General features: G+C 41.2%; 2 protein-coding genes and 1 long non-coding RNA gene across 8 annotated transcripts in view; 1 reads left to right on the top strand and 2 right to left on the bottom strand.

Annotated features, from left to right (window-relative positions):
• LOC123373682 overlaps nt 1-20,120 on the bottom strand; it is a 24,450-nt gene extending 4,330 nt beyond the window's left edge. Inside the window, exons 1-3 of one of the 2 annotated variants that reach the window (XR_006580827.1) lie at nt 19,996-20,120; nt 17,823-17,921; nt 16,031-16,103 (exon numbers count right to left, since the gene is read on the bottom strand). This is a non-coding gene — a long non-coding RNA (uncharacterized LOC123373682). Of the gene's footprint in view, nt 1-15,993; nt 16,104-17,822; nt 17,922-19,995 lie in introns of those variants that run through there. The other variant, XR_006580826.1, reaches the window with a different exon arrangement.
• A 121,736-nt stretch (nt 20,121-141,856) lies between these two features.
• INPP5A (inositol polyphosphate-5-phosphatase A) lies at nt 141,857-557,033 on the top strand. 5 transcript variants are annotated; one of them, XM_045024849.1, is made up of 16 exons: nt 141,857-142,524; nt 252,514-252,555; nt 287,228-287,328; nt 292,567-292,654; nt 387,774-387,837; nt 415,892-415,995; nt 428,696-428,748; nt 434,681-434,800; nt 453,452-453,536; nt 507,428-507,523; nt 508,090-508,164; nt 524,310-524,383; nt 548,828-548,939; nt 553,782-553,850; nt 555,223-555,259; nt 555,406-557,033. In XM_045024849.1, the coding sequence occupies exons 1-16, from the start codon at nt 142,450-142,452 to the stop codon at nt 555,453-555,455; spliced, it is 1,245 nt and encodes a 414-aa protein (XP_044880784.1). In that variant the 5' UTR covers nt 141,857-142,449; the 3' UTR covers nt 555,456-557,033. The 5 variants fall into 5 exon arrangements, with proteins under 5 accessions (XP_044880784.1, XP_044880785.1, XP_044880783.1 ...); XM_045024850.1 differs by having other exon boundaries at nt 555,223-555,310; nt 555,406-555,547; XM_045024848.1 differs by lacking the exon at nt 555,223-555,259.
• A 7,073-nt stretch (nt 557,034-564,106) lies between these two features.
• Nucleotides 564,107-566,858, bottom strand: NKX6-2 (NK6 homeobox 2). Its single transcript, XM_045025830.1, has 3 exons — nt 566,444-566,858; nt 565,539-565,711; nt 564,107-564,355 (listed from the first exon to the last, which is right to left on the bottom strand). Exons 1-3 carry the CDS (start codon nt 566,856-566,858, stop codon nt 564,107-564,109), a joined length of 837 nt encoding a protein of 278 aa, XP_044881765.1.
• Between the last annotated feature and the right edge of the window lie 9,858 nt (nt 566,859-576,716).

Here is a 576,716-nt window from a genome sequence, read left to right as displayed (position 1 = left end):
CCAAGCACAGCAATGTGCCTTCTTACCCCTGCCCCACCTCTCTTCTTACTTGTGTGATCTCTGGCCTTGCATTATTCATCACAGAAATGACAAAAATAAAAATTACCATTGGAAAAAATCATAAAGTATTCTAGGTTAGTGATTCTCATACTCACCTCAAAATCAAGGAGTAAATGTCTGTGGTGAACTAGATTTAAACCCACCTTGACTTTAAAAAAAAAAAAAGGAACCATATTTTAGTTACAACCACTATACCGAATATTTCTTTTTTCATGTGCCAGTGTTATATTGTCTTACAAAGGACATAGAGCCAAATTCTGTCCTTGGATAATAAGCACAGCACTCCTATTCAAATCAGTGGGAATTGTTCTTGCCTATTTGAGGGGGGAAAAAATTGGTTCTCAGAAGAGCTGGCTTTTGGGGTATGCAATGTCCATGGTTACGTTCTTTCCCATTTTCAGTTTAGGGGGCCTAGAAAGGAGATTTTCTATTGTTAAATAAAATGTGAGTTTTGTGTTATGACAACCTTCAAAATGTGAACTTATGCAAATAGGCTAAGTGGTCTGGGATATTCATGGTGAAGGGGAATTGGATTTGTAATTTGTTCCTCTTTTTCTTATTGGTTGTAAAGGTGGGGGATTACCTTAGTATATTTTATGTGTAGCAGGTTAATGTGCTCTGTTGATAATATGGAGAAATCACTTTGCGATTTTGCAGGCCTTGAGCCACCATCTTCTGTAGTATACCTCTGCAGCTCCCGTGAAGTCAACAGGGTTTCATATATGTGATGAAGAGGAGAATTTGGCCACATTTGCAAATTTTTGTTATGCCAGTGAATTGAAAACTGGGCTTATTTTTACTTGAACCTGAATAATTACTCACATAATACAAGTTTAATCCTGCAGTCTTTACTCCGTCCAAAGATCATGTTGATTTCAAGCAAGTGTATATGTACACTGTTTTGCATGCTTATTCAACTGGCTTCCAGTTACAGGGTTTTTATTAATACAGTGTCCCTGGCATAACAAATGTATTAAATATACAGTGTGCATATTCTGCATATAAGGCATTTTACTGCAGAGCTCAGACTCATTAATTTGATTAGACAGGGATTACTCTGGGTAGTTTGGAAATTGCCATGTGTTATGAAAGCAGAATTTATTTCCCCCCTCCTCCCATGGCTTCATTTTGTTTTAAATGTATATCTTTCAGTAAATCTTGTCTCCTGCTTATATAAATCTCTGGTGGTTGTGCTTTAAGCTGCTTTCCTCTCATTACTCACTGAATTCATACTCCCTCTCATTACTTACTGAATTCATACTTCTTCCAGACCTCTCCAGTTAACTTCTTTTATTAGTATAATCAATGATGGTATCTTTTGATTACCACAGTTTTAGTTTTTTTTTTAAATTTTGATTAATAGCTTTAAAATGTCCTTTTGTCCCGCTGATTTAAATACTTTTGTACCTACCATAGTAATGTAGAAATGGGTTTTCAAGCAACATAAATCAACACAATTCTTAGGGAGAAATCTTCCTGGTTGCAGTAGTGCTTCAGAAAGCCCCCAAACAGTGGACCTACTATGCGGGGTAGAATGACCAGATTCCCGGTTTTATAGGGACAGTCCCGTTTTTTGGGTCTTTTTCTTATATAGGCTCCTATTACACCCCCTTCCCCCCGTCCTGATTTTTCACACTTGCTCTCTGATTACCCTAATGCAGGGTTAGGGGAAGGCTGGGATGTGGCTATATGATAGGGGACTTAATGTCTCCTGTGTGCCGCTCTAAAGACACCTATCCCTGGAAAAGCTTAAAAGGGAAGAGCATTAGGGCTGGAGTGTTCAGACAGTGGACTTGCAACTGTCTGGATCCACTGGCCTAAACCAGCAGCTACCACCAGAGCCTATGGGCTGTAGTACTGGTCGTGGAGTCACTGAGTAGATATCCCACACCCTTCTGTTGTGTTTGGGGGAAAAGATTCCACTCCCCCTTGGTCCCCACTCCTCAACAGCTTGACGCTCCCCTGTACATAATGGAATGAGCCATGTGTGGAGTCCTGGATTTGACTCTAACTCAGGATGGTTACTTTGAATCCAGATATGCTCCTTTAAAGCACCATTGATTCTAGGTGTGCTGACATTGAAACACAGCACTTACTATACATTGTTATGTATCTAACTGCAAGTATTGTACTAAATAGTGATGGGGGGAGAGATAGCTCTGTGGTTTGAGCATTGGCCTGCTAAACCCAGGGTTGTGAGTTCAATTCTTGAGGGGGCCACTTAGGAATCTGGGGCAAAATCAGTACTTGGTCCTGCTAGTGAAGGCAGGGGGCTGGACTGGATGACCTTTCAAGGTCCCTTCCAGTTCTATGAGATAGGCATATCTCTATATTAAACACATAGTAGTGACAGAATTGTTTCAAAACCTTGGGAAACCATTCAGTCCAATTATTTATGAATAGTTTATCACAACTGCATTAAGTCTTGAGTACTTGATTTCTTAACAGCCTTGAGACTGAAGCTGTACCCACGGAATTATGTTTGTAAACTCTGAGCTCAGGTTCTTAGAACATCACTTTGATTCTATTTGCAGAGGTCACTTCTGAGACATCTTATATCTATACAGCATGTGGCGTTTGTGAGAAGAATAATGTTCCCTCTGGACTGTGTGGATTGTAAAGTTAGCGGTAAGGGAGATTCTTATCTGATAAAGCATAAAGGCTGGATAGCTTATTTTGTTGCAGACAGAGGGAGTCGGAGACTGTGCAGCAACAACCTTCATGATGCTTATTTTTTATTTATTTTTATGTGCCTGGTTTCAAGACAATGCATTGAAGATCTGGGATTTGGCCTAGTTAAAAATCACCATAGTAAGTTCTTTTTTTAGCTAGCCATAGCTACAGGTGAGGTGCTCAGATACTGTGGTGATGAATTTGGTATAAATGTTTAGATAGATGTTTAACCTAGCACCATCTGCTCTTGGAATTCCCAAATAAATTCCACTAAAGAGTGGAAATTCCAGATAAAAGGAGGTTTTACTGATAGCTTGTCACAGACAAAAGGGAATGTTTTATAGGAATCTGTGATGGGGTGTATGCCCCATGCAGGAGTTATAGGGCTTAATTAACTCATCGGGTTACATCTGGGGGTGGTCTGGGAGTGGTCAGGCCCAATTTAGTATCAGGTGCAGTGGAGGAGGAGGAGGAGGATGGGGGAATCTATAAAGGCAGTCCTGAAGCCAAGTTGTGAGGAGACTCTTAAGTCAAGGTGCTGTGAGGGAGTTTGGACCTGACCTTGAGGATGCTCCCCAGTAGTGGGTGGGGATAGAAGCTACATGAGGAGACAGAACTCCAAAGTGGGACTTGTGGAGGTTGCAGCTCTGTGAGAGATGCTGACAAGCAGAGAAATGGTAAGAGCAGCTCAGGGAAGCAGCAAGAGAATGTAAGAAGCAGTCCTTAGTTGCCTCAAATTGAGACCCTCACCTGGAACCCAGAGGAGAGGTAAGGCCTGGGTTCCCATCTCCTGCCCCAGCAAGAGGGGATGCACAAGCTTTGAGACTAAAAGAGGCAAAGACTGATGAGTCCCAAGTAGGGGCCAAAGGTCTGGCATAAAAACCATTAGACTGTGGATTTGTTTTGTTTGGACTTTTCTGTTATCTGGGAAGGGGACTGAACTTGAAAGGTGATTTGGCTAGAGGTCTGGGCAGGGGCGGCTCTAGACATTTTGCCGCCCCAAGCACAGAGCCTGCGGGAGGTCCGCCGAAGCCGCGGGACCAGCGGACCCTCCGCAGGCAAGCCGCCGAAGGCACCCTGCCTGCCACCCTAGCGGCGACCGGCAGAGCGCCCCCTGCGGCTTGCCGCCCCAGGCACGTGCTTGGAGCGCTGGTGCCTGGAGCCGTGCCTGGGTCTGGGCCACAGAAGCTGTAAATCACTGCAGAAACAGAACGGTAGATAACAGGGAACTAGAGCAGAAGAACCCCTGCAATGCCTCATCCTGTCTCTAAGAGGGTTCTCCGGCACCATCTTACAGAGCCTCTTGTTAAAATATTGATAAAGAAGACACTTGTGAGGAGCATTGTCTCATATTGCCCTTCCTGTTCCATCCAGCCTTGCTGCTTTTGAGCATCGTTGCACGCTGGGCCTTGCTTCATAGAAAAACCTAATAATATGTGTGTGGGCCATATTCTCTAAACTTCCCTGTCCTCCCACGCTGCCTCCTCCATCTTACAGGCCTCTCACACTCTTCCTATCACACCAGTCTACTTTACGTTCTGCTTCCCTGATCCTTACATCTTCACAGTTTCCTCCTCCACTATTTGAGTTGGCAAAGGCCCAACAGTCTCTCAAATCACAAGTCACTATAATTTGTTCTTGTTGTTTGAAGTGAAAGGACACAAAAGAATTGGTTGGGCCTGATTCTGCACTCTGTGAATTTTTCAGGGTTAGCTGAGAAAATGTTGCTTAGTGCAGTATATCCCACTAGATTTTAATTTATCAGGAGATGGCATGCTGAGGGGTGGAGTTTGAGAGGCAGGTGCATATAGTGTGTCTTGCATCCCTTGATCCATAGAGGTTGGCTTACTCCTTAGTAAGCAACTGGCTGTGTTTCAGGAGTATAAAACTTACCTCCACAAGAAGTTAAAGTGGCACTCTGAATACAAAAACACCTATCAATTCATTTTTCAGAGAAGCAATGTGAATGTTTCAAAACTAGAAGCAAAATTTTGTGGCCTGGGACCTTTCTCGGATTAAACATATAAAATACTAATTTGCTCACGAGGTGCTTGTAAAACAAGTTTGGTCATAATATAGAGAATTTTAATCTCTTTTGTCATGGAAAAAAATTTGAATTTCCCACTTAAATGTGCCACAAGTACCTAAGATCTCTGGAACTTTTGCCTAATGATTCTGTAAGCCATGTCAGAACATGCACTGCTAAACTGATGCAGCAAACCAGAGGTCTCAGCTATAGCAATGAAAATTAATTGTAATAGATGCCAATTTTTGTGTGGTTAACACCCGTAGCTGTTATGACTAATACAGCCTTGCTCCTATGATTCTGATAATAGACAACTTAGAAAATCTCTTCAATTTGAACTCTCCCATAATAGGATGGCATCTGATCCAATAAACTTCACTTCATCTTGAGCCGACAAACTGACTTGTACTAATAATACTTCATGCTCAGTATTCTCAATGTGCTCTAAAATAGGAATCAAGTAAGCCATATAATACCATTACAAGAGAGGTATGTATTCTTATCTTCATTTTACAAGTGAGGGAATTGGATCACGGACAGATGTTGAGTGAAATCCCAAAGTCAATGGCAAAATTCCCATGAACTTCAGTGGTCTGGAATTTCAATCAATTATTTGCTCAAAGTCACAGCGGGAATAGAACCCAGATCTCCTGAATCCCAATCCTAAGTCATAACCATATGGTTATCCTTTGTCAGTGATTTATGTAGATAATGTGGTTTTCATTTGTGCTTCCCGGTGAAAACACAGTAAATTGTGGATTGCTGCCAGTGTTGATACATTTTTTAATGACTTCCATTGGGACTAAATCTTTATCATTTCCTGAAGGGTGCATTTGTGTCCATGATATCCAAGCAGTCAGTAAACTCCTCCACAGGTCTTGCCTTTGGTTGGTTGGGGTTTTTTGAGCAATTTCCAGTAGTTCATTAAGCAACGTGACTAAACTTGTCGCATGTGCTTTGTTCTTTCATCCTGGAAGAGAAGTGCATGCATTGGAGTGTTTTGTTTTGTTTTTGTCCATTGACATCAGGATATCATCCATCAGTGCCATGAAAGTGGCTTCAGATACATGACCTGGTTTGAAGCAAATTGTGCCAGGTCTAGGATATTTGTTTCCATTAGATAAGCTTGAAGTTGGTCTTTGGCTAGCTTCTCTATGTGCTTGCTCAGGACTGGAAGGCTTGATGCTGGGTGGTTGGTGGGTTTTTTCAGTGTTGGTCAGATTTCTGTATGTTTCCCTGAATGAGGCATTGGCTATTTCAGTCAGGAGTAAAATGAGTTGTTGACAACTTCTTTTTATGAGCCAGAAAGAGCATGGGTCAGATTCACAGGTCTTGGATTAAATCTCCTTTAGGAATGAGTGAATGAATGTACTGAACTTCACGAATACAGGTGGTTTTATAGTTGGTGGGTATAGGCTTCCTAAATGTGTGATTGTTTCAGTGGACTGATATGGTAGCTCTTCATATGGTGATTCTGATGCAAGCGGTGGGCACTCAAGATTGATGAAGTGATTTTAGATTATGTAAAGCCCTCTTGGGGCATGATTTGGAAGCTTCAATGGAGGCTAATAGGTCCTCATTGCTTGTAATACAGCTTCAGCATAGATTTGGAGGAATTTGTGTGATCATGTCTGAATCCTCCTTCATTTTCTACCATAAGCACTTCTCAAGTTTATAGCCTCTGTTCCCCTTTCATTTAGCACAGGGTGTCTGAAAACCAAGGAGATCAGTGCAGGGTATGGAGAGGAAGGGGCCATTTGGCGGCCAGTGTGCCAGTGGTCTAGGCTAATGTACAATTATAATGATTCACTAGTTTCTCAATTCTTCATCCTGTGGATGGAATGCTGCTGTCCCAACTGGTAGATCCCAATCGACTGGTCAATCCTTGAGCCTCTTACAGTCGATTGCACTCTCCGGCCGCTAAAAGTCTGGCAGTGCAGCAGGGCTAAGGCAGGCTCTCTGCCTACCCTGGCCCCGCGACATTCCCAGAAGTGACCTCGTGCTGCTCTTACTTGCAAGCACTGCCCCAGCAGTTCCCATTGGCCACAGTTCCCCGTTCCCGGCCAATGGGAGCTGCAGGAGTGCCTTAGCCCCGCTGCGCCACCAACGAGGAGCCACCCAAGGTAAGTGCCACTGGGGGGAGCTCCCTCCTGCACCCCACCCCCCTGCCTCAGCCTCCTGAGCCCCCTCCTGCACCCCAACACTCTGCCCCAGCCCAGAGCCCCCTTCTGCACCCAAGATCCCTCCCAGAGCTTGCACCCCTCACCCACTCCTGCAACCCAACCCCCTGCCCCAGGCTCAGCCCAGAGCTCCTTCCTACACTCCGAACCCCTCAGCCCAGTGAAAGTGAATGAGGGTGGGAGAGAGCAAGCAATAGAAGGAGGAGGAATGGAGTGAGCAGGGCAGGGCCTTGAGGAAGGGGCAGGGTAGATCCTGGGTTGAATTTTAATTCAAAAAGTGATTGTAACCGTGCTTCAGTGAGTCACAACTGAGGATGCCAAATTCAGGACAAACTGCTGAGAAATAGGGCAGACACACCCCAAGACTAATAGCGAATGCCCCATAGGATATACCAAACCAGCAACAAAAGTAAACTTTTGTTTCACCACACTGGCTAACAAGAAAACATGAAGGCAGTTTCCTCAGGCATTTCAGTTCTTGTATCACCACCAAAAACATTGGATTCTTTACAACCAGTCTCATCAGATAATAGGTTCTTCTGATCGCAAAGGACCAGCCACACACCCAGGTCAATATATAACTTAGATCTTACCCAAAAATCACGCTGATGCCAATCATTTAGTTTCTAAAATCTAAAGGTTTATTCATAGAAAGAAAGTAAGAAAGGTGAGAGTTAAAATTGGTTAAAGGAATCAATTACATACAGTAATGGCAAAGTTCTTGGTTCAGGCTTGTAGCAGTGATGTAATAAACTGCTGGCTTAAGTCAAGTCTCTGGAGTACATCCACAGCTTGGATGGGTCATTCAGTCCTTTCTTCAGAGCTTCAGTTTGTAGCAAAGTTCCTCCACAGGTAAGAAGCAGGACTGAAGACAAAATGGAGGTGTTTCCAGGGCCTTTTATAGCTTTTGCCATGTGGAGGTCATCCCATTATTCTTACTGCAGAAAATTACAGCAACAAGATGGTGTTTGGAGTCACATGGGCAAGTCAGATGTTCATGCCCAATTTTTCGCTCAGTCGTTGCAGGAAGCCATTACCTACACTCCGGACAGCACGTTTACACGACAGTCCACTGAGTGTAAATTGGCATCTCCTATGGTCCATTGTCAACCAAGTGTTTCTTGATGAGCCACTTAATTTGAATAGTCCCTCCAAGATGTGCTGGCTAGCTATCTTGTGGGCAGTACCCCAGATGCCAACATTTGAAATCCAGGTATAGAGCCAGTATAGAGCCAATACTTATAACTTCGAATACAAAACTGATACGTGCATGCAGATAGTATAATCATAACCAACAAATCATAACCTTTTCGTAGACACCTCACTTGGCAACCTTCGTACAAGATTTGTTGCAAATGTATAACAGTGGTTGCAACAATGCTCTATATGGTCATATTTTAATCAGATAACGTCACAGTGATCTTGTGCATAAAAAGATTGGAGACGACTGCACTAGGCCATATATTCATGACATTTGTGATGGAATCCCTGGAGTGTGACCAGGGACTACTGTGCCCCCTTATCTTTCCAGCCTGGACTGTCTCTCACAATACTTTGCTAGTGACAAGCAGCAAACCCCTCCAGGCACTGTTATCACCCAGCACAACAGCATGTGGAACCCCACACCCAGCTAGATTTATGCTCCCAGAGATACTCATGAATCACACAGATAAAGGCACCAGTGAAATCCCTCCAGCTCCCAGCCTTTTACCTCAGGAATATACCGTCTTGCACTGCTCAAATCCCTTTCTCGAGCAATACAAGTTTATTAATTGATTCAGCAATTCATCAATGGAAAGTGGATATACACCAGCCTTTGTAAATCTGAGCAGATTTGCCAAACACTTCAGGTAAACTGTCTGGTAAAGATAAACAGTAAAACAGGTTTATTGATTACAAAAGATAAATTTTAAGTGATTATAAGTGATAGGCAAAAAGTCAGAGTGGTTACCAAAATAATATAAAATGTAAGCATGCAGTCTAAACCTTAACCCTCATCACATTAGATAGTATTTAGATCAAGCAATGTTCTCATCCCCCTGGATTTTACAGGCCTTTAGTATACAGCAGGGGTAGGCAACCTATGGCACGCATGCCAAAGGCGGCACGCAAGCTGATTTTCAGCGGCACTCACACTGCCTGGGTCCTGGCCACCGGTCTGGGGGACTCTGCATTTTAATTTAATTTTAAATGAAGCTTCTTAAACATTTTAAAAACCTTATTTACTTTACATACAACAATAGTTTAGTTATATATTATAGACATAGAAAGAGACCTTCTAAAAACATTACAATGTATGACTGGCATGCGAAACCTTAAATCAGAGTGAACAAATGAAGACTCGGCACAGAACTTCTGAAAGGTTGCTGACCCCTGGTATACAGGTTTGTCTCTTAAACCTGGGCCAGTCTCCTCTGTTGGAGTCTTCAGTCTTCTGAATGTTCTTCTTGCTTGCATCGTAGGTGGGAGGAGGAGAAAAGGCCAAGCATGGGCCTGAAGTGTTCTGTTTTATACCCTTAGTCCATGTGCTTAGAGAACACAAGTCCAGGCATGTCTGGTGGGCATTGCTGAGTCACCAGGCAAGGTTGAGCAATTCCCCTGGTGTGGCCTTGTGCAAGTGAGTCATTGCATTGTAGCTCCCTTGCTGGACAATGACTGTTGATGGGTTGTTCGACACCCACCCAAGCATTGGTTTCCCCCTCATTATTGTCTTTGGGAAGCTAGTATCTGGGCGCTTCAAACCCACAGTATACTTTAGTGACAATCGTACAACACAATTCTCATAACTTCATATGCATATTATATATATTTAGAAGGAATAGTCGGTTTCAGCAGGTCATAACCTTTCCCATGATACCTTACAAGGCATGCTTTATATTCAATATCACAATTATATACAAAGGATTAATATGGGTGTTACAGGGTGCTTCCCTGGGGTGTAGAGTGTCACAACATTAGCCAAACTAATTTAAAATAGAGACAATTTAATAGCTACCATACTGTTTGACCTGCTTGAGGATGATTTTTCAAATTGTGTGATTCTTAGTTCTCAAACATTCTCATTTTTATTTCACCATATTAAGATCAATCCTGCAGGTGTATTTTTTTTCTTTTTTACCAGTTTTGCTACCACTATCTATACTTTTCCCTTTCCATGATGAACAATTTCACTGTTCTGTAGCCAGATAGGTCGCTACCAAAAATGGCAGATTAACAAGATAGCATTTGTGTGAATCTCTAAGACCACTGAGTTGAAATCATCTCAATCTTTACTGACACTAACTTGTACAGTTTGGGCTATTTCATATACACTTGCAGCTCTCAATCAAAGCTGCCTTTTTAGCACACCCATCCACTGTCAATTTGGCCGCGATCAGACATTTCAGGAACTTCTCTTCCACCTCCTCTAAGACAGATAATGCATTTCTAATATACCCATCACCAAAGTTTTTGGCTGCTGACTTAGCTGCATAGCATTGAAAAGGAATTGGATCTGGTTGTTACTTAGTTGATTCAAGATGTCAGTACCAGGTGCAACTCTGTTGAGAGGACTGATAGGACTATTGCTGTCTTATGTTCAGAAAATCCTAATGTCAAGCTGCTGAATCCATCCCAGTGGAGTCAGACTGTCTGACAGTAATTCTTGCAATGGAGCCCTTCAAGAAAATTAACCCATGAAATCAGTTCTGGGCAAGCCTGCTTTTCTGTAGTAAGGACAGCTGTGACCAAAACAACAAATGCCAGATAAAGGCATCAATAGTATGAAACCAAACATGTCTAAATTTAAGGTTCAGGATGATCTCATGGTTTAAGCACATGAGTGGACTTCAGTGTTCCTGGCTCTATGACCAATGTCCTCTGTGACTTGTGACCAGTTAGTGACTGATTTTCGGAGGTGTTTGGTGCACACAGCTCCCATGGCCTTCAGCGAATTTGTGGCCACTCAGCACCTCTGAAAACCAGGCCTTTAACTTTCCTATACCTCAGTTTCCCCATCTGTAAAATAGAGATTTAATCAGCTTATTGCACAGGAATGTGGTGAAGCTTGTCTTCCCCCCCCCTCCAAAAAAAAAAGGGGAGGGGGGGATTCTTGAATGAAAGTTGGCTGTGTAACTGCAACCACATTGAACTAGATTGAGGTTGTAATTGCATATGTGCCAGACCCCTGATTTAAGATCTGAAACTCACTAAAGAAAATATGCAGTATTTAGTAATATTTTCTCAAACTTTAAAATCTATGGGCCACCATTTTTATGGGAGTATATTGAAGGCACAGATAACTGCAGTGAAGAGTCCTTAGAAGTTTAGGTCCCAGATTTATGAATGCACTCAGGGACTTACATGTCTAGGTGACTTAAATTGCATACACAATTATTTGTACCAACAGAAATGGAGGCCTGGTCAAGGCCAGGCCCTAAAACTTGTCCAAATGTATCTTAGAAAATTAATTATGCTCTGTATGAGAGTCAGCAAGGCTATAGGGTATAAGTGAAGGCAGAATTTGTCCCTTTATGTCTCTTTGTAATGATACGTGCCTAAGTTTGTGAGCCATCTTGACAGACTTTATTGTAAATGAAAAACTGTTCTCAGCTGGTAAAAAGTAAAGCTTCTGATTTGTTGTCTAATTAATTCCATAATAGCTTATATGGGAAAACACATCATTTTTCAAGGAAGGTGGGGGGGTTTTCCAGCTAAATTCTTAAAGTCTAATAATTTGTTCTTTTGTCTGATTTTTACAGAAATTTTAAAAATTATTGCAACTATAAGTGGCTTTAAAATTAAACGAGCACTAGAAAGCAAGCAAGTAAACAAAATCAGTAACATATATTTGTTAGAGTATACAAGCAAGTAGCTTTAGAGCCAGAGTCAGTTGGCTTTGTTCTATATATTATCAGGAAACAATCAATGAAATGCTGCCAACAATTTAACACAGGCTCTTACAAAAATAAACTGTGTATGCCAAAGATATGCATGCTAGAGTGAGGAGAGAGTAGGAAATCAATTAATTTCCTATTTAAAACTCTCTCATAATCACAGTGAAAAAGGAGGCAACCATACTTGGCAAACAAACTTAAATTAAGGGCATATGCTGGAAATGTTTGCTTTATTCCTGACACCTGGTACCCACCTTGGGAAATGTTTAGAAAATACCTTATATCCGCGGCAGTTTAGCACATTTCAAAGCGAAGCATTTGCTTTTCAGAAATATTTTCATGGGCCCCAGAAACAAGCCCTCCTCAATATTCAAAGAAGTAGTGAACCAGGGGGCAGCAACCTCTGGCACATGGCTCGCCAGGGTAAGCACTCTGGTGGGCCGGGCCAGTTTGTTTACCTGCTGCGTCGGCAGGTCCGGCTGATCGCGGCTCCCACTGGCCGCGATTCACCGTCCCAGGCCAATGGGGGCAGCGGGAAGCGGCGCGGATGAGGAATGTGCTGGCCTCCGCTTCCTGCCACCCCCATTGGCCTGGGATGGCAAACCAAGGCCAGTGGGAGCAGTAATCGGCTGAACCTGCTGACATGGTAGGTAAACAAACTGGCCTGGCCTGCCAGGGTGCTTACCCTGACGAGCCTCATGCCAGAAGTTTCCAACCCCTGTGGTGAACCATCTCAGAGTCAGGGAACTCCCCATAGTGATCTCTTTGGTTTGGTGGTGAATTTTAACAGAGGGTATCCCAAAAGCCCCTCAGTACATCTCTGGCTTTTAGTACCAGGCATATCCACTTAGTTCCAGGATGATATTTTCCACACTAATTCACAGAGTGGCCTAGCTGCTAGTTCTTGAAAGATCTTTAAAAAAATAAAAGTTGAAACCAGTTCAAGCAGGCATGATGACTTCTTGGTTGGTATCAGGCTTTGCCCAACGAAGTTTATCTCTTGCAGGTCTTTAATTTAGCCAATATGTACGTGAGAGTAGGTTTCAACACATGTAAATAGAGATGATAACCTTCAACTTCCCTGGGAGGTAGGTATTTAAGGTTTATAAAACATATAGTGCTTTGCATCTTTAATAAGTTTCTATTGAGAATAATTTCCTCCCATCAAATATAATGTACATCATATAGGGCCTTACAGGATTGTAACCAGTGTGATTTTTGGATTTGCAGTTCGCTACTTCTTTCCTATATGCTTTCAGTTTTCAACTTGACCCTCAATTGGTGAAAACTGGCTACATTGACCTCAATAGCGCTGTTCTTACATAACTGGAGGAAGTCTAGGTTTTGATACCTGGATGCTAAGTATGGTGTCAAATTGTGTATTTTACTTATTGAGTTTATAAAAGATGGAAAATATCTAGAACTATCTACCATCTAGACCTATTTCCTATTCTGTAGGATAGATAGTGTCACCAAATTACTACAGATTTTGAGAGAAGCCTCTGTCAATGGTGTTGAATCAGAAATCAGTTTCAAAATCACTTTACTCACAGTATTTTGTACCAAAGCAGACAGTGCAGCACTGGCTGATGCAAAATTACAGTATCACACAATATTGTTACAGAAAAAATTATAACTAAGAAAAAAACTGGGACCAGAATGAGTTGACAATATCACTACTGTATGAGGGTACCTCCTCCAAATCCTTAATTCAATTTCCTTGATTCAGCACACTACACTAATGAAGTATACTTTTTTGTTCTAAAAGACTGTCTGTTTGTTAAATGATAATATAGATAAAACTTACACAGTTTCTTTAGCCAGGAGAGCTGGCTGCCATATTGATTGTGAGAAAATATGTACTACAGTTTTACATCTGAAGGCACATAATGTGAACCACACATAGGTGAATGGAGTAGAAAAGAAAGTATGGCAGCCTCCATCCTTATAGGCCTGAAGGAAATGAGTTACTGCTAAAGGGAGAGAGTTGACTAGTTGCTCATGTATGAGGAGCCTATCCAGATACTATATATTCTGGTTTCAGGAGAGGAGTTCATAAGAGGACTCGGGTGAAGAGAGCCATGTGTGTTTGTATAGGGCTTCCTGATCATCACTGGAAATATAGAATACTCAACTTAACTCTGATTCAATAAGATGCAAAATTAGACACATTTCTGTACTGTCCCCTACTGTCACAAGGGTGCATCAGAGACATGTGGCCTAATCAGGATGGAAATCTAAAATGTGAGTTTGCTAGCTGTGTATGCTAAATGAACATCATAGCAGCTAGAGGTGTTATAACCAGATTTTAGCATGTTGTTTCACAGTGGCTGTGATCTTGAGCTGATGTAGATCGACATAGCTCCATTAAAATCAATGGCAGTACATCAATTTATACCAGTTGAGGATCTGGCCAGTATGTCTAAGGGTACATCTACACTACACACTCCTTGCGGCAGTGTATAGAGTACATACACTACATGCCCTCCTAGTACAGGTATAAATAGCTGTGTAAATGGTGAGACATTGCTCTGGCAAGTAAAGATACACCTGGACCCTATGGCTATGTACCCTACAGATCTCTCTACACTCAAACAGTGCCTCCCCATCTATATTGCTATTCTTAGTAGTGTAGTGTCCTGCTGCTTCCCTGTACAGTAACTCCTCGCTTAATATTGTAGTTATGTTCCTGAAAAATGCTACTTTAAGCAGAACGATGTTAATCAAATTCAATTTCCCCATGAGAATTAATGTAAATGGGGGGGTTAGGTTCCAGGGAAATTTTTTTTTGCCAGACAAACGACTAATACACACACACACACACACACATATATATACACAGAGTTTAAGTTTTAAACAAACAATTTAATACTGGTACACAGCAATGATGATTGTGAAGCTTGGTTGAGGTTATGAAGTCAGAGGATGAGAGATTTCCTGGGGAATGCCTTACTGCTAAATGATTAACTAGCATTCGGCTGAGCCCTCAAGGGTTAACACATTGCTAATGTAGCCTCACACTCTACAAGGCAGCACAAATGGAAGGAGGGGAGACAGCATGGCAGAGAGAGACAGAGACATAAACCCTGTATGTGCATTGCCCCTTTAAGTACGCTGACCCCACTCTAAGTACATTGCCTTTTAAAGTAGATCAGCAAGTTGAGACAGCAGCTGCTGTCATCAAGCTCCCTCTGTACTGAGCCCTGTCTGCTCTGTGGAGAAGGGGTACAGGACCGGGGGAAAGGGACACCCTGACATAAGCACCCCTCTTCCTCCCCGCCCCACACAGCAAGCAGGAGGCTCCCAGGAGTGGCTCCAAGGCAGAGGGTAGGAGCAGCACACCACAGTATGGGGGAGGGACAGCTGAACTACCAGCAATCGATAGCCTGCTGGGCAGCTGCCGCACAGGGAACTTAGGGGAGCAGGGAGCTGATAGGGGGGCTGCTGGTCCACCATGGTTCCAAGCCCCCACTAGCTAGCTGCAATGGGCTGCTCTTTCTGCAAGCAATGGATAAAGCAGGTGGCTGCCAAACAACGTTATAAGGGAGCATTGCACAACTTTAAACGAGCATGTTCTCTGATTGATCAGCAACATCACAACGAAACGACGTTAAGTGGGATGACTTTAAGTGAGGAGTTACTGTAGCTGTAGCCTTTCACAGTGGAAGACTCCAGCAACAGGAAAAGGCTCTGGAATATTTGGCCTAGGTATCCTAAAAGCAGAAGTTACAAACAGAGGCTAGATACTCAACTCACTCCATCCTCTTTTAGTCACATATTTAAGAGCACAAGAGCCATAATGATCATCTAATCTGATCTCCTGGGTAACACAGGCCATAATTTTTAGTTAAGCTAAAGCATATATTTTAGAAAAATATCAAATCTTGATTGTGAAGTCTTCAAGTGAAGGCGAATTTATCACATCCCTTAGTAAGTTATCCCAATGGTTAATTTCCATTGCTTTTAAAAATTTGCATGTAACTGCCAGTTTAAACTTGTCTGCCTTCAGCTTCCAGGCATTGGATCTGGTTATGCCTTTGTCTGAAAGCTTTATTTTTTTGTCATTATACATGAACCACAGATTTGATTATTTATAATCAATATATCTGATGTTTATTTTTCTTAATATGAATCTAATATGTTCATTTCTACTCAAAATATACCTCTAGTATCAGATATAGTCTCCTTGTGTAGGTGTCATAGGCAATGATTGTTACCTCAGATCTTTCTCTTTGATACACTAAATAGATATCCTTCATAAGTCTCTTCATTATTTGAGGTCTGGAAAACCTGCAGTGAAAGACAGGAGGCAATGGATGTGGTTAAATTAGGCTGCAACTTTTATTCATTTAAAATATCAGGGAGTACCTGGCAACAAATTGTACAGTGCAGGTCATCATCTTTTCTTTAATCATTTCCAAATAATCCCCAACCAGGTGCCAGCTATCACTCTGCTGGGACCCTGCCACCCTCCCCTCTTATGAGGTGAAAGGGAGCTATAAAAGGAGTGGGGTCTGTTTCCTAGGGCTTCAGTTGTAAGAGCCCTAAACCCCCTTCCTCAGCTCCCTTAAAAGGGACTAGGAAAAGGAGAAAGGTTGGCTCCTTGTTATAAGAGATGTCAAAGCCCAAACCCCATTTACTAAGCTCCCTTAAGGGATGTTTTCCTTCAAATTGTTTTCTAATCCATTTTCTCCAATTACTGTATCCCTTCCATATTGAGTATCCGCACTGGAAATCCACCACATCTTTTACATATTAAGATGTGACATTATAACCTAACCCTCCCTACTCCTCCCTGCCAAGTCCCAGACCAGCTGTCAGGAAGGCAAAAAACCCACCTTGCCTTGGTCATTCTGGTGGTGAAGGAAAAATTCCTTCCCTAACCCCTAGGGGAAAGGGCAACTAGTGTAATGCCCACAGCAGGTAAAGAGGGAATCCAGTCCTTTTGCCAAGTTCGTGGGTGGGTGCTACTGCCAGCCCAACCCCAGTAAAAGGGGGGCCTCTCCAGTGCTGCATAGGATATAAATACTATTTCCTACCCCACCCTCTTCCAGTCAGCAGGAAGAGCAGAGCAGTAACTTTCTCCTAACCTGACCCTAACTGCTTCCTGTCCATCCCTGTAAACTTTCTCCTGCCCACAGCTGTTGCAAGGGAGCCCCTGAAGGGCCAATGTCCCTAGTCTTCCAGCTAGCCAGACAAAGGCCACCCCCTCTACTCCCACATGGAAGGTTGCGGTGAGCACATTCTTCCTACAGTGCAGACACCAAAACTGGACATAGTATTCAATGGCAATTGTAGTTTTTATTGTACTCTTTTCTGCATAAAGTTTTTGAAATTCACTTTGAAACTGTTTGATAGAATGTCCCCTAGATCTATTTTAATGGTCTTTATTTTTCCCCATCTTTTGATATTATGACCTCTCTACTTTGAAGACTTAACTCATTCACTGTATAGTACTGCTGTTTCTATAATATTCATGATTATGGAAAGCAGTTGAACTTATCTGCAAATGTTGGTGGAGAAAAATCAAACATAATTCATACAGTGTAATTTGTCAATATTCTAGTTAATCAAATTTAATCTGCTGAGACAGATTAATGTTTATTAATTCCATACTGGTATTTGGATAAAAGAGAAAATATATCATCTCACACTTTGGAGAATTTTTTTTGTTTACTTCTTCTGACGAATATTGTTTTAAAACATCATAAAGTACTTCAGTTTACCACATTGGATTGGATCCACCTACCAGAGAAGACAGTGGAAAATTCCCACTTCAATAACATTTATATCAAGCCCTGGTGAAACTGCAGAATGCATGAAGTTACTCTTAAAGTCATTTCATCTCAGCTTGTTCCTAGTTACTGTGCTCTCCATATTCTGGCAGAGCTCAGATTTCTGAAACTCTAATGCCTGTTCACAGTAGCTTTCTTTGTGTCAATAAAAATGTAGCTCATTATTTCATAATTAGACTTTATCAAGTCCCGCCTCATTCACTCCTGCATATACCTGTGGGTGAGTCGTCAACATCTGAAGATCAATAGTACCAAAGGCAGCCGATAAATAGATCTAGAAATATCAGCATTGGCACCTAGTTGTTATCCATTCCTAGGAGAAGATCATTGACCAAATCAACAAGTTCAGTCTGTGTACCATATCCAGATGTATAGCCAGAATGACAATCATAGAATCATAGAATCTCAGGGTTGGAAGGGACCTCAGGAGGTCATCTAGTCCACCCCCTTGCTCAAAGCAGGACCAAACCCAACTAAATCATCCTAGCCAGGGCTTTGTCAAGTCTGACCTTAAAAACCTCTAAGGAAGGAGATTCCACTACCTCCCTAGGTAACCCATTCCAGTTCTTCACCACCCTACTAGTGAAAAAGTTTTTCCTAATATCCAGCCTAAACCTCCCCCTCTGCAACTTGAGACCATTACTCCTTGTTCTGTCATCTTCTACCACTGAGAACAGTCTAGATCCATCCTCTTTGGAACCCCCTTTCAGGTAGTTGAAAGCAGCTATCAAATCCCCCCTCATTCTCCTCTTCTGCAGACTAAACAATCCCAGTTCCCTCAGCCTCTCCTCATAAGTCATGTGCTCCAGCCCCCTAATCATTTTTGTTGCCCTCCGCTGGACTCTCTCCAATTTATCCACACAGTACTCCAAATGAGGCCTCACCAGCGCTGAGTAGAGGGGAATGATCACATCCCTCGATCTGCTGGAAATGCCCCTACTTATACAACCCAAAATGCCATTAGCCATTAGCCTTCTTGGCAACAAGGGCACACTGTTGACTCATATTCAGCTTTTCGTCCACCGTAACCCCTAGGTCCTTTTCTGCAGAACTGCTGCCCAGCCATTCGGTCCCTAGTCTGTAGCAGTGCATGGGATTCTTCCGTCCTAAGTGCAGGACTCTGCACTTGTCCTTGTTGAACCTCATCATATTTCTTTTGGCCCAATCCTCTAATTTGTCTAGGTCCCTCTGTATCCTATTCCTACCCTCCAGCATATCAACCACTCCTCCCAGTTTAGTGTCATCTGCAAACTTGCTAAGGGTGCAGTCCACACCATCCTCCAGATCGTTAATGAAGATATTGAATAAAACCGGCCCCAGCACCGACCCTTGGGGCACTCCACTTGATACCGGCTGCCAACTAGACATGGAACCATTGATCACTACCCGTTGAGCCCGACCATCTAGCCAGTTTTCTATCCACCTTACTGTCCATTCATCCAGCCCATACTTCTTTAACTTGCTGGCAAGAATACTGTGGGAGACTGTATCAAAAGCTTTGCTAAAGTCCAGAAATAGTACATCCACTGCTTTCCCCTCATCCACAGAGCCAGTTATCTCGTCATAAGGGTCAAGGAGGTCCATGGAAGCTACCTACTGCAAGAGTTGTCACCCCAAACGTCTCAATCACCATACTCAAACAAAGAAGATTTAAGACTGTCAAAATTAAGCAATGGTATCTTAAGCAAAGGTTGCACATAAGCTGCCTTCAGAACCAATGCCTTATTTAATGGAGGCTGTGACAGTCTCCACCAATAACAGAGTTCTTCTGCACTACCCTACACAAGGCAGGAAGGACATGGATGTAAGGGTACTATTATACTGCCGTCACTCCACTCTGCCCCCCCCCAAAAAAACCACCCCACAGCAGTGAGTCTGAGCCTACATCATCTACCGGCTCAGGCTCATGCTACGGTGCTAAAAAGCAGTGTAGGTGTTTCTGCTTAGGCTGGAACTCCAGCTCTGAGACCCTACCCCTTTTTCCAGTTGTGTTTCATAGTTCCAAGTTCTGTTCCATATAACTCCAGCACCTCAAGGAGTGACACACGCAGAAAAATCAAGCAAAGGCCTTACATTTGTCCTCTATGATGATATCACCTATGCAGAGTTTTGATTGAGTTTGTCCCTCAAATTCTATTGAGTCTTTCAAATGTAATTATAAAGTGTAACAAAAAAAAGTTACAACCACACCATGATGATAGGTTGGAGAAACAGATAATTAGTCATCTGAAAAGCATGTACCAAAGCACCTGAACCAAAGCACACTGATCCTTGTCTTAGCAGAGATCTTAAAAGGTAATAAAGAGAATGCAAAATAATGCTACTAATTCTTTAGACACTAAATCAGCAAAATAGAGTTTGCCTGTATCTCCATGTTTAAAATATACCTCAAGAACCAGCAGCTCTGAAAAGGTAAAAGTTTGCTTGCATACAGGAAGTAAGCAGTTTTAATTCATATATTTATGAAAACAAGGTACAAAAAGCTGTTGTCATAACTCATCCTTGAAATGACTCTTGCCGGGAGGGTTTCCATAGTTACAGATGTTGTTTCTGATTCCAGAATGTTAGCACAATTGACATTTACTGCACAATGAGAACCTCTAATTGATTTTCTGCATAGAGAGGAAAAAACAACTGTTCTGAAATACATACGGTACATAATTGTAGGTTTCTGAGGGGTACTATGATGGAAGCATACACTTCAGGGTAACAATTATCTGAACAAACAGTAGCACTTATAAATAATTTGACAAATTACAAAATAATTTCATCCGATGACAGTAACACTTAAAAATATAGCCATAGCCTATACACAGCTAAACAGAAAAATTCTAACTGAGAATCAGCACGGTACATATTGCAATTGCTTTGGGGTTTTCTGATCTTGAATTTCGCATGCTGACATACTAGCAAGCAGTTGAAATCAACTAACTTAATGTGAGCTGTACCCTTATAGATGATGCCTGTTGGGAACAGTGCACATATTCAGCCTTACATTAAGGATGTCCATGATGGAGTCCCCAACCATTAATGTATCTTAGTTACACCATAGGAAAGAAAAAATATCACTTGTCCTCAGATAGTCAAGACTTTGAATTTGATGGCCTGACAAGAAAAAGTGGTCGTCCCAATTTTCAGGCAGAGGTCTTATTCTCTTTACTTGTACTGTAAGCTATTAAGGGGCCATTTTTTGTTCAGTTTGTACAGCGCCTGGCACAAAGGGGTCTGTGTTCATGAATGGGGCTCCCAATCACTACTGCAACACAAATTATTATTAACAATACATTTAAATGAACTCTAATTGCAACTGTGATTATCTAAGTTACTCCTCTGCTTGTTTTGGCAAGTTGTGCCCAGGCTTTTCATGTTTATTATCTGGTACTTAAAAATAAGAAACAGAATCACTGTAGGGCCCTCAGGTAATATCAGGATTGCCAGGGGTGCCTGCAAACTAAGTATATCAGATAGGAGATATTCACTTCTGGAAAAGAGATCTGAATCCCGGTCTGCAATCTTCTCCCTTCGTGGAGCTTGCATTAACCTTCTCATTATGGTCATGGCCATCTGATCTTTCGTTGGTGATAGATCTGAGATCTTAACTAGCATCTCTTTGGTTTACATCCTTAAGGTTGTGGTAGACCTTGGAGAAGGATTTTTCTCCTGGCTCAGATCAGTCCTCCAGTCCCAGTAATCCTGACTGCTCACCCACTGCAGTACTGATCAAGATAATCAACGTCTCAGTTATCATCACCTACTCATGGCATGTAGGCTTAGATGCCCCTTGGTCTTAGTTACGAAGAAGAGGAGTCATCCAGGAAACCTATTTTACATATATGCCTCTTAAAGTACAATTATGAATTTAATGCTATTATCCATAAATGTGCACATCTCATTCTACAGCTGATTTTAGAAACATTATTTTTGCATAGTCACCTTGTGTTTTCATGCCACTTTTTAAAAAAGGACTTGTATGTATGCAAGAAGAACATCAGTTTTCATGGAGACAGACCAAGAAACAAATCTTTTAACCTTTTCTCTTTGCTTTTTTATCTTTTGGGACTCATTTCCACACAGTGAAATAAGTGAAAGCTCTTTTTATAGATAATCCCATTTACTGAGATCTCTTTTTAATAGGACATATTTTTTTCTCCTAATTCCTTGGTGGATTAGTTCTCTTTGAACTATTTTCAGATAGATACCGGGAGGGAGGGAGAGGGAGAAACAGTATCTGGGAGGAAAGCCTAAGGTAAATTTAAGCATTAAAGTTGTAGCAAATGAAAAGAGGCTGGGAATTTATAAAGTGAGTGGCACCCTATCTTTAATTTATAACTATGACAGCAGCACAGTGGGGTGACTTGAACACCAGTCTGAACTTTGTCTTTTAAAATATTTTGCCGTGTTTCATCCTATTATCTAAATTTAAACTTCTTTATTTGGGAGGAGAGAGAATGAGGGCATGAAATTTAAAAAAAAGTAGAGACACTGTAATTTGTGAAATAAGCACTGTTTACAAGTTGCTCTGGGGCTATTTTAGTCTCTAGTAAACCCATAAGTAGGAAGTTAAACACTGGGCTTGCCTACACTTAAAATGCTCCAGCAGCACAGCTGTCCTGCTGCAGCGCTTTGATGTAGACCAGTGGTAGGCAACCTGCGGCCCGCGGGCCACACACGGCCTGTCAGGGTAATCCGCTGTTGGGCTGCAAGACAGTTTGTTTATATTGACCCTCCGCTGCTCTCAGTGGCCGTGGTTTGCAGTTCCCAGCCAAGGGGAGCTGCAGGAAGTGGCAGCCAGCACATCCCTGCGGCCCATGCCAGACAGTATGGCCCAGCATCCAGAGTTAATGGGACCACCCTTCAGCACCAGGCAGTAGGGCCCAATGGCCAGAATGAATTGGACTGCCCTTTGGCACCAGCCAGTAGGGCCCAGTGACCATAGAGGTGTGGGCCACCACGCAGGGGTGGGTTGTCTGCTGGGGTATGGGGACCTGGGCCCTCCCTACTCCACTGGTCCCAGCCAAGGTCCCTACCAGCAGTGAGTGTTCCCCTGGGCTACTTCCTACCCTGTCTTCCTGCTCCATAGTTCACAGCTCCTCTGGTTCTCCAGGGAAATTGGCAGGTGAAGTTCCCAACAACTCCTTCCCCTTGTGGGCTTCTGCAGACAACCAGGTATTTGCCTGGGTCTCTGTGTGCCAGGCCTCTGGGGATCTGACAGCCCCTGGGCGGGAATGAGCAACACACATTCTCTCTCCTCCCTGGTCAGAGCAGAATGAGCTGAGCTGCTCCCTTTTATACTGTGGTTCCAGTTGGCGCATTTGCCCAGTACGGGACAGGAGGAGTGACTTGCTCAGTCCATAGTATAGGGTTAACCCCTTCCAGCCCAGTGCGAGGCAGGTATACCCCATCACAGTAACCTTAAGACAGTTGAAATTGTTCAAGAAAAACATGAAATATATTATACCACAATATGGCAGGAGGGAAACAAGAATGTTAGCAAGATTACAAATTGACTAAAATCAAGGAGAAGAAAGGATTCCCACATGGAGAATTAGATGGGGAGCCTGTATCATCATATGGGCAGTGAAATAAAAGTTTAGCCATCAATCTTAGTAGTCCAGTTGGAGGATATTGAAAATGGAGACAGAACCAAAAATATTCCATTATAGGACCCTGAGGGGGGATGACAAAGCCAATACTGCTTCTTGAAGGGATAGAACTGGTAAGAGTAAGAAAACACTTTATTATTTTGCTCTTATCACCCACCCATCCTTCACCAATTTTGCTGCAAATATGAATGAAATGCTAAGCTAGTAACCATTAGAGTCCATAATGCCAGACAAAGGAAAAAGCATGCTAGCTTTTGCAGAAAGCCAAGATATACGTTGAAGTGACTCTCTCAAAACTTGAATAACAAATCTGAGGTTACAGACTACAGCACTTTAAATGGGTCCCCAGTACTGAGCAACAATATAATTTAATCAGGAGCAGTGATTATTAGACTTTTAATCACCAGATTGGATATTTCAATATCTTAGCAGTTTGCTCCATGATTTTATTTTACATATTAAGGCTGAACCTAAATGTAAATGAAGATTTAATATCACAGTGCAAACTAGAGGTGACCAGTGTTAAGCTTTATGGTTTTTACTGTTCTTTCTTTATCACCTGCCTGGTGAATGTACAAGTATGTACTGTTAAACGCATAGAGCAGGGGTGGGCAAACTTTTTGGGCCGAGGGCCACATCTGGGTGGGGAAATTGTATGCAGGGCGGGGGTTGGGGTGCAGGAGGGAGTATGGGATGTGGGAGGGGGTGTGGTGTGCTGGAAGGGGCTCAGGGCAAGGGATTGGGGCAGAGGAGGGGTGCAGGGCATATGAGGGAGCTCGGAAGGGGGTTGGCGTGCAGGAGGGGTGCTGAGTGCGAGAGGGGGCTCAGGGCAGGGGGTAGGGATGCAGGAGGGGTGGGAGGTGCAGGCAGGGGGCTTAGGACAGGAAGTTGGGGGGCGGGGTGCAGGAGGGGTTCGGGCTCCGGCCTGTGCCACTTACCTAAAGCGGCTCTGGGGTGGCAGCGGTGCGAACCGGGGCCAGGGCAGGCTCCCTGCACGCCTGCCCTGGCCCCACGCTGCGCCGTTCCGGAAAGCGCTGTGGCCCCTGGGGGAAGGGGGGGTGGAGGGCTCCGCATGCGCTGCCCTTGCCGCGCCTCCAGGTACCTCCCCCAAAGCTCCCATTGGGCATGGTTCCCCGTTCCCAACCAATGGGAGCTGCGGGAGGCAGTGCCTGGCGGCAAGGGCAACACATGGAGCCCTCTGCCCCCCCGCCCCTGGGGGGCTGCAGAGAAGTGGTGCCGGCCGCTTCTGAGACCGGTGTGGGGCCTGCAGCACCACGGGGGGCAATCCCACGGGCCAGATCCAAAGCCCTGAGGGGCCGGATCCGGCCCGTGGGCCGTGGTTTGCCCACCCCTGGCATAGAGTATACTGTTAAACTTAAATAGAGTATATTCTTGAGGCTTTTGATCCTAACACTTTTGTTTCATGTGCCTCCTAAATGAGGAAGGAAAGATTTTAAAAATTTATTTTAAAATAGCAACAGTATTTATCTGATAGAAAGATTTTTTTAAAAATGTATTTACATGTTATGCTGGAACAGAATCACCCCAATACAGAAAAACAAGAATAAGTATATGACAATGCATTATTATTTTAAAAAATGAAATAGACATCAATGATTATATTAAAAGTTAGAATGTTTGGGGGATTGATGATTAAAGATTTGAACATGATTGATTAATAATAGATTCAGATTGCGCTAAGTCTGAAAAAATTAATCCATTTTTGTCCATTAGGTTTGAAGTAATTAGAAAGGGAAGAACATTCTTATATATATATATATATATATATATATATATATATATATATATATATATATATATATAAAATTTGGTGTACTGTTTTCTGTGTGCTGCAGCCTAAGCCTATATGACTAGTCCTTCTGAGCACACATGCATGTGCACACACTCCCTTTCTCTCTCGTTCACCCAAACCTCTGTGGGGGAGGAGAAGAAAGAGTTATTTACATGTTTCCCATAACTGTAGTATGTGAGTGCCTCCACATAAATTTATTCTCACAACACCTCTAGGAGACAAGAAAATATTTTCTCTATTTTACAGATGGAGAAGTGAGGCAGAGAGAGTGATCCAAAGCCACAGAAGTGAATGGAAAGTAGGATTGCCATCCTTCCAGGATTGCCCTGGAGTCTCCAGAAATTAAAGATTAATCTTTAATTAAAGATTATGTCATGTGATGAAACCTCCAGGAATACATCCAACCAAATTGGCAAACCTAATGGAAAGACTCCTGATGAGTTCAATGGATTTTGCATCAGGCTATAAGTGACTTCCCCAGGGTGACACGGGAAGTCTGTGGCAGAGTTGAACATTGAAAACAATCCTCTGGAGTCTAAGCCCAGTGCCATAAACACAATACCGTCCTTTGTCTCACTAACAGGGACTGTACATATCAATTTCATGTAGCCATTTTGATTATTTTTTATTTAACAGGAGCAATTAGACTGTACTGTAAAGTATTTGATATATTTCAATTATTTAAAATAGATATTTTTAGGATTTATGTTAGTGCAAGAGTGAATATGAAACCAGCAAACATTTTTTGTTCTTTAATAAATCATAAATTCCCTCACAAACTAAAACCTTTCATTCCAAGTTTCAGGCTGGTCTCTGGAGCAAACTAAAATAGGTAAGCTATAAAGACTGTATATAAGGGTTCTTAATGCTAATATATAGAACAGTGAAAATGGAATCATGTTTCTTTTTTGGTAATACAACACATTTAGGAGTTAATTCTCTCCCAGTGGTAGATACCCTTTCAGGCAACATGTATCCAAAACCAAAATAAATCGTGTCACTGCAGTGCTATTGGGTTTTGTCTAGCAATTGTCTGGATGTTGCAATGGTTTCCTAAATAGGTAGGATGCACACGTGTCTGGCTGGCGGTTCTCGCCCACATACTCAGAGTCTAACTGATCACCGTATTTGGGATCGGGAAGGAATTTCCCCCTGGGTCAGATTGGCAAAGACCTGTGGGTGTACGGGGTGTTCACCTTCTTCCACAGCATGGGGCACGGGTCTCTTGCAGGTTTAAAGTAGTGTAAATGGTGGATTCTGTGTAACTTGAAGTCTTTAAATCATGATTTGGGGACTTCAGTTACTCAGCTAGAGATTAGGGATCTATTACAGGAGTGGCTGGGTGAGGTTTAGTGGCCTGCAATGTGCAGGTCAGACTAGATTATTATGATGGTGCGCACACACACGCGCACACACACACACCATCACCTCTGATCAAAGAATGGTGCTATATCTGAGTAACATTCTGGATAGTCATGCTCCAGGCACTATAGTATAGTTGACCATGATGTGATCGATATATGGGTCTTACTCCTTTCTTTCTGTCTGAAGCATCTTGAAGTTAACTGATTCTGTGACAGATTTGGAGCTGCCCTGTGATCATTTATGAATGCTGCATGTTGGCCAGGCTATTAGGATGTTTACTGTATGACTATTTTGGTTTAATTCAGTAGGGGCCTCTCTGGGAAAATAGGCAGGAAAGAAAAGAATGGCTTAAGACAGCCATGTCTCAGCAAACATTTTTAGAGGTGTAAGACTCATTACTGTGATAACTGCTTGTGATTTGCTATAAATTGTGCATTCAGCTAATCTGTGCTAAAATCCCTTTATGTTGATTTCATCCACCTCTTATATCTTGTCTTTCAACTTGTAAGGAGTTATAAGCAGGTATTAACATTTAATTTATATAGTACAGCACCAAGCATAATAAGGTCCTATGGAAAAAATAATATGTGATCATGTACATAAAGACTGTACCATAATTAAGGCTCCGTGTCTGTCATAGAGGTTGCGGAAGTCACGGATTCCGTGACTTTCTGTGACTTCTGCAGGGGCCAGTGTGGCTGACCCCAGGGCTGGCCAAGCCGCTGGCTCTGGGGCTAGCTGCTCAGGTGCCCCTGGGACAGCCAGACCAGTTGCTGCTGGAGCGGCCCCGGGGACAGCCACACCAACTGCTGCTGTGGTGGCCCCTGGCAGTGGTCCTGGGGCAGCTGGAGCAACCTGGGTCTGTGGCTCCGGACAGCGGTCCCTGGCCGAGTGGCCCCAGGTGCCCTCCCAGCACCCCCCCCCCCACAGCAGCAGCCCCCCAGCGTGCACCCCCCTCCCCAAGATTTAGTCATGGGTATTTTTAGTATAAGTCATGGACAGGTCATGGGCTGTGAATTTTTGTTTATTGCCCGTGACCTGTCCATGACTTATACTAAAAATATCTGTGACTAAATCGTATCCTTAACCATAATGCATATGCATAAGGGAGTCAAATTAAAGGTGCATAAGCACAATGGGGCTTAAAACTAGTTGAGGTGTTTAGGTGCTATGGCACCATAAATGTTAAATAGCAATACTAATACCACTAGGATGGGTGAGAGGGCTCTTCAGGCTTGTATAGAGCTACTCACCATCCTGGGAGCTCAATAGTGGAGCAGTGTGGTGGCACCTGCTAGCCAAAACATTAGTGTTTTCATAGAAAACTTGTGAATGTGACTCAGGGTCTGATACCATTCCCTCTTTGGGTGCTGCCCCACATAGGCAATAAGAGGTGTCAGTACCAGCCTGCTGCATTGAGCATGGTGGGTCTTTCCCTGCACCATCCTCTTTTTGCAATCACACCTGTTCATCCTGTGTGGCCGATCTGCAAATGTGCTTCATTCTCCAGTATGCACAAGAGTTCATGGGATCAGCCCTTTGGGATGTGTGCAGTAATCATCCGTTGCTGTGAATGTATTTTGTGGAGATATTGGTATTTTGATAGAAAACTTGTGAATGTGAATCAGGGTCAAATCTTGGCACAGTTTCCCTGCTCTTTTTCTGCAACAAGGCCTTGGTGAATCTGCCAGAATACACTGTAACCTACAGCTCCGTTTCAGTATTAGGGGATGTGATGAGGGGTGAGAAGGAATAAGTAAACCTAGAGCACACCTGTATCCAAAATCAAGAGAGCAAGTGATTTATGAATTAGAAGGGGTGAAATCTTTGGTGCAGGGGACATCTTTTTGTTTTGCTTGCACAGCAACTAGGACAATTGGATCCTGGTCTACGACAAGGTTTCCTAGGCACTACCATAATGCAAATAATAATAAGGGGGGACACTTATAAATTAAGTTGGTATTTTGATGAATTATCGACAGTGTTTTTGCATGTGCATCCAAAGGAAAAATTTGGCCCTGAGTGGTGTGGGTGTGTACGAAACTACATAGAATATAGTAAAGGGAAGATGTAGGAGAGGGTCAGTAAATATCTTTACCTTCTATAAAAGCAGTTTCTGAAAGAGAGGGAGTGAAGTGGCCAAAGAAAAGAATCTAAGTACTAAAGAAGATGTAGCATTAGCAGTAAGAAGGATGACAAGAAAGAAAACTCCGGAGGGAGCCTACATAGAAGTGGATATAATAAAAGATGGAGGAAATCCCTTACTTGACGCAATTGCAAAACTATTCATATTCTACATCAAAGAGAAAAAACCCTACAGTACTGGGAGAATGCTATTATCTTTGTCCTATTATCAAGAAAATTTAGTAAATGCAGACTACTCGGCATGTTGCCTTCAGCCTATAACATTTTCACAAAAGCACTGACTCACTGCACTGCTGGATTGGAACCATCAAAGCATGCGGGCACTTTCAGCCTGGAGGTTTTTCAGTTAACCACATGCATCCACACGATAAATAAACTGCAAGAGAATGATGAATTCATTCCACATTAGATGTTGAAAATCTATCTGGGTTGTGTGTGGACTGAAAGACTTCACAGCGAACAGAACAATTTGAAACGTAGGGTCTGTTTAGTGCTCCTATTAAACTATATTTTTTGTTTAACATAGATCAACAGCACATAAGTATTAACAATGCAAAAACACAGGGCTCCTCTTAAGTTTGGTTCCAGTGCTTTCAGTAATAACACATTCTAAAACTTAGCATACGATACTTCAAATCTTTACAAACAAATTATATTTGCTTTCATGTTTTTCATATCTGAGTTGGCTGGGCTGGAGGCTTTTAAGCCTCATTCTCCCAGGGAAGGGAGAGGGCCTGGGAGAACCAGCCAACTCTGAGAAAAGGTGAGGAAGAGCGGGGCCACACCATACCATGTCCCCTGGCAGGACAGTACAGAAATTGGGGGGAGTAAAAACTCTGGGGGTGCTGGTGTCTAAGGGTTTCTCCATGGCTGGCCTCCATGGGCAGGAGAGGGCTATTGTCTGGGGGCTGCCCACAGCTGGGCTCTATGGGGAGGGGGTCTGGGGGCTGCCCCACAGCTGGGCTCTATGGGGAGGGGGTCTGGGGGCTGCCCCACAGCTGGGCTCTGAGGGGAGGGGGGCTGGTGCCTGGGGGGGGGCTCCATGGCTCTCTGGCATGAGGGGTATTCGGGGAATTTTTTTTGCTGTTGTCTGTATTGTTGACATACTTGTCAACAGGTATTTGGAAATAAATTACCAAAGTAATTGAAACTGGAGTGATTATATTGTGTTGTTTTGACAAATAAAATTTGCAAAATTTTAAAATAGCATGTGCAGAATTTTTAATTTTTTGGTGCAGAATTCCCCCTAGGAGTAATTTTTCATGCTAGTAGAATAAAGTGCATCTTCTCCTCAGGATACACAAGCCTGTTATTTAGTTAGGATCTGATCCAATTCCCTTTGAATTGATTTGGAGTTTTTGCCTAACTTCATTTGGAACTAGATCTAGCCCTCAGCTGTAGCAGCTTGTGAAGTGATGGTGTCCCTGTATTAAGAGCACGACACGAGGATTCTGATAAAAGAATCTTCATTTCCTGGCCCCAGTCACAAGACAGGCATCCAGGCTACAAAAGGCTTTACTCCATCCTAGATAGGATCCACTGACTCCAGGTCCCTACTCTTAGAGTTATTGTCTCCCAGTGTAACAGTGCAGTCCTAGGCACGAAACTCTTTCCCTCAATAGCTAGGATATAGCTGTCCAGATGCCTTCAGGGGGTCAAATCTTGGCCCCATTGAAGTCACTGACAAAAATCCCTTTCACTTCAATAGGTCTGAGATTTTGCCCAATAGATCTAGAGAATTTATGGTAGCTATATGCCTTTAATTTATTACTACTTTTCAGGTCTCAGGGCCAGGCTACACCTTTGGGCACAACACATCCAAAAATTACTTTCCCCAGCCATGGTCTTTCTCCTAGATCCATAGCGCCATGTCTTGTCAGCCTCTACCTTCCCTTTATCATGCCTCTTTTTTTCTGAGGGCAACCTGGCCACCCTTTCTTTAAAGCAGTGGTTCTCAATTAGGGTACGTGTACTCCTGGGGATACACAGAGGTCTTCTAGGGGGCACATCAACTCATCTAGATATTTGCCTAGTTTTACAATAGGCTCCATAAAAAAGCACTAGTGGAATCAATACAAACTAAAATTTCATACGACATGTTTATACTTTTCTATATGCTATACACTGAAATGTAAGTATATTATCATATTCCAGTTGATTTGTCATGTAATTATATGGTATAATGAGAAAGTGAGCAATTTTTTAGTAATAGCGTGGCTGTGACACTTCTGTATTTTTATGTCTGATTTTGTAAGCAAGGAGTTTTTAAGTGAGGTGAAACTTGGGGTATGCAAGACAAATCAGACTCCTGAACAGGGCACAGTAGTCTGGAAAGGCTGAGAGCCATTGCTTTAAAGGGACAATAAGCTATATTATCATTCAGTGGCACTACTATCCTCTAGAACTGTGCATCTCCCTCTCTCCCTCTGCTTTGCATGGAGTAAAAATGATAATGTACACATCTCTAAAACATTATTTGTGGCTCTACAAAGCACTTTATAGATACTAAATAAAACCTCATTCCCCTGTGAGGTAGTTAAATATTGTCAAGGATCAGGGGGTAGCCATGTTAGTCTGTATCCACAAAAACAACGAGGAGTCTGGTGGCACCTTAAAGACTAACAGATTTATTTGGGCATCAGCTTTCGTGGGTTAAAAAAAACCATTTTAAGGTGCCACCGGACTCCTCATTGTTTTTGTAGTTAAATATTGTAACTCCTTATGAACAAAATGAGGCATATACAGTGGTTAAGTGACTTGACCAAGATCACGTAGCGAGTTAGTGAGAGAGCCTGAACTCATTGGTGGTAGTCTTGGCTATCAGTCTTCTCATCTAACCAGCAACAATGTTAGTTAATAACTTTAAAACAAAGTTAATAAGTTTTTTCATATTAATTTCTATAATTCACACTAACTTTTGAGCTTTCATTTTTTCTTTTCTAAAGTGCTATGCAACACCAGACAGTGAGCACTATTATGTAAATTATGTACAGAGGGCTACACAAGCACATAACTTCCCCACAAAACCAAAACCCCACGATTATTCTAAAGAGCACCCACAAATAGCAATAAGACACCTCCCTCCCCCACCCAAGAACAATTAGTCAGAGAGGGTTTAAATGGCCACCAAAAAACAGACAGTAAAATTCAATAGAAGCAATCAGAATCTCTTACAAGAAGAGAACTGACACTGAAAATACTGCATATAAGGCCTGGTCTACACTAGGGTGGGGGGTCGAACTAAGGTACGCGACTTCAGCTACGCGAATAGCGTAGCTGAAGTCGAACTACCTTAGTTCGAACTTCTTACCTGTCCAGACGCCGCAGGATCGAAGTCCGCGGCTCCCCCGTCGACTCCGCCACCGCCGTTCGCGGTGGTGGAGTTCCGGAGTCGACGGGAGCGCGTTCGGAACTCCGAGAAGTCGAATGCTACGCGTCGACCCGGCAGGTAAGTATAGACCTACCCTAAGACAGGTAGAAACTAGGAAACCTTTTTCCTGCAAGAAAATGAAAGCTATTTTTTTGAGCAATGATGATAATGCATTTATAATGACAGACACTATTAAATTAAGTCTTAGAGAGAGTCCCCCCTCACACCTCCATAGGTGCAGGAAGTAGGAATGCAGGGGGGAGGGGTATGCTGCAGCACCCTCAGGTTTTATGAGGGGCTACCGGCCCCATGCCCTGCTCCCCAGCTGCTGGCTCTGCACATAAAACCTGGGGGGTGTTGCCCACGCCTATGCCATGCTCCCAGCCCTCCATCTGCACTCCACTCCCCAGCCCCTCACCTCACCTGGGGCTTGGGTCTTGGCCATGCCGGCCCCAAACCCACTCCCAGGCCTCCACTCCCGGGGCCCGCCAGTCCTGCACCCAGGGCTCTGCTCCTGGGGCCCCGGCCACTGGCCTCATGCCTGAGGCCCCACACCGAGGCCCTGTACCCAGCCCAGGCTCTGCTCTTGGCCCCACACATGGGGTCTTAACTGCTGACTCCTGTCCGGGGCTTCACTCATGGCCCCACACCCGCCCCCAGTTGTGGCCTCGGCCCCCTTACCCCTGCCTGGCTCCCCCTCCTGGAGACACAGCCCTGCTCCCAGCCTCGTGGGGGGGTGCTGACAGGGTGAGGTGGCTGTCTTTCAGCACCCCCACTTCTAAAAATTGTCCAGCACCACTGCCCACCTCCATCCCATTTCTGGTTTACTATGGAAGACACCAAGCTGGGGGAGGAAGGGGTGTTGCAAGGACTTTGGAGGACAGGAGTAGATTTCAAAATGACCTTGACAAATTGGAGAATGGGTCTGAAATCAACAAGATGAAATTCAGTAAAGACAAGTGCAAAGTACTACACATAGGAAGAAAAAAATTAAATGCTCGACTACAAAATGGGGAATAACTGATTGGTAGTCATTCTGCTAAAAAGGATCTGGGGCTACATTCAGCCATGGGAGGTAATTGTCCTGCTCTGCTCAGCAGAACTGTCTCCAGTTCTGGATGCCACACTTTAAGAAAGATATGGACAAATTGGAGAGAGTCCAGAGGATAGCAACAAACAATGCTAAAAAGTTTAGAAAACCTGACCTATGAGAAAAGGTTAAAAAACATGACCCATGCATAAAGTGACAAAGAGTCCTGTGGCACCTTATAGACTAACAGACATATTGGAGCATAAGCTTTCGTGGGTGAATACCCACTTCGTCAGATGCATGACTTTGCATAGTTAGTCTTGTCTTGAGGAAAGAAGATTGAGGGGAGACCTGATAAGTTTTCAAATATGTTAAGGGCTGTTATAACAAGGATGGTAACTGATTGTTCTCTGTGCTCACTGAAGGTAAGACAAGAAATAATGGGCTTAATCTGCAGCAGGAGAGATTTTGGTTAGATATTAGGAAAAACTTTTAAGGAGAATTAAGCACTAAAATAGGCTTCCTAGGGAGATTGCACAAATTCCCAACAATGGAGGATTTTAAGTACAGGTTAGACAAACACCTGTTATGGATGGTCTAGGTAGAATTGGTCTTGCCTCAGTGAAGGGGGCTGAATTAAATGACCTTTTAAGGTTCCTTCCAGCTGTACATCTTTATGACATTGATTCCATTTCAGAACACTCTTCTTCAGAGCTGGAGCTCCAGAGTTTTACTTTAGTAACAAGGAGACGATTGGAGTCTTTCCAAAACACACTTTGCTGTAGGGTAGCCACTGCTACATCTCCAGAATACTAGTACTTCTGGAATTGGCATGGGGCTACTCCCAGCTGCATGACCCCACCCTTGCACGGTAAGTGCGTGTTCACTTTGGTAGGGGCGGAGCACCACTCTTTTCAAAATAGCGTCTCCCGTCCTTGATACTGGACAAAAATCACTTCCAGTTTTGCATCAGTACCAAAAAACAAAACTATAGAAAGAGAACTGTCCAGTTTAAAACTGAATGAATGGCCTGTATACTTCTCTGGCTGATTCATACAACAGATGTTTAACTGCAGTTTTTTATTTAAATTTACTGATTATGGGAGAATTAATTTGTTGTTTCACAGGCTGAGCCAAAAAATATTTTGGCAGCAGGTAAGTAAAACTGAAAACCAGAACAAACATTCTTTTTCAGTCTTAGATTAAATCAGTCTTTCTAATACAGAAATGTGCTTAAAATCATATTAATTCTTCAAGTATAACCAGGTAACCACTCCCACATTTGTAAACTGTATTCTTTTACACGCAGTTTGCTTTTTGTTGTAATGTTTTTCTGTCTCTCCAGCACTGAGTTTATGAATTTGGTTGAACCAAATGCCAAGAAGCCTGAAATGCATGCCACTTGATATTCATTACAAGTCTGTATCTTTGAATAGCAGGCACATAAACATAATGTCCACCTTTTTCCCTCTGCTTCTGGAAAACTGAAGGACAAAAACCCTGCAACCGATCAGATAAACATATGGTTTTAATCTCCAAACAAAGGAGCATTTTAAAAAATCAGCATGGTTCAGAAACACGTGAGAGCAAACAGTTGAAAGAAAAGTTTTGAATATTCTGACTGAGGGCCATTTTTCTAAATTAAATTAATTCCTGCTAAATTTCACACTGATTTGCTGCGTGGGTGTGGGTGGGTGTGGTGCCTGGCACAATAGAACCCTGATCAAAATAGGGGGTTTTGAGTGGTAACACAATACAAATAATAATCATGATTTGTCTTACACTATATGAAGAAATGGAAGGACACTTTACTCCCCTGCATGGACTACCCGTGTTGCCCAACTGTCACCTCCCTTCCCATGCAGGGGATGAGGGGAGGACTGGCAGAGGTGGGAAGTGGAAGGAATCTTGACTGCACCTCCCCACCCTATATACATGCCCTGTGTCAGCCAGCACAACTAATCCTTCCTGGACTGGGAAGTAACCTAGATAAACAGCTGGTACAGATTTCTTCCCCGGGTGCAAGGAAGAAGCAGGGACTAGATTGTAATCTGCTCTCTGTCCTGTTCCCTGGGCAGCACAGTTCTGATAGATTATAAAGACAAAGGCCCAGATCCTCAAAGATATTTAAGATCCTAACTTCCTTTGATTTCATTCGATTGATCAAAATCCATACAAGTTAGGAGCATAACTGCTTTTGAGGATTTGGGCAAGAATATTTGTTGTGACCACTCCTACTGGGAAAAATTGCATAACCCAAAATGGATCATATGAGAGAAATTAGGATTAGTGTGTTGTAAAGTGGGCAAAGCACAACATGGTGAAAAACATTCTTTACCCAAATGTTGCAAACCAATGGCAGAGCTTATCATACATGTGTTCTTAGTAGGGCTGTCGATTACTTGCAGTTTATTCATGTGATTAACTCAAAAAATTAATTGTGATTAAAAAAATTAATTGCAATTAATTGCAGTTTTAATCGCACTATTAAACAATAGACTACCAACTGAAATGTACTACATATTTTTGGATGTTTTCTACATTCTCAAATATATTTATTTCAGTTACAACACAGAATACAAAGTGTATAGTGCTCATTTTATATTTTTTATTACAAATATTTTCAGTGTAAAATGATAAAAGATAGTCTTTTTCAGTTCACCTCATATAAGTACTGTAGTAGTGCAATCTCTTTATTGTGAAAGTGCAATTTAAAAGTATAGAAAGTTTTTGTTACATAACTGCAATCCAAAACAAAACAATTTAAAACTTTAGAGCCTACAAGTCCACTCAGTCCTACTTCTTATTCAGCCAACCTCTAAGACAAACAAGTTTGTTTACATTTACAGGAGATAATGCTGCCTGCTTCTTATTTACAATGTCACCTGAAAGTGAGAACAGGCATTTGCATGGCACTTTTGTAGCCGGCATTGAAAGGTATTTATGTACCAGATAAGCTAAACATTCAAATGCTCCTTTATGCTTTGGCCCACTCCAGAGGACATGCTTCCATGTTGATGATGCTCATTTTAAAAATAATGTGTTAATTAAATTTGTGACTGAATTCTGTGGGGGAGAATTATATGTTTCCTATTCTATTTTACACATATTCTGCCATATATTTCACGTTATAGCAGTCTCAGGTGATGACCCAGCACATGTTGTTTGCTTTAAGAATACCTTCACTGCAGATTTGACAAAACGCAAAGAAAGTACCAATGTCAGATTTCTAAAGATAGCTACAGCACTCGACCCAAGGTTTAAGAATCTGAAGTGCCTTCCAAAATCTGAGAGGGATGAAGTGTGGAGCATGCTTTCAGAAGTCTTAAAACAGCAACACTCCAATGTGGAAACTACAGAACCTGAACCACCAAAAAAGAAAATCAACCTTCTGCTGGTGGCCTCTGACTCAGATGATGAAAATGAACATGCATTCGTCTGCACTATTTTGTATTGTTATCAAGCAAAACCCATCATCAGCATGGACACATGTAATTGTAACCAAACTTGTTTGTCTGAGCAATTGGCTGAACAAGAAGTAGGACTGAGTGGACTCATAGGCGCTAAAGTTTTCCATTGTTTTATTTTTGAAAGCAGTTATTTTTTGTACATAATTCTACATTTGTAAGGTCAACTTTCATGATAAAGACATTGTACTACAATACTTGTATTAGGTGAATTGAAAAATAGTATTTGTTTTTTACAGTGCAAATATTTGTAATAAAAAATAAATATAAAGTGAACACTGTACACTTTGTATTCCGTGTTGTAATTGAAATCAATATATTTGAAAATATAGAAAACATCAAAAAATATATGGTATGCTATTATTAACAGCACGATTAATTGCACAATTTATCACCATTTTTTAAATTGCACGATTAATCAGGATTAATTTTTTTAATCACTTGACAGCCCTAGTTCTTAGAGTTTGGGTGATGAGACTAGGGAGAGCCAAGTATAGCACAGGGTTGCAGCATTAAATCTTCACACAGCTGTGCCGGTGATCTCCAACACCCCTCATATCCCACAACAATGATTTTTTCAGAGAAGAAACTGCTAATTGTGGAAAAATCTGATAGTTAAATATCCATCCGGATCCAAACTGAGTGTCCCATTTGGGATTCCATTTGTGTCCCAAGACATCTGAACAAGTGGCTTCAGAAGTGAAAGACTAATAAATTAAAATTTCCCCTGACCCCCACCTCCATCCCTTAGCCAATCAAGAAGCTGTTTAAAATTAGCAAGGAATGTGGAGTGGATCAGCTTTGCCTTGTATTTAGGAAATGCGAATACAATGCCATGTAAAGTGTGCTGCACAACACAGAACTAATTCAAGTACTTCTAAAAATGGAAATAAATGACTCTCAAGGCAGATTAAGTATTTTTCACTCTCCACAGTAACCAAAATGTGATACTTCTGGCAGAGATGGGGCAGGTATTGCAATACAAATCGAAACATCTTTTCTCTCCCAAAGTAAAATATGTCTAAGATTTAAAGTTTTAACCCCAACTAAAATACTGAGCAAAGAAAGGGAGAGGATGCTTAAGCATCCCAATCCCTTGTGGATTTAAGAATTTATCCCTGGTTTCTATGGCTGAATATTAATGGGAAAGTGTATGTGTAAATAAAGTATAAAAAACCCCAGGAAAGGGTATTGGTACATTATTGGCTAGTGAAAAGGATTGTTGGTGATAGTCAAAGACTGATTGTTCCTTTCCCTGGTGGAGTGATTAGCAAACTTGGTATATCCCAAGTAGGGATGTGAAGAGAGGAGGTGCCCTAACTGTGGCACCTTTATGGGTACATCATATGGCAGGAATTGGAAGTTGTAACATTTTTGGAAGATATTGGACTGAGGGTCTGGAATACAAAACTTATTAGAAAATTACACTTCATATGCTACTTAATAGTATCAGAGCATGACACTGAAATTCTTTAGGTGAGAAAAGGTTACAAATATTTTATGCCTTTGCTCAAACTACTAAGCTATAGGAAATGATGCTGCCAATACAGGTCACTCCCCAACCACTTGGGCTCTTTGATCATTTTAGAACAGGTGTTTTCTAATTGAAGGGGCGGCTCTAGCCATTTCGCCGCCCCAAGCACGGCGGCACGCTCTGCCGGTTGCCGGTCCTGCGGCTCCAGTGGACCTCCCGCAGGCGTGCTTGCGGATGCTCCACCGAAGCCACGGGACCAGCGGACCCTCCTGGTGACCAGCAGAGTGCCCCCTGCAGCATGCCGCCCCAAGCACGCGCTTGGCGTGCTGGGGCCTGGAGCTGCCCCTGTCTAATTGGAATGTGATTTAAAACATAAATATAAAATCAAGGGCCCTGCTCACCCCCACAGAGGAATAGTCCAGGTAGGGGAAATTATGCGCTGCCAGGTCTCTACTGGCTTCAGATATCCTTAGAACCACTTGGGAGGGAAGAGCATAAGTGATCAAACCCTCTCTGCAGTGACTATCATAAACATGCAGCTCAGGGTAACATAAAATCCCTCCTTTACCTGTAAGGGGTTAAGAAGCTCAAATAACCTGGTTGGCACCTGACCAAAAGGACCAATAAGGAAAGGAGATACTTTCAAATCTAGGGGGTGGGGACAGTTTTGTTTGTGCTCTTTTTGTGTTCTCTCTTGAGACAGAGAGAGACCAAGCAGGTAATCCGGCTCCTACTAAAATGATACATCTAAAATTCCAGAAATTGTAAGTAATAGCAAGGAAATGCGTTAGATTATCTTTTGGTTTAGTGTGTGAATTTTCTCTATGATAAGAGGGAGGTTTATTCCTATGTTGTAACTTTAAAGTTAAGCCTAGAGAGGAATCCTCTGTATTTTAAGTCTTTTTATTACCCTGTAAAATTACCTTCCAGCCTGATTTTACAGAGGTGCTTCTTTTACTTTTTTTTTTTAATAAAAAAGTTCTTCTTTTAAGAACCTGATTGGGTTTTAGGGTCCTAAAAATCCAAGGGTCTGGTCTGTGCTCACCTTGTTAACCTATTTGGTTGGTATTATCTTGTTCTCAAACCTCCCCAGGAAAGGGGATGAAGGAGCTTGGGGGGATATTTTTGGAGGGATAGGGCTCCAAGTGGCCCCTCCCTGAATGTTTGCCTTGGTGGTGGCAGCAATACCATCCAAGGACAAGGAAAGGAATTTTTGCCTTGGGGAAGTTTTTAACCTAAGCTGGTGGAATATAAGATTAGGGGGTCTTTCATGCAGGTCCCCACACCTGTACCCCAGAGTTCAGAGTGGGGAGGGAACCCTGAACCCTTAACCAGAATGTTTTGGTGAGGGGGACAATCCAGATAGAGACAGGGCCCAGCCAGACCTACTCAACACAACCCCCTTTAGGGTAATTTTCTGTCGGATTGTTTTGCATAAGAGTGTGGGAAACTGACATGCAAGTCTCAAGGATGAGGCTCGTTCTTATCTGCTGGGAGGCAATAACAGAATAATAAATTAAAGGGTTGGCCAGGATGTTAAATAGCCAATGAAGTTACAGCTGTGCTTGTTTGTACCTTATTAACCAATTAGCAATTGCTTGATTGCTTGCTTTAAGTGTATAAAGATGTATGCTGGAGAGAAATAAAATGACTCTGCTTTAAATCATATTGATGGTCGAGCTCTGTCCACGCACGCCTGCGCTGCAACAAATGGTGACCCCGACGTGATTCGTATCGAATGAAAGTGTCGGTGGCCTGACCCAGGCAGAGAAGCCCAGAGGCGAACGGCCAGGAGCCTGAGCCCAGAGGCGGGGAGTGCTTATCCGACGTGACTCGTATCGAGTGATGATAGTGTCGGGAGCCTGAGCCCAGAGGCGAACGGCCAGGAGCCTGAGCCCAGAGGCGGGCGGCTGGGAGCCGCGGCGGGGAGTGCTTGGGAAGCCCCCGGACTCCGACGTGATTCGTATCGAATGATGATAGTGTCGGGAGCCTGAGCCCAGAGGCGAACGGCCAGGAGCCTGAGCCCAGAGGCGGGCGGCTGGGAGCCGCGGCGGGGAGTGCTTGGGAAGCCCCCGGACTCCGACGTGATTCGTATCGAATGATGATAGTGTCGGGAGCCTGAGCCCAGAGGCGAGTGGCTGGGAGCCTGAGCCCAGAGGCGGGGAGGAGCTGCGGCGGGGAGTGCCGGAGAAGCCCGCGAGCGTCCGAAAAGAGAGACGCACCTGAGCCCTGAGGAGAGCGGCTATAAGCCGCGGAGGAGAGGGGCGGCTATAAGTCGCGGAGATAAGCGGCGGCTACAAGCCGCGGAGGAGAAGGGCGGCTATAAGCCGCGGTGGATAAGGGCAGAGCAGCTAACGTGAGTACCGCTGTATCAGCTGAAGAAAAGATAACACAGAAGCCTTTGTTGTACATTATGAACCGACAAAGGGAAAAGATCTTCCCTGCTGCACTGATTCACTTATTAAGAAGAGAGGGGGAGTTGTGGAGGCTCCTCCTGACCGGCCTTCGGGCACAGGACGAGGAGGTGCTCCGCTAGAAGCGAGCCCTGGACGGGAAGACGTTGGAGTGCACGGCGCAGGTAGAGGCTTGTGCCGTGGCCCCGGAGGTCGTTCGGACCTACAGAAGCCCGGAGAAGGCATCCTACGCTGGCTGGTTTGAGCCTGGGACAGTGCTGGGAAAACCATTATGCTTCTCCGGTATGAGCAGCAATAGCTGACACAGGATTTACAGATTAAAAGAAGCCAAGCAGGGAAGGAAAAGGAACAGCATGAGTTAACAAGGCAAGAAAGGCATTCCTTTTTTTTTTTTTGGCCCAGCCAAGGACATTGCTTGCAACTGAGACTTGGCGAACGGCCAAGAGAAAGGGGGGGGCTTGACTGTGCCCAGGCCGCTGGAATAGCTGTAAAACTCGGCCTGGCACTACCGGAATGTGTTATTGGAATTTTTTTGTTGTTGCTTTTTGAAAGGAGCAAAATTACTACGGGATGATGCCCTGGTAAATTTCCCCCGTAGAAGCTGAACCATGCCGGTGGTGGAAAACAAGAAAAAACACTTATGTTGTTGATATTGCCAAAGTCCAGAAATTCCTGATTAAAAAGACATTGAGAACTGACCCTGGTGAAGAAACAAAGAATTACACACTGGCAGGACGAAATTTGTGGGACTTATGTTTGGAACTGTGGTATTAATTGAATTTCGGGGTTTATTCTACAGGCTGCGCCCTGTGTTTTGGATAAATCCTTCAGTATGTATAGCCCACCCTAATTGGATTGTAAATGATATGTCCTTATTTTATTGAGGCTGAGAAAGCATTGCCGTGGGAGCTAGTATGTTTGAATTTTTGAATGGCCAGCTGATGGCCATTCGGAGTGATTTTGAGCACCAGGATAGCCCACTGCCCTTACAAATATATTAGGAGTGCCATTTGATCTGGAGTTGTAAAAATATATTTAGACACTGTTTAAGTAAAAGTGTAAATATTTGCAGTGCCCCTCCCCAGCATGTAAACCGGTTGAGTTGGGGGGTGAGGGCTTTTATATATCGAACCCTGCCGGGTTCATGGGGAGGATGATTGTGGAATTAATTGCCCCAGCTTTTTAGAGTTTTATTGTTTGTTGTTTTTCAAGTTTGAGAAAACTCAGCCAAAAGGTTTGTTGAGTATTCTCAAGGGGGGAATTGTGGATTGTTTAGGCATAAATTTAGGTAATTTGGGAGAATGGCTTTGAATTTATGTGACCCTAAGAATTTTTATGTAAAGTGTTTTTTGTTAGTCTGTTTAGACTTTTTGTTAATTTTGTGTTATGTGCTGATTATTGGCCGTTGTAGACTGCTTGATATTAGATGTGGTCTATATTATAATAGACAGCGTATTTGGAAGGGAAAACAGGATCGGGCCCAAGCGGACAGGCAACAGATAAGGCTTGGAAAGCTGGCTGAAAAACTCTTGAGGGCGTAGCGAGACTAAAAGTTTAACTTTGTGGTTGCTGGAGGGAATAGCAGTTGAATTTTGTAAAGATGCTAAAGAGAAAAGTTTTTGGTGTTTTTGAAATGTTTGTAAATAAATTTAGGCAAAGAATTTAGTTTGCAATTGTTTGGTTATAAATAATTTTGTTGTATTAGTTGAAGATTGTATATTGTGCTATGTAATTGTATTAGGCTAAGGGCATATAAGTGGTGATTTTTTTTTCTAGTGTTTAAAATTAGAAGCTAATAGTAAGAAATTTTAAGCTGTGAATAGCTTTGAATTTAGAAGTAAGTCAGGATGCAATTGTATTACTGTAAATGATTTATTTGATGAAGTAATTTTTTTTTGTTTTGCCTGCTAGCTATATAGGGTTTTGGTATATTTTAAGTAATGATTAATTGCCCAGTAGGGATAGTTTTGTTTTTGTTTTTTAGATATTAAAGAAAATTGGTGTTAGCTGTATAGCAGTTAATGTATCATGTAATTATTTATAGAGTTTAAATTTATGTTTCATGTTTTATGTTTGTTTGTGATATGTGTTTCTGGCCAGAAAGAATTGTGATGTTGTTAAAATGTTTATGTGGTTTATGTTGTGTTTTTCCTGCTAGGACCCCCCCCCCCTCAGTGTCAGTTTGATCACCTGACACATGGGGGATGGATTGGTAATAGAAATTTGTCACGATTTGGTGTGCAATAGAGATTGGGGGAACCCTGCAGAATTTATACCATTTATGTGTTTGATTTTGTGTATTTATGTTTGTTTTGTTTGATGTTGTTGGTGTTGTATGTTATGAATTGCATGGTTATGGATAAGCCTTATACATTGAGGAAGCATTATTTGGCTTTTAGTTTTGTTTTGCTTAATTGGTTATTGTTAATTTTTTATGTGTTTAGGGATAGGGGGGAGATGTCCGGTTGCATCTTCCCTATGCTGCCTTGGTGGAAAATTACAGCTGCATGATTACGAGAACAGAGGGATGAGATAATGTTGTTATGAGAAAGTAGGGAACTGCCAGAGCGAGGCAAAGGCCAGGTGGCCTAATTGGATCAGATACGGTGCATGGGAATGGGAAGACAGTAAGCAAGGTGGATTCCGGCGAAGTGGGTCCGGCCTTGGCTGATTTTGGCGCAGAGTGCCATAAATACTATGGCCTTCTGCTTGCTGCCCCATGTTGCTGCAGTGGAAGCCCTTATTGGAAACCTGCTTTGTGGGTGTTTGCACATTGGCAGAACCCTCCTGGCCCCTTGGGCCACTTGCGTTACCTGGAGGAGGGATGTATAGGTAAAAATAGGGCATTGCGGAAGATATTGTTACGGTTTAGTTAGGCAGCTGGTGTTTAGATTTGCTTTTAGTTTTGCTGTGTAATAGATTGTAGTAATGTGATGCTATAAGTTGAAAATGTTTTGCTGTGCCTTCCTTTTTTTTATTATGAGAAAAGGGGGGAAGTGTCGGATTGTTTTGCATAAGAGTGTGGGAAACTGACATGCAAGTCTCAAGGATGAGGCTCGTTCTTATCTGCTGGGAGGCAATAACAGAATAATAAATTAAAGGGTTGGCCAGGATGTTAAATAGCCAATGAAGTTACAGCTGTGCTTGTTTGTACCTTATTAACCAATTAGCAATTGCTTGATTGCTTGCTTTAAGTGTATAAAGATGTATGCTGGAGAGAAATAAAATGACTCTGCTTTAAATCATATTGATGGTCGAGCTCTGTCCACGCACGCCTGCGCTGCAACAATTTTCTACCTAGCCGGATGTACAGTGGCAGGGAAGGGGGAGCAAGAAGTGTCCCCCACCTTGCACAGCCTGCATAAGGGCCAACCGAGGCTGGAATTTCTCAAAGTACTTCGAAAGAGGTGTGCCAGGAGGAAGCGATGCTATAAAGCAGAGCTGGGGATAGTCCTGGCCAGCTGCACCGGGAGAATGAGCTGCACCCTATAAAGAGTATGTACCTAGGAGCTCCAGGAGGCATTCCCTCTGTTCTTTTCTAGGGGCTGTGCCTTCAAGGCATAATAGTGCCCTTCATGAGCATTTCTGGGTGGGCCTTTGTGCCCAGTAGAGCTCAGGGAGGAATATTAAGCGGCCAAAAGCTATATTAATGTTCCTCAAGAGCCCGCTCAGTGTTGAGGAGACTCTAAAAGAAGAGGTTCCTGGCTTCCGCTGCATCTGGGGAACTCAGTGAGATGATATACAGGAGTGGTCAGATCCCCAAGATTCCATACTTCACCACTGATTATCCCAACGTAGGGCAGCTGTGTGACAACAAAAATTGTATATCCCCTGATATGAAAACAATACAAAAGTGCACAATACAGAAAAGCCAGTAAAATGATTGAGCGACAGCTCGGGGCGGGCATAGGGCACCATACTGGGACTTGAGGCCAAGGCTGTGTTTCCAGCTTAACAGCAGAGCGAGTCGCTTCACTTTCCCCTTTCCCTCCTCCTCTTTCTCGGCAGTTTAAATTGACAAGCAAGGTCCTCAGGACAGAGACTCTCCCTTATTCTCTCTATACACGTATCAGAGGGGTAGCCGTGTTAGTCTGGATCTGTAAAAGCAGCAAAGAATCCTGTGGCACCTTATAGACTAACAGACGTTTTGCAGCATGAGCTTTCGTGGGTGAATACCCACTTCTTCGGATGCAAGTAGTGGAAATTTCCAGGGGCAGGTATATATAAGCAAGCAAGAAGCAAGCTAGAGATAACGAGGTTAGATCAATCAGGGAGGATGAGGCCCTGTTCTAGCAGTTGAGTGAAAACCAAGAGAGGAGAAACTGGTTCTGTAGTTGGCAAGCCATTCACAGTCTTTGTTTAATCCTGAGCTGATGGTGTCAAATTTGCAGATGAACTGGAGCTCAGCAGTTTCTCTTTGAAGTCTGGTCCTGAAGTTTTTTTGCTGCAGGACGGCCACCTTAAGATCTGCTATTGTGTGACCAGGGAGGTTGAAGTGTTCTCCTCCAGGTTTTTGTATATTGCCATTCCTAATATCTGATTTGTGTCCATTTATCCTTTTCCTTAGAGACTGTCCAGTTTGGCCGATGTACATAGCAGAGGGGCATTGCTGGCATATGATGGCATATATTACATTGGTGGACGTGCAGGTGAATGAACCGGTGATGGTGTGGCTGATCTGGTTAGGTCCTGTGATGGTGTCACTGGTGTAGATATGTGGGCAGAGTTGGCATCGAGGTTTGTTGCATGGATTGGTTCCTGAGTGCTTGGCTGTAGACAGCTTCCACCCCACCATCAACCTCAGCCTGGACCAATCTACACGGGAGGTCCACTTCCTAGACACTACCGTGCAAATAATTGATGGTCACATTAACACCACCCTATACCGAAAACCTACTGACCGCTATGCCTACCTTCATGCCTCCAGCTTCCATCCCGGGCACACCACAAGATCCATTGTCTACAGCCAAGCACTGAGGTACAACCGCATCTGCTCTAACCCCACAGACAGAGACCAACACCTACAAAATCTCCACCAAGCATTCTCAAAACTACAGTACCCGCACGAGGAAATAAGGAGATAGATCAACAGAGCCAGACGTGTACCCAGAAGCCTCCTACTGCAAGACAAACCCAAGAAAGAAACCAACAGGACTCCACTGGCCATCACATACAGTCCCCAGCTAAAACCCCTCCAGCGCATCATCAGGGATCTACAACCCATCTTGGAGAATGATCCCACACTTTCACAGGCCTTGGGTGGCAGGCCAGTCCTCACCCACAGACAACCTGCCAACCTGAAGCATATTCTCACCAGTAACTGCACCCTGCACCATAGTAACTCTAGCTCAGGAACCAATCCATGCAACAAACCTCGATGCCAACTCTGCCCACATATCTACACCAGCGACACCATCACAGGACCTAACCAGATCAGCCACACCATCACCGGTTCATTCACGGTGAAATGGCTAGAGCCGCCCCTGCTGCAGAGCCTGGGGGTAGAGGGGTGAAGTGTCAGCCTAGGACTGAACCCAGGAAGAGGGAACAGTTTCTATTCCTTTGTTTGTGAGTTTAGACATTCTTGCACCAGATGGGGTGAGACTCTCAGTGTGACCTGGCTGGAGGGCTAAATCACTGTTCAACCTGCTGAATTGCTGAGGAGAAGCATGAGACAGAGAAGCTGCACTGATGGTCTTTGCCAGGAGGGCATTGCTCTGAGGGGGGGGGGTGAATATGTCAAATGTACTCATACACTTTTTTTTTTTTGGCTACAGTCTACATTTCTTCCACTCAGAAGTTATAAACAGTGACACTCATGATAACCCTTGTCCCTTAGTATGAATGGTGGTGAACGATTTTTACAAAACCAGAGGGCTCTCTTTTAACTGTTACCCTTCTATTTTAAGAATATGGTATTATTGTTGTATTATTTTAGGTTTGGTTTCTGTCAGAGTCAGTTTGTTTAACTGATACAGCAGTTTATTTACTGGAAGAGGAAGAATGAAAGAAGCAGTTAAAAGGATACAGCAAAAAAAGCAAACATTAATCTTGTCCCTAGCAAGAATGTGGCCAGCATCTGATCTTTGGCATTTCTTCAGCTTTTCTCTAAGGTCATTAGGCTATAGCCAAAATAGCCCCTTAGTCTGTACCACCCCAGCTACAGAACTTTTCTTTGAAGTCTCTGTGACTCTCTGGCACACCAATATTCACCACTGTCATGTAATTAGGATATGTTTTGTACAAAGTATGTCTTGTGAGGTATCATTCTAAAAGTCTTAATCTGCTAAATTATATCTTGTCAGATTACATGTGTTATCCTCGTATGTGAAATTATGAAGTTTGGCTATGTATGTGTTACTCAAACATGTTGTCAGGTTGAAAACACCCACAAGCAGCCTTTCAGGTATAACAGTAAAAAGTCCAAACGATGTTAATAGCTTATTGAGGAAATGCACACAAGCACAAGGATCATCCCAGGAACTATGTACAATAGAAACCTCTCAGAGATAGCACTACACAATGGGAATGAGATAGCACTACACAAAGGTCATAGCAAAGGAGCTTTCCAGCAAGTGGGAAGAAGATATATAAAAGGAGGGAAATGACATCATGATGATACCTCTCCCTACAACAAGACACCTGAGAAATAAAGACTGAACCGGGTGGAAGTGTTGGTCCCAGGCTAAGGGATTGCTAGCCAGTGTATGAAAACCTGGGAAAAACCCAATCTTCAAAGCCAGGGCAGTTTATACCTTAAGAATCTGCCAGTCCGTTTATCACTCAGGGTGAGAATTCGTTAATTCATATCCTACCTATCTAATATGTTAAGATCAGTTTGCAGTTTTATTTACTAGGCAATCTGCTCTGATCCATTTGCTATCACTTATAATCACTTAAAATCTATCCTTTTGTAGTTAATAAACTTGTTTTATGTTTTAATCCAAACCAGTGTGCGTTTGACTAAGGGCTAGTCTACACTGGCAATGATAACGCACTGCCGTGGCAGCGCCTTAACGTGCCTTGTGTGGTCGCAGCGCAGCACAGGGAGAGAGCTCTCCCATTGCTCTAAAAAAAACACCTCCACGAGGGGCATAGCTCCCAGGGCTGGGAGTGCGGCTCCCAGCACTGGTGCACTGTCTACACTGGTGCTTCACAACACTGGAACATGCTGTGCTCAGGGGGATGTTTTTTCACACCCCTGAGCAAGAAAGTTGCAGCACTGTAAATTGCCAGTGTAGACAAGCCCTGAGGTGTCTGGGGAAAATCTCAGCTTGGTTACCACAAGTGTGCATGCTCCTCTTCATAATGAGGGAGAGGCGGACAGGGTGTTCATCAAATCTGGCCAGTATATGGGGTTAAGGCAGGACGGTAGTGTTCTGGGGTCCTCTCTGTGTGAATGCTGGTGAAAGCGCAAGCTTGGAGGGCTTTGCAGCTTGTCACAGCAGCACAATATGTGGGAGCCCAGGCTGGTGGGTCAGAGGGCTCAGTGGCAACCAAGTTCCTGGTGGCTCCCCAGGGAGAACCCATCACAGTCTCCAAGATTACATTTTCTTCCTAGGGTAAAAAGACCTGCCACAAGGGACCAACAGAATTCATCTGCTAATCCCAGGGCCTGATCTTGAGCTGTTAAGTAGCTACTATAATTTATTTTGATGGGATTAAAGGGTGCTCTGCACCTCTTCAGATTAGTCCCCAGATCTCTCTATCATGCAGTATCCCTTTCCTAGAAAAGTGTGTGATGGGGATCATATGTATTAGATATTAATTCGCACTCCAGGTAGTCATTATTTTCTTCCTGTTTTAATAAATAGAGCTGGACAGAGGATGACAATTCTGTTTTGTGGCAACATTTGAGTTTTTAACATTTGTTTTTAGTTCTGTACTGGAATGCAAACAAAACCTTTCAAACAACTTTGCAAATAGAATTTGTTGAATTGTCTGGAGGTGGGGGTTGGGTTAAAAACCTGAGCTCTTCAATCTGGGTGTCGCTCTGAGTGACCAGAAAGTCATGGACCAAAAAATTCTTTTTGACAAAAATATTGTAGAAACCAATATTTCTCCATGAAATGTTTCGGCTCCAACTAAATAGCATCTTTCAATTACCAGCTTTACTAACAAACCTTAATGTAAAGACTTGCAGCCCCTATCTGCAAGGGTTTATGTTTTCCATGCTAGGAACCTTACTTTGTAAATGAGACTGCTATTCACCATTGCAGTTATTTATTATAGTCTCATATTAATACATCCAAACAACCAACTGTTTCAGAATACTGGAAACTAAAACTTGGATAGAGAATGTAGCCAGTGGGCAACCCAGTGTGGATGTGTACTGAAATTTTAAAACTGCGCAATGACTTTTCAAGAAGTGCACTGAATGTTAGACAACCCCCTGAAGTTTTTGATACCATTATCTAGAGCAAGAATTTAGTTCTCTAAGTATGATGATTATCTTAAAAAAAAAAAAAAAAAAGTAGGCCTATGAGAGAGAAAACACCGACCAAGTTTTTATTCTTGACTATCTCCCATTATCACTTCTGTAACTTTTCCATACATATATGTATGTCTTTGACCAGGTACATGCTCTGAAAGTCTTTCTAGGATTTAGATGCCACTATTTTCAATGTAATAGAAGGGAAGTTGACAATCTGTACAACCCTTAGCTGTGAGACTTAACCAACAAATTGCTCTTAATTTTTGACAACTAAGGATCTGATCATGAACTCTTACTGATGTAAGTAAGAATTACCAATGCAAGTAGTCCTAGTGAAATCAAAGGGACTCCTTATGTGAGTGGGCAATAATTGGGGAGGATATTGTAATAATTAGTCTTCTTTGTACGTTGGGTTTAGGATTGTATTCTATATTGATACATTTCCAAACTGTTATTGAAGCAATGATATGAATACATTGAAGTAGCTCAGAATTTTTGGCCCCTTTTTATTATAAGACACAGCACAAAAATTCAGCTTCTCTTAATTTGCATAGTTAAACTGGAAGAAGTATTTTTATGGTCAGTTTATTAATTTCTCTTTCACCTTCCTATGTGCAACTCTCCAGTGTTTGGGCTGAAAACTCAGAAGATAAAAATGCATTTGTTTAGAAAACGCTTGCTCCTGGAATTTAAAAAAAAAAGTTTCTATTTGTTTTAGGGGAAAACAGCTTTTTAACTAAACCTGTTTTTAAAAAATGGACATTTTTGTCCAGATTTGATCATACAGCATTCTTTTATGAGAAAATGAATTTATTACTAGCAAAAGCTAATTATGTTAGAGGAATGTAGCAACATGTTTGGAAATGAATGATGATTTTTATGGTTTTTTAAAGCAAAACCAGACTTGTTTCATTTTTTTTCTTCCTATTATTTGTCTATCAATGTAATTCTTGTGGAAGGTTTTAGACTGATAGCTCCATACACTGAAATTTCTCTTTATCCACAAAACAAATACAGCACAGACAACAATAGCGCAAATTTCTCTGTGCTGTCTGATTGCAGAGAGGATGAGGGAATAGTTCAGTCTCCATTCTCATTCAGATCTTAGCTTCATTGTGGAGACTGAAAAGAAAGCTGTGAAGTAGTGCCAACTGGTGGCTTTTGCTCACTTGTCTGGTGGAAACTGGACGGAGACCACAAGATCATTTTGGATGCAAAGCAGCGTGTATTGACACTTTAGGGCGCACTTTATCTCTTACTTGCTGTTCCACATTCTATCTGTCTCTTCCTGTTTCAATATGTGCTTCTGACCCAGTCTATTCTATGTCATTGCTATATTTATTCTCTTCTTGATTCTCTCCACTAAAGTCAGTAGAACACCAGGGATGAATTTCACCCATTTTTACCCAGTCTGTATTGCATCAAAGATTCACTCTCCTGGAAATCTTGCTGTCTTTCACCATATTATCAAAATGCCGCTTCCAGTTTCAATTTAGTCTCTGTAACTCTCCCTACACTTGTTCATTCTGATAGCAAGAGAGCTTGAGAAAACAAATTCTCTCTCTCTCTCTCTCTCTCTCCTGTCCCCCACAGCAATTTGAGATTGGCTAAATGCCCCCACCTGTCTCCTTAATAAACCTTAATTTCCTACATCCACAGCCAAAACGCTTAAAGCTGTTACCACATCAGATCTCACAAGCTAACCAGCCTTTTGCCTTGGCCTTTTTTGAATGGGAAATTTCCAAAGCAAGTTTCGGGTCAGAAAACCATGTTAGAGATTCAAGAGTTGAGTGTCTTCATTTGGTGTCAGTCTTGAACCTAGGCCCAACCATGATGTTAATGGGCACTATCTTTTGGGTGAGAAATCCTGACAACTCTGATCTTTACCGCTCAATAGCCCTTTTTGTAAGGGAAGAGATGTTTAGCCTTTATATCCTGGTCAAGTTCTCATTTGGGTAATCATGTTTCCTGTTCTCCAATATTCTTTACTTTTCAACTTTTTATTTCCAAGGGTAGCTACAATGTAACAGTAGGTTAAATGATTATATTATTAAATAATATATTAACAAGCATGTACTTAGTGCCTGTCTACAAGTGTGGATCCTTCTGGCTGAAAGGCACTATAGTCATGTAAAATATAATAATCATTATTATAAGCTTATCCAGCAAACCACCTTATAAAAAAAAGACAAAATTATTTAGCTTCCTGAAGGAAGCACTTGTTCCTGATATTTTGTTTCCCTTGGGTTTTTGGATTGCCAACCCTGAAAGTCATGAACATTTGATTATTCCCAGCACAACCAATAATTGTTTTTCTGAAATATTAATAGCTGCAAAGTTAGCACATTCAGATTTTTAGTTTAACATGGCAGTCAGGATAGGTTTATTCCTTATTATGGGGGACACAGTAATATCCACCATACAACTTTTTTAATCTCTATTCAGCAGAACTAACAAAGGAATTTCAGAAGAGGTTTTTTTAGGATGCATTCCCAGTAACTTTTTTAATATAAGTGCTGTAGTAGATCAGCAGCTGCTGGATCTAGAGACCCATAAACCAGCCTCTTACAAATTGTCAGTGCCAAAACAAATGAACTAGTATGGTGGGAAAGCACAGGGCAACATTCCACTGATTAGTCTTTCTCTCAACTCAAACCTTGCCAAGCAACAAGCTTTTAGTTGAGCAATGTAAATTTTGTTTTACATCTATTTGATTGGATGTTTTGAGATGCTAAATCTGCTGATGTTCAGCTGCAGTCAGATCCTCCCCTGCTTACGCTTGTCATTGAACTTCTATTAAGAAAACAAAACAAACAGGATTTAGGGTAAAGGAAAATATATACATAAACAGTCAGCGGAAAAGTAGAGGCAGCATGGTTCAATGGTAAAGCAATTGTGGAAGAGAGCATAAAAAGCTTAATGATTAACAGAATAGAATATCAAAGCGTATGATGAGGCTATAGAAAGGCAAACTGGACACAAGTGAGACAGGAGTACTCAACATATTTTCTCCAGAGGAATGAGTAAGAGTATATTTGAGAGAGATCTCATAAAGGTACTGAATTGACAGCCTGGAGACTGGGATTCTCTATTTAGACACAGCAGTTACGACCGATAACCGGGAGTATAAGTATCCCTATATCATCCATGTAATGGGTGTCATAGGAAAAAGGACCAGCCATAGAGTTCAGAGGAGAATTCAGTCTCCACAGAAAGACCAAGGAATAGGCATGGACACTGATGACAAGTATTTCAATTATGGAGGTGGATTTTCTCAGGTGTATTTCTTTGCATTGCCCTGGAAAATCTTTGAACACAGGGTGATAAAATGAAGAAAGGCTAAGATGCATACTTTGTACATGCAATGTCACATTGTCTGCTTTGGACTCTCCACAATAGTACTCTACTGTACTATGTGTTCTCTTTAGTCATGAGTCTTTATCCAACTTTGATTTTTCCAGTAGATCATAAATGTGGATCATTAATCAAAGGGATGGATTCTCTGCCCTAATCAGCTTCCTGTGGTACAAAGGGAAGGGAAACAAGATGGGGGGAGGGATAGCTCAGTGTGGTTTCAGCACCCCCAAACCTCCCTCCGCCCCCCTAAAAAATTTGCCAACAAAAATAAATTGCCTTTATATTTACTCTGAAAGTTGCAAGTCATGAATTCTGGCAGCTCCTAACAGGAGCTTGCATCCAAAGAAGTGGGTATTCTCCCACGAAAGCTCATGCTGCAAAACGTCTGTTAGTCTATAAGGTGCCACAGGATTCTTTGCTGCTCCTAACAGGAGTGAATTCCAAAGTTGGGAGCCCTCAACAAAGAGAAATATGCCACTATTCAGACTTAATCACAGGTAGCAAGAGCCTCCAGCTCATCAGAACTCCCCCAATGAGTCATGATATGAGACTTTCATATCATGGTCTCAGCCAAACTTAGGCCTTTTGAAGTTCATTGCCAGCATCTTGAATATCACTAGAAGCAGGCAGGAAGTCACTGCAGAGACTTGAGCACTAGCATGATGTGGTCATACAAGTGAATGCCACTCACAAGGCAGATGCTGGGTTCAGTACTAGCTGGAGCTTCTGGGTGCACTTCAGAATCATCTCTCTACCAGTGCTGAGCCCAGCAAAGGGACCCAGGAGGGAAGGTACTATGTCTCCCTACCCTGGAGCTACTGGACCATCAGTTTGGCCATCCAAATTTGTTCCCCAGCTACAAAAGCCCCTATGGACTTCCCCAACAGTAGGGCAATAGCCAGGAGAAAGCAATTGTCTGGTGGCAATTGCCGCACTCCCAGCATGTTTCTTGAAGCACTGTGGGCTTCTGGAGGGAGAGAGACAGAGCTGGTGAACACCATCCCCTGCATCAGGGGTCTTCTCCAGAGAACAGGGACTTACAGCAGCTTTACAGTCACTTTTTGCCAGCTCTGCCATCTTTCTATGTTCCATACTATTGTAAACAACAATGCTAAATGGCATAAAAGTGGTTAATACCATCTACTAGCTATGGTATCAGTTTGAAATAGAAAATGAATTCCAAAGGAGAGATGGAGAGGCAACGTAAGTGTCTGATCTTGTGTGATTAATTATATATCCTAAACATACACTGTTTTTTCCATATGTTGTCATTATTTATATACTGATTTTCTTGGTTTGGGAATGTAAACTATAAGGCTCATCAGCATGAAGTGAAATCTTATGCTGTATATTATTAACTTCAAAGTCTTAATTTTCTTCTTGCATCTGAAGAAGTGGGTATTCACCCACGAAAGCTCATGCTGCAAAACGTCTGTTAGTCTATAAGGTGCCACAGGATTCTTTGCTGCTTCTACAGAACCAGACTAACACGGCTACCCCTCTGATACTTAATTTTTTTTGTCATCTTATCTAAGGTCCCAAAGGTTCAATAATCATATTGAATAGTAATGGTAACAAGGGGTGGTCCTGCTGCTTCACCCGTCTTACTTAAAATTAGAGACTAGTAGTCCATTTATGATATAGAAGCTATGGGCGTCATGTAGAAAGGCGGAAAAACCATTTTGTGAAGTTTATCTGAAAGCCAAACTTCTGTATTACCTCCTGGAAATGGCCACTCTGTGCAGTCAAATACTTCTGTTGCCACTGAGATAATACACTCTAAACAACGTACATAAGAGCAATGAACTACACAACCTCCTTAAATTATGAGAAGTGTCACCTGCAAATAAAGGACACCTGATATTAATTTATTATCATTAGTGGTGTTGTTCTGAGTCTGCTGGCCATTGTTTACTGAATATTTTTGCATTGTTAATTGAAAGAATTGTTCTAGGTGAGGAGCACAGCTGTGAAACTTTCTGTGGCATTGGCATAATTATCGTTCTGTTCCCATTCAAGGAGAGAGGGAAGTTGTAGCAGTAAAAAGCGTCTTATGATAGATGAAGGGGTTTTTAATCTCTTGATGCAAGACACTGTAAAATCATGTGCTAAGGCATCTTTGTTCTGTGACTTTTCCTCCCTTCTTTTTTTGGAAGGCACTCCCTATCGTTGACCAGATTTCTACCTTGCTCACTGGTGGCTGATAATTTTTTACTTCTTCATAAGAGTGATTCCCGCCCCCCCCCTTCATCTCCTATAGAAAAGCTTTTGAGTTGCTGTCCTTGTTTAGCAAACACACACACACACACACAGTTAAACTGGAGTGGCCCTTGTTACCCCTGCTCTAATCTGCTATTACAATATCTTTTAAAATATCTGTAATGATGAGGCATCTTCTGTTACACAGGCTTTGAAATCCACCATGTCTCTGACACTCTGCCTCTGTTGCTGTTTCCTTTGGCTTCCAGTGAGCCAGATGTTGTCTATTTAATACTTTTTAATGCCTCAAAGATTCTGAGTGAAAATGTGACATGTGATGATGTACTGCTCTATTATTATAATTTGGACTGCAGCTGCATTTATATCTGAAATCCACTAGAGGGTATGAGGAAAGTAATCTCATTCCAGCTACTCGTGAACATTTCTCCAACTGCAATAAAGTGATCAAGGGACAGCTAGTCTTGGTACTCATTCCCAATGACTCAGGAGGCTACTTTCAAATAATGGTCCTTGGAAGCCATTGTACCAGATATTTTGGATCAGCTGTAAGCAAACTGTAGCTGCAATACTCAAAACACTTTTTCAACTTTGCAAATATCGTGAGGGAGTCAATGAAGTACTAGATTTCAATCAAGAATAATATCCAGAGTTGACTGACAGGCATGTTTGATGGATGTGAGGGTGTCTTTCTTGATAGGTATCAGAGGGGTAGCCGTGTTAGTCTGGTTCTGTAGAAGCAGCAAAGAATCCTGTGGCACCTTATAGACTAACAGACGTTTTGCAGCATGAGCTTTCGTGGGTGAATACCCACTTCTTCGGACTTGCATCCGAAGAAGTGGGTATTCACCCACGAAAGCTCATGCTGCAAAACGTCTGTTAGTCTATAAGGTGCCACAGGATTCTTTGCTGTTTCTTGATAGGATTTCAAATGGGTGCTGATCTGCAAGTCACAAAGCTAGTGGACCCAGTCTTCTGATCTCTTTGCAGGGGAAAGCTAAATCATTGAGCAGCGTAGGACTGCCATAGCAACTCCTTTGCTTGGCTTCCTGTCAGATTGTGGGCCTGTTTCTCCAGCCCAGGAAGGGCTAACACTATGGCCAAGTGTGCCCAAGCCTTTCCTTTAGTTTATCCTTCCAACACAATAAAACAGTTCAACATAAATTCTGCATATAAACCTGGTCTTGTCTGCTGACTTGGGATCCAGAGACCATTTCCCCTCCCACCATTTGCTACATGATCAATGCTGTTTCCTGCCATTCCTCCCACAACTGAGCCACTTGCTAGCTTTTATAATCACTTGATTGGTCTCAGCTGTGAGGTAGCCCACAGGTGAGACTGAGCCCAACTCCTCTTAAAGGGTTAGCCATCCTGTAACGATTCCCTCCCTGGAAAAGTGCCTTTAGCTGTACTCCAGTGATGCCTGGCAAATAGAATGGCCCTGAGGCCCTTGGCCTGCTGAACATAAATTTGAGTAGTACCAGGATAGGGGAGAATACACCTGGCTTAAAACTATCTTTGCCCACCTAGGCTAAGCAGAGCTCAGCTGGACTTTAACCTTTGCCTGCTGCATCAACCCAAGTCCATATGAAGAAGCGTATGGATTATTACAGAGACAGGACAAAATTACTTCACGCTCAACCCCTAAAATCTAGTGATAAGAATCACATGTTGAGGGAGTAGATGGTCATTCTGTAATCGGCCTCATGAAAAGGAGGCAATGGAGCATGTGCTCCTTGTAGAAACACAGCAGGTGTGTCAAAATCAGGCAGTTTCTCCCAGCTGAGGGCCCCTCTGAGAAAAGCAAATTTCCTGGCATCCTGACAGCTTGGCTCTTGGTATGACTTGTGGTTCTGATCCCCAGTTTGTCTCCTGCCTCTGACCCCCTGGTGTCCTGATCCAGCCTTACTCTGGTCCCTGACTCCTGGTTCTGATCTCCAGTTTCTCTGTTGCTTCTGACTTCCCGGTGTCCTGACCCAGCCGACTCTTGACTTGTGCCTCATGATGCAGACTCTGGCTCTGATTACTAGGTTTGGCTGCCCACAAGCCAACCATGACTGTATTATTGTATGGCAGACCTGGGTGTGGTTTCTGAAGTGCCTATGTAAGTATTCAACCTGCTGTCCCTTTCCCTAGCTCAGCTGGCCTGTTAAGTCCTGCAAGGGCCAGCCTGCTTTGGGACTGTTTAAAAAAACTGGACAAACCACTTCCCCCCCGCCCCGCCACCACCACCCCTGTAAAACTTTCACAGATAGGTCCTGCAAGCAATTTTTAAAACTGTTATTTACAATTGGGAGTGTTCTGTCCATTTACATTAATGCATAATGGGGTGTGACCATGGTGGGAGGAGAGTCAGTTCACTTGTTTGGGGGTTTTGGCAAGTGGAAGATGGGACAAGAATTTTTGTTTGTGGGGAGAATGGCAAAATATAGATGCTAGCCCTGGCTTCTGATTTTATAATACGCCCTAGTGCTAGTCCCAAGCAGAAATGAGATTGTGGCACTGTCCATGTTAGCAACAAATATGTCGCTTCTGTGATGCCAAACTGCAAATGAGCATCTGGATATTACAGCTCTCTCTGGTTACCAGTCCACATTGCTGGAGCATTTCCCAGTACATTAGGTCCACGGTGAAAAAGCTTGCCATTGATTTCCACTTCAGAGGCTGCGAATAGGAGAAGTGCTCTCCCTCTGTAACAAACAGGGAATTTCCAGACTCAACAAAAATTCTACTTGACTGACCAATTGGAAAAACAACATTAGACACCTGTTTGTGAGAAATACACAGCTGTGGGTGTGCTGCAGCACACCATCTGCAAATGTGTGCCACTTTTAAGAGTGGGTTGCTACAGGAGTCCTTTAAAAATCCATTCTTCTTTGGAGAATCTGAGATGAAGATGAACTATTGGGTCACTTAACCCATCCCTGGGCCATACAGTACTTTTTCTAGTGATTTTGGTGTCTGTGTCCACAATTAAAAACTAGAAAACCTATTTCTTCTCATCAGTCTATTCCTATCTCCTCTTCTTCTCATGTTTTCCCCTTCTATCCTGAAAGAATAATTTTTACCCAATTATACCACAGTGACCTGAAAGTTCTTTATCAAGGTTTTACAAATCATGTTTTCACCAGTAGCAGAACCAGCAAAATAAGAATTGTGATGGTCTTCACAATTTGGTTAGTTTCTATGACAATGAAACAATTTCCATAAGGCAAGAAAGCTGTTTCCATGACTGGTAGAATTTCTATTGAAGGCAAAGGTGGGGAAATGTAAATGCAAAACACCACCACTGAAATTAAAAGCTGGGTTCACCATTAGAAACTTTGCTTTGGATCAAATTCTTGTGAAAGGAAAATTAGCAGGCTGGCACAGCTCTTCTTGTCAGTTAACTGGTATGCCAAGTGACTTCTAGCTATCTACATGGTAATTCTGAGTTACAGATATTTCAGCCTAGCCTCATCCCTAATATGTAATAACAATTATGCAGAACTATTCTAGTTCCAGCTATTACACTACTGTTATTACAGCATTTTTCTAATATAGCATTGGAGACAGGCTGGATCTTGCCCTTCTTTTCTATTTAATATTTGCTTCTCCTGTTAATCTCACTTCGTTTTCCCTGCCCTTTCTTTATCTTTGAATCAATTTATGTCCTGCTTTAATCAGATCACACTGGATGATTTCAAGTAAGTGTAGTCATGGTAATTTTCTGCTCTATTTAGGTCAATCGAGATGAAACAATTTGTAAAAGTCTTATCTCATAACAGCCAGAAATGGATACTTGTTAAACGATTTATTGCCATACTGCTCTGATACTAATATTTTAGAGTAATATACTATAATAAAGTATAACTTTAGTTATTCTTTCAGCTTGCCCTCTAACATACAGGGTTTGGTAACATGTTCTGGGGCAATTGTGAAAACTTTTACAGAAATTAAATACTTTATAAACAAAGAGGAAACATAGCCAAGAGTCTTTCTTTCCAAAGTTTCAGTCTAAACTACTGGTGAAAAAGCCCCTCTGCATTATATTGGACCAGTTTCTCAGGAGTGGCTCGGGTGGGGATGCTCACAAAAGGCACAGTAAGCCACTTTTGCATCTGCTTGCTCCTCATCACTGAGTACCAATCTGGTCAGAGAAGCAGCTTGGAGAGTTCAAGTGAAGCCTGCTTTAAATGCTACTGACTAACTGGCCCCATGGGGATGTTCTTGAAGCTGGGAATTGCTGGCGCACCAGAGAGTTCTTACCTTCATCCATATGTATACAGTGATGAATGGGATAGAGTTGGCTATGCCATAGGAATCCTTAGCAGTGTAAGTTGGCTACTAGTCTGTTTTGTGCCACCAGTCCAGCATAAAGGACTGAGGATCTGGCCCATTATTTCTTTTTTTTTTTCCTGAGGTGGTGTTTAAATAACAAAGTACCTGATACAATGTAAACTGGAAAGAATTCCATTGAGTCAGTGCAGTTACACTAGTGTATGTCAGACCACAACGAGGTCCAGTGACTGAAAGCATATGTTGGTAACAGATGTATTGCTTAATGGGTAGCTAGTTTCTTTCTTTTGTACAACAGTTTTATTGTGACCGTAACATGGAGCTCCAGAGGATAAAAATCTAATTTTGTTTCAGCTCAGTGAGGATCTGTCTAAATGGCTAGGTTATCTGACCAGAAATCATTAAGGCCTTTGAGTTCTTCTGCGAAAGATAGAGAAAATTGGAACAAAATCAGAGACTTGGTTTTTAATCAGAAGAAATTATCCTGCCTGTGCTTTGCACACAGCCTGGAATATCTTTCTCAGCCTGGAATGCAACAGTGCGCCTGGCTTTTTAGCAGTGAAATGAGGGCCCTTTAAGAACAAGACATTAGCATAAGAGCTGAACAGCTATTTCTGTAAGAATCTGAAAGATCACAGATACTAGTGGGTTATATTATGCCCTATCAAGGGTAGGTCTCCTGCCTGGCTAGTTAGCTAGGTGTGTGTCTTGGAACAGCCAACTGCAAGTAAAGGATTTTTGCCAGTTCTGAACTTCAGTAAATTCTTCCTGGTGTGTCTCCATTGAAGACAAGTGACTGAATACTTCATTGGCAATAGATTTGGCCCAGAGTGAGGTATTTCGTAATGCAGGGAGTTCCATCTACTCAAATAAGTCATCCTTTCACCAACCTTAATAATAGAATACTGATACAGCACTAAGGAAAATGACCGGCAGCTCTACAGACCATGTAGAGGGGGCACACACGGGACTCAACACTGCCTTTGTGCTCACAGAATCCCTGGGGCTGCCAGGGGCCAGCCTTGCCCCTGTGTAAATTAGAGTAGCCTGAGGGGTTAATCCAACGTGCCCCTGGTATGCCCTCTGTTGCCTCTACCCAAGGTATTCACTGTATTGGGGCAGCTTTGAGGCTCCTAGTAGCCTTGGCAGGGCCCAATGTCTAGCACTACAACTAAAGCAGGCTGTGTCTTGTCTTATGGCTTCTGCATTTCAAACTTCCTGCCAAAACATCTGAAGAATTCCAAAGACATTGAAGGAGCATCTAAAGCAATGAAAACCTGCATAAATCTGCACTGATCTGGTAACGCCTCTGTAATACAGACTTCCAAAGTCTGCACAACTGTATTCAGTTTGGCAAGTTACAGGGATGACTGGGAAAACAGTGCTTAAAGGCAGGCTTTTGGCTATTTAGGCACTCTCAGGGAACCTAGTGCTTAATGCACTGGACTGCTCATCATGATACCTGGGTTCTAGTCCTGCCTCTGCCCTTGGCTCACTGTGTGCCTTGAGCAAGTCACTTAATCTCCTCTGTGTCTGAGCTTCCCCTTCTATAGAATGGCAAAAATAATACCCCCGCCTGCCTTCCCCCCGCCACACACACACTTTGAGCTCTTTAGTTGAAAAGAGCTATATAAGCTAAGTGTTAACCACAGTAACATTCCTCCTGATCCAGGCAGGCTAGGAGTTGAGGTGTATAATGTCAACATTCTTTTCATTTGGTGTAGCATGGTTTTAGAGAACACACATGTGCCAAGGCATCTTCTTTTCTTCTGTTTTATGATTTCTCTGTAGATTGTATTAGTTCCAGCTTTGAAATGCAAATGCAGCTCTCAGTGCTCTTGCTTCCCTTATAAACGTTAAAAATACATATATCATGCTGTTCTTGGCTGCTTTGAAAAGGTCAGGAGACGAGGGTTCCAGTGTTCAATAGACTTCAATGTTGCCACGTAGGTTTTCATAATTTTTGCTGGTTTACATTGGCCTATTCAGTTCAATTTAAATGTAGTTTACATATTATAGGTTATTTATATTTTAGATGGATATTGTTATTTGCAAAGATAAGTAAAATGAGTACAAAAACATTGAGAATAAATTTTACTTGGAAAACCTCATAGAAAGCCATTTACTGAGATGAATATTTTAATACCAAAATCTGACTGTTGCATAGTAGGTTGTGTAAGTACCCTGACAGCAAAAGAAATAAGATCCCTTACAGATGAAATCAGGTATGTAACATCAGAGTTTAAGCTCAGCTACTCAGTGAGCACATATGGCAGTGGGAATAATGGTAAATTTGACACCAGGTGGCGAGCTCAAACAAATCAAGGCAATTTAAAGTGCCAAACATCTGCTGTGTATTTGACCTCTAAGAAAAAAAGAATAAATGGCTAATTTTAGTTAGGTAACAATAGGCTGTGCAATATCTTGTAACATGGAGCAAATACAAAAGAGCTTGCAATATGTTACTTCTGTATATTACTGAATGTGCCTAAAAATAAAATCAAATTCTTGCCTATTCCTTCTGTATCAAAGCAGATGAAAACATCTGGCACTCCCAACTCTGGACATGCCTGTTGGAAGAATACAGACATTTCTTACCCAGTAGCATGTGTTTTCTTTTAATGGCATTGGGCAGAAGGGTTGTTTTCAACCTTTCTTTGAGATTCCCAGCTCCTACAGTTTGAGTTGACATATGCCCTATTGAGTCATAGTACTATATCAGTATGAACAGCTTTCCATATATGTACATTGTGGGAAAGTATGACTCCTTGCTCACCATTAGTCAAGTGGTTATTGCCAGCAGCTGTGATATATGCATTCAGAGAAGAGTAACTTTTACCACACACATAGAACAAGGTCAGGAAAATGGGGGGTGGGGAGAGACTAGGAAAAGGACCTTGTTGATGAATAAGTACAACTTGGTGCTTTATGCGTTACAGCTACAGATTAACTGTTGAACTAATTTTTTACCTACAGTTTCTTGGAAAAACAGTGTGAGATTCTTTCTTGTACCTTTGTTTCACTTAACATTCAAGCTTCATAATATGATGCTTAAAGTAACATCAGAGTGACAAGGAAACAGAAGCTCCAAAGTTTGTGATACTTTACATTTATATAGCACCTTGCATCCTGAACCTCTACAAATTGTATAGATTCAACACCACTGACATGCAGCCACTTCTTGAATGGAAGATGGCAACCAATCAGCACATGCTGTTAGCAAACAGGGAAGAGGAGGGAAAACTTTAGCCAGAAATGCCATGAAATTTTAATGAACACACAGGATGTGGAATTTTCAAGTCTCATTCAAGAGACTTGTATATAGCAAACTGCACGGAATTCCATGTCTCTACTTTGGAAGGAAGAAGAGCTAAGTTATGCCTGAAGCTTAGACCATAAGCTGTTCCTGTTTAATCAAAGGAGGCAGCACAAATTGGAATCCACATGCCACATCTAAAATCTAAGTGAAGTATGTCAACTTGCTGGAGCTTTTATTGGGTTTTTATAAATGATGGGTCCCCAGGATAGAAACGCTATCTTTGTGCTTCCAGATGTTTGGGGGGAAACTCCAAACCTTCCCATCTATCTGGCACCTATTCCACATTTCTCACTCTGGTATGTAACAGGTTTCAGAGCGGCAGCCATGTTAGTCTGTATCAGCAAAAACAACGAGGAGTCCTTGTGGCACCTTAGAGACTAACACATTTATTTGGGCATAAGCTTTTGTGGGCTAGAACCCACTTCACCAGTTGCATGGAGTGGAAAATACAGTAGCCGATCTATGTACACAGTACATGAGAAGATGGGAGTTGCCTTACCAAGTGGGGGGTCAGTGCTAAGTGCTAAGGTTTTAAGTCACTATGCATTGATATGGGCACCCAACAATGGTTCATCATACTTAAACAGCAGCCTAGTATTGCCAAACCCAGGCATTCAAAAAAATCATGAACTGGACATTGAAAATATCATTTTAAAAAATCAACTTTTTAAAAACCCTGCTTATTTGTAAAGGTTTAATCTGGCCACAAGTTAGGAATAAACAGCACTTAAATAAATCAAGTGAGTTTTATCAAGAGTACGGTGCTCTAATTATAATTCAATTTGATGGGGATATTAAAAGAATTCCTGGGAGAGTTTTCAGCCATCTAAAAGCACAACAGTGTGAAAGCTAATAAATCTTGCCGCCTTAAGGAGGGCATTTCTTTAAAGGGCCACACTGAAAGTCCAATCCTGACGTTTGTGCACAGGCAAAATTACCACAAAGTCACTTAAAAGATTCATGGAAGCTGAAGTTTACACCAGAATTTTCCTACACCTTAATCATGAAATATTTATAATCAGTTGGTTATTGGCTCTGTTCTATAACTAATGTCAAGGCTTGAATCCGAAGCATTAAAACAGTATTTGAAATAGGTGTACACTAAATATTCTCGATATAAGTTGTGGCAAAATCTTTATTGGCATAGAATGGAAATACAAAATGTATCTGGTTATAAAGGGTTTCATACAAACAAAGGACTGATGTGAGTTGGGACACAACTCCATTTTGGAGCATGGGGGGAACAATAAATGAAGTTCTACTATAGCATTACAGGAGTAAAAATGTACATACTTTACCCCCTATTTAATGGCCAGAGCTGTCGTTCTTTATACCAAATTGACAAGGGCTAGAGGGCTAGAAATCACTTTTCAGCGCTGGATATTAAGCATTTCCCTCAATAAAATATCCTCCTCGAAAGGAGCACTTATCTGTTTTGTGATTCAGCATAGATTTTAATAGTCTGTGCTATAATTATCTGTTTTGCACCTGTACCCAGATGGTATCCCAAATAAACTAAAAATTCTTACTCAGCCCAGAGTAAATGGAAAACAGTAAACTCTCGGTCTCACTTGAAAGACTTGCCATGTCACTAACTTGTAGAGGTTAGGACACCAAGGCACTGCAAGCCTCTGACCCAGTGGTGAGAGTGTTGTTTTGTTTTTCTTCTTCTTCTTCTTTCTTTTTTTTTTTCTTCAGTTCCTGGCTCTTTTTGTACAAAAGCCTAAAGGAGATATGAGAATTGTAGCAGCTGAGTAACACAATTCTATTACTTTTGAAACAGCCTTAATGATTCGGTACAAGATTGCATAATACATGTATCACTTGAACTTCTTTGTGTGTGCTGCTGGACAGATGGACAAAGCTAAATGTCTTTCTCTACAGATGATAGGGCTGGATTAATCAATAGGCTTCACAGGATACTCCTGAGGGCACTCTGCAACAAAAAATTAAAAACTCTGCAAAATTCTGTAAATTTTATTTGCCATATAAATGTGGAGGCTCCCGGATGGCATTGAGGAGCACAGGGCACTGGTTGCTCAGAGGTGGGAGATCACTGTGCAGCTCCCCACAGGACACGGACTCAGCAGTGAGGCTGCATCCAACCCTGACACAGCGCAAGGACCAGACCTGCCCCAGAAACCCCACAGGGCTCTGCCCCCCCATGCCAGGTGTAGGCAGGCAGGCTGGCTCAGCAAGGCAGGATCCAAGTGTGGAGGGGCTCTGTGTGGGGCAATCTGGGTGCAGAGGGAATCTGGATGCACAGGGGCTTGTTGCGGGATTCTGGGTGCATGGTAATGGGATTCTGCAGGGGGGGTCCAGGTTAAAGTGGTTGTAGCTCAGCGAGGGGGAGAGCTGGGTGGGGGGAGGGATAGAGATTGGCAGGGGGGTCTGGCTGGGGGGGTTCAGTGGGGTGGGGATCTATCTGCAGCTGACTGGTACTTGGTAGGGTGGGGATCTGGGTGTAGGTCGCTTCTCAGGGTGGTTCACATGCAGGAGGAGTGGGGCTTATCGGGGGGATTCTGGGTGTGGGGGGAGTGAGGCTCAGTGGGAAGATCTGGGTATAGGGGGGTCTAGATGCACAGGGGTTGAGTGGATAGGGGAAAGGCTCCCTGTTCAGGCATCTCTCCCCCTGCAGCTGAGAAGCAGTGGAACCAGGAAGCAGCGGGGAGGGGAGTTTGCAGAGCTTCCTACCGCTGGGGGAGAAATCTAGGGGTGGGTCTGCCCAGGCCCCATATACTGTGCAGGGGAAGAGGAAGTCCCATCCTCCCCAGCCCAGCCAGGACTAGCAGCTGAGCCAGGGGCAGGGTAGGAGCCACCAGCAGGTTCTTTTCCAGTCCCGGCCCTTGCCCCTAGGGTTACCAGATGTCCTGATTTTATAGGGACAGTCCTGATTTTTCGGTCTTTTTATATAGGCTCCTATTATCCCCCACCCCCGTCCTGATTTTTCACATTTGCTATCTGGTCACCCTCCTTACCCCACAGTGATTTACCTCTCTGCCAGCTGCCCCGGGCACCCAAAACATACTGCTAGGAAGGGACGCGTGACCGCTCTTATGCCTTCCCTTTGCTTCACTGTCAGAAAGTCATGTTTCTGCAGGGAAGCAAAGAAATCTGCGGGGGACATAAATTATGTGCATGCGCAGTGATGTAGAATTCCCCCAGGAGTAGTAGGATCATGTTGTCTCCTGGAGTCATGTGATTACATCAGAATCTCAGATTTCTTTTTTAAAAATCTCTAGTCTTCTAGACTCACTACTCAGAGGTGCCCCCCCATCATCATTCCTAGAGGAGAATTGTGGGGTGGGGTGGGAGGGAGGAAGACCAGAATATAGCAGGTGCAGCCCACTAACTCAAGCAAATACAATTTAGCTGCTGGAGTTCCTCTGGTGCTACCTCTACCTCTCCGGGGAAGACATGGTGTCACCACTATTCCCAAAGGGGGAAGGGTCCTTAGCTGCTACTCCTGGGAGGAAGGGAGCCCTATGCTGCTGCATCTTTGGGAGGGAAGGAAGGAGCTCCTGCCATAGTTTCTCCAAGTGGAGGTTTGCCAGAGCAGGACTATAGGGAGCCATAGGGTAGGGCCCATGTCATGATATGTCTATTGCCTTGGTTTTAATCCAGCGCTGACAGAGAGGAGAGAATCACTGATGGGGTTCAGACCAGCAAGGATGTATCTATCTAGGGCTAGATTGTGACTTTGATTAAGGGGCAGCTAAATTGGTTTAGGTAGATCGGTGCAACTTTTGTGTGTAGATAAGGGCTAAATCAAGTCACCTAAAAAAGCAAGATTTTGCCAACACGCATTAGTAATATTAGGTAAACTTCATTGCCAAAACTATTGGTATGTTTTTATGGTTTTATAATGGATGGTGTTATACAGAACTCAAAAATTAGTCCACTTGGTTAATAAAAATTCAAATGGTTCCATTTCGGCCCTTTCACAGGTAAGGGCTTTAATTCTAGTAACATTAAGCTAGCTCAATGCAATTTTGTTTAATTTCCTGAGCAATATAATTCTGTCCAAACAGTCATTCAGGCCTACTTATATTTTGATCAGTTACTATAGTTTTGTATCTCAAGACAAGAGTGAAATCATCTCCACCTTGTTTTTTTGAGGTGCCTCCCTTCTTGTTACAACTTGCATTAGATATTCACACACTGGTGTTCTTTGTGAGTTAAGGAATTCAGTGTGATATATCACAAACTAACGAAAAACAAAAACAAAAAATTAGAATAACTGAGGTGCACTGTGACTACAGAAACTTGGGCTAGAGGTGTGGGGGAAGCTTGCTTTTCTGACCAACAGTTTGCCAGTAGTTTGCCCATGAGTTTATTGTTCTGATAGGTTCAAGGATATGAATTCCAACCAGTGTTTAGATTTGCTCATCTCTATCCTTGAGGATCTACAGCCGAGGTTTACTGTTAAAATCATTTTTCAAACACTATATTCATTTAATCTGTACCAGTTATGCCCAATTATTCAACAGTACTGCCAAACCTTGAAGGAATAATTGGAGACTAGCTAAACTGTTAGAAAAAGTAGTGACAAAAGACTGCATTATTCATTTACTGAGGCTATGCAAATATGTTTTCTACTCTCAGGCCTGGTCTACACTACGTGTTTAAACCAAATTTAGCAGCGTTATACCGATTTAACCCTGCACCCGTCCACACAATGGGGCCCTTTATATCGATATAAAGGGCTCTTTAAACCAGTTTCTGTACTCCTCCCCGACGAGAGGAGTAGTGCTGAAATCGGTATTGCCATGTCGGATTAGGGTTAATATGGCCGCAAATCGAAGGTATTGGCCTCCAGGAGCTATCCCACAGTGCACCATTGTGACCTCTCTGAAAAGCCATCTGAACTCGGATGCACTGGCCAGGTAGACAGGAAAAGCCCCGCGAACTTTTGAATTTCATTTCCTGTTTGCCCAGCGTGGAGCTCTAATCAGCACGGGTGGCGATGCAGTCCCAAATCCAAAAAGAGCTCCAGCATGGACTGTACGGGAGATACTGGACCTGATCGCTGTATGGGGAGACAAATCTGTTGTATCAGAGCTCCGTTACAGAAGACAAAATGACAAAGCATTTGAAAAAATCTCCAGGCTATGATAGACAGAGGCCACAGCAGGGACTCAGCACAGTGCTGCGTGAGAAGCGTAATAGAAAGCCAAAGAATCAAATGGATGCTCATGCAGGGAGGGAGGGGGGACTGAGGACTCCAGCTATCCCACAGTCCCCGCAGTCTCCGAAAAGCATTTGCATTCTTGGCTGGGCTCCAAGTGCCTGAAGGGTCAAAAACATTTTCCCGGGTGTTTCAGGGTGTATGTCGTCAATTTACACCCTTCCCCCCCCCCCACCGAAAGAAAAGGGAAAAAATCATTTCTTGCCTTTTTTCAATGTCACCCTATGTCTACTGCATGCTGCTGGTAGACGGGGTGCTGGAGCGCTAAACAGCATCATCCTTTCTTCTCCCCTCCCTGGTGGCAGATGGTACAGTGCAGAAGGACTGGTATCCGTCCTCGTCATCAGCCCGTGAGTGCTCCTGGCTGGCCTCAGTGAGGTCGGCCGGGGGCACCTGGGTAAAAATAGGAATGACTCCTGGTCATTCCCAGCAGATGGTACAGAATGGCCGGTAACCGTCCTCATCATAGCAACTGGGGGCTGAGCTCTATCAGCCCCCCCTGTCATGTCTAAAGAAAAGATTCTGTACTGCCTGGACTATCATAGCAGCAGAAGGCTGGTCTCCTCTCCCCCACTACCCTTTAATGTCCTGCCTGGACTATCATAGCAGCTGGAGGCTTCCTTCCCCTCATTTTATCTCACTAAAAAGTCTGTGTTTCTTATTCCTGCATTCTTCATTACTTCATCACACAAATGGGAGGACACTGCCACGGTAGCCCAGGAGGGTTGGGGAGGAAGGAAGCAACGGGTGGGGTTGTTGCAGGGGCACCCCCTAGAATGGCATGCAGCTCATCATCTCTGGGGCTCTGACACGGAGCGGCTGTGCTCTCTGGTTCTCTAGTACACTTGCCCCATATTCTAGGCAGGACTGACTCTATTTTTAGACAAAACATAAAGAAGAGAATGACCCAGGGAATCATTCCCATTTTTGCCTATGCGCCCCCGGCCGATCTCAGCGAGGCCAGCCAGGAGCACCCATAATAGCAGCAGATGGTACAGAACGACTGATAACCATCTCATCACCAATTTACAATGGCAGACGGTGCAATATGACTGGTAACCATCTCTGCTATCTTGCAAAGGCAAATGAATGCTGTTGTGTAGCAGTGCAGTACCGCGTCTGTCAGCAGCACACAGTACACATATGGTGACAGTGACAAAAGGCAAAACGGGATCCATGATTGCCATGCTATGGCGTCTGCCAGGGCAATCCAGGGAAAAAGGGCGCGAAATGATTGTCTACCGTTGCTTTCCTGGAGGAAGGATTGAGTGACGACATTTACCCAGAATCACCCGCGACACTGTTTTTGCATTGGGATCTCAACCCAGAATTCCAATGGGCAGGGGAGACTGCGGGAACTATGGGATAGCTACGGGATAGCTACCCACAGTGCAACGTTCCGGAAATCGACACTAGTCTTGGTACATGGACGCACACTGTCGAATTAATGTGCTTAGTGTGGCCGCGTGCACTCGACTTTATACAATCTGTTTTACAAAACCGGTTTATGTAAAATCGGAATAATCCTGTAGTGTAGACATACCCTCAGTTTCTGAGGGGTCAGAAGTAATTCTTCATCTTGAGAAAAGAAGCTGTGAATGTCTTATTCAAATAAATAGCTGGAACTGATTTAAGGGAAGGGTTACATATTTTTATTTTGAAGCATGTTATTTTTACCCTATAGTTCTACTTTCATAATTTTAGTTTCTTTGTAAAGTTATTCAGTCAGTATCTTGGCTAACTATCAAAGAAAAACACAGCTGAATTGTATTCCTTGATAATAGAGTACATCATTTCATATTCAATAAAACCACTTCCCAAGGCTGGAAGGGACCTTGAAGTCAACAAGTCCAGCCTTTTATGGAACAAGTATACAAGACCATTCCTGACAGGTGTTTGTCCAACCTGTTCTTAAAAGCCATTAGTGATGGAGATGCCACAACATCCGTTGGAAGCCTATTTCAGAGTTTAACTACTCTTTATAGTTAGAAAAAAATTCCTAATAGCTAACCTAAATCTCCCTTGCTGCAGATGAAGACTGCTACTTCTCCATGTCCACTGAAGGTAGGACAAGAAGAATTGATCAGTCCTCTTTATAACCGTTCTTAACACATTTAAAGACTCTCCTGCCCTTTTCTTCAGGTCTCCCCTTCTCTTCTTTTCTCAGGACTAAATATGCCCAGTTAACCTTTCCTTATAGGTCAGGTTGTCTAAACCTTTTACCGTTTTTGTTGCTGTCCTCTGGAGCCTCTCCAGTTTGTCCACATCTTTCCAATGTGTGGCACCCAGAATTAGACACAGTACACCAGCTGAAGCCTCACCAGTGCTAAGTGGAGTAGGACAATTAGCTCCTATGTCTTACATACAACACTCGTGTTAATACATCCCAGAATGATATTAGCCCTTTTTGCAACTGCATCACATTGTTGTCTTATATTCAATTTGTGATCCACTATAGCCCCTAGAGCCTTTTTAGCAGTACTACCACCTAGCTAGTTGTTCCCCATCTTGTGGTTGGGTTTTTTTCCCCTTCCTAAGTGAAATACTTTGCACTTATCTTTATTGAATTTCACCTTGTTTAATCAATTCTCCAATTTGTCAAGGTAATTTTAATTCCATCCTGTCCTCCAAAGTGCTTGCAAACCCCTCCAGCTTGGTGTCATCTGCATATTTAATAAGAATCCTCTCCGCTCCATTATTCAAGTCATTAATGAAAATATTGACTAGTATGAGACCTAGGACTGACCCCCATAGAACCCACTATATACACCTTCCCAGTTTGACAGCAAACTATTTATAACTGCTCTTTTGAATAGATCTTTCAATCAGTTGTGCACCTACCTTTATAATTTATCTAGACTTCATTTCCTTAGGATGAACTTTAAGTCAGCAGGGCTAACTGTTCTGTTCATCTAAATATTCTTTAACCAGTTATTTTCCTATTTTGGCTTGCATTCCTTCTCCTTTCTTGTAAGGATTATGTATTATGTATTAATTATGTAGAGTATCTGGTCACCATTAACCTTTTTAGTGAAGACTGAAGCAAAATAGGCATTAAGCAACTCAGCCTTCTTGATGTTGTCTGTTATTAGTTCTCCTTCCCTTCTAAGTAGAGGACCTACACTTTCCTTTTTCTTTCACTTGATCCTAATATATTTATAGAATCTCTTCTTCTTGTCCCTTATGTCCCTTGCTAGGAGTAACTCATTTTGTCCCTGAATGCTTGTGCTGCTGTTTTGTGCTCCTCTTTAGCAATTTGTCCATATTTCCCCCTTTTTAGGATTCCTTTGTGATTTCCAGCTTATAAAGAACTCCTGATGGAGCCAAATTGGCCTCTTGCTATTCTTCCTATCTTTCCTTTGCATGGGGATAGTTGTGCCTTTCAATACTGTCTCCTTGAGAAACTGCCAACTCTTTTGAACTCCTTTTTCCCTGAGATTTTCTTCCCATTTGGACCTTCTCTACAGTTCTCTGAGTTTGTTAAAGTCTGCTTTTTTGAAGTCCATTGTCCTTATTCTGCTGCTCTCATTCCTTCCTTTCCTCAGAAAACTATCAGTGCATGATCACTTTAACCAAATTGCCTTCCACCTTCAGATTCACAACCACTTCCTCCTTGTTGGTCAGAATCAAGTCTAAAATGGCTGTCCCCTTTGTTACTTCCTCCATTTTCTGAAGCCAAAAGTTGTTCCCAATATATTCCAAGAACTTATTGGAAATTTTGTGTTTTGCCATATTACTTTTCCAGGAGATGGCCAAGTAGTTAAAGTCCACCATTACAACCAGGTCTTGTGCTTTAGCTATTTCTGTTGTATGGTCTGGGAACACCTCATCCACATATTCTTCCTGATTTACTGGTCTATAGTAGATCCCTACCATGATGTCACCCCAATTTTTACCCCTTCTTGACTTACTTTCAACTGGTCCGCCTCTTATCTCCTGCTCGACCTCAGAACAAGCATATGTATTCTTGATATATAGTGCAACACCTATTCTCTTTTTAACCCCGCCTGTCTTTCCTCAACAAGTTATACCCTTCTATACCAATATTCCAGTCACGACATTTATCCCATTAAGTCTCTATGATTCAAATTAAGCCATAATTTAGACTATGTGCTAATACTTCCAGTTCTTCGTATTTATTCCTTACAGTCCTTGTATTTGTGTATAGACATCTACGTCTACAATGTTGGGCAGATTCCCTGCACTGATTTCTCTCTTGTTGTTCCTATAATCCTGTTGTAATTTTCCATGTTCGCGTCCCTCTCCTCTGTCTAGTTTACCTTTGTTATGATTACAGGTGGGCTTTTGTCCCATGCCCCCTTTGCACTTAGTTTAAAGCCTCCCTCGCTAGATTGGGGAGTCAGTGTGCAAAGATGCACTTCCCCATCTTGGTCAGGCAAACCCCACCTCTTCCCAGCAGACCTACTTCCTGGAACATCATCCTGGGGCCCCATATGCACCTAATAAAATATTCTCAGTGCTCCCATATCCAAGATGCAAAAGTCCATATGTAACTGGAAAGATTATACCTTTAATCTATTAAATAAAACAGGTTCAAGAATTAAAAGTGATCCTATTAGGCATTTAGGTAAAATAATAGCAAATAACATATGGGGTCTGACATCTACTGAGGAAGAGATTAGAATTTCTTATTCAGAAACGCCTTTTCCTTTTTGAATATGTAGTATGTCGTGACAGTGGTAAAGAGTTTCTTTTTTGTAAGACTAAAGAAGCATCTTTATGAGACTAAGGAAAACAGTATTATCTCTAAATCTGTCCTATCCTGTTTCCCTCTGTACTTCAGTGTAAAGCTTCTAACTAAAACTTCTCCAGCCATTCCTCCTTTCTGGCTCACTGATAGAATTTTAGAGAGACTTTACTCATACAGAGTATCTAGAGATAATTTGTATCATAGTTTTTTTGTAATGAGAGATTTAATTGTAATTTACCATGTTACAGGGAGCTAAAATATTAGAGATGTCTATATAGCAACTCCACAGTTAAGGTTGAGGCTAGACTTCTGTTCTAAGCCCTCTTTCTGCTACCTCACCTAAATTTTGACCAAAGGAATCAATTTGTTGCATATTCCTATGCTTAAAATAGGACACGAGATGTTTTAGGAGAATTTCAGAGGTGTACAAGAAAAGATGTTTGTTTGCTACTTCACTATTTTTAATGAAAAATTGTCTTTTTAAAATCTTACTCAATTTATTCTGTTTTCCTTGCCCAAATGCCTCCAGCAGAGGTGGATTTTAAATATTCCATACTACATAAATAGATGCAGTTCCTTAGGCATTCAGGAATACAGCAGTTTCAAATCATAGGGCATTTTCCAGGAGAGACGTATTTAGGAATCTTAATCCTTATGGATTGAAGCAACAGAAAGTAGAAAGGGATCTGGCAAACAAGATATCTTTATTATCTTGGGAAATAGCCTTACTATTTTCATGCTTTCACCAGTCCTAGAAGAACTTGCAGAAGCACTGAACAACATGAAACCAAGAGAGCTCAAGGCCCTGATGGTATACCTACAGAAGCATGGAAGTGCCTGGGGCAAGTAAATGTGAACATATTGCCACAACTGTTTAATTTCATCATGAGGATATCCTGAAAAGATGCCCAGAGAGAGAGAGCACATTAGTACCAATATTTAAGAGGTAAAAAAGACATACAAGACTATGGTAACTACTGGTGGCATTAAATTCATGATCCACAGGATGAAAATCTAGGAGAAAGTTATTGACAAGAGACTGTGAAGAGAAGTACACATCAGTGATAATCAGTTTGGATTTGTGACAGACAAGTCAACAATGGGTGATATCTTTGCATTAAGATTGCTTGTGGAAAAATATATAGAATAGGAAAACCCGGTACATATAGTATTCATTGATCTTGAGAAGGCATGTGACCACATTCTAAGAGATGTCATCTGGTGGTGTATGAGAATGAAATAGATACCTGAAGACTATATCAGACTTGTCCAAGACATGTAGTAGTGTGCTGTTACCACAGTTAGAAGACCATGTAGAGAAAAATAATAGTTTCTGATAAGAGTTGGATACATCAATACTCGCCACTAAGCCCCATTTTCATTCAGGTTTGTGCTTGATGCACTTACAAGAAACATCCAAAGAGTGGCATCCTTGTGTGTGCTTTTTTGGAAATGATGTAGTGCTCAGTGGTGGGAGAAAACCCACACAAACCAGCCAAAGGCTGGGTGGAGGAGGAGGAGGCAGCTGAGCATTGCCAACACCTGTCTCTTTGTTGATCTAGCCCCAGGGGTCTGAATCAACTTCCATTAACATGAATAACAAAACTGCTTTGGACAGTACCAGGAGCAGGATTAAAGATGCACTTCAGTAAGTTTGGAATGAGGAAGGAATTTTTTAAACTGGTTTACCATTTACTTTTCCAAACAAATATTATGTCTTTACATAAAGGTCATATGCTTGACTGTTGTTATCATGAGAAGTTAGTTAATGATCTTACCTATTTTCCAAGAAAAGTGCAGAGCACTCTTGAGAAACTAACTAATAGCTTTGGCAACTCTATCTCAGTCCTGCGGTCCATCGCTTAGAGAGAACAGTATTTCTCTGTGCCGTTTAGTTGGGACAGCTGAGAAAACAGTTCCAAGAAATGTCCCTTACCTTATCCTAGCAGCATAGTGAGTACATTTGGTGGTTCACTTTTTTGCTTTCTCTTTTTCATTTCTTGGAATTCACTGTCCTTGATGTGTCAGAAGGAAACAACACATTGTCAGGAAGGCTGATTTTAATGAAATATCAGTGGGAATATTATATCAGGAAAAGAGATAAGCCCTTTCTACATTTACAAATCTTCAAAGGGGAATTTGCTTATAGTTGTTGCAGGCCCTCTGCAGGCAGACACTCTCTCCTTGGAGAGAGTGTGTGAGTGACCATTTTGACAAGACAGGGCATGTCAGAAATGACTCAGTTCTACAGGAAAATATTGATTAGCATATTGTGCGTGTTTCTTTCCTGTAAACTAAGGAGGGACTAGTTTATAGCTAGTGAGAATTATGTTTTCAGTTCTTCTCTGCTTTCTCTTTCAGTATGGTTACCTATCGAACCTTGTTTAATATGGCTAATATAACATATAATGCGAGCTACATATTGATTACTGGTCATGTACCTGGATACAGATTCCCTAGAGGATGTCACTGAGAAACTAAAGGGTTCAGTGGATTAAACAAACTCAAGTTATAGCTTCTATCTCAAATATCAAAATTAGCTTTTTTAGCACAGGGAAAAATTATTGCCTTGGGAGACGTTAAAAAAATGTCTTAAATATCACCACATAGGCTCTTCAGGGGAGAGGAAAGGAAAGTCCAGTTTTTCTTCATAAATAAAACATAGACATTAGCTACTGCTATTCTATTCAATTCAGGTGGTTTACTTCCCCCACCACTAGAGAATCTGAGCACACTTCAGTGATGTGTTAAGTATGTGACCAATATCTGTCATGTGTGTTTCCTTTACTATTCCTCTTCCCAGGGGAAAATGTTATATAGTTAGGGCCTGAAAGCCTTTGTAATGGCTGTGATAAATTAGGTTTCTTTTATAGTTCTGATTTGCTGTCCTTTGGATAGTAAAGTGTGAACTAAACTTGTTCAGATTGCTTCATTCACTCCTGAGGTTATTCAGTGTTTGAGACACCATCAATTTAAAAAACACAATTTTGTGTGAAAAGTGTCCATAGGGTTGTTATAAGTAACAACTAATATTACAGTACAATTCAAGAAATCTGTCTTTTCAATTTTATTTTATTCATTTGCTATCCCTTTATGCACCATCACTTATAGTTTTTCCCCAATCGAATGACTTGGTCAGTTTCCTCCTGTTTGTTGTTGGCGTGAATCTTTAACACAGCAACAGGGGAGAGAAAATCCTGGAAAAGCATTTTTAACATTAAAATGGGATTGTAAAATCTCTAAAATTGGCAGAGAGACCTAAAGGGATGTGTAGGACCTGAAACCACGTTAATGCTTTATAAAGATTTGATGAGATTTCAAGTTGACAGTGACTCTTTACGTAAGACTGCTCTCATGCCTTTATGCATACCGGGCCTGGTTTATCTCCCGCTTACACTAATTTTACACTGGTGTGAATTTTAATAGAATTACTCCTGATGTACATAGGTTTATGTGTGGGGAAAGTCAGGCCCACCAAGTTTGGATCTTACATCTCCTAGATATGTAAACGAGCTCCTGAAGGAAGAGGAACAAATTCACTAAAAAGAAGCTTTGAAGCCACAGTGTTTGGTACGAGAATAGCAATAGTGTATATAGTTATTGATTCCTGATCTCGCAGTGAGAACTATGTGGACAGAGCACTGTGCTGGTGTTGACCCCATGGAAATCAAAGGGCTTGTAGGGTCCACCTATGCAACACTTATTGCAAATGCAGGGTCAAAGTCAGTACAGTTTAATAAGTCTATAGGAGTATTTTGTATTACATATCTATGTAAGGACATGGTCACCTGAGCCATTTGAGATTATAAATTAGGGTATTTAACAAGTAAATTGAAAGAGTATTTATAAATTTAATAATTATCTGTATTTAACATAACAGCAACAGTTTCCTTCCAGGTATACTAAGGAGATTTAGAAATGTTGACAGTTAGTAATTAAAAACTTGTCTGGTTTTTAGTAAAATTTTGTCTTTGGTATCCACATTGGATACAAGTATTACAATGTGAGAAATTATAAATACATATTAGAAAGTCACATACATTATAAATATAGTGGCTTACAGACACGTCACTTTCTGGACCCAGAAGAACAAAGAGAATGCTCATGAGGCTATTTTCCAAAAAAACTGGCTGAAATTACAGGCATGATATGTTTCATCTGGTTTTAAAAAAATGATTGGGATCATTTCACTAAACAATCGCTTCTGCTCCTAGTACTTCATGAGAAGTATGTCGTCTACTTACAGTGATGTTTCCCAAAGGTGTGGAATTCTTGAGGCAGCTACACTTCCAAAAGCTGGAGGTGGGATTTCTGTTTTGACTTAGGTATCAGCCCAGAATCATCTGCTTAAAAATACTCTCCATTTCACCTTGTTCTCAATGTTCAGATACCTACACAGGGACGGCTCTATGTTTTTTGCCACACCAAGCATGGCAGTCAGGCATCCTTTGGTGGCTGTTCTGCGGGTGATCTGCCGGTCCCGCACCTTTGGCGTACTCACCACCGAATTGCCGCCGAAACCGCGGGACCGGCGGACCTCCTGCAGAAACGCCACCAAAGGCTGCCTGACTGCCGCCCTCATGGCGACCAGCAGGCCGCCCCCCGCAGCTTGCCACCCCAAGCCCGCGCTTGCTGCTCTGGTGCCTGGAGCCGCCCCTGCACCTACAGCACTGCTATAGGACAAACTGAAGGAAGAAGTGTTGTTTGGGTGTTGCTGTTTCAGTTTAAAGCTCTTTCACTGTAGTTTCAATGTCTGGATTCTGGAAACAATTAAGTTCTGTGAGCTCCTGAATTCTTCTGTGAGTGTTTTTAAGCAAGTATTGTGCTGTATTTACCTCTGTTGAGAGAGTTGGATAAACTTTTTAGTCAAGAAAATGTGTAAGGTAGTATATTTTCTACTTTTATTATGGCCACAACCTTTAGAATACTTTGGGTTCATGGTTTTGTTACAAGGGAGATTGTAACTCACCACCAAAGACATTCTTTATAACATTTATTAAACATTTTAGTCCCGATTCTGAGACCCTGATTCACAATAATAATACCTAACTCTTGTATGGTGCTTTTGCTCTGTAGAAGTCAAAGCACTTTACAAAAGAGATCAGTCATGCTTATTTGAGAAGTTGTCCCAATCAATAAGACTACAGTACTTTCATAATAATGTACAACTCCATGCGAGTGAGAGTGGCAGAACTTGGCCCACAGAAGGGGAAAATCAGCTTGTAAGAACATTTAAAACACCGTCTCAGACAAATCTGCATTTTAACACACTCCTTATTCCCTCTCTCTGTGTGTGTATGTGGAATGTCTGAAAGGGAAAACACCCTTCTTGACATGTCTTAAATGGCCTTGTTAAGGGAAAAGCAAGAGTCAGTTTCAGGTGGTCGCTCTCAACTCTTAAGTTCTGTTGTTAAAATGATTATATAGCTTCTGTCTGTCTCTGGGTTTCAGATCACTTGCTAAAAGACTAGAGTACAGCACTTGGCCCAGAGCTCACTGCAGGCCCCCATCTTTATTGCTCTGGTTTTGGAACACATTTAGCTCAGTTGTCCCCAGTGTGTGGGAGGAAACTATTTTCTGAGATCCAGCTGTTCAGGTATTCATTTTAGCTTACCAAACTGTGTAACAAGGTGGAGAATTGTCCTGGCTGCTTAAGCCACATTCTTATTAGACAGCAAACAAAAAAGAAAAGAGTAGGAGGAATTAAGGCAGTGCTGAATTTGACCCATTAGCTGGGGATAACAGATATAAACCTAAGGTTTCTGAGGAGGTTGTTCAGAACACAACTATGAATATGATGATGTTGGTTGGCTTCCTCTCCTCATTTGGTCTGGTTAGAACATCTTCCAGGATCAAGAACCTGAAGACTCAGTGATGTGATACTGAGATCCAGGGAAATAACATGTGTTGATGATGATGTTGGAGGAGTTGGTGGGAATGACTGCGATATCATGTAGCCTCAAGAAGATTGCCACATGAGTGCCAGTGAAAATGTCCAGAATGCTTAACAACATTGTCACCTCAGAAGTGCCCAAGCAAAACAAATATCTGATGCTTTCCTCACATCTTCAGGAAATTGAGCTCTGTTGTCATAACAACTTTAACATCACCAGAAGCCTTGAAAGCCCATAATACCTTTTTAGTCCAAACAAACTCACTTCATGCCATTTTTTTAATTCCACTCTGTTTTTTTTTAATTTCAAGCACAAGTTACCACAACACACTTGTACATTAAGATGACTTTCCTGATATCTTTCACCCATTTTGGACAATTTTAAAATTTCAAGTCAATGTTGCTCTCCAGTTACTGTTGAGCCACTATGAGACCATGTTGAATAATAGTGTTATCTTTCCCTCAGATTACAGGTGGAATTTGGTAATTATATGCATGTTCCTGTAACATGAAGAAATGAGCTTCCTTGTGAAGTCAATGGATAACACCATTAATAGGGAGACTGATTTGTTAGATAAACTTCTCATGGTAGGATTTTCAATTGAGAAATGGTATATTGGACTTTGGATTTGGTAGTTCTGATTTAAATTCTATTACTTAAATTTTCTAGGTCACCATCTTTAAATTACTGTAAATTATAATATTGTATTTTGCACTCTTAAAAATCTTTACTGATTTATGGCCATATTAGGTGGTAGAGCTGTGTGAGTGAACCTAGTGTGTGATGCTTTTATCACTGCCACAGGAAACAGAATCCAAGTTCCGGTATTGGTATCTACAATTGTATTATATGTTCACAGTGATGTCATCATGATCTCATGGTAGATGGCTTTTTGACGTTTTTTAAGGGATCACACTTATTGTTAGGTTTGTGGCTGCTTTATTAAAACACAGCTTGCCAGCTACTTATATCCCGATACCAATGACTTCATAGCACAACATACAGTTAAACTGAAATATCTTTTTGATTGTAAAAGTCTACTGCTAACAGCTTTTATTTTTATTTTAGGTGAAGAATGCGTGTCTAGGTATTTAAAGCTTGAGATGGCATGAATTTTACATATGCTCTTTGAAAGTTTTTTTTGTACAGTGGAGTAGCATTAATTATATTTTAGTAACAACAGATATACAGTAACATGAGAACTTTGTTTCTACAACTGATGAAATCATCTTCAAATCAAAAAAATGTATTAGCTTGTAATATGTCCTCACTGTATAAAAATATATACCTTAAAATAGTTTTGTTTCTGTTATTGAGATAACAGGTAAATATACATGTTAAATACAAGTAGGCATGGAAGTTTTGATGTGATGTTATATAAGGTAAGAAAGTGGATACTCGGTACAGTAGTGTTTGTTGTGCTTAGTTTCTAAACAGGATATCAGGGGAGGAAAAGCTCATAGGATAGTCCCTTTCCATGGTGCAACCATGGAAGTGGCCCCTTACAGACAGTTGACAAGAAGGTGTGAGTAATAGTAGGGAGAAATTAGTACTGGGGAAATTAAGTTTAGGTTTTGTAATGATCCAACCACTCCTAGTCTTTATTCAGGCCTAAACTGATGGTATTCAGTTTTCACATTAATTCCAGTTCTGCAGCTTCACATTGGAGTCTGTTTTTTAAGGTTTTTTTGTTGAAGAATTGCCACTTTCAGGTCTGCTATTGAGTGATCAAGGAGACTGAAGTGTTCTCCTACTGGTTTTTTAATGTTATGATTCCCGATGTCAGATTTGTGTCCATTTATTCTTTTGTGTAGAGACTGTCTGGTTTGGCCAATGTACATGGCAGATAGGCATTGCTGGCACATGATGGCATATATCACATTGGTAGATGTGCAGGTGAATGAGCCCTGGATGGTGTGGCTGATGTGATTCGGTCCTATGATGGTGTGAATAGATATGTGGACAGAGCTGGCACCGGGGTTTGTAGCAGGATTTAGTTCCTAGGTTGGTGTTTTTGTTGTGTGGTGTGTAGTTGCTGGTGAGGCCAGTCCTCACCTACAGACAGCCCCCCAACTTGAAGCAAATACTCACCAGCAACTACACACCTTTTTGTCAACTGTCTGTAATGGGCCACTCTCTTACCTCTTCAAAAGTTATTTTTCCTCCCTTGGTATCCTGCTGTTAATTCATTTATTTCATTACACTGACCTCACACTTGATAAAGCAACTCCCATCCTTTCATGTATTTATACCTGCTCCTGTATTTTTCACTTCATGCATCTGATGAAGCAGGTTCTAGCCCACGAAAGCTTGTGCCCAAATACATTTGTTAGTCTCTAAGGTGCCACAAGGACTCCTCATTGTTTAGACCCATGTGTTTGTCTGGAATTGTATTGTGATCTTTATGGTGTCTTCTGTGAGTATTGATTTTGGTGATGTACACAGAAATTGGAAGGTATGTTTATTTTCTCATGCATATGTCATCTATGTGTGATATCTTATATTCTTTCTATTACATGTTTGAATTGGGTTCCCTGCTTACTTTTATGAAGTGTAAAAGACTCAGTCCTTGGTTTCTTGCTGTCCTGCAAAAAATGGTATAATACTTCTTCTGCTCTTTTCCCTCTCCCAGTGAACCTGAAAACATGTATGCCACAAGACTGAAATAAGCTTGTTAGGAATATCCTAGGTAGAAATCTTTCGTAGGATATTGAATACAGTGGTTCCTCCTACTCTTGCTAGTATTAGCAAAAGACCTGACTACATGTTTAATCTTCATTAAAATAATGTGAGATGCTTTCTGAGGCTTCTCATCTTGCTTGGGCCCCAGTCCTGGTCTTTTATTTCAGTGGTCCAGAATTGGCCCCTCACACTGTGTGCTCAGTCCTCAGGTGTGCTGAGCTCCATGGAAAACACCTTTCCTCCCCATCCCTTTCCATCCTTGGGTAAGCCACAAGTGCAGTAGGATCCCCAGAACAATTTAGAGTATTCTCGGGGCTACTCTAATTTCCAGTGTAATGTAATCAGCTTGTAATGTCCCCCAGGCACTGTTTTTCTGGCTGGAGATAACTGGAGCACAGTGCCCTGGATGTGTATTTGACAAGGAAAAATAATTACTACATTTTCTGATAACTTTTGTACAGTATTCTCTTAATAGTACATGTCAAATAGAATTCAGCCATTCAGAAACATTTTCATCTAAAATATTGAGATTAATACAAATTAATCTGGTTTTAGTTAAAGACCAAACAGAAAAGCTCATCTCTGTGGATCACAATGCCTTATTTTTGGTGCTGCACTAAGAGTCTAAGGATTAGGATACCATAACATCCTGGAGGATCAGTGTTTTGAGAATCAGTATGATTTATTACTTCCTAGCCGACACGTGCTGGAACGCTGCAGAAGAAGTGTGCTCAGCTCCTGAGAAGGAAAGGAAGGGCTCAGGATGTTTGACAATAACCACAAATGGCATAGGGAGCAGCATTAGTAAGCTCTGGAGCCAGCTGAAAGTGTCTCAACCAGAGGGAAACTTACAGAATTGTGAGACTACAAAAGTGGGAAAGGAACATTTTAGGTTAATCTCTGTGCCTTCCCCAATAAACTTGGGACTTTAAATATATTATAGGACAAGACAGATAAAAAGGCTATTGTGTCTTCTTCAGAAATCATGTCCTAAAAGCATTATTCCACCCTCATTGGTTACATTCCGGCCTCCAAAATTTCCACCTGTAGTTGTTCTTTTGGCTGCTGTACAGAATGATACAAAGTTTCACCTCAAGCTGCTGCATTTCAGTGATGGGTGAAGTAATCCTTTTATGTACAGTCATAAAAGAAAATTCTTTGACCTATATAAGCGGCTGTGTAGCAGGGTGGACCTCTGCTCTGCCCTGAAGGGGTTAAAAACAGCCCCGGGGAAGGGGCTGTGGCTGGAGAAAGCAGCTTTTAAGCTGGGCTGATTGGGAAGTGGCTGCAGCTGGGCCACGCCCCAATCAGGCCCAGCTGGCCCCTATAAAAGAGGCTGTGAGCCAGAAGCCCAAGCAGCCAGTCTCTCTCTAGCTGTAGAGGGAGATGGGCCTCGCTGCAGGGAGCTAGACCGGGTACCTGAGTGGAGCAGGGCTGGGGAAAGGCAAAGGAGCTGGGGAGCTCCAGCCTGGAAAGCCCCAGGCTGCAGCCTAGCGAAGGGCTAACAGGTACTGGGGGTTGCAGAGGCAGCCAGAGGTAGGTCAAAGCAGCAGGTCCAAACCCTCCTTGCCAGTGATGAGTAGGCTGATACTGCAGTCTGCCCCAGAGTGTGGGGCTAGACAATGACTGGCAGTAGCCAATACTGAGGCAAGGTGGGGATAGAGGGTGGGGGTTCCCTGGGGAGGGGAGACCCAGAGAGAAAGGGGTTACTGCCAGGGGGCAGCACCCCATGTAAAAGGGCACTGGGTCCAGGGAGGGACATGGGGGCCAGAGGACAGGTGGATCACCAGCCTGCAGAGGGCGCTCCAGAGCTGGAACGGAGCTAATTCCCAGGAGTCACCAGCAGGAGGTGCCGCAGGGGTGAGTCAGCCTGTTTACAGGCTGCATCAGGCATGCCCAGCGCAGTGTCTACAGTGTTTGTAATCTTTGTCACATGTACTCTACTGAAATAGCATAACAAGCCCGTGGCTTTACGTTTTAATTCAATCGTATGATACCCACTTTTAATTTTAAAATATGGATCGGTTCATTGTTAAGATAAGAAAAGGAGCAGACAAACTTAATTATAATGAATGTGCTGGTAGTAGTGCAAATACCTCAAACTCCTCGGTTAAGAACTTACATGAAGATAATGTCACCACCAGTTCCAGTGCATGTAATAAACCGAGTAATGACCAACAGAAACAGACTTTGTCTCTTAGTTCAGGTCAGTGTAGTTTCTATTCAAAGCCATCAAACATTGCATCTGGTGACCCAGTCTATGATATTCCAAAAAATAGATTAGACTGCCGGCCTTGATTATCTAGAGATCCTTATCAGCCTAGATTGAGCATGTTTCCTAGAAGTAAAATAGGGAATAAACAAAAAAGTTTTCAACCCAATTGGTATGAAAAGTATAGGTGGTTAAAATATAGCCCATCAAACGATGCAGCATTTTGCTTTTACTGCTATTTCTTCTCCTCTAATGATGCAGCAAACAAAGGTCACAATGATTCAGCATTTTTTGATAAAGGATTCAGAAACTGTCATAGGGCTAACAAATGTTTTAAAAACCACCAACTATCAAAATCTCATGTGTTGAGCTGTTCTTCATGGTCAAGTTTTAATGAAGGGAAACCTATTGATGTATTGTTGGATGAGGGCAAGCAGGCTTATCTGCCTAAACAAGAAGAAGAACGGTGCCATAAGCAAAGAGTAATGGAGCGACTGATTGACATTGTTCTGTGTTTGGCCAAAGGTGGGAGACCATTCGGAGTCACAATGAAAAGCTGACAGTTTTGAGAGAGGTTTATTTCTAAATCTTGTCAATATGCTCCAAAAATATGATCCCATAATGGCAAAGCATGTGCAACAATCTCCTCGAAACATGCCCTATTTGAGTAATCGCATCCAAAATGATTTAATTGTGGCCTTGCACAACATTGTGAAACAAAAGATTGTGTCTCACTAAATGGAAAAATGGTCTCAATAATTGCCGATGACACTACTGACTGTGGACACTATGAACAGATGTCCATTGTGGTGCGGTATTTTGGCAATGAAAAACATAGTCCAGCTGAACATTTTGTGTCTGTTCAGAGACTATTAACAGTTGATGCTCAGTGTATTTTTGACCAGTTAAATGACATCCTTGGCATTCTTAAAATTGACTGGTCATCAGTGATGTCTGTCTGTTCTGATGGTGCATCTACTATGTCTGGATGTACTGCGGGAGTTCAAATGAAATGTAAAGAAAGAAACAGTGAAATACTCTGTGTACACTGCTATGCGCATTGTTTGAACCTTGTCCTAGTAGATGCATGCACTTCAAGTAAACAAAACAGAACTGTCTTTGATTTTTTTGGTGTTATTCAGACTCTTTGTGCCTTCATGGAGGGGAGTCCTGTGCAACATGCAGTAATGGAGAAGATATCACAAGAAGTAGGATCCCAGTTGAAGACTTTGAAGTCACTATCAAACACAAGATGGGCATGCAGAGCAGAAGCAGTGGCTGCTGTAAAACAAAACTACTCCATCATTTTACAAGCTTTACAAGAGATTATTGAAACAACTCTCCTTGCTGATGCTAAAATAAAAGCCAGGGGCCTTATCCATGAACTAAATTCATTCAAGTTCATCTTTGCCCTTCACATGATGCACCCTATTCTCCAGAAAGTGGTAAAAGTGAGTAAGGCTCTTCAAGCTCCAGATCTCAACTTCCTGCAATGACAGGGGTGAAAAGCTTGGGTAACTCTTTGGCTGCGATGAGAAGTGGCCCAGAATATTTTCAATCTATTTTCAATGACAGTGTGAAAATGTGTGTAGAGAATGATATATCGATTCCCACAGTTAAGAAGAGAAAAATGTCCACTTGTATTGATGACACGTTTGAGTCCCAGCATCACTTTGATACAAAAGAGGAGCAGGAGAGAATAACTTCATTTTACCCACTCCTAGACTCAGTGATTACCAGCATTGACCAGCGATTTGAACAGGAAACTTGTAAAATTGTGACTGCAATGGGAAAACTGCTGAGCTTAGACACTGGCAGGGACGATGTGAGAATCATTGCCAACAAATGTAAAGTGTCCTTGGATGAGTTGGAAGCTGAAGTTGGATTGCTTCGGGGTTATGACAGATCTGTTCCTAAAGGTAGCACCACGAACACCACCAAAGAGTGGCTTGATTGGTTAAAGGAATCAGATCAGTCCTCCATGTTCCAGGCCTTTTACAAATCTATTCAATGCTTTGCAGTCTTACCTGTTACAAGCTGTTCACGTAAAAGAGCCTTTTCGAAACTAGCACATGTAAAAAACAAACTAAGAAGTACAATGTCCCAACAGCACCTCGAGTCACTCATGATTTTGTACATTGAACAAGAATTGGCTTCATCACTTAATTACAATGATGTGATTGAGGAATTTAAGTCCATAACACCTGGTGAGCGACATCTCATTCTCTAGGACAGGAAGATGAAGAAACCTTAATCTGTTTTGGTCAATTTGGGTTAGCTCATTATCTGGTTAAAGATAAAGATCATGAAAATTGACTGTATCTTTGTATACACCTGGTTATCACTACAGCCAAAATTTGGTATTTTGTGTCTCATTTTTTAAGTAAAGTTTAGTTGTTAATTTAAAAAAAATTATGTTGAGTTAAGTTTTAGTTTCTTTAGTTTGTTTGATGAATAAAAATAATGTCCTTTATGACTGAGTATTCAATAAATGCTCACCTTTTAAAAAAAAAAAAAAATTCCGAGTGCACACCCTAATGAAATGTGCTGCACACTCCTATGTGTACAGTCTATAAAGCACACTGTAATTTTTCTGACTGAAAAGTGCTATATAAAGCACAAGGTAATATTAGTATAAACTGCAAGGTTTTGCTATTCATTTCAAAGCTGAAGCATCTTTGGGTTTTTATTCCTGCAATCTACAGAGCAAGGTGATTCTGTTAGAATTCTGATTAGGGGCTCAAATTGAAACTAAATAGGATTTCACAGAAAATAAGTACTCCTTTGGTTTATAACATGAACTGAATGTCGGTGCTTTTTAATCCTTCTAATTTTATCAGTAAAGTGTTTTATTAGGTTATTGGAAATTTCAACAATGAACTTAACTGAAATGCAATCCAAATGCCCCAAAGTTATAGCCATGCTACAAATTTAATTCCCTGCCCTGGAACATTCAGATGGCAATACATGATTCAAATCTGAATCCTTAAAGTCAGAAAGATTCTGTAGGATCACTGAGCGGTCCTGATCCCAATGGGAGATGTATATTACAAAAGATAAAGAAGAACCACAACTTACAATGTATTGAAAAGAGAGAGAAGTAAATTTACCATAAAGAGCTCTATGTATCAGTTTTCTTCCAGGGATCTCAAAACGGTAAACAAATATTGTCTCATCACGCCCTAGCAAAGTAGACAATTATCTATACCCGGGGCTGGTGCAACCCATTAGGCGACCTAGGCGGTCGCCTAGGGCACTAGCATTTGGGGGGTAGCATTTCGGGTCCTTCGGCGGCGACCGCGGCTGCCGGATCTTTGGCCGTCCCGCTCATCGTCGGCATTTAGGCAGAGGGACCTGGGGCAGGGTGGCGCGGGGAGGGCCAACTGCAGCAAGTAAGGGCGGGCGCGGCATGCAGGGGAACTGCTCCCTGCCCCAGCTCACCTCTGCTCCGCCTCCTCCCCTGAGCACGCCACCCCGCTCTGCTTCTCTCCCTCCCAGGCTTGCGGCACCAATCAGCTGTTTGGCGCCGCAAGCCTGGGAGGTGGGAGAAGTGGAGCAGTGACGGCGTGCGCGGGGAGGAGGCGGAGCAGAGGTGAGCTGGGGTGGGGAGCTGCCACACAGTCCTCCGGGCCAGGGTGAGCTTCCACGGGGGGCACCTTAGGGCGGAGGGGGGGTGGGGAGCTGCCGCAGAGCGGGGACGCCTTAGGGTGGGGGCGGCGGAGAGCTGCCACAGGGCTCGTTGGGGGGGCAAGGTGGAAGTTTCGCCTAGGGCGCGAAACATCCTTGCACCCGCCCTGTCTATACCTGTTTTGCTGCTGAAGAAATGGAGGCAGAGAGAAAGTAGACAATTTGTCTAAGGTCAGAATAAGTGGTGGGGATAGAAGCCCGTAGTCTTCATGCTGTCCTGCACATTAATCACTATACAACATTCTGATATGAAGATGGAACATAGCAAACTACTAAAATCAATCTAGCATGTTGACTCAATACAGAGTGACGTGGGAGGTGGCCCAGGGACACCAGGGACACCCAGAGGATTCAGGGGGCCTGGGGTCTTTGGCGGCGGGGGGCCCCCGCTTTGGCAGTAATTCGGCGGTGGGGGGTCCTTCCACTCCGGGACCCGGCGCTGAAGTGCCCTGAAGACCCGCAGCGGGGGCCCCGCTGCTGAATTACCGCTGAAGACCCGGCACTTCGGCGATGGGGGGGTCCTTCCACCCTGGGGTGTAAGGACCCCCCGCCGCCAAAGACCTGGAGCGGAAGAGGCTCCGGGGGCCCCCTGAGTGAGTGAAGGACCCCGCTCCAGGGGCCCCGAAAAACTCTCATGGGGGGCCCCTGAAGGGCCTGGGGTAAATTGCCCCACTTGTCCCCCCCCCTCTGGGCGGCCCTGAGGGACACTCTCTCTGCCTTACACTGGTGGGGAAATTCCTCTGGGTAGAAGCTGTTCCCCAGGTGGCTCTTTGTCCTGGTTTTACGGCCCACATGCAATGGAAGAGCGAGTGTATATGGGAGGCACAGGACCCAGAATCAGAGCCATAATGCTTAAAGTGCAGTAATCTGTTCAATTTTGGTACTTACTTGAGCACTTTTTGTGAATAAAAGTTAAACTAAGATACCAATGTGATAGGTGCCCTATAAATGCCGTAGATCTATATCAAAATTATGGATAGTTTCTGGACTGCTTTATTGGACTATTCATGGTTTGTGATTCATGATGTATGATTTGGCCACTTTAGTCACATAGTATTGTTTCAGCTCCTTGATGGAAGACTGTTGTTCTCCTGTTCAAAAAGTTTTAAATAGTGAATAATGATTAGGGAAAAATCAATAGTGGCCACTCATGTTCATGCATAAAACCCTTTGGTCACATGTCGATACAGGTATTGTATGAATAAGACTTTCACCAAGCAAAAATCTGTATGAATATCAAGGAATATGAATGTCAGTGAATAAAACAGCTGTTGAGAATGGAAACAAAATTTATGAATAGTGTTCTGAAGGAATCTGTCAGCCTCAATGCATGTACTTTGGATAAACATCTGGCATTTTGGTGGTTCTCTGAATGCACACTGTATAAACCAGGGTAATTGAATTATGATATCTATTAGACTGAAACTGAAAGACTCATTGATGTTTGCTGTCAAAATATTTTGATATATATATTTTTTTAAATTCATCATCCTGCCAAGTGAGATTTCATATCCTGGACATCTCAAGCAAAAGGTCATCAGTGGACAAGATCTGAATATTCACTGGGGGGAGATTTTCAGGCTTGCGTGGCAGCTACTACAAGCCATGAGTCATTCTGATGGGTCCTCTTCAAAGTGCGTCAGATAGTGTAACAGATGGATTAGATTCCCCTACAAAATAAAATTTCATAATTCCTTATCATAAACATGTCGTACACTGCTTAATATATATCTAAGCTGCTGAAAAAACTATACCCAACATGCACTTTCTGTGGCACACATATAGTTAATTTTTTTTCAAAGTTTTATTTCCTAATCACTGCCCAATCCCCTGATATTAATGGGATTTAGCTAATTATCTGCTAGCAGTACCATTATCCCTCAGCAATGTAAAGGTTTTACTATTTTTGTCTGACTTTGAATGTTTTTGGTTCCTAGGGGATTAAAGGTCAGAGGGCACATATTTATTCAGACACTGGAATTCTTACATCATTTTTCCATTACTTGGTTCAGAAGGAGGAGCCTCAGCCTGGCTGCTTTGCTTTTCAGATAGTGAGGAACAACATCTCTAGGGTACCAAGATTCTCTTTCTTCTAGAATCTTTTCACAGTTAGTCAAATGTTTTAAAGGTCATGAAACAAGAATGCCGTTTGCTATCCTAGATGACACAACAAGCTAACCAAATATTTTATTTTTAAACACAGTTGGAGGCTGGACTGAAGTGAGAGCAACTCAGAAATTGTTTTGCAGCCACTTAGTATGGTGCAATGTTATTTGCTATTTTTAAATGTTCCCTAGGAGTGCACTGCAAATTATGAAGTTGTTGTTAAGACTACACATAGAGTTAAAATAAAGATGTGGCCTCCTAAGACAATTTCATTCTCTTTGGGCCAAATTCTGCATGGGTGCAATCCCAATAAAAATCAAACAGTGCTGACCTATGAAAAAACTAAAAAAATTTCCTTAATTTAGTATTCCCGTTACTACAGGGAATAAATGAAGAATAATTCAAATACCGAGGTAGCATTATTCAGTTAGCTAAGGCAGTTGGTAAGTTTTTAAGCACAAACACTGTAAACCAAAACCAATAGTGTTCCCAACTATTAAGACACAGAGGGGCCAAATTCAACTCTCAAATACCTCCAAAAATACTAGAATAAGAGGTTTGGCAAGTCTTTAAGCGTTACCACTCTATTGCCTCTAATATTTGCTTCAGAATAATTCTATTCAGCACAGGTTCTTATATTGACATCAGCAGTAGAGTATCTGAGCGCCTTCCCAATGGTGCATTTAGTGACATGATTAATGTCTGTCATGTGTATGGTTTTTTTCTCTCCTCTTCTCCCCAGGGGGATAATAGTGTGTTGCAGTGAAGTGTTCTGCTGATATTTGGGGAGGGTGGGGGAGGAAAGAGGTGGTTCTTGGGTACATATTGCTGTGTGTTAATATTACAACAGGCAAGGTCAAAGAAATGTGCTTTGCTTTTGCAGTGGCAGGCAGTGAGGCTTGTGATGGTCCTTAGTTCCTCAGACAGTTCATTACACACTCTGGGTCTGGCCTCTGTGAAAGATCTGCCTCCCATGCAGAAGAGCTTTATCCTCATTGTAGAAAGTTCCATTGCACCAGAGGAGTGAAGTTGTTGACCACAGCCTTCATCCTGGAGCTTTAGGTGATCTTATAGATATCCTGGGCATAGGCAGGGCGAGCCTTGAAGATAAAACCACAGATGCTGAGCTTGGCTCAGTATTCTACAGGAAGCCAGTGTAGAGAGCAGAGGACAAAATCTGATATGCTTGCATTATCCCTGAGGAAATGTGCTGTGGTGTTTTTGTACAAGGGCTGGAGTTTCCTAAGGGCTGATGGCTTCATGCCCAGGTATAACCCATTGCTGTAGTTCAGGTAAGAGGTGACAAATGCTTGTCAGGATGCAATGGAGTCTTTGGGAAGTGTTACTTATGGATGCTGCTTTGTGAGAGTTGAGCATGGAATCCGGGAGTGCTCCTAAAAGCCTGTATTGACCAGTTGTAGGTGTGTGTCTTTAACCAAAGGAAAACTGCACATTGGCTGCAAATTTTTCAGTGTACTTTTCTCTGGCCACCAGAATCACCTCTGTCTTGCTCTGGTTCAGCTTGAATCAACTCCTGTTCCACCAAGCATTGGACAATTTTGGTTGTAGCGGTATGGTCATATATGGCGCAATACATGTGCGTTAAGTTTTCAGTATAACATGCACAGAGAGGGATCAGAATTTAGGCTCTGCACTCAGTCCCTTAACTTGGCAGGCTAGCAGCACAGTGGAAGTGGCACATCTAACCTCTTTTGAGGAGAAACCTCCTTGCATTACTTTCAAGTGAATCACCCCACTAGCCAACAGACTGCAGAGGGAGCTGGGCTCAGCTGTTAGCCAAAAGAAGGGTCACCATGAGGAAGTAACTTTGATGCTTGGAAGAAGGGAGATCCCTGGAGTCGGAGGATGTGGGGTGGGTGAAAGACATTATCATTAAATGGGGTTACAACAACTGTAAATTAAGGGTGGGCTTTTCAAAAGTCAATGGGAGCAGCGTTAGGACAACGAGCACTTTTGAAAATCCAGCTCTAATTTCTTTTCATAGGAAGCTCTCATTCAGATGTCTTTATATCTCCTGACCCTTTTCTCCTACCCCCTCACATACCAAAGACACAGAAGTCCATGGCCTTCACAGCCCAAATTAATTCTGAGCCATCTTTTTTTTATTTCATCCAGTACAAACTTCATAAAATAAAATGTCTTACAAAGTAAGTGATCAGGAAAAAAGCCACAGAAATATGGTACACATTTACCTTTAAAGTGTCTATATAAAACTCCAGAGTGTATTGAATCTTTCTTTAATGAGTTTTTCAGATTAAGCTGAAGTCTAGGGAATTTTATTATAATGCCATATTCCATAAAAATATCCGTGGGCCTGAGAGAGTAGACACCATGTTAATCTATTTTTTCAGTGTTGGGTGATTAGGTAATAGACTTTGCAAAACATCTGTTGAAACCATTACTCTTGGCCACATTCAATTATAGTTCATCTGTAATGACACATGACAGACACCCCCAAGAACACTAGTCAAGAAAGGGGAGAACAAATCTATATATACTTGGTTTCTAGTGATATGAATTCAAACTGTGTCATGACACGCAACAATTATTTTAAAGACATCAACGCTAAAGAACCTGTGTTCTGGGAACCCATTGCCAGAACATAGATGGATGGAGGATACCAATCCAATGAAGAAAGAGAGAGCACTCTGGAAACTCATCACTGCAACAGGGTTGGAGACTGCAGCCTTTCCCTACTAGTACCTAGATTCTGGTGATAGTATTTGGGACATGGTCTCTTTGTAACATGGTAATGATGTGAGACAAATATCACCAAGCTCCATTGGAACATCACACCACCAGGTCTGCCAAGCCTGAAATCACAAAAAGTGAGGTTTGCTCAGCAGACTTCAGGAGAGCTAGAGGAGCATATCTCCCAGGCAAAACAAATAAAACAGGCAATAAGCTGGAATTGGGGCTGTAATCACATCTCAGTGGCTTGAGTATTAAAGGCCCTGAGAAGATACTGGAATTAATCATTAGGAAATTGAGTTGAGATTTAAAAAAAAATCACAACATTTAGTAGTTTGATTTAAAAGAAATCAAAAGCCAAGAAATTTTAAATAAACCCCCCTACAAATGCTTGAAAATGAGAAAATTCACAGTTAAGATCATACAAACAACCTTAAACACACCCTAATGTCCCCCTGAGAGTGGAAAAAAACAAGAACTCTTAGACAGCCTTATTGATTTAATAACAAATGGTTTTATCCTGTCAGCAGCAACAACTACTACTGTTCCTAACTTTTAATTATATAGCACATGCATTGACTAGGTCTCATTTACGGCCATATACTGTCCGCAGAAGTACTTTACCAATTCCTGATTTGACAAATGCCATACTGGAGGCAACTATTCCCTGTGCTTCATTAAGATTCATTGTGCTACCCTATAATAATTAGTAAATACAGAATTAATATCTCTCTATATTCAAACCCAGGTTCAGATCATTCATCTATAACACTTACATTAAAATATCAAAGGTTAGTCTGGTTAGTCTGTATCATATTTTAATATCAGAGACATCAGAGACATGTATGCATGAACCAATTTTGTTCAGTTGTAGGTATAGCAACAGGAATCCTGGGAGACAGAGTAATCAATAACAGCAGTCTGCTCAGATCTAATATTTTCCATTCATGTTGGTTTTTGATAATGTCTATATGGATGGTTCATAGATCTATAGATTATAAGGCTAGAAGGGACTGTTGTCGTCATCTAGTCTGACTTCCAAAGAAGCAGGACATGGCAAAGGAAGCTCAGTGCCTGTACATCCTCTTCACCTGTGGCAGATTTAGTCAGCCCAGCAGGGGCACATTTTGTCATCCTCAAAGGGACAGTGTTTTACAGATCAGTGTTGTTACAGATTTTTTGATGTAGCTGCATTCTCGTGTCAACTGCTTGGGGCATCCCAGCAGAGACAATGGTGGCTGGAACTATATCTGAAGGAGCACCAGTAGCTCAGAGTATGCCAGAGGTTGGGATGTAGTTATCAGATAAGATGAGAGGCTGAGGAGAAGGAGCAACCAATGGCCCCAGGAGCAGCTGGATCATTCTGCTGGTGTTTGGTATCCATGTGCCATCAAGGATATGACATTTTGACTTCTGGTAGGAACTTGATTGACACTGTCCACTCTAATCCTTAGGGATGTAAGGGATCTCCTGCACTGATGTCGTAAGTGAATGGCACAGGAATTTGAGCCATTGCATCCCTTGCCTCTCAGCATGTCTGTCTTTGTGATGGCCTCACGGGTCTTTGTTCAAAGAGTTCATGAAACAAAAATTTTGTTTGCAAAAACAAACCGTTAATGGATGCACCAAAATCGTAGACAAATGCTTACAGAACAAATGTTGCTGCTGTGCACATGAGTGTGATTCACCCAGATTTCATTTGGTCTGGCTCTTTGTTACCCCTACTTACCAGAGTCTAACCTTCCCAAAAGTAAATTTCTGCAACAGCAGTGTGGAGCTCTTTCTTTTACTCTGGCTTAATCTATAGAGCCCATAGCCAGCATCTAAAATAAGCCCTTATTAATCACACATCTTACTATGATGACCGTCCACAAGACTGTTAAGGTTATAGGAAGGAACGTGTCAGTGTGTGTCTTCAGGCACAGGGACATGGGGGTGGAGAAGCACATTAAGGACTGTTGAGATTCTTTAATGTACTGTAGAAGAGTCTCCCGATGGAGACAAATTTATTGTGTCCTGTCAGAGCCTCACAGGGTGATTGTATGGTATGGGTTGCAGCCACTGGCACTGGGTAAGCAGTAGGCTCATTGCCACTTTCCAGCTCCATGGACGTTGTCAGTAACATGCTATTCTAACCTTTGCATCTTCCTGGGGAACAGCACTATTGTTGAAATGGGGTCTTCTAGCAGGCCACAATCTAGCACATCATTTAAGCATGTGCTTATCTTTAAGCACAAGAAAAATCCAACTGAAGCCGATGTGACTATTCACATGTTCAAGTACCTGGCTGGATCAGGGCCATCAGCTGGAATTTCTGCTAATGGGGATAAAGGTCATCTACCATGTTGTCCCAGTTTAAAGGATACCAATGCATTTCATCACCTAAAAAGCATTAATATTTCTGTTAGTCACCAAATTTCAGTGACATTTTTCCTCTTTTTTACTTTTGTCAATAAACAATTTTTTGCATCAAGTCTAGGATTCCAGGCTACTTCCTATTATAATATTTTCAATTACAGAGTACAGTAGAACCTCAGAGTTACAAACTGACTGGTCAACCACACACCTCATTTGGAACCACAATCAGTCAGCAGCAGAGACACTCCTCCCTCCCCTCCCCCCCAAAAAAGCAAATACAGAACAGTACTGTGTTAATTGTAAACTACTGAAAAAAAGGGAAATTTAAAAAAAAAGATTTGACAAGGTAAAGAAATGTCCTGTGCTTGTTTCATTTAAATTAATATGGTTAAAAGCAGCATTTTTCTTCTCCATAGTAAAGTTTCAATGCTGTATTAAGTCAATGTTCAGTGGTAAACTTTTGAAAGAACAACCATAACGTTTTGTTCAGAATTACGACATTTTGGAGTTACGAACAAACTCCATTCCCAAGATGTTCATAACTCTCAGGTTCTACTGTACTGTATAACCGTTCCAGGCATGTGAACTTATTGATTTTATATTTGTAATTGGCTACTAATATGGAAGGGTCCTTCTGTCAGAGGTACTATGTAAAAGGGCCTTTTACACAGCTGGTGAGTAAAATGTCTAATGCTTAAGAAAAGAGCAGAGAGAATATGTGCAGTAACCTTGTAAAAAGCTCCCAGAATTCTTTGTGCCCATGACCCATTTTTCTCTTGAGACCTGAATTAAAAAAAATAGTGACACTCCTCAGTGGAGAACTGTGAACTATTTAATAATAACTTAATACTTCCATAGAATTGGTATCCTTTTTTACTGAGAATGACTAACTGGTCTCTCTGGATGAAGTTTTATTAACCTTCCTCAGGAAAAGCTATAGATAAATAGTTCACTTGCTGAAGCATCCCACTTTATGGGTCCTCAATTAATTTAATTTTTTTTGTCCTAACAGACATAAATTGGCAACTTACCCAGCACAATGTGACTTTCCGTAAATGAGCTTTGTATTCTGGGTCTCTACTTTGTGTGTATGTTTGTTAGACAAACAATGTCAGGATGTGCAGTGAGCATATTTGACACTATTTCACCTACCACCCATATCTTGCAATGTTGTGTGTGGGATTTGGGTTTTTTTAACTTTAGCATTTTGTGTAGAAAGAGGGACTAATAACAATTACTAGAGCCAGGCACTTTATAAGCACCAAGAACATATGGAAATAAACTGGCCATGAACTAACTTGGGCCGGAAATTTAGAAGGTTTCTCACCAGGGTGAGGTTTTGGAACAGACTCACAATAGGGTTTGTGGGGGCAAACAACTTAATTAAGAGAAAGCGAGCCAAATTTAAATGTGCAATTTATGAGTGCAATGATAAGGTTGCTTGTGATGATAGGGGGCAGGGGTTAACAGCACTTCCAGTTTGTTTTATGTTCCTAAAAGCTCATGTCTCAGGGTTTCAGCTGGCCCCCTGTGAAGGTCAAGAAGGGATGCCCTCCCCCCCCCCTCCCCTCGCCCCACAGTGTATTCTGGTTCTTGCTCACATATTCAGGGTCTAACTGATCGCCATATGTGGGATCAGTAAGGCATTTTCCCTTACTGATCAGGTCAGATTGGCCGTGACCTTGGGGGAGAGGGAGGGGTTGCCTTCCTCTGCAGCATAGAATGCAGGTCACTTGCAGGGACTGTCTAGATATGTCTCAATCATTTCTCTGCCACTGTGAGGGGGCCTTGGGCACTGATGCACCTCTGCTTCTCCTATTCTCTGCCTACAGCACATAATAATTGAGTTTCCTGTGGACTGTAATATGGCAGTCTATTTTTGGTTATTGGGTTTAGTGTGCTGGTGGGTGGTGTTGGTGGCCTGTGATATACAGGAGGTCAAACTAGATGATCTGGTGGTCCCTTCTGGCCTTAAACCCTGACATCCCAACACAGCTCTCTGAGTTCATGCTCTGAGCCCCTTTAAAGCAGAATCAGCTGACTGTGTCAGGTTTTGTGAACTATACAAAGGTCCACTGAGAACCAGGCTGAACAAGCCCACCCCGAACCCAACTCCTCAGCTCACTGCTTATATGATGCTTCAGAAATATAAGTTGGGACTTTCAACTCCAAAAGCACAGTCCTCTGCCCAAACAGCTTAAACAGCAGCTGCTTCAGCTCTTGTAGCAGAAGGAAGCCATATGCACATAAGCAGGTCTAACACACACCCCCATCCAGTGGAAGGAAGCATCATACACACAAGTCAATGTGTTACTGCAGTGGGAACCTAGCAGGAGCTAAATGCTATAATGGTGTGTCTCTTGCAAATGAATACGTGTATGTGCTCAGTAGTGTCATAAAACCCGAGCAGAAAGCAAGAAGATTAAGCAATTTCATACTTCTAATTCTTTCAACCTGCATTATTGCTCATTCTGCTATAATCAATAACATCCCATCTACTGCATTATTCCCACTACTTTGCAGTTAAATGGCTTCTCTGGAGTTCGAATGACTTTACAGATAATATGAGACCTGGACCCTGCAATCTGATCTGCGCAATTGGACCTTGGCGAGTTTCATTGATTGCCCAGACCTGCTAGTGTGGAGTTCTACCACACTCAGCAATGTGCAGGGAAGGTTTTCAGTTTTGCCTGAATGGATCAGATTGCAGGATTGGGGGTGGAAATAAACAAATGATAAACAAACTATAAATCAAAACTAATCTCAGGTGCATCCCTTCTCAAATGGCACCAACAGGAAAAATCCTACAATCATTCTTCATCACTTGTAAAAAAAGAAATCCGGTAGCTGACACACAGACTAGAAAGGAAATGACAGAAGCTTTGAGTGATCACCATGTTTTTCACACAACTATAAGAAATATATTTCTAGATATTGATGGCTTAATTCTACTTCCTGTGAGGAGGGATAATGGAAACTTCATACAAGACTTACTTCTTTGACCCGCTGTGGAGAGTTAACAAGCACTACTCAGAAAACACCAAAGTGAGACTCTAATTTCTTGCTCTTGCAACAGTTGAAATTCTGTGTACCCCAACTCAAATGATGTGGTTTTTATGTAAAACACTCCAGATCAGAGGTGAGCAAACTACAGCCTAGGGGCCGCATCCAGCCCTCCAGACATTTTAATCTGGTCCTCAAGCACCCGCCAGGGAGCGGGGTCTGGGGCTTCCCCCGCTCCAGCTGGGGAGCAGGCTCGGTGGCTTGCCCCACTCTGCGTGGCTCCTGGAAGTAGCAGCATGTCCACCTTCCGGGTCCTACGTGTAGGGGCAGCCAGCGGGCTCCATATGCTGCACCTGCCCCAAGCACTGCCCCCACACTTCCCATTGGCCGGGAACATAGGAGCCGGAGGGGGAACATGTTGCTGATTCTGGGAGCTCCTTGAGGAAGCACCGCCTGGAGCCTGCATCCCGACCGCCTTCCACACCCCAACCCCCTGCCCCAGATCTGATTCCCCCCTCTACTGAGAACCCCTCAGTACCAGCCCCACCCCAGAGCCCACACCCCCAACCAGAGCCCTCACCCCCTCCCACACCCAACCCCCAATTTCATGAGCATTCATGGCCCGCCGTACAATTTCCATACCCAGATGTGGACCTTGGGCCAAAAAGTTTGCCCACTCCTGCTCCAGAACCTGCAATCTTTATTTAGGCAAAACTCCCACTGAAGTAAACAGGATTTTTGCCTTAAGGACTGTGGGAACTGATGTAATTCCCAATTCCTCTATAGTTCAGATAACTCTTAGCTATATATATCTTGCACTCATCTACCTACTCCTGTACCTGTACCAGCACATGCGTCTCTAAAGGCAGGTGCCAATGCACAGTAAATTCTAAGTTCTAGTAGAGATGGAAAACATCCCTAGAACGATATGGATTCCAGCTGGCTGAAAGAGACTTACATCAATAGTTTGAGTTTTAATCATCAGTATTTTTAGCAGAGATTTGATGGATACGGAAAATGGAGCAATCCTCGCTGCTTTTCAGCAGTGAGACACGTTGTTGGAATGCTGTGAAGCAGCTACACAGCTACTGCCCATGGTGTCCTGTGGATAACTAGAGGATTCACTTTCCAGCTCTGGCAAGCTGTCATCTTTGACAAACCACGGATTTACTTTTCAGACATATACATAATTGTTTTTAAATTGCAGCAAAGTAAACTGTTTGGGGTATTTTTGTAAAAATAGATTTGCTTTTTCCATGAAAACACTTGAAAAACTCCTTCACTTGTATATTGACATAAGAAAATCCCAGAGACTGGGATGCATTTACAGGGAAAGGAGAAGCAAAGTTAACTGCTTTTCCCTGGTGTCAAAGCAGATAATTTGATAGAACTATTAGCTCAGAACAAAGTACCAAGTTCAGATGCAGTAACTTGCAGAACTCTTTAAGATGTTCCAAGAAACCTTTTGTCAACTTTTCTTGATTATTTTTGTAATTCAGGAACAAATCAGGTCTAAGAAGGGTGGTTAATCTACTTCCCATATTTATGAGAGGCTTGAGGGGATTCAAAAATTATTACACCCTTATCAGGCAGAATTCTGTTTGTGGAAAATAAGGGGATATAATTTTTAGCCACTAAACACTAGGCCATGATCATGTTAGTTCTCATGGATTTAAGCAGGTTTAGACCTGAGTAGAATTTGAACAGGAGACTTCTAAGGAAATCCACGTGCTACAGGAAGTGGTGGTGATGGTTTAACAGCTGGTGCTCATCCTTCTAAGTCAGTGCTAAACCAGTGCCCCAGCATGATGTTGTCATGGACCTGATTCCCCTCGAATAACATCTGTTTGGAGTAAGTGATAAAAGAATCAACCATCATGATTTTTGGATTAGACAAAGCCAAGGCCCTGACCACTTGTGATCATTAAAAATGCCATGGCATTTATTCTAATACTTGGGTGTGTTACAACTGGTCAAATCGCAGCTGAGGTAATTACATTCTGTTTACATTAATTCCCCTTGTTGTTTCAACTGAATACAGTAGTATTCTGTCCTAAACTGGCACAGCATTCCTAAGCTGCATTTCTGACCCTTCTCAATTCCTCTTGTCACAAAGGAAATTTCCTGTCTTACAGCTAGGATTTCCTTGAACAACACTGACTCTTGTGATTCCCTCCTGGGGCATTCTCTTCCTGCAAGACACAACAGGAATTTTAAAAGGCCAGGACTGTGTTAAACAATTGCTGTGCTGTGTTCCATTCCAGAGTTAGCTGCATTTCAGCGGTGAGTGAAATGATTCCTTATTAAGTTCATAGAGTGTTTGAGTTATTTAAGAGGAAAGGGGTAATTCTGCAAGATATGAATACTTATTAATAAAAGTAAATATTTGGTGTGTTGTACCAGTATTAAAGCTATCCACACAGATCTTCCCAGGGCTAAATCCTGCTAAGAAGCAGAACTATTGAAAGAGAATTAATACAGTGTTGACTTGGAGACAAAAAATGGAAGGTACCAATAAAAGGGAATATTCATTGTGCAAAGAGGTTGAAAGAAGGGAATTGCAAAAGTCTGTTTTTAAACTTTTATATTAATGATCTCTAGACTGGCAGAAAATTGAAAGAGGTAAGATTCACTGCTAATACTGATTTAATGAACAGCAAATATAAGAGCAAATAATTCAAACTGATTAGGATGGATGAAGTGATTCAGTGATGTTCCATGTAGAGGAGTGTATGGTACTGATACTGGGGGAACTAGAGTATAATTCGAGAAGGAAGCACTCAACAGAATAGATTGAGGGAATGGCTTTAAACGTATGCACCATGTACAGCAGAACAACAATAAATGGAAAATACAGTTGGACAATATAGCTGTAGACTATAAAATTAAAGCATTAATGAACCACATTATTATTTATTACTTTACTAAGGTACCAGAGGCCCCAAGCAAACTAAAAGACCTTGTGCTGGGTGCTGTACAAACATAATTGACATGGTCTGTAAATGAGTCTCACCAGTGGAAAAAGAAACAAAACAAATAAATGTCCAGTAAGCTCCTTTTAGGGCCTACAGACAAGACCGAAGGTTCATGGCACCGCCTTACTTCAGGGGTTCATACATAACCATATTACTTGGGGTCTCTCTGTCAGCGTAGCCCCTTCAGTTTGTCCCCTTCCAGTCTGGCTTGCTTTGTAAGGTACAAGCTGACTTTAGGGTGCACTGAACTCCTTTGTAAGGCTGCAGGATCCATGAGGTGGGGATGAGGAATTCCTCTTCTGGAGCTCCTCTAACCACTTCCTACTGCAACTTCCTCCTTTCAAGCTGTCCTCCCTATCATGTGTGACTGGCATGAGCAGACTTACCTTAGTACACAAAGCCTTCCTAGCCCCTTCCATATCAGTGAGGGGCTTAAGCCTCTGTCACATGGTCTCTAGCTCAAAAAGCTTACAGTTTAGTCCTACTCTTCAACTGAGCTCTGAGAAGGCAAACCCCATGCTCATGTAGAGTGCCGTTGACATTCAAACTGCTGATGCTTTGCTGGGAAAAATTCTTAAAATTCATATTTCTTGTTCCTGAAATGTCTTGGAAGAAAAAGACAGATGGACTTGCCTGCAATGGCTTTCTCATACTAGGTAATAGTAACAATGGGTTTCAAGTTTATTTCCTTTGTTTACTACACCCCTCTAAAGTGTGAACAGAATAGATTTACCATCTATTCTGCATTGTTGGGTTTTCTCTTACCACTGTCCCAATTACACCCCTTAAATAGTTCTGTCCCTATGATGAACTTACAGGAATATTGTTGCCCTATCTTTGAGCTTTATTATGCTTACATTTATTTACCTTTATATTTATTATTTATTTATTATGCAATATATTTTCAAATAGGAGTTCTTTCTTAACAAAGGTGTAGAAGTTAGGTTGCTAGGGGCTAGCTAGGTAAGATGATGCCTTGATGTGGTGCAAGGATCTGGCAGTGAGAATGGTTGCTCCTCCTGCTTCCGCCTGGGAAGAGGAGAGAATGAGGTCCTGCTTTCAGGATTAAAGAAATCTTGTTAAATTATACTTTTCCATTTCCTTTTTGACACAAGGACATTGAGATTCGTGGCTCAGTACTGCAGCTTGCCTCTCCCTGTTGTAAAATGCGTAGAGTATTACAGTGGCCAGAGATCAGTATATGATTACATGGCATGCAAAATTATCTGGGGATATCAAGATGAGTTCAAGATACTTGCTTTTTATTCTTTCATGATATTTTCCCATGTAATCTTTTTAAATGATTTTTTTAACAACAAAAATATGTTGAAGGGCAGGATAGCTATTATGACAGTCCACCTTTGGGACTCTGGTTATTGGTTAATTACATATTTTGTAATTGTCTGTTTACCAATTGTTAACATATGTCTGACTTACCAGATCCCTTCATTGGGGCCAGTAAGATCATGCAAAGTGCACTTAGGCACATTAAACTAGAACTGTCCAAGCACAATAGACATCACTGGTCCAATATCCAAATCTGAAGTCTGCATGATCTAAAACTAATCTGGCTGCTGAGACCATGACTGAACTGAAATGGCTTGATTCCAGTCATGAATTGCCAAACTAAAAGTTGTCCTGCACTCACTACATTCACTTTCCTGTACTTCTCAGTACTTACTAGAAAGGAAATCCAAAAAGAATCCAGGGCTGTCCCAGTGAAGAGGGGTGGGGAAATCCTTTGCCTCTGTTTCTGAAATGGCCAAGATGAAAATGTGTCCACACAACCTGAAGCCTTCTATGTTTAGAATGGTTCAGGGATTTCCCTACACACACACCCTACACCCCACCAACATTTCCCCAAACACCCTCCCTCCCCAGTTTTGTGAATTAGTCACGTGCAATGTTGCCAATTTAGTGATTGTTTGGAAATTTGAATTGAAATTGAAACATTAATACATACTTTAAAAGCATATAAAGTGTATGATAAAATACATGTATCTGAAAAAGTATAATAGATTTGAAAAATACGAACATAGACTAGCTTCCTTATACAGCGTTTGTTTTTATGACGATGCCAGTGCATTCATTTCGGTGATGTTGGCCAAGTTATGATTTGTAAGCAAAGTCTAAATGAGCTCTCCCTGACAGCAAGTGATGAGCTGGGGGCTGGGGGAAAGGCTTCAGGACCAGATTTTATTTACATTCACACCTAATCTACCTAGGTATCCGGCAAACAGATCTGTGTTGCCCAAGTGATAGATTTTGGCTGGGGTTGGGTTACAAATCACTTGAATGCCGGGGGTGAGGGAGGTGGGAATGAAATGTTGTTATTCTTATTGTACAAGTAAAGGGCAATAGAACTGTAATTAGCCTGTGCTGATTGAGAGCATCAAGAGAGAGGGTGGGGACAGGTGTTTTGCTTGATGGTCTGCCTGAGTCACAGGTACTATTTGACCTGCCCCTTTCCACTGTTTAAAGACAGAGCTGATTAGGCTCCACAGATAGTCTTTTGTTTTGTTAAGTGACCACTACAGCTGAAATCACCGATAATCAGGTCTAAGTGGCAGGGCCGCCCAGAGGGGGGGCAAGTGGGGCAATTTGCCCCGGGCCCCCCAGGGGCTCCCATGAGAATATAGTATTCTATAGTATTGCAACTTTTTTTATGGAAGGGGCCCCTGAAATTGCTTTGCCCCAGGCCCCCTGAATCCTCTGAGCGGCCCTGCTAAGTGGAAGAAGGGGCCCAGTCTGCACTAGCAGCAAGGTTCCCCCACTGAGAGCTCAGCTGAAATCACTGCGAGTTGGGTGGAACCTCAAGAGATATGCGAACAAACATGGCCGTGGCATCATACTTTCTATTTAAGCAAGAGATACCGCACACTACAAACTGGAGGCCAATGTCAAGTGTATTGTCACTTGTTCATCCTGAAGTTGAACACTGGTTCTGAACAAGACCAGCAAATGCTCACTATCTTTCTGCAAGAAACTCAACTGACTGCTTAGAAGCATGTGGTGCAACAGTGTAAGACTCGACAGTTGAAAAAGTCAGTCCCAGTCACAACAGCTACAGCTGAGCGTTCTTTTTCATCATTGAATAAAATTTTGTGTTCTGAAAGAAGTCGCCTTCTGCCTGATCATGTGAATGAACTAATGAGCATGTCAATTGAAGGAATGGAAGTACCTGACACACGAAATGCACTGCATTCAAGAAGTTCATTAACATAGTTGTACAAAATTATAACAAGAAACCAGGAAGGATGTAGATGTCGGGCTTCATAGAATGCTTGAGTAGCCAACTTTAATTTGCGTGATGATTTCAAAACATGAGTTAAATCTAATAAAATGGTCATGAAACATTTTTCAGTTTTTACTATGGTGCCATACAGCTCACCTCCACCTCACAGTCTCACCCTTCATCAGCCCTGACCGCCTCTCCTGTACATTCGAACACCCCCCTAATTTCAATTCCTGGGGGAAACACTGGGGTTGTTTGTGTTACATAACATACACTTTTGATTGCTAGTTGGATTTTTTTGTCTTTATGGACTGTTGCTGTCTTTACTGCTGATTGGAGCAATAATGAAGAGATAAGCTCTAATATAAGCCATCATGTCCTAAAGTAAAATTGGTTAGCACAGTATCTGTGTTCAAGCTTCATTGTACTTGTAGCATTTAAATTGGCATTGTCCACCATTGGCTTGTCAAGTCTGCTCTCTCTGACATCAAGAGCAGGAAACAAATGTTTTTAAAACCGTAAATCCCAGCTGTGTTACTGCAGCAGGATTGTGCTTAAAATAGCTACATTTGGTAAGGTCCTCTGCACAGCTTAGGCTTGTTGAAGAGGCTGATTAAAAAAAACAAAAAAAACCCTCAGCAAATTCAGTATTAATAGATGCTGCAAAAGAATAAAATGCTTTCAAAATCCTGTCTGTTTTCTTTAATAAATATGTAGGTATTTCTAAAATATATTCTAGCTTCTGCAGTTTTCACTTGCTGCTTTTAAATTTTGTAAGTAAACTTTGTGCTGCTGAAAAGTACTGGACTGACCTGACTAAATCCAAAATCCTCTGTTTGCCCATGCTGCCTGTGTTCTAAGGTCAGTGAAAGCTTCTGGTATCCCACCCTGCCAAGGACAGAATTTGTTCCAGAGTAAGAGAGTTCTACAGATCATTCAATCCCTGGCCTCCCTTTTGAGGCTTCCAGCAAGGGCTCCAGCTAGTGTCAATGGTAGGTGTAATTTAGACACTGTGACTGGATAGAGAACAACTCATTGTATGTAGGTCACTCTTTATTCTGCCAGTCAGATAGTGAAAAAACATTGACAGTACAGGGATGGCTTAACTAATGATCTATAGGTTAAAGGCTGTCTTCCATTACACTTCTCCTGTGCCATTCCAGATCTTATTTGCTTGCAAACATTAGTCTATTTACTTTATAAAGTGCACATAGGTGTTGCAACAGAATAGCATACCGCTGTTTGTTATGCAGTGGTAGATCTTCTAGCCATGGAATTCTCTCCTCCCTCCTAAGTATACCCAGACCAGGGACATGTGGCCTGAGGAACATGCACCCCCATTATTCCTAACTTTGCAGGTAGAGAAATCTGACAGAGTGTGGAAGAATGCCAAATTGCTGCCCAAGGTACCACTGATGGCACTAGGGCCACTCTACTGTGGTCTCACTAACTATAGCTGAGCAGGCTTTTCTGCTGAGCTTTTCCTCTCCCGCTACCAGAGAGGGCACCAGAGCGGAAGAGCCAGCTCAGCTAGAGGCAGCTCGCGGACTGAAAGCAGATGGAAAGGGGATTAGGGCTCCCTGCACAACAGCATTCTTTCCCTTTAGTTGGAGAGGGAAGGAGACAACATGGTGAGCATAGAAAGGGGAGTCTCTGACCATGTACACGTGTATGCACACATACCTGTATCTGCAACTGTAGCTGCGGTTTGGAGTGGAGTTTCTTTGCTTTCATCATGGAAGTATATGTAATACAAAAGACCCTCTTATCTCTTACTTTTCGGGAGGATGGAGATTTGTGAGAGTTTGAGCTTGGGGGGAAGGTTTTTTTGTCTATACTTTTGATGCAGTGGAATGTAGTATTGGGAGTAACGGGACAACTTTTTTGATTCCTTTTACATTCTAAATGAGTGCCAAGAGCATGCAGAGTCTGATGGACACACTGTTTTGTGTGTGTTTAGTTTAGTACAAATCAAAATAATTTTAATTGTTTTTTTAAAGGAGTCATACTCTAATGGCAATTAACTATATTAGAGCATGCACTGTTGTGCTATTTGTGTACTTCCTATGTAGCTGAAAGCATGAGGTTCTAAACAACAGCAATATGTGTTAATAGCCTAGTAATGGCTACTAATTGTTGTGGCTTATTGCTTTATTTATACACATAGCATTTATGACAGTATATAGATAATGATTAAACTAAGTTGTGTCCCAGTCATTCATAAATGAGGAAATCTTTCTCATCTGCTCTTGTGGTGCCTCCTGTCCCCAGTACAAAAATATGAGGTCAGCAAGAACACAGGAATTCCAGCAACAATCATAGGCAAACATTACAGCATATTTGGAAGTTTGTTTGCTGAATGTTATAGACAAATTGTTTTTGGTTTTTAAATGGACATCACTGGCTTATTAGTGCCTGAGGTTGAAGATTATGCTTTCAGGAATAAGCAAAGGAATCGTATCATTTGGGTCAAGGATTAAAGCTTAATACCAAATGCCAGCATGAAAGAGACAATCTTAACCAAAAGGACCAATACTCATAAGTATTCAATATGGAACCAATATTTTCAATATTGGGAACCAGACAGGCTTGCTATTTATAAGAATACATATACCACAAATTGGAACTTATGCTCTACTTCAGGTTAACCAAAGCTCCTTATTTAGGCAGGCAGTGTTGTCTGGTGGTTCGATCAGAGGACAGGGAACTGGGACTCCAGTGTTCTATTCCCAGTTCTTCCACACACTCCCATTATGCCCTTACGGACATCACTTACCCTCTCTATGCTTCAATTTGTCCATCTAGAAAATGTGTAATACTTGTGTACCTAAGAGCTTGTCAGGATGGAGAGTTACTGAATGGCAAGCCAGGGTGTGAGTGTACAATGCACCAGCTTGCTATGCAACTACTGCTATAGTGCAGTGAAAGTCCTAGAGCGCAGCTTAGCATATTATGCTGTCAAGTAGTAATGCTAAGCCATGCTCCAGGACTTTTACTGTGTTGTGTTGGAGCAGGTCCACCCATTATGTTACTACATAGCAAGCTGGCATACTGTAGATTCACACCTGGGCTTGCCACAAAGTAACTTGCCATCTGGACAAGCCCTGACAGGGTTCTTGTGAAGTTTAGTTTAGACTGGCAAAGCACTTTGTGTTTATTTATCAGCCTTTAATTTGCATTAAATGTTTTGAAATCCTCTGATGATCTGTTTGTAAATAGAGCATGACAAACCTACAGGATGCGGTATATATGCATTGTCACAGAGTGGCTGGTTCTTTAAGGGGAGATGTGACTCAGCCCCACCTCTGACACAGCCAACTTACCTCTCCAGGCAGGGAAAACCAAAGAAAGGCATGTGTCAGGTGGGTCATGTGACCCAGTCACACTTCTGGGGTAGATAAGAGAGAGACTTTGAGAGTGAAGCAGGGGCTTGAACCAGAGAGAGCTAGAGAAGGCTGAAGCCAGATGTGACATTTTTGGAGTTCAGTGCAAAATGGTAAGGGGCTGTCACCACCTGCCTTGTAACTCTGGGAATCTTCAATGCTATACTGCTGTGGCTCACAGCCCTGATACCAACAGCCAGCATACAAGCATGCAGGACACACCCTGCTTTCCACCACCTAGTTACTTTTTGCAGGGTGACTCCAACACCCTCCCTGTCCCAAATTTCCGCAAAATCATTTGCCAATGTGACAATCTGCTGAGGTTCCCAGAATTGTGAGTTACTATGTCACACTCTCAGCCTCAGCAAGTGAGAGTTTTGCTATTGCTAAGCTGTGTGAGAACTCCCTGACATACCAGCTTGTCTCTCTTGCCAGCAAAGTCTTCAATACTCTGCTGGTCCAAACCTCACCTTGCAGGAAGCAAATATTGTACCTCAACTCCCGAGTTCCCTGGAGACGTCTCCCTGCACTGTCCAGCCCTCTCCTGGAACACTCACTGAAGTTATGTTTGTTGGTCCTTTTAAAGAGACAGTACACTGCAGCTCATTAATATAACTGGGATTTGGCAAACACTCTCATTTCAATCCCAGCAGTGAATTAATTTATAGTAAAAATAAAACAAATTTAATAAACAAGTCATAGGTGTAATTGATACTGAGTATAAGGAGTAAAGAAATTGTTACAAACAAAAGTTAAAAAAATACTTTAACTTCAGCAAGTTACATTCTTTGCCTAAGCAGGTTTCGTACCTATAGTCAGTTCCCAGAACATAACAGCCATACTAGGTCAGACCAAAGTCCTGTCTTCCAACAGTGGCCAGTGCCAGGTGCCTCAGAGGGAATGAACAGAACAGGTAATCATCAAGTGATCCATCCACTGTCGCTCATTCCCAACTTCTGGCAAACAGATGCTAGGGACACAATCCCTGCCCATCCTGGCTAATAGCCATTGATGGACTTATCCTCCATGAATTTATCTAGTTCTTTTTTGAACCCTCTTATGGTCTTGGCCTTCACAACATCCTCTGGCAAGGAGTTCCACAGACTGACTGTGCGTTGTGTGAAAAAATACTTCCTTTTGTTTGTTTTAAACCTGCTGCCTATTAATTTCATTTGGTGACCCCTAGTTCTTGTCTTTTGAGAAGGAGTAAATAACACTTCCTTCTTTACTTTCTCCACACCAGTCATGATTTTATAGACCTCTATCATATCCCCCCTTAGTCGGCTCTTTTCCAAGCTGAAAAGTCCCAGTCTTATTAATCTCTCCTCATACGGAAGCCGTTCCATACCCCTAATAATTTTTGTTGCCCTTTTCTGAACCTTTTCCAATTCCAATATATCTTTTTTATGATGGGACAACCATATCTGCATGCAGTATTCAAGATGTGGACATACCATGAATTTATATAGAGGCAATCTGATATTTTCTGTTTAATTATCAATTCCTTTCTTAATGGTTCCCAACAATCTGTTTGCTTTTTTGACTGCCGCTGCACATTGAGTGGATGTTTTCAGAGAACTATCCACAATGACTCCACTTTCTTGAGTGGTAACAGCTAATTTAGATCCCATCATTTTATATGTATAGTTGGGATTATGTTTTCCAATGTGCATTACTTTGCATTTATCAACATTGAATTTAATCTGCCATATTATAGCCCAGACATCCCGTTTTTTGAGATCCTTTTGTAGCACTTTGCAGTCTGCTTGGGACTTAACTATCTTAAATAGTTTTGTATCATCTGCAAATTTTACCACCTCAAGGTTTACTCTTTTTTCCAGATCATTTATGAATATGTTGAACAGGACTGGGCCCAGTACAGACTCCTGAGGGGCACCACTATTTACCTCTTTCCACTCTGAAAACAGACCATTTATTCCTACACTTTGTTTCCTATCTTTTAACAAGTTATCAATGCATGAGAGGACCTTTTCTCTTATCCCATGACAGTTTATTTTGCTTAAGAGCGTTTGGTGAGGGACCTTTTTAAGGGCTTTCTGAAAATCCAAATACACTATATCCACTGGATCCCCCTTGTCCACATGCTTGTTGACCCTCTGAAAGAATACAAAAACCATGTTGACTTTCCCCCCAACAAATTATGTTCATCTATGCATCTGACTTTTTTGGTTCTCTTACTATGTTTTTTAATTTGGGGTATACATTTAAGTTGAGCCTCTATTACGGCGTCTTTAAAAAGTTTCCATGCAGCTTGCAGGGATTTCACTTTTGGGACTGTCCCTTTTAATTTCTGTTTAACTAACTTCCTCATTTTTGTGAAGTTGCCCTTTCTGAAATTAAATGCTACAGTGTTGGGCTGCTGTGGTGTTTTTCTCGCCGCAGGGATGTTACATTTAATTATATTATGGTCACTATTATCAAGTGGTCCAGCTATATTCACGTCTTAGACTAGATCCTGTGCTCCACTTAGGACTAAATCAAGAATTGCTTCTCCTCTGGGGGGTTCCAGGACGAAGTGCTCCAAGAAGCAGTCATGAAACTTTATCTCTGCATCCTATCCTGAGGTGACATGTACCCAGTCAATATGGGAATAGTTGAAATCCACCATTATTGAGTTTTTTTTATTTTAATAGCCTCTCTAATCTCCCTGAGCATTTCACATTCACTATCCTCACCCCAGTCAGGTGGTCAGTAATATATCCCTACTGCTATATTATTATTTGAGCATGGAATTACTATCCATGGAGATGCTATGGTACAGTTTGGTTCATTTAAGATTTTTACTTCTACGCTTTCTTTCACGTATAGTGCCCCTCCCCTACCAGCATGACCTGTTCTGTCCTTCCAATACATGTTGTACCCAGAGACTTCCATCCCCTTGGTTGAAGGACCCAACATTCTGTGAATTCAGGAGCTCTGGCCCCTGAATCCCCCAAGTGATGGACCAGTATGGGGTTCTCGCCCCTTTCTTTTTATAGTCCCCGTAAACCTTTGAAATGCATTCTTTGAAAAGTAGGCCCAAACAAAGCTGCTCTTGCCTGCTGGGGTGCAAAGGCCATGTTGTCTTCCCAAAATTCATTGACCCTTCTTCAAGAAGCAGGAAGGTTTCCTTCCCCCTGCTGATTCAGATGTAAATAGGGCTTCCATCGGTTTGATTCCATAATGCTTAATTCACACTGGAGACTGGTAAATAGCTTCATTCCCTCTTGTCTGGGAGACAACCAGTTTCTCCCTGTCTTTGTTCACAGACTTTAAAACATAATATCAGGGAGTATCCATAATTCATCATATAGTGTTAATACATGCATTTCACAATGATATTAATCATCAGTGTGTCACCATCTTTCATAAAAGACCTTACTCAATATGCTTTTATACAGTAATATTGCATAGTCAGTTGATTCAATTACTTATCATTTAAGATTCAGACCCCCTCTCTTTGTAGTTCAGAGGCTATCTTCCCCACTCACTAGTTTTGAGGGCTTTGTTTCCTTTTTATGTAAATGTACCTTCATTGTCTCTGCATGATGACCACACTGATCAGACAGGCAAATACACATTCCTTTGTCTAAGGCAGACTGCTTATGCATTGCTTGCCAAACACATTTTAAGAACATAATTCTAGCACATATTTATTTCTCTTTGTAAACACCTTGTATGTCCACCATGCAAGAATATTAATGATCAGTGAGTTATTAGTTTTCCAGTGACTTATTACATGCCACCTTTTGGGTGGATATCATGACAACAGTGTGTGATATGTAGTGAGTATGTCAGGCCTGGTAAGCATTGTTGACAGAGTAGTGAACCACCAATGGGCCTCTGTGTATCACCTCCCACCTGACATTGATACAATAGGATTAGCCACTCAGAACTCCACAGGCATCACTTCAAAGTTCCACTGAACCCATAGACCGGGACACCTCTCCCCTCTTTAACATTCATACTTCTCCAGGTTCACACCCAGCTGGGTTACGCAGGCCAGTGAAGGGTTCTGTCACCCCCAAAAGCATGAAACCAGATCTCCAGCTATCCTCTGGCTACCCTCAGCTGTGCTAGCATTTCTCTGCACTCAGCAAATTTCCCCTGTCCCAGCAGAGTCCTGACCCTCAGCTATTTATTTTCTAACTGCACCAGTGACTCACTGCAGTTTTGGGGCCACAGCACTGTCCAGTTGTGCCTCAGTTTCCCTACTACCAATGGAATGCTAGCCCACAGCTGTTGTAGCTGTGCCAGAGTCTCACCATTCCCAGACGACTGGCCTGCTCTCAGTGGAATGGGGGCTTGCTTTGTGACTTCTTCAAGTCAGGAACCTAGGGAGCTGCAGGAAGTAAGATTGCTCCTGCAAGAGTCCCTGAGACACTAGGGGAGACAACCCAGTGGAGAAAGGACTGAGGTGGTGTGACCAGGCCTCCAGGCTGTGGAGGAAGACTGGAAGTCCCATCAGAGATCCCTTGAAGGAAGGACTATTCTGAAGGGTTTGATTTAAATTCTCTTTCTTGAAAGCTTTTGTTGCCAGCCTGAGGGAAATTGGCAGCGGCCAATTCAAAGAGCCCAGAAAGAAGTACAGCACAAACCCTTCCCTGGTGGCTAAAGGATTCACAGCTCTCTTTTTGCAGTTATGGGCCTGGAAGGCCATTGGAAACTGTGTAAAAACTCAGTAAATTAGACACCAGAAGGGGGGTCTTGCTTTAAATGCTTTGGACTGTGGGAACTTACTGTGAGACCGAGGAGGGAAAACTGAGGGTGAAGTGCCTGCAGGGCCATCCTGTGCCATGAGGGGGTGTTCCGGAGCTGGTGTGAATACAAAACAAAATATTGTCACATGAAAAACAAAACAAATCTGTTTAAACGTGAGCAAAAGTAGGAGTCACTTCATTTAAAAATAGGATGAAAAAATATCCAAATTACTTAACTAGTAATTTGCAAAGATAAATGGATCAGTCAAATAACTTTTAGCACTTGTACAATACATACTTTTTAACGAGGTTATTAATGGAACCTGTAAACAAATTCAGTGGGAATTGGAGGTAAAAATTCCATCTTGTCTCTAACCAACAAAAGTCAAGGAGTTTCATTTTAACAGAAAGTTCACTTGGAAGCCTCTTTCAGTGTGGACTTAACAGGACAGGTGACATTAGACTACTCCAGGGGTTGGCAACCTTTCAGAAGTGGTGTGCCGCGTCTTCATTTATTCTCTCTGATTTAAGGTTTCACTGCCAGTAATACATTTTAACGTTTTTAGAAGGTCTCTTTCTATAAGTCTATAATATATAACTAAACTATTGTTGTATGTAAAGTAAATAAGGTTTTAAAAATGTTTAAGAAGCTTCATTTAAAATTAAATGAAAATGCAGAGCCCCCCAGAGCAGTTGCCAGGACTTGGGCAGCATGAGTGCCACTGAAAATCAGCTTGCGTGCCACCTTCGGCACGGGTGCCATAGGTTGCCTACCCCTGGACTACACTAATATTCCACTACGCTATTTCCTCCGTCCCGCACTGTCCTTCTGGGATAGCAACAAGCAGAACTTTAAATGGTGGAATGGACTTTTTGCTGTAGTAAAAATCTTCCATTTATTTATCCATAAAGGGTAACATGTAAGGTATCTACAGGAAGCTCATAACTTGTCAAGATTCATAATCATTGTGAGATGTATGTATGGGTAATATTTAAGGAATAATGTATTTATATTGAAAGTAGGCTTTATGGACTTGGAGTAAAAATCAATCCCCAGGTAATAATGGGTCACAATGGTGGCCCATTTAGATGGGAGAGAGTTGTCACTCCACCTGTTTAACAAGTGATTCAATGCAAGGCTCAGTCTTCCTCAATCCCAAGACTTTCAATGGAAAACCATCAGAGACAGCTGAACAATTGGAACCTGCTGAAGGTAAAAAAAGAACATTACAGCATGACAGGTTCACCTGGCCATGACTAGAAACAAGACTGTTCTAGTATAACACAGGAGGGAGAAGTCCTCCACCTTGAGGAGCAAGGTGTTCTCATGGAAAAATTGGATCTGGTTTCCTGTGAGGCCAGTCAGCTCTGCAACAGTCTGAGCTGGGGGTGGGGTGGAGGGGGGGTACTTTATTAGATGGGAAAGGTAACTATTAACAAGTGTAGACCCAGATTCATGTTTTGTGTGTGAGTGTGTGTGTGTGTGATAAGTTTGTTTCTACCACATTCTCTTGTTTCTAGTAGAATCTCTATTCTTTCTTAAATAAACTTTTTGTTTTATTTTAAGTGCTCACAAGTGCTGTGTGGTTTGCAGGAGTGATAGCTTAAGGTAAAACTAGTAAAATAGTTTATGCTGCACCTTCAGGAGCAGATGATCAGGAAATTCTGTGAGTAGCCAGTGTCAGGGGCTGGATATTACAGGGGAATGGTTCAAAGGGACTCAGGGACTGGGTTGCACCTATTCTCAGCCTGCCTGGCAAAGGAAGGGCTGGTGTAACCCAGATGACAATTCTTGAGTGGCTGAAAAGCTGATGGGGGTACAGAGCTGACACCCAGTCAGGCAGAGGCAAGATTCCCTCATGTTGGAGGTGAGGGAAAACAAGGTGACTCCAATCCTGGGTGCCCCAAGAACCATCACAGGCACAACTGATCTGAAGAGTTGAAATCTATAGGATCGGGAAGGTGCTGCCTCATTACATAGATTGTACACTGAAAGGACTAGGAACCTACAATAAACATTACAGTTATTGGTAAAATGCTCATCCTACATACAAAGGTACTTTAGCCACTGAACTAATATGCACCTGTAACGGCAATGTTGGTGCTATTGCTGACCTAAAATTATCAGGTGAAGTGCAAGGAATGTTTCCTTAACTGTACTTACAAAATAAGATAAAAAATGAAATGTTAAGTGAATCAGAGTCTTTCTCTCTCTTTTATTACAAATTTCAAAATTAATAACATGCTGAAGAGAAAATGTTAATAAGCAGTATTAACATGCCAGGTCATAGTCTCACTCCAGTGCTCACCCTCTTGTAAATGTGGCTCCTGTGTATGCATGAAGTGGCTTGTTTCACAAGATGCACCTGGCATGCCCACATAACCAAAGGCAAGCTCATGCTTGTGGTGGAAAAAAATAGAGCTGGGTTTCCCATGAAACTGGACCTAAATGTTATAGAATTAGGAGGTTTTTTAATGGTTTTCTTAAATTGTAGGGTTTTGGGGACCCTGCGCCAAACTTCTCTTCACCAATGCTCTCAATCCCACCTTTCTTCTAAGTGGATGGAGACCCCCTAGTTCAGTGATGAGAGCAGAGTGTTTCTAGGAGCTAGTCAGAAAATGGAAACAAAACAGTTATGAATTTTTTTTTAATTTTTATCAGACAGGGCAGGGACATGAACCTAAATCTCCCAGGCCACTGCCCTGACAACCAGGCTATATAACTGACCAGAGGGCCCTGGACCCAAAACACCTTCACAAATTGAAAAGTTCAGGTTTGGATCCAAAAACAGACATTTTGACACATTTTTGTGTGTGTGTGAAAACACTTAAAGTGGTTTTGTTGTTGCTCCAAAACAAAAACAAATTTTGAAATCTTGAGTTGCTGTGGAATGGATTTGTTGCTCTCCAGAGAGCTCAAGTTGATAGACAATACAGTGTGATATGGCTGAAAAAAAGCCAGTGAAATTTTAGGGTGTATATACAGACAGGTTGTTAATACATCTATACATGGCACTGGAGCACCTGTGCCTTGAATTCTTCACTCCTCTCTGGCCACCTCATTACCAAATACGTGTAGACTAACTGGAGGGGGTTAAAAGAACAACAACAAAAATTATTAGGGGGCTAAAGAGACAGAGAGATGAGGAAAGTAAATCTATATTTATACCTTGGTGAAGGGTATGTCTACACTGCAATGAAAACTGCATGGTTAATGGGACTTGAGTCAGCTAATCCTGGGTTAGAGAACCTGGGGCTTGAGCAGCTATATGGATTGTTAACCCTACATTAGGAATTTTCTAACCCAGGCTCAAATCTGCAGCTCTGGAATCCACATTGTAGCATGAAGACCCGAGTCAAACCAGCCATATCCCAGATTCCCTACTGCCCTCCCAAAATGTGGCTGCTATAACCCTTTGACCACGGTGCACTGTGGGGAAACTTTTTACTGTCCACCCTGCACATTACAGGAAGTTTGAACAGCCCACCAACACATCCTGCTGAGTAACACGGAGGAGGCGCCTTTTCAATAACTTCTTTTGCATGCACTTTCACTCCTGTGTCAGGAATTGGGCAGACTAGTGGATATTTGAGCAGCATTTTTTGACCCACCAAAGGCACCTGACAGAGTTTATGAAGGAGGCTGAGTACCCAAGCATGGCAAATTTGAATTGGCTGATGCTGCTCATGACACTCGGGATAGCTTCTGATGCCCCTTACATAGACCAGCGCTTCTGGCATGGGGCCACAAGCACAGACTGGTCGGATCACATCATCATACAGAGCAGGGATGACCAGCAGTGGGTCCAGCACTTGCGCATGAGGACAGCTACATTTCTGGAACTACGAGCAGCTTGCCCCCATTGTCCAGTGTAAAGATATATAGAGGAGGACACCCTTGCTGGTCCAGAAGCAGGTTGCTATAGCTGTCTGGAAGCTGGCTACCTGAGACTACTACAGGTTCAATGCAAACCAGTTTGGTGTTGGGAAGTTGACTGCGAATAAAGTGGTGGCAGAGGTTTTGGAGGCAATTGGGAGTATAGTTTGCCCCCAAGTGACAGGCATAAAAGATACATTTGTGAAGTGATGACTGGATTTGAGAGAATGGGGTTTCGAAACTATGCTGGGGCCACTGGTGGGATTCATGTGCCTGTAGTGCTCTCTTCAAGGATCACATGGGTACATACACTGCAAAGGGTACTACTCCATTGTTATGCATGTTCCTGTGGACCACAGGGGTTGATTTATGAATGTCAATGTGGGCTGCACTGGGAAATTTCATGATGCCAGGGGGGTTTGCTGACCAGGAGTCTACATTCATGTACAGGCTGGGACACTATTCCCATCATATGATATTATCATAAATTGAGTTATTGTTCCCACTGTTATTTTGGAGGATCCCGCATACTCCCTTTTGCCTTTGCTTATGAAACTGCACTCTGATTTTAGAGGCCCTGGCAAAAGACTGTTTACACTCAGCAGGTGTACAATGAAGGTTGAATGTGCTTTTGATAGATTGAAATTCAATTGGAGATGTCTACAGACACTTTTGGATGCCAGTGTCATAGATGGTGTCTGCGTTACTGTGGCTTGTTGTGCTCTTCACAATCTTTGTGAAGCCAGAGGTGAGCCATTTTCCCCTGAATGGACCTAAGATAGCAAGAGGCCACTGAATCAGTACACTCAGCCAGAAAATGCACCAACCGCAGCCAGAGCTGGATGCACCTGGGCAACAGAAGTCAGGGATGTTTTGTGCTCCCACATTATGAACTTGCATGGGGAAATAGTACCTTTATGAATGTGCTGGGGGGGGAGGATGGGGCTTGACTGACATGCACTGTACTTATGAATGACATGATCACTTATGAAATAGGGGTAGGGAGTGGGGGATGATTCACAGTATGGATTCATATAAGGAAGTGATTGAAGTGTGAGTCGCTGCACCTAACTGTATAGAGGAATAATGTTTGCTCACTAATTCCTAATTGTCCCTGATCATGTGTATACCTTTATTATTTCAAATACAGATTGTATGATGAGATGCAGTGATGCAACGAACTTTCTTGATGACATAAAAAACTTTATTTATAAACAAGTATTATAAAAGTACAACTTTCATCCATTGCCAGGCAAGCCAGCTGCCATTATCACACCAAAACAGCAGGATCAAGAGAACCTTTCCAAAACAACAACAACTACAAGTGCAAACAGTGAAACTATTTACAAGACAAGGACCTCCTACTGTTGCATGTACCTTGGCTCCTCATTTCCCTTCTTTCCCCATTTGCCACACACTTGGTGCCAGGGGTTGGGGGTGAAGGCATCCTCCAAGGTGTGTGGGGGTGACATTATCTGATTAAAATATAACCATCTAGATCATTGTTGCAACTACTGTTATATATTTGCAGAAAATCTTGTACAAAGGTTGTCAAGTGAGGTGTCTATGAAAAATTTATGACTCGCTGAATATAATTCTGCTATCTGTATGCATGTATCATTTTTGTATTTGAAGATATAAGTATTGGCTCTATACTTGGATTTAAAATATTTGCTCCTGGGGTAACGCCTACAAGGTAGCTAGCCAGAACATTTTGGAGGTACTATTCAAATTGAGTGACCCATCAAAAGAACATTTAACTGACAATGGACCATGGGAGATGCCCATCTACACTCAATGGAATTTCCTGGCTAGCTGAAATGCATGGACATGGGACTTGCCCATGTGACTTCAAACTCCATCTTGTAGCTGTAATTTTCCACAGTAAGAACAATGGGATGCCCTCCACATGGCAGAAACTATAAAAGGCCCTGGAAACACCTCCATTTTGCCTCTGTCCAGCCCAAGCCTCTGGACTATGAACTTACACTAATGGCAGCATTCTAACCAAGAGACTGAGGTCCTTTCAATGATTTGGAAGCAACTTTAGACTTGATTTTAAGCCAACAGTTTATTCCATCACTGCTATAAGCCTGAACCAAGAACTTTGCAATCACTGTATGTATTTGATTCCTTTAACCTATTTTAACTCTCACCTTTCTTTCCTTCTTTTTATAAATAAACCTTTAGATTTTAGATACTAAAGGATTGGCAACAGTGTGGAGGGCATCCCATTGTTCTTACTGTGGAAAATTACAGCTATAAAATGTAGTTTGGAGTCACGTGGGCAAGTCCCATGTCCATGCATTTCACCTAGCCAGGAAATTCCATTGAGTGTAGATAGGCATCTCACAGTTACGGGGAGACTACACGGAGGACTGCATGGGGCTAAGTTGTCCTGCCCAGCCATTCATGGGGCCTGATTGCATGGGCCAAAGAGGGACAGAGAGGACAAAGAAAGTTGACCCATGGGATTGTGGGATACTTTTGGCAGACCCCCAGGACCCAAGTCAAGGCTGGGGCTGCATCTACACTGCAAAGCAACAGGGCTTGAAGGCTGGTTTGTGGCTTGACTCAGGTTGGGTCCTGCAGCCTCGCAGGGTCCTGGGACCCTGGGTGCAACCTTTAGATTTTAGTATGATTTGTGTGTAGACAGAAAGGGGGTTAGGCTTGAGCCTGAGTCTGAGCCTAGACTTACACTGCAAGGTCAACATACTCTAAGTGACTAAGGTGGGGCAGGATGTAACTGTGACACTAGTGGACCAGGTGCCAGCTTATGCCAAGGCCCCAGGCCCCAGATGCATAGCTGGAAACCAGTTTTGCTTACCTATGTGCAATATCAAAATAGTTATTAGTTGTTCAGTGGATAAGAATGTGTTCTGGTGTTTAGATTTATAAAACATTTGTAGGATGCTGCATGTATGGATCTCACTTATAAACTCTATAGCTGATGGTATAAAGTTTTATATTGAGTGTTTTTGCATTGTAAACCTCTGTAATTGTGTAAGTCACCAAATAGGAAAAGAAGCACTGATTAAGGTAAACTACTTGTCTCTGGCCTATCGAAAGTAAATGAAGTGTTGTGTAGCATCAAAGGACAGAGACTTTGTTGATGGCATTCCTAACTCTGTCCAGGAGTTAGGAGATATGAACTCATCCCATCAGTTTTGGACTCTGGAGTGGAGGGAATAAAAATCCCTCACAAGGAGAAACTGGATCTCTTTCATGCTATCTGGGGGGCAAAGATTTCTAAACATAAGCAAAGAGATTTCCACGCTCAGGAGCGGTGCCAGGGTTTCTGGCGCCCTAGGCAGAATTCGGGGGGCGGCATTTTGTGCGCTCCCCACGGAGCGCGCGGGAGCTTCCGGTTCTGCTCCCATCGCGCCGCCGAAGAAGGACCCTCCACCGAAATGCCGCAGGCGACAGCGGCAGTCATTGAGCTGCTCAATTGCCTGCCGCTGTTTTCCGCAGCATGTCGGCAGAAGGTCCTTTTTTGGCGGCACGACGGGAGCAGAACCGGAAGCTCCCGTACGCCCTGTGGAGAGTGCACAAAATGCCACCCCCCAAATCCTGGCACCTTAGGCAACCGCCTAGGGTCGCCTAATGGAAGCGCCAGCTCTGTCCGTGCTACTTGGCATGGCTTAGCCCTGAAAGACACTTTGAACTGACAGATTACTACAACTCTGTCACCTTTTGAATCACAGACCAAAACTCACTTGTGTATATATGCATGCTTGTTTTAACCTGTAAATAACTCTTATTTCTTTTTCCTAGTTAATAAACCGTTAGCCAGTCCCATAATAAACTACCTACAAGTGTTGTCTTTGGTACGTGATCCGAGATACAAATTGATCTGAGGTGCATGACTGGTCCCAGGACTCGAAATAACCTGAATGTTTTGAGATTTTTGGAATAGTGACCACTTAGCACTAAGTCTGGCTTGCCTAGGTAGCCAGATCGACCGGAGATCCTAAGGGGACTGTGTGACTCCATGGTGAGACTGTTATAGTGATCCAGGAGTTCACATTTATTACTGGGTTGGTGAAATCTAATTATAAAACACACCACCAATTTGGGGTGCCTGCCCTGTTTTTGACAGTCTGCCCTGAGGTAGGCACTCACCATTGTTCACTCCAGACAGAAGGACAATAACAATCCACAAATAATTGAAGTGAGTAAATTTCAAGGGAGAGGGAAGTTGCTTAGGATGGTAAAGGGGGTTATAATTTAGATTAATGAAATAGAGGAGAAAATGTAGAGGAAAAATGTCCTGATGTCTTAGACTGCATAATAATCTCCCATGGGAGGTGGTGGAATTACCCACCACCACCATTGCTTAGGCCATTTAAAAGCAGAGTGGAAAAACACTAAGTGTACAAAAGGGGGAAATCCAGTACTGGCTGAGAGAGAGAGTAGATGACCTAATAGTGCTTTTCCATCTCCTGCTTCTAGGGTTCTCTGAGAATAAACTTCCGCAACAGCTCCATACATGACCTCTTATCCCTTCCTAGAAGGGTGAAAAAATATAGAGGGGAAAATTAAAAGGACAGAAACTATGAAATATTTGCTTCAAGCCATGTTTTGTGCAGTCTGCAAGGGACAAAACATCCCCATTTAATAAAGTGCTGAGATGGATTCAGAGAGCTTGCTAAAATCAGTTTCTGAAAACAACAAAGGGCCCATCCCTCAGGCCCATAAAAGGGCTTTCATGCAGCAAAACATTACATTGGATTTAAGATTTTCATCTGATATGTAGCCAGTATGAAATGCTCTATGTAAAGACATTTCTTCTAATAAAAGCGTGAGCCAGCCAGTAAAGCTATAAAGATAGTGATGAAAGTAAAAGTCAAATATGATTATACTGGAATTGCACAACCAGCATGAGAGTGCTTACTTTATTGTCCACTCTTTCCAGTGGAATGGGAGTTATCGTGTTACAACTGCTTTCCTCTGCAGCAGGGGCCAGCTGCACTGCAACAACATTTTAACATCAACAGCTCTGTATGTTCCTGTGAAAATATGCAGGAAACAAGATTTGCTACTTTGTGCAGATAAAGAAGAGTACCATGGTTTGTTTAATGTTTACAGTTTTATCATTTGAAGAATACTGTGTACCACTGACGACAGAAACATATTATTGTTTCATGGAGAGGACCTCCGGAAGGGATGAGCTACAAAACAACATCTTACTATCAATCGCGCTTCCCCAAGCAGAGTGCAGTTAATATTTTACAACTGACAATTTAAAAGGGAGTTGTGGACTTTTAAAAAAGTAACTCAAAGCACAAGGTATTGATAATTGTGAATCAAATTAATTATTGATTGCAACATCCCCAACCCTGATCACCAGCACCAAGCCTCCCTTAGGCTGCCAGCCAGCTCCAGCTCTGAATCTCCAGGCCCACCAAAGGGCCCTACCCCCAAACTTAGCCTGTACCCTCCAGCAAGTACTAACCCAAAACTTAGCCTGGGCCTGCCAACCTAGCCCCAACCCAAGTCTAGTCAAAGCCTGTACCCTGTCATAAACCTATCCTACACTCGCCTCCTGGCCCCAACCCTAAGCTTAGTCCAGTCCCCTGCAAAGGGCCCCAAACTAACCCAGGCCCTCGAATTGCCCCCATCCCTAAAGCTAGCTTGCCCATTCATTACTAACCATGAACTGGACCCAAAGTAGGGCTGCCACGTGTCTCATATGCTGCTTATTCATTTGATAGCTCTGTCACATATGCCCACATTTCAGTTGGATTCTCAAACATTAGCTGAGCTGTGGGTCTGCCAGAAATGGTAAGTTTCTGCAGTATCTTTGGGAAATCTTACTGTATGAAGTTTATGTATCATTGGGCCAAGGATTGTATGTAATTGCATGGGGGAGGGTGACCACAGTACCTCCAGGCACTAAAAACAGCATAAAGTGACCTAAGCAAATTCCCTCAGGTTGTAACACCTCAAGAGGGGCACCCCTTCCTGGGGAGGCAGGCATATACTAGTTTAGACTGGATTCCTCGGAGGCCAACAGACAAAGAAAGAACTTTTGGATAAATAGCCTGAGTTTAAACTGACTCAGGGCCTTCATTCTTACCTAGAAAACAGGGCCATCCGTCCAAGGGGAGGGCTCCAATCCTTAGGGAAGGGTTGGAAGGACTGACATTGACCAGAGCCTCTGTGCGAGATGGGGGAGGGGATCTCTGCTGAGCATTTTAGTATGCATGTAGCGTCTCTTCTTGTTTTTAATGTTTTCTCTGTATTGCTTTCACCTAAAGAATAAATGTGCTTGCTTAGAAAGAGCTGTGTGGTACCTTTATAACTGTGGCAATTACACTGTTTATAGCCTCTGAGAAGAAGGCAAAGCAGGCCTCCTTAGGCAACTTGACTTTGCTGGAGAATTCACAGTATAGGCAGGGAACAGTGTAGCCTGGAAAAGCCCCAGTGATGAGGAAGAGAGATGCAAGTCTCTGCCCAAGAGAGGTGACAGCTGAGGCACTGGGACTCTAAAAATGGGTGCCCTTGCTGGACCACAAGGGGAATACAGGTGCAATTTCCCTGAATTGACAGTAGGTCTTTGCCTGCAGGTGCAACCCCAGGCTGTCTAAGGATATGTCTACAATGGAGTGGGAAAGGGTGATTTCCAGCTCAAGTGAGGCATACCTCTGATTGAGCTAGTGTGCTAAGAACAGAGACGTGTGGCTGAGGTGGGGGAAGCGGTGGGAGGGGTTAGCTTTCCCAAGTACATAGCATCTGGGACAGGATCATACTTGAGGCAGCTAGCCCCTCCTGCTGCTTGCATCACCACAGCCTCACTGCTATTTTTAGTGCCCTAGCTCAATCAGAGTTAATGCTGGTATCTCTCCTCAAGTTGAAAATTAAACCTTCAGCTCCAATGTAGACATACCCTAGCATTGCTGTGGAGTCTGCTGCACCAATGACCTATCTTGCTACACTGTGTTTGTTCCCAGACAGCAGCAGCAGCGAGGAGGCAGGGAAGGATACTGGATAATATGAGAGGCTCACTAGTGGTTGCAGGCTATCTCACATGACAGATTCCTGTAGTCGGTAACTCCCCAGCGGCAGCAGCAAACAACATGCAATGCCTCCACCCTGGCCTAGGGAGCCCCACCCTCTCTAACTCTAACCCTGGGCCAGGGAGTCCCATCAGCCTCAACCCTGCCAGTGTTGCCAGAGCTCTTGATTTCATTGTAGGGCAATTTTGGTGTCTCTTGGAGCCAGGATGGAGATAAGGCCAGAAGCTCCACTCCTCAAATGATTTCCAGACCTACCCATGGGACAGCCCCCACTGAGTGGCAGTTTTCTCCACTTGCCCATTTCCAGTGGAAGAGAGGCCAATCGCAGCTGCTGCAGGAGGGTGGCAGAACGCTTGCCCTCCCACCTCAGGAGAAGAGGGAGCAGCAAACACCATGCTCACAGGAGGTGAGAGGGGAGCAGAAAGAGCCCTGCAGCTCTGGCCAGCCCTGCTCCCTCATACCCTCTTGTGAAAAATGGGTCAGCCTGCTCCTCTCCCCTCCATCCCTGCAACATCTGGCACGGGGAAGAGCCCCTGGAGCTACAGGACAGCAGAGGTGCACTGGGGGCCCAGGCTCAGGGTGTCTAATTAGTTGCAGAGGTGGATGCTATGGGAACTTGAGGGGGGATGGCACAGAACTAATTAATTAGAATGTAGGGGTTGGGGAGAAACTGGGAGCAATGCACCATGAGTCAGCTGCGAGAGCTCCTCTAGAAGGGGCCCCAATGAATTGGGGAGCACTGGCAACAATAATTGTCATATGCATATAGTGGGGGATGGGCCTGGGGAGTTAAAAAAATCAAGAGACAGCTGGCAAAAACCACAGTATTATCTTTTTTTTTTTTTAAATCATTGGGGAGCGGGGAAGGGGAGTTGGCCTATTATTTTCAGACTTCTCGGATTGGTAGTACTCCAAATCCTGGCCTTGTGCCACCAGCTGGGGCCCCACCCTAACCCTCGCCTCATGCCACCAGCTGGGTCCCCACCCTAATCTTGGACAGGTGCCACCATCTGGGGCTCCACCTTAATCCAGTGTTGGGAACGCTAGTGATTTTTATGACAAGTAATGCAATTCTGGCCCCTGCTGGAGCCAGCCTAGTGATGACGCAAGAAGCTCAAGCCTTTGGTGACTTACTTGTTTTCTGACTGCCCCGGAGACAGCCCCCTCTGATCGGCTGCATTCCCCATGCCCAGTAAAGAAGAGTCAATGACTGCCGCATGCAGGAGGCAGGCAAGGCTCTTGCCTGCTCCCCTCCAAAGCCAGAGCAGTTTTGGGGAAGGAGTGGGGAAGCGGGGGGAGAATTAGCTGACACCATTCTTACAAAAGGGGAGTGGGAAGGAGGGAGCAGAAAGAGTCCAGCCGCTCAGGGTGGTTTATGTGTAATCTGCTCTTCCCTTGCCCCCCTCTGTGCTTACTACACCAGGAGTGAGAAAAGGGAGTGAAGATCCCCTGGAGCTGCCTCGCAAGCTGAAGATCCTCCACAGCTCCAGGGGGAGCAGAGGTGAGACGTGGCGTTTGGGTGTGTATGTAAAGAGCTGCCGGTCTGCCACACAACAGTTGATGGGTGGCTGGAGACAGGGGCGGATGTGAAGGCTGGAGGGCACTAAATGAACTGATGTAGGAGGGCAAATCTTGTTTCTTGCTATAAACAGGGCCGACTCCAGGCACCAGCGGAGGCAGCACATGCTATGGGGCGGCATTCCATCCATTCTTAGGGCGGCACAGTCTGGACGTCTTCAGGGATTTTTTTTGTTTTGGTTTTTTTGCTTGGGGCGGCAAAAATGGTAGAGCCAGCGCTGGCTATAAGTTGGCATCACTAATTTTCACATACACATGCTGGGGATGGCAGAAATAGTTCAAAAACCATTGAAACATTCTTTTAAAACCCTCATGATACTGTGACCAATCTCAAAAATTTTTTGGGGGGGGCTGACTATTCATTTTTGATTTGGGGGGATTTGGGAATTTTGGTGGGATGATAAACGGGCTCCACTCTAACCTTAGTGTGAGGGACACCGCTGCCACCAGTGCTAACCCCAACTGTAGCCAATGGCCACCAACCAACCCTAACGCTATCACCGGCAAGACCCCATACTAAACCTAGCTTAAGGCCACAAACTGAAACCAGCCTCAAGCATGGCCATGGAAATGTAGTGGACCCTGGTCTAAATTCCATCCCAGGAATCCCTGTGAGCCCTGGACCCAACACCAGCTTGATGAACATGACCAGACCCTGGGTCTAAACCCATTCTAGAGTCGTGTTGGCCCTGACACAAACCTAATCCTAATTCAAGGGAAGACTACCAGCTCAAAGCTCAGCCTTACCCCGGAGAACTCTACCCCCCTGTAACCCTAACCCAGTCCTAGGGAGCAGTACTAGCCCCAACCCTAAGATGTAACCTCTGTAGCCCTAGCTTGGGGAGACCAACTGGCCTGAACCCTAATCCTAGCCCAGGAATCCCTAACCTCTGTAACCCTAATGCAGGCTGGGGCAGGGCCGCCCAGAGGATTCAGGAGGCCTGGGGTCTTCGGGGAACTTCGGCGGTGGGTCCTGGAGTGGAAGGACCCCCTGCCGCCGAATTGCTACCGAAGACCCAGAGCGGAAGAAGCTCCGGGGGCCCAGGCCCCACGAGAGTTTTCCAAGGCCCCTGGAGCGAGTGAAGGACCCTGCTCCAGGGGCCCCGAAAAACTCTCATGGGGGGCCCTGCGGCAAATTGCCCCACTTTCCCCCCTCCACCCCAGGGCGGCCCTGGACTGGGGGAGACCTACTCTTGGTAATGCTCACCCTGGCCGGGGGGAGCCCTACTATCTCTGACCCTAACCATAGTCTGGGGCCAACAATCCCTATCACCTCTTAGACTAGCCATAGGCCGGTGGGCCCTATCCTCTATACATAGAACCCTGGCCCAGGAAACTGTATGAATTTCAACCCTCACCCTTGCCCTGGGAACCTGCATTGTAACTCTGGGCCTGGGACCCCTACCTGCAATGACCTTAGCACTAGGCCAGGGAGCCCCAGAGCCCCTCAAACGATCCATAGGCTGATTTGTGCTATCATCCATAACCCTAATGCTGGCCCAGGGAGGCCTTTCTGCCCACACCAAGCTTTGTTGAGGGAGCCCTCCAGGCCCCAGTGTTGATTCTAGCCCCAATAAATAGGATTGCCAATTGTAGTCAGATATAGTCCTGGAGATTTCATCATGTTACATACTCCCGAATGGAAGGTTAATCTTTAATTCCCGGAGACTGCAGGGCAATCCTGGAGGGTTGGCAACCATACCGAAAAGACCAATTGACTCAATCTTACAATAGCCCAGGGAGCCCTACAATAATTCATTCCGAAAGTCACCAACCATCCCTAATGCTAAACCTAGTCCAAGATCTTTGCACTGCCTAAAGTCTAACCTTTTCCCAGATCTTTCAACTGACCCTACCTACCCTAACCATGGCAGCTGGCTTGATATCTAACCCTACAACCAGCACAGCTATGAGGCTGAATCCGCTCCCTAGCAGTCCACCAATCTTCCACCAATCTTCTCTAGCCTTACCCTTAAGTCACCTGGTGAGCTAGGTGCATGCATTTTTGAGGGATGGAGACTTTGTGCTTGAAGGCCTGTGTTATATGCAGGATGCATAAAGAAATCCTACTCTGTCAGGAGATATAAAAAGTAACAGAAAACTAAAATCACGGAAGGGTTCACTGGCAGCTACTGGCACATGAATGTTTATATGGAGCTGCTGTCTGATTAATTATCATTCATCAACATTTGCACTTCTCTGCCCTATAGGTTGCCTGATCAAAGCCACTCCAAACTAAGGCCTGGTCTACACTAGGACTTTAATTCGAATTTAGCAGCGTTAATTCGAACTAACCGCTCAACCGTCCACACCAGGAAGCCATTTAATTCGAACTAGAGGGCTCTTTAGTTCGAATTTGGTACTCCACCCCGACAGGTGGAGTAACGCTAAATTCGACATGGCTAGCTCGAATTAGGCTAGGTGTGGATGCAAATCGAACTTAGTAGCTCCGGGAGCTATCCCACAGTGCACCACTCTGTTGACGCTCTGGACAGCAGTCGGAGCTTGGATTCTCTGACCAGCCACACAGGAAATGACCCGGGAAAATTTGAATTCATTTTCCTGTCTGGGCACTTTGAATCTGACGTCCTGGCTGGACATCGGGGCGAGCTCCGCAGCACCTGCAACGATGCAGAGCTCTCCAGCAGAGGAGTCCGGCCAATCCAAGAATAGAAAGAGGTCCCCAGCATGGACAGACTGGGTAGTCCTGGATCTGATCAGTGTGTGGGGCGAGGAGTCTGTGCTGTCAGAGCTGCGCTCCAGCAAGCGGAATGCAAAGACCTTCGAGAAGGTCTCCAAAGCAATGATAGAGAAAGGATACAGCCGGGATGCAATGCAGTGCCGCGTGAAAATCAAGGACCTGAGACAAGGCTACCAAAAAGTCAGAGCGGCAAACGGACGCTCCGGAGCCCTGCCGCAGACATGCCGCTTCTACGAGGCACTGCATGCCATTCTAGGTGGGTCTGCCACCACTGCCCCACCAGTGACCGTGGACTCAGTGGATGGCATAGTGAACCTGGACAGTTCCTCCTCGATGTTCGCCGATGTGGAAGATGAGGAACGGTCTGTGGAGGACGGCGCAGGCGACAGCGAACACAATACCACTTTCCCTGACAGCCAGGATCTCTTCATCACCCTCACAGAGATCCCCTACCAACCCTCCCCGGCCGTTAACCCGGACTCTGAATCAGGGGAAGGATCAGGCGGTAAGTGCTATAAACATGTAAACATTTATTTTTTATAAAACAGGTATAAAAAAATAGAAATACTATATATAAAATTTTCAGTGAAAAACTATATGAAAAGTAGGTCCACACATATAGGGATTGAACAATAATCCTCCAGGGACAATTCAAGAAAGGTCTCATTTAGGTCCTCGAAAAGCCTCCGCAGGAGGTTCCTGGGGAGAGGTGCCTTGTTGGGTGCTCCATGGAAGCACACTCTTCCGCGCCAGGACATCCTTATGTAGATGGGAATCATCGCCTCCACAAGCATGGCCGCATATGGTCCTGGTCTCTGCAGGGCTTCCCTTAGCATCCGCTATTTGTGACTCTGAGGGACCCGCATCAGGGTGATCTCGTTCATGAAATGCTGCATCTAATTAGGGCAATTAGTGTATTGTTACTGTTGTGAATGGTTGACTTTTACTTTGCATAACAATGACCCTCGCTTAACAGCCACGTGTTGTAGGCCACATAGGAAAAGCATACATTGATCTTTCCCGTGCACTGGCGGGAGTGGCTGGAAAAGGGTCAGAGTATATGATTTCCAGATTGCCTTTAGCGGGAGGGCACAGCTATCCATTAACTGATAAGCAGAATGTACTGTCTCTCCCCACTTGTCCGCTCTCCTGTGCAATGCCGCAGCCAATGAGAGCGTATTCCGAAATCTCGAACTTGTCCTGAGATCTCGTGAGACTTGTTGCCCTGTATGGTCTTGTTCAGAGAAACTGACTAGACTGTGTTCACTGTTCGCAAACATGTATCTGTTCAAGGAAGTCAGTTACTTTTCCCATCACACAGCTTCGGCTCTTTCCCGGACTGCCCCGGCATCCCCCTCGCAGAGGCTGGCGCAGATTAGGCGGCGAAAGAAAAAGACTAGGAACGAGATGTTCGCGGAACTGATGGCTTGCTCCAGAGCCGAGGCGGCAGAGCAGAGACAGTGGAGGGAGACCCTATGTCAACAGCATCGCACACACATCGAACGGGAGGACAGGTGGCGGCAGGAAGACCAGCAGGCGACTCAAACGCTGCTTGGGCTAATGAGGGAGCAAACGGACACGCTCCGGCGCCTTGTTGATGTTATGCAGGACCGCAGGCAGGAGGACAGAGCCCCCCTGCAGTGTATCTGCAACCGCCCTCCCCCGCCAAGAAGTCCTGCCCCCCCCTCACCCAAAAGTACAAGACGGAGGGGCGGTAGGGCCCGTGAGAACTGTCACTGCACCACTGCATAGCGCTAATGTACCACACACCTCTCACGCTATAAATTTGTAGAAGTGCTTCCCTTACAGGCTCACCCAGTCCCAAATCCAAGTTTCATCCCCCCAGTGTGTATTAGATTATTAAAAGCTGTTTGCTGTTATTCACTGTTTCGCTCACGTCTTTCGTATCAGAGGATTTTTTTGTGTATGGGGGGTGGGGATTTATAATTGCACGGTATAGCCTACATTACCAGGGTACAGACTTGGGGCCATGATCAACTGCAGGGCACACACACACTGCAGTCAGTAGGCACCAGGGTCACTCTCTGTGGTGTATGCTGCCCCGGGTCATTCTGTGATGTGTATGCTTGTCCAGGGTCCTAGCGCCTGCCACCCCCTTAATGTTAAGGCACGCTGCCCTTACCATGCACTTCCACCGTAGCAACGAGCCTCTCCGCTGCCCTGAGCCCCAACAAGAGCCCTCATCCACGGACAGATACTCACCCTTCCCCCACACCCCTCACCCCTTCCTACGCCCAAACCCGCAGCCCACTGCCGTCATCCAAACCCCTATCCAAAGAAGGCACCACTCGCCCCTTCCTGCAAACCCACCCCTTCCTGCAATCCCTCCCCTTCATGCACAACCACTTGCAACCATCCCCCACCCCAGAGACCTATGTAGGAGCAGGAGGATGTCATTCCTCTATGGAACAAGCGGTCTGTACATCAGTGCACACCGTGCCCAGCACAGTATGCGTCCATGTTTCAACACCTGAACAGAAATGCAAAGTAAAACAAAGATTTATTAATAATGAGTGTAACAATTAATTTGCTTTAAAACGTGCTTTGGAAGTGGGGGAAACTTGGAGAACGGGGTATGTAACCGCAGATCGAAATCGACACATACAGACACAGGCCCAGGGTCAGTTTCTCTTGAAAGCAAGTGGAGAGTCATAGGTTACCCTGCTCTCCGAGGAAACTTGCTTTCAAAGCCTCCCGGATACACAGCGCTTCCCACTGGGATATTCTCTCGGCACGGGTGTCTGGCTGAGCGTAAACTGCAGCCAGGCGATTTGCCTCAACATCCCATCCGGACAAAAAGGTCTCGCCCTTGCTCTCACAGAGATTGTGTAGCACACAGCAAGCAGCAATAATTATGGGGATATTCTTTTCGCTGATGTCCGAGCGAGTCAGTAAGCTCCGCCATCTCCCCTTGAGACGTCCGAAAGCACACTCCACCACCATTCTGCACTTGCTCAACCGGTAGTTGAAGAGTTCCTTCTCTCTGTCCAAGGCGCCTGTATAGGGCTTCATGAGCCAGGGCATTAGCGGGTAGGCTAGGTCCCCGAGGATCACTGTAGGCATCTGCACATCCCCAACCGTTATTTTGTGGTCCGGGAAGAAAGTACCTGCCTGGAGGCGTTTAAACAGACCAGAGTTCCTGAACACACGCGCGTCATGAACCTTGCCCGCCCACCCAACGAAGATGTTGGTAAAACGTCCCCTATGGTCTACCAGTGCTTGCAGCACCATTGAAAAGTAGCCCTTTCGGTTAATGTACTCGCTGGCCTGGTGGGCCGGTGCCAGGATAGGGATGTGAGTCCCATCTATAGCCCCACCGCAGTTTGGGAATCCCATCGCGGCGAAGCCATCTATGATGTCCTGGACGTTTCCGAGAGTCACTACCTTTGAGAGAAGTTGCTCAACGATTGCGTGGGCTACTTCAATCACAGCAACCCCCACGGTAGATTTGCCCACGCCAAAGTGGTTCGCTACTGACCGGTAGCTGTCTGGCGTTGCAAGTTTCCAGAGGGCTATGGCCACTCGCTTCTGCACACTCAGGGCTGCTCGCATCCGGGTGTCCTGGCGCTTCAGGGCAGGGGACAGCAAGTCACAGAGTTCAAGGAAAGTGCCCTTACGCATCCTGAAGTTTCGCAGCCACTGTGATTCATCCCAGACCTGCAGCGCTATGCGGTCCCACCAGTCCGTGCTTGTTTCCCGGGCCCAGAATCGCCGTTCCACACCATGAACTTGACCCATTGCCACCATGATCTCCACGGCGCGGCGTAACCTGCTTTGTGAGAGGTCTGCGCCACTCTGTGAATTCCTGTCCTCACCGCGCTGCCGGAGCCTCCTCGCCCGATTTCTCAGCAGCCGACTGTGGAAGAGGTGGACGATAAGGTGCGAGGAGTTGACAACGGCCATAAGTGCAGCGATGATCGCAGCGGGCTCCATGCTCGCAGTGCTGTGGCGTAGGCACTGTAACCGACAAGAGAAGGGCGCGAACAGATTTCCCGCCGGAGCTTTCAGGGAGGGAGGGCGTGATTGACGGTTCAATGACAACAGTTACCCAAAAGCACCCTCGACACATTTTTCCCCCAGGAGGCATTGGGAGCTCTACCCAGCATTCCAATGGGCAGCGGGGACTGCGGGAACTGTGGGATAGCTTCCCACAGTGCACCGCTTCCAAAGTCGACGCCAGCCCCGTTACTGTGGACTCAGAAATTCGAATTAGTGTATTTACTGTGGATACACAAATTCGACTTCATAAGGTCGAATCCACAAATTCGACTTAAGTAGATTCAAAATAGTCTTGTAGTGTAGACAAGGCCTAAGCATTACACAGTCTAGGAAACTAATAAATTAAAATGTTTGTTGTGAAGTAGTTAGGGGTTCTCCACACAAGAGTCCCTTACCGTAACCTACAAAAGCAATTAAATGAAAAGTTCAGACACTTGACAGTACATACAACTGCTGCATCGTAAAGACTCTGCACTCTGACCATAGCTCTGCCCCCTAGGGATGCAAGCCTTCCATCACCCCTTTTATCCATATTCTGCACACAGCTCTTTTCCAAGCTATCTTTCCTGATAAAACCAACTACTACATCAAACATCCACAACTACTAGTGTTATTGGGGCGGGGGGGGGGAGGGGGTAATCGTGCCCATATTGACATTCTGCACACACCCCTTTACCGCATTAAGACTGTGGTGTGTGGTCTGTGGTGTATGGTTGCTCTAGTAAGGGTAAGGTGTGTGCCTCTGGGTGTACAGCTAGGAGGTATGTACAGTTGGGTGGCTTAAGTTTTAATTTCCTTGCTTTGTGAGTTAGTGTCAGATATGTTGTGTGTGTACCAACTTTAAATGCTTCATAATGAGGTGTGTGTGTGTGTGTGTGTGTGTTTGGGAATAGTATAATAATCAGATCCATTAAAAAAAGCACAGACTCAAGGAATGGCACATATTAACAAACTTTAATGGTGAGTAGCTACGAATAAAGCAGGATGTTTTCTTATTTGGTCAAAGCCCTTCATTTCTATTTCAATATCATCTATTAAAGTTGTCTGATAATATCTAGCTAGGGAGTTATGTTTACAATTTTTTTTTTGCAAATAGCACATGCACCTCAGTTTACCTAGTTGATATTATGCTGTCTGACTGCAAGGAGTTAAATCAAAGTAGGCTGTTGGGGGAGGGGGAGAAGAGGAGAACAAAGATATGGCAAAGATAAGGTACAGTCCACAGAATATCAAGGGTCATTGAAGAAACAATGGGGAAACTATTAATTAGGGAGTGGTCTTACCTGGCTCCAACCAGGCTGGCAAAGTTTCCTCTTTCCAGATCTAAGTCCAGGTTCAAAACCGATTGCACCTTAGAGATGTTAGAATAAGAAGAAAGAGGGGGAAGGGTTGAGTGGGTTGTCAGCAGCTGCCCAGGAAGGAGATGCTGACAAAGGCACAGAGAAAGGGAAAAACTGCAATAAGCAGACTCTCTCTCTCTGTGTCCCAAACATAGATGGCGGTAACTGGGCTGAATGGGATTTACCAAAGCTTGCAAGGAAATATTAAAGTTTAGGTAAGGGGAAATATGAGTATAGACCTTTGTTTTATCCCTTTCCTCTACTCGCTATATACCTTTGGAGGAATTCAATGGCAAAAAACTGTTAATGTAGAGTTAAGATTGCTTGGTGATATATTGTCCCCTTGCAGAATGTTGAGTTGAGTAAAAACTCAGACTTCTGAAAACCAGGAAATGCATAGTTAAGGTTGCCCATCCAAACTGAACTCTATCCTCTTTTTACAATGCTCCAATTTGCCCTGTTAAAAACAAATCCCTTTACTTTGCAAACCTCACAGTTGCTGAAATGTACAAGCTCTTCACCTCCTTTTACAACCCATTCACTCTCAGCCACAGGATTCCATGTAACATTATTAAAGGACAAGAAGGAGGGAAAACAGCTGGGCCTATTGGGTTAACATGGCTGGGAAATGAGGTTGCCACCCAGAGATTCAATCCAAGAGTGGATGAATCCTGTAGTTTCACCCTTCAAGAAAGGTGCAGGAAGTCAGGCCTGTCACCTGAAGGATATGCTTGAGGACTGACAGGGTCTAAAGTGCAGCTTGCCCTGTAACCATGTTACTAGCTCTTTTATAGATATATTAATAGGTTAAAGGGGAGAGATTATACTGTATTTTGCAAAGGATTAAATTCATGTAATCCTTTGATCAGCTGCAATATGAAACAGTGATATTTGGTTAATGTATTTTCCAGTAGTATTTTGTGTTTGTAAGTAATGTACTTCCATGATCATGGCCTTATATTTTATATCCCACCCTCAGGAGCAGGTAGTTTATGGGTTTCCTGTTGCATATCTAGAGCTGGTTCCTTTGTCCCCCTCCCACAGGCAGAGTTTCTAGCAGAGCAGCTGGGACTCTGGTTCTTAGCTCCTTAGCGTTGATAGGATGAATGCTGTCCCTTCTATCCATCAGCAGCACCTCCGTTCACTTAGAACCAAAGGCAAGTGATGAATTTTGAAATATTTATCTAAAAATCAGAAAACGAGAGCTACTCTTTAAACAGAACAAAAAACCATAGAGAACTATTAGGTATAGTTTCTTACTTTAAAAATTGGTAGGGTGGAATGAACTACCCCTTTAGAGCATCCTAACTCTGTCAGATCTATGATGTTATAAGAGTGAAGAGCACTGTTGCAGCCAAATACAGATCTATGAACCAGTGGAGCTTACTTATTGTCAGTTGCTCGAGTGACTATCATGTTGGGTGTCTGTAGAAAAAACAATCCAAGCCACCTCATCTTTTTCCCCTGGGAGAAATCTGCAGTAAACAGGAATTCAGAAGCCAGTAGCAGGAGGAGCTTTGCTGAAAGGGACCTAATTTGTTTTTAAAAGGAAAACTTAAGGACAATACATCCTCACATCCACCTAGCTTGCTCCAGAGGAGGAAAAGAAGACACAGACATGGGAATAATGAACTCAGAACTTGCAAGATATTGATGCCTGTGAGTAGGAGTATCCCATGTTCCCTTTAATATGTTTGATATAGTTTGTACAAAGAATGCCTTGTGAGATATTATTTGAAAACTCATAATCTGCTGAATATTATTATCCTGTTGAAATGGGTGTAACACCACTGCACGTAACATTATGAAATTTTGCTATATGATTATTACTGAAATATGTTGTAGCTCTGGGTAATGCCCAGAAATAATTTTCTCAGAGACAAAGACACACTGGCACATCATCAAAGTGTTAAAGGGTCATTACCTATTTAATTGGCTATTCACTAGTAGGAGGGAGGTATAAACAAAAAATGTACATTTCCTCCCAGAAACACGTCAAACCTTCCATACACAAGATACTGTTAGTCTGCACTCCAGCTGAGGAGGGATTATCCTCAAAGAGGGGAGTGGGAAATAAAATGGGATACTGACCTTCACCTCACCATTCTCCCTCCATCTCTACTCACAGCAGCAAGATCGCTTGAAAGACAAAAGCAGCAGCATTGAACTGGGAGGAGTGGTCCTGGTCTACTGTCAGCTTTTGGTGAGAAAAAGTCCTTGTTTTTTTTCTATTAGCCTTGGTAAAGTTTAGGAATTAGCTTGCATGTTTATCTTTTTATTTCTTTTTGTAACCAATCCTGATTTATATGCCTCTATACTTGTAATCGGTTCAAATGTATCTTTCTCTAGTTAATAAACTTGTTTTATCGTTTTATCTTCACCAGTGTGTGTTTGGATTAAAGTGTCTGGAAAACTCCATTTGGGATAACAAGGCTGGTGCATATATCATTCCCAGTGTTGGAATGAGGGACTTCTTATGAGTTTGCACTGTCCTGTATTATACTAAGCCATACAAGACACACATTTCTGGGGAACAGGGCTGGGGCTAGGAATATGTGGGTGTTGTCCTGTATATAATTCCTAGATGGCTGGAAGAGCATTCATATATTCAGCTGGGAGTGATATTTACACGCTTGTGGCTGCGTGTGAGTAGACCCTGGAGAGGTGGTTGTTCACCAGCAAAGCAGTGTAAAAGGCACCCCAGGCTAGAGAGTTCGGGGGACACTGCTGTTCAACAATCCAGACTATACCCTGGGGAATGTCACAAGGTCTGAGAACACTACTTCTTGCTTCTCCCATTAGGAAAAACAATCTTATAGTCTTAATGCAGATGAAACCCCATTGGAGTCAGTGAGAGTTTTGATTGAAGTCATTGGGAATTTTGCCATGTGGGAAGTGCAAGATTGGTTTTGTTAACAGAGTAAAAGATTGACCCTATTTAATTAAAAAATGTATTTGAGCATAAGCTTTTGTGTTAGTCTCTTTAGTAAATTTGTTAGTCTCTAAAGTGCCACAAGTACTCCTGTTCTTTTTGCGGATACAGACTAACACGGCTGCTACTCTGAAACCTGTCATATTTAATTAGTTACTAAGTTACAAAAATGACTGGTGGACTTTCTTCCGGCTGAATATGACTGCTAACTCTCAAACTGAGAATAACCCTTCTTTACCTATCTGAGTAAGCAGGAAGCATAATCAGTCAGCTGAGTCAACCTTTTCGGGATCATGAATGATGCTTTGCCAGGAGTGGAGAAGGAAGGTATCACGAGATAATATCAGCTCCTTCATGGAATCAGAGGGAACCTTCATTTTTTGAATAGCTTCTTCTCTCCATCTCTATTGCCAATCATAGAGCTCTGCATTTACCCAATTTAATACATTTATTTAAAAAAAAAAGGTAGGTTATGTAAAACTGTGTTCATATACTCCATCCTTGATCCCCTCCAGTCTGGTTTCTGCCCCACTGTGCTATTGGAAGTGGTCTCACCAATGACCCTTTCCTGGCTAAATCTCAGGGCCTCTTTTTTGGTCTTTAGCCTCCTCTTGGCTGCTTTTGACATCACTGATCTAACTCTTTCTCTTTGGCTTTTCCTGATGCTCCCCTCAGATCATTCAAAATAATCACCATCTTAACATCATTGTGACCATACACCCCTAGGAAAGAGCGTACTGACCCTTCAGGGGTCAGCCTGGAGTTCACAGATCAGCCAGGATGCAATTTAGGACACTCTCTGCTCTGCCCCAGTGACCTGTTTAAACAGAAAGAGGAAGCTGATGGGGGGGGGGGAAGTAGCCTAGAAGCTGAATAGCCTGCACATGGAGGTGATCTCTCTCCCACTTCAGGAGCTTAGTCTGACCAGGCACAGTGACTTTGGACTCTGCTTTGGACTTATAATGTGGGAGATCTGAACCTGAGTCCTGAGGTAAGGGTGTTTGATTTGTTTTTACATGTACTCCTTCTCTGGGACTTCAGTGACGGCGATACTTTTCACTAGTTTGGTTTGGCTTCTTATTGCCTTGATCTGTGCAAGTAGATTGGTTGATACTCAGTGAGGTGGGGCTCACCTGGCCAAAAGGAGGTGCTTAGGGAGGCCCCTCTTTACAATCTCCTTTGAGAGCCTCTTTTAGTGATTATTATCATTTGAATTACAACCACATCTACAGCAGAGGTCCCCAGAGTGTGGGGCGCACCCCCCAGAGGGCATGGAGGACTGTCCAGGGCGCATGGCGGGGCCCAGGGCAGGCCCTACAGTGGTGGGGAGGGATTGCCACCCAGCCCCTTCCCGCCCCCAGCTCTGCTCCGGTCTGGCCCCCAGCCACATCCCCGGCTCCCAGCCCTGTGCACGCTTGGCCCCGTGCCCAGCCTCAGCCGCTGGCCACGGCTCCGTTTCTGGCCCAGGGCCAAGGCTGGTGGCAAGGCCGGGAGTGGAGTTGCACCTGGCTTTGGGCCAGCTGCTGGTTCCCACTGCAAGCCAGCTGCAGCTCCGTTCCCGCCCCCACCCCAGCCCCTGGCTGCGGCCCTGGCCCCAGACCCACCCCCAGTTGCGGCCCTACTCTCAGCCCTCTAACTCCTGTCTAGCTCAGGGGGGCTGGAGAGTCACAGACAGGGTAAGGGGGGCACTCAACCCTCAAAAGTTTGGGGATCACTGATCTAGAGGTTCCTAGGCTCCTCCCTTTTCATTGCATTAAGCAAAAGTAGTTTGTATCTATCTGTGAAACAAACTACTTTTGCTTATAACATCATAGTCCCTCCACCTTTATCTTCTCTTGTATCTTTTTCTTATATTGCTCCACTCCCCCTTTCCGACTGCTGATGCCATCCTCTATCACCTGTCATCTGGTTTTCTCTTATGTATTTTTCTCATTGATTTCACACCCGTTTTCCAATTTATAATGATCATTCTGAATTCAAATCCTGTCCTCCAAAGTGAATCCAACCCCTTCTAGCTTAGTGTCCTCTGCAAATATTGTAAGCATAATCTCCTCTCCATCATTTAAATCATAAGTGAAAACATTGAATAGTACCAAACCTAGGACAGAACCCTGCAGGACCCCACTTGGTACATCTACCCAGTTTCACTCTGAATGAAGGGTAACTATTCTTTAAGAACAATCAGTTATGCATCCATCTTATAGTAACTTCTCATAAGCAATATGGTCTAGGTGAATGTCATGTGGGACTATGTCAAAAGCCTTACTGAAGTCCAGGTATATCACTTCTACTGCTTCTGCTCTATACACTAGGCTGGCTACACTGTCAAAGAAGGAAAATAGATTGGTTTGACAGGATTTGTTCTTGACAAATTTATGTTGTGTATCAGCTTATTATCCTCTAGGTTTGAGCAGATTAAACAATAAATCTGTTTCAATATCTTTCTGGGTATGAAAGTTAGGCTGAGTGGTCTAAAATTCAGGAGGTCCTCCTCTTTCCCATTTTTGAAGATAGGAACTATGTTTGCTCTTCTCAAGTGGTCTGGGACCTTAGCTGTCCTCCATGAATTTTTGAAGATAATCACTAATGGTTGAGAGATTGCATTGACTAGTTCCTTAAGTACCATAGGGAGAATTTCATCAAGTCCTGCTGACTTGAAACTGTGATGGCAGGATCATGTTAAGATAACAATGTGTGTGCTGCATTTTTGTCCAGAGTTGCCTCAAGGGTTCACACACATCTGAGAGACTTGGAAAACATTTTTTTCAGAAAGTTCACAAATTCTAAGGGCTTGTTTACACTGGCAATTTACAGCACTGCAACTTTCTTGCTGAAGGGTGTGAAAAAACACCCCCCCCCGAGCACAGCAAGTTTCAGCGCTGTAAAGCGCCAGTATAGACGGTGCACCAGTGCTGGAGATGTTGTCTTTAAAGAGCTGGGAGAGCTCTCTCCCAACACTCTGCTGCGACTACACGAGCCATGTTAAAGCGCTGCTGCGGCAGTGCTTTAGTGTTACCGGTGTAGACTAGCCCTAAGTCTCTGAACTGATTTGACATCTTTAGGTGTTGGCACCTACTGTATTACTCTTTCCTTTTGTTGTAGCCTTTGGGAGGTCAGCAAATGTCCCAAGAAGGATACTTCCCCGGCACTTTCTAGTAGACAAGTGAGGTTCTCGTCATGATTACCACAGCTTCTGCCATGCTGTGTCCACCTTGGTATGCTAGAATATCATCAGCTGTGATACTGATCCCTGAGAGTCCTGTTGGTATGTATTGCTAACAACGTTGATTATTTTCCTGCTGGAGGTTGGATCCCAAGAGGCATTCTCATCCATCTGTATCTACCTGCTGGTGTCCAATATGCAGAGAGATACCAGCTTTCTTTATCCAGTACTGCTACAGAGATGCTACACTGCATTGACTGCTCTGGATATGTTGTTTGTTTTGCTTGTGTGTCTATTTTGTGAAATGTTTGTCCCAGGAGGAGTGAAGTAACTCCAGGAACTAACTTTTAGCTGAAAACAGGGTTTCCTGTATTGTATGTTCTACCTCAAATTTCAGCCTGTATACTTTTCCTTGGTATTCTTTTTGTAATTTACACTGTCTTAGTGGCATTGCCATCATATAATTTTAATTTGAGTTTTCTTGGTTGCAGTTTTGCTTTTTTTCTCCTGCATAATGATGAGGAATTCTTTGTAGCTTAGCATATTCACTAATGGCCCACTGTGTATTTGGAATTCAGTATCCTATTTGTGTGCTGCTGTCTTGTTTTTGCATGTGGTGCTAGTCTGAACATTATAAACCATTTATTTTTGCTGGTTTGCAGTGCATTAATGTGAAAAATCTGATGCTCTGTGTCATTGATTCCTTGATATGGTGCATTTTTTTTCTTTGCTTTTCTCATCAGGAAGCTTTGGCATAATGATTTCTCTTGCCACGATTATTGTATATGACCCCCCCCTTCCCTTTATGTAGGGCATTTTTCCATATTCATGTTTTTCTCTACACTTACCCTGCCTCCCCAACTCCCTGGTCTTCCTTTGTGTTTTGTTTGTTTCCTCTACTTTGTATTTGTACATTTGCTTTTGCATGAATGTTGGTATGTTTCTTTGTGTTTTACTACTTTCCCTGTGCTGCTTGGTAAATTTATCTGTGTGTCTGCTCCACTTGTTCTCGGCATTTGGATATGAGCTTGTTCACTAGCTTTGCACACATCTATAGTTCATGGTAGAGTTATTGAGGGCTTTCTAGGCATTCGCATTCAAGCTTCTGTATCTTTCATCCCTATTACTAATCTATCCCAAATTTGTTCATCTTTTAATCTTTGATAATCAGATGAGTCAACCGTTGTCCAGTAGCCTGGCAATTTACTGATCTATTGCTTCTCCAGATTCTTGATCACAGTTGTTGAAGATACTTTTCATATACAACATTGTTTGTGGGTTGAAAATTCTTTTGGGGGCACCTCTAGGATTTTACACAGTCTTCCTGGTCTGCTGCTGATGTATCTAGATGCTGTTGGAGCATATGTCAGCCTTTGTCCATTATAATGTACAGTGTGGCTGCTGGCTGTTCTTTTTTTGTTTCCATGTTGCTATTGTGTAGTTTTCTCGTTGTGGTCTAAAGAATGTCCAATTGCTAAACACATCTCCTTTACGTCCATCGGCTCAGGGACATGAATCCAGTATGCTGCTATGATTATTGCTTCATTTGTGTGGTTTTGTTTAATTGGCTTTTTTGTTTCTGATTTCCTGTGCCTGTAGGCGCCAACTCACTTCTGACACCATGTTCAGTGTTGAAGCATAACAGAGAGAAAGCCAAGACACTGCAACATTCAGGTTTGGATCCTTCCTCCACACATACGGTCCTCTCTCAACAAGCACTTTCGGAAAGTAGAATTCTCTACATCTTAGAAATTATCATATACATACAACATAATAGTACGTTTAACACCCCTTATTGGGAAGTTACCTATTGTAACACACTCTTTACAAATTATAATTTCCATTATATAGTAGTTATAACTATAGTTGCTATTATCACACTAATATTGACACTTCTTCCCAAAATAGCTTTACAGGACATCTGGAATAACTCTGATTCCTCTTTCTTATCCTCTCACTACAATTCTCTTAGGGTAATGGAGAACCAGCTTCCACAATGGAACTTACATTTCATTTGTCAGCTTGTGTAGGACTTAACCTCCATGTAACATGTAAACCACTATCCCAATGGAGGGTCTTCTTTTCCCAAACAAGGAGGATATTCTCACAGATTCTTCATTAAATCAGTCAATTCTCACTAGCTTTTATGATGTCTTGTACTTTCAAGCCTTCCAGATACACTCTAAGCATCTGGTCCAGCATCTGAATTTGTGCTAACAGAAGACATAGATTTCCTTCTGTATATATGAATTGAAATACAAACTTTATATTTTTTCTTCTTTGTACGATGCTTTTCTCTGTGCTTAAAGTAGTCTGAAAAGTGTGGGTGAGATCTCATTACCCCATCTGCCCAGCAATTAATTCTGTCACAAACTCCAAATCAATCCTGTCCCCCCAGTCCTCACACATCAGTTGTGACCCCACATTTGTTCTGCCTCCCCTGCTGCTCCTGCAGTTCCTGGCAGGGGTGGCTCCAGGCACTAGCGCGCCAAGTGTGTGCCTGGAGCGGCAAGCTGTGGGGGGGGGGGGGGTGTCACCCGCCGGTCGCTGTGAGGGCAGCAGTCAGGCTGCCTTCAGTGGCATGCCTGTGAGAGGTCTGCCGGTCCCACGACTTCGGTGGTAATTCGGTGGCGGGGATGCCGAAGGTGTGGGACCAGCGGACCTCCCACAGGCATGCCGCCAAAAGCCGCCTGCCTGCTGTGCTTGGGGCGGCAAAATACATAGAGTTGCCCCTGGTTCCTGGGGTTCCTTACTCCTCTCCTCAGTCCTGGGAAGGGTCTTCAGGGGTTCTTCACCCCACTCTGACCCTTCCCAGGCCAGGTGTTTTAGAGAGGAAGGAGGACCAGAGGAGCCATCTCATTGCTCATTGAGAGAAGGGAGTGGCACCACCCTGAGCTGCTAGGTGTAGTTGGCTGCTCTTCTCAGCAGCAATTGGGGAAAACAGCCAAATTCATTGGATAAGGTGATTTTGGCCCCTGATGGAATAATTACTTACTTATAATCCTGCTTCTCTCAAGGTGTTGTGATGAATCTGTGAGCTCCTATAGGGCAGTGTTAACTTCCAGCACAACATCCTGCCAGGGGACTCCATACTTCATCCAGCATGGGGAAGAGAGGGGATGTGACTCAGGAGGGAGCCAGAGGATGCATTGAGCAGCAGCAGTAGGCCAGAGGAGGCAGCAGCCGGTGCAGAGAAGGCATGAGCTGGGAGAGAACGGATAAGCAGCAGCCTGTTGCAGGCAAGGGGGCCCATGCTAGCCCCCTTGATAGTTGAATACTTCAGAATACCTGCAAATGGGGTGGCAAGACTGAAAGAACTGAACTCTGACTGGGGGACTGCAGGCCAGTGCATGATTACTTCCTTCAGGGAATGTCCCTGGTGCTAGGCATGAGGAGCTCTGCTTTCATATCATAGGATTGGGAACTGTTGTGTGTTGGGTTTTTGTCTTTACTTGGATAAACATTCAAACAAACATACAGATGTTAATTGGATTGTTTATATTGGGCAGCCCCAGTAAGGCAATCCTTTGTTGTTCATGAGACTTTGAGTGTATCTCACCATGGGCTGCCTATAGCACTAGCTTCTGAGCATGTTCTACACCCAACACGCTACCAGATATCAAGGAGCCTGGTGTACCACAGTGAAACCTGTAGTGGGATTGGTCGTGGTATCATTTGACTGGGCTCCTCCTTCACTGGGCTCTGAACTGCGCCTGAGACAGCACCTTAACACCCCTATCTCTCAAAGATTCCTGGTCTGCTTCATTCTGAGACCAACTGCCCCTGGCTCAGTGCATCCAGAACATTCAATTTCAGTTCCTTGAGGGGCAGGAAGCAAAGAGCTCCCCCAATGCTAAGTGTCTAAAGAGTGTGTATAGAATAGGGCCATAATGTATATAATTCAGAGAAGCAGAACTGGGTGCTTATATAGCAATTGTCATCATGTGCTTTAATAAGGAGATCAGTATCATCATCCCCATTTTGCAGATGGGGAAGTTCACACACAGTGTACTAAAGTGACTTGTCCAAAGTCACCTAGCAGGCAGTGACCAAGCCAGTAATGGAACCAAGGTCTACTGAGTCCCAGTCTAGTGCTTTATCTACTGAGCTAGAGTAAGGGAAAAGGGATGTGTGCATGGACCTGTATGCCAGTGCCTCAACCTTCCCTCCCCCATCAAGGAGACAGGAGGGGAGTGTCCCTTAGAGAGTATTGTAGAGAAAACTCTCTTAAACTCACTAGTGAAAGCAGGAGGCAAAGTCCCCTTGGCTGGATTAACATGCACGGTGTCCTCAGCCAGTGCATGTTAAACCGCAGATAATCCACAGCCTGGCACAGAGGGGGCAAAACGGACCTAACTCCCGTTCATTCAGCCCCTGCCAAGGCCGCCTGCCCCTGCAGGTGGGGACACGCCTGCCAATCTCTCTTGCCCTTTTAAGAGCAGCCCTGTCGTGTCAGGCCTGTGACGTCAGAGAGCGCAGAGCCCTAGTCCCTGCTGCCTCTGTTATTGCAGCCAAAGGCTGGGAGTAGCAGCAGCGACCCGGGCGGCTCTGGCTGTGCGAGGGGCTTCGCGCAGTGCAGCTTCCCGGGTGCGTGCGGGGAGAGCGCTGGAGCCCCTGCCGCAGAGCCTGGCCATGCACAGGGATTCAGCCGCCGCCGCCGCCTCCACCAGCAGGAACTTTCCTGGCGGGAGCTTAATGGCTGCGAAGGGGGAAATCTAAGAACAAAGTCTTCGCCTCCAGCCCAGGCGCCGGGGAGAGGGAGATCCGGCAGCAGCAGCAGCAGCAGCAGCAATGAGCCCAGGGGCTGCTTGGCATTGATGTCTCCGTGCCTCCCCCCGGCGGGAGGACTGAGAATCCCTCGCGTACCTGGGGCACAGCCGAGCGAGTGAGCGAGGCAGGGGCGGCCGAGGGGCAGCGGCTCCCCCGGGGCTGCTTTGACACTGACTTGGAAACTTCCACGGGGCCGGGGCTCCCCGGCCCGCCGGTCGCACCCCGCCGCCTCCCCCCCGCCCCGGAGAGCCCGCTTGGCCGCGGGTTCGGGGGAGCGGGTGAATCTCTCCGCTCTCCCCTGCCGGTGTCATGGCGGTGAAAGGGGCTGCGGCAGGTACCGGAATGTTGTTAGTAACAGCCAACGTTGGATCCCTCTTTGATGATGTAAGTAGCGCGGCTGTGGGGTGTCTGCACCCCGGCGGGGGGGGGGGGGGGAGGCGGGAGCCCAGGTTGTCGCTGCCGGGGCGTCCCCGGGTCCCAGCTCGCCCGTGCGGCGCCAGGTCCCCCGAGCCCTTGGCCGGGCTGCGCGGAGGATGCCGCCTGTGTGTGTGTGTGTGTCTCTGGGGCGGCGGAGGTCCCGGTGCATCTCCCCGGAGGGGCTCAGAAGAGCGAGCAGGATCCTACTTCCTTGGTGGGTGGGTTTTGCCCGGTCCTAGCGCCCTGCCGCCCGCGGTTCTTCTCCGGTGAAGGGGGCAGGGGCTCAGAGCGCCCCCAGCCCGAGCAGCACCGGCGCTAGGGCAGTGCCAGGGGCAGCGCAGGCCACTTGCAGGGGTCGTGCTCGTCCTCTGAGCCCCCCCCCCCCGCCCCCCAGCGGCTCCGGCGGCGGGAGGGGCCCGGGGAAAGGGCTGTGGCTCCAGCTGCCTCACCGGCACGGGGGGATGCGGGGACATCACCTCACCGTCACCGCTCCTAGCGCGGCGGGGCGGCTCGGCTCTCACGGGCTGGGGGGCGGCGGGTCCCGCACGGACAGTCCCGGTCCTGCCTGCCGGGCGTGGGAAGCGACTGCCTCCGTGCTGCTGCAGCCGCCGCCACTTCCCCGCACGCCCTGCCTCGGGGCTGGGGAAGCCTCCCCGCAGCTCCGCTGTCTCCCTCCCCGCCCCATTCCCGGCAGCGTGTCGCCAAGTATGTGCAGCAGCACCAGGCTGGCAGTGAGGGGCTAGCTAGCCTCCTGCCACCCCGCCCTCCCTGCCTGAAGCAGGGCCCTTCCTTGCCAGGGAGTGGGGGAAGGAGTCACTGCTTCCCATGCATCCTCCATTCCTAGATAGAAAACGGCTAGGTCTGCCTCGGAAGACCCCTGATTGGCAAATCCACCGCCCCAAGGCTTGCTCGTTGGGGAAAGTTTGTTTGTTATCAGCCGGCTTGCAACAGTGTGTCATGTTCATCCTGTGCCCTAGTGACTTTGTTGTGTTTCTTCTTGTTGATACACGCTCCCTGAGGACTGTATAAACGAAGTAGACTTCCAAAACTGAAATGGCAGGGAAAAGGTGATAGCTGTCAGTAGGGCCTTGCTGTTAATAGAAACTGTTTCACGTATGAAAGGAATATAGGCAAGAGTGTGTTAGTGCTTTTTAATTAGAAACTACTAATCGGAGATTGACTCTTGTTTAAAGAACTAGCCATGCTCATGTGCACACACTCCTCTACTCTTAAGCCTTCAGAGAGCTCTGTGCAACTCAGTGAAACTGCTGTCAAGCAACAGTCATTTTCCTTTTGATATCTTTTAGAATCTCTCTAATTATACATATATTTTTAAAACCAGAAGGGCTTGGAGTGATATCAGTCCTTAGTTGCATCTGAAGAAATGGGTTTTTTTTTTTACCCACGAAAGCTTATGCCCAAATATATCTGTTAGTCTTTAAGGTGCCACCGAACTCCTTGTTGTTTTTGTGGATACAGACTAACACGGCTACCCCCTGATATCAGTCCTTAGGTTTTCTGTGTCCTACGATCATTAATCTGAAAATTAGACTTTACAAAATATCACCTATGGTGATGATCGTGTATGATAAATCAGTTTTTATTTAGCTAATATAAATATTTACTAAAATACAAAAATAAGATGTTATATTTTCCTGTAAAGTTTGACTACTTATTCATTTTTAAATGCCATTTTCCCCAGCATTAGTGTATTTTACGTCGGCTGTTTTGTTCACCTAGCAAATTTGTAAGTTGAATATTTGCTGAAGGTGGACTTTTGTTTCTTTGGTGGCCTTAGTTAAAATGTCAAGATAGCCAAAGTAATTTAGTCTGCAGCAAAATGCTTTCTTGGAATATTATTTATACTCTTCTAAGTTTTCATTTTTTCTTAACATATCAAGCAGTATATCATGATCTCAGTCAGATGATACAATTTTCTTAGCTGTGGTTCTGAAGCCTCAGAAATAAAGCCTTACATTACTTTCATTCTCACAGGAAAAAAATAAATTCTACAGCATTCCTTCCAGTAATCTAAAAAATGCTGCAACTCAGCTATACTTCCCCCCCCCAAATATATATATTTTACATAGTGATGCTTTAATTTTTGTTTAGCGAAATATATTATTCACAGAAATATTTTAAATATTTTAACACTTGACATGACTAGGATTAAAGCAAAGAGGAGAAATTTTGTTTGTAAATTGGCCAAAGTTAGTTATCACAATGCTTTAAACTACACAACTTCAGAATGATAGCTGGCATAACAGCCAGGGTTCTGATCCTGCAAGAATTTACATGTATGGGGAGAATTCTGGTCCCTCTGAAGTCAATGGCACCAGTGAAAGTCAGTGAAACCAGGCTTTCACCCACGGTGAGTGGAGTACTACCATTGCCTCACAGTTCTTAAAATCGAGAACATATGTAAGTCGTTGCAGGATTGGGGCCCAAGATTCTATTAGCTGAAGATTGTAGCCAAGTGAACTAACATTAGATTTGCCTCATGTTCATGTGTTCTACCCAAATCATTAAATGTACCTCAGTGAGCAAGTTCCAGTTTTTTGTAGTTGTCATAATTAAACCAAGTGGGATTCACCATTCATGGGACACTGAGAGATGCCTGCTAAAGACACAGTTAATCTTTTAACTAATTTTATTAAAAAACACAGTTTGAATTCCACCTAAGTATATTTTAAAATGTACATGTATTCAGTTTTGTATTATAAAAGAATATGTACAAATTATGGCTTTGATCCTTCATACTTTTACTCAGGTGAATAACTTTATGTACATGGGTAGTCTCACTGAGTGCAATACAACTATAAATGTGTATGTGTTCGCAGGTCCAGAGCCTGAAGTGGCAAAGTAATTAGTCTCAGCATGCTTTCTCTCTTCAGAAAAATACGTGCTAGTGTGTTGGTTTAGAATGTTTTGTGTAAGTTCTCCTATGGCTGGTAGGGATTTTATCTCTGACTTTTGAGCACTGTCATTTAGGTAATCCATTTAGTGGATTTAGTGACTGCCTGGGAGCTCTTAATTTGTGTTGTAGGAGGTGTTAAAATTCTTAGAGGAACTGAAGCATTTTTATTATTCATTGCAATGTACATGACTCCAAAAAGGGATATGTTGGTTATTCTATTAAAATGAAAACACAGAGTTTCTACAACAAGAAGAAGAAACAGTGTTTTTGGATATATCAACTTTAAGGTGGGCAATAAAAAGACTGGCCTGAAGTTTCTTGATTTACATTTCTGGTTTGTTGCTGTTGGAATTGTGCCTAGAAATTGACCAGTCAGGTTTCTGGAATTGTGTCAGTTTCATTAAAGTATGATGAAGTTGAAATTAGACTGGTTTGTGGTTTTAAGCTTTTAGGTTCCATATTTATGAGTTAGCAGATGACTGCTTTTGATTGTTGGGATTTTCTTATTTGGGAAAAGAATAAGAATCTGTTCTGTGGAAGAACCTGTGACATAAGAACTTATTTGCTAGTGCAATCAGTTCATTTCTGGTAGATTTCACCCACTTAATATATATTGACTTTAAGATTTTTGCCTGAAAAATGTTTTGCAGTGCCCATATTTCTTTTATTCCAAGTTTTTAATTTTACATCATCTCTGTACATTTTATTATGATATTGCTGGGCCTCAAAATGTAGTGTCATTCATTTTTAATGATTCAACATGGAAATTGGAGGTGGGCTGGAGGTTTGAATCTGAATATTCTGTGCAACACTGTACTATGTTCTTTGGCTCATTGGTGTGTAATTCATCCTTGTGCAGAAGGCTTGTGCAAGGCTTTACACACTTTAAACCCCATATTAAGATTGCCTAAGGGAAACTGCACTCAGAGGCCTTGAAGCCCTGTGTGCTGCTGTTTTGAAACTAGCCATGAACGAGGGTGGGGCGGGGGGCAAGCTGGGGGGAGGGTCTAGGAGATCTGCAGTTATATGGATCTGCTGGCCCAGGTTGCATCAAGGTGCAGTGGCTGCTCTTCCAGCCTTATACTAAAAAGTGTGTGTGATTTCTCTTCTCTCTCTATCACCCAAATAAACTGTGATTACACAGGCATTATGGTAAATAACTTTCTCTAGTTTGTAGTGTTGTTGCTGTGCAGCAAAAATATAACTTGCACTCCAAATAAGGTTATTAAGATTGGTGCTGCTTACTTGGCTGCTACACATATATTTTAGTACTGTACCTGAATATATTCCCCATTTGAAACCAACTTTTCATAGTGGAGCAGATTAAAATCTTTTTGCATGGTAGATAGGTCATGCCATCCAACTGAAACTTTCTTAATCTCAGATTAGTAGTATTGCTATTTTGGTTACCATTTTAGTAATGAATGAGAATCAGTATTTTGTGTCCTGGTATTGGGGAAAGTAAATTCTCATAACTTACTGATTTTCTCCCTTCAGTCATTTGCTCCATTTATAGCAGATTATTCATGAATTTGTGAGTTAGTATTGCGGGGTTTAACAGTCATGAATGACTGAATTGGGTTTCTTTACCTCTCCTTCCTCCCAGTCATTGGGACTATTTCATTAGACGCATAAATGCAATATTTCTGAGATTTACAAATATATTTTACAGATATGTTGGTACATACAGCTTGCTTTATGTTCTTATATACTGTACTTAATCATTTAACACAAGTCTCACTGTATAAACATTTCCTGTTTTTATCACAGTATACAGTTGCTGACAACAGAAGATGGGAGTTCAGGTTACCTGTGGGCTACTGCCTTTTTTTTTTTTCCCTTTTGCTTTTTCTGCTGCACTTGCACGACTTCACGTCTACCTGACAATGGATAGACCGTGTTTGTAGTAGCAAAGAAATTAATTTGACTGGCACATTTGTGTGTTTACTGTGTATAGTTTTGATTACATTAAAATTATAGTTAATATGCTTGCATCAGCTTTAGTGGCATGTGTTTTTTTTGGTCTAGGTTATTTTAGCACACTATTTAAACAAAACACCTGTAGCTGATATGCTGAGTAGCCAGATTCTACTTGTGAAGAGTTTTCACTAAAACATACAAACCATCAGCTTCCAGTAAAAAAACAACAACAACAACAAAAACAGTTTAGGACTTTAAGGTCTGCAGTTTAGTAAGATCCAGTGTTGACCTACTTTCCTCCTCCCAGCCTAGCTTTCTGCAATCTGTTCAATTAATTAAGAAGTAATAAATTACTTATTGCTGTTGATTTTCATTTTCTTTAGAATAAGAGTTAGGAGCCCATCAGTTGTATGTGATGAGATGGTGGTTGGGGAGGAAATGGGTGCGTTATTTAGGAAACATTTCAAATGTTAATCTTACCCAGAAGTGTGTGAGGAAGGGTTAGCAGCACTGAGGAAGGATAGATCTGTTAAAGCTTATGATAAATGCGTAGGGCAAAACTGAAAAGGGATCCACCAAAGTAGATCTTTATACTCGCAAAGCATCCTGTTAACTTCAGTGGGACTTTGCTCAGCAGGGTCTCTTTGCAGTGTTGGGACCTTAGTTTTGATTGTTAGTGTGTAATCAATTTCTTAATATATTATTGTCAATGAATGAAGCAGACTGGCTCACATGTGTACAAGCACAAGTCATACCTCTTTTTTTTGTTTAGGCAGATACCATCACCTACTCCCACCCAATGCAGGCAGACAACCACTTCTCTTCCCCCTCTTTCAGGTAAACAGATCAGATGGACCTAGGGGTTAGGGGTGGAGAAAGATGAAACTTTAAGGTAGGTCACAATTTGGGCCTAACTAAAATTTCATCATCAACACAAAGAATGTATTATTTAAACAAAAATACTTGTTCTTAGTCCTGGGGGTGGCGCTACGGTGTTTGTCTTTTAGGTGAGTAGTGGTGGGTGATACTCTTTGGGCTTTATTTTGGTCATTGGTTCAGAACTAGTGTTTAGAAATCTTACTAGTTGTGAAAGTGTCTGTATCAGCCTGGCCCAAGTTCAATTACAATATGGAAACATAACTTAAGTGAGAGAGCATCCTTTCTTTAAAATCAGGTCATTCTGGTTGCTGTCTTGCTTTTTCCTCGCTTCAGTTCTAGCAAGATTTTACCTGCCAATATTATTACTGACTCTTTGACTTAAATAGGATAAAAATTTCAAAAGTGCCTAAGGCCCATTTTCAATGAGCGTCAATGGGGTTTAGGCTCCTAAGTCGCTTAGGCACTCTGGAAATATGCTCTCATGCTTTGTATGTTGGATAGATGTGATTACAAGCTTTTTGATGATACTCAGCTATCAGTCTAGTTTGAACAGTTCTCAAGGTAGTGGGCACTAAAATCAGATCAGAATGAAAGTGTGGGTAAGAGAAAGATAAAAGCAGTTAAATCTGAAGCATAGACACTTTTCATTTAGACATTTCATTTTTAAAACCAGTTTGTCCTTTAACGGACAGTGAATGCAGTACATAATTCAGTCTTTACTAAGTTGTGATCTAAGTTTTCCATGCTTGAAATAGTTTGTGTAGTTTGCTTCTGACACTAGATTTCGATGAGCTTAATTGGCATTACCTAATAGAGATGATAAACACTTCATTCAGGAAAAAAATATTTTGAATTTTGTTGGATACCTTAATTTCTGTAGGATGGAAAAGTATTTTTTCAAGTGGGTATTAAGAAAAACCTGTGTAGTACCTAAGCAAAGCTTGAAGTTTGATAAAGCCCCTTTTACTATTCCTTCAGATCTGAACTACTATTATGCTTTTTACAAAATTATTTAAATTCTTTACTTCATTGCTAAGAACACACACGTGCAACACTTGAGTTGTCATGTTCTTATTCCTTGAGCTGTTCTGGCATCATCACGGATGGTGGCACGACAACAAGGAAGTAAAAACAAACAGTGTCAAGTCTGCCTGGATGAAGGCCTTGATTTAGCAAGTTACTTAAGCACATGTCTAACTTTAAGCATGTGTGTAGTCCTGTTGGCTTCACCGGGACTACTCATGTGCTTAAATACCTTGCGGAATCGGGACCTTAGTTAGGATCAAATCCTCTTTCTAGCATTTAGCTCAAATATGTGGTAAGGATGTAGAGGCTGGGCTGCTAGAGGGGAGTGGTGAGAGAACACAGGGAAAAAAGGAAGATTCCCCAACACCAGCTGGTCCAGTGAATTTGTGTACTGGTGATAAACCATTCCACTCCTGCCCCACCCTAAACATCCATCCGTTAGTTCAGAAAGACCCCTTGCAAAACAGCGTCACGTCACACGGTTGTAAACTCTTGGTATGGGCTCCCTTCATACTGCTACCAATATACTTGGCTTTCTGCAACCCTCATCAGAGAACTTGGCCCTAAAATCCTGAGTTTATTCACTGGTTTACTTTGTTTCTGCATCCAGGGGTTATGTGACATTGGAAAACAATCCTATTATAAGTGGGGATTCCAGCCCACAGAAGCTTATGCCCAAATAAATTTGTTAGTCTCTAAGGTGCCACAAGGACTTTTTGTTAATTTTAGGTCTAACCAACAATACTGATGAATGCTGCTTTAGAGAGCCAAAGAAGAAGCATTTTTCAGTAATTGTGTGGGTTTGGTTTTTATTTTTTTTATATCAAAACCTTTAAAATTTCTTTCTCACTTTCCATCACTGTAACCCTTCTTTTCCCCTCACCTCTCTACTGTCATCTGATGCTGGTGTCTGCTTTTCAGTTTCATATTTGGACGGTGGTATGCAGCCGCTGTCTGTGAAGATGCATAACATGAGCACTGTTTGTTGCTTGTTGTTTCTTGTTATAACAAAATATTTCCCTTCCCAGTTTCCTTTCTTTGAAGTTAGAAGGGTACTGGAAAAAGCTACATACAGTCAGTGAGTGCATTGATATCTCAATGGCAGAATCTTAAATCTGTCTTATTTTTTTTAAGTCCTTTCCCCATATTACACTCCTCCATCTTCCCTCCCCCCCCAAAAGAGAATCTCAATTGTATCTCCCCCCCCCCCTTTCACTTCTGTATTATTAGCTTGTAAAGCATTTGTTAAATCAGATGAATTGGAGGGGTTGGTGGGTGGGTTGAAACTGAAATGTGGGTCACATTTTGGCCCCACCTAAAATTTCTCCACTTGATATGAAAAATTGTGTGCGTGTGAAATCAAAGGGTCTCATTTTCCTCTGCAGCACTTGAGTGCTTTCTTTGTTGTGAGGTTTGTTACACCTTGGGAATAGGACAGATAGTAACAGTGCCTGAGGGTATGTCTACAGGTAGCGATCGATCTATTGGGGAGTGATTTATCGTGTGTGGTGTAGACGCGATAAATCGAACCCCGATCACTCTCTCGTCGACTGCTGAGCTCCAGCTCAGCGAGAGGCGGAAGCAAAGTCGATGGGGGAGCAGCGGTGCGCCACGAGGACACGAAGTAAGTAATTTTAATTCGATCTAAGATACGTCAACTTCAGCTATGCTATTCTCGTAGCTGAATTTCCATACCTTAGATCGATTTCTCCCCCGCCTCCCCCCAGTGTAGACCAGGCCTGAGGGGGGCAACTACATTATCATAGGATTGTTTTTTCTAACACACCACAAGGAACAGCTTGAAACTGTATTCCTGCTTAAGCTGCAGATGTTAGTTAAGTGGATTTGGGAGCCTGCATCAGTTTGTTAGCTCCTTGTTTGCTTATGGCTTAGGTAAATGATGATAAACAGCACAACATACATATGCACAGCATACCTGTTGCTCTCGCACATGCAGTTTTGACAATAATTTTCATAAGTCCTTTACGTGGTACTTATATATGATCTACGTGACATTAAAGCAGCTGTTTGTAGCTTTCCAGATGGCAGCATATAAGTAACTTATGCTTTCAGGACTCACTCCCTTACATAAGACAGCAGTCCCCTTCTGAGATGATAGGGTTACAAAATAGATGTATTTCTCTTTCAGGTGGCACATAGAATCCCTGTGGTTCTGTCCTGTTTAGCTGTGTGACACATGCACATCACTTCCTCCACTTTCGAGAGGCATGCAGATGGTTAACTATGCTCAGAATTCAGCTTTTATTTTCAGCTCCCTAAGGATGTGGTAGTCAATGACTGCTGAGAGGAAATTAAAGAATAAAGCAGTTGATTGTCCTTATAAATATGGGACTAAATTAAGACTCTACAGAGTAATAAAGCAGTAAAACATTTTAAATGTACCTACACAAGAGACTCAAGTAAATTATTTTCTATTTGCTGAAGAAAATAGATGGAAAAAATTGTGCTGGCCAACACACTTGGGAATATGGGCTTCAGAAAGCTTTTTATTCAGAAATAAATAAGTGCAAAATTTATATTCACACTGTATTTCTGTGTTTAAAATCAGCTTTACATTTTAAAAAAAAATACGTACACAGGATTTTACAGTACTCTCAGCATCTGGGCTTTAATATTTCCAAGATCAGACATTGTTCAGTTCCCCCTAGGCAGGAGACTGAAGTGATTATCTTGTGGACCATCTTTTCTCCTGCTGATGATTATTGTGTCTGGCACCTACAGCAGTTGCTTACATGGAAAAATAATATGTGAAAACTATATAATGTAATTTTAGCTATCTTTAATATGATGTGTTTTTTACGTAAAACAAGGAGGAGAGTTACCGAATTTCATAGACCATCTCTGGATCACAGGTCATGGTTTAAGAAACTAATGTTTTCAAAGTATTTGAATTTCAATTTATTAGGCAAATAGCAAAATACTTAAGAGAAAGTGTTAATACCAGTGTCGGCTAGTTTACTTTGCTGCATGTATTGTTGCTTACTTACAATGATATGTGAATTACAGTAATTTATTGTATGTTGTAACTTGAAATTTGGAAACAGTTGATACTAGATATTTTCCGTGTGGATAAAATCTGTATTTAAGAGGATTCAAACCTTGACTTTTATAGCAATAGTAGGATTGCCAATTTTGGTTGGACTTATTCCTGGAGGTTTCTTCGCATGACATAATCTTTAAAGATTAATCTTTAATTCCCAGAGACTCCAGGCCAATCCTGGATTATTGGCAACCCTAAGCAATAGGAATACTGATCTTAAATTTCAGAGATTTTGTTTGTTTCCAAGATCTCAACATAGTCTTTCCTTTTATATAAATTGACTTCACTGGAAGTTTCACACACACAGCTAATCTGGCTTTCAGTAATTGTGTGATGTGTCTCTAAAAGGTCTCAAGTTAATGTGTTTTTTGTGGTATCTACTTTTTCTCCATTCTGTTTCTTCTCATTTCTGTTCTCTTCCATAACCTTTGTCTCCCTTCAGACCTCTAAAAAGGCATCTCCTTTTTATCTCTTAAACATTTTGTTTCCCTGTCTTATCTCCCATTGGCAATTCTCCTCTTAATTATTTTCTTAAAGTGAGGATATATTAAAAAAGGCTTGGTAGCCTTTGCATTTACAGTTTTTTTAACACTATCACTTGGAAATCTACCAGGAAAACAGGTTTCTGATGATCTAAGATTGATCATATTAGGAAAACAAATGTGGGTGGAGGGGTTCTAATCGTAGGTGGGAAAAGTCTATGAATCCTTGCTGCTTTCTGCTCTATGTGTAATAGTTACTTTTTGCTAGTTTGAGTTAAAGGATATTTTGGAAGGGTAAAATGCACATGTTCAGTTATGGGGGCAAGTCAAGCCATATATCACCTTGAGAACAACAGTACTCTAATCCTGGTTATCATGAGCTCTACTAAACACATTTTTATTGCCTTCTTAAGTAATGAATTCTCCAGCTCCAACATTGATAGAATGCACATGGAGGCTGACCTAATTTATTGATGCAGGTTCCGTTCCCGCCCCCCCCGGGCACTTTATTACTTTTGATATTAACCAGAATATGCAAGTTAGAGCCAGAACAACATAGTATTGGTGATGTAAACTCATGTTTTTTAGGAAGGACTGTATTCTTGGCTTGTAAATGTTATTAAATCTGATTTACCATTTGTGAGTGTCCTAACATCTATGGAACAGCAGATTTTCACAAGCTTTGGAACCAGATTGTGGTTGTGCATCTTTGTGCTTGTGTGCATACATGCTGATGGAGGAATTATTGAGACCTTGAAAGATGGAATGGCTGTAAAAATGTGAAAGCTGGGTGTTTTCCCAGAAACTTCTGGCCACTGCTTTAACACCCCGGAAAGCCTTTCTTTGCCTTAATTTAGCCTAAAATGAAAATAATAAATAAATCAAACTGTAGTTCATTTTTCAACATCCCATTGCTTTGGGAGAAAGGTATTAGGGAAATATAATGTAGTGTAATTTAGTACTTTACCCAGCAGATGTTTTGATTTGCCCTTAAGAGAAGAGGGGAGTACCCTAGGGATGCATGTGAGGTTTTCTTTCTTTATGACCACTGCATGCAGATGCCATCACATCATGATTTAGTATACTTTTATGACTATATCACCAATATTAAAACAAGAAATCATTTTTTCAGATTAACTGTAGTAATGTGTAGTGCCTAGTACACGTCCATGAAGTTGTGCTATTCATTGATGATAAGAAGGACATTGGATTAAATACAATGGGCATTAGACTGAAGTAAACCATTATTATTTGTGGTATTCATCCTCTTGGCTTTTCAATACCTCTTCTAAAATTAATATACTGTTCATTGTTCTAGGTGTGCTTAGCAGCACTTGGATTATTTCATTACATCTACCATTACTTAATGTTAAAGTAGTAACATCTCAGATGTGGTATTTATTGGTTTATAGCATTTTCTAGGAAAAGTGATTGGAATTTACATGTATTTAGAATTAGAGCATGAAAGAAAGTTCTCTGTATCAGTAAACCAGATACAGAGACTTTCTTTTACACTCTAATTCTAAATACAAGCCTCATTTTTATTAAAATAGAAGAGGTTAATTAAGATCTTCTAGAAAATGAACAGCTGTTTACCTGGCCTGATTGGATTTATTGGATCAAATTCCATGAGGGTAACATTGTATGTATCAGCACAGTATCTCAAATTTCTGCCATTATTTGAGATGGTAGGTTAAAGATTGCTCCTAATTATCACATAATTGAACTGTTACTAAAATCTACATCCTCATTATACTTCAATATTTGAAGGAACTGTGTTCTCATAAAGTGAGGATAATAAAACATAAGAATGTAACTAAAAGGCAGACTTCAAGGAGGAGATTTTATTTCGGGATCTTTTGTTTGTGCCTCTGCCTTTTTGTTACAATCTATTAAAACCTTTATCTTTCTTCTTTCCACAAATTCTGTATTCACTGTGTTATGGTTTCTGTGCAACTACACCTGTAATCCCTTCTGTGTGGTCCACCAAGGGTACCCATGTTAGGTTTCCTCATGGACAGGCTTCTGGCTCCCAGCCGTCACCTATATCTCATTCCCACCTGACTGGGAATTTAAGACTGCACAGCTAGCTCCCTGCTTTAACCTGTGAACTCTTCAGCAAGCCAGACTGCCTAAATAGGCCAGTGCCTGCACTTCACTTTTCCCTCTGCCCAGAGTTATAAGTTACCCCACAATTCCAACTCCTGAGCAAGCACATTTATTCCTAAGGTAAAAGAATTGCAGAGAAAACATTAAAACCAACATACATGCATGCTTGAAACCTTACCAGAAGTCACCCCCAGTTCCATTCTAGGGTTCTGTGGGTTTTAATCCTTCAACCCATATAGGTTTTCCCCCATGGTTACGCGTTCATCCATCTTAGATTCAGAACTAATTAGAGAGTGGGCAGATCAGCTGTGCATTTATACAGCTCATGCCTTTTGATCTTGGTCTTCTGTAACAGGTAATCATCAGACAATGATCCCTTCTCCAGGTATAACTTCATCAAAATGCTGGATTTTTACATAAGTGGAGGTAGGGAATTTGCATTAACCTCCCCTAGGAATTCTCCAGGAAACCCACTTAACATTTATTATTCCAAAAGTCCACACTTCTCTGGCACATTTTCGATATATCGGTTACTCCCAGTTTTTACATCTTCCCTCCCCAAAGAGGTTATATACAATCCTGGCTCACAGCAATACATAAACTCAATACAATAATGTCTTCTGAGGATATTGCAAGAAATTGCCATAATTTGTCACATGCTGAAAAGCTATCCGTCTTATATCTACTGCCAAGTACTTCTATTTTTGAAACACCCACCACTTTTCTGGTCTCCTTTCCCCCTTCCCCTCCCCCCACCCGCAGTTTCATTTCAGCTCTTCCTTTAATAAAATTTGATGCCTCAAACTCTTAAGATTTTCTGTGATGTGAAATTAGTAACAAGGATAACAGAACAAAACAATCCTCACATTCTTATTCTCATGCAGAAAAAAGTATCATAAGAAAGAGCAGCAATGTGATAATACAGTGGAACTTAAAAGTCTTTGTAACTGCCGGATTAGTTGTTTGGGTGAAACTAGGATTGATGGTGTCTGAGAGAATGAGGGGAAACTTCAAAAAAATGTGGTATAGTCTTATTAACTGAAAGTTTTACCAATGTTTGCTGTTTTTACCGTTGTGTCTCAGAGCTCTTGTCATGGACCAGGACCATATTGCTCTTGGTGCTGTACAATCACAGAATAAAAAGACGGTCCTTGGCCCAAAGAGTTTATAATAATCTAAGTATAAAACAAGAGATAACAAATGAATATAGAGAGAATGGGGACTACAAGGCAACAGTGTCACAATGTTATGTATTATTTAAGAAAATTATGTGCAGTTATATATGGATGACATTTTAAAAAAATGGCCAGGTTATTACTTTGAAGAATTTTTTTTGAAGGCCTTTAAAATTGCAAGTAAATTCTTTAGAGTAGGGACCACTTTACTCTGTTGTACAACATCTAGCACAATGCAGCCCCAGTTCTGCTTTTGAACTGAAGGCATTATCTTAAGGCAAATAATAGAAAGTAATAAATGTTTTAATCTCAGTCAGTGTTATTCTAACCTCGATTATTTGCATCAGTGCTGACAATTATGGTATTTGCTATAAAGATTATTCTAGTCATTACTCTGTAAGCTTTGTCACATAAAGACGTCCATTACATGTTTGAGAAGAGAATTTTTTCCCCTCCTTTTGGATTTGTTTATATCAGTAAATGACTATGATGATGACCCCGTCCTCCCCCCCCCCCCAACATTTTATTCCTGCATTTGTTGTTGCCATGCCTTGAGAAATACCAGTCCAATCTAATGTAAGGATAATTGAAGGGATTAACAGGGGAAATTCTATATGAGCAATGTGATTTTTTTGAGCATGTAATTAAAACATCTGCTTGGACCTAGTGTCTTTATATTAAAATAAAACAAACCCAGAATTTGTGACATATGTAGGACGCTAATAACACTTTTCTCTCTCTGACTTCTAATGTTCCTTTGAAACCTCAAGATTCATTACAAACTCTGTATTTGTTGTTTCCTGTAAATTTTGGAAGTCTCAGGTTTATTTGAGCACATACGAGACTTCTCTAGCCTTCTTAGTGGCTACATGTACATACTGTTAGTATTTTTAAAATGTGATACTAGATGGATTGTGGAAAGTAAGCTGGGGTTGCAAGCAGAAGGTAATTCTGGATTCATAACTTTTCTTTTTGTTAAGTGATGCTGTGAGAACTTTTTTTGGAAGGCTTGTCGTATCTCAGTTGTGGCAAAATATCTAATTTTAGAGACTTTTATCAATCCCCATGGGAACAGCAAAACTAATTTTTCCCATAAGAACATCTGACAAATGTAAGCTTAACTTTTTTGCCAGAAGGAGTTTTGGATGTAACTGTTCTTTTAAGCTATGTTTGCTTGGTATTTGAAGCATTCAGAATTCAATGAAAGAATTCTGTGTTCACTTGGTATCATCAACAGTAACTGATCCATATCTGAATGCTTTAGAATTCCTATTCATTATACTGTGTCCTAAGTGAGCACTGAATAAACCCAGATAATGTTGCAAGCAAAACTCATTGACATTATTCCTGCTCTTTTTTTCAAATTGTCCAGTGTCAAGTACTTATATGAAATATGGGACTATGAATGCAAACAGAAGAAATGATAAGCTGAGATGACATTGTAGTTGTTAAAGACCAGTTATTCAGAACAAAAGTGTGTGGCGAGAACTTCTGGGCCTCTGAAGAAAGAAATGCAGAAACCAATATTTGAATTTTTGGATATGGCCAAAAATCTGAGAGGGATGTTAGTGTTGTCTTCAACACAAATAATATCAACGTTGTTTAAGAAAATATTTGGTCAGTCTAACTTAAAGCACTGGCTTCTGAGGATTGGCTGTGATACAAACTTTCTGTAAAGACAAAGAGGAGTCCTTGTGGTACCTTAGAGACTAACCAGTTTATTTGGGCATAAGCTTTCATGGGCTATAACCCACTTAATCAGATGCATGGAGTGAAAAATACAGTAGGCAGGTATAAATATACAGCATATGAAAAGATAGGAGTTGCCTTACCGTGTGTGGGTGGGTGGTGGTGGGAGGGGTCAGTGCTAATGAGGCCAATTCAATCAGGGTGGATGTGGCCCATTCCCAACAGAGGGGAAATTACTTTTTGTAGTTACCCAGCCACTCCCAGTCTTTATTCAGGCCTAATTTGATAGTGTCAAGTTTGCAAATTAATTCCAGCTCGGCAGTTTCTCGTTAAAGTCTGTTTTTTTAAGGGTTTTTTGGTGAAGAATTGCCACTTTTAAGTCTGAGTGTCCAAGGAGATTGATGTGCTGTCCTACTGGTTTTTGAATGTTACAATTCTTGATGTCTGATTTGTGTCCATTTATTCTTTTGCGTAGAGACTGTCTGGTTTGGCCAATGTACATGGCAGAGGGGTATTGCTGGCACATGATGGCATATATCACATTGGTAGATGTGCAGGTGAATGAGCCCCTGATGGTGTGGCTGATGTGGTTAGGTCCTGTGATGGTGTCCCTTGACTAGATATGCCGACAGAGATGGCAACGGGGTTTGTTGCAGGGATTGGTTCCTGGGTTAGTGTTTCCGTTGTGTGCTGTGTAGTTGCTGATGAGTACACCTCTACCCCGATATAACGCGGTCCTTGGGAGACAAAAAATCTCACTGCGTTATAGGTGAGACTGCGTTATATTAAACTTGCTTTACCCTCCCCCCCCCCCGTTCCTTGTTCCCTGACTGCCCCCTCCAGAGACCCTCCTCCCTAATCACCCCCAGGACCTCACCCCCTACGCAACCTCCCTGTCCTCTGACTTCTCCGACCCCTATACAACCCCCCCCCCCCCGCACTCACCTGCGGCAGGAAGCAGAGCGACATGGCCCCAGGCCGCTCCACTTTCCTTGCCCTGGCCCCAGCTGTGTCGCTGGGGGAAGGCTGGGGAAAGGTCCTGCACTCACCTGCCTGGCGGGAAGTGGAGCGCCACAGCTGGGAGCTGGTGGAGTGGAGCTGGCTGGGGCTGGACTGCTCCGCTTCCTGCCGCCGGTGAGTGCCAGTAGGTTGGGGAAAGGACACCCCCGTACTCCCCTGCGGTGGGAAGCGGAGCACTGCGGCTGGGAGCTGGTAGACTGGAGCAGGCTGGGGCCGGGCTTCTCCGCTTCCGCCGCTGCTGGTGAGTGTGGCGATGGGGGGATCCCTTCCCCCCCGACTCCTCCCCCGAGTGACACGGCTGGGGCTGGGGCGAGGAAAGCTGCTCCTGGCCCCCGCTAATCCCCCAGGCCACTCTGGGACTGTGGAGTCCCCAAAAGTGCCCTCCCACAGCTCCTGCTCCCTAGACCCTGGGGATAGGGGGGGAAGCCCCTGACTGCCCCCGAGACACTCTGCCACTTATCAAACCCTCGGCCCCAGCCTGGTCTGGCACCCTTAACATGCTGCTCAGAGCAGCGTGTCAGAGCTTTACCGTCTTCTATGCGAACCCACGTTATATTGGGTTGCGTTTTATCGGGGTAGAAGTGTATTTGCTTCAGGTTGGGGGGCTGTCTGTAAGCAAGGACTGGCCTGTCTCCCAAGGTCTGTGAGAGTGAGGAATTGTCCTTCAGGGTAGGTTGTAGATCCTTGATGATGCGCTGGAGAGGTTTTAGTTGGGGGCTGTAGGTGACGGCTGCTGGCGTTCTGTTACTTTCTTTGTTGGGCCTGTCCTGTAGTAGGTGACCTTTCATATGAAGATCTCAACAAAGATCCCAAACATAAGTCATAATTAGAGCTGTCTGACAACTCCATCAGCAATGCCTGTGCTCTCTTGAATGTATCTGTTCTTAAAGCTGTATAGTACTTATTGTTTCCTGGATCATTATTGGAGGGGATATTCTTAGTTTTAGCACTGGGTAGAAAGTAAGGTTTTTATCTTCTTTTGGGGATTTTACCTTGACCATCATGAACATGTTCCTCTAGTAAATTTGGATATTATTAATTGCGTTTAACATTTGCTGAGTAGTGAGAGAATTATATTAACCTGATATGATCAATCCTATATTGTGGAAATGTTTATAATGAAGCCTTTAGGAGTAGTAATTCTTAGTTCTTATTACAGTACATTTCATCCGTTGACCTCCAAGCTCTTTTTATAAAGGATGGTAAGCATTAGAGCTGGGTGAACTATTTCAGAGGAGTAGTTGATGTGCTGAAAAATGCAGTTTTGGAGTCAACCTGAAACTATTTGTAAATTTGACCCAATTAGTTTCAGATGGGAATTTTTTCCCCCAGGACTAGCTTCAGAGGTATATGTGGAGAGTGGGGGTGTCCCTCATGTGAGTCAGGCAAAGAAGCGATTTGAATCCACATCCACTTCCCAGATGAGTGCCTTAATCACCAGGCTATAGTATAGACTATAGAGTAATTCTCACTCTGTTTGCCTTTGATCCAGTGAGTGAGTATATGAAGTGGAAAAGTTATAACAGGAGAGATTGTGAGCAATCCACCCCAGAATAGCCTAGAATGCTCACTTTCAGAGATGGGAGATGGGAGTTCAAGTCCCTGATCCAGAATGGGGATACAGACTGGGGTTTTCTACATCCTGGGTAAGTGCCCTGGGCTATAGGTTATAAGGGGGTGCATACATTCCTCCCCCCTCCCCAATTTTCTTCTGATTTTTTTTTTTTCAGTTTGCTAGCCGAATCATAATATGAATTATTCCCCCAGTAAGCATTGTCTCCATTTTATACAGCATGTCTATACAGAAGCTTGGAAATATGCTGCTCAGCATGGATAGCCTGTTGGAGTTAGCATATGAAAAATAGCAGTGTGGCCATGGTTGCACTGGCATTGGCACCTTGGACTAGCCACCTGAGAACAAACCCGCCCACCCCTCTGAGTATGTACTCAGGTGACTAGCCTGGGTCGCCACCTATTCCTCTGCCAGCTGCATGGCTATTTAAGAGCTAGCATGTGTCTGTCTACTCCGTACTGAGAAGCACATTCCAGGCTGCTATGTAAACCTATCCTAGATGAGAAGACTGAGGCACAGACAGGCGAAGAATTTTGCCAAAGGCCCCACATTAGGTCACTCACAGAGCCAGGAATAAAACCCAGGTTTTGTGACTCCTAGGCTAGTGTTCTGTCCACTAAACTATGCAACCCGTAGTCTTAAGTGATAACTTTACAAGTCAAACAGTCTTACAAGAAACTTTGGGAATACATTAAAGAACATTGCATTTCAGGGCTCACAATAATGGGTTATATCTCATTTTGTTTTGACTTGTGTCTTCAGTAGGACTTAGTTTAAACATTGCTATTCTGCATACCCTAAAATTTGCACACAAAAACTGGAGTGTTGTCTCATCTGTAGCAAAATTTAGTGTAAGAGTACTGTGGAGTCTTGTAGTAATACTGAAAAAATATTTCCTTACTAGAAGATGCTGTGTAGTATATTTTGTATACTGTGAACTAGTCATGTTAAACTATATTTGCCATGTAAATGAGAAAAATACAGTTTGTTATTTACTACTTTGTTTTTTACTGTAAAATTCAGTAACTGACAATGACTCTCCCAGTCCTTAATCTAAATTAATGACGTTCTATTGTATTTGAGTTTTGATATGGATTTGGTTTATAAAAGTGTATGTGTTTGAGTTGACTCTTTTTAGAGTGATTCTTTTCTGTTGTGGGAAGAGAGGGAAGGAGAGGTTCAATGGTATGTAGATTTTACCATATAGACTGTCTTGTGTCTAGAGATTTAGCAATGTTTTTATGTGCCTGAATTATAAAAGAGAATGAAATTCTGAATTCTCCGAGGTGCTCTGCATCTGACACAATGTTACAGTTTGAGCTTCTGGAAGGAAGCGTGTTTGGACTGACTAGAGCAGGGGTCGGCAACCTTTCAGCAGTGGTGTGCCGAGTCTTCATGTATACACTCTAAAGTAAGGCTTCGTGTGCCGGTAATACATTTTAACGTTTTTTAGAAGGTCTCTCTATAAGTCTATAACATATAACCAAACTACTGTTATATCTAAAGTAAACAAGGTTTTCAAAATGTTTCAGAAGCTTTATTTAAAATTAAATTAAAATACAGATCTTATTAGTTTAGTGTGATCCTTGCCCTTGCTTTTCCTTGCTGAGTTTTCCAATGTTTGGTGGCACCTATTTAGATACTTTAAGCTGCACACAGGGTTCTCAGTGATCAGTTGATAACCAGCTGGCAAGAGGTCAGCGGCTGGAACCCCAGATCGGCAGCTGAGGTGAGTGGAGCTGGCGGCTGGTAGGGCTGAGCGGGGCCAGAAGCCTGGACCCTGTCTGGCAGGGGGCCTGTGCTGGAACTCCAACCGGAAGCAAGGTGAGTGGGGCTGCAGCAGGGACCCCAGCTGGTAAGGGGCCGGCAGCCGGAACCCCAGAGCGGCAGCGGGCTGAGCAGGTCAGCCTGCCCAGCTCTGGCGTTTCAGGGGTGGGCTGAGCATCTCCGCCAGCCCCCCTCTGGGGTTTCAGCTGCCGGCTCCTGCCAGCTGGGGTCTCAACCCACTGCCAGCCTGGGGTTCCTTCACCCAGGCCAGCAGCGGGCGCTGAGTGGGACCGGCGGTGGGACCCCGGCTGGCAAGGGGACAGCAGTGGGAATCCCAGAGCGGCAGCTGGCTGAGCAGATCAGCCTGCTGCCGCTCTGGAGTTTCCACCACCGGCTCCTGCCAGCTGGGGTCTCAGCCTGCTGCTAGTCTGGGGGAAGGAACCCCAGGGAAGCAGCGGGCACTGAGTGGGACCGGCGGTGGGACCCCGGCTGGCAAGGGGCCAGCAGTGGGAACCCTCAGAGCGGCAGCAGGCTGAGTGGCTCAGCCCGCCCCACGTGCCATCAAAAATCGGCTCTCGTGCTGTAAGTTGCCGACCCCTGGACTAGAGGCTTAACTGAGCATATTAGTGATTCAACTTTCATTAGAAAATGTGTTTTTACTAGAGAATAAATCCTTTCCCCCTCCTCTTCAATTGCAAGGCCCCCAGTTACAGTGGAGCTGATGTGGCGCAAGATTTGATAAGCCTGAGGTGGGGGCCTGTGCCGTTGGCCAGCCAAGGGAGGTTGCTCCCTTTATCTGTCATGTTTTCTGGAGGCTTTCTGCATCTACCCACACAAATGAGTTTGGGGAGTGGCAGAGGCAAAATTAGGGATAGAATTGAAATGAGGCTATTGAAGCCATTATTATACAGCTCCATGGGTCCCTGTGGAAATGTAGGAATAGCCCTTCAGTGCATACATTTTATATTGAAAAATGTTGATGCTGTACATCAGGAACAGAAGATGAAGGGACCATACAAGTACCTACATAGCTTGATCTCCTGATTGTCTTGATGGACTGTAGTATGATGTTTGCTTACAGTTGACTGCTGTTCCCCAGAGAAATGAAATTCTGCCAAGTTACTGTAGCAGCATTTTAATTATTATTCATTTGTATGTTGCCATAAGTATGCATAGTGTTATGCAGTGGGAAGAGTGCCAATCAAATAGGAGATTCCTACCCCCAAAGGGTTTGTTCTAAAGGCACCAACAAAGGCAAACAGTACAGAAAGCAGGCTTATAACAGAGTAAGCAGAGAGTGAAGTAGTCACTAAAATTTGACTGTATCCTTGAAAAATGTCCATTTTCTCAGGTTTTGCTGTGGTAGAACTAGGCAACTATTAGAAGGCTATTCCCAGTCTAGAGGGCGGCATTATTATTGTAATAACCATTATTTATTCAAAGAGAAGTTCTTAATTTGAAGAGAAGGAAACCTGATTAGTATTGACATTGGTCACTTTGGAAATCAGCTAGATGTAACACTAGAGCTCACTTGAGTTGCAATATTAACACAAGTGTTTGAAGTAAACTTCTTGTTGTAGACGTTTCTAGAGCATAGGAACATAGCTCAGTACTTATTTTCCCCAGGGCCTGGTCTCCAAGGGCAAAGTGTCCAGGCCACTGTGAAGCATACCCATAGCTCTGAGGAGCAGTAGGTATTTAATTTCCACTGGCATGTCTTCACTCCCCCAAATAAATCAATTCTGATTCTTCCTCAGCCCCTTTAACATTTCTAGCTCCAATCATGTGCCCACCATTTGTTCCTCAGTTTCTGATGTTATTGTCCATTGCTCTTCAGTGCTTGCAAGAGACTTTCAGCTTCCCAGTTCATCGTCCTCCACCTGAGCCTGGTCCTAACTCCCACTTACATCTTCTATAAAGGAGGAATTGTTGAAGCCCCTCTACTCCTCACTCCTTCCTTTCCCATCTGGTAGGGTGACCAGTCAGCAAATGTGAAAAATCGGGACAGGGGTTGGGGGATAATAGGAGTCTATATAAGAGAGACCCAAAATTCGGTACTGTCCCTATAAAATCGGGACATCTGGTCACCCTACTATCTGGCTGCTTTGTTCCCTCCCCGACTTCTCAAAAACAACTAATTGGCTACTCCTCTCCCCTCCCACCAGCTAAAGGAGCACCAGCACTTGGGCAGCTCTCTTGCCTCTCCTACCAGAAAACTACTCCTCGGCCCCAAATCACCAGACAAGATTTCTCAGCCCAGACAGAGTAAGGTGGCTTTTTTTAAAGCCCTGCTGGGATGCTGTTGCTTTTTGCTGATTGCTATATGGAAGGCCTCAACTCTAGCTTTGTTTCTTAAAAAGACGTTTTTATTTAACTGGCATTCTTTCACTGCAGGACATGGATACAGGTTTGTGCATTTTATCATGGGGAGAAAGGTGAGAAATGGTCATAGTAGAAATGTCAGGCAAGTGGTATGACTTAGTGAAGTGGTTCTCAAACTTTTTTGTTTTTTTTCACGGACCACTTGAAAATTGCTGAGGGTCTCGGCAGACCATTTAATCATCTTTCCAAATGTTGTTTGTACTGTTAGCTAACTATTGTAAAGTGCTTTGGATAAAAGTGCTATATAAAAAACAAACGTTTAACTTTTTTGTTCTACAAATAAAAGCACACAACTTGTATGTTAATATCAGTAGTTTTACCTTTCTAATGCGATGGATGTGCCCTTTCTCCCCCACCGCAGCAGCCCCAGAGCTGGGGCTGGGAAGGAGGGGAGTCTCTTCACTGCCACAGAGCTTGGGCTGGGAAAAGTCGCCTCTTTTTTTTTTTTTTTCTAGCTGCTGCAGCCCTGCACATCCCAAATTCCCCCCATCCCCTCTTCTCATCCCACTGCCCCCTCTCATTTATCCCCTATTTCCCCCAAGGCCACTACCTCACCTTACATGTACGTCTTCTCCAGGGTCCAGCCACCTAATTAGTGGAGCCATGCCTGCACGGCCACCCAGGCACACACCTTCGAGGGAACTATCTGCAGACCACCTGAATGGATCTCACGGACCACTGGTGGTCCGCAGACCAGTTTGAGACCCTCTGACTTAGTGACTATATTACCACACATCTCTTCAGGAAAAACCTACTTAAAATCTTAGTGGCTATGGATACTGTTTGGTCTCTGATGACTGTCACAAAACATTTAGATTAAATTATATTCCATCCACACTGTTGACAAAGTCGCGGTAGGGTTTGCTTGCTGTTTAGACTGAGACAAACTTTGTCACAAATCTTGAAAATTTAAATCTGGATGCTTGAGTTCATTCATCATGAATGAATGCAAACAGTTTAGCTGAAAAACAGGGTTAACACACAGTTTTTTTTTCTACATTAGATTGTTGGGTTTTTTCCCCAGAAATACAGAGATACCAGATTGTCGTCTTTTCAGTGAGCAATGATATTTGAGCCAGGCAAGTTACATAGGTTAAATACAAATGCAATTCTAAATACAGAGCAGACATTGCATCCAGTTCACCTGAATCTCAGCTCATATTTTCTTTCTGAAGCACTCATAAATTTTGATCTGTCCTTTCATTTTTAAATGTATATCTTGTGTGGTTCTCAGACTGTAGTTAATGGAATACTAGGAGCCCACAGAGCATTTCTGAGTAGTTTGTAGAGCTGCTTTGGGCACAATGTTGGAACCTGTCCAGTTGAAACCAAAGGCTGCCCTAGAAATTTCATTTGCACATGCACCAGTTGGTAAGCAGAATTTCCTTGAATTTCTCTGGGAGCCCGCTTGTATTTCTGTACCTTTCTTACTGTACAGAAACTGAACTCTGTTTGCTAATCTTTTTAAGTGTGCTTTTTGGTTTGTTTGCTTTTTTTTTGCCGTAAATTCAACAGAGAAAACAATTTGCTGATGACATTAGAATTGGAAACGTGGTAAAAGCCTAGGAAAACAGAACCAACTCCAGAGTGGCTTGCAGTGGTCAGAGCAATAAGGCTGGGTTAATGGCTAATGCATATGAAGAGTTAGTTGTACCAATAAAAAGTAACAGCACTGACATGTAATGGGGGAGGGGGTGAGCATATGTAAGCCACATCACTTTTAAAGCAAGTTTATTTTCATCTTATTTATTTAATATTGTCTTAATATTATTATTTAATGTAACTAGGCACTTCATTGCTGCAAGGAAAGTGGGTATTGGGACTGAAAGCTGGAACAAGCTATGTCCAAAGTGCATGCAACCCCCAGCTCCCCCAACAAATAACCACCTCACATCGGACACCACTGCTTACATTTTCTTGACTTAGAACTGTATTTTAGACCAAAAAGCAAGATTATGCTTTTTAGATTGCAGTTAGACTGTTATATGATCTACTTTAATAAAAATACTGTATACAGGCTTTTTGTTTTTGTTTGTTTTGAAAGCTTACAGGGTAAAGAGTGGCTTCTAGTATTGTAACTTTTTTGCATCACTTTTCAAACATGAGATTTTTAATTATGTATAATAGTGAATCTGACTATTCATTGTGCTGAGATGCACAGATCGATTACAATGGGTACTTCCTTCTTGATGATGCTGGGAGCAGAACCAGACGTGTCAGTCATAAAGAATACCCTTCCCCATGAAGATCCCTGCACAGCAGCTGGCAGGTTCAAACAGAGCTTGCTTTTCTGAGGAAAGTTCCAAAGCTTAACTACCAAGTTTTGGCTCTAATTCCCAACTGTGTTCTGAGGCTGTGAGATTTTTGGGAGATTGTCCCCTCAGCTCCAGGAGGTGACGCTGTCTTTCCTATTAATTAATGTATATCTTCCAATAGCTACAATCTCCAATCAGATGAGTTTTGAAGTTGGGAGCTTTCTCAGATGATATCCAGTATTGTACTTTCTAATTCAAACTAGCACTCACAACTCATTCATATCCTAGCATTAATTCCCAAAGTAAATTAGTAAATACACCTCTACCTTGATATAACGCTGTCCTCGGGAGCCAAAAAATCTTACCGCGTTATAGGGGAAACCGCATTATATCGAACTTGCTTTGATCCACTGGAGTGTGCAGCTGCTTTATCGCTGCGAATCGCTGCTTTACCGCGTTCTATCCGAATGCGTGTTATATCAGGTCACGTTATATCGAGGTAGAGGTGTATTCTTCCTTCTGTTAAGCATCAGTCTCTTTGGGACCACTGACAGTCTCAGGGGTAGAGAAGAAATGTCTTCTGCATTGAGATCTGCTAGATGGCCATATGGCCGTCACTATACATTCACCCAAATTCTACATAATGGTAGTTCATTCTTTAGCTAATGTGTATTTGTTGTTTGTTTTTTGTTGTGGTGTTTTTTTTTCTTTGGCAGAAGTCTTCTCTGTGCCCAAGGGAAGATGGAAGAGAGATGATGTACCTAGTTTTGGGTGTCCATATTTTAAGCTGGGGAGGAGGGGGAGCGAGAGCCGCGCGCCTCCACCTAGGAGCTGGACCTGTTGCTGGCTGCTTCCGGGGCGCAGCATGGTCCGCGGTGCCAGGACAGGCAGGAAGCCCGCCTTAGCACCCCTGCTGCACCGCTGACTGGGAGCTGCTGGAGGGAAGTCTGTACCCCAACCCCCTGCCCCAGCCCTGAGCCCCCCCAAACCCAGAGCCCCTCTTGCACCCCAAACCCCTCATCCCCAGCCGCACTCCAGAGTCTGTACCTTGAGCCCTGACCCCCCTCCTGCATCCCAGCCCCCCAATCTCCAGCTCCATCGGGTTGTGGGCATCAACAATTTTCTTCAACTGTGTCCCCAGAAAAAAAAACTGCCACAAACCCATGTTAATTTGGGTTCCTTATATAACCCTCCTTAATTCTTTATTAATTGTGTTCCGTATCAGCTGCTCCTTTTTCTTGCCCAGGATGTCAGGTTGACAGCCTATAATTACCCAGTTCATCCCATTTACCATTTTAAAAAATTGGAACAATATGAGCTTTCTTCCAATTGTCTGGAAATTTTCAGTGCTCCAAAATTTATTGCAAATCAGCATGAATGGTCCCGTGAACTCCTCAGTTAGCTCTTTTAAAACTCTGGGATGCAAGTTATCTGGACTTGCTAATTTAAAAATGTCTATCTTTAGTAGCTTCTGTTTTAACATCCTCCACAGATACTTGTGGAATGGAGAGTGTAAAGAATATTCTCAGTCTTTCATTTTAAATATAGTATTTAGTCTTCTGGTGAGTTTTTTTTTTTTGTATAGCTAGCTGTTCACCAACACTTAAGGAAACTGCGAGTCCTTGCAACACTTGACTATCTATTTTCCATCGCTGCTTATAGCTTTTGCTGATTTAAAAGCTTAAAGCTAAATTAATGTTCATTATAACCCTGTATTTGTATGCTCATAGCTTTTTTTTAAAAAATATTCTCTTTGGACTGAAGCTTTTCTTGCTTATACTCAGCACAGACAAAACAATTTTTTTTTTATTTTGAAGTTTTGAGGAAAACGCCTTTGATCACATTTGAGTTCTCAGAGAGTGGAAAAAATACATTGAGTAAAAAGATTTTCAGCCATTGCCACCTTGAACTCGATTTGAAACAGTGACTTCTCGAATGGAACATAGTCCTTTTTAAATTATGCTCTTCCTACCTGTCCAATCTTTACCCATGGGATGGATATGACATGAACAATTTTTGTCGATTATTTATTGCTTCTGGTACATGTCATAGAATTTCTTAGCACTTCCATGATCTAAAACGAGATTACAGACCAGACAGAATTAGTGTAAATGTAATACTATTAGTTAGTTATTGCAGGAGTGCATGCCCCAATAAAGATTAAGGCACTGCTGGACTAAGTACTGTACAAATGCATAGTAAGTACAGTCTCTGCTATAAAGAGCATTCAGTCTACATATGGGAAAATAGCGCTTGCAAAGACTACTCTTCTTTTAATTCTCTGCCTAATGTAGGAGGTGGCATATAGCAAATTATTTACTTGGTGGGAAAGGGAGAAAAATTCCAGCAGACTGAGTGTTAATGAAGCCCAATTTCATTCCCAGTGCTGCTAACAAACCAATATTTACTGCACACTCGTTGCAGAAGATCTGTAGGTAACTCGTGCTTGGGAGCGTCCAGCTGCACAAGTTCTTGGAGAGCACTTGGACGTTTTTGTTGCCTGTTACATAGTGTCTAAATAAACAAGAACATATTGTGACTTCAGTGAGACTACTCAATGTGAGTGACTGCTCAGTAAGTAAAAGGTTCACAATCTGGCCCTAAATAAATACCACGAAAACAAAATACTGGTTGCCATTGTCTTCCATTTTCCAGGTGGACTGCTTTTGGTACTGTAGATTTCTATTATTTGCCAGTAGCATGTTATTCAGGGATAGGAATAGTATGAAACAGAAATTCAGTGAACAGTTTACTTTGTACGTGAAGGCTGATCACAGGAAGCCAGTTTTCAGAGTTGCTAGATAGAAGCATATCTCCCAATCCTTTACCGCAGACTCAATATGTCCTTCATGGACGTTCCTCATCATTGGCACTTTCTTACCAACTTGTCAGTAAAATATTTAAGTAATTCAGTGTCATGATAGCTCTATCAGTAAACTGGCAACTGAAGTACAGGACTCCAAAATGCATCCCCCAATCTCAGTGTTGCTTGGACCAGCAGCTATGAAACAGTGACTTGAAGGGAGAGGAGCTGCAAGAACATGTGCTTGGTGATGTAGAAGCTGGGTCCCTCCTCTGCTGAGGTCCTTCACCTTCCATTGACCAGGCTGAGGGGAGTGGGTGGGTTGATTGGCTTTCACATGCTGCGCCTCCCCCGGGTCTATTTAAACTTGTCCCAGGCTTTTCAAAGGCTTGTTGCTCCTTAGCTGCCACACCCGCCCTCCCTCTGTTTGTAGTATAAGAGCTGTTTTGTTGGTTTTTTCTTTTGTTTGGGGACAGGGAGTGGTGGGGTGGGGGGATGTTGCACATCTGACCGATCACCTGTTTCATATCAGGAAGGATGTTTTCCTGTCTGACCAAGTTGGCCGCGGCCCTTTGGTTTTTTTTTGTTCTTTTTTTTTTCTGCCTTCCTTGACGCATTATGGAAGCACAATTAGGCTGAAAGGCATAGGACTTGAAAGTTTAGTATTAGAAAGGTAAGACTGTTTAACTCATCACAACTTGTGGCCAGTGTCCAGTGCAGTGAAAGACTGAAAGGGTCAGTTCCCAGAGGCGAAAAATCTGTGGTTTCGGTGTTGGACCTTGTGCCTTTAGCAGAAGGGGAGACCTGAAGTCTCAGTGAGGTCCCTCCTTGGTATCCCCTAACTCAGGGGTTCTCAAACTGGGGGTCGGGACCCCTCAGAGGGTCATGAGGTTATTACATGAGGAGGTCGCGAGCTGTCAATCTCCACCCCAAACCCCACTTATCTCCAGCATTTATAATGGTGTTAAATACATTAAAAAGTATGTTTAATTTATTAGGGGGGTCACACTCAGAGGCTTGCTGTGTGAAAGAGGTCGCCAGTAAAAAAGTTTGAGACCCACTGCTCTAACTCATCCATCCCCTGCCCTGAGAGGGGTGAGCAAGAGGATTCTGAGTCCTAGGTACAGAGTGAGGGTCTACCCCAAGTTATTGGTTATATGGTGAGAACCCTGTACCCCTACAGTGGACCCACTTAAATGCCTGAAATCTGAGAGTGCACGGTGGGCCCATTATGCCCCTCACCACTGTTAAATTAATAAAGTTGTGGCCTGCCACTTAAATCCATCCCTGTGTCTGTTGTTCATTCACCTGCATGTCCTGATCAAATAACAGCAGCAGTAGCAGCAGCTCAGAGCTGTCGAACAAGACGGTTTGTAATCTCACTATTCTTCTTAGTTTTCACTTATTTGTTAATTTAATTTTTTTTTTTTGAAAGAAAGTGATGTCCGTTTTACTTGGCAAAACATCTCTGAAGTTTTATGTGATGAGAAATGCTTCTTGCCATCTGCAAACTATGAATGCTATTTTAAAATGATTATATTTTTGAAGAGGCTGGATCCTGTAAGCTAAGTTCCTGTCTATTTTATAGTTTAAAAATATGTTTCTATTAAGGTGCTCTGAGAAGTGACTTTATTTCATATTCATGGTCCATTTTGGTCAATTTCACGGTCATAGGATTTTAAAAATAGTTAATTTCATGGTTTCCATGGTGTTCTAACCCTGGAGGTCCCCGCCCAAAAGGGGTTGTGGGGGATCACAAAGCTATTGTAGGGGGATCACATGGTGTAGGGGGGGGTCATCACTTTTGGGGGGGGCAGGACCAGCCTTAAGGGGGAGAGGGTTGACCACCCAGGACCCCATGCTGTGATCCATTCCCCCCCCCTCCCCGCTCAAGGCCTGTTTAACCCCCAGATGCTGCCTTTATTGCTGGGCTCCCAGCCAGCAGCCACGGAGCTTCCTATAACACAGGGAGGTTCCCGGAGGTGGGACTGATCTCCCCTGTGCTGCTAGGGGCGCCCCTACTGTGTACCAGGCTCCAGATGCTAGTCCCGGCCAGGCTGGGGAGGATAGAACTTCCTCTTCCCCTTCAAGGACCACTCTGGGGTCAGGTCAGACCGACCTCCGGGTACCTCCCCCTACATACATACATAGTGTACACAAATTTTATGTATAAAATATACATGTGAGAATAAAATTTTTCTAAATTCCCCTTTCAGCTGACTTGTTTTGGCAATAGACTTTCTGTAGTTAACATGATCACTTCTGAAATGCTAAGTGGTTGGTAATTTCGCTACTGAAGCAGTATTCTAAGCCTGGTCTACACTAGGCGTTTAAATCGGTTTTAGGAGCCTAAAACCGATTTAACGCCACAACCGTCCACACTAGGAGGCACCTTATATCGATTTTAATGGCTCTTTAAATCGGTTTCTGTACTCCTGCCCGACGAGAGGAGTAGCGCTAATATCGGTATTAACATATCGGAATAGGGTTAGTGTGGCCGCAATCGACGGTATTGGCCTCCGGGAGCTATCCCACAGTGCACCACTGACCGCTCTGGACAGCATTCTCAACTCGGATGCACTGGCCAGGTAGACAGGAAAAGCCCCGCGAACTTTTGAAATTCATTTCCTGCTTCCCCAGCGTGGAGATCTCTCATCAGCACAGGTGACCACGCACAGCTCATCAGCACAGTTAACAATGCAGTCTCCTGAGAATCGAAAAAGAGCCCCAGCATGGACTGCTCGGGAGGTAATGGATCTGATCGCTATATGGGGAGAGGATTCAGTGCTAACAGAACTGCGTTCCAAAAGACGAAATGAAAAAGTATTTGAAAGAATTTCTAAGGCTATGACGGATAAAGGCCACAGCAGGGACTCCGTGCAGTGCAGAGTGAAAGTTAAGGAGCTCAGACAAGCCTACCAGAAAACCAAAGAAGCAAACGGAAGGTCCGGGGCAGGTCGAAAAACATGCCGCTTCTATGATGAGCTGCATGCAATTTTAGGGGGCTGCGCCACAAGTACCCCACCCCTGACCGTGGATTCCGAGGTGTGGGTTGTAATCTCTGCCATGTCTGAGGATTATGCAGACGGGGAAGATGAAGAGGAAGAAGAAGAGGAAGACCTCGCAGAGAGCACACAGCACTCCGTGAACCCCAGCAGCCAGGAGCTTTTTATCACCCTGACGGAATTACCCTGCTCCCAGCCCTCACAAGCAACTATTCCAGAGAATGACGCCCTGGAAGGGAGCTCTGGTGAGTGTACCTTTGCAAATAGCAAACAGTGTTTTTTAAGCAAGCCTTTTTTAATGATTGATTTGCCCAGAGGACTTGGGATGCATTCGCAGACAGTATAGTTACTTAGAAAAGTTTGTTAACATGTCCGGGGATTGAGAGGAAATCCTCCAGGGACATCTCGATGAAGCGCTCCTGTAGGTACTCCAGAAGCCTTTGCAGAAGGTTTCTGGGCAAGGCATCCTTGTTCCGCCCACCATGGTAGGACACTTTACCATGCCATGCATGTAGCGAGTAATCAGGTATCATTGCGTGGCAAAGCATCGCAGCGTATGGTCCCGGTGACTGCTGGCATTCAAGAAGCATCCGCTCTTTATCTTGTTCTGTTATCCTCAGCAAAGTGATATCGTTCAGGATAACCTGGTTAAAAATCAGGAATTTAAGTAAGGGGGGTGGCCATTTTTCTACTGGGTTCGTGGAATGCAGCAGCTTAAAAAAAACACTTTCCTGCACGTAGCGAAGCGGGGGGAGGGGAGGAGTGAAATGCCGATGATCTTTTCTGTTTCGTCACCGGCGAGGCGATCTTCCCCAAGCTACCGGACAAGCAGTGGGTGGGGGGGGAGGGGGAAGGTTGTTGATTAGCAGGGAGCTAGCATGGTATTAGCCATGCGTTGGGGGGGAGGGGTAAATCACTGAGACAGTGGCTTACCATGGCCGCATGCAAGCTGAATCCTGATGCCTGGACCTGTGTCTGAGATCTGTAACCCCAGAGATGCAAGCAGTCACTATTAAGATGAAAAATGCGACCTTGTAGGGAAATCACATGTGCTATGTAAGGTGAATAGTGCTTTTCACTGTGAAAGAGTATAACCATTGTTCTGTAAAATGTATCTTTCTAAATATTTATCTCCCTCATGCAGCTGCAAATTTTTCAAGCGTCCCTCCTCCATCCCAAAGGCTAGCACAGATAAGGCGGAGGAAAAAGAAGACGCGAGATGAGATGTTCTCGGATATTATGGAAGTTACACGCAATGAAAGAGCTCATCTGAATGAGTGGAAGGACGTGGTTTCAAATTACAGGAAAGAGGCCAGTGAACGTGAGGACAGGAGGGATGAACGTGAGGACAGGAGGGACAACCGAGATGAGAGGTGGCGGCAGGAAGACCGGCAGGAAAATCAGCAGTGGCGGCAGGAAGATCAGCGGTGGCGGGATGCAACTCTGGGGCTGCTGCGTGATCAAACTGACATGCTCCGGCGTCTTGTGGAGCTTCAGGAACGGCAGCAGGATCACAGAGTGCCGCTGCAGCCCCTGTATAACCACCCTCCCCCCTCACCATGTTCCTTAGCCTCCTCACCCAGACGTGTAAGAACGCGTGGGGGGAGGCTCCGTGCACCCGCCCACTCCACCCCCGTGGACAGCCCAACCAGAAGGATGCCGTTACTCTGAATTATTTTTTAATGGCCTTCTCCATCCCTCCTTTCCTCCTCCCAAAGCACACCCTTACTTCTCTCCCTCTTTTTATAATGAATCAATAAAGAATTCATGCTTTTTAAATGAGAGTGACTTTATTTGCACAAGTAAGCTGTACTCGAAGGGGGAGGGGGAGTTGCTTACAGGGACTGAGTCAATCAAGGGGGTTGGGTGTTCATCAACAAACACAGCAGTCACACTGTACCCTGGCCATTGATGAAGCTCGTTTTCAAAGCTTCTCTGATGCGCACCGCTTCCTGGTGTGCTCTTCTAATCTCCCTGGTGTCTGGCTGCGCGTAATCAGCGGCCAGGTGATTTGCCTCAGCCTCCCACCCCACCATAAAGGTCTCCCCCTTACTCTCACAGAGATTGTGGAGAATACAGCAAGCAGCAATAACATAGGGGACATTGGTTTGGCTGAGGTCTGAGCGAGTCAGTAATGTGCGCCGGCGCGCCTTTAAACGGCCAAATGCACATTCCACCACCATTCTGCACTTGCTCAGCCTGTAATTGAACAGATCCTGACCACTGTCCAGGCTGCCTGTGTATGGCTTCATGAGCCATGGCATCAAGGGGTAGGCTGGGTCCCCCAGGATAACGACAGGCATTTCAACATCCCCAACTGTTATTTTCTGGTCTGGGAAGTAAGTCCCTTGCTGCAGCCGTTTAAACAGAGTAGTGCTTCTGAATACGCGAGCGTCATGAACCCTCCCTGGCCATCCCGCGTGGATGTTTGTGAAACGTCCCTTGTGATCCACCAGTGCTTGCAGCACCACTGAAAAGTACCCCTTCCGGTTTACGTACTGGGTGCCCTGGTGCTGCGGTGCCAAGATAGGGATATGGGTTCCATCTATCGCCCCCCCACAGTTAGGGAATCCCATTGCAGCAAAGCCATCCACTATGGCCTGCACGTTTCCCAGAGTCACAACCTTTCGTAGCAGCAGCTTAGTGATTGCTTTGGCTACTTGCATCACAGCAGCCCCCACAGAAGATTTTCCAACTCCAAATTGATTCCCGACTGACCGGTAGCTGTCTGGCGTTGCAAGCTTCCACAGGGCTATCGCCACTCGCTTCTCTACTGTGAGGGCTGCTCTCATCTTGGTATTATGGCATTTCAGGGCAGGGGCAAGCAAGTCACAAAGTTCCATGAAAGTGCCCGTACGCATGCGAAAGTTTCGCAGCCACTGGGAATCGTCCCACACCTGCAACACAATGCGGTCCCACCAGTCAGTGCTTGTTTCCCGGGCCCAAAATCGGCGTTCAATGGATAGAATCTGCCCCATTACCATCAGGATCTCCAAAGCGCCGGGGCCCGCGGTTTGAGATAATTCTGTGTCCACGTCCTCATCACTGTCATCGCCGCGCTGCCGTATCCGCCTCTTACTCGCCTCGGTTCGAAGGTCCTGGTTCAGCATATACTGCACGAGAGTGCGCGAGGTGTTTAAAACATCCACGATTGCGGTATGGAGCTGAGCAGGGTCCATGCTTGCTGTGCTATGGCGTCTGCACGGTTCACCAAGCAAAAAAGGCGCGAAACGGTTGTCTGCCGCTGTCAGGGAGGGAGGGAGGGGTGAGGCTGTACCCAGAACCACCTGCGAAAATGATTTTTGCCCCATCAGGCACTGGGATCTCAACCCGAAAATGCCAAGGGGCGGGGGAGGCTGCGGGAACTATGGGATAGCTACGGGATAGCTACCCACAGTGCAACGCTCCAGAAATCGACGCTAGCCTCGGACCATGGACGCACACCACCGATTTAATGTGTTTAGTGTGGCCGCGCGCACTCGATTTTATAAAATCTGTTTTACAAAACCGGTTTATGCAAATTCGGAATAGTCCCGTAGTGTAGACGTACCCCTAGTCTTTGAGTAGTTCCAGGAGTGAAGTCTCTCTTCTCTTTCCCCACCCCCCCAACCTTCTAAAGAAAACCTATTAACATTTTGTACAAGGTGAAATGAAAACCGTAAAATTAAGGGTACAGTTTACCTCTAATTTATGAAGAACCTTATTTTTGTTTTTAATTTGACTGATATAGGATGCCACTTAGTGCGCATGTATTTGAGAGATTTTGGCTCCCAAGCATTGTGATTCGGCATGCTGAATTTTTACAAACGCACTCTTTTTTTTGTGGGGGGAGGAAGGGGTCAGTTTTCCTAGGTGAGTGGTTTTGAAGACTACAAACTTTATATGAGTACTCTCATTAAAGCCAGTGGGGTTTCTCATGTGAGTAACGTGAATATGATTTGCCTCAAATACAAACAGTGACATTATTCTATGCATCTGTTCAGGGTGCAGCTTTCAAGAATAAATATTTGGAGGAAAAAAAATGTTGTTTTTGTTTGAAATGGGGAAGCTACAAATGCAGAACAAGTATATCTAAATTAATTATTTAGTTATACATGGCTTTGAATTACTTCTTGTATAGAAAAGTTTAAGAAGTTACAGTTGAAATTCTTAATTGTTCTATCATACAGCTCCGTAAAAGAGCTCAAAATATTTTGGACTAGGTCAGAATGTCACTTTAGTATTTTTGTCCTTATATATTCCTGTGGAATTTTAAGATTTTAAAACATTATATTTCTAGATATTATGGTTGTTAATAAAACATGCTGAATATGAACCAATGTAGTATTGTATTTCAGAACATGCAAACAGAACTGAAAAATAACTCTGAGATGTGAATTGCTCCATTTACCTTAGTGGTGGTTTGATTCTGAAACCTAATGATAAAAATTTAAAAGTCAACATTTCAAAATTTTGTTACTGCAGATAATTTTAGCAGAAAGACTGAAGTGTGCATTGTGGCTGGATACAATGGAGGTTTGAAGAAGAGAAGATATTAGGTTGTATAGGTCAGTGGCATTCAACCTTTCCAGACTACTCTGTACCTCTTTCAGGAGTCTGATTTGTCTTGCATACCCCCAAGTTTAATTTCACTTAATAACCACTTGCTTACAAAATCAGGTGTAAAAATACAAGTGTCACAGCACACGATTACTGAAAAAGTTGCTCACTTGCTCATTTTTACCATATAATTATAAAATAAATCATTTGGAATATAAATATTGTACTTACATTTCAGTGTATAGAGTATAAACAAGTCATTGTCTGTATGAATTTTAGTTGGTACTGATGTCGCTAGTGCTTTTTATGTAGCCGGCTGTAAAACTAGATAAATACATAGATGAGTTGATGTACCCCCTGGAAGCCCTCTGTGTACTCTCAGAGGTATGCGTAGCCCAGGTTGAGAACCATGGGTTTAGTTACTTTTCTAAAGGCTAGTGTAAAATTGTTCTAACGTTCTTCAGGGCTTACAATGATGTATTTTTAAAGTTTCCAAATTATGAAACTTCTACAATTTTCATTGGGAGAGTGTTCCACAGTTTAATAGCTCTCACCATTGGAAGCTTTTCTTATTTCCCAACTCCCCACCTCCTTGGTCTAAATCTTCATTTACTTACTTTTATTCTGTTATTCTCAGATACACTCAAGGTTCAAAGTGAGACCCGAGGAGTGGAGACAAAGGAAAAGAGGAGTGATGATCATCATTGGAGGGAGGGAAGTGGGTGATGTATGTATAAGGGTGACCTATAAAGGTGATATAGGAAAATATCTACGTATATTTATCATGTTAAATGAGTGGTTGGTTTAAACAGAGTAAAGCCCCAGTGAAATTTAGTGTAAGTTTCCATATGGAAACTATGCTGAACATAATCAAAAGCAGATATGCTAGTATTAATGCTTATGCTTAACAAATCCTTAAAGATCTTGCAAAGACCAGTATTCTTAAGGGAGATATTAAAATCTATTCAGTATAACTCTTGAAAGTGCATCAGTTACTTGAAAAGTGGACTATAAAATAAAGACACCGCACAATTAGATATAAAAGACCTAATTGTGTGCTCTTTTACATCAGTGTAGCTCCATTGAATTCAGTGTCATGACTCTTTGATTTACACCAGCATAAATGATTGGCATCAGAACCAAACTAAATCTCCCGCTTTTTTTTTTTTGGCCCTGTTATAATGTTCATGTCTTGCTTTTGTTCCTCTTCATGCCACACAGTGAGGAGTAGCATACAGGCTACCATATATACTCGTTCATTAGCCCATTAGTTTATAAGCCGACCCCCCCCAAAATGGATAGGTAAAAATAGCAAAAACTGTATGACCCTTTCATAAGCCGACCCTATATTTCAGGGGTTGGAAAATTTTGGATCCCGGCCCATCAGGGTAAGTCGCTGGTGGGTCGGGATGTTTTGTTTACTTGGAGCATCTGTGGGCATGGAGCCTCTCAGCTCCCTGTGGCTGCAGTTTGCTGTTCCCAGTCAATGGGCTCTGCAGGAGACACTTCGCGTACCTCTCATTGGCTGGGAATGATGAACCGTGGCCACAGGGAGCTGAGGGGCTCCATGGCTGCAGACGCTCCAGGTAAACAGAACAACTATTAGATATTCAATTCAATGATTCCATAGAGTTTAAAATCATCAGATTTTGGTGTAGACCCATTTATAAGCCGACCCCCGCTCTTTGATGCCTCACTTTTTTGCCAAAAATATTTGGCTTATGAACTAGTATATACGGTAATGATTAAACGATTGCACATTCCCCTCTTTTGTTACTAAATCATATTTGCAACCTTGAACAGAAGAACTATTGTATTCAAATACATTGCCAATAACTAACTTGGTTGCAAGTTTTTAGCACTGTGGAAGTTACAACTTCATCAGAGCAAATAGAATAAGAAAGTGCATCCATTCCTTTGACTGATTCTTTGCTTCTGAATTTCTTCTAAAATCATGGGTGTTAGTAGACATCTAAGGAAGATGCTTATATTACCTGCAACCACTGGGGCAGGCTTCAACCTTAGAGGTTACACCTTCAATAAAGGTTTGGAAAACAAGGCTCTATATAGATATTTTGCATTAGGCCTGCATACCATGCTTCTGAGGCTTAGGCCTGGATAGTGTTTTGGATATGCAGAAAGTTAATTTTGTTAGAACAAATTACCATTATCCTTTGTATAGACTGAAAATGAATCAACACCCACCATGGGACCCTTACTTTTCCCCGAAAAACATAGCTTGTAAGTATTTGTTCCCATATATGAAGCACAGTCTTATACTGTAACTTCTTTCTTTCTTTTTCTGATTGTTAAATGTAAATATTGACAAAAGTTGTATAACTACATATGGAGTGTGTAGCTAGACAAGAGGTTTTTAGACAGTGAGGCCAAGGTTTCAAAAACAGGACCCTAGAATTAGGATCCTCAATCTATATTTAGGCACCTAATTAAGTTGGTTGATTTTTTTAAGAAAGTGCTGAGTTTCCAACAAAATCAGTGAGAATTTCTGTGTGATCAGGAACTCTGAAAACCGTTTCACTTATTCAAGTGCTTAAATATAGAAATAGGAACCTGACTTTAGGCTCCTGTTCTTCAGAATCTTGGTCTGATAATGACACGTGTACTATGTTTGCACCCAAATAGTCAGATTCTTCTTACTCCAAATTTGTACATGTTATGCCATTGGCTACGGTGGATTTACTTGTGATTTACGTTTGTGTGACTGAGATCAGAATCTTACTCGATTTATACTTAACTTTCTTCCATACTGAGAACTATCACTATGAGAAATGTAAGGTTATTATAAGTTCTTAGGGGGGCACCAATATCTGAGCAAAGTGAGCAGAATTTTTTCTGAGCCTTTAAACTTTAGAAGGAGATCTTTTGTATATTGTAGAGCATTTCAGTTCCATGTGTGAGTACTATAGAATGTAAATTTTTAAAATAATTTTGAAGATCTTGGCCATGAGTATATATTTTTAAGATATCAGTGATTTTTGGGTGCCTCAGTTTTTGGGTGTCCAATTTAAGACACTTAGCATTTCTTTGAAAAAAATCTCTAGGACCTCCACCTTCTGAAAATCAGGCCCCTTTTAAGGTGTGTCAAGTTTGAACAGTGTGGGCTCCTCTTTTATTTGTTCTGTGCTTTTTAATGGGATAAGTGAATGTCTGTGGAGCAATTGTGGGTTAAACATTTTAGTGAACGCCATTTAATACTTTGGGAAATAAAAAAACAAAAATAGAATATCCACTGGTTAGCATTTCAGGTATTTATGAAGTCCACTGTTGGGTGAAACTGTTTGTGGATAATGCATGGAACATACTTAAAGTAAAGACAACAGAACACTGACAAAAATATGTGTCAAGTATAAGTGAATTGCAGTGCTGTGATAAATACAGTTTCCTGATAGTGGGCTTCCTATATAGGACTGGCACATTTCAATTGCTAAATATTCAAGCAGGTATGAAACTGTGAAATTGTCATTAAAATACATGTGAAACTGGGAAGCAAAATATTGCCAGTGTTTGTTAGTGTCTAGTCTTATTACTTGTAAGGTAGCATGCATGTGAAACTGAACAGTGTCTGTGTTTAAATGGGGACAAATATCCCTCTCCATATAGAATAAGTAGTCCTGATGGTCTTAGCTTTTTTCGGGACTTCAAGAGAACTATAGAGCTTCTTCCTGTTCTGGGAAGTGATAGCTTGAATATTTTGTCTGATGTCATCTCTCTCTAATACTGTAGTCTTTAAACTGATGTTGCTGAAGAGGATATGTAGTGTTTTAGGGAGGTGGTGTAACCTGTAGCAGATCATGCTTATATTCTGTTGCATAGTGTTTCACTGTTTGAAGTGATTTTTTTTGTGATTTACAGTAGATGAAGAAGAAATTTTTTTAGAGAATACTAAGCTTTCCAATTTGAGAAACTGCATTAAAATTCTTGCTTTATTGTGGTTACTGTTACTTGTATAGGACCAGCCTGATCCAAGCCCCTTGAAGCCATTGGGTTTCTTTCCATTGACTTCAGTGAGCTTTGGATCAGCCTATACAAGGAGACAAGGTCCTCTGTTCTCAGAGCTTAAAGCCTAACCAGTGATGCCCATTCTGTGGTTTGGGGGAAGTGGAGAAGGCAACACTTGGTAGAGACACAGTCAGCCTTCAGGGCCTTAGTTTTCTGTAGAATATTTCTTATAAATTGATCACGTATGTGATATGAGTATGACTATGGTAATGAGTAGCCTGCTCTATTACTCAGACATTTTAAAAAGTAGATAACTAACCCACCCATACAACATTAGACCTAATGTCTAACCCTTGCTTTTGAGGAGAGTTCTGTGGATTCTGAAATAAGAAATTTAGTAGTTTTTGTTGTTAAATTTGTGTTACCTACTGTCCCCGCCCTAATTCTGATGCAGTGTTTGAAATTTCCTATAAGGAGATGGATGAGGTTTTCTATGCAGGTGGCCCCCTTAACGATGTATGTTTTTTATGTGGCCTTTCTGTGCAGTGATACTTTCTCTGTATCTCTTCATAATCCAGGCAGCCTCTCATTGTAAATACCTTATTAATTACTAGATATATTTTTCCCCGTCAATTTTTCTGCTGCTATTTCTGTATCAGAAAAGCAAACACATTATAATATTGAAAATCTGCATAGGTTTAGTAAAATAGGACAGCTATTTCTCTTTCAAAGATAGGTCAAAAGAGTCTTTCACTTAAGCTTTGGATGACTAGTTTTAAAGATCAGTTCTATTATAGTCATAAATCCCTGACACTAGGGAACACCTATTTTGAGAGGAATATAATCTCTTATGCTCTTCTTGCTGAATCTGCTGGCATCTTCTGGAAAAATAAAGACATTAATTAATGCTGGAGAATTAATCTGATAATTGTAGTTTTGGGAAATGAAATTCATTTATGGAATATTTGATTTGCTTCTCTGGATAATTTCTTTGTTGACTAACAGACAATTTTAATTTTTAAGGTAGTTACAACCATTTGGAACAACATATTTTGGAAAGGGGTTGAGGGTGAGACCTGTTTAAAGCAATGGAAATATTTCTCAACTGTGTTGCTAAATGCTCTATTTCTTGGAAAACCTATTTGCTTCATCTTGCCATATCTTGTGCAACTTGGAATTCTCCTTTTATTAAAAATTGCCATTCCCATAGATAAGGCAGCTATCCCAAGACAGCATCTTTTCTTCCTCAGAAAAGTTATACTTTTTTATTTTGCTGTAGATTGAACTGACTCTTAGAACCTTTTTAGCCCAGACTACACTACTATTTAATAGCAGTGGGAAGAAGTATTTTATATTAAGTATAGCCAAGTATTGGCTATCAAATAATTATCTGTAGCTTTACATCAGGCTTATGTAAATATCTCCCTGAGGATATGGCTGTAACTTAAAGGGTGTGTGATTTACAGAAGAGCTTGTACCACTCCTTGCATAAATGATCTTCGTTATATAAAAATGTGCCTTATTAAAGGGCAGAGACGCTATAAATTCTGTCTGTGATTAAAGCAAATTGGAAACTTGAATGCTACTTTTATTTGCTAGTTCATGTGGAAGTTAACTTTTGCCACTGAACAGTTTCAAAGTCTTTTACTCATGTGAAATCTCTTCTGTGGGTGTTTGGTATTTACAAAAAAGAGAGGAAAGGGTTACAGGTAGTGGTTAAAAAAATTTATTTGCTGCTTTTATAGAGCGTTCTTGTCGCTCTCTCTTTCCTTCCGCTCTCTCTCCCCCCCCCCCTTTTTCCTCCACTCAATAAAATGGTTAATTTCAGGTTTAGAATATATTTTAGCATCAGGTTTCCACACTTGGGGGGGATAGTCAGGAGATATTGTTTTGGTGAGAGAAGAGGATGAGTTAAAGGAGGATTCATTTGAGACCTGTATCTAAATGAATGTTTAAGAGGAATCACACTTAGGCAGTCAGTGTTCTAAGTATCCCCTGTTTCCCAGTCACAAGTTGTACTCCGCTTCTTAGAGTTGAAAGTATTAACAGCTACAGATACCATTTTCAGTACATTGAGACTTATTTACTAGGCTTCAAAAAGGTGCTGGTGAGGGGCTTCACAAACTTTTTCATAGTATAGATCACATCTTAATAGAAACATTAACTCAAAGACCACCTTCTCACCTATTCATAATTATGGCAACTGATAACATCTCGGTGGCAACTACAACAGTCCCTTGCATAGAAAAGTAATTTTAAGAAAGTAGTATATTTTTAGCTTTCCTTAATGTGCTGTGGCAGCTGGAGAGGTAGAGGAGTCCAGCATGGTGTGATTGACTAGCAATTTTTCCACGAACTTCCAGAAGCAGTTGTCTGTGCCATCTTGAGAATTACTGTACTACTGTCTTTATTTTCCCTTCCTTTTACTATTAAAATATATTTTACCTTTTGAGTGCCACTGCATTTGATCTCAAACTGTGGTCTGTGGAGCTGCTATCAAAATGGTGCTACCTCCCTTGGGTTCCTGATATCTATAGCTCTGTCCAATTACTCAGGGCCACCCAGAGTCAGGGGGCCTGGGGTCTTCGGCGGCAGGGGGCCCCCGCTTCGGTAATTCGGTGGCAGGGGGGGTCCTTCCGCTCCTGGACCTGCCGCCGAAGTGCCCCGAAAAACCTGCGGCGGGGGCCCCCCACCGCCGAATTACCGCTGAAGACCCGGCACTTCAGCGGCGGGTCCCGCTTTGGCGGTAATTCGGCGGCAGGGGGTCCTTCTGCCCTGGAGCCGAAGGACCCCCCGCCACCGAAGACCTGGAGCAGAAGAAGCTCCGGGGCCCCGGCCCCGTGAGAGTTTTCTGGGGCCCCCGGAGCAAGTGAAGGACCCTGCTCCAGGGGCCCCAAAAAACTCTCATGGGGGCCTGAGGCAAATTGCCCCACTTGCCCCCCCCAGGCGGCTCTGCAATTACTGTGCCCACTGTTGTTGCTATCAGTGAAACTGTAGCATTGTTTGTATAACAGCGTGAGATTCCCAAAATAGTAGAGTGTAGATGAGCCCTAACTAGCAGGACTTAACTAAGGTTTGATATATAAAGACCTAGTCCCCCTCTATGTAGGTGGTATATCAGAGGTGGGGCACTGTACTTATTGCCAGCTGTGGGTTTGCTGCAGTTCATATAGATTAGAGCAGTCTGTAAGTGATTATAAATAATGCCTGGGTTCACCCAGGTTTGCTGTTCCGGATCTTGAACCCAGGCCTGGGAGTCCCCAGAAACTTGTCACATCCTGGCCTCCACCCAATGGTTCTAGCCCTAACCAAGGCACCACCCATGGGCGCTCTCACTGGAGGATTGCCTGGCTCCACAGATTTGATCCAACTACATTATTTAAGCCAGGAGGAGGAACAGGAAGTTTGTATGAGCAACAAGGTGGTTTCCTGTTGTGATTGCATTGGACCCTGCTTGTGCCTGCCTCCTGTATCTAGCCCTGTTCGTGGTTCCTGTTCCCTCATGCTTGATCTTTGCCCTTACGCCTTACCTCCAGTCCTCAGTGACCAGTCCTGACTCTGACTCCGGTCTCTGACTTCTCACCCTGACTCCGGCTTGACCCTGGGCTCTGGCATTTGGCATTTGGCATCTGACCTTGGCTCTGACCCTGGGCTTCATTCCTCAACATGTACATGTCCTCCACCCACTAGACCTGACTGCCTACATCCTGGTCCATAACGCTGGGTTCCCAGCTCGTCTAGAATTGGGAGAGCAGAAAAGTGGTTTTCAGCCACCTTTCCTTTTTGCGTTCCTCAATTGCACTGAGTTTGGACTTGGCACAGCTCAAAATCTCTCTGAGTTCAAAGTTCCTATTTCCTTGCCAGTCATTGCAAGCTTGTCTCTCTCACCAACAGAAGTTGGTCCAATAAAGATATTGCCACACCTTGTCTCTCATGATGTCAAATGCACTTTAAGGAGAGCCGCTCCCTGCACTATGTGTTAGTCATGTAATCAACTACAGCATAAGAAAGGACACTGAGCACCTGATCTCTGCTCTTAACAGCTAAAAGGAAAGAAGGAAAGAAAAAAAGAAATTTGAGGGGAAATGGGGCAAGGAACAGCTTTGCTTTCTCTCCCTCCCCCCCCCCCCCCAAACCCCTATCTTTAAAAGATCCTGGGGGCTGCTAAAGAGTTTTATTCAAATTCTAGTGAATTTTAGATATTTTCTCTTGCCCTTTTTCTAAGGACATAAATTAAGATGTCCTGGAATGTACACCCAAATTTTTGGCAGCACACTGATCTCCAGCTTACCAGGAGCGTTATCTCAGTACACGTGGTAAGTAACATCAAACTGATAAGAGCTGCTTGTAGTACTAGGCATAACAGAACAAGTGAAAGAATGTCAGTTGTAGCTTAATGGTCTTGCTTTTGTTAGTATCCTGGCTATCATGTTATTAGGGTGACCAGATGTCCCGATTTTATAGGGACAGTCCCGATTTCCCGATTTTTCACATTTGCTGTCTGGTCACCCTACATGTTATAGTGCACAAATATTGAATTTTACGGTGTTTTTAAGAAGCCAAAAACCACCCTCCCAACATGTGAAAGTTGTTCCAGCTGCTGTGATAGATTATTTAAAAAAAAACAAAAACCTTTGCAGTAATTTAGTTCTCCTAATTTGGGTCACATTTCCAGTTGATGCATATAGGTCTATGTTCAGTGTTTTAAAAAGATAAGAAAACAGAGTGATTATTGACAAATAGTTTTAAGTGGAAAAATACATTGTGCTGGTGATGTGTTTTTACTTGTATATTGTTGTAGTGAAGATTGCTGTAAAGAACTTAAACACAACAGCTAACGTATACAACAGCCACAAATTAAATCCAATCCCCAGTTTTATGTGAAACTAGTAAATCAAATGTTGATGATGAGACATCATTATGATTTAATTGTTTTTTATATTTTGTGTTCCATTTGGAGAGTTCTTTTTAAGTGTACAGGTTCTTAGGATGTCAAACTACTTGCTTTTTTAGCTACTGTATTACTTAAGTTTATACGTAGCAGTGGCAGAAAACACTTAAGCATAAGTCAGTGTGCTTTGTGTTGACATCACAAAGATGGTTCTCACCTGTGAACAAAATACAGTAGAGGAGAATATATTTTGAATCTTGAACTAGAATTCTAAATATGATAACTATCAAATTTATATTGCCCCTGAAACTTATGAAAGCTCAGTCAGCTACGGTTTCATGTACGAAAACGTAAATAAAACATAACCTAAATGGAATCTCTTACAACAATGATCCAGTAAAGTTCCAAGACCAAAGTTGGAAACCCCTATTCTCCCAAAACTACTTGGCAGAAAACTTTTTTGTAGAATTGATAGCAATAATAGTAAGAAAGGGCTGATGATGTCTCAGTTAAAATGTTATTTTGCTACTGTAATTCACCTTTTGATGTATAATTTTCTGTGGATTGAGTCTGATGGAATTTGTCCTTTTCTTTCTTTCCCTTCTGACAAATAATTCCCCTGCACTCCACTACTGAAGGATTTTGCATTTTAAAATGTCTAGGGTGACCAGACAGCAAGTGTGAAAAATCGGGACAGGGGATGGTGGGTAATAAGAGCCTATATAAGAGAGAGACTCCAAAATCGGGACTGTCCCTATAAAATTGGGACATCTGGTCACCCTAAAAATGGCAGAAAAGAAAAGTCTTAGTACTTGTTTAAAGATGGCCAGCTCAGTATTAGGTGTGTTTTTGTTTGTCGTGTGTGTGTATACACTGTTAGAACTTAACATTACTTATGAGAGATTTAGTCAGTCCAGTTTTAAGTTTTACATGCTGTAGTACAGGGGTGGGCAAACTTTTTGGCCTGAGGGCCACATCGGGGAATAGGAATTGTATGGCGGGCCATTAATGCTCGCAAAATTGGGATTAGAGTGTGGGCTCTGGGGTGGGGCTGGGACTGAGGGGTTGGATGGGCAGGAGGGGGATCAGGGCTGGGGCAGGGGTACGGGAAGGGGTGCAGGTTCTGGCTGGGGCTGCGGCCTCTGCGGTGGGGGATGAGAGGGGATGAGAGGTTTGGGGTGCAGGAGGGTGCTCTGGGCTAGGATTGAGGGGTTTTCGAGGGCAGGAGGAGGATGAGGGCTAGAAAGGGGGTTTGAGGCATGAGGAGAGGCTCAGGGGTGCAGGCTCTGAGCCGCGCTTACCTTAAGTGGCTCCCAGAAGCAGTGGCATGTCCCTTCTCTGGCTCCTACGCGGAGGCACGGCTAGGCAGCTCTGCACGCTGCTCCATCTGCAGGCACCGCCCCTGAAGCTCCCATTGGAGCCCCAGAGGAGGCCATTGAAGCATATAGGAGCTGGAGTGGGGCCATGCCGCAGCTTCTGGGAACCATGTGGTGCAGCCCCCGACCCTGCGCCCTGGCTGGAGCGGGGCCGAGCCACTGGTTAAGTGACTAGATTCAGCTGTTTTGGAATGCAAAAAGAGTTTAAAACAAAACACTATCCCATTATGAAAACATTAAGGCCTGCTTTGGGCATCTCTAGCACTGAAATGATTGAGATAGAAAGTTGAACTTTGGCATGGAAATATCCTTCACCAAGGAGTGTCTTTTTTGAATTTTCCAGTGAAAATTCAGTATTCATTTGACTGAGTAATTGCCCATTCAAAATTGCATTCTGCAGTGACAGTCCATTTTGTGTGGTGTCATCTTCCTAAACTCTTAGTATGTACAGCTCAGGAACATCATTGTGTGTGCCTGCCTACCTAACTTAGCTATGCAGTAAAATACACAGGTAATGAATCAGCTCCACAGAAACCCTAATCTCAGTCACTAGACATGTTGTAAATCTGCACCGCTCATAAGGCTCATGGGTACAATATATAGTTAATTCTGGTGGTATCTGGACAAACTGAATACAGAATAATTCTCCTCTCTTGTTTCGTTTAAAAACAAAGGAAATTCCATCCATATACAATATAGAAAATATACAGTGGCACATTTGAAAACTTCGTTCTGTTTTTAGACATGTTATGGGTTCTAATGTATTCCCCATATGAAGTATATAGCAAATCAGTGGAATGGGTAGTATCTCTGAAAGAATGAACTGCATATGTGAGAGAGTCTTTTTTTTTTTAAGCTGAATATCTTTTATATCTCTCAAATGTCAAAGCTAATGCCAGACTTCTCAAAAAATGCCTTTAGAAGGACAGTAACTACTTGCACTTTCCCACTTAGGCGACAGTTCTGTAAGAGACCCATGTGGGCGAAGTGCCCACACAGTTCTTACTGCAGAACTGAGACCTTAGGGGGGAAATATCTCTCTCTCTCTCTCTCTCTCTCTCTCTCTCTCTCTCTCTCAGATTTATTTCTTTTTGGTGGGCGGAGGTTAGGGTGAGGAAGTTGGAGGTGGTCTTTATTCCTTCATGTATTTAGATTTTAGAAAACTTAGCTCAAACAATATTTTATGGGATCATAAAACTTTTGTAGGCTAGAGAAAGCGAAAAGTTGATCGGCTTTGAAACTTAAAATGTTTTGCTGGTACCTAAATTAGGACATATGGGTTGAGAAACTAGCCTCTGCTGAGATTGTCTGTACACCTTCTTAAAAATATATCTATAGCTAATAAAGAAATTGTGATTTATTCAGTTTTACAGTTCTTGAGACTCTTCTTTTGCGTTGGCCTCATTAACAGCTCTGGAAACAAACATTTGATTAATATCCAGTTGAGTGTCTGTAATTTCTAGTTTGCTTTCAAGTACCACTACAGGAAATGTTTCCCTACAAAGGGAAATCTGTTACAATTTGTCTTGCATTCAAGCTTTGTAGTATTTTCGATTGTACTAGTAAGACTTTGTCTTGCCTTTTTTTTTTTTTAAACAAAAAAAAAATTCTAATAGGTTACGTTGTCTCCTTCTTGGTATGCACACTGTTACATTTGTGATCTAGAAGCTTGTTTGACTACTGTTTCTCTCTTTTTTTCATTTGTTTTCCTTATAAATTGCTAATCCTTCAGCTCTGGCACTCTGTTTCTATTTAGTTCTCTTGAGGAGTACTGGATTTAGGATATTAATATCTAGATCCACAAACATATTTAGATGCCTAACTCCCACTGAAATCTAAAATCCTCTTTCCACAAACCAGATAAAGCAAGGGCAGTGGAAGTGCAAACTTCTCTGGCATGAGGCATATTGCTCATCCAGCATGAACTAAACAGGTCATTTTAAAAGGGGAAATTGCAGTTCACTCTTCATTTCTTTTCAAACCTGCTAACAGAGGATTTCAATTATGGTGGTATTTGAGGTAAACTGAAAAAAGATTGAGGCTTTCACAACACACAAACTTGTACTGTTTTAACTAACAGTATGGTTAAACCAATGTAGTTAAACAAGTGTAAATACCCATGGGGACACACTTATATCAATTTAAAAATGTATTACAGGTTAGCTAAATTTGTTAAGGAATCTGCTTACGCTAAATTGACATAATCCAGTCTTAAATTGATACAAGTGTCCCTACAAGAGTTGGTGGTTTTTTTTAACCAGTTAACTGTTTTAAAATTGATTTTAGTTAAACTATTGTAACTTTGTGTGTAGGCCAGGCCCGCACAACATGCGGCCCACGTGGGCTCACTGTGCGCCCATGGGCAAGCGGCGGGGTGGGCCTGCTGGGTTTGCCCCCTGCCTGGGGGGGCACCTCACAGCCCCGCACATGCGCACCGCGCTCCAACCGCCCTAACGGCCAGAACCGCACGTGTCTCCATCTCCTGCTCCCCCCGCCAGGCGTACAGCGGGTGCGTCACTTCCGGGGCCCGCTGAGGCGGGAAGTGCTGGGCACGAGGCAGAGCCAGTAAGTGCCGAGCGAGGGGAGGGGTGCCCGGCCTGGACTCGAGCTGCAGCTTGGGGCGGGGGGGGGGGAATGGGCAGACAACCCCTTTTTCGGTTGTCTTCTTTGGAGTAATATGGCCCTTGCCGCTTTATGAGTTGTGAAGGCCTGGTGTAGACAATGCCTCACACCACCAATTTATTTAATCTAGGCTGCTGGAGAGCCATCTCTTACAATAAGATGAACCAGAGACCAAAAATTGAAAAACTCTAGATCATATTGCCAGTTCCTATTTCTGAATGTGCACCATAACAACACCTTTCCTCCCCAAAGTTGATAGCGCAATCATGTAATAAGTAGATCTTGGATACCACAGCCTAGTGCCTGGTGTGCATTCATGCCATAGATCAATCCCAAAATAACTATGAGGTGGAAAGAAAAATGCTTCAGGAAACAATGGTGTAACATTTTGTGTGGAAAGTACTAGTATAAATTCAAGCTTTCAGTTTTGGTTCCACAAAATAGACTTAAAGCAAAGGTAAAGGAGCAAAAATGAGGAACCTTACTTGAACATACTTGAGAAGATGGGAAGACACATTAATCTGTAATGACTAGAGTTTAGAAAATGTGCTTGACTTTACAAATCTCTTTCTGACTAGGCTCCACTGTGGTTCTTGTTCAGACAAATAGGATTTGTTATTGTTAGAAAGAAATGATAGATATCCCACTTCACAATCTGAATACTTTTTCTGCTGAATATCATGTAGTTGATTGAAAACTGAAGTAAAGTTAATAAACATTTAAAAATCAATACAATGGAATAGAAGCCATCTAAATGGAACACATGCTGGAGCGGGATGGTTGTCCAAATTTAGATGTAGGGTAGAATTTCAAAAATGCTGAAAGTTAATGGGACTTAGACTCCTAAGTCACTGAGGTGCATTTGGAGATTTATATCTGCAGTCCACTGGCTCAACATAGAAGGGATAGGAAAGGTGTAATGGAGATGAGAAATGAGAGAGGAGGGAGATGTTTTGGATTTTAGCAAATTTAGCTTAAACAATATTTCATGGGATGAGACTCAAATGAGTGAGAGGAGAGCGGTTTGGGAGTAGCAGTCCTTATAGAGGATCAGTGGCAAAACCTTGGTGGTCTTAAAATAGCTTGGTTCATGCTTCTCTGTCACTTCCTCTGTCATTACCTGTCCCTCCCAGCATCTCCCTACCCCCCAATTTTCCACCCACCAAAGACATCTACAGAAACATTTAAACTGTTCATCTGAAATCTTCAATGCCCAAAGTAAAGATAAGTCTAACTCTTAATTTTCACTTTCCATTGTCTCCTAATGTTAGATGCTATTCAATTTTTCATTGCTTTGTATTCTGCTTTGCTGTTACTTTTCAGTTAATGCAGTAAAATTTTCAAAAGCCCCTAAATAACTGGTAAGCCTATGTCCCATTGATTACCCTCAGTTTCTGTGTATGCGCCTTATTTTCCACCTCACAGAAATGTTGTAAAAGGCTTAATTAAAATTAAGTGCTCTGAGGTTCTCAGATGAAAGTAGGGTGACCAGATGTCCCAATTTTGTAGAGACAGTCCCGATTTTGAGGCCTTTTTCTTATATAGGCTCCTATTACCCCCCACCCCGTCCCGATTTTTCACATTTGCTGTCGGGTCACCCTAGATGAAAGATGCCAAATACTAAAGTCTTGCATTTCTTCAACTAAGCTGGCTAGAAGAACTATATTTTCCTTATTTCTCCCAGAGTGGAAGCTGTTCTCTAACATGTATTACATTTTAGAGATATCTTGTGATAGTACATCTAACATTCATACATATTTGCTGTGTAAATAGTAGGCATATTAAGCTACTTAGTTTTTCTTCCTTTTTTTTTGTTTACACTGGAGTGTATCTAATGCTGTGCTGAATGCTTAAATGTCAAAGCACAGATATTTTCCATATTCTGAGAATGAGTTTTAAAGAAACATTTGCTTATTTTTTTTATTTATTAGAAATATTTTCTCGATAGCTAAAGTATACAACATAAAGGTAAAACTGAGAATGTTTATGTACAATACATGTACTTTAGAATTCTCGGGGTGGGGGGCGGAGTATACAGCTGGCCACTTTCTCTGCTTACTAGGTAGACTCCCCTAAGATACGTATTTAATTCTCTGCAGATTTATTGGAAGGAATACATTCTTGTATGAGAGAGCCATCTGCACATGAGGTAATATAATCCATGTGTTTCTATAATTTCAGTAAACAGTTTTTATTCTTTAACTCTTATTTCATGTTAATATTATTGACACGTACAAGATTTGTGTCAATAAGTGAATAGTGATTGTTTTCTTTTTAACCAGTCCATTGCTATTAGCTATTCAGCTTAGTTTCCACTAAAGAATTTTAAATAGCAAACATTTGTGTTTAAACAATGTCCTTATGTCCTGGAAGTGTGTAGCTGCTTCAAAAGTTGCTTCTGTGGAATCAGGATTTTTCACGAGTAATCCTGACACTGGGCTTCAAGATTACAAAAGATGAATGATTATGTCCCTGACCATGTTTGAATTATGAATAAGGTAACCTGTAATTCAAATAAAGGTAAACCCAAAATATTTTAAAATTTATTAGGAAGCATGAAAATTTTTCAGTAAAACTGAAATCAATGTCCAGAGAATCCTTTCTAATATAAATTTAGATTAATATCTCTTGACCCCCCTTCTCCTCCTCCTGTCTGTGTAACAATCCACTTCTTGCAATGCAAATTAGACAGACCTATTCAAATATTTTTATAAACATTTTTATATCAGTAGCAGAAGGTACTGATTTATGTTAACCCTTTGGAGTTCTGAACATTCCTGAATACACCTCTACCTCGATATAATGCGACCCGATATAACATAAATTCGGATATAATGCAGTAAAGCAGTGCTCTAGGAGGGCGGTGCTGCGCACTCCAGCAGATCAAAGCAAGTTTGATATAATGCCGTTTCACCTATAACGCAGTAAGATTTTTTTGCTCCCGAGGGCAGCATTATATCGAGGTAGAGGTGTACTTAGAATGTCTTCTGTAGATTGTGCTGTATTGCTAGCCTGCTGATAGTTATGTGAATTATATTCTATCCTTTTTAGTTTGGCTTTTATGCCTTTGGGCCTCAGTTTACCTAGCTATGAAAAAGGTGTGAAATTTTACCAAATGGGGTATTGGGCTATAGTTAGCATTTGTAAAGTGCTTTCAGATTCTTGCATTGAAGGTGCTATAAAATGCTAAAATTATTTTATTATTACTACTAACAATATTTGTCAAGCAGATGAAAGAGGTACTTAAAAAAAAGTATGAAACATTATACATATAGACATTGTCACTCTAGAGATACCAGTTTAAGTGCAGCATGGATTGGAAACCATAATAATTACACATGCTACACTCTCATGATGTCTCTTAATTGTGCAATTAATTCATGGCAGCACTGTAGTTAATCTTGTAGTAATACAAGTAAGTTTCAGCCAAAGTTGTTCCAGAGCTGAAATTGCACCCAATAAGTTTTTTTTTCTTCTTCATGAAGCGTTTATGTTGAGATGCTGCTTATCAATCCTTTTGTAGAGCTAACTGATTTTGTATCCTATAGTCAGAATCCAGACTGGGCTGAAGTGAAGTCCAGTTGAAGTTCATGCTCTTGAGGGCAGCTTCTACCAGTCTTTAGCTAAGTAAACATGATTCATTCTGTGGAAGTAATATGAATCTGGCTTGGTCTTGATTGTGACTTCTTGAAGATCTGCTAACATTTACCTTGGCATCTCATGCCTTGAATAACTATTGATAAAGGAACCCTCTTTAGATATGTGTAACTTGCAAATACCTATTTGTGTTAAATTCCTTCTCCTTCCCGCCCCGCCCCTGAAAAAAAAACCAAAAAACCAAACCAAGCCTAAAAATAGTGGCTGATTCATAACGTTATCTGTACAAAATTGAGTATTTCTAAAACAGGCTGCTCTATTAATGATATTTTAGTCAATCTCATTATATTTGTATCGCAAATGTTTTTAAACATTTTTATATACCATTCCACAAGAACATACATATACTTTCCAGCTACAACCATGAACAGTATAGGACACTACTGTAGTTTTCACACTTCCATTTAAAAGAGTATATCTTTCAAGGACCTTATACTTGAAGTCATACTGTCCACTTGTCACAGGGTGTGATTGAGTGCACCTTGTATTCACACCCATTTGTTGTGATAATCTTTATACAAAATATGCCTTTTGGGGTATCATTTGAAAATTAATAACTCACTGGTCAGTAATATCATGGTGGAATGTATGTAGCGACATGATATATAAAATTATGAACATAAACTGAAATCATGACTGAAATGTGGTTGCCATATAAGTCTAAGGAGTGCATAAATCAGTTTCTTAAAGACAAAGGAGAAGTTGACATATCTAGCCAGGTGTCACCAAAGTTGACAAGGATGCGGGGGCGGGAAGAGATCGATCTACATTTTCACAGACAGCAGTATGGAACCTCTTTCACCATGAGAGTCATGACTTTATCCTCATAGCAGGAAAGAACTTTATCTCGGGGTAAAACTCGGGGAAAATGCATTTCAAAGGGTGAATGGTCTATAAAAGTGAGGGGCAAAAACACCCCAAGATATCTCTTCCTATCTATCTTTGTCTCTTTCACCTAAGAAGACAAAGGGTACGTCTTCACTACTGGCCGGATTGGCGGGCAGCGATCGATCCAGCAGGCTCGATTTTATTGTGTCTAGACTAGATGTGATAAATCGATCCCCAAGCGCTCTCCTGTTGACTCCTGTACTCCAGCTCGGCGAGAGGTGCAGGCAGAGTTGATGGGGAAGCGGCAGCAGTCGACTCACTGTAGTGAAGACACTGCAGTAAGTCGATCTAAGTATGTCGACTTCAGCTACGTTATTCTTGTAGCTGAAGTTGCGTAACTTAGATCGATTTTCTCCCCTTCCCCCCCCTAGTGTAGACCAGACCAAAGTAAGCAGCCATGTGACTTCGGGAGAAATCCTGACCTGAAACTTGGTCAGCCCTGTTGTTGGGACCATGTGATAAGAATTTCATTTTGAACCAAGTCTAGTTTAAGTTTAAGCACTAGAAAGCATTTTATCTTTAATTTCTCTTGTAACCATTGCTGACTTTAATGCCTTGTGCCTCACTTAAAAGCTGTCTCTTTGTAGTTAAATAAACTTGTTTTATTTTTTAATCAAAATTAAACCATTGTTGTAGTTAAACTGAACAGTTTGGTAACTCCATTTAAAATAGCAAACTGCTGTGTATTGACCCCTTACAAGGGCAATGGACCTCCAATATCTGGATTGTCCAGGAGAGGGCTGGACAGTGCAGAACACAAGGTTTTTTGGGGGGCAAATCTGGGACAATGAGTCTGTTGGAGTCACCCTGCAAATAGTAGGGTGGTGGAAGCCAGAATATGACTGATGTGTGGCTGGCAGGCTGCAGACAGACACTGACAACTCTGGGAGTTACCTGCATGCTGTTTGTGAGAGAACCAGGGAGCTGTAGTAGCAAAGCATTGTGAGGCACCCAAGGTCGCACGGCAGGTGGTGACACACCCCTTGACTAATACAGAGGGTACAGGTCTTTTGGTGCCCCATGGAGAGAAGCTTGTAGATCTGCTGTACCTCATCTCAGCAGTGCCCCTTGCTAGGATACTCTGCTGCTAGACAGCAGCCTGTAGTTTCATAGATTTCTTCCCAGACAAAGTCCAGCGGCAGCTCAGGAAGGCACTTCAATCTTGGAGCTAATTAAGTGTATTTGAACCTATTTAGATTCAGCACTTTTTAAAAGTGGGACTGGGTTATTTCCACAGAAGAGAGAGTCAGAGGTTGTGCTGACCAGAAATCAGGTCAAGGAGCTTCAGGGGAAACATAAGAGCTACCCCTTTGGCTTGTATATTTTTGTCTTGGTCCTTATGGCCAACAAAGTTGTGTGAAGGAGATGCAGCCAGAGGTTCTTTTCAAGTTTTTCATTTTAGTTAAAGCAGAACTCCTGAAATAAACCCTGGAGAGGATTGTTGAACTGAAACCTAAACCTCCAGTGAACTGGCGCACAGCTCTGGACCTGGATTACTCTGCAAAATAAATTGTCCACTGCTGGCAATAATAAAAATGTTCAGTATTTAATTTACACCATCGCTAGTACAGCAGTGAACTAGATTTGTCAATTCAATTATAAGCATGTAATCTGAATTTGGTCTTCTGTAATGCAGGATCACTCACACTTCTTAAATGGGGAAGAGAAAAATAATCTTCCAAGGTATTAGTGGGGATGAGTTGCTCTTTCAAGAGACACTCACTCATTTTCCCCATCCCCTCAAAAGTTCCATGTCATCATGACACAATTTCTTACTACACTACTTCACTACTTACTTGTATTTGACTTCCTCAGATGTCATTTAATGCTACTTTCATGTAGCAGCCAAAAATGATGGTCTCAAGAATAAAGAGTGGTGCTACTTCCAAAACCTTTCTATCTCTTGGTGGTCAAGAGCATTCACAACCTTAGCTGTGATTGGCTGTCATACTACTGGGCTGGCCCCATGTGCACATCACAAATTTTAATTTTTTTTTTTGGTGCCTGCTACTGTGCAGGGCTGCCCAGAGGATTCAGGGGGGCCTGGGGTCTTCGGCGGCAGGTCCCGGAGCAAGTGAAGGACCCGCCGCCAAATTGCCGCCAAAGACCCGGAGCAGAAGGAGCACTCCCCACCGAAGACCTGGAGTGGAAGAAGCTCCGGGTCATTGGCAGCGTGTCCTTCACTCGCTCTGGGTGTGTTCGGCGGCACTGAAGGACCCGCTGAAAACTCTTGTGGGGGCCCCTGTGGGCCCCGGGGCAAATTGCCCCACTTGCTGCCCCCTCTGGGCGGCCCTTCTACTGTACCTCCTTGTTTCTAGAGTGACTCCTGTGCCCTAAGCGGACGTGCCTCTGGCGGACAGTAACTAGTGTTGACACTTTTGCCCTCTTTTGGACTTTGTACAGGGAAATTGCCAAAATGCCTGATAATGTGATGTTAAACACTTGGGGGCCAGATTTTCAGTCCTAACTAGGCTCTCTTTTCTGCTGATAACACAAAGCAGTCATACAACTGCCCGAAACGTGCAGTTCAGGATTCTTCCTGATATTTTGGGCCAGCTACTTTAGCTGTCCACTTCCTTCATTACCCCCAGTGTCACATAGGAGACAGGACAAAGTACATGGTGTTCTGCTGATCCTGGGCTGGTGTAGCAATGCCTCTGGGACATTGTGGAAGAAATTGATGAGTGGGTTAAATTTTTTAAGATTGAAATTTAAGAAAAACATGGTGTTTATGTTCAGTAGTCTGTCACACTGTTCACAGTTCAAACTCAGATTAATAACTGCAATTTGCGAGTCATTGGCGGCTGTATGTAGCTGTTGTTACTTTTTAGAACTGAAATATACAAAGTTACTGTGACGTCTGCATACTTTACAGAAAATTTCCATAGCTGGGGATGAGGTGCAGGAAAGTCACTGCATTCTTTAAAACAAAAAAAAAAGTACAACAGCTGTAATTCATACTGATTTATTTAAAAACTGTACAGATCAAATGTTTATAATAGCATTGCAGATACTTTAAGGCCCTTTTTTTAAATTAATATAGCAACTAAGGCTCCACATAGATCCAATGGGAGGATCTGACCTCAGGTTATTAACTGAAACATTTACTGAAATATTTATTTATGCTGTTTAATTTATGCATTATATTCAACTTTAACAGCAGAACTAGACTGATCTGTTTTAGTCACTTCTTGAGTCTCATGCACTGCACTGAACAACTTAAAACAAAATTGAGTACTACTCAGATGTATTCGATTTTATTACTGTGTAATCAGGAAACTGTAAAATATAGTAATATGAAATGATAAAAATATACAATATAAATGTTGACTCTTTTTTTTAATAGCAACCATTGTACATTTTTAGCTTGCATTTGTTTGCATGGTATCCCTTTCATACAAGACTATTTCTATATTATTTAAAAATCCAGCTATATAGTTCTCTATTAAATTTATATAGCATGGTTAAACATTTTATGAACAGGATATTATTCACTATTAAATAATATGTTTTGAAATTAATCTTTCAATGGGACCCTAGTGGTTCCACCCCTATTAAATTATGTAACTGGTTTCCGTGAGGGATTTAGGATCACATCTTTTATGACTTTTATATTTAAAGAAATGTCCCAAATCACCTAGAGACTGTTATAGGAGCCTTTTTATATTAGAATATTAAGTGATTTGATCAAACTTATTTTCTTTTTGTTGATAATTAGCGACCTAAATACTCTGAGGAGGTAGAAATCCGAAAACATGACATTTTAAGAACATATGTTCCTATGTTAAATAAGGCAGAAAACAAAACTCTTAAACATTCATTTTAAAGCATTTAGAGCTAAACTTTCACAAGGAGAGGGTGGCATTTTGTGGACTCAGTTTTCATCCGCAGGATTTTTGTATGCATTTTGTGACTATAATTGAACTGTGGCCATGCATGTAATTATGTGGTTTCTGGTGGATATCAGGTAATCAGGGCTGTCGCGTGATTAAAAAAAATTAATTGCACAATTAAACAACAATAGAATGCCATTTCAAATATTTTTGGATGTTTACTACAGTTTTTTTAAATTATTAATTTAAGTTACAACACAGAATACAAAGAGTATAGTGTTCACTTTATTTTTTATTACAAATATTTGCACTGTAATTATATTAATTAATCTCATACAAGTATTGTAGTGTAATCTCTTTATCATGAAAGTTGAACTTGCAAGTGTAGAATTATGGGGGTGGGGGGGGGAACTGCATTCAAAAATAAAACAATGTTAAACTTTAGAGCCTATAAGTCCACTCAGTTCTACTTCTTGGTCAGCCAGTCTCTCAGACAAACAAGGTTGGTTACAATTTGCAGGAGATAATGCTGATGGTGGGTTCTGCTTGATAACGATCCAAAGCAGTGCGGACTGATGCATGTTCATTTTCATCATCAGTCAGATACCACCAGCAGAAGGTTGATTTAATTTTTTTGGTGGTTTGGGTTCTGTAGTTTCTGCATCAGAGTGTTACTCTTTGAAGACTTCTAAAAGCATGCTCCACACCTTGTCTCTCTCAGATTTTGGATGGCTCTTCAGATTCTTAACCCTTGGGTTGAGTGCTGTAGCTATTTTTTAGAAATCTCACATCAGTATCGTCTTTGCATTTTGTCAAATCTGACAAGGTAAGCAGAGTCCTCACCCCTTCCTGCGCCCCAGCCCTGAGACACCTCCCATGCCCAAACACCTCCTCTTGCTGCTAGGGGAGGGAGGACGGGGGCAGGGCGGTGGCCGGGAGTGCCCCAGCAGCTGTGGCTGGCCCCCGGGCCAGCTGCCAGCCATACTGGCTGCTGCAGAAGTCCTGGAGGGCCCGGAAAGTCATGGAATCCATGACTTCCTTTACCTCTATTACAAAGTTGCAGCCTTAATTAGGAGGGGTGAGAGGCTATTGTCCAGGGTAATGCATAGCAGTACAATATAGGTTTATGCAGGGGCATTCACTTTTTATCAGATTTATAGTTATTGACTTTAATCATGTTGAATGAGGCTAACTCTCCAAAGCACTAACGCACATGGAATTTGGGAATGGGTGGCTTTCATCTAATGGAGCAAAGGCAAAATGTAAAGCTAAATCACTTTCTCTTTTCTAGGGAATCCACTGGGGCTGCCTGTTATCTTACTACATAATTTATTGAAATGGAAATACCGGTAATCGATTTACTATATTAGTGGAATGTCTGGTCTGCCTGAAAGGTCTGAACAATAAATATCTTCTGTTTTAAAATGAAAATCTAGAGGAAATTGATGATAGTGCATCAGGGGCGGCTCCAGGCCCCAGCACGCCAAGCGCATGCTTGGGGCGGCAAGCCACAGGGGCGCTCTGCCGGTTGCCGGGAGTGCAGCAGGCAGGGTGCCTTCGGCGGCATGCCTGCGGAGGATCCGCCGGTCCCGCAGCTCTGGTGGACCTCCCGCAGGCGTGCCTGCGGAGGGTCTGCTGGTCCCGCGGCTCCACCGAAGCCGCGGGACCAGCAGACCCTCCGCAGGCACGCCTGTGGGAGGTCCACCAGAGCTGCGGGACCGGCGAGCGGCAGAGCGCCCCCCGCGGCATGGCGCCGTGCTTGGGGCGGCGAAATGTCTAAAGCCGCCTCTGTAGTGCATATGTTTTTGTGAAAATTCCTCTTTTTTACTCGGGATATAAAGTTAACACGTGACTATTCAGTTCTCATAATAAAGATTTGTCTGTCTATAACAACTTCCTAGGACTGTAGACCATTACTTCTGAGAGTAAGGGGTTTCCATTGTTTGCCACAAAATTTTCATATGGCTTTCTTTTCTACACCTTTTGAAGAATGCACAACTGCTTTTGGAATGTCTTCAGAAGAAGCTGGCAGCCCAACAGTTCTTACATTGCGCCTCCTTATGTTATTTTTGCTGTGGGTGTATTTATAAAATGTCAACTGGCCTCTTTCAGAATTATTTGAACTGGTTTGAGATCAAGTTTCATGCTGAACTTGCTATGAAGAATGAAATCTGTTTTAAAGGTAGAAATGGATTTTAGTTTTAGTCATTGTGTAAAATAAGTTAATTGGCTTGTGGATTATTTGCCAAAACATTTTTCCCTCCAGAATGTATACTGTATGTCTACGACATAATTTTAGATACTACTAAAATTTTTAAAATTAGCAGGTAATGGTCCCTTGTATGTTTTAGAAATAAATAGGCTAAACAGTTACTTAATAGGGTGTGACATAGGTGACTTTTCAAACAGACAAGATATTTACCTGTATCTTTTGCTGTAATGTTTACAGGTAAACACAGATGTAGTAGTAGTAAGAACAGTCTTGCCTGGTAGAAAGTGTTATACAGAGAAAAATTAAGTGCAACGTGAGGTTTGAACCCGCAGTCCTTTCTCAGTAAGGTGTAAGGCCCTGATCCTACAAAGATTTAAGCATGAGTTTAATTCTACACTTCATGAGTAATCCTATTGACTTCAGTAGGAAATATAGTGTGTAAAGTTAAGCTTGTGCATAAGTCTGTCTTATTCATGAGGTACACAGATCCATGACATTTGGGTCTTTGCTTTATGTAGCCTTGGAGGCAGACCATACCTGTCAATCAGTGGCAGGGGAGGTTTGGTTCCACCTCTCAGAAATTGCTGTTTTTTTGGTCTGCCTCTTCAGCTGCAGGCAGGCAGACCATCTCATCCCTGCTGCAGTACAAATTTGAAGACACCAACAAAGGAAAAGGTTTTTTAAATGGCTAGGCTGCCAGGGTCTGTCTGCCTTTGTCTGGAGAGAGGATTCCCTCTCTCCCTATTGTACTGGGACTCTTTGTGCCCCTGCTCATCCGTGCAGCATGGTGCAGAGGGAAAGCTAGAAATTGGGCTCCTGCACATCTCCACTGACTGAATGCCCGGATGGAGACCTGTGCCTGGTTTGTGGAAACCCAGGTGCTCTCAAGTGCACAGGCTGGAACAGGGTTTCCTTCAGATGCCCTCCCTTCCTGAAGACACCTATTCACTTCCATAAGGTTTAGGTCAGTCCCTAAGGGAGTAAGTGAAACAGAAGGGCTTTGTACAGATGCTCTTCCCTAGGGTGAATACAATACAAAAAATGTTTTTCTTTTTGCACATATAACATCATAAAATATTTTATAATTGTGCATTTTTAAATATTGACTATGACTGAAATTTACATTATAGCTCTCCTGCACCTCCCAATCAATGTAATATTTTTGGATATAGAAGATACTAAAGTCTCTTGAGAGATTAAACTGTTTCAAAGGCACTTCATACAGGCAGGGATGTTATCAGCTTTGACTGAGACTGAGCAAAATGTCACTGCACTGAAATTTAATATCTGATGCTGTATTCTTTATTTTTAATGTTCACCTTGCAACCACTCTTTTCCTAATGGATATATCCTTGAGAATTGTTCACATGCTAGCCAATGTGCAAAACACTTTTCCCCTAGAAAAGGATATGAGTCTTCCCTTATGGAAAGCAGAGAGTTGATCAATACCAGAGGTGAAATGCCACTGAAATGAGGAAGAGCACAGTGGCCATACATGATTCTCACTGACGGGACCAATTCTCGAGATACCTTCTTGGTTTTCAGTCTCTGGGCTTGGCTACACTTACAAGTTGCAGCGCTGGGAGTTACAGCGCTGGTCATGCAGCTGTGGAAGGGCCAGCGCTGGAGTGTGGCCACACTGACAGCTACCAGCGCTGCAGTGTGGCCACACTTGCAGCACTTTCCAGCGCTGTATTGAGAGGTGCATTGTGGGCAGCTATCCCACAGAGCACCTCGTCCCGTTTTGGCGCCGTTTTGGCGCTGAGTATTGTGGGAAGGGGAAGGAAGTGTGCGGGTCATTCCGCTTCCTGTTTGCCAGCGCCCCGTGGTGCATCGCTTCACATCCCAGCATTCACTCTTTCCAGCAGCGTTTGGCGCCATTGTGAGTGTCTTTCTGTTACTCTCTGTGTGAATCGCGATTTCTGTGGCAAATGGAGCCCGATCTGCTGAGGACTCTGCTGATGAGTGTCACCAGCACAACACGTTTGGCAGTCCAGCTATTCCTTCAGCTCCAAAGTGACAGTGAGGATTCCGACGATGATATCAATATGGATTTGCCTGCCGCGTGTGACACTAAAGTGCTTGCGGCATTTACGGAAATGCTCAGCACCGTTGAACGCCGCTTTTGGGCTCGGGAAACAAGCACTGAGTGGTGGGATCACATCGTCATGGAAGTCTGGGATGATGAGCAGTGGCTGCAGAACTTTCGTATGAGAAAAGCCACTTTCATGGGACTGTGTGCTGAGCTCGCCCCCACTCTGCGGCGCAAGGACACAAGATTGAGAGCTGCCCTGACGGTGGAAAAGCGAGTGGCTATTGCAATCTGGAAGCTGGCAACTCCAGACAGCTACCGGTCGGTCGGGAACCAGTTTGGTGTGGGAAAGTCGACCGTGGGAATCGTTTTGATGCAAGTTTGCAAGGCAATTAATCGCATCCTGCTAAGAAAGACCGTGACTCTGGGGAGCGTGCAGGACATTGTGGATGGCTTTGCACACATGGGTTTCCCTAACTGTGGAGGGGCGATAGATGGGACGCATATTCCTATTCTGGCCCCCCCCCACCTGGCATCAGAGTACGTTAATCGGAAGGGGTATTTCTCTATGGTTCTCCAGGCGCTTGTGGATCACCGCGGGCGTTTCATTGACATTTACACAGGCTGGCCTGGAAAGGTGCATGATGCACGCATCTTTCGGAACAGTGGCCTGTTCAGGAAGATGCAGGCAGGGACTTTTTTCCCAGACAGGAAGATCACAGTAGGGGATGTCGAAATGCCCACTGTGATCCTTGGAGACCCCGCGTACCCGTTACTGCCTTGGCTCATGAAACCCTATACAGGGAAGCTTGACAGGAGCAAGGACCGGTTCAACTACAGGCTGAGCCGGTGCAGAATGACTGTGGAGTGTGCTTTTGGGCGTTTAAAAGCCCGCTGGCGTTGCTTGTATGGGAAGCTAGACTTGGGGGAAAGCAGCATCCCCGCGGTTATATGCGCTTGCTGTACCCTCCATAATATTTGTGAAGGGAAGGGTGAAACATTCAGTGAGGCATGGACCACCGAGGTTCAAGTCCTGGAGGCTGAATATGCACAGCCAGAGAGCAGGGCTAATAGAGAGGCCCAGCACAGGGCTACAAGGATTAGGGATGCCTTGAGGGAAGAATTTGAGGCTGAAAGCCAACAATAATGTTTGCTGCCTTGCATGGGAGTGAATTGCACTGCTTACACTGTTATTCTATTATCCATAATAATAATATGATTTGTAGTGCCTCTTTCTTTACTGGGCTAAGGTATCTTTCACTATCTGCTATAATAAAGACTGTTTTCAAAGCCAAGAATTGTTTTATTGAAAAGAAAAAAACTTCCTTGACAGACAGACAGACACACAACATTTCATGAACACAAGAGGGCAGGGGTGTGGGTTGGTGAACTGTACAGTCACAAGTTTGCATATGCCCTGTCTGGATTGCTGTTTAATGAATCCTGCACTTCAGGGTTCATATACTGCATGGTGATGGGGGTTGAATGCAGAGGGTAAGGGTGGTGGTAGGTATCAGGGCTGGTTGGGGAACATACAGGTGTTGGAGGCAGCTGGTGGTGGTAAGAACCTGGATGCTGGGGAAAGGTGGTTTGAGCTGACATTGGGGCACAAGGCACAAAGGACGGGGCGGGTGGGGGAGTAGCACGGTAGTGCTCTGCTTGCATGGCAACGAGTGACTCTATAGACTCCGCTTGGCGCTCCAGGATGCTTAGCAGCCGCTCCGTGGTTTTCCTCTTGGCCACTGCATTTCTCTTGCGTGTCCTGCTTTCTTTCTCTCGCCAATCCTTCAAGTCCTTACTCTCTCGAGCAGACTGATTAAGAACAGTTTTCAGCATGTCTTCTTTGCTCTTTCGGGGATTTTTTCTCAAATTTTGAAGCCTCTGTGATGTTGAACATCTGGGCAGTCCAGTAGTCAAGGTCACTGTAGAAACAGAAATGACAACATTTAACACGGGCAGCATTGTATCCACTATCTCCAGACATGAATTGTTACACTGAGGGAGTGAGTTCTTATTTAAGCATTCTTTTACCCACACGCATAACACTACAGAAGCCACGACATGGTGAGTGAGCAGTGCTTATATGGGGAGAAGTGGGGCTTGGGTGTAAGAGGGGAGCTGGTTGCTTCGGGTAATCTGGAGTGCTAGAGGGGTTGAGTGAAATGCAGATGCAGGGGTGATCTTATCTCCCTATCTCTTCACTAAAGAGTCTCCCAACATTTTTCACAGGACTTAATCCTGGAAGATGTTTCCCTACTGCGAGTCACTAGGGAACAGCGGGGGGCTCTTTTAGAGCAATGTGGATTCCGCCCGGGACCCTATGCGGCTTGCCTGTGTTCAGAAATGGTCCCCCCACCACTGGCAGAAGAGTGGCGCGGACGCGTCACCGTCACTGGGACAAGGGACACAGTGGCTCTGCCTATAAACCTGCGCAGGCATATTGCCCACGCTCTGGATGAAGCTTTTGCTGAGATAACTGAGGCAGATTACCGCGACGTGATAGACCACATCAACGGGCTATTCCACATCTAGAGGCTGGCATGCATGCATCCATAACCCCCCCTCCTCTCCAGAAACATTTCACCCAGAAAATAAAAGCCGCTTACCGGTAACACGCTCCTCTGCTTGTCCTTCTGCAACTGCTGGCTGCTGCGATTGGGTGCTTTCCTCCTGGCTTGAGAAGAGCTCCTGGCTGCATGCCTCCAGGGAATCTGCGGTTTCTTCCCCCATGCCAGGAGCTTCACTCGCGGTTTCCTCCCCCCCCCACGCCTCCGCCTCCGCCGCCTCCTCCTCCTGTCCCCCAGCCTGCTCAGAAGTGTCCATCGTTATCCTGGGATTGGCAGTGGGGTCACCCCCAAGTATCTCATCCATCTCCCTGTAAAAACGGCAGGTCGTGGGAGCAGCTCCGGATCGTCGATTCCCCTCTCGGGCTTTGTAATAGGCACTCCGCAGCTCTTTAATTTTCACCCTGCATTGTACTGCGTCCCGATCATGGCCCCGATCCAGCATGGCCCTTGATATCTGCTCAAAGATATCGTAATTCCTACGGCCGGAGCGCAGCTGTGCCTGAACAGATGCCTCACCCCAAACACTGATGAGGTCCTGCAATTCACCAGTGCTCCATGCTGGGGCTCGTTTGCCGCGTGGAGGCATGGTCACCTGTAACTGATTAAAACTGATTGCACTCCACACCTGGCTGCAGCAAACAGGAAGGAGATTTTTAAATTTCCCGGGGCATTTACAGGGCGGGTCACCTGAGCCAAGAGCAGTAGAGTGCAAACTGATGTGCAGAGTGGCTGAACAGGAATTCTGGGATACCTCCTTATTCCCTGGAGGACAGGTAAAGCGCTGGTGAGTGTCCACACCTGCTGGGCAGCGCTGGATCACCAGCGCTGCACTCCTTATACCCCTGCCGGGATGGGTTTTCAGCCAGCGCTGCAACCAGGGAGTTGCAGCGCTGGTTGTGCCCTGCAAGTGTGGACGGGGTGTTGTTGCAGCGCTGGAAAGCCTCCACCAGCGCTGCAACTTGTAAGTGTAGCCAAGCCCTCTATGTTACTGGCTTGCCAGCTTTCTTTTAAAGTGAGCTCTATGAAGAATATCCTTGTTGTTCAGACATTCGCTGAGGCCCAAGAGATTTGGGTAAATTTCCTGACTTAGCCTATGTGACTTTCTGCAAGGGAAATTTAAATGTGAGCTGAGTGACTAATTTCCTAAGGCTACTTTGAAAGTCCCAGCTTTTGTGCCTCCGATCTCAATCTGTATAAGGGGGAAAGTGTTAATTACCTACTTCACAGAAGTCCTGCTTACCATAACTTTGCTCTCAACTAGCACTACTAGCAACACATCAGAATTTTAAAATATTTATAATTGTCACAAATCGCCTTTTCTTGTCAGTTCTCATCAAACCATAGTATCTGACAACTGGCTTTCCATTTGCCTATCTCCACTGAATCCCTCTTGAATTATCTGAACAAGACTGACATACTACAAAACGCAATGTTCTTCTTTCCTTATGTTCCATTACAAATATTTAGAAGCCATGTTAGGGTGGGGAAAAATAATGAAAATAATTTTGAATTAGGTGTTGTCAGAAGAAGAGTTTAACTTTGGTTTGGGAACCTGTTTTCCTAAACAGGAAAAGAGCGATTCCAGTGCAGTTTAGAAATGTTGATACAATATGAAGTGCACTTCCTCATGGGAGAGAAAAATTAGGTGTTGCCTCATTTCAAACAGGATATCTCTTAATAGTTAGGTTTAAATATATAGGATTTTCCATGGTTTTTGAATAGCAACAAACACAGAAGAGTAAATTTAGACTGAATTGCATTATTAATGCATAACTTGAATAAGATGTGCATTGGGATTTGAGTGATATTGTTGATTTAGGCTTTAGGAATGAACAGAACACATCATTCCATAGAAATGGTCTATAAATTGTTTTGTGCTTTGTAAATATATTGCTTTTTTGTAAGCACTTTTTTGTTACGTTAGTTTTACCTATTTTAAAATGCATTATTTTTGTACCAGTTTAAGACTCCTGGTCTATTTTCTCTGGCTGCTTGAAATCTTCCTGCTATTGCTGCTACCATCCCTTAGGTATCCAAGGGTAAATCAAGCCCTTCAATATTACTGTTCTAAAATTATACTTCTCTAAATATCCTATGGTAAACAAAAGTCCCCCTCCCAAACAGATTTTAGGGAAGGGTTGGATCTAAACTAACAAACTATTTCAGTGTGCCCCTGAAAGTGAGGAGATATAAGGAAAACAAAATACACCATATGTCTGTATTTCTGGAATTACTGCTGTCTTTAAGGAAAGGGAGTGTGTAGTTAGATGAAAATGCATTGGGGTTTTAATCCTCGGAGTAATAATTGGAAAGAGTCCGGCAGAGGGCAACAAAAATGATTAGGGGGCTGGAGCACATGATTTATGAGGAAAGGCGGAGGGAACTGGGATTATTTAGTCTGCAGAAGAGAAGAATGAGGGGGGATTTGATAGCTGTTTTCAACTAGAGCAGAGGTGGGCAAACTGTATGGAGGGCCAGGTAGGGAAGGCTGTGCCTCCCCAAACAGCCTGGTCTCCACCCCCTCCCACTTCCCGCCCCAACTGCCCCCCTCAGAACTCCTGACCAATCAAATCCCTCCGACCCCGGACTGCTCTGACACCTATTCACACCCCCACTCCCTGACAGGCCCCCCAGGACTCCCAAGGCTATCCAACCGCCACTTGCTCCCTGTCCCCTGACTGCCCTCTGGGACCTCCTGCCCCTTATCCAACCCCCTCCCCGCCCCCTTACCAGGCCACTCAGAACGGCAGGAGCTCACAGCCATGCCGCCGCGCTGCCCGGCAGGAGTGGTGGGTCAGAGCACTGGTGGCACGGCGAGGTGAGGCTGTGGGGAGGGGGGACAGCAGGAAAGGGGCCAGGGTCCTGTGGACTAATATAGGACAACCCTTACACTGTCTCTTCCTATCCTCAGTTACTTCTAAATAATTGGCTTCTTATGAAAAACTAGATCACTTAAAGGGCCACTTTCACCTTGATTTTTTTTTTTAATTAGTAAGTTTCAAAAATGCAAGTTTTTTGGTAGGGGACACTTTCAATAATAAGTCTTGAATTGCTTAAAAGAATCTTTTAAACACTTTAAAACAGTTTTTCTGCTTCTGTACTGAGGGTTTATAAGCATCTTAACAATAGTATTTGGGCCTGCCCTTCTTTCCCCCATGCACACCATTGCTTGCCTACCAGTAGCTCTGAAGTAGCACCTCCAAACTTCTAAACTCTTCTTGAGGACCTGCCTCAAGTGTGAAGAACTGCTCACCCCCATAAGGATCCTGTCGTTTCTCTACCCTGTGCAGGAGTCTGAGGAGCTAATGGGGGCTCCGCTAGTCTCTTTTTGTGAACGATACAGGAATCTGGAAAGGAAAGAAAGAGACATTTCTCTAACTCTTTTTGGCTCCTGTTCGCTAGCTACATGCAGAACTCCTGGGAAGGGAGACATCCTCCTGCTTGCAAACTCTGAAATACCAGAAGCTGTGTTGCATTGCTGGTAAATATCCTCTGAGGGCATGGCTACACTTGCAGATGTAGAGCACTTTGAGTTAAACCAGCCTTCGTAGAGTGCAGTAGGGAAAGCACTGTAGTCTGTCCACGCTGACCGCATACTGGTGTGGCCACATTAGCAGCTCTTGCAATGGCCACATAGCAGTGCATTGTGGTAGCTATCCCAGCATGCAAGTGGCTGCAATGTGCTTTTCAAATGGGGGTGGGGGATGGGGTGGAGTGTGACAGGGAGTGTGTTGTGTATATGTGTGGGGGGGAGAGAGTGGGTTTTTGGGGAGCTGAGAGCATGTCAGCATGCTGTCTTGTAAGTTCAGACAGCAGCAGACCTCCCCCTCCCTCCCGCTTCTCTCTCTCACACACAGCACTAAATTTGTTAGTCTCTAAGGTGTCACAAATACTCCCGTTCTTTTTTCTCTTTCACACAGCATTCCTCAGTAACTGCTTGCATGATGGCTGTCAGAAATGGAGCTTTGAAAGGGCATTTCTGCATTCCTACAGGAGTTCAAAACAATGACAAGAGTGGCCACTTGAGTTAAGGGGATTATGGGAAGTTTCCGGAGGCCGATCAGAGCGCAGTAATGCAACACCTCGTTCACACCGATGCCCGTGCATTGTAGCCAAGGAGCAGCAAACGTTATTCCTCTCGCCGAGGTGGTATACCAGGAGCACTCTAGCTGCGGAGTCAGAGCGCTCTACGTGCCTTGCCAGTGTGGACGGGGAGTGAGCTATTGCGCACAGGGCTCCTTTATTGCGCACAGGGCTCCTTTATTGCGCACTAACTGGCAAGTGTAGCCAAGCCCTAAGCGTCAATGCTTGGGGAAGATCATGGATGTGAAGTCCCCCACCATGACTGATATCACCATGCTAGAGTCTGAGACAGGAAGTGCAGTTGCCTATCAACAAAACTATGTAGAATATACTGTCAAATGCGCAAAGTTGCAACAAACTGCAAAGGGAATTTGTTGTTCTAACTTCTTTGAACCATAGTAATCTTAGAGATTATTTGTAACTACAGTAGATACATTTCTGTCTGAAACTTTTATAATTTTTAAAGTGAGGGTGCTCTGTTAAAGTAACGGAGGTTTGTCTGCTTTTTTACTTTAGAAGGCAGGTCAAGAAGCATTAAACACCAGAGAAATCTTTTTTCAATACTGATGATGGGCAGGCCCTCCCCCCGCACCCCAAAAAACATGTTCCTCTAAATACTGCAAATGCTCTTCTTAAAATGTCAGGCATGTACTTATTTTAGTGTTGTATGCCAAACTATTGTTTTACTATGGGTCATGGGGAGTTCAATATTACTGACAAGTTATTAGATTGGTTTCTAAAATTAGCACTGTTAGTACTGGCTGTAGTCTCTTATTTCAGAGAAAGAACTGTATTTAACAAAAAAAATTAAATAGCCTTTGCTAGTTGTCTTCCTTTAAAATGAAAAATCTCCACTCTTTCTCAGAAAATTGTTTTTACTAATTGAACAAGTGTAAATAGGTTTAGGTTTCTATAGAAAAATATAGTAATACATTTTAGTTGACTGAAAGAACCTATTTTTTCTTCTTAAATCAACTAAATTGTCGTATGTTTGTGGGGGGGGAATTCCATAGTTCAGCCAAGTAAGGAATACTTTTCTCTAACACTCATTTTAAGATCTTCAATATAAGAACTAAAAGCAAATGTATATGAATTTAGAAAACATCATTTCTGATTGGAGAAAGAGGAAGTAGTCTATAAATAGAACTGGACATTCCTTATAAGATACTTGATGAAATAATATGTGATGGAAGGCCAGGAATGTGATATTACAATTCTGAGTCTCTGGATTACTCACTAGCTCAAAATCCCTGTGAATCAGTGTTGCTAAGATCCAGGAACTTGGTCATATCCCTTTTGTTTCTAAACTCATAATTCTTATTGAGACCATTGGTGACTGGGACACAGATAGATAAATTGACCCACTTAATTGGCAAAGGATGGGATAGAAGGGGGTGGATGCTTGTGACACTAAGCACCCCTGTATTCATACTCCAAGTGCTATTGTAATAATCTTTGTACAAAATATGCCTTGTGAGGTATCATTTGAAAACTGATAACCCACTGATCATTACTATTCTTGTGTGATATATGTATGCGGTGTGTATTAAGAGTTATGGAGATATGCTGAAATTATGACTGTGTGTTTTTTAAACCAGATATGTCAGGGGAAGTTGGCAAACAGGTATGTCCAAAACAAAGGAATGTGGGTTTACCTCAGTTTACATATAAGCAGCATTAAGAGAGTAGTGGAGAAGATTGCAGGAAACAGAACACTTACATTTTAGCAAACATCTGCTTGTGGGGTGGGGAGGAGTGGGGGAGAGAGTGCAGAGGGAGCAGACTTCCTTTACCATCTGCGTCCATGTCACCTTCCTCTCAGCTTGAATAAACTTTACTTTGTGGGGTAACCTACCAAAGAATCCATTTCAAAGGTTTACTGGACAATAAAGACTGGATCTGCTCCTCCAGTGGTAAGCAATTGAATCAGCTGATTGTTTAGCATAGTCCTGTATTATAAAAGTGTAAAAGAAGTATTTTCTGAAAGCAAATGACAACTGGTGATTTAATATCATTGTGAATTTTAATGTATTGCCACTATATGAGGAAATATGGATACTTACTGATATTACGCTTTAAAGTATGTGGCTACACAAGGAGAAATTGGGTTCCCTCACAGACAGGAGAGAAAGCATCTATTTACATGTCTCTCATATATTTAAGCATGGTGGAATGGAAGTCCCTGTGTGTTTCACATCCTCCTGTATATAAATGGAAGGGAAGAACAGTGTGAGGTCATCCTGCCTCTTGAAACAGTCACTGAACTTTGGAAGTTATAAGCATATTTGGCATCCATCACTAGACCGACAACAGGGAACTGCGATCTTGAAAGCTGAAAAAATGGGCCCTTCAACCAAGGGGGACCTGAAGTATTTGGAAACATGAATATATATGCTTTAGGCAAAGATCTTTCATCTTAGAAAACTAGTGAAGCCAACATCTTGTACTTCTATGGAAGATTCTGACTGAGGGAAAGTCAGCTACGCTGGGAAGAAGAAATTTTGGTGAACCATCTTGAACAAAGCCTGTACCTTGTTAGATTAAGTTTTAGACTTTAGATGTGTTTTTCACTTTTAATTGATTTAACCCTTTCTAACTTTATTCCTTTTACTTGACATCACTGATCCTATGTCGTGTAGTTAATAAATTTTGTTTTATTTTTTACTATAAACCAACTCAGTGCTGTGTTTGCATATTTACCCCAGCTAAGATAAGCTGTGATGTACTTTTTTCTCTTTAAAGGAAGAAACCAACATTATTATTTCTCTGTACAGACAGAGGGCTGGACATTGCAGAGAACACAGTTTGGGGGAAATTTGGGACTGGGTATGCATTGGGGTCACTTTGCTGGTTGTAACCAAGCCTGGGGGAAACCAGAGTGGGGCTGTAGACAGGCCACTGGGGTCAGAGATGCTGAACCAGGGCTGGTTGGACAGAACACAGTCACTCATGGTCTGATCTTCATGCCTGCTACTGACTGTGTGAATCCTATGCTGGCAGCTACAGTAGCAAAGCATTGAGAGGCACTTCTGGTTACAGGGTAAGAGGTAAAAAATGGTCTGGGTTGCACCCTGAACCGCATGACAGTGATACTGCTTTTTTTGAGTGGCTTGTTAAAAATCTGCTCTGTTAGCTTCAGGAATACAATTTGGAAAACACCCTGTAATATTGTTACAAAAGTAATTGAGCAGTATGGATTGTTGTGAAAGTAGAAGTTCTTCTCCTACTGAAAGTTGGTTTCCATACTGACAGATGATTTCCCCCCCCCCCACCTGCTTTTAAAAAAAAAAATCTTTCCATTTAAACCTTGGTGTATTTGGGTGTTTGTGGGTTTTTTGTTTGTTGGTTTTTTGTACAGATCTTAAGTAAACTTCCCCTCATTGCAAAATATCTTGCTGACCTCATGAGCCAAACTTCAGCACTAAAGAACATTCAGTTCATGATGTCATTTTGAAGCAAAACTCTTTAGGGATTCTGATAAAGCTACAATGTCTCTTGGCCACTGGTTCTTGTATATTAGAAAAGCTGCTTTTTATATACAGGAAATACAGTTCCACACACTTTCCGCTGCCTGCCTTTGATTTCTAGTAACATTCCTTGTCCAGGGAACACAATCATGTGACTTCCATTTATTTGATATTTTTGTACTTTCAACACTTTAAAAATTAGAAGTAGAACTGTTGGACTTTTCTAACTATTTGCATGGACAGTATTGCTTAATATCAAAATGTGCCATATTTCAGAGTGTGTTGCGCTCATGTAACAAGCAAATGTACATCATGTGATAAGGGGGCAGGAAGTGCATTTTTATGGAAGTAGTAGCTATGTGTTATATTCCTGCCCAACTCATATCTCCTGTGCAGTGTGGGGGCTTTGTTGGAATTTGAGGGAAAGTAATTGACCAAAGGAGATGAAGCACCTCTTTTAGGCACCTGAGCTCTTGAAAATTCATAATGTTTTTCTGAAGGAAAAAAAAGATTGGCGGTAATTAATACTACTCAGGGTTTCATTACTTGGTAGGGAAAATGAGGGAATTGTCTATATTTCTTAAAAATATCATGTGATCCTGAGTTTACCTTTGAAATATTATCCTACTTGATTACATAGAGTTAAATCAAAGGAGGCTGTAAGGGATAAGCTAACAGCAAATGACATTCTCTGTGAGTGTGCCTTATCTCTACCAAGAGTCCTTAGAGGGGGAGGAGGAGGGGAGACAATGCAGAAACTATTAATTGGGGAATATCCCTGGCCCATTTCCAAATAGGTTGGTGCAGTTAATTTTTCCAGACTGAACCTACAACTTTATACGATTCTTCGCCTGGCAACGCTTTAGTTCTGTCAGTTTGTTGACATTTAGCCTCAGTGACCATTTGAAACCTTCAAGATTGCAGCAAGGTGTGCATCAGATAGTTGTGTTCAGTAGAACATAGAATCATAGGGTTGGAAGGGACCTCAGGAGGTCATCTAGTCTAACCGCCTGCTCAAAGCAGGACCAATCCCCAGATTTTTACCCCAGTTCCCCAAATGGCCCCCTGAAGGATTGAACTCATAACCCTGGGTTTAGCAGGCCAATGCTCAAACCACTGAGCTATCCCTCCCCCTTGATTATATTCATTGTTTGACTTGTTTGTATTCATTGTGGAAAAAAGTGATGCTGCCTCCGTGGCTGACTCTGCCCCAGCCAATGGGAGCTGCGGGGGGCCGGTGGTGTGTCTGCATGTGTCTCTCCTCAGTGGGGAGGTTCTTGGTCCGCAGATGGCCCGCGGGCCAGGCCTTTGAGACCCCTACTCTAGTCACTGGTAATATGCTACAGCACTGCAAGTCTACTTTCTCCCACCCAGAGATAAAGATAACTGAGTGGAATGGAATGACATTTACCAAAGTCTGCAAGGAAGGATTAAATAAGGGGAAATTCGCATATAGACCTTTATTGCTTTTAGCTTTTAACAATGCATACTATTTACTGTTTGAGTGAATACATAATGCTTTGTTTTGAAGAAGCTGTTTTTGAGCCACTAGGTCAGCTTGCTGATAACATCCCCCAAAGGAAAACAGCTTTCAGGTGCCAAACACAGTTGGGCCTGTCATTGCTCACATTGTTGGGGAAAAAGAAGGCTGCCATCCAGGGATGCAGCCCAAGAGTGGGTGAACTGTCTTGTTCCACCCTTGGGAGAGATGCAGGAAGTGAGGCTTGTCACATTGAGGAGTGCACTTGGGAGGGATTGAAAAGGTTCTAAAGTGCAGCTTCCCTGTAACCATGATATTTGGCTTCTATTCCCATTAGAGTGTCTGGACAGGACAGGGAGGGCCAGTATTTAGGTTAGATCCCTCTGCAGGGATGGCCAGGAATCCATGGAGTTAGGGCCAAATTGCTCACAGATCCTTGTGGTCCATGTGGCTGACAACTAAGTCCCCATGTCTTGGCTGTTAGAGCCTCCCCACTGAGGGTCTGTTGCAGGAATTTCAATGGGTTTTATGAGCCACATAGAGTAGTTTGTGTCAGTAAAATGTATCTATAGTGCTACTACGGACAACTGCACTCTTTTTAAAAATAAATAAATAAAATGTATCTGGAGTACATCTCCTTCGACCTGTGCAGCTGTTGTATATCACTGACATTTTTTATTTTTGTCCTCTCTGTGGTGACCTTTTCCCACTATCTGCATCCTGTGCCTTGAATTTGTTCCTACTCATTTGGGTCCCCTGTGCTCCTAGACTTACTCAACTACAGATTTCCTCCCCACACTCCCCCCAGTAATTGATCCTCTCCTCTCAGGATGAAGACTTTCTCTCCTCTCCCCCCCCCCCCCATTTTTTGTCTCCCTCCCACCTGGCCCCAACCAAAATACATCAGGCAAGATTTTTTTTGTCTGTTCTTCAAGGGCTATTCTGGTCTGCAGACTCCCATATCCCCTCACTCATCAGTGATCACAGTACAGGCATCATACACTAGCCTTTCTTTCTTTATCAAAAGTATTTGGCTGAGGTTCATCTGTAGCCTGTTTTACAGGGCTCAGACTCCTACTTTTAAACCCCTTGTTCATTTGACTCTCCTTGTCTGGTCAGTAAAAGCTGCCAGGATTTCTGTGGGAACTTCATCCTGAGGCTGAGAAGAAGAATGGACTTCCCCCCCCCCATATTTTTATTTTAGTGGATGATGGCAGTGTATAAATTTGCCTTTAATGCTCTAAAGGTCAATACACATCACTGCACCTCACTAAGCTTTTGTGTCCCTGTTGATGCCTGGATTTATCATCTTAAAAATAGCTTAAATTTCATGGTGTCTTTTAATACTGTGCCAGCCCAAAACTCTAAATAGTATTGAAATATAATGTAATGTATTCTTTCAGGGTAACATGCTTATAAATACAGTATGAAAATGGCAATTTTGCAGGAAAATGACTTTGTATAATTGACACAAGCAGCACTATGTGTCATCTCTGTATTATACAAATGTAACACAGTGTAACTTAAACCCACCAATTAGTTTTAGTGGGGGAAAAGCTTCATTTTGGGAGGGGGAGGGATAGCTCAGTGGTTTTAGCATTGGTCTGCTAAACCCAGGGTTGTGAGTTTAATCTTTGAGGGGGCCATTTAGGGATCTGGGGCAAAATCAGTACTTGGTCCTGCTAGCAAAGGCAGGGGGCTGGACTTAATGACCTTTCAGGGTCCCTTCCCAGTTCTATGAGATAGGTCTCTCTCTCTATATATATTTTCTTTGCTTGTAAGACTTAAGGATCAAACAAAGAATCAGGCACTTACGCTAAATGAATCACTTGCTGAACCTTTCTGATTAAGCAGCAAAGAATCCTGTGGCACCTTATAGACTAACAGACGTTTATAAGGTGCCACAGGATTCTTTGCTGTTTTTACAGACCCAGACTAACACGGCTACCCCTCTGATACTTTCTGATTAAAAAGATTTTGGCCTTGCATGCTCAAACTGAGCCAAGCAAGTATGTCACAATGTTTGGGTCATATTCTTTTATGAGAGCATTTAGAATAAGAACAGAGTTTACAAGGTGAAGAGTGTTGAACTGAGGCACTGGTCCTGCGAAACCCAAGACTTTGTACATCTGCTCTTAGAAAGTTAAAAAATGACATGCTCAGTGCCACATTCTGTTCTTGGTTACCTCCATGCATCCCCAATTAAATTAATACGGGGGGATGTAAGAGAGGGATTTGTCCCTTACATTTTGTGTTGTTTTGTGTTTTTTTTTATTGTGGAAATGGAAGACAGAAATGGCTCTTTTCCTATAAAATGACCAGCTCTTTGCCCATTGGAATATGAGCATCTAAAATGGCAGCTGATGAACCTTTACTAAGAATTGCATCAGGATACGCTGTCTTGAATCAGCATGGCCACACCAGGTCTAAATGTTTAGTCATTCAGGCTGGCATGTTTTCAGTGTTGTCCGGTAATAGCACTATTTTCCTTTGTGTTGATGTGCTGTTTCCCTATGATTTGAGATGAGAGGTTATAGAAAGATACAGGCAAGCCAGTGTTTGACAGGTAATGGGTGTTCACTTTTCTCTTTGAATTGATGAAAAGAAATGTTGATGTGCAGGAAAATTACTCATGTTAAGACTTCAACATTGCTAGTACCAGAATGTTATCTGTGCTAGTTCCTGCTCTGTTTCAAGTGTTAACGTGAGCATAGAAATAAATCACTATCTAAGCAGGAGCACTGCCTAATTTATATAGCATAGAACTGGGAGTTAGGAGTGCTGTACTTTACTCATAAATTTGTCTCACTGTGATTTGGTCAAGTCATTTAATTAGTTTGTTTTAGTTCCCCTCTTTGCAAAATGAGTATTTGATAGTACTTAGGTTTTGTGACGTTACATTAATTAACACAAAACACTGTTCACTTATACAGAGTACAGTTTTAGATGACATTGGTACAAATGCCTGTATCCTGTCTACACTAGTGAGTCCACTGCTGCTACCACTTGTGGAGGTGATTGTGGGGCAATAGAGGATGATTTTTTTTCTGAAAACTGCTGCAATAGACAGCCCTACTGACTTGCCAATATTATTATTATTTCTACTGTTTCATTTGTTTTATACTGTAGTAGCACCAAGAGACCCTGATCAGGGATTTGGGCCCCATTGTGCTAGACACTGTGTGTGTACGTACGTATCTACCTACATACACTCCTTACCCTAGAGAGCTTGTGCTCTAAGTGCAAGAGAAAACCGTGGCTAGAACAGAGAGAAGTAGAACAAGGTAAAAGTGACACAAGTGTGATTAGAGTAATCAACAATTAAACACACCAGCTACCTAACCACTGTCAAGTGTTAGACCTTGCAAGAGAAATGATTATTAAAATGAGATTTGAAGGAGGATAAAGTGGCTGGCTTTGAGGATTTTTAGAGGCAATTGCTCCCATGCTTAAGAAGTGTAATGGGAGAAAATATGATGGTGCTTGTGGGAAAATTTCACTAATAGACACAACAGAGGCAAAGATTGTCAGCTTGATAATGTATAACAGGTAACAGTGGGACTAAGCTATGAAAAGTCAAAGCAATCGTGGAAGCAGGGTCTTGCATGGACGTGGGGGTATAATGGTGTTTTGTCAAGAGGAGAAAGGGAAAGGTTGTAGTAGCTAGCATGTGCTGATGAGTAAGAGATTTTGCAGGAAGAGGCAGTGATATTTAAACATAGTCTGGATGTGTGGGTCTCAAGAGAGAGCTGAATCAAAGATAATGCCAAGATTATGTGCCTTAAGTGACAAGGAGGATGGTGAGGTTGTTTACAGTGAATAAGAAAGAGAGTTATGTGTGGAGGGTCAAGATAAAGAGCTCAGTTCTGGCCAAGTGTAGCTTAAGTTGACAGTTGAACACAAACAAGATGATGTCAGAAAGAAAGTTCAGATTGTAGCTTGCACTCAGAGATGGGTCTGAAGTGAAGAGGTAGCTCTATAAGTCGTTAGCACAAAGATGATAGTTGAAGCTATATTTTGAATGGGATCGCCTAGAGATAAGGTGTGGAGGGGTTCAAGAGTAGAGCTCTTTTGGATGCCCACTGAAAACTGGTGTAGTGGAGATGAAGTTCCTCTGAATGAAGTACTGAAGGCGCAAATAAAGACGTGGGAGAACCAAGAGATGACAATATCTTGAAATCTGAAGGACAAAATTGTTAAAAAGGAGTGGTTGATGCTGTCCAACACAACCAAGAGGTAGAAGAGGAGGATGAGCAGGTTGGAGTATAGGCCCTGAGATTTGGCCAGGAAGAGGTATATAACGGAGAACCATTCCAGTGAAGTGCAGAAGGTGGCACCCACACTGGAGAAGGTCTAAAATGGAATTAGAGGAGAGGGACTTGAGACAGCAGTTAAAGGCTGTGTTCTATGAGTTGAGAAATTAAGGGCTAATTGGGGATGCTAGTTGGAGAAGCAAGAGGGTCAAGGATTTTTATTTTTATTAATATGGCAGAGTTATGCCCCTCTCCAAACAAGTATGCATGAGGGAAAGGTTGAGGATGAAAGTGGGAGGTGAGGGTGGAAGCAAAGGAGATCAGGAAATGGGATGTGATGGGGACCCTGGAGTCAGTGGACTGGCTAGAGGAGGAGAGCAGGTGGAAAAATCTGTTTCAGCCATGGAAGAAGGAAATGAGGGGTAAAGACAGAGGCTGGGAGGTTACATCAGATCTTGACAATTTTTCCTTTGAAGAAATCTTGAGCTGAGTGGTAGAAGGGGCAAGAGAGGGGGAGAGGGATTAAGGAGAGAGATGAAGGTGAGAAAAAGGCAACAGGGTTTGTAAGTATGGATCTGAATGAGAGGGCAGAAAAGTTGATGCTTGGCTTGGGAGATGAAAGAACTGTAAGAGGAAAGAATGAATTTGTAGTGCAGTAAATTTACCTTGTCATATATCTTCCACCAGAAGCGCTTTGTTTCACAAGGGCAGTGCAGAGGAAGTTGATAGTGGGGGGTGAGCCAAGGCTGCGGTTAGTTGACATCTCAGTTACTGCAAGAGCCTTTTCTTTGGCCTTGACAAATGCAATCTCACCTCACTCATCATCCATTCAGAATCTTGCTGCAAAGATCATTTTCCTTGACCATCACTTTGATTGTGTTGCTCCTCTTTTTGTGTCCCTCCACCACGGTGTTTCCCTTCTCTATCATATCAAACTTAAGCTACCTGTCTTCACTTTCAAAGCCTTTCACAGTCTATTCCCACTTTATCTACCATCCCTTTCACTATCAAAAAGTCAACTCCTGCCTCTGATTGGCCCAGTGCCATCTTCCACCATTCATTTATTAAGTTTTGAAACAAGCATCTTCACACTTTCTCTCATATTGACCCTCAGACTTGGGGTCTGCTCCTTCATTGTCCTGCTTAAAACTCCTCCTCAAAACTCACTTTTTCTGTAATGTCTAGAAAAAAAATTAAGAATGGCTAGACTGCCATTCCTCTGATATCTCTGCCTATCGTACTTTTAGGGTGCACTTGACTCATGTTTTCAAGCTTTTCTCTACAAATATGAGGGATAGAAAATAACTTTATTTCCCAAATATTGAAAACTGGGTTCTCACTGAATCACTTGTCTCGAGGAGCATGGCTTTCTGAAAAAGATCCAAATATTGCAAGACACTGAATAAACTGAGAGCTGACAGCCCTGAAGATAATACTTTGCATCAACAAAAGCCTGCAAAATATTTGCTACTAACATTTTGTGTGTGTTAAATGGCACTAGTCTTAGTTTCTCAAGTAAACAATTGCATTTGAAGGCATTCAATTCAAGCTAACAAATGATTACTAAGTAAGGTTACCCGCCATCTTTATTTGGTATAAATCTAAGGAACTAAATAATTTAGGCCCAAGTTCTGCAGACACACAAGGATAGGCTTAACTTTATGCAAGTGAGCAGTCCCATTGAACTCATGTATATGTGGTTTTTTTGCTGGGTTGAAACCTTATATTGTAAATAATACAACTTCAAGGATTTATGTTGCTTGTTTAATGATTTGATCACTGTCACTGAAATTGTCATTTGATTAAGTGTTTCCTACTAGATTTTGCTTTGTGATTCAGAAGAATAGATGCTGTTTCAAAAGATGAGCTGAAAGACCAAAAAAGAGAGAATTCCAAGAAAAATTCATAGCAATCAAAAGTATTAAAACAAAATTATTATTCACATAGTGTTGATGTCATAGGTTGTTACTGTGTGCCATGAAAGCTTTAATACACCCCCTGGTGGCTGTAGGTATAATCCAATCGTCTGATCGAACCCCTCAATTTTTATGTAATGCACCATGTTACTTCCAATTGTATTAATGTTAGAATTTAAAATACATGTTCATAGTTTCCAAAGGGGAACGGGTATTGAATTTACATGGATTACTTGTGGAAATTTTTAATAGTTTTTAAATGAGACTAGGAAAGGTTTAAAAAATATAGTAAATTAATTATCCAACATGGTAGAAATAACACACCTGTTTAAAATATAGTATAATAGTCAAATTGAAAGGTTGTTTTTTATCTTTCTTACAAGTATGTGTAGACACTTCTGTATTTCTAAATACAATGAAGTTTGTTCTGGGAATCGTTTCTCATCCATTTCTTTAAATTTACCAATCAGTAAATGTCTCATTTAAATATGTTTGGAAGGATTATGGAACAAATAAGGCCTTATCCTGTAACTCAGGTGTACCGTAATAGTTCTAACTCTGGACTTCTTTATTGGACCACTTTGCATGAGCAAAGGTTGCTGGACTGGGCCTTTACTTTGTTGTTCAAAAGAAAAATATCTATTTAAATTGTAATTAATCAAACAGTATCTTCCTTTATGCTACTAGTAACATGAGATTAAAACTGACAGAATTTTAAAAATCAAAACTACCCCTTCCACTATTAATGCTAATTATTTACTTTCTGCATTTCACTCACCTTGAACTATGAATGCAGAAAAAATAGTTTCACTTTCTGAAAGTAGCTACCTTCACAGAGTTATGTTACCAGCAGCAAGATCTGCTAGCACAGAAATCTTCACACATACATTAAGCTACCAGCAAGACAAGCACTGCAGATGCTGACATTACCATTCAGAGCCTGAGGAAGGGGATGATCCCAGCAAGGCCTATGGCACTGCAGAGCTGGGTTGTTTGGAGCACCAGGTCCCAATTTCAATTCCTGGTTTGTTTAGGTTTTTTAAAACTTATTTTTCTTGGGGGCAGGGATGTCTGCATGTGTGTGTGTTCGGATACAGTTTCAGCTTGGGAAGGTGGCTCTATTCTTGTGTTAAGAGATCAGAGAGCTAAGGAAGTCAGGGATGTTCCCACTCTATAGCTGGAGAAAGGAGTGGTTTGGGGAACATGAAACGCTAACCAGGAGGTCACTGGTAGGTCCAAGTATCAGCTGTAGTGCTGCTATTACAAGTGCTTCCAATCTAGCTGGGGGAGTTGCTGGCACATAACTAAAATTCAGGTTCCAGCCTCCTGCGTTAGAACACTGCTGTCATGTTTTTACTTTAGGGTACACGAGAGGGAATGATTAAATTAGAAAAAATGTCCATTTAATTAACATTTCTATCAATTTAAATTTTATAACAAATTATAAGTCTGAATGCTCAGCCTATATTACCTTGCAGAATTCCTCTTATTGATTCAGTTAAGAAAACTGCTTAAATTAAATTAGTCTTTTATTTATTGTTTGTTACATGTACAACTTTGTATTCTCATTTCTCCCAGTTCTACAGAGGAGTTACACCACCATTTTATAGCTTTTGGTCTACTATAGCATCACAGTTCAGTGCAACTACACCTGTGTTTCCCCCTTGTGGTCCACCCAACGCACTCTCCAGAAGCTATGAACAGCACAATGGCCGGCAGTTATAAGTTACTTCACAGCTCTTTATAAACTAGCACATGTATTCTTACGGCGAAAGCATTACAGAGAAAACATATTAAAACTATAAAAGAACCTACACACATGGTAAAGAGCTTTCCAGAGGTTACCCCAACTCCAGTCTTGGGCTCTGGTAGGTGTCACTCGTCTACACTGGGGGGGGGGGGCGGGGGGGGGAGGGGAGGGAATCGACCTAAGATATGTAACTTCAGCTACAAGAATAGTGTAGCTGAAGTCAACGTATCTTAGGTCAACTTACTTCGCGTCCTCACTGCGCCGGGTCGACTGCTGCTGCTCCTCCGTCAACTCAACTTCTGCCTCTCACCGCAGTGGAGTACAGGAGTCAATGGCAGGCTGATTGGGGATCGATTTATTGTGTCTACACTAGACATGATACATTGATCCCTGATAGATCGATCACTACCCGCCGATCTGGCGGGTAGTGTAAACGTACCCTTAGATTCAGAACCAGAAGTACTGTGAATAATTCAGTTTTTCTTTTACACAGCTTGTGCCTTTGCTCTTGGGCTCATATAACAAGTGATTAGCAGACAGTGGCCCCCTCCTCACGGTATAGCTTCAAAAAGGTGGATTTTTGTATAACTGGAGATGTGGAACTTGTATTCACCTCTGCCTGGATATTGCCCAGGTAAACAACACTCTTTGTTGCAAGAGTCCATTCTTGTATCGGGCACATTGTTCAGTATACTCCTTTGAACCTCCAGGTCTCACATCTGTAATACATAAACCATTCATTTAATAAAATGGACCCCAAAGATACTTAAACCTAATTCAATAAGATCTCCCAAGGATATTGCAGGAATTTGCCATATTTGTTCCAAATAGCACAGCAAACAGATCCATGTTAAGTGGATTGTAGAGAAGGAGATGGGCACCAATGATTCTGTTTCAAGGATTTGTTTTGATATAGTACGTGGGAGTTCCAAAACTCAAAAATGTAACAGGGACAAATGGGTCGTGCAAAGACTGTTTAAAAGAAGCTATATTAGGTAATTATTCACTGTGTTCTGTGGTTGGCAGATAATGTTATTTGGTGGGAGAGAGAGTTATTTTTAATGGCATTGTATAAAAACATGCACTGTTAACTATCTACAGCTAAAATCAGAATAAAATAATTCTGCAGTACACATATAGATGTGTGAGGCAACTATACTGGAACAGTTCTGTATTCAGTAGGCTATACATCCATGCAGCTCTCATAGAGTTTAATAGTTAGATGTGCATTTTGGAGGACAGAAATAGGCCCATTGTGTATGTTGTTGTTTTTTTTTTTGTTTTTTTTTGTTTTTAATGAAACCTCGTGTATTAGCTAAGCTGTATTTCCATGGTTGTGGAAAGCAACAAATAAACTGAAAAGTAACATGTGCAGGAGATGCAAACCTTTAAGTGGCCATCTGTAGTAAGACACTAATTTCATCAAGCACTCAGCAGTGAGGAAAATCTGTATGATCTCCACTAGAGTTAATTAATCTGCAGTTTCTGTTCTGTTAACATAGCATCTGCATTCTCAAATTCACTGCAATTTTCCACATAGTACGCACCATCTGACATAGTGCATACTAATGTTTCTAGCTTATGCTTTCTGCCTAGTGTTTCATTCCTTGAGAATCTATATTTAGTGTTTCAGTATATTCATTGCTGCATAGGACTAAACACAGTTTCTGTTCTAATTAAAGGAAATTGCTTTCTGTAGGGATAAGAGTGAACGAAGGGCAGGATTTCCTGTGGAAACTCATATGCATGAAAGTAGACTGTTACTTTGAACGTAGTGGCAAGAAACATTATTAAACTAAAAATATGGATAGTTTGTATTACATTTATAAAAGACAGATTTCTCCCCTTCGCCCCCCAACATTATGTTTACTGCTTTCTGCATAATTAATATAGCTATGAAATAGGTTTGGAAAAAGATGAAATAATGATTGCTTTAGACCATGCTTGTAACTACAGCTTCATAAAACTGACACTTTTTTAAAAAGTCCAAACATTTTGTATTGCTAACCAGTCAAGTGGTTGATCACTGGTTGTACAGTACAGTTCTCAGTTAGCCTCAAGGAACTGTGTTTAAAATCCATATGGCCCTGAAGTTCCTGTGTTTTTCAAATTGGTATTTAAAGCTAATTAGTATTTTGCTTCAATACCTGGGTGGTCTGCTGGAGGAGGGGAGAAGGATAGGAAAGGAAGTGTCAGACTTTGCAAGCACTAAATATATTTAGCTTATCAAATATCTTTCAGGGTCATATTAATACTACATCTTTTTTTTTTTTTTTTTAAACCATGTGGTGGGACTAGGGCAAGAGGGGGTCGCCAGCCCCATGCACATCAGTGAGAAAAGGTAAATGCAGTCCCAACCGTTTCAGCACTAAGTAAAATCAATAAAAGGGATATGGCCAGGGCAGCTGCAGGTGGTGTGTGGGTGTATTTTTAAAATGAGCAGTGTTATATATTGAACAATTACACTTTCACTCTAAAATATAGTACACTTTGTTGTCTGGTGTATGTAAAGCTTACCTATATTTCAGCAAAATGCTGGAAGTTCAGGTAGCTGAGAGATTGAGATCTCTCAGGACCTGTTCTCAAATCCTAGTCTTGAACCCAGGCCAACTAGGAAGCAGCCTTGGCTGTCACGCCATGCCAACTCATCCAATGACCAAGAAATTCACAGACTTTGGTGGGCCAGCCTCCATGGTTCTGTGACTTGCTTCCTGATTGGCCACATGATCTTGACCCTGATTGGTTGGTGACCATATATAAATTTCTTTCTGACTTTGACTGAGGAATAAGCCATTGCCCTCTAGTTGCTAGTCAGATCCTGTCTGACCCTGCCAACTACCTTGCTGTACGTGCCCCTTGGACTGGATCTCCTGGCTTTTGGACCTCTTGTGTGAATTTTGACCATTGATCTGGACTGTCTGTTGACCTGCCTGACCTCTGGGTATTATAAGATCTGGAAGAACTAATAATAAGAATAAATCATCATCCTAGAAGATGGGACCAAAATACAGCACCTGTTTAATGGGATCCTCTAACTGCCTTTAATTTAAAGGTGGGCAAATGACTGTTTAAATTTTAAAAGACTTATTAAAAAAAAAGCCAGTAACAATTAGGACAAGTACTGAAAGAAACATATTTCTTAAAGAGATTGCTATATAGCAATACTGCTTATTTAACACAGCTTAAATGTTTTGCTTCCTTTCTTAAGTTATAAAAACAGACTGGTTTTCAGACAATAAGAAAACCGCACAGAAATTTTAAAATATATTTTGTATGTAGGAGTACGAAAAAAAGGAAGACATTGCAATAAGAAGATGAATTGTAATTGCTGTTGTATAGATTTCCAAAAAAAAAAAAGCTATGTGTATTTTCTATCATGGTTTTGATTAGGAAATGTCTCTTAAAACAAATCAGTCAGTCTGTGTGTGTAAGGTACAGGAGCTCAGGAAAGTTTGCATATACATTTTTATCTTTCCTGTAACTAAGCCTTCCTCCTTCCCCGTGGGAGTCTGACTGCATGCATCTTTTTTTGCTATATGGCATAAGGCTTGTGGGAATGACTGGAATGGACACAGGAGTGAGTTATTCCTAGGGAAGAAAATGTATTAGTCAGTGCAATGACATCCAGAGAGGAAGTCCCCATGGCTGACAGTTCTGAAAGATGTGAGAAAACCAGTGGGCCAAAGATTTTTTCCCCTTATTTGTAAGGATGAGGAAGTGGGAGGGCGTGGAATAGTACAACAAATCTAGGAAAGGGAAATATTTATTTACAGAGGGTGGATGGAGAAAAACAATGGGGGAGAAGATTGGGGGAGTGGTAAAACAGGTTTGATCCAACACGAGGACCCAAAGTACCACAATATAAAAGGATAGATGCCAAGCAATGTGCCAGTGAAATTTCCCTAACAAACCCCTCCGGTAACCACTTCTGCCGCTCTCTGTCAACGCACACAGAGTGACAGTCTCCCCTCTTACCTAGCTCCAGCCTTCCTCTTTGTTCTCAATGCAAAGTTACAAGCTTCAGTTCTCTGTCCCATGCACTTCTGGGTGACAGTGATACTGGGTCCAGTTCTATTTTGTCCTTCTCAGGTGATTCCTTCCTGGCATGGTGCTCCTGACTCAATCCTGGGACATCCCCAGTCGGTCATTCTGTCCCTCCTGGGCTTTGGGCTGGTTCTCGGATGCTTCACTACATGAGGGTTTGGGCCTGCTCATTTTTTTTCTTCTTCTCTATTTTGCTCATTTGAGATGTCACAGAAACTAAAAATCAGGAAAAACCATGAGCGATTTGAACAAGTAAATAATGACACTTATCACCCACCGCTCACCATTTCCTGTTTGTTTTTGAAGATTGCTAACTAAACAAGCTTTTATTGCAGTCGTGTTTTATGTTCAATCTGTAACCTATAAGCATCTGTAAGCTCATGCTCCAATACGTTTGTTAGTCTATAAGGTGCCACAGAACTCTTTGTCGATTCTGTAACCTGTTGCAGATAAAAGCATGATCAATTAGTATACACTCATCACTGCTGGCTGGCCTACTTATAGCACTGACCACAGTCAGGGAGCAGTTTGCTCACCAGATCATAGATGGTGATTGCAAACACAGCCATGAGAACAAAGATAGTACTGATACTAACATGAGCTGACTGGAACATTATGACAAAAATTAACTCTCCAAAAAAACCAAAAACCTCTCACCTATTTCTTTTTCCATCTTCAAAAACCAACAGTGACTCCACAGTACATCCTACTCACCAGATAGACAGAAACCAAGAGTCATCCTTCACTTCTTATTTTATCCATACTCAGGAAACCAATGGGAATTCTGTCTGAGTAAATAAACTGGCCCGGCCCACCAGCGGTTTTCCCTGACGGGCCGCACGCCAAAGATTGCTGATTCCTGGTGTATCGTGTCTGAACCAATACATGAATATGAATGTACACATGATGCTAGTAGTTAGTCTGAGACCCTGATCCTTTAAAGAGATCTACGTGACCCTTACTCACATGTAGAATCCCATTTAAGTCAGTGGGAATTTGCATATACAAATAGAGGTTTGGGGAATTTAAAACTTTGTAATATCAAGTTTTAGGTTCATAATATTCCTGATTTCATTCTGAGGGCCTTGTATTAAATGTCCATGCCAGATCAGATTGTATTTATACTTTGAAAGCAAAACAAAATGCAGTATTTAGATATTTCAAAAAAGGAAAGGGAATATGTGGGATGAACCACACTGACTTGAAAAGCCTGAGGCTTGCCTCTGAATATGTTACGTGGTCAGTTCGACTTGAATCTTAGCTGTAACGTTTGAGTAAAAGACCCAAGTGTCTCTCTTGCTGTTTTAAGTTTTCATAATGTTGGCCATCACCAGGGTATCCAAAAGTCTCTTCCATGAAAAGTGAACACAAAAATAATAAGACTCTTCCCCTCCCCCCATTGTATCATACTTCATTTCAGTAAGTAAAAATTACCTCAGATATTGATCATTAAATTGAACAGAATACTTTTAATATTAATATTTTATTTTCCAAAATTATTTTTATGTGGATTAATAAAGCTGGCAGTGATTTGTAGGACTTATTCCCCCCCCAATATACTTTATTTACAGACTCATCTATGTATGGAAATGTGCTCCAGTGAAAAACCTGTGTCAATAAAATCTGATTTATTATCTGTTGACTAGAGCAGAAGATCTAAATATGACACAAGCAATTGCATTTGAAACGCTCAAACACAACACATAATCTTCCTCCCACCTCAAATCCCCAAACCTCTTGACCTTGAATGTCTTATTAGTGTTAAGGATTCTTTTTTCTCTTTGCTTTCTTAATGTAATTAATTTTATGGCCTTAAAACATTAAATGCAAACATCCTTTGTCTGGTTTAACCCCACTGCAAACTATCTTCTGTCCCAGCTCCACTGCCACAGGTTACTCAATATTAAAACTAGTCAGAACACTTTCAACTAAATGAAATGTCGTCAAACTAGGCTCTTTTGTCAAAATGTGTCTGTTTTGATGAAAGTTCTGTTGGGAAAGTTTTGAGAGAGAGAGAGAGAGAGACACTCTCTCTCTCTCCTCTCTGAAGCCTTGTGGTTAGGGCACAGGCCTGGGATGGGGAAGGCCAAGTACAAGTCCCTGTACTGTCTGATTCACGGTGATTAGGGATGGAAAAACTGCTCTGATTCAGGCAGAGTGAGGACTTGGAATCTGGGTCTCATACATGCCAGGCCAGTGCCTTAACCCCCAGGCTATTGAGATGCAGATCTAGATATTCAATGGACTGTTTTTGTTTTATGAGAAATTAAAACAAATTTCAAGTGTTGCTGCAAAAGTGAATAGTCATCTTCCAGACAGCTCTCCTCAATATCTAGGGTTCCAGAGTGAGGTGAAAGGAGAAGTAAAAAGTGGATGGGTGGGTGAGTGAAATAGAAGTCTGTTTTTTTTCCCCCGCCCCATTCCAGAAATAAAATTATTTGAATGAATCCAGGAGAAATACTTTGGAATTACATATAACTCTTCTTTGGTAAGGTGATATGGATTCACATTTGCATCAGAACTCTTAGACCTAAAGAAAATATGTAGCTATGATTTTTATAAATATTGAAAACTTTATGAAACCTGTGTATCTTTGTCCTGTAGTTAACCTGTTTTTTCTAAGATTATCTGTTACAAAATCTAGTAAAAGCAGCAGAGAGTCCTGTGGCACCTTACAGACTAACAGACGTATTGGAGCATGAGCTTTCGTGGGTGAATACCCACTTCGTCGGATGCATGCTCATGCTCCAATACGTCTGTTAGTCTATAAGGTGCCACAGGACTCTTTGCTGCCTTTACAGATCCAGACTAACACGGCTACCCCCTGATACTTAAAATCTAGTAAGAATAGCTTTATTTACCTTAATTTTTTTTGGCATGTGTTATATAAACAAATAACCTTGTATGAATATGTTCCACAGTTAATAGTAAATCCCAAAACATAAAGTTCATCGCCAGACAAACTTGAGCCGTGACATTCAAGGAAAATTCAGTTTTTTATCTGATTAGAATGTAAGAACTGAAGGTTCAGTCTCTGGATTAATACTGTAAATTCTAAAAATAGTCAGGTGGGTTGAGTAGTCTGTTTTTGTATCAGTAAAAAACATAATTAAATAGCCAGAAATACAAGCTAATACCATAATTCCCATGGTCTTTTACAGATACAGCTCTTACAAATGTCAATTATGTTTTTCCAGGATCAACAGTATCTTGCTAAATGTATGAAAGTTATTTGAGAAATGTTTCATACTAATAAAGTTAGTCTGAAATGCTTTCTGATTGCTGAACATTGTGTGGAACATGTTTACTTGATTGTAAGCTTAAAGTCTGAGGGATACAAAAGTTCTCCAGTGATTGTAAGTCTAATCATCTTGATGTTTTGGAGCTTTAAGTACATAGTATTTGTGCAATGGGATTTACTGGCAAAGATCTGCAGTATCTTAAAGTTCAGAACTTATGAGGAATTCTTGCCATAGCAGTTTTTAATAAGCAATTGTAAACTGCAGTTTTTGGAATTGTTTGCCTATGATACAGTATTTGTGAAACTTCAAACCTTAATTTCTAACCTCTTTATTACACAGCGCTGGGAGGTGGAGAAGAATACTTCCTTATGTCACTCTTGTCTCAAGAATTTTGAAAATAGCCTAAAAGAGTCAGGCACCCAATTGCCATTTCTTTTCATTGGGAGTTGGACTTCTAACATACTTTAAGCTAATTTGAAAATCCCAGTCAAGTTGCTTGAGGCCTTTCTCCAGTTTATTTCATATTGTCTCCCCATACTCCACCACTCATGTTCCTATTACACAAAAACTGCACAGAGCTCGGCTTATAGAATATTTCACACATAGTGCGTGATCCTGCCAGGAGCCAAGTATCCTCATCTCCCGTTGAATTCACTTTGTACCACATTAATATGTCAGCTTTTATCCTGCAACAACAATTTATCTATAGTGCCGTGTAATAAAGTCAGACATCTGTAGGAGATGAGTCCCTAGTCACTAATCAAAATCAATAGAGTTAAAAGCTAGGTCTAGCCCACTCTGTTTGACTAATATTGCATGTGATAAATTTGTCAAAATGTGAACCGGAATTTGTTGTATAATTGTACTATTATGCACAAAAGGCTATGTCTGGAAAGTGCTGGGCCTTCTCAACTTTGGGTTTCCAGGTGCTCAGCACCTTGCTTGATATGGCCCTTTGCACACAAAAGCCTGATTGATGATATGTTATTTCTGGTTCCCTTTTTGACAGTTTATTATATGCAGCCTGAGTCAAACCGAGAGGACTAGTGTTAGCTTTTAAATCTGGTGATTTTGATTGGTGATGAGGGGATTCCTGTCCCCTATTTGACTGACTTCATTATACTGCACTGTGCAAGGCCTATTTTTGTAGACTAAACCTGACACATCAGTAGTAGAGTGAAGTGATGTAAAGATTGCTATAAATGTTAGTGTATTAATTTGGTTGTTAGTGATTAAAGCAGAGATTAATGGCAAGATTATCTGAGCATCACAATCTTCTGGAGTGACTTTTAGGGTATGTCTACACAGCAGCTAGGAGTATGCTTCCCAATGTGAGTAGACAGATACCCACTATCCTAGCCTGTGTCAGTTTAGCCATAGTGGGAAGTATGCTCCTGGCTGCTTTGTAGATGTGCCCTCAGGGTTTGCCCTCTCAGTATCTGAGGTTACAGCTGAAGATGGGGAGAGTACTCCACCCAAAGGAAAATAGTTTTATACTTTAAAGTATCTTCACTACCTTACCAGAGGACTAAATAACATTTCATTTCTCAAGGAGAGAGAAATTAAAAATACAGGTGACAATATGGAATCTCTAAGCCAGCTCCCAAGTACTGTTGAGCAATGCCAAGGAATTGTATGGCATAAGTTCATTTAATAAAAGTAATGAGAAGCCCATAGCAGTTAAATATATACGTGGAAATTAAGTTATTTTTGTTCCAAAAAGAATTAGATCAACAGACAATTATTAGCTTGCATAGTAAACTGCCATTGATGATGCTAAGGAACAATATGGTTCCTTGTTTGGGCAAAATTAAATTGATGAATAATCAATATATGATCGTATGAGTGTGTTAGTATTGGAACTGTAGAACTGTTATAATATATTTTATAAATATACTCAACTACTATTCTGTTAATTTACAGTATGCTTTTATATATGGTTAAATATCACTTTTGTGAATGTAAAAATGCAGGGAACGGCACCATTATTAGCACAATAAACCTTTTTAGAAATATGTATTGATGGGAAGTAAATTAAATTCATTTGTGGTAAATCTCACTATTATTTTGCAGTTAGTAAAAAATTTCAGCCTTAATGGTACACTATTTTTTTCACTCAATTTTATGTGAATACTAGACACTTCTGTAGCTATTTTTACGGATAGTTTCCGTAAAAACAATTCTTAAAACAGTTGAGTTCTCTGTTTATCTGTAAAGTCCAATGTAGGTCACACTATTTACAGGGAGAAATTTGGATGATCTCATAGATCTTTTATATAACTCTATTTTCTATGAGTGGTGAAGTTCTAATTCTTATTACAAATTATTTGCAAGAAAAGGAAAACTTTAAATAAATACTATTTCAGTCATGGTAGAATGCTGATTGTCCTCATGCTTTTTATTTATTTATTTTTTGCACATAACATTTGCATTCTTACATTAACATTGTTTATAACATTTGCATTCTTTCCTGGGCTTGCATTTTTGTGAGCAAGGTGTAATGCTAATTGGAGTTTGTGGCAGCATAGCTAAAACACATGGATAACCTTTGGCCTTCAAACTCCAGGGCCTCAGAGAGTTTAGTGGTTTTACTAAGTGTTCTGATTTGTGATGTGACTATGAAGTGTCAAGAACTGCCATCCTAATTTTGTGAGCTCCACCAATTCTATTTGAACATAGTTTAGCAGCCGCCTTTTTGGTACAACTCTGAAGTTGAACAATGTGTGAAAATATCAGGTTGCAAGCAGAGCATAGCAAACCTTTCTAATCTCCTCCGAAAAAGAGGCATGTATCACACTTTTCACAGTGTACAGTGAGGAAAACTGGGTTTTGTGCAAAACCCATCTAATGAATCAAGATCTACAGTGTGACCGGTCCTTTTACTGCCTTAATTGATGTTCCATAAGGCCTTCACCTGATCTGTAATGTCCACCTTCTCCTACAAATCCCTCTTCCAGATCTACTGCACCTCTATCCTGATATAACACAACCCGATATAACATGAATTCAGATATAACGCGGTAAATCAGCGCTCCGGGGGGCGGGCTGCACACTCTGGCGGATCAAAACAAGTTCAGTATAACGCTGTTTCACCTATAACGCAGTAAGATTTTTTTGGCCCCCAAGGACAGCGTTATATCGGGGTAGAGGTGTACTTCTGTGACTCCTACAATATATTACTCAACTAATAATGGGTAGGGTTGAAGAGGCCAGGCATAATTCATGTGTTTATTGCATAATGTATAGTTACAAAAGTTGTATTTATTTAATAATATATCCATATAAAGATGTTTTGATTGTATCTCTCTCCTATATCCTTCATGTGTTTCATATCTTCTGAGTCAATATTTGCAGGATCAAGGTATATGTGCTAATTCAGAGAGGAGTAGTCCCCATGATTTAAAATAAAGCACATGAATAAATGTTTGCAAGACTGTGGTCACAGATTGTAAGTGTTTTGGAGCAAGACTGTATCTTCCTTTTATGCATATAACAATGATTAGCATATTGTGAGTGCTACTGGAGTACAAACAAGAATAGCAACTGTGAGTTATGCGCTAATTTTAATTTGCTCCATAAATGACTTACTACCTTAATCTGAATACTGACAAAAACGCTATTCATTTTCACCAAGAAAAAAGTGTCCTTGGCTTTATATACACACACTTGGTGTATTTAAGGATGTTTCACCACCAATATCTGAAGAGGACTTGTTCTTTTTCCTACAATAGAACATTGTACAGTTCTTAATGGATTATTTTGCCAAATTTTGGTGAACAATGCTGCCTGTATTTTGCTCTTAATTCTGCATTTCAAATTCAGCATGCTAGTTGGTGTTAATGTAAGTGATTTTGCAAATCACAGGTATTCTTATCTGTAGATTACAAATGAAAATGTGAATTAAATATGTGACATTTTAGATTAAAAGCTTTGGGATCACAAAAGACCAATTTAGAGAGAGCTAGTGTGATTATTTTTTTTCATACCCTTTCAAAGTACGGTATTTTGAGAACAATTTTCTTGTAAAATTGAAAAAGTCAGTAATGAGAGTCTGCTCTCAGTTATGCTTGTGCCACTCTGTTGTAGACAGTAAAAAGGAACACTTGCACCTGTGCAGCGTCCCTGTGAAGTTAATTTGGCTCTGTACGTAGATGAGTCCCCATGCATAAATCAAATTACATATATGTAACTTAAAGCAGAATTTGGTCTCAAGTCATTGGTAAGAGATTGCTCTGATGTATACAGTAACTTCTGCTTGGCCCTTCATGATATTTTATTTATTAGACTGGACAAAAAATGCAAACATATTTTAATCTCTTCTCTGAAAGGTACCTTGTTTGTAAAAGCTTCCAGAGATGAGGACTCCATGACCTCCCTTGGAAATTATTTTGGAGTTTAACTGCCCTTATAGTTAGAAAGTTTTTTTCCTAATAGCTAACCTAAATCTCCCTTGCTGCAGGTTAAGCCCATTGCTTCTTGTCCTACCTTTAGTGGACATAGAGAACATTTGATCACTGTCTTCTTTGTAACAGCCTTTCACATATTGGAAGACTGTTATCAGGTCACCCCTCAGTCTTCATTTTTTAAGACTAAACATGCCCTGTTTTTCTTCAACCTTTCTTCATAGGTTGGGTTTGCTAAACCATTCTTCATTTTTGTTGCTCTCCTCTGGGCTCTTTCCAGTTTGTCCACATCCTTCCTAAATTGTGGTGCCCTGAACTGGACACAGTACTCCAGCTGAGCCTCAGCAGTGCCAAGTACAGTGGTATAATTACCTCCCATGTCTTATATACAACCAGGGGCGGCTCTAGACATTTCGCCGCCCCAAGAACGCCTGCGGGAGGTCCACCGGAGCCGCGGGACCAGCAGACCCTCCGCAGGCATGCCGTGGAAGGCTGCCTGCCTGCCGCCCTCCTGGCGACCGGCAGAGCCCCCACCGCGGCTTGCCTCTCCAAGCACGCGCTTGGCATGCTGGGGCCTGGAGCCATCCCTGTATACAACACTCCTGTCAATACACCCCCCCCAGAATCATATTAGCCTTTTTTGCAGCTGCATGACATTGACGTATTCTAATATTCAGCCTAGGGGAAATTCTTATGGACATACCATAAACACCAAGGGTATTTTTAAAAGATTTTCAGAGTTCTGTTTTGTCTACCCTCCTATCTATGAAGAAAGAGCAAATATACTTTATTTACACTATTTCTCAATATCATGTCTGATATCCCTTTAGCCTTCCAAAACGGAGAAACAAAATAATTGAAAACTATAATAAAGAAATTACAGTATCATCATGGATTCAAATTTGTGCCTAAGAGAGAGAGAATAATTTATTCTTGCTCCTTGCTAAGTATTAGTGTGTGAAGTGTTAATAATACAAGGTAATGGATTAAACTGTTTTTGCTAACACATTGGATACTCAGAGAAGCCAATATCCTTAAATCTGGCAGTAGGATTTGGTTAAAATGGAAGTTAAATTGGAAACAAATTAGGATTTCACTAGGGTAGAGATAAAGTGAAGATTCATATTTTTGGATTCATATATATATGTACCAATTCATAAGTCTGTTAAGTAGAATTGTGGGAAATATATATTGGCAGTTATTGTATTAGAATTACATTTGGCTAGGTTTCCTTGCAGAGTTGGATTGTGGACAAAGAGGACAATCACTGAGTTGTTGTGGTGGTTTTTGGTAAGAAATCCTCCAGGGAAGGAGTAGGACTTCTAAAGCGAGAGTGAGCACGTGTATATTATGTGGATGCGCACATACTGTAAACTATTATTAGCTATGTGCATTCTTAACACCTGTCATTTAAAATATTTTTTTATTTATCAGTTTGGTAAAGGGCTATGTATAAAATAGTTTTTGGTATACAGTGGGGCATAACACAGAAAATACAGAATTTAGAGAAATCACAGCAATCTGTCTATATTTGATGGCAAGAAACTCAGTGCCATAAGTGAGATAGGTTATATAATTCCATTCAGAATAACTCCACACATCTAAAACAATTTCTGAAACTCGACAAATATATTGTTTCACATTTGTATGACCTAAAACGAAAAAAAATAATTATTTCTACTAAGGCAAAATCATTGGTAACTTCAGGAGGTTGGTTTTCTGTTTAAGCTTGTATAAGAGGTTTAAAAATAAAAGTTGAGTGTTATCAGAGTTGTAAAAAAACATTTGTTCGTAACCGGTAGTTTTTTGCTCTTTTCATTAGAGAACATTGGATGGCTAGGAGATGAGCATGTTTAAAAAGGTATTAAATGTAAAACATTATTAATATTTATGTAAAAATTAGTAAAGTTAGTGTTAAGAAAGAGAACAAGATTACTACTAACGTGACTGGGAATGGATTGTTTTATTTATTTTTCTTTATGTATGTGTCTTGCCTTTATTGTCTTTATCGTTCATGTTATCCTTATTGCATTGCACATAACATATGGATTATGGAAGCAGCAGAGAGAGTGTGACAATGGATTCTGACAGATGAATATTTACATTTTCAAATTTTTGTTGAAAAGCCACATGCATGGGGATGTTAATAACTAAAAGTTTTGTACTGGGTAATTAACAGTTTTTTACTTTTTGCCAATACAGTCATCAATGAAAGAGAAAGGGGCATGAGAATGTCTTTTGCTAATTGAAAATGTAAATAAATAGCTGCACTCATACACTACAGATATTTAGTTATTTTCTTTACATTTTTGGCAAGCATAGACTATAAATAACTGTGATCTGAAAGCTTATTAGAAAGTGCCAGCTTTGTAAATTCTAAGTATATCATAGGAGGGAATTTAGTTTCAAATCCTAAGCTTACCGGTAGTTTGAAAGCTGTAAGAACATTAATTAAAAGTGATTTTTTCCATGATATGTTATAGCGCTAAATGCATGCTGCTAAGAACCATGGCTTGAGAATGCTGTGTTTATTTACATTTGGTTTTGGTTTAGAATACTCACTGTTTGTGTGGGTTTATGGCCAGCTGGTTGGAAATCAGTAACAACAAATCTACATCCTAATTGGCAGTAAGAAGCTTGTGTATAGTTGTTTGATCAGATGACTGCAGGTCAGGACTCAGTTTGTTTTAGTTTCACCCAGGCCACTTGTATCCACACTTCCCTAGTAGTGGCACTTCTCTGTGATCCACTGTACATATTTGTAAAATGAGGACTATACACAGGTGTTGTGAGGTTTAACAAATGTTGCAAAGCCCTTGGAGATACTGGCATGAAAAGTGCTACAGTATATGTTCATATAAGATGGTTACAAGCCTAAAGACATTCTGACATTGGTAATTTTAGTCATTGATTCACTAGTCCATCCCTATCCTATAAAGCATTTAAGCAGATGCTTAACTGTAGGTGTATGCTTAAATATCATTGGCATCGAGAGAGAGATGGCATGTTCTTAAATTATCTGCTGAATTAGTTTTAATAAATAGCATGCCTTTATAATATCGTGAACTAAATTTTAAAAAACAGGGCAGGGAGGGTGATGGAAACAAAAGAATAATTGGGATTAAAGGATTAAATTTACAAAGAATTGTCTTTGCAAGAACAGAAAGCATTGTACAGAAGTTCTGAATTATAAAGGGGTTTGGTATTTGTTCTAATGGTGCATCATTACTATTTTTTTTTCTGAAACAGTTTTCGCCTTTCATACTTATGAATTTTCATGCATAAATGTTTTGTGGCAAATTTATGTATCTCTGTATATGATTCATAGACTTTTTCCGAAGAACTAATTGCCTTTATGATTGATAGATTCCTTATAGTGGCTGTTTCTGAATTGTCCTTCATTAATTGCAAGTAAGGCTTCAGGTTTTCAGTTTTAATAGACAAGACACTGATAAAAGTGTATGGCTTAAAAAAAGAAGAAAAGAAAATGAAAGAAACAGGTGTTTTTCTAGTGTTTATTGGATAAATATTTTGTATTTAAAGGTCTGTCTGCATGGAGCAGTACGTGGACTATAGGGGTGTGGGGGTTTTTAAGCATGCAAACATGTTATTGTGCATTAGTTAGACCATGTTGATCCAGTTGGTTCCCTAACACACACTTTAGCATAGTTCTGTTTGAAATAGTATGATGCTAAAGTGCACTGGGGAACATTACAAAGAGTTTACTTATTACAGTATATACACACAGAGCCCTGAAGAAACCTGCTTTTTGGACATCTACATAAAACTCAAAAAATGCTAAAAGTAAACCCCAAAAAATCAACCCTGAAAAACAGAAGCCTCACATGCAAGTACTATATACCTACTGATTTAGGTCAATGCTATAAAGCTTGTCATATAAAATGTAAGTTTCTATCGCTGATTTTTTTTGAATAATATCTTTGGGCAGACTTCGTTCCTTTTACATGACAATGGAATTCACAAGGGCCTTGTGAATATTCAAATGCAAAGCTAGGATAGAGTTGCTGTTCACAGTAGTGGTAAAGAAAACTCTTAATGCTCTTAGAAAGTGCAGTATTTTACCGTTGCTTCCTTTTTAAATATCTGTATTTTAGCCTTGTTTTCGCCTTTCCATGCTAGAGTCTTCTGAGTAATATGAGAGGGGTAGGTGTGTTGCTATTCCTCTATTCTCTTTGCCAGCCTGTTGACTGCTGCAAAGTGTTTTTTCTTCTACTCCTTTCCCAGTCTCCTTTTTTACGTGGTGGTCCTCTTGTGAGTAGCTCCAGTGTCTGATTCTGCTGTTGTTTCTATCTCCAAGCTGTGGTAAAGTACAACTGACCTGATTCTTAAAGTTTCACTACTGTCCACAGGGTATGATAGCAGCAGTGGAAAATGGCATGACTGTTCAGTATCTAAGCTGCAGTTTGGGAAAGCTGTGAGCAGCTGAGGACCTGGATTGCTTTATAGTCTGTTTACATTTGGAAAGTTATCTTTGCAAACATAATGGCTAGTAACCTAGTGTTATTTTTAAATGAAAGCTCAGATTTTGCAGAAGTTAATACACTTGTGTAGAAAAGCTTCCCATAGACCTTTGAGTATATTTTTCTCTCTTTTAACCTTACTGTTTTGTCTCCATTCACTTTGAAATCTGGCTCAAAAACACTTGAACATAGTGCATAGGTTATCATCCTTTTGATTGTCAACGGTTACTGTAAAGTTGATACAAAATGGCATGTTAATTACTGCTATTTGTTGTGGACTTTTCTTTACCATGATTTGTATTTATTAATATTTAAAGAGCAACAATGAGAGCACAAGGTCATTTGGGAGGTAAGTCTGAATTTTTTTTAAATCAAATATATCCTGTAATAAAAATTGTAAGGAATTTCAAACAAAGTTTTAAAGATACTAGATGATTAAAAATCTTAATCCTAACCTTATTAGTTTTAGTAAAATCATAACCGTAATGATCACATTTATGTACCCAATAACCAGTTTTTGGTAACTACGGTGAAGCAAAATTTGACAGCAGGGTTTTTTAATATAAATAGTGTAAAATTAGCAAATATAGCCCCCCTCCCAAAAAACGCTAAAATTTATTATTTTGCAGTGTTGAAAATCGGTTGTAAATGGAAACAGTAAGATCTAAAGATGTACCATAGTACCTGGGAGCTCATCCTTAGGAACATAAGGCTTTAATGGGGTTAATTTTATTGTTGTGTAATTCCAGAAGAACTTTGAGTACTAGTGGCAGTTAACAACACCAAAACAGGACTTGGGTAATCCTTTAACTCATATAGGATGTTCAGAAATATTTTAAGAGGCCAACACATAAACACAAAAAATAATTCTTACCTTCTCTTCAAACACCACATAAAGTCATACTGTCCCTTCTCATCTGTGCTCATTCTCAGGCCTTGTCTACAGGGGGCAGTTGATCTAAGTTACTCAACTTCAGCTATGTACTTTAGATCTACCCACCATGGGGTCCACACTACGCAATGTCGACTGGAGACGCTCTCCCGTCGACTCCCCTTGTGCTTCTCGTTCAGGTGGAGTACAGGAGTTGATTGGCGATCGGCGGCCAATTTAGCGGGTCTTCACTAGATCTGCTAGATTGACAGCCGATGCATTGATTGCCGCATGTGGGACCCCCGATAAGTGTGGACAAGCCCTCAGGCTGGCTCTCAGTGAGTTTTTACACACTGATTCAAGACTTTATTTTTACCACTTAAAAAATGAAGCTATTATTTAGCTAAAAATAAACTCCACAAACTAGAATTTGTGTACTAGAGTTTACCTACTTCCCTTCATTCATCATTGGATTAAACTGAACAAAATATTCCAGGCTGTTTAATTGGGGACTCCTTTCCTATCTTATTTCTTCAACTTGATTCTTTCTCCAGCGTTTTTTTAAAATCTTTTTTAAAAAGTTGTCTTATATCTAATCTGATTATATGCCTTTGCAGATTATTTTGTTCACTTTCTCTTGGCTGTTATATTAGCTTTTCTAATAAAGAAATGGGACTAGTGGGAAGAAGCGACGCTACTTGTATGTTCATTTTGAAAAGCGGTCTGTTTTTAAGACCTTACCAACTCATGTGGTATCCATGTGTCTGCAAGCTTAGTGCTTTCTTTATGATCCTGACCAATACTGTAACCAGCATGACATAAATAGACTTCAAGTGGAAACTCAGCATAAAAAGAGCCAGTTTTGGTAGGACTCAGAATTCCAGGAAAAGGTCAAAATGGTATTTAATTGAAGGGAGCTGTGATGCGCCATGTGTATATCCTGTTATTTTAACAAAGATTCCACATGATTTTAGAGTTTAAAAAATAGCAGTTGCATCTGGTGGAAGGTGTCTATTTGTGGTTCTGCTTGGTCAAAAATTGCACAATACTGGGTGGAACTATAAGATAAAAATGAAGATATAATCTAAGAATGCTCCTTTACTCCTTAATTTAAGGTGTTACATTTAAGATTTGTTTGTGGTATTTCTATACAGCCTTTAGTAAACGTAGACCTTCACTTCAGCTGTGTGAGATAAGGGAGATATTTTGCCTTAGTTCATTGTGTCCACCAAAATATTTGGGTCTGCAATTATTAAACTTGACTTTTATAGCACCCTAGGTAGACACAGTGCTTTACAAACACACTGTAAATAAAGGCATGTTATGTGTCCTGAGGAGTTTATACAATCTAAGAAGACACAAATCTATGCAAGACAGTAATTCAGGCACATGTGTCTGTTGGATGTGACGATTTACTGATGAGATAACAAAGATAGAAAGCATTCCTGGAGGAAGAAGGTTTTAATGGAAGGATCTGAAGAAGAGAAAAGGTGCTAGATGGACAAAAAGAAGAATTTTCCATTCATAGGATGCAGCATGATGTCTCGTGAAGCTAAGAGTGGGAGAAGGATTGGGAGTGTCAGATACTGTTGTAGAGGGAATGAGATCAGCAAAGTAGTTGAGGCAAGATTAGGTGGGATGAGGAGGTTGTCTGACCACAGACAGTTCAAGAAGCTAGGTATGTGAGGTGGTCTGGATACTGTGAGTAGAGTGATGGGAGAGGAAGAGGACTCTAGTAGGGGCATTTTTGATGGATTAGAAGGGAAAGAAATGATAAGCAGGGAAAGCCAGTGTGGAGAGGATTACAATAGTGAAATGTGAGAGATGTATGGAAAATGATTTTAGCAGTGGAGAATGAGGAAAGGGTGGTGGTTTTTGGTCATATTAAAGAGGAAGAAATGATAGGATGTAATAAGAGGCAATATGGAGAAAGTTTAGAAATTAGGGAGAACAGGTGAAAAGCCAAAGGTGACCCCAGTAGTGAGCCTGGAAGACATGAAACAAAGTGGTTTTTCCTGGAGATATAGAAGGAAGAGGAATAAGGAAGAAAGATAAGTTTTTTGGTTTTTTTTGTTTTTAAAGACTTGAGATGGTGGATCAGCATCCAAGATGAGATGTATAAAGTGCATTTGGAGATGTGAGAATGGACCGAGAGGAGAAGGAAGTAGTGAGGTAGAATAGGGAATCATCCATACAAAGGGGATGATGGAAAGAGCAGGAGAGGATGGGGTCATCCAGAAAAAGGAGAGTTAGAGGACTAAAGACATTCCAACAGATGGGAAAGGAAGATACTAAAGGAATAGTCAACAAGATAGAGTGAGAAACAAGAGAACACAAAATCAGCCAAGTGGAGAATGCAGAGGTAGGAGGAGGAAAGAGTAATCGGCAGTAATAAAACCAGACATTCCTCTTTGATTTTAATAAGTGACTTTGGTCAGGGTGGTTTCGGAGTCCAGGTAGCTTGAGCAGACAACAAGCTAAAGAATTTTGAAAATATATTCAAGTATTGGAGTTCTCACTAGTGATTTGTCCGCTACTGTTGTCACTTCCTCAGGCCTTCCCTATTTCCTTGGGAACTAAGAAAGGAATTAATCTGGAGGTTCTAAAGCTATGCACAAGACCTCATGAAATTTTTTTGTTCTAGAGGATTGTCTTCATCTGCTCTTTGTCATCTGTTCCAAGAAATCATAGTTGAGAACAAGAGTCAACTGAAAATTTTCCACCTCTTACTTTTGGTCTGTGTTGTAATCATTCAAGACACTTTAAACAAAATTAAATCCAGCAGTTAGACCTCTTGTTGGTTCAACATTCAACTCTCATTTCCAATTAACTATATTGTCTTCCTGCTGCCATCTGGTGAAAAAATTCAGGGACAACAGCTGGTGAATTCTTTACTTGATTTGCGTTCTTGGGAATAATGTTCTTTGTAGTGACATGAGCATGAGTGATGAGCCAATATGTTTATAGTTGTAAGGTGACTACCCAGCAATTAAAACATTTTAGACATTTTCTGTTTCTAATAAGTACTTCTAGTTTTATAGTTTATAATCGTAATGAGCTGCTGGGAAGAGAAGGGGTGGAATCAGGAAAGATTTCTACAGTCTTTTAATGTTTTAGTTTCAGCTTTTTTAGCAAAGAGCTAGGGATCTATATTTAGTGTAGAGCTGCCTTAATATAAGACTTCTTTAATCTCCATTGTTTAGCTTAAAAGGACACTATGAACTCACTGTTTTTAAAATAATGTACACTATATCAACCAAGTGTTTTTCTGCATATATATTTTTTCTTTCTCTCTGAAAGACGGAATGAATTTTGAGATTGGATTTGGCAAATAAACATCCCTTGTTGGTATTTTGAAGACCTCTGTAAATCCCAGCCTGGAATTTACGTACATGTTTGTGGAATATGCTCACAGAAGCACCACTCGGGGCACTCCAGAACTGGGCTACTTTCAGCTTACCCAGAATAGTAACAGCAGCTTCCAGGAAAACTAAGGAGGATAAGGGGAACTTTGTACCTGAAGCAGTTCATCCTCACAGGGGCACGAGTTGGTCCAGGATCAAATCCACTATGCCAATGGCAGTAGAACCATAGAGGAACACCTGGACTTCAGCTGGAAGGGTACTTCCCAGCATGGATAGATAGACACACTAGCTCAGCTCAAACTAGCAAGCCAAAATAGCAGTGTAGCCAAGAGTGGCAAGGTGGCTAGTCAGGCTAATGATCTGAGTACAAACCCACCTGATCCCCTCCCTGGGTACATACTCAAGTGGCTAACCTGAGCTGCTGCTGGTGCTACCCCCAGCTACGCTGTTGTTTTTAGCACACTAGCTTGAACAGAACTAGTGTGTGTCTGTCTACTCAAGCTGGGAAGCGTGCTCCCAGCTGTAATGTAGACATAACCACAGAAAGTAGTACTAAAGCAAGATGTGGTGGTTGATGTAGGGAGGAGGGGCAGTGTGGTACAAAAGGGAGTCCACAAAAACAGGACACACATTTCTTAGAGTACATCTACACCGCAGCTGGGAGTGTGCTTCTTTACTTGGGTAGGCAGAAGCTCACTAAAAATAGCATGAGGATAGCATTTTACCAATCTGTAAAAGTCCTTGTTCCCTTGTTTTCACTGGTAGCAGCTTGAACAGCTTTCTACATCAGAACAGCTTTCCACTGCACTCTTTTGATCAATACTGGCAAACATGGATCTTGCTCCAAGAGCTGCCTGGCCCATGGACCACACCTGTGTGATGATCGAAGTGTGGTTGGAGAACACTGTCCTCCATGACTTCTCCCGAAGTGGCAGGAACATATACCCTTTACAGGAAACTTCACAGAGGCTGGAGCATGTGGGTATTTGCTGGACTCTGATCCAGTGCTAGGAATGCATCAAGCACTCGAGGCTACTGTTCAGGCAGGCAAAAGACTCCAGCAGTTGCTCCAGGAGAGCTCATTGTACATGGCCCTCTATGACATACTGGACCAGATACTGTCAAGGGCTCTCAGCACAGAACCTCGAGTGGCTCAGAAATCCCACCTCAACCCTGCTGGCATCATCATCTGACAGTATGCTGATGAGAGCCAGGGCAAGGAGGCATCAGGGAAGTGCAGAGGACACCCTGGAGGACAAGGAGTATGTGATTCTGCAACTCTACCTGGAGAAACGGTTGGGAAAGCCCTCTCAGTGAGCTTCAGGAGGACCTTGAACTAGGCAGAAACCAGAACCAGAGGCTGGTAAGTTGTAATGGATCTCTACCTTCCCTAACAGTACCCCTCCCCCTCCTGGCCCTTCAACCCATAAATGGCCCCTAGGAAGACATGGCTATAAATCAACAATTTTATTGATTTCCAGTGAACCTCTTTTACACATTTGGCAGAAGCTATGTCTGAGAAACAGATTAACAAAAATAATTGTGCCCCACTGTCCGTGCATTTCTCAGCCAGCATGCAGGCAGTGATGATCTGGAGCCTCTCAGCAGGAAGCCGATTTAGAAAGGTCCCAGTTGGGGATGGGACAGTTGTAGAAAGCTTTATAGCTGTTTGTCTAACGTTAATGACAGCTGTCTTTCGTCCCTTGGAAGAGTACATAATTTCAGTGCTTCTTCCCACCCCCTGATCTTACCATTCCCTTGCAAACAGGAGCAGCATGGAAGGTGGGGGGTGGTTTGAGGTGGAGGGAGGGTTAGGTCCAGGAAAGGGAAGGAAAGACTATAGTTGTCTGAGGAAAAGTTAGTCACAACAGTCTTTTTCTCCCTTGAAAGATTACAATTTTTTTACCATCCTTGTCTCTGTTGCCTGGCCTGGTTGCACCAAGTCATGCTGCACTTCCCTGGGGGAAACAGGTGGTAGAATGATCCGGTCTGGCGGTTGGATAAGCAGAGTGTGATGTCCCTTTGCTGTAGACAGCTGAGGGGCTTGTGGTGCTGATCTGAAACTTCAGGGAACCCAATAAAGTTGTTTTGTCTCTCTATGATATGGACTAATTGGCAGAAGTGTTAAATGACTGTTTCAGTTTTCTTAGTAGCAATTGGAAGTCTGACATAACGAATGACGGTGAAAATGAGGTAGGATTAAGGCTAAAATAGGGAAAGAATTTGTTAAAAATTACTTACACAAGTCTTCAAGTCACCAGGGCCTGATGAAATACATCCTAGAATACTCAAGGAGCTGACTGAGGAGGTATCTGAGCCATTAGTGATTATGTACAAAAAGTCATGGAAGATAGGAGAGATTCCAGAGGACTGGAACAGGGCAAATATGTTTGTCTATAAACAGGAAATAAAGACAACCTGGAGAATTGCAGACGAGTCAGCTTAACTTCAGTACCTGAAAAGATAATGGAGCAAATAATTAAGCAATCAGTTTGCAAACACCTAGAAGATAATAAAGTGATAGGTAACAGTCAGCACTGCATTTAGCCGTATGCAGTCAGCATGGATTTGTCAAGAAATTGTGTCAAACCAACCTAATAGCTTTCTTTGACTTTCTCATAAACAAATTAGGGATGGAGCTACTATAAGGTGGGTGTATAATGTGTTGGAAAACTATTCCCGAAGAGTAGATATCAGTGGTTAGCAGTCAAGCTGGAAGGGCATATTGAGTGGGGTCCTGCAGAGATCAGTTCTGGGTCCAGTACTGTTGAATATTGTCATCAATGATTTAAATAACGGCATAGAGCGTACACTTATAAAGTTTGTGGATGATACCAAGCTTGGAGGGGTTGTGAGTGCTTTGAAGGATAGGATTAAAATTCAAAATGATCTAGACAAACTGGAGAAATGGTGTGAAGTAAATAGGGTGAAATTCAATAAGGACAAATGCAAAGTACTCCACTTAGGAAGAAACAATCAGTTGAAATATACAAAATAGGAAATGACTGCCTAGGAAGGAGTGTTGCAGAAAGGGATCTGGGGGTCATAGTGGATCACAAGCTAAATATGAGGCAACAGTGTAACACTATTGCAAAAAAAAAAGCAAATATTATTCTGGGCTATTTTAGCAGGAGTGTTGTAAGCAAGACACGAGAAGTAATTCTTCACTCTACTCCATGATGATTAGGCCTCAACTGGACTATTGTGTCCAATTCTGGGTACCACATTTCAGGAAAGATAAGGACAAACTGGAGAAAGTACAGAGAAGAACAACAAAAATGATTAAAGGTCTAGAAAACATGACCAATGAGGGAAGATTAAAAAAAAATTGTTAGTCTTCTCTTCTCCAGACTAAACAGATAGGGAACATAACAATTTTCAAATACATAAAAGGTTGTTACAAGGAGGAGGGAGAAAAATTGTTCTCCTTAACCTCTGAGGATAGGACAAGAAGCAATGGGCTTAAATTGTGGCAAGGCAGTTTAGGTGGACATGAGGAAAAAAAACTTCCTAACTGTCAGGGTGGTTAAGCCCTGGAATAAATTGCCTGGGGAGGTTGTGGAATCATCATCATTGGCAATCTTTAAGAGCACGTTAGACAAAGATCTGTCAGGGATGGTTTAGATAATACTTAGTCCTGCCATGCGTGCGGGGGATTGGACTAGATGACCTCTTGAGGTTCCTTCCGGTCCTACCTTCATATGACTCTGTTTCTATCTTTGTGTGCCCATTTCACCATTGTTAGGCAGGCAGAAGGACAGGATTAGACGACGATGGTGGGGTGGGTGGTTTTTGGAGTTTGCATCTCCCTTTGAATGGAAACACCATACTGTAGCTGAGAATATAGTCAATTTCCAGTTGAATAGCCTCCCAATCCTGAAAACATATTTCTGGTGTAGTAGAAAATCAAGCTAGCTCTTGAAGTTCAATGGTAGTGCAGATCTGCTTGGTCCACCTACATAGACGACCAGACCTCTCCATTTAGCAAAACATAGGGGGCTGACAATTAGTAGAAACAACTCTCTTGCATAGATTGCCAGATCTCCTTCACAGGACGGGAAAGCCATGTTCCTTTTCTATTCTGGTGCCTTGAAACCCACTATTTTCTCCAAATGTTCACCAGCTTTTAAAGAAGAAATTGCAGGCTGTTAACATAGCCCTTGGAAGGAACTGTAACCACACCCTCTGGAGACATTTATGAACATTTTATTTTTTAAAAAGTTAGTACATGTATCTTACCATTAGTAGCCTCTGTGCTGTTCTCAGAGGCTGCAAAAGTTGTCTGAGAACTAAGGGTAGTCTCAACAGTTGCAATCCTGGAATGTGGCCTTCTACAGCAAAGTTATGTTCTGTGAGGTGATTTCTTGTCTTCGTACAAAGGAAAAAAACCATAATGCTACCATTGTCTTTGAATTGGCAGGGCCTTTGGCTCCTGAAAAGGAAACCATTCTACCAGGAGGGCAGGAGCAATGCGCCAGAGACACCAGAGGCAGATGATGAAGGACCCTGGAGGACCTGCTCATTGGGATGGACAGCAGGAAGCAGTAGCAGTTAGGAACACAAACGGCACAGGAGGATTGCACTGATGAACCGGTTCATGGCACAGGAGGCATGCCGTGGGGAACAGAAGCATTCCCTAATGGGGAAACTGATGGAATTGAAGACAGGGGATCCATCTGCTGTCATGACTAGTGCTACCACCACTTCCTCCTCCAGCTGCCCCCCAAGGTGCTGCTGATGTAGAGGACCCAACCCCCCACTTCCCCAAGTGACTGAGAGGAGTCTGCAGGACTCTCAGTATCAGACCAGCACCCAAAACCTCTTGCAAGAGACACCCCTGAGCATCCAGAAGGAGGAAGCTAACCTTGTGAGAGTGCCTGAAGCCCACCACATGCCTCCCTCCCTAACTCCATGCAAGAGACATTCCTTTTTGTCCCCAAGAACAATTTCCTTCTCATCATTCCCCCCTTGTCAGCAGAAGGGCCATGAGACATTATCATTTGACCATTGTTCATGGATTCAGTCCTGTTATGTTTGGTTGGTTTCTATCTTTTAAAAAATATTTCAATTACATGTTCAATATAATACATTTAATAAATGTTATCATTTCTCTGACTTGTGTGTGAACCCTTTCCTAAGTATGATGCACATAGGATGTTTTCAGGTTTGGGACTGGGGCCCACGATTCACAGCATATGAAGTGGAATGGTGTAATTGTCTGGGGCCATCATACTGCAGACGCTTTTTCTGTCTGACCCACACCTACAACCTCCCCGCACCACATAGGGAGGGGGAAAGTACAGTTAGTGTTACATGCTTACAGAAAGCACCTCTAGTTCTAAACGCAGCAGAACTAACAGAAAATGGGTAGATAGATATTTTTATGGCTTGGTTCACATGCAGGAAAAATGAAGCACAATTCAAATAACAAAACAGGTGTCTGTCACTTCCCAATGATTAAATGGCCACTCCTCCCCCCCAACCAATTTCAACTTAGTAGAGATTAATTAGTGCTCCATAACAGCTTCTAAGTACTTAGTTAGTACTGCTGATGAAGAATGGTTAAAAAATTGAGTGCTCCTGATAACACAAGTAAACAAGTGTGAACAGTTAAGACAAAAGCATTGTACAATGACAGCATTACAACTTGGCTGCAACCCTCCAAAACACATGCTTGACCCAAAGGTGTTAACCCAGTGGAAGTACCCAGTTGTAATTGTCTAGAATGTATGAATTGTCACAGGAATGAATGGCTAATGACCTTCAGTTATAGGGCGTGGGAAACCTCACGAAGTATGTAGCCCAACATGTAAGTGCCAGTGTTCCCTCTCATGCTTTTCTGGAAGCTGCACAGGATGTGAAGTTGTCCCTTGGCACAGATAGATGTCACTCTCTGCCTCCTTGCTGTGCCAAGGTATGTGCACATGTGGTATCCCTGATCTCACCTACCTGCTGGGAACTAGGAACAGTGTGAATGTGAGTTGGATCCAGATGCTGGATAGAGTTTGTAAATCAGACTTGTCCTGAGCCCTCTTAGTATGGATGTGCTCCCCTTTATTTCCATGAATGTTATGGAGTGTGTGGCAAGCAACAGTTCTATGAACAACATTTGCTATATTGGCATTCAGACAGGGGTGTAGGCAGTACCAACAAGATTTCAGCCTACCACGTGCACACTCCATGACCCTTCTGCAGCTACAGATGGGATTGCCAATTTTGGGTGGGCATATTCCTGGAGGTTTCATCACAGACATAATCTTTAATTAAAGATTAATCTTTAATTTCTGGAGACAGGAGAATCCTGGAGGGTTTGTGACCCTAGCTACAGAGGCTGTTCCTGAGTCCCTTTTCCCATCAATGTTTGTGTATAGTTTCATGAGCCAAATTAGGATGTGAGGTCTCCCAAAATAACTGTTGGCACAAACACACCATAGAGACCCGTAGAGGGAAGAAAGGACTTTATTCCCCAGAAGAAAGTACAATCCTGATCTCCTCAGCACCCTGGCATCATGAATCAGCATTTCCCACGTTGGTATTCATGACTCTGCCTCTGTGGTCCACTAAGCCTTGCAGAATGAGTAAATAGTAACTTTTTCAGTTCACGTATTCACTTGCTCCTTTTGGTAAGCAAAGTATTGGGATATGGGTACAACTGATGGCCCCTGCACAGTTTGGAAACCCCCATCCGGTCCAATCCAGCTATTATTTCTGGAACTTTTCTAATGGCCACAGCCTGTGGTTAGGTCACATTGTTAATTGGCTTGCAAAACTGCACAACCCCAACCCCAACAGTGGACTTTCCAATCCCAAAGTGGTTTGCAATGGACTTAATCTGATGTTCCCAGCTTCCACAGGGTAATAGCCACTTGCCTCTCCACCAGTATGGTTTCCCTGAATCGAGTGTTCTGGCATGGGAGGTTTGGTGCAAGCTTGTTAGACAGCTCCATGAATGTCTGTTTCCATATTCAGAAATTCTGAAGCCACTGCTCATTATCTCAGGTTGCCAAAATGATTTTATCGCACTGCTTCATGCTGGTTCTCCTGTCCTAGTGGTGATGGCCCACCCACGGGCATATTGTGGCAATAGCAGCATTCACCATATCTGTACTGTGGTAGCTAAATGAATTGTCATTCATCCTCAAGGTCGGTCATCTTCGTTGTGTTAGAAAGCTCTGCACAAATGCCATCAGCAACTTGTCCATCGCCTACTCCACTAAATAAACAAACATTTGTCCTGTAATAAGGAGCAGGAACAGAACCATGGGCATCATCCCATTGCTCCATGTGTTCCACTCAGTGTGGCAAGTGGGGTGATAATCATCAGGGAACTGCCACTGGCATATGTATGAAGCCTAGGCAGGGGACAATACCAATAACACACAGCAAAGTCATTCCTAGAATATCTCCCTGTGACACTCAGAACCCGGGGATACCATCCCTGAATTGGTAGTGCTAATGTTGTGTAACAATGGTAGCAGTGTGCACATGGGTACACTCATGTACATGGCATTATACCCATGTCCAGCACAGGATATGTGGACTGTTGGTGTAGGTATAGGGAACTTGCATGCGCATGTACACAATTCCAAGTAACTGAGTATGCGTACCAGGGCAGATATAGCCTATGTGGAAAGAAATTTTATTTTTAATTATGCTCCATGGATTGAGGGTATAATTTAGTATTATGTGCCATTCTTAATCCACATGAAATGCCAGTTTATCTCTGTGCAAGTCTCCTATTAATATCAGAAGTAAAATATGCCTTTATATGATAATCTGTTCAGTACCTTCTCGTAATTCAGCATTACCTACTTATTTATTAAATTTTAATTGCTTTATCTTTTACATCTTGAAGACTAGGTTTTGACCTCAAATCACAGCAACCTTTGTTTTAAAATGTTCAGTACTACTGTTCTTAGGCCCTGATCCTTACATTTGTGCTTATCTTTACTCAATGAGTTCTCTTATTGAAGTAAAAATGAAAAAAAGTGGAGAAGCTGCTGTTACCTTGCAGTTTTGACAGAGTTAGGGAGATAGATTATAATCTAAGTGTGAACACTGCAGAGCATGCTGGCATTCTTTTCCTTTTGTGAGCTCGTGGTCTTGAAGTCTTCATATTTTTGCTTTGGAATTTTGTCAACCTCAAAAAAATTATATAAGGGCAGAAAATAATAGATAACGTTCCTATTACAGCTGGTTGAAAATCTCCAAATTTTGAAATTTCAATAGAAATGTCACAATTCAGCAAGAAGGAAAATGTTTTTCACAAAATTGCTAAAAATGCTTCCTATTTTTCTGAGCTGATTGAAAATTTTCTGAATTTGAGATTTTGAGCAAAAAAGAACAAACATTTTCAGAAAAATTTCATAAAAAATTTCTCTGTTGTTTGACCAGCCCCAATTCTTGCACTATATGCAGAGTTTTTAGGCACTTATGGCAGAATTATGGAGGTCTTCATTTAATAAGCAATCAGTACAAGTTAATTAAGAAGTATAAAATATTCTTAATTTTATTTAACTATGTAAGAACACCACTTGAGAGAGAACCCAACAGAACGGAAATTTCTTATATTTCTGAAAGAAGCACAAGCATTATTTTGTGTTATGCCTCTCGGTCAAGTAAAAGCCATCTATTGAAGTCTTTTTGGCTTTTTACTTCACTAACCTCTATTCTGTGTAACACAAACAGGGGTGGCTCTAGGATTTGTGCTGCCCCAAGCACGGCGGCACGCCGCGGGGGCACTCTGGCGGTCGCCGGTCCCGCGGCTCCGGTGGACCTCCTGCAGACGTGCCTGCGGAGGGTCCGCTGGTCCCGCGGCTCCGGTGGACCTCCCACAGGCATGCCTGCGGATGCTCCACCGGAGCTGCCTGCCGCCCTCCCGCGGGACGCCGCCCCAAGGGGTCTAGAGCCGGCCCTGAACACAAATGATGTTACTTCTTGACAGTAAAATGTTAGGGAGCCTGCCTTGTGTTTGCAGAACATTACAAGAAATACCCCTACTCAAGTCGAGCCAAGATTCAGAAGATTAAACAATGGTTTGTATCTTTCTCTAGGTGCTATGTGCAGATTTGTAAACTACTGTACTTCTGTAGTTCTATTCAGAGCATTACACGTTTCTGAAAGGGCAGGGCTTTGCATAAATAGCTATGTCCTTACAAATAAGGGGTAATCTAGAAATTCTCTTTTGCCTTTTTTCTTTATTGTAGTGCCTAGGAGCCCTAGCCATGGCCTGGGCCTCACCTGCTATACACTACAAACAGAATAACCTGACAGTCCCTGCTGCAAAGAACTTCTTTTCAACTCTTAATAAAGCCAGAGGTAGAGTTTACAAAAAAGGCTTTAAACCTGAAACAGTTACAAGCTACAAATCTTTTAATCTATGCTGAGACTGTGTACTTTCTACATGTTTATCTTTGGAAGGCGTTCCAATAAACTTTAAACACAAAGTGAATGCTGTCATTTTTTAAGTTAGTGCTACAAAAGATATCTCAGTATAGTTCAGTGTATGTAACTTGAAGCCATAATCTCAAACAGTTTACATTGTTTTTGATGTTCAGTTAATTCATAAGTACTTCAAATGCATAAATTAAAAACTATATTATTGCAGAATTGAGATTTATGAGTAATATTTTCAGCCTGTTCAACTATTTTACCTTAACACTTCATACTGTGTTGTAGAGGTCAGACATGAAATGGTTTTGGATTACTTTTACTGCATTTATACAGGATCTTTTTCACCTTACACATTTGCACAGTTCATTGGGTATAATCTTGGCAAGAGAGGTACAAAACGAAAAAGGAGATTTCTGAGTGGTAGAGTTCTAGGAGGGACTTGCTAGTTTGTTTTTAATGGGAAAAAACTCGCCATTTGAGTCAATTAAGGAAATCAATGGGTATTGAGATATTCTTTTACAAAATGCTTTGCTTCTGTCTTAATGGGTTTTTGAATTTTCTTTTTCAGCCAGAAAATTTACAGAAGAATTGGCTTCGGGAATTTTATCAGGTATGGTAAGAATGATTCCACATGAAGTTCTAAAAGTGTATATATGTTTAGTATAGTTAATAATGAGCCATTTTTATACAAAGAATTTTTGCTTTTTTAAACTGATAGTCCTAAGCCATCTTACTTTAAAAAGCAAAAACAAGTCTCATGAGCCAAAATGTTTAAATGGATAATAAAATTTAATAAAGTGTGACTGTGGTTTTAGAAAGTGGTTGGGAGCTTTTAATCTTACTTGTTTTGTTATGATGAAAGGCAGCTTACAGCATTTTATGTTGGGGCAGATTCCGGGTTCAAATGCTTATCTTTATCATGACATACATAAAATAACTCTGAATCTGCCAAGGTTTCCACCAAATTTTTACAGAAGATGGGGTATAAACTATCATTTGGTCTCAGTTGCCCATTCCAAAAATAAAAGTTTCAACATTTTACAGAATCATTTATTTTGGAATTAACGCTGTCTAAGAAGAGGGACAATAAGGATTCAGAAAAGGGAATATATCTGGGTGAAAACGCGGAAAAAAAACCAAAACCCTGTTATAGATTGTACACTTACAGTTGTGTTGGCCAGTACAATGTTATGACTTTGCTCTTGTGGAACAGATCTTTATTCTACTGCAAGTTGTCTGATGTTCTTACTGTGCCCCCATAAAGTTAGCAGATTTTGTGAGGGTCAGGACCTCAAAGCTTTCTTTTCCTCACAATATTAAAAAGTTCAGTTCCACCCCATATTCCAGAATATATCATAAACTTGAATTTTTAAGCATAGCAACCAAGAGCAGAGCTTTTGTTGTTGTGTACAGTTGAATGAGTCTCTTGTATCACCCTGAGAATTTACTGCTAAATAAACCTTAGTGTTTTCTGCCATGCAATATTTAGGATGAGGCCAGGGCATTCAGTCTATTTTTTATTCATGTTTTGATGTTTACCAGAAATGGGGCAATTCTTTTATCCCAAGGCTTTGATTAAACATGGAGATTCTTAGCACAGATTGACTTAAAAGGTTTATTTTCAGAAGTATGCTAGTAACCAGCACTATAGACATTTGCAGTGGACATGTTTCATTTTCAGTACCAAATATTGCAGTCAGCCAGAGAGCTGTCCTTCAGGTCTTCACAAAATTCCCTGTAATGATAGCTGCAAATTTGAAGACAAGAAAATGTATACATAATTTTGTACTTGTATCATGAATTAATATGGGACACTTATCCATTCCAACTTGGAAAATTTTAAGACTGGATGTTCTGTTTTTCTTTGAATATTCTGGGCAGACATCCATGAACGTTCAGTGGCTGTGGCAAACTTGAACTTTTCTAGCCTAGTTCTACTAAGAACATGTAGTTGTATACAGTAATAAACATGAGGCATTGCTGTGTTCCCTCACAGGAATAAATGTGTTACTCATTCTAGTCATAAGCATAAGGAAGAAGGAACAGGAGAGAAGCAGTGTACCTTTGTACTTAGTGGGCTATTTAGAGGAAGATTTTTCAATGGCCCTAAAGGGAAGTGGGTCTTCCTTAAAAGTAAATATTTACTGTGGATTTGATTAAATCTTACTGTGGTATATATTTTCTATACAGGAAATACTGTTTTTTGTTCACTGCAAGCAGTGTGCCACAGTAAAATATGCAGATATTAGAAGGGTCCATTCCCCAAAGAACTTAGCTCTGGTCTACACTGGGGAGGAGGGGAGGGAATTAATCTAAATTATGCAACGTAGCTGAAGTCGACGTAGTTAGATCGACTTACCGTGGTGTCTTTACCGCAGTAGGTCTACTTCTGTCACTCCCCCGTTGACTCTGCCTGCACTTCTCGTGGCGCTGGGGTACACGAGTCGACGGGTCGATTTATTGCGTCTAGACTAGATGCGATAAATCGATCCCTGGTGGATCGATCACTGCCCGCCGATCCGGTGGGTAGTGTAGACATACTCTTAGTCTAAAACAAAAACATAAAAGCATGAATTCAGTAAATACTGTGGTAAAGTCAATGCCTTGGTATATTACCTGTTTATTTCTTAAGTAAACATACTTCATCCTATGTTTGCTAAAGATTGTTTTATACAATTCTTGGGAAGGGACTCTAGCAGTGTCTCATTTTTATTGCTGGACTATATACAGCAAAAATAAATTAGAAGTACTCAACTTAAGGCATTACATATTAAACTCCAATAATAAAACAACATTCTTCATCCCATATTGGAGGTAACAGCTGTTAAAGTATATCTCCAAGCCTGGATGAGCATGGAAGGTACATATTTTTCTCATATAGCATGGAAGGGTGGGAGGGGAGAGATCATGGAGTAGGAGCAGGCCATGGCAATACACCCAAACAATCCCACAAGGAACCAGGCTGTATTACCCTTTTTGTAGTGCTCCCTGTGCTGTGGAAATCCTGCACTTCAGTATAAGGTGGGTGGTGTTCAGAGAGCAGTGAGGCAGTGCAGCCGTACTGTCATGATGAGGCCCCAAAGATATTTTGAGGCATAGAGCCTCTGTGTGGATAGCCCTAGGTTTCAGTTGATTTCCCTGAGACCTCCAGGCTTTGGGAGCCAAATCCAGTGCTTTATCCACTGTAGTTGGGGAAGGGCCCTGTCCAAATGACCGGATAAATCTCAGCAAAAAGCTTCATAACTGCCTCATTGTTGCTCCCATGGGAGGGAGTGATCTGGTTTGTGATTAGAAGTGATGGACATCTCTCAAGGACCTCAGCCAATCCATGTCTTTTCTTTAAAAGTGGGAGAAATATAATGGGATTGATTGGCTCAAAAACTTGATAGTGGGACAGCCTTTCACCACTAGGTCACTAGCTTGAATCAGAAGCAGGAAGTAGTGATCAAAAGTCCTTAGCATCTGATGGTTTGTTCTGGGGCTTGTGTTTTGGGAGTCATATACGAACCTAAACAGATTGTAGTCTCAATCCTAATAATCTTAGTGGAAAAATGTCTTCATTAGAATTTGTGCCTTGTTAAATTCTTTTCATATTTAAAAAGTGGGATAAATTCTATTTAAATGAGTTACTGATTACTTTCTCAATTCATAATATGAACATTAAAATAGTTTTTTGCATATTCGCTTGAGAAGAAGAATAAGCAGTTAATATTCTTAAGAATAGAAAGAGCATAAGGTTTGTTCATTTTCATATGTGCACATTAATAAATGTGCAAATGAGCAAGACAAAGTATGTGATCTGTTACAGCACCCAGGTGTCGTCTTTTAAACGTGCTGATAGTGTTTCAAGCACCCTGCTTGTTTCAAACGTGCCTTATGCAGCATTGATAAAACATTGAAACTACTGAAGGATTCCCCAAATGAAAGCGAAAAGGAGTGTCCTTGGAAGGTGCTTTTAGAAACTGCTGGGGCAATAGAAATAATTCAGGGGCCTTGTAGAAAAAGTAAATACACCTCTACCCTGGTATAACGCGACCCAATATAACACGAATTTGGATATAATGTGGTGAAGCAGTGCTCCGGGGGGTGGGGCTGCGCACTGCAGTGGATCAAAGCAAGTTCGATATAACGCAGTTTCATCTATAACACGGTAAGATTTTTTGGCTCCCGAGGACAGCGTTATATCGGGGTAGAGGTGTAGTAGAAAAATCAATGTTGAATTTCCTAATTTTAAATGTTTAAAAGTAACTAACCCTACTGTTCCAGTCTTACTGTATAATGAAATTATGTCTTTATAATCAACATTTTATCTGGTTCTTGTAGCTGAGACTAAATTATTTAGATGATGCAGTTGCTAGTAAGAGATTATTATTGTAATAACTTGTGTTATTAGCTTTGTTTTTGCATAGTTAGTTTTTTAAAAATATATGAAATAAAGAGTAGGTTGACTACGTATCCTGCAGCAACCTGTTAGTCTCATAAACAGTGGGATTTTCTTTGTGTTACCTTGGATTTATAACTACATAAATATTCACATAATAGTCCCTCCCCAATCATGGTCCAAACTAAATTAAATTAAAAATTAAAAAATGCCTCCAGATCCTTTAAAACAGATTTTCCTCCTTTAAGAAAACATACATCTACAGATTGCTGGGTTTTTTTTACAGTTGTATTTCTCCTACCTCCATGTATTTATCTAAAATTCTCTAAATTTGTTTGCTTATCATGAATGTCACAGTGAAACAGCAACTGAGAGTGTTCTCAAGAATAGTGCAGTACAGTTGTTTGAACAGTGATACTTTTATTGTGTTTAGTGGGGCTGCTGTTTGGGGTGTACTTGTAATTATAATGAGAAGTAGCATGATGAAGCTCTATAAAAGCTTTTTGAGGCAGGAACTGTTTGTACTGTGCCTAGTGGAATTGGCCTAGTTGAGGCATCTAGGCACTAATGCAATAAAAATGTGTCACGGCACACGCAGAATGATAATAAATTGGTATTAATGCCAACTATTCAACTTTTTTTTTTCATTCTAAATATTTAGTTGCTTTTGAAATATTCTACAAGATAATATTAATCAACAGTACTGGAAAATGACTTTAGAGTCAGGCTTTTAACACTTCTTTGTAAACTTGAAGCCCAGATAAACCACAAACCACATTTTTTTCCACTCCTTCTGAGGAATTCAATTTGCATATATAGTTGTGTCAACACAGTTTGCATAACCTCTGACAACTGAAGGTTAAGTGCTTCTTCTGTAAGCAGTGAAAACATTCTCAACAAAAAAGGAAGAGAAATTGCAAGGCTTATTTTCATCTATTTCTAGAAAGCAATGTCCATGATGGAAACAGAACCTGGTTTTGTCTTTTTTTTATTAGTTTTAATAATTTGTTCTAACATTTTTCATCACTCCAGCCTCCTAATTATCTCAGATAACATGCTGATATAGTGACATTTTCATACGTTGTGTTTTGCTGTTTGAAACGAAACATTTTTAAGATCCAGCAAATTCAAGATTTAATAAGAGTTTTTAATAGCATGGAAAACTGTCCCATTTATTATTATTACTACTTACAACATGGTGGCTCCCAAAATGTGCTTAGGCACTGGAGAATTAAAAACTTAATAGGAACATTTCAGTTTAAAATCATCTATTAAAAATGTAAATACCCTTTTTTGTGCCACAAATGAGACCTTAAATTATTAAAAATGAAACAATTTACAAGAACTAATAAACTTTCACTTTACTGTTTGTCCAAGAACTGCAAAAGAGTGAAAATAGTTAACTCACTTTCCTTTGTAGTCAGTTTCGTGACCATTTAACTTTTGTCATAACTAGTACAATATACTGTGTTTCCTCCTGCAGAGGAACGTTATTTGTTTAATCCTGGTTTCTATTGGAAATAAATATGAGTAATTCAGGTTTTGTAAGAATATTTAAATAAAACCTGAATTTTGGATCAATTTTGGCCTAATAATGCCCCTATAAATTGATTGAGCTATCACACACTTTCTAATTTGTCTGTTGGCTAATTATCAAGATTTTTGTTTTCCCAAGAGAGTAATATTTCTTAGATTGTTGTATTTTTACAGCCGTATCTCTCCTACCTCCAAATTATCTGCACTACTAATAGCAAAAGAAACAAGCAGTCCACTAAATATTCATTTTCTAATTTTGCTACAATCTGAGGGTCTTCCTTAAAAGTACTCTTTTGAAAAATCGATTTAAATTTTACAAATCGATAAAGGTACATTATTTAAATAAAATACAGTATTACCAACCACAAGTATTCAAAACCATGAGTCAGGCCCCCAAAATAATGGATTCATAATATTAATATATTTTTGGGAGGGGGAGTTGCCCTTTTTATTTTGCCTTTATGTTACACATTTTCAAGCTTTTCTCTGCAGCCACGAGGACTAGAAATTTACATGATTTTTAATCAAAGGATTCTCATGTAATCATCCAACTCCAGGAACAGTGGCTTTAAGATCAGCGACAAATATTATATAAAATCATAAGAATGGGTCAGACCAATTGTCCTTCTAGCCCAGATCCTGCCTTCTGATCATGACCAGTGCCAAATGATTCACAGGGAATGAATAGAATAAGGCAATTTTGAATGATCCATTCACTGTCATCCATTCTGACAGTTGGAAGTTTTAGGCCATCCAGACTATAGGGTTGCATCCCTGATTATCTTGGCTAATAGCCATTGATGGACCTATCGGCCGTAAACTTATCTAATTCTTTTTGAACCCAGTTATACTTTTGGCCTTCACAGTGGGAATGAGATCCACAGGTTGACTATGCATTCGGCGAAGAAGTATTTTCTTTTCTTTGTTTTAAACCTGCTACCTATTAATTTCATCAAGTACTATGTGAAGAAGTAAATAACCCTTCCCTATTCACTTTCTTAACATCATTCATGACGCCCCAAGCATGGCAGTCAGGCAGCCTTCGGTGGCTTGCCTGCGGGAGGTCCCCGGTCCCGCAACTTCAGCGTACCAGCCGCCAAATTGCCACCGAATCTGCAGGACTGGCGGACCTCCTGCAGGCAAGTCGCCTAAGGCAGCCTGACTGCCGCCCTCGCAGGAACTGGCAGGGTGCCCCCCCTGCGGCTTGCTGCCCCAGGCACGCGCTTTGAGCGCTGGTGCCTGGAGCCGCCGCTGGAAAAGTGACTTAGCGTCCCATTGCCATCCTTACTTCTGTGCTGGTGCTGCCACCACGGAGCTTACAGCCAGAGCCCTGCCACCTCCAGGTGAGGGAATAGGGGTGGGGAGGAAAGTCCGAGCCTGGGCTGTCTCCCGGGATTGGTGGGGGAGAAGGAGAGCTCAAGCCAGGCTGCCTCCTGGTGAGGGATTGAGGAACAGGGGTAATGAGAGCTTGAGCCCAGGTGGCAGGCTCCAGCTATCAGTTCCAGGGCAGCTGTCTCCTTTATCCCCGCCTCTCTGTTATGCACGGCCCTTCTGCATGAGCCCCCAACACCCAGGACTGACAACCAGGTCTCTTTAATAATAATAATAATAATAATAATAATAATAATAAATAATAAAAATAAAAGGCAACATGTCATGCCTCTCTTGACACATTCCTGCACCTCCCTTGGGAGGCCCGCCCCATAGTTTGAGAACCACTGATATAGTGAAATTATGGTATTTTCTGTTCTTTTATCTCTTTCCCTTTCCTAAAGGTTCCTAACATTCTGTTAACCTTTTTGACTGCTGCTACACATTGAGCAGATGGTTTCAGAGAACTATTTACAATTATTCCAAGATCTTTCTTGAGTAGCAACAGCTAATTTGGACCCCATCATTTTTTATATATGATTGGCATTATATTTTCCAATGTGCAGTAATATGCACTTATCAACATTGAATCTTATCTGCCATTTTGTTGCCAAGTCACCCAGTTTAGTGAGATCCCTTTGCCTTTGCCCACTGTGAAAAGTGACCATTTAGTCCTACTCTTTGTTTCCTATCTTTTTAATCAGTTACTGATCCATGAGAGGACCTTCTTCTTATCCCATGACTGCTTAGCTCACTTAAGAACCAGTGATGAGCGACCTTGGCAAAGCCTTTCTGAAAGTCCAAGTACACTATATCAACGGGATCACTTTTGTCGACATGCTTGTTGACTCCCTTAAATTAGTGAGACATGATTTCCGGTTACAAAAGCCGTGTTCACTCTTGTGTGTTTATCTGTGTGTCTGAAAATTCTGTTCTTTACTATAGTTTCAACCAGTTTGCCTGGTACTGAAGTAAGGCTCATCAGCCTGTAATTGCCAGGATTGCCTCTGGAGACTTTTTTAAAAAAATTGGCATTTACATCAGCTACCTTATAGTCATCTGGTGCCAAAACTGATTTAAGCAGTAATATGCATATCACAGCTAGTAGTTCTTCACTTTCATATATGAATTCTTTCAGAACTTTTGGGTGAATACCATCTGGTTCTGCTTACTGATTGCTGTTTAATTTATTAGTTTTTTCCCAAACCTCTTCTATTGACACATCAATTTGGGTCAGTTCTTCAGATTTGTCCCCGAAAAAGAATGGCTCACGTGTGGAAATCTCCCTCATATCAGTTGCAGTGAAGACTGATGCAAAGATTTCATTTAGCTTTTGTGCAATGGCCTTGTCTTCTCTGAGTGCTCCTTTAGCATCTTCATAGAATCATAGAATTCAAGATCAGAAGGGACCATTATGATCATCTAGTCTGACCTCCTGCAAGATGCAGGCCACATTAGCCGATCTACCCACTCTTTTAGCAAGCGACCCCTGCCCCATGCTTCGGAGGAAGGCGAAAAACCTCCAGGGACACTGCCAATCTGCCCTGGAGGAAAATTCCTTCCCGACCCCAAATATGGCGGTCAGCTGAACCCCGAGCATGCGGGCAAGACTCTCCAGCCATACCCTCTGAAAGAGGTTAAGAATATCATATTATTGACCCAATTTGACCCAATTAAGTACCAGTTTGGCACTCAATTGACCTATTGACTAAGCCCGTTATCCTATTATACCATCTCCTCCATAAACTTATCTAGCTTAATCTTAAAGTCATGGAGGTCCTTCGCCCCTACTGTTTCCCTCGGTAGGCTGTTCCAGTATTGCACTCCCCTGATGGTTAGAAACCTTCGTCTAATTTCAAGCCTAAATTTCCTGACTGACAATTTATATCCGTTTGTCCTCGTGTCTACATTAGCACTGAGCTGAAATAATTCCTCTCCTTCCCTGGTATTTATCCCTCTGATATATTTAAAGAGTGCAATCATATCTCCCCTTATCCTTCTTTTGGTTAAGGAAAACAAACCGAGCTCCTCAAGTCTCCTGTCATACGACAGGCCTTCCATTCCTCGGATCATTCTAGTGGCCCTTCTTTGTACCCGTTCCAGTTTTAACTCATCCTTCTTAAACATGGGAGACCAAAACTGCACACAATACTCCAAATGAGGTCTCACCAACGCCTTATATAACGGGACTAGCACTTCCTTATCCCTACTAGAAATACCCCGCCTAATGCAACCCAAGACCGCATTAGCTTGATTGTCATAAGAACATAAGAATGGCCATATTGGGTCAGACCAAAGATCCATCTAGTCCAGTATCCTGTCTTCCGACTGTGGCCAGTGCCAGGTGCCTCAGAGGGAATGAAGAGAACAGGTAATCATCAAGTGATCCATCTCCTGTCGCCCATTACCAACTTCTGGCAAACAGAGGCTAGGTACACAATCCCTGCCCATCCTGGCTAATAGCCATTGATGGGCCTATCCTCCATGAATTTATCTAGTTCTTTTTTGAACCTTGTTGTAGTCTTGGCTTTCACAACATCCTCTGGCAAAGAGTTCCACAAGTTGACTGTGCGCTGTATGAAGAAATACTTCTGTTTGTTTTAAACCTGCTGCCTGTTAATTTCTTTTGGTGACCCCTAGCTCTTGTGTTATAAGAAAAGGAGTAAATAACACTTTACTTTCTTCACACCAGTCATGATTTTATAGACCTCAATCATATCCCCCCTTAGTAATCTCTTTCCCAAGCTGAAAAGTCCCAGTCTTATTCATCTCTCCTCATATGGAAGCTGTTCCATACCCCTGATAATTTTTGTTGCCCTTTTCTGAACCTTTTCCAATTCCAATATATCTTTTTTTGCGTTGGAGCGACTACATCTGCACACAGTATTCAAGATGTGGGCATACCATGGATTTATATAGAGGCAGTATGATATTTTCTGTCTTATCTAGCCCTTTCTTAATGATTCCCAACATTCTGTTCGCTTTTTTACTGCCGCTGCACATTAAGTGGATGTTTTCAGAGAACTATCTGCAATGACTCCAAGATCACTTTCTTGAGTGGTAACAGGTAATTTAGACCCCATCATTTTATATGTATAGTTTGGATTATGTTTCCCAATGTGCATTACTTTTCATTGATCAACATTTAATTTCATTGGCCATTTTGTTGCCCAGTCACCCAATTTTGAGAGATTTTTTTGTAGCTCTTCACAGTCTGCCCAGGACTTAACTATCTTGAGTAGTTTTGTATCATCTGCAAATTTTTCCACCTCATTGTTTACCCCCTTTTCCAGATCATTTATAAATATGTTGAATACGATTGGTCTCAGTACAGACCCCTGGGGGACACCACTGTTTACCTCTCTCCTTTCTGAGAACTGACCATTTATTCCTACCCTTTGTTTCCTATCTTTTAACCAGTTACCAATCCATGAGAGGACCTTCCTTCTTATCCCATGACAGCTTACTTTGCTCAAGAGCCTTTGGTGAGGGATCTCGTCAAAAGCTTTCTGAAAATCTAAGTACACTATATCCACAGGATCCCACTTGTCTACATGCTTGTTGACCCTCCCAAAGAATTCTAGTAGATTGGTGCGGCATGATTTCCCTTTACAAAAACCAAGTTGACTCTTCCCCAAAAAATTATGTTCATGTATGTGTCTGACAAGTACTGGCTTTTTAAAAAAATTGGCATCACATTAGCTATCCTCCAGTCATTTGTTCAAGAAGCTGATTTACATTATAGGTTACAGACTACAGTTAGTAGTTCTGCAATTTCACATTTGAGTTCCTTCAGAACGCTTGGATGAATACCATCTGGTCCTGGTGACTTATTGCTGTGTAGTTTATCAATTTGTTCCAAAACCTCCTCTAATGACACCTCAATCTGGGACGGTTTCTCAGATTTGTCACCTAAAAAGAAGGGCTCGGGTTTGGGAATCTCCCTTACATCCTCAACCATGAAGACTGATGCAAATAATTAATTTAGTTTCTCCGCAAAGGCCTTATTGTCTTTGAGTGCTCCTTTAGCCTCTCGATTGACCAGTGACCCTATTGGTTGTTTGGTAGGCTTTCTGCTTCTGATGTACTTAAAAAGTTTTTTGCTATTACTTTTTGAGTCTTTGGCTAGCTGTTCTTCAAATTCTGTTTTGGCCTTCCGAATTATATTTTTACACTTCATTTGCCAGAGTTTATGCTTCTTTCTATTTTCCTCACTAGGATTTAACTTCTACTTTTTAAAGGATGCCTTTTTGCCTTTCACTGCTTCTTTTACTTTGTTGTTTAGCCACGGTGGCTCTTTTTTGGTTCTCTTATTTTTATTTTTTTAATTTTTTTTTAATTTGGGGTATACATTTAAGTTGAGCCCCTATTATGGTGTCTTTAAATAGTTTCCATACAGCTTTCAGGGATTTTACTTTTGGTGCTGTACCTTTTAATTTCTGTTTAACTAAACTCCTCATTTCTGTGTAGTTCCCCTTTCTGAATTAAATGCTACAGTGTTGGGCTGTTGTGGTATTTTCCCTGTCACAGGGATGTTAAATTTAATTATATTATGGTCACTATTATCTAGTGGTCCAGCTATATTCACCTCTTGGACCAAGTCCTGTGCTCCACTTAGGACTAAATCAAGAATTGCCTCTCCTCTGGTGGGTTCCAGGGCGAGATGCTCCAAGAAGCAGTCATTTAAGGTGTCAAGAAACTTTATCTCTGCATCCCGTCCTGAGGTTACATGTACCCAGTCAATATGGGGATAGTTGAAATCCACCATTATTATGGAGTTTTTTATTTTAATAGCCTCTCTAATCTTCATGATCATTTCATAGTCATTATCACCATTGTGGTCAGGTGGTTGGTATATAGCCCTACTGCTATATTCTTATTGTTCGAGCATGGAAACACTATCCATAGAGATTCTGTGGTACAGTTCGGTTCATTTAAGATTTTTACTTTATTTGATTCTACGCTTTCTTTCACATATAATGCCACTCCCCCCTGATATTACTGTGTCCCATTGATTATCCTTATTTCACCAAGTTTCTGTGATGCCTATTATAGCAATATCCTCATTTCATACAAGGCATTCTAGTTCACCCATCTTATTATTTAGACTTCTAGCATTTGTATATAAATACTTTAAAAACTTGTTACTTTTTAGCTATCTGCCATTACGTGATGTAATTGAATGAGACTTTTTTCATTTGACTGTTTCTCATCAGATCCTAGCTGTATTTTATCTTCCAGCCTCTCCTCCTTAGTAGGACATAGGGAATCTCCATGAATAGATCCTCCCCTAAGTGATGTCTCTGTCTGAACCACATGCTCCTCTGCACCTATCGGCTTTCCCCCAGCCCTTCGTTTAAAAACTGCGACCTTTTTAATTTTAAGTGCCTGCAATCTGGTTCCATTGTGGTTAGGTGGAGCTCCCCTTTTCCCCAAAGTTTCCCCAGTTCCTAATAAATCTGCACTCCTCCTCCCTATACCATCGTCTCATCCACGCATTGAGACCCTGCAGTTCTGCTTGTTTAACTGGCCCTGCGCGTGGAACTGGAAGCATTTCAGAGAATGCTACCATCAGGGGCGGCTCTACCTTTTTGGCCGCCCCAAGCAGTCATGCGCGGGAGGCGCCCCGGAGCCGCGGGAGCAGCGGACCTCCCGCGGGCATGACTGCGGAGGGTCCGCTGGTCACGCGGCTCGGCTGGACCTCCCGCAGCTGCGGACGGTTCGCAGGTCCGGTGGCTCTGCTTGAGCTGCCGCAGGCATGCCTGCGGGAGGTCCAGCTGAGCCGCTGGACCAGCGAACCATCCGCAGTCATGCCTGCGGGAGTTCCACTGGAGCCGCGGGACGAGCGCCCCCTCCGCAGTCATGCCTGCGGCAGGTCTGGTCCTCCCGGGGCTCTGGTGGACCTCCCGCAGGCATGACTGCGGCAGGTCCCCCGGCCCAGCCTGCCGCCCCCCCGGGAAAGGGCCGCCCCACGCGCGTGCTTGCCGCGCTGGGGTCTGGAGCCGGCCCTGGCTACCATACAGATCCTGGACTTCAATATATTAATTAGCAGCCTAAATTTGGCCTCGTGGACCTCTCTCTTGTCCTTCCCTATGTCATTGGTATCTACATGTACCACGACCACCAGCTCCTCCCCAGCACTACGTATAAGTCTATCTAGATGTCTTGAGATGTCTGCAACCTTCGCACCAGGCAGGCAAGTCACAATGCGGTTCTCACAGTCATCACAAACCCAGCTATCTACGTTTCTAATGATTGAATCACCCAATACTAATACCTGTCTCTTCCTAATAACTGGAGTTCCCTCCCTCGGAGAGGTATCCGGAGAGGCAAGAGGATACCACAACATCCTCTGGAAGGAGGGTCCTAACTATGGGATCATTTCCCTCTGCTCCAGTTGGATGTTTTCCTTCCCTGGGACTTTCTTCCTCCTCAAAGCACAGATGCTGTCAGACTGGGGGGGTGGGACCATTCTACTGTGCCCTGGAAAGTCTCATCTGTGCACCTCTCTGTTTCCCTTAGCTCCTCCAGTCTGGTCTCCAAACCCTGTATACGGAGTCTAAGGGCCAGGAGCTCCTTGCACTGAAAATGTACACAAATGTCACCTGCCCATAGGTAATCACACATGCTGCATTGGGAGCAGTAAACTGGGTAGCCCCCACTCTGCTGCTGGACTTCTGCCTGCATTCTCCTTTTACTCCTGCAGCTCGTTCCTTTGTTGTTGTTTTGTTTTTATCGGGGGGTGGTTTTTAGCTTTAAGGAATGGTAAGTGTATCTAGCTTCTCCCCCTCAAACGCTTCCCCTCTAAACTCCCTTGCACTGTCCAGTGGCCCCATTTCCTGTTTGGCAGGTTTCCTGCTTTTGATGTACTTAAAACATATTTGCTCTTAGTTTTTGTGTATTTAGCTAGTTGCGCTTCAAATTCTTTCTTCCTCTGCCTTATTATACTCTTAAATGTGACTTGTCAGAATTTATGCACTTTCCCTTTTTCCTCAGTAGGAATTTGCCTTCCAGTCTTTATAGGATGCCTTTTTGCTTCTAACAACCTGCTCTTTAGCCATGGCGGCATTTTAATTGGGATATACATTTAGTTTGAGCCTCTATTATGAGGACTCTATTAAAGAGTGTCCATGCAGCTTGCAAGCATTTCACCTTTGTGACTGTTCCTTTCAGTTTCTATTTAACTAGCTTCCTCATTTTTGTGTAGTTCCTCTTTTTGAAGATAAGTGCCACTGTGGTGGGTTTCTTTGGCATTTTTCCTCCTGTAAGGATGTTAAACTTAATTACATTATGATCACTATTCCAGAGTTCAGCTATATTCACCTCTTGGGCCAGATCCTGTATCATTTAGGAATAAATTAAGAATTGCCTCTCTCCTTGTGGGTTTCCATGAGAAGCTGCTCTAAAAAACAGTCATTTAGTATGTCCAGAAATTTCATCTCTGGATCCCTTCCTGAGGTGACATATACCCAGTCAATACAAGGATAGTTATAATCCTCCATTATTACTGTATTTTCTGCCTTTGTAGTCTCTGTAATCTCCCTGAACATTTTATGATCTCTGTCACCATCCTAATTAGGTGGTCAGAGTTATATTCCATCTGCTATACTCTTATTGTTCAAGTATGGCATTTCTATCCAAAGAGATTCTGTGGTACAGTTGAATTTAATTAAAAGTTTTACTTTATTTGACTGTATGCTTTCTTTCATTCACAGTGCCACACCCCCTCCTGTGCAAATGGTTAGCACTTGGTTATAGAGTGCCCATGGTTATAGGGAAGTCAGAATGGACCCCAGAATCCTGAGTTGCAGTGCTAAATTCTAATAGATGAAGCATTTCCCAATTGGTGGCTGCAACTCAAGGTCCAAAGCAGGTGGAACTATGGAAAAAGGCCTCTGGTCTGGTTGCTTTTTTTCCTCAAAGAAAAACATCAGGAACTTAAAAATCTAATCCACACTGTTTGAGATCTGTGCTGGCATTATTTCTGGGCATCCTTTAAAGCAGGTGAGACAGTGGTGAGGTCTGCTGCTTTAGAGGTGGATGGCCATAGGTGGTCTTGCTTGTAAGCAGCTGGGTTCCACTAGAAGGTATAGACTTGAAAGCCCAAGGACCTACCTTTGACCAGAGAGAATTTGTTTGGGGTGGAGGTGGAGGCTTGTTGGCTGAGGGAAAAAGAGAGAGAGGCCACACTCTGTTCTCTTGGGACTGTATCTCATCTGTTTGGGACCTTTTTAAAGGAAGGGGATTAACAGGCTGTGCTTTGTAAGCCAGCTTTCGTGTTTTTGCACTGGAATGGTACAATCGAGAGAAAAGTACATGGGGTTGATGTGTCATAGCTCTCTCCTTTGTACATAGAGATGTTTTTGCACTAAGTGTGCAGACAGAGGGAGAAGAGGGAAGACAGGACACTAAATTAATTGACTACTCTCTGAGAAAATAGCTTTGTAGAGTTTCCCTGTTAAGTTTAAAATTGGAAGACGCACAGCTTTGTGGCTGTTCTTTGCTTTGCTATTTTAAGCATACTCTGATTTATTTTTTTTGTGGTTCTTGGGACTGCCAAAATAAATTAAATTGTCTCTTCATTGCTGTGTTTTTTCCCCTTCTTTTTCTTAGAAAGGAAGCCACCAAAATTATAGCAATAGAGCAAAATAAAAATAACAATTAGTAGCAATAGGAAACTAGAAATATGTATGTGTGGTGCTTTTATAGACGGACATATTTCTGGCTCTACAATCTTTAATCCTATGGTTTGCAATGTGGTTGTAGAGAGTATAATCATATACAGAATTCACCCCATTTACTTTTACTTTGTTTTTGGTAGGAGTTCTACAACTTAGTTTGCACAGTTACTACTTCTCTTATGATTATATTAAAACGTTAATGAAACAAGTGTGATATTTGCCAAGCCTGCTTGGAAAACATTTTGATGACTCAGTGAAATAATTTAAGACTGTGGTCCTTTCATGGCATTATAAAGTATTTGATTTGCTGTTTTCACTGATATCTTATGTAAAGTCTGAAGCATTTAGTTAACTGAAAGATTTGCTCCTGCGATCTAGTGAAAGAACATATGCTTTCTTGTATTTTGAAAATGCTGTTAATACTTTAATAATATGACTATGTAAGAAATTTTCCTACATGTTTCTTATGCTGTATTTTTCTGTTTCTAGTTGTGGTTAGGTTTTTTGAGGTCACAGTTGGTATCTTGATACAGTGAAGATTGGTATCTTAGTATTTTCCAATAGCTGATAGTAGTTTGCCTTTAATACTAAAATAGCATTTCCAGCCAGAGCTATGTGAATCCTCCTGATTCCAGTTCCCAGAGTGTTCCATGCATTTTCCTTTCAGTCCACCTCATTTGTGAATTACAACTCATCTGCTTGTAAATATTAACTGCTTGGCACAAAGACAAATTTGTGTGTATGAAAAAGCACAGATTCCTAGTTCATAGAGAAATCTTAGGTGTAGTTTGTGACTGTGACTGTAGCTTGTGACTATAGCTTGTGAAGTAGAGCAAGCAATTACCCTGTGAATGTTACTATGAGAGAAATAGGTGTATATGAGATCCTGGTTATGCCATAAGAGGGAGGTGCGGAAGAATATTCCCTAAAGCTAACCCTAAGGGCTTGTCTACCTGAACACTTATTTTGTGTATAAATCACCCCATACTAAGTGTCCGTGTGGACCCTGCAGCTGCACACAAGATGTTCCACGCTATACTTTCATCTAATCCCATTTTAAAGCTAAACTGCAAGCTGCCTTCTTTAACTTCCTCTTGTAGAATTAAGAAATGATTACTTAGTATGTTAATTTGACTGAACTGATGATTTTACACCAATTTTGCAGCTAACTCATTTAACTGATATTATTTAGCTTTAGTGATCAGTTTTTGTATTTTTATTCTTGCATGTTTATAACTTTTATTAAAATTAATAAAAAATATTGAATCATTTTCCTCCATAAACAATTTGTGGCAGAACCATTGAGAATCTAGGTGAATCTGTGGATCCACCTCTGAGTCTAGACAACTCTTCGTAAGTTAAACCTCTGGTTCTCACAATTGCAGTACTTGTGCATTAGAGGTTCTGATAGGTACTATCACAATTGCTTGCTTATTAGGTATGGGGATTTTCAGTATTTAATGTTACTTTTACTGGAGTATTGCATTCAATATCTCCTTCAAAAGTTTTATAGAAAAAAATTATGGATGAGATGAAAAAGTGAGTAACACAATCAGTTCAATTAAATAGCAATGCTGCATGGCTTTTAAAAAGCAGGGCTTACATCGTGAAATACTAACTTTCCTAAAGCAGTGCATCATAGCAGGGGTAGCGAGTTATATGGGCCCGTGGTGCCCGTGCTCCAGGAATATTCAGGGCCCGGTGGCCGCCTCCACCAATGTTCAGGGCCGAGTCTGTCCCAGCTCCCCGAGAGCATCTCCCAGCCCTGTCTGCTGCCCCCAGGTGATTTAAAAGGGCCCAGAGGCCCTTGGCTGGCATGTCCCTGTGGCCCTGGGGTGTGTGTGTGTGTGTGTGTTTCTGCGCACTGCCCCTGCCCCGAGCGCCAACTCCGCAGCTCCCATTGGCCGGGAACTGCAGTCAATGGGAACTGTGGGGGCAGCAGCGCACGGAGACCTGCTGGCCGCCCCGCCTAGGAGCCGCTGCTTGAGGGGTGTGCGGGTCCATTTTGGGAGCCGCCCGAGGTAGGCACCATACCCCTCACCCTCTCTTGAACTCCAACCCAGAGCCTGCATCCCAACTCCTCCCAGAGCCTGTCCCCCGCATCCCCTCCTGCACCCCAACCTACTGCCCCAGCCCAGAGCCTGCACCCGAACTCTCTCTGAGTCCTCACCCCTTCCTGCACTCCAACACTCTGCACCCCAAACCTCCTCCTGCATCCAAACTCCCTCCCAGAGCCTGCACCCTCCTATACCACCCCAGCCCAGAGCCCGCACCTATACTCCCTCCCAGAGCCTTAGGCAGGTGTGGGGGTGGGCAGGACTTGCACCCATTCTGGGCACCACCAAAAAGTATACAAACCTGCTGCCCCTGCATCATAGTGATATCACAAGAAGCAAATTGGCATAGATTAGTAGTTCACAAAATCTGATTTAGCAGAACTCTTGTTGCAAGTCTGTAGAGAGTTGCCTTCTCACTTCTTTTTGTTTTCAGCTGCTTCTATGAGTGCTCAGTCTCTTTATTGCACAGAAGAGCCTGAAGGCCTCTAAAAGCATCTGGAAATTATGAGAAGTAAGCATAGCTGCTTATATAAGGGACTGTTTCTGCACTGAAAAGAGGGAACAGGGGCCATCAGGGTAGAGAAATGTATGGGGAAGAAGGGAATTGAGGTAACGGTTAATATATCCAACGGAAAAGAAGACCAGACGATTGGACATCATATATGGGGGAGAAGAGAACCAAGCTACAGGGAAGCATCTGCAAGCAGAGAAGAGGCGCATGAGCCAGAAATATATGAGCAGGGGAGTGGTAGGAGAGACAGAAAGGGCCACAACAGATGGAAGAGGAAGTGAAAGGAGAGAGAACTTTTTAAAAAAAGAACACCACATGTTGCATTAAAGACAGATGCACTTGCATACTTGCCTACAGGGGCGGCTCCAGGCACCAGCGCAGCAAGCGCATGCCTGGAGTGGCAAGCCGCGGGGGTGGCCTGCCGGTCACTGTGAGGGCGGGGTTTCTGCGGGAGGTTCGCCGGTCCCGCGTTTTCGGCGGTAATTCGGCAGTGGGTACGCTGAAGGCACGGGACTGGCGGACCTCCCACAGAACTGCCGCCAAAGCCGCATGACTGTGGCAGACCTCCTGCAGAAACGCCACCGAACGCTGCCTGACTGCCATGCTTGGGGCAGCAAAAAACATAGAGCCGTCCCTGCTTGCCTATTACTTTCCCATGTAAGCAATTCCTGTAGCTGCCACAGGAGTGTTGTGCAGTTGTGAATGGTGGTGGTTTGCCTGGTCACAGATGGATTGGGAGTTTGTCTACAAAATACATTTTCCATAAATATGTAGTTGATACCCTGGCGAGGTTTGAGACCACCTGTTATACATGATGGGCCATCTTGGCATCTCAGCTGATACTACAGCTCAGTCTAGGACTTGTGTTAATCTAGTTTCTATATTTTATACTGTCTTGTATAACAACTTATTCTGCAGTGTCTTCTAACTGTGAAGTGTTGAACTAGGTCATACGAGTGGGATAATTATGATGTCACCGAGTGTATTCTGAAAGGGTGTTCTGAAACTATTGCGCATGACACAATATTTTCATGGCAGTCAATCATTCAGTAAGACTGTACCACCTAACTGAGCTGTGTGTGAAGCGAAGTCAGTGCATTGTAAGAGACTGCAGTCATTTGATGCAGCACAGCAACCCATTTAGCCTCGGTAGTACCATAGGCAGCGGCACTGGTGATTGTCCAGGTTTTGTTACTTACAACTGTGCAATATTTTTTACTTCTGTCTGGGATGTTTAACATGACGTTCTGCTAAAGTGTATTGCATAATTGTTCATTCATTAGAAAGCAGTGATGTAGACATGTAATGACGTACAGTCGCAGGCGGTCTCAAGGATCACAAGATTAACTCTAGTTTTTAGTGTTTAAAGAGAATGCAGTTCACACAGCTGAACAGAATCTATAGAGATAAAGATACTTTTGAAAATTTTCTTGCAAGCCGGTACATGTTATACCACACGTTTCATAGAATGGAACATGCAGTCAGGGTGGAAAAGTAAATAAAATAGAGATGTTCTGATAATGAGGCATAATTCAGTGAGATCCTAATAAGGTGAACAGTTTGAAAAACACTGCTGTAGAACATTGCTTTAGCCATGTCTCTGGCGGAGGACATGTTGGGGATTATGCTCTAGGCAGGTTTTAAGCTTGACAGTGCATGGATGAGGAAACTCAAAGGAAGGGAATCTGCAGAACCAGACGTAATGGAGGAGGGGAATGTAGTGGGAGCTAAACCAGAGAGGCGGTGAAATTCCAGTGGGAGAACCGAAGAGTTGGGGCAAACTCCAGAGAAGGAAAGTGGGGAGCTAGAGATAGTGGAACATGAGCAGAGGGGAGAAATGGTGGGGGAGGGGAAAATGTAAAGAGGTGAGGTAGGCACAGAGTGAACAGATGTACCAATATTAGGGGCTTTGTCTTATATATGCAACTATTCTCCCTTCTCTCCCCCGCCTCCAAAAAAAAAAAGTGTCACTATTTTTCACACTTGCTATTTGTCACCTTATGTAGGGAACTGGGAGCAGGGAGGAAGATGTGTGTGGCAAACTTAAGGGAGAGCCAAGTCAGAAGGAAGGGGAGAAATAATAGATTTGATGTGGAAGAGGAGCAAGAAACTTGAACAATTTGATAACCTCAGAAGTATGTAAATGGGGAAATGAGTATTTATTGATATGCAAATTGGGATATTTCATCACATGTACAAAATGTCCAGCATTCCGATTTTGCAGACTTAAAAGGTATGAGCAAGAGAAAAATAGGAGGAATGTGGTAAGCTCCAGAAGCACAACTGAGCAACTCTGTTATATGGGTAGCCCCCACGTGTCTGGAAGAAATGCTTTTTGTTAATCAGACGTGGACTTTCTCCATCTGCACTGGATCAGTACTGACAAAATGACCTCTTGGAAATGTGTAGTAGTTTTAGAAAATTTCTTGGTAATCAAGGGTATGGCAGAACTTGTCAGCATAAAAGAAATAAAATCTTTAGAATTAGAATGTTTTCTGATCCATCTAGCAGGTGACCATATTGCTTAATATGTTTGAAACTAATTAGAACTTTTATTTGTATTACAAAGCAAAATAAAAGTGCTTGCCTAAAAGCTAGAGGTCAAGTTAACATTGTCACATGTGCAATTAGTTTCTCTTCTGTGCAGCACAGCATGTGCATTTAATTTTGGGGGGAAAGACAAAAACAGCATCTCAGAAAGTTCCTTCTTTAATAAAATTACAGTAGATCTAATCCTATTTGTTTACTTTCAAAGGAAGACTTTAATGGGAGGGTTTAATTGCAAAGATGAACAAGCCTTAAATGTTTAAAACTGGGCTTTTTTCAGATAGACCTTTTGAATTGATCTCCAAATTCCCCAAGTGAAGACGAAAACATACTGTATAAATGTACCGGAACCTAGGTGTTCTTGGATTTTCTCTAAGGTATATCTTCACTAAAGATTTATTTGGTTCAGTGACTTCAGTTCAAGTGGAAAAGACTTGAGGGCAGCCTAGCTGGCTGAATAGGAAAAAAAACTGCTCTTTTATCATACATGGGCCTGCAGCCAGCCCTGTTAGTGACATCATGGAAACTTGTGGTATCCTGTGTATATAGTAGTAAGAAAATGTGTTGCCCACATAGTCTCTTTGGTGCTGTTATGATACAGCAACAAGCTGTGACTTGGCATGCCATTTCTAACAGACAATAATTTAAACGACATATCATTATAATTTCTAAATAAAGAGCCTTGAATTTTTTAAAATATGTGTTTATGAGTCCAGTGAAGGGGAGAGGTGTCAGAGAAACATGCTTCTCAAAACCATGTCGCCATTTCCCCTTTTAAATTTGTGACTACTCACAGCGAGTTGCATTTAAATCACCCTGAATTTGCTGAATCATTGCTTGAAATGGTATTTATACCCATATTGTTAATATACTCAGTTCCCTGAAACTGAGACTAGTAATCTTAGGACCAAATCATGTTCACTTTACCCACATGAGATGTCAGAGAGCTTGCTTGTTAGGCAAAGCAAATGGGATTTGATATTACAAGATTGTGCAAGACTTTCATATTTTGGGGATTGGGCCAAATATAAGTAACTCCTTTTTTTCTTATTGCTTGTTCTGACTATATGTTAGTGTATGGTACAGTAACGCCTCACGTAATGTTGAGTTATGTTCCTGAAAAATGCAACTTCAAGTGAAACGATGTTAAACTAATCCAATTTTCCCATAAGATTTAATGTAAATGTGGGGGGTTAGGTTCCAAGGAAATGTTTTTGGGGCAGATAAAAGATCCTATATACTGTACAATATTGTACGGTGGTGGGGAGGTGCCCCAGCTTACCCCTGGGGCTCAGGGCTGGGGGTGCAGGGTCTGGGGGGGAGTTAGGGTGTAGGAGGGGGCTCAGGGTGGGGTGCGAGGTCTGAGAGGGAGTTAGGGTGTGGGAGGGCGCTCAGGGTGGGGGGTGCAGGAGGAGGCTCAGGGCTGGGGCAGGCATGAGGTGCAGAGCACTTACCTGGGGCAGCTCCTGTTTGGTGCAGGGGATGTGCAGGTGGCTCTGCGCAGCGTGGCACCGCCCCCATGGCCGTGATTCTGGGAGCGCCCCCCCCCCCCCCGCAGGCAGGGCCACCCAGAACTTAGGGGCTGCAGGGTCCTGGGCTAAGGGGGCCCCTGGGGCCCTGGCCTCCAGCTCTAAAGCATCTTTCAGAATCAGGAGGAGCAGGGGCAGCTGCACAGCCAGTGGCTGGAAAGAAGCGGCGCTTTCCCCTTCAAAACTGGCTGGAGAGAAGTGGCCACTTCTCTCCAGCCACTGGCTGTGCGGCTGCCCCTGCTCTACCTGAGTCCTCCGGCTCATGGTCACAGGGACTCATTCTGAAAGGGGCTTTAGAGCTGCAGGCCGGGGCCCCGGGGCCCTGCAGTCCCTAAAGCCCCTGCATTCCGGGTGGCCCTGCCTGCCGGGGGCAGGCAGCTTCCCCGCTTGCTTGCTTGCTCCCTCCCTCCCAGAAAGTCCTAAGCGCCACCAAACAGCTGTTTGGTGGCGGGGGAAGCACTGGGAGGGAGGGAGGAAGGGAGGGGGAGGAGGCAGAGAAGAGGAACTTGTGCAATGTTCCCTTGTAAAGTCAAACAACGTTATAAGGGAGCATTGCACAACTTTAAACGAGTATGTTCCCTAATGGAGCAGCGATGTAACTTCGAAACAACATTAAGTGGGAGGACGTTAAGTGAGGAGTTACTGTACATAGATTGTTTTCAAAATTTAAAAGTAATCACAATACATTTTAGTTTTTAATATTGCCTATTTCCTAACTTGTGAAGATGGACGGTATATCAGGCAATGAATTACACAGTCTGTTCCCCAGAAATAAGCCATTACAGTATATTGAACAACAGAATGATTGCCAGAATTCCTTATTATATTTGCAGTCCTACACCTTGCTTAGGAAGACTGGGAAAATAGCCTTGTCAAAGAGGTGACGCACCCTCTTTTAGACTACTGCTTTTTGTCAAAAAATCAAGTGTGGAAATGCATATAAAAAAAACTTCTAGGGGCCAATTGAAATTGTAATGGTTTAAATGCTTTAAGACTATCTGTGAAAAATAGGTAATATTATATAAAATAAATTGTACACATTTTAAAATGTTAAAGGCTGCAGTAAAACTAATTACTATTTTTTCTTACTAATTGAAAAAGTCTCAGTTTTGAGGGGCAACCGTATTGTGTATGTTACAGATCGTAATACAATTAAAGCCCCATATTTGTGCGTTGTATAATACATATTTGAATCTGTGTGTTGTGTACAGTGAGATAATACATAATGTCAGAAAAGATTTTGGGGATTTCCCAAATAACTTGCTTAGGGCACTAGACAGTTATTGGGAGACTCAGGTTCAAGTCCCTGCCCTGCCACAGACTCCCTGTGTGATCTTATGCAAATCACTTAGCCTCTCTGTGCCTTAATTTCTCATCGGTAAAATGGGGATAAAAGATTTTCCTGTCTGAGATGTTGTGAGAGTTAATACACTAATAACAGTGACGTTCTCAGCTACTATGGTAAAAAAGAACATATAAGTGACACTTCTGTCTTTAACATGATATGCATACCACCACAATATATGTGTAGGTTGAAGTACACTCATCGTAACAAAAATTTTTTAGATGATGAATTTTGTCAATGACTACTTTCAACCATGTGCCGTAGCAGGATGTTTGTGAGAAGGGTGGAGGGACGTGAATTAAGAGTATTTCACAATGCCAAGAGTTACTGAGGTAGAATTTAAGATTGTTTAGAACATAAGAATGGCCATACTGGGTCAGACCAAAGGTCCATCTAGCCCAATATCCTGTCTTCCAACTGTGGCCAATGCCAGGTGCTTCAGAGGGATTGAACAGAGCAGGAAATCATCAAGTGATCCATCCCTTGTCGCCCATTCCCTGCTTCTGGCAAACAGAGACTAGGGACACCATTCTGCTTGCTGTGAAATTTGGTCCCATTTGTGCAGCAGAGTACACGGGGTCCTGCATGGAGGGTAACCAGCTACTAGGCTAATGGACAGGGAATAAGGCTGAGATTTTTGTCATGTTTATATGTAGTAAATGTCATGGACAGGTCATGGGTAATGAACAAGAATTGATGGAAGCCTGAGCTCCATGATGCCCAGGCTGGCAGCCCAAGCCCTACTGCCTAGGGCTCACAACCTGAGTCCTGGGGATCACCCCGCCATCCGAGAGAGGGACTGACAGCCCAAGTCCTGCCAAACACCCGGGGGAGGGGCGGGGAAGAGGGAGTTGATAGCCTGAGCCCCGACACCCATTGTGGGGGGCTGACAGCTGAGGCCCTGAGGTTGCAGAGGTCACAAAAAATCACGGAATCTGTGACAGACTTGTTGCCTTAACTGAGAACACAAGTTCTATGAAAGGGTAAAGGAGAAAGCTTGTTTACGAAAATAAATAAATAAATAAAGTGGAGGGAAGACCTACTTTCTGGCTGTTTTTTCTAGCTGGAAGAAGTTGGGAAAACAGGAAAAAGGTATGAAAAATGGATTTTCCCCACTTTCTCACACTTTTTCCTCCCTTAACCTTCCATTTTCCAGCTGGGGGAAGAGCTGGCAGGAGGTTGTTTTAGTTTTTGTTTTGTTTGAGGAAAAAGTAGTGTGGGGGTCAAATACCAAAACTGAAGGGGAAAACTAAAACTATTTGGTTTCCAAAAACTGAAACAAAACACACATCAAAATGAAATATTTTGACAATGCTGAAATTTTCCAATAAAAATTTGTGAAAAGTGACATACTCTTACAGAAAATTTTACAACTTTTTATGCAGAGAATTTGGATCAGCACTAATCATTTATAAAAAGATTTTTGTGATGGAACATTATGCTCAACTACGCCTATTTCAGAAACTGGGGTCCTGATTCTGATCTCATTTACACCAGCTTTACACCATTAAATTTCCATTGAGTTCAGTGAAGATACTCCTGGTGTGTACCAGTCTGAGTTCATAATAGGTCTTTGAGATGTCTTTTGCTAAGATAATAAGCTATTACCAGTACAGGTACAGGGATTATTGGGCCATATATATTGTTAATTGCTATATAATTAATATAATTGCTATACTGATCTATAGCATTCATTAACACGATCTTTTAATGCATGATTGTTACACAGCTAACTCACAATTTGTAGTCTGAATGAAGTGTAGTGAGCTCTGAATAAAACATCATGTATGGGAGAGAACATTTGTTATTCCCTTTCTGTGTTACCCTCCTTTGCTGAGTTAATTCTAACTTAGATTGGAACTAATTTTATTTTATTTTATGTTCCTCTGGTGGCCTATTAATAACATGCAGTACTAGTGTGTGTAGACTGTTGTATTTTAAAACTCCTAGCACTACTTAGTTTTGTGCCTTAAGCATTGCTGAGCCCACCGGCTCTGCTAATATCTGCTCTGCTTGGCTCTTACTGGTGGTTTGATTGATATTGGCTGTTCCTTTAATGGGTTGACTGCCTTCAGCACTTAGATGAACGATGAATGGATCTTGACCTGCTGCTCATGGCTTGAGGGCAGATTAAAATACTGTCATTAATGATATCACTTGGAAGTGACATACTGTCTGTTGCTGATAAAAATCTGCTTATTGATTAACTCATTAGTATCTGGCTTCAGGGTGGTAGCTGTGTTAGTCTGTTTCAGCAAAAGCAATGAGGAGTCCTTGTGGCACCTTAGAGACTAACAAATTTATTTGTGCATAAGCTTTCGTGGGCTAGAACCAAAACTTATGCCCAAATAAATTTGTTGGTCTCTAAGGTGCCACAAGGACTCCTCATTTTTTTTTATTAGCCTCTGACTAGCACTTTTCTGTAATGAATTCTTTTAGAAGAGATGTTAATGCCACTGTCATAAACATACAGATAAGGGTAGCATAAAATCCCTCCTTTACCTGTAAGGGGTTAAGAAGCTCAAATAACCTGGTTGGCACCTGACCAAAAGGACCAATAAGGAAAGAAGATACTTTCAAATTGGGGGAGGGGGTGAGGTTTTGTTTGGGCTCTCTTTCTTTTGTTTTCTCTGGTTAGAGAGAGAGAGAGAGAGAGAGAGAGAGAGAGACCAAGGAGGTAACCCAGCTCCTATTGAAATGATACATCTAAGATTACAGAAATTGTAAGTAATAGCAAGGAAATGCGTTAGATTATCTTTTATTTTAGCTCGTGAATTTTACCTATGCTAAGAGGGAGGTTTATTCCTGTTTTTGTAACTTTGAAGTTGAGTCTAGAGGGGAATCCTCTGTGTTTTTAAATCTTTTTATTACCCTGTAAAATTACCTTCCATCCTGATTTTACAGAGGTGCTTCTTTTACTTTTTTCTTTATAATAAAGTTGTTCTTTTAAGAACCTGATTGGTTTTTAGTATCAGAGGGGTAGCCATGTTAGTCTGGATCTGTAAAAAGCAACAGAGTCCTGTGGCACCATATAGACTAACAGACGTATTGGAGCTTAAGCTTTCATGGGTGAATACCCACTTCGTCAGACGCATGAACAAAAGCTTATGCTCCAATACGTCTGTTAGTCTATAAGGTGCCACAGGACTCTTTGTTGATTGATTTTTAGTGTCCTAAAAATCCAGGGGTTTGATCTGTGCTCACTTTGTTAACCTATTGGTTGGTATATTATCCTCAAACCTCCCCAGGAAAGGGGGTGAAAGGGCTTGGGGGATATTTTTGGGGGGATAGGGCTCCAAGTGGCCCCTCCCTGGATGTTTGTTTAAATCACTTGGTGGTGGCAGCAATATTGTCCAAGGACAAGGAAAGGATTTGTGCCTTGGGGAAGTTTTTAACCTAAGCTGATAGAAATAAGCTTAGGGGGTCCTTCATGTGGGTCCCCACATCTGTATCCCACAGATCAGAGTTGGGAGGGAACCCAGGCAGCAACATTTCCCAGAATGACTGACTTGTTCAGCTGTAGAGCTGATTCACTGCCCTACATTTTGTATAGGAATTCCATTCATGCTATTGAGGTATATTGGTATAGTGGAAAGCAATATACTGAAAGTTGGTTGGGATTTCAATTTCTCTTTTGTCTGTGGACAAGATAGTGTATGTTAAATTCAGTTTAAATTTAGGGCATCACCTCTGATCCAGATTTATAGCAAGGAAACTTAGTTGTCACAATCAGAAATAAAGGCTTTTGTTTTCTGTCCTCAGATCAAGTGTTTCTCTTCATAGATATGTATTTTTCCTTAGTACTTTGGTAAAGTAAAAAAACAGATTTTAAGACTTTTGGAACATATTTGGAAGTGTAACTGCAACTGTTTATTTTCAGTCCCTTGTGAAATCAGGTTTGTAGGATTTCAGCAACAGGAGTAAGTGTGGGAAAAAAAGAAAACCTGCATATTATGTGATCCTTCATTGTGATCTGTTGAAATTAGACATTTTAATAGTAAGCCTATCCATCCCCTGGACATTTCTACTCCCCCTAACTACCTGTGTGGGACAAGAGCCTCTCTTTCTTCTAAGAGAGTGGGCTATGAAAACTGCCAAGTCTCACTGTGAATCAGCAGCATTAGAGCAGCAGGGAGCATGGAGTCTCAGGTGGAGAGCCCCCAGCTCCCTGGTGCCCAGGATGCAGAGAGGACTATTCATTTATTCACTCTGACTTTTAGTAAGATAGTACGCTCTATGAAGCCAAGTCATTCTCTTGCTCTGTGTTTATACAACACCTAACAAAATGGTCTCAGCACCTACTAGGATCTTTGGATGCTACTGAAATAGAAATAATAAATAATGTGTATTCAGAATTCTAAATATGCTATGCAATCAGTCTGTGTGCACAAGAACATGTAAAATAACTTTATATTTTAACTGTTTTTCTAAAAAAACCTTTAATTTAACTCTGTGGTTTTCTTAGATTTGTCCATCAATCGATTTAAAATTATTACACAAAAGACAGACCATAAATGCAGGTTGTGTAGACAGATTTTAACATGTACCCAAAACACCAGGTCCAGCGTGCTCTCCATCAGAAAAACCTTTTATTGTTCAATAGACAATGTTTTAGTAGCACTGGATATGTTCAGTTTGAACAAAGGCCATAAAGACAAAAAATATAAGCCATATTATTTGGGAGTGTTTATCTAAAACAAGTAAATTTCCAGGTGCTGCATTTTGACTTGGTGCAGGAACTTTATTGCTTTATCTAATTCAAATATTAATGAAGCATTACATTTTCCTTGCAATTTTTTAAAATGTAGTGCATTAAACAGCATACCTAATATACAAAATAATGAAGCACAGCAATATTAAATCTGACTACTTTTTATTTAGGCTAACTATGACAGTTAAGAGTAGCAGAATTATTTTTGCTCTGGAATAGGGTTGCCAGGCATCTGGTTTTTGACCGGAACGCCCAGTTGAAAAGGGACCATGGAGGCTCTAGTCAGCACCACTGACCTGGCCATTAAAAGTCTGGTTGGTGGTGCAGCGGGGCGAAGGCAGGCTCCCTACCTGCCCTGGCTCTCTGCAGCTTCCCGGAAGTGGCCGGCATGTCTGGCCCCAGGCACAAAGGCAATCAGGGAAGCTCTGTGTGCTGCCCTCGCCCCCAGCTCTGGCTGCACAGCTCCCATTGGCCGGGAACTGCAGCCAATGGGAGCTGCAGGGGCAGTACCTGCTGCCCGTGCCTCCACCAGGGGCCAGACATACTGTCTGCTTCTGGGAGCAGCACAGAGCCAGAGCAGGTAGGAAGCCTGTCTTAGCCCCACTCCACTGCCGACTGGGAGCCGTCTGAGTTAAGCGCCACGTGGCTGGAACCCATACCCCAAACTGCCTGCCTCAGGTCAGAACCCCCTCCCTCACCTTAACTCCATCCCAGACCCCGTATTCCCATCTGCACCCCAACCCCCTGCCCCAGATCGGAACTCCCTCCCTCCCTCCCTCCCGCACCCCCTACCCCAGCATTGAGCCCCCTCCTGCATCCAAACTCCTTCCCAGAGCCTGCACCCCAAACCCCTACCCAGCCCGGAGCCTGCACACCCTTCGGCACTCCAACCCCCTGCCCTAGCCCAGTGAAAGTGAGTGAGGGTGGAGTGAGTGGGGGCGGGGCAGGGCAAGGGTGTTCGGATTTGTGTAACTAGAAACTTGTCAACCCTACTCTGGAATTTTTTTATAAACTGTTTCTGTGCTGGGATTTTAATTGTCAATACTCTGCTTATCCAAATGTGAGAGTTATCACTAAATTTGAGAAAGATCAAACAGACAGTGGATTTTGTAGAATAAACCACCGACAGAGACATCAGGTTGGAGGGTGCGAATCCTTAAAAGCTCAAAGCCATGTCCAAGAACTTAATTTTACATCAAATTCATGATAATAGCTAATTTAAGACTCGTATATCTTTTTTAAGACTAAATTTAACTTAGTGCTAAATGCTAACTTAATTGCAGTTTGTAGTGTGATTGCCACCAAAAGAGCTGCAGGGAAGAACACACATAATTGTAATGTAGGCAGAGGACATTTATAGTCAGAAGCTGAGCATTTTTTGTTTGTCATGTGCTATGTAATTTTATTTCTAAACATAGTGCGATTTTAAAAACATGCGATGAGGTGCATGCACTCTACCCTTCTGACAGTTTTGCCTAAGTAAATCATGTAAGTTTAGACATGTTTGCTGTAAAATTATTGTAGATCGTTTGCAGAAATTATGTTTCCGTGATCCCTTTATGCCCTTTGCTCGCTGAAATCTGGAAGGAGTGGGGCACCTCTTCCACATAGGAAACAAGTAGGAACAGCCTCTTCCAGACTGAGAGCCTCCCATACGCAAAATCAGTTTACAAGGCAAGACCAAAGTCTTCCTTTTAATTTTACCTCTCTTTATCTTTCAATATGATTTATCGCTTACCACTTGCAATGGAGTAAATTAGGAGCAACTTTGCTGAAGTCAGTGAGATTAAACTGGTGTAAAAACAGAATCAGGCCATATAACTTTTTTAAAAATACCCATTTTTTGTGGGATCTTAAAAATCATTTAGGTGCCTAAGTCCTATTGACTTGGCACATTGGAAAATGCTACCCTTTATCTATAGATTGTAGCAGTATATTTCTTTCTATCACATACTTGAATTCCACTCCATAACTACTCATTTTTCACGTATGTATACTACTATCCTGGACAAGTGTTTTTAACATGTGATTAAAGTATAGAAACCATTTAAAGAAAAACATGCTACATCAGTGCAATGTCCTACATACAGCTTAGTATGGGTGTGCTTGACTAGTTACAAGAAATTCTTCTCAGGATCATTGCAGATTCAACCAGATCACTTTCAAGGTGACTATGCTGATGAGAAAGACAGACTGGTGATGTTTACATTTTAGTCATAAGTTATAGTATAGTGCTTTAAAACCAAGGCCGTTGTTTAACAATCTTTTCTCCCTTTCATTGCTTTGTGAATTAATTAAATAACTTGGAAGGAAAGCATAGTTATACTAGTGAGATACTATTCTCCTTTAAAGAATCAGATTTCCATTCCCTTAGGATAGTGGTCCCCGAACATTTTACCTCATGCTCCCCCTTACCCTTGTCCACACCTCCCCTCCCCGTGGAGCTGCAGTTAGGGGCAGGACCATGTCTCCAGTGTGGGGGGATGCAGGCGGGACAAGGGGGCCGGGGGTGGCGGTGAAGCCTCAGCTGCCAGCCGGTGCCCTGGGCATGGGGTCAGCATCTGGACCCCTGAGTCCTGGGTGTGGGCCAGCAGCCGGAGCCGAGTCCAGGAGCAGAGCTGGGTGGAGCTCCCTCTCTACCCTCCCATGGCCCCCAGTTGCGCCCCCCCAAAATGTTCCTCCATGTCCCCCTTAGGGGGGACCTCTTACTTAGTAACTGACCTAGAATAGGTCAAAAGATCAATTCTACCTATAAGTTTTTAGGTGCAGGAACGGAGTGATAGTGGTTTGAGCATTGGCCTGCTAAACCCAGGGTTGTGAGTTCAATCCTAGAGGGGGCCATTTGGGGATTGGTCCTGCTTTTGAGCAGGGGGTTGGACTAGATGATCTCTTGAGGTCCCTTCCAACCCTAATATTCTATGATAGATAATTGAAATCTGAGGCACTAATCTAAAGCAGTTGGTATTCTGTTACTGGAATTTAACTATTACTGTCTTTGGCTCCTGTATTCCCCACCTTTGTGAAAGCATATGTGGTTAACAAATAAACACCCAAAAATCTGTAGTTCTGCTCTAAGTGTGGAGTTTGCACATTTTCTCCCTTGGGACTGGCAGGCTGGGTAGGCAGGGGTGGGTATTACAGAAGGACAGAAAGTGGGCAGAGAATTTGGGGGCCATTACAGCCCTCAGAATTTAAACTTCAGGCAGCTGAACAGTCAAGTTTTGTGAGTAGAGAACATGCTCCTCTAATTCACCATTTGTTTTTGGACTTTTTAGTAGGTAGAATAATGCACAAAATGATTAATGGACAAGGCAGTAGACTGGAGAAGAAATTGTGGTTAAGTGAAAGGGGGGCTCTGAAATTTTGTTCTCAGACATGCCAAATAAATGTGCTGGCCCAGATCTTAGAAATATAGGACTGGAAGGAACCTTGATAGGTCATCTAGTCCAGTCCCCTGCACTCAAGGCAGGACTAAGTATTATCTAGACCATCCCTGAGAGGTGTTTGTCTAACTTGTTCTGTCATACCTGCATCCAAATCTATACGTGGAGGCTTGGTGGAAAGAGGGGTCAGCTGTGGCCACATTGCTGTGTCCTCTCTACCCCATTCCCTGCAGAGGAGCCTTCATGGTCCAGGGATGCAGATTTGGCAACTTGAGGGAAGGAGTGGGTAGGACAGGAGTGGGGCTGAGGAGGACACATAATTCCTCTTCTTTCTAGCCATATAGATGCCCTGAAAAAGAAATTACGGTCTGAGACTGTAGTCTCTCTTCCATCATGCCAGAGGCCAGAGCTGATATGAAAGTTCATAGCCACTGCGTGGACGGCCCTCTGGCCTCTCACAGATCTCTGGGAACTGGGAAGCTATCAAATTTAGCAGCAAGCCAAATTCTACCTTCTCTGATGTAACAATAGAGGGAGGAGCTCTGTGAGGGTATCTTTGCAGAGATTTCCCTTTTATTCCCTTCTTCCAAATTATGCCCCTGGGCAGGGTGATCTGGACCATATTAGAACCCTGTAGTTTTGTATATTTTAACTTTACTAAAATATTTTTAGTCAAAACAGGTTAAAATATTAAATTAAAAATGTTGGTTTAACTTTTAGGAGTTAGGTAGTTATAAAACAATTGATTTCATTGCCTGCTTTTGCAGGAACTGCAGTATCATCTTACAAATGTGATAGAAATATGTTTTCTGTTCAATGTCATTGTTGGTACTGTGTATTGTGCTAAACACAATGTTACTTGCACAGTATAGCTGACAAAAATGACTCAGCTAATAGTGTGGCCTTAACCATTCAGTTCACGATTCCCAATCTTACAGTTCACAAATCCTAATCATTTTGCACGCTGCTGGACAAGGAGGTCAAACCTCTGGTTACCAATTTAGAGCAATGCAATTTTGTCAAGATTACAGATCACCACTAAGTTGCTAAACCACTGGTTATTTCTGATAGCTAATCTATATTTATCAGGAAATTCCAATAATATACATAATATATAGTGAAAAGAAATGGGTGCTGAAAATAAAAAAGACGTGTTTTGAAGTCTCTGTGCTTCTAGATAACTTGTGAATACTACTGAGTTCCTTTATTCCAGATTAGTATATGTGGTACTTAGGGCTGGAGAATTAGAACAGAAGAATGGCCATACCGGGTCAGACCAAAGGTCCATCTAGCCCAATATCCTGTCCTCCGACAGTGGCCAATGCCAGGTAACCAGAGGGAATGAACAGAACAGGTAATCACCAAGTGGTCCATTCCCTGTCACCCATTCCCAGGTTCTAACAGAGGCTAGAGACACCATCCCTGCCAATCCTGGCTAATAGCCATTGATGGACCTATCCTCCATGAATTAATCTAGTTCTTTTTTGAACCCTCCACATCTTGGAGCGCTTGGGTAGGAGGAGCAGAAAAGAATGAGCAGAACCACAGTAAGGTTATTTGCTGTGCCTCTGCCAACTTCTGCAGTTGTCAAAAACACCTTATGATGAAAATGGTGTAAGACAGCCATGTTAGGAGGCATATCTGTCCTCGGACTATTTCCCTGAGGGAGATAGTCAACCGTTGTGATTAGCCATGTCATCATCAGGTCTGAAGCTTGAAGGAGCTTCTGTGTGTCACACATTGCTGAAGTTGGTTTACCACCATCTTCACAAGAGTTTTTATAGGATAGTAAGTTCTGAATCTGGATGAATTCACAGTTATTAGTCTTTCTCAGCAAAAATACTTTGTTTAATATGTTTTCCAAAGCCTTTAGTTTTTCAGTATTGGCTAATAACCTATTGCATTTCTAGCATTGGATATTTTTTTTAAAACTAATAGAGTATAAAAAACTCAAACCAACAATAAGCATATATTTTGTTAATTTTCTCTTTGCAATTCAGTACTTTGAGCACTTGTTCATTCTTGAATTTTTTTATTTCAACTCCTTTGCTCCTGTATTTTTCTTCAGCTTGGTTGACAAATAGAAACTCCTATGGATATCTAGATAAAATCATCCCATTTCTCCCAGTTTTGCCAAATCCATGCATTCAAAAATCAAAACTCTGGCCCCAAATTGCAATGAGATCGGCTTAATCATGACATTTTAAAAATAAATGATAGGATTTTAAAATATTATTATGTGTCTTCTGGTTTTTGAGCCTTCCGAGAGAAAAGTGTGATCATTCAGGTTCAAAGTTCAATCTTAAACGTGTCGGCAAAAATGCAGATTTCCATGTCTGCTGTATGCACTTTTCTTAATTTTTAAATGAATGCTTACAATCTGCAGACCTAACTGGTACTCACTGAGGGCTGTGCGCAGTTATATTGGTCAATTAGAAGGTGCTCATGTTCTATAGTGATTGGGGCCATATAAGCACCTAGACAGACATATATTGAAAATAGCTGCTGTGCTGCAGCTAGATGGATGAGAAGATGCATATGCTTGTAAGTCTGCATTGTCTGGGGACAACTGCTACAAAATCATATTTTTTGGAAAGTAAATATTAACTTTTTGATATTTAAAGTCAGTACAGTAGAACCTCAGAGCTATGAACACCTCTGGAATGGAGGTTGTTCGTAACTCTGAAATGTTTGTAACTCTGAACAAAACGTTATGGTGGTTCTTTCAAAAGTTTACAGCTGAACATTGATTTAATACAGCTTTGAAACTTTACAATCTAGAAGAAAAATACTGCTTTTAACCATCTTAATTTAAATGAAACAAGCACAAACAGATTCCTTACCTTGCAAAATCTTTTTTTAACTTTCCCTTTATTTCAGCAGTTTACGTTTCATCCAGTACTATACACTATTCATTTTTATTTTGTCTTTGCTGTCTGAATGCATATTTCCTGTTTCAAATGAGGTGTGTGGTTAATCAGTCAGTTCGTAACTCTGAGGTTTTACTGTATCTTGTATTCTGAAGCTATTAAAGATATACATTTACAAAGATCATTTCCAATATTTTGATGATGATTCTGCCAGTTGTTTGCCTTTGTATCCAACAGGTATTACCTGAAAGAAATCCTATTAACTAAACATTACATATTTAGTCTTACTTCATATGTGCCATATTTCAACCTGTGGATATAACTTTGCTAATATATGTAACTTATGTTCATTTATTTCAGATTGTACATACACACAAGCCACATTTTATGGCTTTACATTGTCAAGAGTTTGGTGGAAAAAACTATGAAGCTTCCATGTCTCATGTGGACAAGTTTGTTAAGTAAGTAACTGGAAAGGTGCATTTCTATCCTAGTATATGATTTATGCTTGGAAGTATAACAAATATTAATGGATAACATCTTATCTTGTAAGGTATTGAGTGCCCGTAACTCCCATTGACTTAATTTCATAGAATTGGGTCAATAGTCTTGTGAAGGTACGCTAATTTGTTGTAATACAGCTATGAGTCTGTAGGGAAGTCTGGCACAAATTTAAGGTTTCATTTTAAGTTAAGAGTCTCTGTACTCCTTACTGCATACTTAGATGTGGCATGTTTGTTTTTTTTCCCCCAGAAGCACAATACTACTGTTTTTTGAGGTATGTGCTGATAACCTCTATGTATCTGAGAATAAAATCTGGACCTTGGATCATCTGTTTTCATGCAGCAATTTCAAGTTTGCTAATATACTTTCGCTTCTCAGCTAGCCTCTACAGAATTAAATATCATTTTTGTTATTGGTTTTGTTGTTGTTTTTTGTTTTAGTAACTAGAGTCTGGCTCTTCATTTTGTGGTTGTTGCTTCTATAAGAGGAATAATGAAAAGTAGTTGCAGTTTGCTGAAGGCCAATTACCTCTGTTGAAAGTAATTGGCCTTTAACATGAGGCATGGTCTGCACTTAAAAGTTAGGTCAACACAGCTAAATGGATGGAGATGTGAAAAATTCACACTCCTGACCAGTGTAGCTAGGTTGACCTGACCCCCATCACATAGGCAGCTACATCAACAGAAGAATGTTTATGTTGATGTGACTACCACTATTTGGGTAGATGACGTAGCTACATTGACGGGAAAACATTTTCTATTGGTGTAGGCTGTGTCTACACTATGGGGTTATGCTAGCACAGCTACGGCAATGTAGTATGTAGTGTAAATATACCCTTAGATAAATAGATACTTTTCCCTCAGTATTAACAGAATTACCTGCATGTACTATAAGGGGAATACTTCAGGACTATTTCAGCTGGTAAGATAAGTGTAACAGAGTGGTCTGCCCTTTTGAGGACCAGAGGCTTGGGGCCAGCCAGTTCTGTTCATTAATCAGATACAGCTGAGGGGAGAACAGGTGTTCCCTATGAAGAGCTGGGCTGTCATTAAGGTGAAGGAAGCAGGAACAGCAGGGAAGTCCCTGGGAGAGGTTGACAAGAGTCCGCTGCGGGAGAGGATGCCATGGGAACCTGCTGGGGTAAATGATCCTCAAGGGAGAAAACCCTGGGAGGCAGTGCTTGGCTGAAAGAGCAAGGAAGAAAGTTTCCAGAAGCCAGGAAATAGGGACAAAGAGCTTGCAGAAGGGGTGTCCAGAAGAGGGGCCAACTTTTTTAGTATGGACATAGTGAGACCATTGTTGAAGCTGATCATGGAAAAGGAGCCTTGGTAGTGGCAGAAGATCCTGTTTGACTTCTAGTCTGATGGACATTGTTGGGTTTGGACTCTGAAGATGTTTTCTTTGAACTTGGAGGCCTTGTATGTGTTTTAATACACGAACCTGGAAAAGAGTGTTATTGAAATAGGGAGTTTGAAGTCCTTAGCAAGAACCCAAGGAAGAATATTGCAATGCTGACTCTTGCAACCAGGAAGTACTAAAAGACAGGATGTCATGTGACAGTACGGTTATTTAGTTACCTTCAGTCATTGGCAAGCTCTAATAATTAAACAATTCTATCTTTTGAGAAACTTTTCAAAATGCTAACTGCTAATGTATTTTCTTATTCTGCTACTTCCTAGTTGAAATCCAAACTGTTTGTGATAAAAGGTTGAGTTACAGCGGGTGGCATGGAAACCTGATATGAAGGAAATAGGAGGTGAGATAGAGGAAGTGTAAAGGAAGAAAAATTTAAGCACAAATAATTATTTAAAAAAATAGTATAAGTTCTGCAGGTTGAAAAGTTAAGATATATTCAATTTGCTGAGAAATTAGTGAACAGGAGATGTCATTTTGTTCTTTAATACTGTATTCAACAATCTAATATGTTAGGAAGAAACATTAATCATAACAAGTATTAACTCCAAAATACAGACCTAGACTGAGATAATATCTCAAGCTAATAAACCATGCTAACCTCCTAACCTTCATCAGTTGCTACTGTTACATTTCCTGTATAATTTTCCCTATCAATTAGATAATATACCAGGGGTCGGGAACCTTTCAGAAGTGGTGTGCCGAGTCTTCATTTATTCACTCTAATTTAAGGTTTCGTGCGCCAGTAAAAGATTTTAATGTTTTTAGAAGGTTTCTTTCTATAAGTCTATAATATATAACTAAACTATTGTATGTAAAGTAAAAAAGGTTTTAAAAATGCCAGAACCCAGGCAGTGTGAGTGCCTCTAAAAATCAGCTCGCGTGCCACCTTTGGGACATGTGCCATAGGTTGCCTACCCCTGTAATATACTATGAAAAGACAGTATGACTATATTGGTATTTTAAAATACAGGACTGGAAATCAAGTAACTGAGTCTACACTCCAAACTCAAAAATAAATATAAAGAATTTTAAGTCAGCGCTTTTTCTGGGCTAAATGATTGTAGGAATGTAACAGTATTGATGCAAGTGCCACTTGAGGGGATTAAAGACAACATAACCAAAGTTACACTAGTATTAAGTTTATTTTTATCCTCTGACATTTAATTTTGTATGTAATGATATAGTGCACCAGAAGATGAGATGAACTGACAAAAGAATTTCACAAGCCTTAAACTTTGGATGCACTGAGTCAAGGATGAGGAGTACAATACTACTGTCCTTTGGCTAAACTTTTAATTCTATAAATGTATATAATTCAGATACATGAGATCTTGCATATTTGAGTAATTTAACTGAGTAGCTTTGTTTGCAATTGTGATTTTTCTGTTTTGATAGCTAATGCAGTTTTGAATGGTGACTTTTCAACATGATGAAACACAGTTATTATTATTAAAGGGAAGAAGTGCAATATCTAATTTAATGTTGAAACATTTGTCATTTAAATAAAGACAATAAATGCCACTGTTAATGAAATGTAGCCATAATGAGTTCTTTTCAGAAAGACAAATTATGTTTTGAAACCTCCTTGTTCTCAAATATTTGATTTGCTAATAAACCTTAATTGACATTACTGATGTAAATATTGAAGTTATATCAACATAAGATTTTCAGTTAATCCTCCACCACCTTCAGTACTTTGAAATAATTTGAGGGTCCTATTCCATGGAAAGTAGTCAAACAGTGCCCTCTGCTGATTTTGTTAATCAGTTGATTTAGTGAACCTTTTTATTTTAAGTGAAAATAAGATAGCCCTTAAATTGTCCTTTTATTTATAAAACTGAATTTATTTGCTGCATATTTTGGTGTAGCGGTTCTATTGTTCTTACTTTTTTATAGTGGGGCCAATTTGATGTTTCAGTGGATTTGAAATAAAAAATATAATTTGGAATATGTCAAGTATCAGGGGGTAGCCATGTTAGTCTATATCCACAAAACCAACAAGGAGTCCGGTGGTACCTTAAAGACTCTTTTGTGTCTTAAAGTCTTTAAGGTGCCACCGAACGCCTTGTTATAATTTGGAATGAGCTACCTTTATATTGTAAATCATCAAAATGCAAAACTGTTACTATGTATTTCCAGGGCTGAGCATTTTCCTCACTCCATCCCCTGCAAAAAATATTTTAATCTTAGGCCAGAGTAGATCCCATGCATTGTTATAGGTTGAGGAATAGAGATCCCATTCTAGGCTATTTGACATTTGTCTTAGGCTGGCTGTCATTTAGTCAGTCAAAAGAACATTCCCTGACATAGCTTCCAAAAGTCTTCTCCTGGAAAGCAGGTAGATGGGCAAAGTCATGTATGCCACTGCTAATAAATAAGGTTAAGATTTTGTCACAGTTATTTTTAGTAAAAGTCACGGACAGGTCACGGGCAATAAACAAGAATTCACAGAAGCCTGGTCCCCATTGCTGGGGGCTGATAGCCCGAGCCCCGCCACCTGGGGGATGGGGCAAACAGTCCAAGCCCTGAAGTCACGGAGGTTATGAAAAATCACAGAATTCTGACCTCCATGACAGACTCATAGCCTTCCTAATAAATAAGCTTCTTCAGCTGTGGTGCTCCCATGGGACAGCAATTGCAAAGACTCATTTGCTGGATCCAGGTTCCTCCAACTATTAAAAAGAGGCAGCTTCTTCAAACTTTCATTTATTTTTGTTATTCTCATGCACTCCTGCCTTAAAAACCTCATGCTGGAGCACCTTAACGGCACCACTTTCAGGGCTGCCAGGTTTTGTTCAATTGTGTGTGTGACATTTTTTGACAGAGAGCAAAGAACTGAGCAGGTTTTGGGGGGCGGGGGAGGGGGGGGGATAAAACCTATTCCCTTTGTACCTTAGACACAAAGGAGTTTGGTCAGGTAGAGACAGAAGGGATTGTTGAGTGGGAATTGAACTTTGTGGAAATTCCGCCCAATAGTGTAGCTATCCGTCTGCCAAGTCAGCCAGTATCAAAGCTGTTTGGCACATCTTCACTTCTCTTTGGGTTTCCCAAGCCTAGAGAGCAGCCTGCCACTGATGTTAGAGCAGCCAGCCTTTGAAGCCAATCATTCTACAGTCAGGTGAGCTGGACAGCAAGTTTTACAGACTGTCTTCCCCAGAGACTGGGAACCTGGAGCTCAGACTTTAAAGCCTGCTGGGCTGGTTCATGCAATTTTTAAAGAAACTTTGATATCTTGAAAGTTTGTGGTTTTTTTCTCAAGATCTTCAAATATAGATGACACTTTGCAATACCATAGTTCTTCAATAGCCTATGTTTAATATATTGGTTGATCTCAGTCCAGTCGTTAGTAGTCAGGTGGCCACATTACAAAACCATCAGTTGTCAGAAACTGGCTCCCTTGTTGACAGCCTCAGCAGAAAATCCAAGGACTGAATGGATGTGCAGGCTGAAACACCCTCTCTTATTGGTGCTCCCTTCATGTTTAGAGTTAAGGAGTATTGTCAAAGCAATCTGAAGAAGATTGAACTGCAGCTGTTTGCACTGTAACTGATTTGTGGGTAAATAGAGAACTTCAGTCTCCAGGGCTATCAGTGTGACATATCTCATCAACACTTACGTTCACTTAAAATGTCTTTTAAAAATGAGAAATAATATGAACTAGGACCACGCTTTCTTTGATGAGTGTTAGGGACATGTTGAAATATAGTGGATGAGAGTGAAGAGATACAACAGATTTGCATATCCCTTCATACTGACAGTCTTTCATTTATGTCTTTCAGAGAATTGTTATCAAGTGATGCAATGAAAGACTATAACAGAGCCCGGGTTTACCTGGATGAGAACTACAAGTCACAAGAACATTTTACGGTAAATTTCCTTCTTCCATGAGATTAGTTTAATACTCAATTCACTTATGTTTGATCTTGAAACTGTTTTATACTGACTGATATAAGGATTGGCTTTAGCATCCTCTGTGATGATGGGGATTACATCTTTTCTAAATGTACTGTATGGCAGTAGGAGATGTTCAAATTGATTGTTTAGAAGAACTGTATCTGTGAAAATGTTAGTAGAATGTCAGAGTTCATGAAAAGCGAGTTTCTGCATTCTTTTGTGCTAGTCATTGGTAGATCATTATACCCCCATTCAAGGAAATGTCACCAGGCTACATTTTGGGATGGCGCCAGACTTGCAGCTTGATTAACTGAAAAGAGATTGGCAAACATTGGAAACTTTGTTATGCATCTTGAGTCTGATTCATGTGACTGTGAAGGGAAAAATCAGTGTACAAACAAACTTACACTGATATGTGGGTAACATTTATGTAAATGTGAAAATGAAACACAGGCATAGGAAAATTCACCTTTTTATCTACAGCGGAAGAGACCGCTTAGTGACAGCCTGAATTTATACAATAAACAAACCACAGCTACCATTTTATTGCATGCCCGCCCAGTACAGCAGTACTCCCAGTAGACTATTCGGCCCCACTGTACCTTCTTCCCTGACTGACCGGACCCCACCCTTCACACAAGTAGCCTATTTTCATCCATCATAGCCCATCCTATATTGACATATCTTTTTTTCTACATTGTTTCTCCAGGGTCCAGTCAAGGCAATCCTCCTCTTTCTTCTCAGGGCCACTAGCATTAATCCAAAATGTGTTCTTAAAGCAGATTTTGTACTGACAGTTTTGCTTTCCTTTGCTGATGCTGCTGGTGTGTTGTGCTCTCCTTTATGCTTCTCTGTCAGCAGTTGGTCAGTCCACTCTCCTTTGTACTCCAGTCTGATATTCAATGAGCTTATGTAGTCGAGTGACTTAACTGCTGACACACACAACTGTCCAGCTATATAGCTTGTTCTTCTCCAATTCTTCATCTTGTCAGTCAGTCTGAGGATCCATAATATGACTTTGTGATGTGACCTGCAGCATTGTAGAGGTTGTTTTAGCGTCATTGGTACATCTGCTCTGGTTACCCTGGCTTCTCCACTTTACTCTTTTGCTGCCAAACGTGGCTGGCCCATTTGGCCATAGCAATAAACTATGAAGCATCTTCACGTCTTCTCCCATTCTTCTGTGTGTCCTAATTGCAGTGTCCTAGCATAATCCAAATGGCTCTCAACAAGTTAGCACTATACAATATCAATAAAGCACAGGTTAAATGTATTCAGATCTGGCCAAATGACAGATCTCAAAAAGTAGTTATCAAGTGGGAATTTCTAGAAGAGTTTTTTAAAGGTCTGTTCTGGCCTGGCACTATTTAGTACTTTTATCAGTGTTTAGGAAGTAAATATAAAATTGCTGCTGATAAAAATTTGTGGATCACTCAAAAACTGGTGGAATGGCAAATAATGATAAGGACAGGGCAGTCATACAGAGCAGTATGGATCTCTTGGTAAGCTGATCTCATTCAAACAAATTGTGCAAATGCAGATTATACATCTAGGAACAAAGAGTGCAGGCCATACCTATATAATGGGGGGAGGGAGAATGGATCCTTGAAAGCGGTGACTCTGAAGGATTTAGGGGTTATAGAACATGAACATGAGCAATGCCATGGCAAATAGGGCTCCTGTGATCCTTGGATATATATAAATGGGAAAGTAGTAGGGCTACAGCAGTTGTGGTGTCCACATTTTTAAAAGGATGTTGAAAAAATCTGAGAGTGCAGAGAAGAGCCACAAAAATGAGTTGAGCGCTGGAAACAATGTGTCACAGTGAGAGATGTTAGGGGCTCAGTCTGTTTAATTTATCAAAAAGATCAAGAGATTACTTGATTATTTCCTCCAGTGAGGGTTATTAACTATTAAAACAACTACACCGCTACCTTGATATAACGCCACCCGATATAACACGAGTTTGGATATAACGCAGTAAAGCAGTGCTCCAGGGGAGCAGGGCTGTGCACAAGTTCAATATAACACAGTTTCACCTGTAACGCGGTAAGATTTTTTGGCTCCCAAGGGCAGCGTTATATCAAGGTAGAGGTGTACCAAGGGCAGTTGTGAATTCTCCATCTCCTGAAGTCTTGAGAGCGAGTGGATGCTTTTCTGGATGATATTGTTTATTCAAACACAAGTTATTGGGCTTAATGATGGAGTAGCTGAATGAAATTCTGTGGCCTGTGTAACGCAGGATATCAGACTAGATGATCATTATGGTCCCTTCTGGCCTTAAAATCTGATTTCTTGAATAAACTTTAACTTATAGTGGTGGCTTAAGGTTCCTTAGGAACTTAATTCGCATGTGGAACTGGTCATAGTGGAGTGTTGTTTTGCCATGCTCCCTTTCCACTTTTTTTCCTCTCCATGCCTTCTCAATTCCCTTTGTGCCAGGAGCTAAGGTATCACTCAAGAGGCAGCATAGGGGGTGGAGTCACCTCTGCCAGCTTTACTTACACGGGAATTTCCCAGTGCAAATATCCAACAACTTTAAGTTCAGTTTGCATCACTTAAGTGTAAATGGCATAAAGTGACTTGGTGGATAGGAGAAACCAGTCTAAAATTCTTAGTGGAAAAATTCTGAAGTGCAACCCTATGTAAATATGATGTGGATTTTATATGGTTATGACCTGTGCTTGTGGTGTTAGTTTTAGACAAAGGATTAGGGAAGAATTTGTGTAATTACTTTCCATTGTATGCAGTCTTGAGACTGAACCAAGTAACAAAAAACAAAAACAAAAGTCCCCTTACTATTCCCTGCCCCCACTACACAACAACCTAAAAACCCAGAAAAGTGAGAGAGAGAGAGAGAGAGAGAGATTGATTCACCTTCACTGTAGGCTTTTTTTTAATCTTGTCACTTGTTAGAGACCACTTACTGGCACTTTGTATCAAGGAATCTTGTACATAATTTCAAAGACTATTATCACAAATTTAAGATACATTTTTAATAATCATCATTTTAACTAATAAGAGACTTGAGTCCTGAGCTTTTAGTCTTTGAATTCACACACTGTCTGCACTAGATAGATTTTCAAAAGGGATTTTAACTACTAAGTCGTGACCATTTAGGGTAAAGTTTTATTCTTATCTTCTGTGTGGCTTGGTACTTTCAGGATGTTATCCATCTTCCCCAATTCCTCATTAGTTTTGTTTCTGATTGCAAAGGTCTTTAACTTGGGTGGTTTTTTTCCATTCCTTCTAAGGCTTGGAGTTGGCAACAAACATAATCCCTAATAATTCTGCGTGTGTGTGTATAAATATACTTATATTATATATGTCTATATAGTTATATATATATATAGAGAGAGAGAGAACTTTTTCTTTTTAAAAAAAAGTAAAAGTTCATCATATATGTTGTTGTGAAAATTCTATTTTCTTTAGAACTACAAAAGCCCAAGCATTCACAATGTTGCTAACTTATACCTCTGTTTTTCTAATATCCCTTTTCCTTCAGTTTTGACAGTGTAGCCTCTATGGGACTTTCCTTGGCTTGGTTTTTGCAGAGCTAATTCTGATTTTGCTGCCCACAATTGCACAGTGTGGCTGCTTCGGAGCGCTGACTCAAGGCATTGACAAAACACCTTTGGGTAACATGGATCCTCAAAATACACCTCCCTCTTTGCTAGTATAAGGAATGTGGCTTTACTTAGAGGATATGGATATATTTCTTGAATACTGTTTGGAAAATATAGTGCACTGACAGTGATATTCAAGGAGCTCTTGTGGAGTTCCTGATAGATAGAGAGAGAGAATTCTACAATAATTCTACTGTATGGTAAACAATCAAAATAGTCCATCTCAAACCCAAACAATCTGAGGGTATGGCTACACTTACAAATCTGCAGCGCTGGTAGTTGCAGCACTGGTCGTCCAGCTGTGCAGGGCCAGCGCTGGTGTGTGGCCACACTCACAGCTACCAGCGCTGGTGTGTGGCCACATTTGCAGCATTTGCAGCGCTGTTGGGAGTGATGCATTATGGGCAGCTATCCCAGCGTTCAAGTGGCAGCAACGTGCTTTTCAAAAGAGGGGGGTGGGGTGGGGCGTAGTGTGACAGGGAGCGGGCGAGAGAGAGAGTGTGGATTTTTGGAGCCAACACTGTGTGTTACCTTCCTGCCTTGAAAAATCAGAACATGTTCCCGATCTCTTACCCTTAACTCTTAACTGCAAACAGCGTGCAGCCAACCCTCTCTCCCCTCTGTCCCGTTTCTGTCAAGCAAACACTCACTCCCTGCCTGCCTCATTATCTCATTTGATTGTTCACAGATTGATCTCAGCAAACAGGAGCTGTGTTTGTAGATAAGCAGCTCCGGGATCAACGGAGCTACGGAGCTCCGAGTTCACAACAAAACAAAGAGAGGCTGCATAACAAAACAAAGAGAGTAATTTATAAAAGCATTCTGGGATATCTGCTAATACCCTGGAGGCCAATAACAGCGCTGGTGTGTGGCCACACTTGATGACCAGCGCTGCAGCACCAGCACTGCAATCTTTATTCCCCATGCTGAGCCAGGTGTATGGCCAGCGCTGCAGCCAGGGAGTTGCAGCGCTGGATGTGCCCTGCCGGTGTGGACACTTACTAATTGCAGCATTGGAAAGCCTCCACCAGCGCTGCAACTCGCAAGTGTAGCCATACCCTAAGACTAGTGATTGTGCCATCTGCAATTCTGTACCAGGTATGGTGAGGTTTTTGGTTTAAAGACACTTCCCTGCAGTAGCTGTCAGTACCCAGCTTGTGAATTCAGATAAAAACTTAATACATTTAAAAATAATTCTCTACAGCTGCAGGGCCACTGTTTAGCCTGAAGGAATTTGATGAAAACCTCTACTGCTTCTGCAGCTGACAACTGGACTCTTACCTCCTATTGGCTTTTGCAGCAAGCATCCCTAAGAATATGAAAAAGGTCAAAGGTGAGAGATAGCATTTGGCAATGGTCACTTGTCTAGATGCAGGGAATTGCTGTGCAGCTTTTCAAACCCTGCTAGGATAGAGCCTGTAGCTAAAATTTCCTTACACAACACTACTAAAAAAAATCAGCCCTATCAGATTTCAAAATGAACAGTTATATAAAATTTAAAAAATGATGTGAAGATTAATTTCTTGGCACAAGGTAAGACAGCAGCTACTACCCTAGGGCTCATGCTTATCAGCTTTGGGAATATGACAGTGTTCGAGTTAAGAGCTCCCAGCAGTTATGAATGAAGTTTGTGGGTGACAACCATTGAAAGAGTAAAGGTTGTTTCCCAGAAGTTTCACTAACTGAACAGTCTGCATCAATATTAGTTCAGTTGTGACTGGAAACAAGGATGGGCAAACTGGTTTGGACAAAAACTGACTCTCACCTTATCCTACAATCCTAACTCAGGATTTTACTGGTAGTTCAAAATACCAGTAATTTTTAAAAAAATTCTGCTCTTAGTAAATCTTTCATTACATAATCATACAACTGTGAACAGTTTTACATATCCTTTGGCAAATACTACACAATACAATCTAGACATCAGTCCCAGTCTCTACTAGGAGAGTTTGTATAAGGTCTTTATAGGGAGGGTGATGAATGGAGGCTGAGAAAAAGTCAGAGGCAAGGCCATAAAAATACCTATAAATAAATAAGGTGAATCTTGAATTTTTTATTGAATTTCTCAAGTTCTTAATGTTTAAATTCTCTACTATAACTTTAACTGCAATCCATGTAGTTTTGTTGTTGTTTGTTTTTTCTGTAAAGTCAATAAATTATGAGTCTTCACTCTACACAGACGTTTTGCAGATTGGAAAAAAAAGTAAAGCTTTTAAAGGGATCTCTTTATTGGTATTAGATGAGGGAGAAGCAACACTGAGGAACCATGTTTTCCCTCAACAATTATCTTATTAGTAATAATGGGATAATTCCATTTTTATGTTGGTTGACTAAATACCAACTAGTAGCCATCACTATTCAATCAGTTCTGACTTGAAATGCCTCAGATCATGGCAACCTGAGTGACTTCAGTGACAGCTGTATGTATTACATTAGGGCGGAATTTGGCCCATAATGTCCTTCAGACTGTGCAAGACTACGCAATAATGGAGACACTTGACATGTTTAGTATACACCAGGCTAATTACTGGTCCATTAAAGTACAGCATGTGTGGGTGTTTGCATATGTTCTTGGCATGCAAGTGAATTGGTAGTTGATGAAACAAGGCCCTGTGATTTCTTTTCAGTTTTAACCAGGCAACTCCTTAATTGCTGTGACCTTTGCTTTCTTTGCTCGGCATAAGCAAGGCTACTATGCATAAGTAAATTAGGAAATGATAGTTGTAGGGCACACCCATGCCTCTCCCACCCCTTTCTTGCTCCCACATAGAATTTGAAAATTTGTACCATGGTAGCCACAAAATGCCGAACCATATTCCTAGTATGTACAGGAAAATTCAGTACAAACCATCAGTCTAGCAACACACTCCTTGTCAAAGGTCAGAGGAATGTGAGCAAAGAGTCTGCAGCCTCAAATTCAGAATGTAAGCCTCCTGGGTGGCTGCACTGAAGGCTAGTTTACCTCATTGAACTATATTAAGTTTCCTCTGATTTGAGGCTTTTTTATTTCTTAATACGTAGGTCAGAAAATATTTTTTACTAAAAACCAACAGACAGACCAAACTTCCCAGAAACCCTAAATACAGAAACCATTTGAACATGAGTATTTTTAATATTGTGGGAGGGATTTGGGAAGGTGGTTTTTTTTCCCCCCTTCCTCTTTCCCCCCCCACTCCCAGTGGGCTAACCCCTACAAAGTCCTGACAGTCTCCCCCCGTAAGAGTAGAACGCAAAGGACCTCACAGGGCCTTAAATTTGTGAGAGTATATTTTGAGGGGTTGTATATGTCTATGAGGGTTGTAGCTGTATTCTGGAAGAGGCTTCACATTGGGATGGAGATTTACTGTTGAGTACAGACTTATTTTTTAGAAGGCATAATTTTAATAGATAATACAGGATTCTCGAGCACTTAACTGTTTATTATTGGTTAACTGTGCAATAGATCAAACACTGTTGGTGTATATATTTGTGTATTGAAGATTCATCTTGTTCCTGTTAAGAGTTGATTGAGTTTTAATTGGTCTGTTAAAGTGCTGGTCTTACCTTTAAAAACAAACAAACCCCACCCCCACCACAGTTTTCACAGTGGAGAGACGTAAATGATGGTGGCGTCCTCCAGTGATCTGTACTGGTACCAGTGCTGTTTAACATATTGATAAATGATCTGGAAAATGGGTTTAACAATGAGGTAGCAAAGCTTCCAGGTGATAGAAAATTATTCAAGGTAGTTAAGTCCAAAGCTGACTGTGAAGAGTTACAAAGGGATCTTACAAAACTAAGTGTGCAACAAAATGGCAGATGAAATTCAGTGTTAATAAATACAGAGTAATGCACGTTGGAGAACATAATCCCAACTATACATACAAAATGATGGAGTCTAAATTAGCTGTTACCACTCCAGAAAGAGATCGTGGAGTCATTGTGGATGGTTCTCTGAAAACATCTGCTCAGTGTGCAATGGCAGTCAAAAAAGCTAACAATGTTAGGAAACATTAGGAAAGGGATAGGTAATTATACATAGAATAACATAATGCCATTAAACCAATCTATGGGCTACCCACACCGTGAATATTGTGTGAACTGGTGGTAGCCCTATCTAAAAAGAGATATATTACTCCTGGGGGCATTCTGTGCCAAAATAAATAAAAAATCATGCACACCATATTCTCAAATTCTGCAAATTTTATTTGTCAGGATAACACTACATAATCACACCAGTTTCAATTATTTTGGTAATTTATTTCAAAACACCTATCAGCAAGTATGTCTGTAACAATAGAGAGAGACACAAAATTTCCCCCAAGAGTACAGTTAAAGAAACCCCTATGACAACCCAGTTCCTGTTTCTCTGCTCCCCTCCCTCCCCCCACAGCCCAGCCATGCACCCCCAGCCAATACAGGTGAACCCCCTTCCCGCCAGAGCCCAGCTGCAGGATTCCCTGGCCCAGATACCCTGCCTGTCCCCCAGAGCCAAGCCATGGCCCTCCCTTGCCCAAATACTTGACCCCTCTCCCCCAGATCCCAGCTGCCCCCGCCCCCGGCCCAGACACTTACCACCTTCACCTCCCAGAGCCAAGGGATCCAGAGGGAGAAACAGCCTGATGCTTGGTCCCAGGCTTGCATGGAGTTTCCTGCACGCTGCCCTCTCCTTCCCTCAGGGGATGCTGGGACTGCAGTTGCCAGGAACCCTCTTGCTCCTTCTCCCTCCCCTGCCCCCAGCAGTGTCTTCTGTGTGCGAGCTGGGCTATGTCGGGTTCAGTGGCTAATAGTGGCAGCTAGCAGCACTGCAGCCCATTTCTGTGGGGGAGAGGAAATTCTGCCTGCACAACGTTAATTTCTGCAAAATTCTGCATTGCGCAGTGGCACAGAATTCCCCCAGGAATAATAATATATTAGAATTGGAAAAAGTACAGGGAAGGGCAACAAAAATGATTAGGAGTATGGAACAGTTTCCATATGAGGGGAGATTAAAATAATAGGACTGTTGAGCTTAGAAAGGAGATGACTAACGGGGGATATGATAGTGGTCTGTAAAATCCTGAATGGTGTGGAGAAAGTGAATAAGAAAGGATTTACCCCTTCACATAACACAAGAACCAGGAGTCACCCAATAAAATTAATAGGCAGCAGGTTTAAAACAAACATAAGGAAGTATTTCTTCACACAATGCCCAGTCAACCTGTGGAACTCATTGGCCAGGGGATGTTATGAAGTCCAAAAAAGAACTAGATAAGTTCATGGAGGATAGGTCCATCAATGACTGTTAGCCAAGATGGTCGGGGATGCAACCCTTGCTCTGGGTGTCTCTAAACTTCTGACTGTCAGAAGCTGGGGCTGGACAAAAGGGGATGAATCACTTGATAAATTACCGTGTTCTGTTCATTTCCTCTGAAGCATCTGGCACTGGCCACTGTCGGAAGACAGGATATTGGGCTAGATGGACCATCTGTCTGATCCAATACGGCCATTCTAATGTTCTTATGTTAATACTTTTTGGAAACTGTAATTGAAACAAAACTGATTTTTTTAAACATAAAAAGAGCAGATTAGCTTTTTCAAGGTGAATATATTGAAAAGAATAATACTTTATATATAGCCCCTTTCAGGTTGATGGGGATGACTTTCTAATAACAGTGAAAGATGCCCCAAAGTATCCAAGAATGCAATCTTTTAAAATGGGAGGTTGCCTAATAGGGTTGGGTTCTTAAACAATTTTCACTGTGTTTCCACTTTACAGATGGGAAAACTGAGACTAAAGTTTGTGACTTGGCCCGAGGCCATCAGCAAATCAGTGGCAGAATCAGGAGGCAAGTCAAGGTCTCCAGACTCCCAGGTCACTGGACAACACGAAGGAAGGAAGGATTGTCCAGTGGTTAACCTGCTAGTCTGTGATTCGGGAGAGCAGGTTCAAGCTCCACCATAGATTTCCTGTGTGACCTTGGGCATTTAGTCTTTCTGTTCTTACTTCCCCACCTGTAAAATGGAGATAATAGTATTTCCTTACCCCATTCAGTAAATAATACATTAAAGCCCATGGGATACTCATATACGTTGATAATGGGGGACATATAAATAATGCCAGTAGGTAGATAGTGCATTTCAGTGCCCCAGTACGAACAAAAAACAGTGTTGAAAATATATTGTCAACTGTTTCTCACCTGCTCTCCATGCCCATCAATTATTTTAGATGTAAAATTTCAAAACTTGAAATGGGCTATAAAGCACTAGGGGAAAATGAGAGCGTGAGAGGGCTGTTCCACCCTAACGGTGGTCCACATAAGTACATTGAGCTAATGTTAACGTTTAACAAGAGGATTACAATGGCAAGTAAGTGTCCTAAAAATAAAGAAGGGTAACATTTATTTAATAAAGTGCATTATTTTATCTTAAAATTATGTTCTCATTACTAAGAGAATTGTAAAGTTAATTTTTGTTAGATTAATGATATTTGAGCAATATTTTCAGTTGAGTCTGTTTCAAATAATTGGCCATTAATTGAAAAAGGAAATTGAATTGAATTTATCTTGTACATAAATCCTGTCAGAGTTATTAATGGGTCTCAGAAAATATCGGCCTGTTCCCAGAAATGAATGGAGCACACTGATTCTTCTGAGCTGATTAGCTGTGGCAGTTTGGAGTTTTGTTAAATAAAAAAGATGATTTAGGAAGAGAGACATAATTGAATTTAATACAGAGGGAATTCAAATGCCTGATTAGTTCTAAGAGACCATTTTTTTCTATTAAGCAGTTTCATCAGTAATTTTTATTTTTACAAAAAATGCAGATTTTCACCAGGAGGTGGAGCTAAAGTATTAACTTGTATTGTAAATGGGTCTCTCAATACTGAGAAAATCTGTGATTTAACTTGTTCGTTCAGTAAGCGTGTAATAAATAAAATGTTGCTGCTGTGAGTATTTTTCAAAAACATATATTTAAACAGAAAAAGAGAGAGTGAATTCTACTCACAGGTATGAGTGACATGAATACAAAATCCCCTTGGTTACAGGAAGAGGCCCAGAAGACATTTTGTTGGAAATCTGATCATCCAATCTAAAGTTTGTAATGTACATAATCTGACTCTTTTGTTTCATAAGGAGCTGCTTGAATTGTTTCTGTAACTATGCTGTACATTTAACTGTAGTCTATGTTGAACAGTCTGGTGACTGTAAATAAAAATACTTCCCTGAGACTTTAATACAAATCACTTTATTTCAGGTCTCGACTGGCATGAGTAGACCCCAACTCCCATTTCCCTTTCTTCTGATAGAAGGATCTGTTATGGGGGCAAAATGAGGGGTCTCACAGTTCCCTCCCACTGTCTCTGTGGGCTTGCCTATATGGTGCCGTAGCTCATACCAGTTGGGGTGTAAATTCAAATATGCATCAGTATGTTGCACACCAACTGGCCCATGTGGGCCCGGCTGGCACTCAGTATAAGTTTTCTAACGCACTGTAATATAGTCCCATTTCAAACAGGACAATATTAACACCCACTAGAGAACTTATGGTGTGTGCCAGCAGGGTCCACACACACCAGGTCCACATGGGCCAGTTTGTGCGCAGCATGCCAGGTGCACATTAGAATTTACACCTTGGCTGGTGTGGACTAAGGCACTCCGTAGACAAGTCCTGTGACTCAGGAGTCAGCAGCTAAATAGCAGGACCCAGTATCCTCTCAGCTGTGTCCCGTTCTTCGGATTTTCTGGTACTTGTACCCAGAGAGCATCAGCATTTATGAAATCCCAGTATTATTTCAGTCTTTCTTGCATTGACACTTAAGCAGGGCAGTTTGGGGTACAAGTACTGGGGTTGCCCTAAAAGGCAGACATTTTAGGAAGTGGCAGCATTGAGTCCAACAAAAATTGAGTGGGTCACCAAATACCTATGGAATCAGGGGGTTTTTTTTGTGTGGGAGGAGACTTGAGGAGGTTGTATCACAGAGTGGGGCAGAGCACAAAGAACTTTATAAGGGGCAAGAGACAGTTTGTAGTCTCAAGAGACTGGTTTTAGATAAGGCTATTTAGTATCTGACTTGGATTTCCAAGTCTTCTGAGGCTCACTTATAATTTCAGGCAAGATTTAAGTGGTGTTTGCACCTTAATGTATGGATGTGAAAGGTGGAAATCCACCAATGGTATGGACAGATGTTTAAATGCCTTTGAAAGAAAATACTCAGAATTATATGGAATTAATTCATTTATAACAAATGTCAAGATTTGTCAGAGGGATCAACAATTTTATATCTCCAAAGTTTTCCAGAAAAGAAGATGGAAATATCTGGGACATGTGTTAAGAATGAAGCCAGCTCACCATTGGGCAGCTGGAAGAACACACACAAGGGATTAATCAAAATAATCCCTCCATCAGATATTAGTTCTGAGACTTAACAAAACTTATGGGAGTTAACAGTATAGAGAAGTGCAAAGAGCGGGTCAGGTAGACAAGGATGGCAGAACATTGTGCCCTAGGTGATGTCTGATGGCACAGAAAGGATTCATTTTTCATAGTTCTACTGTGATAGTTGGGAAAATTTTCTGTAGCTCAATTGGGTAAAATATGGGGAAGATCAGAGATTTTAAAACTACACTCTAGAGTGCACCCAGATAATGTTTTAAAAATTACATTAGTGATGTTTTTCGTGTCTGAAAAAGGCAGGTAGTAATGGGAAAAAGCAAAGCTCTATAAACAATAGAGAGCATGTGCTCTTGTTTAAAATGTTTACAGCCAAAATAACGGTATCAAAGAGTATGAAATTTTAATTGTATTAACCTTTAGGGGACTGGATAATTCTAAGGCTGTGTTAAGGACCGGTCAGTTTCTGAGCATGGGATCCAGATCCCTGTGGGGTTTGGTTGCAGGAAGAGAAATGTCTGGTTCTAGGAGACAGAGCCAGGTTAGGACTCTTGTCTAAAGTGAGCCCCAAATTGCCCTATCTTCCCGCTACTGGGAACCCTCTTTTTTTCTTTCTGCCCTTGTCACTCTGAACCACTTACATCCATTTCCTGTTTTAGCCATGGGCCGTGGCCCACCACTGCACCACTTACAGCTGTTCTTCCAGGCAAGATTCATTGGGCCTGGTGTTGGGCCTTCCAGGCTTGCCAGGAACAGTGAGATGCTCTGGCACAGACCGGAGCAGCTCTGTGCAGCAAGATGCGCTGGTGGAGAAGACATGGCTCCTTTCTGTGTGAGGCTGAGGATTGGAATCCTCCCCCAGTCAGTGGATTGGGACGGTACAAAAAATCTCGTTTGAGACAAAAGAGACTCTCGATTGTAGAGGGTTGTGGGGTTACTGTAAAGGAATAAGTGTGACGTTTGCATGTGGAAGGTGGCATATGGGAAAGAGATGGAAACCGAGTTAGTTTTGCTTTTGTCCCTCGACCTTAGAACACTAAGGAAGAGTACAGTCATCCTTAAAATTCTATGGATTAGGACAACATTGTTTGGTAGTGGTGATGTTTGGTTGGTGGGTAATATTTGCTCACTCCGCTGAGGTTTACAATTTATGTCTGCTCATATTTCACTGACTGCAATGACCAAACATTCCTGTTTCTGGTTGCTTAAGAGGTGCAACTTTTCCTGTCTGATGTGAGCTTCCCAATTACCTTTTTTTTTGCCTCCAAATTATATTACTGGAATGCATTCTATATGGGCTGATTGGAAGGCCAGTCGAATGCTTCAGCCAGAGCCAAACTCCGCTGCTAACTTACTTAGGCCGCGGCTACACTCAAAACTTCAAAGCACTGCCACGGGAGCGCTCCCACGGCAGCACTTTGAAGTGTGAGTGTGGTCGCGCGCCGGCGCTGGGAAAGAGCTTTCCCAGCGCTGCAGGTACTCCACCTCCATGAGGGGATTAGGTTACAGTGCTGGGGCACTGTTTACACTGGCACTTTACAACGCTGTAACTTGCTGAGCTCAGGGGGTTGTTTTTTCACACCCCTGAGCGACAAAGTTGCAGCGCTGTAAAGCACCAATGTAGCCATAGCCTTAGAAATGCTAGATCTTCTTTTTTGATTCCCAGCTGTTAGCTCAACGACGCTGATGGGGCCAAATGAAGTCACTTCCATTCCTTATTCGATGTATATGGTCTAATATTTGCCAAGTGTTTGACCACATCTTCTTGGCAATGCCCTTCATGAGTGTTTGCTGCCAATAGCTATCCTCACTAGGTTTAGCATGCCAGCTGAGGTAGGGTCCCGGGGTATGATACTGTGGAGCACACGCAGCTATTTGGAGTCACCAGTGAGAACTGAGCGAGTTGCCAGGACTAGCTGCAAGCCAACTGCCTTTCATGGGTGTGGCTGTCTACTATGCAGAGGTAGTTGAACTCACTTCATGCACCCCAAAGTGCTAGTTAAGTGAAGCATATTTCAATAGACTGCACTAGCATCCACTTCACTTCCAGTTTCAGGCTGTTAGCTAAGATCTGCATTATGAGTCTATCATAAGTGCCACGTATATGGAAGATTTTTCTTTTTCTGTTAGTCTCCAGAAATAAAAATTATTGTATGTAAAAGTAATGCAGTAACTCCTCACTTAAAGTCGTCCCGGTTAATGTTGTTTTTTTGCTATATTGCTGATCAATTAGGGAACATGCTTGTTTAAAGTTGTGCAGTGCTTCCTTCTAACGTCATTTGGCAGCCGCCTGCTTTATCCACTGCTTGCAGAAAGAGCAGCCCATTGGAGTTAGCTGGTGGGGGCTTGGAACCTAGGGTGGACCGGCAGCCCCTCTATCAGCTCCCTGCTCCCCTAAGTTCCCTGTGCAGCAGTTGCCCAGCAGGCTATCGATTGCCAGCAGTTCAGCTGTCCCTCCCCCCACTGCCATGTGCTGCTCCTGCCCTCTGCCTTGGAGCTGCTCCCCAAGACTGCTGCTTGCTGTGCAAGGGGGAGGGGAAGAAGAGAGGGGCTAATGTCAGGGTGTCGCCCTTCCCCCTGCTCCTGCACCCGGCTTACCCCATCTTCCATAGAGCAGGGGGGACACAAGACAGGGCTCAGGAGGGAGCTTGCAGGCAGCAGCTGTGGTCTCAGCAAGCTGATCTAGTTAACAAGGCAGTGTACTTAAAAGTAGGGTCAGCTTACTTAAAGGGGGGCAAGGAGGGAAGGATAGCTCAGTGGTTTGAGCATTGGCCTGCTAAACCCAGGCTTGTGAGTTCAATCCTTGAGGGGGCCACTTAGGGATCTGGGGCAAAATCAGTACCTGGTCCTGCTAGTGAAGGTAGGGGGCTGGGCTCAATGACCTTTTAGGGTCCCTTACAGTTCTGAGATAGGTATATCTCCATATATACAGGGGGAGGGATAGGTCAGGGGTTTGAGCATTGGCCTGCTAAACTCAGGGTTGTTAGTTCAGTCCTTGAGGGGGCCATTTAGGGATCTTGGGCAAAAATCTGTCTGGGGACTAGTCCTGCTTTGAGCAGGGAGTTGGACTAGATGATCTCCTGAAGTCTCTTCCAACCCTTCTATGAAATGCACATCTCGCTCTCTCATACACACAGTGTCTGTCTCTATCTGCAATGCTGTCTCCCCTCCCTCCATTCCTGCTGCCTTGTAGAGTGTGAGAGTTGCCAGCAGTTAAGGGCAACCCTTGAGGGCTCAGACAATTGATAGTTCATCATTTAACAGTAAGGCATTTGCTGGGAAATAGCCCACCCTCTGACTTCACCACCTTAACCAAGCTTCACAATCATCATCACTGTGTACCAGTATTAATTTGTTTGTTTAAAACTTATACTGTGTGTGTGTATATATATATATATATATATAATATAGTCTTTTGTCTGGTGAAAAAAATTTCCCTGGAACCTAACCCCCTCATTTACATTAATTCTTATGGGGAAATTGGATTTGCTTAACATCGTTTCGCTTAAAGTCACATTTTTCAGGAACATAACTACAACGTTAAGTGAGGAGTTATTGTACTCTGAAAATCCTTAAGCACCTTTACTAAAATATTCTGGAAAAGTACAAATATATGTTCGTCGCCAGACTTTGTGCATCATTTCTAATCAAATTTCTCCACTCCCACAGAATTGACTCACTTTATCATTGTTTTAATTTTTTTTCAAAAGTGCATTAGTATAAACTTATAGTAGTTTTGTTCAGCTGCAGCAAAACTTTGAATTAATGTGTCAAAATGTTTGTAGTCTTAACATGCTGCAGACATTTTGAAATTCTCCAATTTTAACATTTTATGTATTTTTTCTTTTTTCTAGTTGTTTGTTTACTTAGAAATGTGAAACTCAAATATGATTCTTTAACAGCATTGTTTTCTACTTCATTTTGAGCAAGCTATTTACCATGTCTTCACCTCTGATTTACCCTTCGTTAAATAATAGAGATAATGAGGCTTACCCACATTTGCAAAGCAATTTGTGATTTTAGGATTAAAAGCTCATTATAAATGCTAGGAAACATTATTTTTTCCATTTTAAATGTTTTGAAAGTGTTACTTGCATTAGCTGACACTGAATTAAATGCAAATATATAAACTAATTACCATTGAGTCATTATTAAAATAGACTCTGAAATGACAGAAGAATGGTAGGTAGAAATATCTCAGATGATTTTATCTTGTAAAGACAAGACTGCACTATTTTCTCTAAGAATGCATGTGATACTATTTTATTCATGCTAAGGCTTTCTTTAACATGTAAGAAGGTTTACCATTGGGTAAACTTGAAGGTGCTTTCATACTAGACATGGAGATGGATACCTGCTTGGTGATTGCACTGAATTAATGGTAATTCTAGATGTTGATTGATACCTTTCTCTAGTTCAGGCAGTATCAAAACAAGCCATTTTAGAGGATAGTCATGGTACAGCTAAACCAAACTTTTCATTTAGCAAAGGGCTTGTTCTTAAACATACGATTGGAAACATTTAAAAAATACTTTCAACTTCCTTTGTCTCTGTTCACCATTTCTGGCATTCAAGAATGTTAAAAGAAAGAACCCGAACAGAAATGGGAGGTGCCCTGTTAATTTATGGTTTTGCATTGTTTGGTTCCATAGGTAAAATGTGCTAATTTCTCCCAGGTGTATTAGATATCCTACATTATTTCTTATAAGGTAATAGGTTTTGTGAAAAGGTTGGTTCCCTGTCAGACGAACCAATGAAAACATCAAGAACTTGTGACAACTCAAATCAATAAGTGTACAACAAATTGATGTTAAGGATTTTGAAACAATGCCCAATGCATCAAGTTATAGGCAAATTACAATGTCATGATAAACCACAATTATTTTCATCCACTACTGGTAATTAAGTTCAAGACTCAAGAAATAGTTATGACTCATAAATCTTGAATAGCAAAAATTAGGGTTAGTTATGGAGATTTTTTTATCATAGACTAAATATTCTCTTGTCATAGTGACGTCTGCAAAAGTCTCAGTTAATTTCTAATTATTTAAATGTTTCAGGAAACATAAAGCAAGGATTGATATTTTGCTAAGTGGAAAGATTTTAAAAGGCATAAGAATTATTCTATTATCTAAAATATTATTTTTGCTACTAACATGCTTATCTGTGAGTATATCAAGCTTGTAATTTATTTTAATTGTTAACAGTTCTTTTTATTTTTGTTGGTGCTCAAGTGTGTAGGAAAATGAATAACATTGTTAGGCTAAAAGAGAATCACCATGCAGGTTTTCCCCTGACATGGGGAGGCAGGTGTCCTTCTGGTGGTCCTCTTTTGAGCTGTGAACAGGCTCAGATGAAATGTTTTTTGTTGTTGTAGATTGTCATTTAGTAGAGATTTAAATGATTCAAACAGTTATTTACCTAGTAACTTAAATTGGCTTTGAGAAAGGGCCCAGAGTTAATATATATGCCATTCACAGTTCCCTGATACTGTTTACGGTAATTCTCAAATGGCTTGCATGAACTAGGTTAGTCACAACTTCTACCAATTCCACATAATATCTTTAGAAGTCTATATTAAAACAGATGCCCATTTCAGTCTTTCCTGTCAACACATTTAAAAACCCCAAAGGCAAATCAACAGTAATACAAAGAAGCTGTTTGTTTTGGGGATATATATCTATTTGTTCTATAGATATATAGATAGATATAGATATATATCCCAAAAACAGAGAGAGAGACCGGGGGGGGGAGGGGAAACAGGTGTTTTTTTTCAATTGAATTCCATCCTGAAAGGGTGTACAAGAGAAATTAAAGCAGAGAGAAGTTTTAAAGAAGAGAGAAACTAAAAGAGAAAATACAGATTGAAATTCCTCTTAATGTGAAAGTGTAAATGATGCAAAGCCAAGTAAGGCCTCATGGTGGCACTGCCTTTCAGTGATTAGATTTGTTTACTTCAGTTATTGGAATACTTTGATACTTTGTAATGTTTTTGCACATTCATTGTGACTCTTCATCTTTCCCCACCTGTATTTTCCCCAATACAGTATCAGTTTCCACAGGGGCGGCTCTAGCTTTTTTGCCGCCCCAAGCACGGCAGGCAGGCTGCCTTCGGCGGCGCGCCTGCGGGAGGTCCCCGGTCCTGCGGCTTCGGCGTACCTGCCGCCAAATTGCCGCCGAATCCGTGGGACCATCAGACCTCCCGCAGGCAAGCCACCAAAGGCTGCCTGACTGCTGCCCTTGCAGGGACCGGCAGGGCACCCCCTCCAGCTTGCAGCCCCAGGCACGCGCTTAGAGCGCTGGTGCCTGGAGTCGCCGCTGTGTTTCCATCATAAACTTCTGGTTTCGGTGGACTTTGGATTAGATGTAAAACTTTGTTGTTCTGAAACTTGTCTTACCACATTTCAGTGTTTTTCTACTTTTTTAATTTTGTAAACAAAATTATGCCCTTGAAAAGTGCCACATTAACAGCTCTGAACCTCTCCATTGAAGTACAGAAATCACCTAAGTGAAAGTTTCCCTCCATACTGGGAATAAACCTCTGAAAAGAGTGCTGAATATTGAATTTTTTGTGATATGGACATGTCCACAAAAAGCTGAAGTGAGGACAGCAGTTCATTTCACACAGGTTACCAAACTGCTGTCAGAGGATCACTTCCAACCTCTCTGCATTTGAGTTAGTACCTGAAGAGTATAATCATGAATATACTTCCCCTTACCCGTCTTTCACTTGAGTGAGCCACTTCAATAAAATCTTAAATCTATTTATCTGTGTTAGTTATGGTGATTTTGTTTGTTTGTTTGTTTAGTGTTTCCTGACAGTTCTAGAACTCAAAAAGTGTAATTACAAACAGGAAAGAGAGAAATTTCACAGCTCAGTAGTCCGTAATATAGATTTAAATCTATTTTTGTTTGTTTGTTTTTCATTTATAAGTATTTGCTACTCTTTAGAAAATTGGCTTTCATGCATGCATGGTATCTTTTTAATTTGTAGACTCATTCCAGTGTTATGTATGCATGCCGTGGAGTCATATTCCACTGAATTCCATACTACAGGCTTGCACAATATACTGCAAATGTTTTGAGGGAGAGCGGGTTAATTAGTAAATAATAATTGCAAAGTATATTTTCATAGTAAACCATACATTTTTCAGCTAAACGATATGTATTTCTAAAATTCTCTGAATATATATCTGCATAATAGTTTATAAATGCTTAATCAGAATTGCTAATTCAGTTACGTCAACTCATCTTTCCATTATTTATATTTATTCTTTCATTTATTTTTGGTATATAGAATCTGATCTATAGCATTGATATCTGTGAGAATGCAGAAAAAAAGTCAGCCATTACAAACCAAAGCAAATAAAACGCAGTTACATCTAATGTGTCTCACATTCCACTCAATTCAAAACTTTCATGTAGATTTATGTTCCCAAAGACAGGGGACTCCTCACATTTTCCTTTATCTTGACCATATGAACAGCTAACAATTTTCTAATGTTTGTTTAATAATTATAACTGTCACTTGTGTAATACAAAAAACAAACATAGATCTCAAAGCTCCTTACAAAGGTAGGTGAGTATCTTCAGGGCAGGGACTGCATATCACCGTGCCACTGATCCTATACTGAGCTCTGCTTTAACCACTAACCGTTTTTAGTTAAATTTGCTTTTGAGATGAAATCTTTTCAGAGAAACTGCTCAGATCATAAATGGCGGCAATGTTATAAAACTTTACTTTGTGAAGACTGGGGGAGTAATATGTGCAAAAGGAGAGCTAGAGAAGGAGGCGATTCTGTCAGAGTAGTCAGCTAAATACAGATTTCTCTATTTAGCAATAGAACCCATCAGTTGCATAAAGGGTCTTGTACTGAGCTCTGGATTTCAGAAGTTGCACAGATAAGAGTATTTAACACGGGATCCCATTAGTTATATGAAAACTATTGGTTTATCTTGAGAATCCTATAGTTATACTGAAAATCTAACTATAGGAATTTCAGCTTTCACGCAGGGAATGATAGCCTTAGCTTGGAAAAAACTCTACTTCCAGAGAAAGCATTTTCCAAAGCAGGGAGTTCCAGCAATTCCTTAGAGAATCTTCTAATTAATAAGGGACTATTATGGAAGTATTTATTAATACTTATGATTTATTAGTCATTTGTTGTTTGAAAAATAAAAATGGCAAAGGCCCTCAGCATTGGGGGCCCTATTGCGTTGAGTGTTGTATAAATGCAGAGGCTGAGAGAGCTCCTACCACAAAAAGTTTACCTTTCATTTTAAGACAAGATTCAGGAAGTGCATTTAACAAACAGGAAGAGGGAGTGGGCAAGGAGGAACTCGGCTAACTGTGATTGGACCATTTATATAACACAACATTTTAAAAAATCTGCCATTCATGCCAAGCTTTCTGTAATGGATTATAGGAAAACTGGACAGTTTGAAGGTGCTGAAAGACAGAGTAATTGAGTTGATTATTCATGCTAAAGAGTTAGTATAGATAACTTTCCTGAGGTCTGGGCAATGCTCCCCTGTTCTGTGAGCACCACATAGACCCGCAGTGTTTGATATTATCACTGGAGAAGACTCAAAAGTTTGTGTGTGGAAGATAAGAAGTCGATTGCCCAAGCAAAAGAGCTCTACTTGTCTAAACTGGGCAAACAGCCACTGATACGTGATTAGGCATATATAGTGCAAAGGAAGTAGCAAAAGCACATTTATGTAACAATTCAGATTTGTTACATTCATCACCTGGCTTGATTTAAAGCACGAAGTACACATGTTGTGGCATTTGATCTCTGCTGTGATACTGAGAGCAGCATCAATGTGTTTGGAAGGCTGCTAGTGGACATAGTGAGACAGTTTGGGTTTTGCCATAAATATGCTGATAATATTTTCTCAATATAATTGGATCCAGAAGGTGCCATCTCTCAGTATTCTCAAGGTCTGGCTAACAATAGGCTTGAATGAAAGCAAGTTGGCTGAGGCTCAATCTAGATAACTGAGACAGCTGAGATAATGTTAGTGGGGTGGAGAAGCACCTAGAGGAAATAGTGTCTATGATATCTGCCCCTTGTATAAAGGCCATGCCTGTCTTTTCTTCTTCAGATGTACAACTGAAGGGTTTGACTGGACCTTCACATGCTTTTGGATATCCAGATAACAGTAGTTGGTAAAAGAGTTTTTATTTATCCTCATGTGGCAAGAAGATTGTGACCTTCTTTATTAGGCCCTAACTTGGGCCCAAGTTGTCTAAGAGTTGTCTCGACTTCAAGACTTTCACTAGATCAGTGGCTCTCAACCTTTCCAGACTATTGTACCCTTTCAGGAGTCTGATTTGTCTTGCGTATCCCCAAGTTTCACCTCACCTAAAAGCTGTTTGCTTACAAAATAATAATTAAAAATACAAAAGTGTCCCAGCACACTATTACTGAAAAATTGCTTACTTTCTCATTTTTGCCATATAATTATAAAATAAATCAATTGAAATTATAATATGTATTTATCTTGCATTTCAGTGTGTAGTTTATAGAGCAGTATAAACAAGTCATTGTCTGTATGAAATTTTAATTTGTACTGACTTTGCTAGTGCTTTTTATGTAGCCTGTTATAAAACTATGCAAACATCTAGATGAGCTGATCTACCCCCTGGAAGATCACCGCATCTACCTGCCAGACTAGGTTCTAAGCATGTCAGTCAAGTGGGATGGGATAGGAATCCCCTTTCTTCGTCTTGCCCCTCAAGTCATAAAGTCCATTACCCAACCACTACTGCAGTACTAAGGCTGCAATAGGCCCGGTAGTAGGTGTGAGGGAAGAAGAGAGGGATCCACCAAACAGCAGATCCTGAAGCCCCATTCCCAGCTGACCACCCTTCTACCTGCCTTGTGCATGCCTAAGTGCTGAGAGCTACTGTGGATCTGAGTTCCATGTAGCACAGAGGCTGTCAACCGCCAATCCTCCCATCCCTAGCGCCCCCCCCCCCCGCCCCCGGCGTACCTTACCCATCCTCAGGGCATGTGGGCCCACAACCAGGGAGTTCTCAGCAACTACATAGGAAAGGGCAGGGTTTGGTCCAAGAGAGATTATTAAAGCACGTTTTGTAGAAGTCTAATTTTTAAATATTAGAATAAAGGTCTTAGAGCTGAGGAAAAGTGCACAATGCAGAATCTCAGTACTATTGTGTTTAATGGGAGGCAGAATAATGAAGAATATTCTTTACTGAAATAAATTAGAAGTACTACACACAAACCACTTCTCCCACCTCCTCACCCCAACTGCTTTAATTTGCTTTACCAAGGCTTTTGAAATCGAAAAAAAATTCACATTATCTTCTTTTAAGACATAAATAACAGGATAAGCCAGTTTGAGATGTGAAATGCTATCATGTTTGCTATATATATAGTCTACTAGATTTTAATTTTTGGCCATCTGTGGAAGAGATTATTATTCATTAATTTATACAGCAACCAAAGTGTGTTGTTTGTGTTACGTGCAGCAGGAATATGGCAGTGCCATTTTTATATAGCTTTATATCTTGGGAATGATCTTAAGAACCATTCTTTTCAAAGTATTACATATAAGGAATTTGTTTTTGTGGATGAAGTGTTTGACTTGGAACAGTTTTGAAAAATGCTAGATGGGAAAATGTGAAAATAATTACTTAAGAAATAATTAAATGCTGTTGAAAGAACTTTCTAATGTGTTTGCAAGAAGGCATTTAATTCTTAAATAAGAGCAGTGTGACTCCTTAGAGAAATAATATGAACACTATGTACTGATATGAACTAATGAGTTTATTAGTGTTTGTGGATAATGCTATTATGAAGTATTTATAGTAGAAAAGGGAGCAATACTTCATTCTGTACACTCCCTTTTTTACTAATGTCATGTGACGGTGGTTTTTACTGCATGGCTTCTCTTGTCTGGTTTTGTTCTTTTAATATGTATCCTTTATATGCTTGACAGTGTGTCTAATTGTTTTGTAATTAAAACAAAAAAAAACAAACAAGACTCCCGACCTTCCCCACCTCCTTCCCCTGAAAAAAGGCCAGCCTTGGGTTGGGATATATTTTACTACTTAATCATTAACTCAAACTACAGCTACAAATGTAAAAAGCCAGCAAAATAATATGATTTCCAGAAAAACTTTCAAATAGAGGTCCAGGTTGGCTATTGGATGTATGCACAATTCACAGTGAATCAAATTGATGGCTATGCTGTGGCTGCTTTGCATCTGTCTGCCTGTCCAAAGTAACCATAGGGTAAATCCAGGTTGTGGAGTATTTCCCTTTCATATGGTGAGAGCCAATAAAAAGTACAATTGTCCAACATTGACTGAATGGGAGTAGTGTCTTGTGGAGAAAGTGGATAAGGAAAAGTTATTTACTTATTCCCATAATACAAGAACTAGGGGTCACCAAATGAAATTAATAGGCAGCAGGTTTAAAACAAATAAAAGGAAGTTCTTCTTCACACAGCGCACAGTCAACTTGTGGAACTCCTTGCCTGAGGAGGTTGTGAAGGCTAGGACTATAACAGCATTTAAAAGAGAATGGGATAAATTCATGGAGGTTAGGTCCATTAATGGCTGTTAGCCACGATGGGTAAGGAATGGTGTCCCTAGCCTCTGTTTGTCAGAGGATGAGGATAGATGGCAGGAGAGAGATCACTTGATCATTACCTGTTAGGTTCACTCCCTCTGGGGCACCGGCATTGGCCACTATCGGTAGACAGGATTCTGGGCTGGATGGACCTTTGGTCTGACCCAGTACGGCTGTTCTTATATTCTTATATGACTAACATCAAAATTAAAAACAAGAAATTAAATTTCATCCAATATTGTAAAGAGAAGTTAACTTTATGCAATTTGATGCTAGTACTAAAATGTCAAAGTAACATACATTGCTACTTTGTTAAATTTAACAATGGTTGCAATGTACAAACCCAAACGAGAACCCTTTGACACTGAGGAAGTGTTTCCACTTAGTTTTCGAGGGCTTTCCAAGTGTCTATTGATCAGTGTTCTCTAACAGCACAGAAATAATGTGTCTAATTTAACTGGCCACATGGAGGAGTATAGAAAAAGCATTACTTATCCCTTGAAAGGCTTGGAACATCAATAGGAGGACATAACATTAATGACTTTCCTATACACCAACTTCAAAAATGGCTAAATGAGGAAGAAATTACAAATTTATTTTCCTATAATTTCAACAGTTGTCTTGTTTTACTGCAGCAGTAAAGCATTAAGCAATGAAATATCACACAAGGACTATTTTCCTGATAATTTGTCTGACATGCAAAGCATATAATACAAAAGAGAGAGAGATGGAAATGCAGATTTTATTTATATAGACAAATTCAGTGGATTTTATTGCTCATAAAATGGGGCAAAGAGCTTGCATGGTAGCTGCAGACATCTTCAAATATTGCTCTTTCATAAATGACACACTGTAACTACAACACCTTTGCTATCTCAATACAGACCTTGCCCTGAACACAGACTGTTAATTTTGTGGTTGCTTAGTAATGTAGATAAATGTCCACTAAGGACTAATTTAGAACCCTAAACTCCTTTCACTTCTCACATAAACTAAATAAGTACCAAAGTCTCCAGAGACGAATCACTGAAATTAGAGCTAGAAAAGAACTATGGTTATCCAGTCCATCTTTGTCAATGCAGGATTAAAGCACGAAAGCCTGAGTTTTAACTTCCTTTCATTTTACCCCCTTCTTTCAGATGAAAAAGAACTTTAAAGAAACAATTTGTAAAATCCATTGTGGAATAGAGTAATGAAAGTAAGTTTTTCTAACAGAGTTAAATTAAAATATTTTTAATATTTTATTTATATTGGAACTCTTTTTGGGTTTATTTTACTTCAAGCAGCTTTACTAGTCTAAGTAGTGTTTTGTCCATGGAACCAGTGATGAAGGATTGCACTATTGAATTTATTGGCTATTGTTCGTGCCGGCTAAATGAGCTTGACTTTTATCACTGTCCTCTTTCACACTAAAAGGCAAGTGTAAATTGTTACATAACAATCAGATATCATTTTTGTTAAGATGGCTGTGATGGTTTAAAGGCAAGAGGTCATTATTTCTTAGAATATAAATTTTGATGTTCACCGAAAGATGTCAAAATATGGATGGTGATATACATTATGAATATTTTGCTTCCAAAATATCTGAAGACCCTTCATTAAGTACAAGAATTTTGTGTGTGATGCTTTTACTTTTAAACAAGCTATTTTTAAAGTGACATGCAGTTAGATCTAGAAAAAAAATTCTTTTGAACCCACGAAGCAGCATAGATTTGCATGTTTTCTGCTTGTGTACATATGATGCTAATCTGATCCCTTTATCAGAAATCAATTGTGTTGTTTTACTGACCTCATAAGTTCCCCATTGGGATGTGTTTGCTTCATATCTCATTATTCATTTCTGAGAAGGTTTCTGACACATCAAGTGAATGTGTTCAGCCAATCATGAGTTAGAATTTTCTTTGTCTGCAGTGGGTTCCATTAAAGTCAATATTTTGCCAGAGTTACTACGCAGTATTATGACAGACCTGTTATTTCTCTGTACTTAAAATAGGAGATAGTGTGTCTTTAGATACTACTGTGTGGTAACTGGTAATTTTGGCTTTTTAAATGGTAACTATGTATGTGACAATAGTAATTATGATCCTGTAAAGACTCCATTACACAACAGGAGTTGTGCGCACAGATCTTTTAAGTGTCATTCATACACAAGTATCACAGATCAATATATGGCCAATATGTATTTTATATTTGCAAAAATAATTACACCATACAGATTACAATATGCAGCTTATACTATGTCAAACAGGTTGAACAATAGTTTTGGTAGAAAAGAAGGGTTCAGGGATCAGATTTCACAGACATGGACCACACATGGGGAATTTGAGCAAGGCCGTTAAGATTAAGGGGGCTGTGTCATAAGACTCAAGCTGAGACCCTCCATCTTCAAGGAAACAGACGACAGTGCATTATGATTTTTTTTCATGGTATTGCAATAGGATGTAATAATGCTTCAGGAAGGTCAGACTTTTTTAGGAACAGAATTGTCACATCTGGGTCTGGTCAAGCCAACTAGGAGGCAGAGGGGGTAGGATTTTGTTTTATTAGAAATAAGATTTCAAGTTATAGGATAGGTAGAAGATACTGATCAGAAAAATTAGGGAGGCAGACAGTAGCAGAGAAACTGTTCCAGATAGCAGGGACAGTGTGGGAGAAAGATATACTGCCTGGAGAGAGAAGGAAGAGGTACACTTAAGAATCTGGTATTTCAGGAAATCAGGTATGTCTGGTAGAAGGATGGGAAACAGTTCCTGGAAGAGCTTGAAGAGCAAGAGGAAGGTTTGGTACTGGATTTGAAGATTTGAGAATGGAATGCCTGTTTCTGAAGGCTGGTGATGCGTTGGGCTTCCACATTTTGGACAATGGCCACAGTTCTCAAGTGTAGATACAAAAAGACTGATTTTTCAGAGATACTGAACAACCATAGTTCCTATTAATTTCATTGGGAGTTGTGTGTGGCCAGACCCTCCAAAAATCAGGTATCTATTTAGGTGCCTAATTATAGATGCCCAAGATAGAACATTTTTTCCATTAATGTTAGGAGACTTGGGTTTAGTGGGAACATAAAGGAAGGAATCATATGAGAATAGTTGAAGGCCTAAATAGGAGTTTTGGCATAGAGCAGTTGAGAATGTTACTTATGTGAGAAATCATGCGCTAATCGGCAGGTTTACAGACAGAGAGGAGAAAGTAAATTACATCTCTAGTCTGACTATTGCCTAAATTCCTTTAAAAATGGCTGTCAATCTAAATCTAATGATAGATCTGAACCCCAAGATAAGAGAGCCACAACCTAACATCTTTTTTGCTGCATTTCTGCAAAGGTTTCAGCAAAACGGTAACTGGGATTTATTGTTTTCCATGCTCTCTAGAGGGGGAGCTTCTTCAATTATAAATATAAGTGGTGTGTTTAAAACATCATCATTATTTGTACTCTCCTCTAATACTAACTTTCTATTAAAGTTGAAAATCAATCTATTATTGAATATTTTTAAGATGTCTGTCACTTTGATATCTGATTGCCAGGTGGTAATTTGAAAACTAGTTGACTTCTAAAGTAAAAGGAACAAAAGGAGCTAGGAACAATGCTCATTCCGTAATAATAGCAGCTTCTGATTTCCAGTGTATTTAAATTTACATTTCTTATAAAATGCATGCCAACACTATTCCTCAAAGACAATGATTTTTTTTTAAATTTTGGTACTAGAGGATTTGCACACCTAAATCCCACACTAAGATACATATGCACGTATGCTGCTGCTAGCAGATTATATGAGTGTCTTCTTTTGACACTTTACTTTTCAAACAAAGCTACAATCTAATCCCTTAGTTATTATGGTGCATGAAAATGGAAGATACACTGATGGGTCTTGTGTATATGTGGGGGGTTTAAGGTGTGATAGAAACAAAACACCCAACTAAGAATTACAAGGCATCATGGTACTAAGGAAGCCATTTAATGTGATATTATTTATACATCAACTTTGAAGGTTCTTTTATAATTGAAGAATATTTTTATCTGAGAATAAAGAAAATTAATTCCTTTGTTTTTAGTATAGAAATAGAGGCCAAGATTTCCAAAAGTGACTTGTGATTTTGGGTGCCTCTGTTTTTGGACAACCAGATTAAGACACACCTGAAAGAGGCCTGATACTCAAAAGGTGGGTGGTCAAGCACTTTCTGACAATCAGTCATCTTTACGGTACCTGCAGTTCACCACCCAAAAATTGAGGTACCCAAAATCACTAATGCTTTTGAAAATCATAGCCAAAATAATTTATAATTACTGTACTATTAGAAGTCTTCCTGCTTACTTGAAAGAGAATACTATAGTCCATAGCTTTTGGAAACAAACTTCCTAAGAACAATCATTAACTTGCCAAATTGTCTGTTTTTCCTTTTCTCTCTCAAGTCCACCTTGTCTCAACTGTGCCTTAAGTATGGCTGAGGCAAGGTGGGTGAGGTAATATCTTTTATTAGACCAACTTCTGTTGGTGAGAGAGACAAGCTTTCGAGCTTACACAGAGCTTTTCAGTAAGTATGGCTGCCTTGCAGAAAAGCATAATCAGGACGGCACTTAAGCATGTGTGCTTAAAGTTAAAAAGGTGCATAAATGCTCTCCTAAATGAATATTTTGAATTTATTATTTTGTACATTCACTGGCATCACAGGGTGGCTGGACCCTTGTAGTATCTCATCTGGACCCACTTAACTCGTTTCACCTGTGCAAGTACAAAACTGATTTTTTTCAATAATTTTTATAACTTAATTTTTTCAGATGGTTTTATTTTGTTTGCAAATTCGCCTGAAGACTAGACTTCAGTGAAGACTAGCTACTTGAAGAGTTTATCTATTAAGTTCAAATCTATTATATTTGTTCTCCAGTTATGTGCAAAAAAAGTCTTTAGAAATTGTTTGTGCTATTGTATGAAACTGGTTTTTTTTCCACCATTGCAGAAGTCAAAAATATTCATCTTAGAGATTAGATGAAGCATTGAAAATTTCAGCTATAAAATAGAATTTAAGACCATTATAAGCCTATGGAAGTGGGAGGGTCTGATGAAAGTCTCAACAGAATCTTAACTATCCTTTTTGTTTCAGGTGAAAGTCATTAAGCAGTATTGCTTCATCATATAATTTATGGTAATAAAAATCAGAAGACCTGAGACAAAATTCAGCTTAGCAAAGGAATAGCTAGGTGTCTTTGTAAACCTACCTCAGGCAGAAATGTGGAAAACTCAGGTTTAGATCTGGAGCAGGTTTAGGGATCTGTTGAATTGCAGTGACTGTGGGGGTAGAAAGGTGCAGGCTTAGATGTCTACATATAGCACCTCATCCTATTTTTTGCTGCAGTTATGCACTGTACACACACTTTTGGAGAGGAAGGGAATCATGGGCAAATCTTTTGCTGGTGTTGCTAAAAAGAGGGGAAATTGAGAAATTAAAAGGAAAAATTCCAAGGCTATATGGGCAAATAGAATCAATCCAGTTTCCTTTCAGCACAGGTTGTGTGACTGTGGCTATGACTATGCTAGAGAGCTTACAGCGGCACAGGTGTATCAATGGAGCTGCATTGCCACAAGATCTCTCGAGTAGCCGCTCTATGCCAACGGGAGAGAGCCCTTCCATCAACATCATTAAACCAGCCCTAATGAGCGGCGGTAGCATCTCTCCCACCAACGTAGCGCTGTGCACACTACCACTTAGACCGGTGTAACTTATGTCGCTCAGGGGTCTGTTTTTTCACACCCCTGAGTGACATAAATTTTGCCAACATAAAAGAGGTAGTGTAGACATGCCTTAGAAATTCCTCTTTAGATTAACAAGTAAGCAAAGTGCTCACCTTTGAGGACTAGATAAGAAAATGGTGTGTAGAGGAAATGCTTTTCAAAAATAACTGGATTCAAGATTTCTTTGTTTCCTAAGCTCTGTCCACATTTGTGTTAAAACTGTGCTAGAATAGTTACTAGTTTGTCAGTGTTATAGCACAATTTCTCTGACCAGTGTGAACAGGTTTTCTTTCCCGGAATACTTTGTAGGTCTAATGTGACCAGGTGAAACAGACAGGAAAGGATTAATGGTTACCGCCCTGTCACGTGACACCAGAGAGAATTTAAGGAAGGGTCATGTCCTTTTTCTGGGAATTGAGAGAGGCATAGGGAAAGACCTTTGGGGAGTGCCACCTGTTTTGGTTAAGGTAATCACTTTGTTTTGGGTTACTGAATCAGTGCTAGCATTTGAATAATACATTGTGGCCTGAGGCAAGGGATAGAAACAGACTGGTTTCTTTCCTGTGAAGCACCAGCATACATTTTATTTTTCTCACATACCACTTCTATAACAACCTAACTCTATTGACTTAAGTGGAGTTGTACTCAATTACATCAGTAAAATGAGGGAAGAATCAGGCCCCACGTATTACCATGCTATGGACTACTTGGTGGTATGGTTTGACTAGTACATAATTTTCAGGAGAAGATTTTTGTCCACATAATCATCTACAGAGTCGTCTGGGGAACAAGAAAACTGGCCTTACTGATTTGGGGAATCTGTTAAAATCAGGGCTACTCTCCACTTCCATTTAAAAACTAAAAAGTAAGAGAGCTGTTTTCCTTGAGAAGATCATCTTGAAATTGTGTATCATAATAAAACAGATTGTTGTCCTAAGGACCATCTCTTGTTGTTCACAGTTCGCCTGTGAGAATCAGAACCTGGGGTGCCTCAGTTTCCAGAAGACTTCAGGCCAATTTTGGTTTCTGAGGGGGCAATTTTGGTTTCTGAGGGGTGTGTGTGTGTGTGTGTGTGTGTGTGTGTGTGTGTGTGTGTGTGTGTGTGTGTGTGTGTGTGTGTGTGTGTGTGTGTGTGTGTGTGTGTGTGTGTGTGTGTGTGTGTGTGTGTGTGTGTGTGTGTGTGTGTGTGTGTGTGTGTGTGTGTGATCCCATTCTTTGCCAATCTGCAGATCATATGAGGTGTTACAGCCCCCAGCTATAGAGCGTTGGCTCTTTTGCTCTAGCTGTAGCAGATTATGCTGTTAGGTCTGGCAGTCCCCAGTTCAATCCCCAGTGTGTCAACCAAGAAGGCAGCATTCACAATAACAGAATGCTTGTATAGGCAGGATCTCAGATGGATTTTTTTCTGTGCTACAGCTCTATGTACAGTTATTTGTGGTTGTCCTCTGACCTGGTTACCGCACAGTTACAATTTGTAAGGAAGATGGAACCTAACTTCTTCTCAGTTAGGTCCCTTCCTAACTGTGGGACTTTGGGAGTACTCAGCGTCACACAAGGAGAGGCACTTTCGAGTTGCAAAGGGAAATAATTTTGTTTCTATCTGTACCAAATATTCGGGAAAATATCCTGGCAGACTGAACAAAATAATGCATTCAAAATATTCATGTACTTAAGGCAAGGTATAGTCAGGACAGGTGTGAAAAATAGGAAAACCAGAAACTTTTACAAGCTAATGGGTGCTATTAGGAAACATTTTCTTCAACAACTCTGAACACTCATAGGACATGTCTACATTTGAGCTGAGAGATGCGATTCCCAGGTTGAATAGATGTACCTATGCTAGCTCTGCTCAAGCTAGTGCGATAAAAATAGCAATGTATCCGGTGTAGCACAGGAGGTGACTCAGGCTAGCTGCCCGAGTATATACCCACCTGGAGCCCCTGGCTAAGCCCTCAGGTGGCTATCCTGAGATGCAGCTCTAGCTACACTGCTATTTTTAGTATGCTAGTTCAGGCAGAGCTAGGGAATCACACCTCAATGGCTGGAAGTTGAGGCTAGACAAATTCAGACTGGAAATAAGATATACATTTTTAACAGTGAGAATAATTAACTACTGAAACAATTTACCAAGGGTCATGGTGGATTCTCCAGCACTGACCATTCTATATCCAGACTGGACGTTTTCTCTAAAAGATATCCTCTGAGAATTATTTTGGGAAAGTTCTATGACCTGTGTTATGCCAGGGGTCAGACTAGATGATTACAATGGTCCCTTCTAGCCTTAGATTCTATGCATCCATGATCTACATCCTGGAAACTGGTGAGATCTAGCAGCCTTCCTGATTTCTCAGATTATGGAGGAGTTAGTAGCAGAGGAGGAAGAGAGTAAGGTATCTGAGTGAGAGACTTCCATCATCCTTATGTTTTCCAGATGAGTTTGTTGGTTCTTCATCACCCATCTTTATATTGTTTATAGCCAATTCCTGAAAAGATTTTGGAATACTTTTACTCACACTTTATTTTAGGCTTTCCAGTTTGTGCAGCCAAAGAAAATCTGCATCAGACTGGAACCCTGACAGGCACCAAGAAACTGCTATTAGGAAACATTTTCTTCAACAACTCTGAACACTCATAGGACATTTCTACATTTGAGCTGAGAGATGCGATTCCCAGGTTGAATAGATGTACCTATGCTAGCTCTGCTCAAGCTAGTGTGATAAAAATAGCAATGTATCCGGGGTAGCACAGGAGGTGATTTCTAGGAGCACAAAGCTCATTCCTTTACCTCACAGCAGATAATAATCATTAGTTGTCAAGAAGTGCTGATGAAGTATGACTTCCTCATATGCGATAAGTTCTGCCCCTTTTAGATCATCTTGCAGACAAACCAAGAAGGAATCTGAAGGTAGCATTCAATGCAACTGATACTGCTGCCAAGCCAGCAGCCCTGGAAGTTACCAGACACTGATCTTCCTGGCTGAACAGTTCTAGTTTGTCACAGGAGAGTTCAGACCAGGGTAAAGGATAAGAACATAAGAAAGGCCGTACCGGGTCAGACCAAAGGTCCATCTAGCCCAGTATCTGTCTACCGACAGTGGCCAATGCCAGGTGCCCCTGAGGGAGTGAACCTAACAGGCAATGATCAAGTGATCTCTCTCCTGCCATCCATCTCCATCCTCTGACGAACAGAGGCTAGGGACACCATTCTTACCCATCCTGGCTAATAGCCATTTATGGACTTAGCCACCATGAATTTATCCAGTCCCCTTTTAAACATTGTTATAGTCCTAGCCTTCACAACCTCCTCAGGTAAGGAGTTCCACAAGTTGACTGTGCGCTGCGTGAAGAAGAACTTCCTTTTATTTGTTTTAAACCTGCTGCCTATTAATTTCATTTGGTGACCCCTAGTTCTTGTATTATGGGAATAAGTAAATAACTTTTCCTTATCCACTTTCTCAACATCACTCATGATTTTATATACCTCTATCATGTCCCCCCTTAGTCTTCTCTTTTCCAAACTGAAGAGTCCTAGCCTCTTTAATCTTTCCTCATATGGGACCCTCTCTAAACCCCTAATCATTTTAGTTGCTCTTTTCTGAACCTTTTCTAGTGCTAGAATATCTTTTTTGAGGTGAGGAGACCACATCTGTACACAGTATTCGAGATATGGGCGTACCATGGATTTATATAAGGGCAATAATATATTCTCAGTCTTATTCTCTATCCCCTTTTTAATGATTCCTAACATCCTGTTTGCTTTTTTGACCGCCTCTGCACACTGCGTGGACATCTTCAGAGAACTATCCACGATAACTCCACTTATCTTACACTTGAGGGTCCCAATTTATTTGCAAAAAGACAAGTGAACGTGGAGGACAGAAGAAGGCTCTGTAGCAACCCTTGGATCTGTACACATCTTAGCTTTGAAGGAAATTCACTCCCCTTCAGTTTTCATAGACAAGCCAAGAATTTCAAGAAGGATTATTGATTTTCCATGTTTCAACTTGAGACCCCTTAAAGTGACCCAATTTTCAGAAGATGCCGAGAAACCCACCATCTGAAAACTAGGTTAATTTAAGATGTCTCTAAGTGGCTGGAAATACTAGTCACTTTTGGAAATATTGACTAGAGCTCTTTATGGCCACTAATAGGTCACTCACAAGTTGACCTAGACATGCTCCTTTTTCAGGCAGTGGTCCAAACATCTTCTCCAGCGGCCTATTGATGCACTGACCCAATATCCTGTGCATTTGTGTAGTCTTTACACCTTTCCTATCATTTTTCAGGGATCCAAAATATCAGTCAAATGGGGCAATAGAGAAGGTCCCTCATCTGTATAAAGGGAAGGGTTCTATTTCTGTTATTTTTTTAATACACGAATGTCGTCTGTACACTATAATGGACATGAAGAACTGAAACAAATGCATAAGGAAACTGAAATTCTGTCTGATGGCATTGGCCTCTATTTTTCTTTCTTTTATGTCCCAGAGTATCATGTCATTAGAAATTCATTTGGCTCTGTATGAAAGAAGGCAGCAAAGGCTGTTAAAGCTTTCTTTCCAGAAGACAGGTTACATACAATCTAAGAAATGCTATCCTCTATAAGACCCCAGTCTTAAGGAAGTGTGCTGTATTTCCTGTGGCTGTTAGGCCTTGTGGTTTCATGTACCACATTACATCATTTGACAAGTTCTGTCTGAGACATTTACAAGGGCTGTAATGGATGGTGTACGGTTCCCATTGTACAATGACACCTTACTCACAGTGACTTGGGATGTTTGAAGGCTCTTATAGGTGTTTCCTTCTCACATGCGCATCATCTGCAGTATTAATCAGAAACCACAAAAGTGGGCTGGATGCCATTCAAGACTCGACTTTCCTTCTTATGATCATACACAAATTTGTTCAAGTCTTGACAGACAAAAACACAGCAGTATATTACACCAGCCACCAAGGAAGAGACTGGGAAAGATGTGCCAGGAAAGGACAATATCTTAAAAGACTGTTTAAGTCAAAAGTATACTTAACAGAACAAATAAGCCCCTGGAGGACTGAATCTTGCAAATGTAGCAAGTTTCTGCAAAATAACTTGGCTACTAGGGAAAAATACAGATATCTGGGTCTTTTCCAAGGTTGGGCAAGACTTTGTCTCTTACAGTGTCTTTCTCCCAGACTGGGGTCTTAAGTTCCTTCACCCATTCCCTCTAGTCCTGTAGGTGATTTGGAAAGTGACAGGACAGATCCAAGAATATTGTTGGTCCCAATCTGGGCTTTTACATTCTCTGATCTCCTAGTACTGATGTAGGAACTGCAAGTCTTGCTTCTTGATCCACTTCCAAAATTTGTCAAGCTGACGGCTTCGTTTCTGAATTGCAAAAAGTAGTAGATAAAGAGTGTTCTGTTGAGTTCCAAATGATTTATTTAGAAATAAGGAAGCCTTTTTCCAGGAAAACTTCTTTAATGAAATTAAATTGAAGAGATGCTTCTTTTGGACAGCTCAGCAAGGGGTAGGCCCGAGACAGTCCTCCATCCCTTTTAATGTTAGACATTTTACTGCACTTAGACAAATCTGACTGATGTTCCCCTGGCTACAATTTCTGCTTTCTACCTTCCAGGACCTGGGATTGTCAGCTTTGACCCAACCTTAGACCTATCAATCCTATGGGTTCAAATCCTGCTACTGGTCTGATGGGAGAACACCTAGTTTGCCAGGAATTTGTATCTGATTGGCTGTCCTTCCCCATTCGCAGCCTGCAGGGCAAGAGGAGCCAATCAAAGCTGGTCCACATGCGGAGGAACAGCTTGGTCCCTCAGTATGCAGGCCAGGCAGAGCTATCACCTTCTGCTTGCCAAGAGTTGTAAGCAAAACCGTTGATCGCTACAGTAGCACTCAGTCCTTTGATCTGGGAGCCACCATACCAGGGAGTAGGTGAAGGCTCCTACAATCCCCCATTTCCTGAGATACCTGTTACCTCCCATTTGCTGTGACTCTTCCCAGAACACCGTCACATTTGTTGCTGCTTCCCCCCCTCTCACTCATGAAGTAGCTGCCCCACCTCCCCATCCCCAGAGTTAATCTCATATCCCCACTGCCTACCGGTGTGTTGTTGTGGAGGTGGCAATGGTCTACCCTCCTGTCCTGCTGGCGGTAGTAGATGGCCAGTGGTCCTATGCATCTTTTTAGTGTATATATGGATAAGGCCAGGAGCCAGTTCATCTACACGCACAGACTGTCCAGACTGATCAGAGTGCATATGTTTGGGTACTCTGGACAACTATGGGGATTACAGCACATCTCACCAAGTCCTAAGGCAATCTTTAGGGGGGAGGGATAGCTCAGTGGTTTGAGCATTGGCCTGCTAAACCCAGGGTTGTGAGTTCAATCCTTGAGGGGGCTACTTAGGGATCTGGGGCAAAAAAAATTGGTCCTGCTAGTGAAGGCAGGGGGCTGGACTCAATGACCTTTCAAGGTCCCTTCCAGTTCTACAAGATTGGTATATCTCCTTTTATTACCTCCACAGCATGATTTTGCAGTGTCACTATAATTAAAATATGCAAGGATGCTTCTTGGAGTTCTGAACACACCTTTACATAGCATTATTATTTTAACATGTCCTCTAGCTCTGATACTTAATTTGAAGGGGTAATGTCCTGTTTCCGGTTACTGCATAGGGCACTGAGGGTACAAAGAGCAGTACAGTGGACATGAAGACCAAACAAAAGGAAGGGATATGAAGGACTTGGTCCTACTAAATCTTACACATACAAGTAGGCCTGATCTCAATGAGACTATTTTATAATTAAGAACTACTTGCTTGATCAAGGGTTTGCAGGATGAGTCCCAAAACACTGACAAGTTGTACTGATGCGAAGATCTTCATGACAAAAATAATTTTTTATTCTCAATTATGTCATCAAGAACAGTGATTAGTTAAAAGAAAAAAAAACATTTACTTACTAGTTCTTTGAGATAATAGCCCATTTGGAACTACGCTCTTGGAGGAAGCACTCCTAGGAAGCTTCTAGCAAGTAGCATCCTTTTGGGAAGTCTTGCTGCTCCCTCCTCCCTCAGGTCGTGTTCCCAGGGTGTACGATGGAGGCTACCCCAATCACCCTTTAGCTCCTTTCGCTAGCAAGAGACTCCGAAGAAGTAGAAGTGGGTGCAGAAACTGGCTTCATATGGACAATCATCTCAAAGAACCCCACTATTTACTATAAAAAGTAACTTTTCTCCCTCAGGAATTGCCTACATGAAACCCCACACTTGAGAAATTAACAAATAGTAGTGACCATTCAGGGATAGAGCTCAGAGTATTATTTGAAAAGTAAATGTAGGACTGCCCCAACGGGAGTAGTTTGGAGGAGTTGGGGGATGTTCCTCCCCTCTAAAAACTGCAAACCTCAGGCAGGCATGGAATTTGTCCCTCCATGCATGGTCCTGTTGGGGCCATGAGCTGCCTCTCCAAATACAGAAGCCAAGCTGCACCCGTGATTGGCATATATGTCTCCGTATGCATATCACTGACTTTCAACATTTTAAAAGTTTAACGAAATATGTTTTTTTTTCCTATATGTATTTTACATGGTGTCCCTTGTTTCATAGTGTTGTCTAAGGCTTATATTGTATAGCCCCTTGAAATAGTCCTGGAATCTTACCATTCCTCCTGGCAGGATGGATTCCATTGGCAGAGAGAATTTTAAGCCTAGGACTGTATATGTAAAAGGTGCTGTATAAATGAATACATAATAATGTAGAGGTAGCTAAATTTGGACTAGAGGTAAGTGAAGTAGTACATACCATTTTCTTTGGCTATTGGAAAGGCAGCAGACACTTAAACCATTGCAGTGAAAGAGATGTCAGGGCAGTGATCCACTGACTGGGTCCATAACTCTCCCTGCCTGTCTCCACCAGCCCCAGCAGCAATGATCAATAGAGCCACCAAGGCCTATGAATGATGCCTCTTGCTGCAGGAGATTCTCCCCCTTCCTTCCCACCCCTCATCCATTCCGTGCTACCCCTCTCAGCTTTCTGAAGAATATTTTGGAAAAATATATAGAAAATTAATTCTAGTTTATTGAGGTTCCCTAATTCAAGGGAGGTCAAAAAGAAAGAATGCATTTATGATGAGGGATGTAATCTGCTTTATGAAACTGATCATGTCTCTTTCTTTGCTCCTTCTCGCCTTCTCTCTCTTTTCCCCCTCCCCCTTCTCTTGGGCTGGGTAAAAGACAGGCCTGATAAAGTGAGAGAAACAAGATTGGTTTTCTAAGGGCAGCAGGCCCTTCATGATCAGCTAAATCATGGGCTGTCTGGCTCCCTGGCTGGGTAATGACCTGCTCCCCGCGCCGTGGCACCTGCACCCCCCTGCGGGACGTTATGATGTGCACCCAGGCAACTGCAGGGGGCTGCAGTGAAGGTGAAACTGTCATATCGATCTTTTTAGCACTAAAATATGAGCCACTTTACTCCGCTTCCCGATGCTGTGATGTGAAAAATAATAACTCGGATCCAAATTAAAAATATTGATCTCTAGAAGGTGTTGAAAGTAAATAAACACCTTCCGAAGTTTTCGGGTCAGCCGAGAAATGGTATTCAGCAATAAATGTGTCGGCATGTCAGAATCCAGGGTTCTTGATCTGTTTTTCCTTTTGAATTGATTTTTCATTATTTACTTCCTAAAAGTGTTGGAATTTGGTCCTCCGCCATTAAATCCCAGTGTTTGGGCAAATTATTTCTTTGGGGCTTATGAGGTGCTCCTAATCCACTCGCTCATTGATTGATTGATTTTTGACTCAATAAACTTGCATTACCCTTGCTTTATTTAAGGCTTCCATCATAATTTTTTGTACATTTAGGCTTGACTTTTTTATTTCCCTCTAACAGATGAGCTGACATTGGTCTATCAAACATGTGGGAAAACAATTGCCACAAGGTTAATTTTATTGCTAGCTCCATGCATTTTAAGTAGGTACCAGGTATTTTCCACTACAAGCTGATAAATTGCAGTTGAACCACTAAAGCATAAGAATGAATTGAAGCACTGTAACAACAACAAAAAACCTATATAAATGCATCACAGAGCAAAAGTATTAAATGGATCATTTTTGCTTCACTGGTTTAACTTTGTTTTACATCAAAGAAAAAATAGACACATAATACAGTAAGCTCTTTAACTGTTATGCTATTCATGCATTAATGTTATAGTGTTATGAATTGTGGTGGTGACGATATTTCTGATTAGTAGGCGCAGTAAGATATAGTAACTTACACTTTAACCAAGTATTTTTCTTTTACTAACTAGTCAGTTTATAGTTAGATGGTGAAACATTCTTCACTAATAGAAGTATTGATGCTATTGTTCTCTAACAACTTAGGCTGCTTTTTAACGTCGGAATCAAAAATAGCTATGTGCCTGCCCTCCTATTAAAGAAGGTTGTAGGTTGCCATAGCATGTAGAAAGAGAGAATACGAGTAGCTTCCTCCTCTTAGCAAAGGATCAGTTTGTCCAGTTTTAAAAAATGTGTGTTCTAGAAACCCGCCTAAATACTTATTTATATGAGAAACCCTTGTTTCTCATAAATGCTCTTGGTCTTAATTGAGCCATACTTTTTTGTAACTTGCATTTTATTAAGTTTTTAACTATAGATTTACTAACTAGAGTCCGATGCTCAACTTGGGTTAATTCTTGTGCATTTCTTGTGTTTAAAAACAAAGGCATGTAGTCAATTTAAAAATAAGTCCCCCCCCCCCCCCCCGAAAGAGTGTATGTATTATTATGAATCATACCCAGACTCACTGTTACTGAAAGAAATCAGAGGATATATATATATATATATATAGGATTTGTGTTCTTTCAACTTTGTGGATTTGATAGTACTTTGTGTATAGTTAATTTTATGGCAGAACTATACTAGATAACAAATTTCTCCTTTTGTTTATGAGAGTCACATTGGCATCTGGGCTCAGTGGCAGGTGCAGCCCCTGAATCTAACTTTTAAATATTGTTTTTTTTTTTAAAAATAGATTTTTAAGTTGACTGGTGTCTTTCATGTCTGTCCATGTACTCACAAGATTATGACACAAAAATACTAAAATAAGGGAATATTAATGTGTAGGTCTATGTATCTAGGTTTTCAAATGCCCCCCCATCACTGTGGTATCTAATCACCTCCCACCACCACCATCATCAAATGCTATGCATAAAATACGTTTTCTCTCTTCCTTCTACCCAGCACGAACTGGACTTAGATAATTGTATAGGGATTTGGGGTGAGTTGATTGGTAGGTTTTTTTGTTTTTAAATGTATTACAATTGAAGGTAGGCTAGGTTAAAGAGGTGGGGTTTGCATTTTGCTCTGAAGGCACTTAGATTCATGGTCATCCTGATCTTTTTGGGAAGTGAGTTTCAGAGAAAACATTCTCCTGCACACATGAGTTTTGCTATTGAGACTGATGGTTGCATTGTTCCAGGAACGTAGTAGTCATTGGATGTGACAATTACAAGGGGTGAGGTGGCTCGTTGGTTAACTTGGACAAATCCCAAATAAGACTTTGAAGATGAGCCCTGAAACCTTCAATTTGACAGGGTATTCCATGAGGATTTCAAATGAGAAAGTGAGGCTCTGCATTGATATATGCTCTCAGTGGCCTCTGTTGCTAGGAGACTTAGGAGGATTCTCATCTCCACCTGGATGAGGTAGTGTTCAGGCAAGGAAAGGGTGGTGTTTCTTGTGTTCCCTGTACCCATGCTCAGTCTGAAAGGTAAGCCAAGGTCTATGTGAAGATCCAGAGATTAACTGGGGAAAAAACAAAGGAGGAAAGTGTGAATTAGGAGGTTTTGAGCTATTGCATTAAAGCATTTTCAACAGATGCTGAACTCTCCCAGGGCAATAGTTATTTATTACGGTAGCACCTAAATGCTCATATTAAGTTTTAAGATATTCATCACCATGTGAGACAGCATCTCAGTCAGCTCCTCTGACATTTGCTTTTTGGAGATGCACATGTAGACTTGTCTCTAAATTTACAGTAGTTGGATAGCCTCAAAGGATTTTATTTTAGAGTGGTCTCTCTTGAATTTGAGACTGGACTGGAATAGGATAGCTACTCTTCCTCCATCCTTGTGTTCTATGTGTCTAGGTCTGTGCTTTAATGAGTAGTCTGGATGGGGTGGAGGCTGAGGTTAGCTGGCAGTGGACATGCTGTATCATTCAGCAAGCTTTCTGTTATATAGGTAGGTTGAAACCTTTTGCCATGAGGTCATGAATGATCAAGGGCTTACTGAGCACTGACTTTGCAGTAATCTGCAAGTGCGAGAGACCCTGATGTTTATCTTTGTATTTGATAAATTTATGTGAAGTGGCTTTTTCACAATTACATTTCAGTGGTGATACGTGTCTAGTGCTGGCCTTGGTTTGCATTTTCGTTGGGGTTTCTTGCAAGAAAGATTGGATTGAGGAGAAGTGTTTGAGTGTTACTAGTGGCTGTTGATGAAAATGTGTGGCTGTGCCAGACACACAGAGTGTGTGACCAGTGTGCTCAACACCCACTTCTCAACCTCTCCATGGCACTTTGCTGTTCCAGTTGCTGTCAGACACCAGGACATGGGCATTTGTGTCTAGTGGTTGGAGCAGGAGATGGTAGACAGAAATCAGAGGACAGATGCCAGTGCCAAGAGTGAGAGCTGAAGGTCAGAACCAGAGTCAGAGACCAGATGCCAGAGCCAAGGGTCAGAGCAGAAGTCAGGAATCAGAGCTGAGGGTCAAAGCTGGGTTACTTGGAGTCAGGCAAGGCAGGAGCTATCACAGCTGTGGGTGAATGCTTTGAACAGCTGCTGCAGTGCTGCTGGGCTTAAGAGCTGGTCTGCTGACTCCTCCTACCAAGCAGGTGATGTAGTCAATCAGGACAGCTGAACTCATTAGGTTGTCTAGCTCTGTTACAGGTCCTGATTCTTGACTGTTGCTGTGCAGGGCAAAGTGGGTTAACCCTCCCTCCAGGGAACTGGAGAATTGAAAAGTTAGATTATAACTGTGGGAATTATTTTAAAATATATTTTTAGACACAAGCATTAGGCCAGGGATCGGCAACCTTTCCGAAGTGCTGTGCCGAGTCTTCATTTATTCCCTCCTAATTTAAGGTTTCGCGTGCCAATAATACGTTTAAACGTTTTTAGAAGGTCTCTTTCTATAAGTCTAATATATAACTAAACTATTGTTGTATGTAAAGTAAATAAGGTTTTTAAAATGTTGAAGAAGCTTCATTTAAAATTAAAATACATAGCCCCCCGGACTGGTGGCCAGGAGCCGGGCAGTGTGAGTGCTACTGAAAATCAGCTTGCATGGCGCCTTTGGCACATGTGCCATAGGTTGCCTACCCTTGCATTAGGCTAACCCTTCCACACCCCCAAGCTGTCTCTGTTCAAAGGTGTTGGTACCTAGCACTGGGGCAGAGGCCCTGTTCTTCTTTCTGGCAGGGGGAAGAGTAAGGTGCTGATTCCTGGCCGTTGGGGAGGAGTATTCATTGCTGGGATGGGGTAGGGCATTGTTCCTCTGTCTGGTTATTACCCATTGGTAGTAGGAGGTGGTCTTTATTTTAAATTTTAGCAGTTGTAATATCATTTATTTGTGGCAGCCACTGCTGTCTTGTGTGGCTCTCTGAGGGAAAGAGCAGAGAAATGAAACTGTAGAGCCTATGGATAACACTTTTAATCTCTCCTTTAGACTCTTCTCACTGGCTGTTGCCAGTTTGCCAGCTGGGGATCTTTTGTGAAAAGAGACTTTGTAAAATGGACACTGTGTGGTTACACATTTATTTTGTCTCATTGACTTTCCAGATGAGTTTTGCTCAGCAAAAAGATGTTTTTACTAATTGCCAAGCCTGCAAACTCAGGCTGTGATCTGTGTTCTTTTCTGGTTCATGCAGAAGTCTGGCTTAATGCATGTTCGTTAATAAGATTCTGATTCTGTTTTCAAGGCCACCTGTAAAGCCACATTGACCTCAAGTTACTCCCTCAATGACAACTTTCCAACGCTATTACCTTATCTGAGTGATGTAAATGAGCTCATAATTTGATAGTGGAATTACTTAGATGGTCCTGAAAATGGAATGTGACATTTAAGTTGATGCACAAGCCAGAAAAGTAAAATAGTAAAAATATAGGCTCAGGTGTTCTTCCAGATGAATATTTGGTAGATGATCTAAGAAGAAAGAGAGATGTCAGGGCTTTGAAGCCAGTGGAGAAGACTAGTGGTAATTGACAGAATGCTCTCCCTTTCTTTGTGCATAAATGTGAGAACATTGGGCAGGATCCATAGGTTTTGGATGGAGGGTGTCTGGTCTGCACGTGTTATAGTTTGGGAGTAAATGATCTATGCATCCTCCTTCCTTTCACTTTCAGTGGGTCTCCTGTTGGAAAAACATGTTTCCTAAACCCTCAGAACAAGTTTATAGTTTCTGCAGGGGAAGCCAATGACAACATGTAACTCCGGCTGCAAAGGCTACTGAGCACTTAGGAACAAAGAATATAGTCCATACTTATCTAAGAAGAAAACATAAAATCATCATTGATAAAAGTTTGCAAAGATTGGAGTAGTGATAATAATAAAGAGCACAGGTCACTGATACAGAGCAATCTGGATTGCTTAGTAAGCTGGGCGCAAGCAAACAATATGTGTTTTAATACGGCCAAACTTAAAGATATGCATCTGGGAACAAAGACTGCAAGCCACAGTTACACGATGGGGGACTCTACCCTGGGAAGCAGTGACTCTGAAAAAGATTTGGGAGTCATAGTGGATAATCAGCTGAACATGTGCTCTCAGTGTGATGCTGTGGCCACAACTGAAGAAGTGTGTTGTTAAATTGGAGAGGGTTCAGAGAAGAGCCACGAGACTGATTAAAGGATTAGAAAACTTGCCTTCTAGTGATAGACTCAAAGAGCTCAATCTATTTATCTTAACAAAGTGAAAGTTAAGGGGTGACTTGATTACAGTCTATAAGTACCTATATGGGAACAAATATTTAATAATGGGCTTTTCAGTCTAGCAGAGAAAAGTATAACATGATCCGGTGGCTGGATGTTAAAGCTAGACAAATTCAGACCAAAAATGAGACATACATTTTTAGTGATAGGAATAATTAACCATTAAAACAATTTTATCAAGGATCGTAGTTGATTCTTCATCACTGGCAGTTTTAAATTCAAGATTGGTTTTTTTCCTAAAAGATATCCTCTTGGAATATTTTCAGGGAAGTTTTATGTCTTCTGATATACAGGAGGTCAGACTAAATGATCACAATGGCCCCTTCTGGCCTTGGAATCCATAAACATAAACAAAATCGCTCAGTATCCACAAAGGGACATACTTTCAATAACTCTGCTGCTGTTCAAGAACCGAAATATGTGACCAGATTTGCAAAAGAGGTAAGCATGTTGGGTGCTGAGCTCTTTTGAAAATATGGCCATGAGTGTCATGATGGGAGCAGTTGAATGCTGAGGAATTCTGAAAATGTAACTGTTAATTAGCTTAAGTGTGAACTGGGCTCTTTTTAATATCTATTATGAAATCATAGTACCTTGGAAGTCAAAGACAAAAAAAGATTGCACTCCTGGCCCTTAAAAGCTATTTACCAAGGAAATCAGACATTAAGGCAAAATCCATATCCAACATAATACCAACATACAAGAGTTAGTCCACTACCATCAGGACATTTCTCCACACCATTGCACCGGTACATTCTCTAACAACTTAATTTGAATTCTACAGTATTATCAAAAGACTGAAAATTGGACTGAAGTGACAACCTTAATTCCAGCTTTTCAATGCTACATTATTTCATAATTCTAATGTTAAAATTACAATCAGATTATGTGCCAGACAGGAAAAGAATGCTAAATTGATTATATTCTCAAACTTTATTATCTTATAAAAAATAAGCAATTGCTACTCTTATAAATTTACATTATGACTTCTGAAGTATCAGAACAAGACAATGCACAGTACTAAATAAGACCGTTTCATCTGCACATTCATAATATGTTTTATAATGAAATAAATTAACTGGTGATTGAAAAACTAGTGAAACTGACATTACATGAGATTTGGAAACTGAGATGGGAAATGATTTTTAGTAAAACTGTTCAAAACTTTTTTGTCAGCACCTATTTACCTTTAATACCTAATTAACTTGTGAGAAAGAAGTCTGTGTTAAAGATTTCATAGCATCCTTCCCTCTTCACTTAGGCCCCAGTTCAGCAAAAAAAAAAAGTGTTCATCTTTACATTTGTGAGTCGTTCCATTAAGTAAAATAAGCAGGAGTAGTTATTTGTAGGGTCAAAGGTTTAAGTTGTGAGAGCTCACAACAAACCTGTGTTCCCCTTTTCCAAAGGTCCTCAAGCAAAATAGTAAAGACCAGATTTAGCATATGTAATATTTCTCACAAATAAAAAAAAAAGCTTTCTATGTAGGGGAGAAAAACAACTTCTTAGGTGTTCTTTATACATGACAAAACAGTGGAAAAAGTACAAAAATACTTTAGTCCATGTTTTAAAAAAAAGTGCACCATTCCATTAACCATGAATCCAACACAAACAGAAGTTAACTAACAATTAACTAACCAAAGTTTTCCAGTATTCTGTTGATGTTATAGATAGTGATGGTGCATCAGAGATATTTTGGCCCAATAATTACAGATCTATATAGACTGAAGTAGTTGATAAGGAAAAGCATCAACAATAACTTCAGCTGTATACAAAACAGCTTGAAGGTCGCGTCGCCAGGTGTTTCTTGGACGGCCTCTTTTCCGCTTGCCTTGGGGGTTCCACCGCAGTGCCTGTCTGGTGATGTTAGTTGGCTGCTTGCGTAGTGTATGTCCTATCCAGCCCCACCTTCTCCTAGTGAGTGAGTATACAAAACGTAAGAGAAAAACATTCAAAGTTAAATAAGAAAGAAAAAAAATTGTAGTGAAAAGATATTCACACTTCTAAGATGCTATGTGATATAGAGGATTTATGACCAGTAAAGTGAGCTGAAGTCATTACAACTGTATGAGACCTAATGAGAAAGTAGATGCCCCTGCATAAGGAAGCACTCAGGGTGTGTGGCAGTGGTGGTTAGTAAAGCAGAGTAAACATGAGGGTGCTTCTCACCCAAATGAAACACAATGAAGTTTGCTTATTTGTGGAACAGCCTTTGTTACGTGTTTATATGACAGATGAGTATTTTAAAACTACGGGTAAACTTCTGGCACCTTTGAGATAAATGGGAGTTTTACCAGAATTAGTTCCACTATGGTGAGGGCTTTTTTTTTATTTAATCTGATGTATTTTTTAAAAAAATAAGAGCTTTTGAGTTTCATCAATTCAAATTACATTACCGCCTGACAAATGTGAGTATAGTAATGCTCTACAGATTTATGGAATTATTACAATATAAGACCTTCAGCAGATTCTATAGTAACATGTTCAGTTAGCTTTCTGTGGGTGGCTAATTATCCTATGCAAACATCTACTCATGATGATATTACATAAAATAAAGTAAATAGCTATTTTCACAGTTTCTATAGTATTGGTGTTAAATTTGTCCTGTTGGGTTCACACGAGAATTTTTGGCAATATTTCTTTATTTGGTCACTTGTCACTAACCTTTCTCAAACAGTGAAAAATACGCAACTGCCATGTTGGCAAAGGCCTGACCATGTTGTGTTGTGGCTGCCCCATACATCAGGAGAAAAGACAAACATGATTGAATACTATGTCACAACAGTGCATGCAGGAAACAAATATTCTGTAAGAAATGTATTGGTGAACAAACTGAAAAATTGTAAAGCTCTAAAAGAGTTTCAGGCTTGTTAGCATTTTTTGACAGAAAACCATTGAAGCAGTGAACCAGAAGAAAATCAGCCAAAGAGAACCCCCATTCTCCTCCTCCTGTCCCCCTTCTCCTGTGGTAATGGCTGATTCAGAATTTAGCTTTGTTGTTCTGTTCATTTAACCCGAAGTTGCTCTTTAAGAGCTTTCAGCACTTTTATCAACATTGGTTTCCTTGCGAAGAATTTACTATTCTTAATCTTTAACTCCTGCGCTCCCTGTGGCTCTCAGAACACTCTCTAATTACTTACAACAATTTTTTTTTTAATTTTCTGAGGTGAGCTCAGAGTATTGATTGGGTTGTCTTATCAAAACCATAGTGAAAGTCTTACTAAGGCAGCACATATTTGTTACTTTTAAAAATACAATTTTACCTCTCTGACAACCCTCCCGATAAATTGTCTGTGGAGATTTAACCCAGGATGTTTGGATTTAAAAGCATGACCTTCTATTGCTTGAACTAAAAATTAAGTTCATAAATGTAGAGGCAGTAGCCAGCTTATAAACCTTTTTGTGGTGTGGCCACTAGAGGGGGACAAAGGCCCAAATGGGTTAATTTGGGTTACATTTTCATCAATCAGATTAACTATATCTGAAGCAAATCAGTTTAGCAAGTACAAGGATAAGATTACTGATGTATTTTAATAATTTTAATGTTTCTCAGAAAAATTATCTAGAACCCGTCGTTCTAAAAAATATAAAGAATTAATTTTAAAACAGAAAATAAGATTCAGTTAAACTGGCACCAAATCCCCAGCAGTATTATCTTTGTTGTAGGCCATCACCATTCTGTATCAAAATACATTTTTAAAAATAAACTGAAGTTGATCATTTGCTCCATATTCAAGTAGAAAGAGATATTTGCACATCCTAAATGAATTCTATCAGTTAAGGTAAATTTTAGTGATGACCTCTTCATTCCTCAATCACTAAACTCTCTGATAATTAATAAGCTTTGTTAAGCAAACACAGGCCAACATGCACATGATGAATAGGGCAATTGTACATTGAGAAACAATTAGTTTAGTGCTCCATATGGCTTGATGTCCATTAACATGCCCTATTAATAATGCAGAACAGAAACAGTTATAATTAAATTTACAAAGGTTTTAGATTATATGAAAAGGAAAGCATCCTGATAATCTATTCTGACACTAATTTTAAAGTTTGGAGGTATGTAGTATTTAAAAAAGAAAGAAAGAGATTATTTCATCCTATGGGAAGTGAGGTTATATAGCTGTTCTCAGATCAGATTTTAGTAATCTCAGCTTTCTAAACATACCTTGAGAGAAGAGACCATTTTCTCTCTTTTTTTTTATACTACAAAATGAAGTAAATTTGAGAAAAGCTTACCTTTTCACTTAATCTTACTCAACTCTGTATCTTGTTACATTTTATAAATTGGAGATCAATAGTAGTGTTAGCATTAGAAGATAACTGATATTAATTAGAAGAGTTTAGCACCAATTGCATGACTTCTTTATCAGTACTATTTGGCATATGGAAATCCTGGGTACTTAAAAAAAAAATCAATGTACTTCCTACCGTAAATTATAGTTAGAGATAATTATACTGTGATGTCATGAAATAGCAATGATAAATTTTTTTATGTTTTCAGATTAAACAAAAATGTTTTCTGAGAGAGTGTCTGACATCCTCATAAGGTCCTCTGAGTTAAAATAAAAGTAACCTGTGACCAATATATATACTTATTAAGATGTTCTGTAAAAATAGGGGAACCTATCACCAAAAGTGGAAGGAAAAAGATAAACATAAAGGTATGTCTTGAGACCACAAAGAAATCCCTATGTAATGTTTAGTCTGATGCACCCTATGTTCATTTGTGTAAAGTTGGAGATGTTCATCCAAATTTACTTTTGATTTGTTGAACATCCTTAAATGCATTATAATTGAAACTGAGGATAATGATAATGGTAAAATTTAATTAAGATGAAAAGAACATTTCATATCTTCTTTTTCAAATCCCTCTGAACACAGTAGCCCATTATTAAACATTGGCTTCTGTGGTTTGAATCAGTTGCTGTTTTAGGGGGAAGGTATTTTTAATTAACAATGGAGGGTGGCTGGCATTTTGGTTTGCTTCCCATTTTACTAATGCTTCTGGTCTGTCAGAATTTAGCAATGAAAAGACCATTCCTATAATATATAAATAAGTCTTTTTCGGTTTTTCACTCCATGTTCTAGTTTAGTTGATGTTAAAATAGGATTTAATTGATTTATTTCTATTTTCTTCACCATCGTGATAATTATTTCCCGAACACTATCTGTGATTAAACTTGTAAATTTTTCTTTTGACAATTTATGCAAGAGAATCTGTGATCTGATAGATTGCATGCTGAAATATCTGGAAAATAGTAAAGGTTGTATAGTATGTTTAGTTGGCACGAGAAGCGTGCTTTTCCTGAGATCTTATAGCTATATTGAATCTGTTTTTTAGAAAAACTGATGAACTCGAGATCAGTTTAATAATTAAAATAAAAATTAATAAGACCAAGACAAGCCTACACATATCCCATGCAAATTATTAAAAGCCTAAAGCACTTTAATATATATCATTTATTATTCAAAGAAATGCATGCCAAAATGTTTCCAACATTCTAATAAAAAATCCATGTAATTATTTCAAAGAACTATAGGAAATGTGTAGGGTCAAGTAAACTGAATTTACGAGAATAATATCCAGCTATGACTGCCACCCTATTCACTGCTGGTTGACCTTCTTAGTCAGGACATTCATTGTATGGCCATAATCTTGAGGACGTTGAATGTGAAAGCTTCACTGCCGCACCATTTATATACATCTTTCAGTAAGAGACAGTTATGCTATTCACTTCATCTAGAAAGTAGTTTTTCATCATCATTTTATTGCTGTATTAAATCTGTGGCATATGAATCTTCACTTTTGATTTCAGTACTTTTGTTCTTAAACTATCAAACTTTAGTAGTTCTTCCAGTGTTCTACCTAAAAGGTCTTTGGCAGGGCTATATTTCTTTTGTATCTTAATGTCCTATTTCTCATATATGGGATTGAGTAGAGAGAATACCTTTATGACTGACTTTTCAACTAGAGTCAGACTTGACATACATACTGATTTCTATGGATGTCACATAAAGTTTAAGGTATGTTTTTATTATTAAAATCTCTCCTTGAAATAAAAAATGGCTACAGGTTGTCATGGCTGGTTCTAGAAAGGCCAGCATGTAGAACAGGCTAAGATCTCATCTGAGTTTAGTTGAGTTTTATGGATCTATTTATGAGATCCAATAAAGTAATGATGTAATTTTACTTGTCTAATAAATGTAGCTGTACAAGCAAAGGACAGCAAACATTTTCATTGTGACCAAAAATCTCTCAAACTGCAGCCACTTTGAGCTGAGAGCTGATGCTATTTAATAAATGTTGGCTATTCTTCTAACAATCACAATTATTTAAAGGGTTTTCAAAAAGGATAGAGCAAATCAAATAAAACAATTACTGTTGTATCTCATTTTGAAGTTGTGTATTTTGATGTGGGTCTTGTTTAATGTCTCCTCCCAGTTTTCATCCATTATCACAATAATTGAGTTTGTAGCTGGAATTAAATTTATCAAATTGTGTTATCCTCTTTTGAAATTGGATACGTATCCTGGCAGTGGGAGCTAGAAGTTAATCTGCTTTGCTAAAGCCTCCAGTGGCACAGCGGCAACAGGATTGAGAAGGCTCAAACATTTTCCTGTCACCCTGGACACGATGTAATTTCTCCTCAATCCCTTGTGCAAATAATGACATTTGAATCGAGCATTAACAGGCTTAATTACTTTAAAATTGTCATTTTAATTTACACTGATATAGTATTGATCATACAAGCAGAGATTAAGCTGTTCACTGGAGCAGATGATGGGGAATTAAACATTAAAGGGTCCTCGTGGGGCTGAGAGGGCCGTCCAGAGTGTGCCAGAAGAGGAATGATATTTCTCTGTAATGAACTGGCAGCATGCAGGGACATGAATCTTTGGCCTACTGGAAAAAGGGAAATAATGGGGTTTGGGAAGCATTTGCAGGTTATTCATTCGCTGCCATGCACCAATTCTCCAGTGATTCATCCACCTCACCAACATTTATTTATCTAGCAAATTCAGGAGATCTGACCTTTTGCTAAGTGCATTTAACATAAGACTGAAATTTTTGGGGTGTAACTTTTTATAAATATTGATTATTGTTTCTTATTTCTAGGTAATATTAAAGAAAATTATTTAATCTTACAAATATACTTATGTCCACCTACCGTGCTTATGATTATCATTTAGACTTCATAAAAAGATCTGAGTATGGTGGGATTAAATGAGGTCTTCCAAAGTCCTTGACCTCATTTAGTTCCACTATGATTTTATCTTTTACAAAGTCTAAATAAAAGCCATAACAAAAGCAAGTTGACAAAAGTATATAGGGAAGATTAAATAACTTTGCTTCTTTTTTCTGGGTCAGATTAAACAATGACTAATGTTTATGAAAGATATACCTAAAATTTCACTCAGTCTTATGGTAAATGTACTTAGAACATTTTTTTGAACATTTTAAAATACAATCCTGTTGTTGTTTTGTGTTTTTTAAAACATTTTGGTTTGCTTATAATAAACAAAAGTTATATCTGTTTTAAATATTGCTAATGAAACAAATTCTATGTAGGCTCACTGGTTTTGCATAATTTATTATAGAAAAATGTCAACATTAAATATTTGAATGGTTGTTAAATGGTAGATTTTTTTGGAACCAAAATTAAAGAATTCATCTGTTGCTAAGTGTTGATAGTGTAATAACTAATAACACTAGGCAATCTTTTTTTTCCCCTTAACTTATTATTACCTGCTAAGTACAAAAATAAATATGGTGTTGCTGTATACCTTATAAATAGGGTGGTAATATCAAGGAGTCAGCAGTAATATAACATAAATGTAAATTAGGTGAACCCAAACCTGATTGCTTCTTCTGTTAAAATTGTTCCAGTTAAAGTCAAATGAACATATCTCCAAATTATCAACCTTGTCCCTCCTAAAAGGACTGAGGTCCTGAACCAAAACCTCTTGATCTCAAGCCTCAAATACCAGTCTTATTTACTTGGGTAAAATTCAGAGTAAATCCATTGAAATAACTAGTGATTCTGGATTTACATTGGTGTAACTGAAGAGATTCACTCCAAGAACTATAACAGTTATATATAATTTCCCTTTTGTGTTCTTATCCTTTTTGTAATGCAGAATTCATGAAGATGATGTTATGTTGCAATATGAGGAATTGAATTTTTAATCAATAATAATTTTTTTCATCTAAAATATAAAATGCTTTGTTATGTATACTTTAAACGGGAACTATTGATGTAAACGGAAATATAAAAATACATCATTTTAGGATTTTAAAAAATATATTCATGATTTTAGATCATAACAGAGGAAGATCCCACCATGTATTTCTTTCACAGTCAAAACTATAATAAGAAGAATTTTGTATCCATTTTAACAGAGTAGCTGCTTTTTGTCATTCCTGCTGCTTTTTCTTTTCTTTTTCTTTTTTTAAAATCTAGTGATGCAGGGCCATATTCCATCATCGGTTTTTAGACATGACCCATCGCTGCTTTCAATGGGGGACTGCCTAGCCATAAAAACTGGTAGAATGATACTGCCCGCTCTGTCTTCTATAGCATAATAATACAAGTTTCATTGTTAAAATCTGTCCATTTTTTGAGACGTTAAGATTAGCAAACTTTGGGCCAAATACTTCTGACAAATAATACTCACTATTGTAGGTAAAGTGTACTTAGGTCTTGTCTACACTGACAGAAATGACCTGTTGCTGACCATGTGTGTTGGGAACGCATTCAGCTGAATTGGTGCTCCGTGATTGCATTTCAAGTATAGATAAGGGTAAAACGTATTCAGATATGTTTCAGTAACTATAATTAAAACCCAGCGGATTGGGTTAAAATCCACCTAAGGGCAGAGAAATTTGTTCAATGGGATCATGTGGTGAAGCTAATTGTGCTCTGTACTAGCAGAAATTAGACAGTTTTAAATTGAGAGGAACTGCCAGGACATGGATAAGGGGGTAAAGAGAAACAGTTCAGAGTATTTGTGCTGTGGGAAAAGCACCCAGAAGAAGCACTGAAACTTCCCATCTAAAATAATGTAACAAGCATCAGGATTAATTTAAGCCAAAATGTCTTTGCACCCAGTAACACAGAACAGGGGAGAGCTGCTGTGCTGCCTGGTCTGAACAGCAACCCATATAGGAGAAACATATTGCACAAATATTTTGAAAACACATGAAAATATATTTTCAGCCTGAGCAACCTGTCTTGAATATCATAAAAATGTCACCATTTGAGAAAAATGAATTATATGGATATATTAATGTGGATCATATTTCTTGCTGTATATTTTGTCAAATGTACTATGTAATATACAAATATGAACCTGATGTAATCAATGTCATTTTTATATACTTTCCATTACCCTGTTTGATCAAGTAACTATTAATATAGTGCATAACTTTTTATGTTTCTTACTTCAGCTTTATATGTATTTGCTGTACATGCACAAATATATGTGCTTTATCACTCCTTGTCTGCTAAGGCTCTGCTGCATGCCCTCCGATTAGAGACAACATAGGCAATATCAGCTGGCAGGGGATGGAGTGGAAAGTGTGTGTGTGGTGGGGTTGGGAGGGACGCAGAACTGATAAGAATAGGCACTGTTCTTGTCCTCCCATCACACTTTTGTTTTTTCACTTATACTGTCTGTGTTGTTTCTTACCAAGTGCTTCTATCTGTATTATTTTCTTTTGAGCAACCTAAGGGATGCTAAGTACTGTACAGAGATAGGAGATGGTGCCTTTGGGGTTTGGGACATTTTTTCCTTGTCATAGGGTGATTTTGCTCTTTTTAAACAAATTTGCTAGTTTTTGCATCTCCTTGTTGCATTAGTACATGTTTACTTGCAGTTAATGTGAACACCAAAATAATGGTCAAGTCATTTCCAAGTACTGTATATCTTTGGAATTCAGTTTTGCAAAATATGGTTGAAAAGTTTTAGTAGTAATTTAGAATATTTTTAATCCAAGGGGCGCTTGCTCACCCATTTTTTTCCTGGAATGGATATTCATTTACTTCTCTATTTTCTATGTATACTGCTAGCAGTAGATAGAAACTCTCAGTCCACATTGATAGCTATAATGACAAAGAGGCAGTGCTTCTGCAATTCTTTAATACTCTAATTTATGTGTGTGGACACAGGTATAGACATATGAAATATAATTAAATGACAAGAATTTTCTATTTGTCCAAACAAGACAAAGCATGGAATTGTTTCATTTGACTTGAAACATGTAATTAGCATAACCCTTATGGATTGCTTGTTTTATCATTTGCAGTATAGTAAAAGATTTATTGTCGTAATGTACCTTTTGAAATTGATTAATAGAATTGTTTTGTCCACTTGATTAATATGTTGCCTCAGCCCCAGAATAATCAGATTAAACTGGGTTCTCCTGTCCCTTTTGACTTGGTACATTCTTATTTCCATACACTGACTTATCACTAAGGCTCTGTGTAAATTGGTCTTTTGTTTATTTTGTTGTCCTTAATGAATTTCAGTGTACATTTAACTTATGATCCTTGTTAAGATTACAAAATCTGTATTTTGCTTATTGCATGCATTTGATAAACTAATTTACTAATGCCAGTGAAGTTTAATTGACCGTTTCTTCTCTAGCAACAGTTCATCTGACAAATCAAATTGTTCCATATACATATATATTAAACAAAAATCTCTAAAACAATGAGGCTATTTAAATATTTTATTTAATGCACATATGAAGTTGTACATATCATGAATTCCCAATTTTGAAAATTAAGTACAAACATAAGACACTAAAGAAAAACACAGAGTTTCTTTTTAGTTATGTTCTTTGATATACTATGATTCAGTTTGTTTAATAAGATAAAACAAAGCTTAGTTCTTAAACTGTAGTTAGAGATCAAAAGATTTAAATTGTATGATAACATTTGGTAGTCATGTGTTTTCTTTGTCTCTCAGCTGTGAACTGTCTAAACCAGTGCCATTCTAAAATCTAAACTGACTTTATTCCATTTAAATTAACCTTTTGATTGTTTTGAAAAGAATTTTAAATCCTTTTAAGTGTATTTAGGGGTAATTCTTGCCCACTGAATCTACTTCCCTATATGTGGGAATAGTATCAACATAGGAGTGGTGCTAAAGAAATTCTGCTACACAGGAAAGGTCATATTATGGATAGGATGCAGGGTTCTGCACCCACTGTGTGTTATGGAGCTGTACTCCTGAGGGAACTCTATCCGAGAGAGTGAAGAAAGGTACTTTTTGGGTATGGTGTTACAGATCCAGTTGAGCTCCCCTCTCCAGACTGCTGTAAGAGGATCCAAACACTGAATTCCTGTGGCTTCAAGCCTCCGGAGCCTGAACAGAGTTCATGCACTGCCTCTGGTTGGTCTCTTAGCACACTCTTGGGGTGCAGAATTTGCAGATCCTCTGTTTAGCACCTCCTCCTGAAAGCTGAGACCTCTGCAGTCCAGCTGCTTGGGACCATCAACCAGTGTTGACCCCCTAGACCAGGAGTTCTCGCAACAAAATTTTTGGTGGCCTCAGAGTGCAGCCACTGACTCTTGCTGGTAGCTGCACTGACACTTTTTCCTAAAATTATTTATTTTTTCCTCAAGTTACTAAAGTAATATGCATATATATACATCCAAATCATTGTTATTTATTTATGTAAGGTTTGGGGGCTTTTTTTGCAGACTCAATAATAAAAATAATGCATAGTTATCTCTTATTTACTGGACCTAACAGAATAGAAACACAAATAAGGAACTTTGCACATTCTTGTCTTTTTTAATTATAGTTTCTTTTGCTTTTTTGGGAAATGTGGTTGTCTGTACAACGATTCTGAAGTAAATTTAAAAATGCTTTGACATAATGGAAGCCCAAATAATAATGAAAAACGTATCTGGGCAGCTTGGGTCTGTGGAAGGGAGGGGAGGAGAGGCATGGCTGTGGCTGCGGCTAGCCCAGGGCTCCTCCATGCAGGTGGGGGAACTTGGGGCTTCAGCTGGCTCGGAGTTCCTCTGGCTGGTGAGGGGGCACTCTGGGCTTCAGGCAATCCAGGGCTCCTCCAAACAGGTGTGTGTATGTGGGGGAGGGTCTCGGGGCTTCAGCCAGACCAGGGCTCCTCAGGCCATGGGTGGGGGACGCTAGGGGCTTCTCCAGGCAGGGGGCTTGTGGCTCCATCCACAGCGGGGGCCAGGGGGTCTCAGGGCTCCGGCTGCTGTGGGGAAGGCACAGGCAGAAGGGGTGGAGTTGGGGGCTAGCCTCCCCAAATTAAACATTAAAGGGTCCTCGTTTTCATCCACCCATTGCCCATGCACCCACCGCTCGCCTCCTCTCACCCCCCCCCCACCCGCTGCTCGTCTCTTCACCCCCCTTCCACAGACACCCCCTGCTTGCCACAAGAACACCCCCCTTGCCGGTGGCTCACCGCTCACCTCCTCACTCCCCTGCTTGCAGCCAGACCCCGCTACCTGCCTCCTCACCGTGCTGCTGGCATGCTGCTCGCCTCCTTACTCCCCCGCCAGGCCACCACTTGCCTCGCTGCTTGCCTCCTCACCGCTCGCCTCTACCCCTCCCGACCTCCTCATCTTGATCCTTAAGTGTTGGGTCCCACCTGTGTCTCCAGAGAGGCAGGGCATGCAGGAGCAACAGGGAGGTAAGGGAGGGGCTGATGCTTCCTCCCCACACACATTGCCCAGGAAACTGCTGTGGCTGCAGGGAAGCCCCCTGCTGGCCGCATTTGATAAATGGTGCCCTAGACCATGTGGGTGTTGTGGGTCCACAGGTTAAGTCTTCAAGGGCCCATGAAGAAATACTGAACCATGTAAAACCCCATCCTCAAAAATAATCACTTAAAATTTGCTGTTGATTTGGTTCTGTTCATAATGCTTGAAATCCAAAAGTATTGTAAGGGCTAGAAAAATAACTCTTAACATTATACCTTGTGTGTTTTAAAAGGAGGAATTTTAAAAATTGTTTCTGTAAAGTTTTGATAAATGATTTACATAAAAAGGGCAAGAAGTTTTCAAAAACTGGTGCCTAACCGTAGGCACTTTCAAATTAGGCTCCTCCATTCATATTTAGATGAATTATTACACACTAATTTAAAAATATTGACCAAGGTCTCTTCTTATAATGCTGTTAATAATGTTTGATACATTTTTCAAAATAATTACATGAAGAAAATAACCTTTCTGACTATTGCTGTAGTCTTTGAGAAGATTGAAGTCAAAACCAAAATTGGTATATGGTATGAGAACTTTCATAAATTAAAATTAGGTGATACGTATTACTTGTATAGTGCTTTACATCTTCATGTTACTATATGGACTTTAATCAGCAGAGCTGTGCAGATTCTCCTGACTCTAGTTTTCCCAGCCCTTCACAAACTTTCTTGTCTGTTTAATTTGTACACAAAATGCAAGGCATAACTTCAGGGGGAATCTCTGTTTTTGTAAATGCACAATTCCCTATTTGCATTGACATGAGCATAATGTGTAATTTAGCACAAACTCATTGGCATTGCCAAGCTACTGCTACCTAACATCAGTGATAGTATGATGTCAGTAAATATAAATCAATCATCAGCAGCTGCAATAACAGTCTTGACAGCAAGAGTTTTACTTCAGCTGTTTTTGAGATGCTGCACTGGGATGAAGTGTGTTGTCTTTCATCTGTAACCTGTTTAACTGGTGGGCACAATGATGTTCAGTATTCTGCTACCTGAGTCCTTTATGCTCTGAACTGTATGTGATGACACTGAAATAATACACACACACGCCCCATAATGAGTTCTCATTTTGGCAACTTGCTGGTGGTGTTACTGATAATGATGAAGAGGGTATTCACTGTGTTTTGCTTCCCTTCCCATGAAGCCAGTGCTCTATGGAGAACATTAGACAACCAGCATGGAATTGTCACCAGCCTCTCCAGTACTCCCTGTGGCCTCTCTGCTGCCAGTCACAAAGTTTCTTGCAGCTGTGACCCTAAGAACCCCCTCAGTGCCAACTGGGAAAGGGATCGCTGGTCTATAACAATACCTATCAGGCCTGACAAACCCATTACACCTAACACACTGTTTTGATAATATTATCCAAAGAGGGTCAAGTGTGGTCTCTTCTAAGAGCTTATATATTCTACTGTTCCTCACAATTGTTGTTGAATGTATGTCTGGATGATATTTAAGGAGTTGTATGTAAGTCCTGAAAATGTTTTAGAGTCTGTGTCGCAGGCAGGATTGACAAACAGGTTTTGCCAAACAGAGGAATGTAAATTCACTTGTCTACCTTGGTTCACATGTAAAATAAGCACTGTAAGCCAAAACAGTGGAAGTCCGTTTGCATACATGAGGGTGTGAAGGCAGCATGGGACCAGCACGCCAGGGAATAAACCACCTGGGACATCCTGACTCTGGGGACAAAACAATGGACTTTGGTGTATAAGAAAGCAAAAGGTCACTTTTTTATCCTTCATTGAGGAATCAAAAAGGGCAGCTACTTTTTGCACTGATGGAAGATAGATCCCAGCCATGTTGGTTGGTGTAGCTGGGAGATGGCTTTAGGTGAGAAACTATGTTAGACAAGGATTTTAGCCTGGTAAAGTAAAATTTAGGCATGGGGGTTTTGTCTGCGCTGCAAAAAAAAAAAAAAAAAAGCACCCACAGCAGCAAGTCTCAAAGCCTAGGTCAGCTAACTCGGGCTCTCACTATGGAGCTAAAAATAGCAGTGTAGACATTCCAGCTTGGGCTGAAGCCCAAGCTCAGAAACCTGATGACAGGGGAGTGGGCTCCAGCCCAAGCAGGGATATCTATACTGCTATTTGTAGCCCCCATAGTGCAGGCCCCACGAGCTTGAGCCAGTTGACTCGGGCTGTGAGACTCACTGCCGCAGGTCTTTATTTCCAGTGTAGATATACCCTAAGAAGTGCGTAAGGCCTTTGTATGTAACCATTTCTGATTCCACTTTTATCCTTACTATGTCTTAAATCTTAGCTGTTGATAATAAACCTGTGCTTGTTTTCACTATATGTATCTCAATGCTATGATGTTCTATTGGAGCTGATGCTCAGTTGAAACAAACAGACAGGTGTGTGCACTGTTCCTTCGGGGGAGGACAGCTTACCTGGTAATTTCTGTGAGTATCCAGTGACAAGGGCTGGGGTACATGTATTGTTAACTTGCAAGGTTAAGTGAGGGCTGGCAGAGCCCTTAGGAGATTGTTTGGGTGGCTGACAGACTGATGGCATCAGAGAGCTGACACCCAGGTAAACACACGCCGCTCTGTCACTGAGGTAGGGGAGTAACAATGTGATTCAAAATCCTGGGCACCCCCAAGAATCGTCATAGCAGCAATAATACTTCATGTGTTGCAATTTGAAAAAGGACATTAAAGTGTAATCTCCTCAACCCAGGCAGCCTGGGGCAAGAAATCAGTATATTATTCTTCTGCCTGGCCACGACAATTCTGTTGACCTATGGCCTCCTTTGGCTTTCTTCCATCATCCTCATCAATATCAGCATCCAACCAGGAATCTTCTCCATAACTGACAGCAGCCGTATTTTCTGTATGGATCTACTTCCTGGCCTCTAGCTTTGACACATACCTCCCTGATTAAAGATATTAAAGATAAATTTGGGGCTAGCATCACTTAGAAATTTGTAGCGGGAAATGACAGGAGATAACCATTGCTAAAAATGCTATCGGCCTCTGCTCTAACAGACTTGACTATGACTTCATGATAAGCCTCCCTCCTGGTGGTGGGGTTTGTTTGTTTTTTTTGGCAGAAGTGATACCTATGTGGTTTTTATCACCTTAAATCTAAACTTTTTCATGATGTGGAGAATGTCTGAAATTCAAATCAACACATGACAGTAATATCAAATAATAAAAATGTTCCCAGGCAATAAATGAGAATAATATTTAGGCCTCTGTCCAGGAATAATTTACTCTAGGCCTCAGTATCATGCGAAATAGGGACCTTGGAATGGTAAAAGAAAAGTAAATTTCCTCTTGGAAAACTGAAAGAAAACTATCTGACCAAGTATAAAAAAATATCCCAGAGAATTACAGAAGATACACTCCCTGGCCTGTCAGTCACAGATCTGGCTAGCCCTAAAAGAAAATGTTTTCCCCCAGATTTGTGCATCTGGAATGGAGCAAAATTGAAACACGATTCCTTGATCCAAGAAACCAGATGAAAATGGCTCTAACAGCTGGAATGAGCCTCCTGCTCATTAAAAATAGGCTCAGTCAATCAAGGACATGAGAGAAATACCGTGTGACTTGGTCCATGTGACCTATCTCAGTGAATTAGGCTCAACTTTCCTTAATTTGCAAATAGTACACTCAAGAAGTTCATAGGTATCTGGCTACTGCAGAAAAAAGTTAGGGGAGAACATCTACAAAACGTTCATAGATAGGAACTATTGCGTTCATGAGTGTCATTGTATTTTCTGATTCAAGTCAAGCAGTTTGTTCAGTACTGTTAGCTAATCCTGGGAACAACTCCTGTGAAATAAGTAGGTAATATTGTCCTCATCTTACATATGGGGAAACTGAGATGGAGCAATGTAACATTGTCATTACTCAGGAAGTTCTGGTTACCAGAGTTGTGCAGAATCTGAGATCATACCACCTCAACCAGTATTTGCCTTCGATAGGGGAGTTACATGATTGATGATTTACCAAGGAACTGTAATGAAAAATAGGTAATTGTTTCTTTACTTGTGTGAAAGTCCAGGGCACAGCATAATATAAAGACCATGCTCTTTTCAGCAATCAAACCCAGATCCTCAGCTAAACAGATTTATACCAGCTGAAGATCAAGCCCAAGACTATTACCTACTCATATGATGATTAAAAATATTGCTCTGCTACACTCTACCATGTACTAGATTAAGAAATATTTCAGATTGGGTTGCTAATTGTGTTGATATTTCATGTAGGCCATACTATGGAATCCAATTTGGCACAAGTTTCATCCATTTTTTTTTTAAATTGCAAAGTACCCCAAACACCTAAAAAAAGAAATAGCTTCAGAAATCTCCTACTGGAATTTCTGGTTTGGCATTCTAAGAGAAGATACGTTATGACTGAAAGCATATGCAGGAGGACTTCCTTGGAAACAGATCTCTATATATACACAAGAACTGTATAAAACATTTTATAATTTCTTTAGCTACAAAACATTAATGAAGCCTGTGCTGAGGTTTTCAATCTTGTGATTTAGGTATCTGTGCACATGGGTCAAAGTTAGAGCCTACTAAAGTGTTGGAATCATTGAACTTTAAGACTGCATTCATCACAGCTCTTAGACTGATATACATTTTTCCCATTAAGTCAATAATGGTTACATCAGACAGCAGTACTGTCTAGAAACAGAGATTAATGGCTGTCATAAATGTGATGTAAATAGACAATTTGTTAGATTGACACAGATTATTTTTGTCTTCTCAGTGTTTTAATAAAATTTAGGTTATTATTTCAGTCATTATGTGTGTTTTCTTCATTACTTTACATTTTAGTGGAACAATCTTTTGGAATCTCTGGAAACCTCCAACTCAAACATCAGACCCGCCGGAAAATTTTTCCACTTAATCTATGTTCTAATAGTAAAACTCCTTCTTATGAAATCTTTTCCTTCTTTTACACAGTAGATCTCATGTCTTCTATTGTTTCTCCTTTACCCATTGCTGTTTCCTGGGTCAAATTATACCCCACATAGGTTTATTTCCTTTTAGGAAAATAAAAATTATCTGAATTTGTGCTGGGAGTTTCAATCAAATCATTCCTTCACGGGTAGGGATACAACTTGTCCCCATGCAGAGCAAAAATAGATTTCCTGAGGTACACTATAGTGCTGGACCAGCCAGTTGCTTTTGAGCTGCCTTCCAGATTTTTCCCTAATCCATAGTGGCACTATTAGGCACCCATGGTGTCCCTAACTGCTGCATCATTCAGGAGTGTTTCACATCATGGTGAGGGAATCATTGCAAATTAATTCTGATGAGAATCACCAAAGGGTTGGAAGACAATGCTGGGTTGGTGCTTTTGGCTCTAGCCTCTCCTGCACTACCATTGAGAGCTCCTGAGCAGATTCTATGTAGACGGGAACATACTGTGGAGTCCACAACCTTGTTCTGCACCCTCCCCTCAGTAGGTTCCATTACTATTTGCTCTCTTCCGCTCACACAAGTGGAGGAAGCGTCAAGCTCTATATGTGCTTTGCTGGAGGGTCAACTGCATAACATGCCTTATGACTTTAAGCATCTCTTGAAACACGTCTGCTATCAGCTCCTGCCCGACATTCACTTTATGCTGAAAAATGATGGATATATGTGTGATGGTGATAGTGGTGCCAAGGAGAGAGACTGCAAACAAGGTGAAATTTTGATAAGGGTCAATATTACTTGATCATTGTCACTGAAGCATAATTTATGGAATGGCTATTAACAAGAGAGAACTTGTTTTCCAGTAAGGAGAGTCATACATTTTGACTACAGAAAAAAGAGCAGGTAAAAAAAAAGTTTCAGGTTGAGATCAGACATAGAAGTTCACAAGTTCATCCTATGTAAATGTAGGGAAACAGACTGTAAGACAAACAGCCTCTGAGCACTTCTGGGTGGTTTGTTTTTTTCCAGCCCTGTACCATGCATTCCTCCAGAGTGGTATAATTTGAGGTAGTTTGGGCAATCCTGAAGGTTTCTTGAGAACTTGGACAATCAAGCTGATGATACATACTATGGCAACCACCTCTTTTTACTTAAATTTTTAATGTAGTTTTCTCTAGACTACTTGGGTTCTTTGTAGTGTAGGCACATCCATCAACTCCTTCGTGACATCAGCTTATCCAGTGGAGGGGCTGGTTTACCTTCAGGACCCTTCCGACAAGGAGCTGTAATCCTAGTTCAGGATAACTCATGAGATAGTTACAAATATCATTTTGAGGATTAATCTATGGCCTTACATTCTAATGCATTAACCATTAGGCTCTGGATTCAGGTGCCCTCAATGATCTCAGGTAGATGAAGGCCTGAGGCAACTTCTCCTTGTGTTCTGACTTCTTGTATGATGCTTTCCTGATAGCTGTGAATAACCTCATGGGAAGGACTGTCTGGTTAAGATCAGGGTGCCTGCAATTCCTATCAAGCTGAGGATCATGAACACTATATATTGTACAGGCAAGATGTTTTTCTTTGATAAGTCATAGCTCTTCAGGTCCTCCACATTCAGAAAGAAATTCCTGTTAGAGCACAGGAAGTCTTCATTGTTCTCCTTCCAAGTTCCCCAAAATTTGCCCAGTCATTCAGTTATAAAAGAAATGTGAAAAGTGAGGCAGGCTCTACAGCATCTTTTGTATATCAGACCTGTCTCAAAGTCTGAAATTTGTAAGTACTGAGATTTAGAGTAACCCTTTTGGGGTAAGTACCTTTTTAAAAAATTAACAAAAAATAAATAAATAGTAGCATTATTCATTATAACTGAAATTTATAAGCAGTCAGTAGGTAATAGACATTATCAGTCAGTTACTTCAATCCTCCGGTGTAACTGTTGCAAAACACTCCAGTCAAAAAATGAATTTTTGAAATTTCAAAATTAAATTTCCATTTTCAAAAATTCATTTTTTGTAAGTTCTCATCACATGACTTAGCAAACCAATCAAAATTGGTAATAGGAAAAAGAGATGCAAAATGAAAACTGGAAATAGTAAGCAAAATATTTAATCAAAAACCAATTTTTTGAGACAATCTAACATTTTTTATGGAAATGACTTTTAGAGATTTTTTTTTAAATTTCTACTTTCAGACTCTTCAGGAAAACAATAATCACTGCCTAATGTCACATGCTTCCAGTGCCCTCTACTTGAAATTTGAGACTATGATAATGGAGATGATTTTTTTTTTTTAGGCCAGCAGTATTTGTGTTACATGGTGGGAGATCTTTGACAAAGCAATAGCTAATGGTAGCCAATTTGTATGGAAAACAAGAACTTTGACAAAATGTCTCTTCAAGAAAGCACACCACCTGAGTTATCTAGGCATACTAATGACGATGCTGTTCTTCATGAATAGAGTTGCTTTTTAAATAACACAATTCACACACAATCTCTGTATTGTATGTCATTTAAGGTTTTTCACACAAAGCCATATATGCATCAAAATGCATGTTGTTTCTTTTTCGAACAGTACTCTATGGGTGCTCCACTTCAGGTGTCTGTGTGCCCAACATGCCTTTGATTGGATATATTGATTAGAAGTGTCCATTTAGCCCATGCCTGTGCTTGTCATGGCCCACAGGCCGCAAACCCGGGTCCACAGGAGCAGCCATGCTGCAACCCTCCACTGGGCCGCCTGCTGACAGCAGTTACTCAGGACCCATGAAGCCCAACCTCAGTTTGAGGGTCCATCCCTGACAGAGTCCACCCATTGGCAGAGTCCCAGAGGAGCTGATTGGCCCACTGGCCCTACTTAAGCCAGCAACATGAGCAGGAAGCTGTCTGAACAACTGGGATCCATCCTGTTCTGGACTGTGTACCTTGTGGCGCCTGTTCCACCTTTGACTTTCCAGCATCCTGACCTGGCTTGGCTCCAGACCTCTGACTTGTGGTTCTGATCTTTGGTTTGTCTCTGGCTATCCTGACCCAACTGATTCCTGACAATGGACTCTGGCTCCAACCACTAAGTCTGGCTTCCCAATACCTGGCCCTGACAGTGCTGCTGATATCCTCATTCCCTGCACTGGGGCTATATTAGGCTGCACAGGCGCGAACCACCTTCAGTTGCTTTTCAACTGCCGCTGCCTGAGACAGAGCTTAGGGTGTCCGCATTGTATATGCCTCTGCTGTTTGCTGACTTTGTTCTTCTTAAGTTATTTAGTTTAGTTAGTTTGTTAGTAATAGTAGTTAGTTACTAGTTATTGGAAGATTGCTTCATTTCCTGCAGGGAAGATTTCCCTGTGAGAAATGTTCCTGGTTCGCTGAGGTTTAAACATTGCCTCATGTAGAGAGGACATTGCTGCCTGAGACACTGTCATGTCCCTCAGAAGTGTAACTTCTGTTTAGCCCTCAAATCCAGGGCATGGATGAACGAGGAAATCAAACTACAACTGGGAGCGCTCCTTTCGCCCTACTTTGGAACCAGCGCAGGAGAACTCCCCTGTACATAACTCTCCAGGAGTCTCTAGCACCCTTTGGAGCTTGGTACAACAGTGTCTGAGACAGGGGAGAGCCTCAGAGACCTCTCTAAAAAACCTAAAAAAGAGGAGCTCTAATTTTCCTCCTAAGTAAATCACCTCAAAAGACCTCACAATTCCAGCTACATATCTCCTGGGCAGGAAGAATGTCACAGTTGATTCTCTCAGCCAGTGTGTGTCCTAAGACTAAAAATGGGAGTTGGATTCCCAGGTTCTTGTCAGCACCTTCCTCCTCGCTTGGATGAAGAAGCTGTTTTGTGCATTTCTCCCGATGACGCTGATTCTCAAAGTGGTGAACAAAACCAGGGAATTAAAGATCAGAGTTATCTTAATAGCCCCAATGTTGTCAAGGCAGATGTGGTTTACTTACCTGTTTTACCTAGCTCTGTAAATCTTCCAATCACTCCTCAGCTCCTCTCTTAGGATGCCAATCAACTGCTGCATCTCAATCTGCACATTCTCCACCTCAAGGTGTGGCTCCTCAATGGTTGATGGGGTTAGAGTCACTCTGGTCAACAGAGGTACAACAGATATTACTAAATACCACAAAGTTTTCTACCAGAAATTCTTACCTTCAGAAGTGGAGAAGATTTAGTCACTGGTGTGAATTCCAGAATGCTGACCCTGATTCTGCATTGCTTCCACTTGTTCTGGAATACCTGCTGCGACAAAAGAAAACAAGACTATCACTTATTTCTTTGAAGGTTCATTTGGCTGCCTTAACAGCTTTTCATACCACTATTGACCATTTCTTGCTGTTTGGTCACTTTATAGCCGTATGGTCTGGATAATTTCTTTTCCCTGCGGAAGTCCCCATCCCAGAGTGATACCATAATTTGGTTCTTAAAAGTCTAATGAAACCTCCTTTTGAACCAATGAAAATCTGTTCCTTATGGAAATTGGCCATAAAAAACAGCCTTCTTAGTGGCTATTATATCAGCCTGCGAAGTCAAAAAGATTGGGGCCCTTAATGGCAGACCATCCTTTCACAGTATTCTACAAGGACAAAATTTTCTTATGACCACACCACAGGTTTCTTCCTCAAGTATCTTTTGAGTATCATCTGAATCAAATCAATTACCTACCAGTTTTCTTTCCAAAATAACATAATTCAAAATTGGAGGCTGCCTTCCATACTCTAGATGTCAGCAGGGCGTTAACCTTCTGTCTGGATAGGGTTAAATCATTTATAAAGCTCCTAGTCTGTTTGGTTCCTTTGCATACAAATCTAAAGGTTCTGCATTTTCAACCCAAAGGCTATTGAAATGGAGTTGGGGTGTATTATAGATTATTACAGTGCTGCCAGCAATCCAGTTCCTGCTGGCCTCTCGATCTGATGTGACAGTTGGCAATGCAGATCTTTCTTCTGTACAGGCTTGATTCTGAAGCTCTCTCCTCTTTTTGGGGATACTGCTTACGAGTCATCTGAGGTGAAGCACCCAAAGGGACACTACTCAAAGAAGAAAAAGAGGTTACTCACCCTGTGCAGTAACTGTAGTTATTAGAAATGTGTGTCCCTATCGGTGCTCCACTACCCACCCTCCTTACCCTCTGCTTCAGAGTTTCCTTCTGAGCTTCAGTGATACTGAAGGAACTGAGGGCAGTTTGCCCACGCAGACTGATGTAGCTTCAGTGTGGGACACGAGGATATCAGCAGCCCATGTGTGGGCTGAACAGACACTGGTAATGAAAATCTCTGACCAAAGGTGCATGGGACACACAAACACCTGAAGTGGAGCACCTATAGGGACACAAATCTTGAAGAACTCCAGTTACTGCACAGGGTTAGTAACCTCTCTTTTCCAGAAATAAACAGAAAAGATAGTGGTGAGGTGGGATGCCGAGTTTTGTCTGACCTTTTGGGGATTTGATGGTGGGATCTGGAAGGCCATCATCCTTACTGGATCTGAGTTAAGGTTGTTGTGCCTTGTCTGTATTTCTCCGGAGTGGGGAAAGGCAGAGCATGTACAGTTAGATGCCTTAAATTTTAATTTCCTTGCTTATGAGATATTGTTAGGTAAGTTATATGTAGACTATTACTGACACAACAGTGTTTGTGCGTGTCCAAGATTTGTTTGTTTCAGTCTGGATGATGGACTAGTTCACAAGGATTTCATGGATGTGAAATACTTGTTATATTTTCATAGGTTAATAAATATGATGCTCAGATAAAACTACAAAAATTGATTTTAGTCATTCGGAGAGCAACTTACCTTTATACATGCCAGCACGGTATCTGCCACAGGTTTTTAGAACCACTTTCTTTTGTAGCATCACTATTCAGAAACTGTTGTGGTAATAAAACCTTAAAACTATTATTCTAATGGATCAGTGGATTAATCTTTCACTTGTTAGTAGCTTGGTTTGAATCTAGCAGCCCTGATCAGAGAAAGATGATTTTGGTTAGATGGCTTGAAAAGATAGCAGGGGAAAAAAAGAAAAGGAAAGCAAACATGATGGATTATGCTCAGAACTCATTAGATTAAAGCCTACATCACACCTTAAATTATAGAATAATTCATAATACTTGATCTTGGTAAAGAGATTAAAAAACAAATATGCATCAGGACTGAAGCCTTTTAACACCAAGGAAAATAATTTAAGTGCAATTGGCAGAGCAATTGGGAAAGATGCAACTAGACTAGATTTTAAAAAGCAGAAAGAGCCTCCAATCCTGCTTTTTCAGTGTTTCATGATAGATATTTTCAGTTATACTTTTTCCCTTCTCCATCTTTGAACTTTGATCTCTACATTAAGTATGCTGGTGTCTACTCAAGTCAGATATATAGCTAGTCTATAGTTAGTGACTGCTTTGTTTCCTCATTTTGCTTTTCTCCACCCATAGTATCTTTTAATCCTCTGTTTCCATAATGTGAGAGCAATCCGCAACTAAGTTTGTGTGCTGATGGCTTCCATACAGTAACTATCTACCGGAATAAATTCCTGTGCAAGTTTAATATTTCATATACACTTATTCTGTAGGTTATCCTCTCCTCTTGTCATATATTATTTGAAAGAGATTGAATATAAATGTACTTTATATAAATACTGTATATATATGTGCAGCATAAATATGTAATTAGTGAGTCTGTAAATCATATCTTAATTCCCATGTTTGTTTGGAAAATGGATTAGATTTTTATGCAAAATGGTAATTGGGGCAATGAATCTTGTCTGTTTATATACAGTAAAATCAATACCCATTGCTATTTTTAATTTTTATTCCTCTGTATCAGTTGTGAAGACATTTTCTAAGGGTTATTTGTATATATTATAGTGGGCAGTTTGTCTATTCATTGTTTTATGATGCATTTCTGTTTTGTTCCAAATCATTCTATAGAAGTTAAACTGCATAATAGGGAAGAAGATATTGTAATCCATAGTATTTAGTGGGTACAACAAGAAAGTTGATAATAATAAGGGTTAATACTAAATTAAATAATAATAAAAAATATGTTGACATCTTTCATGTAATCAAATTTGAATTTAGGATCTTTTGTCTTGCTTTTCTTAAAAATAAGTGCCTAATTCCACAAAACATTACTTTTAATATTTTAGCAGTACAGTTTACTCTAGATTATATTTGGCCCTTGTTGCAAGACTCTAGTTTATATTTCTTTGTTTGATGAAAGATCTACCATCAATAACATGGTACTAAGGATCTGTTTCTCTGCTTCAAATCATTAAAAACAAGCAAAAAAAAATTGTAGTTTGTAAATTGCACCAAATTATTGCTCTAAGAGCCAGTGGAGCACTTAGTTGGGGGCAGTACTATTTGCTTGTATAATACTTCCAGAGGTGCTCTCTAAAGAATGCTCAGAAGAAGCACATGCTACAGCCCACCTGCGCAAAATGTGTAGTGCGTGATCTGCTTATGCTGCTGTCATTGTGTTAGCTGGTAAACAGAATTGAGGAATGACATCCAACTACCACCACTCTTTTGAAATGTGCAGCATTGCCAGCAGCACTAGTGGGGCCTCCCTTATGCTAAGGAAAATCAAGCACTCGCACTAAGTTATTAGGAGGAAAAGTAGGCAGTGATTACACCACATTATTGTAATTTTAAAAATCAATTAAAGCTTTTCAGTAACAGTATGTATGCAGGAACAATCCTAATGAATGACAGTAGTTTGTAAACAGTTTATGTTAAATTATTGGCCATCTCTTAAAAATGCATTTTATTTTAATTAATTTATACATATAATGCACGTGATATGATTCCCACTAAAATTATGAGATTGAAATTGTGATTGAAGATCAAAGAAAGTACTGAGGTTTTAATTATGATGCAAATTTCTCACATGATTTAATTAACATGAAATTTCATTGATTGCATTTTTAGATACAAAGGGTATAACTTAATCAAGTTATTTTCATAATTAAAAGCACAATTGTGATTGCTGTACTAAATACTTTTTATTGGTGGTGGTATTCACTGAGTTTCAATGTACAGAGGTTGTATTAGTGAAAATATTCTTTTAAAAGTGTAAATGTAGTCTGTTTTGGAACAAGACAACATAGGTAATGTGCATGAAATGATAGCCAGATTTTTTTAAAATCAACTTGCACAAAAGAAAAAAAAGTACCTCAAAATTTTACCTTTGTAAAAGGTAAAACAACAAACGCTTTGCCTTGCTGCCTTACTAGCACAATACAAAATTCCAGAATGTAATTTCACAAGAAAGGCGACACTGCCACTACACACCCTCAATATGGACAACTGGGAAATGTTTTTGTCTATTTCTATTCCAGGTTTAAGCTATTTTTTTTTCATTGAGTACTTAGAGTTTCTAGTTTAGGTAAAAACTGATACAATCCCACTGAATAAAAAGTGTGATAATAGATTTTTATAAAACACACTCTGAAAATACTCTACATCTGCCATTTTTACAGTATTGAAAATTGTTTGCAGAAGGAGCTGCACGTGTCAGACTCAGTGCAAGCTGGTTTCTAAGAGTGATTGATTTATCTGATTTATTTTTAAAAAATGATTGTTGTAAATGCTGATAAAACTGACTTTTACTCTTATGAAAGGAAGCGTAATTTTAATGTCATCTGATACAGGCAGGCAAAGTAAGCCACACTGCCAGGCTTTTTGTGTCTTTCTGTGGGTCACTGGGGAGGATAGCAAGGTACCATCACTGGCAGGCTTGGTGACTAAAGAGTGGCATTAGAAGGGAAAGAAAGTGCTTAGTCCTTGTAACTCTTTCCTCTTCCAAGTCCTGCCATTCTCAACTTTGCTGTGCTTTGCTTCCTCCAGGTAGGAAGGTTGCATAAGCAGTGTGTTACTGTGTGGCCCTCTTCCCAACCTAATCAGTTAGCTATTCCTATCCAGTTGTCACCAGCCTCTACTACATAGTTTGCTTAGAGATATAGCTTCCAGCTGACATCATTCAGTACCTTCTCAGCAGGAGGATGGTATGTGGTAGCCTTTACTCTCCTCCACTTCTGTCCTCTGACCACATGTAAAGTTGCAATGTAATTTACCATGACATTTCCTGGGTGCCAGAAGCTGCCTCTACAGATATTGTCTGATTTGAGACTGATGACTGTTGAATCAGATCTCCCTAAAAATCTTACAATCCAAAATTCTATCAGCACTGCAGTCAGACCCACACAGCTAGGCCAAAGCTATGAGAAGCCAAGTTTGAGTAAAGTTATTAATTTTAGTTTCTTAGCTGATCTCAGTGCATGTACTGCCCTCCTGCTATGATTTTAAAATTCTTGAACCCTCTGATTACCCACATTGTAACCAAGAATACCCTGATGATTTGTATATATGCAGGGTCTGATGTCCTTGCAAAAAGCCACTTCTTTCCCTCAAAACTGTCTTTTTTTTTTAAAGGCTGTCTTGTTACACTGCAGTTCATCTTTGTTATGGTAATTTAAAAATTTAACAGGTTTATTAATCCTGCAGAATTTATTATAGTCAAACATGAGATATTATTAAGTTGCTATTGTACAAAGCATTTAGCCTCACTGTTGGAATGACTTGTCCTCTGCATTGGCAGACACAGAAACATTCATTTTGTTTCCTAATTAGAAGAGTTGCAATCAGGAGCTATGACAGAGTTCAGCTTCTCAATGTACAGCATGCCAGGTTCCATAGTGCAGGCTTTATAAAATTCTCTTTAATTCAGGAACAGAATATCATTAACTTTGTAAGTGGATGAATACAATGGACAAGCAATTTAATTAACTTCTAACATTGGATGTTGGACGGGAGACAAAATGAAATTATGCACATATTTCTCATGCAGGCAGTCAACCTTGAAAGGGGCTTGATTGTGGTGGGTCAGACAGGGGGACAGCTTTGTCCAATTATTTCTTGTTTAGCCCTAGAATATGAAATTTGAAATTTGGTACTTTGTAAATCAATCATCTCTTATTTTGAGGCAGTTACAAAGGTTCTTGGAGATACAAAACAACCTCCGGTGACTGTGACATGCTAAATAGAGTCTTTTACCACATGATACCCTTCCTATTCTGGGCTGACCTGGATAATACAAAATGAAATGGGCAATAATGCCGTCTTATCAAATTGAATTTGCCATCCCTGAGTATATTATTTAAGAGAGCTGTGTAATACTAAATTGATGTAAAGCCAAGTGTTGTTTAAATTATAATTGTCTAAAGTCAAATGAACATGATAACAGTGGCTCAGCCTTAAGTTTCCCACAAAATAAGTTTGAAGTTTTTTTTTAAAAAATAAGAAATCTATTTTTTGTCCCCCCAAAAGTGGATAGAAGTTCTCATTTGGTCAAATGCATCTGTATTGTAATGCCACTGAAGTTACAACCTGTGTATCATGTAACATTGTTAAGGGTCATGGTTACTGGATATCAACCTATGCAGATTCACAGGCCAACCTCCCTACCCTATGGCTGGGAGAAACTAGCTAGGGTAGAGGCTAAGCGCGCAGCTGCATAGTAACTCTCCTGCTATTCCAGGGTCTGGGGCAGACTTTTGGCTTCCCTGATTCTCTGCAGACGTCGCCGGTGTACAGTTCATTTACTTGACCTGTACAGTGAAACTAGTGTTTGTCCCACAGTGAACTGGCAATTGATTCAAACGCATAAACATAAGCAGCAAATTTCTATAAGAGGTGAAGCTACTGTTGTTCGAAGCAGTGTGACCTTCGGTTACACTTTGTAAAATATTTGAGAATAGGGAGAAACAAGAAGTGCTTCAACTGCACTTCCCTTCTGAAAAGTGACTATAAAAAATGGCATTATGTGCTTCCATGTTTATTGTATCCTGCAAAGTCAGCCTGAATCTGAGTCAAGCTTGATTCTTTCAGACTCATGAGTCATCACCAGGGATCCTTGTTTTCTATGATTAAAAAAATCCCAAATTCTCTGATAAAAATGCACATTTTTCCGTAATGAAAATGAAATGCTGAACATTAGTTTCCCCAGCCACAATAGCAATAGCTATCAGTTGAACCCAATGTTTTATTGATATATTTACAATTTTTAAGCAAGTTCGAAGCCTATCAGTGCCATCAATCATTCTAATAAAATTAATAGAATTGCAATTTGTATTTCATACACGTACCAAATACTTCCATGTCTGTATTCTGTATTTTCAGGGGGAAAAAAATGAGATACACAAAAATGCTGGAATGATCCAGTCACGTTGCATTGTTTCTTTACTGTTGTCGATGGCCTCTTGTTTTAGTTTCTTTTCATTCAGTTTATGTTTAACACTTTCTGTGTTTTCTACAATTGTCTTCCTTTGAATGTAATCTACAGCATTGCTACATACAGTACAGAACAGCACATTACCATCAACGTGAAATTTGCCCTTGACAAACTCAGCAACATGATCTTCAGAGTTGATTTTTAAAGTTTTCGGCATCTTTTCATAACTTTAATTACTCATGCCTGGAGGCTGAAGTGAAATTTGAGATGCATTAAAACACAAACCATGGTGCAGCTTTGAGTAACCTCTATACGCCCAAAGCAGTTTGTTGTTTAGTTATGTAAATTTAAAGCACATTCAAAAATCAACCACAAGAGGGGGAGGTTGCACACGTTGAATAAGTGACACTGGTACTTTCAGTTAAATTTAGTTACTAGTTAATATATGTTTTTATTTTTTCACAAAATGTAAAAAGTAAAGATTCTCTGTAAAAATACAAGTTCTGCATTTTTTTCATAGCAAACAGTATCAGCATGATAAATTCTGCTTTGTTACACCTGTTCAAGGTATTCATAAAATATTTAGCCCTTTGTTTTTCAAGGACCAATGACTGCTCACTCTTTTTTTGGCTCACTTTGAGGTTTTACACTGCCAAGTGACTTTAAAAATAGCACTTTCTTTCTCAATAGATCTGTTCCCTATGTCTGCTTAGTGTCATGTCTGCTGCATTTACTGACAAAAATACATTTGTTCCTTTTTCTTCCTGGACTGAAGAGCCAATACAACTGCAGGAAAAAGAGCTGGATTTTGTTCTGACTCATGCATCATCAGAATGATTAAATAATGGCCAAACTCTGTGCTGACTTGCACCCCTCTTAGTCATAGCCATTAAGAGATTGCTTGGGTGTAAATTAATTCTGAATTTAGCCTTAAATTCCTATTGCAAATTCTGCCTCCAGTTACACCTTTGTAACTTCCCTGGAGATTGAATAGGACTGTACCTTCCTGTATGATTGTACAGTACTAAGCACAGTGTGGTCACTTATCCTGATTGGTATCTCTTGGTGTTACTGTAATATAAATATTAAGTAATAATAGAGAGATTAAGTGATTTGTTCAAGATTCCACTGTAAGTCTAGTGATTGAGCTGAGAATAGAATCCATGAGTCCTGCTCTGATCACTAGATAACATTTCCTTCTTAACTGTTAGGTATTCACATTTTCCCTTTCTTAGCTATTGAATATTCTGTTTTAATCTATGGGTTATATCTACCTGTAAGTAAAATCTCTTTAAGGAGAAGAACTCGTGTGATTTTACTGAATTGATTAAAATTTAAAATGTTAGCGCTCTTGTCTGAATGTTGTTAGTATCAAAAGGCATAGATGATATTTGCATTGCAATAGATGGCGGATGCATTATTCATTTCCTTATCAAATACTTCTATGCACAGTTATAATTCCATTCATTAATTTGTTCAGTTCTTTAAAAAGAACTGGAATCATAAAATCTCTTTGAAAATGGAATGTGAGTTTGCATTTGCTACTTTGATATAGCAAAGAAAGTATACATGGAAGGTGTTAGAAATGTTTCAAGTTAATACAAGAGCACACATTTTGTTCATTAATTGTCTTTAAATAATCAAAATCAATGTGATTTAAGTGCTTTTTGCAAATTTACCCATTGACAACTGCAGTCAGCAGAAAAACTTGAGCTGAATTTTCCTCAAAGAGAGGGGGATGTTGGCTGGTCTCTTTGGCTACGTCTTCACTACCTGCCGTATCGGCGGGTAGCAATCGATTTCTTGGGGATTGATATATCGCGTCTCATCTAGATGCGATATATCGATCCCCAAATGAGCTCCTGTCGACTCCGGAACTCCACCAACCCGAACGGCGGTAGCGGAATCGACATGGGGAGCCGCGGACGTCGATCCCGCGCCGTGAGGACGGTAAGTAATTCAATCTAAGATACTTCGACTTCAGCTACGTTATTCACATAGCTGAAGTTGCGTATCTTAGATCGATTTCCCCCTGTAGTGTAGACCAGCCCTTTGTAATGACTCCAGGACTATGCTCCTAAGTCAGTGCAGATCTTCAGATATAGCATCATGTTCTCTTGTTGAGATACCCAGATGGGGAAAAACAGACTGAGGATGGTGAAATCACACAAAGTTTGTCAGAACTTTTGTAGACCTAAACAGGGATTCCAATCCATCCTAGTCTAAACGATTGCTAGATAATTACTATATTCTTCAGTGAAATTATTTTGTTTTATTGTTTATAAGTATATACAGAATCAACAAGCATGTATACAAGCCAATGGCTCATTGTTTGAACAAAGAATTAGAGATTTAGGAAATATATACCATTGGAAAACCATTTGGAATAACGTATCCAGTGCTTGCTGACTTAATGTAGTGAATGTATTGTTATATTCTATGAGTTAGGTGGTCACATAATATATGATTTGTGGGGTCACAAGGGAGTTTTGATGGGTCATCCTGAACAAATATAATGGAAAAAGTACCTTCAGTATCCACATGTGGAATATTCAGTTTCAAGTATTGAACTTGACAGAAATTATTATTAAACAGTTTATATATAACCTGTTTAATAATAATTTCTGTCAAGTTCAATACCTGAAACTGAATATCCCACATCCAGGAGATATATATCAAATTGTCCTGCTTCTGGCCACAAATTGTGCATATTACATGACAGCATTTCACTGCTCAATTAATTAGTTTTGTGGCAGTTTGAACTGTTAGCAAACTGGCAACCCCTCCTTTATGTATGAGTGAATGCCTGCTATTGTCATATTATTTCTAAAGTCCCATGGTTTTGCTATTAAAATTGTTAAAATGAGGCTGAATGCCACATTGGTAACATAGGTTATGGGTAGCTAACAAATGGACAAGGTAGGATCCAGAGAGAAAAGGCCATCTTTAGAAAAATTGTGTTTTATTTTGGCTCAATCCATTATCAGTTTTTGCAATGGGGTTGTGGGAAAGACACTTCTCTGGAGAACCTCAAGATCTGTACAATCTATTGAGGTTTCATGTTCTGCATAGTATATTTGGTGGGACTCAAAATACAATGCATAAAACTACATAGTGTATTTTGTGACACTCAATATTTAAGTAAGAAATGTTTATTTTAAATTTGTTGTTTATTTTAGTAATTTCTCTAGATTTTTAGTTCTTCATGATAAGAGTACCCAAGCAATGGTTTGCATGCCCTCTATAATCTTTATAGTGAAAAACAAACAGACCCATCTATTACCCTAAAATCAGATCAAACAACACAATAACAATATAAATATAACAAAAATTAATCTCTACACAAAATCCCAACCAGAGTTTACACCAAAGCTAAGCTCTGTTCACCCCCCCACACACACCACACACACACACACACACACACACACACACACCCTGCTCAACCATCTCCTATCTCTTTATGGACAAGGATGTACCTGACAGACAAGGATGGAGGAAAAGATGAGCCTTACAGTATGCATTGAAGATTAACAAATTCAGTGATAGACCAAGAGTTGAAACACATTCTGCAGACTCAGGGCCCTAATGGAGAGCTCCTTTCCAGGCATCCCCTTTCTTGGGGTTTCAGCTCAGGTGTCTCCACTGACCACAACTGTGGCAGTATGTTATGTTGGTCTCTTAGATGAGTGGGCTTTGTAGGTCAACCCAGAAAGTAGACAGCCAGTGGAGATCATAAAGCACCAGTTTGTTAACTTACCGTATATACTTATGTGGCTCCTGTTACCATAATATTTAAGCACTTCACAATCTGTGTTTGTATCTTCATAACCCCCCCCCCCCCACACACACACACACACGGTGAGGTAGGGAAGTATATATTCCCCATTTTACAGATAGGAAAATGAGGCACATCACACAGGTTGAGCAAGGATTTGAACCCAGGTCTCCTAAGAGCCAGGGTACTGCCCTAACAACTGGAACATCTTTCTCTCTTACTTTAAAAATCTTTGTTTAATATGCTCATGAGAAAAAGGTGCTTTTTAGCAGACTGGCCACTGCATTCTGCACCAGCTGCAGTTTTCAGATGGATTTAAGATTTTGCTGTCCTCCTATTTAAAAACTTCAGGCATCCAGTGTGCTGAATTAATGCCTTGCAACTTAGAAAATGAACTGTACAACATAAAGAACAATTATTTATTGAAAGTGTTACATGAATACTTATTTATGAATAATAAATACATGAGCAAAAATCAGAAATGATTTGTGAATTATTCAAATACCAAAAAAATTGGACTAAATCCGTAGTGAATATTATTCTTAATTAATAGCTTAATAAGCCCTGGTTGTAGATGTATCACAACTATGCTGGTGAAATAAAAAGGAAAGGAAAGTGGAGGAATAGTGTAACATGTCAAAGATATTTACATTGCCAGCAAATTACAACACAAGGTAAATTGTGTCAGTAAAGTTCTTTGGGTGTGGATAGAAGAGATGAGAAATAAAGGAGAAATGTCGCTGGATAATTAGATAACACTTCTCAGGATTTGAAATATGCAAGATTGTAAATTACAGGACCAACCTTATGCAGTCAAAAGTACAGGGTATTTTGCATGGGAGATTTCAACTACCCATCTGTTCAGTAACAAACATAGCCAGAGGTAACATCAGAAAGGTTACTTAGATACCTAGAAAAAAACTTTAATTCAAAAACCACTGGATCTATTTCTTACTAATAGGAACTAATTAAGAATGTGGGAATAAAAGGGAGGCTTGGAACTGATGACCAGTATCTATGTGAATTCATCATAGGAAGAGGTAGATTTCATAAAATACAGAATTATGGTGCTACAGTGCTCACCATTAAAATTTCCATCATAAAACACACTATAATTAGGCTTTGCCAATACTAGGACTATTCTCACCATTTGCCTAACACTAATGTAGTTCCATTGGTGCTAGCAATGGTGGAAGAGTTACCCCATTTTCACTTCAGCTTCCCCCATTCCTCAACAAATGGTGCAGAATCCTAGTGTAGATGCACTCTTAAGAAGAAACAGATGGTAGTTCCTCTGAAAAAGAAGAATGCAAGGTACAACGAGTAGCTAATATTGCTCAATAAGGGATGTCTCAAAGCTATGGGCAAAGAATCAGTTTGGGGAGGAAGGAACAGGGAATCAGAAGGAAATAATCTGGGGCAGAAGGGAGAGGGGAAGAGAGATTGGGGGAAGGGACATTGGGGAGTATAGTAGGGTGGTCTGTCTCCTTTAAGGAGTAGTGGGGATCAGGGACAGCCAACCCTTGTTCCAAGTCATAATCCTTTAAGGTTCTGGAGTTCCAGAGCAGATGAGGGTCTAGGGAATGGAAGAGGCAGATGCTGGGAGAGAGGAAGTGGTCTTATAGTAATAGAGTTTGGGTAAAACCCAAGTTCCTGTTTCTGTAAGGACCTGGGATCAGGAGCTTTGTAATGTAGGGAGGGGAAAGGCTCCCCTATCTCTCACCCAACCATGACACGGTCTGTGAAATAAGGCAGTATATAAGCTGCCTCTTCCCTCCTCCAGGAGGGACATTAGCTTGGGAAGGGCCCCTTGCCTCTCCGGGCCCAGGGGAAAAAGGACTGAGGTGATGAGCCCTGATGTCCAAGCCATGGAACAAGGCTGGAAGATAACAACCGGCAGAGATACTTGGGATGAAACAAATTTTGTTATGTTATGTTTTGTAGTCTGTTTGTTTTGAAAGACTTTGCTGCTAGTCCAGGTGGAACTGGCTAAGGGCAATTTAAAGGGGCCGTCTGGGAGAAGCTGGCCTGAAGCAGAGTTCACCCTCATGAAGGAGGGCTTTGGGATCCCTTGACTAAGGGAAGGGGTTTGGGCTAAAATAATTGTTTCTAAAGATTCAGCAAATTAAATACACACCCTGCTCTCAGCAGGGGAAATGTTCTTCTAAGTACTTTGGACTGTGGAAAGTTATTGGGAGACCCAGGAAAGAATGAGGATGGGATGCCTGCAGGGCCACCCCAGTCCACGAGGGGGCATACTCTGGAGACACCAACCTGCCACCAAGAGAAAATCAGTTAATGGAAACAGGAGACTTGATACAGAAATTGGAAGAGATGCCCTTGAAGTTGCCATGGGTGTTTTAACAGGCTGCTGTCCTCTCTGTAAACACAGGGCACTGGGGCTCCTCCCTCCCTCAGAAAGAAAACTTCAGACTAGAGGAAGCCTGCTGCAGGAGGGGAGTTGTGTGAAGAGGGTGGGTGGTGGGATCTCAACTGGTTTTACTGTTTATCTGGATTTATAAAAATGCTAAAAAAGTGTATCCATAGGCTCTAGGCAGCATACTGGACATAATGTAAAAATACTCCCTAAATGCAGCAGAACAGTTTATAATAATCCAGCAGTCATGAGCCTAGCAATTTAAAAATTCAAATCCCTCTTGCCTATGAACAGTTCTGCACTCTACACCATTATTATCACTCTCACCCCCCATCTTCAGTTGTCAGGGGGAAACAGTGAGCTTTGTAACATGCCCTGAAGGTCATCAGATCGGAGCAATTTCAGACCAAGGCATATGGGGAGCAAATGCCAAAGCTGTGGGGTGCTCACAGAGAACACCCTGCCAGCAGCCTGTATTTATTTATACCTGTGGGGCAGAGCCTGTGTTGTGGTGTAATGAGAGAGGCAGTCACTAGGTCACAAGCCGTGTAGAGCTTTAAAGGTCAAACCCAATACCTTAAATTTCACCCAGAAACATACAGGTAGCCAGTGTCGTTTGGGGAAGTACTGCTTCAATATGCCTGACGTAAAATACTCCACTTACCAAGTGGGCCACCACATCCTGCACTAGCTTCCGTTGCTGGGTGGTTTGTTGTTTCACCTCTTTTTCACCAGCTCTGTGCACAACCATCTGGTTAGCTGAGGGCTATATGGGCCTCACCCCATGAACTTATTGAGAAATGGTTCCTGGGGAAAATGTCTTGATGCATTTGTTGTCTCTTGTTTTACACCTAGATTATAAAATCTCTGGGTTGGGGACAGTGTTTGTTCTGTGTTTGTACAGCACGTAGCTCAGTGGGGTCCTGGGCCATGATTAGGGCCCCTGTATATTGGCAACTATGCAATAAGATATGACCTTGTAGGCAGACCTTTATGACAGATACTAGGCACATATTATGACGTGTGCCATTCTTTTAGATTTCATGGTTGAAAAAAATAGAATCCTGAGCCTACACATTGTCTCAGATTACACACAAGTATAACTTTACCCATGTGAACAGTCCCATTTAAGCGAGTGGGACTACTCATGTATAATGTTAAACAAGTGCATAGCTCTTGGTAGGATGGGGCTCTGATTTACATAGCTTGGTGGGGTTTTTTTACATTTCACATTATGAAAACTGTTATGTATGAACTATACCTCTACCTCGATATAACGAGGTCCTCAGAGCCAAAAAATCTTACCGTGTTATAGGTGAAACTATGTTATATTGAACTTGCTTTGATCCACTGGAGTGCGCAGCCGCACCCCACCAGATTGCTGCTTTACCACGTTATATCCGAATTCGTGTTATATCGGGTCACGTTACATCGGGGTAGAGGTGTATCTGTAATTTTTGTGTGAGTTGGTGTAATTTGAAGCTATAAATAGACTACCTATGTAATATAATCAGTGCTAAATAACAGAGCCCTCTTCCTTCTTTATCAAAATTGTCTACAATGGGGATTCTGAACATACACGTGCTGTAAACCGTAGTTGTTAGCAGCCAACCTTTTTGGCCCCATTCATTTGCATTTTGTCATGTGACTGTTTTTAAATGTTTGTATTTGTCACTGGATATTTGGAGTCCACTGTATTTTTACATCTCCTTAAAAGTATAATTGTTCAACTACTGATGAACTAAAGTTTATATCGGGGTTGTATGGATCTGAAATAACTTCTGTGTTAGAAATTGTTTGGTCCATTTAAGTTCCAAATGTCTACATTTCAGATAGACAAGGCCTCATGCAAAAAATAGCACAATAGCAGTTTAATTATATGTACTTTGGCTGATAAGTCTAATTCAGGAAATGATAAATTGCTGGACACCTAATTTGCTTGCAAATAAAAAGTGACAGATTATTTTTTAATGAGTTGATCTGTGTACCCAGTCAGTTTTATCCACCTTGAATGAGTAATAGACATTGAGTGTTAATGTAGACATACTGGATCAAGTGGACTATGAACACAGTTGACAAATATATACTTTTATTTTGCTCATTATTCATAGTTACTTTGTCATTTTCTATTCAAATTTAGTAGAATCAGCCTGTTCTTACATCTTTTCTTTTGTTCACTTCTTAGAAATAAAATTGTATCAGAATTACATTGTAAGAGTCAATTGAACTAATTTAGAATAGATGTTTCCATGTAGTTTGTCACAACTATTGTGCAATTTAGAGTAAACACTGTATGTTTTTCTAATAGGAGTTTGGAATTGCTTTTATTTCCATTAATGTAAATATATACATATAGATATTATATGGTGGTAATACAAGCAACTGCTGCATGGCTAAACAATGTACAGCCCCAATCCTGCAAACATATTTGCACGTGCTTAACTTTAAATACCTGAGTAGCTCCATTGAATTGAAATGGAAATTAGACTATCATACACAGATTTTTTTTTGATTTTTTTTTTTATTTTATTTATTTTTTTTGCACAGAACAACTTCAGCTTAAGTGAAGGTTCACAATAACAGGAATTGCAGTTCATTGAGCTTTCCATCTACTTAATTAAAAGATTGACAGTAATAATTAGTACTAATATAGTATTTTAAAACAATGTGTATTAGTGCCTGCCAGAAAACCTAACCACAACAGAAGGAGTGTGTGGCAGAAGTTTTTCACTCAAGCCTGACTCCTGCAAGTTCCATAAGAAGGTTTCCATACACACCCTATGTAACAGGAACTGTGGAGGGTGTTCCAGAGCCAGGTGTGCAGTCTGTTTGTTTTACATGCCCTAACCAGTGACGCCTATGCACACCCTCCCACACCAAATATTTTTGTACCTGCCAGGAGTAGTGCACCTTGTTCTGGAGAGTGTTGTGTGCTTCCTCAGTGAAAGTGAAGTGTGCATGGGGCTGCCGCTGGCCAAAATACAGGTGCACATTACTGCAAAAGCAGAGTTACATATGTGCACTGACATAGTGGTTATTCATTTATTGGACCAGAATTTGGCAATAGAAATGGAGTTTCACTGAACCAGGGCTCCACTGTGTCCTCTCAGAGCAACCCCCTGATTTTTACTCCATACGAAAAGATAGCAGTGTTACTTACATCCTTTTATACTTTTCATTATCAGTAAAAAATAAATAAATGTCTTCCTTAAGGAAACTCTTAAGGAAAGTAAGAGATCCAGGATCTGACTTTGCTTTTAAATGTAATAATTTTCCATCTGAGGCCTCTCCAACTTCATTGCTACACAAATAAAACCAGACAAAGTAACCTCTTTGCTATCCCATAAGAGTGCATTTATGTAAAATTATTGTCTTCCTGTCTAGAGTTATTGCAATTGCTTATTTGGTTCTTTTCCTCTGACTGAAATATGGCAGCTAATAGACTGCATTTTACTAATGGAAAATTAATAAGCACTCTTGACAGTCAGGTTTATAAATATGTAAAATATTTTTAATTGTTTTTAGCAAAACAGGCAGGTAATCAATAATATCAGACGTGACAAACATACTGTTGACATGCACTATAGTCAAAAGGGTTGTAAGAGATAAGGACTTCCTGTCAGCAGTGGCCTATGCTAATTAATATTCAGACATTGTCATGTTCAATGATAAATGGATTCCTTGAACTATATTGATATAGTAGGTTAAACATTGAAAAAGTTGGGTTGAACTTTGACTTTAAATATTCATTAGAGCTAATTATGGATTTTATGACTACATGAATTACAGTTTCTGTGTCATCATTGGCAATTTGTTTTAAATTTATTTAAAGCAATTTCATAATATAATATAATAGCTTTATCACATTCATTGAGGTAATGCAGTAAATGTTTACTCTGCACAGTAATTAAACTTTTGTACATAGTATTTCCTTTGAGTGTTAAACTTATACAATAGAAATGACGTACTTCTAAAAGCCCTGTGTCAACACCTATTTAAAAAACGTTTATGGGTGTAGAGTTTGGCAGATTTTTATACTAGGATTTCTATATAATGGAAAAAGTGATACTTTTGTAATGCCAAATGTGTAATGCAACAAGACTACAGTATTCTATTAGTCTCACTGTTAGGTAGTTTGAATTAATTACTCCTATTTGGCATGGAATCATGAAATAGACTTATGATATTGTATTGAATCACTACCTAATGGCTAATTAAAGACTAAAATGGACATTTGGCAACAAATTATTGGCAAAATAAAAGCATAATATGTAAAGCACCATTAATAAAAATGAAACTACCTTATTTTCTCTCAAATGTGTATCTATGGGTATGTATAGATGTGTATATATCACCCACAAAAATACACTAATTTGCAGTTTATTGCTGTAGTAAATTATATTATCCTTTTGCAAAATGTTACCAAAACTTTAAAAGTAAAAACCTTAAGCGTTAAAAAGAATGGAAATGATCAGTAGTGGTAGTGTAAATAGTCTGTTACCCTTGAAATGCAGACATTTCGTTAATGACAACATTGCCATAAAAAAATCACCTTGCACATTCAAATAACAGCCTGAATTTTGACACACATGCCATATTTATAAATTCTTACGAAATCCGTAATGATATCTTTGACATTGTGACTAGAATTAATGATGGGTATATTGAAAGAATGTCTAGGATTTTACAAAACATGTGCCTGGAGCACAATCCTTTTTTACACAGCCAACGCTGTCCTTTTTTCTTCACCTCTCTTCCTACAAATCACCTCTTCTTTACCTATGCATCTTGGAGGAGCTCCTGTGCTGCAGACTTTAGGCAGCGTATGGCAGTGGGGTTCTCTTCCTGCACTCATTTTAGGTGCATGTCTGGCAAAGATGTCTGTTTTGGGATGTCCCTAAGATCTTTGGGAGCACGCAGCCTGCTTTATGGAGCTTTGAGCTCCTCTCTCTCTAGGCAGCTTCATTTCTCTCACAAAAGTTTACTAATTATTTTGTAGTTCTAATTTCCTATGTATGAGATTTTGTTTAAAGCTGCATCTGGAGTTTGAGGTGTTAAAAACAAAGCCATTTATTTGTAAGTTTAGAGTAGGGGGTGAGGGTCAGAAAAAATAAACACCAACCTTAAAATTTCATTTTGAACTCCTTTCAAATAGTAAGCCACTTACTAGATTCATGTATAACTTTACAGAAAATTAATTTTTTACTCTGACAGTAAGTTGTGCAATTTTGGTTATGATCAATATTTGTTTTCATTCCTAGACGAGAGATTTAATCCCTGCTTTGGATGGAATTCTGAACCACTAGCAATGACGCCATAATATCTCTATGGGCATGGTGTGTAAAACTGTAATGTGTATATATATTTAAGGAAGGGGCTGGATGACTCATGGGGTTGGTACAGCGCCTTTTCTCTCTAGTCCATCAATTCAGATCTTGCCCCAGCTAGTGGAGACTGAAAGTCATTTATCATGGAAGGGTAAGATGGCCTATATGAACTAAGCCCTGGTCTACACTATGAGTTTAGGGCGAATTTTGCAGCGTTACATCGATTTAACCCTGAACCCGTCCACACGACGAAGCCGTTATTTTCAACTTAAAGGGCTGTTACAATTGATTTCGGTACTCCTCTCCCGATGAGGGGATTAGCGCTGAAATCGACCTTGCTGGGTCGAATTTGGGGTAGTGTGGTTGCAATTCGATGGTATTGGCCTCTGGGAGCTATCCCATAGTGCTCCATTGTGACAGCTCTGGACAGCGCTCTCAACTCCGATGCACTGGTCAGGTAGACAGGAAAAGGCCTGCGAACTTTTGAATCTCATTTCCTGTTTGGCCAGCATGGCGATCTGCAGTGAGTGCAGATCTCATCAGCAAAAGTGACCATGATGGAGTCCCAGAATCGCAAAAGAGCACCAGCATGGACCGAACGGGAGGTACGGGATCTGATCGCTGTATGGGGAAACGAATCCGTGCTATCAGAACTCCGTTCCAAAAGACGAAATGCCCAACCATTTAAAAAAATCTCAAAGGGCATGGAGGACAGAGGATATAACAGGGACCCACAGCAGTGCCGCGTGAAACTTAAGGAGCGGAGGCAAGCCTACCAAAAAACCAGAGAGGCAAATGGTTGCTCTGGGTCAGAGCCCCAGACATGCCACTTCTCTGATGAGCTGCATGCAATTCTAGGTGGTGCAGCCACCACTACCCCACCCTTGTGCTTTGACTCCGTAGAACGCAACAGGGATGCGGGTTTTGGGGACAAGGAAGATAAGGAGGAAGAAGATAGCTCACAGCAAGGAAGCGGAGAAACCATTTTCCCCAACAGCCAGGAACTGTTTCTCACCCTGGACCTGGAGTCAGTACACCCCGAATCCACCCAAGGCTGTTTCCTGGACTCGCCAGGCGGAGAAGGGAACGCTGGTGAATGTACCTTTGTAAATATTATACATGGTTTAAAAGCAAGCGTGTTTAATGATTAATTTGCCCTGGCATTCGCGGCCAGTACAGCTACTGGAAAAGTCTGTTAATGTGTCTGGGCATGGAGCGGAAATCCTCCAGGGACATCTCCATAAAGCTCTTCTGGATGTACTCCCAAAGTCTTTGCAAAAGGTTTCTGGGGAGGGCAGCTTTATTCCATCCTCCATGGTAGGACACTTTACCACACCAGGCCAGTAGCATGTAGTCTGGAATCATTGCATAACAAAGCATGCCAGCGCATGGTCCCGGTGTTTGCTGGCATTCAAACAGCATCCGTTCTTTATCTTTCTGTGTTATCCTCAGGAGAGTGATATAATTCCTGGACACCTGGTTGAAATAGGGTGATTTTATTAAGTGGACATTCAGAGGTGCCCGTTCCTGCTGGGCTGTTTGCCTGTGGCTGAACAGAAATGTTCCCTGCTGTTAGCCACGCGGTGAGGAGAGGGGTGAAGTGATCATCCCAGAGAATTGGGTGTGTTATGGGTTTAGTTGGGTTTGTGCTGCACGTTAACCCAAAAACCGCAGCCCCAACCCATTTTAAATGGCGCTGCTGTTTGAAACCATTCCCACATGTTATGAAGGTTAAAGAAGCCAAAAGACTGCGTCTTACCATGGCTGCCTGCAAGACATTCCTGTTGCCCGGCCCAGCGTGAAAGATCTCTTACACCAAACCGGCATACTCTCAATAAGAGGCAAAATGCGACCTTGTACCAAAAGCACATGTGCTATGTAATATTAACAGCAAGGTTTACCGTGAAAGAGTCTACCCATTGTTCTCTAAAATGTCTCTCCCCTTTTTTCCCTCCACCAGCTGCAAATGTTTCAGTGCTTACACTATCTTCTTCCCAGAGGCTAGCGAAGATCAGAAGGCAAAAAAAACCACACTCACGATTAAATGTTCTCTGAGCTCATGCAGTCCTCCCACAATGAAAGAGCCCAGCAGAATGGGTGGAGGCAGACGATGTCAGAGTCCAGGAAAACACAATATGAACGCGAGGATAGGTGGCGGGCAGAAGATGATTGGTGGTGTCAGCTTGGTGACAAAAGGCAAGAGGCAGTGCTAAGGCTCCTGGAGGAACAAACTGATATGCTCCGGCATATGGTTGAGGTTCAGGAAAGGCAGCTTAAGCACAGACTGCCGCTACAGGCACTGTGTATCCAACCACCCTCCTCCTCAAGTTCCATAGCCTCCTCACCCAGATGCCCAAGAACGCGGTTGGGGGGGGCCTCTGGGCACCTAACCACTCCACCCCAGAGGACTGCCCAAGCAACAGAGGGCTGGCATTCAATAAGTTTTAAAGTGCAGTGTGGCCTTGTCCTTCTCCCCCACCTCACCTGGTGCTTCCCTCCTCCCCCACCCCTCCCAGGCTACCTTGGCAGTTATCCCCCTATTTGTGTGATGAATTAATAAAGAATGCATGAATGTGAAGCAACAATGACTTTATTGCCTCTGCAAGCGGTGATCGAAGGTGGGAGGGGAGGGTGGTTAGCTTACAGGGAAGTAGAGTGAACCAAGGGGCGAGAGGGTTCATCAAGGAGAAACAAACAACTTTCACACGGTAGCCTGGCCAGTCATGAAACTGGTTTTCACAGCTTCTCTGATGTGCACTGCACCCTCCTGTACTCTGCTAACCACCCTGGTGTCTGGCTGCGCATAATCATCGGCCAGGCGATTTGCCTCAACCTCTCACCCTGCCATAAACATCTCCCCCTTACTCTCACAGATATTGTGGAGCGCACAGGAAGCGGTAATAACAATGGGAATGTTGGTTTCGCTGAAGTCTGAGTCAGTAAACTGCGCCAGCACGCTTTTAAATATCCAAATGCACATTCTACCACCATTCTGCACTTGCTCAGCCTATAGTTGAACAGCTCCTGACTACTGTCCAGGCTGCCTGTGTACGGCTTCATGAGCCATGGCATCAAGGGGTAGGCTGGGTCCCCAAGGATAACTGTAGGCATTTCAACATCCCCAACTGTTATTTTCTGGTCTGGGAAGAAAGTCCCTTGGTGAAACAGACCAGAGTTTCTGAAGATGCGAGCGTCGTGTACCTATTACATATACCCCAGACTCTATACTGGCCCCCAAGTCATTTCCTGGTGCAATACCAAGTTTTGGGTTTTATTTAGAATACCTTAATGGTTTGGGTCCTGGGTATCTATTAAGAAACTATCTTGCTGTGTCTGTATCTGAGGTTACCTGAGATGATCAAACTGGCAGTCATCAGATTTATACAACAGGGGACTTGGACAATGTATTTTCAGTGGAAGGCCCTCAATTCTGGATTTGCTTCCTCTTTTGGTCTGACAAAGCCCACGTTTGATTACCAACAGGGCCCATTATTTTCTCAGACGTTTTCCTAAGCAGATTTTTTTAGGGAGAGTTTAGTTTTCTGGCTATTGTTGACCAGTGTGCTTTCTAAATTCTGCTGTAAATGGCAGGTGCATTACATAAACTGAACAATAAATATGTGTGATAAATAAACCTTTCTTTAAAGATATTTAGTATGTAACTACACTTATTTGACTGCTTCTTACAATTTACTTAGTTAACGTGTTTGTGCACTGTTTTTGTAGAATCTACACTCCACTGTGAGCTGTGTTTTATTTTAGTTTTATTAACTGCTAGAACAGGGGTTCTCAAACTGGGGGTTGGAACCCCTCAGGGGGTCATGAGGTTATTATGTGGGGGGTCACGAGCTGTCAGCTTCAACCCCAAGCCCCGCTTTGCTCGAGCATTTATAATGGTGTTAAATATATTAAAAAGTGTTTCTAATTCATAAGGGAGGTTGCACTCAAGAGACTTGCTATGTGAAAGGGGTCACCAGTATAAAATTTTGAGATACACTGTGCTAGAATGATCAATTAAATAGCCACCAATTTAGAATAAGAAATGTGTTTCCTACTATAGCTTCCAGTTGCAAAAGGTGAGTTATGTTTGGGGCCTAAAAATGTGAGTGCCTTTGTAATCTCTATTTGCTATGCAGTTTCTCTATGAAGTGCTTAATGTTCTGTAAATATTACTGCTGAACAACAATTAGTTGGGCCTCTTAAAATGGTGCTGAGCAGAGTGTGTGAATAAGTTCCTTAAACAGCTTAATAAACCAGAGTACTGAAGTTTTAATTTGTATGTGTAACTGCTGTTGATGTACTCTAGTGGAATCAACATGACCTGATCTAGGAAAGGATGTATCCATGATTTAGGCCTTGGAAAATGTTTCCTTTTTTGCATTTACATTGCCCTAGAATCAGAGCAGTGGATAGCATATCTACACTCCATCGTTTTTATTTATTTCCACTTCTATACATAAACCTGATTAAGTCTGTTTGAATACGGAAGGCAGTGATAACCATAATTTCCATTCCATTAACATTTACCTCTAGTGAGTGGTATGTTCAGAATTAATATACTTGTGTATATTGTACTATATCCCAACTCAAAACACATCTTTTAGTGTTGGCAGCATCAGAACCTGACAGAGAACCTGTAAGGTATTATTTAATAGTTACCAGTGATCCTTTATGCACACTGTCAGCTGAAAGTCTACTAATGCTACGAACATTGATTATCAAACCAAATTATATGCTATATAATTCTACATATCAGCTATAAAATCCTTTAAAGAGAATAAGATTAAAGCTGTAAAAGTGGAGCAATGCATGAAACAAGTCAGCACCTTCAGAAAGTAAACTTGTAGCCTGAGTGTGGGTACGTCCAGACTACCCGCTGTATCGGCGGGTAGCGATTGATTTTTTGGGGATCGATATATCGCGTCTCATCTAGACGCGATATATCGATCCCCAAACGCGCTCCTGTCGACTCTGGAACTCCACCGGAGCAAGCGGCAGTAGCGGAGTCGACACGGGGAGCCGCGGACGTCGATCCCGTGCCGTGAGGACCCGAGGTAAATCGATCTAAGATACTTTGACTTCAGCTACGCTATTCACGTAGCTGAAGTTGCGTATCTTAGATCGATACTCCCCCCCAGAGTAGACCAGCCCTGTGAATAGCAATTCTTTTTAATAGAATCATGGCATCTGTAATAGAAAGGAACTATCTTGTCATTTCAGTCCTCCCTAGTATATTTACTAATGTCTAGTTTTAACTGTCACAAGCGATGGGACAGTAAGGGTTCACAGTTCTGTAATGTAGGCTGAAATTTTCACTTGCTTTTAAAATTTTAGTCTGATGAGGACAGGCCCCTAGATGTCCTTTGGCAAGTGCCTCCCTCCCTTGCTATTGGGACTGTCCCCCTTTCACTGCCAGCCCCATCAATTTCTCCCACCCGTTGATGCAGGCGGTTGGCATTTTAAATGTATCACAATTTGGCACCATATAATAAAATTAAATAATAAAGGGCAAGATTATGAGACCCCCTACTCACACGAGTAGTACCCTAGTCCAAATGAGATTACTTGTGAGTACGGATATCAGAGTCTGGCCCACGGTTTTGAGATATAGTTGCAAACTAATGTCAACTATGTCCCCATTTTCAGCCAACCTCACATTAACTTAATTTTACAAAAATTATTCTGAAAATGAATGTTTTGAGTGGTGATCTTTGTTTGATGCCATTCCTTAAAAGCAGCACTGCTTTTTATTTTACATTATTTATTTTTAATTAAGATTAGCAAAGAGATTTTCATGTCTGATTTTGCTGTGCTCCAAGTACAGTTAGAATGGTTTCATGTGATTCTGGGTAGGGATTTTATCTACACAAATGAGGGAGGTAAGATAAACCCTTCTATACAAACAAACAAACTCAATAAGCATATTACTGTTTAAGAATAATTTCCTGGGTTTTTAAAAAGCCAAAGGCCAGAATATAATCAAAGGTTAGCCATGAGGTAGCATCTCCTTTTTATTAATTGCTAATATAATTCCATTAAGTTAAGAAATTAAATAGCAGGTGTCAGCCTTTTTTTCTTTTTCTTTTTTCTATTATCTTGTATCAGAATGTTTTTTTCTGGCAATCTGTCCTTGTTGCAGAATAGTTAACCTTGAGTCCTGTACAAGAATGTCTCCTGCTTTTTCTTATTTGCCACCTCCATTAAAAAAAACCCAACCCTGGAGCAGGTTGCCTGGGTCACAAGGAAGTGTACTCATCAATTAAATGTGTGACAGTGTTTTCCGTTGGATGAACTAATATGTCAAGGAGATGGGCAGGACCTCATGTTTGTGCTTTTGACAAATCAGCAAATGTTTAATCTCTAAATGTGCAGCTTCTCATAAATAATGCAGCAATCACTGAGCCAAAACACTACTCTGCCAGGAAGGTATCTCAGTCAGTAGAGAAGTAAAAAGACAAAATAAAACTAAATCATCCTATTTGTTTGGTTCTCTTAAACTTGTCATTAAGACTTCGTGTAATGGCAAGGATTCTTGGTTTTTTTCTGTTCAACTGCTTCTATTTAACTTAACCAAGAAATTTAAAAACTCATCAAGGAACTCCTGAACATTGTTGGGGGAGGGGAGAGAGAGAATAGAATTAATAGATTTTATAACAAAATATAAAAGCAGATTTATCTCTTTTCTTGATATTTCATGGACTGCTAACATGTCTTCAACCCCCAATCACTAACTAGAAGACAAATTATAGAAATGGGAAAAGGTTTAAAAAAAATAAAAAAACTCCACTTTGGGTTAAATTCTGGCCCCAGTAAAGTCAATGGCTAAAACTATTATTGACTTAAATGGGGACAATGTTGGTTACACACACACACGTTACAAATCCAGGCACTCAGAAGTTAGAAAATGCCAGAGTTATGATTGCATCTTAATTCAGCTCCCCTGCGCATGCATTATGATAGTCTTTAATTACATGAGCAAATGTTATTTCCATGGACCGCTGCTTCATCCATTGCTCACTTGAATGGGTTCACTATTGAATTTATTTTTTCTATTTATCCTTTATTCTTTACAAACAATGAATTTGTCCTGACAACGTCCTGTTAGGAGAGGTGGTATTACGATCCCCATTCTATATATTTCACTTTATATGCTCAGAGCAGCACTTCCATTATCTCAATTGCAGTTCTGAGTGCTCAGCAGTTCTGCAACTCAGACCCAAGATGTCTAAAGTTGGGGCCTCAGAAAATGGAGAACATGTATGTTCTTATAACAGAAAGTCATGGGAAGCTTTAACAGTACTTGTTGCTGCCTCTGCTACCTATAAATATGCAACTATATGCGTATCCTTAATGTTTTCTCTAGAAGATGGACCATTGAGGGTACAAAGCCTCATTAATGATGATTAATAACCAGTAATCAAATTCTTAATGCCCGAGCTCAAATTCTGCCTTTTACAGACTGCCTAGGCTTGGTTTAGCCAGTTTTGGTGAGGCCTCTTGGAAACCCCCTTACCCTCAACAGTCTTGTCAGTTTTCCTTTTGTCATGAACTATGAACATGGACCTTCTGTCCCAATCTCTATTCAGGACAGCACTTAAGCACACAATTAAGTCCCATAATTAAGCATTAACGTGCTTTCCTGAATTGAGACCCCACACTCTTATGGACATGCTTAAAGTAAAGCATGTACTTACCGTAAGTGCTGTTGTGAATAAGGATGCTTTCCTTAATCCATGGCCTAAGTGCCTTGCAGGATAGGGATGGATTTGAGCATGCCCTTAAATGTTTTGCTTTGCTTAAAAGGAATGGGAATACTGGTATGTTTGTGCTTAGCTGAATCATGGACTTCTTATTGTGACTGTTAGAGCATGAGAGTTCAGTAATTGATTTAGCCTGTAATGTTTCAAAAGAGCCAAGGGAAGGTAGACATGCAGCTCCCAGTGAATTTCAGTGTGATTTGGACACTTAACTCCCTTAGTCTCCTTTGAAAATCCCAGCCCTAGAGAATATTTTTTGGCACAATGATATGTATATAATGGTAATTAAAAACAAAAAAGCTCTTAAGAGGATAGATTATAAAACTAGGCCAGGATTAGAAACACAGAATTTTGAGTATGGCAAAGCAAACCTATCTGGAGAATTAACTTTCTTCTCGCAGTGTTTGCTTGAGTTATTCAGCCTTCTTTTACTGGTACCTCATACATCAATCTCTTTAAATAGCTAGGAGACTTCCTGCATGTTGATGAAGAGAAGCTTTTCACAACCAACAGATTTCATTCCCTATGCAAACTTCCTGTTTTGAAACAAAATTCTGAAGTTAGTTCCAGCAGCAGATTAGTAGAATTTTGCCTGAGCCAGATCAGCTTACCTATCTTGCTTCTAAAAAGATGACCAAGTTTTGTTCCAGTTACACAAAGTCTAAGATCACTGGGACTGACATTACTTGTGTATTATGTCTGGCAAAATACTCTTTGGAGTGTGGGGCACAACTTTTACTAGTTTGTAAGTAGCAGAAGGATTTGATAACTGAGACGTTAGCTTTCAGTGCTCCTCAAATTATAGCACTGGCAGCCAAAGATTTATGGGAAGCTGAATTATGTTATGGGTGATATTATCCTTAGTAATAGTCTCAGACAGTTGATATAGTTAATGGCCCCTAGAAATAGCTGTCATACTGGCACTGCATTTTACTGTTTTAGTAATCTATATATACTTTAAACAAATACAATTAAGTGTGATCTTTATGCAAATGACAATGTTACTGTAAATATTAGCATGGAATAGCATGCAATCACCTGTATACCATGGTTGTTATTACCAAAACATTTAATAATAGAAAAGAGCTGTACAAGCACAAACTAATCTTTACAACACTCCTGTGAGATACATAATTATTAACCCTTGACAGTTCCTGGGGTACCCAGGACTGAGTCACTTTGTTCCCTCCCCCCGCCCCCAGCAAGAAGGACACTTGCCTGTGCTTAACTGGGTGCCCAGTCCCTGATACCGCCAGGCTGTGAGCCACCCAAACAATCTCCTCTGGGCTATGCCAGTCCTTATTTTCTCTTGAAGGTGAAGAATAGGTGCACCTCAGTCCCTGAGGGAGCCCCTTTGAAGCATTCCACTGTAGTGTTTAGCCCCTCGTCTCCTGAACACTCACAGTAATACCAGATGTTGTCCCCAAGGGAACAGTGTACTCACCAGCTTGAATGAGTCGACTCAGGATTAGCTGGTTGTACAATACCACAGCACTCAGATATATTTATAGATAGATTTATAGTGAAAGATTTATCAGTTTATTACCAAAGATCAAGATTCTAGAGATAGTGAGTAAAGATAATGGAAACAGAAGGGTTACATATAAAAGAAAATCGGTACACACTTTCTAGAGACTAAACTTAACAGGCCAACCTCCTGTCTAGAGCAGTCTTATTTCACCCACAACCTTTTTCAATGCTTCCAGTCAAGTTGTGATCCAGTTTTCATTAATGTAAATGCACTGTCCATTTTCCTACTAGATGCAAAATAACAAGCACTTTTCTTTGTCCCCCAGTTATCGCCCAGTAAACCTTTGACATGCACCCCCCAGATAATGCTTCTTTCCCCCTCCTGTTCTTCTCTTCCTGTTAAATCTCACAATCCTTCATCTTCATTTTGCTCAGACTGGTGATGGTTAATGAGATAATACTCAATTTACATTTCACCAGATAGATGGAGAAACATCTCTGGTCTGGCAGGAAACCAGTTTTCACCTCTGTTAACACCTTCATACAAACTGTAAGAACATATTTCCATCATATATACGTAACGCCTACATAGTATCAGTATATAGATGTTCAACTAGATTCATAACCAGTGACGCTGGCTTTCATTTAAGACCCCACATGATATTCTTTATGGATAAATACTATGAAAGTGGTGTGCTAGGTGTAGTGAGTTTATTAGGTGTGTTAGAAGTTGCTGTTACAGTGAACCCTTTGCCATCTGGCACCAATGGGCCTGCGTGCCACATTCCCATTCTACAGATGGGAAATTAATACAAAGAGGAAATGTGATTTGCTCTGCACTACACAGTGAGCAAATGGCTAATCTAGGATTAGGTTTTAGGACTCCACTGTGTATCATTCCTGCAGTCCATACTACCTCCAAAAACATTTGTTTTGCCCTGCATATGAGGCAGAAACTGTTTGGCAGACCCTTGCAAGGATTCAGTCATTGACGGACCTGCAATCCAGAGGAATAATGAGGCAGACTATATGGGGATTGTTTCAATGACAGATGAAGGTTTTTAGCACCGCCCAGAAGAGAGCACTTAATTTGTTTATTTCCAAATATGTGATGTACTTAATTAGTGATTTTAAAAAACAACTTTATAAGTCTGTTTGATGTTTATAAAGTATATTAACTATTTGTGTCCTTAGCAAATGTAGGGTATGTCTATGCTAGAAATGTAAATCAACCTATATTAGGTCAATTTACAACCACTGCAGTAATTACTGCGGTGCTGCGTGTCCACACTACCCTCCTTGGGGTGGTGATGCACGTCCTCACCAGGAACGCTTCCACCAGCCTAAGAAGGGTAGTGTGGGAAGCTAAGAGACTGATCTCTTAGCTCCATTGGCAGCCTCCTGCCAGGAGCCTGGCTGCCCCCACAGGCTCCCAGGGGGCTGCCCCCGATCCTGCTCCCCATTCCCTGACTGGGAGCAGGGTCCACAGCCACCTGGGCTTTTCCCCCTTCTCCCCCCAGTTTCTCACCCTGGCTCCCAGCTGGAAATGGGCTATGAAGCCTCTGGGGCTTCTAGCGGGGGGTGGCTGGAGCCACCAGCTTCCCGCAGCTCCCATTGTCCGGGAACAGTGAACCACAGCCACTGAGAGCTGTGGGTGGCTGTGTCTGCAGATGGTCAGTGTAAACAAACTGTCTCCTGGCCCGCCAGTATTACCCTGATGAGCCGCAGGTTGTCCACCACTGCCCTAACTACACCAACATAAGCCTTACACCTCTCAGGGAGATGGAGTAGTTATGCCTGTGTAGAAGGACACTTAATCAGTGGGAGCAAGGCTGTAGTGTAGACACTGACATAATTAGGTGGACATAAGTGGTCCTATCTCGACCTAACTGTGTAGTCTAGATCAGCCCTTGGTAAACTGCTAATGTCCTTCATTATAGCTGCTTATTAAACTTAAAAGAAAAATAACTCATTTCTTTTCACGGATTTACTGAAAATGTTTTATCTATCAATTGTATCAAGTATCAGAGGGGTAGCCGTGTTAGTCTGGATCTGTAAAAGCAGCAAAGAATCCTGTGGCACCTTATAGACTAACAGACGTACAATGCTTTCAATTGTAGTATTTTTAATTACTGATATTTAATTTCAAATGCAAAAAATATAAGAAAAGCTGTATCACAATTTTGTTTTTAACTAAAAGCTGACTATACTTATTACTATTTATTTTTTATTTTTCCTACAGGCTCTAGGAAGCTTTTACTTCCTTCATGAATCATTGAAAAACATCTACCAGTTTGATTTTAAAGGTAAGCACAGAAATTAAAAGTCAGTAATTGTCAGAGACTTCTCATCATTTTTCATATCAGGAAAAACCTAGGGCTTTCTTTAATCTGAATCCATGTGTTTGGACCCTTGGAGCCATATACAGAGCCCCACTAACTTCAGAAGAACTCTACATGGCTGCAGAGCTCAGTCAGTGCAGATCAATTGCAGGAACAGGACCTTAAATGTCAGGCAGTTGTAATTGCCTTATAAAAATTGTTGTGGCAGAAATTTTTTTTAACCACTTATGAATAGTATAGGTCAGTGGAAAGGGTGTCATTGTTTTTAACAATAGACTCTGCCTTCATGTTGCAAATTTTTGTAAATCTCAGAAGGTTTAATAATTTGATATTATACTTCTAGTACTTAAGTCAGTGTATGTAATCACTTCCTGGCTGAAGTTACTTCTAATGCTTCTTTAAAGTAGATATGCAAACAGTTTATTTAAAATTTACATTATTTTTAGTTGTGCACTGTCTGCATTTAGGTCATTGAGCTGGATCAAATTAATTCTGCATCTTGCATCGCATTAATTTGAAACATCACTGAAGCTATGATAATTATGGAGTGAACTAATTGTCTCAATTGTACAGATTCATTAATTTTGTTCTCAGAAGAGACAGATTGCCTCTGTTCATGTAATTGAGGGTATAGGGTCTTCCCTTGGTGAAATATTTGAATAGCAGTTCTATAGATATTGCAATTTGAGGTTTAGCCAACATAAATCCTTCTACTCATCATCTTTTCTGATGCCCAAGGAAATTTTCAAATATTCTGTCAGTGCCTCTTCATATTTTATTTCTGAAAGAGAACATTGTAAAATGCAATAGTGATGAAGGAACTTTTAATGAGAGGTCAGCTTGTGCTTCCAGCCATTCTCCCCACCTCGAACAGTTTAATAGACATGGAGAAATAATGTGGAGTGTTCTGATTCAAATGAACTGGGAGCAGGATTGCTATGTGAGAGAAATTCTCAACATAGTGCACAGGAAGCCAGGTGCACAACTTTTGTTAATGATACCTGGGATTGTGATCCTTACTACCTCAATCGCCACACTGAACATTTAGCCCATGGACTGTTCTACTGTATTTTTGAGGGCAAGGGGTTAATGAATAAATCTATGAAACTTACATTTGTATTGTGAGATGACAGCAGTCACAACTATTTATTCATTTTTCTATGTGATTGGGCTTTGTGCATCAGTAGTATGTGAACTGTATCTGCCAGCTGATTCAGAGCCTGCAGTTTCGTTGCACCAGTAGTACAGAACTAGAGCATTAGCTCGCAGTTCCAGTTAAACCTCCCTCCCTCCGGTCATATATCAAAGATGTCCAACTCTAATGACATCTGGCAGAGTGAAGTGACATCTACACCAGGGAAGAGGGGCTGTCTGGATTTATTCACAGCTGATTGACAGCTTATTTGCTGTTATGGAGCCTTGAAAGGAAGTGGGGGGGGGGGGGAGAGAGAAAGAGAGAGAGAGTGTGTGTGTGTGTGTGTATGTGAGAGAGAAAAAATGGTTATAATGGAAGGAGAAATCAAAAGAAAGATAACCAGTAAAAGTAAATAGATACTGGTTGTGCCAGCTAGAGGGAAGGTGCCCTTAGATGCTCAGTGCTTCATTTGTCCAGGTCAAACATGAATCAGCTGTCTCTCTGCATCCTTCCAGCCACACCACATCAGGCTGTGATCTAGCTGAATCTCATAAACATCCTCTGACAATGAGTTCCACAGGTTGACTATGCACTGAGTGAAGAAGTACTTCCTTATGTTTATTTTAAACCTGCTGTCTATTAATTTCATTGAGTGACCCCTGGTTCTTGTGTTAAGTGAAGAAGTAAATAACCCTTCTTTATTCACTTTCTCCACACCATTCGTGATTTTATAGACCTCTATCATAAACCCCCCTCCTCCAGTCATCTCTTTTTCTAAGCTGAACAGTCTCTCTTCATACAGAAGCTTTTCCACACCCTTAATCATTTTGTTGCCCTTTTCTGACCAGTATTCAAGGTGTGAGTGGAACATAGGTTTATTGTAGTGGTATTATGATATTATTGTCTTCTTATCTCTCTCTTTCCTAATGGTTCCTAACAGAAAACTGCTGCTGTACATTGAGCAGATATTTTCAGATAACTATCCACAGTGACTCCAAGATCTCTTTCTTTAGTGGTAACAGCTAATTTAGCATTTATAATTGGGATTATGTTTTCTGGTGTGCATTACTTTGCATTCATCGACCCTGAATTTCAGAGTCACCCAGTGTAGTGAGATCCCTTTGTAAATCTTTGCAGTCAGCTTTGGACTTAACTATCTTAAGTAATTTTGTAGCTTCTGCAAACTTTGCCACCTCATTTTTTACCCCCTTTTTCCAGATCATTCAAATATGCTGAACAGTACTGGTCCCAGTACAGATTCCTGGAGGATTCCACTGTTTAATGTCTCTCCAGTGTGAAAACTGACCATTTATTCCTGCTTTTGTTTCCTATCTTTTAACCAGTCACTGATCCATGAGAGGACCTTCCTTCTTATTCCATGACTGTCTACTTTGCTTAAGACCCTTTGATGAGGGACCTTGTCAAAGGCTTTCTGAAAGTCCAAGTACACTGTATCTAGGACCCTACCAAATTCAATTTTGGTCAATTTCACTGTCATAGGATTTTAAAAACAGTAAATTTCATGATTTAAATCTATTTTAATTCTATTTATATCTGAAATTTCACAGAGTTGTAATTGTAGGGGTCCAGACCCATAAAGGAGTTGTGGGGGTGTCGTGGAAAAATTAACCACGCCTTTGATTTTGGGTCAGACACAGCCTTGAGGCACCTTTATTATTACAAGCATGCATGCAGGGAGAGGGTTAAGCTTCCCTCTGCCTGTTACAAATTTTACCAAGCTTATAAAGGTTAAAACCGCAAATTAACACGTACTTAGATTTCCTTATTTGGTTTTTCCTGTTATTGTTCTTTGACAGTTTTCGTTGGTAGTCTGTCTGCCTGTAAGACCCCTCCTTTGCGGTTGCATTGGATAAGGCTCAGCATTCTAGCTGAGCTTCCCTCAGTTCCCCTTTTTTCTGGTTTCTTCATTACCATCACCCCCCATCACCCCCCCTCGCCCCCTTATACAGACAGACAAGTTTTGCAGAAGTCAACCTTTGTCCTATATAGCAATACAACTGCTTCCAATAGAGTTGCACAGCAAGCCCCCTCCCAACTACATGTGATTAATTTTCCATTGCTAATATGCTGTTACACTAGGCCATGTTTCACAATTATCAGTAGGCGTTGGTTCCCCTTTCTCCTGTTGGCCTTTCGATTATGCCATACCAGCTATCCTATGTCTTAATATCAAGCTGACCTATAATGGCCTAATATTAATTATGCTCAGCTAATTCAACTTGGGGCAAGCGGGACACAGTCTGGGGCAAGTGGGACCCCTTAAAATCCCTAACAGGGGGTTGCCAGGTTATTGTAGGGGGGTTGCGGTATTACTATCCTTACTTCTGCACTGCTGCTGGTGATGGCGCTGCCTTCAGAGCTGGGCAGCTGGAGAGCTACAGCTGTTGGCTTGGAGCACAACTCTCAAGGCAGAGCCACTGCCAGCAGCAGTGTAGAAGGAAGGATGGCATAGTATGGTATTACCACACTACGGTAATACCTCTGTGCTGTTGCTGGTGCGGCACTGCCTTCAGAGCTGGGCGCCCAGCCAACAGCCACCAACCTTCAGCCATCAAACTCTGAAGGCAGCACAGAAGTAAAGGTGGCAATACCATGCCCCCTTAAAATAACCTTGTGACCCCTGTGCAACTCCCTTTTGGGTCAGGACCCCCAATTTGAGAAATGCTGGTCTCCCCTATGAAATCTGTATAGTATAAAGTAAAAGCACACAAAACACCAGATTTCATGGTCCGTGACGTGTTTTTCATGGCCGTGAATTTGGTAGGGCCCTAACTATATCCACTGAATCACTTTGTCCACATGTTTGTTGACCCTCTCAATAGATTCTAATAGGTTGGTGAGGCATGATTTCCCTTTACAAAAGCTGTGTTGACTCTTCCTCAGAATATTCTGGTCATCTATCGGTCTGATAATTCTGTTCTTTACTATAGTTTCAACCAGTTCTCCTGGTACTGAAGTTAGATTTCCTGGCCTGTAATTCCCAGGATTCCCATGAAACCTTTTTAAAAAAAATAGGTGGTACATTGGCTATCCTCCAGTCACCTGGTACATAGGCTGATTTAAGCAACAGGATTCTGTAGTGATGCGATGACTCACCAGTGCGGCGCCACCTGCTGGTCGTCTCAGGAATTAGCTCTTGTTCAGCTTGGAGCGCCCTCTCTTGGCCGGTGTCTCGCCTGCCTCTGGCCCCCGTGTCCCTCCTGTACCCCAGTGCCCCTTACCCTCTGGGATCTGCTCCCAGCAGTAACCTACAGTCTGGGTCTCCCCTCCCAGAGGAAACCCCAACCCTCTATCCCCACCTTGCCTCAGTGGCTACTGCCAGTCATCATTTAGCCCCCGCTCATTGGGGCAAACTGCAGTCTGTAAAAAGCCACTCATCATTGGCAAGTGGGGTTCAGACCAGCTGCCTCTGCCTAACCCCGGGCTGCTCCTCCCAGCCCCCATATCTGCATAGGCCTCTATCAAGGCTTGCAGCCTGGGGAGTTGCCAGGCTGGAGCTCCCCAGCTCCTCCTCCCTTTCCCCAGCACTGCTGTCTGAAGTACCCGTCTCTACCAGACAGCCTGGTCCTTCTCTCTCAAGAGCTAGAGAAAGACTGACTTAGCTCCTGGCTGAACCCTTATAAAAGGGCCAGGTGTGGCCTGATTGGAGCGTAGCCCAGCTGAGGCTGCCTTCCCAATCAGCCTTTTTTTCCTCAGCTTTCAGCCCCAGCCCTCTCCAAGGGCTGGCTTTTAACCCTTTCACAAGAGCAGGGTTACTGCTCAGCTACAGATACGTACCACAGTTTGTAGTTCTGCAATTTCATATTTGAGTTCTTTCAAAACTCTTGGGTGAATACCATCTGGTCCTGGTAACTTATTACTGTTAAATTGATCAGTGTCTTCCAAAACCTTGTCTACTGGCACCTTTGAGTGGGGACAGTTCCTTTGATTTGTCACCTGAAAAAAAAAAAAAAGCTCAAGTATGGGAATCTCCCTCACATCCTCTGCAATAAGGACCAATGCAAAGAATTCATTTAACTTCTCCACAACAGCCTTATCTTCCTTGAATGCTCTTTCATTCAGTGATCCCACTGATTGTTTGGCAGGCTTCCTGCTTCTGATGTACTTGAAAAAAAATGCTGTTAGTTTTTGGAGCCTTTGCTTATTCTTCAAAATCTTTTTTGGCCTGGCTAATTATACTTATACTCTTGAATTGCTAGAGTTTGTGTCCTTTCTATTTTCCTCAGTAGGATCTGACCTCCAATTTTTAAAAGATGTCTTTTGTCTCTAACTGCCTCTTTTACTCTGTGGTTTAGCGATGGTGGCTTTTTTCTTTTTCTTTTTCCTTTTACTGTTTTTTTACTAGGAGTACGCACATAGTTTGAGCCTCTCTTATGGTGTTTTTAAAAAGGTTCCATGCAGCTTTCAGACATTTTACTCTTGTGACTGTTCCTTTTAATTTCCATTTGACTACACTCCTCATTTTTGTGTGGTTCCACTTTTTGAAGTTAAATGTTACTGCGGTGGGTTTCTTTAGTATTTCCCTACTTCAAGAATGTTAAATTTAATTACATTATGGTCACTATTATTGTGCAGTTCAGCTATATTCACCTCTTGGACCAGATCCTGTGTGCCACTTAGGCCTAAATCAAGAATTAGCTCTCCAGGGTTCCAAGACTAGCTGCTCCAAGAAGTAGTCATTAATGGTGTCTAGAAATTTTGTCTCTGCATCCCATCCTGAGGTGACAGGTTCCCACTCAATATGGGGACAGTTGAAATCCCCCGGTGTTATTGAGTTTTCTATTTTTATAGCCTCTCTAATCTCCCTGAGCATTCACAGTCACCATCCTGGTCAGGTGATTGGTAGTATATGCCTGTTGCTATAACCTTATTATTCAAGTATGGAATTTCTACTCATAGAGAGTCTGTGGTACAGTTTGAATTATTTAAGATTTTTACTGTAGCTGACTCTGCTTTCTTTCACATATAATGCCATTCCCATGCCAGCGGGAGCTACTCTGTCATTCCTATATATTTTGTACCCTGGTATTACCGTGTCCCATTTATTATCATCGTTCCACCAAGTTTCTGTGATGCCTACTATATCAATATCATCATGTAATACCAGTCACCCAAGTTCACCCATCGTAATATTTAGACTTCCGGCATTTGTACACACGCATTTATAAAATTTGTTAATATTTAGTTGTGTGCCTTCATGTGATGAAGTTGAATGGGACTCTTATTCAACTGTTTCTTTTCAATTCCTGCCTGTACTTTATCAGCTGGCAATCTGGTTCCATTTTGGTTTAGGTGGAGCCCATCCTTTCTGTATAGGTTCCTCCTTTCCCAAAAGCTTTCACAGCTCCTAATAAACCTAAATCCCTCCCCAAGTCACCATCATCTCATCTTTGCATTGAGACCCTGCAGTTCTGCCTGTTCAGTTGGCCCTCTGTGTGGAACAAACCATTTCAGAGAATGCTACCATGGAGGTGCTAGACTTGAATGTGTTAGCTAGCAGCCTAAATTTGGCCTCCAGAACCTTTTCCCTATGTCACTGGTACCTACATGTACCATGACCCCCAGGTCCTCCCCAGCACTGCACATACATCTGTCTAGTTGTCTTGAGAAATCTGTAACCTTTGCATCTGTCAGTCAATTCACCAGGCAATTCTCCTGGTCATCACAAACCCAACTATCTATATTTCTAGTAATCAGCTCCCTCATTCATGTTACCTGTGTCTTCCTAATAACAGGGCTCCCTGCTCCAGAAAAGAATCTTCAGTGTGAGAGAATACCATGACATCATCTGGCGGGGGGGTTGGCTTAAGTTTGAAGAATATTTATTAGGTGTATCTGCTCCCTCTCTAAACACCCTCGCTAAACTCCCTCCTTTGCTGCTTCCATTCACTAGCTCCTCTGGTTGCTTACATGGTTGTCTCCATTTTTCAGCTTTCCTGGGCCATGTGACCTGAGGAAGAAAAATCTAACACTTTTAGAATTAAAATCTTGACAGCCAAAGCTGATATGTGACCTCCCACAGCATAAAAGGCATTGGATTTTTTATGATGAATAGAGCCCTAAAAAATTAGCTTATATTTTACACATATTCTGATACACCAAGAGGGTTTGCTGACAGACACATAAGGCCTGATTCTGATCTAGCGCTCTCTAATTTAACGCTGTCATCACTTTGAATTCTTCAGTGGAGTTACTCCCGGTTTACACTGGTGTGAGATCAGAATAAAGCCTGTAGCCCATAAGACTTTTTCTTCTTCGAGTGATTGCACATGTCCATCCCAGTGTAGATGTTTGTGTGCTCCAGTACACAGTTATCGGAGAGTTGTTGCCCTTAGCAGCACTTGTCAGGGTAGCTTGAGCACTCTCTGCTGTCTCACACACCTCGCAGAGGCATAAAGGGCTGAGCCACTCCAGACCCTCCTGAGTTCCTTCCTACCACCCATGACGGTTGTTGGAGCTCCCTATCCTTGCTTCTGCCAGTCTTTCTCAATAACTGTATGTAGTACTCCTGTGTAGTTTGTAAGGACAAAAAGAAAAAGGGGTTTTTTTGGTTGGTTTATGCAGGCTCCAGAACTCAGTTTGGCCCTGGTACAGGACGTATTCCACACTCCACGGGTTTCAAGTCCTGCCCCTCTTGCAGCAAGACTGCGCCAAATAGTGACATCACCCTAGCTAATGTAGGGGAATGTAAGGGAAGCCTATGTGAGTGACAAGTGTGGCATTTGTAAGGACTTTCAGCAGAAATCAGGCTCAGTATCAGGGTCATCAAGGGATTTGAAGAGAATGAGCTTTGCTAAAGACTTGGGAGGGTGTTCAGACAGGAAGCACTCCCCAGAGCACACCTCTGAACAGGAGAGTTTGTTGACTCCAGAGCCCAGTGGAGGCCTTTCAGGACCGGTTCCCAAAGAAACTGCAATGGCATCTCCTTGCATCTTAGGACTGCAGAGTATCTTTCCAGTACTTCTGAGGTGTTTGAGGCTGTGAGAGAATGGTTGAACCTCTCTGTCCCAGTGTCACCAATAGTTCGAGTCTCACCCGGCACTGATGCCCAGGGTACTGCCTCTGGCACCTTCACCTCTGCACCGAGCAGGTCCTCTGGATCTGGCTGCCTGGATACCCGTGAGGCTGGTACCATCTAGAGGAAAGCCACAGAGGATATTCTTGTTATATCCTTGGGGCAGCCGGTGTAGGAAGCAATCACTTGAGGCCAGAGAGCAGGCAGCTAACCAAAACCTCCATTTTATTTACAGATATACAGAGAGCTCACTCAGCTGGTTGAAACCAGCTGAGCTAACCCATAATAATCTAACTCAGTTGCCATAGCAACAAAAACCATGACAACCAAATACACAACATATTCCTCCCCCCCAATAAGAACATCCCCTAAATAAAACACACACTAGACTAGAGAAGGAGGGTAGACTGCCTCCATTCCCGGCTAAACCCTGGGGATTATTTTGCCCCATAACCGTGGGTTCGCCCTAGCTAAAGATCCAGCCGATGAGGAGGCCTTCTGTCTCTAGGTGGATTACGGCGAACGTCTGGTGTTATTGCACCTGAAAGCACTAGGGGCTCAGGGTCCGCAGCACGAACAGGTGAGGAGGTGGTATCAGCTCGTGCTGGGCAAAGGGGTATCTCAGCCGCCGGCAGTAATGGAGGAGAACAGTCAGAAACAGGTGACTCGTGATTCGGTCCCTCACCAGAAGAGGTGAAGTCAGACTCCTCAACTGCAGATGGGTCCTGAGGACTGGCATGACCTGGCAACAGCTGATCTACATGTCGCCGCCAGGTAAGATTCTCTGCAGTCCGGACTGTGTAGGAAACAGGTCCTGTTTGAGTGATGACTGTGGCCGGAACCCATTTAGCTCTGGAAGTATAATTCCGAGCCAAAACTGGCTGTCCCGGGCTAAAGGTTCGGTCTTTTGTTCTGGGTGCCCGTCTGATGACTTGATATTGCTGCTGATGTTGCACAATTTGTCGGGGTTCAGAAGGTTTCAGCAGATCAAAGCAAGTGCGCAGCTGTCGTCCCATCATTAGAAAGGCCGGAGATGCGTGGGTCGTAGCATGAGGTGTGTTTCTGTAGGAAAGTAAAAAGGTATCCAGACGCTTTTGAATGGAGTGTTGTCCCCTTGCTGATTTCAAAGCGTTTTTCATTGTCTGCACAAATCTTTCAGCTAATCCGTTGGTGGACGGATGATATGGTGCTGACGTGATGTGGTGTATCCCATTTGCCTTCATAAAATTTTGAAACTCCTGAGAAACGAACTGCGGTCCGTTGTCGCTCACAAGTTGTTCTGGCAGACCAAAACGACTAAAGAGTCCTCGTAGTTTTTGGATAGTACTCTCTGCAGAAGTGGACTGCATTATAGAGACTTCTGGCCATTTAGAATGGGCATCTATTGCCACCAAGAACATGCTTCCTTCAAGGGGGCCAGCAAAGTCAACGTGAATACGTTGCCACGGGTTTTCAGGCCAGTCCCATGGGTGTAGGGGTGCCCACTGGGGTGCATTCCTCACACCCTGACATGACATACAAGTTTTTGCCTTCTCTTCAATAGCGCTGTCCAGTCCAGGCCACCAAAAATAGCTTCGTGCAATTTCCTTCATGCGCACTATTCCACAGTGACCGGAATGTAGCTGTTCTAACATCTGTGATCTCAGTGGTGGTGGAATAATGACACGTCTCCCCCACAACAAACAACCAGATTGGACCGATAACTCCGTCCACTTGGACATGTAGGGAACAAGGTCGGATGAGACCGGAGAGGTTTGTCGAGATTTTCCATGCATCACCAGGTCCATAACGTGGGACAATACTGGGTCAACGCGAGTTGCCTTCTTTATCTGAGTAGCAGTGATGGGTGTATTCTCTACCTGTTCAAAGTAGAAGATTTCCTTTTGGGCACTATCTTGGTGTTTGACCGGCAAAGGCAACCTTGAGAGGCCATCTGCATTGCCGTGCAGAGTGGATTTCCGATATTTGATTTCATATGTGTGTGCTGAAAGTAACAATGCCCAACGTTGCATACGACTAGCAGCTAATGGGGGAATGCCTGTGTAGGGTCCAAAAATTGATGTCAGAGGTCGATGGTCTGTGAGAAGAGTAAATTTTCGCCCAAACAGGTACTGATGAAACTTCCGAATTCCAAAAACAATTCCTAATGCCTCACGTTCATTTGGGCGTAGTTAGTTTCTGCTTTGCTTAGAGTGCGTGAAGCAAAAGCAATAGGTCTCTCTTCTCCTGAAGGCATAATATGTGACACGACTGCTCCCACTCCATAAGGGGAGGCATCGCAGGCCAATTGCAGTGGTAAGGATGGATCAAAGTGCGTTAGAACTTCAGAATTTAGCAATGCATCCTTAGCTTTGTTAAACGCAACATCACAGGCTTCAGTCCACTTCCAGGCCTTGTTCTGCCCAAGGAGCTCATGAAGTGGTTTTAGCAGTGTGGATAACTGTGAGATGAACTTTCCATAATAGTTCAGGAGTCCTAGAAACGAGCGCAGCTGGCTTACATTTCGAGGTGGGGGAGCCTCCACAATAGCTTTAACTTTTGCAGGGGCCTTATGAAGACCTGCAGAATCAATGATGTGTCCCAAATATTCAACAGAGGGCTTGAAGAATTCACACTTGTCTTTGCGAACTCGTAGGCCATACTCTTCCAGTCTTTGTAGGGTAGCCTCTAAATTCTTTAAGTGATCCTCTTCATTTCTTCCAGTGACCAGGATATCATCCAGATAGCACTGAACTCCTGACAAGCCACACAAGATCTGGTCCATAGCCCTCTGGAACAGGGCGGGAGCAGATGTTATTCCGTAGGGTAGGCGACAGTATCGATAAAGCCCCTTATGAGTCACAATAGTCAACAGCTCTTGGGACTTTTCATCGACGTGCATCTGTAAATATGCTTGACTCAGATCAATCTTACTGAACTTTTGTCCCCCAGCCAGGCCTGCGAAGAGGTCATCGATGCGGGGAAGCGGGTATTGCTCTGCACACAACACTGGGTTGACAGTGACTTTAAAATCACCGCAAATCCGGAGAGAGCCATCTTTCTTCACGATTGGAACGATAGGAGTGGCCCATGAGCTATGGGTAACTGGTATTAGGACTCCATTGGTGACCAGGCGCTCCAGGTCTGCTTCAACTTTTGGCCTGATGGCATATGGCACAGTTCGGGCTTTCAGATATTTTGGTGGACTGTCAGGTTTAATGTTCAATGTCACAGTGATTCCCTTCATACTTCCCAAATCATCTCCAAAAACAGCAGCATGTTTCCTTAGAATAGGGGTTAGACTGGTTTCTTCTTTAGTCATCCGGTGCACTTCTGCCCAGTTCAGTGGAATCTTCCCAAGCCAAGACCTACCCATTAAGGCTGGGTAGTCACCTCTCACCACAAACAGTGGCAATTTAGCCGCCTGTCCATTGAGCTCCACCTTAACATCAATAGTGCCCAACATGGGCACAGCTTCACCTGTATACGTCTTCAGAACAGTTTTTGTTGCCTTAAGCGGAAGATGCTGTAGCTTTTCCTTATACACAGTCTCAGGAACCAGCGAGACAGCTGCACCGGTGTCTAGTTCCATGCGTATAGGTTTGCCCTCCAATAAAGGGGTTACCCAGTATTCATGTGAGCCCGCTGCCAAAGACAAAACATGCAGTGGCACTTCCTCTTGTGAGGAGGTGTCACCTTGATCATCCTGGGTCTGCTCTAGGGTATGCAAGGTTCCTCTTTTTGTCGGCCAGACCACAGGCCTCTTTTTCTTTTGTTTACAGGCATACTCAATGTGTCCCTTTTTGCCACAGTGTCGACACACCAGGTCCTTACACCAGCATTCTGATGCCTGGTGACCCAGCTTACCACAGCGGTAACATTCTTGACTCTGCACCGTTTTGTGGGTCAGTTCTTGTGACACTTTTTTCACCCTAGGGGATGCACCGATGTATTGTGCCTCCCTTGTAGCCAGTTCCATGGAGACAGCAATATCAACAGCCTTCTGTAATGTAAGCTGAGCCTCTGTCAGTAGGTGCTTCCGTATAGCTTCACTGCAGAGGCCACACACTAACCTGTCACGCAGGGCATCATTTAACATCTCTTTAAATTCACAGTGTTCTGCTAGCTTTTTTAAAATGGCTACAAATTGTACAACTGTTTCATCTTCCTTTTGGTCTCTTTTGTGGAACCTATATCTTTCAGCAATTACCAGTGGTTTTGGGGAGAAATGAGACCCCAGGATTTCCACAATGTCACTGTAAGATTTAGTCTCAGGCTTAACAGGGTGTAGTAAGCTGCGTAGCAGAGAGTAGGTTTTAGCCCCTACAACAGTTAAGAATATTGGCACCTTCTTCGCTTCTGTAATGTCATTTGCAATACCAAAAAGCTCAAAATGCTCAGTATACACATGCCACTGCTCTGTATTCTCATCAAAAGGCTCCAGGGGCCTGGTCAGAGTAGCCATGATTTTTAGTTTCACTTTCACAGTCAGTGCAAACAAGCAGCTTTTTTTGTTTGTTTGTTCTTTACCTTAACTTCTACTTCCTTCTGTTACTGGAGCAGCACCGAGTCTCACCCTCGTCGCCAGTGTTATATCCTTGGGGCAGCCGGTGTAGGAAGCAATCACTTGAGGCCAGAGAGCAGGCAGCTAACCAAAACCTCCATTTTATTTACAGATATACAGAGAGCTCACTCAGCTGGTTGAAACCGGCTGAGCTAACCCATAATAATCTAACTCAGTTGCCATAGCAACAAAAACCATGACAACCAAATACACAACAATTCTCAGCTCTCCTTTCTTCAGAGTCTGAGCTTTCTTCTCAAGTACTTATGAATACGATACCGCCTTGGTCTCAAGAAGCCGCATTGTCATCAGGGTTCCCAGGTATCCCAGCATAGCTGTTCCTATCTGGAGGATTATGCCACCTGCTCGCCCTTGTTTCCATCCCAGTACCAGCAGGGAGCTTTCAGGAGGGATCACTGGGCTACACAGAGCTGGGGGCCAGGACTGTTCCAGTGGATCTTTTAGAACCCATGGGGTTCCTGCCCAATCAAGAGTGTCCCCTCAGCTATCTCAGCCGGCTACATCTGCTGGGTGTCACAAGTAGTGTCACCACAAGCATTGTCCCATCAGTACCATGCCTGGCACCACGCAGAGTCCTTCTTGTTAGCAACTGCAAGAGGACCAGGAACTGCACCAGCCCCCTGGTACCGTTAGCAACCTTCTCCTCATTCCTGGTGAGGCAATTGTGATGGAGCCTATTTCTCCACCTCATCTTAAGACCCATCAGGATCTGTTGAGGATGGCTATGGCTCTTGATATCCACTCAGAGGGGGTCTGGGAAAAATCCTGCAAGCTGGTGGATATTTTAATATCTGCAACCTCAGCTAGAATAGCACTGCCAATAAATGAGACTATTTTAGAACCTACTGAGATCCTCTGGAAGACCTCAACTTCACTGCCTCTGATGGCTAAAAGAGTGGAGAAAAAGGGATTATGTCCTCTCCTGGGGGTTCGAGCAGCTGTACAACCCTTCTCCTCCAGGCTTCCTTGGAGTTGCAGCAGCCAATGAAAATGAATGATGGGGGCACCAGCCCTCAACCCCAAAGAGTAAAGAGAACAAGAAGCTGGACTTGTCTGGGAGAAAGCTTTATCCCACAGGTGGATTAGAGCTTCACACTCTGAACCAGCAATCTTTGCTGGAACACTGCAATTTGACTCTCTGGGATACAGTTTTTGAAATGTAAAGACAAGCTACCAGATGAGCCTAGACAAGTGTTCCCCACTTTGATAAATGAGGGCAAGAACCAAAACAGCTCTACAGGCAGGTCTCAGTGCAGCAGATTCTGCAGCATGCAGCATGGCCTCTGCCATCACGAGGAGGTGCTCATACTGGTTTCACTCTTCTGACTTCCCTCCAGAGGTGCAAACAGTTCATGACTTACCCTTTGAGGGGCCGTTGCTCTTTTCAGAAAAGATGAATGAGACTCTGTACAGTCTCAAAGATTCGAGAGTGACACCTGATAATCAAAACAGACAAGTCAGCACAGTACAGAGAGTAGAATTTATTGGAGCAGTCCAGGTACTTGACAACAGCCAGGGCCTTGCTGCCACAGATGAGGTTTCTTGCAATACAATGCCTCATTCTGGACTTAAAACCTTTATCCTCACTCCATGGTGAGGAACTGTTTAAGACTGCACAGGGTGGCATGTACTTATCTGGTCCGGTATGCTAGACCATGCCTCAGATCCCTTCAGGGCTGGGTGGCAGAGGTGTATTCTCCAAGAAGACCCCCACATAGACATGTTAGTACACATACCAAGTTGCATCTTATCTACCCTGGACTGGTTGTTAGACTCAACCAGTGTGTACAGGGGAGTTCCTTTTGACCCATCTCAACTCTCACTCACCTTAGTCAGAGATGTCTTGGATCTGGGGTGGGGTGCTTACCTGGGACACCTGCAGACACAAAGTCTCAGGTCTCACCAAGATCTCAGTCTGCACATAAACATCAGAGAGCTCCAGGCAACCTGTTTAGCTTGCAGGGCATTCCTTCCTCACATTAGGGGAAGAACCTTATTAGTGCTGACTGACAATATGACCATCATGCTTTATGTAAACAAGCAGAAAGGAGCCCAGTCCCCACTACTCTGTTGGAAAGTAATCCTACTTTGGGACTTTTGCCTCAGCAACTCTATACTTCTGAAAGTGGACCACCTCCCAGAGACTCAGTGCGCTGGCAGACCACCTAAGCAGGTTGTTTACCAGTCACCACACATGTCCCTTCTCCCAGACATAGCAAGGTCCATTTTCCAGCTCTGGAGAACTCCCCAAGTGGATGTGTTTGCAACAAAGGACAACACAAAATGTCACCAGTTCTCCAGAGCAGGTCACAGCCCGGGTTCACTGATGGATGCTTTTTTTACTGATGTGGTCAAAGAGTCTGCTATACAATATCCCCCATCCCTTTTCTGCCAGGAGTTCTGTACAAGGACAAACAGGACAAGGCCAGTCTCATACTGACCACCCCAGCGTGGTCCTGTCAATGCTGGTTTTCTCAGCTCTGGGACCTATCTGTCTGTCTCCCACTATTAGTCCTGAATCACACACACATCACTCCTGATTAGTTTTGCAAAATCATGGCTGCCACCCCAACCTCAAGGCTCTCCATCTGTGGTCCTGGAGGCTTCATGGCTAACATTGACGGAGGAGTTCTGCTACAGAGAGGTACAGGAGATACTGCTGAATAGTAGAGAGCCATCAATGAGGTCAACTTCCCTGGCTAACCGGAAAAGGTTTTCCATCTGGTCAAGCTGGTCTACCCTATTCTTGCTTCTGTTCAGCGTATGCTGGACTACCTTTGCATCTGAAACATCAAGGATTAGTGATTAGCTCGATTAGGGTAAACCTAGCAACTATTTCCACATTTCATCTTCCAGTGGATAACTGCTCCCTTTTTTCCAACCCATTGGTCATAAGATTTTTAAAGGGTTTGAACAGGATGTTTCTGCATTTCGAGTCCTGTTCCACCCTGGAGCCTGAATTGAGTCTTATCAAAGCTCCCTCCTTTGAGCCTCTAGCAGCTTGTTGTCTGTTACACATTTCAATGAAGGTGGCATTTTTAATAGCCATTATATTGACCAGGAGAGTAGTGCAATTGAGGGCATTAGTATCACATCCTCCGTATACCATTTTTTATGCAGATAAAGTCTACCTTCGTCCCATCTAAGGTTCTTTACGAAAATGGTCTTCTCTTTTCATATCAATTAGACAACCTACTTACCGACCTTCTTCCCAAAACCTCATGGTAGCAAGGGAAAGGAGTCACTGTGCACTCTAGATATTAGAAGAGTGTTAGCATTTCATCTGGAGAGAATTAAGCCTTTCAGATCATTGTCTCAATTGTGTATCACATTTGCAGACAGAATGAAGGGCTGTCTGGTTTCCACCCAGAGGATTTCAGCATGGATATCCAGTTGTGTTCACCTGTGTTAGCAGTTAGCTAACGCAGAGCCACCGATAGAATATTGAGTCGTTCAACTAGATCTCAAGTGGCTTGTGCAGCATTTCTGGCTCATGTACTAATATTAGACATTTACAAAGCAGCAACCTGTTCATCATGTCATGCATTTGCTTTGCCCTACATAATCTCTCAACAATCTAGAGATGATGCTGCATTTGGACAAGTGATCCTCTAGAACAGGGGTCGGCAATCTTTCAGAAGTGGTGTGCCGAGTCTTCATTTATTTACTCTGATTTAAGGTTGTGTGCCAGTAATACATTTAAACATTTTTAGAAGGTCTCTTTCTATAAGTCTATAATATATAACTAAACTATTGTTGTATGTAAAGTAAATAAGATTTTTAAAATGTTTAAGAGGCTTCATTTAAAATTAAATAAAATGCGGTGACCAGTGGCCAGGACCCAGGCAGTGTGAGTGCCACTGAAAATCAGCTCGCATGCCGCCTTCGGCACCCATGTCATAGGTTGCCTATCCCTGCTCTAGTTCGTGTTCAAATAGACTGTGGTCCTGCCTCCAAATAGAACTGCTTGTGAGTCACCCACAGTGGACTGGACATGTGCAGTCACTCGAACAAGAACAAAATTGGCTAAACTTTTCTGTAACTGTTCTTCAAGATGTGTTATACATGTCAATTCAGCAGCTCGCCCTCCTTCCCCCTCTATCAGAGTTGTTCCAGTAGGAAGGAACTAAAGGCAGTCTGGGGTGGCTCAACCCTTTATGCCTGCGTGAGGCAGCAAAGGGTGCTCAAGCCACCCTGACAGGTACTGCTCAGGGTAAAAACCTCTGTCAGCTGTGCACTGGAGCACACAAACAACCCCAGTGGAATGAACATGTGCAATGTATCTCAAAAAACAACTGTTATAGAAAGGTTAATAACTGTTGTTGTTTTTTTCACCTGAAAGGATATGAGAAGGCACATCCTCTTATGCTAAGGCTGCTTCTCAATGCCCATGTAAATGACAAACTATTACTAGTTTACATTTGGCCTCGATCTCAGGGTAGGTTGATAATAACGCACCCCCTTCTGCCAAAATGGTAGTTTACCAGTTAATATTCACTCACGTTGTCTCAGCAAGAGCCTTCAGTTCTCACAGAACAGAAATTACTCTTGGCTGTGTTTTAGATATGCTGCCAAAAATGTTTTCTATGTCTTGAATGACATCAGGATCTTTTTGCTGAGATTGTCAAACTCACTGAAAGAAAGTACATCCATCCATGATCTACTTAGAATGATGCCACATTCATTTATCAGGATGTTTATTTAGTCCTCCTGTGGGAGCAAGATTTTAAAAGTGATAGGAAAAAAATCAAATCTTCTGTATGTGCCAAAGATATATTGGTGGCTTACGGTAAATGCTTCATGATTATAGATACTACTTCATCTGGATAATTTACAGTGATTAATTTTTATGTTTGGGTTTTAACCAAACATCCAGTGATAGTGAACAGCTCAGGATGTTTGGTAATAGTATATCTAAAGTCCTCCTTCTCTGGGTGGCAAGTTTGAAATCCAGTCCAACTTGGTAGTTATGAAAACTTGACGCCACCTAATGGTGGCTATCTGACTTCTGCCTTGTGTCCCTCTCCTGCAGTTGGCAGTAATTGGCTGTAATCAGCGGAGTGGCCAAGATTTAATGGACACAGAAACTGAACTACTCTGTCATCCTTACTGATGATTCTTGGAGTATATGTCCCTATGGGTCTTCCATCATAGCATGTGTGTGCACCTGTGCACTCTCAACTGGAGACTGTAAAGCAGTGTCTGCAGACCTGCACCTGTGCAGACCAGCTCTTCATGCTCCCACTCGAGGCCAGACAGGGAGGCACAGACCCGCCACCACTCAGTTTCTTCTCAACCACCTGTGGCTCGAGATGGAGTGCTTGGTGTCCGCTGTTCTACCACTTCCCACCCTCTCTCACTTATTGTAAATTTCTCTTTTTATTTAGTTATGTTCTTATTTTCACATTTTTTAAATTTCAACGCAGTTGTGCTTCCACCACCCTCTCCACCCTTTCAGAGTTTTAGTTTCAGTACTTCAGCACACCAGGTTATGCCGAAGACCCTGGAGTTTAAGCCCTGCTAGACTTGCTACACAGGTCTTTACCACAGAGCAACAGGCATTCTAGACATCCACATCCCGTCAAAGTGCACAATCTGCTTGGGATTTAAAGGTAGGTCAAGAAACGACAGAGAGGCTAGGTTGAAGTTCCTCTTAATGGAATGCTCCCTAACTCCAGCAGGGTTCTCTTTGCCACTCCCCGCACATCCGCCTCAAGATCTCAGGCTACCCTGGTGACAGCTGGAGCCTCAGCAGCAGTTCCAGAGGCTAAGACTTTGAAGAAAAAGAAGTCTTTCCCCCCTACAAGGGAAACAAAGAAGAAAGATAGATCACCCCATAAATCTTGCTCCCGGAAGACCTTGCATCCCTTAAGGAGTACTGCTGAGGCACCGACTGAAATCAGTACCAAGTACCAACATAAGAAGTTGTGTGTGGAGAAGTCTTCCAGCCACAGGGTGGCTCCTACCTCAGGACTGTTTGACACCTCTCTGCACCATTCTGTACACAGGGCTTCTTCCTGCACTCCAGTACTAGCATCTTCCTACAGCTCTGAGGTCAGAGAAGATGCCTCATCAGCCTCTCCGGTACCACATGCACAAACTCTTCCTCGATACCGATCTCAGTCCCAGCACCGACTCAGGGCTATGATCAGATGCTATCATAGCTCTCTACTCCACTCCTTTTCCCTGGAGGACTGTCTCATTTTGGATGAACCGGAGTCTCCCCTAATAAGGAACTTTACCAGAGCCCCCATCCTGGTACAACTCCATCAACTGTAACCTGAATCTCAGACTTCCAACTCTCAGTACCGGCACTGGTGCTTGAGACCCTCCCTTGTTAGCCCAGGGGATGATACTTCTGACTCTGAGGTCTTGGTACCTACCTTCACACCCCTCTGGGTCCATTTACTGAAGAGGACCTTCAAGAGACCCAAGAAGCCCCTTGAGGATCTTTCCTCTATTCCTCTCCTCCTCAGTAGGCGTACTGGAACCCATGGGGGCACTTTGGTAAACAATTTTATAGGGTTCCACTAGAAATAAACCCCAACACCCAATGGTACTGCATCATTCACAGGCACCAACAGACCATCCTCTGGTGCTGTGTGCCCCCTAGGCAGAAAGAGAAGTACAAGAGGAGCAAAAGCTTCAGATTGAGGGAAGCTCGCACCCAGCAGCCAAATCCTCCTCACTAGATGAGGCAGTAATGCCACCAACATCCTCTTCTTCTGATGACTTTAATCTTCCAGAACGTAAGGAGAAGGTTTTTGTATTTTATATGTGTGGAGGCTGGTAGGGGCAGTGTGCTGGGAGAGAAGCTGAGCCCTGATTAGGGGGCAGGGCTTCTCTGCTTAGGGGTCCTATAAAGGTAGCCAGCCAGTCAGGCAGTGGCATAGACAGCTGCAGTGGCAGAGGAGCCAGCAACCAGAGCTGTAAACAGGGGAGTTTCAGTGGGAGTTTACAGGGGGAGTTTGCAGGGGAGACTCAGAGACCTAGGCAGAGGAATTGACAGGCTAGTGAAGAGAGTGGGTGGTGTTCTGCTGGTGTTCTGGTGCCTGTTGGGGGTTTGTTTTGCTGTAGGTGGTGGTGGTTTGCTTCGGTTTGTGTTTCCTGGACTAACAGGTTTTAGATGGGAAGGCTATGACCGAGACAGAGGCAGCAGTGAAAGACACAATGAGGATGACTGGATGTGGAAGCTGCAGCATGTACATGATCCTGGAGGGGGTACCTGAAAAGAGTTTTGTCTGCATGAAGTGCTGACTGGTAGAGCTGATGGAAGAAAAGATCCGAGGACTGGAGATGCAGGTGGACACTCTGGTTGAGTTTAGAAGGGGGTTCGAGCGGATGATGTAGCAAAGACATGAGGAGGCTGAAGGGAAAAGCTCAGACTTGCAGATGGAAGCAGGACCAAAGAATTCTGAGGGGAGACTGCTGGGTGAGGAAAGTGGACAGTGGAAGCCTGTGACTAAGAGAACCAGGCAGAGGAAAAGATGGGCCAGTGAAGGAGAAATAGAGCTCAGGAACAGGTTTGCGGAGTTGGAAAATGAAGAAGGGGCACAGCAGGTGGTCGCTGCAGGTGAGAGGGCAAGGAAGATGAGAAGAGCAGCTAGTCCTATAGGAAGAGGGGAAGAGTCAATGGAGACAACACCAAATATGAGCCGCAGGAGGATATGGGATGGGTTGTGGAGGATTGCAAGAGACAAAAGAAATCTAGAGGACTTGCAGCCAGAGGGAACAGGGGATAGATTGGAGAATCACACTGTCACCAGGAAAAGGCAGGTCTACGTGATTGGGGACTCCTTACTGAGAAGAATAGACAGGCCTGTAACTAGAGCTGATCCGGAGAACAGAAGTGTGTGCTGTCTGTCGGGTGCTAAGATACGGGATGTGGACCTGAGGCTGAAAAGGATCCTAACGGGAGCGGGAAAGAATCCACTGATTGTCCTTCATGTGGGAACGAATGATACGGCTAGATTCTCGCTGGAACATATCAAGGGAGACTATGCCAGGCTGGGGAAGACGCTTAAGGAAATCAAGGCTCAGGTAATCTTCAGTGGGATTCTGCCTGTTCCTAGAGAAGGGCAACAAAGGTGTGACAAGATTATGGCGATCAACAGATGGCTCAGGCAGTGGTGCTATAAGGAGGGCTTTGGGATGTATGGCCACTGGGAAGCATTCATGGACAGAGGACTGTTCTCTCGGGATGGACTTCACCTGAGTAAGGAGGGAAATATACTTCTAGGATGGAGGCTGGCACAACTGATTAAGAGAGCTTTAAACTAGGAATTTGGGGGAGATGATTGGGAGATGTCCAGGTAATCTCCACGCTGGAATTTAACATTGAGGGAAGAAAACAAAATAAGAAAGGATACAGCCATGGGTCGGAGAATGGACATAAGGAGGAAGGGTAGTGTAGATACTAGTCTAATAGGTGATACTGGTGGTAAAATGTCTGTGCCTAATCGGGTAAAGAATGTCAGTGAAGCCAAACAGCAAAAATTAAGATGTTTGTACACTAATGCAAGCAGCCTAGGTAACAAAATGGAGGAACTAGAGCTACTGGTGCAGGAAGTGAAACCGGATATTATAGGGATAACAGAAACATGGTGGAATAGTAGTCATGATATTTTAGATTTGGTTTTGGTGAGTAGTGAGGATCTCATAAAAGAAATGGTTGTAGGGGACAACCTTGGTTCGAGTGATCATGAGCTAATTCAGTTCAAACTAGATGGAAGGATAAACAAAAATAGATCTGGGACTAGGGTTTTTTATTTCAAAAGGGCTAACTTTAAAGAATTAAGGAAATTAGTTAGGGAAGTGGATTGGACTGAAGAACTTGTGGATCTAAAGGTGGAGGAGGCCTGGCATTACTTCAAGTCAAAGTTGCAGAAACTATCAGAAGCCTGCATCCCAAGAAGGGGGAAAAAAATTATAGGCAGGAGTTGTAGACCAAGCTGGATGAGCAAGCATCTCAGAGAGGTGATTAAGAAAAAGCAGAAAGCCTACAAGGAGTGGAAGATGGGAGGGATTAGCAAGAAAAGCTACCTAATTGAGGTCAGAACATGTAGGGATAAAGTGAGAAAGGCCAAAAGCCATGTAGAGTTGGACCTTGCAAAGGGAATTAAAACCAATAGTAAAAGGTTCTATAGCCATATAGATAAGAAGAAAACAAAGAAAGAAGAAGTGGGACTGCTAAACACTGAGGATGGAGTGGAGGTTAAGGATAATCTAGGCATGGCCCAATATCTAAACAAATACTTTGCCTCAGTCTTTAATGAGGCTAATGAGGAGCTTAGGGATAATGGTAGGATGACAAATGGGAATGAGGATATGGAGGTAGATATTACCACATCTGAGGTAGAAGCCAAACTCGAACTGCTTAATGGGACAAAATCGGAGGGCCTAGATAATCTTCATCCAAAAATATTAAAGGAACTGGCACATGAAATTCAAGCCCATTGTCAAGAATTTTTAATGAATCAGTAAACTCAGGGGTTGTACTGTACGACTGGAGAATTGCTAACATAGTTCCTATTTTTAAGAAAGGGGGGGAAAAGTGATCCTAGTAACTATAGGCTTGTTAGTTTCACATCAGTAGTATGCAGGGTCTTGGAAAAAAATTTGAAGGCGAAAGTAGTTAAGGACATTGAGGTCAATGGTAATTGGTACAAAATACAACATAGTTTTACAAAAGGTAGATCGTGCCAAACCAACCTGATCTCCTCCTTCTTTGAGAAGGTAACAGATTTTTTAGACAAAGGAAATGCAGTGGATCTAATTTACCTCGATTTCAGTAAGGCATTTGATACCATTCCACATGGGGAATTATTAATTAAATTGGAAAAGATGGGGATCAATATGAAAATTGAAAGGTGGATAAGGAACTGGTTAAAGGGGAGACTACAACGGGTCATACTGAAAGGTGACCTGTCAGGCTGGAAGGAGGTTACTAGTGGAGTTCCTCGGGATCGGTTTTGGGACCAATCTTATTTAACCTTTTTATTACTGACCTTGGCACAAAAAGCGGGAATGTGCTAATAAATTTTGCGGATGACACAAGCTGGGAGGTATTGCTAACACAGAGAAGGACCGGGATATCATACAGGAAGATCTGGATGTCCTTGTAAACTGGAGTAATAGTAATAGGATGAAATTTAATAGTGAAAAGTGCAAGGTCATGCATTTAGGGATTAATAACAAGAATTTTGGTTATAAATTGGGGGGTGCATCAGTTGGAAGTAACAGAGGAGGAGAAGGACCTTGGAGTATTTGTTGATCACAGGATGACTATGAGCTGCCAATGTGATATAGCCGTTAAAAAAGCTAATGCAGTCTTGGGATGCATCAGGCGAGGTATTTCCAGTAAAGGTAAGGAGGTGTTAGTACCGTTATACAAGGCACTGGTGAGACCTCATCTGGAATATTGTGTGCAGTTCTGGTCTCCCATGTTTAAGAAGGATGAATTCAAACTGGAACAGGTACAGAGAAGGGCTACTAGCATGATCCGAGGAATGGAAAACCTGTCTTATGAAAGGAGGCTCAAAGAGCTTGGCTTGTTTAGCCTAACCAAAAGAAGGCCATGGGGGGGGGGATATGATTGCTCTTTATAAATGTATCAGAGGGATAAATATCAAGGAGGGAGAGGAATTATTTAAGCTTAATACCAATGTGGACACAAGAACAAATGGATATAAACTGGGTACTAGGAAGTTTAGACTTGAAATTCGATGAAGGTTTCTAACCATTAGAGAGGAGTGAAGTTCTGGAACAGCCTTCCAAGGGGAGTAGTGGGGGCAAAAGACATATCTGGCTTCAAGACTAAGCTTGATAAGTTTATGGAGGGGATGGTATGATAGGATAGCCTAATTTTGGCAATTAATTGATCTTTGATTATTAGCAGGTAAATATGCCTAGTGGTCTGTGATGGGAAGTTAGATGGGGTGGGATCTGAGTTACTACAGAGAATTCTTTCCTGGGTGCTGACTGGTGAGTCTTGCCCACATGCTCAGGGTTCAACTGATCGCCATATTTGGGGTCGGGAAGGAATTTTCCTCCAGGGCAGATTGGCAGAGGCCCTGGAGGTTTTTCACTTTCCTCAGGGTGCACGAGGGGGCTCCAGGCTGCAGCCAAGGAGTTTGGAGAGTGGGAGGGGATGTGGTCTCCAGCTGGGGGTGCGTCCTCTAGAGTGTGGCTGGGGATGAGGGGTTTGGGGTGCAGGAGGGGGGCTCCAGGCTGGGACAGGGGGTTGAGGGGCTGGGGGGGGGCCCGGGAGGGAGTTTGGATGCGGGAGGGGACTCTGGTCTGGGGCAGGGGGTTGGGGTGCGGGGTCCCAGCAGCACTTACCACAGCTCCCAGGAAGCGGCCGCCAGATCCCTGCAGCCCCTAGATGCATGGGTGGCCAAGGAGGCTCTGTGTGCTACCCTTGCGCCCACAGGCGCTGCCCCCGCAGCTCCCATTGGTTGCAGTTCCTGGCCTCCCTGGCCATCCATGTGTCTAGGAGCTGCAGGGACTTGGCGACTGCTTCTGGGAGCCACGCAGAGCTAGGGCAGGCAGGGAACCTGCCTTAGCCCTGGACTCCTGCTGCACCACTGAATGGACTTTTAACAGCCCAGTCGGCGGTGCCGACCTGAGCCACCAGGGTCCCTTTTCAACTGGGCATTCTGGTTAAAAAAACAGACACCTGGCAACCCTATCTTAGCTCCAGTCTTCTGGACTCCTGAGAGAGGAGCAGAGTACTGTTGAAGACCATCAGTTTGAAGGGCCTAAGCTCTTCAATATGGCACAGAATTTTTGCTCCATACTCTTAAAGATTCAACGGCAGTGTCACAGTCTCCGGGAATTTATGTGTCTAACAAAAAGACATTTTAGCAGATCTCAAACTGCATAGTTTTCCAGACTGTTCCAGTACCACCACACAGGCTTTTCCTAGACCTTTGGAGCCTTGGAGGGGGAGATCCAAACCTCACAAAGGGGATTACCCACTCTGCAGCCACTTAATCTGCATCTCCTTCTAAGAGAGAGTTTTGACAGTTGATCAAGGACATAGAGCAACATATTTCCCCAGACTCTCTACTGTAAAGTTCTACTATTCCCCCCCCACCCTCCCACCACCCTTTTTTGGAGACAGATTGTCCCACTCCCTACCTGCCTAGAAGCATATCACCTGAGACAAGTGGATACTGGAGGTGGTCAACATGGGATTTTCCATCCACTTCCGCTCTATCCCCTCTTTCCCCATCTCTCTTCAAGGATTTCTCTCATGAAGAAATCATTAAGCAGGAGATCCAATCTCTCCTGCTCTTGGGGCAATTGAGCCGGTTCCGCCTCTCCCCAAGTTTGTCAGAAGATGGTTCTATTACAACAATTTTCTAGTCCCCAAGAGGGTGGATACTAATCCCCGATCTCAGAAAACTGAATACCTGTGTCCTTTCACAGCATATCAGGATGGTGACGCTAGCCCCATAATTCCATGCCTAGATCTGCATACTGGTTTGTTGCCCTCAACCTCCAGGACACTTACTTTCATGTAGCTAACCACCCATTCCACAAGCATTTCCTACATTTTGTAATAGGGTCAGATATTAGCAATACTGAGTCCTCCCTTTTGGGCTCTGCATAGCCTCGAGAGTCTTTACAAAGGTCCTTTCAGCAGTAGTAGCCCACCTATGTCAGTGGGGCATTGCAGCATTCCCATACTCTTTATTCTGCTAAATCTGATCAGCTGAATTGTTTGTTGTTGAACAACCTGGCTGGGCTAATCTGAGGTGTTTCCATCCAGTAATAGAATAGATTGTTTATTACACTGAGGAATTTGTTATTTTGCAAAGGAGACCATTCAAGTTTGGACTGAGTTGTTTGTCTCTGTTAACAGAGTTTTGTCATGTGAGAGGAGAAAGGGAATAACTGAAGAGTCTTTTCTCCTTTAGTTACAGACACTATGATTTGCTGATGTTCTAGAGGGAGGTGCAAGTTACAACCTGTGATTTAGACCTTGATCCTTTTGGCATGGAGATATTACCAGAGTTCATTATCATTTTCTACCTAGGGATATAGGAACTACCATTCTGCATGACACCTGTGATCCATCTGGTCTAGTAACCTCTCTCCAACAATGGCACCTATCTGATGATTCAGAGCAAGGTCCAAGAAACCCCAATGTCTAATAATCTGTGCCCCAGGAGAGTCTCCTCCTAACCCTTAAAATATAGAGATTGGTTTAAGGCAGGAGTTGGCAACCTTTCAGAAGTGATGTGCAGTCTTCATTTATTCACTCTAATTTAAGGTTTCGCGCACCAGTAATACATTTTAATGTTTTTAGAAGGTCCCTTTCTGTAAGTCTATAATATATAACTAATCTATTGTTCTGTGTAAAGTAAATAAGGTTTTTAAAATGTTTAAGAAGCTTTGTTTAAAATTAAATTAAAATGCAGAGCCCCCCCAGACCAGTGGCCAGGAGCCGGGCAGTGTGAGTGCCACTGAAAATCAGCTCATGTGCCACCTTTGGCACGTGTGCCGTAGGTTGCCTATCCCTGTTTTAAGGCTTGAAGCATGGGGATTTATGTTTGTTGTAATTGTGGATATTCTTGTTATCCATTTCAATGTCTAATTTCTTTTAAATCTTCCTAAATTCTGTCATTTTGTGGTAATGAGTTGCACAGTCTTATGGTGTGCTGTGTGGAAAGAATACCTAATTTTATCAGTTCTGAAGCTGCTGCCTTTTAATTTCATTGAATGTCTCCTTGTGCCTGTATGAGGAAATAGGGAGAGTCAAAGTTCCCAATCTGCTTTTTCTGTACCCATAATATTTTGTATACTGTTAAGTCTCCCTCTAGAGTTAAATCATCCCAAAGTTTACAATCTCTTTTCATAGAAGATCTTTTCCATGTCCCTAATAATTCTTAGCACTTTTCTTTGAACTCCCTCTAAAGTGCCTTAGGGAGGCCACAATGTCAGTTTGTCTTCAAGAACCACGTGTTTGCTCCTTACTCAAAGTATCATATGTTGACACCAAAAAAACTATCCAATATTGCCCTATCTTGAATATTCCTTTTTTGGGAGAAGTTTGAGAAAGTTGTGATAAGGCAATTCCGGCAATATATGGAGTCCTCTACTCTCTTTGGTAGGTTAGGTTTTGGCCCTGAAGTGTGATACAGAAGCTGCACTGATTGTGTCAGCTGATGACTTCCTCCTAGCAATCTACACATATATGCTGATTATTTAGATCCCTTTTTGTACCACCGACCATGAGATTTTATTGACACCTGCGAACCTTGGAAGAGTAGCTTGGCTCGTTTCTGAGAGTTTCCAGAGGGTAGTATTGGCCAATTACAATTCTGCTCCATACAGTCTAAGGGAATATCTACACTTACTGGGGATCGATGCTGCTGCGATCAATGCACCAGGGGTTGATTTAGCGGGTCTAGTGAAGACCCACTAAATCAATCACAGATCGCTCTCCCATCGACTCCAGTACTCAACTGGAACAAGAAAAGTAAGGTAAGTCGACGGGACAGCGTTTCCCGTCAATGCAGCGCAGTGTAGACACTGCAGTAAGTTGACCTAAGCTATGTGAATAATAAAGCTCGAGTTGAGTAACTTAGGGCGACTTACCCCTGTATTGTAGACAAGGCCTAAGGGAGTTAAGGAGGTAATAATTGGTAGTACTGCTGACTTTAAAGGTTGAGACAGTAGGTAATTGGATATTGGCTTGTTTTGTAAAATGTGTAATTTTTATATTATGTCTGTGCCTAGTGTAAAGAACAGGCATATATTTGAAAATGTAAATAAAGTAAATGATAAACTATACAATTACAGTATTTTAAATAGCATCATTTACCCTTCAATTTATTTTTAATAAATTTATTTATATCTGTTTTTGATCTGTTTGTTACTATTCAGTGTAGGTTTCTGGATGTTTATTAGAGACCAGACCAAACATCTCAGACCCAGATTTCATCAAGATTTTCTGTCCAAGGTTGAATGGGGTCTTGGGCCATGAGTAGGGCTCCTAGATGCTATGGTAATACAACAAATAATACCCGAATAGTTAAAAATTCACACTGCCTGCAACCCAGTGCAATATGCAAAATAAGCAAGAGATGGTATAACTTGTGGTCCAACTTTGCCTCTTCCTACCATAAAAAAACAGCTCTGATTTTTACATACTAATTGACCAGACCAACTCTGCCTCTATCCTATAGATTCTGCTGCTTTTCTGATGAATGCTAAAAGCTGGTTGCAATGATATAGGTACATATGTTAAGTGTGTTTTTATATCTCTTCCTAGCCAAGAAGTATAAAAAGGTTACTGGCAAAGAAATCTACTCAGATACATTAGAAAGCACACCTATGCTGGAAAAAGAGAAGTTTCCACAGGATTATTTCCCTGAGGTATGTACAGTCCAATGGAGCATTCCAAAGTGTAAGGGTCCAGTTCTAGTTTCTCTTGCACTGATGATTCCACTGGTGTTACTCCTGACTTAAAGTGGTATGAACTCAATTAGCATCAAGTCATAAGCCTCTAGTTTGTTTATGTCTCCATTTCATAGAACCTATAATATACATTTTTGTAAGCCTTTAAGTATATTTATCAAACTCAACTGGAGTTCTATGTTTAAACAGTAACACGTTGTAAAGAATTTATTATTTATAGGAGATCCAAACAAACTTTCCTTTGTGTATCTTTTTCATTTTATGTATTTTTTTTAAAATGTTGTTGGTGAGGGGTGCAAACATGCTGAAAATATTTAGTAGTACATTACAGTTCACAGAACAGGCAGAGTCCAGATTATGAATCCATTCTAGGCAAGTAGGTTTTCCTCCTTAAGTGGGATAGGACATAAGTAAGTACAACTGGGTACCATTTAAAACCATATCTGCTTTACCACAGTGGTGTGGTAATAGCATCTTTTATTCTGTGTAGGAAGATACCATGGTTACTGCAGGTACTAGGGGAGGTATATGTTGAATTTTTAATAGTGCCTGTTGCATTTGCAAGAACAGCAAGTAACTTTCAAGGATACATGAATATATTTTACTTCCTTTAAAAAAAAGTTATTTATTATTACTATTTGGCACTGGTTTTGTGATCTTCATGGTGGTATTTTCTTCCCAAAATAAGGACTGTAACATACCTGACATTGAAATTAAAGTCCTGGACAAAACCTACAAAGTCAAGCTAAGGGCACTGGGGTTTTTTTGGGTACCACATGCGAACCTCAATAAAATTGCTGGATACATTTCTGTTCTTTGACACTTAATTGTAGTTTTGAGATAGTACATTTTACAGGAGTGCACAGAGCACAGAATAAGCACTTACTGTTGTATGGATTTTAAAAATCAAAAGAATACAAATAAACAAAGTCAGTTCTTACTGACTTTTGTAGGTAAAATGTGCAAATTACTTAAGTTCAGTAGTAACTGAATTTAAAAATGAAATCAGAATATTTGTAAATATTTGTGCAGGCATCTAGCTAGTTCATCCATGCCTGTGGGGAGCACTGCCTAAATAATTAGGGTTGATGGCATGAAGATCATCCCTTTTGATGTATGATTTTTAGCAAGCATGTTCTCATTTATAATACACATACATTTACTGAGAATGTAAACAGAATTAACTGCCTTTTTGATAATATTTTTTGTTTCATTTGGGCCTCTTAAAATAAAAATAAATGTTAAATACTTACATTAGGAGTTTAGTTTTGCTCTACTTGAAGGGGAGCATTGGTGGCTGTTCAGAGCATTTTATTTAGTTCTTTTTCTCCATCACTGATAAGCTGTAGAAATGTGGCTGGTTGACAAAAGAAATAAGACTGATCCATATTAAGGAATTATTTCATCATACTGTTGAGAGTTTTGAACAGCAGATTGTGAATGGATAAGGCTATAAGAAAATCACAGCCCATGGTTTGTTGAGGAAACTGCAGCTTTTAACACACACTGCAACTTTTTATAGTTACGGAAAATTTAAATGAATGGTGTTGAGACCTTGTGCACAGGATTGCAATGCTACTCAAATCTGTCCCAGCCACTCCTTTGTCATGACCCAGTAGGGCCACTGGTGGAGGCAGACAAGGAGAAGGATGGGACTGGGACCCATGTGGGTCAGAGGTGGATTCCCGGGGGCTTGCCCCACTCTCTGCCCTGGCTCCATACAGACTGCTGCCGCCGGCACTCAGTCCTGCTGGCATTTCTCTCTCACTTTGCCTAGGGCAGTTCCACCTCTAGCAGCAGCAGCTCCTGCTCAGCCTTGAGGCCTGCACCTTCCACAGGTGCCTGGTTGTACCGGGGGATGGGCTCAGGGAGGCCATGGTGAGTGGGACCAGTCAAGGCCTGTGACAGGGGCTGCTAGTCCTCCACAGGGCCTTCAGGGGTCTCTGAGCTGGGGCCACCTTTAGGGCACAAGGGCTCAGGTCCCCGTACCATGCCCTGGAAATTGAAGGAATTTGGGGGAAGGGGGGTTGGGGTTATCCAGCCCCTGTTCGAGAGTAAAGGACCCTGTTGCCAACTCAACATTTAGTAAGTTACAAAACTAGAGTTTTATAACCTGAAACGCCCCCCCTTACTTCTGCCCTTAGGGGCTCCCATGTCTCTGTCTTGAAGACCCCCACTCTCCTGCAAAGCCACCACACCTCTAATTTGAGGGCATTTCCACTCTCACTTGCAATTGCCCATGATGATGGGGAGAGGGAGCATTTTTTGTTTGTTTGTTTTGTTTTGTTTTGTATTTATTGTACTTGAATTGACTGCACCAAAATTTCAACTTTAACAAACTGTGGCCACAACTTCTGGAAAAAAGTAACCATACATTACAACTTTCTTAGAGCCTTATCCCTGGAACATTTGATGTTAACTATAGAGAACTTGCTAGTCACACAGTACAGGCTTCTACTTATTTCTACCTGCTAAATTACATTAAAACATATCTGAAAACACAAAAAATATTTTCTGATTTTATTTTTCTAAGTCAGCAATTCCTGGAGTTGTCCAAATGATGTTATGGAGGTGGTGTATGAAAAAGGAGAAACCCCTGGATCAGACTTTTTTTTCAGGGTTTAGGCTCTGTTTCTCCATACATCACAATATATTATAATAAGGTTGCTATAGCTACACTTCGGCATATATTTCCACTCATTTCAGGCTGCAGTATGGCATACATATGGCAGGTAAATTTTGTTGTTTACTTGGCAAAATTTGAAAGTAATGCTAGATATTTTTAATATATAGTTAAATTTTACGTTTCTTGTTCTCTTTCATTTTAAGGCAGAAAAAGGAAAAATATCACAAAAAGCCTACACTACATCTAACTTAAGCTTGTATATTTACAGCTGAAACTAGATCACTGTGTTTAATCCATTTTCCTCTTTCCCACACATTGGTGATTAGATGGTCTTCAATAAATAGACTTCAAATAGTGGGTATTCTAAAAATCTCTTCTGCCACAATGAGATGCATGAGCAACATATCAGTCTTCACACTAAATTTCCAGGCTTTTGTGTGTTTTAGCCAGACTTTTATCATTACATTAACTTTTTTTTGTATGTGTGAATTGGTTTAAGACTGATTTCTTTTCTTTTTATTACTGCCGCTTAAGGATGATCTAAAAGTAATTACAATGATTGAGGCATAATGCAATTCAAAATAATTACAGCCCACTGAATATAAAACTAACAAAACTTTCTGTGTTGATTTATGGGTCCTCTTGGCTGGGCATGAATCTGAAATGATGCCTTTGGGAGCAACACTGCAGATAATGTTAGGCCATTTAAAAAAGCAGATTTGTGTAGTCTATCAGGGCAGAGTAATGTTTTTTCCCCCATAGTGAGAAATTGGTTGTTATCATAGATCACAGATACTGCTCAAAGCTCTTATGAAAGATGAATTAATTTCACTAATGCTTTAATGCAAACCTTTCATGGAGAAGGCTGTATGGTGATAACCTTACTGCGGTCTCTCCTTTCTCAATGATGATTTATGTCGTCTTTTAGTAGATGAAACTGCCCGTATTCACAATCCATCTGCTGGCTAAAGGAATCCTATTAACAGGAGATCTGAGGAGAGACTTAATATTGTAAGGTGAAAGATGTGATATCCCTTTCCTGGAGCATGATTTTTGTTTGGCTGTTTCGGGGGGGAGGGGTGTCCTGTTTTAACATTTAGATACTTCTCTCAGAGAGCACTGCTGATCTATATAATCTTTACTCAATTTTTGTGCGGGCTTACAAACAGTGGATCAGCTAACGAGTAGCTTGTTTAAAGTCAAAGCCAAGCTCATTGCTTTAAAAACTGCAGGCAATTGTCTGTCTTCTTATCCCTGCCAGTAGTTCTTTTCTCAACTGTGTTCCTGGAAGTCCCTTTTTTCCTAGTATTTACAAACAGAGTGTTTGGGTCTGATAAAGACCAGCAAGCAACTAAAAGGTATTGGATTGCAGCTTATACCTCAGACTGGTGAGGGCATTCAGGACCACACCTTTTTGTTTATCTGTTCTAGCTGTACTTTATGTGCTGTGCTGTTTTAGGCCCTAATCCTGCAAACATTTTATTGAAACAAGTGAGCACTCCTATGAAGTTAATGGAATTACTTGCATGTTTTCAAGCAAAGCACTTCCATAACTGTTTGCAAGGTAGGGTTCTTAGAAATTGTCCTATTAGGCAGGGAGATGATCTCGTGGTTTAAGCAGAGGCAGGCGAATTGGGAGAGGTGGGTTCTTGTGCTGTCCTGTCCTGTCTCTCTCTAATTTGCTGCATGATTGTGGACAAGTCATATAATCTTGTGCTTCAGCTGTCCCATGTGTAAACTGGGGATAACAATATCTACCTTACTGGGTTGTTGTGAGGTGTAATTAATTTATGTTTGTAAAGCATTCTGAAAGCCTTGGAGGAAATAAACTATAGCAGTGCTATCATATTTTGTTCTTATGTGACCTACAAGATAGACACATCCATGCAGAGTCCTGGCAACCCTAAATTCCCCTGTCCTGTTAAAAAGAAGTGTTTTTTTAATAGGAATGTAGTTCTGGGTTGTGGTTTTTTAGTGTAATAAACCATGTAGAGGCAGAAAAATCTGTAGGACAGGTGAAATACTAAGGCTCCAAGGCTGGAGGGAGTGATTATAAGCCTGTGCTCATGCATTTTTTGAGTTCTGTTTTCAAATACTTAATTGTAAGTTTGTGATTGCAAGTAATTATTTTTGTTATTTTGGCTGTAATTATAAGCCAGAGAGCTGCTAGCACAGAACTCGCATGACTGCAGCTACTGGTAGGATCAGCCACTTCTTATTCCCAATACCTTCTTCTGTGACCTCCAACTCACTAGCTCTTTCCTGGTTATTTAACACAGAGAGGGGACCCCCTGACCTTTCCTCATTCCATGCTCTTGTCCTGATTACTGGCACGAAATGCATGTAGGCTGCTTTTATCAGTTTGAAACACTTAACTAAAACATCCAATTAAAAATAATTAACTAAATCAGCCTTCCTTTCATAAGATGCATTTGCCAGCACCACAGGGAGGTAGTCACAGAAAGGCCTCTGGCAGATGAGCCCCCTGCAAGAAGCTGCCTGTGCTAACAGAAAACTGTGGACAGAACTCGTCTGACTATTGTTTTAGTTTCCTTCCAATTAATCATGATCCACAGTTAAATTGTTCAGAGAGAAATCATTGGTTTAAGTAACATCTGGACGTACTCAGAGCACTTTTATTTGTGTCTCATTTGATATGAATAGAAAAAAACAGGAATGTGAAACATTCTGAGCCTATTCTGCGCTTCTATCAAGAAAATTTTACGCTGCTGTCAATATGAGGTTTATTTACCTAAGTAATGAATATGAGATTGGGTCATTAGTTTGTACAATTACAGTATGTTAACACTGAGGACACTCACTGCTTTCTTCTTCCGCATTTAGAAATAGTTAATGGACCAAATGTGCCTACAATCACACCTGTGCAATCCTGTGAATTCATTGCAGTTGACCAATGTAGCAAAGAGAGAAATTTTGTCAAGTGACTGCTAGAACTAAAATCAAATTTGCCCATGAAAGCCAGAATCTGCAATCCTTACTCAAGCAAAGCTGCACAGTTTGACCCAAAATGTACTGCTCTTGAAAATTACATACTGTATGCAATTGTACTCTCTCAAAAACAGTGTTTTTCAGAAGTAGAACTCTGAAATGAATAATTACCATAAAGAAATTATATATGTTGGTGGCTAATATATTATTACTGATCCATATAAATACATTTGCAATGGATGTAATTATTTAGAAATTATATGCTTTAGTATAAAACTGGATGGAAATGCATTTGACTTATCACATTTGTTGTATTTATTAATATTGTGTGCAAATTCCCTTTTTGAAATGTCAGTTTTGCAATTTAGATGTTTTCTTAGCAAATTCCAAATCCATGTTAGATAGTATTTTTCTATTAGATAATTGGTCATTATAGCTCTATGTTAAGAGTAAAATTATCAACTGGCATGCCACATGGTGTAAGTTTTTCTACCATTATGTAGATTAACTTTAGAATCTTGAACTACTGATAAGTGTTTCTGAACATTCTAATAACTAAGACAGCTACTGTGCTACAGGCATAGGTGCTGACTTTGTGGTTGCTCCAGGGCCCACAGGAAAAAAAAATTGTGGGTGCTCAGCATTCACTGGCGGCCCTGCGGATCAGCTCCTTCCCCTCCCTCCCAGCGCCTCCTGACCTCCACGATCAGCTATTCAGTGCTGTGCAGGAGGCACTGGGGGGAGGGGGAGAAGTGGGGGCAGGAAGAGGCAAAGTCGGGGCTTGGAGAAAGGGGTAGAGTGGGGGCAGGGCCTGGGTCAGAGCACTGGTCGAGCACTCCCCGGGATCTGAGTAAGTCGGCACCTATAGCTATAGGAGCATAGCTGTATATAGATCACAAATTTGAATGTAATTTGAGAAAAATTCCATCATGAGCCAAATAAACTTCAAATTAAGTATTTAAAGCTAAAATATGCTGTATTCCCAAGTAGAAGTCTTCATAAAATTTGCTGGGTTATTAAGTTGCTTTTACAAATCCTAGAGTAGCAGAACTTGCTATAATTTTTGAATAGTGTTGTTTGTATTGCAATAGCATCCAAAGGCCCAAACAGGTTTGGGACCTCACTGAGCTATGTGCTGTTCTAACACTCAGGAAGGTTAGGAAGATACAGTCCCTGCTCCAAAGAGTTTATCATCTAATCTAATGATTTCACATCTCCACAATAGTGTTAACATTTAGAATCCTTTAGGGCGATCAAGGAGAGGAAAGCCGTCATCATCAGGAGCTACATCCAGATTTTTTCTATTAGAAGTTGTAATCAGTTGTTTTGGGTTTTTTTGCATTCATACAACTGGTATTATTACTGACTAGTGTAAACCACTGAACATACTGTAATATATGTGGAATAGCATTTAACACAAGTCCCTACATGAGGCTCTAAGGAGGAGTTCCCTTTACTGCAATGATAATATAACATTGGAGCTATTGATACTGAAGGTCACTTAGTGTATCAGCTACACTTGCAGTTTGTTAGACCTGGTTTCTTTTGTTGTTCAATTGATTCATCTACAAATTTTTTCCCTTCTTCCTCTTTGAACCATGCTGTTCATTTAAGAAGCTGCAATTACACTCCAGTCATTGCTACTTTAATCTGTCTTTCCTTCATGCCCCTGATTTGTATGGTTGAATAAACCCTTGCTGGGCCACTATTTAATTTTATATGGTCCCTCACAGTAGAATGATGGAGAAAAGATGAATTAAGGCTCTGTGCTAGTCATTATCAATCATGGTTTGTGTTCATTACTTATTGCTCACAGTGCATTTTGACATTAGCCCTCCATAACCTCTCTCTTCATGTTAATGTTGTCTAGAGGTCCTTTTACCCCATGTAGCTGAGGTTATTTATGTAGGTGGTGTTTCTAGAGGGTTTTAAAAGGTCAGCACAATCTCCCTGGGGACCCTATTCACAAAGAAAAAGCTTGCACAATTTAACTGCAAGTTTTAGAAATGTGAGGTGTTTTAAACTCAGAGTTTTCAGATTTTTAATTTCATTTATTACAATGAAAATTTGGCAAAGTGGGATCCAGTATATACTGCTGTGCATAAAACCAGTAGTCACTGAACAAGTGTAGGCATTAGGAAACCCCAAAATACCATAACAGACTTTTGTATTTGGACCCTAAGATGGCTTATCAACTAATATGCAAATGAGTTGTCACATTTGCAAATTTGACAATAGATACATTTTTACAATAAGAAACACTGTACAGATCCTAATTAGATCGATATGCATATCTGCAAATACTTGTGCATCCATTCACCATCCTAATTGTTCCAAATCTAAAGAAGTTGCAGGTCTATTATTTTACCTAAAGACAGGAGTAACTTCATCTAAATTGGCTTTTATTTAACCTAGTTCTGAGATGGAAGAATCTGATGTAATCTATTGTGTTAAAAATACCCATTGCTATCCAATATTTAAAATATCCATATTCTCCCTCTCTCTTATATATTTCCCTGAGCCCTCAATCCTCCACTGAGCCTCTATTACCAACATATAGACATGGCTGAGAATAAAAAGAGCATGGAAGAAGCTAATCAGGCAATACCCTGATTAATATGAGTGTCCAGAGGTATCCTAGTCACAGCCTGAGGGAATTGGATGGGGCCCTTCTATGGATGTCCCCTCTTGAAAGTTCAGAGTGGCTGCTGTTCGCTAAAGGGGAAGCTGGTCTGAAAGGATATAAAAGAACTAGTTTCCCTAGAGTCATTCGAAGGAGTCTTTTGTAGTATGAAGTTCCATCAAAATATCCTATTCCAATTCTGGCTGTGTTTACTGCTTTGATCCAATCAGCTGCCAAGAGTGCACAAATTTCAGTTGCAGTGTTAGTTCTTAAGTGAATGCCTGAAGCTTTGTTTCTTTAAAATGGAGAAGCTGCTCCATTGTAGGGTGAGGCTTTATATAGTTGACTATGGAAAACTTGATTTGAACGTTGTTCAGGGGGCACTGTACAGTGTTCCCAGTCAAGCATAATTGACTATTTTGAAGATTACTAGTAGCACATGGTAGCTTTGCTTGATAAAGACATTTAATACAGGAGGCCTCTGGTGAAATCTTGGCCCCATTTAAGTCAATGGGATTCTTGCCATTGACTTCAGTGAGGCCAAGATGTCACTCAGTCATACTAGTTAAAACGGAGCTTTTTGAGGTGATACATTCCATAATGCATCAGACATCCTGAAAGAATGTCTGTAAAGAATCCAATTTTTAAAAAACTGATAGCAAGGTAGTTGATACTAACATTTGAAATGCTCAAAGCCAGAGTTATTTTGAAATCCATTAACTGTTTATAAAGTCCTTGTTTTTAGAAGGTCTGTTTTCTTTCAAGATACATTTATTGGGGTGGTAAATTTAGCAATTGCTGTGTTAATGGAGGTGAGGATGTTGAGATACATGAGTGGCATTTGACATAGGACTCTGGAAATAGGCTGAATGTAGTTGTAAGAGGGTTCTCTGTGTTTTTATTTAGTTAGTTAGTAGTTAGTATGATCACAGTCTAAATATGTTAAAAGAATTCAGTTGGGAAAGAAGACTTAAGTAGTGGTATGATTTGTCACCAGTCTTAATTGAAATAGAATCTGTAGCCACTGTTAGAAGTAAAATTCAGATACAACGATTACAAACAGAAAATATGCAAGCAAACCTTATTCAGTGTTGATGGTCTTCTAATAAATCTTTACAACCCTGAAAGAGCTTTCACAAATTAAGTATCTTGGTATCCACAATGTTTTGGGTAAAGGAGAACTCTTCAAAGCTAATTTTATTAAATAATTTATGAAAGCTATCAAAGGACTAGAAAAATGGGCTGGAATACGACTATGGTATCTCTCATTGAGAGGATTAGTGATATTAATTATCATTATTAGTGATACTAATTATAACTCTCCCACAAGTTAACTATCTCTTCTCAAATCTCCCCTTCAATATCCCTCAACTCTTCTTCAAACAAATTAATCTCAGTGTTTCTACATTCATTTTGGTCAGTCAGGCACCCAAAGTTGAATCATAGACTGAAACATTCTTATGAAAGGACAACTGGCAGGCACAAACAAATCCCTGATGCAGGAAGAAAAAGGCACAGAACCATGTCAGATTTTTAAAAAATAACTAAAATGTCGTGAAAACACCCTGTGCCTCTATAGCAAACTAGCTGAAATTATGGGGACATAATTCAAGTCATGAAAAAAAAATAGAAGAAAAAGCATTCATTGTGCAATCTGTTCACATTACCAGATATAAATGTTGAGTCTTTGGATAAAGCACTTTGTTGTTAATCAATGTTCTTGAACTTTTTACTATTTTCAATTGAACACATTTGTTTTTCCAATTGCTGAATCAATATGAAGCTGATGAAACTATATGAAGTGTATGAGAATGCCAGCAATCCTCACTAGCATGTTTCAGCCCAAACTGTTCTTTAGTTGAGAGCTGCTCAACAGATGTGATTGTAAAATTCAGATCTTGGAGATAGGTATTTAAAGGGACACTATCAAAAATTGTAGACTAGAAAGTGGAATAACTTTTTTCCTCTTAAATTTATATAGTTCACATAATTATATATATATATTTTCCCAAACAAATCCTTAAATAGTCTGTTTTTTCAATTAAAAATAAATCAGTGAGAGTAGCCCAGCATTTCTGGATAACTCTACTTACACAACCCACTGTGGACTTGTGTTAAAAGAAAAGTTTCATGTAAGTTTTCACCTTCAAGCTACCAAGTTCAAGTTGTTGTTCAGTCAATACAATAAACATTTTAAATGTATCTCTATAAACTGATGTTTTGAATATAAAGAGGATTTTGTTGGGGGGTTAAGGGAACCTCAGTAAAGGGACTGTATTTTTTGCATTCTTCTGATTGGTTACAGTTGATTTGTTGCCACAAGAACTAGGGAGGTAAACGTGGTTACCAGGACGATAGACATACAGTTAAAGAAAAGAAAAGAAGAGGTGATGCTCATCTGAAAGATAATGAGAAAATAGTCTGCTTTGACTTTATTTATGCAATGTTGTTGTAGTCCTATTGGTCGCAGGATATTAGAGAGACGGTGGGTGAAATAACATTTTTTACTGGACAATCTTCTGTTGATGAGAGAGCCAAGCTTTTGAGTTACACAGAGCTCTTCCGGTCTGGGAAAGGTACTCGGAGTGTCACAGCTAAATACAAGATCATATAAATAGTTTAGCATAAGTAGTAAGTACATATTCTATGAGACTATTCAAGTGTAGTCATTAACTACACCCCTGTAGTCATAGGACAAAAGGGGGAGGTTAGTGGGTTACAGATTTTTGTAATCAGTCATAAATCCAGTATCTTTATTAAGACTGTGATATTTAGTTTCTAGCAAAGTTATGAATTTAAGCTCCTGAGCTCATCTTTTGAAGGTGTTATGCAGGTTTCCTTTGAAGATGAAGGTTAGGTCAAATACAGAGTGATTGCTTTTTGAAAAGTGTTCACCCACAGGTGATAGAGTATTTTTGTCTTTTGTCATTTTCCTGTGTGAGCTCATTTGAGAGAGTAGTGATTGTCTGGTTTCACCCACATAGTAGTTATTGTGGCATTTAGTGCACTGGATGAAGTACACCACATGTTGTGATTAGGTAGGTATAGGACCCATAGATCTTGAAAGGTGTGTAGTGGGGGGGATATGTAGCAGTGGAGATATGTCTGCAGGTTTTGCATCTGTTGTTCTAGCAGGGTCTGGTGCCGCTTTGAGTTGGTGGTTCTGTGGGGACCTTGCTTCTGATGATGAGCTTGGTGAGGCTGGGGGATTGTTTGAAGGCCAAAAGAGGGGGTTCAGGAAAGATTTCTTTCAGGATAGGGTCCCCATCAATTTGTTTGATGATACCCTGTATGGGTTCAAGTGTGGGGTTGTAGGTAACAGCTATGAGTGTGCAGTCAGAGGGGGGTTTATTTTTGTAATGAAGCAGGTTTTCTCAGGGTGTTTGGGTGGTTTGGACTTTGTTAGGCACCAGTTTATTAGGGTAGAGTTTTGGGGGTGAGTGGAGAATTTCATCTAGTGTCCTATTCACAGTAAGGAGAAAAGAAAGCACGATGCAGGGTATATGTCAAAAGCTGTATATATTGCCTCATGAGAGCCCAGAAGTGTGATTACTTCCATTCTAAAGGATGCTGTACTATGGTTAATAGTTATTTCTTATGATATAGTTATAAGTATTGCAGTCTTTTGCCGCAAAATCATAGGCATCCTCATTTAAGTATATCTGGGGCAATGAATAGTCCAGCATCTCAGTCACTGTAGCTGTATATAAATGGGATCCAACATAATGGCTTCTTTAATTTAATTTAATTTAAATTATTTTTTTCTTTTGGTAGAGCAATTTAGGACCACGGCTGAAAGTATTCTTTTGCTATGCCAGCAGTATTATACCTTGGCAGTAGTTGATTTGTATCTTACAGAGGATGTTGCTGTTTTGATAAATGTATTGTTACACTCTCATTTAAATTCACTTTAACTTTTATAGAATTATTAGGTAGGCAGAATCTGCAGAAAAAGTACAGCTTTCTAATGTCCCATTCATTTAAATTCATTGTAAAACTCCATGATGCAACTTCACAGTTTAGGTAAATTTACAAACAAGTTAAGGCATTTATGCACAATTGATAAGAATTGGTTGTTTTTTTCTGGTATGTATTCAAAGTAATTTTATTTTTCTTCTGAAAGTACAAATGTAACAATCATTTCCCTGTTAGTACTCACTTATGTAAAAGTGACTAGGTTTTTTTAAGTAGTTTTTATTTCAAGTTTATTGTTAGACTAGTGAAACAAAGAAGTAAGCAGTGCAATTTAAATCCTTATAGTAGAGAATAATATTTTATTTTGATCCTGTTTGTATAGTTCATAGTGCTCATTACTTAAACACTGTATGGGTTGTTCGTTTTATGTTCTCAATAAACAGTTTAAAAATATTCTCTTGTAAAGTATATTTAACCTCTTCATACACTCCCATCAATCCTTCATTTAAAGTTTTACTGATTTAACTTGCTTATTTATTTTTCAGTGTAAATGGTCCAGAAAAGGCTTCATTCGCACAAGATGGTGTATTACTGATTGGTATGTTGCATTCTATTAAGTTATTTATGATTATCTTTATTTCATGTATATTTTCTATGAGAAACTTATAACCAAATTTATTTGCTACAAAGAAGAGATGACACATCATGCTTAGCTTTATTATGTGCATAATAATGCTCAGTAAATTGTAAATGACAAGTGGTAAAACTAATTTTTATAAATGTGATTTTAATATTTGCATATACTTGCCATTAGACTGATCAAGAAAATTATCTGTGAGGCACAGACATCCAAAAAGCTTTGAAAGTATTTATGAAAAAATATACCATTCTCTATTTAGAGCCATTTAGAGCACAAGCCACTGTGCCCACTTAAGTCAATTGAAAAACTTCCAGTGACTTCATTGGGTGTTGGATCAAGCCCATATACATCAGTTCCTGCTACATATTTGTGCAATGAAACACATTTGCAATGAGCAATTGTTCTTTATTTGCAGAATTTAGGTCTGCCTTACTGTTTTGGGCCCAGATTGTGGTTCATCCTATGCTGGCCAAATATTTAAAAACTTGGAATCATAAATATTCAATTTGCTATTATCTGTAGGGTTACATTTTTAGTTATTATATGTGAGATGGGATAGTGCCTCCATAAGAAATCAAAGGGAATTGAGAGGTTTATCCCTAATAGATGTCTCCTGTTTTCAATAAATGTATTGCTACACAGGTCTTTAAATATAAATATATTCAGTTAAAATGGTGAATATTTAAGATATTTAACAATCCTTTCCTTTTAAGAGTGCTTAGGAAAGTGTGAGTTTGTTGGGTAACCCTGAGATGAATTAGTAATTTATGCTAAAATAATGTTACTTAGAAAATAATGTAAACAGTTAGAAAACTACGTGCAACGTAGTAAGAAAAGCTGTTCGAAAGTTCAGTGTGGACAAAAGGATCTGAATCTAATATCAATAATTTGAGGGAAAATATTTTGCGATCTGTTTGAAAAGTTTGTGACACTGACTGTACTTGACTATCAATTGTGTATTACATCATGAGATTACCAAACCCACTTGAGTTGTGTCTGATGATAGGCTGATAAGAGAAGGTCATGTGGACTAACATTCACTCTTATGTTAGTTTTGCATTACTTCTTAACTTATCAATAGTTTTTAAAGCCCAGCATTATTGTGTAGAGTGGCTGAGAATGGGTCACGTATCTCTGTGACCTAAACCAGAGAAACTTCAGTGCAGACTGACTCTGATGTTGTGGTACATTTAAGAGACAAAGCCTCTATATTTGAGCTTATTTCATATTTATTTATTTTGGGGTATATTTCTTTATTTGCCTTTTAAAATTTAAGAAGAGTATAAGGGACAAAAATTGGGAAGAAAAAAAACTGGAAAAATTGGTTAAATTTCACCTTCGTTTATCCAGGAATGAATGGTTGGCTCAAAAAGAGACAAGCTCTTTCTCTCAAGAACACCAGATATATGTTTCTTATTCTTCAAGATGTTGGTAAACTGCTGCTATAGATATGGCAGATTTCAGGGGAAATTAATGGTTGTTTCTGATATAATTTTGGGTAATTAGAATGGAAGATCTTGTTCTAAATATCAAAGGCATCCATTAGATTCTAAAAAAAAAAAAAAAAGGGCAGAGTAAATAATAATGTATTGTGCCATCAAGAAAGCATGAATATGGGACCCTCAAATAAGTTGAGGCCTGGTGGCTGAGTGGTTAAAATACTTCATTATAATTTCCGAAGCTGTGGGTTTGAGTCTTGCTCAATCTCACACTGAAAGGCTACCTCTAGTTCGCCCAACAGCAAAATGGGTACCTGATCCACAGAGGTGAGAAGTCAACTGTATTGGCTATGGAAACTGATGTGCCTTAAACTGCATCAGCCTGATGAGCCATCTGCACCTTGAACTTTTTTTTTTTTACAACCAAATAATGTCCAAGATCATTACAATATGATATATAAAACCGTTTTCTGAGAAGAAGCTGTGCCACCTATTAACTCTGTTTCTAATGGTCATCTGCAGTTGACTATTAGACGTTTCTTTGGTAGATGGTTTATCTGCTTTTTTAGTTGGTTGCATTAATATTGTTAACTCTTTGGGTGAGATAGAGAACTGGAGCTCTCTGAGATTCTGTGTTCTGAACACATTTGATCCAAATTTAGGACCCTATACAGCAATGTATTTATGCATTTACCTAATTTTAAGCACATGAGTAGTCTATTTGAAGTCAAGATTCATGTGCTTAAAGTTAAATATGTGCTAAAGTACCTTGCTGAAATACTTCCCCAAATGAGCAACATTCACAGCAGAGGCATATACAAGACAAAGGGTTATGTAGGTAATATAGATTTTGAAGGTGCGTTGGAGTTTTTATAATCACTGAAGCTGTTTATTTTGCTTATATGCAAATTATATTATTAATAATTGCTGATATTGGGATTGGGGTCTGATTGTGCCTGTTCACTAAATAATAGGGGATCACATGAGTAAGAAATTCTGATTTGTTTAAACACATTACTTTTCATAATGATTTATAGAGTTCCCTTTACCCAAAAGTTTTTAAAACCTTTATAGATTGTACATTTTGGGAAAATTCTAGCTTCTCACACAGAAAAAATCCTCTGGGCTGGAGACTAACAATTAGTTAACCACAGCCTCAAAGGCCACAGAAGCAAATGAAACTCTGTATTTTGGTAGCTAAAACTGCTTCATTATATAAAACCTGGAACTTCGTGGCTCCAATTTCTGCTTCTGTGCCACAGCAAACAGTTCCTTCAACAGCTTTGCTCTGAGTAGAGAGACTAAGGATACATCTACCCTGGAGTTAGAAAGAATAATTTCCAGCTTGAGTTGACATACTCATGCTAGCTCTGATTTAGTTAGTGCACTCAAAATAGAAGTGTAGCTGCAGCAGCATGAGCAGCAGGAAGGGCTATCCACCCCAGATATGATCCATTTGAGACCCCAGGTATATACTTGGACCAGCTAATCCCTTGCACTGCTTGCACCACCATGGCTACGCTTCTGTTTTTAGCACACAACCTCGATCAGAGCTAGCACAGGTATGTCTCCTCAAGTTGGAAATCACACCTAACAGCTGTAGTGCATATATACCCTTAATCTCCCTACTCAAAGCAAAGCTGTTGAAGCAAATGTTTGCTGCAACACAGAAGCAGAGGCTGGAACTGTGAAGTTCTAGGGTTTGTTCAATGGAAGCAGAATGGGATGCTAATGGTATAAGGCAAAGTGACATTATATTCATTAGAATGTTTCTTAAAATTGGAAGTAAAAATAGAGGGTTTAGTGCAATTGACATTGCAAAGGACGTCATATAGACAGGAATATTGCCAAGATATGATTATTGTTGTTCATATTACAACACTGTCCAAAATAGTCAAGGTACTGTACAGTCATATAGCAAGACACAATCCCTACCCCAAAGAGCTTACATTCTTATGGCAGATATGACAGAGCTACTAAAAGCTGCAATAATAGGGGGAGGGAAAGGAGGATGGGCAGACAGAGGTTACATAAACAAGATCAATTGCTAAACAGCCAGTGGGGCCACTGGATGATCGAGATGCTAAAGGAGCACTCAAGGACGATAAAGTCATTGCTGAGAAACTAACTGAATTCTTTGCATCAGACTTCATGGCTGAGGATGTGAGGGAGAGTCCCAAACCTAAGCCATTCTTTTTAGGTAACAAATCTGAGGAACTCTCCCAGATTGAGGTGTCATTAGAGGAGGTTTTGGAACAGACTGATAAACTAAACAGTAATAAGTCACCAGTAGTTCTGAAACTCAAATGTGAAATTTCAGAACTACTGACTGTAGTCTGTAACTCACCTTCTCTACCAAATGACTGGAGGATAGCTAATGTGACGCTAATTTTTTAAAACGACTCCAGAGGTGATCCCAGCAATTACAAGCCTGACTTCAGTACTGGGCAAACTGGTTGAAATGATAGTGAAGAACAAAATTGTCAGACACATAGATGAACATAATTTGTTGAGGAAGAGTCAACATGGTTTTTGTAAAGGGAAATCATGCCAATTCTTTTAGGGGGTCAACAAGCATGTGGATATAGTGTACTTAGATTTTCAGAAAGCCTTTGACAAGGTCCCTCACCAAAGGCTCTTAAGCAAAGTAAGCTCTCATAGGATAAGAGGGAAGGTCCTCTCATGGATTGGTAACTGGTTAAAAGATAGGAAACAAAGGGTAGGAATAAATGGCCAGTTTTCAGAATGGAGAGGGGTAAATAGTGGTGTTCCTGTATTGGGCCAAGTCCTTTTCAGTATATTCATAAATGATCTGGAAAAAGGGGTAAACAATGAGGTGGCAAATTTTGCAGATGATACAAAATTGCTCAAGATAGTTAAGTTCCAGGCAGACTGTGAAGAGCTACAAAAGTATCTCTCAAAACTGGGTGACTGAGCAACAAAATGGCAGATGAAATTCAGTGCTGATAAATGCAGAGTAATGCACATTGGAAAACATAATCCCAACTATACATATAAAATGATGGGGTCTAAATTGGCTGTTACCATTCAAGAAAGAGATCTTGGAGTCATTGTGGATAGTTCTCTGAAAACATCCACTTAATGTGCAGCTGCAGTCAAAAAGTGAACAGAATGTTGGGAATCATTAAGAAAGGGATAGATAATAAGACAGAAAATATCATATTGCCTCTATATAAATCCATGGTATGTCCCCATCTTGAATACTGCCTGTAGATTTTGTCACCTCATCTCAAAGAGATATATTGGAATTGGAAAAGGTTCAGAAAAGAGTAACAAAAATGATTACGGATATGGAACAGCTGCCATGTGAGGAGAGATTAATAAGATAGAGGTCTGTAAAATCATGACTGGTGTGGAGAAAATAAAGAAGGAAGTGTTATTTACTCCTTCTCAGAACACACAAACTAGGGGTCACCAAATGAAATTAATAGACAGCAGGTTTAAAACAAACAAAAGGAAGTATTTTTTCACAAAACACAAAGTCAACCTGTGGAATCCTAATAGGATTCAAAAAAGAACTAAAGTCATGGAGGATAGGTCCACCAATGGCTGTTAGCCAGGATGTGCACGGATGGTGTCCCTAGCCTCTGTTTGCAGAAGCTGGGAATGGGCAACGGGATGGATCACTTGATGATTACCTGATCTGTTTATTCCCTCTGGGGCATCTGGCATTGGCCACTTTTGGAAGACAGGATATTGGGCTAGATGGACCTTTAGTCTGACCCAGTATGGCCATTCTTATGTTCTTATTTAGTTGTTATGTATAGAGCTGGTAAGAGAAAGGTGATTCCATTTTGCAGAGGATTTTAATATTTCAAGATTTAGTTTCATTCCAATGAGGAGCAAAACCAAAAAAGTCAAAATTCTCTGTGAAAGGGAATGGAACACCAGCTCTGGGGCTGTCTGCCTGGGGCTGCCCTGGCGCCGCAGACCCTGGAAGTCGTGGGGTTCCTGGTAGCCCACTGGGTGGGCAGGCAGGTGTACTGGCAAGAAGTCAGGTAGGTTCCATCGGATCTTCACTGACATCAAACCATTTCCACAAAATGTTTCAATCTCTAAAACACTGTTTCATCTGAATTTTTCCAACCAGCTCTAGTTATGCATATGTTGTGTTACAGTTTGCCTAGTTTGCACAAAAATCCCTTCCCTTCTCTCTGAGCTGTAATTGATCTCAATCTTTCTATTTTTGTATAATACATAAACTTTAAACAGAAGCCTAGCTGAAACCTTAACTATGGATCAGATTGGTGCTACTCTCCATGGCAATTTCTACTATGATAACATAACTTTGCACTGTCTGGATGAGTAAATGTAAGTTGCCGTAGCAGTGAATATACAATGTTGTGCTATGATGTTGAATGCTCCGCTGCTTGCTACTAATGTTTTTTCTTTTATTCTGAGTCATTTTATTTGTTTTTCCTTTGTCATAGTGCCTTTGACTTGGTAAACATTCATCTTTTCCATGATGCTTCCAATTTAATTGCTTGGGAAACAAGCCCATCGGTTTACTCAGGAATACGACATAAGGCTCTTGGTTATGTACTTGATAGGTATGTATTAGACTCTATTAGTCTCTCTCATCCTCCTCTTCCCCTTAGTAGTTTATAAAAGCTATGATAAAAATTACTTTCTAGTCATACTGAGATTTTTTATTCCATTGTCCAATAACAGTCACGCACAGTATATTGTTTATAGCATTTTCCTCCACTTGCAAAACTGTACTAATACAGATTAAAACAATACACTTTTTATAAGAGTTCAGAATGTTTTTACATGGATCTGATTAGAGGTCAATTTGTGAGGCTGATTATTTTAAAAGAAATTGAAAAGACTGGGGAATTTCTATGGACTTTCTATAGCCTTCTGTAGTCTTGGGAAAAAAGTATATTTTTAAAATGTGTTAGCACATCTTAAAAGTACACCTTTTTCCCCCTGGTCTACACAGGGGCTAAGTAAAAACAAGTACTGTTGATGTTCAAATGTGTTTTTAATGCAAGGTATGTTGAGATTAACACAGGCAGTGTACACTAAACATCTCATCTCTTTGTAAAAGAGAATGTATTATTTGTACACAGCTGCCACTGCTATTGATAGCACCATGGTCTATCAAAGTGCTAACAAAGTAAACTCAGTCCAGTGGGCAGTGCACTGTCAGAATATGCTAAAGAACTTTTGATAATCCTCTTTAGCAGTTATGGATCCATGATAAAGGCAGCCATCAAGAAAAGATGATTTATGTATGGGCATACATGTACTGGCAATGTATAGGCAGAAAGGAAGTATGTTTATACAGCAGTAGCCTGAACTGTCACATCTAATGATTCTTCTGGAAGATTTGAATGTTTCTTTTATGAAGTATTGGTTGACTTAATGTTTCCCAGGGAAATAGAGCCTAAAAGTTTCTCTTTAAAGAAGTCTTCATATGCAATGTTATCTATGACATAATGGTGATACAGTAGATATAATAAACTTTTTAGGAATCTCTCTAACAGTTACAGATAAGTTAGGAATAATTTGATATCAGGAGTGAATAGGTTCATTCATAACATGGTTCTTTTTCTTTTCCTTTCTTATCTAAACATTGAAATTTTCTCCTCTTCAAACACACATGCATGCTTTCTGTGACATTGCTAGTAGTTACATCTCCCTGCTTCTCAACAGATTACCATCCCCCGGCACCCAACTTCCCCTCCCTTGTTCCTTGCAAGACACCTCCCTTCCACTCTCTCACATACACTCTCCCCAGACTTTGCCCCCTCACCCTCACACACACAGTCATCTGGCACCAGTGTGGCCTTCTTTTTTTTATCTGGGCAGGAAAAAAGTGCATTCTAATAAATGTTAATTAACATGTTTAAAATCCTAATGCAGACAAGGCAAGTTGTAATTGTAACGCACATAAGTTATCTGGTTGAGGCAAACCATAGGGTCCTCGACCAGCTAACATATGTTAAAACTACAATTTGCCTTGACTCAGTAGGATTTGAACATGTTAGCTAATGTGCTAAAAACAGACCATTTCTCCTAGTGAAGATACCATGTAGATACCATGGCATGCTGCTTTCCCTACTCCTCCTTCTAAGCCCCCATGTTTCCCAAGTTCTCTCTTTACAAATCCTAGTGTAACCCACACACCTTCTGGGTGTGCTATTCTGTCCCATCTAGTGGCACCGGGACCACTTAGAGAGAATGAGTTAAATGAGTCTGCTCTATAGCCTTAGCTAAGAGCCAGTTGGCTTTTGGCTCATACGGTAGAGGCTCATGCACTAAGCTCCAGAGGTCCCCGTTCAATCCTGCCCGCGGTGTTACATTAGCACCTCACATCTCTCTTCACTTCTCCATAAAAGGCTTCTATCAATCTCCCACTCCCCTATAGCCTCCGGATGATTCCTCTCCTGGAAGCCTCTGCCTTGGTTAATATTACTGCAGAGCTAAGAGCTATGACTAAGGCCCTACCAAATTTACGGCTATGAAAAATGCATCATGGACCATGAAATCTGGTCTTTTATGTAATTTTACGCTATACAATACAGATGTCACGGGGAAGACCAGAGTTTATCAAACTGGGGGTCCCGACCCAAAAGGGAGCTGCTGGGAGGTTACATGGTTATCAAAGGAGGGCCACAATAGTGCCACCCTTACTTCTGCGCTGCCTTCAGAGCTGGGTAGCCAGAGAGCGGCAGCTGCTGGCCAGGTGCCCAGCTCTGAAGGCAGTGCCCTGCCAGCAGCAATGCAGAAGTAAGGGTGGCAATACCATATCATGCCACCCTTAGAGCTGGATTCCCAGCCAGCAACCACTGCTCTAGAGCTGCCCAGCTCTTGAGGCAGCGCCACCGCCAGCAGCAGTGCAGAAATAAAGGTGGCAATACCGCAACCCTCCTACAATAACGTTGCGATCTCCACAACAGCCGCCTTTTGAGTCAGGACCTCTACGGTTACACCACCGTGAAATTTCAGATTTAAACATCTGAACTCATTTCAATTCATCTGAACTCATTAAATTTACGATTTTAAAAATCCTATGACCATGAACTTGACCAAAATGAACTGTGAATTTAGTAGGGCCCTAACTATGATGGCCTCTCTGCATTTAAATATAACATGGTCTGGGGCTCTTCCTGTCAGGGGTGCCAAGGTGCAATATATGCCACCAAGAATGAGCTTTTCAGTAAGAGATATCCAAGACCAGTGAAGAAACTGTCACAGCCACATCTTTTCAGAAAAGGTTGAGTGAGTTAACTTTATTTATTTGAGCCTTAACATACTGGAGATCAGCCTAAGAGTGTTGCTATATGGGAAATCCAAGTTCAGACTGGCAGGTACTAAGAGTGGCTTGTGCATCCCACCCCCAAGCCATTGCTTTGAGCAGCACTGGGTGGGTAGCCTCATAAGGAGCACTTTGGGGGGTGAGGGAGGAAGCGGGGGCGTCAGATGAGCAAGGGAGAAGGCGTAAATGAGTACAAATATGGGAGGATCTGAAAAAATCCCCATTCCTCCACCCTAACAAAGGTTAGGCTATGCTCAAAGGTTGGTCTGAGATTAAGGGTGACTAATGGTCAATGAACCAGCTCATCTCTCCATCATTTACACACAATGTTCCCCTTTGCATTGAGATGCTGCATGCAATATCATCCTCTGTGAGGAATTCTCTACAAAAGAATAATAGTTTATTTTGCTGATTGTTTCCTATAGAAAATGAAGAGGAAATAGAACCAAATTTAGATATGCAGCATAAAATACCTTGTTTGTATGTAGACAGTATTGTGCTTTTTCCTATTTTTAGATTTTCATTGAAAGACTTTTAAAGTATAGAATTAGGTATAGATACTTTTTTATTTAGAAAATATAGTAGCCAAAGCCTTATCTCTCTGCTTATGTCTCCAGGATAATTTTAATTTAGCTAAAAACTGGCCCATCTTTTTAATGAAAGATTTAGCTTTTTTCCACTGTGTTCACAACCTGCTTTTCCACTATACACCAATAGGGGGTAGGTAGGAAATGCTTTAACGTTTAGTGTGTCGTTCTCACTTTTGGGAGGGCTGGAGAAGAGAAATCATTATTCTGATGCCATTTCTATCAGAGTGAAGTGGTTAATACATTTTTTTAAATCATGAACTTTTTTGATGTGATGTAAATAGGTTGGCTGTGTAAGTTTATAAGAGATACTTTGAATTAATGAACTAAGCTTCAGTGACGTCTAGATCTGTTTGACTGGGAGTGCTTTTAGCCAAAAAATGATATATATTGTTACAGTACCCCAACAGATAAGATAATTATTCTTTTGCTTTGTTTTTTTTTTATTTTCTGTTCCTCTTCTCTTTTGTTCTGCATTAAGGAACCTAAACAGATCTATCTGTATTATTTATTGCTTGCTTGCCACAGCATGCTATGTGCTTCATTTAGCTAATTTTGGCTTTGGACCTCCCACGATGCCCTGGCAAGGGTAAGGAAATCAGACTGTAGTATTAGTGTTAACTGTGGGTCAAAGATGTCATGATGGTATATCATTAAAATGTGACATTGCCAAAAACTGCCCTAACTCCCCTGTCTTTAGAAAAGAAACCTTCAATTTTAGGTTGCACTACCACTGTGGGTTTGCATTCACATGAATTGCTCATTTTGAGAGAGCAGCCAGCCGCAGATCCGGACCTCCATAGTGAAATGATGGGCTGACTAGCACAAAAGAGGAGTTCTGTAAGAGCAGTGAATAATGGGAAACCCCTTTCATGGGCACTGCTAACCTTTTGGCAGCCACCAGCAAACTCTATTCTGATCTGCTGATTGGGGAGGACAATACACTGAAGCTCACTTTGAATGAATGCTACCACCAACAGTGTCCCCATTCAGAAGGTTTTGGGAACCATCTTTGACCATTGTCTGCCATCACTCCTTCAGACAGTAGGAAAAGGAAAAGTAAGAACATCTATAGGGGGAAAAGTACTTCTTTTCTTGGCTTTAATCTCTCTTTAAAGCTTCATAGATCTACATTTCCAGCTGAGCTACAGGAGCTATGCAGTGTCAGATAAACATAGAAGAGAGAGTTTTCAAGCCAGGCCTTTAAATCCCCTTATCTGCATGAACTAATAATGCAGATTTAGTGCTGTTAAAAACAGAGGCTGATAAGTATTTTCCTCTAAAGCCTTTAAACTGCTAAAGAGCATTTAACTGCAATGCAGTTCAGACTCAGTGAACAATACTGAGAAGGAAAACAGTTTAATGAGCTAAACCTTTAGTGAATGAAACAGAAACACCTTCTCACAGTTGATGTAAGTCACTGTGGGAGTAAGTGAACCACAGTTCTGTCCTCTGTGTGCATCTGCATTTCTGTGAATATCTTCATAAACATTAACTAACTGCAACCTCATTAATGTGGGATTCAAATGACCACACGATTCTCTTACGCAAGAATTAAAAGCAATAGATACAAGTAAAACTTAAGTAAATTATTTTAACGTTACAAAAGTCTTGTTAACCACATATATTATTTTATGCCAAAGCTTTAGTACATAGGCATGAAGCTTCTCAAATATCTTTAAATTAACCTTTTTAAAAATGATAGTTGATGTTAGAGGTATCTAGAAATGTTTGCGTAATTATGTAGTAATTCCAAATAACATTTTTGAATGCAAATATTTAATCTAATAATATTAGAATAGTAAACAGATAATTTTGGTTTTAAAAAACAAAAAATGGAGGCATAAGAATAATGTGGTGAGGAGAATGTGCAAAGGGCAACTGGAGTATGTGTGTAATGTGTCATTTTATTTTTTTACCTTTATAATTCAGTGACCGTGAGGAAGGCAGAATCATCATGGACTTTTTGTTGTAGACTCTATATAGATAAATCCTTTTCTCAGCATTTTCAGGAATCCAGTTTAACTTCTTGGAGGTCAATGGTGATACTCTGGATTTACACTGATATAACAGAGACTGAATTTACTCCATATGCTTCAGAAGTGAAATCTGAAAGCTGCTTCCCTTCCCATATTGGATAATGTACTTGCCTAATCCTGCCCCTATCTTCACCAGAATAACTTCTAAATTTGGGGAATTAAGTTCATATGTGAAATAGGGAGAGGAACATGTGGTTAACAGTGTAGATCACAGACTTCATGCACATGCTTCACGTCATGCCTACATAAATATTTTATTTATGAATTAGTCTTTTTGTCTGCATGAAATTAGACTACTTTTGAGCCAAATCCTACAGCTCTCACTCAGGCAAAATTTCTATCAACTTCAATAGGATTGTTGCCTGACTAAGGACTACAAGAGGGTGTTCTTTATGAGTATTATATGAGAGTTAAATAAGAATCAGGATGTGAAATAGTAACTTGATGCTGTCGTTCTTGATGTGCCAACGTTTGAAACTTCCTGAAATTATCCAGACCATTCAGATCCATGCAATGAGCTTTTTTTAAGAAAGTGACAGTGCTCTTCTGTTTTCCTTTTGAAATGTTGCCTGGCCTAGTTCAACAGAAACATTTTTACATTACAACTGTGAAATCTTGGCATAAAGCACCCCTTTGTGCCCTTCATTATTTTCTCACAAATATAGTCCATTGTCACATAGCTGAAGTTAATTTGATCAACATTGGGACATTTAACTTTTATGTCCGTTCAAAGGAGCTGTTTCATGCTCATTTTGGGTATTCAAAAGAAATGATTGCCAGAAAAATAATGTTACTATTAACAATTCAGAGCAATTAGTTTCCCAGGGAGAGGCGATGTGATGCACAGGCTTCACACAACTATTCTTTGTCATTTTATGGATGCTCATCAGTCAACTGTCACATCTTCTCAAAGACCCCTCCAATCTAAATGTTTCTCTTTGGGCTTTTCCCAGAACTAGCAGCTGAATGAGGAAAAGAAAAGCCACTTCGTTTCTAGGCAAAGGAAAACTTCATTCTAAAGATCTGGGTCATTTGAGAAAATTCTAGGAGTAGCCCACATCATTTTCCCCCTATTTTATTCCATCCATCTCGTTTTTACAATACTTACTTTAACAAGTGAATATTCCGACTGCAACCATGGCATTTTCAAGTTTATAAGGAAATTTGTGATGTGCCCAAATAGAATGTAGTCCCAAGGCAAATAAGCCTTCCGTTCAAATATCTTCTAACCAAGGTTTAACATCCAATGTCACATTCAGAAAAAGCAACTTTTCATTAAACACATTGGGTCCATCTCATTAATATTGAGTCTCTTCTGCCTCCCGCTCTTTAAACTAGGGTTAAGTGCTCTCAAAATTAGTGTGTTTGTATAATATGTTCCACAAAGAATAAATCCAGCAAAATTATCTTGTTACTTTCAACCTGTCAGATAAAGTCAAAGGCTGGGGGCTTTTTCCTCTTGTTTTTCCACTGGCTCAGCCTTTTACATGTCTGACACCATCAGTCAGAAAATTAACTAATTAGTATTGCTTAGATAACATGAATTTAAATTAGGCAGTATTTTTAGGGGGGGGTTGCATATTTATTACATAATTTTACAAAGTTATTTTTTCAAATGGTAAACATACATTTATATTTTTAAGAATATATTCAGATCAATGGCATGTGTTTGTATAGTAGATGAAGCATGAGATTTTAAAATTTAGGGAAACATTCTTTGACATTCCCAGATCATACAGATTTGTTTTCACCACTGAGTCATCTTATTTATTTATTATCAGTGTTTTCTACATTTGTGGTGGAGGACTGACTTAGTGGCTCCTTTATCTCCCACAGCCACAGAGCAATGCTTCCAGGCTGAGGTCATTGGAAGGGTAATGGTGGCAAGCTTCTGCCACATCTTATATCCACCCTGTGAATAAAAAAAAAAGTCAGTGTTTCTATTTGGAGAGACAGTGGTGGCAGTAGTGTTATTTAATCTTCTTCTTGTAATGTTGGTTACCTAACTAGGACATGCAATGCCTATCCTCTGATCACTTCTAATTGTATCACAAAAAGGCAAAAGTATGATTTGCATTTCTAACTTTCATGAGGTTGTAGAACAAAATCCCATGCTGGAATATTCTGCAGGCAATTTTATGGCCCAGTTTCCGGGTATGTTTTTTATTAAATGGTCACAGTGTTTTGTTTTGTTTTACCCAGTCCTTTAATATATTATAGGGTAGTTATACTTACTATGTGTATTAAGACATACAGTAGTACGAGTCTATTCTCTATCAATGAGTAAGTATAAAGATTATTAACACTGTGAGTTTCACAAATTATTTGGAAGAGTTTTAATCTCCCATGATATAACAGGGAACTATTTAAAAAAAAGTTTCTCGAATTTCTTGATCCATATGTGTTGTTCTACATCTGATGAAGAGCAAGAGAATTTCCTTATAACTTAACCTCAGTGTAATAGAATTGTGTTCTACTGTAGTAAAATTGACAAGTACTTACATCATTATACATGGCTGCTATTACATTAGGTGAATGTCAGTGTCAGGTAAGATCATGGTTTTGTCAATATAATGAAAATACCAGTCAAACTAGAAAAAGTCACAGTTTTCCAGCTCTAAAAATTGATTTTTATTGCTCTTCTTGTAATCCTTTCTTTGGATTAATATTTATTATTGATGTGGTCTTTGTTTTAATCTTAATAGCTACTGACATGGTAATTAATTAAAAAATAGAACATTTTTTTGCCCAAATGGCACTATATTGAAATTAAAAGTGAACATCACATATTAGTTAAACAGCCCTGGCAAATGCCTTGAGTATTAAGATGATTGCCTTAGCTTCTTGACAACTCCTTTCATCTTGTTGTTTTCTGCTTGACCTTTAGAGATGTTTTGATATTATTAATAGGTTTTAGCTATTATATCAAAAAGAGTAGGGCACAGAGATATGATAATGTTCAGCTTTTTAATGACAATATTACAACATTTTTAGACATGCCACTGAAAGCACTTATATTAGGTCTGTTTAGGTACACTTAGACTGTCACCAGTTAACTTTTCTTAAAAAATAATTATTATTTCTTGAATCTAGAAATCTAGTCCTTTTTTGTGGATTCCTATAGAAAAAAATTTAAGGAAGAGGTGGCCAATGTAAGTACGAGGCTGAAATTAAAAAAAAAAAAAAATAAAGGTGGGATTGATGGGAATAGGAGCCTAACGGCCACATGTCTGGTGCTGTGTTAGCCAAACCTTAATTGTCTCTGGTGGCTCAACCTTCAGTGTCCTGGCCAGGCTGTGATAGTGTAACAGAGATTTCACTGTAGTTGTTCCTTTGCTTTCCACCAGAAGTCACTATAGGAGTTGTTATTAGGACTCACTGGAATTTAAAGATAAATAGAAGTGAAAAGTATATAATTTAATGCTCCATTACTGTTTTCTCTTTAATCTGACTAAGAACCTGTATCTGATTGTTAAATACTTATCAGTGGTTCTGTCTCCTATCCAGTAACCTTTCTGTGACCTTCACTCTAACACTACTCTATGACTCCCTTTCTAGTTGCTGTGAACAGTGGAGCTTCAGTGTCTTGCATTGCACATAGCAAGTATGCAAACTTCCCTATTGTTTCAACGTCTGCAATGCTTTCTGAACACTTCAGTGATCAGATTAAATGCGAAAAGGTTTTACCCCAGCATGCACAGACATACTTCAGCATTATTTTAGTAGATTCAAATTGAAATAGATCCCTTCTGGTTCAAAGCTCTACTGAGATTAACAGTAAACAAGATGAATGTTTTAACCTAAAAATTGAATACCACAGTTACTCAGTTAGGTTATACTGCTGTCTACCACCCCTGTGCTGCTTATTTCTGGGTTTAAGATCCCTTTTATTATGACATGATGCTATTCAAATATACTTACAACATACCTCTTTATAAACAACTCTATTTATGGATGTTGAGCTGCATTTTATGTCAGATGTCTTACTACAGTCCTCTAATTTCACATGCAAGATGTGCCTTTTAAAATGCTAAAATGGTCACTTTAAATATATTTTGAATTACTTTTATAATTCTATATTTCTCACTACCTCTGAGTTACCACTATATTAGCTTGCTTAATATGCAGACCAAACATTTTGTTACTGATTTCTTTAGTACTATAAGGTACTTTATAGATGCAAGAGCTATTTTGTAACTATTTTTCTAAATATATAATATTTTTTTAAATGTTGTTTTATACAACTAATTCCTTTACATGTATAATACACACAAAATATAGCAATTCTAGTGAGATTGTTCACTATCCAGAAAAACAGGTAAATGTTAAGGGATATCCACGTTTCCGTATTTTTTTTCTATCCACTTTTTGTTATGATTAAAAATATGCTCATTGAATAACATTTTTGACCCTTGGATTGTTTCTTCCCAAGAAATGTGAGAATACCCTTTCATCTCTTCCCCATCCTCAATTCAGCCAGTTTGGCAGAGCTATGGGGGGAAAGGAGGGAGGAAGGTTGTTTTGTTTTGTTTTGTTTTGTTTTGTTACTGTTTTTAAAACAAAACAAAACAAAAACCTCTTTTCAGTAGTGTCAAGCTAGGATAAATTGGCCAGGGGAAGCATGTTTATAGACTGTGTGAGGAACTTTGTCTTTGTGTGGGAATGTTGGTGACACTGTTATGGTTTGCCTGAATGAACTGCGATGACGCGGCTAATAAGGTATCCTGCTGAGTGCCACCGCAGGACTTTCTCAGACCTCCCACTTAATTCTATTCAGCTCCAGCTCAGTGTAGCTAATTTTTCCCATTCCCTCAATTCTTTAGGCCCCCTTACAAACAGAAAAGTCAACTTTCACACCGAAGGCAAGATAAGTGCTTTAGGAAATAATCGTGTAAACAGAATGTTACCTTCTGACCTGCTGCCGATACCTTGACTTGGGACAAAACCCGCCAGGCTATTGCATTAGACATGGCTATTAAATGAATAATGCAGCTGATCCTCCTTACAAAGTACCCTGAGAAATGGTTTAGCCAAATCACTCTGCCTCTTGTCACACTGAATTATGTTCAACTGCTTCCCCCACCACCAAATTACTGATATTTAGCTGTTTTTTCTCCTGTCCTTTTCAATGACAGTATGTTAGGGATAAGTGTGAAAGTAAAGTGAAAGTAAATAATGTCCTATTATTTTCTGGCCTAACCTGAATGAATTGAGAACACATGTACAGTAGGCCTGATAACTTTATAAATTAGAGTAAATTTTATAAAAGTACTGGTGATCTTCACTAAATAATGCATATTTTGAGTAATACTCAAAAATAAATCATAAAAGGATTTTAATTGCTTTTGACAATTTTGAATTGCTGATTCAAAAATAAGCATGAATAAACTGTTGTGTGATACTCCATATTATCTTTGATTAATTACATAATTAGACACTTTGAGATTTTCAAAGCCACTTATGGGTTTTGGATGCCCAGTTCCCATTCATTTTAATTGCAAGTTCTAATTCCCTAGGCAACTTTAATAATCTCAGCCTTTGTGCCTTTACTTGATTAATAATGGTAGCCCAAATTTAGGACTTGCTCCTGCAAATATCTCTACATATGAGTAACTTTACTTGCCTGCGTAAGTGCTTGCAGAATCGAACCCTGAGTGTATGTTGACTGCATAGTTGACTCAGGCTCTCACTCAGGTTTGGTCCCTAATCTTATCCCAGCCATGCACACAGCCCTCTGGCTTGAGTTTGCTGGTGCTCTCAGCACAGACAAGTGCACTTGTCTGGAGCTATAGGCTAAAGCCTGAGTGCCAACCCACCCACTTTGCAGTGGGGATGTAGGCTAAACCATTTGAGTGCTTTGAGTGCTAATGGTCCTCCAGTGCCTTCCAACAATTCTCTTCCTGTGTCCAACAGACAGAAAAGTTCTCCCACAATTCACTGGGAAAGAATCATAGAATGGCTCAGCTTACTGCAGTGCCAAGAACCATGATTTATGACCTGGTGACTCACAAGAATGAGTGCAGCACCGATACGGATTGGTCCCTCCATTTTACTTTACTATTAATACAAGAAGTGTAGGGCCTTTATATGAAATTAAAAGGTCTGTTCATTTGGAATCAGTAAAAGGAAATACTACTTTATATGGCATTTAGTATCTTGTGACTTCAGTGCCTAATGAGGTCATCACTGAGTCCCGTACTGTGATTGGACTAAAAGAAGAATGGATAATTGCATGCCCACTAACATTTATAGCTCTGAAAATTTAAAAAATGGAGGGCAATCAGATATTAAGCATAAGCGGATTACACACGTTATTCAGTAAATTAAGAACAAATAACTTACAGTTGTGTTCATCATGAGCTTATATGTACAGTGACCCCTCTTTATAACATTGAATAAGGTTGACATTATTAGAAATGTTATTCTGGTATCTAAAATGAACAGAAGCATAATAGGAATCTATTGTATGATGTTAGTACATACAAAATTCTTTGCACTTAAGAACTGCCTTGTGGAGCACGTGCAGTGCATTTTTGACCAAATGATTATAGCAGTGAAAGTGTCTCTCCTCCTCTTCCTCCCCTCCCCCCAATTCAAAGAAAAAACTTCTCTTTTGTAGAGGGAATTGCTGTAGTCTTTTTTGGAGAGCTTTCTGTGGTCTTTTTATTCAAGGGTTACCACAGACACAACTTAGAACTTGGTGGATTTTAGTTTGCTCTTTTATGTAAAACTGGGGGGGGGGACTTTATAATTCTCTGCAGCTGTCACATTTTTGTTCACTAGTCTGCTGTCCCATATCCTGCCATAAACTGGTAAAAAATAAAACTGTACAGAAAGACCGAAAACTTGCAAGAATGTTAGGTTTTTTTTGATAATTGGATACAGACAGCAAATAAAATGTACATGAAATAGCACTAGATCCTCCCACTAAGAAACATTAAATTAATGCTAGTGACATGGGTTGGCTGCTTTCTTTTTACATGATTCAGATTTATCACTCCATTGGGTGATTCATTACAACCTTTTAAAGGATTATTTGATTCATGGCATGTTCAAAGGAAATTGTGATAATGGCAAATACTAAAGTACAATAAAACAAATTCTAAAGCTCTCCTATCTTGTTTGAAAAAACAAAACATCTGCTCTTCCTTGCTTGCTGGGGGCGACAAAGGTGTTTTCTCATTTCTCCATGTATTTGACACTTAATGAACTGCATAGATTTATAATTGTAACTGGCAGGACCAAGAGGAATGTAACATTTTTCAGAGACAGTTCATTCTAGCCTAAACACCTGAATTTTTTTTTCTGAGTCCAGACAAAACAATATTGTATACTGAGTTATCATGCATTCTGTTGTAGTCTGATCCCTCAAATGCAGGTGTTGGTTCTTTCATTGACCAATGGAAGAGCAAATAATTTCCTTTACTATCTCTGCCTCTGCCAGCTTGGACCCTAATTCTGCAGTCTTAATCAAGAGGAGTAGCTTTTACGCCAACAGTTCCATTGATTTTAATTGGGATGACTGACAAGAAAGTAAAGATTTCAGTATTAGGCCCTCAAGGTAGCAAGACTATTGAAGTCTCTCTAGTACATCTATATATTTTAGTTAACCAATTTGAATCCTATTAAAAGTAGGTATGTGGCTATTAATCATTAAAAAAAGGCTATAATGCCAACAGGTTCACAGATTCTAGCATCTGTGGAATTTATATGTAGAGTAAGCTTGCATGGAATTCTTAATTACCCTGGTTGGCACCAACATCTAAGGGAATGACCACAAAACTCAGGCTGTGTATACACAAGCGTTTAAGCTGAAGCTTTTTGATGCACATCAGGAAACTCTCAGGATCTGGGTCACACCATAGTCTACACACAGAATGCCTGATCCATTTTCAGCTGGCATCATGTGAACACACAGCAACACTTTTCTGTGAACTAAGAGTGTCGCATTCTCCAGGGGTATCCCATGATTCGTTGCTGAGCGGTGTGTGTCCTGGGATTATTTTCGCTGTGAACTTTGGGAAGTCAGGTTGGTTCACATTTTTAAAAGAAATCCCATATTTCCACTGTCTCCACCCCATTTCTAGGTGGGCTCATGACAGTTTTGAATTGCTGTTGGCCAGCATGGACCCAGCAATGCTCTGTACAGCTATGATGGCAAACATGAATAGGCATGGACTGCTTGGGCTGTATTATAGCCCTCAGATCCAGATGAATTTGACATTGGACTTTCACACCAACCAGTGGTGGTATCAGGATAAGGCAGAAGAACAGGAAGACACCAAGCTGTTCCCGGATCACCTACATAGTGTTCAGTGCAATTTCTGAGCCCAGGATATCAGTGTGGGAGCAGCTCGTTCTGCAGAGCTGGAACGACCAGCAGCAGCAAGAGAACTTCAGGATGGGGAGGGCTACCTTTTTTTGAGATCTGTGCAGAACTGACCACAAAACTGCAACGACAACATACAAACAATACAGTCCACCATCGCCATGGAGAAACAAGTCACCATTGCCATCTGGAAACTGGGCACCCCAGAATGTTTCCAGTCTGTAGCCAATTTGAGGAGATCAGCTGTTTGGGACATTCTCATATAGGTCTGTTATGCCATTCACAAGGTGCTGTCTAACTAGATCATGAAGCTGCATAATACTCAGGAGATTGTTGATAGCTTTGCATTGCATGGAATTCCCAAACTGTATTGGGACAAATGATGGAATTCAGGTGCCTATCATTTACCCTCTCTCTCTTCCCCTAGCCTTCTCCCCCAGCCAGGGCATAGAATTTATAAACAGAAAAGGAGTATTTTTCAGTCATGCTCCAAGGACTGGTGGACCACCGTGGCAGGTTTACAGACACAAATGCAGCATGGTCTGGGAGGGTCCATGATGGCAGGATCTTTCAGAACTCGGTACTTTTTAAATTAATGGCGAACGGACTGTTTGCACTGTGGACATTAATGGTGTGGAGGTTGGTCCTCTTATTCTGGGAGATGAGGCTTATCCCCTGTTGCTTAGCTAATGAAGCCATAGACAGGCCACTTTGACAGAGGGAAGGAACATTTTAACTATGGCCTGAGGTATTCATAGAAAGGTAGTCAAGTGGGAATTTGCCTGTTTGTGTTAGGAACCAGGATTTAGGTGGTCTGGCCTAGTGACACAGCAGGCATCCAGATCAACTCTCTGTCTCTGCTGCTGCCTGGTTGGTTACTTCCAGTTTCAAATGGTGTCTGGTTGACCTGTCAGTCCATAACTCTAGTGCTCGTATCTTTGAGGTTCTACTGTACTGAGATGGGAGACTAGGAGGCAGAGAAAGGTCTTATTAAAAAAGGCAAAGGGTAGACCAGCTTGATACTCTGTGAAGTTATGGTCCCCCCCCAGAACCACTGAAGAAGTAGAAGGGGCTTGCAAGCTGTACCAGGGGCATAGGGCATCCAGACATTCCCTGTAACACGTGCAACAAAACAGCTATTTCTTAGTCTTAGGTCCTGCTATATCTCCCCTGCAGACTTCGGAGAAAGTGCAGAGAAAAACAGATAGGATCCTACCATGGTTATCAGCTCCAATGCGTATTACAGGGCTTCTGTACCTCAGCCGAGAGCAATATAATTTGTGCCTTTCCAGGGCATGCAGGCTGCACTCATATCTCATGTAAACAACAAAAACCAACCACATTTCTTTTCCTCTAAGTCCTGTCTCAATAAATGTTGAATATTTCACAAATGAATGCTTCAGTTATTCAAATTTGTTGCGGGAGGAAGGGTTGGGAGAGAGGCACAGACTGCAGCTGCCACTTGGAAGCAGCAAAAGGACTGAGTTAGGAGGGAGGTGGGAGCTCCTAGTTCACCTCTGCCAACAATAATAATATACAATACATTGTAAATATAGGTAATTACATTTCAAAGTTCCCTCCAGGGGATCAGATTCTTCAGTTCTGGCCTGGGTTTCTGGCTGGGACTCGTGTTTAGCCGATGCAGGGCAGGAACTGAGGTCAGTAGTAGCAGGGCCGGACAGGGGCTGGCTTTCTAGTTGGTCATCATCAGGTTCCTGGGTCCCAAATGTATCCTAGCTCTTAGGGGGCTGCTCCTTTCAGGCATCCTCCTGCTCAACCTCCAGTGGGTCTAGCTGGCCATCCTCTGGTTGAACTGTAATTATGTAAAATCCTGTCCAGTTAATCAAAAAATTGGCAGGTCCCATGTCCTCTACTCAATTGTCTCCTTTTATCCCTTGTTTCAATGTACTTTCTCCTGAGCTGCTTATTCTTTATCCAACACTGGTCAGTGTCCCAGTAGTGACCCCTCGCAGAGATCTGCTTTGGAATGTCCACAAAAAGGTCCTTATTCTTGTGGCTGGTCACAAGAGCTTCCTGAACCAATGCTTCTCCCCAGATGGTGATGAGATCCAGGGTCTCAGCGCGGCTTCAAGCAGTTGCACAAGGCATGTCTTGGGGCTTCTGGAGTGCAATTGTGATTGTATTGCCAGAATAACGATACACTGGGATCCAGGAGCAAATGGGCAAAATCTGGCTCTGCACCATTTTTTAAAGGAGGGAAGCATCATTCTGGACACTTGACACAAGGGGATGGAGGGCACACCAGTAACAGTCAACCTGGAAAGCACTGTGAGATAGCCATTGGAGGCATGCAAAAAGTGGTGTGCAACAATAGTGTGCACACGCACAAAAGACCAAACTAGACTAAATGAGACCAAACTAGTAAAATTTTGATTCCCTAAATTGATATGTAGTTATTAATTATATTAACTAATAAATTTTCAGCATTGGCAATCTGCTATTTTGTTAATCAGTAACTGATTGGGATTTTTCTAATTAATTTAGTTATCAAAAGTTCTAACTGGGCATTTTTTGGCACAATGTGTTTATTTGAAAAAATCGTCTTTGCATAATACCATTACAGATTTCATCTTCATAATATCAGTTTGTTTTAAGAGGACTTCTTTAGACCTTGATGTCATTCCAGAGATATCTCTCAGCTTTTTGTCAGCAGTAAATGGCACCGAGCAAAGCCAAAACTGGGATATGAATCAGGAAAGTTGGCAAAGGAGATGGAGCTTTTCTTGTGTACAAATCGTATATCAGATTTTGCAATGATAGTGTGAGCAAATTGTGGTAATGTAAATGGTTTAACTTTTAAGTTCTCATTTTCCCTTAAAGTGCCATGAGAGGACTAATCAAACTAATGTTATGTATAGGTCAAAACTGACAGGCTTTTCTTAATGTTTGGTTGCAGTTGACAGTGGATAGTATTTATTAATAGTACCTGCAATAATTTGTCAATTGAATGGAGGGTTTTGAGATTTTCTTAGCAGAAAAGGATAGCTCTTTGCAGAAGAATTTGCTTCAAATAATCACTGTCATAAGTTCAGTGTGCATGAATTTTTCAGTGAAATAATATTGTTTATGTAATAGATTGCCATTGGGTAAAAATGTGGAGGGATACTTTACACGCGAAGCAGTATCTCATTTAAAGACCCAGGTGTTTTCTTACTTTATAGCTTTGAAATGTCCAAATGGGGGTAATTTATTAAAATGTTTAAAGCCATTTTAAACAAATGTCTCCTATCTGGGCATTATAGCTCCAGAAGGCCACTTACTGTAGGTTTCTTTATAATTCTTTAACTATCCATGTGGGCCTTTACTTTAGCTCAGTTGGGATTTCTGGCATCATCATGCTTATGTATTTATTTACTTCCAGAGTACATTTATGTAGTGCCTTAGATTTATTGTTTCTTTGTTGTGCACTGTGCTCCTAATATGGTATAAAAATATTTTGTGCTTTTTGTCTAGTGATTTTTTTCTAATTGTAGTCATAATATTTTGGTCAATTACTTCATGTCTTCACCAGCTGATAATAGGAGATTGATTAGTTGGTCTCTGTTCCCCAAATGAGGTACTGATTCTATGACTGGTTTACGTGATTTTATTCCACTTTGAAAGATTTGGCCAATACCAAGGTCTCTAGAAACATGTACAATTTTTTAAAGTATTAAATAATTAACACTGACCTAAGTTTAAAAATAATCACTGAAAAAACTAAACAAAGAGCCACCCCTCACTCAGCTCGCAACTCTGATCAAAAGCCTGAGAAAAGATGTAAGCTTTACACTATATCCTGAATGTCAATTATCTTGGGCCTGGTCTACACTGGGGGGGGTCGAACTAAGGTACGCAAGTTCAACTACGCGAATAGCGTAGCTGAACTCGAACTACCTTAGTTCGAACTACTCACCCGTCCAGACGCCGCGGGATCGAAGTCCGCGGCTCCCCCGTCGACTCCGCCACCGCCATTCGCGGTGGTGGAGTTCCGGAGTCGACGGGAGCGCGTTCGGAGTTCGATATATCGCGTCTAGATGAGACGCGATATATCGAACTCCGAGAAGTCGAACGCTACCCGCCGACCCGGGCGGGTAGTATAGACGTAGCCTTGGTGATAGCCAGTTCCAGAGTCCAAGGCCTTCCAGGGAGAACATCTTCCTGCAGACAAGCAATTCTAAGGATTTTTAGCTCATGTGTCTCGACTGTGATAATGGTACACAGAGAGGAGCTTTCTCAGTCAGCCATAACCCAGGCTACATAGGACTTCATAGATCAATATCAGGCCAAATAGTAACAGATAATACTTAGCACTTCTATAGCACTTTTCATCCATAGATCTCAAGGTGCTGAATAAACATGGGGAAGCATTATGGACCTCTATTTTACAGATGTCAAACTGAAGCAACAGAGAATTTGAGGCAGATATTTTTTTAAGTGTCCATTAATTTTGGGTGTCACAATTTTTAAGAGTCCACCTTGAAACACTTAGGAGCTGATTTTCAGAGGTGCTGAGCACCCACAACTCCCACTGGAGTTAGTCACTATCTCTGTCATCTTCTTTCCCTGGCCTCTGAGCACCTCTTCACTTGTCTGGACTGAACTGCAGCCAGGTTACTCACATACAAGCCCCTGTTTTAACCAGGGAAAGTAAATAAACCATATGCATCTGGATTTGAGGAAAAAGAAACAGAACTACATGTCATCTGCATGCTTATAACAGTACAGACCAAACAAGTTGTTACTATATAGTGAAGTTTTATTCCAAATAAATTAATGCTGTTGTTGACTGTTCCACAAATAATTTTGCTAATGCTGTGCTTAAAAGTGAAATGTGATTGTGAATATATAGCTTTCATTGCAATATATTTTAACATTTTGCAATTACAATTCCAAGGATTTTTTTGTAAAGGACTTCTTTGTTTTTACATAGAAAGCTGAATAGACAGCAGTTAATGTATTTTTGTCTGCCTTTTCAGAATTAGAGATCAGCGGTTTGAGAAGGTTTCATATTTTGTGTTTGGAGATTTCAACTTTCGACTGGATTCCAAATCAGTAGTAGAGGTAGGACTTACTCCTTTCTTCATCTCTGGGCTCTATCTAAGGGTTTTCATTTCTAAAATTGTTTCCCTTTGGAGAGAAAAATAGAAAGTAACTTAACACGGCAATCTTAATGTTGACATCAAACTTGCCAAGGAATATTTTTAGGGGCTTTCAACATGAACATCTAACAGGTAACTCAAAATTGTTATTATTTTGATTAAATAATAAAGTAACATCACTGAGCTAGCAAGAGGTACTAAAGATTTTCAGTCTCCCAAGAATACAATTGTATTATGATAATCGAACCCCTTAGAACAGAAAGGTTGTTATTTATGCCATTATTGTGAGAAAACCAGGTTGTTTTTGTCCAGAAAGGCAATGAAGGTTCAAGAGGCTATAGTGCTAGGATTCGCATTTCTGAGGATCAAGAGGATTCGTTTGCTCCCTGTAGAATGTTCATTTGCCAGCCAGTGATTCTCTCAGTTCAGGGAGTTTTAAAATGGACCTCAAACCAGATGAATTTACTATAATCACTATGGGCCAGATCATGGCAATTCCACTTCCACTGGGGCAAGGCCCCAAATTCAGCTGAAACACTACATTTCTATTGTGTGGGGGAGCATACTGTAAAGAGCACATGCAGAGAGGGACTGCACTGCAGACTGTTGCTCTGTGATTGTCTTCTTTACTGGACAGCAGGAATTGTTGGTGTCCCTAGGGGGAATTGCAAGTGTGATCAGTGGGACTCATATTTTGACCAAAGTCCTGGGGCAGCAGGATGGAGGGGGAGGTTTCTGTTCCCCAAACTGCTGCTTAGGTCCTTTGTGCAAAGTACTTTCAGCTGGGCTTTGTGCATGATACCAAGATTTCATTTTAAGCTTGTGTCTGTTGTTATTGCTATACCTCATCAAGACTAATTCCTATTCGGTTTTATTTTTTTAAGCTAAATACATGTTGTTTTGCATGTGTAACTAATGAGGAAAATGATATAACGCTAGAGATATTTCATAAACTTCTGTGACAGAATTCCACAAAAACCACAAACTCTGTGAAAATATTAATAGCTGACATTTATGCAAACTTTTGTGATATGAACACCTCAACATAAAAATATGAACAGAAGATTTGTCTGAAGTCAATGAGAATACAATAAACCTTTTTCACAAGTTGAGATTACCTTGATTTACCTGGAGCTGGGCTTTAGCAGTAATCCCAGGCTTAACAACTATTTTATTCTCCTGTTTACCCTCTTTAATTCTCAGAGGTATTTTAGTGTCTCTTTGTCATCCTTGAGTGTAAGTATGCACCTTCTAATCCAGGGGTTCTCAACCTTTTTATTTCTGAGACATCCCCCCCACAACATGCTATAAAAACTCCATGGCCCACCTGTGCCACAACAATTGTTTTCTGGATATAAAAGCCAGGGCTTGCATTAAGGGGCCCTGTAAAGATAAGATGCTCAGGCTTCGGCTTTAGCCCCGGATTGCAGGGCACAGGGCAGCGTGGTTTTGGCTTTCTGACTAGGCCCCAATGAGTCTAAAGTCTTAAGTCTTCCTGCTTGGAGGACCCCCTGAACTTGCTCACGGCCCCCCAAAGGTTGATACTACTTTGTGGTTTAAGCAGCAGGAAGTACTGTGTATGCTCCAAGGCAAGATACCTTTGCCTAGAGATGCAATACATCCCCCATTCCTCATGTGATTATTCCCTACGCTGCTGAAAAATCGGGGTGTGTCACATGGCAACACAGTATAGATAGGTGGAGTTTAGCTAAACCTTCTACTTTTTATTCACTGCAATCATTTTTAACTGTAGTTAAATGTTTTCATTAAAGTGTAATTGGAGTGAAATGATTCAGAATATGCAATTTCGTATTGTCTATGTTAAGGATCACATCTTTGTTTGTTACATTGGTATTACCCCAGTAACTTCCATATTTACAGAAAGAAGAGGTAGGCTATAGAATAATCTGTTTTGGAATAGTCTATGCTTTTTTTTTACTTTGCTCAGGATACACTCATGTAACTGAGAGCACTTATATATGAGAAAAATCTGTCAATCAATTTTCAGCAGTACTGTTTATAGGACTTTATCCTGTGAGGTGCTGAGTACCCTGAGCTGCTTCTGTTGTCAATGTAATCAGTCAGGATTGAGCCCATAATGAATACTTTCTTAATTTGCTGATTTTTATTAAGGTTTTAATTAATGTAACTACATTTGGATTCAATTAGAAATATTGCCAACAGCTCACAATTTTTTCGTAAGTATGCATGTGTATATTAGATACAAGTATTCTTTTTCTTTATATGGTGCCGCCTACTTACAAGATATGAAAACTTGTCAAAATCCACTCTTTAAATAAGTAATTAGAAAAAAGGCTGAAGTTTTAATAGCAAGACGTATGTATATGATTTCTATGCCTTGTTTCTTTTCCTTTTTAACTAAAGTGGAATTGGAATTTTTTTCCTTTAAAAATATATTTCTGTGTCAGTATGAGAAACCCGGGTTCAGGAGTGAAGCCTAGATATTAGAACTGGAAAAGATCTAGCAGACTGTCTAGTCTACCTGCTGCCCCAGCATCTGTCATGTGTGGAATTATCCTTGCAGAATACTGTGTTCCTATTTATCCTCTTTTTGAATACCTACAGAGATGGAACTTCCACAAATAATCTTGCTAGCATATTCCATCATCTACACATCTTCCTGCAAAGTGTCTTTTTCAAACATCAGATCTCAAAAGAGGGAATTATTATTTAGCATTAGAGTACAGAATTGGTAGTCAGGACTGCTGGGGTGAAATCCTGGCCCTCGGAGTCTTTGGTAGAATGGCACTAAATGGATATGAAGTGTAATTTATCATTATTCTAGTTGATAATATTATGTTTGTAAAGCATTTCAAAATGTTAAATGCTATAAAAGTGCTAAGTAAGTATTAAATGAGGAGCAGAAAAGAGTCCTGTGGCACCTTATAGACTAACAGATGTATAGGAGCATGAGCTTTTGTGGGTGAATACCCACTTCGTCGGATGCATGTAGTGGAAATTTCCAGGGTCAGGTGTATATATATGCAAGCAAGAAGCAGGCTAGAAATAACGAGGTTAGTTCAGTCAGGGAGGATGAGGCCCTCTTCTAGCAGTTCAGGTGTGAAAACCAATGGAGGAGAGACTGCTTTTATAGTTGGCTAGCCATTCACAGTCTTTGTTTAATCCTGAGCTGATGGTGTCAAATTTGCAGATGAACTAAAGCTCAGCAGTCTCTCTTTGGAATCTGGTCCTGAAGCTTTTTGGTGCAGGATGGCTACCTTTAAATCTGCTATTGTGTGTCCAGGGAGATTGAAGTGTTCACCTACAGGTTTTTGTATGTTGCCATTCCTAATATCTGATTTATGTCTATTCATCCTTTTCCATAGGGACTGTCTGGTTTCGCTGATGTACATAGCAGAGGGGCATTGCTGGCATATGATGGCGTATATTACATTGGTGGATATGCAGGTGAATGAACCAGTGATGGTGTGGCTGATCTGGTTAGGTCCTGTGATGGTGTCGCTGGTGTAGATATGTGGGCAGAGTTGGCATCGAGGTTTGTTGCATGGATTGGGTCCTGAGTTAGAGTTACTATGGTGCGGTGTGCAGTTACTGGTGAGAATATGCTTCAGGTTGGCAGGTTGTCTGTGGGCGAGGACTGGCTTGCCACCCAAGGCCTGTGAAAGTGAGGGATCATTGTCCAGGATGGGTTGTAGATCCCTGATGATGCGTTGGAGGGGTTTTAGCTGGGGACAGTATGTGATGGCCAGTGGAGTTCTGTTGGTTTCTTTTTTGGGTTTGTCTTGTAGTAGGAGGCTTCTGGGTACACTTCTGGCTCTGTTGATCTGTTTCCTTATTTCCTCCTGCGGGTATTATAGTTTTGAGAATGCTTGGTGAAGATTTTGTAGGTCTTGGTCTCTGTCTGAGGGGTTGGAGCAGATGCGGTTGTACCTCAGTGCTTGGCTGTAGACAATGGATCGTGTGGTGTGTCCAGGATGGAAGCTGGAGGCATGAAGGTAGGCATAGCGGTCGGTAGGTTTTAGGTATAGGGTGGTGTTAATGTGACCATCACTTATTTGCACCATGGTGTCTAGGAAGTGGACCTCCCGTATAGATTGGTCCAGGCTGAGGTTGATGGTGGGGTGGAAGCTGTTGAAATCGTGGTGGAATTTTTCCAGTCTCCTTCCCATGGGTCCGGCTACCCCTCTGATACTTGATTAAATGAGGAGTAATGGTCAACCAACTAAAAATAACAAGACTCTAAATTTAGGCAGGTCTCCTAGTGACATCATAAACCCAAAAAGTGAAGCCAGAGTGGCAGGTACAATTATAATTTTATGTATAATTTTGGTTCATTTTATTGATTAAATCACCTTTATGCTTGATTTTTCCATTAATTACTGTGGACAGGTAAATCTTGGTTTTTCAGTTCAAAGTCTTTTAAAGAGATTCACTTCTAACAAAAGAAGTAATGACACTAGTAACGGGGCACAATATGTGAATCATACAACAAATATGCAGTAATAAAAATGTACATTAATGTTTGCGACATATGTTCACCTAAGGTTATAGAAAAGGTGCAGTTTAAACATGAATCAAACTTTTGTATACATTCTTTGCAGAAGAGCTCATTTAGAAAAATTGCAACTGTTTTCTGTTTTATTGCTTTATTAGACAACTAGTATACCACATTGCCCTGTGCTGTATGATCATGTAATGAAAGACGCTTTTGAAACAGCGCATACACAGGCACAAAGAACCATATTCAAAGTTGCTTTGAAAATTTTAGCTCTGAATTTCTTTACATATGTGCAATTCAAGTCACAACCTTAACATTGTATACATTTGCTATAAAGTGCTATAATTACTATATGTTATGTTGAATATATGATATGTACTGGTATGTCCATAGGATTTAGAATATTTAAGAACTGTCTATGTCATGTGCAAATCACTTCATAGAACAATTGAAAGTGCTGGCAAAATGTCTGTAACACCATCTTAACACACAGAGAGGTTGTTAATGAACTAATAGTAGGTATACAGGATTCTGATTTGGAAAGATTTTGTGATATGATGTAGGTTCTTAGAGGTTAGACCAGAATCTGAGGTATAAATTGAAAGTGTTTAGTTATGAGTAACTTGTAATTAAAATGATTCCAAGATAGAACCTTAATTACTTGAGCTTATGTAGTGTTTATCATGCAGAAAGATCCCCAATCACGTTACAAACTGACTTCTAAATATAGCAGCCCTTTCCTGCAATAGCCCCTAAATCTCACTGAAGTCAATGGGAAGTGAAATGAGTTGGCCTTGGTCACACACCAAATCAGTGGCAGAGCAAGGAACAGTAACTGAGTAACTGTGATTCCCCAACTAGTACTCCCTGTTAATGTAGTCAGATTTGACAAAATACTGCAAATGTATGGCAGGTTGAATTTGCGATTTGGTATCTAAAGGGAGCAGGATATAATCTAGACTTGAACCTTTCAAGGAACAGGCTGGTGTCCTTTGGGTGTTTTGGATATACGCCCATGCAAACATCTTAAGCATTAATTTGATTGTCTGGAAGTCTGTAAAATACTAGTGTTCTAAGGGTTAATCCGAGGTACTGTTATCCTCGTATATGTTAGTAAATTTATCTCTGCTTTTCCTGCTGACCTTTTCCTGCACCTCATGAGACAGCAACTGCCAAGCGCTTAGTTACTGTAAGATTCTACAAGCAACAGATGCCATTTGTTGAGCTATAGGATATATTATCCAAACAGCAGCAGTATGTTGTATATTTCTAAAGTCTTTCTCAACAGAGCCATTGAAAGAGGAGAGAGGAGGGCTAATTCAGATATGGACTCCATATACTTAAGTACAGTGTGCTAAATCAGATGCCAAAATGTTGCTCTTATTAATTTAAAATTAATATACAATAAATCATTAGTATATAAACTATTAAATGTTTTATGGGAACCTTAATCTAAAGCCTTATTGATTTCTTTGCTAGGAAATTCTGCTTTACTGTTGTTCGAAGTAAACCAGGAGGGATCAATAAAACAGGGCTAAGCTTCTGGTGAGTCTGAGATCCCTGTGTGCATGAACCACTGTGTCATCTAGAGGGATAAACTGGCAAAAAAAGAAATAGGATCTCAGTATCATAACAAACATAGCAAATACTGGAAAAGTGCAATTGTTTTACAATAGACTTGAATTATAGTACGAGTATAATCTATAGCTTAGCACCATGATGCACAGTAAAGAAAATTTTAGAAAAACAACTGCTGCTTAGGCATATTATCTACTAAACATTTCAAAGGCTTTTTTTAATACTGAGGGAGGCTATTTGCAAGATTCCAATTGTGAAACCTAGTTTTGTTTGTCCAAAGTGGGACAAAAAGATAGAGAACATCTGAAATCATAGACTATTATTTTATAAAGCACGTACATAGATGACATTTGTGTGTATGTGCTACCTCTGAGACTGTAGCCAATCCTGTGCACCCGTGCAGGAAGTTGAAGCTGTAAGATGCCCTGGCACTGGGTACCCAACATTAATTGCAGAGAGTGAGAGGGAGCTGTCTTCGTGAAATTGGTTGGGGGAGTGTGCGCTGCCTCTTCAGCCTGCAGGGGGACATGTTATAGGCAACAATATGCATCCCCTTGCACAATGCTTATGGCAAGGCTATGATTTGACAAAAAAAGTTTGTTTCATAAACTGGCATTTGAAGTACCTAAGTTACAATAAAAGGGAGATAACACTCAAGTGAGTTGGCTCAATATGAGTGAGTCTAAAACGGAAGACTCCCATGATTATGAGGGAAATATACAAGATATACTTGTGCACAACCTTTTTAATTTGGATTACACTTTGAGTTACAAATCTTCTTAAAACCAGAATTTAAAATGTAAGCACTACCAGATCTTTAGTTATGGTGGCACTGTGTTGCTGTGGCAATAAGCCACAAGAGTTTGTCTTTTAGCTAAAGTCCCGGTAAATCACCACTCTCGCTAACTACATTAACCCACTAAAGAATAAACATCACTTCATTGCTTTGTTACCCTGCACACCTAATCAATTGCTGGATCCACTAGACTACTGTTAATTGGTATCTACTTTGTCACTGTTCAGATAAAGTAGATGTAGATTTTAGCTCATTATTCTTTTAATCATAGGTGTTCCAGCTGTGTTTGCTCTAAAGGGCATAGTGACTTTCCTTGTTTATGTCAGTTTTGGGTTAAAATAGTATTATTTTAGAATTCCCTATAACCATATAATGGAAATTACATCATATAATATTATAGGAATGATATGAGAGAAGGAACTAGAGAGTATTCTAATGGTAATATATAGCTTACAAATTTCTGTTTTTTATCATCTGATCCTGAATATGCCTTTTTATTTAACCTTTGGTGAATTTTTAGCTATCATGACATTGACAAATTGATAGCACCAACACAGTGTAAGTTTCCACTCATGTGTCAGGCAATGCACCACAAATTGACCTGCAACACCCATATGCATGGATAGTCTTGTGTATCTCCTTATTAGAGACTGCTAGATGTGCTGACTTGCTTTGGTGGTTTTCTGGTAAGGACACTAGGAACTTAAGGGCCCAATTCTGCAAATCCTTGTGTTCTAAGGTAGCTTCACTCATGGAACTATTCATGTAAGTAAAGTTAGCCCTTTTTCAGAAGGGTTTGTAGGATCTAGTGTTAGGCTGTAAAAAGATTTGTCTTTTATAACAAGATGTCTTTTACAACAAAATAGCTACATCCTTTTTACTAGTGATGACACTATTTTAGACTGAGACCACCAGATTCAATTCTTTTGTACAATACAAGTATATTGTACCTTTTAAATGTAAATATCTTACAGCTACTCTTTTGAAAGAATACTTTTTTAAATAAAACATTTTGTGAAAGTTTTAAAATTATTCTGCAAATTGTCTAAGAGCCTTCTTTTTGCTTCCTAAAAGTGTTCCCAACTGAGAGGCGGTAAAGTAGAATGTGTATTGATTAATAAAATAGGTACCAGACATAGCCCCATGTGTAATGAATATGTAATATTTACATTTGCTCAAGTTTTGTTCACTTTAAAATCTGATGTCTAATTCCTTCATTTTTTTATTACAATCAATTACATTTAACTCATCCTCCATTTATAAATTTGGCCAACCTGTAGTATTTATTTATAATAGAGTGGCAACATTTGCTTAGTAGGCTGATTTTTTAAAGGTCCGCACCTCCATTCGAAATATTTTAGGGGTCCGCAAAAGAATAAAGGCTGAAAGCCACTGATGTAGACAGTGGCTTTTTTTTCTGTCATTTTTTCTGATGTTCTGATGTTACCATGCTGATGGAAGTTAATAACACATCTGCATAGTGTAATTCTCCATCTTTGTACTTTTCAGAAATGTTAATTATGAATTTATTGTAGTGTGTTATTACAAATGAGGATAATAATGTATTTTCTTTGAGACAAAATGCAAATTGCCTTGTAAGAATTAATAGCAATGGAGTTTGACTCGGAAGAAATCTGCAGGAACTGCAGGTATTGTGTAGCTTGAAAATGAAGCCTGTGCTAGAATGTTAGAACAGTTTTAAGAGTCCATATTAAAGCCCCAGTGCTTGAAACACTTAATAGGTATCTGAGTAGTCAGCAAGACTACTCCTGTGTTTTAAGTTAAGCCTATGTGTAAGTGTGTGTAGGTTCAGGAACTAAATGGGAACTGGGTGACCATTAATTGAATAATAAATTAAAATAAGGATGATGAAATCTTAAAGCAGAACATTTTAGGGCTAAGCAATGAACAAAACTTATTGAGTAAAGTTTAGGAGGGAGGCAAGTGAGGGATTTGATCACAAAAGTGTACGTTCTCTAATTTTGCACTTGTAACAAAAATAAAAGTTAATATGGATGAATGAATTAGAACATCTCATTGGTCACCGTAAGTGAATTTTCTTCTGTCAATCACTGAGAGCAAGCAGCTTACCCACCTTCCTGCTGTGACTGTTGTAGACCACACAGGGTTTTACATTGTGACAGATCTAATGTCATTTTAATCTCAGAATTTTGCATGCTTCTGTATATATTTTGTTAATTAAAACAACTAACCAGTGTCTGATGTTTTCCATCACTTTCAAAGATACTTCACTACAGTAAATTTGGGAGTAGACTTGGTCCCATAAATCTTTCTTTGCACCCCTAATTCATAAGGATATATGGAAGTGTTAGGGAAAAGGTCATGACCCCTGTCTGTAAATTTGTAAGGCTGCCTACACACTGGTGTCCAGTGCTAGCTGTCATTTTGTGCTTTTAACATGCCGAAATGCCCTTTCCCCTCTGTTTGTTAGAGCAGATGTTCTTGATTGATTTGCCTGGCATGAGGGAGGGTTTTGACTCCCAGGGGTTTGGCTTTTCATCTATAGTTCTTCAAGCACTGAAGCAGGAAACGGGGAGCTTTCTATAAAGTGGGCAGTGCTCCTCTCTAAGGAATTGCTAATCATGCTTTCTGCATGATCCACCACCATAGTGTGTACTCTCAGATTAACTCCTGGTCCTGCAGATGTAGACACAGTGCATTCTTTTGAGTTATCTTCAGGGCAGTAGTTTCAGTCTTGCCTCTAGAAGAACTGCATTGCTATCATTGCCTTTCTTACTTTTTTTTAGCCTCAAATTATTCAATCCACAAGCTAGACCACTTTCCTTATTTTGCAGTAGCATACCAACCAGGAACTGCATCATCTCCTCCTTTCCTGCAGACACTCCAGGAATATGACTGTCCAATGCATGCTCACTGTTCCCTTTAGTGGATCAGTGGTAAAAACAGACCACCTTACCATCTCCTGTTACTTCTAATTAGGTGAGCGAAGTTGGCATGTTGCCTTATTTGTTTAGTCAACACATTCCTTTTACAGGAGCAAGTAGAAGTTGGAACACTGCTCTATAATGTGGGCCTATATCTAGGAATATTGTCACCTTCATTGGGCAGCAGTACACTGCAGCTGGCTATATTAAATCTCTCAGGATATCAGGGTTTTTTTTCATAACTAAAAAAAAAATCCAACAAAGAGGTCATAACAAGGTGATCTGCCACTTGGCAGACTGGGGGCCTGGGGCCAGCCACCCTTGTTTTATTATCAGACCTAGCTAGGTAGGGGTCAGGTTTTCTATAAAGGATGGAGCGAGCTCAGTTGGAAGGGAGCTGCAGGAGGGAGATAGGCTCTTGCACCTCTGGAGTAGGAGGTTGAAGTGAAGGATGTGTCCTCCTTTCAGTACTGAGAAAGGCAAGGGGAGAAGCCTCTGTGAGCTGTAGCCTATGTTGTGGAAGGAACTGCTTTTCGTTGGAATGTTTTACCAAAATTTGAAGAAAAAAACTGCCCTGAAAGAGACTTGGGGATGTGAGTCCTTTATGGGCAGGAGAGAAAGACCAGGAAGCCTACAGCAGCCTATCAGTATATCTTCCCAGTCCCGGGTGTCCATCTTTGGTGATATAACCTGAGTTAGTATAGTAAGTGTATTTTGTCCACTTCAGGATATAAAATTACCCTCTTTCTAAGTGAGACCCTCTGATACCTGATTCTCTAAAAGTTCCTTATATTTGCAGTAGAAACAAGAATGGTCCCTATATTGCTTCTTCCCGGTCCCAGGAATCCTTAGTACTGCTATTAATCTATTGTATAAACAAGGCTTTTATAAGAAATAAAGTTCTCCTCATCCAAAGAAAAGCCAGGAGAAACTTTTGTATCCATGATTTTTTTTCCTAGATGTGATCTCTGACTTCCACTTGTCCCAAGAAATATTATTACTTTCATTTTGCACTACCCCGAGCAGTAACAAAGTAGAAGTGATAGTAAATTGAACATTGATGGGTAAGATGCCTACATCATACATTAAAGTTTATGAAAATAGTGACTCAAATGAACAGCTTGGTGGTTTCCAAGTGCTATATACTACAATAGATTTAATGCTGTATCTCAAAACCCTGCACAACAAGAAGCAAAGCCCCTGGACTTAAACTGAAAGTTCATTCTAATACGGCTGTATCTCATAGGCAGGTGCCTCCATGCTAGATTTCAGCAAAGCAACCATTTGAAAATACATAGACATTTAACTAAATTAAATTACTGAAAAAGAGTGTTTTGAAAAATGAATACAAAAATCACAAAGTCACGTTGCTTTCAGTTGCCCCTCTTCCACACCATCATTCTTTTCGATTTTATATCATCTGATTGGAAGGAAGCAGAGACCTTGGCATCTTATCTGTCTGTTTAGCTCATAGCACATTGTAGATACTATAAATAATAGAATCATTTTCATCAGATACAACATTCTGGGTACAATGTGGTCCTCCAGTTCTGAATTAAGAAATTGAGGGCGAGGGCAGCGCACGGCACCCCTTAGCCCCTCTTCCTAGGAGTCGGACATGCTGGATGGTTCCGTGAGCTCCGTGGAGTCAGGGCAGGTAGGGAACCTGTCCTAGCCCCACTGCGCCGCCAAGCAGGAGCCACCTGAGGTAAACATCATGCAGCGGGAACCCGCACCACAGATCCCCTCCCACACCCTAACTCCTACCCCAGCTCTGAGCCCCCTCCTGAATCCCAAATCAACCATTCCTGGCCCCACCCCTGAGCCCACACCCCCGGAGCCTCCTCCTGCGCTCTGAACCCCTTGGCCCCAGCCCAGAGCCCCCCCTGCACCCTAAACCTCTTATCCCTAGCTCCACCACAGAGCCCACACCCCCTGCTGGAGCCCTCACCCCCGTTCCGCACCCCAAGCCCCTGCCTCAGCCTGGTGAAAATGAGTGATGGTGGGGGAGAGCAAGCGATGGAGGGAGAAGGGGTGGAGTGAGTGGGGGTGGGTTAAGTTTCAGAGAAAGGGCAGGGTAGGGGCAGGGCCTCAGGGCAGCGGGCGAGGCAAAGAGTTTAGCTTTGTGCGATTCGAAAGTTGGCAACCCTACATAGTGTTCTGATCCCACAGGGAAATCCATATTTGTGGTCTGAGCTCCTTAATTTGGGAGCCTTCAAGGATACCACGTTGAACTTTTGAGTGGCCAGGCCCACCTTGTGTGGCTCCCCAGTGTCCCATCTAACGGATTGAGGGGCCTCAAAGGGAACAGAGAGCATTTTCCATATTGGAAGACGGTCATTATGTTAAGGGGCCTTTGGGCGGGGGAGGAGGGAGCAATTAGAAGGTGTGAGGAATCTCAGGCAATTTCTGTATCCTGAAGGAACACACAGAAAAATTCCCCTCCCCTTGTCTTTCTCACAACATACTTCTCTGCTTTTATGTCAGTAGAGAGTGAAGAGGCTGTAGTTATATTTTAAATTATTCCTTATTTCTTATTTTATATAGACATTTCTCTTTTTCACAAGTCATGGGTACCTAATTATCCATTCAAATATCCCTTAGAAAATACAGGGTTTACTATAAAAAGAAGACCTCGAGCTTTTCACCTCTAGATCACTAGTTTTACTAAAATCAGTAGACATGCTTATCTGGGTTTTTTGTTTTGGTATCTTTGTTTTAATTGCAATTACTTACATTATTTGGTAGCTGTTTGGTATCATCTGTGCAATCACTTGGATATCTTTTTCCAGGATCCAGTGATCAAATGTCCCACATTATCATCCTAACCATTAGCACGAATTGGAACCCTTGTCAATCTCCATGATGAGATCAAGCCCCTGGGCATGGTACTCCTCTCTCTTCTCATCCTTGGAGATGTGGCACCCAGAACAGACCTGCGTTCCCTTGACAGCATTAGGAAGCCTGCTCTACTGTTGCCTATGCAGTCCAGTTCCCAGAGCTATGTAGCATTTCCATGAAAGGCAAAAAAACCCTGCATCATTTTTAATTGTTTTATTTGCAGATGATATTCAAAATACACAAGTTAAAGTGCATATAAGAATAGTACATTCTTATTACTGTCACAATGTAAGCAGGCATTTCTCTTAAAAGTTCTGGAATGGGTGACCTGTAGAAATTAATAACTTTTAATTGCACTCACAGTATTCACAATGCAGAAGTGAAATAAATGTGTCCGTAAATCATAAAACTACAGATAATTTGCTTTTGAGTAAACCATTTAAAATATCATTTTGTGCTATGAGGCCCCAAGCAAAATGAGCTAAAGCACTCTTGCCTTCCTATCCAAGTCCTCTAGGGTGTGGGAGCATTCGCCTTTCCAAGTCAGCATCATGACACTGGGTGCCTATTGTGTGCCCTTTGGATTTAAACTAAATCCATTTAATACACAACTTCAACTCCCATGTTACCCCCTGCTCTTCATTGACTGTAACCGTTTGCAGGTAGAGTGTTGCTAAAGCCCATGTTGCAGAATAAGACTATCCTCTGCATTATGTTAATAGTTAAAGACAACACAAAATTATTTCTGAAGCACTTAGACATCTTTGAATATTTTTTCCATATCTTTAGAACATTGCTCTGTTTAATACAGTTTTTTTTTAATATTTAAGAAACAAACCTTGCATGCATCACATTTCATTCAGTCATTAGTCCAGTATTACGTTTCCTCTGACAATTTGATAGATTAATACAAAAATTAGGAAACATTTTTCTTTTGCAAAAGCACATCTCAAGTGAAACTAATCTATCATTTCCATAGGTTAATTTATTCCTAAAATGGTCCTATAACATCATTCAATCCAACTCAGTAATTTCCATAACTACAAATTGCATGTATATCTGCAAATGGAGGTTATCATACCAGTCTGCCAGAGCAACAAAGATTAAGTGGTTTATTTTAATATCTTTTGGAATATTATGGCATTATAGGAGTTTTTGATCATCAATATTCTTATTTACAGTACAACAGAAAATGTGTCTTATACTGGAAAACACCCACTAAGATGCTGCTGCATAGGGGTCATGCTAAAGGTATCCTATACAAGCATTTCAGAGTAATACTTTATATTAAATTCTATAAAAACACTTCTAAAGAAAACATGAAATTGGGAATATTGCATAGTACCAGATCACAAAGAAGGATATGGTTTCAGTTCTTAGGGGGCTTATTCCTTCACCCTCTCACTTCCCTGGTCCTTCTTGCATGAACAGAGAGCAACAATACCCGAAGTCCAAAGGCGCAAAGAATTCGATGTTTATTGGGGCGAACTTCCAGCAAGCATGAGTCCAGTTTCCTTCCTTAATGTCCCCCTTCCCAGCTCTGACACCACAGAGCCTTGCCTGTGTCCCTGTTTCTGTTCCCGTTTCCCCCTTTAGCAAAACATGATCCCAATTCCCCAGTCCCTGTTTCCAACCCCCCACTTTACTTCCTGATTGACTGCAGACTATATAGTAAAACCTGAGTTTTGCTTAGCTATACCTTAACCAATCATTTTACTGAAATTTAACTAACCAATCCTAACATATTGTAACATGGTTATTTAACCAATTATATCCCACCACCTTCATTGGTTTACACCCAGCAAAATTAATTATACAGCAGACCGAAACAATCACAGAACCAGACAGAGACCATGCAGCTAAACATACAAAACAATACAGAAGTGAGGATTTCACAATTACATCTATACAGACATAAGGGTTTTCCAGCTGTGTCTATTGATAAATCATAAAACTACTGATAAGTGAGTTCTTGCCAGACAGGATGCTGTCAAACTAAGTTTTCTTTTAAATCTTCTAGGCTCTTCCCTTTCTCTGGAGGTGATAGGAATATCAGGACAGGGTTGTATTCCTAATAGCCCAATAGCACCTTATTTCAATGTGACTAGTTTGGAATGTGAGGATGTGACCATACACTTCCCAGCTTTTGGCTGCCTTTGCTACTTAGCCAAAGAACCAGGCCTCAGACTGTCACAGTAAGAGAAGGCCATTACATAGACAGACAGTGATTTTTTATTCTTTCTTTTTTACCTCTATAACTAGCTAAGTGATAAGAATACACCTAAATTACTTAAAGTATAGGTCTTTGCAGACAGGCCTGACATGTTTAACCTAACATCAGTGGTTAAATTGACCACCACATTTACAAAATAACCTGTAGCCCAATTCTGGTAATCAGTAAGGCTCAAAGCTCCTCCACAATTGGAAGAGACTATGTGTTGGAAATGTGTGCAACTACAGGACCCTGTGTACTGTCTTAAATCCATTGCCCATGCAGTAGGATTGGAGATCACTGAGGCAGTCCCACCACTAGGCTAAGCCTCCCTAATGCTTTTTTGAGCCCAGCATGCTATTGTGGGCCCTCAAATAGACATATTTCCATTCTTTTAAAATGGTGAGGCCTTCCCCTGAGTGTTACAGTAGCTTCAAGTTCTTCAGTATGTGTTACAGTAGCTTCAAGTTCTTCAAGTTCTTCTGTCACTGCTCCAGCTGCTGACTTGGATCCTGGTTTATCAGCCAGCACTGCCTGCTTAGGATATAGATAAAATAAAAGTTGCTATCAGAACACACAAACTGCATCATAAATATCCAAGTGCACTGTGTCTGTGCGTTTCAAAGGATAGTAGAAGCTCACTCGAGAGACCAAAAATCCCCAGCCTGAGAAGGGTCAAAGTAAGGTAGAAATTCCTTCCTCTCCCTGCAGCCAATCACTTCAAATCTCAGAGTTCCCTCAAGATGTACAGAGTAAGTATATAAAGGACTAGTTTCAACAGAAATCTGACTTAAGGAATGGAGATGAATAGATCAGACTACATGGCAGCAGTGGGGAACAGGAAAACAGGGTGTGACCTAGGTAGAGGAAGCAGAAGAGAAGCTTCCCAGCAATTGGATCACCCCTTCACAGCCGATCAAGGATATTACAGTAGACCCTCCAAAGATACGAACACCAGAGTTATGGACTGACCAGTCAACCGGACATGATGGGGAACCGGAAATAAGCTATCAGGCAGCAGTGGAGACAACAAAACAAACAAACCAGCAAATACTGTACTGTACCGTGCCTGTATTGCATCTTAAAGGTAGGCACATCTGGGTTGCCTGTTTCCATCCCCACCCCCTACTCGCCAGCGTGCAGAGCAGCGAATTACAGGTCAGAGGTGGTGAATGCTGTTTTCCCTTCTCCCTCCCCCCTGGTTGGGAGGGGGACAAGCTTGCAAGCTCAAAGCCTGGGAAAGAAACTTCCCGAGTTGTTACAGAAGCCTGATATGGAGTGTTAGCTGCTGGAGCTGGAGCCCGCCTGCACACTGCACTCTAGAGGAGCAGCTCAGTTTTAAAGAGCCAAAGCCTGCATCATGCCCCCATTGACACTGTAGTGCCCCAGGGTGCCTCATTCATCACCCTTGCAGCCAGGGAGTTAGAACCAGCTGCCTGTCCCCACCCCTACTCACCAGGCAGCCGCTGCAAAGCTGTGAGCCCCCACTCCAAGCAGTCCGCCCTGAGGAGCATCCCATAATGGCTTGTTCAGAGTTACGAACATTTTAGAGTTAATGAACAACCTCCATCCCTGAGGTGTCCATAACTCAGAGGTTCTATTGCATAGCTGGTCAAACCATGAAATGCTGGACCTTGCATATGTGGTCAATTTAGTTGATTAGCTGCCTGAATTAGGGTCCTGAATCTCAGTCAGGAGCCATAACCTCAGCCCTGGAGCCTGGCTCAGCATGGTCATAAATTAGCTCCTTTTCCTCCATCAGCAGTATGGAAGAATGATAGTTATGAACTCTAGTGGAGGGGTGAAGGGAGCAAGATCCCTGCACCAGCTGAGTTGAGGGTTATTCCAGCAAACTATCCACCATCTAACTACATGTAGGGTACAGTTCTGAGCAATGTTCCTTCTACTTCACAATTCAGTAGAATCCTGCAGTTTTATTTGGTTGTCTCTCAATAATAGATTAAAATCCGTACACAATTCTCAAATACAGAGGAGGTTTCTGTAACACAAAATCCCAGCACCATAAAACATTCAGTTCACAAGTAGATCCTCATTACTGCAATATAGTTGTGCTTTGATTTTTTTTTTTAAATTGGGATGTAGAAATATAGGTTATAGAACTATAAACTTGCCTGATGAGCTAGTTGAAATAAAAATTAGGAAATTCATAGTCATCTTCCAAATGATACTTGTGAGGAGGAAATCCCAGTTCTGATACTAAATAATCAGTTTAAATTGAGGTCTGAACCTAATAGGTGTAATAATCACAGCCTGGTACATATAAAGTTAGAGCTAGTGTCACATGTTTAGATCATAATCTGGATCTAGATCCAAACTGCCCCACAATTCAGCATTGTTTCAACCTAGAGTCTTGGCTTCAGCCCATCTGTGCATAGAATGAATAGGGTGGCCTTGAGGATTCTCTCTAAATATTTCTCTCTGCTGTGGGAAGACACTTTAGGGTTTGGGGGCCTGATTTTCAAAGATAATATATGATGATGAATTATGATAGTGAGAATTATTTTGGTGGAAGTTGTGAGTACTCAGCTCCTCTGAAAAATAGGCCATCAACCCCTCTTAGTCTCTTGTGGGGGTCAGGGTATTTTAGAGAGAGAATAATCTCCCTGTGTCATCTTGCCTCATCTCTTATCTGTGCCCTCAGTTTGTTCTTTGTTCTCTTCTTGTAATCCCCATCTATGTGCCTCGGTGTACCTCTTGACCATTTGTCCCACCCATGTCCATATTCTCCCATTCCCCTATGTTCCTCCTTTCCCTGTTTCCCATGTCTGTATGGGTCTCCCCCATCTCCCTCTTTCCCCATATCCTAGCTCTATGATTGGGTCCTAAAGGGAAGACATGGGATATCCCATCCACACCTGCCCCTCTTTTTTTTTCTTCTTTTAACAGCACTTGAATTTGGGGCCTGAAACAACCTGACAATGCCTCTTTATGCCCTTTAAGAAAAGAAAATACACATAAAAGAATTTTTTGCAAGTGGCTAAGAACAATTAATAGAAATCAGGCCAAAAACAGCTGGTGTAAAATTATTTATAACTCAGGTTATAAAGTACCTATGCAGTGTACTTCAGTATTTGTGTTTATAATGAGATGATTATGTTCTCCTGTGCTTATTTAAATCACTAAATATTTACATGGTTACTGCCCGAAACTCAACTTTTGGGTACATTTATACATTCTGTTGTACTTGCAGCTTCATTTTCGGTCTTCATTTGCACCACAGTAGATGTCAAATATGCATCTTGTTGTGAAGACCATTTTGCCAGGCATTTCTCAGCCGGTTTGATGCTACTATCACCTCTCACCGCTCTGCAATGATGAATTGTAGAGCATCAATGTGATGGTGGAAGCTGATGCAGTGGAAACTGGCAGCAGCTAAGAAACATTTTATACCATTTTTGCCTCAAAAGTAACATCTGTTGGTTTTGGTTTTGGTTTTTTCCCCAGTATGAATTACAACTTGAAGTCTTATTTAGGCATCTTTTTTAATAGATCAGCACAGGTGCCAATAAAACACAGCAATCCCAGCTCTGAATTGTTTGAGACCTGATACAGGTGCTGCATATTTCTGCAGCACTGTCAGTACGTAGTGGTTGTATCGAGTGTCTAAGTTGATAGAACAATTAACTGTGGTAAACAAAAAAGAATTTAATATGCTTGGTCCTTATTCATATAACATTTCAAAGAAGGACATAATGCACAGCCGCTTGGATACTAATGGTGGCACCAGGGCCGGCTCTAGGCACCAGCGCGCCAAGCGCGCGCTTGGGGCAGCATGCCGCCGGGGGGGGCGGCAGGCGGCTCCGGTGGACCTGCCGCAGGCATGCCTGTGGATGCTCCACTGGAGCCACGGGACCAGCGGACCCTCCGCAGGCACGTCTGCAGGAGGTCCACCGGAGCCACGGGACTGGCGACCACCAGAGCGCCCTCCGCGGCGTGCCGCCCTGCTTGGGGCGGCGCAATTGCTAGAGCCGCCCCTGGGTGGCACTGAGCTTTTCAGAGGTGGTCCCTCTTCCTGCAGAAACAGCAGACTACTGAAGGCTTGACTTCATATCCTGATCAACCAGGCTAAAATTAGTCCTCCCCTATTATCTGTCTTTAAGTAATTAAGGATAAGTTCTTGTAAGAAAGTGCTACAAGCTATGGAAAAGTGCCCTAATCATTTATTGTGAGCACCTTCTTCACAACACTTGTCATTTTGTTCCATTTTCACTTTCTTCTAACCCAAGGGTAGGCAACCTACGGCACGCAAGCTGATTTTCAGTGGCACTCACACTGCCCGGGTCCTGGCCACTGGTCTGGGGGGCTCTGCCTTTTAATTTAATTTTAAATGAAGCTTCTTAAACATTTTTTAAAACCTTATTTATTTTACATACAACAATAGTTTAGTTATGTATTTAGACTTATAAAAAGAGACCTTCTAAAAATGTTAAAATGTATTACTGGCATGCAAAACCTTAAACTGGAGTGAATAAATGAAGATTTGACACACCACTTCTGAAAGGTTGCCGACCCCTGTTCTAACCTTTTCATAAAAATGAAGTGTTTCCTCTTCCATTTGTTCTCCTATCAGAGTGCTTTTTGTACCATAATGGTTGACAGCGTTTAAACTATAAAAGAATTTTATTCCCCCGTCAGGTAAGTGAAATGAAGCTATCGTTACAAAAGAAAAATTGCATTGTTTTTAGTCTTCAAATAAATCTTCAATTCATGGGGAACATTTTTCTTAATGACTCATAAATCTTTAATCATTTCACTGAAGATAAAATATGTGTGTTAGGTGCTGAGCTGTTTTTGTATTACCAAATAAATAGGGTTATTGTAAATAACTTTGCCTCATATAAAGACTTTAAATTTTTGTTATGAACTCAATTAACTTGAGGACTCATTGTTGGAAACAAGATCATGTGTAAAATGAAAATGTAATAAAGCTTTATTAAATTAAAATGCATAAAACTTCAGGTCTAATAAGGACAGATTTATTAATGAAGGCAAATTACAGCAGCCCATCTGAGGCACCTGCTAAATGTTCATTATAAATTACTATCATAGACATTGTGATGAGTTTCATATTGTAACCTGACTTATAAAGGCATGCAGTCTCTTTCCCTAAGGGACTGTATATTTACTTAACAGTATATTTATTGCAACTATTTATTTGTTAGTGGTGACAAATGGCTTCTGCATTAAAGAAATGTGTAGATATTAGGAATTATTCCATTTCAGTTCTTTTTGCTGGTAATCTAAGTCAAATCTGAACCCAGATTCCCCGGGGGTGAAGAAGTAGTGCATTAACCCACTACACCCTTTAGCCCCCTGGTGGGGCTGAGGATTTTAATCACAAGTCCTCTCGGTAGTGCTGGGTTCAGCAGTACTGATTACCCTTCTCTTCAGCTGATTTTTTGACATCTCCAATTCCTTTCTGATGCTGCCACGCTTACTGGCAAGATTCATTGGAGGTTAATTAAATCCATCTTCAAAACAACGAGAGGCCAATGAGCCATATCCTCGTTGCAATAGTAAATTAAATGATGCAATTGTTTCTACCTCCATCATGGACGGGGGAGAACTGAGTGAATGAATTGTTCTTGGGCTGCATGCTTCAGGGCCCTAGAGGGTCTAGTAGCATGTGGTCATAAACCTGCTTTTAATTTGTAGCTACAGGAAAAGATTACACAGATATCAGCAGGCGGAGGTCTCACACAGCATCATGATGTGAAAGATGACACTGTTTAAAAAATAAAAAGAACTCTATTCCCAGCAGGAATTAGCAGCTCCTCCTATTTCAGATGCAAATTAATACAAACATAGTTACAGAGCAGAACAGAAAAGATGATGCTTTGATCAAATTTGGCACTGCTTGGGCCAAATTAAATACAATTATCTTGTGCTTTCTAATAGGGCTGAGCGTCATTAAACTAATTAATAATGCAGTCTATAAGCTCAGCACTGCTGCTCTGATTGTTCAAAGTGTATGTTTTATGCCTTGCATGGTAGCAACTGGCAGCTGGGGGACTCAGCTGGCACTGGATGACAAAGAGTGACAGCAGTACCAGTAGCGCTTGTCTCCGCACAGTCCGCGATAGAGCTGGCTGCTGCCACACCTGCCATTCATCACCTAGCTGACAGTGATTGTGATAGATGGCTTTTTGGACGCTTGAAGCCCTTTTCGTTTTTACTGGTTGCCAGTTACTGTCAGAGAGATACTTATAACTCCATCTGGGCCTGTTTTGGTGGAGTGGGGGCTTATAAAAACAAATTTAGCTTCTAAGGACCCCCAATTCAATAGAATTATCATTTCCTAAATTATCAGGGGCAATTAGAAAAAAAAATCATGATCATGCCCTTCTTCCAACAATGGCAATACAGATCATGTACCAGCTTTTGCAAAGGAGAAGTGCTGCTGACATAGTAATAATACTCTGTTAATATTTATCAAAAGAGAATCCTTGAACTACTTTAACTTGAAGTTGGTCATTTCAGAGACTGGAGAATTTACGTCACTTTATTCACAATACAGTATAACTGACTAAAAGCAGATTAAGACTAATAAGTGTGTGTATACCCTAGGGCCAATCTCTGTTCTCAGTTGCACCTATGCAAACAATCTAAATCCTCACGTGCTTGCATATCTCAGAAGGCTGCAAGTTAATTTTCTGCTGGGTTAGTCAGGGTCACTTGCTAATTAAAGAACAAATCTTGAGAAGTACAAGAACACCCTCTGACTAAGCTCAAAGGGTTTGATCCTGCAACATGTTGAGCACTTTGGTCCTGCTCCAGCAAAGTACTTAGGAATGTGCTTACCTTTAAGCATGTGGTCCCACTGACTTCAGTCTGTCTTACTTAAAATAGTTGTGTTTATGTGCTTTGTTGGGTAAGGCCGAGAGTACTCCTCTTGGGGGTGGTAGAAAGTCTTTTAAAATGCAAATTGTCAGGGTGATGTAGTGTTAAATGGCTGGTGTGTCATATCAAATTTTCACATAAATGAATCTGTGAAAAAAAGATTTTAATAAATCTAGTAAATTCAATTATATTTTTATAAAGAAAAGAGATACATATACTTAACTATAAAAGACCTTGATGACATCCCTGCCTGTAACTGTTGAAGAGTATGTATAATTTAGTCTATAAAATGAATATATTGAGAGTTAGAAGATTTTGTGAGAGACTGTCAAATGTTTTACTAAATTCCAGGAGTGACACCCTGGACCCATTGACGTAAATGGCAAAAGGTCCCAGATATAGATTGGCAACTGCATTCTCTTCATCCACTAATTTTGTAATTTTATATGAGATTGTGTAACTGGAAAATGCATTTGTTATGAATTTAGCCTTATTGCAGGTTACAACAATGGCCCAATGGGTGCAAATTCTTACAATTGTGTGCAGTCAGGCATTAGAAGTATTTAAAGTGGTCCCACCTGAGTTAGAATTTGTAAAATATTCATCTCAGGTATTTGCAAAGTGAAGGTGTCTGTAAGTGCATACTTAATTTTACGTGCTCACAAGTGGACACCCAGAAGTAGCCCATTCAAAAATGTATCCCATAATTTAGAAAAATGAAGATATTTTGCTTGTTTGTTATACAAAGTAGCCATGGACTGGAGGAGTTGAAAAGCAGCTGAAAAGCAAGGACTGGGATGATATCTGGCTTGATGCCACTCACAGTAACTCTTGTAATGCTGACATAATTTAATCTTGTGTTGGGAACAGAAATTGAATGCATTGATGAACTGAGTACTCACAAACTCATTTCCTTTACAATCAGACCTAAGCTGTTTGTTTAGCGATAGATAAAATAAAGGCTTTCTGAATTAAGAACAGTGTCTTTTCATGGAGGTTCGATTAGTGTTGCCATCTTCCTACAGCAGGGCAAACTGTTTATGTTATGGTGTCATGACACAACATCACGATGAGCCCATCATCAAGTCATGATGCAATTTGAGGCTGTTGCTCTGGCTGGAAACACTTTGCAAGATAGTTCCTGCACACACTTTGTCCAGATCAACTAGAGATTTACACAGGTTTTTTTTTTCCTTCTGACTTTTCTAGTCAAAAACATTTGCTGACTTGACTGAGTTATTTAGTGTAATCAGACCCTATTATTATTTTTTTGTATTGCAGTAATACCTAGCAGACCTAATCGTGGGCCAGGGCCCCATTGTGCTAAACATTGTACAAACACAGACCAAAGAGATGATCCCTGCTCCAAAGAGCTCCCAATCTAAAGGACTTGGTAGGCTATTAAGCCTTCTATATGTTTAGGCCCTTGCCAGACCCTTTGCAGCACTACTTGGGGATAGAGATTGCAACCCCTTACACTCAAGCTCTTACCCATTCTGTTTCTGGGTTTTTAACTCCGAATTTATTTCTTCTCTGAGAGCCACACAAATTACTTTCCTTGCAACACTATGCAAGATCTGGGTCAAGTCTTAAAGAAGAGAAGGTTTTATTGACACTGAATGAATGAAAAATATATAGAGAAAACAGATTAAATAAAAGGGTAAATAAATTATGTAGTTCTCTACTGCTCCAAAAAATTCTAGTTGGGATACCCCACAGCAGAACAAAGTTTCTTCCCCAGAGTAAAAGCTGTTTGCTTCTGTGCCAAATCCCAGAATGTCTTGTGTCCCACAGAACTGTGTGTGTTACCTCCCCCGGCAGTACAGTCGTCGTCCTCGGATGAGGTGGTCACGGGATCCTTGAGGACCAGCCCACTGGACAATTTTAAAGAACACCAGGACCATCATTGGTCAGCAAGGAGAAGATAGAGACGCGCAATGCCCTATGGTGTTGAGCATAGAGGAAGAGATGAACTTGGGCATAGAGGTGGAGGAGATGGCTGAGCAGGCGGACACCTTGTTCAATGTCCTCTCAGCCTCTATCCAGGCACCTGTTGCACTACCAGTGCATGGCAGGGTCCTGAAAATTGCCAAGGCCCTCTGGCAAACCTCGTTGTCCATCCCTCCCACCTCCAAAAGGGCTGAAAAGAAATACTTCATCCAGGCCAAAGGATTCAAATACCTTTATATCCACACACCTTCGGGCTTGCTGGTTTTCTCCGCAGCCAATGAAAAGGACAAGCAAGGGCACACCAGTTCAACTCCCAAAAATAAAGAGGCCAAAAGACGGGACCTTTCTGGGGAAAAAATTTATTCAACAGCAGGCCTGCAATTCCTGGAGGTGAACCTTCAGACCCTCTTGGCAGGTACAGTTTTAACTTATGGGATTCCCTCCCTAAGTTCAAGGAGTCCCTCCCTCAGGGTTTGGCCCAGGAATTCAACACCCATGGTGGCGAGGTGCTCTCTCCAGATGGTGTGGGACGCGGCAGACGGGGCAGCTAGAGTGTTCGCGTTGGCAGTAGTCATGAGGTGCAGCTTCTGGCTTCAGACCACTGGCCTACTCCAAGAGATGCAGACCTCTATCCAGGACCTTAGAGTCTATGGGAATGGTCTCTTTTCAGAGCCGACTGATGCCAGGCTGCATGTGTTAAAGGATACTTGGGCCACCCTTCACTTGCTGGGCATACATACGCTGCAGTCTTTATGGAAGCAGTTCTGGCTACCACCAAGGCCTTGGCAGCCTCATCAGGAGTCAGCAAAGAGAAGGGATAGAGACGCGCTTTAGTCGTCACCGCCCTTCCTCCTCCCACTCACCCGTGTAGCCTGGCCCGGCAAAGCATTCCAGGGGCCAGAAGCTCTCATTTTGAAGGTGAGCTCGAGAGCAACGCCCCAGTCAATTCCCCGGATCCACCTTGTTCTTTCCTCGACCGTCTTTGTCCCTACCATTTGGCCTGGTCGTAGGTCAATTTGGTCCGCTGGGTGCTGGACGTGTCTTGGGGCTATACCCTGCAATTTTCGGCCACTCCTCCCTCCCACTCCCCCCATCCCTCTTCAGGGACACGTCTCATGAGTAACTCCTTGTTCAAGAGGTCAAGAATCTCCTGCACCTGGGGGTGGTGGAGGAGGTTCCTCAGGATGTGAAGGGAAAAGGGTTCTATTCCCATTACTTCCTAATCCTGAAGGCAAAGGGGGCCTCAGACCCATTCTGGACCTGCGTTGCCTTAACATGTCTTTCAGAAAGTTGAAGTTTTGCATGGTCTCCATGACCTCCATCATCCCCTCCCTGAATCCAGGAGACGGGTATGCTGCTCTTGACTTGAAGGATGCTTATTTCCATATTCCAAGATTGCAGACATTTCCTCCATTTCATAGTGGGAGGACGCCATTTCCTCATCGGCCCCCAGGGTGTTCACAAAATGTATGGTGCCAGGGGCTGCTTATCTAAGACGTCGAGGGGTCCAGGTCTTCCCATATCTCGATAACTGGCTCATCAAAGGCATGTCTCAGGAGCAAGTGCAGAGGAGCCTCGATCTGGTGCGTTCCATCTGCCGTGACCTGGGCCAGTTAATAAACAAGAAAAATCCACCTTAATGCTGGTCCAGCAAATAGAGTAAATTGGGGCAGTTCTTGACTCCCCGTGAGCCAGAGCCTTCCTTCCAGAAGCGCGTTTTCAGGCCACGTCAGACATGATCTCCCATGTAAAGAACTACCCGCTCACCATGGCTCCCATCTGCCTGCAGGTGTTGGGCCACATGGACGTGTGTACATACATGGTCAGCCATGCTCGGCTCAATCTCTGGCCTCTGCAAGTGTGGTTGGTGTTGGTCTACATCCCCAACAGGCACGACCTAGACAAGGTAGTCAGGATGCTGGATCACATCAGATCATCCATGGATTGGTGGTTGGACCCTGGTCCGTGTTGGAGGGAGTTCCCTTTGTGACCCCGTTCCCGTCACTGACCCTGGTCTCCGATGCTTCACACCTGGCTGGGAAGCCCACCTGGGCGAGCTAAGCACCCAGGGCCACTGGTTGCGGGACGATCTGGCCCTCCACATCAACTTGAGGGAGCTCAGAGTGGTTCACCTGGCAAGGTGGTGCAGATCCAGATGGACAATAGCGCCGCAATGTATTACATCAGCAGGTAGGGCGGTGTCACGTCTTCAGTCCTTTGTTAAGAAGCTCTCTGCCTGTGGGATTTTTGTGTGTGACATGCCATTCATCTGATAGCTGCACACCTGCCCAGAACCAGATCACCTTAGCGGGACTTTCTCATCTCGCCATGAGTGGTTGCTCCATCCAGAGGCCATCAGCATAATCTTCCAGGTGTGGGGGACTCCCCAGGTGGACCTGTTCATGTCCAGGCAGAACAGAAAATGCCACGTGTTCTATTTGATCTGGGGGATGGCCAGGATCTCCCTATAGACGCCTTTCTTATTCCATGGTCAGAGGCACTGATGTATGCCTTCCTGCCAGTGCCATTGATTCACAGGGTCCTTGTAAAGCTCAACCAAGACAGGGCAAGAATTATTCTAATAGCCCCGAATGGCCTCGCCAGCGCTGGTTCAGCACGTTGCTGAGCCTTTCAGTAACCACCCCTCTGCAGCTGCCCCTCTGGCCAGATCTGCTGTCCCAGAACCACAGCAGCCTTTTGCACCCGAACCTGGCAGCAGTGCACTTGACGGCTTAGCTACTGCATGGCTAAGTGCCAACAAACGGGCATGCTTGGCCCTGGTTCAGCAGGTCTGGCTGGTTAGTAGGAAACCCTCCACCAGAGTGACTTACCTGGACAGATGGAAAAGATTCATGTGCTAGGCCTCGGAACGGCATATCTGGGCTGAGCAGGCCCCACTGCAGGAGATCATGGATTATCTGCTGCACCTCAAACTCCAAGGTTTGTCCCTGTCATTGATCAAGGTCCACCTGGCCACTATCTTGGCTTTCCATCCTCCATTCCAAGGCAGGTCAATCTTCGATCATGACATGACATTACGTTTTTTGAAAGATCTGGAGTGTCTCTACCCGCATGTCTAGGATCCCGTCCCTCCTTGGGACCTGAATCTCGTGCTGTCAAGGCTCATGGGGCCTCCCTTTGAGCCTCTGGCTTCCTGCTCTCTCCTGCTTCTCTCCTGGAAGGTTTGGTTCCTGGTCGCGATTACCTCCGCCCACAGGGTGTCTGAGATCAGGGTGCTTACTTCAGAAGTGCCCTCTATGGTCTTCTACAAGGATAAGGTCCAGTTGCAACCGCACCCAGCATCTCTGCCAAAGGTCGATTCCCAGTTTCATACTGGCCAGGACATATATTTACCCATCTTCTTTCCAAAGCCTCGTGTCAGATAAGGAGTGCAGGATACACACCCTGGACATCAGGAGAGCTCTGGCCTCCTACATAGATAGAACAAAGCCATTCCATAAGTCAGCACAGCTGTTTGTTGCTGTGGCAGACAGAATGAAAAGTCGCCCAGCGTCTGCTCAGAGGATTTTGTCCTGGATCGCAGCCTGCATCCGCCACTGCTATGAGCTGGCGAAGGTGCCTCCACCGGCAATCATGATAGCACACTCGACTAGGGCACAAGCATCATCAGCGGCCTTCCTGGCCCAGGTACCAAGCCAAGAGAACTGTAGGGCCACTACCTCGTCGTCTGTCCACACATTCGCATCTCATTATGCGCTTACCCAGCAAGCTCGAGGCAACACCAGCTTTGGCAGAGCAGTGCTGCAAGACTGTGAAATCTGAGCCCACATCCATGGACACTGCTTGTGAGTTACCTAGAATGGAATCGACATGAGCAAGCACTCGAAGAGGAAAAATGGTTACCTTTTCGTAACTGTTGTTCTTTGAGATGTGTTGCTCATGTCCATTCCATTATCCATCCTCCTGCCCCTCTGTTGGAGTTGTCAGCAAGAAGGAACTGAGAGGGTGTAGGGCCGGGGGCACCTGATATACCAACGCATGAGCACAGCACTCAAGGGGGCACCACAGCTGGCCCTAGGAATACCACTAAGGCAAAAATATCTGACGACTGTGCTCGTGGGCACGCACACACCTAGACTGGAAAGTACATAAGCAACACATCTTGAAGAACAACAGTTATGAAAAGGTAACTGTTTTATTTTGCCCAAGTTCAGTAGCCAAAGAGATCTTTTGTGAGAAACCGTAGAGATGAAAGGTATCAAGTATATTGTAACATCATGTTGGCTCATAACATTTTAATTCAGGCATATAGATAAAGCTGTCTATCAGGCTTATACATTTAATTATTTCTCTGTCTTCTGACTGCCTCAGAACTCTGTATTCAGAGAAGCCTAGTGGGATTGTCCTGTGAGCAAATAGATCTGGTCCTGGGGTTTCTGTTTTGTCTCTAATTAACCAGCAGGTCAGAATCATGTTTAAGAGTGTTCAAAGAGGACATCCTAACTACTCATACAGCTTGGGTTAAGCATCTACAGCTTGTGATACTTGCAATCTCCCACACAATTCCTCCTAAGCTAATTCTATTAGGAAAGAGCTTAAAGCTCTAAAAGCCTTATATTTTATGAGTCTTGTTATGGGTATGTTGCACTGGTAATGGAAAAAGAAAAGCCATTTCCAAGAGACCTCTGGAAACTGCCACCATTTTCTCAAATGGTTTCTCATTCTGTACCATTTTAAGCATGTAATTATTCATCGTCTAGAAGAAAAGCCAAATGCTCACATGAACATGCTACTTGGGCAGGCCTATCTTTTATTAGAAATACTAAATACTAATGATCAGAGCTGGGCAGAGGCACTTTTCTGCCAGGGCTTTGTAGAGTAGTCTGGGCTTCTTTTCTCACCTTTGTATGTCACTATAGGTTGAATCTGGACACGTCTGTGGACACGTTTGAGAGCTGAGTTCCTCATGTTTGTAGTCAAATAGCTTCTAGTTTGTATCTCAGAATAAAACCAGCCCCTATCGCTATGGCTACAGAGGTCCCTGTGGCAGCAGAGCTGCTGCAGTTCTTCTGAGCAAAGAGAGACTGAATTTGGAAGGTGCACATTGCTTGCATGGTATTGAGGCCAGCTTCATAGGGCTTTTTGTGTTGCAGTATGTAGGAGGCAAGAACAGGGAACAGTGAAGGCAGGACCAAAAGACTTCATGCTGCATGGATCCTCCAGTCCTTACTTCCCATCCTACTGCAGTGATGTAGGATCTGCAGAGACCCTTGGATTAAGTAGAGTCTCTGAAACAGCTCCATAAGCCAGTCCATGACCTGATGGGAAGGGTTCCTTCTCTCACAGCTCCCTACAGACATACACAGTCCAGTTCTCTCTGCGCCCTGCATGCATACATTTGTTTTTACTTGTAACATATGGTATAAGGAAGTTTTACAAGGTGGAATTAACAAGTTTTCCAGTGCCATAGCTATGTGGCTTTGTTTTATATTACTACTACGCTGCCTAAACCTTCAGTCTTGCATATCAAAATTAGAATTTTCTAATCTTTTGCTGGAGTAATATTTCCTAATCCAGGCACCTATGTTTTAAAAAATAATGATTTGAGTATTTATGAGGTGTGGGGAAAGACTTTGGGAACTGGGATCTAAGCAGGGCCAGCAAATAATTCTGAGCAGTTCATTCTAGTATCAAGTCTGTCTTCCTCTCAGGAAATAGTCTGCAAATTGCATTCCCCTGAATCATGAGCATGGGAATTTAGTGACTAAAACTAAAATGTTAACTGGAATAAAATGTGTTCATGTTTGTGTGTGCACTCAGCTCAGGGCTCCTCACCCAGATGTATTTAGGTTCTAGTGTTAGCCTATTACAGACATCATTTTGCACTCCTGGGACTTTCTCTCCTTTCTTCCAAAGCATAGGCTGCTGCTGCTGGTTTCAGATGGAAAGGAAAGATGGCCTTGTGGTCAAGGTTGTAGACTAAAGATATGTCTACACTGCAAAAAAAAAAAAAAAAAAAGACAGTAAGTCTCAGACCCAGGTCAATTAACTTGGGCTTGCAGGGATCACACTACAGGACTAAAAATCACAGTGTAAATGTGCAGGCCTTGGCTCCTCACCAGGTTTCAGAGCCCACATTCTATCCTGAGCCAGAATGTCTACACCGCTATTTTTAGCCCCGTAGCATGAGCCTGAGTCAGTTGACCCGGGGTCTGAGGCCTGAGGTCAACGGTCTTTTCTTTGCCATGTAGACTTACCCTGAAACTCCAGGACCTGGGTTCAATTCCTGCACTGCCACAGACATCCTGTGTGACCTGGGGCACGTCACTTAGGCCTGGTCCACACTAAAAAGGGGGTTCGAATTAGGGTACGCAAATTCAGCTACGGGAATAGCGTAGCTGAATTCGAAGTACCCTAATTCGAACTACTCACCCGTCCAGACGCGGCGGGGTCGAACTCCGCGGCTCCCCCGCCGACTCCACCACCGTCATTTGCAGTGGTGGAGTACCGGAGTCGACCGCGGCGCTTCCGGAGTTCGAACTATCGCGTCTACATCAGACGCGATAGTTCGAACTCCGAGAAGTCGAACTCACCCCGTCAACCCGCGCGGTGAGTATGGACCTGCCCTTAGTCTCTCCAGGCCTTAGTTTCTTATCTACAAAATGGGGATAATTCTCTAACCTACAGAGGTGTTCTTAGGATAAATACATGAATAATTGTAAGGCACTCGGACACTGTGGTGATGAGAACTGTATAAGTATCTAAAATAGATTAAAGTGTTTTTTTCTTTAAATAAAAGGTACTTTCTGCAGGGTGAATGGCAGATTCCCAAGACAGATTTCAGGACTGTTCCAAGCCAAAATGTCTATTTACTGTGAAGAATATATTTTCACACAAGTTATATTATTTCCCCAAAATATTGTTTTAGTCCCACTAACAAAGTCCACTGCTCACTAAGAAATGAACAGTGTGTGCTAAATTCATTCACTTTAACTTTCACAGCCTCTAGGATCCTAGTGGCAGAAGGGCCTTGAGATATTCATTGTTGTGACTGTCCTTCTGTGGTGTACAAGGTGTAGGAGAGGACGCAGGGAGCCTTGTCCCCACACTCTGATCACAGTCTGCTCCACCTTAACAGAGTTAGTTACTCAGGAGGGGAGAGGGATAACATGAGAATGGGGCCATTCCCATGCTTCCCGTCCTTCATACTGCCAGATGAACTAACCCAGTGTAGGGAGAGAATGCATACTGAACCTTTCAAAGTGCATCATTGTTGCTTCTGCATCCCGCTTTCTCTCACAGCCCCAAGGGCTCTCACCGCAGTAGATCCTTCTGTATCCTTGGCTGGGTAGGCCGTGTCTTAATTCCACAGTCTGGCCATAAGAATGACACAAAGCCCAAGAAATAGGTTTTAATCTGTAAAACTAAATGGGGATTGAAGAATGGCGTCCCTGATATGCTATTTCTTTTGGAGACCTTAATGTCTAATCAGTACGGTATTTAAAATCTAATTGTGATGCTTTTTGTGTTAAGGCTTATATATGAGCTGTGTTATAATATGATTTAGAATGATTACGGAAATCTAGTGTGGCTCAGTGATATTAAATAGTATAGTAATTTAATATGTAAAGCCATTCTTGGGTTAAAAAATGAATCTTATGAAAGGAGATTATAAATTATTTATCACATGTTGTTTATGTGATCAACAGTTAACAATTTAAGACAGTATTATTCAGGGAAAAAGAAGATTTGTTTCAATTACTGACATAAACATCTCCTCATAATAGTGGCTTTTCATTTACTGCATTGCAATGTACCATAAGCTTTAAGGCACAAGGGATTCTTTGTGTATCTCAATTGTGCTTGTCCAGAGTGATGTCAGTCAATTTTTGACCTATACAGTCTGGTGTTATTCTCATCAATCAATAATAGATTTTTTTTTCCCCTGGCCGTTCAGGAGTATGCCTATAAAATCCTTGAAAATGATCATGTTCTTTTATGGTGTCTTCCTCTGGGAAGTACAAGGTAATTTACCCTAGTGGAAATTCCAGTGGAGTCCATTAGGATCCTTCAGCTGGTTTCCACTGGCTTTTATTGTTCTCTTGATTTCTACTGGCCACTGTTTGTTTCAGTTAGAGAGCCGCTAGTCCTAGGAATTAGTAGACCAACAGATCCATTTCTCGGTTTCAAAACCTAGTTGGCCATCTGGAGTCAGGCAAACACTTTTTCAGCTTTTATTTCCAGTAGCATAAATAAATGTTAACATTTATATAGCACTTCCTAGTACAAAGCAATGAACACCAGTTTAGAGGTAAGTGACTTAAGTTTTTGTCATTATTCTAACTTTGTTAGTGGCAAATCCTGCCCCATCTTCTACCCCAGGAGTGCCAAAGACCCAATAAGACTCTGAATTGATGCAGTTCTATTGCATATGATAGGTTAGATGATACAAAGAGTCCCTCTTGTGCACTGTTGTGCTATATTCTGTGTACACCACTGCACCACCATGGAAGGAGATGTGAGGGATGGGCCACGGCCAAGGCTTGTGCAAGATAAGGGTCAAATTGTGCCTGCGAATGTACAAGGAGCCTTCCCTGTGATGCCCTTACAGAGCCGTCGGACACCTTTTCAGTCTCTTCACTTGGCATAGCACAAGGGCTGCCCCGCTACACAACCCTCCTATCATATTTACTCTTTTCGTATAGCACTCAAATCACCTTGCTGCCATGGAGACAGTAAAAAAATGCATATAATGGATTAACCCTTTATGGAAATTAAAGACCTGTTCACAAGGTCTTTGTTCCGAAATATGCCATTTCCAGTTTACTTTTTTATATAAATCTAATATTGGTTTGAAAATTACAACACTTTTATAGTTTTTGCTATATTTTCAGTAAAATGGTGATTCTGTAATGCCGTCACCATAATTCTACTGGCACAATATTTAACTTAAGCCACATAGAAGTGGAATTTCACATGATTCCCTTCCTTCTCCCTCATTGTAATTTCTTTTCTCTGTTCACAAGGTCCCTGTGTCACTGCCACCAGTCTACCCCTCCGGGACTCTTTTCAGAGCCCATCACTCCCATTGTTCTCCTTGTTGTACCAGAAAGATTGCTGCGCAGTTGTGTAAGGTTCAACACTCCATCCCCTGCTGGCCCAAAAGATGAGACCAAAACCAATAATCAAGGTCTTCTGTGAGGACTCCTATGAAATAGTGCACAGCTCAACAATTAGGTCACCAGGCAGGCCATCCAGACAACTTCTTTAAGAACTTTTGTTTTTAATGTTGATGTGTTGTTTAAATTCTTAAAAATGCTTATTCTTTGTGTGAAGAGAAGCCGAGCCTTACAATTAAGTTTTATTTCCCTGTGTAAGTACATCTTTACATTGCACAGATTATTAAACATAGAGCAGATCATAATTTGTAGACATCTTTCCATTTTTTGAAAATGCTATAATAACCTTTTGCAAATAAATTTCAGCCTATAGATTGTTCATGAATTACTATTGTGAAAAGTCATTTAAGTGTTCAGTATTCTAAATTCACTTTTGGAGCTGTGTGATTGGTAACCTACGTCACATGGTATTTATTGCTTTCTATTCTGATTGGATACTTTCACCTTCATAAACTACATCTGCCAAAAACAAATTGAGTTTACTCACAAAAGAAATGTTATATGGTAATTAAGTGAAAACAGATCCAAAATTCACGTTCTGGAAACATCTTCATTAAAAGTGAACAGAAAAATATGTGAACGTAGCTGAATCAGAATGGCTCACAAAAGAGAAAATGTTGGCAAATGATTTCTCCCATTGTTCACTCAGACCTAAACACGGACATCCTTATTCAGCAAAAATATGGTAAATCAGTAATATCCCTCCCATAGCACGTTTCATTTTCAAAGTCCTTCACAAACATTAATTAATTTTATAATAAATAAGAGTGAATAAATAAAAAGCTGAATTGCTACAAAAATTATTTTAATTATAATTTTGTTTGTCTTTTCAACACAATCTAAATACAAAAGGAAAAATTCATTTTTAAACTAACTTAAAGGTTCAAAGAGCAGTCTGTCTCACTCATAGTAATATACTGCCAGCGTAAGGCACCTGGGAACTAATGTTCATATGCTGATGCTTTCAAGTCTTTAACCTTTAAAAATTACTAAAAGCGGAAACTACTTGGAAATTAATTTCAGCATTTCTTTTTCTTCATTATTCAAGAAAACACACCTGACTTGGTTTGTAGAACAAATTTTACCTTCACCTTATCTTCTTGCAATGGAAAGATACACACACTATTGGCTAACCAGCTCTGTACTCAGTATATATGCTGCAGTAGGCTTGGACTATTTTGTAGACTTTCAGATGTACAATAAATACTAGAGATCATATGATTTAATGGAGCATTGTACAGTACAGAGGCTTTCAACATTTTTTTCAGAAATCCTGGGAGGTTCTTCTTGAATCTCAATCAAAGATTATCTACTCGCTGTACCAGTGTTTAGTATGGAATCACTTTCTAATGTCTAGCACAAGCAGTGCAAATATCAGAGAAGACAGCATTAAGCATTACAACCTTTATTAGCTTTCGAGTGAAGTCAACTTATTTAGTAAATATTTTTAAGAATGACAACAACTGAACTTACCCAGGCCATAGGTCTAGAGCATACCAGACAACCTGCCAAAGTGGGATGGAAATTTTTGTTTCCTTTCTGTAGACTGGCTAATTTACATTTTGGCACATATCTGTGTAAAATGACTTCCAGATGATAATTGCCAGTCTGGTGTTCTGTATCGATTAAATTCAGTAAGCAGACCTACCTCCACCTTTTCCATGAACTACCTTAAAATGTATACATAATGAAGACAGTGACTTCAAAGTCTTTAGGAAATCAATACTAAGTAAAGGCCCTATTCTTAAAGAAAAAATGGATAGCAATGTAACTATGTTTAAGAAACAAATAACAAATCACAAAAGCAGGAATATTCAAAATCATGACTGCCTCTCTGTTGTGCTTAGATATTTCAGAGATCTCTAACAATTCTCTAATATTGCATGCTATATGTGCTTCAAAAATAGCTAAGCACAGTGGGATAAGTTGATGCCTCAGCCAGAAAGCTGGATGGAGAGAAATCATGAGAGGGCCAGGGCGAGCTACCCTGGCCAGCTTGTTCCCAGAAGAGATACTGTGGGAATTCCCACTGAGAAGAGTGCGCTCCAGTTGAAAGGGCTGGTGCGTCTGTCTTTGTATGCAGGGGCAGCTCTAGGTATTTTGCCGCCCCAAGCACGGCAGGCAGGCTGCCTTCGGCAGCTTGCCTGTGGGAGGTCCCCGGGCCTGCGGATTTGGCGGCACACCTGCGGGAGATCCGCCAAAGCCGCGGGACCAGCAGACCCTCCGCAGGCATGCCGCCGAAGGCAACCTGCCTGCCGCCCTTGCGGCGACTGGTGTGCTGGTGCCCAGAGCCGCCTCTGCTTGTACGAGAACAGGAGAAGACTGTACTGGAGAGCCAGAGCTCAGTGAGGAACGGTGGGGCTGCACTGAAGAGCTGGGGTGTGGTAAGGGGCACCAGGGCAGCCTTGGAGAGCTAGGATGTGGTGAGGGGCACTGGGGCTGTACGGTGCATATATTGTTTGGACTATGCTGGGGAAATTTTAGACTATGGTAGGGGAACTTTTGTAATAAATGAACCCCACAAGGGCTATATTTATACTTGATCATAGGCTTTTTACTAGTATTGGGGAACCTGAAGGAGGGAAACTGAGGCAGGTGTGTCTATCATGCTGCAGCCTGGCACAGGAAGGCACTCCTGGTGGGGGCCCGCCCTTCTTTCACCTAGATTTCCAAAAATTAATGCAAAAAGTGGGATCTTTGAACCCTTGGGCAAATAACAAGAGGATATAGGTGGTGTGCCATTATTAGCTGACTACATCAACTACAATGTGACTTAGGTTCCCCAGCTAATTGACTACAATGACACACAGGTTCCCAAGTCGCATGGGCGCTTAAGTCACTTGTGTCTTTATGCATGTGAAGTGAATTTCATCTTTGCTCCCTAGGATGGTTATGGTCGAAGCATTTTGGGAGCTCTGCCTGGTAGAGAGGAACTAGATAGGCCTTTCATGAGTTTTACATTAACAAAAAGGCTTTAAAAATTGAAGAATACAGATGTGTGATAGGATGAGGTACTGGTATTATATGTGGATAATGAAGTACTTTCCAGTTCATTAGTAACTGAGGAGGATGTTAAACAACATCTACTTGGGAGAAACATTTTTAAGTCAACAGGCCTGGATAACTTGCATCCAGAAGTCCTAAAATAACTGGCTGAGAAGATCTCTGGCCGGCTAATATTAATTTGTAACAAATCTTGGCATATGAGGGAAATTCCAGAAGACTGGAAGAGCGCTAATGTTGTGCCAATATTTAAAAAGGGCAAGTAGGATGACCAGTTAGCCTGACACCAGTCCCAGTCAAAATAATAGAAAAGCTGATGGAATTTAATTTATAAAGATTTAAAAGGTGGGAATATAATTTATGCCTGTCAAATAATTTTATGGAAAACAGATCTTGTCAAACAACCTGATTTCATTCTTTAATGAGATTGCAAGTTTGATTGATAAAAGTAACTGTGTAGATGTAATTTACTTTTGAAAGGGGTTTGACTCAGTGACACACGACATTCTGATTTTTAAAATGGGCACTATATGATATTGGTAGAGCATGCAGTAAATGGATAAAGCACTGGGTTATCAGGCAGATCTCAAAAAGTAGTCCTCCATGGGGAATCATCATCAAATGGGGATGTTCATAGTTGGGTTCCTCAAGGATGAGTATTAGGCCTGACACTATTCAACATTTTCATCAATATTTGGAAGTAAATATAAAATCATTGCTCATAACATTTGTGATGACACAAAGATTGACAGAATGGTAATGATGAGGACTGGGCACTCATACAGAGCAATCTGGATCACTTGATGAGCTGGGTCCATTCAAACACACCACCTTTTACTACAGGTAGGAACAAGGAATGCAAATCGTATCTGCAGCATGGGTCACTGTATCCTGGAAAGCAGTGACTCTGAAAAGGATGTATGGGTCATATTAGATAAGCAACAGAATATGAGCTCTCAGTGCAGTGCTGAGAAAATAAAGGGCTAATGCAATCCTTGGATGTATAAATGAGAGTAGTAAGAGTAGAGAGATGATTTTTACATCAGTATATGGCATTGGTGAGAACAGTGCTGGAACACTCCATCCAGTTCTGGTGTCTATATTTTTAAAAGGATGTTGAAAAATTCCAAGCACTGCATTGTGTGGTGACAGACATGGTTCCAGGTCTCGAATAGTATAGGGCTCCCCACATCTCATCTCCCTACCTCCGGTTTGGATGAGGTGAATGGGTTGGGACTTTGACTTTCTGGGCAGTCCTGGAGGCATAAAGAGGCACTGTCCTCATACCCAGCCTCAGCTTTGTAAAACCCAGAGCCTTTGGCACCAAGTTAAATTCTATTCTGGAATGGTTCCAACAGGTAGTTCAGAGAGTAATTTCTCAGTGGCTAATAGTTTTTAATAAAGTTGCGGCCTCCTCATTTAACCATGCTCTGGCATGTGTTTCTCATTGTTTCCACATCAGTGACTGGAAGCTGAAGTCAAACAAATTCAAATTAGAAATTTGGCACCAATTTTTAACAATCAGGGTGATTAACCACTGGAACAAACTACCGGGGGAAGTTGCGGATTCTCCATATCCTATGTCTTCAAATCAATTATATTCTTTAGCTAAACTGAAGTTATGCTTTAATCGAGCACATGTTATTGGGTTCAATACAGGGGTGACATATAATGGTACGTACAGGAGGTCAGACTATAGGATCTAATGGTCCCTTCTAGCCTTAAACTCTCAGTGTATGAATTTGTTTAAACTTGATAAACATCAGAAGAAAGTGCCTTCTATAGCAGGCATGTTTTTTATATAAAACTTCCCCCTCCAAGTCCTCATGTTGGTGAGCATGTTTCAAGAAGGTGATCTGTATCTTGAAGTAATATATGTACCACATATTACTGCTCATAAATAGCAGTTAAACAAAATAGATTGACATGCTACAATAAATAGTGGATGGAGGATTTATTTTTGTTTGCTGATGGAGACAATCAATAGGTAAAACCTATGCAAATGTGCGGAGTTCAAGTGAGGGCTACCCTGAGCAGGAGTTAAGTTATGCACCCGCCTTTGTGCCAAATTTTTCAGTTTTTCTTCTTTAATGAATACATGTATTTTGTGCATTGGAGCATAGCACAGGCGCTTTTGGATGGCAGACTCTTCGAGAAAGAGGAAGAGAGTTTTAATCACAAAAGCAGAAACTTCACTCAGAAGTGATTCTACACTTTGTTCCATTTGCAAATGGTGCATATCGCCTTTTGTGAAACAGAAACCATGGCTTGATTCGTGATAGCACTTCATGGATTCTTTACTTGGGTCTTTTTCAGTCTACAATAATGCACATGAAAAGAGGAGATTCAACGTAATTCTACCCAACGGCTAGTGTAAGATCTCTTCCAATCAAGTTCTCTAAGCATATCCTTTTGGTTGAGCTTTAAGCAGCTTTTAAAATAACAGCATTAGCTCCTATTTCTGAACTACATTGAGGGTTTCAGTAAATGAAGGTACATCAGAAAGGAGGAGTGACTGAATACCAAGAAACTAAAAATTATTGCAACATATTTTAATGGGCATATCAGACTTGTAAACTAAATAGGTTATTGGAGAACTGGCTCCAAATTCTGAAATGAACTTTAGAGTTCATTGAAAAAAGAAAAAAAGCGTAATTGAAATTCATGATGCCAGTTTGGTTTTCGTTGCAGAGATTTATCATTGAAAGCCATATTGCTTCCCCTGCTCTTTTATTTAAAACTCTTCAATGCATTGTTTTTAAGGTCCATTTCTTTTACAAGCCTTTCCTTTCAGCTTGTTCAAGAATCAGGTCTTACGAACATCTGTTTGTGGCTAAAATCAGGCAGGACCCGGCCTGTATCCTGCCTCTCTACCCCCCTTTTGTTTCCACAAGCCATTGTTTCCGATTTCATGCTATCAGAGGGGCTGCATGTTTTCCTGCGTGAAGTTGTCAGAGAGATAAAAGCTCCGGAGCAGGGTCACATTTAGAGGGATGGGCATGAAAAATTGGTAAAATGTATCTTGAAGCCCACCCACAAGACTGTTCCTTGAAGCAGTTCAGAAATAGAAAGCAGAATTATTATTTTAACGCTGTGCAAATTCCAAAGTGAAAAATCCACAGTGTTGTAAAAAGTTTATAACTAACAGAAGTCTCTAGTACCTCTTAGGCAGATTTCTGTTCAGTTGTCTTTTTCCTCCTGTATTTTTAAGAACAGCCAGTTGGAGTTTTAGAAAAAAAGATAGCATCGTCTTCATTGTTGTGTGTTCCCATATCTTTCCAGTGTGAGAATGAAGCACCAAAAGATTTAAAACAAGTGCTAGACCTTTCAACCATCACCATACTCTGAAGATGGTAGAAACATTAGCACACAATGCTAGTGACAGGTGTGGAGTATCGAATACTGTACTAGGCAAGATCTCCAAAGAAGAAGGTAATGGTGAACGGACAAGGGACAATGCAGCTTAATTAACTTAATGGAATACATTTTCAAAGCAAGGCACACGGTGCTATGCTTGCGATTCCGGTTATGGTTAACAATGTTGATGAGATAGTGTAAAAACATGAGCTTGGCGTCAGGCCCCCTGTGTGCTACTTTGAACATTTATCCTTTGTTTCTTTTGAATTCTAAATATGGCACCTTACTTTCAAAGGATTTTAAATTAATGCATTCGAAAAAAGGCAATTGCAGTTGCACAATGTGGCCAACTTGGATAGAGTTTAATACCTTGTTCTCTCACAGCTACCTTTAACAGAATAAAAAGAAGGTATCAAACATGTCAATAGCAAAATCCCCACTGTCCACTGATTAATGTCAGTGTTATTAGAGCATCATCCAAGAAGATTCAGGCATCAGACAGAATAACTGTATTCATTTAGGTATTGAATAGATACAAAATTAAGAAAATACATTCAGTTGGGTCTGTGATTGTATGAGACAACAGGTGCTGCTTTGGGCTCTAGTAATGAGAGGTCTGTACAATTCATGACAACAAAACAATCATGATATATAATTCACGTTTGTTTTTCATAGGCAACTGATGGGTCAGGAATACAGAGACAGTTATTATCTTACTATAGCAATGATTCCAAGCTACTAGAATGATGTGAATTGTATTGAGCAGTCTAGCATTGGAACTTAACTCTAAGGAGGTAATTTTTTTCAGTAGCTCCTTTTCAAATGTTAAGTCAGCTCTTCACAGGTCTTTAAAAACACTGCCAGGTCATAATCTGGATTTTAGCCAAGTAAGCTAGATATGCCAGTTACTTTTTTCTATAAAGCAATGTTTTGGTTACAGAAATGCTAAAAAAAAAAAGCATTCAAAATAGGGGTACACCTATGTATAGATTATTTTGTACATCTTCAAGTGAAAAAAATATTTTAAACTGTTTAAGTAAAATAATTTTTGGACTAAGAACCTGTATGGTATATTTCCACACCAGACCCTGTCTGTGACCGGAAATCAAGATTTATTTTAAAACACAGCACAGCATTTAACAATTGACAGTGCTAGTACTGTAGGTGACACTCAATATATAGCAATTAGGTGAATACATTTTTAATGAGGATATTATTTATTGATATTTATTGTTTAATATTGTGGTAGTGTTTAGAGGCCCCAGTCAGGGAGCAGGGCTGCATTGTGCTAGGAACTGGAGGCACATGTATATGCACATATGTCATGCCATACCAAAGCACATAAAGTCCTGTAGTTCTTTCTTGGATTTTGCCTAAAACTGTAGGATTAGGCTGAATGCCATTGTCTTAATCTGTGATAGGTTTTCATTGTATTTTATGAAAACTACATATACTCATTTAACAAAAGGCTGCCAGTAGAGTAATGGCAGATAATATGCATTTAATTTTCAGCCCAAAATTTGATGTGTACAATTATATGCCTTCTTAGTGCAAGCAGCAAAGCATGTGCACCCTCAAGCTGGAGGATGTACTTGCACATGTGACTACATAGGTGTCTATCTAGCTCTGCGTGCATGCAAAGTAGGCATGCAATTACATAATCAGTTTCAGGCTAAAATCAGTCTCTATGCATTTCTTTATTCATTTGTACACTGATGAACATGCATTAATCATTACATCAAGAGCTTTGAGGGGCACTTCAACCTCTATTCGGAATACTTATTTATTTGTTGACAGGTTTTTTCTGCAGATAATTTGCCTTCATCTGATTAAGTGTGAATTCTTTTTGAGGCTGTAGAATTTCTGTGCCAGCAATTCTCTTTGACATACCTGCCTAACTTTCTCAGGTGCAAGAATTTGCTTTGGTTTTTTTAATCTTCAAAGGGAAAAGAGAAAAGGCTACAGTAAAAATTAATTGTGCATCTTAAAATCCATTACTAAAAATAAGTGAAAAAGACCTATATTGAGGAACTACAGAAGTTATTTCAGCTTTTACTTCTTGTAGAGTATGAAAAAGCTTTCTGTATGTTAAACAGTCTTGTGGACATCTGGCATGATTGGTTTTAATCTGCTGACTAAAAAGTCAGGATTAAATCTTGCTTTACACCTCTTTGTATTGCAGTCAGTAAAGTGACAGAGCTGCTCTGAAACAATGACACTACTTATTCCACCCAATATGCCATGTGGTAGATCACCCCCTTTTTCAGCACCACTTCTCTGCAAAGACAATGAAGCATCTGGTGGGGTTTTCCTGTGTCCAAGATATTTTTTGTCAGTAATTTCACTCAGCCAGTCTGCTTAGTTCTCCCCTGGTGCTAGTTTTTGAGACAGGGTGTGCCAAACCCAGTGGCAAGAGGTCAAGAGGCCAAAGTGATGAATTTTTATGTGCCTGTTCCTTGTGTTTCTGCTCAGTCATGATTCTTTGCGCTCTGTGCTGCTTCTGAAAGGGAGCCACAGTGGGCAATTTGTCCTCCTGGTCTGGAGAGAATGGGGAAGCAGATGAGTTAAAATGGCATGTATGACTTCGAACAGAGAAGCACATAAATGTTTTCTTATGGTGAAACAGAATACTCCTGTCACTATTCAGCACAAGAGGTACTTGGAGATTTGTAGCCTGTTGGCTTTCGATCAAGTGACAAATGAATTTAGCAGCACTTAAAGATATAGAGGCAGAATAGCACTTCAGCAACTAGTCCCCAGCTGTTAATGTTAACATTATGTTGCATTAACACATTTCAAGCTGCATTGTTTCCCCTATCTATAACCATGATTTTTTTTTGTCCCAGGTCTCTGTGCTCATGTGTTACATACCTCGCAGTGTTTGAGTCCTGTTTTGCGTCAGTGAAATGTTTTTAATCTGCATTTAATAAATTATGAAAAATATGCTTTTTGGTTTCTTGTCCTACTTGGGCCCTGTGTTCCCCTCCCATATCAGCTAGCATGGGAGAGAACACTGATCAAAAAGGATTAACAGGAGTATGTGAGTTGCATTTGTGCCACATCTTTCCATTTTCTGGCAGCAGTGCTGTGCAATGTCTGATGTTGCTGTTTAAGCTGGGGAGCTGCATTCATTGTTGAGTTAAACCCCACTGTATTCCTGTCCGGTAGTGTGAAGATACTCTTCCTCCAAATTCCTCTCTCTGTCTACCTCTGCTCGCCCATGGCAGCATGGTGGGCTCAGTGGCTGTATTTGCCATACACTCCTGGCCAATGACAGAGCTCTTGATGGAGCCCAGAGACCATGGAGGGATACTTAATATTGCTGTAAGCACCATTTACAGTTCCTTCATTCCTACATGGACTGAAGTCCTCTGAGGGGGGGGGAACAAAGCTATTTAAAGATGGTGTAGAAGAGTCAATAGGGAAAACATCCTGCCTAACCTCCTTTCCCGCTCCATGTTGTCCCGCGTGTCCCACAGCTTCTTTTTCCATGATTTGCTCTCCTCTACTCTGTGCAGCATTTTATTTGTAAATACCTGTCATACACAGTATGACCTACATTTTATTTACAAATGGTGCTTTTCATGCCTTTTATTCCAAAATACTTTTTAAAAAAAATGTGTTTAGTCCTCATGAAAGTTAGGAATTCAGCACTGGCTTGAATTCGGTTTAATTTGCTCAGTAAGGATCTAAACACAGCTCCAGCAACGTGCCTTGGTATTGACCTGCAATAATCCTACACTTAGTTCTGAACCTTTCTTGAGTGGAGTATGCTGTCATCAGGGGCGGCTCTACAAATTTGGCCGCCCCAAGCAGTCATGCGCGGGAGGCGCCCCCGAGCCGCGGGAGCAGCGGACCTCCCGCAGGCATGATTGCGGAGGGGCCGCTGGTCGCGCGGCTCGGCTGGACCTCCCGCAGCGGCGGGCGGTTCGCTGGTCCGGCGGCTCCGGTTGAGCTGCTGCAGTCATGCCTGCGGGAGGTCCACTGGAGCCGCGGGACGAGCGCCCCCTCCGCAGTCATGCCTGCGGCAGGTCCGCTGCTCCCAGGGCTCCGGTGGACCTCCCGCAGGCATGACTGCGGCAGGTCCGCCGGCCCAGCCTGCCGCCCCCCCGGGAAAGGGCCGCCCCAGGCGGGTGCTTGCCCCGCTGGGCTCTGGAGCCGGCCCTGGCTGTCATACCAAATTGTGTGGCAGCTTTTATAATGCTAATAATTGGACACTAAGATGATACCACCAATGACTAGGGATGAGCAAGCTCATGTTTTTACTCTGAATTACTCTGACATCATTGGCTGGAAAGTATGACTTGAATTCATAGATTATTGGGTTCATATTCCATGCACTATTTTAAAAATGGAATAAAAGAATGAATGGCGAGGAAGGAGAAGAGAGGAAGTCCTGTGAGAACTGGAGTGGAGATTGGGCAGAATGAAAAACAAAGTCAGGGAAACTAAATGAAGAGAAGCGGGGGTGGGGAATGTTAATGCAAAAATAAATACAGCACATATAACACATACATTAGGGCACCTACTTTGCCAGACTAGCTTTTTGGGTCATTCTCTCTTCTATTCCTAATCTCACATAGCACCAGCTTCCTTTTAAGCTAGAAATCCTCCTTTTCCCCCCATTTGAATCTTTTCTTAAAAATGTAAATTTAAACTCATCAAAAAATGATTTGGCTAACACAAAAATAGTAAGGCTCCCAAACCCCTACATTCCACAAAGCTTTGCCATTAGCCTTGTTACCTGGGCATAATTTGAACGCAGGGTCCAAAAGTAGATGGTTTAGTGCACTAACTCACAGTGCATCATGTCGTCCTCAAAAAACCATATTTTTGACAATTAGAAGTAAAAAAAAATTCTTTCTGCCAAACAACCGTGTCAGTTTTTTGTAAATAAATAAATAAATGTCGTTAGTTACAAGCATGATAAACCTTTATCTTGTAGTGGAAAAATGTTGCTACAGTTGAGAGAAAAATATTTTGTTGGAATATGCAGAATATCCAAGCTGGTGCTAGTATCAATGTAGTAAATAATATAGGTGGACAACATAAGTTATGAAGCTCATGTAATGAGCAGAAAATAAAACCATTTGTCCTGAGCATACCACGTATCACAAGCTATACCCAAGGAATTTATTTTCTGCTTGCGGTGGATCATTTTGTTTGGTAGAGCATTTCTGCTAATGGTAATAGGTTTGGAAAATGTCATGTCCTGCTGTTCATATGTCAGTGGGATTAGCCTCACCCTTCAGGTGCTACTTGACATCTGATGTGGTAAATTTGTAATAAGATTTAAAAAGTAGTTTGGGTCGTGGAATTGTACAAGCACAGATCTGTAGTCAGGCTAAGAGCTCTTTTTGACTGGTCTCTTCAAATGTACAGATGAACACACAGATATATTTTTTATCTTATCTGTTATGTTAGGAACAGAGATGAACCAAAAGAGTTGACGTCTCACATAACGTGAAGTATTACCCGGGTGTGATTCCACTGAGATCAGTGAAGTTATCTCAGGAGTAAATTTAGGCTAAGATGTTTGTTTTTAGTTTGTACAAACAGGTAAATTGAATTCTTTGCTCCCTAAAGCCTGCCAGATCATATTGTTTGGCACACTTTCTGACTTTGAAGAGCAAAAACACTTGGTGTGCCATGCCAACTTTCGAAAAGGTATCCTATCAATTTATATACTTCATAGGATGTTAATTTTATTTATAGTAAATAAACTTAATTTCCCTTGTGCTAATTTCCATTTTAGGTGTAGGTGCTCATCTGCCTTAGGGTTTCTAGTAGGAAATCCCTTCCTCCAGCTGACTACAGTGCCAGTGCAGGAAAGCACTTACGCACATTTTATTAACTGCAACAGGGATGCTTCTAATTGTTCATAATTACTGCTAAAACTTCCATAGTGGTAGGTCAGGTTAGTGGGGAAAAGGAGGAGCTAATCCTTATAAGGCTCATCAGGAAGGTGTAGTTGGATGAGCTCAGTAGTAACTTTATTTTGGACTTCACTGAGGAAGATATGACTATCTTAATCCTTACCATGTGTGTAATACTTTCCGTTTTCTTAGTTCTTTGCAAACATTCACTTAACGGTAGTTAATACAAATATTACTTAATCTTTTTACTGCCTTTTTGAGCAAATATCATCCATATTTTGCAGATGAGAAAACAGAGGCAGATCTATGTAATGTAGCCAAGGTCAGAGAGGACGTATGTGTAAGAATTAGGATGAATTTAGTAGTTCCTGGCTCCCTGTGCCATGCTTAGACCACTAGTTTACACCTTTCTCAAATGAGCCCCAAGATAAATGAAAAAACAAAACTGGAGTCATTTATTACATAGAATGGCAAAAAATAGCTTACAGCTTCAGCATCCTAAATGCCAGTTCAGCTTATGTTGTAAGGAGAACTGCTCACTGTGGGGCTGATCTGCAAGTCCTTAGTCATATGAGATGGCCTCATGCAACTGTTTTCAGGAATGGCTTTACTTGGATATACATTTTAAAATACAGCTCTTAACACCAAATTGTGCATCAATTTAGACATGATAATGGTCTACAGGTCTAGTACCACAGAATGAACTCCTAAACAGCTACCAACCACAAACTAATAAATGCAGTAGTTTATGACATTTGCTTTTTTCCTTAAATAAGAAAGGATGATGTAATTATAAGAATACTAAAATAATTTGAAAACACAGCTGTTTGGGGGATATGCAGAGTTGCATATTGGTTCCATATACAAACAAGGCAAAATTACTTGCCTGCAATTTTTACAGAATGTTAACTTTATCCAAACTCTCAAACCTGGTTGTTAAAATGTATAAAAATTCTTTAGTTTCCCCACACGCTTTAGGTAGGATCTCAATTGTCTATAACTGTGCAGTCATCAGTGATGTTTTTCCAGGAGTCTTTGATCAGATATGGGTTTTAATTTTGCAAGTGTTTCTCCTTCAAGCTTTCTGTATTTCTGTTAGTCTTTGGAAGTTTTCAGTTCCTTCATATATTGTATTATCCAACGACCAAGGGAAGCTATTTTTGTGGCCTCTTCTGGAAAAGGACTTGCTTTCTTACCAAGCCCAAGCCAGATATTTCAGAGACCTAAACTAAATTGTAAGATGGGGAGCTACAACTATTTCTCCAATTCCAAGTCCAGTGATACAGCTGTAACTGAAGAATGCTTATTACAAAATTGAATGCCGCTGAAGTGTCAGACAGAAAACAACAGCAGTAGAGTTTTTAGGGTTTGTGTCTTAATAATAGAACACTTAGTGTTCAAGTTTTTTGGAGAAGTCAGCTGGAAAATTAGCCAGTGATAATTCTTAACACAATGAATGTTGGTTAACGTGTTGGCAATTCAGAAAACTTTATATGGACAGAAAACTGGATGTCACGTGCCTGTTTCTAGTCAGTTCACTGTTTATTAAAAATTCATGAATTCAAGAGGAAGCAGTGTTGTCCAGTAGACAGAGCATAGGGCTGTGACTCAGGAGAGTGAGTCCAAGGAATTGCACTTCTCTCTCCTTTATGATGTGAAGTTTGTTCCAGTCAGCAGATGAAAAGTGCTATCTTAATGCTGGGGTCAACAACAAACAAAAATAAAAGGTGTTTTACATTGTCCTACATCCCTCCCCTTGTGGTTAAAAGTAGCTAGTGCAACATTGCCAGCCTGACAATTTCCTTATAGTTTTGTGGCCTAACTTCAAAGCCACACAAAACTTCAGGTTCAAACTGTTATTCTTGGGGCCAGTGTGTGAGAGAGTATAAAAAAGGAAAAAGGGATAGCTTCTAATGGGTGTGTGTGTGTGTGTGTGTTTGTGTGTGTGTCACACACACAACACAGTGTGTGTCAGGCTCAGTCCCTTCTGCTTTGCTTCATCTTTAAGAGAAGATGTCAGTCCCTCCCCTGTTTACTCTGCAGGCTGGGAAATGACGTTGTAGGTACCTATCCCGTGTCCTACCCAATTCCTGCTTTTCTTTTGGGATGGAAGTTTGCTTGACCCTGACCCCCCACAAGTCAGCTGTAGATGTCAGCGCTTGTCCTCCAACTATGTCACCTCTGACTATGGCTTGTAGAGTGTATATCTGTGAATAATGTTGTTTGCAGCCTAATAGAAGATGATAATTCTATTAAATTGTCCTGTTTCTGTGGTTAAGTTTAAGGGTTTTCTTCTAAATGCTCTCGTACTGAATCTGTAAGTTTAGTTCATTTAACTTTTTCTTTAACTTGTAGGAGTTCATGTGTCAGAGCTGTCTTTAACACTATTTGGCAATGCCACGAACGGGTACTATGCACATATGAAGTGTCTTCTAGCAATAACTCTCCAGCCCTGCCCTCACACCTCCACTCATTATCATGTCATTCAACTCACATCAAATGTACACTTAAAATTTAATGAACATAACAGAAATCTTTAGAAGTATCAAGACGGGTGCTAATTACTTTGCTTTCATGTTGCCTGCCTTCCCAACACTCTTCCTTGTCCATACTGTAGTGCAGTGGAGGGCAACCTGTGACCGCACATGGCCCATCAAGTTAATCCGCTGGCAGGCCGCCAGACCGTTTGTTTCCATTTGCACGGCCGCTCGCAGCTCCCAGTGGCCGTGTTCCACCGTTCCCGGCCAATGGGAGCTGCGGAAAGCGGCGGTCAGGCCCAGTGTAGTCTGTTTATTGCAGGTTCCTTGGGGAAAAGACCTTGTCTTCCTATTTGTCCAGAAAGAACCAAGGACATATTTAGTGATGTATTATTAACAGTGATCTAAAAGGTTCTTGAGAAGAGAATGTTCAAATAGGTTTGAAGCGGAGTGTGATATAAAGAGTTGTACTGGAGTAAGGGGCAAGTCCATATCCCAGCCTGCAGCCAAGTCATCTCAGCTGGGCCCCAATGAGATTCATAGAAGGAAATGGAGAGGAATCTTGCTAGTCTGGCACCAAGCAAGTCTCCTCAGCATGCATGTTTGAGATTTTCAAAGTTTAAATTTAGATTTAAAGGGGTATTTTTAGCATAAAAGCTACCATCACTGGCGCTGCTCAAAGAGATACTTTAAAACTGAAATAAACCTTTAAAAGATTTAGATATACTAGCAGGCCCTCTGAGACACACTACAACGCATCCCATGGAAGTCTATAGGCCAGGACTTCATTGGTGACATCAACGGTCCTGTAAGTTGCACCGTGAGGTAAATCGGTCATAGAATTGATGTAAGTGGCAGCACAGTGTAATTTGCACTGATTTGGCATCAGAAAATATACAAACCAGGTATACCTTACATACCGAGGGGACAGAAGGTGATGTAACAAGAAAAGCAACTAACAGGATGGTGTAAAATAAAGCAAGCCTTTGCTTTAGCTTACTTCACACCTTCCCCAACACTTATGGGGCAAAAAACTTCAGTGGATGCTGCTGCTGTACCTGCTTATGCCAGGTCTGAATATGGTCCTCATAGATTATAAGATTAGTATGACAGTAATTTCGCATGCTGACTGAATGCCCAAACTGGGCAAGTTAAAGTACTTTGTGACATGCCCATATGTATTTATTTTCCATCAGATTAGGCCATCATTTATATCACTGCTGAATTTTGGCCCCCTGGAATGTAGAGATTTTGATTGATTTTTGACTTGTGACTATTTTAGATCTAATCACGTCTCTGAAATGTTCATGGTGTTTCTATTTCTTCCCCGACCCCTCAATCTCGCACACTGGTTGAGTTTAGCCTGAATCAAGGACACTTTGTCCAGTTGAAAATAGGTGTATATTCTTTAGGGTGGATTTTCGTTGTCTTGCATTGGGCATTTATTCCTGCAACTTCTGCAAATGTTCATATAAGTTATGTGGCTGAATAGCTATGCACCACAGTGAAAGGTTAAACCTAAATTTCTATTAGAATGGTGTGTGTACAAAAATTAAAACACTAAAATGTTGATTAATCATAATCTCCTATCGAGAAGTTTTAATTGTGTATCACTGACTGGTGGAAAAAGCTAGATCAGACTCTGGCTTTCTCCAATAAACACTCAGGGTCTGAATCTGATCTCTTTTACTCCACTGAGTTCAGTGAAATTACTCCTGAGGTACACCAACATAAGTGAGATCAGAATCAGACCTTCACAGATCAGAAACAGCCTGAACAAGACAGATGTTTCTGTACTCCTGAAGTAGCAAGTCCTCTAGCTCTCAAATTGTTTCAAATACAATTTGCCTCCTATGATAATAAAAAAGCATTTGGTTGTCCTAATTCAATAAATGTCAGGCAGATTTTTTTTTCAAGAGCTGTTTCAGGAAAAGTGGCTAAAAGTATTTGTTTCCTAATTGAGATGAGCTATGTATCTCTCTTACATCCTGTCAAAATCTACAAGAGATTTAACTGAAATAAAATTTAGCATCTTAAAAGATTATTTGGTTACTGGTATGTTATTTGGTTCAGTGTCTTAGCCCTTTTTCTCTTCTGTGCCTTGCTACTTCTAAAAAGAAACACTTTTGCTAAACCCATGAAGGTTCCTTGGAAATTACTGAAACTTATTATGAATTATAGTTGCAGTTGTTCCTGGAACTTTTTCATTATAACGAGACACTGAAAATGTTCCAATTATTTTATTTTAGAAGAATTAATAAGTAATAAAACAAAGTTTCCTGAGAAGATTATTTAAATCACATGGGAAAAGTAATACACATATTTAGATTCTTAGGCAGAGATAATAGGAAAGTTTGAATCCATATGTATTGGACATCGCATTTTTTCAAAATCTTTTTAATTTAAGTAAGTACAGGCATGCAATAAAAGACACAAATCACATATCGGAGTTTGACATAGAACTCTAGAAGGTGACCAGGGAATAGATGTGCAAAATAAATGAGAAAACAATATTGCAGTTTTCAGCAAAGGATTACACTAATGAGGAAAAAATGGTACGATTTACTGGTTTATGGTATTTTCTGTATATTCCGTGAAGGGTTGCCATGTTTCAATATACATATGTGTGTCTGTTGCTGACAGAATAGTTTTATTTGGCACTGCAGAATACTGTAAAATATTTTAATGCACTGCATTATAAAGTTAAGCAGAAGAATTTTAAAGGTTGCATTTATTCTGCAAATGAAAAGGAGATTCATTTCCTGAAGACTGCAGAGCAATGGCATACAGAAGTAACTTTCTAACTTTGCACAATGGTAAAATACAGTAAATTCTGAGTAAATTGATTACATCAGAAAAGTTATAGCTGTGTTTCACAAGTCTATATAGATGAATGTCACAAGTATTTTTTATATGTTACTTTGAAGAAGCTACAGGAGTCTACCTGTGTGGATAATCCAAGTAAAATTGGAATAAGTTATGTCTGTATCCTAGCTAAAGGATGAAGGCTGAGTGGCAACTCTCCTGCAAGCACTGTAGCAATATTTAACTTGCAAAAGAAAAACAAGGGCCTGAAATTAAAGAAGAAAAAGAAGAAAACTTGATAGAGGCTTTTTGCTATCTGGTTTCCCATCATCTAAAAAGATGTCTTTAAAGAACCTTAGAACATTGAAAAGAACAGCATGTTTTCATAGCATTTTGATTTTTTTAACCACAACAAAAAATCCCTTCATAAGTAGACTTGGCTAAAAAGGCACATGTTCCTGAAAGTTTTCTGCTTGGGTGACTACGACTTTGTAGAAATTGAAAGGAGAGGAAAAAAGGAATGCTCCAGCTTGTATAAGAAATGAACCTTTGCCCAATCACTTTTTGTTTGCGAATAAGGTAACTTTTTGTGTGTGTGAAATTTGAAAGCAATAAGGTATGTGGGTCCTTTCTCTTTATTGGTTCTCAAGAGTCGATCAGATTTTTATTCTTTTAGAGCAGCCTGAAGTTGTGAGATAAAGCAGCTCAGAAAAAAATGTTCTCAAGCAGATGCCTTTAAGAGACAGAAATCATGAATTTCTTGAATTGCAACCACTCTGGGGGTGGCTACAATGACTTTTTGACAGTGACAGTAACTCTGCCTTGTCTTTTTGAGCCCTTCTTTGGCCCATTCACTCCGGAAAGCTGCTTAAGCGCACTTAAGCGCATTAGCATTTGGATGCTAGGGGACCATATTGACCCTCATTTGGAAAGTTTAAATGAGTGAAAGATGGAGCGATTTGTTAGGGCTTTAGAAACCAGCTTTAGAGAGCGGCGGGTTTTCCGCTTTGGTTTGTTCGGGTGCTTGTTCTAATCTGGTGCGCTGTTTAAAGGCGACCAGACTGATTTGTGACACATGAGTCCAAAGGGCTATTTTTTTGGGCTTGACCCGATTAGCTAATCTGTGCTTTGAATTTCAATGGCTGGTATCAGAGGGAGTGCACTTTGGGAATGGCTCACTGTTGGATTACCTCATTGGTAACTGCATACAGACACAGATGGCAAAATGTTAATTACTTGTCAAAAGAGACAAAATGGGATCTAAGGTAAATTGTGGTGATGTGTGGAAAAAGTGATTAGGTCTATGTTAAAAAATTAAATGAAATCAAAACTGCAGCTCCCCGAAGGATTTGGCATGCCACTCTTTCACCGTCCTCTCAGCATGACCTTTACCAGTTTAGTTATAACTTCTTCCCTGTGTTTGCAGAAGCCTGATCCACTGAACAAAAATGGTCTGAAAAATTGTGACCACAAACACCATTTTCAAGGATGTTTTGTGTTACTAGAAGCGCAGATTTTTTTCCTCTAGTGAGATTTGTGTTTTTCAAACATTCCAACAGCAGTGTTTGTGCTGCTCTAGTCTAGATAATGATTGTGCCAGAATTTGCATTCTGAGTCCCTCTTGCCAGGGATTTATAATTTAGTGTAGTAACATTTATGAAGGGTGGAAAATGAATATCCAGAGGAAGAAGTTCAGGAGGAAATATTTTTAGCAAAATGAGAAGGGGAAATCAATTAGCAATGTTTAAATTCATAGGACTGAAGAGAAAGATCAGATTTATTTGTGTTATATTTTTCTTGTGATACACTCAGAAGTCATCATCCTTTAAAAATGAAATTTTATGGCTTGTTGTTATTATTATTTATCAGTATTATGATAACATGTAAGGGCTCCAGTCAAAGATCATGGCCTTGTTGTGCTAGGTGCTTTATAAAGAGTAAAAATAAATAAATAAATCTTTGGATATTCAAGTATGTGTTTGGTTATTTTTGTTAGGAAGTACATTTGTTCAGAAGAGCAGTCACTGCAGATGTTCAGCATCTTCTTAAAAATAAATGAATAAGTGTTGTTGCAAATATGCTAAAAATCCCATTACAGTCTTTCTGGTACACAGTGCATTTCTAAAATAAGTCCAACATATGTATTTTTTCAGGAAGGAAAGAAGCAAAAAATAAAATGATAAATGGAATTGATGGTTTTGTGGCTAAAGATAAACTAGATTCTATTTCAGACTCTGCCAGAGACTTTCCAGGTGACTTTAGCCAAGATAATAAGAGGCAAATTCTGTTCTGATATTAGTGAAATCCTGTTTATATCAGATTCTTATGTGGCTTAAACAGATGTTATGCCACATCTGAATTTGGTCTTAGCTTCAGTTTCCCCATCTGTAAAATGGGATAATGATACATTTGTAACTCACAGGGGTATTATGAGAATACATTCACTAAGGATTGTAAAATGCTTTTAGGGCCTCAGATATAGGTGCCTTAGTAACTATAGAAGCAGAAAATATTTATTTTATTATTAAATATTATGCAAAACCAAAACTAGTTTTCTTGCCTGCATGAAAAAGAATAAAAATGCACTGCAAGTAAATCCCCACTTTCTTTGTTCTTACTTTAATTCCTGTCTTGTGCACTATTCAGTTAGGAAGCACTAACAAAATAAATCTCTATGCAAGAAGACATTTCCCATCAGCTCTCCTAACCCTGCATCATATCTGGGCCCAAATTCAGCAGCCTGTCCTGTTTATCAAAACACTTATCCATTTGCTTACCTTCAGTAGGGCTTATGCATATGCTTAAATTTAAGCATATGTTTAAGTGCTTTGCTGAATCCTCCAGATTTCCATCTGTAATTGAATGCAACAGAGAAGTCCCTTTCACAATAGGCATACCTAAAGCTAATTAATACAATATTTAGGAGTACAGTGCCGTCACTTGTTGAGAAGGGTGGTCATACAAAAGGATTTGCTTCTCCGATAGACTTAGCCCCGGCAGCCAATTGCAAAGTTATAAAAGTTTTGTTGGTTTATGTTTATAGATTGAAACCACATTTGAGCATGAAATTTTTACAATAGATTGTCAAGGGTTCCTAAATTGCTACATGTATTACTGTTTGTATGTGAGCTTGAAGTTCCATCAATTCACTTTACAATTTTTTAAGGAAGTGGTATGTGAAACAAAATTTGGGGTCTGCTGGGCTAGCAGGAATGGCTGTTCAGGATGGTCACAACAAATGTCTGAAGTGGGATCATGTAATACGGTCAAACCTTTTAAAGTAAAAATGCACAGTACAATGAGTTAAGAAGTTAATGTTTGCTTTAAGAAAGAATTTTCTTGGTTTTGTCAGTTTGTGTTAGAACATTAATGTAGCTCATTAGCTAGATTTTTAGTGAATGGAGATACATTAAATTAATAGTGTTTTTGTATTTAAAATTGACCTTCAGCAAAAACACACTTTTCACTGAGCATTTGATCAAGCCCTTAATGTTTATTGATTGAGAAGGCTACAAAATGGGGGTTCATCTTTCTGATAAAACCATCTCTCTCTTGCTTTCTTTTTTATTAGACACTTTGTACAAAGGCTACAATGCAGACTATCCGGGCAGCTGACACCAATGAAGTAGTCAAGCTAATATTCCGTGAATCTGATAATGACCGAAAGGTATGTAACCGAATACAGACATATCAGAGAAGATTGTTGAACATCTCCTTTTCAGATTTGCAAACATCAAAGGCAAAATTTATCTCTGGCTGTAATTTCTGGAAGTCACTTATCAGGGATGAATTTAGCTCCAAAAATGTAGTTACAGAATGTAGGCTAAGATAACTTAGCACCTGATCCTTTAGGGTGATGAGCATCATCTTGCAAGATTGGGCTGTTAGGTGTGAATTATTGTATGATTTGTGATGCAAGTGAGTTTTTGGTAGGTTGTATTCTTTCCTGAGCGGCACTTTACGTAGCCCTTCAAAAATTAAACTTACATATCATAATTTAGGGGGAGAATATAGATGTCCACACTCTTCAGAACTGTTTGTTTAATCTTGTTAGCTGTTTGCCAGTGAACCAAATGGGCTGATTGATAAGGAAAGAGATTTAGCGATCTAGAAATTTACTTGATTTTTAAAGAGCTGAATTTATATAGTTGAGAATGACTGACTGCCTAACTCATATGACCACTTAGGCCAGAAGTTTTTCCCTGATTTTTTTTTCCTGCTTTACTTTCTCAGGTTATGTTACAGTTAGAAAAGAAGCTCTTTGACTATTTTAATCAAGATGTTTTTAGAGACAACAACGGCACTGCGGTAAGTTTGTGGCTATGCAACATTTTAAAAATAAGTAGTTTTTTTACATATCTACATTTATGGTGGGCACATGAGATTGGAAGTGGGACCCACCTGGACAAAATAGCTCAAAAAAACATGGGTAAGTTACCTTTTTTGGGGTCTAAATATATTACTGTGGATGGAAAATTGATATTGACTATCTTCACATACCGATATTTTTCTCTTTTTGAAACATTTGGTCCAATCTATGCTTTGACATAGCCTTTCTTTATATTATCTCGCTAAAAATTCCCTGTCCCATTTCCAGTTCCATTTGACAGATAAACAAGAGAAATGAAAACTTGTCTCTCTACATTTATCTGTTTTATTTCTTTTAACTTTTTTAATATCAACTTGAAAGTTTATAATTTTATTCTTCTTTCAGTACAGCTTTATCTGCTGAACAAAGTCACTCCTCTTTATTGCAATTCATAATATACCAGTGGTATTTCAACTGACAGTTTGGACGATTTCTCATACATGAACCACATGCCCATACACACATACTTGTATGCAAACTCATATGCAGACATGATACTTTAACATATTACATTTCAAAATCAGCTGCCATTTCGTTCATGCGCCGAGAAGCAGGAAATCTTCCAGATCAAGCATGGAAGGAAAAAGATAAACGATATAATGAGCCATTGGAGATAATCTAATCTTCATGGTCTAGTTAAACACGCAGCACCATGATCACTAAAAACAAACTACCTATCTAAAAGGATAAATGTTCCTATGCCGAATTCAACCAAAAAAATCCATCGCATCCTTCATCAACCAGCGGTCTTGTACCAGCCTGACAGAAATTTAATTCAAGCTGGCTCCTGAAAATAATTATTGTATTTTAAGAGTAGTAATCATTGGTCGGGACATGATTGAATGTGTCCATGCCTATTGACTTTTTCTATGATTTATAGCTTTGTTTAGTCGATATTCCCATCGAAATTGTATAATTAATTATAAGTGGGGCTGTCAGGTCTGCAGGATGGAGTGCCCTGATGAGTATTTGGGAAGATTAAATTTTCCTTAGCTATACCGATGCAAGGCTTGGGAATTTTCACAGCACTATGACTGTTGGATAAAGATGTTTTCTGTGTGTTTAGCAACTGCTTTAGCTCAAGATTCATTGATTTTCTGAGCTCTTTTTTATCAGTGTGGTGTCTCTTCAGTAACAGTGGAATTTGTGCAGATGTGACAAGACATGACAAATATTTATTAAAAACAGCCTACTTTATCATTGTCCATACACAGTTATTCCGTCTTTTTTACACTTTAATCAACAAAAAGAATTCTTAAGATAGATGTAGAAATGGTTATCATGTTTATGAAAAATCTAAAACAGATACAAATTATCAGTTCAGCAGAAATACTGTCGTTTCCAGTCTGAAATATTTTAGGTCTAATATTTTCCAAACTTCAGCAATTGTCCCCGTTTCCTCCACAAAATGGCATGTACAATGAGTAAGTGAAGACCCTTCTATATCATTCTGTTTAAAAAAGATCCGTGCAGATAGCAGCTTTACTAAGGTATGCAAGAAGATAGAAAAGGGAAAATTCATGTCAAATCTCTAACTAATGCAAAATTATCATAGAACATCAAGTGAAATCTACCTTAGCATTGTAATGTACTTCAAGGACTCAGTTCAACTCTAGTATAACTCCATTGACTACAATGGAGCTACAGTGCGTACATGCTACAGTGGTGAGTGTTACAAAGAAAATAATGGAAAGGATGGAATGCATGAGTCACACGAGGCTGAACTTGGCTCTGATTGTCACATTAATTCCCAAATACAGTGAGTTTAAATGGGCATCTAAAAGTAGTATCTTTGGGATAGAAGAGCTTAGAAACACTGGTCCTCAGATCCAGCTAAGTTCTCCTGTACAATACCTGCACGTCCTCCTGTTAACTTGAAAAACGTTACAAAGAAAAACAATTCAAGGATAATTAATTATTTAACCAGAAAAAATCATAATTGTTATTGATTTGTGAAAAGGAACCATTAATTAAATGCTGCCAGTTCAGTAGCCAATTAAATAAATATATAGCAGGAATGTAAAAACTATTAATGACTGTAGGAGAATGATTAAATCATTAAAAATATTTTATAATCTTTAACCACTCTCAAAAATGAAAAATGGTTCATATATTCATATATCTCACATAAACTATATTCATGAACTATATCAGCAGGAAAATCATATTTTGTCCTCATGAATTTGACCATTACTGTACTATAGGAGTTTTCAATCAACTCATTATCTTAACAGCTTTGAGGCTGATCCTGCTTCCACTGCAGCTAGAGGATAGTTTGGCCATTGACTTCAATGGGAGCAGAGCAGGCTTTTGGTGATGTCGTTGAGCTATCTCATGTACTGCTTGTAGAAACTGTATTATGACTATATGGGTAAAACATTTGTCCTCCTTTCTTGCTGCATCTTCATGAAAAGACTGTCTGTGCTTCTTCCTCTGTCTACTCTGTTCTTTTGGGACCTAGGACTCAATCCTTCCTAGAGATAAGTCACCTTTGCACTACTCCAGAAGCACAAAGGAGATTTAAGGCAGCCTTAGGCAGACAGCTGAAGACCACTGCAGCTTGGGGGAATCCTTGGATTCCTTTACACTGTCTACTTCCTGCATCACAGATACATCAGGGGCACACTAGGGGCGGGTGGGGATAGAACCAGAGTGCAATGCAATGCACTCTGGTGATCCTAGGCCAGCTGAATGATTCATAAGGAATTGTTCTTCCCAGCTTTTGTGTTTGGGTCCAAAACAGACCCCAGATGATTCTAGGATTTCCAGGTGGCATAACATTATCTCTGCCCTGCCACTTTTCAAATGCTTTCACATATTTCATGCAGCAGTCTGTGGCAGTAGATCTGCTTACTCCCTTCTCCAGGTCAAGGAAAAGCCCAATAACCTTGGCCATGAAAGGGAAATGTTTATATATTTCTTCTTACTGTACCTTTTTGATGGGATAAGACAAAATGAAGGCTATGGCTGTGTTGTTTTTGTTTTGTTCACGCCGACTGTCAAATACCCATTTCTTCCAGCAGATCCCAAATAACAGTTTCCAGAGAATGGAGAATAAATTTCTATAATAATAAGTACTTCATCTAGCTATCTGGCTTCCTGTCTTGTATACAACAAAAGATATCTTTCTTGGGGCTTAATCCCTTCGATTCAAAAGTCTTTTTAGATTAACTAACATACATAAGAGAAGAGAACTAGAATGTGTTATTAAAATGGTTCTGGTTATAAATTCTCATGATTGTGTTCTCCATATGTCAAACAAGGATTTAAAGTAATTATTGAGCTAATTAATTAGAGATTTTTTTTCTTAACGCAGGAGTTAATCTTTTCAAAATGATCAGCAATTGCTGATTTTTTTAAATATTTCCAGGGAAACCTAAAAGGATTTGTGAGTATGAGAGGGAAAGAGAGAGAAGTTTAATCCACTAGGAACCTTTATTCAGCTTTTTTGTGTGAATATGTGTGCTCATGAAGTTAAGGAACTGGCATCACTGAAAATGTATTAATCAACAGACAAGATATAGCACAATGCACTCTTCCCAATGGCCTTGGCTCTGACCCTTTTAAAGATAATGGGAATGCTGTCCACTAAGAACTAGATTAGGACGATCAAACGCATTTCATCAGGATTTGACTTGAACCATGATCCCAGAGGTGAAAAGGCAGAGGTTTATCCACTGAGCCACCTAGCCCCTGTCCAGATAAAATCTTGAATATGATGTATAAGGGGCAAATTAAGATAGAGAAAGGAAATTGATTGCTCAGGATCACAGTTGCCGAGGACTGGGGGAGAGGGGAACCTATACACCTGAATCTGTCAGAGCAATCTTCTTAATTTAAAGCTGTACTCTGAGGTGACTGTTTTTCACATAATATAAATGAGAAAATGACATAATGCATCCCTCCTTCACTTGAAAACACTGTTCACCTGCTTGGATTTTTGTTAGCTCAATTCAGTACTCAGTTGGTGTGCAGTGGGATAGGTTCTAAAAGTCCAAAATGGGGACAATGGATGGAGGAAATCTTATGATCTGACCAATACATTCCACTAACAAATGCAAAGTCAGTAAATGTTTGGGAAGCAGTTAAATACAATTAAAATATGTCTCTTTCTACAATACATCAGGGTGTCTCTTTCTACAATACATCAGGGTGTCACATCAGTACAAGACTGGTCTTCCACAGTCACGAAATTACCAATAGTGCCTAATGATTCTTTGCTCCACTGTGCTTTTCTGTCTACTACTTTTAAGAATCAAAACCAGTCCATGTGTACATGCAGCAGTGTTGAATGCTGTTCTAAAGCATTCCATCTGTCCTTGGATTAATATAGTCAAATGAGGGAAACTCTTGTGTCCATATTTGAAGTCTGGACTCTGGCACATAGTCAATTTAATCCAACTGACATATTTTGATGTCCAGGTAATTTTTTTAAACTGAACTGCATATAAGATAACACTGTATTCTGTAGCACAGAAGCACATTTGTGTATACCCAATTATCCCGAAAGCCCAATAGTGTAGTCCTTAGATAAAATTCTCATTAACAACAATGGGAAAGTTGCCTGAGTAAAGACTGCCGAATCTGGACCAAAGTCTTTGTTCAGCTAATGTGTATTTTTTTTAGATCCCCATAAGTAATGTATATAATTCCTACATTTTTATGCCTGTATAAAATTGCAATCCCCAAATCCCCATGTACAGCACAGTACATTCCACAGTGCTAATTTCCTAAATTCATGTTGTATTTTATTACCAGAGACATTTAAAAATTAATAGACATGTACAGTAAATCTATCAAACTTTGATTAGGAATCTCCTACTTATAAATCTTTTTCTAAAAGTTAATTTCTGTTCAGACTTGTATTTTGTGTATGCATCTATAATAGGATATACTGTGTATGTATAAATACAGTGCAATTGAATTGCCATCACAAGTGTTACAATATAAATAATCTAAGTGTCTGTTCCAGCAAATAGCCTTGAAAGAGCTATTCATGGAAGTAAGGCTTTACAGGATCAGACCCTTGAAATCAAGGGGCTCCATGTAGGCACAGGGACCTATAGATTCAATTACAGGATGAGGACCTTATTAAGATCAAGCTATACACAAAAATGTTCATTTTGACTCTGAGCCTGATTTGGAAAGATTGCAATATTAATGTAATTTTTTTTTATTCAACAGCAGCTACCTAGAGTAAGGGATATACACTTTTGAGTAGACGTCTTTAGGAGTTAGAATAGGGATATTCAAACATGGCCCAAAAACCTGAACTCTCACCTAGTTTGTATACAGTGGAGCAGATAATACTGACCCCTTTGTAGTGGCTCTGATGAAATGAAGATGGAGCATTGAATGATGGGTCCTGTAGTCTTTGTATTTTGTGCCTCTGTTTAAAAGATGCAAGTGGCCAGGCTGCATTTTAGAATACCTTGGACTATTTTTTGTTTAACCCTGAGCTCAGAGATCTGGGAAGAGAGAATTTAAAGTTCCTTCTTGAGAACTACTTAAAGGCCGTGCCAAAATTCAAGTTCTGAAATGAAGCACTTTCTTTTGAACTTATCCCAAAATAAAATGAGGAGTGGATCCTATCTGATGTAGATCAGGGTATTGACAGCAGTTCTGAGCTAGCAGTACATTGCTGAGCATAGTGCTTGTTACCTACAACCCAATAGAGAAGTGTGTGTACAGGCTGGAGGACCAGGGAAAACAGTGTCTAGTATACATCATGAGGTACTGAATGGCTGCTAGGGAGGGTTAGTGTATCATGTGAATCTTTCCAAAGCATTTCTGTCAGTGGCTGGCCCTCATGCTGCCCCTTCTCTCAATTTCTTGTGCAGTAGCTCTTAAGCACACTTGAATAAACCATTACTCCTGGCTGCCATTAAGAATAACTGAAAATCCCACAATATACGTAATTTGCATTCATCAAATTGTCCTCGTACTTGTACTATAGCCACACCCTAACACCAACGGTTCTAACCCCATGTCCTGCCCGCTTTCCCCCACATTCATCAGTGCTCAGTTCACAGCAGGGATCAACATCATCATCAGTGATCCCTTGATTTGAGGATGATCTCTACCACAGATTTACATATAGGTCCTGAGATGACTCAGGAGTCCAATAGCAGGGATAGAGGTTGCTCATAGGCCCTGAATCAGGAAAACACTTGAGCACACATTTGGAGTTAAGTACATCCTTCAGTGTTTTCCTGAATAAAGGTGCTTTCCTGATGGGTCCATATGGGAACTAGGACCATATTGCTGAGCCGTAAGCACATTCCTCTGCACTATGCTGTATGTAGTCTCCCATCTCATACAGAGAGATGTCATCCACCTCTGTGGCACCATTTATTCCAACCTCAGGCTGGACCTTACAAAGCACTCTCAGGGAAGGGCAGGGATGTGCATCAGAGGAGGGGGGATGTGGGGAAATAGATAAGGAAAAATGGTGCCAAGATCCTTATGGAAGAGTATTACAGAATTTTAAAAGGATGTAACCAATAGAGCTCTATGGAAATTACTCTAAAAATCTATGTCTGTAGTGTAGTTATAGCTGTGTCGGTTCCGGGATATTAGAGAGACAAAGTAGATGAGATAATATCTTTTATTGGACCAGCTTCTATTGATAAGAGAGAACGGCTTGATAAGAGAGACAGGACAACAGCAGAGAAGCTTGCAGACAGTTAATACACCCCGGGATTACTGTCACACTTACCCAGCCCTTTTCACATTGGGGGAACTTCCAGAGGAGCCAGGGAGAGAGCCCCAGAGACAGTGCAGACACATGGAGCTGCCATGCAGATGACCCTGGCCTCCTGCGCACACAACCCTCCCATGGCATAACCTTAGGAAAGCTCTATAAGTGGCAGTTCCCCTCAAAACCCTTTTCCTACAGGTAAACTCATGGAGTACACGTGAAATCCCAAAGGACCAGAGCAGGGCATACATAGAACTTATCTTTAAAAGGGGGAACAAAGAAGACCTGGAGAATTACAAACTAGTCAACCTAACTTCGATTCCTGGAATGATACTGCAACAGATTATTAAATAATCAGTTTATAAACACCAGGAGGAAAATAGCGTGATAAGGACTAGCCGGCATGGATTTGTCAAGAACAAATCATACCACAGCAACCTAATTTCCTTCTTTGACAAGGTTACTGGCCTAGTGCATGGGCGGGAGGGAGCGGGCGGGTGGAAGCAGTAGACATGATTTTAGTAAGGCTTTTGACACAATTCCACAACATTCTCATGAGCAAACTAGGGAAATAGGGTCTAGATGAAATTACAATTAGGTAGGGGCATAACTGGCTGAAAGACCGTACTCAACATGTAAGTATCAGTGGTTCTCTGTCAAACTGGGAGTGCATAGCTAGAGAGGTCCTGCAGACCTCATTCCTGGGTCTGAAACTATTGAGTAATTTCATTAATGATATGGATAATGGAGTGGAGAGTATGCTTTAAAAAAATTGCTGATGGCACCAGGCTTGGCAAGGTTGCATGCACTTTGGAGGACAGGATTAGAATTCAAAATGACTTCAACAAATGTAGAGAATTGGTCTGAAATCAACAAGATGACATTCAATAAAGACAAGTGCAAAGTACTACACTTAGGAAGGAAAAATCAAATGCGCAACTACAAAATGGGAGTAACTGGCTAGGTGGTAGTACTGCTGAAAGGATATGAGGGTCATAATGGATACAAATTGAATATGTGTCATCAATGTGATGCAGTTGCAAAAAAGGCTAATAACATTCTGGGATGTATTAACAGGAGTCATATGTAAGCCATGGGAGATAATTGTCCTGTATTGCTCGGCACTGGTGAGGCCTCTGCTGGAGTACTGTCCAGTTCTGGGTGCCACACTTTAGTAAAGATGTGGATAAACTGGAGAAAGTCCAGAGGAGAGCAATAAAAATGATAAACGGTTTTGAAAACCTGACCTAAGAGGAAATGTTAGAAACTGGCCATGTTTAGTCTTGAGAAAAGAAAACTGATGGGGGACCTTGTAATAGTCTTCAGATATGTTATGGGCTGTTATAAAGACAATTCTGATCAATTGTTCTCCATGTCCACTGAAAGTAGGACAAGAAGTAATGGGCTTAATCTGCAGCAAAGGAGATTTTGGTTAAATATTAGGAAAAACTTTCTAACTATAAGGTTATTTAAGGGAATAGGCTTCCACGGGATGTTGTGGAATCCTCATCATTGGAGATTTTTAAAAACATGTTTGACAAACACCTGTCAGGGATGGTCTGAGTTTACTTGGTCTTGCCACAGTGCAGGGAGTTGGACTTGATGACTTCTTAATGATCCTCTTGCCATAGCATTTTGATGGAAGTTGGTGATTTGGGCTCAAGTCTGATTTTGGCCTTTAATATGAACTGGCCCAGCTCAGCCTGAACTATAGTGTTACCACTACAATACTGATATACAAAAACTGTGGCTAATAAACATTTACATGTAATAGTAACATTACAGGATAAGTTACAGAGGCTTTTCCTGTAAAAACGTTGTCACACGAGTGCTGGCTACCGTTTTGTGATATTTTCTCTTTTGAGGAAGAAATTTAAAGAAGATTCAAAATGTATAGTAACAGACAATCTTACTGACTCTTAGTTAGAAAAACACCTGCTGTAAACAGATTAGACAAATCTGTGTTTGAGAGTTTTATACCCAAGTCAGAGAGACCACTATTTCCCCAAGTCTTTATTTGAAGTCATTGGCAGTTTGGTTTGAGAAAGGACTGCAGAATCACTCCCCAAATATTTCCCTCTTGATTGGAAAGCTTATATTTTCCACAAGTCTTTTAAAGAGTGTGCACTTTACATGAGTTACAATGGCCAGACTTCACATATTTTAATTTTCTAAGGTCGTTTCTGTGTGCTCATCTCTTTTTTTTTTTTTTGTCTGAAACTTCATTTCCCTTTCACAGCTGTGAATTCTCTGGTGGTTGCTGCAGATAGATTTGATAAATGCTGCTAATATCACCTTCTGATCTAACAATGCTCTGACTTTGGTCTGTAGGTCTTGATGAGTAATTGCCGTTGTTCTACTCCAGTGACTGAATTAAGTTGCCCTGTTATAAAGGGTTCATACTTCTGTGATTTTAGCGAAGGCAGCTCATAGCAGTGTCCCTGTGGACATTGACCTTTTTCACAGTACCTTTTTACTCTTAAGTCTAAGCCAGCAAAATTGACATGGTTTCTTTAACTAGCTAAGCTGTGTTAAAATTCTTTGATCATTTTAAATATTCGAGCGAAATCATTTCTGAATTTAATATTCCATGTAAATACTCTCTTAGCCCAAAATCCTGGTCCCAGTGCACAGCCTGAACTGCTGTAGGAGAGCTGTTCTTCAGTCATCACACCAGCTTCAGGACTGAAAGAGCTAATTGCAACCCCTCCACACTCACCTACTGCATCCCCATAAGAGGGAATAGCAAGTGGATTTACATAGCAAGGGATTCACCAGCCTAGCCCAACCCTATATCTCTGCTACCCAGTCGTACATGGGAGCACCTGAGTGGGGCTCTGCTGCATACAACTCCTGTGCACATTCCCCAGGTTCTGCAACCCACCGTGGGACTGATCCACACTGGTTTCACTTGAAAAGGCTATAAAGGAGGGGGCAGAGAAAATCCACCTCTCTCCAGGACTCTGCAACACAGTCACTTTTAACAGCCCTCTTGTAAACCCATGGAAACCGTAGTTTATAGTGGAAACACTCAGAGCTGCAGCAGTGCCACTATAATAAACTGTGGGAACTCAATCCTGCCATCATTCTATACACAGAATTCTGATTGAAGTTACTGCAAGTTTTGTATGGAGATCAGTGGTGGGACTAGTAGTTGTTTGGGTACGTTCAACATTTGCATGTGTCAGTGGTTGAAATGAAGCACCCATTGGATGTTCCATGATGCTTTAGAAGTGCACTTGTTATCAATAAGCTTATTGAATTATAACTGTTATAGAGGCAAATTTTGTCCCTCTCCTTCACCCCCCCTTTTTTTTTCACTGTTGAAATATGTCCAGCTGTTCTTAAGTTCAAAGAGGCTTCATTATACCCAGTAACCAGAAATAATTTGCTTTAAGCCAATTTTTTTTTTTACAAATAAGTTATTACAATGTGAATAAAGCTTTTATGGTGGTATTGATCATGATATTTAAAAAAAGATTAGTCACAGGTTCATGTTGATTAATATTGTCTCATTGTTTCCTTGGCTCCCCCCTCCATCTGTCTGTACCACTCTGTTGTCTCTTGTCTTGGGGCTGTTGTACACTACAGAGTTAGGTTGACTTAACTACATCGCTCAGGGCTGTGAAAAATTTCACGCCCTATGCGATGTAATTAAGCCATCCTAAATCCTGATGTAGACAATACTAGGTCAACGAAAGAATTCTTCTGACAACTTAGCTACCACCTCTAGGAGAGATGGATTTACCATAGTGACAGTAGAACCTGTTCTGCTTCCGTAGTAAGTAACTACACTACAGTGGCACAGCTACACCACTGCAGCTGTGCCTCTAGTGTAGACAAGACTTAGAGTGTAAACTCGTTAAGGGGTAGGGATCATCTTGTTCTGTATTTGCACAATGCCTAGCACAATGGAATCCTGGTCCATAACTGGGGCTCCTAAGCACTGCAATAATACAAATAATAATAATAAAATGAAAATCATATGGTTGGTTACATTAGTCATCGTTGAGGCTAATGTGGTATGCATCCAGATATTTCATGACAAATGTTATATAATTAGCACTTGAGCCAACTGGATTGTGAACTTGTCAGATTTCACTAACTAAGCAAGGTCGGGGCTGTGGCCATTTGTAGACTATGTCTACACTGTGAATTTCGGGTGTAATTCCCAGTTCACGTAGATGTACTCATGCTGTCCTCTGAGCTAGCATATTAAAAATAGTAGTGTAGTCATGGAAGCACAGGCAGTGGCAGCATCAGTATGGGCTAGCTGCACCAAGTACAAACCCACCTGAACTCCATGGGTGCACACTCATAATGGCTACCCCATATCACCACTGCCCATGCTATCACAGCTACACTAGTACTTTTAGTGTGCTAGCTCACGTGAGCTGGGAATCACACCCCTAACTCGTAGTGTAGACACAGCCTTTGATTGAAAACCTGAAGGGAAAAGCCAGTAGGTAGAGTTCTTTCCTCTAAATCACATTCTAATAATTGTTCCAGTGTGGGATGATTGAGGACTTTATCTTGGTTGTACCATTTTTTGAGAAAGCAGCAAAGAATCCTGTGGCACCTTATAGACTAACAGACGTTTTGCAGCATGAGCTTTCGTGGGTATCCGAAGAAGTGGGTATTCACCCACGAAAGCTCATGCTACAAAACGTCTGTTAGTCTATAAGGTGCCACAGGATTCTTTGCTGCTTTTACAGATCCAGACTAACACGGCTACCCCTCTGGTACTTGACATTTTTTGAGTAAGACTTAAACCCAAGTACCCGAACACCATGGTCAGTAAAAATCCCCCGGCAATGTTTGCAAAACTAGAGATCTTCTCTTCAGTGTCCTGGCCAAATTCTAACTTTGATAATAATATCCATCTTTGACAAAATCTCAATTAGTATAATATAGTGTTTCTGATGTTGTTATACATCTGCCATGTTCTACCTTATGAGTGGCTGTATTTCATTATTAAATAAAGTGGTCACCATGTTAGCAATAGCAGTAAATATTTGTATTATGATAACACCTGAAGGCCCCAATCAGGATTGTACATTGTGCTGGGTGTGGTACAAATACAAAAAGGAGACCATCCCTATTCTGTAGGGTTTCCAGTCTAAAGACACAAATAGACAAAAGGTAAGAAATGTGGCTACAAGAAGGAAGCAAATGAGTATTGTGAAAAACTGGCGCAGATTTGTTAGTTACATCATGTTTATGTAACAAGTAATTGAAGCACCTATGTGCTTGCAAAAAGGCCCATCAAAAATACTGATTAATTACAAAGGCCCAAATTCTGCAGTCCTTAAATTTTAACTCACTTCCTCACCATATATGTCAGTGGGAGTTTGCCTGAGTAAGGATTATGTAAAAACTGATTTAGGACCTCAGAATTTTGACTCAAGAAGAAAGCTAAGTGGAAGTACAGCAACTCCAAACTGCAAACTCACATAAATAAATCCATCAGTTCAAAAAACCATGATGTGCTACAATCTGAGCTGTATCTCACACTTATACATCAGTGTATCTACTGTGTGCACACATATGCATACTGTATATATTCACTGAGGTCCATTTGTATACATGTGAGTGGACATGAGGCTAGGGAAATACAGGCAAATTATCCATCATGAATGGTTTATACCATCCAACTTATAGAAATCTTGTGATTAAATAGTCATACTAGACTTTGTAAATCAAATATTCTGTTATGTAACTCCTTTGCTATCAGTGGGATTATACCAGTAGAGAATTAGCCATGTATCTTTCAACCATATGTATAAAGTATATAAGGTCAAGTTTGTGTGGAATAATGTACCCTACCTATGAAACTGGCTGCCTGTGTCATGCCGTCCCTGTATCAGCTTCCAACTATAATACTTGAAACCCCGTTGTAATTGCTCAAATTACCCCAGCACTCCATATAACACCTAAAAGGCTTGGTTCTCAAGGATAATGTTACAATGAGTAAATTAAATGGGGCAATATATTGATTTTCAGGCTTTCAACTGAATTTCTTTGTCATCTTCAAAACATGTAGGATGAACTACAGCTATATTTAAACAAAGGTCACTATTACTGCAGTGAAATTATTCACAACACCATTTAATGCACACTATGAAAACAACTATGATCATCCTCAGAATCATTGTGCATAGCAATATAACTGGTTCATCCTTTTAAAATACAGAGATAAATAATTAAAAATAGGGGCCCAGTTCCCAATGACATTAAAGGCACTCAGAGGGTTGTGCCCCTAATTATTATGATTAATAATAATAATTTGTATTACAATAGAACCTAGAAGCCCCAGCCAAGGGCCAGGACCCCATTGTTCTAGGCATAGTACAAACACAGAACAAAAAGATGCCCTGCTCCAAATCCTTTCTCTTACTGAGTTGGATTTAAACTTTTACAGTGGTTTGCAGTGTTTAAAGTTTTGTCTGGGGTCTGTTGAGCTCTACAGTCTTTCATTAACTGTCAGTTTATTCTTTGGGGCAAAGAACTTGGAAAGGGACCAGGCTTTTATATAATTCAAGGAAAACACCATTTACAACAATTTTACTTCTAAGAAATCAGTTATAATTTGCTAAAAATAAAAGCACTACAAAATCTGAAATATACACTACACACATCTGTGTCTGTAGTGGGTCCCTGACAAAGAAGAGAGAAGCCCAAGTAGAGTTCCCACAAGAAATTCATGAATATATTGAACACACTGTCATCCTCTTCCACAGACCAGGAGTATCCAAAGCAGCTATTTGCTACTGGGGGACACTGCTCGAGCATAAAGGTGTGGATATTGGAGACAGAGTAGAAGAAATGTGGGCTTTCTTTAATAAGCACCTAGAGAAAAATAAGTAATTTCATTAAATGAATAAATTAGTTTAACATATTTCAAATGCAGAAAGGTATTACTGCATCCAGAAATAATTCATTGAAGTAAAAATGTGCCTTTTAAACTGTGTTTTCTTTTGCAGTTGAGTCTTCCCCAGCTGTTCTAAGCAATCTCCAAACAGTTCTTAATAATATGTTAGCAACCAAGTTGTTTGTTTGCATCCTACCACGTTGTCATTACTTTTTGCTTTTATTGTTAACTATTGTTAACTATGTTAAAGACATATCACTGCTTGTTAAAACTCGGGAGATGCATAGAGCCTCTAGTGTACAATACACTCTTGTTCCTGCTATCAGTCATCTGAATCACAGCAATGTCAGCAGCTTATCTGCAGTACATAGCACATAACTAAACAAGCAACCACCAACAGTACATAAAAACACCAGAGATCTCTTCAGATGTTACTGAGAAGTAGCTCTTACCTATGTGTCTAACCACTTAATCCTTTGGTCTCCAGTCCGTTCCCAAATATCATAACAAAAATAATCTGGATATACAAAGTTTAGAATGTTTGAGTCAATATGAGAGGACAATGCAGTTATTTAACATCCTCAGCATTGTTCATTTACTCAGTTTTTTCATTCTTCAGACTTCAATAGTAACCCTCTTTCCTCCCAACTGTTTTTTTCCCTTATATTATGATTTTATTGGAGAAAAGTAGAAAATTAAATTCTCTAAAACATACATTTTTAGAAGGGATTTTCTGATTACCATTTGGGAGGAGTGTTGGTTGGTTGATTGGTTTGGTTCTTTAAATTGGATTCAAATTTAGTAATTAGTGTCACTGATTATCTGGCAATTTTTGGAGCAAGAAAAAGCTGTTAACAGTGTGTGTAGGTGTGGATGTGTATATACTGTACAGATAGAGTCGATAGATATAACACACCTGTACATACTTAAATATAGGATTTGATCCTGCAAACATGCATGTTGAGTAATTTTACCCGCATAGTTAGGCCCATGAAGTCAATGAGACTACTCATATGAGAAAAATTACTTAACATGCATAAAGTTTACAGGTTTAGGCCCCATATTTATGTATGTACGATAAATTCACACACACATTTGTAAACATTCTTCCAAAAATCATGTATAAAAATGGATAACTGTGTGTCTAGAGATTTGTCCAAATATTAAAACTTGTACAAAGTATCTCAAAATGGCATTTGTTGTGACATGTTTCTCAACACACCATTGTACAAACTGGTGAATACAAACACGAAAACATGGAGTTACTAATGCTTTCATGTTCACATGCGTACATGTAGACAGATACATAAATAGATTCTAGGCAACACTGAAGGAAAAATAGGTGGACCACAGGGAGGTAGCTAATCAGCAATGCAGGTGGTTCAGGTAGCTGCTTTTCACACAGATAATTAATGTGAACAAGTAGCTGCTAATTGCACATTTCAGGAATGATTTATGAGGTGGCAGAGAGGAAAGAGGGACACAATCTAATTTCTTTCGGAACCTCTGCCATTCATACAATGATATCAGCACAGCTGTGAGATGGGACATGATTAATTATTAGTGAACAGTGGGTAAACACACAGCCATCATAAAGGGTGCTATTTTGATGACAAGCTTGTCAAAATAGAAAGTGGCACTTACTCAGAGCGATGGTCAGTAACAGTGCAGATTATGAGCTTTTTTTACTCACTAATTCACTTGCATGTCAGATTTAACACCAACTCTGGTTCTGAAATAAGGTTGTTTATGTCCATCAGGATGGTTATTCTTTTAACACACACTATCATCATGGACTTTTATTCACAGGTTTGTGTTTATGAATAAAGACTACAGATATTATTTTCTTTGCAGTGTTCTAAAGGAAAATAAATTTGACAAGGACTTGTATAAACAGTACATTAAACCTAGGCTTATAAATGTGTCTGTTAAATATTATGTAATGCCTCTGGCACACAAACTTCTTTCTGCCATCTAACCTATACCGCGCAAAAATAGCTATGCAAAAATATTGCTTGCCTTTGTTTAGGAGGAATGATTTCCACATCCTTGTGTTTGCTGTACCTTCTTATCTGGGTTAAAAATATCCTATATTGTACTTTTACTGACATATTTTGTGGCTTGATTAGTATATCAATTTGCTATGCATTTTTAAAGGTGTTAATCAGTTTTATCTCTGAAAAGATTGCTAATGAAATTTGAAAATCTAAACTAATCTTGAAATAGTAAATGTGCATGAGGTAGCTCTGTTTAAAGAGCAAAAGTTACCTGTTTCACTGAGATCATGAAGAAGGATTTTATTTTATTTTTTGATAGAATGCCTTTTCATCAGAATATTGAATTGTTTTACATTGACCTAGTACTGACATTTCTTCTGTAAGGATGTATGCTCCAAATAAGATATATTACTAAAGTATGTGATCATTAAATCATTCAGTAATACCAGAAAAAATTTAAATGATTGCAGTTTGATTAAGAAAACAAGTTGTTTAATTCTATTTTATTTTTTATAGCTTTTAGAATTTGACAAAGAGCTGTCTGTCTTTAAAGACAAATTGTATGAACTGGACATCTCATTTCCACCCAGGTAAGATATATATACAGTCCACTTATTTAATTGATGGCTAAAATGTAATTGTTATTAGTGCAAGAGTGTGTGTGTATGTGATTGTGTGTGTGTGTATATATACATATATATTTTGATCCTGCTATAAAGTTTTACAGCTCTTCCTGTATCCCCTCAGTTACCAGTATGAATAGTGACACCTTACAGGTTGCATGCTGCTACTGCTCTACTGTCTGTAAATATCCCATCATCTGGATTCAACTGGTCCCATATTTGCATAGTTGATTTCAGAATAGTGTAATAGTGCATCCGAAGAAGTGAGCTGCAGCTCACGAAAGCTCATACTAAAATAAATTTGTTAGTCTTTAAGGTGCCACAAGTACTCCTGTTCTTTTTGTAATAAACTAGAGTGCCTTCTAACATAGACTTGTTTGTAGAACTTCAGTTTGTAGCTATTTTTGAGCACTAAGCCCAAGTAAACTGTTCTGAAATTTTACCATAACAAAAACTAAATAAATCTTGGCTTCACACCTTTGAAAAGTACCCCTACATGAGGGGGAATTGACACTAACTAAAAACTGACTTGAACAAAATGTGAAAGTGATTAGTCTGATTTCATTGCTCAGTTAAAAGATAAATATCAGGAAGGATGAAAAGAAATTGAAATAATTTTATAATCTCCAGTATTGTTAGTAAGACTGGTAATAAATGTGGGGTTTTTAAATAAATGTGATTTTTTTAAACCTGATCATGTCCCCATAATTTTAACAGTGATTAAGCATCAACCATAAACAAACAAAAAACAAGAATTTTTAAAATGACAATACTATTCTGGAGAAATCCAAGAAAACTTTGAGCCATTTCTAAATATCTGTGACTCTTATTTCAAGAAAGGAGAGCTCAACTCTCGCATGTCTAGTACAGTTGCTTTGAAGAAAGGGAAAATAGTATCACAAAGAAAGCTAGAGTTGAGGAGCAAGAAGTCATAGAGAAGATGCTATAATTTGTATGAGGCAGAGTCCTGTAAAATCAAATACAGTGTTGTTGTATGTGTAACTAGGTATTTTTTTTCCATTGGAGTAGACACAAAAGTGTGATGTTTTGGCACAATCTGAGAAAAAAAATTGGAAAGCTTGCCTTTTTGTTATCATAGTCTCGTTACTTCTCACCAGCCAGCTGTGATACTGAGTATATTGATCCCTAGGGACAACGGAAGTATGCATGAAGAGGTTACCACTGCTCTAAATTGTTCTTATTGATTGACTATGATAACAGAAGACCAGTAGTGTGTAAATCTCCAAATGTATTTCTTTAGCTATGCACCTGGTCAGGGAAGGGGAGGGCAGATGGATTTGTTACCAGGATATAGACCACCATGGAATATCACCAATATTAGCACTGTCTTGTAAGAAGTTTTAGTTGCCTTATTTATTAATGGCAGATTAGGCTCAGTATATGTGATAACATGTTCCAACATACACTGCATTAATTTTCAGGTTTGGCCTCAGTATTTCTGAATATACGAATCATTAATACATATAATTACATATATAGCTTAAAGTCAAGCCACTCCCACAAGTATCAGTGACATAACTGCAGCACTATGCTACTCCTAGAAAAAAGAGCCTCGAGCATCCAAGAGCAAGTAGTATGGCACTTCATTATAGGCACAACTGGTAGAACTGCCTGTTAAGGTTATTTCACACTTAAGACCGTCTTTTCACTTACACATAACAACTTTGCCAAATTTTATCTGTTTGGGCAGATATTTTCCACACTACATATTTCCATCACGCTAAAGTCTTGGGAAAATTTCAGCCAAAATTGTTCAGCCATTTCTCAGAACAAAGCTAGGGAAATTGTTGATTTGCCCATATTTAAAAAATTGAGACCTTTTCTAGCACCCCTCTGCTTTGAATCAGGGCCTTGAACTTTGGCAGGGAATAGTCTTTTGTCAGGGATGTGCATTTTAGTATCCCCAGGAAAAGCAGCCTACATTTGGCCAAGATGTACACCTTTGAAAAATCTTGAGTTCACACACTCTCAGTAGGGTCTTCTTCAATTTTAGCAGCTAAATTCCCTAAAGGTTCCATTTGCACTGGACATACCCCAGCCCCAGCCTGAGCAGAACTTTCCCTACAATGGCAGCTCTGGGCAGCTGCTGGCAATTCTTGGTCTGGGGACCTGAACTGAGAACAAGGGTACTGTCTCCTATGCCCCCATCCCTGGGCCCATGGAACCGGAAGCGGTCTGATTCACATGCAGAGGTGATACAAGCTGGACCTGCAGGGCAGAAGTAGATTGGGGCAAGAAATTTAAAGGGAGACTGGGACTAGAATATAGCAGAGGGGGAGAGGACAAATGGGAGTTGAAAGAGGAGACTGGGACTGATGTGGCAAGGACCCAGGAAACTAGAGCAGAGTCTAGGACTGGGAGCTGGGTATGTGGGGGAACTGGAGCTGGTTGGGAAAGGAGACTCAGTCCGAGAGCTGAGAGAGACTGTGACTGGGTAGGTAAAGACACTGGGACTGGGAGTTGGGGAGGGAAATTTTAAGTATTTTAAGGGGAGACTAAGATTAAATGAGGATCCTGGGAGAGAATGGGTACTGGCTGGGCAAGGAGACCAGGACAGAGAATCATTGGGGTTTCGAGAAGGACATGGTCGGGGAGGGGAAATAGATCTGATAGTTCTGATAAGGAACTGAGATGCAGGGAAAGAACTGGCGTTAGCCAGGCGGATAGACTGAGAAAAGGATTCAAGGGCCTGGGGATGGATGCGAATCTCAAAATTGGATGTGGATCCTGGAGAGTATCAGAGGGGTAGCCGTGTTAGTCTGGATCTGTAAAAGCAGCAAAGAGTCTTGTGGCACCTTATAGACTAACAGACATTTTGGAGCATTGAGCTTTCGTGGGTGAATACCCACTTCGTCGGAGTTTAGTGTCATCTGCAAACTTGCTGAGGATGCAGTCCATGCCATCCTCCAGATCATTAATGAAGATATTGAACAAAACCGGCCCCAGTACCGACCCTTGGGGCACTCCGCTTGATACCGGCTGCCAACTAGACATGGAGCCATTGATCACTACCTGTTGAGCCCAATGATCTGGCCAGCTTTCTGTTCACCTTATAGTCCATTCATCCAGCTCATACTTCTTTAACTTGCCAGCAAGAATACTGTGGGAGACCGTATCAAAAGCTTTGCTAAAGTCAAGGAATAACATGTCCACGGTTTTCCCCTCATCCACAGAGCCAGTTATCTCATCATAGAAGGCAATTAGGTTAGTCAGGCATGACTTGCCCTTGGTGAATCCATGCTGACTGTTCCTGATCACTTTCCTCTCGTCTAAGTGCTTCAGAATTGATTCCTTGAGGACCTGCTCCATGATTTTTCCAGGAACTGAGGTGAGGCTGACTGGCCTGTAGTTCCCCGGATCCTCTTCCTTCCTTTTTTAAAGATGGGCACTACAATAGCCTTTTTGCAGTCATCCGGGACCTCCCCTGATCGCCATGAGTTTTCAAAGATAATGGCCAACGGCTCTGCAATCACATCCGCCAACTCCTTTAGCACTCTCAGATGCAGCGCATCCGACCCCATGGACTTGTGCTCGTCCAGCTTTTCTAAATAGTCCCAAACCGCTTCTTTCTCCACGGAGGGCTGCTCACCTCCTCCCCATCCTGTTCTGCACAGTTCAGTAGTCTGGGAGCTGACCTTGTTCGTGAAGACAGAGGCAAAAAAAGCATTGAGTATATTGGCTTTTTCCACATCCTCTGTCATTAGGTTGCCTCCCTCATTCAGTAAGGGGCCCACACTTTCCTTGACTTTCTTCTTGTTGCTAACATACCTGAAGAAACCCTTCTTGTTACTCTTAACATCTCTTGCTAACTGCAACTCCAAGTGTGATTTGGCCTTCCTGATTTCACTTCTGCATGCCTGAGCAATATTTTTATAATCCTCCCTGGTCATTTGTCCAATCTTCCACTTCTTGTAAGCTTCTTTTTTGTGTTTAAGATCAGCAAGGATTTCACTGTTAAGCCAAGCTGGTCGCCTGACGTATTTACTATTCTTTCTACACAGTGGGATGGTTTGTTCCTGCAATCTCAATAAGGATTCTTTAAAATACAGCCAGCTCTCCTGGACTCCTTTCCCCCTCATGTTGGTCTCCCAGGGGATCCTGCCCATCAGTTCCCTGAGGAAGTCAAAGTCTGCTTTTCTGAAGTCCAGGGTCCGTATTCTGCTGCTCTCCTTTCTTCCTTGTGTCAGGATCCTGAACTCGACCATCTCATGGTCACTGCCTCCCAGGTTCCCATCCACTTTTGCTTCCCCTACTAATTCTTCCCTGTTTGTGAGCAGCAGGTCAAGAAGAGCTCTTCCTCTTGTTGGTTCCTCCAGCACTTGCACCAGGAAATTGTCCCCTACACTTTCCAAAAACTTCCTGGATTGTCCGTGCACCGCTGTATTGCTCTCCCAGCAGATATCAGGGTGATTGACGTCTCCCATGAGAACCAGGGCCTGTGATCTAGTAACTTCCGTTAGTTGCCGGAAGATGATGATGGTAGCAAATCCGACTAATGCTGGTCCTGGCTATTATATGCAGAAAAATAGTTGTTGTGGCACACCTGGACCGTGGGGTTTTTATAGCATTTTTTAATAGCATGTTGGAGGGGCCTCAGAGAGAAAAAAATCCAATCTCTTTATCGTTAAAGTGCAACTTTCAGATGTAGATTTTTTTTTTGTTACGTAACTGCACTCAAAAACAAAACAAAGTAAAACTTTAGAGCCTTCAAGTCCACTCAGACCTACTTCTTATTCAGTCAATCACTAAGACAAACAAGTTTGTTTATATTTACGGGACATAATGCTGCCCACTTCTTATTTACAATGTCACCTGAAAGTGAGAACAGATGTTCGCATGGCACTTTTCTTGCTGGTATTGCAAGGTATTTATGTGCCCGATATGCTAAACGTTCATATGCCCCTTCATGCCTTGGCCACCATTCCAGAGGACATGCTTCTATGTTGATGACGTTCGTTAAAAAAATAATGCATTAATTAAATTTGTAACTGAACTCCTTGGGGTAGAATTGTATGTCTGCTGTTTTACCCGCCTTCTGGATGCAGTTATTTTTTGTATATAATTCTACATGTGTAAATTCAACTTTCATGATAAAGAGATTGCACTACTGTACTTGTATTAAGTGAATTGAAAAATACTATCTTTTATTTTTACAGTGCAAATATTTAAAATAAAAAATAAATATAAAATTAGCACTATATACTTTGTATTCTGTGTTGTAATTGAAATCAATATATTTGAAAATATGGAAACCATCCAAACATATTTATATAAATAGTATTCTATTATTGTTTAATAGCGCAATTAATTGCGATTAATTTTTTAATCGCGATTAATTTTTTTAATCGCTTGACAGCCCTAAGATAAACAATAATCAGGAAGTAGTCATAGCTAATATTTTATTTGATGCATGGCTGAGATACTAATTATGGGTTCCCAGCAAACAAAACTTCCTAAATGCATTTTTCTCTTTGTAGCCAGAACGCTAATAATATAATTAAAAGTGAAAAGACCAAAATTGTACAGGCTAAACTAGAGATGAAATCACACATGTACCCTGCCCCAACCAGCACAGAGCTTTTCATTATGAGGAGTGTTTCTTTCATCTGTCTTTTTATTTTTTATTCTGGATTATATGACAAAACAATCCCAAAATAAATTTTGAACAATAAATAAGAGCTCAATCCTGCAGTTTTTGTGCAGTCATTGAAATCAATGGAAGTTTTGCCTGAGTGAAGACTGAATAAGGACTGCAAATTTTGAATCCAATATTAGTAGCTACCAGAGGCCATATTGTACTAGCTTTCCTCATGGAAGTAAACATGGGACTGTGTTTATTAGTATTATTAATTATTTTATTGCAACATGTGGTAGGTGCTATACAGACATAGGGGTTTTGATCAGCAAAAAGCCAGTTTTTATTCAATCAAAACTTCTTTTCAAGTAGGACCTTTACACTCAATCAGCATCGAGGAAGAAGGCCCAACTAGATCGCATACTTTACTTTTCTTGTAGTTTTTTCCCTCTGTTGTTTATCTTCTTCTAAAAGAGTAGTCCTTTTATTTGATTTGCCAACTTTTAAATCTTCATGGCAAATGTCATGATTTGATAAACAATGACAGTTGAGTCATATCTGCCAGTAGGACTGAATTTTAATGTTTTTAGTTAACCCGCAGAAAGTGGAACCACCCTTGTACATTTAGAAAGTACTACTTTAAGCTTCTTGCTATGCATAGTATGGTACATCAGTTTGTTCTACAAATGCAAGAAACAAAGGCTTTCTTCACTGGGGAGATGGAGAGAAAAAGATCTAAAGACACTTTTGTTTCAGGCTTATGTGCTTAATAAATGAGTATTTGAATTTAAAAAGAAGTTGTAAGAGATTGTAAAGATAGCATTAAATAAGAATTTCAAAAAAACTAATTAGTACATATATATTAACTTTTACAATAACAAATGCTTAAATATAAAAGCTTTGGTTTTATCAATTGGAGTAAAACCTTGTTAGATCAAAATTCCAGTGATACATTTTTAGCATTCTTTGTATTTCATCTTTTTTATCCAATGGTACTTTGCCCATATAGAGAGTATGTGTGTGTGTGTGTGTGTGCCGGCTTTAATTGCCTGAAACATTATTATACTTTGGCATTCAAACGCAATACTAACTAAATGATATAGTACTTAACCTTTTCGTACAGTTTTTACAAATAAAACTTTTTCAAGATTAGCGTTTTAATTCTAGCTGTTCCACCAGTTGTCAAACTAAAAGATCATAAATTTATTTTACTGATGCAACCTTACTCTACCCTCTCGTTTTTTGTAAAGGATATAAACTTATTCTGTTGAGAGTGCTGTGTTATGTTTTTAATTATGGTTCATGGTTTAGGTTTGCAAATAACCTCAAATGTGTATATCCTACTGAAGTCAATGAAAGCTTTAGCCTAAGATTCTTGGTAGAATATGGCCCTTGTATGTTCGTGAATAAATTTAATATTGCATTTAGCATCTCTCAAAAAAATTAAGAGTAATTAGGACCGCTTGTATTTCCTCCCTTTGTTTGTTCAGCATTTGCCCATGCAATTACTTGATTTGCACATACATTTATTCAAATTAAGTGCACAGCTGTATGTCTAAACCAGTATAACACTACAGTGCTACACACAGCAGCATGAATCTTGACGGGGGGAAACATACTATGCAATTGATGTATGTGCTTTATTTGTTTTTCATCCAACACTGAATCCAGTTCAAGGTCTTATTCCAAATCTACAAATTATTCCTAATGTGGGACTTGACCATCACTACTGATCCCCCTTTTAGCATACGGTTTCTGGAATTCCTTAGTCCACAGTATCACTAAAGCTAATTGAGCCCAGGACAAAGCACACAGGTGTTAGAATATGGTTTTTTGTATAGGATCCTCCAGCTATAGAATTCCCTGCCACTGAAGCTTATGGTGCCCTTCTCATTTTTGGAGTGCAGTGTAAAACACACCTCCCCGTCAGTAAGACAGCTTCCGTTTGTCCAGCAAGATCTTCCTTCTAGCAAGATTCAGTCTCCCATTGCACCCAAGTTAATACAGCCCTAATCAAGATGGGAGGACTTGAGAAAATTGTCTGCTATTGCTCATCAACTGACCCATTTCATCTCTCACATGGTGCCTAGATATTCTGGCAATGGACACATGCATATGAGACAGAGAAAAAAATCTCTTCTAAAAAGCAAGCCCTGAGTTACAGTTATCTTGTTGCCAGTACCTCCATTGTGAATCTTAAGCAATGGAAATGTGTAATGGTCCCTATATACATTAATCTCAACAATGCCTGCACACCCTCTTGTACTACAGCAATCTAACGTTCAAGGATATTTCTCTAGTGAAGTTTCATTAACAAATCTTTCTTATAAGGAGGGTGACCAGAATTGTTTTTCATTAATAATAGCATTTGTTACAGTTCATTAATAATAGCATTTGTTACAATAATATGTTCCTATTTAATTGTGAATTGGAGTCTAAACCTGCAAAAATTATGTGGATTATGTTACTTTGCTAGAATAGCATTTAATAGTTTTGATGTTTCAAGAGTGGAGTTCATGCACTTATAGTTATATATCAGATCTAGTTCTTTTAGATTCCCCAGCTTGCTTAGAAAGTTTAAACAAGTCCTGCTTCTGATTGTAATAATCTTAGTGTATGCATCTTTAGTGAGAATGTTTTCTATGTATATTTTTGTGTCTTAGTAAAATATGAGATAATGACATCAGCTTGTTTTATTCTGAATTTCTCTATGCTGCTTCTTTTTTAATTTCAAAGAGAGTAAAGAAAGCATGATTGCTTGGACATATATTTTAGAGCTTCTGAGGGTTGTGTTTATTTAAGAAAATGGTTACTAAGAAGGCCCACAAATCCATGCTGCACATTTTGGATGAATCTGCATATAAGCAGCTCTTGGTTTGAAACTTTCATATTCCCTTTGTAAAGTTACAGCATCTTATATTAATGCATTTTCAAGTAATCACTTGTATTGATACGGTTTGATTTTTTTGTCATTGCTTCTCAGAAATCTTGGCTCCCAATTTGGGGGCGGGGGGAGATCACATTGTTTGAGTCTTAGCAGCTAAGAATATACTTAGGGCAACTGAAGAAAGTTACATTCTCATGTCTTGTGTTTAATTTTAAATAATGCAATACAGCTGTAAATTCATATCACTTACGCTCAAGAAGTCATCAGTCAGGTCAGGCGTGACAAGTATGAACACTGCACACCCTTGTGATGAATTTGGCTTTCCCATGTTAGTGGTGGTCCTGGAGCCACAGAGGCATGACACTGCAGTGATGAAGTGCTAGCAGTCTGACAAGAAGAGTCAAGATGACTTGTTTAGGTACAGGAGACAGTAAACGTGTTGGGACACAAAATGAGAAGATGATGATGTGTTTTGGTTCTCAGAGGGAGGGAAAAAGAGGAGAAGGAAGAGCTGTATTTTCTTAGTAATTCATAAAATCTTCCAACATATTCATAAATGTCAGTGAAAGACTTATTTTCCAACATCTTGCCACCATATAGAAATAGTAGACAAGTGTTACTTTTTCTGCTTTCTAGGATTTAGGAAAACAATAAAGTAACAATGAATAAATGCAAATAAAAACAAAAAAACATACTTTTGTGTGCTCTTTGATAAAATACACCAGTTTGAATGTGAAAAGCTTCTGAATAGTCTGAACAGACAAGGAAGGGTTAATTTATACTTCAAAGCGGTTGAGCATTTTTTGACATATAAATTGTTTAATTTACAAAAATGTCAAGATTTCCTCTGTTTTGAGATTTGTATGGATATTATACCAATATGAATTGTGACATCTTGATTCTGGCACCCTGTACAGACCCCTAATGGCGTAGTGCTATATCCAGAAGTTCCTGCCCTCTCAACAGTACTAATATGGGTTGCAATATTTATACTCTTTTTACCTCCCCTCCCATATTTATAGCTGTTGATTTCATTATACTCTGCAAGAATCATGAACAATTCACTCTTTTGTAGTCTGCTAGCTTTTCTTTTCAGTTGATTGTGAACTACATTTAAAAAGGTGTGAGCTTTTAACGCTTGTGAGAAAGAAAATACTATGTCATGAGTCCTTATTCACAGGTCACGGAAGGAAAAGCAGTTTGTATTTAATATTAGCTTTTGAAAAGCTACTTGCATTTAAAACTTTTGTCATCATCTTTCTATTCATTGTGTTAATGGTTGTTAAGAGTAAAAGTTGGATTCTCTAATAAGTACCAGATATAAGGGGTTTCTAATCCTGATAACATGAAAACATTCCTTATTCTGATAAGAGTCCATCTTATGATAATTTAAAAGTCATTTTGAAACTGATTGTTTCCTGTTTGATCTCTAAATAACAGTGCAGTTAAATCCATAGAGAAATAGAAATACTGGCTGGCTCCTTCCCTGCAATACTTTATTTGCCAAGTCTAGACACCCCTGGAAGAGAGAAGGGCATTGATATGCAGCTGTCTTTTCACCGTTTGGTGTTTAGTGGGAAACTGAGAATAGGCTGATGCCCATACATATATACACACACACACACACACCTTAACATATATCTTATATACTTTACAAGTCTATGAGGAGAGTGAGGGAGTAACTTTGTTTAAAGCCTCTGTGGGAAATTGGTTAAGCTAACAATCCATTTGGGATAAATAACTGTGCATAAAAACATGCCCGCACTAAATTAAAGTAATCTTAGTGGTCTGGTTTAAACCAGAAAAACCCGGGAAATTCAGATATATTTAGAGAATAATTACATTTTTCAAGTATCAGAGGGGTAGCCGTGTTAGTCTGGATCTGTAAAAGCAACAAAGAGTCCTGTGGCACCTTATAGACTAAGAGACATTTTGGAGCATGAGCTTTCATTGGTGAATACATGCATCCGACGAAGTGGGTATTCATCCACGAAAGCTCATGCTCCAAAACGTCTGTTAGTCTATAAGGTGCCACAGGACTCTTTGTTGCTTTTACATTTTTCAAGGGTTCATCATGAGCTATACAAATTTGCTGTGGGCTGAAACTTGGCTTAAGATGTCTCAACTGAGAATTTAAATGTTTATTTTTCTATAAAATGGTTTTTGGCTTGTAACAGGATTGCAGAAAAATATGTTAATCTGTTTCATGCACATTTTAGTACTTCTACAGCAGATATGAATGACTGTTGTTTTTTTTCATTAAACATTGCAGACATTTAGTCCACAATTTGAACGATGGATTTTTGTTTGTTTTATTTTAAAACGGTAACTCACTTTTCTTTAATATTTAAAAGCGGGCACTCTAAACTGAAATTTTTGGCTCTCATAAACATATTAACGCTTTTTAAATTATACATTTATTGTGATGGATTTACAGCATAATTGTATTCGTTTATAACACAGTAATTATACATGGAGTCAAATGTAATTTGTAGCTGTCTTGTCAACAGTTATTAAGGCAACAGTATTTCATGATAATTAATATGCAGTTGGATGACCAAATTCTGAAAGGTCTTGCAATGCACTGGTCTAGTGGCCATTAGCTTCCACTTTCTCCAGTCAGCTCTGCATATGGGAAAGCTTCCAGAATAACTTTTGAACTTTTCACTTATCACTTCTGAAAATAGCATGTCTAGAGTCTTACTTGTGAACTGAAAAAAGTAACTATTGCTCTTCTCCAGTGTAAAACCATGATTTCATTTGAGACCACATGCCTGTTTGCTGTTATACGAAGACTTCATATTAGCCCTTGTGGTCATCCAGTTAAAGGAGAAGGTGTACATGGTCATTAGACAGTCATGCAGGAAAATAAACTCAGATCAAGGCTGTGATGCATTTAAGCATATGCTTAACTTTAAGCATGTGAATAATCTCATCCTTGTTCAGCAGTACACTTACTATGTACTTACCTTGATATGCTTAAAGTTAAACATGTGCTTAAGTGCTTTGCTGAATCTGAGCTTAATTTCCTATATAATCCTTACGTAGTAGGCAATGACACCTTCTCTCTCCCTAAACGGATTAAAGCAATTTCAGTTTACTCCTTTCCACTCCCACCCCTGGTATTTATCCTTCCCTGTTGGTGAGAAGAGGAGGAGCATCTATTCTGCCTTCAGCAGCAGCCCTTCCTAGATCCCTGTAGAGTCCACACACACACACACACACACACACACACACAAAGGGAGGGGGGAGAGGGAGAATCAAAGCCTCCTGGGAAACCACAGATTTCATGACATTCATTAGACCCTTTACAACCTCACTTCCCTAACTAGAATGAGTAGAGATTTCCTAAATTTGTATTTTTTGAGAATCCTTCACTCATCCCTATAGTCTCAAGTTTTGATCCATTTGCTTTAAATAGTGAATATTCATGTTTTTATCTCAATACACTTTGTAATCTAATGTAGCCCATAGCAACACTAACCACCAGAGACTAAATACAATTCAGAATTTTAAACTCTGCAAGCTCTGTCAGTCACTGCCTGAACAGCCTGGCCATAAGCAAACAAGCAGCTCAATGTGAGGCTGGAAAAGGGTCTTTGGTAGTCCGTAATCATTGGAAAAAGGTGGTAGGTGTGAAAAAGAAATAAGGACATTGTGGTTAGCCAAGATACAGGTGGGCAATTGTTAACTTTATCACCTCTCTCCATTAATTATTATAATTATTCTTGTAGCTGTAGTATGGCAGAGATAGGAGCTGACTTTACCAGGGGTTCACACCCACCTACAAGGTTTGCTTTCAGATAAGTCTGCATGCACAGTAATCTCATGTATTAATCATTCTCTTAAAGTGACCTATTCTTGTTTGTCATTGCATTAGGCTGTCATGTAATTTACTAGTTGGACATATGTTTGTAGCTCAGATATCCTCTATGTGATTATTTTTTCTCAAGCAGACTCTCTGCATTGACAATATCTTGGCTTTGACACCTCTAACCAAGAATGACAGGTTGAATCCCATTTATTTCTAGAAGAATGTTTTGCCTTTGGAATTCTCTTTAGCTCTAGTCAGATGTTCTTCCAGAAACCTGTTTTGTCTCACGTATTTTCTACCCTTATATATTGTCTCATTAACTTTTTCCCTAATATGTTTGACCTTATTCTCATGGCTTTCGCACAATGACATATTAGGTTTTCTTTTTTAACTCAGACTGCAGCAGGGTGAACCTGCTCTGTGCCATATGAGGCAAGGTCATTTTTAAATACATTCAGTTGTTCTTTCCCTCCTCCAAAGGCAATCCAGCAAATACCAACTTTGCCTTTTGCATTGAAACCCTGTCAGTACCATTGTACTTCCCAAATGCTGCCCTGCTGCATAAAGGTAGAAGGTTTATTACTTGATAGGCTGCTTTTCGTTCCTAGAGTCCTCACCAAATTTTCCCACAGGGCCCCAGATCATAAAAATCAACCTACTGCCAAGGAACCAGTAACTATTACTCTTGTAGCATCCGACGGAGTCAATTAATATGGTGACTCACCCATGTCTTGGTTCTGAGCACATCACCTCATTGGTGAACTTCGATCCTATTCGTCCATGAAATGAGGATTTAATGAATGTTAGAGCAAGGTCAAAAATGATATTGGAGTTTATCAGGTGTCTTTGCAGCTCATTGGTTTTATCCAAGATAGGATGGCTTTGTGCAGGTTCCACAAAATAATAACAATAACAATAAATAATATTTGCACTTCTAAGGCACCTTCATCCAAGCATCATAAAACTCCTTGTAAATATTAATGAATGACCTTAAACCATCAGTAGAGTACCTCAGTGCTTGATCAGTCAATTCCCACAAAACATTCTGGAACCTTGTAGACCCGCCTGAGGGTGGAACAAAGAAACAGCTCCCTCAGCTGGAATGAGAAAAGGAAGGCCCTGATCTCAGCCTAGAAACAATTATGATCTATTACAAAAGGGTATTCTTAGCCCGTATTCCCCCTCTCATACCAAAAATCAAACCAAGGTAGCTGATGCCACTGCTCCATTCATTTCCAAAGTGGAAAGAGGCTCTTTTGGAGTAGGTAAGGAACCACACTACATGGCAAGAAGTTCCTTCTGCAATTTACTTTAAAGAGGTGTGGCACCATTTAAAATTAGGAACAAAGAGGGGGAGGGAGAGGATAGAAAAGGTTTAAGGACAGTTTCTGAACATAGTTGTATAGCCTGTAACCATGGGAGGTGAGGATGTAAATCAAGCCACCACCATGACTATGTTCAAAAATGGTTTCAAACAAGGTTATAATCTCTAGTGTGAAAAGTCTCTAGTTGCTTCCTTTTTGCTATTAATAAATTAATCTGAGATTTGGAAGTGTTGCTTTTTAAGAGTCCTGTTAGTTGAATGCTTTCCTATCCATTGTCTCTTCTTTGCAATACAAGTTGTTTTCTGTTTTAGGGTAGGTAAAAATATAGCTTGCTTTATAACTTACTTACAGTCAGGCACATTCCCAGAAAAACCATTTAGGTATATCAGAACCATGTGTAATAATTTCAGAATCTTTTACTGAAACAAGCCAACACTGGATGAATTATTCATAGTCGAATGTATCCAGTTGTAATAGTAGCAGTATTACATACACTTAGTTGAGTACAACGTTCTGGTTATTAAAGCAATAGGGCATGTCATTCATTGGCCACTGGATGTAGCATTGGTATTGCCGAATAATCCACTTGTGTTAACTGGACCTCCCCAGGACTCTTTATTGAACAGCAAAATGCAGCATGTGAGTTGCTGTTAGCAGTGTGTCAGGCTTTCAGTCTTAAACTGGCTAACCAGCCTACAAAGGGGAGCCAGTAAGGCATTAATGACACAAAAACTGGTTCAGCTTGACGTTGTCACCAAGGCAATACATGGTTTAGCATGGCTATGTTGTATAATCAATAAGAAAAGATTGTCTCTATTGGAAACATTCCAGTGTAAAAAAGTAGTCAGTTATTGCATATTGGGGAAGAATCTATTGGTATCTCCACCCAACCCCCCCCCCCCCCCGACACACACACACAGCAACACTCCTGTGGAAACATTCCAATGCATTAATGCCGACAAACCAACTAAAGTGTAAAAACTCTGAATTAACACCACACACTCAAGCTGCAGCATAATAGTTACACAAAAGAGTTTGTTAATCCACAGAACAATATGCCCAACATAACTCCATAAAAAGACTCCGAAAAATTACACTGTGTCATTAACCTTCCTGCTTTGTGTACTGCGTGGAGTTATGGCTCAAGTCCTGTTTACCCTTCTTACCCTTTGCTATTGGATTGCCTGGTTGACCCCCTTTTTATTGTGACCTTTGACTCTGATTTTTAGTTTGATCACCATGGTGTTAGTGTAGCATTTGCAAGTAGCAGCTGTTTAACACATTGTACTTTAGCCACTATGTTTGCAGGCCTGTGTTTACCCTCCGATTTGGCTTAAATGAGATACATATCATGGCCAGTTAGCTCCCAGAGCATCATGAAGACCTATTAGTGTTTTGGTAAATGTGAAGCAGCTAATTTAATTCAAACAGCAGGGTGTCCTATAGCTTAGCTTTAACTACCTGATGCAGAAGATGAGCACATGAAGTCCAATTACTTAGAGCCATTTGTTAGAAAAGATTGAGCTGACTAAGCCTAAAGAACATGGATTTCCCTTTTGAATTTAGGGAAACGTATATAAACGGCAATTTAATTCATTTAAATGAATTTTGGGAAAATAATATGTTAGTTCATAAAAAATTGAGTCTGGCTTTGACTGTGCTGATTTTTGGAAGCTGTACTTTGGCTAGTGAACTGAGCCTTTGTGATGAGGTCACACATATACCAGCTCCCATTAGTGCACAGCTGGGACCTTGTCAACGAAAAACAATAAAATCCCTTTACCCTACTCCCATCTTAGCTCACAAATCACCCCAGGTTTGGCCCAGTGGCCTACTAATGTTGTTACTTTAGTATAGTAGCACGGTGGACATTTTTAAAAGTATAGTGCACAGTTAGGTGCAAAGCACTTGCCATTTTCTTTCAAAATTTTTGATTAAAACTAAGGTCATTTGACCGTATATTATTCTGCTATTATTAAACAGGTAGGGGAAAAGTCTTCTGTGAAGGTACCTATCAGCATTGCTGGTAAATAAAAATACATAAAGTAGTGGTGAGCTTGAACAGAAAATGTTTGGACTCAGGTCCAAATTCACACATCGCTAGCTCTGTAATGTGCCACATCAAAACCCTGGATCTGGTTCCCCTCAAACTTTGGAAGAGGTCACATCTAGGTTGGAACTTTGCAGCTTAGGATCATCTTTAATATAAAGTATAAACAACAAAATTCAGTGGCACAAAAGTCATAGACCAACAGTAAAATAATAAATGAAATCAAGTAAACATCCTCCAAATGGGAGCAGTTTTCAACTCTTAGAAACTTTGTGATGGAAGTTTGTTTTTAAGAAGTAGTGTGTGTCTAAAATCTGATTGAACTTTCATAGTGTGCACATAGTCTGAAAAACAGTGTTGTAAAATTAGATGTCGTGTGCTCGGTCTTTCAAAATGACCTTTATTGTGCTAGGGAAAACATTGCAACTTATCTTGTTTTTATTTTCTGTCATCAATGGGGTGTTGTCCCACTTTGTAAAACATGGTTATAATGTTCTAACCATAGAAGATACAATTTTAAAGCAATGTACAATATATGACAGTATTACCAACAAAGTAAATTCACTATATTTTCTAAAAGGGCTGGGATCAAGAACTACATTGACCATGTGACAGATGGTTTTAAAAGAACTAACAAATATGAACTCTCAAAATAGAATGAATTGTTTTCTGATTGAAAGAAAAATTCATCTCCCCCAGTGTCATAAAAAGCAAAATAGTTTATCTTTTCCATTCCTTATGGAGAATGCCATTTAAGGGAAGGTTTAATTCATTTTTATTGTTCATTTGTGTTTTGAGTTAGCAACCAATTGGCGGGCTGGTTTAAGATCACAGAAGTCTATAGCCCTACAGAAGGTATTTTGTAAAGTTATTTGGCTTCTCTGACAAAAATTGTGTTTTAAATAAAATAGTTTTAACTGTAATTACTGTATCATTAGTAAAATATTGGCGGACAAACTATTATTTAGTTTTGTTAGGGTTCCCAATATTATTGCTATGTAGTTCTTGTTCCTGCTAATAGTAACACAAGTACAAATAACAGAAGTGCATTTGTGTACATCTACCTACACAACAGCAACTTTCAAACTTATCAAATTTAGTGAGAACAATTCTTCCAGGTGTTCAGAAAAATTTGAAAACCTTTGGCATTGTAATATTACATTAATTAAACTCAATAGCTTCTTAGTACTTTTATACAAAAAGTCCACTTCTAAGTAAGTCCAATTGAATAGTGTGAGTGAAAATGAAAACAAAAAGTCTGCAATAAGGAGAAAAAGCAGCAGAAAATACCAGCACTGAAAAATAAGACATCCTGCTGATAGAGGGTAAACCCCTGTAGCCTTTGTCAAAGATACTTCAGTCTCCAGGACTGTCAAACATCATCTTTCACAAACCCACGCTGGCAAAAGGCATCCTCCTGTAGTGGCTGGTCTAGATAGAGGATAACAGCCTATTATTGCTACCAGTTTTTCAGCTACACATGGTAACGGTCTTGATATTGATCTAAAAGTTCTGTCATTCATCCTTGCTGATAATCTATGCTGGGGGGTCAATGTGATTCCATGTGGAATTTCCATTTTCTCAGCTTGCTTTAAAGAAAAGAAAAAAAGAAATAACAGAGAACAAAAACTCTGTAAAAAGAACACTGAGTGCCAAATCAAGCACTGAAACATTAGGAATGGCCAGAATTAAGTTTATCTATATAACCTTGTCTGCCACTCTCCTTGTGCATGTACACTTATTATATTTAACATGCATATTGTGTGACACCTAAAGGCTTGGACCAGATTATGTTACTGTCTTTAATTGCATGATATACTATTTGTTCTTCAGGACCCCTGCCTCATACAGCACACAGGATGGACAGCGAATGAGTCAGAGTGTTGTAGGAAGAGGAAGTACTTTCTTTTGTGTCTAGAACACTGTACTGGGACCAAGAGAGCTGGGTCTATCCCTTGCTCTTGTTGCTGCCCTCCCATGTGTTGTTGGTCAAGGATATCATAATGCATGCATGCAAAGATATGGAGTGAAGCTTTCACAGGGTACCTTAATTCTGGTGTTTCCTATCTTTTTGAATGTTTGATGTGGCAACATTAATGTTTTTCAAAATATTTTGTCTGTAATTACTTATAACATTCAGAGGGGTTCCAACAGCAAGAGCTGTTGACCATAAAGAAATGCAGGTAATGTTTTGGATCCCTTCTTCTAAGCATGAAATCAGCATATGAATAAACACTATGATGCTGAGGATATTAGAATGCCAAAGCTGCCATTATGAATGTGACATGGCACTGTCCCTTTCTAGTTCTTTTCTGGAGACCTGTATTAGAATAGCCCTGATTTTTGGTTGTGCTCATACTTAGCTTTGGTTCCTCTTAAATTGAGAAATTCTCATGTTTTGCAGTCTCTATACAAATGAGAAAAGAATTAGTTGTAGGTTGCCACAAAGTCAGCTCAAAATTAATGTTCAAACTGGAAATGCAAATCAACTCAGGTCAAATTGAGATCTGGTAACTTCATTAAAGTCAGTGGGATGATTTTGGCTTTTTGAGTAAGAACTTGAAGCTGTGCTGTACTGGAAGTTGCCAAATTGGAAGAGGTTCCTTTCTGACAGGAGTAAAATGTGGTTCTCGTTGGGCAGTCATGCTGACCGTGCTGGTCATGACCCATGATATCTCCAGATGGTTCATTTTCAGAATTTCTAGTGCCTCCGAGTTTGGGGTGTGTAAGCAATGCAGCAGCAAGCCCTGAGCTCATGTGCTCATGACAGATTTGCATAGGAAACTGAAAGTGAGCAATGTCCCAAGTAGCAGCTTAGGGTTTATTTTTTGTCTCTGTGAATTTTGAATGCCTCTTTCTTCAATGGCAGCACCAGGGTGATATTGGTTAATGCAGACAATATTAATGTTTGTTATATGAAGAAAAATTGGAAAAATTGTACTGAAACTACTATAAGCTATTAATTAAAGCTATGGCATTGTATCATGAGGATGCTGGGCAGTGGCTATGTCTTATTTCAGAAAAATACAATTATAACTTTTGCTTGCAAAAATCTACTTAAGGCATGGATAAACTGCACATAATGGGCCCCAAACTGTCTGCTGTGTTGTTTTGGGGGCTGTCCTGTCCCGTCCCCAAATCCCATTCTGCATGCCCCTGCCAAGTGATCCTCTGGGGCATGCAGCAAATGTAAACACCTTCAGATGTCTCTTAGGATATGTCTGTGCTCCAATGTAAGCCCAGGGTTAGAGAGACTCGAGTCAGCCAACCCATGTTAGGGGTGGACTTGAACATGTACATTATATTTTAACCCTATGACTTTTCTAATCTGTGCTTGAACCTGGGGCTCTGGCGCCCGCACTGCAGTGCACAGACCCAAGTCAAAAAGTCAAAGTAACCATATACCAGAGTCCTTAGCACCCCTGCCCCCAAATGTGGCTGCTCTAGCACTGGGACTATGGTGCACTGGGAGAAAACTTTACTGCCTGCCCTGCACATTGCCAGGAAGCAGCTCACTTCGCAAAAGGCTTGGTTTGCTCTCCGTTGCCAACCCAGAAGGGACTCTGATAGTGTGCTTGAAGATCAGTGATCAGAAGAGAATGAGTTAATGCTGACCTGAGCTGCTGCCGTTCACAAAGGGTGGGTGGCTTCCATTTTCAATAGAGTGGAATGCAGATTGTTGGGATAGAGAGGACTAAGGAAGTTGTCCCATGGAATTGTGGGATGCTTCTGGCTGATTCCCAGGACCCAAATCAAACGGGGCTGCATCAACACTGCAAAGCAATAAGGCTGAGATCCTGGGTTCCAGTTTAAGTCAAGCTCAGACCCTCCAGCCCTACAGTGTCCTGGAACCCTGGGCCTGATCCCTGGGTTAGCACAATTGCAGTGTAGACACAAAGAGGCTCAAGCATGGGCTTTATGTTGCAGGATAGACATACCTATGGGTATGTCTACACTGCAAAAAAAAATGTGGATGGCCCATGCCGACCAACTCAGGCTCATGAGGCTAAGGCTGTGGAGCTGTTTCATTGCTAAGTAGATTTCTGGGCTTGGGCTGGAGCCCAGGATCTAGGACCCTGCAGGGATTGAGGTCCCTAAGAGACCTGTGTTGGCCTGTGTAGAGGAACCACATCGGTCCCATTACATCTGTACCCCTCCTCAACCGTGAAGGAAGGGGCCAGATTTTTGCCCTTCCTTCTTTGTGGTGCACTCTCTTATCAATTTTTCTCATATCTCAGTATTGTATGGGGAGTGAGGATGGCATGGTCTGGCAAATGTACAGTGACAAGGTAGGTGAATTCCAATGCACTGCGGGTGTAGCCGCGCTGGGTGCTACTACACCTTTAGAATGGAGTCAGGGTTCTTTTCCCCCTCCACACCAAACTTGGGTAGAGGAGGATTTGTCCCAGACTGATTTGGGTTAAATTGCTATATTCAGCTGATCATGGTTGGATAACTAACTACAGCACTTCTTTCAGCTCTAATCTCAGCAATATAGTTCCAGGCTTTGATATATGAAATCTGATTTTGTTTGTCAAAGCTACTTCTAAACTACAGTAACTTCTTTATAGAGTCTTCATCATTAAAGAGCCTGGGGAATCACCAGGAGTCCTCATAATGTGAAAATGATGAGATCAATAAAGCAGATTTGTAAATACCAGTTTACAGAATATAGACTCTTAAATTAAATACTGTAATACTTAAGTTTAGAGGATCTTTCTAGGTACAGGGCATAACATTTGAAGAGCCATAGAGTTTATATTGTAAAGGGGTGGGCTATATGAAATGTGATTGATTCATATAACTTCTCTAATAAAAAGTAGTGTTTGTTATGTTGGGCTCTTGTGCAAGTAAAGCAAGAGATGCATTCATAGGTTACCAGAAAAAGTCAACTCTTAAATTGCAAACAAAGAGCTTCAGCTACCAACCATATTACATCATCAAAACATCTCATGGACACTCAGAAATAAGCTGTACTTCTGTATGGCAGTGAAGCAGCAAATTGAATTCTCATAATATGTTTTGAAAATGAGTCTTGTTAGGTTTGATGAGGTGGAAAAGGTACTGAGATCACTGGTTTGTTCCAATACATTCAGTACACTTTACTTGGCTGTTTGCCATGGCTAATCTTTTTAATGGCCGTATAGCTTGTAAACCCATTTGGTAGAAAGCTATGCATCTCAGTTTTATAATATCACACCAAGTAGGGTGGTAAATAACTTTCTATTCAAGCATGAAAGCCTTTTTTTGTTACAATCCCAGAAATCTTATTTTAAAAACCTTATCTTGAAAGCTTCAGTAATTCCTTTATGAATTCAGCAATAAGCAGAATAAAAGGAAAACCTCCTGATTTATATTTATTATTTTTTAAATGCACCCATCCTGTCCTCTTATTCAAAGACTATCTAGCACTTATTTCTAAAAATACATCAGTAATTTAGGAACAATGTCCAACAAATTGAATCATCTCAGAACCCTCTGGATTCCTCAAAAAACTCCCCACTTGCTCACTCACTGTCCTCTTTAGGAAAAGTCTGGGAGAACAACTGAGCCTTGCAGCATGACCTTGAAGGTCAGCAAATTCAAAGTTATGGAGAATCCAAATATTAAGTGCATCCCATTGTCAGTGATCCCTCACTGAAAAGGAACTGGTTTCAGCCCCCTGACAGCTAAACCAGGGGCTATTAGCTGAAGTGCCTGAGATGATTTTTACTCTGTGGCCTCACATGGATGTGGTCTCTGAGGTAATCAGAGTTCAACCTATTTAAATCGTTATAGGTTACTTCAGCTGCATTTTAGAAATTAAGCAGAAGCCACTACAAAACCCACATGTGATGGAGCATCCTGCTAGAAAATGTCCCTAAACAAATAAACCATCATAGTCTATGGAGTGGTCTACAGAGAGCATATTGCAGTGTCCCCTTCTCAAAATGACTACTGTGGTGAGATCTGTATCCAACAGACAAAGATTCATCCTTCGAAACACCTTTCATTCTCATCGACTGCTGCTACAGGGACATCCAGAAGCAGTTGAAGATCCAACAAAAAACCCTGGTTTGGTTGGACAGTTTCTCCGCATTAAAGAGCTGATACCACCTCTTCAGTGTCTTCACATTGAACCTACTAGTTTAACTCCAGTCTTGTCTGGATCGATTTACATCCAAAACCCAAGACCTGATTCCATCATTCTTATGTGAGAGAACTACTTAAAACCATTGTGGCAACAGAATAAACTTGGATATAGTAAGGGATACTGTAACACTGTAGCAGAAAATGGTAGTCCTCAGTGCTGTTTCAAAATTTAAATACCAACTATGCAAATGAATGCGTCTCTCAAGTCAATGGATGAACAAAGTTAAGAAGGAAACATGGCCTGACTGACACCTGAAAATCTGCAGTTTGGCTCATGTGTCAGGTATTTCTTGTACCCAAACATGTCTGTCTGGATTTGGCCTAAGCATTGTCCCATTAATATTTGCTACTACTGTAATCACACAAAGAGGAATAAAACTTAAAAAATTAGGAGAAATAAAGAAGAGCCATTCTTTTCAGAATCCAGTGGCATTCATTCTCCACTACAACATTTTTATAAAACATTACCCCTTAGATGTTTAGAATATGGGCTTTCATAATCAGCTTTTATGAACAACTAGGCAGGTCAAATAGTGGACTTAACATTTTGAAACTTTAATAGTTTTTTTCAGAAGGCATAATTTTCTTGGTTGCTATTCAACTATTTATTTATTTATTGCCAGACAGTTCCCATTAACATCACTCAGGAGCAGCAGAAAGAATATTAAGCAACGTAATGCCATTCTATCCATTCTATGGTATTGTTTTGTTGGCTTCATAGTAGAGGTTAGAGCTAATAACTTTTCCTTTGCAGTTAGGGTGACCAGATAGCAAGTGTGAAAAATCGGGACAGGAGGAGGGAGGTAATAGGAGCCCATATTAAAAAAAGCCCCAAATATTGGGACTGTCCCTATAAAATTGGGACATCTGGTCACCCTATTTGCAGTTTCCCTGGTTTTTTTTCATTAGGGCTGAACCTTGATTGTGCTGGCTGTAGATGGTGACGGTAGGGTTGCCAGATGGGTAGATAAAATTTGGCTAAAACAGAATTTTAAAAGGGGTGGGGGGATGAAAATTATATAACAAGGAAATAATGGGTATCTTGTGATGTTAAAGTGCAGCAGCTCCCTTGCTCATTGCTTGCAAATATGCCTAGGCAATATAGTAATGCGAGGAAGCTTCATTAGATAAGCATCTATATTGAATTCAAAGAAAATACACCCACGTATACCCTCCATCTTATCTGCTTTATTCCAAACACCTTTACCAACGAGACAAAATATGTGTGTGTGCTATTACTGTGACTTCAGAATGAGTTACAGCATTTTGTAAAGCTTTTTAGTTTTATTTCCCCTTGTTTTCATTTGCCTTTTGGTCATTATCTCCCCCTGTATCACCAGCTGCCTGTTCTTAAAGAGAAAGCCCACAGCCATCCTTCCCCTTGAGCCATCAGGGAGCCCAGAAGAGCAGCCAGAGTTCACCTACCATTTGGATTTGTATGGGTAGATCTCTGTATTTCAGTGAAGTCTAGGCCGCTGTGGGGTTTTCAAGCCTCTGACTCTGTGTCCTGTGTAATTCCTGAAATAGTTCCCCCTTGAGGGAGTCATTCAAAGGAAATTCAGTGAGAAGAACATCAGTTTCCTGAGTACTTCCCCACGTTAATTTATACCCCAGAGTCATATGCAATGGTCCACTGTGTTCAAAGACTTTGTTCTTGCTTTAGTTCTTCTCCACTGTTGTTGTTGTTGTTGTTATTGTAGAGCTTAGGAACCCCAGTCATAGACCCCATCGGGCTAGGTGCTGTACAAACACAGAACAAACAGCCGGGCCATGCCCCAAAGAGCTTACAATCTAAGTATAAGACAAAATTCAACAGATGGATCTCTAAAAATAAGAGCTTATTTTCTCTCCCCCAAAAAATAGTCAGGTGTGAGGTCAGAGTATGGTGCTTTGAGATTTAAAGAGAGATGAAGAAAAGTTTTTAGATGAACACATAACTTTTTAGACTAAAATGAGTTTATAAGGATGAGGAGCGAAAGGGTAGGTCCATACTTACCCGCTGAGTCGACGCGGAGAGTTCGACTTCTCGGAGTTCGAACTATCGCGTCTAATCTAGACGCGATAGTTCGAACTCTGAACGTGCTCCCATCGACTCCGGAGCCGCGGAGTTCGATCCAGTGGCATCTGGACAGGTAGGAAATTTGAACTAAGGTAGTTCGACTTCAGCTACGCTATTCGCGTAGCTGAAGTTGCGTACCTTAGTTCGACCCCCCGCCCCCCCCCCCCCCCCCCCCCCCCCCCCCCCGTAGTGTAGACCAGGCTAAATAGAGATAAACTATGACTGTTTCAAAAAAATAACAAGTCATGGATTTTTATTAAGGGCCAGCTCCTCTGAGGTAAGCACCCCTCTTTCTCATGGAAATCTAAGAGGATGAGTACATTGAGCATTTTAAAGGAATTGCTCAGCATCTTGCAGGATTGGGCCTTAAATTTAGGAATGGGAGGGACATGTGTGTTAAACAGGTACATTTTGAAAGAACTGACTTTTGCAGGCTTAAAAAAAAAAAAACCATGGTGCGGATTGAGCCAGTGGCTATTAAAGCTGCCTTGCAGAAAGTTAAAAAGTCAGGCTGGTTGCTGACAGATGTTGCACTGATTCTTTTCCAGTTATCCATACAGTGAAGATTGTAGCCAGGGAAAGCAGTACATGAATACTAGATGTCCAGCTTGGTGTGATAGAATTCTGATGTCACAGTCAGCCAAGGAACTGATTCTAAAAGTAAGTACACCCATGTGATCACATTATTTTCTAGTTATTTCTTCATTTATCTTCAACATAGCGTTTGTTTTTGTTTGATATTTCTTGCCTCTCCCTGAATTCTTAACTGTCCAAAGTAAACCCCAGCGATAGTTGAAGGCAGCAACACCAAAGCAATAATCACATTTTTCCCTTATACAAAGCTTTTCATCTGAGGATCTTAGCGTTTTGCAAACACTGTACAATTAAGTTTCACAACACCTCTGTGAGACATAGAGTCCTCTGATTTCAGTGCACAGTGATAAGCCTAATTTTGCCAATGCCATAGCAACAATGTAGCTCAAGAATTTCCCAGTTTTCCTCCCCTCCCTTCCCCCTCCCTGGCCATTTTTTGCTGTTCAGATACTGAGCCAGATCCTGGGATCAGACCAAACTATACACTTTACAACAGAGTAGAAAGGGAACCTTGGTATTCCCCTTATCCTGTGTGTAGGACTGGTCCCTCAGGTCAGGTTACAGCAACCTGAATGCTGTCACAATTTACACATGTTGCAAATGGGCCCAGAGAATCAAAAACACATAAGGAGATCATAGGGGCATCCCATCCAGGCCTCTTTGCTCTTACCATGCCCCATTTTCCTGCTATGCCAGAAGTGGGTGTGAGGGACATGCTAGAGCAGTAGTAAGCAACCTACAGCACGCGGCCCGTCAGGGTAATCCGCTGGTGGGCCGCGAGATAGTTTGTTTACATTGACCATCTGCAGGCATGGCTGTCTGCAGCGCCCAGTGGCCACGGTTCACCATTCCCAGCCAATGAGAGCTGCGGACGGTCTCGCAGCCCGCCAGCGGATTACCCTGACGGGCCGCAGGTTGCCCACCACTGTGCTAGAGTGTCTGTGCTGTGACTTTCTACCACACTACTGTGAGGTGATCTTCTTGGGGTTATTCCAGAGGGCTTTATTGACAGATTGTGATGGCAGTGCAGTCACAGCAGCTTCATCACACCCATGAATCTTGCCCGCCTTCTCCAAAAATGTCTTGGCTTGACAAGCTTATTTAAGACACAGTGCTCTGTGTTTATCTTTGTTTTTGTGCATACTAACGCGTTTTCTTAACAGTCATTTATTACAATAGGTAGGATTGGAAAATAAATCCTCACACTACTGGCTCCGTGTGTGTGTAGTACTGAAACACTTCAAACTTGATTTCTTTATGTTTATAATCTTCTCTCTTTCCCTCTCTCATCGGTGTTGTATATCTCATGATAATGTTTGCTTTGCAGTAAGTTAAATAATTACAATCAAAAGAATTCACTGAAACATGAGACTATTTTTTCCATAGCTACTCAAGTTTCCATCTCTTGAAAGCACTTCTTCTCACGTTAAACTCTAAGAAGTGCTGGTATTAACACCTTAAACTTTTCACCAAACCCTCATTCAGGGTGAAATTCACCCCTCATTGCAACTTGGTTTGTTCAGGGAAATTCTTGAGGTTTGGTGAATGGAATTCACCTCCTTAACTTGGGGACAGGCAGTGGCTATGGTACAGCCCCTCTGTGACTAATCCTGTCACAGGTCTGGAATAGCATTTTAAACCCTTCTGCATCACCTATAGAAATGTTGCCAGCCAATGGCTCCAAAGAGATTCCAGATTTCCATCCATGATGGCCTTTTGGGGGCCAGGATAGGGACCTCCTTCATGTGCAGGAGCACTGCAGTAGCCCCCTTGTGGTTGCTCTGTCCAAGGCCCTCCTATACAGCCACAAAGCTGAAATAGTGAAAGGGCCCTATGTACCTGGATTGATTTAATCTTTTAATTGGTGGTTAATGCCATCAATGAACTCAAGATAAAGGCAATATTATTCTATTTATTATGCACAATAATTAAAATGTATATAACATCTGAATACTGTGGAACCCTAGTATTCAGTAGGAAACAGAGTTGCCAAACAAGAGGTAGGAACAGAGAATGAACTGGATATGAGCTTTCCATGCAATATTGCTGCATAAAAAGTCAATGGAAATTTGGGCTGCATATGTAGAATCATATACCAAAGAAATGATAATTTTGCATGTCTATATGACACTGGTAAGACAGTGAATACAATATTGCATATACTTCCACACACCCATGGAATTCTCCATAACAAAGGACAGAGTGACCAATGAGGGAAGATTTTAAAAATTAGCTATGAATCAGAAGAGAGATAACTGTGTATAAATGTTTGAAGGTGAAAACACCACCAAAGAGAGGAATTGTTTGATTATACTAGGGAGTGTAATCAAATGTAATGGGACAAACTTAAATATAGGAAAAAGAAGGCTGAACACCCGAGAAAATTTGTAACAATGAAGTCAATTGGCCTGAAATAATCTCCAAAGGGAAGTGGCAGAAGTTCACTTGGAGCATTCAGAGCTGAATTTTTCAAAATCCTTTTTAATCATGTGTCTGCAATTTTGTATTTGCAAATTTTGGGTATGCTATTTTGGATATGGACAAAGATTTTTGCAGACAAAAATTACAGAGGGAAATTAGAGCCACATTTTCTGCTGAAGTAAATTGCACAGCTGCATTAACTTCAGTTTAGGTGTTCCAGTTTACACCAGCAGAGAATAAGGTTCTTATCCAGCTGTAGCCACTTGGAAATTTTGGCCCATAAAACTTGAGCAAAGCAATAGAAAATATACAATAGGGAAGAGTACTGAATTAGTGGAGGAAAGAAAAAGATGTTGTAATAGGTCTAAGTCATTTCTAAATTTCTTGATTGTGTGCAGCAAACTATATTTGCCTTCCCACCGACTTCAGATCTTATTTCTTTATAATGGTTTACAATGTGCACTATTAGAAATATTTGAACCTTAAAAAAAGGATCAGTGAGGAAACCAAAAGCACACTATTAGACTATACTTAATTGCAAGTCTGATACATTCTTATAACTTTAAATAGCTGTGTATCTTTAAAAATTAGAGACAAAGAATGTCTTTGGTATAACTAGTTGTTGAGAAATTATTATGCATCGTTCTTTTTTTTTAATGTGTTAGTGTATTGTTATAGGTATCTGAAAAATTGCTTTTCAGCTCTGGCTGACTTATCTCTTATTTCAAAGAACAAATTTTAGTAAATCGGCACTTTCTGAGTGCTTTGTAGAAAAAGGAGTAGTGTGTGCAAATTAGCACACAACACAGTATGTTCAGCTCCACACACTAGGCGTTACAGATTGTACAGACATGGGGCTGTAAACAGCTTTCATGCAACATCATCTATCATGCTATGGTCGGTTACCTCACCATCATGTTATTTTATGCTTCCTGAGCCCTAAAACACCAAAGGTTGCCCACTGCTAGGGAGTTGCGTTGATGCCTGATAGCATGCAGTAATGAATGCTCAGCCAAGTGTATATTGTTTCTGCTTGTGCGCTGCTGTAATTTGTTTATCTGTCTAAAGATTATGCAGTTGAAAATCCACAATTTTATGCTGCCTTTGTAAATTATCAAGTCGCTTTTGATGAATGTATCCCCACTTCCGATGGTAGTGGCATTATGATCTTGAAATATTGGAAAGTGTTCATGCATACAATGCAGAAGGTTATGTTTTTATATTTTTTGGCAGACAACCATGCTATAAAGTAAATCTGACCTTAAGCTTCCTTACTGCATTAAAGATAATTCAGTTTTAACTTTATAGTCCTAAATGCTGCTGTTTATATAAAGTTCTTGCCCAGTCAAACTTGACTGATTACAGATGAGAAAATCTTGACTGTTTCATACAAAATAAATGAGTATTGTAAACTATTTTAAAGCACATCTATGATTGTATTAGAGACTTGCCAGTGTGCAGACTCCAGATTTAATTAGCTTTCAGGAATTGTTTAGTATAATAAGAAATTGTAAGCCTCTCTGTGTGTTTATTCCTAAAGGGTTGTGCTAGATAAAATAGACTGTCAAAATCACACGTTCAGTGTAAATGGCAGAAAGATGAGTACATTCTATTATTTATTAAATCATAGCTGCAAAGAGAACAAGTGTATAAGAAGAAAGTTCAACATAGAGTAGAATGAAAGCAGTTCACGGGTCTGGCTAGAGGAATGCTCTCCTTCAGCTGAGGCTGATTTTCTTAAGATATTTTGAATGCTCTTTTCATTAAAGGAAATTATCTAATAGAAATAGGATTCTTTTGCTTTCTTCTTTCATAGCTAAATATTGTAACTGTTTTGTACAAAATATTCAACAGTTGTTTCTACTTGTTTAACTTTACATAGTTGATGCAATAACACAATGGGGTCCATGGCTAGGGCTCTTAGGTGCTCAGGTAATTCAACTAATAAATAATAAGGATAAAGGATGTGTTAATGTTTCTGCTGGTACATTTAAAATACTACTATTTGGGTACATAGGATGTTTTTTAATGAGACAATGTGAATTCCATGTTATTCCGAGAGCGAGATTCATGTCCTATGTAATTCAGTAAAAAGATTTCTGAGCTGTTCCTAAAAGAGAGGACTGTGGTGAAACCACTTGCTGCATTTCACTGACACAAGATTTGAATGTAGCTATAACTGAGTCCTTAGTTTCCACATCTTAAATATTAGTTGCTAAAAGTTGTTGAAGCCCTAAAAGGGAGTGGTAGTCATTTGTAAGTATTTTATGTGGAAATTTCACAAAGCTTTGCAATGGACATTTAATGTAACGTTTCTGCATATGAGCCTATGTAATCTTTGCTCTGAGGAGCCAAGTTGAATATGCCCTCACTAAGAAATCTTGTTGCATGTTCTTACTGAACTTCCATTCATGTAACCTTTCCTTACTTAGTTTTCTCTGAAATCTTAAAAATAACTGAACTGATTAGTCTTTTTTTTTTAATTAGTCAGAAAATGATGAGAAGATAGTGATTTATGACCATATTGGGCCAAATGTCTGCATGGGGGATCACAAGGTAATTTAACTCAGTGTTACAGTATTGTATTATACTATGTTTTATTAGGAACATAGAATGCATATATTAATTTCTATTCCTTTTATATTGAAGTCAATTATTTTTCCCTTTTTTTATTTTAAACTAGATGCTTTGGAAAAATTTATACAAGTTGGGGTTAAATTCATCTGAAATCAGTAGAAATGCTATATTAGATACAAGCACAAGTTTCAGTAAAGAACAGGATAATGTTCCAGAATGCAGCATAAAAACATAATATAATTTGATACCAGTATGAGCAAATACATCTGTATTTATAACCTTACCTAAATAAAAAGTGCCCATGAAAAACTTTAGTTTCACTTAGTTATCTAGATTGTTTCCTGAATATAATTGTAATTAATTTGGTGTCTAGTTGACTAATAGAATAATAAAATGCTGACAGTACCATATATAAGCAACAGGTAAGAAAAAGAATACTTAGCTCTATGCCAGTTGTTTAAAAAGATCAAAGATGATAAAACCACAAATTTTAAGTAACCCGTATAGTTAGCTAATTCTCTTCTGAAGATACCACAAACGGGAACCACAGTTAGAAATATTTGATCAATAAGCACCTGTTTTCTTTGAAAATCCTATAAACAACTGAAAACATCTCTGAAATTTTAAGACTGACTATACATGTAAAAATTCAGTTAGAAATCTGAAAACTATACTGCAATATCATTGACAGATGTACTGCAGTAGCTCTTGAATTATGATTTTAGGAATGGTAATTGGATACTTAATAACTCCTCTTTGTGAGCATGTGTGTATATATATATATATATATATAAATGAGGACTGTAAAAATAAATAAATGCAAATTTACAAATATAGTATTTATTTATTTATTTATTTTATAGTCATCATTTTTGTGGAGGTAGAAAAATCTTTTTCAAAGGAAATAGGGATCTTACTGTTATACTAACTTGTTTTATAAAATTAAAAGTGCAGTATCCTTTGGGAATAGAGTAATAGCCAGATTGGATACAATCATTTTGATTTCTTTTATGACTGATGTATTTAACAAGCATCCTCTTTCAACAGAGTTAATATTATGACAAATGAAATAAGATGCTATGTAGGGGGCTCAATCCTGCTTCTATTGAGATCGATGGCAAGATTCCCATAGATTTCAAATGGGAGCACAGTATCGGACCAATAAGTGGCTGTCTTCCTGAATCTCTTGAGAATTGTAAGATTACAGTAATGAAGGAAGTCTAGATTATTGCATGAGAGTGTCACTGGTTATAGATTGATTCTTACTTTGTTTGAAATAATCATTACAAAGTGTTTGATCTCTTTCTGCCTTTCAAGTGTATAACCCCTATTTCTCCCTAACTTGCTGCAGCCTGTGTTCCTGTCCTTTCGAATAGCTGCTGGGGCAGGTAAACCTATTGCAAATGTGCACAAGTGTTGTGTCGTGCAGTGATGTGGTGGTAAATATCATTTTTTTTCCCCTTTGTTTATATTTTCTACATCATTTCCCCTTTGTGTTTATTTTTCTTTTAAAAAAATGCCAATTCTGCAACAGGAAAAAGATGCCCTCGAAATGAGAAGATCTTTCGTGAAACCACCCTGTAGCATGGAGGAGGAAAGAATAAGCAGTATATTGAAATGCATAATCCTAACAGCTGTATTGATAAATCAAGTCTTGAGTGCCACATTTTTAGACTGCTGATCGTACACTATGCTTCAGCATCTGGACTCTGTTCGGGAAAAGCCTCACATACCTCACTGTCTTGTATGTTCATGTGACATCAAGTAGAAATGTGGAATTATTTTTATATATATATATATATATAAAAAATATGTCACGGTTCTGTTGCCAAAACTCTAATAGACAGCAGAGATGTTCTGTATTTTAGATTTCACAGTTTTCAACTTTTAATAAGTGTTTGTCAATGTGGAAAAGCTACTTCAGCACATTTTAAACTTTTAAAGGTGTCATGCCTAACATTATATATCTGTACCATTTGGGGGTTTTGTACATTGGATTATATAGATAGAGATTTTGATGGTTTTAAATGGTATTTTCTTCATTGACCAAGGCTTATGGTTTGTTTTAGTTTTAGAATTTTGTTTTGTTTTTCATTTTTTTATAGATTTTTTTCTCATGTTATTTACTATTCTGCCATGTAACATGGTTTTGAATCACACAGCAGCTGCTTTCTATACATACATATGTGTGTGTCTATATATATATATATATGTATGTGTGTGTGTATATATACACAGATATATAAATAATTTATAAACCTTACCAAAACGTATGCTAAATATACTTTCCATTATGACTGCTTGAGAGTGCCATATCAGCAATTAGTGTTGGAGTCTAGCAGTTTTAGTTAAGTGTACATCAACAATCAGCACTTATAAAACAAATAATATATAGCAGTGCCATCATCAATACAGATATATAGTATACTATATAGCACATATATTAGCAGTTTCACTTTGTTACTCCTATAATACCTTCTTTCTAAGTACTATTAAGGACTGAATGTGAAGTCTTTAGTTAGGTTTGGGTGTACCTTTCAAGAATTTTGTAAACTGTTTTTGTCTGTCTTTTGTTACTGTTTTATGGTGCCGAGTATTGTATATTAAAACAATAACAACATGGGAGAAGAAAATTAGAAGTCTGTTTCAGATAGCATCTGCACCCAACACAGACTGTATTTATACAAAGTGTTAGCGAAAAGGACTGTAAATTTTCTTAGTTAGTAGCTTTGTGCAACCTGCAACATAACCTTGTTATGAACATTTTTCTCCCACCACTAAGTACAACATTAAAAGGTGATTAGAGAGTCTGTTGATGAAACACAAATGTATGTTTTATTGATTTAATTTAGAACACTACAGAGTTCATGGACTGTGTGATGGCATTAGATTGATGCTTGATTTTGGTATAAATCACTACCATTGAAAATGATTTGATGTCCGCTTGCAGAATTTGTTTTCACGATAATACAGTCTGGGTTTGTATTAAGTACTGTTGTTCATAGGGTTTCTGCAGCTCTGTAATGTCAATGTGCCATGTTGCAATATAACCACCCGGTAATTCTATTTAACACGAATAGAGGTTCAACTCATGGTAACTTTGAAGGCCTTTAGAAATGAGTACTCTGGTTCTCAAGCAATAAATCTGATCATAATGAAAAATGACTGTGTCTGTCCCTTTAATTTTGGGTGTGAAGCTAATTGACTCTATTCTTTTTTTGTCTGAAAACCTAGGCAGATAATAAGTTGCATTTTTGTGTATACATTGAAACACAATACAAACTGAGAAGATATTTAACAGACTGATTGCACTTTAAAATGTGGGATTCTTTTATTATCAATTGTTAATCTGACTATAACAGTGTATTTATAGCTATTCCTAATATACCAAAACCACCAGGATCTTTAAACTGCTAGCCCCTGATCGTTTTATAGATACTGGTCTACATGCTCTTTCCTGAGCTCTCTTGTCATAAAAAATAATGCTGCCTCTTAAAAAAAAAGGGGGGGGGGAACTAAAGAGTTCTTTATATATAGACTAGTTAAAATAATAAACTGTGGGACCATAAAGAATTCTAAGCCATCTAAAGAAGAAACAGCTATACAGAGTACCTATTAGGGTAACTTGTTGAGTTGAGAAATTCTCAGCAAAATTAATTCAACAACATTCATAAAATGCTATTTCAGTGTTTAAAAAATTGGAGGCATGATCTCTCAAATGTGTGGGTCCCATGTAGTAAGTTTTAAGAAAGATCCCTAATAGGAATTCCTCTTCTTGAATAATATCTTGAAAGCCTAATAGTTTGTGGTAAAATATTTTGTATTTACCTAAGGTTTTCTATCAAATTACACATTCACTGATTTGTATGTTCTCCCCTTCATGGCATTAACACTGCTAAAGTCACAGTATTCATTAAATTCTAACTTCAGTATGTAACCTTCTTTTTTTTAATATGCAACATTGATTGTATAACTATTGTTGTGTTTTAATCTGAATATGGATTTCTACAATGGAGAATTTCACTCTAGTGGGACTATTAATTTAATATTATAGAATATAGACTGTTCCGATCAGGCCAATGTAGCATTGTGTTCCCAGCAATCCCATTATAGTTAGTAGAAATAACAACAGATTGTTATGGATGGAGAGGTTAAATACCTCTTGCTCTTGGTCAGTTTGATGGGATAAAAGCTACCTTGATCTATAGAAAGATACAAATAACTGAATATATATTTCTGGGAACCTTGAAGCTCAATTAATTAAAAATAAAGTCAGTAGAGGAACAATTGTAAGAATTCAGGCTGGCCTCTTAACTATAGGAGGTTTTATAATCCTGTCACTTTCCCTTAGCAATCAATTAATGTGCTTAGATTTGTCCCTGTAGTTCCAGTTGTAATGAAGCAGGCACTCCCTTCACATTCATGTGTATTCAAGACACACTGGGGGCCAAATTAAGGATTTTTCTGAACTTGATTTGTAAATATAGACAAATAGAGCCTGGTCCTTCAAACCCTTATTGCCTTCAGTGGGACCTTTCGCCTGAATAAGAATGTACAGGACTGCTCCTAGAATAATTAGCTGCCCTGATAGAAAGACTCCAATCCATTAAAAGTCAGAGTGAAATAAATCGGCCTCCTCCCAAACCCTGAAGTGACACCCCCGAATCTCTGTGTGAACATCCTGAGGCAGCTCCAACCAATCACCAGAGAGCTGATAATTAGGGCTGGTAGGTGGCTAAGCAGCTTCTGCGCTGAGGAAAGAAGAGATCAATGTGTCCCAGTAAAGTGAAGTAGCCTTCTGGAATTTTAGCTTTTCTGTCTTTCCTTTGGAAAGGTGTTGCCATCTGAGAAGTAAGTGCAAAGGTGAAATCCCATCGGGCTCTCTGAAGAGGGATTGCGGCTCTTTCCATCAGGTATTTATCAAATTGGAAGCACATCAAAGTATGAAACATGAGGAAGGAAACAAGGACTGAAAGATCACAGTAAACCGAGTAAATATGAAAATACAAGAGCAAACAGTACACTTGGGTACTTGCCTTCTTCAGTAGCAGCCCTAAATTTCTTCCCTGGTCAGGCCACATTTACAGGGGACAGGATAATGTATTAATGAACCTTTAGCCTTTCTACAACATTGTCAATTAAAGACAACATGGGGAATAATGCTAACCTGTCAAAAGAGGGCTGCACTTGTGGTATACCTGAATGATATGTCTAATTGACTATTTTGGGTAAAGAGAGAAGATATCCACAGATAAGTGGCTCCTACGATGCAGCTGATCTAGCTGCAGCAGGCTTGCTAGGAAAGGGCAGGCTCTGGGCTTAGTTCAGCCACCTTTTAGTGAGAGAGGAAATGTGTTTTTAGGTTAACGACTGTATCGCTTCTTTCTAACATTTGAATCAATTCACTCTTCTCTTTTGGGAACCTCGGGTTTGTCAATTACCTAAGAAGTTAGTGTCTTGAGAAAAAACTTATTTGGCTTTCAGTTTTAAACACATGGTTTGAGGTCTCCCTTGTAATGCCATTTTAGGTGGTTTATTAGCCATGGAAAGGGCACTAGCCGCTCCTAGACATGGTCTGCCGGGCTTTGGCCACAGAGCGCTTGCCCCTCAGCTGGGGACATGGCCCGGCCCTCCTTAGCGCTCAGAGAAACTGACAGAAAGGGGGCTTTGCAGTACACCTTGAGGACCTGCCAGCTCCTCTAAAGCTGCAGATCCTGCTGTGACCTCTGCGGTGAGGGCCGAGTTAAGATCTTTCTCTGGAAGCAGACAAAAGCTGCACGCGGTCTTTCCCCCCCGGCTTAAACGAGTGGCTACCCACCCTGCCAGAGCAGCTGGGGAGCTTGCTCCGTGCGCACAGGCGTGGGGGCGACTGGCCTGCGGGCTGCAGCCGTGCGTCTTCCTACAAGGGGAGCTTGCTGGACCTCAGAGGTCTCCGAGGAGTAAGAGCGGCCACAGCCGGCGTAGCCCAGGTCTCAGCACCGACGGCTTGTGCCGAAGAGAAGGGCCCACGTGGGACACTCAGCAGGCCGCTGAGCCTCTCGCGGGGTCGGGCCGGATTCCCACGGGCCGGGGCTCCCCAGGCTCCGGGCTCCGCTGCTCGCGTTGAAAACACAAAACCCCCCGGAACCACGTGTCGCCTCCGAGCCATCAATCTGCGCCGCTGTCCACACGAACCGAGAGCCGCCCCTCCCCCTGCTCGGGGCCGGCGGGGAGCTGCGGCGCCCGGCCCCAGGGCGGGAGAGGCGGCCCCGCCGGCTCTCGGCTCGTTCCCTGCCGGAGGGGGAGGCGGGGGGCAGGGAGGTGACTCGGCCCCTGCCGGAGATCCCCGGGTCGGCGGCTGAGGCCGGAGCCCGGCCGGGCGCTGCTCCGGGGGCGCGTGTCCAGCCGGTCCGGCCTCCAGGGCACCGACCCCGCTGCCTGGCCGGCGCCGCGCGAGTCCCCAAGCCAGGCGGGGAGGCCGCCCGGCCCCAGCCCCGCGCGTCTCCCGGGGCGGCCTGCGGGGGTCGCCGAGCCCGAGTCTGGCCCGGGGGCTCCCTGCAGCCCGGAGACGCCCCTGCCCGGCGGAGCAGAGACCCCAGCGCCGGGCTCGGGAGGCTGCACCTCCGGGGAGGCTCCTGCCGGCGGGGCGGGGCGGGGCGCTCAGAGGCTCCCGCGGCTGCTGGGCTCGGGAACCGGCCGGGCGGCGCAGGCTCGCGCCTGGGCACGACGCTTGTTTTAGCGGCGGGGCCCAATTCATGCTGCTGCCGCCTGGGGGTGAGATGTGAAGAGCTTCACAAAGGGCCCGATCCCACAGGCCTCGCTCAGTCAAAACCCCAGTGGGCCGCGGGGCTGGGGCCCAAACGCCAGCTCTGAGCCACGGCGCATTTAGCTGTGGGGGTCTCACAAGAGGCGCCTGTTACGGTGCTTTAAACGGTCCGGCTTTAATGCTGGAGAAACCCCCTTTAGTTGGAGCTAAAGCGATTGCAGACACTGCTCCCATCCAAGTGGCTTCCTTTAAAGTGATCAGGGACTGAATCATCGCAGGGAAAATCTTAAGGACTCCCAGCGTTTGGAAGCGGGTTTTCTTTTCTTTTCTTTTCTTTTTTTCTGGCTGCCTGGCAAGTAAAGAAGGGCCCTGCTTGGCTTTTCTGTGTAGCCCATTGCATTTGCTCAGATTGCAAAACAGCAGCTGAGAAGCAGAAAGAATGTCTCATTCATTTAAAAATACAACAACTAACAATGAAACTGGCCTGGACTCTTAAAGCCCTTGAATACTCACAGAGCCCAGTTACAAAAAGCGAAAACCCTGCTGATCGTGTCCTCCTCACGAAGCACTCACTGTACGGCTGAGGGAGCATCTTTCTCCTGCCCGCAGGTTTGATGCGGCTAGTCCTTTCCTCCCTAACCACTTCTGAATTGTCCAAACCAAAATGTTACATATTTTGTCAAATAATCGGTGTCCTCTAAATAAAAATCACCGATTAGCTGGAAAGACTGAGCTGCTAGCTTTCACTGCCCACGGTTTCCGATAACGATAGCACCAAACAGAAATACAATAAATCCTATTTCTACCGTTCTACTAGTAAGGTCAAAAAGTTGGCCCTGTAGGCTTCTGCCTCTGGGATGGTGTCAAGATAACAGTGGGCGTTAAGCTACTAAGTGCCTACGTGAATCTAACAGATGCTTACCACTTACTGTTGGAAAAACGACGTCTTATACTGCTGCCTCTCTCTCCCTAGAAGGTAGCTGTTAAATACGTAGTTTGGTAGCTGCTTGTAGGATGTTTTCGATTATATATAAAAGAAAGAGACTTAATACACCCTCCCTCCTTCGGAGTACAGATACATTGGAAAGATACGTTGCTTCTTTCTTTTGATATGTGCCAGGGACACATTTTAAGTTTTGCAACTTGTGTGCGCTCCCCCTTTAGCAGTCAGGAAATGTGGTGTTTGGTGCATTCATCGAAGACAAACGGCCGAGCTTTTCGGAACAGGTGTGTGACGATGAATGTATACATAGGTAGTGGACATAACTCGTCCTCCCGCTCATGCCATCCTGGGAATCTGGGCTCCTCTTTCTTTCGGGGTCCAGTGTGATTTTTCCTTTCTGTGCCCGAACCAGGTGCACCCTTCGCCCCCCACCACCCCTGGCTCGGCTAAGGGAACTCACATGTGCTTACTCTATTTTAATGGAATAAATAGAGGTTTAATGGAACCGCGGAAAGGCACTCCCTAGTTCTTGGCAAGCCAAACCTGAGCAAGCCCCTTCCCCCACGGGCCTGCTTTTCCCAGCGCTGTGCTCCGCACGTTCAGCAGCAGCAAGTTTGGAAAAAAGAAAAGGCACAGAAAGCGGTGAACAACTGCAAGTCGGTGATGTACAAAACAATCATAGAGTTGGAGAAAGTGGTGCCTTTGTCTCTGTCCCTTCGCTTGTTCCCCCCCAGATGCGCAGAGCTTTTAGTTCTTACAAACTAAGCTCTAAAAGCCAGCTAGCAAAGTCTGGCTCGGATCACAAGTTCAGATCCTCTAACCTCTTCGCTTCGGGTACATTTACAAAGCATTTAAAATATTAGTAACAAATCAGAGCCAGCCAGTTTTGCAGAGGAAGCAACAATTGGCAGGTGGCTGACTCAAAGACTGTTCTTTGAGCTTTTCAGCTTCTCATTTAAGGCAGCTACTTTTTGAAACACTAACCTCCAGCCCGGGCACGGAGCTTGACTCTGCCAGGGGGTTATTTCTGCAAACCGCTCTGCTCCCAGCAATGATCGTAACCAGTGACTTTGGGGCCCGAAGCCCACCCGGGGCGGCCCTGAAAGGCCGGTGGCAGGAGTAAGGCCCGACCCTGCATTCCTCGGTGCTGGCTTCGGGGAGCCCAGGGCGAGGGGTTAGTTCCCTCGCGTGTTTCATCCGGTGCATTAGGGTTTAATGAAAAGAAACGCAAAAAACCAAGCCAATAACTCCGCCAACGATTAAAAGGGAAGGTGAACTGCTGCTATTTCTCACACACCAGGAAAGCGCTGGCCAGGGTAAGCGCTCGGGGCAAGCTTTTGCCACCCCAGCCTCCAAAGGGGCCGTGCATTAGCTATATAGCCAGGGTTACACCCCGATTCCACCCCTGGCTTCCTACTCGAGCTCCTGTCATCGGCGGGCTTCGCTCTGCTTTCCAGTACAGCGGGTCACTGTGAGAGGAGCCGCTCCGGACCGGACAGGGGCAAAGGAGCCGACTGAATCTCTTGCTTTGGAGCTCAGTTGGGACGCGCGAGCTCCTTGAAAACGTTCCCAGTCCCCAGCCCTGAGACACCGCAGCGCGAAGTTACCCTGCAACAGTTGGGCGAGCTTCTAACTCCAACCTCTGCCCCCGCCCCCCCCCATAAACCCTCGAAATATTACTGGGCCCGGCTGAGATTTCAAAACAAACCCACAAGCCAGGCGGTAAAACAGCTTCGCTTCTAGAACAACAAATTACTTTCTCCCCCAACTGGGACTGACTTCAGTTAGCACCACGGAACATCCCCCCCCTCCTTTGCTGAGGCGGGACCCCAACGACCCCGGGGGGGGGGTAAAATCCCTACTTTTTGTGAACTACATGGAGGTGAGATGGAAAAAGTAAAATGAAACAAAAAAATCGGGGGGAAACGCGCCAAAGGAGAAGCTTGTTAAATAATTTATTGATTTATACAAAGTCTTTCCAACCGGCGTGGAGGCAATAGTTTGAATCCAATTTAAACTCAAGTGTCCAGTTTTGTCTGTCTTTTTGGTTGATTTCTTTATGTGATAGAGCATAAAATCCGTAGCGAGGAAGAAACTAAAACTGCCAAAACGCTCAATGAGAGGGGAGGGGTGAAATAGCCATTTTTTACACTAGAAATATACATCACAAAAATCTGAAATTTCCTATGTACAAAGTGGCTGAGCTGCAGTCGGTGATCCATACAAAACAGTAACAAAATCTGATTGTTAGGAGCAGGAAATTGGCAAGAAAGACAGGGGTGAGGGGGTAGAAAGTAAAAAAAAAAACAAATAAAGGAACGTTGGAAAGATTCCTCTGCAATTTACATCAACGAGAAGAAAGATAATTTCATAACTTATTCTGTAAAAAATATATACATTTCACATACATCTTAGGCTGTACAACACATCACTTTTAAACATCCAGTTACAATTCTTCTTTATAATGTTTATACCCTGGTTATTTCAGCTTTTATAAAGCGCCTTAGGGAGCAGTCAGTCTTGTTGGCTAGGGGCTCTGGCCCTTTATCACAAAGTATCCGAGTTGTTACTGCAGGGGCTGATGAGGGCTAAATTTGTAGATTTGTGCTTTTTCAATAACCTCGTGATTTTTTCATCGTCTGAATTGGGGTCCAAAGGTTTGTTGTATTCATCATCGTCCTCATTATCTGAGCTCTCCTTCAGCTTCTCCGTCTCTGAATCGTGTTTTTTCTTAGCTGAGGCCATTTCTGCTGCGTGCCTCTTTCTCCATTTCGTCCTTCTGTTCTGGAACCACACCTGTGGAGACCCGGTAGAAGAAGGGGGAAAACCCTTAGCTGTAACTCTCCTTCCAGCACCCCATCCTCCTGCAGATTTGCAACCCTCCCTCCAGACACAGATAGAGCGCCCTTCAGAAAACTTGCTTTCACTTTCCCTCTGGAATATTGCTTGCCCTTGGCTGTTCCTGTTTAAACAGTAAAGTTGGGTACCTATCGCCGTGTATAGGCCTTTAACATCACTGGTTCCGTCTCACGAGACAGCAGGATCGTTTATGTACTATTAAAAAATCAGCCCCTTTATAAGAAAAGGGGTAATCACTTTTGACTCTCAAACAATAACATAAAGGCCAAACACTGTTCATAAAAGTGTTAAAAACTGGCTAGACTGCAACAGGACAACTGTAGAGAAATCTGTATGTTTGTGTGAAGTAATTGCACCTGCCTCTGCATAACACAGCTCATCCAAATTGAATCTGTATGGGTTAACAATGTCAGGCGAAGGAATATAGGATCCTATTCCTAACTTCCCTTTTGTTACAATGAAGCCAAAATTAATTGTTGTTCAAATGGAATTTTGGTAGCATTGGAGAATAATATTCTTTTGAAAAGCGAATGGCCAAGAAAATAGTTCACGGTCAAATTATCTATAACCCAGCATACAATAGTCCAACATTGCCAAAATATTTCTCATTATTATTGTGTTTTTTAAAAAATGTACACATATCTAATATCCCACACGGAACTTATTGGAATATTGAGAAATGTGCAACCATTTCCCTTGAGTAGTTTGTAACTGATTTGCAAAGCTAAGGACTCTGTATATTTAAGACTATGCAAAAGAACTTTAAAACACAAAGGTAAAATCTATTACATATAAAATATTATTTTAATTATAAATAACCTAGAAGCGTTTTTATATGTTTGCATCATTGTAAGCAATTAGACCAATTGTGAAAAGCTATGATTGTGTTGTCCAGAAAATAAAATATTACTATTGCAATTAAAGTAAATCAGAACTTTAGGTTATATTTCCTGTCGTAATTTTAATACTCCCACAGGGTCTGTTAATTCAGTAAATTGTGAGCTGAAGAAGCAGTTATACTTCAGTTACGTGCCAGTTTCATCTTTCAACATCTGTGAATCCATTAATAAAATAATCTTTACTCAGAGACGATTCTGGTGTGTAAAACGGAGCTTCTTACCTTAACTTGACTTTCTGTCATTCCTAACGAATAGGCCAGACGAGCTCTCTCGGGTCCTGCCAAGTATTTAGTTTGTTCAAACGTTTTCTCCAAAGCAAAAATCTGCTGCCCTGAGAAAGTTGGTCTTGAGTGTTTCTTCTTTCCATCTTTGTCCAGAATCATTCCAGTCTGGGCTGCAAACAGAAGAAAATATCCGGTCAGTTACTAGAGAGAGACTACATCTAATCTCAGTGCCAGAATCTGTTCTCCAATATAAAACAAAAAAAAATCCCCTTGGTTTCAATTACGTTACTCCGGATTTCAACCACTGTAACCGGGAGCAGGATTTCGCCCTGTAATATTTAGCAGAATCGTATTGTAAATGACACCACGAAACTGCTGAAACGGCATATAAATGATAATGAGACATGTTGTGATGAAGTTAGGCTACAGTTTTTAGCTTATTACTATGAACAGTGTGGGGTTATGACACTGTTTCATATATTGCAATTCTGAGTGCAACATGCTCCTGTGTTTATAAGGCTATACTGCTCAGTATCACAGGCAGGTTTACATCTTTATCCACCCGCTGTTGTCAATGGTATTTCCCACCTCCAGCACCAGATTAGATAGTTATGATAGCTCCATATCTTTGCCTTTGTAGCTAAGAAATCGAGAAAGATCCTGACTCAAAAAGGGACCTCTACAATCTCCTGGCGCAGCCAGACAGTAGAAAACACTACCGGATGAGGGGGCGGATTTCAAAATTACCTTTACCAAAGGGGCCTTAATTAAAAGTCTGATTTCACGACAGACCAAAAACAAATCCAAAAACAAACTCTCCCACACACAAATGTATTGGATCCTTCAACGCCTCCCCCCATCACTTCCTGCTCCCTTCTAGGATCAGATGCACCCTCACTTACCAGGACAGGCGATTCTCGGATCTCTCCAGGGAGATCCCTGCATAACTCCCGGCCAGAAAATGGGAGGTCGCCCAGGCAGCTCTGCCAAGGGCTTTGGGTACCTGGACACAGCTGCGGGGTTAAAATACATCCCTGCTGAGGTAGCCAGTCCATTAATCCGGGGCAGCCCGGTGAGGAGATTGCTGGTGGTTCCAACAGGTCTCCCCAGGATGTCGCTTATTCCGTGCGGCGTCCCTAAGGGGATCTGTGTGTTCAGTCCGCCCAGGGCTGGTGCTTTGAAGCTGGAGGGATTCTGCAGGGTGTAGGGGAATAGAGACGTCTTCATTTCAGCCATGTTATGCAGAGCAGCCAGCGGTGTACTGCTCAGAACAAATGCACTCTGGCGATTAGTATCCATCTGCCCCACAGCTAACATTTGTGATCATCAATAAATCTATATATAGATGTATAAAAAAGCCAGCTGTTTTATTCTTAACCCACACGAGCAGCGCCAGCCACGGGCTCGTTAGTCTTAAAAAAAAAATACCAGCGAGTAACAAAGTTTTGTACTGAGTAGCAAGCGATCGCCTCGGCTCTGCCAGGATCTGCAGCTGCAGCAATGCACACTGTAAAGTTTCAGTCAGGAGGAAAACAAAAATGAGGCAGGAAAATATTGCAAAGGAGAGGGAGGCAAAGTCTCGGTCAAAACAGACCTCAGCTGGCAGTGTCCCTGGACGACTTTGATTGCTGAGCCCCGATTGAAAATCCACTAGGAAATCAGAGGATTCGGAAGGGCGGGTGGTTTTGATGATTTTTTGTTTGTTTTTTTGGTAGTTACAGGCAGAGTTCCTTCCCTGCGAAATTGACTCAGAGCTGAGACCAGAGCTGTACAAGATGCACAGATAACCGCACAGCCACCTGCAAGACGCGCTCTCTGATTGGACGACCCCGCTTCAGGGGCAGCTCGGATTGGCCAATGGATTGGCACGCTGGTCCTCCACTTTGCATCAACGTCATTCGGGAGAAGAGCAACACTAAATGAAGATTTTATTATAAAGTCAAGGTACTTTAAATGGCTGTAAATTTACCCACTGATTTATCTTTCAAACGACTAAATAAATCCAATTGAATGGGAATTTAGTTAGGCTAAAGCTTTAGAAGGGAATCAGAACAAAAAATATGAGCACACATTTTATCAGATCGAAATAATGCAGATTTTGAGATCAAATTAGTAATGCATTAGTTTAACCCTGACTCATAGAAAACCAACTAACAACAACAGCAAATTACAACTTCGTTAGTTTTATTTTTCTGTTATTTTTTTTTCTCTGTTCAAAATATTTAGTGAAGTCGTGGAACCTAAATATAGGAGCTAATAAAAAGTATCACACCACGTATCAGAGCATTAGATTTGCCTTTTCCCCTTGATGCTCAGACTAAACAATACTCCAGGCTGTTTACATTTGTCACACAGACTGTCAATTCTAACTGTTCGATACATTCTCTGGTCTAGGTTTGCTCACAAATGTGCAGCGGATTGTGCCCAGCGTTCTCTTTGATATAAAATGTAGATCTTATTATCTCTACAGCCCTAGTGCCCCGTAACCTAGAAAGCGCTTCTTAGTTGTCAGTGGTATCTGTACAAAGGCTTTTAAAGCAGAAGAACCAGACTTTTGACTAACCGAGCAAGGCTGTCTTTCTGTTTGGGAGTGAAATACGCTCTTGTGGTTCTTTTGTCATTTACAGTTTGGGCCGATTGTAACTCACGGGCAACTATGCCGGTTCAATGTGGGCTTTTGAATGCTGTTTACCTGATAATTAGTTTTCAATGCACTACTCTCTATTTAACTGATAATTAGTTCTCTATACTCTCTAAACTGCTCAGTATATATTATTTTTGAATTTTGAAAGCATTTTAAGGTATTATAGTTTAGGATTAAGTTTGATAGCACGTCCTGCCCTCGGGGTTTAAACAGAGTTCTCCACTGAAATCAGTGCGGACGTCCGCTTAAAAACTGGTGGCTGCATGTGGTCTGCTGTTCAAACTGAAAGAATGTATCTTAAATAATAAACGTGCTTTATATGTGAACTCGCAATATTTTACAGTGCATTAGCAGAAATATAAACCTTGTCAAAGATTGTTTCTTAATCGAAAACATTCTTAGTTGTTACGAACATGAAAAAATGAGTAGGTGCCATATTGTTGGAAAATACATTTGGAGGGATTTTTTTAAAGGGGTGATTTCTTAGTTTATTTTTAATGACTTTTCACGTAAGTTGTGGATACATTATTAGCAAAGGAAAAATAGTGTGAACTATAGCTAACCAGGGAAGTGAAACGTTCTAAAGTTTTTTAAAAGATATCTATGAATTTCCAAATGAAGCAAATGATTATTAATATTAAATAAATGTAAACATATACATTTAAATATAAATAATATTAAATGTATACTTTAATTTATTAAACGTATTAAATGCAGTAATTAAATGTACGATCATATAACAGTTGAAGAGTAGTTGTTTATCTTGAAATTGCTACCTTGATTATATTAAAATACATTTCTGGAATTAAAAACTTCGACTAGACCAATTATCTTTATTTTAGCCACTCTGACGTTGTGTTCTCGGTATCTATCCATCCTGTTATGCACACCATTGTACATAATATTTGCAAGGCGCTGAAAAAAGCAATGAAATTGTTTGTTAAGGCCTCTTTAGAGTGTCATCAGCTTTGTATCCCGGGTCATATCTTTTATAAATACTATAATTAGAATTTGTGTTTAAAAAGAGACGGTGAATGTCATCTTCTTTCAGCTCTTTGAATAGGGTACAACTACATGTTAGGTTCAGGCTTTGCTGTTTGGTGCTTAAAGGATTGTACGGAGGAAATTTATATTCATACAGCATCATGCACTGCAAATTCATATCTAAGCTGTAAAGATTCTTAAATCCGCTTTACGATGTCCCCGGATTTGATTCCCGTTGAGAAGGAGTTGATCATTTTTTTCCTCCCGCTGTTTGGGTTTGCTAAAGAGGTTCCAGCTGCGCTAAGGCGGTTTATTATTCTTTTTGACTTTTCCGAAAAGTGACTGGTTAAGTGTTTGTCTTCTTTAAGGAGAGAAGCCTTTACAGTTTTCTTTTCCTCTTTACCTGTACGGTGGGTTTCACTCTGTCTCTGATATTTCTGTTTACAGGTTAGATTATTTCCCTTGTAGTGATGTGTGATTTTTATCTTGTCTTCCTGCCCTCCCCCCCCCCCCACTAGTATTTAAATAATCATACATGTGAGAAAACAACCTGGCTTCAGTTTGCTACTCAACCATAGTGACTGCTGGATACTTTGATACGGGCAGAACTTAGCTGGGAGAATGCATCCCCAGAGTTTAGGTGATTTGTGAAGATGAAAGTCACTTGAGCCATTGCAGAAATATATTTCCAGTATTTAGCAGTGCAGGGGGACCTGAAATGATAGGCGAGTGGTGCTATTCGCCTGGAGTGGAACCGATATTTCCCCCTCTATGAATATCGATTTTTCATTCATTGACCATTTCAGTTCCAGCAAAATATAGAAAAGCCGCCCCACGGGTGATGGGACTCGTGCTTTAATTAAAATAATAGATCCGGGCAGAAAACTATAATTCCCTGGAGAGCAGAGATCACCGCCAGGTCTCCCGGATTTATTTTAATTACACAGGACAGATTAACAAAGGAAACATCTCACTTGCTTTTCTAGTTGTTGGGGGAGAAACTGACACCTAAGTGCGCTCCAATTCCCGAGTCCCTTCGCACTTTGCAGGGATCTCTTAAAGGGAAACAAGCCCTGGTGACCGTCCATCCTCTCCCACCGATCTGAACCTGCCCTTTAGAACATCAGCCAGGAGCTCAGCCCAGCGCAGGGGGTGTTGAAAATGTGCGCTCATGACCGGTCTTCGTGCTGAGACTCACTTGCCTTGGCCAGTTGGCCTTCTGGTCCAGGCGCTTGGGGCAGAGCGAAGCATTTTCCTGTTTAAGTGGAAGCAAGGGGGAGAGCCCTGGCCCCATTTCCCTTTGCAATTTGCTTGCTCCACTGAGGATTCGCACTTGCTTTGTACCGTAGTTTGGATTAAAGATCACCCCCATCTCCTCGTTTATCCAGATGATCGAAGCCCAGGGGCGTTTTGACAGGGTCCCCATGTGCACTGTAGAGCAGTAAATAGGGACAGTTTTTTTTCCCCTCACCCCCGGGTAGATTATAGAAAGAATTGCCGCGTTCACATTAATCCCCGCATGTTCCTTTGTATTTCTCCCCTTTAAAAAGTTCCCTGGAGCATGCTTAATTCGGAGGAAGGTGCAATAAAAGTGACGGGACCATTGTAGGAGGAGATGGTTGTATGGGATGCCAAGGTTATCACCGAGACCCAGCAACAAAACAGCCAATGGTTTTCCGTTGTCTCTGGAGTCCTCCAGCGTTTCAGGTTGCGATTGTTGTTAGTGTGTGAAACGCTGAACTGCTCCGTGTGCCGTATAGTCAGTCTCCATTTTACTCACAGAGCCTTGGCGGGTCCCACACATGCATAAGTGGAGTCCCCTTAAAGAAAGGCAATAGTTTGCCTTCCACTAAGTGCGAGCTAGCTGCAGACTCTGTTCCCATTTTGCAACAAGGAGGGACAAACCCATCAGCAAACAGTAATGAAGGAAAACAAAGCGCTTAACAGAGAGGGGACAGATGCTCTGGCATCTTCTGCTTTCCGTAACCCGGCCACAATGGGCCTTGTGTTGGGAAGAGCTCCCTTTAGGAGACACAGGGACAACTAGTGTCATAAAGAGCCCACATCCAGGCAAGAGAGCAGGGCACCACCCCACACTCAACAAACCCAGGGACCTTTTCAGCCAGTTCTTTGTGAAGAAAGAATGGACTGACTCAGCCTGCCCGTCACTTCATCGTTCCAGGCTGGGAGGTTCAGGCTTTTCACTTTATTACCTCCAGCCTACTTCCACTGCCACTGAACGCTCCCATCCTGCACACGCAGCTGCTAATGTGCACAGACAGGCTGGGCCCGTGACTGATATCGGTGACCGTGTGAAGTGGAATGACATCTAACGCACTTTACCTTTCTCCACTGCTTCTAACCTCCTTCCCATAAATTCAAAGACTCAACTGCTTTGGCAGCCTGAGATTGAAATGAAAATGTAAAGTCAGCATTTAAGCCAAAATAAGCTCTGTAAATGTCCCAGGTGTAGGCAGTAAGTTTGAATTCTGAGGTGAAATTTGGGAGCTCATGTATGTCTTGAAATTTCCCAAGACCATCCTTTTTGTTCTGCCCACGTTGGGTGTGAAAAGTTTCTTCCAGCGTCTGATCACAATTGCGCCTTAAACTGTCAACAAGGAAACACGTTTATTTCCAGAGATCACCAGCTTATGCGTGTTTTATAGGGATGAAATGATAGTTTTTGCTAATTTTCTCTTCTCTCTCTCTTTCCTGCGCCTGTCATTTGGGTTCTTTTAAAATTCTGCCATAAATAAAACACAATCCAATATTGAGATGAGAAATCCTCCTTACAGCCCCTCGTCTTCACGCTAAAACATTGCTCTGAGCTTTGAGAATAATTTATATCCGTCATCAATGACACTTGTTACTCATTAATTGTACATTTGTCCTGTTTATTGACTTTCGTGCGATCTAATACCCCGAAGTTTTCTAGAAGGAAATATATGGCTCTTATCTCTGCAGACCCCACGGCGTGATAAAACTGCTTTTACAGGGTTTTATATCTTTGCTTTTGGCGCTTCCATGAGACAGGACACATTAAAAAGCGGCATCGGTTCAAAGTCCGCGGCCTGGCAGCGCGACACCCCGGGAATAGATTTTGCAGCGCGAGGTGGGCAAGCGGAAGGCTGGGGGAAGAACTGAAGCCTTGACACTTTGCAGCCGGAGTTCAAGAGGAGCCAAAGGAGGGCCCCAAATGTCCCATGACCTTAAGCCGCCCCTCAGCTCTACCTGTGGTCGATTTCCGATCTTACCGCTTCTCTTTCATTCCCTGCAGCCTGTCACTGGCTTTCGGCGGTTTAAGGCTGGAGAGAACTTCTGAGACTCATCTTTTAGGAAATTCACCTTTCCCCCTCCCCCCGTGTTAAATCTTGCCTTGTCCCGCAGGCCAGGAGCAGGTAAAACTCTCATTGACTGTGAGTAACACCAAGCGGGGACCCCGCTCAGCAGCGTCCTGGGTGGCCCTGTCAATTGGGGCAGAGTTTAAGCTTTCGGTCCCCCCACCCCCCGGCATTTACTCCACAAAAATGTTGGTGTCAGAGGACTCAGTTACAGTCGGATTATTCCCCCCTAATTAAACCCTGGGTTCATCTCGTAGTGAGCTGGGGCCCATCCGTGTCCTGATTCCGTCGCTGTCTGTGCTGCAGCTTTGGAGTGCGGAAGGACAATCTCCCAGCTCCCAGGCAGGGATCGCCCCCTCTCCACCACCAGCTGGAACTGTCCCCCTCCCCATCGTGTTACCGTGCAGCCAGGCCCTACATTTCTAGGGGCTTTTTTTCTTTTTCTTTTTTTCCCTAGAGGCAAAGGAAAAACCTCCTGAGCCTGCAGACAGGCTGAAGCAATAACTCCAGGAGAGCTGGGAGCTAGCCCCAGGCATTTAAATTATACGTTAACCTCGATTGTTAATGGTAGCATCGTAAATATCAACCTTGTCAGCTGTTGTACAGCTGATTACTGTGGTAAAACGTCCACTTTGTGTTCCTGTCCGCACCCGCTGTTCCAGGCATAGACGTTGGGAAAAGTTGGTATAACATATTGGGATTTCCCCAAGCTGTGTATTTCAGGGCCCGCCGCACTTCCTCCAGTGGAGTTTTAAATAACTCCTGTCAGGTGAATTTCCCTACTCTGAGATCTCTTCATTCCGACGGTTTCCCTGATTCTTGTTTTTTTCCAGCCTGTTTTTTTCCTGTTCTTAATTTCATCTCGGTGCTCCTAGTTCTACTCCTGGGTTTCACAGAGCAACTGGAGGAGAGAAGACGGGAGCAGCAGCCCGAGACTGAGGAAGGGGCTAGCGGATGGGCAGGGGGTGGGGGAAGACACGATGAAAGTTCGGCCACGTTCCCCCATTTGGAGCCTGAAGCTGTAGTAAGTTACTAATCAAAGACCCACATCTGGCAATCGTAGCAAACGGGGCCCGTAGATTAGCTGGGCTAGAGGGGAAGTTGCGGGGCAGGGGGTGGGGGGACTGCAGTGTCGGCTTCTGACCCCCCTAAGGATGCAGGTAACAGCCATCAGTGCCCGGAGCCCGCAGCCTTGGCGGCGCAGCTGAAGTCAATGGGAAGGGTGGGGTTGGGCACGAGCCATTTCGGCTCGGACGGTAGGACAGCGGCTGTGTTGTGTTCTCGAGGTAGCTAGACAAGGGTTTATCGCCCAGCAAAATGAACAGCAGGAGAGAACAAAGGGGGCCGGAGAACGTGACCCAGGCGAGCAACTTCGGGGCAAACCTCAGCCCTTTCGCTGCATGTGCCGCGGGCAGGGGCTGCACCGCGCCGGGCTCGGTGAGAGGCGAGTGCCAGCTGTCCAAGGGCTTGATCGCCCCTGGATTTTGTGTGATGCCCGCTAGTCACCTGCCTGCTCTGGCAATCAGGATGGAGCCGGAGCGAGCCCTTAATAGAGACTCCCTGGTGGTTTGGCTTACAGGTGTCAACCGGGCGAGGAGAAAAGGCAGGTCTAGCTCAGCCTCTGGCCCAGGACTAGGCAATCCGAGCCCTAAGGGTCGAGAGGATCCCTTGTCCCTGGGTATTGCACAGCCACAGCGAACTGTGCCCCGGAAAATTACTTTCTGTAACACAAGTGGGTGATCTACGGTCTGTGTGCAGCCGAGAGGCCACACGCCCTGTCCCACCCAGCAGAGCCAAACAAGAGTTAACGGGACCGATCCCCCACCCCCCCGCAACTATTAAAGGAAATCGGATTTTGATTAATCCCAAAGACAGGGAATACCCGCATAGGTGCTGGAACTAGGTCATAGCCATTGACTCCAACTGTAAACCTTGCATCTCACTATACAAATACAGCACCCCTGACACCCTGAACTCCCCATTGTAGCAAATGCCTGTGGAAGGCTCTGACCCTCCCCTCTTATTGTTTTGGAGAAAAATTGATGATGGTTAAAAATAACATGCTCAGAGACAGAAAAGCGAGATTTTCGAACATGGTGAAAGTCTCACTGATGAAAGTGTGTGGGTGACTATGTCTAAAAAACCCTAAAAAATAAAAATTAAACCTCTTGGTGCATTATTTCGGTGTCTTTCTTTCTGACAATAGACTTAAGGTTAATTTCGGTTAAGCAAAATAAACTTCTTCTATATCCAATCAACGGATTCATATTAATTAAAATAATAAGCTGATCAAAACACACTTTCTCCTTGAAGTTCAGTCTGGTGTCCTTTTTGTGCAGCGCTACACGTGAGACAAAAAACTGTGTAAGTATCTCTGCTCTACCGCAGTGAATTAGAAAGAAACGTTGTAAACATTTTCATTACAACGAATTGTTTTAGCGAATTAACGAAGTCGCTTGCTTTAGGCCTCAGTTAAAGAAGGAGACGCAAAATGTCACAAAATTGCACCATTTTATTTTGTTTCTGATCATGGTTTTTTTTGCAATTAGTTAGGGACACAAATGTAAGAGGACCCGATGGTGATATAAAGCATATTTGCCTGTCAACCCAGAGATCTGGTATCTGGCGTGCGATTTTCAATTAAATGGTGGGTTTTTTTTGGTCAAAATTAAATTTGTGGATCAACTTACCCTATGGAGCTTTCCTCACAGCTGTCCTTAGTATCCCAGGAGTATATCAACATCAAACCCAGGCTACGTGAGACGCTCTAGTAAAGACAATTGCTGGCATATATGATTAGTGCTCCTAAAATTATTTACCGTTTACACTAATTCTAACTGATGCATTCATTCCCGAAGTGAATAACACCCGTCAGAGGAAAAACTTTGACCAAACTCTGATGAGATTTACGCTGTCGGTGTTTGCCAGCCCATGATTTACAAAACAATCGTAACTCGGCTCCCAGTGCAGGGTCTGATGTGAAAGTGTAAAGTACAGCGCCAGAGCAACTAACAGCTCGTGGAAGAAGCTAATGTGCATGGGACCCACCATTATTTTAGGCTGCTCAATAGTCTCCCTGTCTGTAGTCGCTGCGTTGACAGGCGATGGCTTAGCCTCACACTGGACGCCATGTGACTGTCTTCAGCAAGTGGCCGCTGAGGGGAGAAATGAAGGGTCCCTCTTGAGACCATGCCCCATGAAGCCTCTTCCTGCTGTGTCCTCCCTTTGCAGAGCGCCTCGATCTATCTGCTGCTGTTCTACCGCCCTGCCACCCTGAACAAAGTTGGGGAAAAGGTCACTAAAGATCTGTAGATACGTTTTTGGGGGCTGGAACTAGTATCTTTTCCTTCCCGGCACTGATCATTGCCATACACTGAGAGAACAATACAACCTTCTTACAACGCCAACCAATGGGTTGGCTTTTGCAACTTGATTTAAAAAGAAATAAAATAAAAATCCGAATTCCCAGCCTGCAGTGACTTTTGAACAACATCAGGAGACATGGGTGCTGGAACTAGGTGTGCTGAGGGCGCTGCTGCACCCGCAGGTTTGAAGTGGTTGTCATTAGATCCTGGGTTTACAGTTTGGTTCAATGGCTCTCAGCACCCCTCTTGTACAAATTGTTCCAGCATCTCTGTCAGCATCTCTGTCTCTCACCCCGCTGCACTGGTTCGCAAAGCGGTGGGACGATCATAAAAGTGTTCCCGTCGCCACCTAGTGATGCTCTGCGGAAATGCCCTGAAAAATAAAGTCTTATAAATAACAATAATGTAAGTCAGCTTTGCAAAATCAGGATGAGAATTTAGCAGCAGCGGCACAACATTTATTCACTCACTTTTACTAAGACGATGAAAAGGGTAATGCTATTTTACTTCCCTGTGGTCCCCCCCCCAGGCAAATAGAATTATGCAAAGTTTAATAATACAGTTGCCACCAGCATGTATGCAACAATGTATCTTTATAAGGCTATTCATAATTGATTAGTATGCTATTATCTCATAATAGTTTCTGCTGCTGAGCTAATCATAATGGACATCTTCAACCCTGGCTGGTGTATAGCTCAGGTGGAAAAAATGGTCCTTTCACCTACTTTGTTTTCATTTTCATGAATACACTTGTTTTAATGTATCATTTTTTTATAAGCTCCTCCAAGAGTCTCGACTGTCGAACAAGAGCCTTATAGTTCACACAGACTTTGAGGTGACA

Source organism: Mauremys mutica, chromosome 7 (genome assembly GCF_020497125.1).
Source record: "Mauremys mutica isolate MM-2020 ecotype Southern chromosome 7, ASM2049712v1, whole genome shotgun sequence".
NCBI classification, from domain to species: Eukaryota; Metazoa; Chordata; order Testudines; family Geoemydidae; genus Mauremys; species Mauremys mutica.
Note: the sequence above shows the minus strand (reverse complement) of the source record. Positions and strands in the feature narration are given on the sequence as shown.

Coding starts and splice junctions, on each gene's coding strand:
- INPP5A (XM_045024848.1), top strand. CDS start 142,450: ATGGCGGTGAAAGGGGCTGCGGCAGGTACCGGAATGTTGTTAGTAACA. Junction 287,329..292,566: donor CATGTGGACAAGTTTGTTAA/GTAAGTAACTGG, acceptor TATGTCTTTCAG/AGAATTGTTATCAAGTGATG. Junction 508,165..524,309: donor GAGACAACAACGGCACTGCG/GTAAGTTTGTGG, acceptor TATTTTTTATAG/CTTTTAGAATTTGACAAAGA.
- NKX6-2 (XM_045025830.1), bottom strand. CDS start 566,858: ATGTTAGCTGTGGGGCAGATGGATACTAATCGCCAGAGTGCATTTGTT. Junction 565,712..566,443: donor TCCGAGAATCGCCTGTCCTG/GTAAGTGAGGGT, acceptor TTCTGTTTGCAG/CCCAGACTGGAATGATTCTG. Junction 564,356..565,538: donor TGACAGAAAGTCAAGTTAAG/GTAAGAAGCTCC, acceptor GGGTCTCCACAG/GTGTGGTTCCAGAACAGAAG.